General features: G+C 38.1%; 4 protein-coding genes and 2 long non-coding RNA genes across 12 annotated transcripts; 3 read left to right on the top strand and 3 right to left on the bottom strand.

Annotated features, from left to right (window-relative positions):
- Positions 1–121,402: 121,402 nt before the first annotated feature.
- On the top strand, positions 121,403–147,650 carry LOC309624437. The gene is made up of 3 exons (XR_014241921.1): positions 121,403–126,092; positions 142,085–143,533; positions 143,566–147,650. It is a non-coding gene; the product is annotated as an uncharacterized lncRNA (long non-coding RNA).
- An 8,239-nt stretch (positions 147,651–155,889) lies between these two features.
- MOCS2 (molybdenum cofactor synthesis 2) lies at positions 155,890–166,656 on the top strand. Its single transcript, XM_082382536.1, has 7 exons — positions 155,890–156,010; positions 157,010–157,131; positions 158,296–158,440; positions 161,362–161,489; positions 162,055–162,205; positions 163,086–163,209; positions 165,103–166,656. Exons 3-7 carry the CDS (start codon positions 158,343–158,345, stop codon positions 165,169–165,171), a joined length of 570 nt encoding a protein of 189 aa, XP_082238662.1. The 5' UTR covers positions 155,890–156,010; positions 157,010–157,131; positions 158,296–158,342; the 3' UTR covers positions 165,172–166,656.
- A 9,168-nt stretch (positions 166,657–175,824) lies between these two features.
- ITGA2 (integrin subunit alpha 2) lies at positions 175,825–281,115 on the bottom strand. The gene is made up of 30 exons (XM_082382195.1): positions 280,916–281,115; positions 254,870–254,990; positions 230,613–230,722; positions 228,912–229,003; positions 225,656–225,770; positions 225,367–225,494; positions 222,867–223,015; positions 218,163–218,313; positions 217,702–217,867; positions 215,732–215,808; positions 213,408–213,546; positions 212,367–212,512; positions 210,615–210,758; positions 208,088–208,291; positions 206,765–206,901; positions 205,227–205,366; positions 201,956–202,107; positions 199,594–199,704; positions 198,920–199,002; positions 196,527–196,668; positions 195,322–195,414; positions 194,260–194,336; positions 194,090–194,173; positions 190,638–190,740; positions 189,043–189,153; positions 187,988–188,092; positions 185,986–186,099; positions 182,757–182,846; positions 180,157–180,273; positions 175,825–179,695 (listed from the first exon to the last, which is right to left on the bottom strand). Exons 1-30 carry the CDS (start codon positions 280,971–280,973, stop codon positions 179,615–179,617), a joined length of 3,540 nt encoding a protein of 1,179 aa, XP_082238321.1. The 5' UTR covers positions 280,974–281,115; the 3' UTR covers positions 175,825–179,614.
- LOC309624418 lies at positions 186,106–202,008 on the top strand. 2 transcript variants are annotated; one of them, XR_014241896.1, is made up of 5 exons: positions 186,106–187,931; positions 191,084–193,290; positions 194,266–194,933; positions 200,399–200,552; positions 201,895–202,008. It is a non-coding gene; the product is annotated as an uncharacterized lncRNA (long non-coding RNA). The 2 variants fall into 2 exon arrangements; XR_014241897.1 differs by lacking the exon at positions 186,106–187,931 and having other exon boundaries at positions 190,748–193,290.
- Positions 281,116–281,566: 451 nt separating the features above from the next.
- Positions 281,567–512,717, bottom strand: ITGA1 (integrin subunit alpha 1). Of its 6 annotated transcripts, XM_082382197.1 has the most exons (32): positions 510,720–512,717; positions 489,175–492,784; positions 485,427–485,505; positions 463,290–464,186; positions 405,702–405,819; positions 393,629–393,741; positions 390,753–390,841; positions 390,525–390,636; positions 389,785–389,912; positions 375,044–375,192; positions 371,128–371,278; positions 363,168–363,333; positions 360,270–360,343; positions 359,424–359,568; positions 346,665–346,807; positions 342,195–342,338; positions 340,724–340,981; positions 338,136–338,266; positions 334,226–334,392; positions 332,679–332,815; positions 330,597–330,707; positions 328,554–328,763; positions 326,272–326,352; positions 320,962–321,038; positions 318,435–318,524; positions 316,985–317,087; positions 313,850–313,963; positions 311,936–312,040; positions 311,670–311,774; positions 310,557–310,649; positions 308,274–308,390; positions 298,937–303,594 (listed from the first exon to the last, which is right to left on the bottom strand). In XM_082382197.1, the coding sequence occupies exons 4-32, from the start codon at positions 463,348–463,350 to the stop codon at positions 303,550–303,552; spliced, it is 3,537 nt and encodes a 1,178-aa protein (XP_082238323.1). In that variant the 5' UTR covers positions 463,351–464,186; positions 485,427–485,505; positions 489,175–492,784; positions 510,720–512,717; the 3' UTR covers positions 298,937–303,549. The 6 variants fall into 6 exon arrangements, 5 of the variants coding, with proteins under 5 accessions (XP_082238325.1, XP_082238324.1, XP_082238323.1 ...); XR_014241839.1 differs by lacking the exons at positions 485,427–485,505; positions 489,175–492,784; positions 510,720–512,717 and adding exons at positions 281,567–285,693; positions 287,264–287,321 and having other exon boundaries at positions 303,504–303,594; positions 463,290–475,974; XM_082382196.1 differs by having other exon boundaries at positions 485,427–492,784.
- On the bottom strand, positions 451,904–453,733 carry PELO (pelota mRNA surveillance and ribosome rescue factor). Its single transcript, XM_082382441.1, has 2 exons — positions 452,826–453,733; positions 451,904–452,536 (listed from the first exon to the last, which is right to left on the bottom strand). The coding sequence occupies exons 1-2, from the start codon at positions 453,549–453,551 to the stop codon at positions 452,105–452,107; spliced, it is 1,158 nt and encodes a 385-aa protein (XP_082238567.1). The 5' UTR covers positions 453,552–453,733; the 3' UTR covers positions 451,904–452,104.
- Positions 512,718–561,978: the final 49,261 nt, after the last annotated feature.

Raw genomic sequence — 561,978 nt, 5'->3', positions numbered from 1 at the left:
CAGATTAATATGTGTCTTGGCTTGTTTCTCCTTGGGTTTATCCTGTATGGGAGTCTCTGCATTTCCTGGACTTACTGTGTATTTCCTTTCTCATGTTAGGGAAGTTTTCGACTATAATCTCTTCAAATATTTTCTCAGACACTTCTCTTCTTTTTCTTGGACCCCTATAATTTGAATGTTGGTGCGTTTAATGTTGTCCCAGAGGTCTTTGAGACTGTCCTCAATTCTTTTCATTCTTTTTTCTTTATTCTGCTCCGTGGCAGTTATTTCCACTATTCTATCTTCCAGCTCACTTATCCATTCTTCTGACTCAGTTATTCTGCTATTGATTCCTCCTACTGTATTTTTAATTTCAGTTATTGTGTTTTTCAGCACTGTTTGTTCTTTAGTTCTTCTAGGTCCTTGTTAAACCTTTTTATGTGTTTTCTCCATTCTATTTTTGAGATTTTGGATATCTTTACTATCATTACTCTGAATTCTTTTTCAGGTAGATTGCCTATTTTCTCTTCATTTGTTTGGTCCTGTGGGTTTTTACCTTGCTCCTTCGTCTTCAACGTATTTCTCTGTCTCCTCATTTTGTTTAACTTACTGTGTTTGAGGTCTCTTTTCTGCAGGCTGCAGGGTTGTAGTTCCTCTTGCTTCTGGTGTCTGATCCCAGTAGGTGAGGTTGGTCAAGTGGCTTGTGTAGGCTTCCTGGTGGGAAGGACTGGTGCCTGCGTTCTGGTGGGTGGAGCTGGATCTTTTCCCTTTGATGGGCAGTGCCGCATCAGGTGGTGTGTTTTGGGGTGTCTACGGGTTTAGTATGTCTTTAGGCAGCCTGTCTGCTGATGGGTGGGTTTGTGTTCCTGTCTTGCTTGTTGTTTGGTGTGGGACGTTCAGCACTGGAGCCTGCAGGCAGTTGGGTGGAGTTGAGATGGAGACCTCCAGGAGAGCTCTTGCCAATCAGTATTCCCTGGGGCTGGGAATTCTCTGACGTTCCAGCGTCCTGGGTCCTGGACTCAGCATTCCCACCCCAGAAGCTCAGGCCTGATCCCCAGCTTGGGAACCAAGACCCCACAAGCCACATGGCTCAGCAAAAAAGGGGGACAAAAAAAGAAAAGAAAAAAGAAAAATAATGGCTGGAAAGAAAACAAATGAAAACAAACGGACAAACAAAACCCAAGACAAATAGCAAAGACCAAAAAGACAGCAACAGCAACAATTAAAAGCAAACAAATGAACAGACAAACAAAACCCCAGACAAATGGTAAAAGCAAAACCAAACAAACAAAAAAAAAAAACAAAGAAACATACAAAATAAGAAACAAAACCAAAAAGAGGCGACACAGTGGTTAAGAATCCGCCTGCCAATGCAGGGGACATGGGTTCGAGCCCTGGTCCGGGAAGATCCCACATGCTGTGGAGCAACTAAGCTCGTGCACCACAACTACTGAGCCTGCGCTCTAGAGCCCGTGAGCCACAACTACTGAAGCCCACGTGCCTAGAGCCTGTGCTCTGCAACAAGAGAAGCCACCGCAATGAGAAGCCCGTGCACCACGATGAAGAGTAGTCCCCACTCTCAGCAACTAGAGAAAACCCGCGTGCAGCAGCGAAGACCCAATACAGCCAAAAATTAAATAAATGAATAAATAAATAAATTTATTTAAAAAAAAAAGAGGCGACAACAAAAAGCAAGAGAACCAGACAAACAAAAGAATCTCAAAACAAAATAAAAGAATTAAAAACAAAACTAACAAAAACAAAACAAAACAAAAGCAGAATGCAAACTGAAGGAAAAAGAAAGCAAACAAAACAAACACACAAAGTGATAAGAAAAGAAAAAAGATAAGAAGAAATAGAAGAAGGAAAAAAAGAAAAACAAAATAGAACAAAGGAAAGAAAAAAATCAAGGATAAAACACAGAACAACAAAAAAGTAACGTAGAAATAGAAATATTAAAAAAATAAAAATAATAAAAGAACAACTATAGAACAAAACAAAACATAAAGAAAGTAGTAATAATTATATTTTCCTGGGGTCTCAGCGGTCAGTGTTCTCGCCCCCACCATGAGTCACAGCCAACCTCTGCCTCCCCAGGAGGCTCTCCAAAACCTCTAGGTAGGTTTCTGGTCCCTCTGTGGGCACTGTGGGGGCAACTCAGACTCTGACCTGGCCCAACTCCTGTGTGCACTCATCCCCAAAGTCCACAGCTGCTAGAGCTAGACCAGTTTCTGTGGTGGGAACACTCCTTGTCCATTCAGATATTCCATAAATTCAGGGTTTACCAAGCTGATCACAGGGATTTAATCTGTGGTTTGTGCAGCTGCATAGAAAGATTTTTTTCCTCTTCCTTAGTCACCCTGCCCCTGGGGCTCAGCTGTGGTTTTAGCTGCACCTCTGCATGTGTGCCACCCGCAGAAGTCTGCTCCTGAGGTTGCCCTGGAGCACTCAGGTCTGCCCTGGTGAGGACAGGGCACAGAGGTGGCATGACTGCCTGGGTAATGGGGGCACCAGTGGTGACTGTTGCGTGGGAAAGCTGGTGGCCACGGGCGTGAGAGATCTGGCCCTAGTGGGAGCCTTTTCTAGCATCTGACATCCGGTGTGAGAAGGTCAGTCCTGGTGGGGGCTTTTCCTAGTGCCTGGAGGGGTGGGGGCCGGTGCTTGGGCGGGGGGGGGAGAGGCCGCAATGGCGATTCCACCCCCTGCATGTCACTCAAAAGTGGCGCCTTGCTTCTATGGCAGTCTGGGTTTCCTCCACAAGCCTTCCTGGTTGTGGATTTCCTCCCTCCAGTCCTCTCAGGCTGTCTCCTCACAGCCTACAGCACTCCTCCCCTCAGGTTTGCTCTCCAATCCCCACTTTCCAGCTTTCAGCCCCGTGTGCACCGGCAGACATATGTCCCAGTTTGGGGCGCACAGTGCTGTGGCATGGACTGTCCGTGTAGGTCTCACTTTATCCTGTCTGCCACAGACTGGCCGTTTCACCCTCTTCTGACAGCCTCAGATGCTCCCCTTCTTTCCCAACTGATTTCCCCATTGGTGAGGGGACTTCCCCAGATGCGAGAACCTCTCCTCTGCTCAACTCCCCACTAGGGGCGCAGATCCCATTTCGCTTCCTCTCCTCTTCTTTTTCCCTTCTTTCTTTCGTCCTACCCAGTTACATGGGGATCTTTCTTGTCCTTTCCAGTGTCCAAGGTCTTCTGCTAGTGTTCAGCCAGTGTTCTGTGAGAATTGTTCCATCTGTAGATGTATTCTTGATGCATTTGTGGAGAGAGATGAACTCCACGTCCTCCTACTTCTCCGCCATCTTGGTTTCTCCTAGCTGAATCACTTTGCTGTACACCTGAAACTAACACAACATTGTAAATCAACTATATTTCAATAATAGAAAAATAAAGACATCTTTTCTTTCTTTCAACAAATGTTTTATGAATGCCTACTAAATGTCAGTCATTTTCTGTGCACTTGAAATACACCAGTGAACAAAACAAAGGTCCTTACTCTTGTGGAACATACATTTTTATGAAAGGAATCCCCCAAATTCCAGCAATTATTTTTGAACTATTCTCAGTTTTTATCTCTAGGATGTGATATTACTTCAACAGAAAGGTGTCTGTAAATACCCAAAACCAAAGATGTTAATGTTGCTGATTCATGTAACTGTAAAAGAAATATGTAAAAAACTACCAGAAATATTTCAGGTATCTTGACTAAAATTCAGAGATGAAAATTTTATGTGATTTATTTCAGTTTCAGTGTATTTTATTTAATATAGTAGTTAACTTATACATCAAATCCTATCATAAAATATTTATTCCAATTAGCCAGTTGTCTTATTTCATCTTATGGAATGATAAGTATCATTTAATATCTTAACTGACATTCATTTAATATATTAAGTGATATTCAGTTTATATTTTCAATATATTAATATTTTTATGTTTTTAATCCCTTATTAAGGAAAAAATATGCTATGTACTGGTCTTAATAGTTTTTAACTGTATATACCTTTTTCTTTATCACCACATAGGTATGTTTTGATCAAGATGTATAATTAAATTACTAGAGTTATTTCTGATTTTTATAAACAATTCTTATTTATTCCTTAAAATGAAACACTGAAGCCTGTTGCATGTATTTATAATATTCTTCAAATAATGAATAACTTATGATTTAGTCATGTAAAACATTACCTTTATTATAAATTAATAAGAAAGTATTGATTAATATTTTTTATAACACATTACGAGTGGATACATTTGTTATATTAGGTGTATATCATAATAATCTTGACTTTATTGCTTTTAGGAATCTACCTTATAATATGTTCTCTGTAAATTTACTTCTCCATAGCTTCATAGTCTATAAAACTCATATTAACATGTTTTACTTAAAAATAAATTTAGTGTTTTTTTTTTTTTCCTGATAGAAAGTAAGTTTGACTTATCTGAATGCATTGAGAACCATTACTGGCTTTTCCAATTAAGTTATGTGACAGAGACTTTATATATAAGTGATATGATGAAAATGGTAAATCTGCAGCTTCAAACATATAACACAGTGTATTTAAAGCACATAAAACATTCTGATTTAGAAGTTATTTTGGAAAAAATGTAATAAAATGAACAATAATTCAATTTTTCAGTCTTTTCTGAGCATATGTTACAAGAGGCCTCTAACTGAAAGTGTAACAGATATAATTAATAATAATTTGATATATCTTGCTTATGAGAAACTGAATGACAAGTATATAGGTAATAGATTTTGCAATCCAGGTGTTTCTAATTCTTTGCTTTCAACAAAATTTTAAGATGTCTTAATCAAGTTGTCAGCTGATCAAAATAAATTTTGGTAGTGAGATATTTGGCATTGCTAATAATTTAATATTTTAGTTTTTCTTTACTTAGAAAGACATTAAGTAGCAAATAAAAACACCATGACAAGCTGAGAATGAGGTCTCAGGAGAAAGGAAAAGCGTTTGTATATTATTATCTTTGTCAGCACTTTTTCCCTGGTGTTGAACAAAGCGCCCTGCGTTTTCATTTTGTAGTGGGCCCTGCAAATTTTGTAGCTGATCTTGCTCCTCCCTTTATTTGGGAAAAGGGCTAACAAGTAAGCTTAACATAGCCCTTTTTGGGGAGTGGGTGGAGGTGAGGAGGTGGGCTAAACCAGCAGAGGGATCAGAGTTCCATGGCTGTTCGGCTGTTTTTCCAGTGACTGGGTGGTAAGTTCAGTACATGGTTGGGGTGTAAACTCTTGATTCCAGGCCACGTTCTCCAGTGCCTCTGTACCAATAACGTGGTAACAGTTTGATGACCATCTGACTCTGGTGTTGCCTTCTGAAATGGAAATAGAGTAAAATTGCAGCAGAGAACTTTGTCTTGTCTCTCAAATAGACCTCAAAGTCTGAGGATGTGTTTGCTGTAAAAAAAATTTATTACCAAACAATACAATAACAATTCTAATCTTTGAAAGAACTTTCACAGTTGCCATTACTAGACTCAGACGACAGATTTTAGTAGGAAGACAAGGGAACTTCCTTGATGGAATGGTTCAGGGACACTGGAGCCACACAGTATAGTGGTTGAAGTTGAATATGAGCTTATGGACTCAGCCAGAACTGAAGTGGATCTGCCCCTTCTCAAATTGTATAACTGAACACTGTTTCCCTTATGTATGTTGAGAGGATGAAAAGAAGTAATACCGGGGATATCCTTAGCACAGTGTATGTTACAGAATTCCTCAATAAATAAATGTTAACTTATTATCATTGCTAAGATTTGAAAGTAATTTCACATGGGAAAGGATGATTCCTGTGCTGTTTTCCACCCCTTTTTAATACTCCTCACTCCTCTTATTCCCTATGCTTTTGCTTTCCCCCTGCCCTGATGAGAACATAGAACATAGAATTCATTAAGAACATAGAATCATGGGCCATGATGGCTGATGGGAGAATGCAGAAAAGTGACACATTTACATTTAGGCAATGTCCTGCCTCAGGTAAGATGAGTGAAAGTAGTGACTCTTAGACATCCTTCCAATTTTGTTTGATGGTTATCAGTGCCCCTATATAGTATATACAAAGTGGTTAATTCCTCCTCCCATCAGTCTTTTCTTCCACAAATGTTTGTTGAGTGTCTACTTTGCTTACTCTCAAGGAAGTTACAGTCTAATGGGTGAGCAACCTTACAATTTTAACGATGTGTCACTATATAGAAGGGAATGGTGAATACAAGGGTACCATGTGGCATGTCATCTAACACAGTCAGAGTGATTTCTGGAATGCTTCTTGGAATTATAACAAGTTAGCTGAATTTTGAAGAAAGAAGTTAGCCAGGTGAGTAAAGATGTTGCTAGCTTCAAGGGCTCCTAGTGCAAAACATGGAATTCTGTGAGAACTTTGTGGGTTTAGAGAACTAGAAGACTGTTCTGGCCACTTATTTTCCCTTGTTTCAGTAAGTATGTTTTTCTATTTATTGGTTTATACATTGTGTGTCCAGAAAATAAGAATTGGAGACCATTTTGTGATCACATAGTGGTTAAAATAAACTTAGATGAGAAAAAAATCTCTTTGGCCTAAAATGATTTTTTTAGGCATTTCATATACTCAGAACTAGTGAAAAACTGTACCCTGACATTATTGCTTCATGCATTATTGCATCATGTCTCTTTATTAAATGATTTATTCTGTATTGATTCTGTTTTTATTAAGAACAACCTACTTTAGTCGCATATCATGCTTATGAAGCAATGGATTTATCAAATACTGCCATTACCTCATAGTAATGACTCACCATTCCAACCCCTGGACTTTACGCCCCCTTACATGACTTCTGTAATTTATTTGTGGTAATTCCAGTGGGATGGAATGCAATTTTTATTTTTACTTTCAATTTATTATTTTGTTATTTAGTCATACTTCCTCAACAGGTACATTCTGATCCCTTATTCTGTTCCAGGCACTGTGCCAGACACTGGGGATAAAACCATGAGCAAGAAGACTGTGCTCTGAAGCAACTGATAGTCTAATCTGTGTGTTTAGCAGTGGGAGTGGGTGGTGAGGCTGAAGCAGGAGTAGGATGGGTGGGCAGTGAAGATACAGAGAGGTTAAAAGGCAGTTACAGTGCCGCTATTATGTGGGTGATGAGGGACAATGCACAGGGTGCTTTGAGAGTACACAGGAGAGAAAAATAGCCCAGCTGAAGTAGTTCACCTAAATGAAAGCAGGGAAGAAGGACAAGAGGAAAGAAATGATTACAAGAAACTTTAATGGAGAGTCTGTGAAGATTCACTGATAAAAGAAGCCCCAGAGGCATGAGTGAGGTCTTGGATTTTCCTTCTCATTCAGTTTTCCAGCCAGTCACAGATGCTTGAGAGACCGAGACACTCTAGATAAACCCAACAAAAAGACCACTGCTGTTTGTGTTCAGCCCCAGTCTGCTGAATCATGAGTAGATAGATAGTTGTTGTTTTAAATCACTATGTTTTGGTGTGGTTTGTTACACAGTAATGGATAACACAAACATCTGGGTTAATTATCCATCCAAGCCCAAGTTCCTTCACAAAGCCAGTCCTCCATACTGTTCACCTGGAAAATCTATTTCACAGGGTGTGTCATTTTACTATCCCCCTGGGGGTTCATGGCTTGGGGACAAGAAGATTTTGTAGTTCTCTAGTGCCCCTTCTTGCTTCCTTACCTTTCCCAGTTTCAGCAAACACTCCTTGGCCAGAAATACTCTTGTGTAGGGGGAGATCTTCAGGGAGTATGAAAGAGCCCACACCAAGTTGTAATTTTCCTCTTGGTTTTATTTAAATGCAGTTGTTGTATTCCAACTAGAAAGGCCACAGACAGACAGGAATGTCCCTAAATGATTAGAAGAATTGTGTTTGTTGCCAACAAGGAGGCATGCTTTCTCAGTATGATAAAAGACAAGACTTATTTTTTTCCCCCTGTAGAGCAGTTAATTAGGAGTGTGAACAGCCCTTAGAAATATCTCTAGTTCCATCTGAGGTATAAGTGGTAAAAGATGTCAAAGGAAGACTAAGTGTAGTTGGGATGGAGCGGAGAGCAGCCCTTTCAAGGATCAGTTTTGTATTAGAGGAGGAACAACTTGGCTGTGTCTTATAATTTCCTACATATGAAAGTGATTTAACTTTCTTAAAGCAACTGAGGTGTAGGTAAGGGTGGATCATGGGTTTGTCATCTTAGGAAAATCATCTTAAAGAGTTTCCTTAATGTGTACCCCCAAATTATGAGTTGTCTTCAATCATGTTTTGCAATAAATAGCAAGTTTTGCTGCAAGAGGCAGTCTTAACTCTAACAAGGTAGTTCTTCAGAGTCTTACTACATGACAAGAGATTACAGAATCAGCACTTATTCTGGAAATTTGCAACAGTTTGTGCTGAAGTGACCCTCCCTAAGCCTTGAGTATTTGGCAAAGAGAATGGGATATAAAAGGGAAGAAAAGTTGAGCTATTTATTTCTTTATTAACTAAATATAACCTAAACAGAATCCAAATGATGACTCTATAGCAATGAACTAGTTTTGCTTTGCAAAGATTTGATGGAATATTTGATCATATGATAACACTTACCATTACATCACTGAAACTTGAGACAGGTATGAAAGAACAGTGTAGTCTTCTTATCACTTCTAAACACTAGTATAAGATGGCTTTGATATTGAGTTCTATTTATATGACTTATATAATTAAATTTCTCTGGGAAAAAAGTTTATTATGTACTGGACCTTATTCAGGGTGATTTCTGACTTAAAACTCTCCTGGCAGAATCCTCAATAACATTGCCCCCTTGCCCTTCTGACACCCATCTATTCATCACACATTTAATCAACTCAAATGTTTACCTGTGTGCCTCCTACAAATTGGCTGCCAGAAGAATACAGCCAGAATACAATTGCACAAAATGGTGCTACTGAAAATTTATAGATAGTTTTCAGGGTAGTGCAACACGTTTTTTCACATCCTTTGTTAGTTCTTGCACTAGCTCACCAAAGGAGCTATTCCAAATTGTTATCATTCTTCTCAAGCACAAGGCACACTGCTGTCTTCCTTTCTTTTGGGTGACTGTATCAGGCAGAGTCTGTCAAGAAGAGAGACCACAGTAGGTATTTTGACAGAGGAAGGTGAATATAGGAGATGGTTACAGAGAAATTAAAAAGCTGGAAAAGCAGAAAGGAAATGTGGAGATAATACTACAGAGAGAATAACTGTAAGAAACAGCTGCCATGTCTTGGGACTGGGGAAACAAAAGGAAAACTTGGGGTATTGAATCTAGAAGCTTATAGGAGGGGCTCTCAGAGTTCAGACCTCCGAGGAGGGAGTATGATCTAGATGCTGCCAGTACCCCTGAAGAGATGCAATGAGGCTAAGTACCAAAAGAAACTGACAAAGAAATTTGGGAAATGTATTTGCAGAGTCTCAATGCCAGCACCATAGAGCACAGGATAGAAGGTAGTACTTGAAGAGACAATAGCCAAATAACTAGTATAGTCCACCCTTTTCTCCATATCTTTGCCTGGGTTCTTAAAAAAAGCAGATCTTGAGACAAAAGACTTATATGCTACTATATAATTGAGTAGCAGAGAGGCAAGAATTAGGGAAAAGGGGAGCATTCTGTGATGCTCCATTCAGATCCCCTCTTCAAGGCCAAAACACCAGCTGCTCTGAATTTCATTTTGAAGGCTCACAGTTGCATTGTGCATGGGATTTACCCTTGAGCTAAGGAAACTCCCTCCTCAAGGTTACTATCTTTCCCGTGTCATGGCCCACGGTCAGTGTCTGGGCATTTAAGCCCAAAACTATTGTCTCAATTTGAGAAAACTCTGAAGAGCCATGCTGGCTTCAGAGATTCTCATAAGATTGTGTGAGGTCTTAATTAAAACTGCATTGCAGGTCAGCTCTTCCCTGTAGAGGCTTTCCTGCCACTCCTGCCTTCTTTACTTGCTTACAGGTGTATCTCACAAGAGCACTCCCCTACCATCCTGCATGCAACTTGCCATCTCTGTTTCCAGGAAATAAATGCAAATGATCCTGGAAGCAGTCTCTAAAATGGAATTGTAGAGATGGATTACTCAATGATAGGTTGGCACTGAGGACCCCATCACTGGTGATAAGTGGAATGTCAATAATCCCTGCCATGCAGATGATGTGTAGTTGTTAAAACTTTCACCAGAGATGAACATACAGGTGGAAAGGGACACTCTGAGTGATGCGATATTTTTGGCACCTGAGGGGTATGAGGGAAGTAGGTTACTCTAATAACCATGAAATTGGTTGGCTTTCCTGAACACCACTGAATCATGGGAGAAATGGTGACAGACATAAAGTGATTATTTACCAATCAAGGCAAAACGTGAAAGCCAGATTGTCTTCTTGTGAGCATTCAAGGAAACCTTTAATCCCCTGCAGCCAGGGGACAGAGTGGGGCACCAGACTCAGGCCTAATCATTAGAGTAGCAAGGCTTGAGAAAAGGTTGAATTCTTATCTCTAACAGATGTTCTACATCAAGGTCAGGGTGCAAATAGGGAAGGAGTGGGATGCTGAGGCTTGGGATGGGGACATCTGAGTAGATTTACTTCAGAACCTTGAGCTTCAGAAGTGGTTCATTCTCTCCATCAGAATATAGAGACTCCCTATTGCCTTAAGATAATGCAAAGGCCTCAAATGAGGTAGATGCTTAAAAGAGCTTGTCTTCCTCAGGATCTGGGTCAAATTCCCCTTCATGCAACCAGAGTCAAATCCCAGTCTGGCAACCAGAGTCAAATCCCAGCAGAGCCAGGCTGGAATCTGCTGGTCTGACAAAGGAGAAGAGGAATACTGTGCTGAAGAATATGTGCCAGCACGTTTGGAAAAGATTACATTGGAATGAAACTTGAAGATGCTGAATGAAGGAAGGTAGAACATGTGATTGGATAAAGGAGCATTCTCTGTTGATACAGCATTTAATGCCCTGGCAAGAATTCTGGTAGACAATGTTTTGTGTCCATGCCCACTTCATTCACTTAGTTTTTCACCAAACTATCTTGTCCCAAAACTTCCAATCTTGTTCCCTACAGATCTGTGAATTATAAAAATAGGCTAGAAATTATAAACAGGCAACACTCAAAAGAAGAAATACATTTGGCTAATAAACATAAAAAAAAAGCAGTCCATGCAGTAACTCAAAAGTATAACTTAATACAATAGATTTTTTTCACCTATCAAATTGGATAAGATTTAAAAGACTGAGCGCTTTCATTTATGGCTAATGATACTTTAAATCGGTACTATATTTTTTAAAGGATATATTAGTATAAATTATCACAATTTTAAATACATAGACTATTACTTCTCATCATGATGGAATAATAGTGACTGCATTTCTTTTTTTTTTCACTATTTGGATATTTTTATTTTCCTTTTGGACTTATAAGAGCCTTATATATGACAGATACCATTCTTTGGTTCATCATGTATGTTAAAAATATTTTCTGTAATTTATAATTTGTTTCTTAATTTTATCTATTAATACTGGAACTAGGGTAAAGCAAATGAGATGCCCAGGGTGAGAGGTTTAAGAAGGCTATCACTTTTGGGCTGTCATACCCTGCATTTTCATGACCGTGAAAGTGAATGCCTCCTTAAGAGTAAGATGCCAAAGGCTTCACCCTAGTCCTAACCCTGTTATTTATGACAGTTATTTTCTTCTGTAAATGATTAGAAAATTGAGAAAATATGTGAAGTATCTGTTTTCAGACAGTACAAAGCTTGATCTCTAAGATAGGGGAAACAAATGAAGTGAGCTCTGTGATATCTGTGGTTTCTGCCTGGTGGCACTTTCTGGATCATTGTGTAGGGAGGAGATCCCAAAAAAGTATGTCACTTTCACTGAGCTGAGGAAACAGAGATAAGAGTTCATGGTAGTTGAGGCAACAGGAAGTATGATGCCTCCTGCTTTGTTCTTCTTTCTCAAGATTGCTTTGGTTGTTCAGGGTCTTCTGTGGTTCCATATGAATTTTAGGTTTGTTTTTTCCATTTCTGTGCAAAATGCCCTTGGAATTTTGATAGGGATTGCATTAAATCTGTAGATCGATTTGTGTAATATGGACATTTTAACAATATTTATTCTTCCAGTCTATGAACATTTGATATCTTTCCATTTATTTGTGTCTTCTTCAGTTTCTTTCATCAGTGTCATATAGTTTTCAGTGTACAGATCTTTCATCTCCTTGATTAAATTTATTCCTAGGTATTTTATTCTCTTTGATGCTGTTGTAAATGGGATTGTTTTCTTAATTTATTTCTTGGATAGTTTATTGCAAGTGTATAGAAACACAACTGGTTTTTATGTTTATTTCTATATGAACCTTGCTGACTTTGTTTCATCATTCTAACAGTTTTTTGGTGGAGTCTTTAGGGTTTTCTATATGTAAGATCATGTCTTCTGCAAACAGAGACAATTTACTTCTTCCTTTCTAATTTGGATGACTTTTACTTCTTTTTCTTGCTTAATTGCTCTGGATGGGACTTCTAGTACTATGTTGAATAAAAGTGGTAAGAGTGAGCACCTTTCTCTTCTTACCGTTAAAACTGCTTTTTCTGCATTTCATAAATTTTGGTATGTTGTGTTTCCATTTTCATTTATTTCTGGATACTTTTTGATTTCCCTTTGATTTCTTCTTTGACCTATCTCTTGTCCAAGAGTGTGTTGTTTAATTATACATATCTGGAAACTTTCTAGTTTTCTTCCTGTCATTGACATCTAGTTTCACAGTCATCTAATAGACTTTTATAGAATACTATAATGTTATAGACCATTAGGAGATTACACACTATTTTTGAGTGTACATGGAACACTTCATAAGGTAGAACATGTGCTGGGACATAAAATGAGTCTCAGTAAATTTAAAATAATTGAAATCATAGAATATGTTCTCTGTCCACAACAAAATTAAACTAGAAGTCAATAATAAAATATTGCCTAGATAATTCTTAAATATTTGGAAATTAATAAACACTTTTTAAAAATATCAAATGAAAATGAAGAAGTCATTGGGGAAATTAAAAATATTTTAACTTAATGAAAATAAAAAACACAGTATATAAAGTTTTGTTGGATGCACCTAGAGCAATGCTAGGGGAAATTTATAGCTTAATAATGTTCACATTAAAATGAAGAAAGTTTTAAAATCAATGATCTAAACTTCCTCCTTATGAAGCTAGAAAAATAACAAATTAAAGGCAATGTAGAAGAAAAGAAATAATGAAGATAACATAGAAATCAATGAAATAGAATATGGACAACAAATAGAGAAAAATCAGTTAAACCAAGAGCTGGATGCTTGGAGCCATTAGCAAAATTGATAAACTTCTAGCTAGGTTGATCAGGAAAAAAGGAGAAAGGACACATATAACAAATATCAGGAATGAAAGAGAGGATAGTACTACGGATGCTATAGAAATTAAAACAACTTCATGCCGGTAATTCAACAACATAGTGAAATTGATAAACTTGAAAGAAACACATTATTAAAACAGCTTTAAAAAGAAGCTTTCAAATGTGAATAGTCCTATACCTAGTAAAAAAATTTGAATAATTAAATCCTTTCTGTAAAGAAAACTCCAGTCCCAGGTAGATTTACTGATGAACTCTACCAAATATTTGAGGGTGAGATAATACCAATCTTACCAACTGAAAATAGAGTAGAAGGGAATATCTCCAAATTCATCTTACGTGGCCAGCGTTACCTTGATATTAAAAAAAAGAAAACTATAGACAAGTATTCCTCATGAACATAGCTGTATCCTTTATAAAATATTAGAAAATTGAATCCAGTTATGTCTGAAAAGGACAATACACTATGGCCATATGGAGTTTGTTTCAGAAATAAAAGATTGGTTTAACGTTAAGAAATCAGTAAATGTAATTCACCATGTAAGCAGGATAAAATATAAGAACAATATGATTGCAATAGATGAAGACAAAATATCTGACAAAGTTTCACATTTATTCGTGGTAAAATTATCTGCAAGCTATGAATAGAAGATAATCCTTCAAAATGAAAAATTTATGAAACTTTATAATCATCATATTATAGACTGATTCCTAAGGTGGGCAACAAGGCAAGGTTATTCACTCTCACTACTCCTATTATCATTTTATTCAAGATCCTAACCAGTGCAAAAAGGCAAGAAAATGAAAGAAGAGACATACACAGTGGAAAAGAAGAAGTAAAACTTTTTATTTTCAGGTGACATGATGGTATCAGTAGAAAATACTAAGGAATCCACAGACACCAGAACCAGAAGGAAAGTTGGGAAGGTGTTTGGATACAAGGTTAATATACAAAAGTTAATTGCATTTGTATATACTATCAATAAAAATTTTGAAAATGAAATGTCAAAAATTTAATTTTTAATAGCCTCAAAGCGTGGAGTATTTAGGACTAATCATAACAAAATATGTGCTAAACCTGTATACTGTTCCAAACATGGGTAGGAAAACCCAAGAAGGACCTAAATAATTAGAGAAATATGCTGATTGATTGGAAGACTCAATATTGTTAAAATGTTAGGTCTTCCCAAGTTGATTTGTGTATTCAACCTAATCCCAATCAAAATCCCTGCTGGCTTTTGGAAGAAGTGCACAGATGGATTCATATATATATATATATATATATATATATATATATATATATATATATATATATATATATGTATGTATGTATTTGTGCAAAGAACCTACAATTGTTAACACAAACTTTAAAAAGAGAACAAACGTTTCAAACACAACACAACTTCATTTCAAGACTTGTTGTAAAGCAACATCAATTCAAGACAGTATATTACTAGCATAAGGATGCATATATAGGTCAGTGAAACAGAATGGAGAAGCCCATTGGTCAATTGATATTCAACAAAGGTGCCAAAGTAATTAAATAGGGAAAGGATAATCTTTTCAAAAAATAGTGCTGGAAAAACTGGATATCCATATGGGAAAAAAATGAATCTTAACCTTTATACCATGCACAAAATTTATACACCACACATAAAAATTAACTCAAAATGGATCATAGGCCTAAACATAGAAGCTAAAATTATACAACTGAAGGAAGAAAAGAAAAAACCTTCAGGACTTTGAGGTAGGCACAGATTTCTTTAAATGGCATACCAAATGCATGACCCATTAAAAAATTACAAATTGGTTATAATCAAGATAAAAATTTACTTTTTATGAGAGACTTAATTTAAAAAGTTAAAAGGCAAGTCACATGCTGAGAAACATTTTACAGTACAGATACTTTTCAAAAGATTTGTATCCAGAATATATAAAGAATACTTACAACTCAATAATAAGACAAACAACTCAGTTAAAAATGGGGAAAAATATATAGACACTTCAAGAAAGAAGCCATAAAAATGATGAATAAGCACATGAAAAAATGTTCAACAACATTGTTTATCAGGCAAATGCTAAATAAATAAAAGCACAATGAGATACCACTACACACCATGTCCTAGTTAGAGTGGTTAAAATTTAAAAGACTGACAATACTGAGGGTTGGTGAGGATACTGAGGAACTGAAACTCTCACATTGCTGGTAGGAATGAAAAACAATAAAACCACTTCGGAAAACAGTTTGACAGATTTTTATAAAATATGGATATATTTACAACAAAACCCAGTTATTACACTGCAAGAGATCTACAGGGAAAAATGAAACTATGTATCCACACAAAGACTTGTCTGTGAATAAAGACATCTTTGTTCATAATAGCTCAAACTGGAATTAACACAAATTTCCGTGACCAGGTAAACGGATAAATAAATTTTGTTTATATCCAGAATATGGAAAACTACTCAGAAAAAGAATGAACCATTGATACATGCAATGATGCATGAATCTCAAAATACGCTGAGTGGAAAAAGTCAGACACAAAAGAGTACATGCTGTATAATTTCACTCCTTTGAAATTCTGGAAAAAGGAAATCAGGTAAATACTGATAGAAAAAAAATTAGTGATTTTCTAGGGCAGATGGTGGGGTTAGGGTTGACTGTAAATGCTAATGAAGAAACTTTTTATACTGATATATTCTATATCTTGATTGTGGTTATAGTTACATGGGTATATTTGTCAAAATGCATTTGTTGAAACTCATTGAAGTGTACACTTAAAATTGGTGCATTTTATTGTTAGTACATCATATCTCAATAAATCTGATTGAGAATTAAATATGTATATCATTTGAAACAATAATCATTTCTCAGACTATATCATAAGAAATTGGAGGACTGTGGAAAGATATATGAACAATATTATTTATTGTCATTGTCTTTAAAATCCTTACAAATTGAATTCAAATCCATTTCTGTCAACAGGAGATGGCTGAGTAAGTCCGTAGAATAGGATATTCTGCAGACATTGGAAAGTATAAACTAAAGCTATGTGTATGGACAAAAGAAGTTGTCCATAATAAATAAAGAGGGAATAATGCAGAATACAGGATGGATTTGTACATAAATTATAAATTGTGTTTATCTCTGTCTATATACACATATATGCATGTGTATTAAAGTTCTCCAGAGAAACAGACAAATAGGATATGTGTTTATACACACACAGACACACACACACACACACACACACACACACACACACACACAAAATGAGATTTATTTTAAGGAATTGGCTCACACAATTGTGGCTGCCTGGTGACTCCACAATCTGATGGGGGAGGCTGGCAGGCTGGAAATTCATGAAGGAGTTGCAGTTTGAGTGTAAAGACAGTCTGCTGTAGAAACAAGAAGAGCCGATGTTACAGATGAAGCCCAAAGGCAGTCTGGTGGAGAAGTTTCTGTTGCTCCAGAGAGGTCAGCCTTTTGTTTTTTTCGGGCCTTCAACTGATTGTGTGAGGCCCACCCACACTGTGGAGGGCAAACTAATACTTGGAGTCCACTGATTTAAATGTAAATCTCATCCAAAAACACCCTTGCAGAACATCCAGAATAATATTTGACCAAATAACTGGGCACCCCATAGCCCAGCCAAGTTTACATATAAAATTAACCATCTCAGTACACATGTGCTTCTCCACAGAAATATCACTTCTTTGTCTTTTAATGCTAGTGTGGTGATTTTCTTAAAAATCAGGAGCATTTTTTACATTTGTAATCAGAAAAATCATTAAGATCTATTTTTTTAACTGTTTTCATTGCATTTATCTATTTTTATTGAGGTAAAGTTGATATATAACACTGCATAAGTTTAAGGTGTATGTGTTGATTTGATACATTTATATATTACATTTTTTATTACCATGCTGATTTATTTATTATAGCTTCACAATTTTTTTTAATATGTGATGGGACTACTATTGCTTCATGATGCTTTTTTTTAAATTTTTTATTTATTTATTTTTAAACATCTTTATTGCAGTATAATTGCTTTACAATGGTGTGTTAGTTTCTGCTTTATAACAAAGTGAATCAGTTATACATATACATATGTTCCCATATCTCTTCCCTCTTGCATCTCCCTGCCTCCCACCCTCCCTATCCCACCCCTCTAGGTGGTCACAAAGCACTGAGCTGATCTCCCTGTGCTATGCGGCTGCTTCCCACTAGCTATCTATTTTACGTTTGGTAGTGTATATATGTCCATGCCTCTCTCTCACTTTGTCCCAGCTTACCCTTCCCCCTCCCTGTATACTCAAGTCCATTCTCTAGTAGGTGTGTGTCTTTATTCCCATCTTGCCCCTAGGTTCTCCATGACCTTTTTTTTTTTTCTAGATTCCATATATATGTGTTAGCATACGATATTTGTTTTTCTCTTTCTGACTTACTTCACTCTGTATGACAGACTCTAGGTCCATCCACCTCACTACAAATAACTCAGTTTCATTTCTTTTTATGGCTGAGTAATATTCCATTGTATACATGTGCCACATCTTCTTTATCCATTCATCTGTTGATGGACATTTAGGTTGCTTCCATGTCCTGGCTATTGTAAATAGAGCTGCAATGAACATTTTGGTACATGACTCTTTTTGAATTACGGTTTTCTCAGGGTATATGCCCAGTAGTGGGACTGCTGGGTCATATGGTAGTTCTATTTTTAGTTTTTTAAGGAACCTCCATAGTGTTCGCCATAGTGGCTGTATCAATTTACATTCCCACCAACAGTGCAAGAGGGTTCCCTTTTCTCCACACCCTCTCCAGCATTTATTGTTTGTAGATTTTTTGATCATGGCCATTCTGACCGGTGTGAGATGATATCTCATTGTGGTTTTGATTTGCATTTCTCGAACGATTAATGATGTTGAGCATTCTTTCATGTGTTTGTTGGCAATCTGTGTATCTTCTTTGTAGAAATGCCTATTTAGGTCTTCTGCCCATTTTTGGATTGGGTTGTTTGTTTTTTTGATATTGAGCTGCATGAGCTGCTTGTAAATTTTGGAGATTAATCCTTTGTCAGTTGCTTCATTTGAAAATATTTTCTCCCATTCTGAGGGTTGTCTTCCAATCTTTTTTATGGTTTCCTTTACTGTGCAAAAGCTTAGAAGTTTCATTAGGCCCCATTTGTTTATTATTGTTTTTATTTCCATTTGCCTAGGAGTTGGGTCAAAAAGGATCTTGCTGTGATTTATGTCATAGAGTGTTCTGCCTATGTTTTCCTCTAAGAGTTTGATAGTATCTGGCCTTACATTTAGGTCTTCAATCCATTTTGAGCCTATTTTTGTGTATGGTGTTAGGGAGTGTTCTAATTTCATTCTTTTACATGTAGCTGTCCAGTTTTCCTAGCACCACTTATTGAAGAGGCTGTCTTTTCTGCATTGTATATTCTTGCCTCCTTGATCAAAGATAAGGTGACCATATGTGCGTGGGTTTATCTCTGGGCTTTCTATCTTGTTCCATTGATGTATATTTCTGTTTTTGTGCCAGTACCATACTGTCTTGATTACTGTAGCTTTGTAGTATAGTCTGAAGTCAGGGAGCCTGTTTTCTCCAGCTCCGTTTTTCTTTCTCAAGATTGCTTTGGCTATTCGGGGTCTTTTGTGTTTCCATACAAATTGTGAAATTTTTTGTTCTACTTCTGTGAAAAATGCCAATAGTAGTTTGATAGGGATTGCATTGAATCTGTAGATTGCTTTGGGTAGTAGTCATTTTCACAATGTTGATTCTTCCAATCCAAGAACATGGTATATCTCTCCATCTATTTGTATCATCTTTAATTTCTTTCATCAGTGTCTTAGAGTTTTCTGCATGCAGGTCTCTTGTCTCCTTAGGTAGGTTTATTCCTAGATATTTTATTCTTTTTGTTGCAATAGTAAATGGGAGTGTTTTCTTAATTTCACTTTTAGATTTTTCATCATTAGTGTATAGGAATGCAAGAGATTTCTGTGCATTATTTTTGTATCCTGCTACTTTACCAAATTCATTGGTTAGCTCTAGTAGTTTTCTGGTAGCATCTTTAGGATTCTCTATGTATAGTATCGTCATCTACAAACAGTGACAGCTTTACTTCTTCTTTTCTGACTTGGATTCCTTTTATTTCTTTTTCTTCTCCGATTGATGTGGCTAAAACTTCCAGAACTATGTTGAATAATAATAGTGGTGAGAGTGGGCAACCTTGTCTTGTTCCTGATCTTAGTGGAAATGGATTCAGTTTTTCACCATTGAGGATGATGTTGGCTGTGGGTTTGTCATATATGGCCTTTATTATGTTGAGGAAAGTTCCCTCTATGCCTACTTTCTGGAGAGTTTTTATCATAAATGGGTGTTGAATTTGTCGAAAGCTTTCTCTGCATCTATTGAGACGATCATATGGTGTTTATTCTTCAGTTTGTTAATATGGTGTATCACATTGATTGAAGAATCCTTGCATTCCTGGGATAAACCCCACTTGGTCATGCTGTATGATCCTTTTAATGTGCTGTTGGATTCTGTTTGCTAGTATTTTGTTGAGGATTTTTGCATATATGTTCATCAGTAATATTGGCCTGTACTTTTCTTTCTCTGTGACATCTTAGTCTGGTTTTGGTATCAGGGTGATGTGGCCTCGTAGAATGAGTTGGGGAGTGTTCCTCCCTCTGCTATTTTGGAAGAGTTTGAGAAGGAGAGGTGTTAGCTCTTCTCTAAATGTTTGATAGACTTCACCTGTGAAGCCATCTGGTCCTGGGCTTTTGTTTGTTGGAAGATTTTTAATCACAGTTTCAATTTCAGTGCTTGTGATTGGTCTGTTCATATTTTCTGTTTCTTCCTGGTTCAGTCTCGGAAGGTTGTGCATTTCTAAGAATTTGTCCATTTCTTCCAGGTTGTCCATTTTATTGGCATATAGTTGCTTGTAGTAATCTCTCATGATCCTTTGTATTTCTGTCATCTCAGTTGTTACTTCTCCTTTTTCATTTCTAATTCTATTGATTTGAGTCCTCTCCCTTTTTTTCTTGATGAGTCTGGCTAATGGTTTATCAATTTTGTTTATCTTCTCAAAGAACCAGCTTTTAGTTTTATTGATCTTCGCTATTGTCTCCTTCCTTTCTTTTTCATTTATTTCTGATCTGATCTTTATGATTTCTTTCCTTCTGCTAACTTTGGGGGGTTTTTGTTCTTCTTTCTCTAATTGCTTTTGGGGTTAGGTTAGGTTGTTTATTTGAGTTGTTTCCTGTTTCTTAAGGTAGGGTTGTATTGGTATAAACTTCCCTCTTAGAACTGATTTTGCTGCATCCCATAGGTGTTGGGTTATCGTGTTTTCATTGTCTTTTGTTTCTAGGTATTTTTTGATTTCCTCTTTGATTTCTTTAGAGATCTCTTGGTTATTAAATAGTGTATTGTTTAGCTTCCATGTGTTTGTATTTTTTACAGATTTTTTTCCTGTAATTGATATCTAGTCTCATAGCATTGTGGTCGGGAAAGGTACTTGATACGATTTCAATATTCTTAAATTTACCAAGGCTTGAATTGTGACCCAAGGTATGATCTATCCTGGAGAATGTTCCATGAGCACTTGAGAATAATGTGTATTCTGTTGTTTTTGGATGGAATGTCCTATAAATATCAATTAATTCCATCTTGTTTAATGTATCATTTAAAGCTTGTGTTTCCTTACTTATTTTTATTTTGGATGATCTGTCCATTGGTGAAAGTGGGGTGTTAAAGTCCCCTACTATGATTGTGTTACTGTCGATTTCCCCTTTTATGGCTGTTAGTATTTGCCTTATGTATTGAGGTGCTCCTGTGTTGGGTGCATAAATATTTACAATTGTTATATCTTCTTCTTGGATTGATCCCTTGATCATTATGTAGTGTCCTTGTCTCTTGTAGTAGTCTTTGTTTTAAAGTCTATTTTGTCTGATATGAGAATTGCTACTCTAGCTTTCTTTTGATTTCCATTTGCATGGAATATCTTTTTCCATCCTCTCACTTTCAGCCTGTATGTGTCCCTAGGTCTGAAGTGGGTCTCTTGTAGACAGCATATATATGGGTCTTGTTTTTGTATCCATTCAGCCAGTCTGTGTCTTTTGGTTGGAGCATTTAATCCATTTGCATTTAAGGTAATTATCCATATGTATGTTCCTATTACCATTTTCTTAATTGTTTTGGGTTTGTTATTGTAGGTCTTTTCCTTCTCTTGTGTTTCCTGCCTAGAGAAGTTCCTTTAGCATTTGTTGTAAAGCTGGTTTGGTGGTGCTGAATTCTCTTAGCTTTTGCTTGTCTGTAAAGGTTTTAATTTCTCTGTCAAATCTGAATGAGATCCTTGCTGGGTAGGGTAATCTTGGTTGTAGGTTTTTCTCCTTCATCACTTTCAATATGTCCTGCCACTCCCTTCTGGCTTGCAGAGTTTCTCCTGAAAGATCAGCTGTTCACCTTATGGGGGGATTCCCTTGTGTGTTATTTGTTGTTTTTCCCTTGCTGCTTTTAATATTTTTTCTTTGTATTTAATTTTTGATAGTTTGGTTAATATGTGTCTTGGCGTGTTTCTCCTTGGATTTATCCTGTATGGGGTTCTCTGTGCTTCCTGGACTTGATTAACTATTTCCTTTCCCATATTAGGGAAGTTTTCAAGTATAATCTCTTCAAATATCTTCTCAGTCCCTTTCTTTTTCTCTTCTTTTTCTGGGACCCCTGTAATTCGAATGTTGGTGCGTTTATTGTTGTCCCAGAGGTCTCTGAGACTGTCCTCAATTCTTGTCATTCTTTTTTCTTTATTCTGCTCTGCAGTAGTTATTTCCACTATTGTATCTTCCAGGTCACTTATCCTTTCTTCTGCCTTAGTTATTCTGCTATTGATCCCTTCTAGAGAATTTTAAATTTCATTTATTGTGTTGTTCATCACTGTTTGTTTGCTCTTTAGTTCTTCTAGGTCCTTGTTAAACGTTTCTTGTATTTTCTCCATTCTATTTTCAAGATTTTTGATCATCTTTACTATCATTATTCTGAATTCTTTTTCAGGTAGACTGCCTATTTCCTCTTCATTTGTTAGATCTGGTGGGTTTTTGCCCTGCTCCTTCATCTGCTGTGTGTTTCTCAGTCTTCTCATTTTGCTTAACTTACTGTGTTTGGGGTTTCCTTTTCACAGGCTGCAGGTTCATAGTTCCCCTTGTTTTTGGTGTCTGTCCCCAGTGGTCAAGGTTGGTTCAGTGTGTTGTGTAGGCTTTCTGGTGGAGGGGACTAGTGCCTGTGTTCTGGTGGATGAGGCTGGACCTTGTCTTTCTGGTGGTCAGGTCCATGTCTGGTGGTGTGTTTTGGAGTGTCTGTGGCCTTATTATGATTTTAGGCAACCTCTCTGCTAATGGATGGGGTTGTGTTCCTGTCTTGCTAGTTGTTTGGCATAGGGTTTTCAGCACTATAGCTTGCTGGTCATTGAATGGAGCTGGGTCTTGAAATTGAGATGGAGATCTCTGGGAGATTTTCACCATTTGATATTACGTGGAGCTGGGAGGTCTCTTGTGGACCAGTGTCCTGAACTTGGCTCTCCCACCTCAGAGGCACAGCCCTGACGCCTGGCTGGAGCACCAAGAGCCTTTTATCCACATGGCTCAGAATAAAAGGGAGAAAAAAAAGAAAGAAAGAAGAACATAAAATAAAATAAAATAAAGTAAAATAAAATAAAATAGTTATTAGAATAAAAAATAATTATTAAAAAAATTTTTTTAAGTAATAAAAAAAAAAGAAAGAAAGAAAGAAAGAAAGAAGAGAGCAACCAAACCAAAAAACAAATCAACCAATGATAACAAATGCTAAAAACTATACTTAAAAAAAAAAAAAACTAGGGACAAATGGTAAAAGAAAAGCTATATAGACAAAATCACACATAAAAGCATACACATACACACTCATCAGAAGAGAAAAAGGGGAAAAAAATATATTTCATTGCTCCCAAAGTCCACCTCCTCTATTTGGGATGATTCGTTGTCTATTGCGGTATTCCACAGATGCAGGGTACACCAAGTTGATTGTGGAGATTTAATCCGCTGCTCCTGAGGCTGCTGGGAGAGATTTCCCTTTCTCTCCTTTGTTCGTACAGCTCCCGGGGTTCAGCTTTGGATTTGGACCCACCTCTGCGTGTAGGTCGCCTGAGGGCGTCTGTTCTTCGCTCAGACAGGACGGGGTTAAAGGAGCAGCTGATTCGGGGGCTCTGACTCACTCAGGCCGGGGGAGGGAGGGGTACGGATGCGGTGCGAGCCTGTAGCGGCAGAGGCCGGTGTGACGTTGCACCAGCCTGAGGCGCACCATGCGTTCCCCCGGGGAAGTTGTCCCTGGATCACGGGAGCCTGGCAGTGGCGGGCTGCACAGGCTCCTGGGAGGGGAGGTGTGGATAGTGACCTGTGCTCGCACACAGGCTTCTTGGTGGCGGCAGCAGCAGCCTTAGCGTCTCATGCCCGCCTCTGGGGTCCGCGCTGATAACCGCGGCTCACGCCCATCTCTGGAGCTCGTTTAGGCGGCACTCTGAATCCCCTCTCCTCGCGCACCAGGAAACAAAGAGGCAAGAAAAAGCTCTTGCCTGTTCGGCAGGTCCAGACTTTTTCCCGGACTCCCTCCTGGCTAGCTGTGGTGCACTAACCCCTTCAGGCTCTGTTCACGCCGCCAACCCCAGTCCTCTCCCTGCAATCCCAAGCCTCAGCTCCCAGCCCCCGCCCGCCCCGGCAGGTGAGCAGACAAGCCTCTCGGGCTGGTGAGTGCTGGTCGGCGCCGATCCTCTGTGCAGGAATCTCTCCGCTTTGCCCTCTGCACCCCTGTTGCTGCGCTCTCCTCCGTGGCTCCGAAGCTTCCCCCCTCCGCCACCCCCATCTCCACCCGCGAAGGGGCTTCCTAGTGTATGGAAACCTTTCCTCCTTCACAGCTCCCTCCCACTGGTGCAGGTCCCGTCCCTACTCTTTTGTCTCTGTTATTTCTTTTTTCTTTTGCCCTACCCAGGTACGTGGTGATTTTCTTGCCTTTTGGGAGGTCTGAGGTCTTCTGCCAGCTTTTAGTAGGTGTTCTGTAGGAGTTGTTCCACACGTAGATGTATTTCTGATGTATTTGTGGGGAGGAAGGTGATTTCCACGTCTTACTCTTCCACCATCTTGAAGCCCCCTGTCTACATTAGTTTTTAAATTCCTTTTTATTGTGGTAAAATATACAATACATATTTGCCATTTTAACCATTTTTATGTGTACAGTTAAGTGGCAGTTAAGTGCCTTCACGTAATTGTTCAGCCATCACCACCGTCCATCTACAGAACTTTTTCATCTTCCTAAATTGAATCTATTTTTTTTTAATTTTATTTATTTATTTATTTATTTATTTATTTATTTATTTATTTATGCTGTGTTGCGTCTTCATTTCTGTGCAAGGGCTTTCTCTAGTTGTGGCAGGCGGGGGCCACTCTTCATCGCGGTGCGCGGGCCTCTCACTATCGCGGCCTCTCTTGTTGAGGAGCACAGGCTCCAGATGCGCAGGCTCAGTAGTTGTGGCTCACGGGCTTAGTTGCTCCGTAGCATGTGGGATCTTCCCAGACCAGGGCTCGAACCCGTGTCCCCTGCGTTGGCAGGCAGATTCTCAACCACTGCACCACCAGGGAAGCCTGAATCTATTTTTTTAAAAATCTATTTGTTTTTAAGTGTGGCATTAATCAGGTAAAAGATACCTCTGTATAATCCCAAGATCTGATTATTAAAGTGAAAATCGTATGTCAACAACTTAGATTAACTGGATTTCAGAAATCTTATTTGCTTACATTGTGCCTCACCTGCTTCCCAATCCCCCTTTTAAATTAGATAGTCCATTGATATATGCATAATTCTCCAGTAACAGAAATTGAGAGCCTGCATTAGGTTTTATTAGGGGTAAACATTTGTTTCTCGTTTCTGCTATTTCTTTTCATGTGAAAGAATCTCCTACGAAAATAATCTTGGCCTCTCTCTGCCCTTTTCTTCACTCTTCCCCAGGGAAGGAGAAGTTACTTTCTTATCTGATTGGTATATTTTGAGAGAAGGACCTCTCCCTTTCTTTCTTTGAGATCTGCCTGTCTGCAGAGAGCACATGTTCTCCTAACCTTTGCACATTTGATAACCTGTGCTTTTCCACTCTAATTATGGAGTTCAGAAACCAATTTTGTAGCACATCTAAGCCATGTTCTCCAACATCAGCTTTAATGGTAATAAAACTTACATTTTGCTTTACCTCTGTCTGATGTCTATCTCTCAGTTGGATTTGAACACCTTTGGGGAACTGAAGGGGTGTTTTGTATTTATTTATTTATTTACCTCCTTAAATTCTAACAGGGTACAATAGATTCATCTTCACTATGAGTAGATACCCTCTACCCCCTCCCCTCACCATAGATCTTCTTTGATGCATATTTGCCGATGGGTGGTAAGTTGCCACATAATTACATTGTTCATGGATGTATCACAAGAATGCTCTGAACCATGGCTCGCTTGGTTTTTAGGATACATGAAACCTAGTGAATGGCAATAATAACTCATCACCCTTTGTGTATGAGTTCCTATGTGAATATTTGTACCTGTAAAGGGCATGAATTGTGTTCTTGAATAAAATGGTTAGAATATGAATTCAGCAGTTTATATATAAGGATGTCACCTAATCAAAGCATTCAAAATTGAGGTCAGAATATGAAAGTCCTAAATTCATGTATAACCCATTCAACTACTCTGTTTTTCTCAAATGGATAAGTTAGAATATTTTAAATTTCCATCTGCATTATTTTATGCATTCAGGAAAACTTGCCAAATCTTATAAATAGACATCTAGTTTTATTAGCCCACTACATTTTTTCGAGCAACCTACATTCCAATAAAAATGTCCCTAGGGGGATTCCCTGGTGGTGCAGTGGTTGAGAATCTGCCTGCTAATGCAGGGGACACGGGTTCGAGCCCTGGTCTGGGAAGATCCCAAATGCTGCGGAGCAACTGGGCCCGTGAGCCACAACTACTGAGGCTGCGCGTCTGGAGCCTGTGCTCCGCACCAAGAGAGGCCACGATAGTGAGAGGCCCACGCACCGCAATGAAGAGTGGCCCCCACTTGCCGCAACTAGAGAAAGCCCTCGCACAGAAACGAAGACCCAACATACCCAAAAAATAAATAAATAAATAAATTTTTAAAAAACTGATAGCTGTTGCATGTTGGAAAGATCTTTATAAAAAAAAAAAAAAAAGTCCCTAGGTGCTAAAAATAAAAATTGATATTCATACCTAGTCATCCAACAGAAATCATTATTAACATTAGAAAATCAATGAGTGGCTATTGGTATGGCAGTACACAGATTTAAAATGGCGAAAACAATGAAACCAATTTTAGTATTGTTAGTAATTGAGATGGATGCTGGGAACTATGTTCATATTACATGTCAAATCCCATTATAAAATATGTCGTTAGGATGGAAAGGTACATAGCAAAAAGCATGTCCACACCCCTGGCCAATGGCCCATTTATTTCAAACAACATTCAGTGCAAAACAGAGACATTTCCATTGTCTTTGGAATTCACTAATAAAATTTGGCTTTTATTGCCATATACCTCCTGCCAAAGGATTCACGTCTCGTGCAAATTTTCCTGTGCATTGATCCTAGAACTGCATTCTTCATGAACCCTTTCCACACTCTTGAATTCCCTCTCCACATTCCTGCTAGACTCTTGAACTAGACCATGGATTTTAATTCTGTTGAACGTTTCAAAATGAGTGAAAAGTATTTAGGGCAAGCCAGGAATTCTCTAAGAACTTTGCTGAGATCTAATTATTCCAGATGATAAAGCATTGCCTTCCAGTACATGTCAGGATTGGGAAGCATAATCTGCTGATATCTAAAGAATGCAGCTCAGCAAAACACTTTGGTCTTAGGGCTTTCAGAGGATTGATTTAGATGGGTAATGGTTCTAATGCTGAATCAGAATCCAACTTTAAAGACAATTTCAGCATCTCTGGGAATATAATGGAGCAAAATATAATACAAATGTCCAGTTGTACAAATTCCCAATATAGGAAGTAGCATCTAATAGTTGCTGGGAACTAAAACTTCTTTCTTAATCTACTGATTTTACATTCGAAGGTTGTCACTTAATTTGTAAAGTGTCACAAGTGGTATATGAGGAACTAGATCTCAAAGAGAAAAGTATTCCTTGGTATTCAGATGGATACAAATAAGAAAACACTTGAATGATATCTGAGAGGCTGGATTTGTTTTTTTTTCACCTTTTAAAAATTTTTATTTTTTATTGAAGTATAGTTGATTTACAGTGTTTCAGGTGTACAGCAAGGTGATTCAGTTATATGTTTTGTAGAGGTCCTTATTGTTTATCCTTTTTATATATAGTAGTGTGTATTTGTTAACCCCAAGTTCCTAATTTATTCCTCCTCCCCTTTCCCTTTTGGTAACCATGAGCTTGTTTTCTATGTGAGTCTATTTCTGTTTTGTAAGTAAGTTCATTTGTATCATTTTTTATATTCCACATATAAGTGATATCATATGATATTTGTCTTTCTCTTACTTCTCTTAGTATGTATGATATCTCTAGGTCCATCCATGTTGCTGCAAATGGCATTATGTCATTCTTATTTATGGCTGAGTAATATTCCATTTTATATATATATATATATATATATATATATATATATATATAAATACCACATCTTCTTTATTCATTCATTGGTCAATGGACATTTAGGTTGCTTCCATGTCTTGGTTATTGTAAATAGTGCTGCTATGAACATTGGGGTGCATGTATCTTTTTGAATTAGAGCTTTTGTCTTTTCTGGATATATACCCAGGAGTGGGATTGCTGGATCATATGGGAACTCTATTTTTAGTTTTTTAAGAAACCTCCATACTGTTCTCCATAGTGGCTGTACCAATTTACATTCCCACCAACAGTGTAGGAGGGTTCCCTTTTGAGAGGCTTAATTTGAAAGAATAGCCAAAGCATGGCTGTAGCTGCTCAAGACAGGTGTTGCACTTGCCAATAATAACTACAGGATGCTTTCTTGAATGGAGATTATTTTTAAAAGTGGCAACATATTAGAAAAATAAAAAGTATTGACTAAATCCGAATTTAGATTTATCAATCCATTGTGCCATTCTCAGCAAAGCATTGAATATTTGCTTGTCAAGTGCATCTAAAGGCTCTCTTGGTAAAGGAATAGAAAATTTGAAGGTATCTGGTAGTTGTACGTGGTTCTTGTTGGAGGAAACAATAGAAAAAAAAAAAAAGAAGCCTTTTTTTTGATGTTGCTTTTGTGTATGAATCTTCTATTGTATCATGTTGAAGCTGTGTGAATAGATTTTCCTAGGTAGAATAGCTCTGTAGCTCAATTCAATAATGTTCCAGAAGAAAAATGTGTAGGAGAGTTAAGAAAAAAATATTTCCAGGCACCCATTGGCTCCAGTAGGATATTATGCCTTCCACTCTCTGTGGGGTTCCAAGGTTTTGCCCTTCAGTTGGTCATAACATGATTTAGCACTTTTGATGCCCCCCCCCAAAGTTTTGTCCTAGCTTTCTTGTTCAACAGATAACAATGGTTCATTGTGTCACTCCTGATATAAAAGGGACCTTGGGAAGTTGCAATCCTACTTATTTATCAAAGACCAGTTCAGATGCTTGCCATGAACCTGAAAGTCAAAGATGCAAATTCAACACCCAAAGTCCTTTATTTTAGTACCAGAGGCTTTTTAAACAGACCCTTGACAGCTCTCAAAAGACAGCAGGGGAATAGCAGCTTTTGTCCTAAGGGTTTGTCTATTTTTTGCCAATAAAAATCTTATCATGGAGATTCTGCTGGGCGCACATTGCTTCTTACCAACCTGTTCAGTTGAAATTAGAATTTTCTTCTTCCCATAGCACTTAGTATGACTCCTTTGGATAGTTACTCTGCTTTTATTTTTCTTATTTGTACTTTCAAACTTCCAATTTAATCACTAAATATTCAGGGCATTAGGCCATTCTCTATCTCTCTCTAAAAACCACCAGAGAACAACCTTCATACAATGTTTCACTTGCCAAAGGAGGTAAATCATGTCCTACATATCACAGTTTGGTTACTCATTAGTCTTAGAATTGTTTAGGGGTTGGCTATAGTCCATAAAACCTATTTATATATGGATCCAGATTAAAAACCACTTTCCTTATGTACATTTATATTAATCAAGTAGATCTTTGTGCAACTACTGCAGATTCCAAAATACAAATATCAGGCAGCGAAGGTTGGAGCCTACATCCATTGCCTTGCAGTGATGTACTGTCCAAAGCAGTAACCACTAGTTATCTGTGGCTTATTGAATATAACTTAATTAAAATTAAATACAATTAAAAATTTAGTTCATTGGTCACATTTACCACCCCGTATGTTTAGAGTCTACCATGTTGGGCAGTGCAGATATGGAACATTTTCAATCATAGATCAGTGCTATTCTAGAACACTACATATAATATAATCATAATTTTTACCTTTTAATAAAAAGAAACAAACCCACATTATAACGTGTTTTTATTATCTCAAAGGGCAAGTGATATATGTCCCATTGCAAAAATACTAGGCAATCATATAAGAAATCCTTACACAATTATGTGAGTTTTACTCTGCATTATTTATCTTATTACACTTCAGAAAACGCCAAGAGGTCACAGGACTTCTTCTGTCATCCTCACAAGGTTCGTGAGTGGCTCAGGTAGAATGAAATCTGACAGCCCAGACCACTTAATCTATGGAGAATCCAGGTGCCAGACACAATGGGGATAAGCGTCACAAATGAAGACAATCTCAAATGAGCCTCTGAAAACCCATCAATACACTGTGCAAGTGTTTGTTTTACAGACTGAAATGGAAGCGTGTTTATTGGTTTTCTTGTCAAATTGTCCTTGGAAATGAAGGCTTATTCACTTCATTTCCTCCGGTGAACTTGCAGTGACTATAGAGTTTATGAGCAAGTTATTTAATATGGAAATATGCAAATGTAGGAAATGGTTTTACATTTTTAAACTTGAAGGAGAACATTCAGACACTACGAAAAACTAATTAGCTCAGCCCTTGGTAATAAAATAACTGACATGATTTAAAACTGAGGCAGTGTATATATGTCCATGCCACTCTCTCACTTTGTCACATCTCACTTTGTTATAAAGCAGAAACTAACACACCATTGTAAAGCAATTATACTCCAATAAAGATGTTAAAAAAAAAAAAAAAAAAAAAACGGAGGCAGTGGCATACTGGAACTGGCTTGTATGGGCTCATAAGAGCCCAGTGTTAAACTTTCGTGAATTCTGCAAACTGGTTGTTAAATACAGCCATTATTAAAAATTAAATTATGTAAGCTTATTTATAATATAAATAAATTATATTAAAAACAAAGGTAAAAATACCCAAGAATAATCATTTCCTAATTATTTAACTACATTTTACCATGATCTGCACTCTTCAGGTTATTTATATTTAATATATCTGTACGGTGGAAATACTATATTATGGTGTGCTACTGCACATCTTTTCCCAACTACCTGTAACTGAAATGGTCTATCTACTTGCTGTTTCAACTCACACTACATCTGGTGCTCTTTTGTCAATGAGTCATGACATACAGAGATGAGGAAGAATTAGAAATGCTTTCTGGAGTCCTATATCTGCTGTTTCTTTCTGTAAATTCCTAGAGAGCAAAATGAACATTTGAATTGAGTCACCAAGCATATGGATGATTCTAGGAGTCAGAGAAGGGATTAAGGATGGTCTTCCAGATTGAAAAAAATAGTATGATCATAAAAGTGAAGGAAAAGAAACATAGAACTTGAGTAATATTCAAAAAGATCTCTGTAACCCAGAGGTCATCTAGATTTTCCCACCTTTTTGGACGTGCACACCTCTCTCTCTCTCTCTTTTGCTATATATACATATATATATATATTCTTGCTGCCACGTACCCTTCATGCTTCTCAAATTTTAATGTGCATATAAATCGAATTCTAATTCTGTAGGCTAGAGTTGGTGCCTGAGATTCTGCATTTTTAACAAACTCCCAGGCAAGGCTGATTTTATTCATCTGTGGCTCACACTTCACATAGCAAGGACCTAACACATACATGCATGCATATAAATATACATAGAGGTTTGATGTAAGTGTTTGTTGTTGTTTTTGGTAGAATTTATGGGAAGGGGCTAAATACCACTCTTGGATGATATCATGTGGACTGGGGAGTAACCTGCACAGGAAAGAAAAATCCCTAAACTCAGCTACTTTAAAAGAAATAGGAACTCAGACTCAGATCATCCATGATACTGTAACTATCTTGGAAATTCAAAGATTTATTGGAGTAGAGCATTGGACTTCTAGATGATGTGGACTCAGGTGTTGAATCTATCCAAAGCAGTAGAAAGAACTAGATGACATCTGGGTTACAGAAACTTTTTGACCATCGTACATGTTCTGTGTTTCTCCTTCTCCACTTTTATGATCATGTTATTTTCTCAGTCTGGAAGACCATCCTTAATCCTTTCTCTGACTCCTGGAATCATCAATATGCTTGAAGACTCAATTCAAATGTTCACTTTGTTCTCTAGGAAGTTACAGAAAGAAACAAATATAGGACTGCAGAAAGTATCTCTAATTCTTCCTCATCTCTGTATGGAATAGCTCCTTGACAAAAAAAGCACTGGATGTAGTGGAAGTTGAAATAGCAAGTAGACAGACAATTTCAGTTACAAGTAGTTGTATGGGTCCTATTTAAAAGTGTATTTGCTTAGTGGATTTAAATACATAAGCCTTGAGTATTGACAACCTTTGAGAAAAGTGAGATCAATGATTAATTGACATTTGTATCTCCTTAAATGAGGTGGTCAGACCATTAGCCTAAAACATCTTTATGTGGAGAGACAGCTTCTCTTTAGTCTCTTTCTCTGAAGTTGCTTTAGTAAATTATTCATAGACATAATGATAGGTAGTCAGGGAGAACATTTGGGAGAATGGCTTTGACTTTGTTTGTATTCCTAACGAGTTAACAAGTAGGACTAGGTTCCATGCAGAATCATTGTAACTGTGAAGAGAGGGCAGTTATATGTCAGGGAATGCGGGAATAGGGGAAGGGTGTGAGTAGAAACAGCGCTGGCCACACAGTAAGAAAGTTCAGAATCTGGTACTGGCTCCAGCACTGAGACTGTTTGGACACTCTGCTTATTTGCCTCTGCGTCATATCCCCTCTCAAAATCAATCACAGGACCACAGGATTTCCTAATTCACCAAGAGCCCTCAGGATTATTTACTTTGAGACCTGATGGGACCCTCAGAATGGCTACAGCTCCTCTGAGCTTACGCAGTATTGAATGCAACACATTTTTGTAACTTAGAGCCCAATGATTTTTTTCATCTGCCCATTTGAAAAAAAAAAAGAAAAACCTCTTTTCCCTGAGTACCTACAACACTTTACTGTTATCTGGGCTCAGTTTTATCAGCACTGCTATTTTGTTTCATTTTTTGGGATAGAGTGGATGCATTAGTTCCCTGGATTTGAAATAAAAGCTATATGAAGACATTTTTCATTTTTTTCTTGGTGGCACTGTAACCTGGAATAACCTGTTTTCTTTCCTGGTAACAATATTACAGGAAAACTAAGAATAATTATCAGAGATCGGGAATAATTCTTAACCTCCAGAGTGAACTGAGGTTCCTTCTGAGTCCAGCCTACCAAAGTAAAAAACAAGTGAATTATTGTTGAAAACCTGGTGAGGTTTACTTTTGACTCCCTTTTGCCTTCTCACAAGGATATATCAAATGATGAACCTTTTTCAAAGATGTGGTTTCCTCATATTACGTTTTGCTTTTCTAAGTCTTCCTCAAGGACCTGCCATCCTAAAGTTATTGTCTGTGTCTCAAATCTCCCTCCTTCCCCCTCATTTCTCCTTGCATATCTGTTCGAATACTGGTCCAGTTAGAAATACCTGATAACAGAATTCACAATAAAATGTTAATGACTTTGATCCTGTCTAGAAAGTTTACATTTTAGGGCCCTTTGATTTAGCCAAAACAAATGAATACTTATGTTAGAATAATCAAGAGACTAGTTAGCACTCCTAAAATCCAAACCAAACCTCCATTTCTCCTACATTTAAAGGTGATCCTTGTCCCAAATGGCGATTAAGGACAACCCAGTGTTTAATAGGACACAGGTTCTAAAAGGCATGAATCAGGGCCCCTAGGAGACTGCTGCTCAGTTTAACTAGCATTATTTCTCCAGCATATTCAGATATGTAGTAGACTCTTGGTACCCACCCAGATCCCATTTACCATGCTAGTGTATACCCATCCCATAGCTACTATGAGTGTTAGCCCGTAGCAACTCACAGCAGGCTTCTTCTCTAGAGAATTGCTCTCAACCTAATGGGAGCTGTTTCACCTTGGATGTTATACCCCTAGAGGGAGGGGGGGTGTTGAAGAAGGCAGCCCACAGACCCTTTGCCTGGAGGTAGGAAAAAAATCTGTGATATATTCATGCTCCAGAATTCCTTATAAATCAGGCGAAGTTGGTCTGCAACTGAGACTACATCTTTGTTTAGTTTTACCATGGCATTTCCTGCTTCCTTTACTCCTCTTCTCCTGAAAGTAATCCCTCAATAAATCATTCTTATAAGAATTTTCATCTCAGGCTCTGCATCTAGGTTATTTGGTACTAGGAATAGTTCTAAGAAGCAAATGCTACAGATGGGATTCTAAAATTGGATCTCTGGCCAGGTGGCAGTGAAAACCCCATCCTGGCTAGGTGAAGCCCCAATAGTTCCTGGAATGCTGTAGAAGTACACTTGATAAAACGTTTACCAATGGTAAACTGGCATGGGATACAGATGAAAGCAGGTGCACTAACTGATTCTGTGTCTGGCATTTGAAAGGTACAAGGAAAAGAGTAACTCTATGGACTGTAGAGTGGTTTGCTTTTGCTAAATGGCATTTATGTGTTGAGGAGAGTTCATGATAACCTTCAGTCTATTAATCAAGTTTAAAGGAAATTGGGACTTCCCTGGTGGTCCAGTGGGTAAGACGCCACACTCCCAGTGCAGGGGGCTCAGGTTCGACCCCTGGTCAGGGAACTAGATCCCGCATGCATGCTGCAACTAAGAAGTCCGCATGCCGCAACTATGAGCCCTCATGCTGCCAAGACCTGGTGCAGCCTAAATAAATAAATAAATAAATATTTTTAAAAAAGATCTTTAAAGGAAATTATGCGTCAGAGATCCTCCTTGGTAGCATTTATAGAAACGCTGATTTCTAATTTCCTCATTTCCATAGATGGAGGGCAGACAAAGCTGATGGCTTGGAATAGGACTTAATTGTAAGTGGCAGAAAACTTTAGAGAAAGTTGAATTCTCAGCCTAAGTAAGTCTCCTAAGCCAAAGTTAAAGCTCTGATAGGAAGGGAGTGGGAGACTAAGATGGGGATATCTGGGTAGATGCACTTGAGTACCTGAAACTCCAGATTTCCCTGAACCTTTTTGGTCTTCGGACTTGACTATTACCTTTTATTGGAAGATAAAATTTCCTCTTCCCTGTTAAAAAACCATGTAGAGGTCTCAAAGGAGACAAGCATCTTTAGGAAAATCTTCCTCATGAGCTGTTCTCCCTTTGCCTACCAGACCCATAACTTGGGTCAAATTTTGGGAAAATTAGATTGGAGAAGTGTCAGACTCCTCAGGGAGAAGAGGTGTTAAATACCAAAAGAGCTACTGGATCTAGTTAACATGTGCTGGCAAGATCAAAAAGATAGTGCCTGGGAGTAGATCCTGCAGCTAACAGGAAGTAATCACAGCTGGATGAGGGACAATGTATTGGTATGGAGACACTCTGGCAAGGGACGCAAGAAGCAGTTTTAATACTTTATGCGTATGGCTCGTAAAAGATTAGAAAAAGCAATGCCTTATGTCAAATGTCAGCAAACTTTTTCTGCAATGGGCCAGATGGTAAACACTTTACACTTTGAGAGTCATATGGCCAATATATAAACAAATAAGTGTGGCCAACAAATTGGGTGTTTCAATAAAACTTTATTTACAGAAAAAGGAAGGGCACTGGATCTGGCTCAAGGGCCATAGTTTGCCAACTGCTGCTCTACAGTTAATGAAATAGAGGTGCCAACACTTCTGTGGCAGACGATGAAGGAATATATTAAAAGGTTCAGGAAGTAGGCATGCTAGAATGGACCTATCACATAAGAATGGAAAAGCCCCCATCTGACTCTATTCCTTGGGAGGTCTTAAAGGAGACTTTATTTATTAAAACAATAGGGAAAAAAAAAATCCCACAAGGACTCAGAGGCAAAGAATATACAAATCAATTTTCACTGCAAAGTAAAGGAGCTGTTACAGTGGAGGATTACTGGACTGAATGTCAATATTATGACATAGTATGAGTGTGTTTCATGTTTGGTAATTGCAATCATTGTTGCTTTTGTTGTGGTCATCCATGTACAGTGCTTGGTGTCAGTCTATTTATCTCTTGTAAAAATAAAATACAGTGTGTGTGTGTGGAAAAAAAAAAAAAACAATAGGGAATGTGCTGGTGAGGGAGAACCAGTATCTTTAAGAAGCATTGAGATGGCTGTCCTCTGTGTGAGTGTGTGTATTATATATACATGTATGTGTGTGTATTATATATACATGTATATGTGTATATATATATATATATATATATATATATATATATATATATATATATAAAATATTCATATGTACTGATGGCTGTACGTACCATCACTTCCATTGACCCATTTGGGGAACTTGTGCTTCTTATTCCTGAAACTATAAGCTCTGTCGGTCTGGAGGTCCTGCTTCCCAGAGGAAGGACTCTTCCTCCAGAAGACACAATAAGAATCCCAATAATCATTTGTTATATGGTCATTTTGGGGCTTCTAATGCCAGTAGATCATCAGGCTAAGGAAATAGTTACATAATGGTAGGATAATTGACTATAGTCATGAGGAGGTAGGACTGCAGCTACATAATGGGAGCATGAAGATACTTTTGTCCTAAGTTAATCAATTTTGGCATGTTGGGTTTTCCCATGTCCAGTTCTAAGTGTAAATGCAACCACAGCATTCCTGGCCTGATAAGGACATGGTCACTAGGAACTTCTATTCTTAGGGATGAGGACCCACCAAGCAAACCACTTAGCCCTCCCCTCACCCCCTGAATTTTGCTATCAGAGCTATTACATTGATATAATAATTTGTGAAGAACTGAAATGAAAAGGAGAGGTAAGATCATCTGCCCTACAGTGCATGCCTTATTCTCTGTCTCCTGATATCACTTTCTCAATAAATTGTTGCATAAGAATCTGCATCACAGGCTCTCTTTCTAGGGAACCTGACCTAGGATTAGGTGTAAAGCAAACTTCCAAGAATCTTGCTGGTTACTAATTTCAAGCACAGTTATAACAGAAGGATTTCTCCGTAAAGGAAGGTTTGATCCAGCAGCTATCCCAGAGAGTTGTATACACACACACACATGCATAAATATGTGTGTATAAATCACAGATATTTTGTATGTTTCAGTGGGTGAATAAGCCAAACTCCTCCTCACCCAAATGGCTTGGGAACCTTTACCTTTTAGCATCCAGGAAAAGTAAAGGTTCAGATCTTGAGTGGTGGGCATCCTTGTTTTAGTGACTTGTGGGCACTTGTATCTTCTTCTTAGAAAGGAATGTAGGCTGTATGCCTGCATGGGAGTGCCTGGGATGAATGCATGACTCAATCGCATGTCTTGGAAAAGAACCAGTAAGCACATGGCCTGCTGAGTAGAGCACAGGTGAAGTAGTTTTGATTTATAAATGTACTTTGGGAAGATTTTATGTTAGGCAATAATCGTGACCATTAAACTAGGCCTGGATCTAATTCTTTGGACTTGGATATAAGTGAATGTTTGAAATTAGAGATATTACATTAATACAATACTTTTTAAAATAGCTGAAGTGAAAAGAATGATAAGATCATGTGCCCTGTCGACACAGATACATGTATACCTTAAAAGTTATGATAAGAGAAGATACTCAATGACTTGCAAAAGTCGACATCTCAGCAGGAATAAACAAGATAAATCAGAAGATCTGAATCTGAAAACTGTCCCAAATAAAAAACTGCTTTATTTGCATGCTAGAAGCTTTACTGAAGCCACATGTGTGGTTATTGAAATATTTGATAAATGTCAACATGAATCTGGCCCAACATTTTAGTACATTTAGTTTAGTTTCATTAACTATTTAATTTTGAAGTTGGCCTTGTCAGCAATCTCTCATATGCCAAGAATACCAAAAGAAAACTTAGACAATTGATTTTATCTAATAATAAATGAAAATTGCTCAGGTCCTTTTCTGTGAAGGCAGAGCTTCTTCAAATCCCTTGGGGGATTTACCAACCAAGTTACTTAGGATGAGAAGAACAGATGAAAAGAATGTCAAAGAATGGCTGGTGTAGAGCATGAATCAGAAGGCTCCATAGGTACGAGAAGGGAGCCGGGAGAACAATGTCTGAACATTTGCTCTAGAAGGGTGAAAATTTGCAGCACAAAAAAGGAGTTATGGGTTGCAGTCTTTATAGATTCTACTCACTAAGGTCCTGATGGAATTTCTTTCATATCTTTGAAATCCTGTTTCTTGATAGCATTTCCTCCAAGTTCAGCTGTATGTGGTTGCCCTGTTATTCCTTCCTGCTTGACTGTTTCTCACAAACTTGACCAAGAAAATATCACTCAGGAAGATCACTGTGGCAGGCTTTCCTTTTCTATTGCAGAACGACTCAGATAACACAAACCCTGTCCTGAGTCATCCAGCATGGGTTGGAGGTTTGGAATCTGGACAGGAAATGATCTAAGCAAGTGATAAGCTGACATCAAAAGACTTGGCGCTCAGGTCTATGGAAGCACCTAAGAGGATGGACAATTCTCTGAACCCAAAATGCTCTTGAGAGCCAGCAAATCTGGACTGGAAATCTTACAATAGGATGATTTCCCATGAAATTTCTGGTCCTTTGTTTCCTCTCAGGTCATAAATGTCATGAGAACAGCTTTTCTTGCTATATTTAAGTTTATCCAGTGCCAGCTTAGGTCTTGGCCGAGAGCCAAACACTCAGAAGGGAGAGACATTGGAAGAAAAGAAAGTAATTGACCATTTTGGAAGAGCCCAGAGAATTTTGTGCACGTTCTGATCTAGGAGATGCTGGGGGGCATTCTTAACTTTTGTAAGCTGGTTGCCTCATCCCTCTAGCAAAGGAAGGGATGTGTACAGGTGGTGGTTATGACAGGCATCTAGCTGAGGGCCTCTACCAGAGTCATCCCTCTGCTGAGGAGCGACTGTTTCAAGTGAGCCGTGTTGGAACTCTAATAGAAGAATCTCAACTGGCACATGTACTTAGACTTGAAAATCCTTAGTCATGAGTAAACAGCCAAGAAACACACTCCGGCTGAAGATTTAAGTTGTCTTCTGAAATGTGAAGAACAAGTGGGCGTGCAGTTTTGGAACATACAGGAATAAAAAGACAAGGCCAGATTGTGAAGGTGGAACATTGTACTGCGAAGGGCATAGATGGGACCCTTTGGGTACAGATGACTCCCCAAAGAGTGATGGGTATGGGAAAAGGGAGACTGTGGTGGCGAAGAGGGACCTGAGTGTGGAAAGAAGTATACCTTTGCTATAAGCCTCCTAATTCCCTAACAACATATCAGAATCCAGTCTCTTGGAGATTGACATCTATTGGGATCCTCTTTTACATATAAATTTTAACTTTTTAAAAGCCTCTGGAACAGGGCTTCCCTGGTGGTGCAGTGGTTAAGAATCTACCCGCCAATGCAGGGGACACGGGTTCGAGCCCTGGTCCGGGAAGATCCCACATGCCGCCGAGCAACTAAGCCCGTGCGTCACAACTACTGAGCCCGCGAGCTGCAACTACTGAAGCCCATGCGCCTAGAGCCTGTGCTCCGCAACAAGAGAAGCCACCGCAATGAGAAGCCTGTGCACCATAGCGAAGAGTAGCCCCCACTCGCTGCAACTAGAGAAAGCCCGCGCGCAGCAACGATGACCCAACGCAGCCAAAAATAAATAAATAAATTTATATAAAAAAAGAAAAGCCTCTGAACCAAATAGAAAAGAGGACTGTAGATGTGAAGGTAGCAAGCATCCTCTAATTGATTTAATTAACCCCTCATTTCATCTACTGGGAATTCCAAGTAAAATAACTATACAAAATGGCACATTCTTATTTTTCATTGCAAATGAATTCTACTTTTCTCTATAAGGTACTGGAAAATGGTAGAGTCTAATTGTTTATTGGTTCAGTCTTTCAGCATTCATTTCCTGAGTGTTTATTCTCAGACACTGCAATAAGCTTTGGGGCTACAAATGTGAATAAGACATAGATGCTTGCCCTCAGAGCAGGGCTGGCTGCCTGGGTATGCGTCCTTTGCAGTGACATAGGGCCCCACTCTTAGGGGGCCCAATGCTTGGCTTGATGCTCAGGTGTCACTGTCCTGACATTCTTAAAAAATTTTGAACAAGGGGCCCTGCGTTTTCATTTGAACTGGGCCTTGCAAATTATGTAGCTTGTCCTGCCTCTGAGGCTTGTTTGAGAAAAAAGCCTTATAAATAAATAACTACAATACAATAATATCTCATACAATGTGATCATGTTTAAAAAAAAAGAAAGCAATGAGCATATACTGAGTGCTACACTGTGAATCCCAGAAGACCATGTACATACACGTGTTTTGGGGAGGTTGTATGTTTTAATTTAGGATGTGTTATTGTAGTGAGAATTTAATACAAATTTACACCTTATAACTGTTTCCATTTTGCCAAGACACTGCAAAGTTGTATTAATTTGCACTGATTAGTTTAGTCTAGCAAAGTCCATAGCACAAAGAGCCACAGATTATGATTTGTTAAATAACTTTACATGTACATTGTCACAGACTATTTTTGCTTCTCATTGCCTGTAATATGGAGCAAGCCTTGAGGGGAGGGGGCAGAGAATATGATGCAAAGGAATGTGAATGTGTGTGTGTGTGTGTGTGTGTGTAAATGTGCACACAGCATTTCAGCTAGGGACAGATAGACATTTGGTTATTAATTGCTTTGCTTTGAGTTGGCAATAAGTATATTTTAGTAAACTCCAGTGACTGGATTATTGGAGGGAACTGGTAAGCGTAAGTGAAGGTAGGGATTTGGTGCTGATAAAGATCTGTATTTAGCGACAGAAATTTAGGATAGATAAGGATAAAGATAACAAGAAACTAAAAGTAATGAAATTACCATATGTACAGTAATATAGTAACTATGTTTTGTATTCTAATTAGTTTCTTCGGCAAGTTAACAACAACAGCCTTTTGTCCTTTCATCAAGGATTTTTTTTTTTTAGGAAGCAATTTAAATGTCAGAGTTGAGCACTGGAATACCAAAAATTTCCATTCTCTTCTAAGATGTTTTTTGAAGCTGTTGGCATATATCAATAGATTGTCTTTAAAGATGTTTTTACTACATTATGTGAGCAATTCTTTTTTTTTTATTATAGGAGTTTCCCCTTCATCCAATATCATCCCTCTTTAAAACTGAGCTCTCCTGCACTTCATCACCTAAAATAAAAATAAAAAAAATTTAAAAGAAGCAGTCAACCCAAATGCCGTACCATTCATAAAAGAAGAGTAACATTGCTTTTTCTTTTGTTTCTATTTATTTTAAGAGGATTGGTTCTTGCCTAAGCTGTCTAGAATTATGTTTGGTAAAAGGAGGAAGGAATAGATTTTGAAAGAGATGACAGAGGCCTTGATAACAATTTAATAAGATAAAAATGGAGAAGAGATTATAAACCTACAGGTTTAGGCAGGAGAAAAGAGGTAAAGTCAGATACATTGGGACTATTGTGTTTTGGTTACAAGCATTATGATAAAATGAGCATTGTCACCTTCAAAGCAACATTTGCAGATCCAAGTTATGAAGTGAGCTGTTTCACAGAGATAAAAAAATTCAACATAGATACATCCTACAGAATGTTGTTATGTCACACTGAAGTGTGTCTGTGCAGGTATCTTCTTGGAAAATAAAGCCCATGTATAATTTTTACAGTTTTGCATATCAGAAAGATGATTGATTAAAATGTGTGTTGATTTGAATAGGCCAGGAGTATCTGTCCCAGTTTCATATAGATAAGCATATATAGGTTTGTCATTTTAAAACCAAGGTGCCCACAGGGAAGAGCATACAGCTGGGTTGGTGGCTCTTCAGCCTTTCTCATTATCACCATCATCATCATTAGGCAATAAGGACACTGTACATTTTGGGATGTTGAGCCCCACAAGTGTGGTACAAATATCAGCTGCTTGGATGTTTCCAGTTCTCCCAGAATACTGAGGTCACCCTGTCCAGTCTTGATGTCAACCAGGAAACCAACATCCTCGACTACATTCCTTATCTCCAAAATCTGTAATGATTCTGGGAGATGCTATTTCTTCTCATTAGTACTACCTCTGCTCTGAATCTTGCCATATGTGACTGCTGCTCTCTCTCTTCTCCATACCACTTTGCCCCATTCTGGACATGGCCTTGATTATTTCAGTTCCCCAAAATGCCAATAACACAAAGCTGAGTGTGTGGCAGACTTTTGCTTTGTGGGTAATTGATATGGACTGATATTTGTGTCCCATGAAATTCATATTTTGAAATTTTAATTCCCAATGTGATGGTATTTGGGAGGTGGGGCCTTGAAGATGTAATTAGGTCATGAGGGTGGAGCCCTCATGATGGGATTAGTGCCCTTTTAAGAAGAGACCCAAGAGAGTTTGCTTCCTCTCTGTATGCGTGCACCAAAGAAAGGCCATGTGAGAACATAACCAGGAAGAGAGGGCCCTTACCAGGAACCCAACCATGTTGGCACCCTGATCTCCAGAAGAATGAGAAATAAATATTTGTTTAAGCCACCCACTCTATGATAATTTGTTATAGCAGCCCAAACTAAGACAGTAATGGATTAATGGAGTTGATTACACTGTATAATTGTGGAGACAAAACAAGAAATAGAATATTAATCATCACTGCTCTAACATTCATTAGCAATTTCCTACCCTTCCACATTTTTTTCCTATCCATATGCCCTCCTTAAGTTTTGACCGCCTTCATCTTTTTGTCTCTGGTCCCACTGTACCTGCTAGCCTCCAGCCCCCAAAATCCCATTAATTTTTTATGAAATATAATTTAGCTTTCTGCCCCTACTCTAAGCTAAGCATATGATTGAGCACATTTTAATATAAAAGACATTCTGTTGTGCATGACTACCATTTAACAGCACAAAGCTTTAAGGAGCTCTGCTAACCTAAAAGACTTTCTATTGTGGGTGTCTAAAATTTAACAGTGCAAACAAACAAACAGATAAACAAAAAACTAGCAGAATCTCTGAAATTTCACTTTTTTCTTTTAACATGATCAAAAGCTTAGACAAGATTCCATCTTCCTGGTTAGAGCACAGACATGGAATATTTTGTTCTCCTTCTTTCAGAAGCACAGATTAAATACAAGTGATGCTTGTAGTCTTAATGATTACAAACTGAGACAATTCAGTGTAAATTGAGTAAATAGAAAAGTCTATTCATACAAAAAACTTTAATTAACTATCAAACATTTAGAGAAGAGTGAACACCTATTCTTCTGAAACTATTCCAAAAAATTGCAGAGGAAGGAATACTCCCAAAATCATTCTGTGAGGCCACCATTACCCTGCTACCAAAACCAAAGATACCACAAAAAAAATTACAGGCCAATATCACTAATGAACATAGATGCAAAATTCCTCAACAAAATACTAGCAAACAGAATCCAACAATACATTAAAAAGATCATACACCATGATCAAGTGGGATTTATCCCAGGGATGCAAAGATTTTTCAATATCTGCAAATCAATCAGTGTGATACACCACATAACAGATTGAAGAATAAAAGCCATATGATCATCTCAATAGATGCAGAAAAAGCTTTTGACAAAATTCAACACCCATTTATGATAAAAACTCTCCAGAAAATGGGCATAGAGGGAACCTACCTCAACATAATAAAGGCCATATATGACAAACCTACAGCTAACATCATACTCCGTGGTGAAAGCTGAAAGCATTTCCTCTAAGATTAAGACAAGGTTGTCCACTCTGACCATCTTTATTCAATGTAGTTTTGGAAGTCCTAGACCTGGCAATCAGAGAAGAAAAAGAAACAGAAGAAATCCAAATTGGAAAAGAAGAAGTAAAACTGTCACTGTTTGCAGATGACATGATACTAATATATAGAAAATCCTAAAGATGCCACCAGAAAACTACCAGTGCTAATCAATGAATTTATATATAGAAAATCCTAAAGATGTCACCAGAAAACTACCAGTGCTAATCAATGAATTTAGTAAAGTCACAGGATACAACATTAATACACAGAACTCTCTTGCATTCCTATACACTAGCAACAAAAGATCAGAAACAGAAATTAAGGAAACAATCCCATTTACCATTGCAACAAAAAGAATAAAATACTTAAGAATAAACCTACCTAAGGAGGCAGAAGACCTGTATGCAGGAAACTATAAAATATTGATGAAAGAAATCAAATATGACACAAAAAGATGGAGAGATATACCATGTTCTTGGATTGGAAGAATCAGTACTGTGAAAATGATTATACTACCCAAGGCAATCTACAGATTCAATGCAATCCCTATCAAATTACCAATGGCATTTTTTCACAGAACTAGGTCAAAAAATCTTAAAATTTGTATGGAGACACAAAAGACCCTGAATAGCCAAAGCAATCTTGAGAAAGAAAAACAGAGCTGGAGGAATCAGGTACCCTAACTTCAGACTATACTACAAAGCTACAGTCATCAAAACAGTATGGTACTGGCACAAAAAACAGAGAAATATAGACCAATGGAACAGGATAGAAAGCCCAGAAATAAACCTACACACCTATGGTCAATTAATCTGCGACAAAGGAGGTAAGACTATACAGTGGAGAAAAGACAGTCTTTTCAGTAAATGGTGCTGGGAAAACTGAACAGCTACATGTAAAAAAAATGGTACTAGAACATTCTTTGACACCATACACAAAAATAAGCTCAAAATGGATTAAAGACCTAAATGTAAGACCAGATACTATAAAACTCTTAGAGGAAAACATAGGCAGAACACTCTTGGATGTAAATTGCAGCAATATCTTTTTTGATCTGTCTCCCAGAATAATGGAAATAAAAACAAAAATAAACAAATGGGACCTAATTAAACTCGAAAACTTTTGCACAGCAAAGGAAACCATAAACAAAATGAAAAGACAACCCTCAGAATGGGGGAAAATATTTGCAAACAAAGCAACTGACAAGGGATTAGTCTCAAAAATTTACAGACAGCTCATGCAGCTCAATATCCAAAAAGCAAGCAACCCAATCAAAGAATGGGCAGAAGACCTAAATAGACATTTCTCCAAAGAAGACATACAGATAGCCAAGAGGCACATGAAAAGATGCTCAACATAGCTAATTATTAGAGAAATGCAAGTCAAAACTACAGTGAGATATCACCTCACACCAGTCAGAATGGCCATCATCAAAAAATCTACAAACAATAAATGCTGGAGAGGGTGTGGAAAAAAGGGAACCCTCTTGCACTGTTGGTGGGAATGTAAATTGGTACAGCTACTATGGAGAACAGTATGGAGGTTTCCTTAAAAACTAAAAATAGAGCTACCATATGATCCAGCAATCCCACTCCTGGGCATATATCTGGAGAAAAACATGGTTTGAAAGGATACATGCACCCCAATGTGCATTACAGCACTGTTAACAATAGCTAAGACATGGAAGCAACCTAAATGTCTATCGACAGATGAATGGATAAAGAAGATGTGGTACATACATACAATGGAATATTACTCAACCATTCAAAAGAATAAAATAATGCCATTTACAGCAACATGGATGGACCTGGAGATTATCATACTAAGGGAAGTAAGTCAGACAGAGAAAGACAAATATCATATGATACCGCTAGTATGTGGAATCTAAAATAAAATGATACAAATGAACTTATTTACAAAACAGAAACAGACTCACAGACTTAGAGAATGAATTTATGGTTACCAGTGGGGGAAATGTGGGGGGAGGGATAGATAGGGAGTTTGGGGTTGACATACACACACTGCTATATTTAAAATATATAACCAACAAGGACCTACTGTAAAATAAACAAAACTTTAATTAAGAAACTATATAAGTCAGACCTTGTGCTCAAGACTTTCACGTGCGTTTACATTTGCATACATTTACATATACATACATTTCGCTTTAATTTTTATAACACCCTGGTAGATAGTTTTTAGTCGTCTAATTTCACATATTGCTAAGATATTGAGTGTCATGTAGTTGGAGGTGTTGAATAATGGGTCACTACATTTCAGGATGTGTACTCAGTTTAACAAATTAATAATCTATACAATTTCATATACTCTGAAATGATCAGGATTACACCACCTAAATCCACAAAAGGCTGATAAATAATCCAGAATGCCAAAATTTTAATTTATAAGAGGACACATCTATTCCCAATGACCATACCTTTGTGTATTTCATCCTTGGAAACTATTTTCTCCCTCCTGGAATAAATATATTTTGGGATCAAGCTATTAATCAGAAATATGTAATTGGAAAATAGAAAGAAAAGTTGTTTGGAGATAATTTACGTAAATTCAGAAAACCTTGATGAACTATTACTACCCCAATGTTTCTTCCAAGGATTTTCCAGTGCAGGCCACCCTCTTTTCCTTGATACATATTTTCTTAAGATCAATTATATTACTCGTTTATACATAATCAGGTCATTAATTCATGGGACTGAGAAAGAGTTCATTCCTCAGACTCTGGATTACCCCCAAATCATAGTTTATATACACTACAGAGGAAACAGACGGCTGAGATTAAATGACTCATCCAGTGTCCCACAGATAACAGGTGCCAGTGCTTTTAGCTTCTACACAACAGAGGGAGAACCACTGTTAGTTAACTAAGAGAGGCTGCAGCATCAAGAGCTATTCTGGGGGATAAATGAAATCAACACAAGTGAGTAGGCCTTGATTTATAAGAGGAATAAAATTCTTAATGTATAATTGGGACACAAAGCATTGTTTTTATAGTCTGTCCCTCCTCTCACTCTCATGAGAGGAAAAAATTCTTACCCTCTGCATCAGCTTCTGGGCTCCCCTTTGGGGTAGAGAACCTAGTAATGCGCAAAGCAGAGGAAAAAAGGAACAGAAATCCAAGAGGCTGAACTGATTTATGCAAGAGCTGGGGGAGAAGTAGGGGGAGCGAGGAAAAAGCTTTATGGGCTTGGTGTCAGGGAGAACATTTTTTTGTTGCAAAATGGCAAGTGAGAAACAAAGAATAAGACTACATCAGCTTCTATGAGAGAGGACTGGAGAACAGAAACCAGGAGCTTAAAAATTCTTGCTTTGAATTATGAATTAGATTCTCCTTATTAGTCTTTGCATAATGCAAGCAAAGAGTGGAATTATTCTTAATTACTCCTGGTTATTTTACTGGACTGTTTCTTTGAGCGAGACCCCTTGGCAAGAATGGATCACTTGGAGCCCTGGGGTTTTTTGGATCACAGTTGGAGGAGACACTTTGTTCCTGAAGACATTCATTTGAAGTAGGGTTAGGGCTGTCTTCATGGGCATGTGGTCAGTGCAGCGACATAGGTTCCTGTGCTCAGAGGACACCATGTTTGCCAACTGTAGTGTGAAATTCTTGATAAATTTATGATGTATGAATTTGTGTCTTGCGAGTGAAGTCTGATGGGACATTGGAGCATGGGTGTAGAGAAAAGAGGGCTGGTGGCAGTCAGGCAGCTTCTGGGAGCGGGGCATGGTGTCTTGGTCCCAGTGCCTGAGATCTAGAGCCACTAGGGGGCACAGCAGAGTTTAACCACTTGCCCACTGTGATCTAGAAACTGAGTGATTCCTGGTGCAGAAGTTTAAAGATCCTCGGGGTCTGCCCAGAGTTGGGCCGGTGGGAAGGGGAAATGCCTGACCTGACTTCCTCCAGGATAGCTGGTAGGAGGGAGAACCTGGCAGCGTGAGACCCAGGGGAGTGCATGCTGTGCTCCATGTCGCAGGGCCGGATCCCCAGGGCCTGGGGTTGGGGGTGGGACTAGGCTGGGGTCTGCTGTCTCCTGGCAGGTATCTTTGTGGCCTGGAGTACTCCCTTGACCAGCTCTGTGCTTTTGGGCATACTCTTCCTACTTCCAGCCTTCCTGAGTCTGACTTGTGTTTGTTTCTTCTGGTCAGCTCAGAGGGCCACTGGGGAGGCACCACTGAATACAAATTGGATAATTCTGGTGATTCCCCATACCAGTTAAATACTGTTAATATTTCCATGTAATACTGGCACTGCACAATATAAATGGATGGTAGTATTCATGCCAGTAATTAAAAAATTTTTTTTCTTTTACTTAGGATGACATTAAATAGCAAATAAAAAACAACATAGCAAGTTGAGAGAGATCATTTGGAAGAAAGGACAAAGCTTTATATTTTAGTACCTTCAATAGCATTTCCCCCCTGATTTTCCGCCCCCCCCCCCCTGATTTTTGAGCAAGGGGCCCTGGTTTTTCATTTTTCACTGGGACTCACAAATTACATAGCCAGCTTCCAGGAGGGAAGTTTGTAAGACGTCATTGCTAGAAGGAGGGAGAGCTAAAACTGATTCAGGCTTAAGCTATAAATAGACTCAACATGCTTTACCACTAGAAATGATGGAATTACTTTGGGTGGATAAAGTGCTGCAGAACTCAGAATCTCTCTAGGATTCTATAGTATGGCAGATTTTATCTCAAACTATGACTTCCTACAGCGTATTTAAAGAACTTTGTATTTTTTGGGAAATGAACCATTTCCTCAGTTGCAGCATGGGGCATTGCTTGAGTATAGGGGCCATTTGCTTATATTGATATTTACTGAATTTTCCCAAGATCTTTACTTCTTTACATAGAGCCACTGTCTCCTTTTAGGATGGTATCTGTTGGATTTTCTACCAAAACTTGTGTTCCCCCTTCCAGTGTCAGCCCAGCCAGGGACTACCTTTCCCAATCCCCTTGCATCTGAGTGGGATCATTCTGGCCAATGGAAGACAAACGAGTGAAAATACGTGTCATTTCTAGACAAATGTGTTTAAGAAGTGGGTGTCCTTTCCTTGATTCTTCTTTATGCTTTGTGGGTCAGTTGCAGAGGAATCCAAGGCTTAGAGAATGGTAAAGCCACAAGATGGAGGAAACTTCAGTTCCCCAATTGACACGTGGAAGAAAGCTACCTGGAACATGCCCATTGAACCTGGTCATGTAGTAAATACGAAATAAACTTCTCTGGCGTTAAGCCTCTGAATTTGGGAAATTTCCTTGTAACAACTAGCCTACTCTAGTAGCTCTCACCAAAATCCAAAACAGACTGACTTAAGTCTTTCAAGTAACTTTTAAAAAAATTGCATCTATGCTTCTAATTTTACAGGTGAGGAAATCAAGGTCTTGGAAGTTAACTTATTTTCTCACATAAGTGTAAATAGCTGGTAGCAGAACCAGAGAGCCTGTCCTTTAGTCCAGCTCACTTTCTACTTTGTTGGTGATAAATTCTAAAGGGCACACTTAGTAAATATCTATCTATGACATGCTTTTGGAAGCATTATTAGGTAGAGAACTGCAGTAGCATTTCTTACTTAAAAATCCCAATAGAAGCAAACTAGTCAATATATAATTTTTTCATGATGTGATATTGAGTATTTTTCAATTTTGTTAATTACAAAATCAATCTTTTTCTTTTTAATATAATTTTAAAGGTTTCACAAAATGCTAATCTCTTGCTATGCATGTTTAATTTTAAATGAAAATCAGGAGAGAGAGATCTTGTATCACTTACCAACAATTTTCTTTATAGCAAACTTTTGTTAGAACATATTCACTAAAATTTCCCAAATGAAAAATGAAATGCCAGTTATGAATGCTATAGTTTAAAACTGAATGGCACTTTTGGAGAATGTTAAGAGATTTCTATGAACTCCATCACCAAAGACTCTGTTCCATCAAACAAAGGAGTCAGATCAAGAAGGGACAAAAGGACAAGAGAAAGAATGTGGAAGTTCTCTCCCTGTTTGAAAATTGAATGGGGAAGGGTGAAAATAGTCTTGTGCTCTGGCTTTTTCATAAAAATTGTAGTCAAAGAATAATTTTGTAGAGACTATAATATATGTTAGTGTAACATATTTTGGGTGAGAAATAGTGATATGCAGTGAATGTTGAGAGTGGTTCTCTTTTGGGTGGAAGGATTAGGGGGTTTTCATCTTCTATGTTAAGTATTTCTGTAATAATAGTATTTTGAGAATTAAATAACTGCTTCTATGAACATCAGACTTCAATTTTGCACAGACCTGCATCAGACCATACACCATGTCAATTCTGCAAGATATTGATTGAAAGGTACTGAAAATCTGTTGTATCTCATAGTGAAGGAAACTGTCAAAGGCAAGATTTTAAGGCATAAAGTTGTCCATATGAGAGAATTTACGTAATGGTGACATATGGAGGCTTCTATGTAAATAAAGTTTGTTAGAATTGTGTTTGTGATATGGATGTGCCAACCTCCCCTTTACTCAGATCTCCTTTCCTGGTTATTCGAAACTTTCTCATAACTATTTTCATAGTTAACATTAGTTTCACTACATTTTGAGAATGGGGGTGGAGGTGGAGACAGGAAGGAGTGTATTATCCAGGGGAGAAAGCACTCTTCAAGGCAGGCCATGATCTGCGGAAATCTCTCAGAGGTATCTCTCTAAGGCACTCCTGTTCTTAATTTTTGTTGAAACCATGCACACCCCTTTGATGTACTGGGTCTAGTAATACACACCTTCTTCCTTTGCAGCCAGCCATATGAACTTATTTATATCACAAGTCTCTGCCAAAGGCCAGGAATGAGATCTGTACAGTAATTCCAAACATGGTCAAAAAAGGAAGTGGCTCAGTAGTTTTCATAAAATTCAATGACACCTATCAAATGGCATTAGAAATATTTAGGAAGGACTATTCACAGTTGCTTCAAACTGACACGATAGTACCTGTCTCAAATGAAATTGCACATTACTGGATAGTTTTTAAAACATTCATCTGAAGTCATGCAGTCAGCAAGACAGTTTCAACTGCCCAGAAAAACAGATGTTAAGTGGGGATTGTGCTTTGAAATAGAAATGAAGTCAAGGGTCTTCTATCGCTTTTGAGTAAGTCAAGCTGTCTAAAAGGGAAAACAACTTAAATGAAAAACATTCTTTTATATTGTGGTTTTTTACTCATAACTAACATTGTGTTGTCTTTGTGTGCAATCCTATCTATTTATATAATTAGGAGAAAATTCTAAAAGCAAAGACTCTACATAGTATTGCTAGTAGAATCAGCTGTATAACCTTAGGCATCCACTCGGTAGACTTGATTATAAAAACAACTGTATGGGGGGCAGGCAAGCATAAGATTATTAACTGTTCAATTTATAAATTAAACAACAATAAGTATGCCATAATATATCACACATTTGTGACTCAATTTTTAAAACCAAGTCTTTTTTATCTAAAAAAGGAGAAATTTTTGGATTCTCAAAATAATACTGCCCTTTTAAATTTTGTCACTAATCCTTATGTGCTGAATTCAGACATGTTCAATAGTACCAAGAAGCATCTTGCTGTGAAAGCATTTATTTTTGCTCAGTTGCATTCTTTTAACCAGTCTTAGGGTACAAGCCTCTGAAAGGCAGTTTGCTCTCATAATCGGTACCCCTGCAATATTTCAATCCTCAGCTGAATATTAGGTAGGACAGTGTAGGAGGTACTTGGGAGCAGATAGGATCCTTAGTTAGAACCTCTTTAATATGCTATGTAGATGGGTATTACTCTACTACCTCTGGTCAGTTTTGCTTTTAATCAAGTGATAACATGAGAAGTAGAAATAAATTTGGCCTAAATGTGGAGGAAAGTAACCCTGAAAAATTTGAGAATGGACTAATTCAACATTTTTAAGCCAAATAATTTTTGTCCTCTAAATATTTTTGAAAGTGACTTACAAAAATCCAGTAACATAATAACCTAAGAGAATTAGTGGAGATCCTGAATCTTCATATATAAAAACAGATCAAGCAATAGAACTGAAATTAGTGATTGAGAAATGGAAGTATAATAGTAATTATTAACAAATATTCTTTTATTTTTCTCTGGGACATGTAAATATGTATTTTTGTCAGTGGTTTCTGACCTGAGGGCCGAGGATGCCTGGTCTGAAGGTGTAGGGTTGCAGAGAGATTTAGAGAAAATGATCCTTAAGTTCATATATACACCAGACATTATCCATAGATGTGATAAATACATTAATTTGTATTAAAATAACTATAACTAATACTTATTAAATAGTTACATGGATTATATAATTTAATGCTCACAACAAACCTAGATATTATCCCCATGTTATGAATGAGATATCTGGGATTTAGAATGATTTAGTAACTTGTTCAGTATCAAACAGGTAGTAAGTGGTAGAACTGTCAGTATGACTCCCGAGGTCTTAACTACCATACTCCTTTACTTCCAGTATAAATATTATTAGGTTGAACCATAAGAAACTGCCGTTTGTTTACGCTGAGGTTGAGAACCTGCAAATATTAGCAATTTCAGGATTCAACCTTATTAATTTTTAACTATTAGCTTATATAAAGCACTAATTCACTTAAACACATAATTGAATCTAATATATATTTTAGCAATATGTGTTTTCTTATAATGCAGAAGTCGAAAATACTGTCATATGGAGGATATCTTAGCCTGGGTTTCCTAGAAAATAGAGCTGGAGACAGAGATTAAGTTCTTTGGCATTATTGAGAGGTGAAACCTCAGAACAACAAGAGGAAGGGAAAAAAAGAAGGGAAGCAGGGAAGAAAGAAAAGCGAATACTAGATTGTAAATTTTTGAGCTGCCCACAGCTTAAAACACACACACACACACACACACACACACACAGCTGGCTACTCAGGCATACAGGGCATCTTCTTCTGCACACTCTACCAGTACAGTCTTTCAGAAACATGAAGGCAAAGGAGTTCATCCACTGGTTCCTTCCTATTTTTTTACTCTCTCACTGGTCAAAGCTATTTCTTTCCAGGTTAATTTATCTGGTCTCTGTGGGCAGATCTCCCTCTTGTCATCCGAGTTTGGAACTTGTGGAAGCCAGAGCGCATCATGGGTTCGGTCTGCTGGACTATATCTGCTATGGGTTCTGACATAGCAGGTTGACTGAAGGTGGTGCTGACACCCAGTTCTCACCCCAGGGGATCCTGAGACATAGCATTGGTACATGAAACCAAGGCAGCAACAGCTGAGGTGCTTCATTGAGCAGGGAGTTGATGCCCAGAGGGCAGGGTGAACCAAGCAGATCTGGTCAAGGTCATAAACTAGATCTGGTATGGGAGAACCTCAATTTTATTGGAAGGTTTGAAGAATTCCTGGTACTCAAAAACTGAAAAATCACAGAAAAACAGCATTTTTCTTCTGTAAATATGATGATAATTATTTTCTACTTTTTTGGGGTTGTCTTATTATAAGTCATTCCTAATGAAACCACAAAGTTTTGGCATTATGCTTTTGGAAAGCGGACTCTGCCCACCCCCAGCCCTGCTCCCGCCGCAAGAACAATAGCAAACAAAAAAACCTAGTTTGCTGTTCAGGAAAGATTGATTAAGAATCTTATCTGGTACAAAAAGGGAAATTGTATCATTTCTAAATATCTAGGGCTTATCCCTATTTGAGAAAAAATGTTTGTAATTTTTAAAGCCCTCCAGTGACCATGACTTTGCTCTTTACTCCCATTGGAAAGACAGTACCTTCCATAATACAGTGCCCCCAGACACTGCAATATGGACTAGATCTCAAGAATACTCAATTCCCCAGGCCACATTTCTATTGTTGTTGGATGAGTCTCATTTCAATATTGGCCAGAACTGACCTTTCGTAGTTGATCCATTCTGAACAGCCCATGGCTTGGGGTATTAGGATGTCAGCCAAATTGAAGGAAATATAATCTTAGAACACAGTGTATTGCTAATTTTTTCCTCTCTTTTAGATAGATTTTCAAGAGGAGCCTAGCAATAGGGAAATTGAGCAGGGAAGAGGAGGCAAGGGGAAGAAGATTTTCCGTAATCCCATGTTCTGAGGTTGCCATTGTAGTGTGCAGCCGCATGGCAGCTGTCAATAGTATTGCCCCTACTGTCCAGCTCAGTGATAGTAGGACATTCCGTTCAGGTGGAGAACAAATGATAAGATGATGTGTCTTGTTTGCCTGAGTAAGGAGCCTATGTGCGAATACAACAGGGCTACTCACTTCATGAAAAATCTTGCTTGTTCTTTTTTTCATGAACAAAACCCCTTTTTCTACCTAAGACCTGCCACAGAACAAAGACATGATGGAAAATGTTTCTACACCAGGGAGTTTGGGGTCCCTGGAAACCTATTTACTTGGAATGTACCTCTCAAAACTACCAGGTTTTGTAGTTTTAAGACTCCTTGTTAACTTTAATTGTAATTCACTGTGGAGCTGGCTAAAATTCAATAGCTAAAAGGCCTAAAATTCAATACCTGAAAGGTCAAAATATAATTACATAAGGAATGGGCAAACTAGATCAGTTTGGAATTGGCTCAGATTTTTTTATCTTATTCTTTCATGGCCCCAGATTTGAGTATTTCTTAGAGAGGAATATTTAAAATATATATATAAGAGGAAAATGAAATTAATTCCTAACATTCTATGGTGATATGACAAGCTACAGCATGATTTTTTTTTTAAAAAGTTCATAGTAGAAACTTGGACAATATATTATTTCCCCTGTAATTTCCCATCCCTCTATCCCCAGAATTATACTGCTTAGTTCCTCTGTATTTCATTTTTGAAATCTTAGGAACACAGAAATGGTCAAATGCATATAGGTTAAAAAAAAGACTGAAATGTGAATATCTGGCTACAAGTTTATTGATTAGACTGTAACAAAAATTAAGTCTTAGAAATAGCTTAGGTCAAAGTCCTGGAGTTCTTATATAAAACGCCAAACCTTTAGAATCATTTAACTCAGTACAATGTTAATATTTTTTCTTCTTCTTCTTTTTTTCTTAATATTTATTTATTTATTTATTATTTTTTTGGCTGCGCTGGGTCTTAGTTGCGGCACGTGGGATCTTTGTTGCGGCACGCGGGATTTTTAGTTCCGGCATGTGAACTCCCAGCTGCAGCATGTGGGATCTAATTCCCCGACCAGGGATCAAACCCGGGCCTCCTGCATTGAGAGCACAAAGTCTTACCCACTGGACCACCAGGGAAGTCCCCAATTCAATGTTATTATTTTTTTTAACACTTGATGCCTGGCCAGCGATAGGCAATTTGGAAGAGAAGGTATCTGACTTTGTCGCTGCCCTTAAATGAAGCAATATGCAAAAACAGTTAGTGACCCTAGGGATGCTCTTCTACATTTCTAAAGCAGTTCACACTTTCCCAAGACTCTTTCATTTCACAGCAACCCTGTGACGTAGGTGGGTCAAATGTTGTTTTCCTCATTTACAGATAGGAAAACTGAAATTCCAAGGAAATACTTTACTTACCTAAGATTATACAAGAAGTAAGTGCTGTGTGGGACTTAGATATAGACAAGGTAACATCTTTTTCAGTGTGGAACTCCAGTGGTAATGGACACAGATGTTGTTATGAACCCCAGGGCAAGACACAAACATTTATACAAAGCTACATACATAAAGACAGTAAGTAGGTTAATGGCAGCTATTTATGAATAATTCTGAGTAAGTTGTTTCCTCTGCTGAAGCTAGAGCTGCTCAGCTGGTGCTCTAAAGTTCTGGCAGGTCCACTGCTAAAAAGAGTCACGAAAATAGACAATTCATGTACTCTGTGTATGTGTGTGTGGGGGGAGGTGTATGTAAACATGAGCATATATATACATGCATATATTCAATAAGTCCAAACATACATTTTTGTGCCTTATCAATAATCTACATTGTGTCAGACATTCTGAGTGCCAAGAGTACAGTGCTAAACAGTAATAAAAAATATATATTAAATTTACAATAAGATATATTTTTTTGGTCTCTGTCAAGAATTTTGAAATTATAACTTTAAAAAATCATAATGGACACTCAGATTACCAGTCTTGGAAACATCAAGAGGTACCAACTTTAGGGAAAGAATGTTGGTAATATGTATCTAAAGCATTAAAAATATGCTGTAAAGCCAGCAGTTCAACTCCTAGGAATCTATCCTAAGGACATAAGGATGCACTCAACTGTATTGTCCATTTAAAAGTTGCTAAGAGAGTAGATCTTAAAAGTTCTCATCACAGGGAAAAAAATTGTAACTATATGTGGTGATGGATGTTAACTAAACTTATTGTGGTGATCATTTTGTAACATATACATAGATCATTTAGGTGTTATACACGTAAAACTAGTACAATATGGCAATTATATCTCAATGAAATTTTAAAAAATGAGACTGTAGAACAGATCAGAAATTGCATATTGGTGGCCTGAGGAACACTTGAAGCCCACAGTCTGCATGTTTTGGTTTGGTTTGGTTTTTGGGGGTAGTGGGTTGTATTAAATTTCAATTCCTTTAAGATGGCCAGTTCAGACACTGGCCCCACAATTCCTTATTGTCTTAAGTCTGATTCAAACATTTATGTACTCGCCTGGTCCCTATAGGCTTTTGAAATTGCAAATTTTGGACTAAATTATCTTTGAACCAATGTCAATTATGTTTATTTCCCACTGGAACTCCCGTGTCCCCTCCCCCTAAAAATGATGTGCTCAAGATTTAACTTCTAGGAAGTTTATTTTAGTAATGTTTATAGGAGAGGAAAACTATAAATTTGAATGTAAAACAATAATAGTAATAACAAAGATAATGAGAGTTATATTTATTATGTGTCAGCAATATTCTAAATACTTTACATATATTAATGCATTTAATACATGCAGCAATCCTACAGTTCTAACAATAGTGGTAAGAACTATTATAACCCTATTTTGTGGATGAGGAAACTGCCACATAGATAAGTGAAGTATCTGGCCAAAGATTTAGGTAAAGGGTAGGATCAAGATTTGATTCCAGAGAGCCTGCCTCCCTTTTTAACCAATATGCTTAATTCTGGTATGTTCATAAAATAGAATTCTATCCAGCCATTAAATATGTTAGGAAAGTGTCCAGAAGAACATACTTTAAAGTGTTTAAAGTAGTTCTCTTGGCATGTGAAATTCTGAGTATTATTTCAATTTTTCTCTTTTACATTTTCTAATATTTGATATGTATATAGTATTTTTAAAATTAGAAATAAAAAGTTATTTAAAGAGGAAAAAGAGCCAAGAGAAGGTTTTTGTATTAAAACAACAATAACAACAGCTCAAACTGGGCTACCTTCTCTGGTCTCCACTGTGACACGCCACCTTTGAATGTGCAGAAGGCAAGTGCAAGAGAATCATCCCTTACAAAGGTTTAAGCCTAGTCTGAAACAGCCCAAATGCTCATATTCTTTTTTCTGTTGCAAACCATACATTTTGTTACACCATGAGCAATAGCATATGAATGTCCCAAGTAAAGTTTAGAGAACAAACTGAAACACTTAATACTCCCCTACAGAAGAAGGAGGTGGAATCAAAACTGTAGGATTCACCAGAAGTCCTCATTTTATTATGATAGACACTAAAGCAGTGACCCTGTAAGTCACTGTATCTGAGGTTCCAGCCACAGCACACTGAGGACACTACCTTGAAGCTTTGCTTATTTCTGGAATATTGCTGTATTCAACTTAGGATGTGGTAACCTATATTAATGTCCTTTGTGGCATCCATGGCATATGGGTATATGGGAATAATAGACAACCTCAAGGAGACGTGTTTGGGATGTCCAGTCTCATATATATGCTCAATCCCTTCAAGACTAGGACCCTCTGAGTATGGTTTATCGAGAACCACTGCTAAACAGTAACATCAGAAAGTAACACCATGGATCCCAGCAGGTAGTAGATTCCAAGTCTCCAGAGTTTGGAGGCATGTTTGCCTTCAAAAACAGAATATCCAGATTGAGCAGAGCACCAGTGAAATGGAAGACCTGGCTCCACTGCAAGAGAAATGTGCAAGTCTGAAAAAAGTTGTCTATGAATGGAGCGCAAATATAAACAACTGGGATTGTGTGAAGAGCCCACAGTGTTGGGACCGCTGCTGTACACTGAGTTATATTTCAAGGTCTGTGTTGTTATACAAAACTTAGGTGTGAAAAATACCATTCAGAGGAGCTGAGTGAGTTTACTTTTAAAACAGTGGGCATGTGCTAATTTGTGTCATATACCAGTGAGGTACCCAAAGGTAGGCAAAGGCTAATTCTTAATAACTATCCTCCCCCATTCAAAAACAGTAAAAAGGGGGAAATTTGGTGCATCCTGAAGGAATTAGAGCAGAACTGGTTCATGCTAATTGCTTAGTCCTATACCTAACCACCTGTGAGATCAGGCCCCATCACATGGAAATGTGCTAGACAGTCCAAAGCAGAGAGATTGTACTGTGTTACCTCCTACGTCACCAGTGAAGAGTGCTAGTCTTCTACTGATCTTGAAACCACAAACAGCCAAGCATGACCCTTTCTTGAACTTCTGTGTTTGTTATATGCCCAAACTACTGCTTGGAAAATCATAACAATGATCCCTGTTTAAACGCAGATTTTGATGATTCCCAAGGTAGTTGGTGCTCACTGGAGAACCACTCACCAGGTTTGACAGAGAGCTTTGGTTTTGCTTGCACTGGGGTCACCTCCATGAGCTGGATTCTTCTGTGCATAAGTAGAAATATCCTGAAATGTTTCACTAGGTTCACTGGAATACTAATATATGGGAATTTTGGTAAAGCTGTGAAACATCCTGATACACTGTCTATTATTGATATTTTTGGAAGGTTCAGAATGTTCAACCAAACCTTTAGAAAATCATTACTGTCCTGGAGTCTGTTAAATAAGTGGTGAGATCTCTGAGTTCACCAACTTGGAGGCTCATCACTTTCTTCCTGAAATCTTTGGGTGTTAGACATACTCAGGCTCATTTTCTGGGAACATGTGGCCTAGATTGTATCCATTGAACCTGTGAGTGTCAGCAGCAAATGGACGCCTAAAATCAATTTCAGCAAGGAAGGTGAATTTAAGGGGCTAACAGACAGCAATTAGTGCCCCACTTAGTCACTGAAAAAAAGGCAAATTAATGTGACCTTTGGATAAGTTCATCCCAAAGCTGTGGGCATATCTTAATACTTCAGGGGAGTTCTGCTCTCGCTAAGCACAAATCAGCCTTGTCAATCTAGCACTGGCAGTGTTTCATCTTGCTTTCTATTCCCTTTATCTATACACCTGAGATATTTACCAGTGAAGTGTGAAAGGCTATAGAGAATGTACAGCATTCTTAACAAAGAGGGACCATTGTAATCTATGTGTCATACTTGATAAAATTGTGATGATTGGTACTTTGGCTATGGTAGCACTTTTCCTGTAACAGATTATAACTAAAAGATAGAGGAGTATAATTAGCAGCGCCTCCTTTGCAGGATGTAGGACTCATGAATACCTTCCCTTGTTCACTTAAATGCTATTCTTAAATCAGAGGAAAACAGAATGGTTGACAGCAAATCTCATTAGTTAGGAAAATTGAATTATGCAAGGAGAATTAGGTAAAATGAATAGTCATGATCCCAAGATCAGGGAAATTGAGGTGTAAACATCAAATTCTTAAAAATTCTCTCTACCTTCAAAACCAGGTTTGGAGTCTCCACCCTAAAAGCCTCTGGACTCATTCTGGAAATGGATCTACCACATCCCCCATGACTAACTTCTCACACCAGCTCTCTCACGCAATGTACCAGGTTTGATGGAGTTCAAAAAGATTCTGTAATAGCTAATCATGGGGCAGTGGGCATCTTCTTGCTCTCAAGAGAAGTAACCAAGAGGGCCATCCACGCGTGTGACCCTTCACAGGTTAATAAAAGGTCAGTTTTTCTCATTTAAAACAATACATTACTCAACAATAAAAAGACAAATAACCCCATTAAAATATTGGCAAAGGGTTTGAATAAACATTTCTCCAAAGATGTACAAATAGCCATTAAGCACCAGAAAAGATGTTCAACATAATTAGTCATTAGAGAAATGCAAATCAAAACCACCGTGAGATACTACTCACTACCCATTAGCATGACTATAATAATAATAATTAAAGAAAACAATAACAAGTGTTGGTAAGGATGTGAATAAATTAGAACCCTCGTATACTGCTGGTGAGATTGTAAAATGGTGCAGTCAGTTTAGAAAATAGTTTGGCAGTTTCTCAAAAATTTAAATTTAGGGTTACCATATGACCTAAAAAAATCTACACCAAGAGATGAAAATTTAGGTACATAAAAAAACAGTTATACAAATGTCCATAGCAAGTTATTAATAATAGCCAAAATGTGGGAACAATCCAAATATCTGTCAGCTGATGAGTGGATAAATAAAATGTGGTATGTCCATAAAATGGAATATTATTCTGTCATAAATAAGAGTGAAGTATTGATTAATGCTACAACATGTATGAACCCTGAAAACATTGTGCTAAGTGAAAGAAGCCAGACACAGAAGGACAAATATTGTATGAATTCATTTACATGAAATGTCCAGAATAGGCAAATCTATAGAGACAGAAAGTAGATTGTTTACAGGGGCTGGGAGCAGAGGACATGGGGAGTGGCTGCTAATAAGCATGAATTTTGGGGGGAGTGATGAAATATTCCGGAATTGGATAGTGGTGATGGTTGCACGACTTTGTAAATACAAAAAACCACTGACTTCTATACTTTAAAAGGGTGAATTTTATGATATGTGAAATATATCTCAATTTAAGAAATATATTGTGCTGCTTCAAGTCATTAGATAATCTGGCTTTAGTTCAAGATTGGTGAGTTGTTGTTAGTGAATATTTGGAGATGATGTTAAACCTAGAATGAGAGAATGCGGGAAATGCTCTGCAGAAGGTAAACTTTGGTTTGTTAAATATTCCCTTACCCTGCCCCCACCCCCCCATACACATGCACACACACACACTGTGCAGATTTTATATTATACTTCCATCACATGTAATTTAATTTCTTCTTTTCAGATTAGTCTATCCAAGTAATCCCACTATAACATGACTTTTTCCTTTAAAAAAAATGCTTATAAAATAGGTAAATCTTTAAGATTAATTATTGTCATTCATTTTTCATAATGTTTCCAGTAAACAGTGAGATTATTGTGATTTAAAATATAATGATATTCACAAAAATTTATTTGGATGTACCTTAAGACATGTGACAAAAAGATCACCACTATGATCTTCTTTTTTTTCTTTTTTTTTTTTTGCCATGTCAGGTCTTAGTTGTGGCACGTAGGACCTTCACTGAGGCATGAGGGATCTTTCATTGCAGCGCGTGGGCTCTCTCACTGAGGCGTGCGAGCTCAGTAGTTGTGGGGCACGGGCTTAGTTGCCCTGCGGCATGTGGAATCTTAGTTCCCTGACCAGGGATCGAACCCACGTCCCCTGCATTGGAAGGCAGATTCTTTACCACTGGACCACCAGGGAAGTCCCTATAATTGGTCTTCTAAAAGGAGTTGCAAACTGGCAGCTTCTGAGCAATAATATCTGGCCTGCAAAGGTGTTTGGTTTGGATTTGCAGAACATTTTGTAAATGAAAAATCTTCATAAAAATTTTGAATTTCTAGTTTCTCAAAAAAAAGTTAGAAGGCTTGGCATTGCCGACTTCATTTTTCTCCAAGGAAACAGTAGACTGGAGCTAAGAGGTGGCTGCTTCCTTTGGATGGGGCCTTCAGTCGCTATTTTGTCACAGTCCCTGCCATTCCCTATTGCATCTCACATTCCCCTCCGTGTCATACATTTACAGCAATTCTCTGATTCTATATGCATTTGAATTTATGACTTTTTTGAAAATATGAGTTTATCAGAATTTTTAGTTCTTTTCTTTTTCTCCCTTCTATTTTTTTCTTTCTTCCCTCCTTCCTTCTTCTCCCTCTCTCCTCCCCTCCTCTCCCTCTCTCCTCCCTTCCCCTCCTCTCCTTCTCTCCTCCTCTCCCCTCTCCTCCCCTCCCTCCCTCCCTTCCTTTCTTCCTTCCCTCCTCTCTCCCTCTTTCTTGCGCATGCAGATTTGTGCTTGTCACCTAATTAGCTCAAATTCAGAGATTGGATTTAGGTTCATTAATTCCTTTATTTTTCAGTCAGCATAGCTCAACTTGAGTGAGGCCGTATATACAGAAACTCCCCAGTGTAGGTTTCCATATAGATCAGGGTGATTCATCCCTTTCTGTATTATATTAAATTACAACTTTTATTATAATGGTAGTGATAAAGGCATCGCCATTTTCTCTCCCACTTTAACTAAATCAGTCACAGTAATGACTTTCTCTGTTACATTATCCAAACAGAAACACAAAGCAGAGGCATTGGGAGCTTGGAGTGGCCAATGAGTTTAAGAATATTGGACAATTTTTATAGGGAAAGATGGAATGTGCTTTACTTACATTTTTCACATTATTTGGTTTAGTAACATACAGGACACTTAAATGTGAATCTAACATGGTCACATGTTTGGTCTTTCTGGAGGGAGACTCTGAGACAGAGTTTGGTGTGTGGTGTATTTACGGAGGAGTGCCTTGGGATCAACACTCATGGAAGGGAGAAGTCAAGCTGTGATGCAGCACAGGGACAGTCATGGTTGACCCTACTGGAGCTCTGGAGCTAGAATGGCCTTTCAGAGTTGTTCCCCATTAAGCCAGGATGGCCAATCCCTTATACTCCCACATCAATAAATTATTAGATGTCAGTTGTCCTGGGAAAAGGTGACCTTGGGTGGGGTCACTGCAGCTAAGACAGTCCCTGAAGAGACTGACGGCAATAAGCATCTGCTGACAGAATCCCCAGCAGCTGGGGCAATAGGTCCCTCACTGAAGGGGCATCTGGGTGATGCATTACGGTCACCACCACAATTCACACATAGAGTATCAGTTTCAAGCAATCAACGAATCAATTAATAGATGGTTTATGCACATGGTAGGTATTTAAGAGAATGGACTTTATTTTGCTTTCAATCACTTGGTGATTGAATTTTAAGTCTGTTTCTCTCTCTGTCTCTGTCTCTTTCTTTCTCTTTTTCATTTTTAAGCTGGGAGTGGAATGTGCAAACCAGTGTAGACAGAAATGCCAACAACCTACACGTCAACTCTTTTGAAATCATAATGAGCCAGTCCAGGAATCCTCTCACCTAAATACCAATACCTTTAATAGGACTGGAAAGAAAAGCAAAATGAAGCCAATAAAAGCTGCTCTGAGCACATCCCTGATCTCCGGAAGCATGAGCTCTTCAGGATGTGTCTCAGTCATGACACATCTGCTTTACGTCTTCAGTAACTGACTCCTTGCGAATTTGAGTGATACTGTGACAGGCAGCAGCACCTCCTCACTGATGCGCAAGAGGCTTGGTGAGCTGACTAAGTGAGGACCATTTACTTCTGTGCTCTTTTTATCCCTTCCTCCCTCTTCTCATTCATTCCAACAATATGTTTTTTTTTTTTAAACATCTTTATTGAAGTATAATTGCTTCACAATGGTGTGTTAGTTTCTGCTTTATAACAAAGTGAATCAGCTACACATATACACACGTTGCCATATCTCCTCCCTCCTGCATCTCAACAATATGTTTTGATGTTCTTGTTGCGTTTGGAAAACTCAAGCAATTACTCACAAATTATTATTTATAATTTTTTTTTCTGTGCTTCATTTGAAATGATTTACACAGAATCTTCTTCAATGGTAATCTTCATGTTTCAAAGAGTGAGATACTTGTTTTGGTTTCAAAATAGTCTCACAATCTTTTTCTTTATAACCATGCTTGGTGTCTTTGCAAATGTCAAGTCTTTTACATAGGCTTTTCCTTATTTTATTAAACACCAAATATGCATGCATAAATAAAATCTTCATATTACATTTTGAAGTATTATTAAGCTTTCTAAAACTTTATTTCAAACATACTCTGGACATTAGTAGGTTCAGTATGCACACAGTCATTTAAAATAGCCCCTAAAACAGATTTATTTTCAAATTCAAGACTGCCGAAATCACAGTATGGACTTACAGTATGGAGTATAAATTTAAGCCAGATAATAGGCTTTTTACACCTTCTTTGCAGCAGATTTTGCTCTGAATCATTTTTTTCACTTTATTTCTTTAGGTGTGGACTTCATGTGTCTTTGTTTTTAGCTCAAATGCCTCTGATATTTAACAAGAAATCATCTTCAACAGGAAAAACTCTTATATTTTCCCCCAATTTACATTTTGCACCAACTAGTTGCTTTGTATAGCCATTACTGTTGCATTCCTGACTACTTGTAAACTTTCATTAACCAGCAGTCTGTTCTCAGTTAAAATATTTCAAAATTTAAAAATAATAAATCAGTTTAGAGTGTACATTCCTCTTTGTGCTTGAAACTTTCCTAAATATTGACAAAATAGAACTTAAAGACAGTTTTGTCTACTATAAACTTATTCATCTAATTACAATACATGTAGTTGTGATAGTCATAAATGTATCAGGACAGAGAGAATAAAAAGGTAATATTGATAAAATACAGATCAAAAATGCCAATGAACACTTGCTTGCCATAGGACATTTGAAGATGATTTTTACTTAAGTATTTTACTTGGATTTGTTAGTGGGCTGAATTGTAATGGGAGCATGTACCTTAAAGGGCATGGAAAGATTGTTAGAGACTAGTTTGAGAATGGAAAATTGAATGACAAATAGAAATCACTCACCTATTAAGTTTTTTTCATGTGCAAAAGGCAACATTTAAAAATATATGACTTTTGGGACTTCCCGGGTGGTCCAGTGGGTAAGACTCTGCACTCCCCATGCAGGGGGCCTGGGTTCTATCCCTGGTCGGAAAACTAGATCCTGCATGCATGCTGCAACTAAGAGTCCGCGTGCTGAAACTAAGACCCGGTGCAGCCAAAATAAATTAAAAAAAAAAAAAAAAAATATATATATATATATATATATGACTTTTATTACATCTGCTAAGTTAGAATAACATTTCTCCACTCGATGTCATGGTACCATATCTCTGCCTATCCCTTTTTTGCATGCAGGGAAATTCCAGATAAGTTGAGGGAAATGAACCTCCTACTCTCCATAATCAGTGATCATGGAGGGAAGAGGAAAGAAAAGATTGACTTAATCAGTGAGAAAATATTTCATTTCCAAGAACACTGACATAAAAAGAGAGCAAGCTCATGTACTGCTGATGACTCAGTGTTGACAGGAAAGCCTACAAAGGCTTTTCTAACAGTGAATCATATGGTAATGTCATGTTAGGTAGCAAATCATTTAATTGCCCTTAATAATTGACAATTCCAGTGGTCAGCTTATATGTTGCAGATGTGAGGTGCATAAAAACACATTTCATATTATTGCACATTTTTAGTTTGCTTTTTTCATAAAAACCTGAATGCTTTTCTCTGTCTTCTGCGCATTAGAGTTGAGTACAAAAATCCACCGTTTTTGTAGTACTGTGTCTTCAGTCCCTGCCTTAGTCCATTCAGGCTGCTATAACAAAAATACCATAAACTGGGTGCCTTAAACAAGAAACATTTATTCTGTAGTCTGGGCAGCCCAAGATCAGGATGCCAGCATATTCCTTGTTTGGTGAGAGGCCCCTTTTTGGTTCACAGATGGCTGTCTTCTTGCCGTGTCCTCACAAGGGAGCTCTCTCTGGGGTCTCTTTTATAAGAGCACTAATCCTGTTCATGAGAACTTCAGCCTCATGACCTAATCACCTCCCATAGGCTCTACTTCCAAATACCACATTGGAGATTAGTTCTCAACATGTGAATTTGAGGGTGGAGGGGACACACAAGCATTTATTCTACAGTAGTCTCCTATACATCTACTTTTTTTTCCCTCTTCACCAGAAAATATTTCAAAAAATAAAGATTGTTGTTTTTGAGGTACTCTCTGTAGATCCACCCCTCTCCAGTTTGTTTGGAACTGTGTTAGATGCTGTGAAAAATGTAGTAGAATTAAAACATGTGTTTCCTATTGGGGCTGCCCACAGCCTATAAAAATTCTTTGTGTAAATTTGAAAAAGGTGCCCTTTCCCCTGGCAGCCACAGCCCCGCACCAGGGCCCAAGGCTGGAGGGCAGAGCACCAGCTAGATTTCAGCCTCCACTCAGCTCTCATCTGGGTGCCTGCATGGGACGACCTGACCAGGAACACACAGGGCCTTGTTCCTGTCTTCCCTTCAGGAGTCTTCACTGCAGTTGGGGAGAATGATAGATAGGCAACAGCTAGAATACCCTGTGGTGTGTAACTAAATGTGGGATAATGTGGTATGAACTTGGAGTGGATACCTGGAGAAAATAAAAATAGTGGAGAGGAAGAGTGGGTTTCTACTCTGAGTAAGAGCTTTTGATTTCATTTCAAAACATGGAAGTCCATTTGGGTCTTGCTAAGCATGGTTCAAGATTACCCTGGCTACCACTTGTTGAGAAGCAAAGGCCCCTTTCTAAAGCGTAGGAGCTCCTGAGGTTCATGTACTCTCCAAGGGAGAAGGAAGGGGCTTTCCAAATGACTGATACTGGATTTTCCACCACGTTTTGGCAGATGGAGGTTCAAGCTGGTTCTAATGAAATCTGAGAAAATCAAGAAATGTGCCAGGCATTATGCTAAGTATTGAACATACACGTGATCCTCAAAACACCCTTATGAGGAAACTGCTTTTCGTGTCATCTGCATTTTACAGATGAGAAAACTGAAGTTTAAAAGAGTTAAGTAACTTGTTGAGGGTCACCAGCTGGTAAATGGCAGATCCTGAATTCAAACTGGGACAGCACCCACAGGTATCACCACGTGGCCACACTGCCTGGGCTCACCAGGGCTAATTCCACAAGTCTTACACTTCACAGCAGGCCTACAGGCTCAGCAAGCAACTTTATGAACTAGTAGTTCTGGCACAAACTGAAGGACTTATGTTAAAATATTGGTATTGTGAGTAGAGGAAAAATAGCAATAACACATGACTGATATCCATATCGGTCATGTGCTTGTTATTCCTTGAGGTCAACAGAGACTAAACTGGGTGCAGTTATGACATATAATACAAGATAAGCCTGTGTACATATGACAGATGTGGAGCATGTCATCTACACATGCTAATGATGACATACATAAAAACAGCTCAAATGTTTTTCAAAGCCCTTAAAGGCTTCCTGGATCCTGTTTGTTAATTGGTGATCTTTTGAGTTAACATTTATTTTATATCTTTCCAACATATATTTTCTTTTCTTTTTCTAATTTTTAAAGTTAATTTTATTTATTTATTTTTTATACAGCAGGTTCTTATTAGTTATCCATTTTATACATATTAGTGTATATATGTCAATCCCAATCTCCCAGTTCATCCCACCACCACCACCTCCCACCACCGCCACTTTCCCCCCTTGGTATCCATATGTTTGTTCTCTACATCTGTGTCTCTATTTCTGCCCTGCCAACTGGTTCATCTGTACCACTTTTCTAAACACCACATATATGCGTTAATATACGATATTTGTTTTTCTCTTTCTGACTTACTTCACTCTGTATGACAGTCTTTATGTCCATCCACGTCTCTACAAATGACCCAATTTCATTCCTTTTTATGGCTGAGTAATATTCCATTGTATGTATGTACCACAACTTCTTTATCCATTCGTCTGTCGATGGGCATTTAGGTTGCTTCTATGACCTGGCTATAGTAAATAGTGCTGCAATGAACATTGGGGTGCATGTGTCTTTTTGAATGATGGTTTTCTCTGGGTATATGCCCAGTAGTGGGATTTCTGGGTCATATGGTAATTTTATTTTTAGTTTTTTAAGGAAACTCCATACTGTTCTCCATAGTGCTGTATCAATTTACATTCCCGCCAGCAGTGTAAGAGGGTTCCCTTTTCTCCACACCCTCTCCAGCATTTGTTGTTTGTAGATTTTCTAATGATGCCCATTCTAACTGGTGTGAGGTGATACCTCATTGTAGTTTTGATTTGCATTTCTCTAATAATTAGTGATGTTGAGCAGCTTTTCATGTGCTTCTTGGCCATCTGTATGTATTCTTTGGAGAGATGTCTATTTACATCTTCTGCCCATTTTTTGATTGGGTTGTTTGTTTTTTTAATATTGAGCTACATGGAGCTGTGTATATATTTTGGAGATTAATCCTTTGTCCGATAACTCGTTTGCAAATATTTTCTCCCATTCTGAGGGTTGTCTTTTCGTCTTGCTTGTAGTTTCCTTTGCTGTGCAAAAGCTTTCAAGTTTCATTAGGTCCCATTTGTTTATTTTTGTTTTTATTTCCATTACTCTAGGAGGTGGGTCAGAAAAGATATTGCTGCAATTTACATCCAAGAGTGTTCTGCCTATGTTTTCCTCTAAGAGTTTTATAGTATCTGGTCTTACATTTAGGTCTTTAATCCTTTTTGAGTTTATTTTTGTGTATGGTGTTAGGGAGTGTTCTAATTTCATTCTTTTACATGTAGCTGTCCAGTTTTCCCAGCACCACTTATTGAAGAGACTGTCTTTTCTCCATTGTATATTCTTGCCTCCTTTATCAAATATAAGGTGACCATATGTGTGTGGGTTTATCTCTGGGCTTTCTATCCTGTTCCATTGATCTATATTTCTGTTTTTGTGCCAGTACCATATTGTCTTGATTACCGTAGCGTTGTAGTATAGTCTGAAGTCAGGGAGTCTGATTCCTCCAGCTCTGTTTTTTTTTTTCCCTCAAGACTGCTTTGGCTATTTGGGGTCTTTTTGTGTCTCCATACAAATTTTAAGATTTTTTGTTCTAGCTCTGTAAAAAATGCCCCTGGTAATTTGATAGGGATTACATTGAATCTGTAGATTGCTTTGGGTAGTATAGTCATTTTCCAAGAACATGGTATATCTCTCCATCTGTTTGTGTCATCTTTGATTTCTTTCATCAGTGTCTATCTTTTTCTGAGTACAGGTCTTTTACCTCCTTAGGTAGTTTTTTTTTTTTTTTTGTAACATCTTTATTGGAGTATAATTGCATTACAATGGTGTGTTAGTTTCTGCTTTATAACAAAGTGAATCAGTTATACATATACATATGTTCCCATATCTCTTCCCTCTTGCATCTCCCTCCCTCCCACCCTCCCTATCCCACCCCTCTAGGTGGTCACAAAGCACTGAGCTGATCTCCCTGTGCTATGCGGCTGCTTCCCACTAGCTATCTATTTTACATTTGGTAGTGTATATATGTCCATGCCACTCTCTCACTCTGTCACATCTTACCCTTCCCCCTCCCCATATCCTCAAGTCCATTCTCTAGTAGGTCAGTGTCTTTATTCCCGTCTTGCCACTAGGTTCTTCATGACCTTTTTTTTTTTTTCCCTTAGATTCCATATACATGTGTTAGCATACGGTATTTGTTTTTCTCTTTCTGACTTACTTTACTCTGTATGACAGACTCTAACTCCATCCACCTCACTACACATACCTCCATTTCGTTTCTTTTTATGGCTGAGTAATATTCCATTGTATACATGTGCCACATCTTCTTTATCCATTCATCCAATGATGGACACTTAGGTTGCTTCCATGTCCTGGCTATTGTACATAGAGCTGCAATGAACATTTTGGTACATGACTCTTTTTGAATTATGGTTTTCTCAGGGTATATGCCCAGTAGTGGGATTGCTGGGTCGTATGGTAGTTCTATTTTTAGTTTTTTAAGGAACCTCCATACTGTTCTCCATAGTGGCTGTATCAATTTACATTCCCACCAACAGTGCAAGAGGGTTCCCTTTTCTCCACACCCTCTCCAGCATTTATTGTTTCTAGATTTTTTGATGATGGCCATTCTGACTGGTGTGAGATGATATCTCATTGTAGTTTTGATTTGCATTTCTCTAATGATTAATGATGTTGAGCATTCTTTCATGTGTCTGCTGGCAATCTGTATATCTTCTTTGGAGAAATGTCTATTTAGGTCTTCTGCCCATTTTTGGATTGGGTTGTTTGTTTTTTTGTTATTGAGCTGCATAAGCTGCTTGTAAATCTTGGAGATTAATCCTTTGTCAGTTGCTTCATTTGCAAATACTTTCTCCCATTCTGAGGGTTGTCTTTTCGTCTTGTTTATGGTTTCCTTTGCTGTGCAAAAGCTTTTAAGTTTCATTAGGTCCCATTTGTTTATTTGTGTTTTTATTTCCATTTCTCTAAGAGGTGGGTCAAAAAGGATCTTGCTGTGATTTATGTCATAGAGTGTTCTGCCTATGTTTTCCTCTAAGAGTTTGATAGTGTCTGGCCTTACATTTAGGTCTTTAATCCATTTTGAGTTTATTTTTATGTATGGTGTTAGGGAGTGTTCTAATTTCATACTTTTACATGTACCTGTCCAGTTTTCTCAGCACCACTTATTGAAGAGGCTGTCTTTTCTCCACTGTATATTCTTGCCTCCTTGATCAAAGATAAGGTGACCATATGTGCGTGGGTTTATCTCTGGGCTTTCTATCCTGTTCCATTGATCTATGTTTCTGTTTTTGTGCCAGTACCAAACTGTCCTGATTACTGTAGCTTTGTAATATAGTCTGAAGTCAGGGAGCCTGATTCCTCCAGCTCCATTTTTCATTCTCAAGATTGCTTTGGCTATTCGGGGCCTTTTGTTTTTCCATACAAATTGTGAAATTTTTTGTTCTAGTTCTGTGGAAAATGCCAGTGGTAGTTTGATAGGGATTGCGTTGAATCTGTAGATTGCTTTAGGTAGTAGAGTCATTTTCACAATGTTGATTCTTCCAATCCAAGAACATGGTATATCTCTCCATCTGTTTGTATCATCTTTAATTTCTTTCATCAGTGTCTTATAATTTTCTGCACACAGGTCTTTTGTCTCCTTAGGTAGGTTTATTCCTAGATATTTTATTCTTTTTGTTGCAATGGTAAACGGGAGTGTTTTCTTAATTTCACTTTCACATTTTTCATCATTAGTGTATAGGAATGCAAGAGATTTCTGTGCATTAATTTTGTATCCTGCTACTTTACCAAATTCATTGGTTAGCTCTAGTAGTTTTCTGGTAGCATCTTTAGGATTCTGTATGTATAGTATCATGTCATCTGCAAACAGTGACAGCTTTACTTCTTCTTTTCCGATTTGGATTTCTTTTATTTCTTTTTCTTCTCTGATTGCTGTGGCTAACACTTCCAAAACTATGTTGAATAATAGTGGTGAGAGTGGGCAACCTTGTCTTGTTCCTGATCTTAGTGGAAATGGATTCAGTTTTTCACCATTGAGGATGATGTTGGCTGTGGGTTTGTCATATATGGCCTTTATTATGTTGAGGAAAGTTCCCTCTATGCCTACTTTCTGCAGGGCTTTTATCATAAATGGGGGTTGAATTTTGTCAAAAGCTTTCTCTCCATCTATTGAGATGATCATATGGTTTTTCTCCTTCAATTTGTTAATATGGTTTATCACGTTGATTGATTTGCATATATTGAAGAATCCTTGCATTCCTGGAATAAACCCCACTTGATCATGGTGTATGATCCTTTTAATGTGCTGTTGGATTCTGTTTGCTAGTATTTTGTTGAGGATTTTTGCATCTAAGTTCATCAGTGATATTGGCCTGTAGTTTTCTTTCTTTGTGACATCTTTGTCTGGTTTTGGTATCAGGGTGATGATGGCCTGGTAGAATGAGTTGGAGAGTGTTCCTCCCTCTGCAATATTTTGGAAGAGTTTGAGAAGGATAGGTGTTAGCTCTTCTCTAAATGTTTGATAGAATTTGCCTGTAAAACCATCTGGTCCTGGGCTTTTGTTTGTTGGAAGATTTTTTTTTTTTTTAATTTATTTATTTATTTATTTTTGGCTGTGTTGGGTCTTCGTTTCTGTGCGAGGGCTTTCTCTAGTTGCGGCGAGCGGGGGCCACTCTTCATCGCGGTGTGCAGGCCTCTCACTATCGCGGCCTCTCTTGTTGCAGAGCACAGGCTCCAGACGCGCAGGCTCAGTAATTGTGGCTCACGGGCCCAGTTGCTCTGCGGCATGTGGGATCTTCCCAGACCAGGGCTCGTACCCGTCTCCCCTGCATTGGCAGGCGGATTCTCAACCACTGCACCACCAGGGAAGCCCCTTGTTGGAAGATTTTTAATCACAGTTTCAATTTCAGTGCTTGTGATTGGTATGTTCATATTTTCTATTTCTTCCTGGTTCAGTGTCAGCAGGTTGTGCATTTCTAAGAATTTGTCCATTTCTTCCAGGTTGTCCATTTTATTGGCATATAGTTGCTTGTAGTAATCTCTCATGATCGTTTGTATTTCTGCAGTGTCAGTTGTTACTTCTCCTTTTTCATTTCTAATTCTATTGATTTGAGTCTTCTCCCTTTTTCTCTTGATGAGTCTGGCTAATGGTTTATCAATTTTGTTTATCTTCTCAAAGAACCAGCTTTTAGTGTTATTGATCTTTGCTATTGTTTTCTTTGTTTCTCTTTCATTTATTTCTGCTCTGATCTTTATGATTTCTTTCCTTCTGCTAGCTTTGGGGTTTTTTTGTTCTTCTTTCTCTAATTGCTTTAGGTGCAAGGTTAGGTTGTTTATTCGAGATGTTTCCTGTTTCTTGATGTAGGCTTGTATTGCTATAAACTTCCCTCTTAGAACTGCTTTTGCTGCATCCCATAGGTTTTGGGTCGTCGTGTATCCATTGTCATTTGTTTCTAGGTATTTTTTGATTTCCCCTTTGATTTCTTCAGTGATCACTTCGTTATTAAGTAGTGTATTGTGTAGCCTCCATGTGTTTGTATTTTTTACAGACCTTTTCCTGTAATTGATATCTAGTCTCATAGCGTTGTGGTCAGAAAAGATGCTTGATACGATTTCAATATTCTTAAATTTACCAAGGCTTGAATTGTGACCCAAGGTATGATCTATCCTGGAGAATGTTCCATGAGCACTTGAGAAGAATGTGTATTCAGTTGTTTTTGGATGGAATGTCCTATAAATATCAATTAAGTCCATCTTGTTTAATGTATCATTTAAAGCTTGTGTTTCCTTACTTATTTTTATTTTGGATGATCTGTCCATTGGTGAAAGTGGGGTGTTAAAGTCCCCTACTATGATTGTGTTACTGTGGATTTCCCCTTTTATGGCTGTTAGTATTTGCCTTATGTATTGAGGTGCTCCTATGTTGGGTGCATAAATATTTACAATTGTTATACCTTCTTCTTGGATTGATCCCTTGATCATGATATAGTGTCCTTCTTTTCTCTTGTAATAGTCTTTACTTTAAAGTCTATTTTGTCTGATATGAGAATTGCTACTCCAGCTTTCTTTTGATTTCCATTTGCATGGAATATCTTTTTCCATCCCCTCACTTTCAGTCTGTATGTATCCCTAGGTCTGAAGTGGGTCTCTTGTAGACAGCATATATACGGGTCTTGTTTTTGTATCCATTCAGCCAGTCTGTGTCTTTTGGTGGGAGCATTTAATCCATTTGCATTTAAGGAAATTATCAATATGTATATTCCTATTCCCATTTTCTTAAATGTTTTGGGTTTGTTATTGTAGGTGTTTTCCTTCTCTTGTGTTTCTTGCCTAGAGAAGTTCCTTTAGCATTTGTTGTAAAGCTGGTTTGGTGGTGCTGAACTCTCTCAGCTTTTGCTTGTCTGTAAAGGTTTTAATTTCTCCGTCAAATCTGAATGAGATCCTTGCTGGTTAGAGTAATCTTGGTTGTAGGTTTTTCTCCTTCATCACTTTAAGTATATCCTGCCACTCCCTTCTGGCTTGCAGAGTTTCTGCTGAAAGATCAGCTGTTAACCTTATGGGGATTCCCTTGTGTGTTATTTGTTGTTTTTCCCTTGCTGCTTTTAATATGTTTTCTTTATATTTAATTTTTGATAGTTTGATTAATATGCGTCTTGGCGTGTTTCTCCTTGGATTTATCCTGTATGGGACTCTCTGTGCTTCCAGGACTTGATTAACTATTTCCTTTCCCATATTAGGGAAGTTTTCAAGTATAATCTCTTTGAATATTTTCTCAGTCCCTTTCTTTTTCTCTTCTTCTTCTGGGACCCCTATAATTCGAATGTTGGTGCATTTAATGTTGTCCCAGAGATTTCTGAGACTGTCCTCAGTTCTTTTCATTCTTGTTTCTTTATTCTGCTCTGCAGTAGTTATTTCCACTATTTTATCTTCCAGGTCACTTACCTGTTCTTCTGCCTCAGTTATTCTGCTATTGATCCCGTCTAGAGTATTTTTAATTTCATTTATTGTGTTTTTCATCGTTGCTTGGTTCCTCTTTAGTTCTTCTAGCTCCTTGTTAAACGTTTCTTGTATTTTTTCTATTCTATTTCCAAGATTTTGGATCATCCTTACTATCATTATTCTGAATTCTTTTTCAGGTAGACTGCCTATTTCCTCTTCATTTGTCAGGTCTGGTGTGTTTTGACCCTGCTCCTTCATCTGCTGTGTGTTTTTCTGTCGTCTCATTTTGCTTATCTTACTGTGTTTGGGGTCTCCTTTTCACAGGCTGCAGGTTCGTAGTTCCCGTTGTTTTTGGTATCTGTCCCCAGTGGCTAAGGTTGGTTCAGTGGGTTGTGGAGGCTTCCTGGTGGAGGGAACTAGTGCCTGTGTTCTGGTGGATGAGGCTGGATCTTGTCTTTCTGGTGGTCACCTCCACATCTGGTGGTGTGTTTTGGGGTGTCTGTGGCCTTATTATGATTTTAACAGCCTCTCTGCTAATGGATGGGGCTGTGTTCCTGTCTTGCTAGTTGTTTGGCATAGGGTGTCCAGCAGTGTAGCTTGCTGGTTGTTGAGTGAAGCTGGGTCTTGACGTTGAGATGGGGATCTCTGAGAGATTTTTGCCGTTTGTTATTACGTGGAGCTGGGAGGTCTCTTGTGGACCAGTGTCCTGCAGTTGGCTCTCCCACCTCAGAGGCACAGCCCTGATGCCTGGCTGGAGCACCAAGAGCCTTTCATCCACATGGCTCAGAATAAAAGGGAGAAAAAATAGAAAGAAAGAAAGAAAGAAAGAAAGAAAGAAAGAAAGAAAGAAAGAAAGAAAGAAAGAAAGAAGATAAAATAAAGTAAAATAAAATAAAATAAAGCTATTATAATAAAAAATAAGAAAAAAATTATTAAGGAAAAAAATTTTTAATTTTAGTATAAATTTATTAATTTTTTATAATAAAAATAAGAAAAAATTATTTTAAAAAATTCATTAAGAAAAAAAATTTTTAATTTTTTAAAATAAAAAATAAAAAAATTAAGAAAAAATTTATTAAAGTAAAAAAGTTTTTAAAAATTTTTTAAAATAAAAAATAAGAAAAAAGTATTAAGAAAAAATCTATTAAGAAAACATTTTTTTTAATTTTTTAAAATAAAAAATAAGGAAAAAATTATTAAGAAAAAATTTATTAAGAAAAAAAAATTTTTTAAGTAAAAAAAAAAAAAAACGGACAGACCGAACCCTAGGACAAATGGTGAAAGCAAAGCTATACAGACAAAGTCTCACCCAGAAGCATACACATATACACTCACAAAAAAAGGAAAAGGGGAAAAATTAATATATCCTGCTCCCAAAGTCCACCTCCTGAATTTGGGATGATTTGTTGTCTATTCAGGTATTCAGCAGATGGAGGTACATCAAGTTGTTTGTGGAGCTTTAATCCGCTGCTTCTGAGGCTGCTGGGAGAGATTTCCCTTTCTCTTCTTTGTTCGCACAGCTCCCGGGGTTCAGCTTTGGATTTGGACCCGCCTCTGCGTGTAGGTCGCCTGAGGGCGTCTGTTCTTCGCTCAGACAGGACGGGATTAAAGGAGCAGCTGCTTCGGGGGCTCTGGCTCACTCAGGCCGGGGGGAGGGAGGGGTACGGATGCGGGGCGAGCCTTTGGCGGCAGAGGCCGGCGTGACGTTGCAGCAGCCTGAGGCGCACCGTGTGTTCTCCCGGGGAAGTTGTCCCTGGCTCACGGGATGCTGGCAGTGGCGGGATGCGCCGGCTCCCGGGAGGGGAGGTGTGGATAGTGACCTGTGCTCACACACAGGCTTCTTGGTGGCGGCAGCAGCAGCCTTAGCGCCTCATGCCCATCTCTGGGGTCCGCGCTGATAACCGCGGCTCGCGCCCATCTCTGGAGCTCCTTTAAGCGGTGCTCTGAATCCCCTCTCCTCACGCACCAGGAAACAAAGTGGCAAGAAAAAGCTCTTGCCTCTTCGGCAGGTCCAGACTTTTTCCCGGACTCCCTCCCGGCTAGCTGTGGTGCACTAACTCCTTCAGGCTCTGTTCACGCCGCCAACCCCAGTCCTCTCCCTGCGACCGAAACCCGAGCCTCAGCTCCCAGCCCCCACCCACCCCGGCGGGTGAGCAGACAAGCCTCTCGGGCTGGTGAGTGCTGGTCGGCACCGATCCTCTGTGCGGGAATCTCTCCGCTTTGCCCTCCACACCCCTGTGGCTTCGCTCTCCTCCGTGGCTCCGAAGCTTCCCCCCTCTGCCACCCGCAGTCTCCGCCCACAAAGGGGCTTCCTAGTGTGTGGAAACCTTTCCTCCTTCACAGCTCCCTCCCACTGGTGCAGGTCCCGTCCCTACTCTTTTGTCTCTGTTATTTCTTTTTTCTTTTGCCCTACCCAAGTACGTGGGGAGTTTCTTGCCTTTTGGTAGGTCTGACGTCTTCTGCCAGCGTTCAGTGGGTGTTCTGTAGGAGCAGTTCCACGTTAGATGTATTTCTAATGTATCTGTGGGAAGGAAGGTGATCTGCGCATCTTACTCTTCCGCCATCTTGCCCAGACCCCCCTTAGGTAGTTTTATTCCTAGGTATTTTATTCTTTTTGTTGCAATGGTGAATGGGATTATTTCCTTAATTTCTCTTTCTGATCTTTCGTTGTTAGTGTATAAGAATGCAAGAGATTTCTGTGCATTAATTTTGTATCCTGCAACTTTACCAAATTCACTGATTAGCTCTAGTAGTTTCCTGGTGGCATCTATACTATACTATGTATAGTATCATGTCATCTGCAAACAGTGACAGTTTTACTTCTTCTTTTCCAATTTGTGTTCCTTTTATTTCTTTTTCTTCTCTGATTGCCATGGCTAGGACTTCCAGAAGTATGTTGAATAATAGTGGTGAGAGTGGACATCCTTGTCTTGTTCCTGATCTTAGAGGAAATGCTTTCAGTTTTTCACCATTGAGAATGATGTTTACTGTGGGTTTGTCATATATGGCCTTTATTATGTTGATGTAGGTTCCCTCTTTGCTCTTTTTCTGGAGAGTTTTTATCATAAATGGGTGTTGAATTTTGTCAAAAGCTTTTTCTGCAGGTATTGAGATGATCATATGGTTTTTATTCTTCAGTTTGTTAATATGGTGTATCACATTGATTGAGTTGCATATATTGAAGAATCCTTGCATCCCTGGGATATATCCCACTTGATCATGATGTATGACCTTTCAATGTGTTGTTGGATTCTGTTTGCTAGTATTTTGTTGAGGATTTTTGCATCTATATTCATCAGTGATATTGGTCTGTAATTTTCTTTTTTTGTAGTATATTTGTCGGGTTTTGGCATCAAGGTGATGGTGGCCTTGTACAATGAGTTTGGGAGTGTTCCTTCCTCCCCAGTTTTTGGAAAAGTTTGAGAAGGATGGGTGTTAGCTCTTCTCTAAATGTTTGATAGAATTCACCTGTGAAGCCATCTGTTCCTGGACTTTTGTTTGTTGGAAGATTTTTAATCAGAGTTTCAATTTCATTACTTGTGATTGGTCTGTTCATATTTTCTGTTTCTTCCTGGTTCAGTCTTGGAAGGTTATACCTTTCTAAGAATTTGTCCATTTCCTCCAGGTTGTCCATTTTTTTGGCATAGAGTTGCTTGTTGTAGTCTCTTAGGATGCTTTGTATTTCTGCGGTGTCTGTTGTAACTTCTCCTTTTTCATTTCTAATTTTCTTGATTTGAGTCCTCTCCCTCTTTTTCTTGATGAGTCTAGCTAAAGTTCTATCCATTTTGTTTATCTTCTCCAAGAACCAGCTTTTAGTTTTATTGATCTTTGCTATGGTTTTCTTTGTTTCTATTTCATTATTTCTTCTCTGATCTTTGATTTCTTTCCTTCTACTGTCTTTGGGTTTTGTTTGTTCTTCTTTCTCTAGTTCCTTAGGTGTAAGGTTAGATTGTTTATTTAAGATTTTTCTTGTTTCTTGAGGTAGGCTTGTATAGCTATAAACTTCCCTCTTAGAACTGCTTTTGCTGCATCCCATAGGTTTTGGATTGTCGTGTTTTCATTGTCATTTGTCTCTAGATATTTTCTGATTTCCTCTTTGATTTCTTCAGTGATCTCTTGGTTACTTGTAACGTATTGTTTTCCCACATATATTTTCCATTCATACCTCTATTACCGAGCGGGAATAAAGCATGGGTGTAGGGGTATGGGCAAGAATTATATATTAATTCTGAAGCCTGGGGAACCTGTACAAGAGCCAATGAGAGGTGATGCTCAGCCAGGCTGAAGGGTGTTGCTGGCCTGCATGGAGAGCTTGAGGGGGCTCTGACACATGAACCCATGAAGTTCTCATTCTGTCCAAGGTAAGAGGAGAAGGGCTCTCACATGACTGATCCTGGACTTCACATCAATTTTTTGTCAGAATCACATTCAAGTTGGTTTTAATTAAATCTGAGAGAAGAAGGAAAATGAAAGAAAGTGAAATTACCTCCATCGTGAATGTCATAGGAAGGGAGACCACAGAATTTATCATCCAAGCTGAGATCCTTTTGAGGGTAAAAGGGGATTCTATAGGCATGAACTATATTGGTCCCAGGCACACTGGGAAGTGCAGCTCACATCTGCCATATCTATAGTTGTTTTCCTTTGTACAATATTTTAGAGTTTGGCAAGGTATCTGTTTCCATATATGGAATGTAATAATCATCAACCACCATTGATGGCTGATGCTCAACTGTACAGCTATCATATTCTTCCTGGGATATTCTTTTTTTAAAAATATTTTTATTTGACGCTTATCAGGAATCCTCTATCTCACCCATATGTATATTTGTCTGTTTTAGGAATTGAGTTATCCAAGATTTGGGCTAGAAAGTCAAAGGTGAGAGGAAGAGCTAATCAGGGAAGTCAAGTGCACAGTTCCTTCAAGTGAACTCCTTAAATGGATACTCCCCAGGTGGGTCTTCAAAGCCCTCAGTAATGTATCCTGTCAGTCTTCCTTCTGCTTCTCTGCTCTCTCCACTGCTCTGCCCCCCAACCCCTACCACACTTACCTTAATCTGCCTACTAATCTCCAAAACGTCATACTCACTTCTACCTTTGATCTTTGCTCAGATTCAGAACTGGAATGCACTTCACCCCAAATCTCACCTGCCCCGCTATCTCCCTAGCAGAACACTATATTTTAAGTTCTAGTTCCAATGATCAAATCCTGTTAGTAGGATTATTTATATCTCCCCAATGCCATATGTGTCTCCTATACTATTTATCATACCTTCTCTCTGTAGAGTAACCGTGTAATTTATCATCCAAACCAATATACTTCTGAAAGTGAAAGGATGTGCTAAAAATAATTAACAGGTGTGAATGAATATATAACAAGTTTGAAAAAAGTGAGATGTGTCATCAACCAATTGCAATTTTTTAGATGTGTGACTATTTGCTCTCGCTATTATGTGAGCTCCAGAAATGCAAGTATGTTGGTCAAGATAGGTCAGGTTTATGCTTCAGTAACAAACTACTCCAAAAGTTCAGTGGCTTAATTGAAAAAAAAAAAAAGAAAGATTACTTATCACACTATATGTCCAGCATGTGGCAGTGGGAAGAGCCCATCTATCCAGTTACTCGAAATTCCAGCTGATAAAGGCTCTATTGTGGAACTGCACCATCTAGAACAGCCTTCTTGGTTGTCAAGGAAGGGGAAGAGAAACAGGGAAAGTAATGAGCCAGCTCTTCTATGCTTTGGCCTTCCTTCCACTCACAGATCTTTGGCAGAGCTGACCACATGGTCTTGCCTAACTCCAGGGTGGCTGATAAATGCAGCAGAGCAGATCAAATATAAGGTGCACACCATTTTCTCTGTTAAAGAAAAGATCCTTGAGGGCTCTATTATTGTATATTTATATCCCCACAGTGCCAAGCATAGTGCTGTATACATGGAAAACAGTCAATAATTATTTGTCACCTTAAATGTGTTTAGTTTGCCTTGCCTTGCTTTCCTTTGTATATTATTTGCCTACATTGAGAGGAAACCTGACATATTGAAAGTCAGGTTTATGTCTGGAAAACTTACTTCTGTATATCAGAAATGAATGCTTTAAAATAAAACTGAAAACAAAAATGAGGAAAGGGTGGGAATTGGTTCTTACCATGAGATACTGCCAGTAATAAACATATGGAGACTCCTCTCTTTGCCAAAACATCTGTTTGCTGTTGTGTAGACATGGCCTCTCCGATGTGATCTACATTTAAAAGTATGTTATTACATATTGATCTATGACTAAAGGTTACATGTGGAATCTTGTAAAATTTACTGATGGCTTTATGACTGGGAGGTAGAGAGTAAAATCCATTCAAGTAACCCTCAAGCTGAATCTTAGAGATAGCAGGCAAAGAGCTGGAGATAGAAACACGTACTTGTTCTTTACACATGGGCAGAGGTATTTCATGTCGGGGGCAGGACTTCTGGTGCATCTAACTGTGAGAGGACCACATCTATGCACACTCTGGATGGCACTGGCATGGGAAGTGGAAGGAATTGTGGAAGAAACAATTTTTGATACTGTTGACAGCCCCTTACCCCTTGATCTTCAAATTTTTTCCTCTTTTTTCTTCCTGACTCTCCTTCTTCCTGTTTCTCCTCTTATCTCTCTAGCCATTTTCCCTCTTTTTTCTTCCCTAGCTCCTCTTCCTCCAGCTGCACGGTTAATATAGTCCCCAGGGGAATTTTATCAGCTTGCATAGTTTTACGTGTCACCTTTGTGCAGTAGATCCAATCTATATATTTGCAAACAATAAATGAAAAATTCCAATTTCCCAGTGCTCAGTGTCTAGCAGATATCAGCATAATTCAGAAGGTGTAAGTCTATTTCTGGTCTTAGCATTATCTTCCAATGTGACCTTGGGGCAAATTAGTTAACATCTCTGAGTGTTGGTTTCTTTTCACGTAAAATGGAAATAAAATTTGTTCTGCTTACTCTTGTAGAACTGTAGCGTGGGTAAAATGTGAAAATGGTGAGGATGTACTTTGTTTGATGTACAGAACTATTAAAAACATCACTCTAAATATTACCAAGGAAAACAGATCTAAAGCTATAGTCCCAACTACTCCCCTCACCATCAATTCTGAATTTTTACCTACTTGCTGGACACTTATCTCCACACCATTGTATTCCAGGCAATTCAAATTCAACATTTTCAGAAGCAAATTCTATCTTCCCTTCCCATGGGGCTTCCCTTCACCTTGTCCTCTGCATCCTGCATTTCCTCTATTAGTTCTTGGCCATTTTTCTCAACTGGGAGCCTTGGGGTCATCTCTAACACATGTCTGTACTGAATCTTCATACTTGCTTCATCCAATCAGTTTACACATCTTGTTGATTCTTCCTCTAAAATGCCTCTTGAATCCACCCCACCATTCCATTTAGAATGCTGCTAGTCTTCTGCCCTGTTCAGATCCTGATCATTTTTTTTCTTCTTCCAATCTATCAACAGTATATTACCTCTATACCAGTTATGGCTCATTATGAGAGAGGATCCGTAGATGTTCCTGGGCCCTTCCCTTTGGCAGTGCTGTACACAACCTGGCACTGCCAAAGGGAAGGGCCAGGTATTTTGGTCCTTTCTGATGTGACCATCTGCCTCAGAGTCTGCAGTCGTGATATATTTCAGCCCACCAAAAAATATTCCCTTAAATAAAATACAGAGGCATCTTTGAGGCCCTGGTCCAGGGGATTTGGTGTTGTAGTGAACCTATTGAGGGAAGAAATGGGCTGGTACGTTTCCTGTAGTGCAACCAACATCTTACCTACAACCAAGGACAACAAATATGGGATAGCAGCAAAGCTACAAAACTACACTAGTATCACTTGTTTCCAAGTTCCTAATGTCCATGAGTTACAATGGGGGTTTTGGTTACTTAAGTTCAGGCAATGCTTTCTACATCTTCCGTTTTTTTTTTTGTTTTGTTTTGTTTTTAAAGATGGCAAATGCAGGTCTTTTTTTTTTTTTAATTTTTATTTATTTATTTATTTATTTATTATTTATGGCTGTGTTGGGTCTTCGTTTCTGTGCGAGGGCTTTCCCTAGTTGCGGCAAGTGGGGGCCACTCTTCATCGCCGTGCGCGGACCTCTCATTATCGCGGCCTCTCTTGTTGCGGAGCACAGGCTCCAGACGCGCATGCTCAGTAATTGTGGCTCATGGGCCTAGTTGCTCCGCGACATGTGGGATCTTCCCAGACCAGGGCTCGAACCTGTGTCCTCTGCATTAGCAGGCAGATTCTTAACCACTGCGCCACCAGGGAAGCCCACATCTTCCGTTTTAAGCCATGCATCTTTGTGCCCTGAAATAAGTGTTCGTTGTAAAAAAATCTTGTGTTTACTCTATGAGACGAGCAGCAAATGAAGATAAAACAAAATCAGCCTCAAAACTTTTTAGTGTGTTTATTCTTTCATCTGTATGTCTTCTGAAAGGCTTTGTTTTTCACTTATTATATAAAAACTTGTGAATCAATTAAAAACAACATCAGGTCTCACACATGTAAACAGAAGAATCGTTCTTTCTTCTCCACATGTTTCAAATTAGTCCAGTTTGTTCAATCGGTGAGAAATAAAGCAGTAGACTGAGTTCCTGGCAGAGGCTAATCTAGGAATATCAAAATACTGAAAGAATAATACAACATTAGGACTCAGAGTCAATAAGATTCCTTTCCTGGGAATTTCACTTGAGATTTTCCATAATGATGTATATTCGTATTTCTGAAATGCTATTTTTCCCACTTTAGGTTTAAGTGAGAGACTGTAAAGACACTGACCTTTCCAGTTTTATCTTACTGCTAACGTTGTGTTAAGTATTTATTTCAGAGTTAAATTTGTCATCTTGAGATTGGTTCTGTTTTCTAACAAATCACAAAATTATAAAAATTAATTGTAGCTTTAAAGCTTCTTAGATAATTTATTCATTTACTTTCCAAAAAAAGCCTTCTCTCTTTACTAACAAAAAGGAGTTGAGAAAAATTATAAATAGAGAATACATAGTTCTGATTCTGTATCAGTTCTAAGCCTTTTACATATATGAACTCATTTAATAGTCACACTAACCCTATAAAGTAGATACTGTTATTATACCCATTTACCTATGAGGAAACTGAAGCAGTATAAAGAAATGGAAAAGTGATGACTCCCCATCTTGCATCTCACCTTGCTTGAACATGGAACTCCAAAGACCCTCACTCTCACTAATGTAAGCTTATTTATTCTTGTGTTTATTTAGGAGTTAATGTGACATAATTCATTCATTCTACAAATATTTTTAAGCACAGACACTTACCAGACACTAGGTAGAGCTGGAGATCAAAGATAAAGGCACAGACCCTGCCATAGGAGAGCTTATAGGCTAGCGAGGAGAAAGACAAGCCAAAAGGCAAGTTCATGAGTGAGACCAGAGTAAAAGAGCATGTAAATGGGACCCTCAAACCAGGGGTGGGGGTCAGGAAAGAGGGTGAAGTGACATACGTCTTTAAGGTCACGTATGAGAGGGCATCTGGTGCAGGGAGCAAAACACGGACAGTGGGGAGATGGGAAAATGCATTTGAATAAGTCTGTGGGGCTGGCATATAGAGTGTGAGAAAAGAGCTTCAGCTTTGGAATTCAACTAAACTTGACTTTTCTACCACTTATGTGTCAGGTGACTTCAGATACTTATTCTGACCCTCAGTTTGCTCATCTATAAAATAGGGATAGTAGCTACCACAAAAGGTCATGAGGATAAGTGCAATAGCATATGTGTATTTGTGTCCTGTAGCTGTTATAAAAAGTTACCACAAATTTGGTGGCTTAGAACAACAGAAATTTATCCTCTTACAGTTCGGGAGGCCAGCAGTCTGACATCACTATCACTGGGCTGAAATCAAGGTGTCAGCAGAGCTGCACTCCCTCTAGATGTTCTGGAGGGAATCCATTCCTTTTTCTCTTCTGGCTCCTGGGGATGCCGGCATTCCTTGGCTTGTGGCTGCATCACTCCAATCTCTGCTTCCATGGCCACATTTTCTTCTCATCTTTGGTATGATCTCCCTCTGCCTCTCTCTTATGAGGACACTTATGACTGCATTTAGGGCCCACCTCGATAATCCAGGATAACCTTCCCATCTCAAGATCCTTAACTTAGTTCCATGGGCAAAGACCTCTTTCCATATAAGGTAACATTTACAGGTTCCAGGGATTAGGATCTGATTCTTTAGGGAGCCAATATTCAGCCTACTCCAATATGTAAAGGATATTGGCAAATCAGAGGTCCTCCATACATTCAAATTCCTACTGTCCCACTATTATGCGTCCACTAGGCCACTGATGGGCCTTAATCTCAATGGTCAGACTTTACATCTGCTGGCCTTTCTCTTTCTAAGCAAGGGATAGACAGCTTGGTCTTCTAGACAAGTCTGGTCACTATACAAATAAAAAGAACACAAAGATGAATAACTTAATGTTAATGCAAGAAAAAATTTTGTTTATTTTGCTAATGAAGTCTAAACTATTAAGATTATGGTGTTGAGGACCCAGTGATACATTTCAGAGAGGGCTTCTCTTCCAGGCTTCATTTTGCCGGGTATGGCAATGGGCTTTGTGTACAATTTAGAGTAGTTGTATATTGATCTTTTTTTCTCTAAGCATTACTCATTCTCCTTTGCCTATCAGTGTATGGGAAGAATAATCACTGCAGAGGTCAAGTAGCACTTAGGAGCAAGTTAAGAGTTATAGCCCTTGGCTATGAACTTTGGGATATTGCTCAACTTTATAGACTCATCAACTCTTACATTTATTTTGACAAAGAGACAAATATTTTCATAACTCACCAATCCTAAGTCAAGAGGGAAAATCTCAAGGATTTGAAATAAAATATTCATTGCCCTGAAAAAGTAAAAATTTGAATTCACTTACAAAATTACTGTTAATGGAATAAAAAACAGTTGGGTATCTGGAATGAATAATGACTAAAAGAATATATATGTCAAGGATGTGATCCATTCTAGGTTCCAATGGTTGGCTGACTTGAAATTCTTTTACTTTGGCCAGTGGGCCTAACTCACCACATTAGCGCTTTAATAGTCATCTGTTTACTCAGAACTGTACCATCTAACACATTTGTCTGCCCATATACTTGTCCCACTTTGGTAGTCATCTTTATTGGTCACTTTTTCCTTTCACTCAGATTATAACAATAGATGTATCTTGGGTACCCTCACGTACTAGAGATGTTGAGCCTGCCTCTGAAGAACAGTTAGTCTTAACCTGATTTTCCCCTGAAAATAGAAGCTGAGGCAAGGGCTTGAGGACAAGTGGTTTATTTGGGCAGCTGATCTCAAGGAGCAGGAATGAGGCATTGAGAAGTTAAAACAGGAACTGAGAGAAAGTCAGTCCAAGAGTTGTGATCAGCTGGTTACTACTGTGGGCAATTGGGGCTCAATCCTCTTTAGAACCAGCTGAGAATTCATGTAGAATGTGCACTGGAATTTTTGGCTCAGGAGACAGTAAAGGGGAATATTTATCTGTTGGCTGCTGTCCCCTGTTGGTCAAGGATCCCTTGCACTTTCCATGTTGACATCAGGATGGCTGAGTGGGTCCCTGCTGCAAGGATCCAGAGTGATCATGGCAAAGGGGCCGTGGGGCTGAAAGTCAGTTAGTCCATTTAGCTGAGATGGATGAGGTGCCGCCAGGTTATACTGGCCATAGCTGATGGCTGCACCAGTGCCTGGTCTGAAAAGGTAAGCCATGAGAACATGAAGCTGGGCACAATATCCAATATCCACATGTGAAGCTAAGAGTACAAAGTATGAACAGTAATTTATGACAGCTAGGGTATCAAAGGCTGTGCAGAAGTTATTGCCAAAGGAGTGATAGAGACAGTAAGTATATTTGGGGGTTCATTGTAGAATCCTTCAGGCCTGGATGTTCAGAAAAGCTTAACTGGAAAGGATGGGTTTCAATCTAGGACTTGAAAGAGGGGTAATATAGTGGACATCAATTGTGTCTGCCGCTCTGCGTCCATTTGCCCTTTTTCTGATAACCAAATCAAAATCCCTCTCAAGAATGACTTCTCTCCCCTCAGCCTTGGTGCTTCAGCTTCCTCCAGCTCAGGGGTGGAGCATGTGACTTGAGCCTATGAAAATCGGAGCATGGTGCTTCCTGGCCACTGGTATTGGCATGTGACCCGGTGAGAGCTGTTACAATGAAATGAGACTTTTGCTGAAATTACTGGGCTTGCTCTTATTTGAAAGCAAAAAGGATGCAAAGTGTAGACTTGTTAAAGTTATCCTGCTCCTTCAAGGTGTGAGGCTGCCTGAGGAGGTGGAGTTGAGAAATGGAGAGAGAGGAACTAAGACATAGAGACGATGTTTGAGCCCTGGCATCAAGCACTATTTGAAGCCAGAAGTTCCTCTGGACTTTTCAAGTCTATGAACAAATAATTTCCCTTTAATGTTTAAGCCAGGTTCAAAGGGGTTTTCAGTTGCCTCCAACAACAAAAGCAGCAACAGATCTTATAACTTAGGTAACTTTTAGGCAATTTTGTCTTCTCTATAATTTATTCAATTTTTCTTACTTTACTTATAATGATGCCAGTGTTTTCTTCCCTAACTTTTTCACTGGAGAATGAATAAAGAGAGGAGAATGTAAACACAAAGAATCAAAATAGGGTAAGGGTAGTAAAGTGTGACTTGAAAGTTTGATTGTATAAATACAGTAGGTAGGCCTGTGTGTGTGTGATATTAGTAAATTATCTTGTAGCTTTAGCATGTAGATGATAAATACAGTAAGACTATACTACCTTGCTCCATATGCACTGACCTTATAAATTTGTTGTTGGCTTTATTTGAAAACCGTGAAGGTTACAGTATTGACCAAAAGTCTAAACCAGACTGTCTCTGAAGGAGCTATGGTTCCAAGTAGGACACAAGAAACGTGAAGATGAATTTTCAGAAAAGAAAATTTAGCCTGCATGCCAGGCTAGACATTCTAGACAATGAGATGTTTATTACTTATTTATCATATTTATTGGATTTGCCATCACTTACTAGCTTGTAGGCACAGTTGTGTATCAAAAATCTAAAAGGTTGAACGCCCATGTCTGACATTATAACTCACAGTCTATAGTACACATAAAAAGTAAATTCAGGATGCAAACAACATTTCAAATAAAGCCAAGCAGAGCCAGAGGCTTCAGGAAGGAAACTTGCAATGACAATGCTGATTTGTTAACATTCCTTAGCTTAAGATGCTAATTGGAAGGCAGCCTGGTCAACCTCACCTTTGCTGTAATTTCAGATTCTTAACATGAACTGGAAATGCAGCTGCTTTTGTATTCAGACATTATTTTTTCATCAGAGTTATCTAAACACTTAATAAGCCATGACCAGTCTACATAATCCTGGCCTTCGGCCTCTATAACACACTTTGCTCTTAATATATTATAAACGAGTGAAATCACATGAGCAGCCATTTGTGCTGATCACATTTATAGCCTTTGTCTTATGGAAAACATATATGGTATGGTCATTATTTTTGCCCAAAGTCATATTCAAAGCAGGAATATTACATGTAAATATCTACAGAGTAAAAGTTAAATTAGAAGATTGGGGCTGTTATCTTGGATCTACAGTCTCTGGTTTAAAAGTTTAAACTGTCCAAATCAAGCTCTATCCATCTTTTCTTTACCCACCAGATCTTTGTACATACTTAGAGCTTAATATATATTTCTCAAGTAAACTAGTGATATAAAATGTGAACCTTCTTTCAGTAGTAGAAATTGATATTGTGTTCAAGCCTTGAATGACACGCAACATTGTTTTTTATTGAACTATAGTTGATGTACAATATTATATAAGTTATAGGTGTACAATATGGTGATTCACAGTTTTAAAGGTTATGCTCCATTTATAGTCATTATAAAATATTGGCTATATTCCCAGTGTTGTACAATATATCTTTGTAGCTTCTTTTATACCTAATAGTTTGTACCTCTGAATCCCCTACCCCTATTTGCCCCTCCCCCCTTCCCTCTCCCCACTGGTAACCACTAGTTTGTTCTCTGTATCTGTGAATCTGTGTCTCTTTTGTTATATTCACTAGTGTGTTGTATTTTTTAGATTCCATACATAAGTGATATAACACAGTATTTGTCTTCTCAAGTTATTTCACTTAGCATAATACTCTTTAAGTCCATCTATGTCATTTAAATGGCAAAATTTTATTCTTTCTTATGGCTGAGTAGTATTCCATTGTGTGTGTGTGTGTGTGTGTGTGTGTATATATATATATATATATATATACATACACTACATCGTCTTTATCCATTCATCTGTTGATGGACACTTAGGTTGCTTCCATATCTTGACAATTGTAAATAATGCTGCTTTGAACATTGGGGTACATGTATCTTTTCAAATTAATGTTTCTGTCTTGGGATTATTTTTGGTGTATATAACCAGGAGTGGAATTGCTGGGTCATATTGTAGTTTTATTTTTAGTTTTTTGGGGAACATCCATACTGTTTTCCACAGTGGCTGAACCAATTTACATTCCCACCAACAGTGTAGGAGGGTTCCCTTTTCTCCACATCCTTGCCAACATTTGTTATTTGTGATCTTTTTGATGATGGCCATTCTGACCAGTGTGAGGTGATATCTGATTGTGGTTTTAATTTGCATTTCCCTGATGATTAGCGACGTTGAGCATCTTTTCATGTGCCTGTTGGCCATCTGCATGTCCTTTTTGGAAAAAATGTCTATTCAGGTCTTCTGCCCATTTTTTAATCGGGTTGTTTGTTTTCTTGATGTTGAGTTGTATGAGCTGTTTATATATTTTGGATATTAACCCCTTATCGATCATATCATTAACATATCTTTTTTCCCATTCTGTAGGTTGTCTTTTTGTTTTGTATATGGTTTCCTTTGCTGTGCAAAAGCTTGTAAGTTTAATTAGGTCCCATTTGTTTATTTTTGCTTTTATTTCCTTTGCTTTAGTAGACAGATCCAAAAAAATATTGCTGTGATCTATGTCAAAGAATGTTCTGCCTATGTTTTCCTCTAGGAGTTTTATGGTTTCTGGTCTTACATGGTTTCTGGTCTTTAATCCGTTTTGAGTTTATTTTTGAATATGGTGTGAGAGAATGTTCTAATTTTATTCTTTTACATGTAGCTATCTAGTTTTCCCAGCACTGCTGATTGAAGAGACTTTTTTTTTTTTTTCTCCATTGTAGATTCTTGCCTCCTTTGTCATAGATTGATTGACCCTAACTGTGTGGGTTTATTTCTGGGCTCTCTATTCTGTTCCATTGATCTATGTGTCTGTTGTAACACACAACATTTTGTTTCTGTTTGATCTTAAAATCACATGGAAAAAAAAAAAGATATTTTAGAGACAATATTGTCAATCCTCAAACCTGACATAGTGTCATCTAATATGTTTCCAATTATTCCAATATGAAGCAAGAAAGTCCTAAAAATGATTTCTGAAACAGAGTAAAATTTCATTTTTAAAAAAGGAATGCCATACAATATTTGGGATTAAAAATAGAAGGTCACAAAATCAAATAGCATGCTTCCTTCTAAAAGAGCAAAGAATCATTGCCCTGAACCAATGAGGAGGTAGCTTGGTTAAACAAAAATATTTGGGATTATTTTGGCTTAATTTAGGATCTCAGAAATACCATGTTAACATGGGAATCATTTTGAAGATGATTTGGGTATTTAAAATTGCTCCCTGAATGACTTTAATCCCTTCTGATGGGAGATTTCACTACATCTGAGACAAGCTTGATTTTGTTAAACTTCTAAGTCCCACGTTTGGCCACATTAACCTGAGAACACGATTAGAGTTAGAAAAACGACTCTGTAGAAGATGTCACCTTCCTACTGAACCATATCTGCAGCTCCCCATGTGTCTCTGGATCACATCTGTTTACTGACAGTGGTCCAACCAATGTCCTCATTCACTCACACGCAACATCAATGAGGGTTGCGTGCATGTTCTGACAGTACATGTTGACCCCAAACACAAGTTGTTCTACTGTTAGCCTTGGAGTCCATACAAAAGTGACCTGGATTCTATCTGCTCACCTCTGTACATCATCAAAATAATGCCCATCCAAGTTCCTACCCCTGAAGCTTTACCTTCATGGTAGGAGGAAAAACAAATACTGCAGTAAGCTTTTATTTTCAGATTTCAAGGAGGGCTATTTTAAGCTGGCTGAAATAATAAAGTTTGTCTTTCTAGCAAATTAAGCTACTTTGGTACAGGAGTAAAATTTACTGGTTAAAATTAAAAGCATTTCTTTCTTCAAAATGTATAAAGGTACATTTCTCCATAGTTTTTTCCCCACCAACCCTTGACACCTGCAAATAGAGTTAAATTTTTTTTTAAAAAGAGGAGTTTTTGGAGTTTAAAAAAATGAGCCTGAGACATTGCCTCAGATAATCTCAGCATATTTTACAGAGAAAGGATATAGGAATGTTTGAATGATGATAGATATGGAATCCTACCCTTATCTTCAAATGAATGGTTTGTTTAATGTGTTTTTCTTTATGATAGCCAAAAGTAAGATTATGCCTTTTCCTTTCAAGACTGGCACAAATTTTCTCTTCTTTGGTAACTTTTTCTAGTTTTAAAAGTTAGCTTTTCAAAAATAATACCAAAGCATGACTATATAACTTTTACTTTTGTAACTTTACTTGCAGAGCAGCAGTGGATACACATGATTAACATTACAGTCGGTGACCCAGTTTGAGCCAAATTTGTTCTTTTTGCTTACAAGAAAGAAAGGTCTGCAAATCACCACAGACTCATGGGCAAATGTAAGTAGGAGTCAAATGAGAGCTGTGACTACAACCAGGGCACTGGTCACACACCAGTCTTTGCAAACACATCTATTTATGTGGGAAGTAGAGCAGACAAAAGCATCTTTTTTCAACATAATATTTCCAAGCTAGAAATAATATGCTATATAAGTAGTAAATATATGGAAGAGTAAATTTAGGAATTGAAATTTTTAGATGATTGACCAATTTTACTTTTTTGTTTATAGGTTTCTCAAAAATTTATGAATTTCTTAAGGCTAGGTACCACATTGACTCACCATTTAGTGTGCAGATTACTAGTTAAGGATTTACAACCCATTCATGTATTCAGTGTGTATTTAGTAAGCACCTATTATGTGCCAGGCACTATGTTAAGCAATGGGTATAGAGTATTGAATGAGGAGGATGAGGAAGAAGTGCCTACCCCAGGTGATGAGGTTGTAATCTGATTTATAAATTTGGAAGAAAAAGTCAGGCATATCTAATGCAATGTCTTCTTCCATTTGGGGTCAGCCTACTGGCAGAGACAATGTTTTATGGTCTACTCTTTCACCTCTAGGTGAAAGTCCCTATTAGGGACTTTCACCTAGAGGAGGAGGCCTGTAGTTGCTCACCCAGTAACTAGGTGAGATTCGTAATTCAGGAACAAAAGTATTAGCCTGCCCATTTGGTCTTATGCTTAAGATTTGTTTTCCCCAAACATTCTCATCATTAATAAAGTTAACATTTTATCTGCATAACTCCTAAGTCTATTTCTCACTTGGTTCTAAACTTAAGTGGATAAGAGAAGGGTAGTAATATTGACCCTTTAAAACACCAAGATAGGCTTACCTCTGCCATTAACTAGCAGGATGACCTATGGCAAATTACTTAACCTCTGAGTTTCTCTATCTGTAAAGTAAGACTAGGAAGTGATTTCTAAACTTCCTGGTTGTTCAAATATTCTGTGATTCTGTGATTGTTTTTAGCAGAAATTGTTTAGAAATTTGATAGATTGAAATTATTTTTTATTATTGAGAGTTTAGAAAATTTCTAGCTTCAAAGCTTATTGGTTATGCAGTGCAAGTGTTTAAGACCATGGTCAACTTTGGGAAAATACCTATCAAGTTTCTTTCACGTGTGAAGTGTTACAGATATACTTGATTTTTGTTGCATTGCTGCTGTTGCGCCCTGTAGACTCAGGAATTCTGATAAATGTTGTTTTGCATGATTTCCATCAGAAAACTTTCAAAAGTACGGTGCATTTGTCATTGTATTCACTGTATTATTTAATATATTCCTACAGGAAAGAACTTCCCTTTTGATGAAGCATCAAAGAGAACCATATCTTCTACTTCCAATTTACATGTATGATGATTAGACAAATTTTCCACAGGCTAGCTTCTGGGTTCTCTTGAATTGTCCATATACTTCCAACTGCTGTTGGAAGTATGTGAAATTGACCTTCCCGTGAATAGTACTCACGAAGTGACTATGAACTTCCTAAATATATATCACTAAACCCTAACTAAATATATCCCCAGATTGGGTTCACTTCACCTAGATCTCAGGTATGCCCAGGACTACCCCTGCTCCATGTAACACAAGGGTAAATGTGACAGAGGGTGTCATGGACTGAATTGTGTCTCCCCCAAATTCATATCTTGAAGCCCTAACATCCAACATGACTGTATTTGAAAATAAGGCCTGTAAAGAGGTAATTAAGCTTAAATGAGGTCCTAAGGGTTGTGCCCTAATTCGATAGAACTAATGTCCTTATAAGAAGAGGAAGAGACAGCAGGGATACTCGTGTGCATACTGAGGAAAGACTATGTGAAGACATGACGAGAAAGTGGCCATCTGCTCTGAAAGTCAGGAAGTAATGACTCAGGAGAAGCCAGGCTGCCGACACCTTGATCATGGATTACCAGATTCTAGACTGTGAGAGAATAAATTTGTGTTGTTTAAGCCACTCAGTCAGTGGTATTTTGTCATAGTAGCCCTAGCAAACTAAGTAAGACTGTGGGGAAAGTAAAGTGGCAAGAGTCAGTGATGTTAATTGATTTTGATTAAAATGTCTTAATTCTGCAACTTCTACAAAAATACGTGAGTGGAGGTTCTGCTTCCACTTAGGATGTAGGAAGATGCAGGAGAACATTGATCTCAACCTAACAACAGGTAAAATCTATACAGTCTACGTATTCACAACCTTTCTGGGGCCTATCAAGGAGTGAGATTGCAAGGCAACCAGGTGGACTGAATTCCAATGGGTGACAAGCTCCTCTTATAAAAGATGGACACAGGAACTATTTCACCTTTGACAGAGCATTGCAGGAAGAGTCAGGAACCATAAAAGAGAGTAAGAAGGAAACAGCTGAAAATTCAACAAATTCTCAATGGTAGAGTCCAGGCTAACATGACAGTATAGAGCAAGGGTTAGCAAACTTCAACCCATGAGCTAAATCCAGCTTTCTGCATTTTAAAATATTTTATATTATTGGGAAAAACTCAAAAAATAATATTTTGTGACACATGGAAATTATATGAAATTCAAATTGCAGTGTCTCTAAATAAAGTTTTTGGGAACATAGTCACACTTATTGTTTATGCTTTGTCTGTGTCTGCTTTTGCACAATGGCAGAGTTGAGTAGTTGCAATAGACCATATGGCCTGCAGAGCCTAAAATATTTACTGTGTGGCCCCTTACAAAAAATGTTTTTTGACCCCTAATTTAGAGCCCTGTAAACCCAAGACACAGGGAAGTTGCACTTACTTGCCAGCTTTTTTCCATGCCAGGTCTCTACCATGTTCTCATGAGAAAGGTTGGGGGCAGGACAGGAGAGCTGAGAGTTCCTTGGCAGTGCACAGACATAAAACCACTTCCTCGTCCCCAGAACTTTCTCTCATATGAAACAAAAGCTGCAAGCCACCATAGAAGTGCAAGGAAATCCTTCTACACACTAGGCCAGGAAAAGATCTAACACCTATGGGGGATGGATAGGAGTAAAACCCACAGGACAGTATGGAGAGGTAGGAAACTCTCCTGCTCCCCTAGTCTTCCCACTGATGAAGAGGTAGAAGTCTGTGTGCATTGAAAGGAACTAAATCAATAGCAAATCCAAACTCAGCTCAGGTATTGAGTAGATTGACTCAACTCCCTATACTAACAGCCTTTCAGAAGAAGAAATGTTTCCTTTTCCAGGTATAAATACTATTGACCTCAGTCTCTACTGCTTTTTTTTCCCCACAAAATAACCAACATATTGTACTGCAAAAAAATTGTCAGACATTTAAGAAGAAGCAAGGAAAAGAAAACCTGACCTACTGTCAAGAGAAAAAGTAGTCAATAGAACCAGATGAAGAGATGACTTACATGTTAGAATTATCTAATGAAGGCTTTAAAATAATTATAATTCACATGTTAAAGTCTTGGTGGAAAAGATAGACAAAACGCACAAACATATAAGATATTACAGTAGAGAGATGGAAACTATTTTAAAAAGTCAAATGGAAATCCTAGGAATAGTTGGATTATTAGAGTTGAATAATTCCTTTGACAGGTTAATTAGCAGAGCAGACATGGTTGAAGAAAAAGAAGACAGGGATAGTCAATAGAAATTATCCAAATTGAAATACAAAGGGGGGAAAAAAAACCAGGAGAAAAGGTAGAACAGTGCCCACCATTAAGTGGGCTGACATGAGTAACTGGCGTCTTAGAAGGAGAAAAGAGAGAGAATGGGTGGAAGAAATATTAAAAGAGTTAATGGCAAGAACTTACAAATTACAAATTATGAATCTCAAGAATGAAAGAGAATTCATTGGTATAGATCCTACAGACATTTAAAGGATGATAAGGGACTATTTTCTACCTTCTCCATTTCTACTACTTCATGTACATAAATCTGACACCTTAGAAGAAAAGTATAAATCCACTTAAAGGCACAAATTCTCAAAGCTCTTTCAAGAAAAAAATATACAGTCTGAATAGACCTGTACTTATTAAATAAATTCGATTCATATTTTTAAAAACTCTTTCATTGGTGAATTTTACTAAACATTTAACATTAAGGCTTCAACATATGAAATTGGGGAGGGGGGCACAATTCAGTCCATATCAAGGATTAGGAAGGGCACTTTGTAGAGGTGGCATCTAAGGATCTGAGGTTTGAGGTGGAGCCAACCATGAAGAATGAGGAAAAGAACATCGTGGGTGGGGGTAACTATGGACATAGGACACCTTCGAGTATTAGAGTTTGGGGTTATCAGGAGAAAAAAATAAATCCAGCTATTTCTAGCCTGTCAGAGGTGAGACTTTACAGTCAAACCTCTCGTCTTCAGATTTCTATTCAAAAGTCACTGCACCAGCATTTGAAACTGGCATTCAGACAAGGTCAGGAAGAATACAAAGAGACTAATTGTGGGCAGATGGGAATTGCAGCTTTATTTCCAATCCCAAACCAACATTACTACTCACTGAAACCGGTTCACTTAAAAGTCACCTCAGTGAAGGATGACTTCTTGGGATGTCTTAATAAGTCTTCAGTGGCTATATGCCTGCTCCATTGATGGTGATTTTAAAGCATTACCCAATTCCACTGTGAAGGAAGATGCCTCAGAAAGCTCTAAAGGTCTCATTGGCTAATGTTTACACAGATTTTTAATCTCAGTCTTTCTAAGTCAACTGAAAAATATTTGACATCACATGTCGGCAAAGACTTCTTATGGGCACCGGCTGAAGCTTTTAGCTGTAGTTTCCCACTATTTACCAAGCATCAGTGCCCAGCAGATTATGGTTGAGACGTGCTCCAGGCAGGAATGGGGAATGTGAAACACTGAAATCCTTCCACATCTATTCAACCACACCCCATTTTTATTATCTCCACACAGGGAGGTGAACAGAGAGAACTACTAAGTACAACAGTAGGCATGGTTTGTGCTTGATTCATTCTTTCCTCCCTCTGATGGCATAATTATCAACAGTAACATCAGGGCACTATAAATGAGCATCTTGCTGAGTTCAGGCCCGAGGAAGTGTTCCTTTGAAGACAGGCCTTTAAAGGCTTGAAGTCTTAGCTTAATTCACTCAGACTCTTCATGTAACCTTGCGGTATTACTTTTTAGCAATCCTCTAATCAAGAATTGTATCTTTAAAAAATTATCTTAAATATCTTTACAGTGCATGGCATTCTGTTGTTTATTAAAAAGAAATATACAGTATAGTACAGGGAACTATATTCAATATCTTGTAATAACCTATAATGGAAAATTATCTTAAAAAATACACATATATATATATATATATATATATATATATATATATATATATATATATATATATATATATATATATACAACTGAATCACTTTGCTATACACCTGAAACTACTTTGCTATACACCTGAAACTAACACAATATTTTAAATCAACATACTTCAATAGAAAAAAAAAGAAATATACAAATATAATGCACACTATATGTTCTGTTACCAATGGGTAAGTTGTATTCTTGTTTGATAGATTCTATAAGTCATACTCCTTTGATATCCAGGAAACGGGTTGGTTTCTTCAAGTAATGGCTGAGGAAAATTAAAATTTAAGTTTCTTTACATTGCATTTTGTACTTATACAAATGATAAATAGAATAATTGCTTATCTAGTTTTCTGTGGTTTAATTTGATCTTTACTGGCAAATTGGAAGAGACTTTTAAGAATACTTCTGAAAATCTGTTCAATCGTAAGTATTACAATCAAACAGAAGCTTACATTTTCCATCAAGAGATATATAAAAATATTTACTTACACATGAACATGAACCTTTAAAACTTGAGTATGTATGTTATATACATTTATTTAAATTCAGCTTCTTTTTAATGGACTATAATTTTTCTTTCTATTAAAATCATTAAGAATCATTTAAGCAATTATTTAGTGAGTTACATTACCCTAAAACTACTACTGTGGATTGATCAATTGTAAATGACAGTTATTTAGTTGAAAAATCCACTTGCTGTAAAGGTTGTCAACAAAACCTAAATATTCTTGCTTTTCTCGAAGGACCAATTTTGGGATCTTTTTCTGTTTTTGGTTTGTACTAATAATCTTTTCTTCTTACAAATAATTCCAAGTTTACTTTATTACAGATGGTATTTGTCTATAGCCAAAAACACTTTCCAAAATGCACCCTAGCTTAATAAACTAGTTTAAAAAGCATCTTTAATAAAATAAACAGATTAACAAGAATCAAAACCCCTAAGAGCATCATAAATGGCCTTGCCCACATCACTAGTACTAGTTTTTAAAAAAAAATCTAATGTAGAATACAAACATATAAAAAATAGAAAATTGATTGTGTGACTGTATACATGATTTAATGGGACATGGTCACTTGAACGGCTGCCACCTGTGCTGTTTTAAAAACAGGATCTTGCACATCTCTCTAAACAGTGTCAGATAAAAATGATCACTGAATTTACTACAGTTTAGATGGTTTAGGCTGAAACCCTGGACAGTTGGTTGAATAGACAGGAATAATAATTTTTCTGAACTCAGAATTTATCTTTAGATTTTTATATTGGCAGAAAGTTGTGTTTTTAAAAAACATTTTGAATGCCCACTACTTGCCAGGCACTGAACTAGATATCCATAAATAAAATATATATGGTCTCTGCAATCATTAATTAAATATATGAAAACATCTGAAAGATAGTTTCATTCCTGATCATCTTTTATCAGTTACATGACCAATGAATGGCCTTTATAAAGAGATTGTTATTAGAATTTAAGAAAATGAAATACAAATTCCATCTAAAAAATAATATGTTAAACTAGCAGTGTTAGGTTGTTCTGAACATGTACTGCCACCCAATGGAGATGTGCCCCAATGGCACCAGTTTGTAGGTTTGGAGACCATACATCCTTCTGGATACCATTGTGCAAATCATTCAGTGTGGTGGATGCTTTACCCAGAATGAACTGGATTGTCCTGGGAGAGAGGGGTCGGGTGTGGAACTTTAGCTAAAAATGTTTTCCTCTCTAAACCCAGCAAAAAAAAGCTTCATTCAAAATCTAATCTGAGGTGACTATAGTGAAATAGTGAAATTGCCTATGAATATCTTGAGTGATATCAAGTAACAGTAACCTTTCATAGAAACATTACTAACATGCTACAGATAACCTTTCCACATTATGTAAAAATTGTATCATGAATTGAGGCTGTAAATAAACAACAGAATAGACCACAGTTTTTATGGTCTGCAGGAGTCTAAGTTTTCAGCCTTATTCCTGTTTTGTTTTGTTTTATTTTTGTGGACTTACCCTGATTCTTATGTATCAAGGGCAGTTTGTTAGGAGTCCTGAGTGCTCAAGAGGAGGAATGGACTAGAATGTTCCTCAGTGTCCCTTCCGCCCTTGTGATTACATTATCAATGTCATTGTTCAAACCTCTGATAAAAAGTATTTAAAGGGAGGGAATTTGTAACTTACCTCAAAAGTTCTTAAAATCACTTGTATGTTAGGTGCTTTTAAAAAGATGTTGAATAGGCATTTTCATATTTTTATTGATCAAGAAATTGAGATAGACTATACTACCCCAAGCAATCTACAGATTCAGTGCAATTCCTATCAAATTACCAATGGCATTTTTCACAGAACTAGAACAAAAAATTTCACAATATGTATGGAAACACAAAAGACCCCGAATAGCCAAAGCAATCTTGAAAAAGAAAAACGGAGCTGGAGGAAACAGGCTCCCAGACTTCAGACTATACTACAAAGCTACAGTAATCAAGATAGTATGGTACTGGCACAAAAACAGAAATATAGATCAATGGACAGGATAGAAAGCCCAGAGATAAACCCACACACATATGGTCACCTTATTTTTGATAAAGGAGGCAAGAATATACAGTGGAGAAAAGACAGCCTCTTCAATAAGTGGTGCTGGGAAAACTGGACAGCTACATGTAAAAGAATGAAGTTAGAACACTCCCTAACACCGTACACAAGAATAAACCCAAAATGGATTAAAGACCTAAATGTAAGGCCAGACACTATAAAACTCTTAGAGGAAAACATAGGCAGAACACTCTATGACATAAATCACAGCAAGATCCTTTTTGACCCATCTCCCAGAGAAATGGAAATAAAAACAAAAATAAACAAGTGGGACCTAATGAAACTTCGAAGCTTTTGCACAGCAAAGGAAACCATAAACAAGACGAAAAGACAACCCTCAGAATGGTAGAAAATACTTGTAAACGAAGCAACTGACAAAGGATTAATCTCCAAAATTTACAAGCAACTCCTGCAGCTCAATATCAAAAAAACAAACAACCCAATCCAAAAATGGGCAGAAGACCTAAATAGACATTTCTCCAAAGAAGATATACAGATTGCCAACAAACACATGAAAGAATGGTCAACATCACTAATTATTAGAGGAATGCAAATCAAAACTACAATTAGGTATCACACCAGTCAGAATGGCCATCATGAAGAAATCTACAAATAATAAATGCTGGAGAGGGTGTGGAGAAAAGGGAACCCTCTTGCACTGTTGGTGGGAATATAAATTGATACAGCCACTATGGAGAACAGTATGAAGGTTCCTTAAGAAACTAAAAATAGAACTACCATATGACCCAGCAATCCCACTACTGGGCATATACCCTGAGAAAACCGTAATTCAAGAAGAGTCATGTACCACAATGTTCATTGCAGCACTATTTACAATAGTCAGGACATGGAAATAACCTAAGTGTCCATTGAAAGATGAATGGATAAAGAAGATGTGGCACATATATGCAATGGAATATTACTCAGCCATAAAAAGAAACGAAATTGAGTTATTTGTAGTGAGGTGGATGGACCTAGAGTCTGTCATACAGAGTGAAGTAAGTCAGAAAGAGAAAAAGAAATACCATATGCTAACACATATATATGGAATCTAAAAAAACAAACAAACAAAAAAATGGTTCTGAAGAACCTAGGGGCAGGTCAGGAATAAAGACGCAGACGTAGAGAATGGACTTGAGGACACGGGGAGGGGGAAGGGTAAGCTGGGACGAAGTGAGAGAGTGCGTGGACTTATATATACTACCAAATGTAAAATAGATAGCTATTGGGACGCAGCCACATAGCATAGGGAGATCAGCTCGGTGCTTTGTGACCAGCTAGAGGGGTGGGATAGGGAGGGTGGGAGAGAGATGCAAGAGGGAGGAGATATGGGGATATATGTATATGTATAGCTGATTCACTTTGTTATAAAGCAGAAACTACCACACCATTGTAAGGCAATTATACTCCAATAAAGATGTTTAAAAAAAAAAAAGGAAGAAATTGACATAACCAGTATATTGTCCCATGGCGAGTTTTTAAATAAGTTAGTTTGGTGTCAGAGGCTTGCTTTGTTAAGGGAATTCATCATTCAGGAAGAGTTAAAGTAATTTCCAGTTCAGTGAGAATGTTGCTATGAAGGCTCTTTATGTCCAAAACACCACTTCTGCTTTTCCCATAGGAAGTAACAGAGGAAATTGGATGGGACCCCAATGCATAGGAACCAGAGCTCCCTTTTTTTAAAAATAGATTTTATTTATTTATTTATTTTTGGCTGTGTTGGGTCTTAGTTGCTGCATGCGGGCTTTCTCTAGTTGCGACTAGCAGGGGCTACTCTTCGTTGTTGTGGGCGGGCTTCTCATTGAGGTGGTTTCTCTTGTTGCGGAGCACGGGCTCTTGGTGCACGGCCTTCAGTAGTTGTGGCTCGTGGGCTCTAGAGCACAGGCTCAGTAGTTGCGGCGCACAGGCTTAGTTGCTCCGCAGCATGTGGGATCTTCCTGGACCAGGGATTGAACCCGTGTCCCCTGCACTGGCAGGTGGATTCTTAACCACTGCGCCACCAGGGAAGCCCCCAGAGCTCCCTTTTTAACTTTAGGTGTTAAGAAGGTGTGAGCATAGTAATATCCTGATGGGCATGCTGAAAATTTTTCCAAGGTGGCAATTACCTTACTGAATTTTTCATTTGATTACCTTAACACCCCAGTCTCCAAAGGGAATAATTACCTAACAATGTAACATGTGACTATTCAATTTATATTATGAAATGTGACAAGAGAGATTAAGTTGGCTTAATGAGGAATGTTAGAATGTTATGGTAAATTTCTTGTATGGATTTCCTGAATAGGTGATTAAAGCTAGGCTTCGTGGGGGCTTTGCAGAGTTTTCCTGTTTATCGAGGTGTCAGAAGTGATAAACATCATTTAGTCATTCGACAAACATCAGTTGCACACTTACTATGTGCTCTATGTAGATATCTTGCTGTACCTGTAGATATAAAGATAAGTAACAAGACAGAATCTTTGCCCAGTCAGGGTGGAGCACTACCACGGCTTGGCCAGCATGCGCTGACTGATGGTCCAAGACAGAAGTTAGTTCAAAATATGAATCCCACCTACTGAATGGAAGAGTGATGGGACATTACATTAATTGATCATCATGCAAATTAGTACAGTATTGCTATAATTAGGAGCTACTCTGTTCCATTAAAAAATACCTATTAAATTTTTAACAAAAATTGTACCAAGGATAGCAGCTTGTAGCCAGCAGAAAGTTTCTGTGATCAAACCAGATTACTTTAATAATGATAAAGTACTCTACTAAAAAAGTTATAAATGTTGTATATATGTCAGGTACATAGTGATACTCTAATGACAAACTAAACACATGGGAGTACAATTGCTCTGCTGGGTCCTTATGAATAAATTTGTCTCAAAGGAAGTTGCTAGAGGGCTACAGGGGAATCTACAGGCCTAGTCAAGAGAAAGGCTCTTCTGTCTCACTTGTAATTCATTGGGATTGGGAATCACTAGAGAAGTGCATGTAAATCATGACCCTACTTTTGACTTGCATGAGTCACAGAAGGATCTGTCTTACCCCCTATTTGTCTTACTCTTGGCCAAATTCTCCAAGTACAGAAGTCACTTGCATCTTAATTCTTACAAGCTCCTCAGGGTACCAGTTAGCAAATTCACTCTTTCACTAATAGCTCTCAAATGACCTTGCAGTTGAAAACTTTCTAAAGTTGCCCAACTGACTCCCAGGGAATAACTTATGAACAGGAAGTTACTGGTTTTGATCTGTGTGTGGGCCCACTCTATAGATCAGAAGATGAATGGATGAATAAATATCTTCATAGACTGTTCATATTTTGCATCTTGATTTACAGTGTTAGAGTTACTTTAATTTGCCTAATTTTATTCCGTTATATCTAACTTTGTCATCCATCATTAATAAAATCAACTACACATCCACTGTTTGTAGAACCCTCTGTTATCCTTTTAGTTTTCTAACTCCTTTTAAGGGAGATATTTTGTTTTCTTTTGACAAAATTTATATCTGTTCTTCTCCCTTCAAGTGGACTGAGGAAACAAACTGTTCTGTGGGGGAGAAATATTTAATGTGAAAAGATTTCTATTCTATGACCTCATCTGGACTTTCTAATTTGGACAGTATACAATAAAACTTGATTACTTTGGAAAATAAAAAGAATGTCTTTGGATTGATTTCATTTATGGTAAATCAGTGCTTTATGAATGGGTAAACCCCTCAACTAGTTAATTAAGGAATAGCAGTGGTTCAAAAACCATGTCATACTTCATATATGCCCTTAGTGACAAAATGAAAACAACATTTTGAGTATTTGTGATTTCTCCAGAGCCACCCTCATCGTTTACTCTCCAGGGACCCACTCACAGAAATCACCTTGTCCTTTCTTTTGATTCTGAGGCTTTTTCTGTATCTTTAAGACCATGCAATGTTTCTTGTTTTTCTGTTCTTTCCTATGGTCATTGCCCAGTGACACCAGATCCAGCAAACTTCCATCCACAAGGATCTGAGTTTGCCCACAGCTATGTCTCTCAACTGTCCCTGATTTCTGTTCTCAGTTCTGTTCTCTGTCCTCAGCTGCAGCTTGTCCCTGGAACTAGTCCCAGTTTTAGGAACTAGTCAGAAGACGCTGACCAACAAAATGAGAGGAATAGAAGAGAGATTTCCTCAGCTCTCTCCAACTCTGTGGACCCGGGGCTTTGGTGGTAGGCAGTGGAGGGCATCAACTTCCAGCAATGCCCTTCCATTCTTATTATGGGCATTAGTCCCTTGAATCTTCACAACAACCCCATAAAGTAGATAATCCTTTTATAGATAAGGAAACAGATCTCAGGAGGTTAAATCACAGGCCCACACTGGCACAGCTAGTAAGAATCAGAGCCAGCATTTGAACCTGACACTGGGTATCATGCTCTTAATCACTACAGGCCAGATACCCTATCATGTAAACAGCACCTATGACATTTGGGTTTACCAGCTAAAACTAATGAAATTTAATACAAATGACCTAATCAATTATGTTTTATGTTTGGACTTTAGAGCCTCTTGCATTAATATATGAATTTATGGTAGCTAATATTTTTGAGTAGATATGCACTAGACACTAGAACTTTACATATATTTTCTCATTTGAATCTCACAAACATGATGTAGAAAGGCAGGTACTACTATTATTTTTTTAATAAATATTCTACTGAAATAACACATATGGAAAAATGTACAGAATCATAGATGTACAATTCAATAAATTTTTACAAATTGAAAGCACTATCCAAGTCAAAAAATGAACATGACCATCATCCAAGGAGACCCCTCTTTCTCTTTTCCAGTCACTATCCCCCCACCCAGGTTGCAGGTACTACTGCTTTTTTGCACTTAAAATAATTGAAAACAGAGGCACAGGATGCTTGCTCCAAATCAGAGATCTGGGAAGAACTGAGGGTTGAACTAGGTATTTCTTCTCTACTGTACTTTACCCCTTCTGATAGATTTTTATGGCTTCAATTGTAAGTGCTTCCTATGAGTAGGTATTAGGCAAAGACTTGTTTACTCATAATGCATTGAGTCCTCAAATCAATCCAAAGAGGTAATACTATAATTCACCTTTTACAGATGAAGAAATCAAGGATAAAAGACTTTCAGTGATGCCTTGATAGAAAGTAGTAGAACTAGGATTTGAACCTAAATCTGATTCATTCAGAGTTGATGCTTATGGGAAATAATCTGAAAAATAAATAATGCCCCCCAAATAACTTAAAATTTCTGAAGAGGAGATTTCAAAAGAACTCCTTCATTCTCCTGCAAGTCCTTTCATCTCAGGCTTCACACTTGAGACCTCCACAGCACTTTTTCCCATGAGCAGCACCATTTGTATCATAAAAAAAAATACTTATTCGACCGGATTCTGCCTATTGGTCATAGTTAAGCAGTTGTGGCATTAGCATGTTATTTTTACCTTCTATTTAAGGGATTGTATTATCCATTTTAATGCTCTGAGTCTTAATTGCACACAGGTTGATTGTCATAGGCAGACCATTAAAATGCCTGTCACTTGCCACGTATTCCATGTTCCCGGAGTCTGAAAACCTTTCTACTGTGTGTGGAAAGGCTGAGGCTATCGAATAGATTTGCTAATGCAATTTTCCTGGCTTTTCTGGAAGTACTACCAGCTCATTCTGTGTTGCTATTAGAGTGGCCGCACATGGTTCTTGACCTGATGTGCCCTTCTGTGGTCTTGCTACAACGCTCTCAGCTACACACTCTGGCTCATATAATATTTGCAAATATGTAAAGTGGCAGATCCTATTTGGGAATGCAAAGTACTGTGATTTTTGTTACGTGCTCTTTTTTTTCCCTTCAGGCCAGATTTTGGACAGCTTCCCTGTTTCATATTATAATTCCCAATTGTATGGGCATTCATATTTCCAAGTTGAATCTCATTTCATGACTTTCTGCCATATTTCTAACCTCTTTTTTCCATGGTGCATTATATCGTCTATTGTTACAAGTTCAAACAGCTGCCAACTTAACACATTTATCAAACTAGCAGGGGATACACTTTACCCCCACCCTCTACCAAAAACAAATAAAGATATTAAATTAACCTGGTTCTACTCCAGTACTATAAAGGCCTTACTGGACACCTTCCCCTGTCTGGGGATGGCCATTTATCACTGTTTTTGGATGCGATACTATGGCTTGTTTCCAGCCCATGAGACAGGGCTTCCATACGAATAAATCTACTTCAAGGGAGATTTTTGTGCTGCAGTATATTAGCTGTGATATTAAAGATCGGTTCTATTAGGTCTACTGAATTCTTTCCTTTACACTAATTTTGGTAATTCATTCAAAAGAGGGATTAAGTGTGCCTGGCATTATGCACACTGTATTTTGTTTAGAGTTCCATTGTTCCAGATGTTTAGAATAAGCAGATGTGGGCACTTCGGAAGAGAAAAGTAAAATATTTCCAGGCACCCCATTATGTGCATAAATGCTGGAAATGGTTGATGACATATATATGTGAATCTCTCTATATATATTCATAGGTATGCTTGTCTGAGAGAGCATATGGTGGTGTGTGAAGAGGAACCACAAAAGAGAGAAAGCACTGAACAGTTTGTCGCGAGATGTCTCTTCTACGCCAGGCTCTGACACTGTTTGACCCAATTTAAAATAACTGATCATATAAAGTCTCAGTTTCTTCATAAATGAAGTATCTAGGTGGGTCAAAATTATTCCTAATGTCCAATGTGGCATCTAAATGTGTGTTTTTTTTCTTTTAATCTTCAGTTTTTATATCAGAACAAACAACATTCCTTTGAGATAGCCTGAGCAAACTTGTATATTGTATGACTCTGTGTCTTTTTTCTGCAGCACTAGATTAGGGGATTCAGGCTTTCTTGGTACATAAGCAGAAAATATTTGATTCTGGAACCAAACTATAGGGAATAAGTGGAGGAATTGCCAATACTGTTATTTGCAGAACAGAGGAGTTACATCGCATACCCTGGGCTGGAAGATTCAACCTTAAGCTTGCTCCTAAAGGTTCCTGACAATAAAATGGAAACTTCCTTGCTTCTGCAGAGCTTCTGCCTTAGAGATGCACAGAATTTTAGACAGGGAGGATATTTGAAGGTCAACTATCCAGTCCCTCATTTTAGGACAGCTAACTGCCCTTAACTTTCCTCTGCATGCAAGAGAGGGAGAGGCAAAAGTTCATAGCAGAGAGGTGGTCCTGCCTTTAAATTCCACTTGGAGCAGGAGCCGGGGCCTGCCTCCCACAAATGGGTAAGCAAGAGGCACAAAGAAATGCGTCAGACACCCTCCACACTTCTGGGGAGTGGGTAGGGAAGACAAGGCCAACCAACCCACCTCCAAAGCCAGAGGAGAAGACTTTGTCCTTGGATTTTCATCAGGTTTTAATTCACAATTTGAAGGTAAGACAAGTGGCCGTGACCTCCCACCCTGGTTCATCTCTCAGAGCTTATAGTTCAGTGAAAATACAGATGAGGCAAACACTGAAGGGACATGTCCCCCCCAAAGCATAAGAGAGTTGCAGTGTTGTTTATTCACAAAAGCGCTAAAACCAAAGAAAAGTCCGTACTTTATTTAATCAAATGCATGTCATTTAAAGCCAAGTTTCCCAGAGTAAATTAGGTCAATTTCTATTACCAGTGAAATATCTCTATCCTTTAATTAAGTGATCCACAACACATGAAGTGATGAGATGCTGAATGTTTCAAAAATTATACAAATACTTCGCGATCACTGGATCCTGAAAACAGTTCCATAAACTGTCAAGTGTGCAAACTAGAAAAAGAGAAATAATCTCCTATTTTCGTAAAAATATATAATTTCATGGAAAGGTGACTAGGAGAATGCTCACCAAAAAATAAGGTGTTTACCTCAAGGTTGTAAGATTTTGGATGATTTTGTTCTTTCTCTTTAAACTTTTCATGTATGGCTTAAACAGTTTAAGTAAAAAATTCTTTTGTACTCTAAAAAGACAAACCTGTATTTTGAGAAATGTTAATGTAGAGCTAACTTTCGAGTATCTATAGAACACCTGAGCTTGCTGTTTGTGGCCTGTACTTCCATTTCTCATCAATTCAATCTCTTCTTTTCTTTACTTTATTTTTTTTAACACCTTTATTGGAGTATAATTGCTTTACGTTGTTGTGTTAGTTGCTGCTGTATAACAAAGTGAATCAGCTATACGTATACATATATCCCCATATCTCCTCCCTCTTGCGTCTCCCTCCCACCCTCCCTATCCCACCCCTCTAGGTGGTCACAAAGCACCAAGCTGATCTCCCTGTGCTATGTGGCTGCTTCCCACTAGCTATCTATTTTATATTTGGTAGTGTACATATGTCAGTGCCACTCTGTCACTTCGTCCCAGCTTACCCTTCCCCTTCCCCATGTCCTCAAGTCCCTTCTCTATGTCTGCATCTTTATTCCTGTCCTGCCCCTAGGTTCTTCAGAACCCTTTTTTTTTTTAGATTCCATATATATGTGTTAGCATACAGTATTTGTTTTTCTCTTTCTGACTTACTTCACTTTGTATGACAGACTCTAGGTCCGTCCACCTCACTACAAATAACTCAATTTTGTTTCTTTTTATGGCTGAGTAATATTCCATTGTATATATGTGCCACATCTTCTTTACCCGTTCATCTGTCAGTAGACATTTAGGTTGCTTCCATGTCCTGGCTATTGTAAATAGTGCTGCAATGAACATTGTGGTACATGACTCTTTTTGAATTATGGTTTTCTAAGGGTATATGCCCAGTAGTGGGATTGCTGGGTCATAAGGTAGTTCTATTTGTAGTTTTTTAAGGAACCTCCATATTGTTCTCCATAGTGGCTGTATCAATTTAGATTCCCACCAACGGTGCAAGAGGGTTCCCTTTTCTCCACACCCTCTCCAGCATTTATTGTTTGTAGATTTCTTGATGATGGCCATTCTGACTGGTGTGAGGTGATACCTCATTGTAGTTTTGATTTGCATTTCTCTAATGATTAGTGATGTTGAGCATCCTTTCATGCATTTGTTGGCAATCTGTATATCTTCTTTGTAGAAATGTCTATTTAGGTCTTCTGCCCATTTTTGGATTGGGTTGTTTGTTTTTTTGATATTGAGCTGCATGAGCTGCTTGTATATTTTGGAGATTGATCCTTTGTCAGTTGCTTCGTTTGCAAGTATTTTCTACCATTCTGAGGGTTGTCTTTTCGTCTTGTTTATGGTTTCCTTTGCTGTGCAAAAGCTTTGGAGTTTCATTAGGTCCCATTTGTTTATTTTTGTTTTTATTTCCATTTCTCTGGGAGATGGGTCAAAAAGGATCTTGCTGTGATTTATGTCATCAATCTCTTCTTTTTCTGTTCCTTTTCAACCCCACTCTGATGGAACTCTCTTTTGAATCTCACCAGTGATTTGTCCTTTTTAAAGACCTGATGTTCTTTTATCTTAATTCTCTCAGTTTTCTACATATAGCCAGAAACCAACTGGCTATATATTCCTTGAATATCTCTTCCCATAATTTTCAATGACACTGAAATTTTCTCTTTCTCCTTCATCCTATGTGATCATTCCTTCTCCATGCTACCACTGAAATGAGCTATTTTTTCCTCCTGCTCATCACTCACTTCTTTTGTAAATCCATCCACTTCCATGAGTCTAACTGCTCAAGATTCCACCACATGGAAAGTGAGAGCCACTGGGTGCCAGGCATTGTGCTTGGTGATGAAGATTCAATCCCCAAGAAGACACAGTATCTTCAAGGAACTCACAAAAAATGCAGCAGGATCTATCAGCAGCATGGTGTTGATGAGCCTGGAAGGCAGGGATGCCCACAGAGGGCAGACAGTGGAGGGCCTTATGTGATGTGCTAGTGCTATGGGCCGAATTGTGTCTCCTCCAAAATTCATATGTTGAAGCCCTTACCCACAATGTGACTGTACTTGGGGATAGGACCTTTATGGAAGTAATTAAGGTTAAATGAAATCATAAGCGTAGGGCCTTCATCCAATAGGATTAGTGACCTTATAAAAGAGACACTAGAGGGCTTGCCCTCTCTTTCTTTCCACCATCTGAGGGCTCAGTGAGAAGGCAACCTTTTGTAAGCCAGGAAGAATGTACTCATAGAACTGCTGACACCCTGATCTTAGACTTCTAGTCTCCAGGACTGTGAGAAAATAAATTTCTGTTGTTTAAGCCACCCAATCTCTGATATTTTGTTATGGCAGCCCAAGCTGACTAAAGCAGTAAGGGAGTCTGGACTTCATCCTGCAGACCCGGGATTCTTTGCAGGGAAGTACTGCTGCCAGGGGCATTTTGGAAATTTGAGATAGGGTTTTTTGTTTTTGTTGTTGTTGTTTTTTTTACTGTTACAGTGATTGCCAGGTGCTATTGACATTTACTGGGTAGGGGCCAATGGTGTTAGGTGTTTTCTGTTTCACGGGGCATTCCCATGCAGTGAAGAAATGTCCCACATCTACCAGACATTTATGTAGGTGAAAAACATGTTTATCCTTTCTGGGTCCAGAACCAATCTCCATTTTACCCAAAAATACCTAGTGTTTTTATATAATTTAATATACATTGAACTTTTCAGGAATGTCACTACCTGTAAATTGAAAAAATTTTTTAAATGTCTAAACATTATTCAGAATTTCAGAAAATCATGTTGCTACAATAAAACAGCTCTTGGTGTTCATGATTCCAATATGTATGCCTGTATCAGTCGGCATATATAATTGTCACATGTGATGGCTGAACACATAGATGTAAACATCTGTCTGCTTTATTATGTCTTTTAGTGTTTCGTGTCTGGGCATTGACTACTGAAATGTATATTATTTTGTTATAAGTACTTTATGTTTCTATTTCATAATACCGTTAGAAAAAATTCTAGGTTTTTGCATTGTTTTGTTTTAAATAGGTACAGGAAGGTTCTACTTGTCTATAAATTTTATTTCAGGGTAATGAAAAGGACATTGCAAAATATTTGTTATAAAAATGGGAGGATTAAGAACTACTGCTGAGGAAGATTGGGACCTTGTGAAGAATTTTAAGACAATGATGTAGCTTTTTTTTTTTTTTTTGGTGTATCTTAATCTATTCAGAGCCCTTAACTTTCTCCTCTCTCCCCAAGGGGTTCAGAGGTGGACAAGACATAAAAGTCCCTCTTCCTACCTCCCTCCCACCCCAGGGTACTGTTGCCATGGGAAATCTGTCCAAGCTCCCACTTTGGAAGTCACTGGATTAAGGCCTTGGGCTTGACTATAGTGCCATAGACCAAACCTAGGGAGAGAACACCACCCATTTCAGTACTAACCTAGGGAGAGGTCACCACCCATTTCAATACTGTGTCAGCCAGCCTCTTCAAAACACTGCTCCCCGCTACTGTCAACCTCAGAGGGATTGTGGTAACCTGAAGAACCTTCTGTCCCTTCTGAAGATGTACTTATTTCAGGATGAAGCAAGTTCTGGGCTCGTGGGAACCAGAAGGATATGTGGCCACGGTGGCTTTGTGCTTGGCAAGGGTAATAAGGATCAGGGTGTCTTTCAGCCACACTAAGTCACACAGCAACAGCTCTGTGAGTTGGATACCAATACTACCTGAGGGTCCTATTGAGGTCAGCTCCCAACCACATTGCATAATTCAGCTTCTTTGCCCAAATATAGCTCTGTGACTGCTGCTCTAGGAAAGACTTAGAACTGTCCATGCAGGGACATAATAAAGCTCTGAAAACCCCACTTCTACGGGCTGATGAACTTTGCCTTGATGTCAGATATGAGACTGGCAGAAGGATCCCATTTTGCTCACCACCTCTTCCATCCATACCAAGAGGAAGAAGATACTTTGATGCTGGGGATTCTGGCCCACCACCCCCTCCCCTCTCACCAGATTCTGCAGCTGGAGTCACTTGTGCTGCATGCTAGGCCTCAACTCCCTGAAGGGGGAGTTACAGTTCCAGTGGATTTCCAGGAGATGGGGGTTTGCTCCAGGTTATGACAATAGAAACATTGGCATGGGCTGAACTTTGATTGCTAGTCCAGGCTGACTGTCTACATCAAGGCTCTAGCATTTGGGATATACTTCACTAATGGTTGGGTTAGTGACCCAGGAGACCACATCCATTTAGAGAGGTGGGAGGAAAATCCTGAGATGCTAGGACCATTGATCACGTGCTCCCTACACTATACTTCAGTCTTCACCTGCTTGGCTAGAGGTCCGTGATTTGACCTTCTTGTAAATGAGCTACCCCTTCTGCTTCTTTTCAGACTTCTGCTAACATGGACTAGGTTCTCCCACAAAGCCCCATGCAACCCCTGTTCCATAGGTTGTGAACAAACATGCCACTTATGAGGAAGCATATTCCCCAATGCTGGTCTCCTTGCCCTTATTTTCATCATGAATGAAACTGTGTGATTGACTTAGAGTCCATCTTCAAGGCAAGAAGATATACAAACTCTTTTAGACTTCACAAGTGCATTGACACAAATTTAACAGAGTTTCATTGAGCTCCCAGCCACTTTTGGGAGAAACATAGTATTCTGTTTGAAGAAAAAGTTTGTTCAGCTCTGCTTCTGGAAATAGACCATGGCCTAAACATGGTCATACTCTTTTAACTGGTATCAATTTCCCTGATTCCTAAGCTCTTGGATCAGATCTTGGGATGCCCTCCAGAGATTTTTCAACCTCATCTAATTTTGGAACGGTGGTAAATGGAAGGTCTTGCAGACGTGCCTTGTCTAGTATGAGTACACTCTAACAGTATGTGTGGAGGCTGTGGTGCCCCACCCAGATTCCCCTTCAGGAATGAAGGATTTATTACCCTAGCTGCTGGGTGTGCTATCAAAAATACTCTTTGGCTGTTAGCCTCCTTCAAGTTTGCCTCAGCTGAAGAAAGCAGCCTCACTCAGTGCCATATGCCCTTCCTAGGGTGGTCAACATTCAATGTGGCGAAGAGATAAGGGCCTCGCCCTTTCTCCCCAACTTGGTATTGCTAAGGGAGGATCCCATCTTCAGAGTTACCTAGAGGATCAGCTGAGGCTTCTCTTGAGACTATATCCCAGTTCAGCTTCTCTGTCTGACCTATCTTGCTCCTTTCCACAGGTCTTGGTCCCAAGAGCACTACCTAATAATATCCTATTTGCCAATCTTAGTCTCAGGGTCTGCTTCCCAAAGAACACAAACTTCAGTAGTTTGTGCTAGGAGGGCTCTGAGAAAGCAGATGCTGAGATGTGATTTTTGGAGCTGGGTCACCCACCATGGTCCTGAGCCAGGAGCATATGCATTGGGCTGGATTCTGAGGCCATTGATCAAGGGAGGAGGAGCATAGGTTTAGAAAAGAGAGAGGTTATCAATTTGGGATCGTGTTCCTAAGATACAGCATTTAACATCCAGGAGATGGTGCACACTAGTGACTAGGACAATCCTTAAGAGTTTGGGGAAAATGATGGCCCACAGTAAGTGAGGCAGAAGTGTCAAAATGCCATGGCTTGTGGGGAGAGAAGAGATTGAAAGGCTCAGAGAAGTGGGCATGCTGGAGTGAATATACCATAAGGCAAAAAACCCACCAAGACTGTGTTGCACTGGAACATCCAGAGGATACACCATTTACTCAAGCAGTAAAGCATGACTGACTGGTGAAAGGAGCACCAGCATCACTCGAAAGCTCCATCAATAGCACCCCTTTGTAGCCTGGGGGGATGGTGGGTAATGCATTACAGAATTAGACCCAAAATAGTAATGTGGATGACAGGACTCTGAAACAATATAGGCCAGATAGATCACTTTACCAACAGAATCCTAGTAGTTGAAATGACTGTCATGAGGGGCACGGAGGGTGCTAACCCACAGAGAGTTATGGATATGGTTGAAGGAACATGGTATCCCTCATGACAGATGAAATCCAGGATGGGTAATCAAGAAACTGGGCAGTTTCCCAGTATTCACATCTGGGGCTGTTCTCAGAACTAGAATCCATTGACTGAAGAAGAGATCCGGTACCCAGGAGGAAGGCTTTGCAAACAAATATAAACAATAATAATTCCCTAGTCTTTCCCAAAGGAACCTACAGCCATTTACTGAGGTAAATATATTCTGGGGAAAGAGTAATACACATTTATTTTGAGGACTTTTGGATACAGGGTCTGAGCTGACATTGATATCTGAAGTGGCTTTATGGGCCCTGATTAAAGTCAGGGCATGTAAGGGGTGATAAATGGAGACCTGCTCCACATCTGGTTCCCAGTGGGTCTACTTAGGGTCCATGGACTATCCGTGGCCATTTACCTGGTCTCAAGTGCATAACTGAAATAAACAAATTGGTAGTTGACACAACCCATATTGGTTCCTGGGCCTCTGGGGTAAGAGCAGTCATAGTAGGAAAAGCCAAGTGGAGCGTCTGAAACTACCTTGGCTTAAGCCAAGAGAGTAAATCAAAAATAATACATCTGGGGGTTGTAACAGAAACCAATGCCACCCTTAAAAACATAAACGCTGCTATATTTAAAATAGATAACCAACAAGGACCCACTGTATAGCACAGGAAACTCTGCTCAATATTCTGTAATAACCAAAATGGGAAAACAATTTGAAAAAGAACAGACACATGTATATGTAATACTGAATCACTTTGCTGTACACCCAAAACTAACACAACATTGCTAATCAACTATATTCTAATATGAAATAACATTTTTTTAAAAAGTTGCAGGAGTAGTGGTCCCCATCATATTTCTTTAATTCAGGAGCCTGGTTCCTGCAGAAATCAGACAGATCCTAGAAGATAACAGTAGAGTACTATGGAATCTACCAAATAGTTGCCCCTATTGAAGCTGCTGTGCTGGATGTATTATTATCTTTGCTAGAGCAGATAAACAAATCCAGGAACATGATAATTTGCCATTGATTTTGTGAATGCATTATTTTTTCATCCCTATCAGAAAAGAAGTTCAGAATCATTTTGCATTTATTTGTAACAAACCACAATATACATCTTCAGTCTTGCTTCAGGGCTATTTCAGTTCTCCTGGCCTTTATCATAATATAATCTAAAGAGACCTGGGCTTACTAGACACTCTGCAGAACATCACATCAGGTCTGGAATGTATATGGTTGGATTGGCCTAAGAATTGATATAAAGGTAAAGGTTTTCACTGTGAGTGTAGTGGAAAAAATGGGGCCAAAAATGTTCAGGGTGCTGGCAAGTGAGATTATAGTGTGACTCACTGTGGTGGGAAGGACAGGAAATCACGAGGACGTGACAGTCTAGGAAGAAGAAGGAGGGCCCAGATGTCTAAGACCAAGAGCTCTGGAAGCTAGGGAGTGAAAGAGATGGAGAGATGAGAGGTTATGGGCAGATACTGATATACCAGAGTTCATGCTTTCATAGGTCATTCACTTCCAACTGATGGTAATGCCTACCTGAGGTACAAGTATCCTGTGAAGAAGAGCCTTTTATGGATCACCAGCCCTGGTAGTCAGTGACTGAAGTATAACAAATTCAAAAACTTTTAAAAGTGAGGAAGTCAATAGAGGTTGAATAAGTCTTCAATACAGATGCTGGTGACACCCAGTAATTGAGCTCTGAGCATCCCAGCACCTAAGGCACAGTGGAGAGTCCATCAGGTTATTTAGCTCTTATCTTATTTTAAAAAGTATCATATTGATCTGAAAAGATACTGAATTCTAGAAAAAATGCATTGGGTAGATAACTTTCAGCATGACTCAGATGAAGCTCATGAAATTGTTCCAGGAGCAGCTCCTGAGCTCTGTAACAGACCAGGACAATACCACTGCTACCCCTACCATGCCCAGCAACGAGGCTGATCTTTTTTTCCCTAAATATTCAAAGTGTAAAATTGTCATTTTTCTGTGAATTCTCCAAAGACAACAGTAGAGGTGTGCAGATGAGGTGTCAGTCATGTGACTCAGATGTCATCAAGAGCCTCCCTGCTGCTTGAACCTTCCAAATTCCATGATCTGTGGGAATTCAAAGCATTCCCAAGAGTGTCTGCTAATCCACAGGTGGTTTGTTTCCTAAACCTCCCTTAACTCTTAGATTTTTCATTCATCACCTTTATCCTACACCATAATGACCCCCAAATGAAATTCAGTCCTTTCTGCAGTTTTCACTATTAAGAGACCACAAAGAAATTATTCAAATTAATCACTCTTTCTTAGGAGTCAAAACTTATAACTTAAGTCAAATAATGGATAGAAAACCAAGAGATAGCACATAGAATGCCTTTCCAAGACAACCAAGCCATGGCCTAAACAAAACTTTATTTTGTCAACTCTAAAATATCATGTTTCTAAACTCTAAAACTTCATCATAGCTGTGATGATATCCAACTTTGTCAATAGTTTCTTTCTTTTTTTATTTTTTTAATCTTTTTTTATTGAAGTATAGTTGATGTACAATATTATATAAGTTACAAGTGTACAGTATCGTGATTCACAATTTTTAAAGGTTATACTTTATTTATAGTTACTATAAAATATTGGCTATATTCCCCGTGTTGTACAATATATCCTTGTAGCTTATTTTATACATAGTAGTTTGTACCTCTTAATCCCCTATCCCCATATTGCCCCTCCTCCTTCCCTCTCCCCACTGGTAACCACTAGTTCTCTATTCTTTTTTTGTTATATTCACTAGTTTGTTGTATTTTTTAGATTCTACATATAAGTGAGATCATACAGTATTTGTCTTACTCTGTTTGACTTATTTCACTTAACATAATACCCTCCAAGTCTGTCCATGTTGTTGCATGTGGCAAAATTTCAATCCTTATCATGGATGAGTAGTATTCCATTGTATATATATACCACATCATCTTTATCCATTCATCTGTTGATGGACACAGGTTGCTTTCATATCTTGGCAATTATAAATAATGCTGCCATGAACATTAGGGTGCATGTGTTTTTTCAAATTAGTGTTTGTTTGTTTGTTTGTTTTAAGATATAAACCCAGGAGTGGAATTGCTGGGTCATACAGTAGTTCTATTTTTAGTTTTCTGAGAAACCTCTATTCTGTTTTCCACAGTGACTCCACCAATTTACATTCCCACCAATAGTATAGGAGGGTTCCCTTTTCTCCACATCCTTGCTACATTGGTTTTTTGTGTTCTTTTTGATGATAACCATTCTGACTGGTGTGAGGTGATATCTGATTGTGGTTTTGATATGCATTTCCCTGATGATTAGCGACGTTGAGCATCTTTTCATGTGCTTCTTGGCCATCTGCATGTTCTCTTTGGAAAAATGTCTATTCAGGTCTTCTGCCCACTATTTTTTTTTTTTCTATTACCATGTGTTTTTTGTTTTTTGTTTTTCTTTTTGAATTTTTGAATTTTATTTATTTTTTTATACAGCAGGTTCTTATTAGTCATCAATTTTATACATATCAGTGTATACATGTAAATACCAATCGCCCAGTTCATCCCACCTACCCCCCCACCCCCCCCGGCACTTTCCCCCCTCGGTGTCCATATGCTTGTTCTCTACATCTGTGTCTCAATTTCTGCCCTGCAAACCTGTTCATCTGTACCATTTTTCTAGGTTCCACATATATGCGTTAATATACGATATTTGTTTTTCTCTTTCTGACTTACTTCACTCTGTATGACAGCCTCTAGATCCGTCCACATCTCAACAAATGACCCAATTTCGTTCCTTTTTATGGCTGAGTAATATTCCATTGTATATATGTGCCACATCTTCTTTATCCATTCATCTGTGGATGGACACTTAGGCTGCTTCCATGACCTGGCTATTGTAAATAGAGCTGCAATGAACATTGTGGTACATGACTCTTTTTGAATTATGGTTTTCTCAGGGTATATGCCAAGTAGTGGAATTGCTGGATCATATGGTAATTCTGTTTTTAGTTTTTTAAGGAACTTCCATACTGTTCTCCATAGTGGCTATATCAATTTACATTCCCACCAACAGTGCAAGAGGGTTCCCTTTTCTCCACACCCTCTCCAGCATATGTTGTTTGTAGATTTTCTGATGATGCCCGTTCTAACTGGTGTGAGGTGATACCTCATTGTACTTTTGATTTCTATTTCTCTAATAATTAGTGATGTTGAGCAGCTTTTCAAGTGTCTCTGGGCCATCTGTATGTCTTCTTTGGAGAAATGTCTATTTACGTCTTCTGCCCATTTTTTGATTGGGTGGTTTGTTTTTTTAATATTGAGCTGCATGAGCTGTTTATATATTTTGGAGATTAATCCTTTGTCCGTTGATTCGTTTGCAAATATTTTCTCCCATTCTGAGGGTTGTCTTTTCGTCTGGTTTGTAGTTTCTTTTGCTGTGCAAAAGCTTTTAAGTTTCATTAGGTCCCATTTGTTTATTTTTGTTTTTATTTTCATTACTCTAGGAGGTGGGTCAAAAAAGATCTTGCTGTGATTTATGTCGAAGAGTGTTCTGCCTATGTTTTCCTCTAAGACTTTTATAGTGTCCGGTCTTACATTTAGGTCTCTAATCCATTTTGAGTTTATTTTTGTGTGTGGTGTTAGGGAGTGTTCTAATTTCATTCTTTTACATGTAGCTGTCCAGTATTCCCAACACCACTTATTGAAGAGACTGTCTTTTCTCCATTGTATATCCTTGCCTCCTTTGTCATAGATTAGTTGACCATAGGTGTGTGGGTTTATCTCTGGGCTTTCTATCTTGTTCCATAGATCTATATTTCTGTTTTTATGCCAGTACCATATTGTCTTGATTACTGTAGCTCTGTAGTATAGTCTGAAGTCAGGGAGTCTGATTCCTCCAGCTCTGTTTTTTTCATTCAAGACTGCTTTGGCTATTCATGGTCTTTTGTGTCTCCATACAAATTTTAAGATTTTTTGTTCTAGTTCCGTAAAAAATGCCATTGGTAATTTGATAGGGATCGCATTGAATCTGTATATTGCTTTGGGTAGTATAGTCATTTTCACAATATTGATTCTTCCAATGCAGGAACATGGTATATCTCTCCATCTGTTGATATCATCTTTAATTTCTTTGATCAGTGTCTTATAGTTCTCTGCATACAGGTCTTTTGTCTCCCTAGGTAGGTTTATTCCTAGGTATTTTATTCTTTTAGTTGCAATGGTAAATGGGAATGTTTCCATAATTTCTCTTTCAGATTTTTTATCATTAGTGTATAGGAATGCAAGAGGTTTCTGTGCATTAATTTTGTATCCTGCAGCTTTACCAAATTCATTGATTAGCGCTAGTAGTTTTCTGGTGGCATCTTTAGGATTCTCTATGTATAGTATCATGTCATCTGCAAACAGTGACAGTTTTACTTCTTCTTTTCCAATTTGGATTCCTCTTATTTCTTTTTCTTCTCTGATTGCTGTTGAATAACTAGGACTTCCAAAACTCTGTTTAATAATAGTGACGAGAGTGGACATCCTTGTCTTGTTCCTGATCTTAGAGGAAATGCTTTCAGTTTTTCACCATTGAGAATGATGTTTGCTGTGGGTTTGTCGTATATGGCCTTTATTATGTTGAGATAGGTTCCCTCTATGCCCAGTTTCTGGAGAGTTTTTATCATAAATGGGTGTTGAATTATGTCAAAAGCTTTTTCTGCATGTATTGAGATGATCATATGGTTTTTATTCTTCAATTTGTTAATATGATGTATCGCATTGATTGATTTGCATATATTGACGAATCCTTTCATCCCTGGGATAAATCCCACTTGGTCATGGTGTATGATCCTTTTAATGTGTTGTTGGATTCTGTTTGCTAGTATTTTGTTGAGGACGTTTGCATCTATATTCATCAGTGATATTGGTCTGCAATTTTCTTTTTTTGTAGTATCTGTGTCTGGTTTTGGTATCAGGGTGATGGTGGCCTCATAGAATGAGTTTGGGAGTGTTCCTTCCTCTGCAATTTTTTGGAAGAGTTTATCAAAGATGGGTGTTAGCTCTTCTCTAAATGTTTGATAGAATTCACCTGTGAAGCCATCTGTTCCTGGACTTTTGTTTGTTGGAAGATTTTTAATGACAGTTTCAATTTCATTACTTGTGATTGGTCTGTTCATATTTTCTATTTCTTCCTGGTTCAGTACTTGGAAGGTTATACCTTTCTAAGAATTTGTCCATTTCTTCCAGATTGTCCATTTTATTGGCATAGAGTTGCTTGTAGTAGTCTCTTAGGATGCTTTGTTTTCTGCGGTGTCTGTTGTAACTTCTCCTTTCTCATTTCTGATTTTATTGATTTGAGTCCTCTCCCTCTTTTTCTTGATGAGTCTGGCTAATGGTTTATCAATTTTGTTTATCTTCTCAAAGAACCAGCTTTTAGTTTTATTGATCTTTGCAATTGTTTTCTTTGTTTCTATTTCATTTATTTCTGCTGTGATCTTTATGATTTCTTTCCTCTGCTAACTTTGGGTTTTGTTTCTTCTTCTTTCTCTAGTTCCTTTACATGTAAGGTTAGATTATTTATCTGAGATTTTTCTTGTTTCTTGAGGTAGGCTTGTATAGCTGTAAACTTCCCTCTTAGAACTGCTTTTGCTGCATCCATAGGTTTTGGATCATCGTGTTTTCATTGTCATTTGTCTCTAGGTATCTTTTTATTTCCTCTTTGATTTCTTCAGTGATCTCTTGGTTATTTAGTAACGTATTGTTTAGCCTCCATGTGTTTGTGTTTTTTTCAGTTTTTTCCCTGTAATTCATTTCTAATCTCATAGCGTTGTGGTCAGAATAGGTGCTTGATATAATTTCAGTTTTCTTAAATTTACTGAGGCTTGATTTGTGACCCAAGATGTGATCTATCCTGGAGAATGTTCTGTGCACACTTGAGAACGAAGTGTAATCTGCTGTTTTTGGATGGAATGTCCTATAAATATCAATTAAATCTATCTGGTCTATTGTGTCATTTAAAGCTTCTGTTTCCTTATTAATTTTCTGTTTGAATGATCTGTCCATTGGTGTAAGTGAGGTGTTAAAATTCTCCACTATTATTGTGTTACTGTTGATTTCCTCTTTTATGGCTGTTAACAGTTGCCTTATGTGTTGAGGTGCTCCTATGTTGGGTGCATATATATTTATAATTGTTATATCTTCTTCTTGGATTGATTCCTTGATCATTATGTAGTGTCCTTCCTTGTCTCTTCTAACATTCTTTATTTTAAAGCCTATTTTATCAGATATGAGTATTGCTACTCTAGCTTTCTTTTGATTTCCATTTGCGTGGAATATCTTTTTCCATCCCCTCACTTTCAGTCTGTATGTGTCCCTAGGTCTGAAGTGGGTCTCTTGTAGACAGCATATATATGGGTCTTGTTTTTGTATCCATTCAGCAAGCCTGTGTCTTTTGGTTGGAGCATTTAATCCATTCACGTTTAAGGTAATTATCGATATGTATGTTCCTATGACCATTTTCTTGATTGTTTTGGGCTTGTTTTTGTAGATTCTTTTCTTCTCTTGTGTTTCCCACTTAGAAAAGTTCCTTTCGCATTTGTTGTAGAGCTGGTTTGGTGGTGCTGAATTCTCTTAGCTTTTGCTTGTCTGTAAAGCTTTTGATTGCTCCATTGAATCTGAATGAGATCCTTGCGGGGTAGAGGAATATTGGTTGCAGTTTCTTCCCTTTCATCACTTTAAGTATATCATGCCACTCCCTTCTGGCTTGTTGAGTTTCTGCTGAGAAATCAGCTGTTAACCTTATGGGAGTTCCCTTGTATGGTATTTGTCGTTTTTCCCTTGCTGCTTTCAGTAATTTTTCTTTGTGTTTAATTTTTGCCCATTTGATTACTATGTGTCTTGGCGTGTTTCTCCTTAGGTTTATCCTTCCTGGGACTCTGTGTGCTTCCTGGACTTGGGTGGCTATTTCCTTTCCCATGTTAGGGAAGTTTTCGACTCTAATCTCTTCAAATATTTTCTCGGGTCCTTTCTCTCTCTCTTCTCCTTCTGGGACCCCTATAATGTGAATGTTGTTGCGTTTAATGTTGCCCCAGAGGTCTCTTAGGCTGTCTTCATTTCTTTTCATTCTTTTTTCTTTATTCTGTTCTGCAGCAGTGAATTCCACCATTCTGTCTTCCAGGTCACTTACCCGTTCTTCTGCCTCAGTTATTCTGCTATTGATTCCTTCTAGTGTAGTTTTCATTTCAGTTATTGTATTGTTGATCTCTGTTTGTTTGTTCTTTAATTCTTCTAGGTCTTTGTTAAACATTTCTTGCATCTTCTCGATCTTTGCCTCCATTCTTTTTCCGAGGTCCTGGATCATCTTCACTATCATTGTTCTGAATTCTTTTTCTGCAAGGTTGCCTATCTCCACTACATTTAGTTGTTTTTCTGGGGTTTTATTTTGTTCCTTCATCTGGTACATAGCCCTCTGCCTTTTCGTCTTGTCTGTCTGTCTTTCTGTGAATGTGGTTTTTGTTCCACAGGCTGCAGGATTGTAGTTCTTCTTGCTTCTGCTGTGTGCCCTCTGGTGGATGAGGCTATCTAAGAGGCTTGTGCAAGTTTCCTGATGGGTGGGACTGGTAGTAGGTAGAGATGGCTGTTACTCTGGTGGGCAGAGCTCAGTAAAACTTTAATCCGCTTGACTGCTGATGGGTGGGGCTGGGTTCCCTCCCTGTTGGTTGTTTGGCCTGAGGCAACCCAACACTGGAGCCTACCTGGGCTCTTTGGTGGGGCTAATGACAGACTCTGGGAGGACTCACGCCAAGGAGTACTTCCCAGAACCTCTGCTGCCAGTGTCCTTGTCCTCACGGTGAGCCACAGCCACCCCCTGCCTCTGCAGGAGACCCTCCAACACTAGCAGGTAGGTCTGGTTCAATCTCCCCTGGGGTCACTGCTCCTTCCCTTAGGTCCTGATGCGCACACTACTTTGTGTGTGCCCTCCAAGTGTGGAGTCTCTGTTTCCCCCAGTCCTGTCGAAGTCTTGCAGTCAAATCCCGCTAGCCTTCAAAGTTTGATTCTCTAGGAATTCTTCCTCCCGTTGCCGGAACCCCAGGTTCGGAAGCCTGACGTGGGTTTCAGAACCTTCACTCCAATGGGTGGACTTCTGTGGTATAAGTGTTCTCCAGTCTGTGAGTCACCCACCCAGCAGTTATGGGATTTGATTTTACTGTGATTGCACCCCTCCTACTGTCTCATTGTGGCTTCTCCTTTGTCTTTGCATGTGGGGTATCTTTTTTTGTGAGTTCCAGTGTCTTCCTGTCGATGATTGTCCAGCAGCTAGTTGTGATTCTGGTGTTCTTGCAAGAGGGAGTGAGAGGACGTTCTTCTACTCTGCCATCTTGGTTCAGGGCCCTGCCCACTTTTTAATCAGGTTGTTTGTTTGTTTGTTTGACGTTGAGTTGTATGAGCTGTTTATATATTTTGGATATTATCCCCTTATTGGTCATATCAGTTGCAAATATTTTCTCCCATCCAGTAGGTTGTCTTTTCATTTTATAAATGGTTTCTTTTGCTGCGCAAAAGCTTTTAAGTTTAATTAGGCCCCATTTGTTTAATTTTGCTTTATTTCCCTTGCTTTAGGAGACAGATCCAAAAAAAATTGCTATGATTTATGTCAAAAGTGTTCTGCCTGTGTTTTCCTCTAGGAGTTTTGTGGTTTCTGGTCTCACATTTAGGTGTCAACAGTTTCTTTATTCACTTGGTAATGCAAAGGAACTTCCTTCTTTGTGAGTAAGAATTTTGTTCTTATTGATTGAAAGCATACATGTATATCATTTTGTCAGTAAGAGGGCAATTTACAAACCTGTTACTTTGACTGTCCTCCTGTCTAGCCTAAGTAAATGGGAGAGGGGTGGACTGAGGGTGCTGTGTGTGGGCATAATAAAAAAATTCTATGGGGCAAGAAAACTTCACTGTATAAAGTAATTATAGCTATTATCGTTATAGGAATTGGCAAGGGGCAAATGAGTTGTCACAACTTTATTCTTTCAGTTCTATAACAGTAATGACCTTCTTGACACAATTTACAGGGCAGGAAACCGTACTCCAAAATTTTTTTTTTAATTTACTGATTAATGATTCCACACATTCCACACATAGAAAATGGTGGTGTCCCCTCCTATGTATCAGGATAGCTAACCATATAAAAGGTAGTGTGATGAAGAGAAAATCTCCTGTTACCAAGTGCATATTACTTTCAACCCTTTCCCTAATCATATTCCCCCAAACTAACCAGTGGTACTTCTATTAACTTACGTAGGTGGATATTATTTGGCAAATTATGAAACAGTTTGTTATACTTCTAAAAATGTCAATAACACAGCATCTGATTCTTTTTAACAAAAAGTTTGTTCCCTTGAATACTTTTATTACTTTTGTCTGTAGATTATAACCAGTTGTTATTTCCATTGAATAACCCAACTTTTCTAGTTTCTGGTTCCACATAACTGGAGCCCAGTAAACTTAATTATATTAAAAGATGACTTGAGTTAAGTAGCTGAACTCTGCTTTAGCTTGAAGATGTGAGTTTAACTGTGCCTTGATATGTATTAGCTGCCTAATCAGTCACTCAGGGGGCTACATATTGTACTGTAGAAGAGTTTGGCTACGTGTTCACGTGAAAATTAATGGAACTGAGTCCAAAAGAATACCCAATGGATTCTCAAATCATTAGTTTTTGGATTATGTCTTTACTTTGGCAACATGTTACAAATAAGCAAGCATGACTGAAATTAATTTATTGTATTCAAGAGACATCTGTAATTCTGCAGTTACTCGGCAAGAAAGAATTAAACAATTTCATCTTTGACCATTTACCTTCTTATTCCAGCTAAACAAACCTCTCCTTCCCAAATTACTCAGATCCTCTCTTCCAGCTAATAGGAAAACAAAGGGCCTCATAAATAAGCCTCTGTATTGGGCTGGCCAAAAAGTTCATCCGGGTTTTTCCGTAACATCTTACAGAAAATCCCGAAAGAACTTTTTGTCCAACCCAGTATTTATAAATATTAATACATATAAAAACACAAGGATGACATTAAAGTGTCATGAAAAGCCAGCTTAGAGACAAATTAAAGACAAATGCTTCTCGCTTCAAGTGAATCAGGGGCATGTGTGCCAAAGTGTTGTAGCACATGCTATGTGAGAGAACAGGAAATGAGCTCATCTCTTTCTAGTTCTGAAATACGAGCACTGGGGTACAAATCACTTTTGAATATCTTATGGATCCTGGGGAATTATATTCAACAGGACTTTATTTCAATTTTTTTTTTCCTATTTTATTTTCCTTTCCTTTAAAAAAAGAGAAAAACTATGACTAAAGGAAGCCAAAAAGTACAGTCTATGAAATTGTCATAATGCCTTCTGTCTCATTAGGAGTACTCTCAGCAAAGCTGCAGGGCTAGCTGAGGGATGGGTCGGCCTCTTCTGACCCAGGAACAGTAACCAAAGGCCAAAGGGGATCAGAAATAAATCCTAATAAATGATAATCCTGCTCCAATAACTGACGAACATAATGTTCAAGGGTATTTATTGTGGACTTAGAAAGAAAAGTCTTGAGATTTCACCAAGGTCAGAAAACTTTTTAATCCCAGCTGATTAACTGGGAAAATGTTCATGGAAATGTTCATGAGTATGTGTTATTGGAAGGTCCATAGGAAGAAGGGAAAAGGAAGAGAAGGAAGAAGATAAATCCAGGTGGTAGGATAAAAAAGAGGGGTGGGGAGCCATTTAATAATAATAATAATAATAATAACAATAATGGAAGGAAACCATCAACAAAATAAAAAGGCAACCTTTTTATTGGTAGAAAATATTTGCAAACCACATATCTGATAAGGGGTTAATATGCAACATGTATAAGTCACTCATACAACACAATAGCAAAAAAAACAAAAACCCAAACCCAAAAACCAAAACCAAAAATCGAAAACATCCACACAACCTTATTTAAAAATGGGCAAAATACCTGAATAAACTTTTCTCCAAAGAAGATATACAAACGGCAAACAGATATATGTAAAGATGCTCAACATCACTAATCATCAGGGAAATGAAAATCAAAACCACAATGAGATATCACCTCACACCTATTAGGATGGCTATTATCAAAAAATCAAAAGATAACAAGTGTTGGTGAGGATGTGGTGGAAAAGGAACTCTTACACACTGTTGGTGGGAACATAAATTGATACAGCCATTATGGTATATATGGTTTGCAGCCATTATGGAAAACAGTATGGAGGTTCCTAAAAAAGTTAAAAATAGAATTACCATACGATCTAGCAATCCTACTTCTGGGTATATATTTAAAGGAAATTGTCAGTATCTCCAAGAGATATGTGTACTTCCATGTTGATCGCCGCATTATTTATCATAGCCAAGACATGAAAACAAGCTAAGTGTCCATCTACAGATGAATGAATAAAGGAAATGTGATATATCACAGTATATATATGCATATATATGTATATATATATATATAAATACATATATATATATATATATATATATATATATATATATATATATGCAGTTTTTTCTTTCTACACAGGAACCTTTTTGCCACTTGGTATTGTTTTGAGAGTTTTTTAAAAAATATTTATTTGTTTATTTATTTGGTTGAGCCGGGTCTTAGTTGAGGCAGGCAGGCTCCTTAGTTGCGGCTCGTGGGCTCCTTAGTTTTGGCATGCGAACTCTTAGTTGGCTCCCTAGTTGTGGCATGCAAACTCTTAGTTGTGGCATGCATGTGGGATCTAGTTCCCTGACCAGGGGTGGAACCCATGCCCCCTGCATTGGGAGCGCAGAGTCTTAATCACTGTGCCACCAGGAAGTCCCCTGTTTTGAGAGTTTTATGGAAGTAAATTGAATGGAATAGGTTCCATTTATTGAATACCTAATATATACTTCCTTTTACAGCAACATCTGAAGGGGTCTTATCCGGATTTTATAGATAAGGAAACTAAACCTCTGGAAAGTTAATATATTAAGAGATTTGCTCAAATCACACATATAATAGGAAGAGAGTTGGGCTTGAACTTGGGTGTGGCTTCAAAGCCTGACTATCTTACATTACCCCCTCCAGAGATCCAACTCCACCAACCACAAATTGAAATCTCTGCATTGGTATTTAATTTTTCAAGATTATCTTTCTTTAAGTAAGATTTATTATATGAAAATGTCATCTTCTTAATGTGGTTCTTATTCCATAGAATGTTATTTTCTAGGTTCATTTAGGACTTGGGTGACAACACAATGATGTAGAAGACAGACATAGGGTCAGAAAACAAAGGCTGTGATGTCTGTTTAGCATTGTTTAGACAACCTCATGGTATGTTATTTATGCTTTTATTTTATTTTAAATTATATTTAACTTATAGAGTTAAAGATATGAAATTAAATTGACTTATGGAGTTAAAAATAATTTATAACTCATCTTGTTCTAGACAGTATTTCAGGTGCCATGAACCAGAGTTAGCTAAGTATTTATATACTTCTTCATCTCTCCAAACTACATTGTCCAATCCTTGGGGCCAGAGACTGTTTTAGCCATCTTTGTTTCTCCAGCAGTACCCAGCAGTTCTTGATGTGGTAAGTCACAAACATTTGTTGAATTCATTCCTGCTGAGATGGCCTGACATGTGGAGTGTACAATGAGGGACTTGTGTAGAAAAGAACTGTGCTGAGTGTCTCCCAAATGAAGTAGGATAGTTTAGAATCAAGGCCAGATGGAATGATTCAAGTTCAAAAATCAGTACTCTTTATGGATTAGTAGATGACACTTTTGAGTCTTTTAATATCAATAACATGTTGAATGAAAAACATTTCTACATTTAAAAATCTGTCACTTTGTAAATATTTTCCTGGGCCAGCAACTGTCATCACTGTACCCTTATACAGTAATAGATATTATTTCTTCTCTTTTATCAGGGGACAAAAGAGGCAGGTGCCCTGAAAGCACATGGGCTGTTTTTATCCATAGGTTGTGCTTTTATATATCTACAAGTTTGTGGGTGTTAGTGGTTGCCTTCTGCCTGTATTCCTTTTATTTTTTCATTTGTTGACAGATCTTATTTATATTTTGAGAAAATAAAAAAGGCACTTCAAAGACTTTGGTTTTACCTTATTCTTGTATTATTTTTTCACTTGCACAATTTGAATGCTCTAGTTAAAATGGAAATTAAAATACAATACTACATTATATATATTTAAAGCTCTATTATCTGTGACAGTGCAGGGTACATAGTAAATAATAAATAGTGATGGATTAAGAGATTGATCATCATAACTATCCTCTGAAGCCCTAGTTCTGCAACTCACTTGCTGTTGACTTTGGACAAGTTATATCACCCCTCCAGTTTCAGTTTTAAAACAATGAAAAATGAAGAGAATAAAGCAAACAATATATAAGGACCGTTGAAACTTTAGCATCCTCTGATCAACTGTGGAGCATAGTTAGTTCATTACCTCTGATTTTCCACTAGGAGAGTCAAATTATATGTATTTTTATGGGGTAGATGAGTTTAGAATCTAGCTTTATATATTTTCTGCTTTTCAGAGAAAAGGCCAAATTCAGGGCAAATTATATTAAGATGTTTTTGGTAGTATCATAAATGTTCTTTCTTCTTCAACCACTTAGTGTAGGCCTAGGGCAGGAAGCATGGATTCTTTCTGGAATATCATTTCACCAATGGCGTAAAGCCTGTCAGAAATATCACTACTCCCACTGATATTCAAGCTACCCTGACTATAAAAAAATTTTTTAGCCTGCTAAAACTGCCCAATAAGGAAAAGAAATACCCAGCATGAACCTGACTTTAGATGAAAACATAAACTAATCCAAACACAAGTTAACTTGGAAAGAAATTAAACCCTGTCACAGTGAACTCCTAAAGTCTGTGAAAGTGGTTGCTGTATTTCAGAAGGGTGTTGGGTGGGGAGGCGTCCGAGCTACAAATTACACTATAAGAGTTTGTGGGCCATAAATTATTTCTAAAGGATTGATGGTGATATTCTTCTGTTATACAAAACAAATTTCCAGCAAGAGAATTACCAGAGTTGATATCTGATATCAAGCAAGATGAAAAGAAAAAAACACAGAAAACTTATTATAAGTGCCAATAAAATACTCACCATTTCCCCCTTCTTTTTAAGATGGATAATTTAAATGTGATTTCTTTTACTTTTTTTGTCTCTGGGAATCATTTTTCTGACTCTGGTGATATGTGATCAACAATGTCATGTGCTCTAAAGACGGAGATGAATTGCAGAAGTCAGACAGGAATTTATTTTAAAAGCTTAGACTATCCAGAGGATCAGAAAATATATCTTGGGTTTCTAGGGTTTCTGGAATAAACTTGGATTATGCGCTGCTACCAGTAGGTAACTAACACTCTGCATACATTACTACTATATGCTGACATCTTTACTGAGTTATAGAAAAATCTCCAGATAGCCCCTTAGGTATCTGCTTGCTCTAGCACACTTATTGTTGCTCCCCACAATTAGCAATAAAATAGTTGCTAATCACTGGTAGATGATACTAATCAACTCTGTAAAATATGTTTTACATCCATTTGAGTATCATATAGAAATCAGTATGTCCTGAGTTGCTCCCTTCCATGCAAAGTGTAACTACCTAAGTTGGGAATTAATGTTTAAGTATATGCTTATAGGTTAATATTTAAATTTTTAAAGAAAAATCTATAAATAATTTAAATTAAAGCATCTCGTGAATGGATGAAAGAAAGGCTGAATGAATGGCTATCTATATCTTATTAAAAAAAAGATGTGTTGTAGTCTTATAATCTGCTCCAGTATTGTGTGCTACTATCGAAAGAAAACAACAAATATTCGGAGATGGCCACTGCCTTCCCTGGACAGCCTGACTTTTGGAGATTTTTATTCTCAAAGGTTATATACAATTCTGGAAGTTTATCCCATGAGAAGGTTAAGGCCTCTGCAGTCTCTCAAAAACAAACAAAATAAAGACCACTTTCTAAACTGTGGTCACAGAGAGATTTGCAACCACTCAAGTCTGAAGGGCAGTTTGAATTGATGTGCCATTGATTAGCAGGCTCTCTGTACTCTGATTCCAGCAGGCAGCCCATTCTGACCTTGACTCAAAGAGCAGAAGGGTGACTTGCATTTATATTAGAATTTGGATGCTCATGGATGGATTTAGTGTACAAACCATCGAACATGGTAGAGTTAATAGAGAAAGATGGGTGGATAGGTAGGTAGAGAGGGTCATAAATGGACAGAGATCACCAGAATTTATTTTTGTGATATCGATTAAATTCACCACAAGGAGAAAAAAATTATTTTTAAGAACACCTTCTCCAGCCAATCTGTAGTTGCTGGTATTTAGTAGAAATACTAGGTGCCTGGGACTTTCCCATGCCCTCACTGGTATCAGATGTTAGGAGACTTTTGCACCTGAGTGAATTTGGCAGCAGTTCTGCACCAGGAATTCTGTTAGTCTCTACAGAAAACTGCCCAGGTTTGGCTGGTACCTGTAATACTGTCATCAAATTGTACTTGACTTTTAAGTGCTGGTTTGACCTAAGGCATGCCTTCTCCTATTTGTAGTGATCTTAATGTGGCTACAGAAAAATCACGATCGAAGGTTATGTTGTGTGCATCTGCTTTGTATAAATGCTCTATTTCACTTGGAAAAAGTTCAAATGTTCGAGAGACCACAATTTTTGATTATTATAGACAGACAAATGATGCTCTGGAACTTCAAGAGATAATAAGTAAGTGTTTAGTTTTTCAGGGATAATTGAAAAACCTCCCTCTTCTTTACATAAGATGTGGTTATCTTAGAGGCACACTTTGTTTGCTTTCTTCCTACTTGGAGCCAGCATACACATCACTCTGATTTCCTGGAGTTTCTTCACTCCTCCTTCTGCCAAATTACATCCCAGTCTCCTTTCAAAACTATGCGTAAAACACACATCCTTTGGGGAGCTTTCTGGACTAACCCCACGAAGCTTCAGTGACTCTCACAATATTCCTGTTGGGCTTTACTTTTTAAGACTCAGACATTCATTCATTGAGTCATCTAACACGTGCACCAACTTTATGCTAGGCCTAGTTGTAGGCACTTGAGATATATTAGTGAACAAAATAAAGATTTCTTTCCTCAAGGAGGCTATATTTCAGTAAAAAGAGTGTGATGGTTAATTTTATGTTACTTTGGCTAGGTCATGGCATCCAGATATTTGGCCAAACACCAGTCCGGACATTGCTGTAAAGGTATTTTTAAGATGAGATTGACAAACTTTGAGTAAAGTAGATTACCCTCTGTAATTTGGGTGGCCCCATCCAATAAATGAAGGCCTTAAGAGGAAAAGACTGAGGAAGAAGGTATTTTTGTCTCCAGACTGCCTTTGGATTTGAGCCGCGACATCAAATTTTCCCTGGGTCTCCAACCTACCCTGCAGAATTCAAATTTGCTAGTCCCTACCTCACATGAACAAATTTCTTAAAATAAATCTTCCTCTCTATCTCACTCCTTATATATAGATAGATAGATAGATAGATAGATAGATAGATAGATAGATGTAAATTATATGCTATATTAGAAGATAGTAAGTGTGAAAGGAAAGGTGGGGAAAGTAGAGTAGGATAAGGGGGACTGGGAATGTTGGGAATGGGAAGAAGACTGTTTTATCAAATAGAGGAGGCCTCATTGAGAAGATGAGATTTGAGAGAATATTGGAAGATACTGGGAGGGTTAAGCAAGTGGCTCTCTGGAGAAAGAGCATTTCAGGCAGAGCAACCAACTGGAGTAAAGCTCCTAATGCAGGAGTGTGTATGGTGTGTTCAAGAAACAGCAAGGAAGCTGGTGTAGCTGGAATGGAGAGCACAAAGGGTTGAGTAGTAGGATGTGAGCAGCATGGTAACAGGAAGCCAGATGAAGTAGAGCCTTAGAGGCTCATTGTAGAGTGTTGAGCCAAAGCGAGATGTGATTCTGATTTTTTTTTCTTTCTTTTTTTTTTTTTTTGGCTATGTTGGGTCTTCGTTGCTGCGCGCAGGCTTTCTTTAGTTGCGGCGAGCGGGGGCTACTCTTCATTGCAGTGCACGGGCTTCTCATTGCGGTGGCTTCTCTTGTTGCAGAGCATGGGCTGTAGGCATGCGGGCTTCAGTAGTTGTGGAACACAGGCTCAGTAGTTGTGGCTCATGGGCTCTAGAGTGCAGGCTCAGTAGTTATGGCGCACAGGTTGCTCCGTGGCATGTGGGATCTTCCTAGACCAGGGATCGAACCTGTGTCCCCTGCATTGGCAGGCAGATTCTTAACCACTGCGCCACCAGGGAAACCCCGAGATTCTGATTTATGTTTTTAAAAAAGTTATTTCTGTCTGCTCTACTGAGAATAGACTTTAGAGCCCAAGGGTAGTAGCAGGGACATGTGTTAGGAAAGTGTATCCATCAGCTATTGCTGAGTAACAAACCATCCTATTTTTTAGTTGCTGAAAACAAGAATCATTATTTAGCTCACAATTCCTTGGATTGGCAAATTAGACAGGGCTCAAATGGGCAGTCTCCTAGTCTTGTCTGCAGTCAGCTACAGGTCAGCTAAGTGGCTGTGCTTCAGGGAGCTGCCTCACTATTGGCTTGGACAATGAGGGTGACTGGGCCATGTGCTTATTCACATGATGGCAGCAGGATTTCAAGAGAAGGAGCAGAAGTGTTCAAGGGCTTTTGGGGTCTAGGCTCAAAACTGACATACCATCACTTGGGATATATTATATTAGTTGAAGCAAGTCATGGGGTGTTCACAGATTGAAGGATTAGAAGGAGCAGATTACACATTTGATAGGAAAAGCTACAAAGACAGATTATGAAGGAGTATGATATAGTGAGGGAAATAATTGCTGCCTTTTGGCAAACAATCTGCCATAGGGGCTATTTTGGATGTCCAGGTGAGAGATGATTGTTGCTTGGACCAAGGTAGTAGCGTGGAGGTGGTGTGAATTGGTCAGAGCCCACATCTACTTTCAATGTTGGGGCAACAGGATTTCTTGATGAACAGGTATAGGGTGGAGAAGAGGAAAGGAGAAGAGTCAAGGATCAGCCTAAGGTTTTTGGCTTGAATGACTAGAATGATGGAGTTGCCATACACAGAAATAGGGAAGATTGTGTGTGGAGCAGATTTCTTGAGAGGAGATCAGGAATTTCATTTGAGTCATATTATTTCAAATGTCTGTTAGACATCAAAGTTGAAATGTGAAATAAGCAGTTTGAAATCAAGACTAATGTTTGATAGCTCACACAACTTAATAATAAAAAACCAAACAACCCAATCAAAAAATGGGCAGAAGACCTAAATAGACTTTTCTCCAAAGAAGACATACAGATGGCCAATAAGCACATGAAAAGATGCTCAACATCGCTAATTGTTAGAGAAATGCAAATGAAAACTACCATGAAGTACCACCTCACACCAGTCAGAATGGCCATCATCTAAAAGTCTACAAATAATAAATGCTGGAGAGAAAAGGGAACCCTCCTATACTGTTGGTAGGAATGTAAATTGGTGCAGCCACCATGGAGAACAGTATGGAAGTTCCTTAAAAAACTAAAAATAGAGTTGCCATTTGCTCCAGCAATCCCACTCCTGGGCATATATCTGGAGAAAACTCTTAATTTGAAAAGATACATGCACCCCAATGTTCATAGCAGCACTATTTACGATAGCCAAGACATGGAAGCGACCTAAATGTCCATTGACAGGTGAATAGATAAAGAAGATGTAGTATTTATATTTATATATATACGTGTATATATATATATATATATATATATATACACGTATATATATACCTATACACACACACACAATGGAATACTACTCAGCCATATAAAAGAATGAAATAATGCCATTTGCAGCAACATGGATGGACCTAGAGATATCATACATACTACGAGAAGTAAGACAGACAAAGACAAATATCATATGGTATCACTTATATGTGGAATCTAAAATATGATACAAATGAACTTATTTACAAAACAGAAACAGACACACAGACATAGAAAACAAACTTATGGTTACCAAAGGGGAAAGGGGGCGGGGAGGGATAAATTAGGAGTTTGGGGTTAGCAGATACAAACTACTATATATAAAATATATAAACATCAAGGTCCTACTGTATAGCATAGGGAACTATATTCAATATTTGTAATAAACTATAATGGAAAAGAATATGGAAAAGAATCTATATATGTATAACTGAATCACTTTGCTGTACATGGGAAACTAACACAACATTGTGAATTAACTATACTTCAATTAAAAAAAAATTTTTTTAAAGGGCTAACATATGAGAGAGAGGTTTGGGCCAGAGTCCTCAGCAAATAGCTGATACTTAAAACCATGGGACTGAACAATATATCTTCAGGAATGACTACAGATAAAAGGAAAGAACCAATTATTGAGCCCCAGAACTAATACAAATACTAATACTAATACTGTAGTGTATTAGGAGTTCAGGAAGAAGAAGAAGAACCAATAATGGAGGCTGAGAAGGAATAGCCAGTGATATGGGGGAAAAAACAGACCAAAGGAGTGCAGTGTCCTGGAAGCCAAGAGAAGACAGTGATTTGAGGAGTAGGAAAGGACTAGGCCGGATGCTGCTAACAGGTCACCTGAGGTCATTGCCAGCCAGATCATTTCAGGATTTTTTTAAAAAAAAGCTTCGGGATTCTCTTGGTATTTATTCTCTTGTTATTTTTTCTATCAAGAAATGTTTTCACCTCGGCTGTCACAGGAGTGGCAGTGGCAGTAGTAGTTGTAGTAGTGGTGGTGGTAGTAATATAACAGTGGTTGTAGTGGTGGTAGTAGTAGCAGCAGCAACAGGAGCAGCAGTAGTAGCAATAGTAGTAGTGGTGGTGGTGTAGTAATAGTAGCAGTAGTAATGCTGTAGCAGTAGTGGTGGTGTTAGTAATAGTAATGTAATAGCAGTAGCAGTGTAGTAACAGTAGTAGTAGCAGTGCTGGTGGTGGTGGTGGTTTTGGGGTAGTAGTGTGGTAGCAGCAGTAGTGGTCGTGGTAGTTGTGGTAGTCGTGTAGTAGTAGCAGCGCCATGTTAGTAGCAGTAGTATGTTAGTAGTAGTGGTAGCGGTAGTTGTGGTAGTCGTGTAGTAGCAGCAGCGCCATGTTAGTAGTAGAAGTATGTTAGTAGTAGTGGTAACGGTAGTTGTGGTAGTCGTGTAGTAGTAGCAGCGCCATGTTAGTAGCAGTAGTATGTTAGTAGTAGTGGTCGTGGTAGTTGTGGTAGTCGTGTAGTAGTAGCAGCGCCATGTTAGTAGCAGTAGTATGTTAGTAGTAGTAGTAGCGGTAGTTGTGGTAGTCGTGTAGTAGTAGCAGCGCCATGTTAGTAGCAGTAGTATGTTAGTAGTAGTGGTAGTGGTAGTTGTGGTAGTCGTGTAGTAGTAGCAGCAGCAGCGGCACCCTGCTCCAGGCACTGTTCCTCGGGCTCCATGTGGATAATCTCATTGCATCCTCACAGTAATCATTTTCTTTATGGATGAGGAAATTAAGTCACAGAAAAGTTAACTAACTTTTCCAGAGTCACACAGCCATAATGTAATGGGTCCAGAATTCAAACCCAGCCCTTCTGATTCCATAGCCTTTCTGCTCACCACTCTGCTATACTGACACGCAGGGAGCAGGACAAGTGCTGTCGTAGTGCTGAGGTTCAACAGATTACATTTTAGGCATCAGATTCCATCATCCTTTTTTATGAAAACCAGGCTTCTGATCCCGTAACCATTCTTCTAGCATATCTTGTTCTTATTTATTTACTTAACTATCTCCATTTCAATCTAAAACCAATTTGAAGCAGCTTATACAAATTATACAGCATAATCACATAAAGAATAAGTGATGTGATGGGGAAGACACCTTGCTTCCATCAGCCATTCTAATACCTGGCATAGTCGTGGTAAGGAAATTATAAATTTTATTGCCTCAAAATTTGCTTCCCAACCAGATTCAGAAGGTAATATGAAAATTTTGAGAGACTCTTCATAATTGTCTATTTTTTTAATACAATGAATGGTAAATTTCCTATGTCATTTAAGTATAAACAGCATGTTGAACTTTTTGCACTGTACATAATCGAAATGTTATCTTTGAATTATAAACACATTATAATTGTGGATAGCACAACGAATGAATACAGTTTATTCCAATTCAAATTTAGCCTTAGAGTCATTTGTGTCTATTTCATGTTTCTCTAAACTAATACAAACAGACCTTCTATTCTTTCTAATAATATAAAATGCTACAACACAATACAAAAATATGCCTTTGGCCGCGAATTATTTTAGTCATAGTGGCCATTTAAATTCATTGTTGGAAGTAATAAATTGGATATGGTTGGTGGGATATTCAAGTGGAGATGCCTGCAGACAGGCAGGTAAGCATCTGTAACTTTGGTCCAGTGATGCCCACCTACAGCACAGTGTGGTGGGCAAAGTGTGATTGCAAACCCAGTCAAAGGCAGGAGACACAAACTGACACAAATCCACTCCCATCATCAAACTGTTCCACTTGGGAATGGATATACATGTACATATGTGTGCCCGTATGTATGTGTGTACAAAAAGACCTCAAATTCAACATGTTTAAAATGGGGTGTGTTCTGAATTTTTCTTTTTGCCTCCAGTCTCTCAGCTTTCTATCCATTCTTCATACCACCACCAGAACCATCATATTAAAGCCTGTGTGTTGTTTTCTGAAATCTTTAATGACTGTCTATCGCCAGTAAGACCCACGGAATCCTTCCTTGCTTGGGCAGGTTGGCTTGCTAAGACAACAGCCATTCCCAACACTTTTCTTCTTTGCCACCCCACTACAAAAGCTGGAAAGCAGATACTTTTTTTACTCTGCCTCTGTTTCCCTTGCAAGTGGCCATTGACTCATTTTTAGACAATGAGATATGACTACCAGAGATTCTTGGAAAGACTTTGCTTTTCTGATAAAAAGAACATATGTGGTTGTTGCTGTTCTTTCTCCCTGCTTCCTGTATTGAATATAGTTATAATGCATATAGATTATGCATCCATTTTGTCACCATGAGGAGACAGATATAAGGATAAAAAGTCCCTGCAGATGGCAGAGTGGTAGAAAGACTGTGGTCTGTGAGAACTCTGTTGAACTGCTGACACAACCCTGAGGCTGCCTACTTCTGGATTTATTGTTAAGAAAACAATAAGTTGTCTTTATGTTTTAACCAGACTTTTTGTTTCTTGCAGATGACATTATTCCTAATTCAGCTTTGCATTCAAACACTTACACTATCTGATTTGAAGTTGTCTTTCCATACACATCTGTGTTTTCTTGGTTACTTGGTCACCATGTTTCAGAAAAATCTTCACTGTTCCCATTTCTAGAACACTCTCTGGCCTTTCCTGCTTCAGTGACTTAGCTCATGTTATTTCTTCCACGTGGAATTCATTTTTTTGTATTCTTCTACCAACACTGCCCTCCTTTCTTTGTCTCTAGTCTTGCTGTATAGTCTTGGATATCCAGCTTACATGTCACCTCCTCCATGAAAACTTTCCTACTCTTCCTGGAGGTGATAACTTCCTTCTTGAATTCCTCTGAAACTTGGCTCTGTATAACAAAGATCACACCAAGCCCCAGAATATAATTATTTATGTTCTAAATTGTAATCCTTGACTAAAATTTGACTTATATGTCATTATTTCTCCGTGGGAATGGGTTGAACTTAGGTGTTTATTTATTTATTTATTTTTCTAAATGAGTAGATCAGTGAATAAAGGAAATGGATTCTAGGTGTCTACAATGTAAAATAGGTTGGGAGCAACAGAAATTCAGAAGTGGTGAAATAGAGAGGACTCCATAGATAGAGTCAAAGAGTAGAATATTCGCTCACTGTGAAGAGGCCATGAAAAGTTCCATCAATTTCAGGACAACCTAATGAGGTTTTTGTCAATTGCAAGGAATGAAGCAACTCTTGTGTCTCAAGGCCCATTTTGACTGTTGAGTGGTTGTGCTTTCGTACATTGTTTTTGTTACATGTAATGAGAATTGGGCACATAATTCTATATATACTACAAGCAATACTGGGCCCACAAAATATTCTAATAAAAAATTATACTCTTTGAGGTTTTATTCACATGTTTTCTTCATGTTATAACCTAATATGCTTGCTTAGAAAAACACATTTTATTGTTTTTGAGTCATTTCCCCATCTTGAGTTTATTAAACTTGAATTAAAAGAAATTATTCTAAAAACAAAGCTGTTTACTACACTGCAGCTTGAAAAACTTTTGAAACTAAATAAAGTTAAAATTCAAAACATTAAGCAAATATAAATCTTAAAATTGATAAGGCCTTTCCCATATCAAATATAGACGTTTATTATAGTAACATGAGAGTCATTTTTGTCCCTTGGTCTTTTCTAGTTGAGGCCATTTGATTAATGTGATGTTAAATGCCTAATATTGGGTAATGAACTAAGTTACTCATCCTGTGCATAGCCCCTTCCCACCCACTTCTAGAAGCAAAGTGTGGATGAGGATAAACAATTCCATGAGGGGAAATAAATATACTTACACATATGTACAGACAGACATATCTATGGCCTTAAAGAGAGAGAGAGAGAGAAGACAAAAAAAGCTTTGGGAGAAAATATTTCAAATATTTGCCTCTCTCTCCCCATCATGTTTTATAAATATGTATTACAGAGGAGAGAATGCTTAGCAAATAAGGAAAGCCCACTAGCGCTCCCTAAAGACCGCTGTCACTACTAGGTCTTGATGACAGCCAGCATTCTGAAGAAATATATCTAAATCATGGACTTTTTTTTAAAAGTTAAGAAATCCAGAAAAGTCACAGGTCCTGATTACAGATTCTGGCGCAATCTCACTAACAGTTTTTAGACATAATGTCCTCTGAGTTGTAAACCCACATATGGGTCCTTTCAGAGCCAATTTCTTCATGCAAGCCTGGAACTCTATCTGCTCCTTTCAGATCTCTCAACAGTTTTCAAGGAGTCAGCCTTCCTTCTTTCCAGAAAGGAACCACCCATTCTTTCAACTTCGTGTCACTAACATTAGTCACCACAGTGGAGGAATAGACAAGGGTAATCATGTTTTTTAAAATTTTGGAAACAGCCCAAAGGTTCCAAATTTCTTTCAAAATTAAGTCATTTCCTCGTCTATGACTGTCAATCTTCTCAGATGTTATTGGAAGTTTCCCTGCTTTGTTCATTCACTCATTCACTTCTTCATGCAATGACTTCTTATCAAGCACCTACTATGTGCCAGGCAGTGTTCTGGACTCTGAGGTTACATCAGTGGACAAAATCCTAATGGAGTTTGCATTCTAGTGGGAAGAGATGATTATAAACAAATAAATGAAAGGCAATATACCAGGTAGTGATAAGTGATACAGGAAAAATAAGCAAATTTATGGGGAAAGAGAATGCTAGGTGGGAGGACTGCTGTTTTGCCTTGGGTGGTCAGTGAAGGCTGCTCTGAGAGTGTACGCTGAGCAGGAAGTGAGGGGGTGCACAGTTTAGATATCTGGGAGAAGAGCCCTTCGGGCAGAGGAAACAGGACGTGCAAAGGTCCTGAGTGTGTTGGTGTGTTCAGGGAATGACTGGGGGTCAGCGTGGCTGGAGCAGAACGGGCAATGTGTGTGGGACTGGAGGAAATGACATTAGATAAGAGAGAGCTGAGGCCAGATCAAGGCCTTGTTGTCCATTTTGAGTGTTCTGGCATTTATTCCAAGTGACTGGGAAGCAATGGAAGATTTTTTCGAAGAGTGATATCAGATTTAAGTCTTAAAAAATCAGTTTGGCTTGCTATGTTGAGAACAGACTGTAGAGGGCCAAGTTCATAAGTAGGGAGACCAGTTAGGAGGCTATTACAATAATTCAAATGCTAGATGAGCTTTTGTCTTAGAAATTTATGAATCCAGCCTTGCCTGGGTTAGATGTTTAACCAAGATGCTCACCTCACGACCAGCGTCTGGGCATAGCATTTTCTCAGAACAGTTCATAACCTGCTCTGATTTCACTGCTGTACATATCCCCTATCCACCTACACCACACTCAGCTTCTGTGACACTCTCCTGGGGGAGGAAGACATCTGGCCTTTGGGCTTTCAAAGATTCTTCCTCTGTGCTTCAGATGTTTTTGCAGGAACTTTGCATTTGTATATTTCTCCTCTTCCAAGGTGTCTCTCTCTCTCTCTCTCTCTCCCTCTTTTTCTGGGTAATGTGTTTTTTGGTTTTTTTAAAATTTTTATTGGAGTATAGTTGATTTACAATGTTGTGTTAGTTTCTGCTATACAGAAAAGTGAATCAGTTATACATATACATATATCCACTCTTTTTTTAGATTCTTTCCCCAAATAGGCCATTACAGAGTATTGAGTAGAGTTCCCTGTGCTATACAGTAGGTCCTTATTAGTTATCTATTTCATATATACTGGTGTGTGTATGTCAATCCCAGTCTCCCAATTTATCCCTCTCCCCTTTCCCCCCTGGTAACCATAAGTTTGTTTTCTACATCTGCGACTCTATTTCTGTTTTGTAAATAAGTTCATTTGTACCATCCAGGGTGTCTCTGATACCTCTATCTTTAAGAAATTCTCTTACATCCCTTGGTCCATGTAAAAAAAAATCTTCTTGGTCTTATCTGCAGCCCATTCAGTTATATGTTACCAAAGCAGGTTCTAGCTTTAGCTGGATCTCAGTCTCCTCACCTGTTCTGAGTGGTGCCTGAAATTAGTCAGTAGCTGATTTGCAGCAAGTGACATTGTCCTAGGGGCACTAGTGCCTCATTCTTAGCATTAGCAGAATTTGTCCTGCTTCCTGTACCCCTCAGACCTCCTACAAAATTCCTATTTCCAGTCTGAGAGATGCCTCTGGTCCAGAACTCATTTTAGGAGCAATAATGATTGATAGGCCCTGAGCCTTCGTTCCTTTTTCAGTTCCGACCACCTTCTCACGTAACCTATGGCCTAGGTTGCTAGCAGCCCACCAGCCATATCAGCTCATAGATATGTTTCGTTTGGCCCATACAGCTCTGTTTAAAATTTTTTGAATAATTGCCAATACTTAAAAATGATGAGATTTATATAATAACCTGAATTTTTCATTTCTCTCGAAAAATTGTTAGACTGGGCCAAGCTGGGTACGGCACACTCACATGGCAACACCACATTGCAGTTCAGCAGCAGCTGCGTCATAGGATGAGGCATGAGCACCGCGCCCCTCCCAGCCCCTTTCACTGCCACGTCCCCTGCTTGGTGGTTCCTCTAGATATCTGAGTGCAAAACCTTGGACAGTGCTCTCATTCTCCCATATCCCACTAACCTTTAAAATTATTCTAGAGGTTCCCATTGCCCACGCAGAATTTTTAAGGATGAGAGTAATCTTTTAAAATTATACAAAAGCAAGAACACCTCCCAACATATTGAAAATGAGACAACTTTCACGTAGGAAAGAGCAGCTGATTTCTTATGGCTTCTCAAAATGAGTCTAAATAGATTTTGGCTAGTTATCCAGTTTAATGCAACCTGGGTAGCCACTGGATATACACCTTAACCTTCCCCTTGGCCTAGCCTTCCCCACCCCAAATCTGTTTAGCAAAGTCTTCTGAAATAGGATTTGTAGGAAGGCCAACAGTGCAGTACAACAGTGGACAGAGATATCGGTGCCGCATTTGCCATGGCCACTTCTGACCTAGCGCCAAAGTTTCTGTCGCCTCTTGGTCCACTTTCAGATGTCTGTATGGTGAGGGAGGAATTCTCCAATATCCCATTAGAGTTTCTGAGCAGTCTCAACTCTGTGGAGTGGAAATTTATAAAGAGTTTATTTCTTCCAGTCACTGCCTTGAACTATGCCTCATTCATTCTCCATTTCTTGTCACTTAATACCATCTGGGATAGATCACATAAATTTCCAGTCACTTCGAGTCATTAAAACTCATTTATTTTAAAATATCAATCTCAAATTTGATTTAAATCCCATCCCTTCCTTGCAATCTTTCTTGTGTGGTCCATGGATGAGTCCTTCAGAGGGTCCTGTAGGACCTGTCCACTCCACAGTTCCCTGACCAGGAGATCCAGCTCTCACTCCACTTCTTCCACCTCCCATTTGCTGGTGCCAACACCCCACAGCTTCTCATTACTGGACTCCCCTTGCCAGGAGGCCACCACTGTGGGCAGAGCAAGATGCCTAAAACTTGGCTACTTTCTGTGGTACCCACCTGACCCACAGTCAACTCGCTCGTCTTTGCCACCAAACAGTGGAAGAGGAGACCGCCCCTTCTCTCCCTTCTGCTGTCTCTCTTTAGGTCCCCCACCCAGATAGGCACAGGGACAAATCAGCCAGTTCACTGCCTAGGCAGACATCTGACCAGGGCATCCATCCATTCTGCTGAGAGTGTGAGTCATGCAGGCCCCCGTCTGAGCTGTTCTCTTGCAGCTTCACTCTCACTTGTCTTGGTGACAGGAGTACCCTCCCCTTCTCCCTGGGGAAGGGGAAGAATCATCTTTCATTTAAACCCTACAGTTTCCCTGAGGACAAGGAATCCATTGACTCTCACCCTTTCCTCTGCCCAGTCCTCTGCCCTCCAGACTGGAGGACCGGGGACAGTCACGTGTGGGTGGGTCAGTTCTGCGGACTCTTTGTAAGCCCTGAGGGAACTGTCTGGTCCATTGTTGGCCACTGTCTTCAGAATGCAGGCACTTCATGATTTCACATGTGGTGTTTTCTGTTCTTGGTGCCAAGCTTGGGAAAGTCTGCTCAGTATCTGCTGCACTGTTGTATTTTAGCTGGTTGAATCAGCTCGAGCACATCTAGGTATGAGAGACAGAAAGCTCAACCCAAGACGGCTCTGCCAGTGAGGAAGTATATTGTGTCACTTAACTTCAGATCGTATTGATTCCTGGTTCACGTGGTGTCCTTAGGTTCCCCAGCTCCACTGTGTTTTCTCTGGGTGAGAAATGGTAGGTGGAGGAGTCTTGGGGTCTTTCTGGAGGCTCACTCAAGGCTCACCTCATCAGACGCCAGCAGAGGAGAATTCACTTTCCCAGGTGCTCAAACAAAAATCCTGGAATGTGACTTAGGTCACGTGCCCATTCCTGACCCAGTAACAGTGTTTGGAGGTGGCTGATGCCACTCTGAGATCCACCTGAAGTTTGGAAATGACTTTCCTCCATCTCTCCCACATCCTATGACATCCATCAAAGGAGGTCACAGATTTCCCAGATCTATCCTTGTTCAAACATTTCAGAGGGGTATGAAGAATAATGGTTTAAAGTTTAGGACCTTGGAATAGGATAGAACTGGATCCAAATCCTGGCTCTACCAGAGCAAGGGAACGTGACCAAGTACTTAAATTCTCTGAGACTCAGTTTCTCAGTTTTCCCAGCTGTAAAATGGGAGTGTTAATAATACCTAAGTCATTGGGTTGTTAAGAGGATAAAATAAATTGTGCCTGGTGTGATTATTATTCTGTAATGCCTGACACAGCTAGGTGCTCAATAAATACTATTTTTATTGCTAAGAACTTCCTCCTTTGTGGACAGAGACCAACACTATGGAAAACATACTAAATTATGAAGATTCTCCTTGCATTTCCTAGAAGGGACCAATTAGACACTGTTGTCCCAGGGGGTAAGCAGATTTTCCTGTCAATTTTCCTGTTATTCTTTGCATGCAGCATGTTGGTGACTCAATGTGAAAGATGGAGGGTGGGGGAAAACTAAGTATATGAAATGTCTTAAGCATCGGTGTGAGTGTGTGCGTGTGTGTGTGTGTGTGTGTCTGTGTGTGAGTGAACTAGGAAGCTTATGCTAGGAGTAACTACCAGAGATTCATTAATCATTTCCAAAGAGCAACATAGGGCGCTTTGGAGAATCTGCCAAATTTTGAGTCACCTATGAATTCAGCAACACCCCTAGACATTGCCCAGACCTTCTCTTAGATTTGTCCAATGGGGAAAATTGAGGCATTATTGTTTTGTCATTTAAAGCAAAGCAATCTTGCCCAAATTTCATATTTTAAGGAAATTGTAAAAATATTAATAACATGAATTCAATTGTAAAATGCATTTTGTATTTATCTTAAATAATTAAACAATACTGGAATTAAACGTGAGAGAACATTTTTTTAATATCAACTAGGAACTGCACCTTTCTGAAAAGTAAAATGTTATTTTTTTGAGAGACAGCAACAGTGGAGGTAATTTCCCAAGTAAAATATGCGAATTATGTTGAAATATATGGTGTGACTACGTAAATATAAAATGTGACAGCCCATTTTGTATTCCAAAACTGAGCTCCAGTTTGTTGAGATTAAGATAGCTATTGGCGCCCTCTTGTGGAAATGATTATTTTAGCTATTATTATTTTAGGTATTTAGTTAGAAAGGAAAATCGACACAGTTATTAAGGCATACCTGTCATAGATGTGTTTTTTCCAGGCACTTTTGATGACTTCAAATTAATCATATAGTTTTGTTTATACACGAAGTCCAGGAGGAGATTTTAATATGTAGCATAATGATGGTCTTTGCAGATTTACATTATGACTGTTTTTTTCTTAAGTAGATTTTGATCTGTCATCTGATTCAGCTGTTCTAAGAACCTTAATCAGACCTGGTTTATGTACATTTATATTTCACTTCAAAAAGTTGAACCAGATAGGTACATTAAAATAAAACTACTTTTCACAAGCTTTAAACTTCTCTCCAGCATCTGCCCTGCCAATACTTCTCTTGATGGCCCTCCTCCAGAGATAGGTTTTGACCCAGCACCTGAACCAGTTTCGATCAAGTGGGAAATCCTCTACCAGCTTTAGCCGCCATGGCCACCTCCATCTCCTTAGCAGCTGGCTATCCCTGCTATATGTCAGAATATAAAGAAGAACAGTCACGCTTGTCCAAGACTGAAAGTAATTCTTGGGCTACAGAATTCTCTGGTATTCAAGGAGCGGGTGGCCAAGTGCTTGGTAGGCGCACGGCAGAGTGCATTCAAGGTCAGTTATTTGGACGGCAGAGTGCATTCAAGGTCAGTTATTTGGACTCGGTGATCTTCGTCATCCCTTCCAACTCTGAGATTCTAAAGCTCCTCTGTGTCATGTGATGTCCAGCCCTGCTGAATGAACTAACCTGCAGATTTGAACCCACTCATTGCAGGTCTATATGTCCCTCTGGAATTACTCTATCAAGTAAACTCTCGGAACCTCCACAGGACCATTCAAAGTGCACATTAATCAGGGCACTGGAGCATAATAGACATATGATGCCCTTTCACCATTATTTTTAAACAGTCGTAAATAATTGTAGAATATATAAGTTATCTTTAGCAGAAAATTGTCAAGCATAATAACTGGTGGATGCCAGTTAAGACAGGGAAATGGTAGAAGGTGTAGGGTCACATATTCAAGGGAAACGTTAAGCATCCTGAGTGAAGGTAATGTGTGGGTTTGGGAGCACAAAGGAGCCGGATTCAACCCCTGGTTCTGTTATTTACTAGATGAATGACCCCAGATAAATGTCTGACCTTCCTTCATCTATTGATATAAGAATTATTATGCTTACCTCACAGGGTTGCAGTAAGAATTAAATGGCATAAGAAAATGTGAAGCACAGAGCATGGTATGTAGAAGGCTCTCAAAAAATGCTAGGTATTCTCATTAAGGGACAGAAACAATACAAAAGGTGGAGCCATAGCCAGAAAGGGTCCTTGATGTTTAAGGCCCCATAAGCATGGAGAAAGCACACTAAAGTGTTTCCTGTATATAATTAAATTGTGTTCATTGATTATCCCTGATAAGCTTACCTGATGAATCAGGGGACTATCTCCATCTTCCCTAATATTTTATCTTTGATTATTGATTGGGACACATTTTAATCTCTCAGCATTTGGATTCACACAGTAAGCACTCTTATCTGACTTAATTATATATCGATAAGAGCAGGGCACTGTAATCTGTATAACTCACTGGGCTTTTCATAAAGACATCTCTAAACTTGACAGCAAAGACTTTTAGGAAACAACAGCTTCATGTCCCCACAGTGAAGGATCTGTGGAGAACCTTGATAGATTAGCCCTGACTATTCCATAGTTCAAAGTCAAACTGTTGGATTGGTCAGGCCTACAAACTGGGCGATCACAGTTTATATATACAAAAGGATAATTTACGAAGATAGTAGCATTCAGAAGATGCATAATTTAAGACAAAATTCTTTTGGAGAATGAAATTTGTAATTATTAGCTGAAGTGATGCCATCATGTGGCAAAAGCAAAAATTGCACGCACTCAGAGCCAATTCTAAGAGTAGCAATCTTGGACTGATTTTAATTAATTCATTTTGATAATTGAATTAATTGATTTTCATTCATTTATTTTCATTTACATTATTGTTATTTCAAATATTTTACAGAGTGAAACTTTATTGCTGTCTTTTAGTTGGATGACTTCAAATGCATGTAATTCAAATGTGCATAAAATGGTGTATAAAAGTGCATAAGATATGTAAAATGATTAAATGGACTCCTGAAGCTAAGTGAAACGTGACGAAGTCTGGACTTGGATAATGTTAACGAAGCATTAGATTGCTTTGCTTTTTTTAGAACTCTGTTAAATAATTTGATTGATTCCCTGAGTAAAAATAAATAGAGTGCTAAAAGAATTGACCAGCATTAAAAATATAAAGGCAAGGTCTCGTCAATATGGCAGGCTGAGTGCATGCAAATGTAAAGAAAAATGAGAAAGATACAGCTGAGGAGGTTTAGATTAGGCGTCGGAAACCTGCAGCTGGAGAAAATGGTGTGTGGGAATGAGAACATAGAGAAAAACTAGAGTTTTAAATTAAAATATATACTTAGAAAGTTGACCCCTGAATTCCCAGCCACCACACCCTCTGTATGCACAGAACTGCAGGCAGCCAGACTCTCAGGCCCCAAGAAACAAACTGGAATGTACTGATACCTCTCTGGCTTTTATTCCAAAATGCTATGGAAAAACCCTCTTCTTCTGGTTAAGATAAACATGGGCAAGATTTATCCTTCCAATTGAAACAGCTAAAAAACAGGACAAAACATATGAAACAACAGTTCTCAGGACACTAAAGCAGAGAAAACTAAAAAGCAGACAGAGGCAAAAAAAAACACCCCAAAACATTAGGTAAAGAGGAAGAAAGGTAAAGTAACAAGCAAAAATAAAAACAAGACGCTGTAGAGAAATGTCTTTAAAGTACCTAAAGAAAAAAAACTATCAACCTAGAATTAGGTTGGATATAGTGTTCTATATGTTAATGAGATCAAGTTGATTAACTTGTATCCAAATCTTCTATATGCTTACTGATTTTTGTCTGTTTGTTTGTCTATCAGTTGATAGACACGTGTTCATAGACGTGGGTTAATATCCTCAACTATGACTGTGGATTTATCTACCTTTGCTTTAATTCTGTCAATATTTGTTTTATGTATTTTGAACTCATGTTATATGATATATACTAATTTAGGGCTGTTGTACCTTCTTCTTGAATTGACCTTTTTATTAGGATGTATTATCCTTCAGCTCTTACACTTCTTGCTTTATATTTTGTTCTATGTGAATATAGTCACACCAGTCTTCTAGTTAGTGTTTTATTTTTGATCTGCCTGCTGTCTTCTTGAGCTCTATTTCCTTGTGCCAGGGTTTGGAAAACACCCTCAAAGAGAAAGCTGGAATGAAAGTGAGGCTCACCACATGTGCTTTCCTTCCCTCAAGGACCTTAGCCCTTTCTATCCAGTGCCTGTAGAGAGCTGTCTGATGTGGCTGAATTCTCTTTCACTCCATTCTTTTTTCCTTACTTTATAAGTGACCCTGCAAGGATCAGCAGATATGGCCTGAGGGACAAAGTGGCCCATCTCCAGTTTTTACAAATCATTTTATTGAAACAAAGCCCTACTCATTCACTTACATATTATCACCGGCTGCTTTCATGGCACGACAGCAGAGTTGAGCAGCTGTGATGGAGATCATATGGTTGGGATGTCTAAATATTTACTATCTGGCTCTTTACAGAAAAAGTTTGTCAACCCCTGAGGTACAGAGAAGGAAAAATTATGTGTAGCCTGAGGGCATGGGGTGGGGTGTCAGTTAGGGTTGGAAGAGATTTTTCTCAGCTAGGCCTGCCTGCAGCCTTCATTGGCCAGAACAGGCTCTGTTCTCTCTTCTGGGGCTTTATTAAAGGTCTTCGGCCGGGTTTACTTCATAATGCCAGGGGTGTCCTCTTTACATCTAGGGGTAAACTTGGGCTTCAGATCATCCTCAACCTCTAGCTGGATTGGGGCCTCTGGAACTTTTGTTACTTTTAAGGAAACGCAGCCCCGCTTGTGCTCTTGCCCGGTATTCAGGTGTCAGTCATTTCTACTCTCATACTGCTGACAGGTGTGTGAAAAGTGAATTGGCTCCCTTCTTGAGCGCCTTTAGGACGAGGAGGACTTTTCCTGGCCTGTCCACCAAGGACTCTGGGCTCAGCCTCTCCCTGCACCTGCAACTGCCTCAGATCTCTTTTTTATTTCTGAGGGTGTGGGTCTTCCAATTCTATAGGTTTCTGCTTCACCAAATCCCCTTTGGTAATGTTTTTCAGGTTTTTGTTTCCCTCAGCCCCCTCTCTTAATGACTCCAGAAAGTGAGTTCTAGGAGCTTTCCTAGAGCCCATACCGCACTCCTTAAGAGAGCTTTGCTTTTCATTGGTTATCAACCTTTGTTGGGGGCATTTTTCTCTGTTTTTTAACCAATTTGTTGTGTATGTCTTAGATTTTACAGTAATGAAACTTTGAGATCTGGTTTTCCTCTACCATCTGAAACTGGGAGATTTCTATATTGGTTTTAGAATATGGTCGGTAAAGAACATATTTGCAAAAAGCTCTTTTGTATCTAAATTCTTTCCACTTGTAAGGTGAAGGATTTGAAATTGGAATAATTAACCACAAGGGGGAGTGTTTCTTTTGATTTTCATTTCCTTTAATAAAACTAACAAATACATATAGTTTAGGCTGGGTTTTATGTTTGTGACCAATGAATAAAATTACACGAGTAGAATGTGATATTTTGTAAATAATTCTATCCAATCACAAAGCCTAATCAACAATTTTTTTGTACACCTACAAGCTGCAGGGCTCTCTGCTAGGCTGTTAGTAGATGCTACAATCTGTCTTTACAAGCCAGATATATAGAAAGGAGCTTGAAATACTGGGTGATTTGTTAAAATGAGCAATTCCAGATGGGTTTATGTTGAACTAATAATTTACACAATAACTACTGCATCATCTATTTTTAATGAGAAATTCAAATACCACCAAAAATATCTTAAAGATATGAGTCAAATGTCTACAGATCTCCTACCACACAGTTCAAACTTCCTCATACAGAGATATTTTCACTTTCCATAAATTCTGCTACACTTAATAAAAAGGTAAATGTGGACTGAGATTTGAAAATCTATTTCCTCTATTTTTTAACATAGCATACAGGCTTCAACTTGCTCAAAGTCACTGAAGCTAAGTAGCATTTCATGGAGAGTTCCTGATAATGGGCCCAAACATATGACAAGGTACCTGGGACTAGATACCATTTAATAGCTGAAAATGATGACAGAAAATATTTGAGCAAAATAAGGAATTTATTATCTTGCATAAGTGAAGTGTCCAGGGATGAGGCCTTGTTGGCTTCCTTTTCAGAACTGTTTGAGCTCAGGCTCCTCAAAAATGGCTCCAAGCAGATGCAGTCATATCTGAAAAAGTGTGTGTGTGTGTGTGTGTGTGTGTGTGTATGTGTGTGTCTTGCTAATGAAAGTGGAATAAAATCCAAACTGGCTTTCAGGACCTCCCAGGATCTATATGTTCAGGTTCCCTTTAATCTCTTAAAACTCATCCCACCAGGCTCTCTCCCTTATATTTCAGACACACTAGCCTCTCTTCTATTCTTCAAATGTGCTGAGTCTTTTCCTACCCTGAAGCCAGGTTGCCTCTGTCCAGAATGCTCTTCCCCCAGCACCGCACAGGCTGTCTCCTCTGCTCCTTCAGGTCTCAGCTCAGCTCAGTGTTCATTCACTCCTGATCCTAACGGATGTGCACCCTGGTCCTCCCCTTCTAATTTCCTTCATATCACTCATCATAAACTACCCTTATTTGTTTTCTTACATATAGTCTGTCTTCCTAACTAGAAAGTAAGCTCCGTGATGCAAGGACCTTATTTTTATAGTTCACAGATGTATCCCCAGTGCTTAAATAACAATAAACACTCAATAAATATTTATAGAATAAATATATTACTTTTTTTTAAACATCTTTATTGGAGTATAATTGCTTTAAAATGTTGTGTTAGTTTCTGCTGTATAACAAAGTGAGTCAGCTATACGTATACATATATGCCCGTATCCCCACCCTCTTGTGTCTCCGTTCCACCCTCCCTATCCCACCCCTCTAGGTGGTCACAAAGCACTGAGCAGATCTCCCTCTGCTATCCGGATGCTTCCCACTAGCTATCTATTTTACGTTTGGTAGTGTATATATATGTCCATGCCACTCTCTCACTTCGTCCCAGCTTACCCTTCCCCCTCCCCGTGTCCTCAACTCCATTCTCCATGTCTGCATCTTTATTTCTGTCCTGCCCCTAGGTTCGTCAAAACCATTTTGTTTTTTCTGTTAGATTCCATATAATTTGTTAGCATACGGTATTTGGTTTTCTCTTTCTGACTTACTTCACTCTGTATGACAGACTCTAGGCCCATCCACCTCACTACAAATAACTCAATTTCGTTTCTTTTTATGGCTGAGTAATATTCTATTGCATATATGTGCCACATCTTCTTTATCCATTCATCTTTCGATGGACACTTAGGTTATTTCCATGTCCTGGCTATTGTAAATAGTGCTGCAATGAACATTGTGGTACATGACTCTTTGAATTATGGTTTTCTCAGGGTATATGCCCAGTAGTGGGATTGCTGGGTCGTGTAGTAGTTCTGTTTTTAGTTTTTTAAGGAACCTCCATAGTGTTCTCCATAGTGGCTGTATCAATTTACATTCCCACCAACAGTGCAAGAGGGTTCCCTTTTCTCTACACCCTCTCCAGCATTTATTGTTTGTAGATTTCTTGATGATGGCCATTCTGACTGGTGCGAGGTGATACCTCATTGTTGTTTTGATTTGCATTTCTCTAATGATCAGTGATGTTGAGCATCCTTTCATGTGTTTGTTGGCAATCTGTATATCTTCTTTGGAGAAATGTCTAGTTAGGTCTTCTGCCCATTTTTGGATTGGGTTGTTTGTTTTTTTGATATTGAGCTGCATGTATATTTTGGAGATTAATCCTTTGTCAGTTGCTTCATTTGCAAATATTTTCTCCCATTCTGAGGGTTGTCTTTTCATCTTGTTTATTGTTTCCTTTGCTGTGCAAAAGCTTTTAAGTTTCATTAGGTCCCATTTGTTTATTTATGTTTTTATTTCCATTTGTTTAGGAGGTAGGTCAAAAAGGATCTTGCTGTGATTTATGTCAGAGTGTTCTGCCTATGTTTTCCTCTAAGAGTTTTATAGTGTCTGGCCTTACACTTAGGTCTTTAATCCATTTTGAGTTTATTTTTGTGTATGGTGTTAGGGAGTGTTCTAATTTCATTCTTTTACATGTAGCTGTCCAGTTTTCCCAGCACCACTTATTGAAGAGGCTGTCTTTTCTCCACTGTATATTCTTGCCTCCTTTTCAAAGATAAGGTGACCATATGTGTGTGGGTTTATCTCTGGGCTTTCTATCCTGTTCCATTGATCTATATTTCTGTTTTTGTGCCAATACCGTACTGTCTTGATTACTGTAGCTTTGTAGTATAGTCTGAAGTCAGGGAGCCTGATTCCTCCAGCTCCATTTTTCGTTCTCAAGATTGCTTTGGCTATTCCGGGTCTTTTGTGTTTCCATACAAATTGTGAATCTTTTTGTTCTAGTTCTGTGAAAAATGCCATTGGTAGTTTGATAGGGATTGCATTGAATCTGTAGATTGCTTTAGGAAGTATAGTCATTTTCACAATGTTGATTCTTCCAATCCAAGAACATGGTACATCTCTCCATCTGTTTGTATCATCTTTAATTTCTTTCATCAGTGTTTTATAGTTTTCTGCATACAGGTCTTTTGTCTTCTTAGGTAGGTTTATTCCTAGGTATTTTATTCTTTTTGTTGCAATGGTAAATGGGAGTGTTTCCTTAATTTCTCTTTCAGATTTTTCATCATTAGTGTATAGGAATGCAAGAGATTTCTGTGCATTAATTTTGTATCCTGCTACTTTACCAAATTCATTGGTTAGCTCTAGTAGTGTTCTGGTAGCATCTTTAGGATTCTCTATGTATAGTATCATGTCATCTGCAAGGAGTGACAGTTTTACTTCTTCTTTTCCGATTTGGATTCCTTTTCTTTCTTTTTCTTCTCTGATTGCTGTGGCTAAAACTTCCAAAACTATGTTGAATAGTAGTGGTGAGAGTGGGCAACCTTGTCTTGTTCCTGATCTTAGTGGAAATGGTTTCAGTTTTTCACCATTGGGAACGATGTTGGCTTTGGGTTTGTCATATAATGGCGTATTTTATGTCGAGGTGGGTTCCCTCTATGCCTACTTTATGGAGAGTTTTTGTCATAAATCAGTGTTGAATTTTGTTGAAAGCTTTTTCTGCATCTATTGGGATTATAGTATATTTTTTATCCTTCAATTTGTTAATATGGTGTATCACATTGATTGATTTGCATATATTGAAGAATCCTTGCATTCCTGGGATAAACCCCACTTGATCATGGTATATGATCCTTTTAATGTGCTGTTGGATTCTGTTTGCTAGTATTTTGTTGAGGATTTTTGCATCTATGTTCATCAGTGATGTTGGCCTGTAGTTTTCTTTTTTTGTGACATCTTTGTCTGGTTTTGGTGTCAGGGTAATGGTGGCCTCAATATATTTTAAAAATCAAGCAACACAGAAATATACAAGAGGAAGCAAAATAATTTTTTATATTATCCACAATTCTACTACCCAGATACAGTAACTGTTGTTATTTGGTGAATGTTATTCCATCCCTTTTCTTTGGGCATTAAATTTATATATATATAATATATATGTAGTGCAATTATACTATATACTATTCTTTTTAAATTTTACTCTAATTTCACTTTTATTTTTACTTTTAGTTTATTTTATTTACAACAAAATAACTGAAGTGAAACTGAAAGAATTAATAATCATCAGATTATTTACTCACAAGACATAGTCACCCCTAAAATACCCTTCTAAACTTAACAAGACTGTAAGAACTATTAAGAGGATTGAACCAATGTTTTGTTAACTACATGTTCCAATTTGGGGCAGTTTCTATTATTTTTTTTTTAATATTGTGATGTCACTTACATTTTATTCCATAATCCCACAATTGTTTTTGTTTTATATTTAAAGGGATTAAAATCTCACCTCCAGTTTTTGTTTTTGTTTTGTTTTTTTACCATTAACTTCCTTATCACTGAGTTTTAAAGTTTGATTACCCTCTTGATAGACTGGATTTTTGCTGAAGTAGATTTTTTTAAAAGAGCTCTTGGTTATTGTATTTTTGAGTTTTTGTGGGTTTAGGAGTGTCAGTTTGCCCTTTGTCAACACCAGCTTGGCTGTATGTAATAATTTGGGTCATGCTTTTGCTCTCAGCCTTTTTAAGATATTGCACACCACCATCTTCTGGCATCACATGTTTCAGACAAGTCTACGTTCGTTGTCATCATTCCCCTGTTTTTCTATCTGGATGGGAATAAAATTCTTTATCCTTGATGTTTAGCAACTTTGCCAGAAGATACATTGGTGTTAGTCCTTGTCAATTTCTTCTGCCGTGGGCTACTACTTGATATCTCCAGCCTCATTTCCCACTACTTCCTTGCAGGGGGCATGCCCACCTTGCCAACTTTTTGCCCTTCTGTGACCTCATTATGCTGCTTTAATATCCTTCTGGCTTGGCACAGGCTAGTAAAATTCCCTCATCCCTACCCTCCACCCTGCTGTTTGCTGCCGCTCTTTCCAGCACATTTAGCTCAAGCATCTCTCTCCTCCGTGAGGACTTCCAGAGCACACTCCTCAGGTGACCGGCCACTCTCCCCTTCCACCCCTATGGAATGTAACATGTACCCCTAGTATTACATTTGGTGCACTGATCTACCATCACTGGTTTATGACTGTCTCACATCCAGGACTGTGAACTCCAAGGGGAGGGCCGCCTAGTTTATACCCACATAACTATGCAATTTAAAAGAGTTTATGTTGGTAAAATGTTGGAGATTTTAGATCGGGAGTCTCCAATCCCTGGCCCATGGACTGGTACTGGTCCGTGGCCTGTTAGGAACCGGGCCGCACAGCAGGAGGTGAGCAGCGGGCAAGCTGAGCGAGCAAAGCTTCATCTGTATTTACAGCTGCTCCCCATCACTCGCATTACTGCCTGAGCTCCGCCTCCTGTCAGATCAGTGGCGGCATTAGATTCTCATAGGAGTGTGAACCCTACTGTGAACTGCGCATGCGAGGGATCTAGGTTGCGAGCTCCTTATGAGAATCTAATGCTGGATGATCTGAGGTGGAGCTGAGGGGGTGATGCTAGCGCTGGGGAGTGGCTGCAAATACAGATTATCATTAGCAGAGAGGTTTGACTGCACAGAGACCATAAGAAATCAATTGCTTGCAGACTCATATCAAAACTCTATCAGAGAGTGGCAAGTGACGACAATTAACCTGCATCTGGTGGCAGGCTTTAAGTCAGAATCCGACACTTATTTTAGTCTGCGCTTGGCCCACCCATTATTTTATTTACCACTTCCATCTGCGCCTCTTTCCGGCACTGCACACTTGTCTCAGTCACAGTTTTGGTAAGCCCACAAGCTAACCCTAGCCAAAATGTGTAAAAAACATCAGTGGAGAGCTTCTTTGAAAAGGGGGAAAGACGCAGTGATGAGACAGCAGAAGACTCTAAGACTGACAACAAAAAGAAAGCTGCGTTTAAAAGAAACTACCAAGTCCTACTTAAATTACAGGTTCATTGCAACAGGTGATTCACATTCTGTAAGCCCACTTTGTATAATATGTGGCTATCCAACGAAGCCGTGAAACCTTCAAAACTGCTTCGCCGCATGGAGACCAAGCACCCTGCATTAAAAGACAAGCCTTTGGAGTTTTTCAAAAGAAAAAAAACGTCAACACGAAGAGCAGAAGCAATTATTGAAGGCCACCACTTCATCAAATGTGTCACATTGAGAGCATCATTCTTAGCAGCTAACCGCTTGCTAAAGCTAAGAAGCCCTCTACTGTTGGTGAAGTGTGGTTCCTTCCTGCTGCTAAAGACATTTGTCATGAACTTTTAGGAGAGGCTGCAGTTCAAAAGGTGGCAGGTGTTCCTCTTTCGGCTAGCACCATAACTAGACGAATTGATGAAATAGCAGGGGTTATTGAGGCACAATTGTTAGAGGATTAATGAGTCACCATGGTACACGATCCAGGTTGACAAGTCTACTGATGGTGACAACAAGGCAACAATGCTTGTTTTTGTGTGATATATTTTTCAGGAGGATGTGCGTGAGGATATGTTATGTGCACTTTTGTTGCCAACACCACAGCTGCAGAACTATTCAAGTCTTTGAATGATTACGTATCAGGAAAACTGAATTGGTCATTATGTGTCAATATATGCATGGATGGAGCTGCTGCCATGACTGGACGGCCTTCTGGTTTCACTACTCGGGTCAAAGAGGTCGCTTCTGAATGTGAGTCCACGCACTGTGTCATCCATAGAGAAATGCTGGCTAGCTGGGAAACGTCACCTGAACTTAACAACGTTTTGCAGGATGTGATTAAAATTATCAACCACATTAAAGTACATGCCCTTGACTCAGGTCTGTTCGTGCAGCTCTGTGAGGAGATGGACGCAGAGCACACGTCTTCTCTTATACACAGAAGTGAGATGGCTTTCTAAAGGTAGATCACTGGCCTGAGTTTTTGAGTTATGAGAGCTGCTCCAGAGATTTCTTTTAGAAAAACAGTCACCCCTGGCAGCACATTTCAGTGACACAGATGGGTCGCAAAACTTGCTTACTTGTGTGACACATTCAACCTGCTCAACAAACTCAACCTGTCACTTCAGGGGAGAACAACAGCTGTGTTCAAGTCGGCAGATAAAGTGGCTGCATTCAAAGCCAAACTGGAATTATGGGGGAGAAAGGTGAACATTGGGATTTTTGGCATGTTTCAAACATTAGCAGAGATTTTGAGAGACTGAACCAGGGCCTTCTTTCTTCTAGCTGGTGCATGATCACTTTTCTCAGCTTTCAAAAGAGTTTGAGCATTACTTCCCAACCACAAAAGACCCCTGAACTGGGAAGGAATGGATCTGAGACCCATTTGTGAATAAGCCAGGTGAATCAACTTTGTCCGTGCTAGAAGAGGATCAGCTGCTTGAGATCGCAAATGACGGTGCCCTTAAAATTATGTTTGAGACAACTTCAAATCTCCATACGTTCTGGATTAAAGTCAAGGCGGAATATCCTGAGATTGCCACAAAAGCACTGAAAAGCCTGCTTGCATTTCCAACATCCTGTCTTTGTGAAGCAGGGTTTTCTGCAGTGACAGCAACCAAAACGAGATCACGGAGGAGACTGGACATTAGCAACACACTTGGGGTGTCACTGTCTCCCATCGCCCCCAGATGGGACCATCTAGTCGCAGGAAAACAAGCTCAGGACTCCCAACTGATTCTGCATTATGGTGAGTTGTATAATTATTTCATTATATATTACAATGTAATAATAATAGAAATAAAGTGCACAATGAATGCAATGCACTTGAATCATCCTGAAACCACCGCCCCCCCTGCCCCACTCCGTGGAAAAATTGTCTTCTACAAAACTGGTCCCCAAAAGGTTGGGGACCGCTGTTTTAGATGGCGTGTGGACAAATTGCTAAGCCGGTAGCAAACAGGAAAAGTGTGAATGTGATACAGTTCGAGTGCTCAGATACGTTGAATGCTTTAAGTCTTTAGGGAACAGTAATCATAAAGCAGAAGGTTGGGTAAATAAAAAGTGTTAAAGAGAACCCTGCAGTTAAGCGGCGGAAACAGTCGAGCTTCTATAACGGAGGTGGCAGATGTCCAGGAGAGTCCGGGGTCAGCTCTCCCACACTTCAGCCTCTCAGCTGAGGCTAAAGACATGCGTGGCCAGCCCTTTTCCCATTTAGCTACACCTACAGCTCTCGCCCACCGCCGCGACCCATCCGCGAGTGAACACCAAGTTGCAGGCGCCTGCTGCGCAAACGAAGCGGGGAGAACAGCGGGGAGGAGCTAGCTCTGCGCATGCTCGATGTGGGCGGAGGGGGCCGGCAGGTTGCGCCTGCGCGTTGCGTCGACCAGACGCCTCGGCTTCCGCGCCAGGATACCCGGCTAGGGTTCCCTGGCGGGATGGTGCCGCGATGCCAGGTAAGAATGGGGAAACCCTCTGGGATGTGTCTGTTCTCCCTTTCCCTCCACAGACCCGGTCCTGCTCGGCCAGACCCCGGCGACCGCCACCGCCGCGGTGGGCCCTCCCGACTTCGGAGGCTTTGCTCCGGTCTCCCCAGCGAAAGTCAAGTCCATTCCGCGAACTCTTGTTCTGCAGGTGACGGCCTGGAAGACCAGCTGGTTTCTAAAGGCACCCGCGATATTTGCCCTTGCTTCTCAGATTGTTCGTTTCTAAGAAGACAAGTTTTCAATTTTAAAAGAAATGCCCTTAACTAAGAATTCTTTGATGAAATGTGCTCCATCTGTGCATTTGCGAACCCTTGATTATTTGCAGGCCTCTGATTATTTCGTAGAAAATGATTTGCTCTCAGTCACAGGTGGGTTATTTTACTTGGTCGGATCGCTTAGATACCAGGCTGTCTGCATAGGTTTGTCCTAGGAAATAGCAGTTTATCCTGTATTTCAGACCCATCTGCTTTTGTAAATATCAGGGTTTGTATGTTGCATAACTTAATCCTGGACAGCTGAGTTCAATGTAATGTAGACTGGAATCAAAGGTCATATGACAACCGTGAAAGATGTGTCTTTAACTTATTTGGTCATTTATTTGTGTAATTCATCTCTTGACTCAGACATTTGTTCACTGCTTAAGTATAAAAGGTGCTATAATTTTATGTCAGTTAAAGGCCAACCTCATAGTTTCTAAGAAGATATTGTTAGGATTTTAGTTGTGGCACACATAACATTTATAAAACTAAAAAGCATCTGGAAATTAGTCCGACTTGTACTTAAAACATAAAAATTTTTCAAAATTTGAACTTGTAGGTATGCTGAAATTTTTATGGGCACTTTTAATTTTTTCTAATTTATAAAAAGTGTCTTTGATTAAAGTAATACATTTGAACAACAAAACCCAGCATGGACAGTCAGAAAAGGACTATGGGTTGTTATCGTTAAAAACATTTTCTTTCTTTTCAGGTGGAAGTGTTGTATTTTGCAGAAAGTGCTGAAATAACAGGAATTCGCTCAGAGACCATTTCTGTGCCACAAGAAATAAAAGCATTGCAGCTGTGGAATGAGATAGAAACGCGCCATCCTGGGTAGTTAAAAATTTGCAGAATGTATATGATTAACATTTTAATATTTAAAAATGTGTGAGTAAATGATAAAAGTAAAAAGTTAATTTAGATTTCCATGTTTAATGTTAAAAGGATCATTAGTTGTATTTTTTCTGAAAACTTAAGTTCTAGTATTTAAAAATGCAAAATTCCTTAATAAAGGTTAAATATATTTTACTTAAAAAACACAGTGAGCTGTGACACTCCCAAAGGGACATGATTATATTTGCTTTTATAATCTACAAAATACTGAAAATGTAGATTCTGCATTTTTGTAACGTTAAATGAAATTGTTAAATATTCTGTTAAAAAATGTGTGCTTTAAACTTTTATGTCCTGCCCCTTCTTTAGAGAACTCAAAATAGAAATTTCTAAGATTGAAAGAAAAATGAAAGATAACAAACGGTAGCTGCTGCTGAATTTGAGTTTTTACAATATTTGATTTTTTTTCTGGTTCTTGAAAATATCATTTTACTGCTGTTGTTCGTAGCTCAATGAGTCTCTTTTGGAACAAAATATAAAAGTGGCCTATTTGAACGTGTTCCAGGTATATTAGTAGTGTCACTTAAATTGTGTGAATATTTAACTTGGAAGTCTTAGTGCTGTGTAAAAGACAGCCCACAATGTATGTTCAAAAAGAAAATTATTCCTTCTTGATTTCATATCTTTTTAAGTTCTTAAAATGCCCTGATAATCAATGAAATGTAGTGGGGCCTCTTCCTAATTTACCTTTCACGTTTTACCTGCTGAGAGGCACCTGGTGTTTTGGAACCTTTCAGGGTATACTTAGTATACTTGTATGCTTAGATGGAAAGCTCCTGGGGAGGGCATGTACTGATTAAGAAATTGTCCTTTTTTTTTTGACCTGGTCTGAATGTTGTCTCCAGTCTAGTGTTTTTTTGTTTGTTTCTTTAATTCCCCAAGACACCCAACATCCAGTAAAGAGTTGTTAGCAGTTTACTGCATTCTTTGTGGTGAATAAGTATGTTCTTCAGTGGATATATCCTTTCTCTGCAAAATATGAGTTTAATTAGCGATTTTGCAGATGATGCTTCATAAAGTAATATTTATGTAATTTTGATTGCAGTTGAGGAGATTTGGGGTCTAACAGCATTGATACATCTAATTATACTTTTTTCCCTTCAGATTGGCTGATGTCAGAAATCAGGTGATATTTGCTGTTCGTCAAGAATATGTCGAGCTTGGAGATCAGCTCCTCCTGCTTCAATCAGGAGACGAAATTGCCATTATCCCCCCAATTAGTGGAGGATAGTGCTTTTGAGCCACCTGGGTATGTGAGATAGGTTTTTCTTAGGCAATCTTGTGGAGAAGGATCATACAGATAATAACTTATATATGGTTTCCTTTAACTGTATACTTTTTGTAAGGCTGTCTGCACCAACTCTTGGTAAAGCAGCAACTCTTTATTGGTGCAGATGGACTTATAAATACCTATCATCTCTGCATCAGTTGTGTTGTAAGCAGTTTAATGTCATCTTGATTTGTTCATTCTATTGATTTAACATGGTTTATTGAGATTTTGTGTCAGGCACAGCGCTAGACACTGGAGTTTTAATACTCCTATTTTGCAGGAGGGAGAAGTTAAAAAACTTGTCTAAGATCACAGAGCTAATAAGTGGCAGAGCCAACATTTGAACTCAGATTATTATTGGACTCTCTGTGTACTTTTCCACCAATATGCTTATTAATACTGGATAATAGCTCTCCTGGGCACAGAGAAATGTAGAAAAATTGCATAGCTGGAAAGTAAAAAGATCACTCTTCCTGAAAAACGCTTACCATTTTCCAGGTATAAAAACAGCTTTATTGTTATAGTTATATTGCTAGTGGCTCTAGGACCCATGTCATCTTTCCATCTTTCCAAATAAAGTAAGCCATGTCTGAGTAGGATAATGTGTAAGAACATTTGGTTTTTTTAAAAATTTAACCCATTATTATTTTTATTATTTATTTTTTTAACATCTTTATTGGAGTATAATTGCTTTACAATGATGTGTTAGTTTCTGCTTTATAACAAAGTGAATCAGCTCTACGTATACATATATCCCCATATCTCCTCCCTCTTGCATCTCCCTCCCACCCTCCCTACCCCACCCCTCTAGGTGGTCACAAAGCACCGAGCTGATCTCCCTGTGCTATGTGGCTGCTTCCCACTAGCTATCTGTTTTACATTTGGTAGTGTATATATGTCCATGCCACTCTCTCACTTCGTCCCAGCTTACCCTTCCCCCTCCCCATGTCCTCAAGTCCATTCTCTATGTCTCCGTCTTTATTCCTGCCCTGCCCTTAGGTTCTTCAGAACCATTTTTTTTTTAGATTCCATATGTATGTGTTAGCATACGGTATTTGTTTTTCTCTTTCTGACTTACTTCACTCTGTATGACAGACAGACTCTAGGTCCATCCACCTCACTACAAATAACTCAATTTCATTATTTTTATGGCTGAGTAATATTCCATTGTGTATATGTGCCACATCTTCTTTATCCATTCATCTGTCAGTGGACACTTAGGTTGCTTCCATGTCCTGACTATTGTAAATAGAGCTGCAATGAACATTGTGGTACATGACTCTTTTTGAATTATGGTTTTCTAAGGGTATATGCCCAGCAGTGGGATTGCTGGGTTGTATGGTAGTTCTATTTTTAGTTTTTTAATGCTCCTCCATACTGAAGAATACTTCTTAGTATAGTCTGGAGAGGCAGACAGAATGAGGCTTAATTTGTCAACTGAGAAATAATGTAGAAATTAATAATCATCCCTAACTGAAAACTCTTATAAGTTAGGAATGAAAGAAAACTTTCTTAATTTGATAGTGTTTTTCTCCAAAATCAAGTAAATATCATATTGGATGACAAAACTTTGGTTTTATTAAAGAAAAGAACAAGCCAAGGATGCTTATTTATTTTTTCACCCATTTCTTCCCCACTTTTCTGTAGGATAGTGTCCCAAAAGTGAAGAATAAATATTGTAAAGCCAATTGCCTGGCATGTTGATAGAGATTGGATTTTCTTAGTCCTATTATTTGGAAATAATAGAATTCTCTGTTAGATATGTATCTCAGTTTTATTTGGAAACTGTGGTCACCATATCACCACCATGATATAGAAAAATGCTATTTTTTTTTGAGTTTGTAATTTATTCAGCAAACAGTGGGCTGCCATAGGTGTGTGTTTGTGTGTGATGGTTAGAGCTGTTCTTTGGGAAGACTAGGAAGATACTCAGCAGCATTGTGTATGATTTGAGTGTGTTTGACAGGATTTGTAACATGCAGTTTTAGAATCTATGTTATTATAGAATCAAGTTGTGGGAACTCAGTGTGGTCTGAAGTTCATAGACGATGTTTGGGTTACCTATATCGTATTGCAAGATGAAGTGGAAGAAGCTCAGGTGACATGTACAGGAGGTTGAAGCATCTTGGAATCCAGTAGCATCTGAATGGTTTTTTTTCAGTAGCATGGTCCTCTTATCTTAAACACACCTTCCCCAGCCCCCATGCTCTGTCTCAGAACGCTGTTTGTTTCCATTAGTTATCCCTATTTGTAATTCCTATTTATTGCTTTGTTCCTCCACTAGCATAAGTGCCCTGAGTGCTGGAGCCAGGTCTTTTGTTCCCTGGTCTGTATCCAGTGTGTGGGCTTATCTCTGACCCCTAGTGAGTACGAAATAAACGCTTGATGAATGAAATGAGAAATGCATGGTGAAGGACTTTTACAGCATCTGGTGAATAGGCGTGCAGTCAATTCCTTTATTTCCTCAGTTACTTAACTGAGGTTGTGCCTGATTATGAAATGAACCCAGTTCCTGTGGAGTCATCATTCCGCTTGCCCTCCTTTTTGGGTAAAGAAAAAGGCAGTTCTGGGTGTGGTGCTTGGTAATCCAGTGGTTAGAGGTGATGTGTGTGTGGATGCAGGAGAGAGTTTGGAATACGTTGGCAAATGAAATAGATTACATTTTAAGTGATCATGTTAATGGTAAGTTCCTTTTTATATCATGCTTGATTCGTTAGGGATATTTGTAAAATTACTGAGTTTTGCTAAAATTTTACACTTGCTTATTTTTATCATTCGGATCAAATCATGCCTCCTAACACATCTAATGTAGAAAAAATATATAAATTGAAACATAGCCTATAAGCTGGGTGTTTTTACTCTAGTACCAATGTTAAGGTTTGGTAATATTTTATTTCCAGGGAAGATATAAATGAAGTTGAAGAGAAATCGAAAGATATAATAAAATTCACATCTGAGCAACTTTCAGTAGATGAAGTCTCACAGCTGGTGATTTCTCCACTCTGTGGTGCAATATCCCTATTTGTAGGTGAGTTGTAATTTTCATAGCATCTATTGACTATACAAGACAGTAGAAATTAGCAAGTGTTTCTCATGTTCAGTGTTAATAGTAAGAGGATTTTAAGACACGGAGCAGTTAGCCAGGATTACCCACGGTGGTGAGTAGAAATTTTTTTAATTCTTGTTTTGTTTTAGTAATCTTCAAATTAACCTATGTTAAAGGCAAAAAAAAAAAAAAAAAAGAAAAGTAGACTAAAAGTCATTATTAGCAGAGAGAATTCTGATAATCCTGGGAACATAATTCCTTTTAAGTGTCAAATTCTAATTGTTACAAAGGGAATATATACTGGTTTGTCATTTGAATGTTTTCAGTAAACCTGGCTTATCAGTGTCATTTTATTTCCTCATCTTTGTGATGATTATCTTGATTTTCTAATCAAGTTTTTGTGTTTAGAAAATTTCAAAGTAATTTTTAGACAAATTGGTATGCTACTCGTCTATGCAAAAATAATCCTTTTTTATTCTATTAGTGTGCTATTTCTACTGTAGGGAGAAAGCTTATTTTGTATTGTTTTTATTTTTTTTTATTTTAGGAACTACAAGGAATAACTTCGAAGGGAAAAAAGTCACTAGCTTAGAGTATGAAGCATATCTACCAATGGCAGAAAATGAAGTCAGAAAAATTTGTAGTGACATTAGGCAGAAATGGCCAGTCAAACACATAGCAGTGTTCCATCGGCTTGGGTATGATTTCCTTTGTCAGTTTAAAAGTTTAAGTGTAGTCATTTTCCGCCTTTGTACTAATTCTGATTCTGGAATCTTTCATTGGCATCCTGTGTTACCCTGAAAGGGAGGTTTGTTTATCATTCTGGCAGACAGTGGCTTTAAGGCTGCTTGTTACATTGTAACGTTTGGAGAATGGCTGATGCTGTAACAAAGTCCAAATGTGCAAGATTCTTTGGCCCTGTGCCCAACAGTCTGTGCTGATATGTGCTAAAGGCCATGAGACCTTTTCAGAACTGTTTTGTAGTCTGTACCCTGTTTATATGACAGTCTGAGATTTTTTTGATGTAAAAGCCTTTTAAGGTCATTAGATTAGTTTGCTGTTTTGTATCACCAAGAAGAGTGGAGTTCCAGGCTTTGAAAAGAACCCAGCAATGGGACTAAATCTATCATCTATTAGTTATTACTTTGTTATTGGTAACTATAATTTTATTAATGTTATCAATTCTGTTATTTACTGTTCATTACTATTTAATACTTTAAATTCTACCTTATATTCATCATGAGATTAGTTTGTATTTCTAGGCATTACCTGACACTGTGCCTTGTTTGTTTGATCAGATATTTGTTGAATCAGTGAGGTACTTTTCATCTTGTTGCCCATTCAGTAAATTTAGTGGATACATGCTAACAGATTAGTCACAAGCTTGGCATCTCCTGCTAAATGCAACTGGGATGAATTACTGTTTTCTAACTAAATGGGATGTTTAGGTAAAACAGAACTGGATATTTAGTTCTAGGAATGCTTCACTGGAATTTTTTTTTTTTTCACACGTCTAGTAGATTTTTTAACATGTAGCTTCAGAGGAGATGATGAATTTTTTTCTTCATTTTGTTAAAGCTTAGTTCCAGTGTCAGAAGCAAGCATTATCATTGCTGTGTCCTCAGCCCATAGGACTGCATCCCTCGAAGCTGTGAGCTATGCCATTGATACTTTAAAAGCCAAGGTGCCCATATGGAAAAAGGTAAGTAAGGAAAATATCTAATTTTGTCTTTGGACATGATTTTTCTCAGGAATTTTTAAAGAACAAGGAAGAAGAGTACATACAGAGTATGTACTTCCCTGACTTTATAGAATCTTGTTTTCTTTTTCTAGGAAATGGGGTGTTTATGTAATAATCTCCTTTCCAAGGTTTATTAAGCATGAAAAATATGTGCCCCAAAGAATGCATGGCCTGGAGAAGACCTCAACAAGTGGTAACAGTTAGAATTCCTAGTCTAGAACGTTCCAGTGGCTCATATATGAAGTATTATCCCTTATATTAGAATTCCCTTGAGTTAGAGGGTCTTTCCTTTGGAGAACAGGAATAATGCATGGCTATTTAGTCAATGGCTAAAATGGAGACCTCTCAAGGCAAAAGAGCCTTCTCCTAGTACTCCTTCATTTTAGGAAAAGAAAAGTGGGATATTGCCTCCTTGGAGAAAATGCATAGTAAGTGGATTTAAAAACCTAACTAGGAAATTCTAGCTTGTTGTCTGTCCATACATCAAACCCATCAATAAAAGCAAACAAGTCCCTGCTTAAAGAGAGCATTCTGAAGATATGAAAAGGCCCAGCTCCCTGATTTCTCCCCTGGTGTAGTAATCTCAACAGTGGGATCACTCTGTATTCTCAGAAATGTGTAATTACACTTAAGAGCCTCAAATTGCCCACAGCATTGTGGCTGATAGCAAAGCTGAGGAACGGATCCACTGCCCAGTAGAGCTGAAGGCCAGGGTGAAGGACCAGGGGTGAGATGAGCAAATTGGACTCTGAACCAGCACCTGTGAAATTTAGTGACCATATTTTCTGGATAAAAACTGAAACCCATTGTTATAAGGGGATACTTAGGGATTAGAGGATAGGATATGTGAAAGGAATCTGTCTTAGTGAAGCTCAGATATCTGGTTGCTTTGCTGTGAACAAGGCTGCCACAATTTTGATAGACCATGAGACCCTGGAGAGAGCAAGGTAGGAAAAGTATTCCAGAATGAATTGTGAGCCTGGCTGGAAGAGATTCTTTGCCTTGGAGCAAAGAATGGACAGCCAGCTGACAAAGTAGATGAGACGGTAGGCCCCCCAAATAAGGGAGTGGGTAGGAGTTGGGGGTATACTCTCATTGTGATGCTTCGAGAACTGGCTGGGCTTTCTATTTACTTCTCTGTCTGTAGAGGGTGGGAGGGTGTACAGGTGTTCAGAGGATAATTGAATTTGGATTTCTACCCCTGCAGAAATAGAATCTGACTAGAGAGTGAGAAGAGAAAGTGATATATTCTTATTCCCCTTCTGTCCAAAAATTATCTGAATTCTAGTCTGGTTCTGGTTTCAGCCCGTGCTTTGAGATCATCTGTGATACAGGCAAGGAATGGGCAGGTGGGTTGGGCACGCACTTACAGAGTGGTTGCCACCACCACGCAGCTCAGACCTGTTTAGGAACCTTTGTGGTGGTCTCTTAATTTCAAAGCTAATGGAAATATCCCTTCGGCCTTTGGAAACACGTATTTAGAAATGTGGAAGTAGTAGGTGTGTCTGGAAAGAAAAAAATGTTTAAAGACCTTCCATCTTCCCTACATAACCTTGCCCAGGGTGTCTCCTGTCATGATCCCGAGCGGAATTAATTGTTTATTCCTTTCTGTGTTTGCCCCTTGTCTCGTTAAGGCTTCTTGTCTGTCGTTTCTCCTACTCGACTGAGTCCTTGAGTGTAGGGAGCATGTTTATTCGTTTGTTTGCTCTCATTGCCTTATGCAAATGGCCATTGGATTGTTAAAAGAGGAGCAGATATAAATAGTTGTGATATTCATTTGCCTGATTTATTCAGATATATTTGCATTTATTAAAATGCTCTCCTTTAAATTCTTATTATGGTTCTGCTTTTTAGGAAATGTATGAAGAATCATCATCATCTTGGAAAAGAAACAAAGAATGCTTTTGGGCAACCGATGATTAAACCACTTAGGTTTTTAGAGTCTTAAAATTTAAACTTGGTAAATTCTTATCTTTGATCATGTTTTGATTTTTCTTCTCCAGGAGATAGTTTACTGAACATAAACTCTTACATTACACCAGAGGAACAAGAGAGAAAAAAAAGCAAAATAAATGAGTGTTTAGGATGAGGGCTTATTCGGGAACTAGAGATAGAGGAAAGAAAGGCTTTAGGGAAAAAATGGAAGAATAATTTAAATGTAAGGAAAGATGCCTGTGGTAGACATATTATTCTATGACTAAGCTCTAACTGTAACTTGACTCACATTGAGGTGTGGCCCCTCCTCAGTGACTGTCTCAGAGGCTGCCCCCAACCCCCTACCTCTATGCCCAGTGATATCATTGGTGTCAGGGATGCGTTTTGGGAATGTGGGTGGAACTGGAAGGTGTAAAAAGTCCTTATCGGTTACTCTTGGTATGATATATTTTTAGAATTTATGTATTTTCAAAATAAGCTAAATAAACGTGATTTTAAAAGTTTAAAAGCAATATTTTCCTGTTTTTAAAAATTCAGTGATAATACCTAAGATATTTCATCATATGAAGCTTTCTAGTATTTCAGAATCAATAATCTTACCATAATACTTATTATATTTTATTAGTTATTAGTATTGTATCAATATATAAATTAGCATAAAATTGTTGTAAAACAAGGCAAACTAGCAACAAGGGTGCTTTGTGTTATAATGTTAGTTATAAAATTGTACCCACAACCAATTAAAAAGGAAAATTATATGATTATTTGGTAAAGTATTTTCAGATAGTGTTTTTTAGCTTAAGCAACATTATCATTAATAATGTTTTCTGCAAAATCTTTATACTAAATAATGGTCCAGTTTTTGCTTGGTCGACCTATATACCATCTTGGTAGATCTTAGTATATAAGTTCCATATAGTTCTTTTTTTTTTTAAATTGAAGTATTATTGACTTATAATATTTTGTTAGTTTTAGGTGTACAGCATAGTGATTTGGGGGTTTTTGCATATTATATTCCATTATAGGTTATTACAAGATGTTGGTATAATTCCCTATGCTGTACAGTAAATCCTTGTTGCTTATCTGTTTTATGTATAGTAGTTCGTATCTGTTAATCCCATACTCGTAATTTGTCCTTCCCCTTCGTCCTCTCCCCTTTGGTAAACATAAGTTTGTTCTCTATGTCTGTGAGTGTTTCTGTTTTGTATATAGATTCATTTGTGTTATTTCTTTAGATTCCACATATAAGTGATATCATATAGCATTTGTCTTTCTCTGTCTGACTTATTTCACTAAGCATAAGATTCCATAAATCCATCCATGTTGCTGCAAATGGTGATTTTGTTTTGTGTGTGTGGTGAGTAATATTCCATTGTATGTGTATGTGTGTATATGTCACATCTTCTTAAGCCAGTCATCTGTTGGGTTGCTTCCCTGTCTTGGCTATTATGTAATAAATAGTGCTGCTGTGAACATTGTGGTGCATGTATCTTTTCGAATTAGAGTTTTCATGTTTTCTGGATATATACCCAGGAGTGGAATTGCTCAGTCATGTGGCAGTTCTATTTTTAGTTTTTTAAGGAACCTCCATACTGTTTTCCATAGTGGCTGCACCAGTTTACATTACCACCAACAGTGTTCAAACGTTCCTTTTTCTCCACATCCTCTCCAGTATTTATTATTCGTAGGCTGTTCGATGATAGCCATTCTGACTGTGATAACTCAGTGAGGTGATACCTCATTGTGTTTTTGATTTGCATTTCTTTAATAATTAGTGGTGTTTCATGTGCTTGTTAGTCATCTGTATGTCTTCTTTGGAAAAATGTCTATTTGGGTCTTCTGCCCAATTTCTGATTGGGTCATTTGTTTTTTCGATATTATATGAGCTGTTTATAAATATATTTTTGATATTAACCCCTTGTCAGTTGCATCATTGCAAATATTTTCTCCCATTCCGTAGGTTTTCATTTTGTTGATGGTTTCCTTTGTTGTGCAAGAGCTTTTAACTTTCATTAGGTCCCATTTGTTTATTTTTATTTTTATTTCTTTTGCCTTGGGAGACTGACCTAAGAAAGTAATTGCTGAGATTTATGTCAAAAAATATTTTGCCTATGTTCTCTTTTAGGAGTTTTATGGTGTCATGTCGTATATTTAGGTCTTTAAACCATTTTGAGTTTATTTTTGTATATGGTGTGAGGGAATATTCTAATTTAATTGTTTTACATATAGCTGTCCAGCTTTTGCAACACCACTTGTTGAAGAGATTGTCTTTTCTCTATTGTACATTCTTGCCTCCTTTGTTGTGGATTAACTGACCATAGGTGTGTGGGTCTATTTCTGCACTCTCTGTTTTGTTCCATTGATCTATGTGTGTGTATTTGCGCCAATACCATGCTGCTTTGGTTATGGTAGCTTTGTAGTATAGTCTGAAGTCTGGTGGAAGGGTTATACCTCCAGCTTTGTTCTTTTTTCTCAGGATTGCTTTAGCAGTTCTGGGTCTTTTGTGGTTCCTTATAAATTTTAGGATTTTTTTGTTCTAATTCTGTGAAAAATGTTATGGGTATTTTGATAGGGATCGCACTAAATCTGTAGATTGCTTTGAATGATTTTTTTTTTTTTGTACTTCTGTGGTATCAGTTGTTAATTCTCCTCTCTCATTTCTTATTTTGTTTATTTGAGTCCTCTCTCATTTCTTCCTGGTGAGCCTGCCTAGAGGTTTGTCACTTTCGTTTATCTTTTAAAATAAACCAGCTCTTGGTTTTATTGATCTTTTCTATTGTTTTTTGATCTCTATTTTATTTATTCCCTCTCTGATCTTTATTATTTCCTTCCTTATGTTGACTTTGAGCTTTGTTTGTTTTTGTTTGTTTTTCTTTTAATTCTTTTAGGTGATAAGTTTTTATTTGAGATTTTCCTTGTTTCTTTTTTTTTTTTTTTTAATCTTATTTTAATGAATTTATTTTTTTATATTTTTTATTTTTGGCTGTGTTGGGTCTTCGTTTCTGTGTGAGGGCTTTCTCTAGTTGCGGCAAGTGGGGACCACTCTTCATTGCGGTGCACGGGCCTCTCACTATCGCAGCCTCTTTTGTCGCGGAGCACAGGCTCCAGACGTGCAGGCTCAGTAGTTGTGGCTCACGGGCCTAGTTGCTCCGTGGCATGTGGGATCTTCCCAGACCAGGGCTCGAACCCATGTCCTCTGCATTGGCAGGCAGATTCTCAACCACTGTGCCACCAGGGAAGCCCTCCTTGTTTCTTGAGGAAGGCTTGTATCACTATGAACTTCCCTCTTAGAACTGCTTTTACTGCATTCCATAAATCGTGTAAGGTTGTTTTCATTGTCTTTTGTCTACAAGTATTTTCTTATTTCTTCTTTGATTTTGTCATTGACTCATTGGTTTTTTTAAAAGCATGTTGTTTAGTCTCCATATCTTTGTGTTTTTCTCGTTTTCTTTCTGTAGCTGATTTCTAGTTTTATACCATTATGTTCATAAAACATGCTTGATGTAATTTCTACCGCCTTAAATTTTTCGAGGCTGTTTTGTGTCCTGGTATGTGGTCCAGCCTAGAGAACATTCCATGCATGCTTTAAAAGAATGTGCTTTCTGCTTTTCTTTGGTTGTAGTGTCCTATACATATCAGTTAAGTCCAGCAGGTCATTTGTGTCATTTAGAACCTCTGTTGCCTTATTTATTTTCTGTCTGGATGATCAGTCCTTTGATGTCAGCGGGGTGTTAAAGTCTCCTACTGTTACTGTGTTCCTGTCAGTTGCTCCCTTTATGTCTGTTAGTATTTGCTTTATATATTTAGGTGCTCCTGTATTGGGTGTGTATATGTTTACAAGTGTAATATCCTTTTCTTGTATTGATCCCTTTATTATTATATAACACCCTCCTTTGTCTTTCCTTATGGCCTTTGCTTGTTTGTTTTAATTTATTTATTTTATTTATTTTTGGCTGCGTTGGATCTTTGTTGCTGTGGGTGGGCTTTCTCTAGTTGCAGCGGGCAGGCTTCTCATTGCAGTGGCTTCTCTTGTTGCAGAGCATGGGCTCTAGGCACGCGGGCTTCAGTGGTTGTGGCTTGCAGGCTCTAGAGCGCAGGCTTAGTAGTTGTGGCACACGGGCTTAGTTGCTCTGCGGCATGTGGGATCTTCCCGGACCAGGGCTTGAACCCATGTCCCCTGCATTGGCAGGCATATTCCCAACCACTGCACCACCAGGGAAGCCCCTGGCCTTTGTTTTAAAGTCTATTTTGTCTGATATGAGTATTGCTACCCCCAGCTTCTTGTCATTTACTTTTGTATGAAATATCTCTTTCCATCCTTTCACTTTCAGTCTGGTAAGTCTTTTGCCCTGAAGTGAGTCTCTTGTAGGCAGCATATTGCAGGTTCTCGTTTTGTTATACAATAGCCACTCTGTGTCTTTTGATTAGAGCGTTTAGTCCATTGACATTTAAGATAATTATTGATAGGTATGTACTTATTGCCATTTTATTCCTTGTTTTCCAGTTCTACTTTGTTTATTCTTTTTCATTTTGTGGTTTGGTGAGTTTCTTTTGTAGTATGCTTGAATTCCTTTCTTTTTGTTTTTTTGTGAATCTGTTGTATGTTTTTGATTTGTGGTTACCATGGGGTTCATGTATGTTGATCCATAACTATATCTACTTGCTTTAAACTAAGTTATTCAAGTCCAAACACATTCTAAAAGATCTACATTTTTTACTCCCCTCCTCCACATTTTGTGATTTTGATGTACTATTTTACATCCTCATGCTTATTCTTTTACTGCTTATTGTAGTTATAATCACTTTTACATTTTCTGTTTGTTTTTCAATCTATGTACTGATTTATTTAAGTGATCTTCAATCCTTACTTTATATTTGCCTTTCCTATTGGGATTTTCCCTTTCCTATAGATTCTTTTTTTCCATTTAGAGAAGACCCTTCAGTATTTCTTATAGTGTAGGTTTAGTATTGCTGAATTTTTTTAGTTTTTGCTTGTCTGAGAAATTCTGTCTCTCTCTCTATCCTAAGTGATAGTCTTGCTGGGTAGAGTATCATAGGTTGCAGGTTTTACCCTTTCAGGAATTTGCATATATCATGCCACTCCCTTCTGGCCTGCAAAGTTTCTGCAGAGAAATCAGCTTATAACCTTAGGGGGGTTCCCTCGTAACTGACTCTGTTTTTCTCTCATTACCTTTAGAATCCTCTCTTTATCTTTAACCTTTGCCATTTTAACTATGACATGTCTTGGTGTGGGTCTCTTTGGGTTCATCTTGTTTGGGAGCCTCCGTGCTTCCTGTACCTGGATATCTGTTTCCTTCTTCAGGTTTGGGAAGTTTTCAGCCATAATTTCTTTAATTACATTTTCGATCCCCTTCTCTCTTTTTTCTCCTTCTGGAACCCCTGTTATGTGTAGGTTGGCCTGTTTTATATTATCCCATAGATCTCATGTTGCTTTCATGTTTTTAAATTTTTCATTCTGTCTACTGTTCTGATTGGGTGATTTCCATTATTCCATCTCTTCCACATCACTTATTCGTTCTCCTGTGCCATTTAGTTGGCTATTCATTGCTTCTGGATTGTTTATCTACGAAGTTGAATTATCTATTTTTGATTGGTTCATCTTTAGGGTTTCTAGTTCCTTCTTAATGTATCTGCATTTATAGCGATAATCTTTCTTAATTCAGTTAGTATTTTTATTACCAACTTTTTAGACTCAGGGTGTGGTAGACTGATGAACTCTGTTTCGTTATTCTTTCAGGGAATTCCTCTTACTCTTTTAATTGGTGCTAGTTCCTCTGCCTTTTCATTTTACTTAACTTTCTCTGTCTCTATGAACTTAGGAGAAAGTTATCTATTTTGGTCTTGAAGGGGTGTTTTTATGTGGGAGCATCCCTGTGTAGACTGTGTGTGTCCAAAGTCTTGGGTGCAGGGGCTGGTTTTCATATGGATGCCAGCCACGTCTTCCCTCAGAGTGTGCTGGCCACTATCACATTGATAGGGGGTGTGGTTGGTGTTGGAGGATCTAAAGCCTGTGCAGGGTGTGAGGCAGGACTTCCTTTCTGCCCTGTGGCTGTCACCACACTGATAAGGGTGGAGTCTGATCCCCAGTTGCTGGAATAGAAGCTCTGAGGGTCAGGCTCAATCAGGCTCCCTTCCCCTTGAGTGTGGGCTCTGCCCCAAAGGAGGGGAGTGCTGAAGCAAGTGAGGCCCGTGAGCTCACAGAGGACCGAGGTGGTGCCTGTGTAGGTGTCTATGGCTCTGCTCACACACAGCCCAAGGTCCTGTCTCTTCCCCTATTGTGTTTGTCCCAGATCTAGTGCAGGGCTGTGGCTTGGAGTGGCTGGGGCCGGAGCGTTTGCTAAGCTGGGGCTGGAGGTCGGGGCATGTGGCTGCAGGAATTGAGGTGGCTGTTCTGCCACCAGAGGTCTGGGCTGCCTCTGTGGCAGTCTTCCCAGGACCTGTCTGCCCCAGATCCAGTGCCAGGTTGTGGAGTGGGTGGGGCCAGGGTGCTTGCTCAGCCGGGAGACTGACCGCAGCCTGTTCCAGTGGCACTGCCTGTGCGTGTGCTTACAGTGGCCGTTGCTGCCCCACCTGGATCACCCCTGGCCCCCTGGACTGTCTCTGCGTAGCGAGAATGAGTCTTTTCCCAGGGTCCGGCTGGCTGAGCTCTTGTGCCAAGATGTGATGTGGAGCGAGCAGGGCCCAGGGTGTTCACCCTGCTTGGATTGGGGAGTGCAGCGAGGTGGCAGCCAGCAGTGCAAGGCCCTCTCCACCCTGATCGTTGGCAAGCCGGCACGCGTGCACTCCTCAAGAACAGAGTTTAGGCTTCTCCAACCCCTCTATCTGCCCCAGCAGTTTTCCCAGCAACCAACCAGGCTTGTCTGCTCTGCGTAGGACCCCGGGACTGGGATGCCCCGTCTGTGGCTCGGCCTGCTCACACCCCAGGAGGAGGGTTCACCTGTGCAGACCTTCTCTTCCTTTCAGATCCCTTCCAGGGGCGGAGGTCCCAACTTGATGCCTCTTTTCCATCCTACCCAGTTATGTGGAAATCTCTCTTGCCATTTCAGTTGTATAGGGGTTCTTTTGCCAAGTTTCCGGTTGGTTTTCTGTGTGAATTGTTCCACATGTAGATGTATTTTGATATGTTTGTCAGGGGAGGTGAGCTCCATGTCCTCCTACTTTGGCATCTTGATCTGACCTCCATATAGTTTTTAAAGTAATAATATATTGGCATAATTTTGGGCAGTTGACATCATAAAATTTTCATTATGCATTTTGGGAACAAAGACTTATCCTTTCATACCCAAAGATTTCTTTTCAGTAATATCACTAGTTACATCTAGCGAAGCATTTTTTACCTAAGGAATTCATTTATTCAACAAATACTGAATGCCTGTTCTGTGCCAGGCACCCACCAGTGGTCTTTGTCTGCCAATATTAGATACCATGGGGAATATCCTGTATCCTGTCTTTGGCTGGGACCTATGGAACAGCCATATGGACATTAGGAATCTCCTGCTTATTTGGTGTTTATTCCTTCACCTATTCAGAGATTGGACCAGAAGAATCCTGGGAAGGCTGACAAATCCTCCACCAACTGTTCCCTTACCGAGATGGGGTTGCCTGTCTGGTCTCAACCTTACCCTCTCTGAATTCATTGCCTGCCTCCCTCCCACCAGACTTTGTCCTGCTCCTATTTGAGAACAGGGGCTGGTGGTTGGACAAGAGTCAGTTACATTCTGTGTGAAAGCACAGTATCATGAGATTACTGGGCCACCAGATATTCCCAGGATTTTGCACCCATGTTGTTCATATGTTGTTTATTATGTCATATATGTCCGTATGAGGTATATGTGGATTTCAGGATTTTTCTACTCAAATATTTCTTTAGAGGATCTTTATTGATGGTAATTAAATATTTAAAGAACATAAAATATTCTCTAAGCATGTTTTATTAAAGAATCATGTCTTAATTTTGAGTAGGTTTTGTTCTAAGTCAGGAACACAGACTATTATGCTTTTAAGTCTCCAGTACAGAGGTTAAGGGGTTAATCTGGGGCACGCTAAAATTGGGATGGAACATCCCTGACAGTTTTTAGTGCATTGCACTGGATTTAAATAGGGTCTTTGATACCCAGTTTCTTAGGTGTGGCAGTGTTAATTGGTGGTGAGGTAATAAGGGGCTAGCATCACTTTGACACAGCCTTTCTATACCCGTAACTTAGTTGCTTAACTAATTAGAAGAGTAACCTAAAAAAATCAGCCTTTAAGTGGATTGTAATGTTTAAAGTCACTTTGGAACTGTGGCTTTGTATGACAGCCTATGTAAATTCACCCAAGAAGTAGGAAACTCAGATTACCCGTGTTTCAAGTTTTTTAACAGGTAGCAAAATTTAAAGAATTTTATCTTTGAACGAAAGTAATAGCGGATGGTCAACAAATTAAGTGTTTTGTGATTTTGTGGGTATTTTTGTCCTTTAGATATGCTGTTGAGCCACTGTATTTTCAGCATGTTTTGAGAAATAGTGATTAAGGAGCCAGAAGTTTGAATCTTAGAAAACAACTCCTGGATATCTTTTGAATCCACTCATTTCTTTTTTCCGCTGCTACATTTGTCATCCAAGCCACCACTCCATTTCTCCTGGACTGTTGCTGTGGCCTGGTGACAGTCCCCCTTCCTTCTCCCACTTAGGTCACTTGGTCATCCTACTTGAACCTTCTGATAGGTAATCACGTCCTGGAACTTCAGCGTTCTCACCGTGACCTACAGCCTACATGATTGGGCTCCTGCTTGCCCCTCTCACCTCCTCTCTTGCACCAGGCTCCCTGCTTTGCTATGGTGCTTTGTGGCAGGCTTATTCTCCCTAAGAGTCCTTGCCGGTCTCTTTGTCTAGAATGCCCTTCCTCCAGGAATTCTTATAGTCTGCTTCCTCACTTTATTTCCTCACTTCCTCCCTAATTAAATGTCACCTCCTCAGAGAGCCTTCTCTGATTACCCTATTTAAAACTGGATTCCTGTTCCCTTCCCTTGCTCTACTTAATATCTTGCAGTGGCACTTAACCACTACCTCATGTACTCCATCTGTTCGTTTATCTCCATCACTAGACTATCAGCTTCCTGAGGCCAGGAATTTTTTGTCTCTGTCACCACAGTGTCTAACCATGACATGCACTCAAGAGTGCTCAGAAGTTCTGTCGGTGTTAAGTATTGTGCCCCCAAATTAAACACACGTGACACAATGTGTAGTTGTAGTGCTTACAGATGCGTAAAAGTATCTGGCTAGATGAATGAGTGGATAGGTGCAGCTTTTCTTCTGCACTCTCTTCCTCACTCCCATCCTGCAATGTCTCTCCTACATAGTTCCTGAGCACCTAGTTGTAGTAAAGGCCTCTCTTAAGGCAGTAACGATTTGTGTGGTGTAGTTAGGTAGCTCACCCAGCAGAGGGCAGTAGAGCTAGGGCTATAGTAAGAACAACTTGAGTTAGCTTTTTACTTTTATTTTGCACAGAATCAAGAAGTTCAGTTTAGTTAGTAGCCTTTTTCTTTTAGTTAGGTTGGAGTGGTCCTAAGATGAAAATCAGTCCCTCTTTTTGAATAAGATTATTTCCAATCTTTAATTGGTATCTTAGTTTAAAATATTAAAGGGTTATGATAGGATGAGGAATTTTTTTTAAATGTTCTATGTAGTTTTTAAAAGGTGATATAGAATGAATAAAAGGAATTACTTTTTAAAAATACATAAATATAAAGCTTTTCCGATTTGGGACAGAATGGTAGATTTGATACAGGTCTTTAACCTACTCTGTGACAATCCAAAGAAAAATGAATGTTCTTTTTCTCCAAAGTTGTATTTTAATGTACGAAGCATACCAGATACGCTTACTGGTAGTGGTTCTGCAATCAGCTGCCCTTATGATGTGCTTCACCAGAATTGAGATGGGCCAAATTGAGGAAGGCACGTGGAGGTTCACCTGGTAGGAACTGGAGATGTTTGTGCATAGGTGTGAAAGGCAACACACACCCAGCAACCTTTGCATTGATGCGCCAGCTATAGAATGAGGGCCAGTCTATGAGCCTGATATGTATCTTGTTTTATAATTTCAGCACGTTCATTTCAGCATATTTAATCCTTACAATGTAAACCCTCTTGCTTACTATTAAAATTTTTAAAAACACTATGCAGATGACTACTCATATAGGCTGCAGCGGTTTGACCGATTTTATTTTTTCTATATCAAGCACATATTTATATCTAGAGGTAAGTTGTGCTTTAGAGTAGTGCTTCTCAAGCTTTAACATAATATGAATCATCTGGTGATCTTGTTAAACTTCCAGTTGGAATTCAGTTCTGTGTGGCACCTGAGATCTGCATTTTGTAACAGCCTCCAGGTGATTCAGCGCTGCCTACCCGTCGACCACATTGTGCAGAGCAAGGCTTTACACCTAGTCTCTAAGCTATGAAGGCAGTTTAAGGTTCCTGCAAAGGCATCCTTGTGGCCACTGCTACTAACGTAAGCGGTTAGGTACGTCCTCACTCTTCTTCTGCTGAGTCTTGAATGTGTTCTGAAGCACAGTGAGTGCATGAGATAAGTACAGTGAAATACGTTAAGTCGTAAAATTCAAATTCCAAAGTAAATAGCTTTATTTTTAAAATGATTTTAATTGTATTCAGTAATGTGGTATTTAAAGAGGGGTTTACAATTAAAAAATACTTTTCTGTTTGATTCTCATACTTTAATAGGAGAAAAGCTCTTAACTAGTTTATGTTGATTACTGCTCCAATTTGATCTTTTGCTTCTCAAAAATCAAACGAATTGTGAAACTTCATATACAAACATGCATATTCATTTTTATATTTTTGGTGGAGAGAAAAAAAGACAAAAACCAGTTTATCAAAAAAGCAAATATACTTAACAAAGATTTATACATTATGTGTGAAGGAAACTATCCTAGACAATTTGTCTTTAAAAAAATATACAATTTAACATAGTTGTGCAATATATACATTTACATTTTGACTTTATCTGCCAAACTAAATCAGGTACGAATGAAACCAGCTTTTTATATTTACATAATGGCTACATTTTCATTCTTTAATGTTCAAAGAAATAGTTAACATTTTTGTTTCAAACTTTACCCCCATGTATACCTTTTACCTCTAGAGGTCTAGTCTTTCCAATTGATTGAAATGAGTATGCGTTAATGAGGGCATAGTCCTAAGAGCTGTGTATATAATTATTTTCTGTTTGCAAATTGTATTAATGATGGACCAGGGAGCTCAGTTTGAGGAATCCTGTTTAATGCTTTCTGCTTAATGATGGCTTAATTTATGGGACTGTCATATTATGTTATAGCTGTATATCAGAATAGATACATTATAAAATTATACCTTCTATAACTTGTAGTATAATCACTTGTGTGATTATGATAAATTGGTTTTAGTTTTCTTTTCACAGTTAATAACTTTTACTATTTTATAAAAATAGCACAGCCAGCTAGGAATCTGTCCGGTTCTCATTTTGCTGCTAAAATGGACAATGCACAAATTCAAATCTCAATGCAATTTTTTCACAGACTGTTTTACTTTACTATTTTGTAAGGCTTGTGTGGCATGAAGCACACAAGGCATGAAGCAACTCAATTCTTATCACATTCTATACATATTGTCTATACACCATTTATGAAATGGAAACTTTGAAGATGACATCTTTTAAGCCCCATATTCTACTTACTTTTAAAATAAAAGTATGGCTGAATAGGAATACAGAGCTTTTTTTCTCAAATACTTTTTTAATTTCTTGGATGAATACTCAACCTTTGCTTAAAAGTGCTTGAGAAATACTCCTCACTAGAGCCTCTGCCTCAAATCTGTGATCTGGTAACAGAAGTTGTATATTTAGGCCACTTGCTTAGTGCAGTGGTTCTCAGTCGGGGTGATTTTTGCCTTCCAGGAGGCGTTAGCCAACGTCTGGAGACATTTTTTGATCACCACGATGAAGGGGGGAGAGGGAGCGTCTGGTATTCGTAGGTAGAGGCCATAGCCAGAGGCCAGGGCTGCTGCTCAACATCCCGCAATGCACAGGTCAGGCCCCCGCAAGAAAGAATTACCTGGCTCCAAATGTCAGCAGTGCCCAGGCTGAGAAACCCTGCCCCAGTGTGACAAATGGTGCAGAGACAAATGGCTACTTTTTTAGTTTATAGTAATCCAACTCCTTCATGGACACAGTGCTGTCAGGGCGGCACATCCAAGGCAAGGCTTGCCAGAGCTCGCAAGCTCACTGTGAGCGTGTGACCTCAGATTAGTGTTTTATCATCTAAGGAAGGGGCGGCAGAGTAAAATTAAAAGGATGACTTCCATTGTTCTCAGTATATTACATCAGAAAACTAGTAAATATATACAGCAGTTACCCAGTTTTTTAAATAGTCTTTATCAACGTAATGACCAGTTTCCCCTCCACTCTTTTTTTAAAACACTTTTTCTTGGAATGAAACGGTGTTTGAATCCAGCTGTTAAAAGAATTGGGCTCTAGCACATGTAACTAGAGAATACCATGCTGTTTTTGCTGTAAACCCCTGATGTTTTATTTCTAATTGTTTTTTTTTCCCCCTGTTTGTTTTGTCAGATGCAAAATAAATTCTGTAACTGTGCAGACAGCCCTGCACTGCCGTCACAGGCACACGTGGGCAAGTATCTGTTTTCCTCCGAATTCTTTTCAGTGTCAGATTCTTGGAGGATTGTCTGTCTATTTGTGTTGTAAGAAACCCAGATAGGTTTTTAAAGTTAAAAGCGTCGCTGCTGAACTCCGCCCCAGTCTCCCCATTTTATAACAAGGACACTGAAGTTTACAGAGGCTAAGTGACTTGTCTATCTGAAACTTTAGGTATGTACTTTCTGACATAAAATAGTCCCCACGGCCTTCAGCTCTGCCCCTTTTCTCCCGGTCCCTCCTAGAGGGTAGGTGGGCGCAGAAGTAGAGAAAAGAAGGTGCAGGAGGAGAAATGGGTGGTGGTCCTCACAGTGGCCCATTTACATCATAAGGACCGGGATGCTTGTAAAATACAGGTCACCAGGCTTCATCCCGATCTGACGACTAAATAAAAGACTCTCAGGAACTGGGGCATGAGACTCTACCTGGTGAGCAAACTCCCAGGTGAAAGTCCTTCTTCTGGAAGTGTAAGTAAGTCCTCCAGAAACAGACAAGCACAGCAGGTGCACATGCTGATTTGGTGGTTTCTAATGTCTCCTTGTAACTTCTTGAAAATTCCTGAGATGTTTATACTTTACCTTGTTTACCCTGCCTGAAATCTCAACAATTAGAAATCCACTTGGGCTTTTCTTGCATATTTAGCAATAAATGAAAATAGCTCCCTGAAGTTAAGGGGATTATACAGTAATTCACACAAGTGTGGAAGTGAAACAGATGACTTCCTTCTCACACCTGGAGAAGAGCAGCTGCCCTGGGAATGGGAGATTTGGACAAGGGGTTACAGGAGGGTGGAAAACTCTGGACTCCTGGAGAGGAAGGCGGGCAGCAGCAGGCATGGAGAATATGGGGGCACCAGGAGGTGGGAGAGGTTCATTTTGGAAGGAGGAAGGATTCCAAAGAAATTACTCATCTTTCAAAAATTCACAAGGTCCCCTACCAGCCAGCCAGTCAGGTCAGCCAGTTATGCCATCCTAAAGGAGAAAAATTTCCTCCTTCCAGGCGGGGCCTCCAGCAGACAAGATTTTACCATAAATGATGTTACGGATTTTAAACAAAAGTTTGTGCTTTGGCCACTAAATCATTTTGGCCCCTAACCCTCCCCCAGTGAAATGGAGATTTCCTCTGCAGGAGGCTCTACCAGTCAGGAAGCATGTTTTGATAAGTGCATCATCGCAAGAAAGGGACTCCTCTAAGGAAGCGGCTGTGGGCTGACAACAGCAAATTTTACCTAGTGTATAAACAAAATTATCACTGAAAATATCCTCTGTGGCAACTTTGGATGAGCAGCGTTAAGTTGAAGACCTGTGTTGTTTTTTCTGCCCATCAGCATCAATGTATCCAAGCTAATTATATACCTATACCGAGTACTTCCACTTTTGTTGTTTAAAAACAATCATATTTTAAATGATTGGGTTTTTCCCCCAAAAAATTTTGAGAAAGGTTATATTTTTCTTTAAGAGTTCTCCTGTTTGGAAGCATTTCCTGTAAACTGTGGACCAGCCAACGTAAAGATCACTTTCCCCCCAACATAAAATAGTCTTTTACCCTTTATACTCCTGCCCTCCCAAATCCCTCACAGTTTCTTTCCAAACTGACCTGCAGTTCTAGTTTAGCTATTACATTATTAAGTTGCACTGGGGTTTTTAAGAAATCCGTTCGTGCGAGTAGTAAACCCTGGCTGAGATGCTGCCCCTTCCCACTGCAGTGGGAACTGCTGGGTGATTCAGCTGTTGAGTTCTGTGGTCTCATCAATTTCATCTGGATTTTTGGCCATTTTTTCATATTTTCTTTTGAAGAATCCAAGCTGTAAGATGATGATGTAAAAACATTACCACTTCTGGCTTATTCTGTATGGGACCCAGACTCCCCTCTCCTTGCACCTCTGGGAATCGTGGGGCTCTGGACAGGTCACTGTGCAGAGTGATTGACCTGGCATCAGCCCTTCAGTGAGGAGATCAATACCCAGAGTTGAAATGAATTGCATAAAGTTAAATTTTTCAGGGTCTACTTACTTGCAGCTGAACAAAACATTCAGGTTCTGGATGAAAGGAGGGTTGGAGAAAAGGGACCAAGACCAAGGAGATAAAATCCTTACTGACTGTTTTCAAAAACATGAGTGAGAATTTGCAAATAAACTTGCATTTCCTTTTTTCTTATGATAGGCGAGGAGGTACCATATAAAACTTAGAGTTGCTCATGTGATAAGGAAATTCAAGACAGAGGTCTTCAGGACCCCTGTATTTTTAAATATGAAACATTTCTTACCTTCCATAAAATTGCAACCAGAGCTAATAACAAAAGGATTCCAGCGATTGCACTTCCTACTATAACTCCGGTTGGTACTTCACCTTTCTCGTGGGGTTTCATTATGGTAATGGGAATCTGTAAGTGTATATACAAAACCATTGCGTTAATTTTAGCACTGAAAAAAAGTGAGATGGTCGAGTCAAATCCTCTAATTTTATAAGTGACGGTCTGGAAAGGGGATGTGACTTCCTCACGATCACATTCCTCAGTTAAATATTGTACAGTACAATCTCGAGAGAAAATGCTCCTGCAGATACAGGCAAGGCATGCAAGTCTTCCCATTTCCTTCCTTTAACTGCATCAGTGTTTAGTGGATATGTCATCTCTGACAGTCTCAGATGCTTTAATCACTTACAAAATTTGGAACTTTAGTTTCTGGCATCCAGTCTCACCATCAAGTGAAAGCATTTGGAACCCAGTCTTGGGGAGGAGAGTCAAAAAATTAACAACCCAAATCCCTTGTGATCAAACAATAACAACAACAACAACTTTGAATTGGGCTCCTAAAATGTTGATTTATTTGATATGGATTGTTAACAAGTAGAAGTAATATCTCAGGGCTCAAGTTGACCTTTTCAGTGATAAATTGCCCTTGAGGTTACACATGATTCTTAACGTCTACTTCCTGGCAGTCTTTGTGGCTTTGTAATAGCATGGCTGCCGTAAGAGTTCTAACAGTAAAACTGTATATTCTTTTTTTTTAATTGGGGAAAGAATCACAACCATTTTCAAAGAGTTAATTTTGGAGCCAAATGAGGGGAGAAAACCTAATTTATTTACTTGACTTAACACTGAATTACAGTGGCAGATAAGCTCCTTTTCACCACAGAATTTATGAGTTGGGCTAAACTTGAGTCTGGCCTTTTGGTGACTATATTTCTTCCCATTTGGATTTTTACGAGCTAAACTAAGGCTTTAGAAATTTAGGAATAAAATAACTCGATTCATGTAGTTCACTGTTTAGTGGCAGTCATGTCCCTACTTCTCTCTCTTCTAGAACTTCCTAATCCAGGCTCCATGTATCTTTAGGGAACTATGAGTACATGATTTTTGTATCGGCTTTTTAAGTGGGCCTGGAATTCAAATAAATTTAAGAATCACTTGTCTACCTATAGGGATAGGTCAATTTATTATTTGGATTCCAAAATATAATTTTAAAATTTATTTAAAATAGTTATTTGGATTCAAAAAATATTTTTATAGACACAAGTAATAGTTGGCCTCTATTATTTATCAGTATTGCTCAGAGAAAACCATGAAAAGAAAAATCTCCCGAAAGGTTCATTGAAATTGTTAATTTGAATTTTTAATTAATGCATTTATTTAATACTGCTTTCTAAAAAAAACACCAGATTTCAGCAGAGGTCCAGGTATTGTCTGAATACTACATTTTTCTGAAATGAACTTTTAAAATATCTATAGTACTTCCCCCTTCCCGAGGCTTAGTTCATAGCACTTTGAATTTGAAGCCCACGTTTCCTTTGCCTCCGTTTCTGACTTTCCACACCCCAGCCTCTGAAGAGAGGGTGCGGGCCTTCACTGATAGTCCTAAACCAGAAGCAGAGCACCATCCTCTGTGTGGAATCATTTTTGCTGGGACAATAGTGGGACAGCAGGGCTGTGGGCTCCACTCTCAGGCATTGAGAGAGGTCCAGAGTTCACAAGGCCATTGACTTTTTGGCCCAGTCCATAGACTGCAGCAGTGGACTCTAGTGGACTGGGGCCAGCTGCCAAGCTGGCCTCGGGGCAGAGTCTTGAACTGGCTTCCAATTCCTAACAAAAGCGTTGGGAGGAAGATGACCAGGGCTCTGCCAGCAGATTAGCTGAGCATGGAAATCCTGCTATATCTAAATATGGCATATTCTAACCAGAGTTCCAGCGCGAAGGAAAGTTGTCCCGTGCCAGCGCTTGGAACAGTGAGCCTTTGTCTTCTGTGAACGTACATTTCTTTGCCAAACCCTTTTTTTTTTTTAAATCAAGAGAAGCATTTATAGTTTTCTAGACTGAAGATCTAATGAATGGATGTTTCACACAGTGTCAGTGTCTAGTTTTAAGGAGTACTGCTAAAAAAAAAAAAGAAAAAGCCCTCTAGTAAATGCCTTATTTATTAAGCATGCTTCAGCACTTCTCTTTCAAAAATACTCTAAAATACTATGTACGATTCAAAGGAGCATGACTTAGATTTCATGGCCTAGGATGTAAACTGCTTTGTGTAAGCGTGAGCAGAAAGGAGGAGCCATGGTGCTGGTTGAGGCCTGGCGCAGGGAGGAGGGAGCCACAGCACGATGGGGCCCCTTCCCTTGTGCCTCCTGTCAGATCATCACTTCTGATCCAGCTTTGCCAGCGTGGGGACGAGGGGGAGGGCAAGTACACCAAGGGGCTTTTTGGAGTAGCAAACACCCTTATCAAAAGCTCAGCATGATAAACATTAGACTTTCAGAGTTTCAGTAAGATACTTCTATATACATGTAGATGCGAAAGTGACTAATGTAAATGGTCAGAAATGGAATGCCTGTCAGAGATGCCAGCGCCCACAGGGAGGGATGCGAAGCGCTCACCGTGACGGTGTTTTCTTCGATCACATATATCTGAGGGTTATAGGTGTCGATTTCTGCCGCTGCTGTCAGCTGTACTGTCTGAAAAGTCGACTGGAACATAAGAAGAATAAAGAGTATATTTTATCCTAGCAGAAGTTAATGTATACAACTCGGCATGCTCCTTATTTATTTCCTTGTGGAAAGTGACAAGTGCAAATGCCAACTCTGAAGACAAGCATCTGTGTGTGCTTAAATCGCCGATATGCTGGGACCCCATGTGGGAACTTAAACCCTGCGGGTGACTGGACCCTGCCATAGCAAATTAAATGAAGTCTCTGGGGGGTGGGGTCTAGATACCAGCCGGTTAAAGCGTCTCTCCTGGTAACTCTAACTTGTGAACGGGTGAAAAACAAGGTTTTAGAAATGAAGTTTTTAATTGGGAAAGATCATAGTTTAGGTTTTTAAAAACAATGACGTTTGTGACATGAGAGAACATTGAAAACTTGGTATTTTTAAATGTTTACCTGAATAAATCACAAAACAATGTGAAATCAGATTCAAAAGGAAGAGAATTTCTCTTCTGGGTACACATGTGTAAAATAATACTGTTTAAAGACCATGCATGTCAGTGGCAGACATCCTAAACCTTGTGTCAGTGCTATATAACATGAGTAATAATTTCAGATTTCCTAATCTAAGCATTTTTATAAAAAATAACTGGATTTGGGGCAGGCATATAGGAAGGGCATACATTTTATGCTGATGTTATTAGTAACCTCCAAAAATGAAATAACTTTACATGCCTTCCTGAATCTAGTTACAGAAAAATAATCTATTTTTCAATGGATATATTACTGATGTGTATATTGTTTTCTCTATAATCAAGTATCGGGACTGACGCTTATTTCGAGATGGAATATAATGCCCAGATTTGAGAACTGCCTTCACATGATCTGGCTACTAGGATTTAGTTTTTGTGGTTACTAGGGCACATGATTCAATATACTCCATGAGGTAATTTGCTAAACTATATCTGGGAGCCAGAAAGAGAGAATGCATATCCAAAAAGTGAGCAATTTATTTCCTTTCCACTGGCTCAGTCTCTGATTAGCCTTAATTTTCTCAAGATGGAAGATTGCAGTAGAAGTTAACCCTGATCACTGGTCTCTCAAACATACATTATTTGGGGAACATTAGGAGTATTGATAATGGTTTAAATTTAAAAAGGAGTAACAGTTAAGTGAATGTTCTTATTTAATAGTCCCTGCAGACTAAATATGAAAGAATTTCCTTACAACACTGACATATCTGCCCTCCTACGTCTGTACCCTGGCACGGGTACACAGTATCCTGCAGGGTTAACAAGTAGTGGTAGGCGCACCGTGCACACCCAGGAGAGTGAAGTCACACACCTGCTAGCATTCAACAAGCCTTTTCCTCACAAACGGCAACCAACAATGCCACTGATTTGGAAACCTGAGCAATCAATTTGTGATGAAATTACTTGAAACGTTAAGTTGACTTGCACTGCCTCAGAAAAAGGGCAAAAGTTAGTATATTCATGGGCTCTAATACAGGAAGTAGGATTCATATTTCAGACTGGATCTCCTAGATGGTCTGAGAACATCCACTGTTGAAATGGTTCAAAACAAGGTGGGGATAAACATTTGACCTTTCATGAAGGAGGAAGATGTGTAGGACTTGATATGCAATAACTCTCAGGGGTGTTTTTCAGCTTAACTATCATAACCATGTTGAAAAAGCATAAATAATACACTTCTTCAGAATTTTGCTTCCAGAAATGAAACTGCTGCTTCTGAAAACCTTGGGGAAGGTACTATAAAAAGTCTTACAGTTAAAATGATGTAGCTTTAAACAAACTCAAGAAAAACCAAATGCTTTTTACAGAGCCGGGGTGATTGCCTTTTGATTTGCAACAGTCCGTTTTCCTTCCCAGCTGGCAAAGGTTACTATGAAAACATTTGTTCCTCAAATCCAAGGAGCCAAGATCCAACGGGTAAAACTGAGCACCAAACTGCAGCAGCTGGGATGATGGTATAACTGCCTGCTTTGCATCTTACAGGATTTAGAGGCATCCTGAAGGCTTGAAAGCAAATGCAACTAACAAGAAAACCAAATAAAGGCAAACAAGGAGACAACCCAACTCATCACTCCTCCACTTCTCTAGTTTTCCACCTGCCTTTCACAATTCCTCTTTCTATTATGTCTTTATCGAAGAATATTGCTTATATTTTGGTTCCGGGGCCAAGTTCGGAGGGAGCCAAGTTCTCTGATGTGACATAAAACTCCATAGCAGGGAGGGGTTTGTTGGAGAGATCATGAAGTGGTTAGAAAATAGGGAATAGGGTATGGTTGGTGAGCACCTTGAAGACTGATTTATTCGTTTAAAAAAAATTCACTGAGAGCCACAAGGCCCCCTGGAGGTTTCAAACTAATTTCTATTTTGCTGCCTCAATCAGAGCCAGTGTTAGTAAAATGAACAGCTCGCCGCTTATGTAGTCAGATGTAAGGAGCTCTGTCCATCCTTACACTTCGTGCCAGATTGAAATTCTGGCTACCGAAATCTCTGCTGAAAGCAGATATCACTACTGCCAAGTCACACCTGCCAATTGGAAAAACACTCTGACATCATTCTGGCACATTCCTCAAACTCGTTGTGAGATTGAAATGACTTAAAAAAACTGTAAGCACACCGGGGCTTCCACCAGAGAAGGGATTAAAAACAGGAGAGCAGAGTGGTTACACCTGGCTCTAATATAGGACGATGGATTCGTAGGTTAGATTCATCTACCAGGTAGTTTGAGATCAATCAACAGTCACCTGGGAGCACAAGGAATTGAGGCACTTTGATTTGGGTGTGGTGGAGGAGACCAGAAGTCAGAAAAGTCAAGAGGAGGAGGAGGAAGACAGAGCAGGTGGCCCACCGCACCCCAGGCAGCCGAGGGGATCCTGACACCATTTCCAGAGATTCTGCTGTAGTAGGTTGGCATGGAATCTATGAAGCAGATGCTTTACAAGCAGCCCAGGTGATTCTGAGGCCCAGCCAGGTTGAGCAAGCTTTGGAAAGGGATGGAAGCATACTGCCTTCCAAGGTAAGATTGCCCTGGGTCACTGGGCACGGCTGACATTAGTCAGAATGCTAATTTTGTCAGAGGGTGCGACCTTATTGACAGTGAAGGCTTATGTTTCATTGCTATCAATGAGCCAAATAAACAAAGCTGATACTTACTACTGCAAAAGTCCCGTTCCAAATTCTGGTAGACACATTAAGGAAGTATTCTCCTTTCACCTGAAGGTCTTTCAGCCAGCAGGTGACGTTACTACATGAAGCGGTTCTGCAGTTCTTTCAGGTTGGAGTCAAGGGTAAAAGAAGAGAGAGTTAGTACGGGCTTTAAAAAATAAACACCAAAATTTTACAAAGACAGGTAAAACCCAGTACTGGGAAGGATCTAAGGAAATCAGCAATCTCATGAACTATTACTAGTTACAACTCTTCTTCTGGAGATTTTTAGCACTTTGCTTCAAAATGTAAAAAGTGCATGTCCTTTGCCCCTGCCGCTTCCCATCTGTGTGGAAGGCCTCAGGAGATAATCATAAGTGTGTGCAGAAGAGTACAGCAGGCCTGTTTACTGAACTACTGTTTCTCAGAGTTAAAGAGAAACAACAACCCGCACAAGACTGTTAATCAACTATACTCCAGTGTAAAATAAAAATTTTAAAAAACCCAAAAGACTAAACAATCCGTGTTTATCAGCAGTGCACTAGTTAATTATTGAATATACATACACAAAATGTAGTACAATTTAGTCAGTAACCTCATGATACAGATGCACTCCTTGAATTTTAAAAAAGTTGTCAGTAAAAGAATCAGTGGTTGCCAAGGGTTAGGGGGGAAGGAGGGATGAACAGGTGGAGCACAGAGGAGTTTCTGGGCGGTGAACCATTCTGCACACCGTAACAGTGGATCCATGTCATTGTACGTTCGTCCAAACCGATAGAACGTACATCAAGGGTAACCTAATGTAAACCATGGACTTTGGGTAATTATGATGTGTCAGTGTAGGTTCATCAATTGAAACAAATGTACCACTCTGGGCAGGGGGGCGGGGGGGGCGGCGGGTTCATAGTGTAGGAGGCTGTGGGTAAGTGGGGCAAGAGGTATATGGGAAATTTCTGTAATTTAGACTCAATTTTGCTGTGAACCTAAAATTGCTCTAAAAATAAAGCCTATTAAAAGATCTGTGATATACCAGCCAATGAAAAAAGGTAGCTTGGTCCATTTATGTAGCAGTGTACATGTGCTTATATGTAGGTTAATGATTAGAGGTAAAGAAGAATGTTCATTAAATGTTAAGTGGTCAGCTGTTAGATTTCTGGAGAACTTTAGTTTCTTCTTTGTTTTTCGTGTTATGTCTCCTCTATATTGTTCACAGAAGTTGCCTTTTTTACAAAATCAAAACATTTTCACAAAAATAAGGAAAATGCTGAGAGGTATAACTCATCTCATACCCTGAGATGAGTTTCTCCTGAGCATTTTTACATACCTCTGTTCAGATTTAGACCACATTTACACTGTAATTACACTATAGTTACTTAAATAAGAAACTGTTCATTCTCCTATTTTCCCATCCTTCATGAAATAAAATAATTGCAATAAAAGAAAAACAGGAGAATTTCAAAGTTGTTCATAGGGGAGAACTGAGGTTGGTTTAGCTTTTACTGTTTACTAAATGTTTGCTTATTTGAATACTTCATATGTGCCAAGCACCATGCTAGATGCTACACAAGTGTCTTTCCCAAAAAAGTGGCATAACTCTCGAACAGGAGATGACAAAATATTGAAAACAGAGAAGGGTGGTCAGAGAGTCAAATTTAACAGCTCAATAGAAGACATCAGTGATTATGTGCAGGAGGTGAGGGGGCTTCACCTCCCAAACATGCCCAGCTCCCGCTCAGCTCTTTGCAACGTTTCCAACGTGCATGACACAGTTTGACATGGAGTCCTTTTAATATCATGAAATTTGGAACATGTATTTTATAATAATGGCATAAATAATAATTCCAATAACCTAGATTTCAGCGTGTATTTTCTTGATTCACACAGATCATCAAAGGCAAAATAGGAAAGTTCTACCACCTGAGGTGGCAGGAAAAAAGAAGTGCCTCAATTTCCAGGTAAAACAAACAATGAATCACTAAAGGAAGTTTTCACCCCATTAACCTGTCCTCACCAATTCTTTTACATGACGGAAATTTTCACCCTTGAAAGATACAGAAGATGATGTTTGTCCTATTTTCAGTGGATTTATTTCGGCTTTGCAACTGATGTCACCAGCCTACAAAGAAGAACATCAAATCAGTCTTAGGAAGCAAGATGGTTTATGATGTTATTTTCGACTTGTTAGGAAATCCTATTGTCACATGTTGGGGCAGGGGAGGGGCTCCCCGGATTCTCTTCACTGTGCTGACCTGGCCACACTTCTGTTCATCACTAATGTAAACCCTGAAGTATTCAAATCCTCCTGATGTGAGTCGATGGCATGGCGCTGGTTCTTGCAGCCCACATGTGATGACACAAATTTGTAATAACAATTGTCTGTGAGTGATTTATTTAATTCAGGGTTCTTTTCTGTGGAACAGTTTAGGATTTTGCTTTCCTGTAGTCACCTATAAACAGCACGGAAGTAACACTGCTGTAGCATTAGCTAAGTGCTAGACTATGGCTGAGCCACTGTCAGGGGTTTGGCTACAGCACCTCTGTAGCCGGGGGGCTTTTAGAGAAATACCCAGAGGGCTTTTAAAGAAAAACACTGGTGCTAGAGCCTTAGCCCTGGAGATTCTGATTTAATTGCCTGGGGTAGGTCTGGGCAGCACACATTTAAAAAGCGACCCAGGTGATTAAATGAGCAACCAAGGTTGACAACTACCAGTTGAAAATCCAGGCTGGCAGCTTGAAGACCAGCTACTCTCCCACTATGGGTTCAACCTCTCACTTCCCAGCCAACTAACTTCTCTATAAACAGGGCTCTGACACAGTCAGATCTTCAGCTGGTCAGAAGGAGGTTTTAATAATTTCTGCCATCTGTACATCCCTAGACTCAGACATTTCTTATAACGATATCCTGCTTCTAATATGAAATTAACTGCTAGTTACCTGGCACTCAGGGTGCATAGGGGTTATCTTTTTAATTTCTTGTCTATATGATGCAGACATGATCACCCCCACCTCATGGAACATTTCCGTATGGAAGGTACACGTTTTTATAGGCAATTTGGCTGCACTTACCTGGTCCGTGTGCACCCCAGTCAGGTACATCAGCGGGTTCTTGCCTTTGGTGTATTGAGGGATATGGATGATTACAGATGCCATGCTGACAGGAACACTTCCTGTTGTTACCTATGTAGTAAGAAAACGTTCTGATTGCCGCTACATCATACACATGTTGGAAGGAACGTGATCAATAACCTCAGTGTTGATGAGGGGCAACTATTAAGTGGTAAGAGTGAGTCCATATGAAAGTGAGTCATTACTTCATGGTCACTCTTTGGCTCGCTGTGTTTTACCTCTTGGAAGAATATCAACATCTACAATTTTAACTGGTAAATAATTTGTGACTTAGGAGGTGATTAAAAACACATACCATCTGTGGGTTTGGTCTGCTAGGGCATAGAGTCCCACTCTGCCCCTGACTAGCAGTGTGGCTTGGGCAAGGTACTTGACCTCTTTATGCTTCAGTTTTCTCATTTGTAAAATAAAGATAATGGGCAAATCAGTAGGTATGCACAGATACAGCCTCTGTTCTCGCTGGTGGAAAGTCTGTCCTAATTGTGCAGGGCTCATGCCCTACTGGTTGTTAAACATTTTAAAGAACACTCATAGGAATAATAATCCTATCAATCTCATAACTGATCTGGGAATTAAATGGGTTAACATACATAAAGCACTTCATACAAAGGCTGATACTTACTACAAGCTCTTTGAATATTATTTTATAATATTTACTACTAATTGACTAAATGTTTTATTAAAAAAGTAGTTGCCAAATACCATGTACATTTTATAAATTCCAGTATCTGGATCACAAATCAAGACTCCTTTAAGGACTTTTTAAATCACTGAATTATAGAGTTGCAACCATGTGAAAGACTTATAGGAAATGTACAAAAATAAAATGGTAATGATTAAGGGCGGTGGATGGATTCTTCCCTTTTTAATTTCCAAAGTTTATGCAATGTTATTATAAAATATCATTCTCTCATAAATTCATTTCTCTTTATATAACTGAAAACAAACTTTAATAATTACTAAGTAATAGCCAATAGAAACTGATTTTAAAATATTTTTATATACTACTTAGCATGACTGTACAAAATAAATATTTGTATACAAATGGTGAGCTTCTCAAATAGAAGTGGTTTCCAAGGATAAATTGGCATACTGATTATATTTCAGAGACTTTTGTCCATAGTAGTATCATTATATTACTGCTCTGTTGATTAATGTGCAACATTTGCTTTCAAAATACATCGATTATCCCTTACCCAGAACACATAGCTATGTACAAGGCCCACCTGTTTACTTATCAATGGTCTACCTTAGTAGTTCTCAAAGTATGGCACCCGGCCCAGAAGCATCAGCATCACCTGGGAACTTGTTAGAACTGCACATTGTTAGGTCCACCCCAGACCTTCTGAATCAGAAACACTGGAGATGGAGCCCAGTGACATGTGTTTTAACAAGACTCCAGGTGATTCTAATGCGTGCTCAAGTTTGAGAACCACTGGTGTATTTCAACTTCTTTTTACTCTCTTCTTCTCCTCCTGCCCTCATTTTTTTCCCCCTTTCTCTTGATTTTCCATTCTTATGTTAGGCTTACCAACCTTAATGGAGAAGATGAATTTTGGACCAATATCTTCAAAATTGTTCACAATAGAAGGAATATTCCCATCCGAGGCGACTTCATAAAAATTTATGTTGGTAGATCTGTTGGATGATGTTTGCAAAGCCGAATATTTTAGTTATGCTGTTGTGTTCTTGAAGTTTAATATTTCTTTTATCTAAATATCTTCTAGCTTATTTTACAAGTGAAAGAGTTTACATTTAGGTACAAAACATTAAATGAAAACAAATGCTTATTATGGACTTATGATCCAGTATACACTTCTAAGGCTAAAACAAGTTCCTTTCAAAACATATCCCTTAATGATCATTCTGCTGAGATTCTTTGTCTTATATGTGTGTCAGTTGTAAAGTTTCTAAAATAAATACAAATGTATTACTTAAGAATTTGTAGTGAAACTCTTCTCAAGATATTATATCTTGACAGGTGTGTCAAGATATATTGACAGGTGTGTTAATACAGTGGCCACTTGGTCCTTATTGATTGGGTGAATGGATTTATAAGGCAGAGGAGTCTCCACTTGGTATGATGGCTGAAATACCATGATAAGATATCGGGCATTAGCTCCTGCACTACTCATCACTGGATGCCTGTGAAACGGGGTATACATTTTACTTATTATTCCCTCTTGCTATTCTTCCCTAGTTCCAAACCAGCTCTGACGCTTTGGTCTGAATTGGGGTTGGTCAGTCTGTTTCCACCACTGACCATACAGACCATCTCTAAGGTGGCTGACCCAGGAGTTTTATTAGACTAGGCCTAGAGGCACTGGCCTAATTGGACTTCTTTGCTTGGGGCTGCTGAGCAGGGTTTGCAAGTGAAGTGATGACCAGGCCAGAGGGAACCCCACAGGACCACTCAGACTGGAAGGTAACTGAATACCATTCCCTCTCTTCACTCATTTCTGGGAATCTGAGGATGGATTTCAACTAGGGTAGCTTCATTGAGGGGTGGAGGGTAGATAGCAGGGATGGGAGTCTGAGAAGCAATATTTATTCCCAACAGACAATTTATCCTAACTACAGGATGTTGATTCTATTTCCAAAAAAAAAAAAAAAAAAAAAAAAATTGGATATTTTCTGAGATAGAGTTTTTTGGTTTCTTTACTGAAAATCTTGCCTTTTTCTTTTTTTATGCCTTAGAATTTTTTCCCAAATTCTCAAAAGGAAAATATGCCATAGGGACTTAAATAGATGTAGTATTTGTCAAGGTTATGTCTATGAGAGGAAACAATGATTTGTCAGCCTTACATGGAAAATGGGAAAACTGACTAGGATTTGAAACAGAAAGCCTGACCCCAATAAAAATTAATTACAATAAAAGAAAATAAAACAGAAAGTCTGGCTGTATGTCCATGAATTATTCCCTTTGCCTTCCAGAAGATCTTTGTGCGAGCCCCTAAGTATGGCCAGTTTTTAAATTGATTAATATGCTCTGTTTTTGCATTTTAAAGAGATCCAGTATTTTTCCATGTTACTTAAGTGTTCCTTCAGTTACTTAAGTATTGATCAATATATTTATATTAGCAGTTAGCTATACTCAGGCGGATCCTGTTTTAGAAGTAACTCTACTGTCATCTATTTCCATCCATCATATTTGCACAAAATAATTACACACTTATACAGTATCAAAGTGATTCCTAAGGGATATACTCAATAATTGGGTAGGACTTTTTTTCAAAAAAAGTAAACTCTGTGTGTGTGTGTGTGTGTGTGTGTGTGTGTGTGATGCATATATCCTGGTAGGTAAATAAACCCTGTATCTGGAAGGTATTCTGAAAACAGTCAAGTTAGTCATCTACAAAATGACCAGAGGAGATGCGGAGGGATGATTTCACTTTCTGTTGTGTATGTTTCTGTAATGTTTGGATTTTCTATCCATGTACATTTAATATCTTTTTTTAGAAAAGACATTAAGAGAAATTATCTGAGAGGTAGGATTAGGAGCCACTTTAGCTTTATTCTTTAAAATTCTCCATATTTTTTTTAACTGCATGATACACTTAAAAGAATAGGAGAATGTCTGAGAATCCAATTTACCATCACAAAAAATACATAGCTAAGATGTTAGTAAAAGTGAAGTCCCACTTCAGTATTGTATTTATTTCATCTTAAAATATCTGAAAAAATTGGCCATGGTGGAAGAATGGAATTAGAAAAAGGCTCTATTAACAAAAAGCATTCAGGATGAGAAAGAAGCATTAAAGGTAGGAAGGAAAAAAATCAGGTAATGTGGTGCTATCAATCTCTTTGGCTGCATCTGTTTTCAGTTACTTATTTTAGCAGCTGAGGGCCCTTTGAAATCTGCAGTTACTGAATAATTTTTCAGGGATGGATGACTTGGGCTATACTTTGTTTCTGCTTTTGCTGTTTGCAACTCACTCGATAAGGAAGCATTCTTTTCATCTTTGCTCATGTGTCTCTAGCTCTAGACATAATGACATATTTTCCTTTTTGTTTTTGCTCAGGGATCTGTTGGATGATCTACATATTCCATGCTTTAGGGGCTGGAGCGATGTTAGAGAAATCTGCAGTCACTGGACGCTTTGAAGCGTGGCTCCTTGGGGATACACCGCTGCGTGTTTTCCAGGGGTCACTGATCTGTGCTGCAAAGCTGCCTTAGTGTTTCAGCAGGTAGAGAACTCTGGTTCCCAGGCTTGGAAATGGGTGTCACCTGCAGCCTGTGTACCTGCATAGCTGTGCCCCAATGTGTCTGTGCCCATGAACCCACTTCCCTTCTTGAAGGTGATCCTATTAGCCCCTGTGGGGTCTACATGTTATTCACCTCTCAAGACACATGTCTCTCTGAACAATTCAAGATAACTGGTATCAACTAGTACCATTTTGCCTGGTGCTCTCAGGTTTACTTGCTTTGGGCGGGCAAGAAAATGGAATAACTCATGTCCTTCTGGATGACCTCTTTTGAAAAATGCCTCATTTTCTCCTGGTTGGAAGAAACCCCTAATCTGCTATGTCAGGAATTTTCCACCCAGAAACTAATTTTCTGTAACTAGATTCAGTATTTGTGTTTGGGGCTTCAGCGTCCAGGAGTGTGGACATTGCTTGAGATCTCATGTAGACAGTAGGACACAGGCGTGGAGAAGGAAGTGGCGGCAACTCCTCGGGGCCCTGCGAGTTCTGCTTTGACAGCCCGTCCGAGGGCCTGCGGGGGAGTTTCCCTTGGCGTGTGACAGAGGATTATTCCTTTGTCTTTCTGGTGTTTCTCTTAGTCAATAAACCTAAAGAGTCCCTCAAGATTCCCCTAGGGACCACTTTGTCCCTGGACTTCTGTTTTAGTTGACAAGGAGGAAATATTTTAATTCAAATTCCCCAGTTAAGAATGAGCATATAGAGGACTTGTTCAGTCATGAACCAAATATGTTATGAGCCAGAGTGATGTCCACGGTCACAGGCTGCCCACTGTTTCACCTACCTTGTTATGTGAATTTCGGCATCATACAGCAGAGAGAGTTTGAAGTTGACTGAATTATCTGCCTTGTTTTCCTCGTAGCTTTCACTATTGAAAGGAACATGAGGAAATTAATGAAAGAGAAATATTAGAAAAGCCACCCATCATTAACTCATGACTTCATCATGTTTTACCTTAAGGCTTGGAAACTGACAGAGGCCTGATTCTGAAGGTTTTGAAGATTGAAGTCGAAGTTAATAGTGAAAGTCACCTATACACAAAATGAAAATTCATCAATCTATGACGCTTTGTGCTCCGGGACCAACATGAAAAAAAAAAGTGTCCCATAAAAGTAAACTCACTCCCATTTGATTCTGAATTTTATAAACCTTAAGCTTTATAATTTGTAGAATATCTATGTATTTGTCCACCTTGCCTTACCTTCAGAATAGAACTGAATTCACCTGACATATACATACAGCACATCACAGGCACTTACACTTATCTGAATTTGAAGGCTTTGTGCTGATGTAAAATTTGCTTACCAGGGGTTAAAAATGATATCCATGACTCTGTAAAGCACTTTGACCAGTGTTGGTCAATGTGTTCAGAAATAAAGAACTTTCTATATTGTATGTGCCTTTGGGAATGAACTGCACAGGGGAAAATCCCACTTTTATTAATAACTTAAAGAAAACATGCAGATATTTAAAAACTTCCTCTAAATATGCAGGCAACATTGATAGTCAAATGGATAAAGAAGATGTGGTACATATATACAATGGAATATTACTCAGCCATAAAAAGGAACGAAATTGGGTCATTTGTAGAGATGTGGATGGACACAGAGACTGTCATACAGAGTGAAGTAAGTCAGAAAGAAAAACAAATATCGTATATTAACGCATATATGTGGAACCTAGAAAAATGGTACAGATGAACCGGTTTGCAGGGCAGAAATTGAGACACAGATGTAGAGAACAAACGTATGGACACCAAGGGGGGAAAGCGGCGGGGCGGTGGTGGTGGTGGTGGGATGAATTGGGAGATTGGGATTGACATATATATACTGATGTGTATAAAATAGGTAACTAATAAGAACCTGCTGTATAAAAAAAAAAAATTTTTAAAAACCCATGCAGGCAGTTATTTTGTGGTGCCTATCAAATGACGATACCTAATAAAGATGGTTCATTGGTTAACACCAATGGCAAGGAGGAGCCAGCATGGATTTAAGGATAAAATGCAAGGTGTACCTGTTGTTCCCTTTTTAAAGCAGGGTAGCCCACATTGCAGGTAACAGACTTCTGAGATGAAGCAATCTGGCATGTCACTTCTGTCCCATCAACCTGAATGAGACCAAGGAAACAATGATTAGTATGCAATGTGTGTATGTGTGCATGCACACGCACATACGTGCTGAAGGATGTATAAACCACCTGGAAATTCTAGCAGTAAAGTTGGTTCACACCATGACTTGAAAGTCTTGTATGAATTGTCCAAGTGGCTAACATACTCTTTTTTTATTGCTAAGCAGGACACCCAACAAGACAAAGGAGAGGTCAAATACTGGAATTTTACCCAGAAATAAATCATATTTCTTATATTTCAGAAGCACAAAATAACTTTAATCCACTATTTAGAAATGCTGTCTTTAATATATACTTTTCTCTCAGTATATTTCAAAGTTGTAGTTTCAAGAGAAAGACAAAATATAGTTTTTGTTTATACCTTAAATAATTTAAAGAATCATTTTAGTTTTCTTCAGGTTTTTTTCTCTTTAAAATAAGAAGTTGTCATTTGGCACAAGAAATTTAAACACTGAAGTCAGAATAGGTTTAGAACACTAAATCTATTAAGTTCACATTGACTTTAAACTGGATGAAACCATTTTTTAATCCTTTCATCAAATAGTGAATTTGGAAAATCTCAGCTTTTTCCTTCTCTCCTTTTCACTGCTTGGTGGCAGAGGAGGGACCAGGGGGACATTCATGGGCAAGTGTGTTCCTGGTATAGCGATCAAGTCAACATGATTAACTGACCTCATTGGAATGCAGCATCTTGGCAGCAGCAAGACCTGTGGTTACTAAGCTCGGGCTGAGCTGTGGGACTCTAATTTCTCAGAGCAAGTGCAGCTCCCAGCATCTGTGCGGCACCGAGGAAGCCTCATCACACAGATGGCTTGAGGAGAGTTTATTGTAGAGTCTGGCTACTACTGCCAAGTGTCAGGGCAAAGGAAAACTGACCCAAGCTGTGAAGCAGAATTGGTCTAGATACACAGCCAGGCTGTGTTCTCAAGTGGTTTAACTAGTTGGGAACCACAAGTCAGGACTGATCATGCTCAGGGTTAAGGTGTTTCTTCAGAAAACACAGAGGACATGGAGATTTGAGTATAAGGGAGACGGTAATTGACAACAAGTAGGAAACAGATCAGCAGTTAACACAGGGTGCCTTCACATACCGGCATGGACCAGGAAGCAAAAAACAGATTTTCTGAAAAATCAACAACAATCCCACTGTTGTATGCACTTTCCTTTTTGTTTTTCAGTGTTACTGAAAATGTTAACCTTTTGTTTTGGTTGCTGACAATGAAGGGCTGTTGTCTGTTAAAAGTAAAAAGGAGAAAAAGAAAAAAAGTCATTACAGTATTCAAACACTTTACTCATTAAAAAAAACCTCTAGATTTACTATTTAGAAGACAGAAAATTGCTTAATAATAAATTATCTTCATAGTAAAATAATATTGACAATGAATGACTAAATGCTACTGGATTTTCTTTTTTGTTGCTTTTAATTACATTGCAGAAAAAAGCACCATCCAAATACAAGTGGTTTTATATTTCTTAGTGTTTTACTTCTATATGGATGAGAGAAATTGAAATTTATGTTTTTTTTTTTATTGACATATAGTTGATTTACAAGATTAGTTTCAGGTGTACAACATAGTGATTCAATCTTTTCAGAGATTATACTCCATTTAAAGTTATTACAAAATAATGGCTATATTTTGCTGTGCTGTACAATATATGCTTATTACCTATCTATTTTATACATGGTAGTTTGTATCGCTTAATCCCCTACCTCTGTTTTTCCCCTTCCTCCTTCCTTCTGCCCACTGGTAACCACTAGTTTATTATTTTTAACTGTGAGTCTATTTCTGTCTTGCTATATATGTTTGTTTTATTTTTTAGATTCTCTATATAAGTGATAACAAAGTATTTGTCTTTCTCTGACTTATTTCATGAAGCATAATATGCTCTAGGTCCATCTATGTTTATTGCAAATGGCAGAATTTTATCCTTTTTATGGCTGAGTAATATTCCATTGTATATATAAATGTGTGTGTATGTACGTATATATATGTGTGTGTGTCACATCATCTTCTTTATCCATTCATCTGTTGATGGACGCTTAGGTTACTTCCGTATCTTGGCTATTGTAAATAATGCTGCTATGGACATTGGGGTGCATCTATCTTTTTGAATTAGTGTTTTTGTTTTCTTTGGATTCATATCCAGGAGTGGAATTGCTAGATCATATGGTAGTTCTATATTTAGTTTTTCGAGAAACCGCCATACTGCTTTCCATAGTGGCTGCACCAATTTACATTCCCACCAACAGTGTACAAGTGTTCCCTTTTCTCCACATCCTCACTAACATTCGTTGTGTTCTTTTTGATGATAGCCATCCTGCTAGGTATGAGGTGACATCTCATTGTGGTTTTGATTTGCATTTCTCTGATGATTAGCGATGTTGAGCATGTTTTTATATGCTTGTTGGCCATATGTATGTCTTCCTTGGGAAAATGTCTATTCAGGTCTTCTACCCATTTTTTAATCGGGTTGTTTGGTTTTTTGAGTTGTATGAGTTGTTTATATATTTTGGATATTAACCCCTTATTGGTCATATCATTTACAAATATTTTCTCCCATTCAGTGGGTTGTCTTTTTGTTTTGTCAATGGTTTCCTTTGCTGTGCATAAGCCCTTAAGTTTAATTAGATCCCATTTATTTATTTTTGCTTTTATTTCTTTTGTCTTAGGAGACAGAAACAGAAAAAATACTGCTACAATTTATGTCAAAGAGTGTTCTGCCTATGTACTCTTCTAGGAGTTTTATGGTTTCAGGTCCTTACTCCATTTTGTGTTTATTTTTGTATATGATGTGAGAAAATGTTCTAATTTTATTCTTTTACATGTAGCTGTCCAGCCTTCTCAGCACCACTTATTGAAGGGATTGTCTTTTCTCCATTGTATATTCTTGCCTGTGTCATAGACTAATTGATCATAAATACATGGGTTTATTTCAGGACTCTCTATTATGTTCCAATGATCTATATATCTGTTTTTGTGCCAGTACCATGCTCTTTTAATTACTGTAGCTTGGTAGCATAGTCTGAAGACACTTCTAACTTTGTTCTTTTTTCTCAAGATTGCTTTGACAATTTGGGGTCTTCTGTGGTTCCATATAAATTTTAGAATTATTTGTTCTAGTTCTGTGAAAAATGTCATGGACATTTTGATAGAGATTGCATTAAATCTGTAGTTTGCTCTGGGCAGTATGGACATTTTAACAAAATTAATTCTTCCAATCCAAGAGCACAGGATATCTTTCCATTTCTTTGGATCATTTTCAGATTCCTTCATCAATGTTTTATAGTTTTCAGAGTATAGGTCTTTCACCTCCTTGGTTAAGTTTATTCCTAGATACTTTGAAATTTAGATTTTAAAGGTTTTTAAGAGTTATAGATGTTTCTTTTATAGAAAAAAAATCTCCATAAACATTCACCCAAATGAAGTAATCTAATGTGTCTTTTATTTCTACAGTTTTCGCTGAACTTTAAAGCAAAACTTACTGAGCTGCTGGCAGCTGTTGAACATTTAGAACTAGATCAGAGATGCAGACTCCATCATCACCACAATCTTTATAGAAAGGGATCTACAAAAAAGGAAAAATAATCCCAGAAATTTGCTCTTGAGTTAAGAAAGCAAATTGTGGAAGAACACATATAGTATTACTCCATTTACATAAAGTTCAAAACCATGCAAAACTAAACAATGTTTTAGGAATATATACATGTTTAGCAACATCAGAAAGAAAAGCATTGATAAATGCAAAATTCAAGATGATGATTTGCTTTGGGGGAACAAGATAAAAGTGGGTATGATGGGGTGGGGAGTGATACAGAGAATTTCAGAGGTATTGGTACCATTTTATTTTTTTTAAGTGGGTGGTGAGCACAAGGTGTTCACTTTATTGTTATTTATTTCTTCAACAAACATTTATTGAGCACCTGCGGTGGGCCAAACACTGCTCAAGGTGCTGGGAATAGAGCAGGGAACAAGGAAAACAAAAATCCCTGCCTTCATGGAAATTACATGCTGGTAAACTTTACATATAAGTAACTGTATTTCAGTTAGAAAATTAACAACTTAAAGGCTATGTCCTAAGTAGCCTTCAAACACTAAGGCAGTGACTGTGAAACTTTGGCAGCTAGTCTGAATTCCAAGAAGGGCAAATCACACTTACACTGAAGACCTTGACTGTCTCAGAGTAGGCTTCTAGGGCAGGGTTAGTGCCAGGGTTTTCCAGACTGATGTTCACACACAGATCCAGAGAGCTGACAACATCAGAGGGCTCCTAAACACACACATGCACAGAGTCAGTTGATTAGGGCACGGCAGCTTCAAAACAAGAAAACAACCACAAATGTGTTCATGATTAAGGACACAGTCTACTCTCAATCATGCAGAATAGCTCTGTTTTGAATTTTCAAGGCTCTGGCTTCTTCACTTCTGTCCTAAGTCTGCTCTTAGCCTCTCTGCTTCTAAGAGACTTAAAAACCTGGGCTCAGTAAAAATTTGAAGCAGTAATTCTTAGTTAAGCTCATCAGTAATCTCATTATTTATACACAAGTAATTATCAATATTTAGATGAGATGTCCAGTTTTAAATGCTCAGAAGACCCCTCTGTCAGTACCAAGCTCTGGGGCTGTTGGCCATGTTCTTCCAATTCCTATTGCCAAGACTTATGGAGTCCTTAGGTGTCCTGACCAAATCTCTGGAAGAGAATATTAGGACCTACAAGGGAAAGTGCCCAGGGTTGGCTGTCAGGAATGGACAAGAGGACTCCCTTCCTTAGAATCTAACTTTAGTCTACAAAACCAGATAAAAGTGTTTCCCACACTTCAAACCAAGCTCCCCAACTTCTGGCCTAGCTGACTGTTAGTGGCTGAACTGCTTTTTGCACATAGAAGATGATGCACATGTCACTCTACAGACATTAAAACCAACACTGTCCAGCTACAAGTACGACATTTCCTCTTTGTCTTTAGTAAAAACAGTGGAGGATTTGCAGTGTTCCAGGAGGCCTGGGCCGCTTCCGGTTTTTGAGGTTTCCTGTCTATTGAAAAATGAAAATAATGCCAAAGCAGGGTTGCAAATGCCATCTAGCATTCTTCTTCAAGAAAGAACAATGTCTGTACAATGGTAAGCACTAAAAATGAAATCTGCATTTTCCTAGACGTGATAGCTTTATTATCTCTTAGTTCGTTCACAGGCAGGACTTACTCCTATCTTGAGCCCTTTTGGAGGGGCCTGACCACTACGATGTCTTCCTGACTACAAGGAAATGTGTCCTCGGCTGGCTGCAGGGTTGGCACATAGGATGGACTTTGGTATTGATAGCAAATGTGGTGTGTTACCTGGAACACCTGTGGTCTTAGCTGACCACAATAACACACACCTCGTAAAAACTTCACAAGTATACATGTCAGAGAACAGGAGATATATCTATATACACACATACATACATACACCACAGCCTGGCTGTCTTCATTCCCCCACAATGGATTACACATTTAATTTGATCCACCACTTAGCACAAGGGTAAGAGAGAATGGAATCTGGCTTTTATTCCTTTAAAGAAGCTGTATAATTGGCACATTAACAACAAAAAAGTCCAGGCCTTCACAAAGAAGAAACCTTCAACTTGAATATAAATAACTCAACTGATTTTAGTTCATCTGACCATTAACTTTGTTTTTCCAACTCTTATACTTAGCATTTCTTGAGATGTTATCTCTGTACCATCCATCTACATCAGAAGTATTTGGGGATGCCCCTTAGACCTGCGCATTCCTTGGACCTTCAAACCCAAATTTCTGGTGGCGGGGTTCCAGAATATCCATTTTATAAAAGTTTCCTTGGCAATTCTTATGCATCTTAAACTCTGAGAACCACATTCTAGGAAAGTTCTTAAACAACTCTTTTAAAAATAGTTTCCTGAGTAAATTACACTTTCAAATACCATTACATGGTTTCTAGGGGGAAATATTCATGTAATTTATAAAATAGATTTTCTTTTCGTTTTCTCCTGAGAAGCACTTTTCCTACTTGGGAGAGTTTCAAAATCCATGTGAACTGTAGTAATTATGGCATAAGATTATAGCCAATAATTTTTACCTGATAATCTACCATCCTTCACCTATATCAATTTAATCCAATAATGGAAAGGACAATTAGAATTGTCCTTTTCAGTCGTTTAAAAATAAATAAAATTTCTCATATGAAAATGTCAAAATAAAATTTATGGTCAACTAAAAGTTCTTCCTGTTAAACATTTAAGAAAGCACTGTCCTTGATTTCTTTAAGAATCTTATTTTCAGCCCTTTTACTTGCAATCCCAAATAAAATTTAATGCAACTAACTTACACAATAATAGAATGTGACCATATATACTAGTATAAAGGAAATACACTCCTGTTCATAGATAAGAAAAGCATTAACTAGAAGAACAAGCATTTATCTAACTCATAATCTTCCATTTTAGGCTTTCGCCATTCATTAGTCTTTAAGAAGAAATGAGATGAAAGGGATGACTGAGGCCTCACCTGTATGTGGATGATGTACTCAGAGCAACTCTGTGCTTGACTTACTATCGTGGTCTTCTGCAAGCACCTTTCATTATTTTCTTTAAATAATCCCCTGGAGGTTACTCTGGATGAATATTGGTCTGCATCAATTGTGATGTTATATACAATGGCTATAATAAAAGTCAAAAAGAAATGTTATTACAAATAAACTTTTAAGGAAAAAGCATCCCTGTTTTATCGTGTCTTATTGGGTAAAGTCTTTGACTTCAAGAGAACAAAAACCAGTCTTTCTATTGAGGGACTGTGAACCATGGATGGCCTATGATATTTGTAATTCTAGCTCTGGTATGATGTGTCAGTACGTGACTGTGGATGCAAAGAAATGTGATTCAAAGAAACATGGCTTGATGCAGTGGAAGGAAAAGTAGATACGCCACCAGGAAATCTACTGAATGAAGTTGGTCAAATTACTTCCTCAAATATCGGTTTCATTGTCCATAACGTGGTGACATGAAAAGGAAAGGAACTGTTGAGTGCCTACAATTGAACACATTCTTATATGTTATACAAGTTTTACAATAAACCTGGAATGTGGATATTATTATCCTATTTTTCAGATTATGAGCAGAATATTATCCTATTTTTCAAAATAATTCACCTCAGTTCATACAGCTAGGGCATGGTCAGAAATAAAGTGTGGGTAATTTTGAAATCAGATCCCATGTTCCTGCTGTTTCTGTGCAGTTTTGAGGATTCACTGTTATTTGGGGATTAAGTTAGATACTCTAAGGGGACATGTTTAGTGCCTGGCATATTCTAGATGCTTACTTGGGGAAAGGCATGTAACATTGCAGTAACAAGTTCTGAATCAGACAGATGCTTTGAATCCTAATCCCACCACTTACGAGCTTTAGGCAATTTGCTTAACCTCTTTGAACCTCCATTTCCTCATCTATAAAACAGAGATACTGTTTTATATACTAACCTAGGGAAGTATAATACTAACTAGTATTATATAATACTAACCTAGGGAAATGGAAATGAGAAACAAATGTGATAAAAATTGATGTCAGTAGCCAATGTCCAAACTATCAGAACCTTCAATAAAGTCTGCTGGCTACATGTCCAAAACTGAGAGAGAAGATCTGATACTATTAATAGCATCAACTGCCTTATTTGGGACTACTCTGTCTTATTACTTCCAATATTTTAAAGGTTGAATATACTTCCAAAAGCATTCTATGTGCTACCTTTCAAATATCTATTAGAAGTGATGTATAATTTTTCCTGCTCCGATGACTTAATGAGGTTAACAAAGATAAAATACAAAGGAATCAAGAACTAAAAATAAATGGTGAAAATAAAGCAAAGGAAAAGTTATGCTGGGGAAGTGATTGTAGCTAGGACAAAGTTAGTAGGTGTGGTAATTATACTGTTTTATTTTTTCCAACAGCTTGGTAAAAATGATACATAGTCACATAGGCAATATAATAATCCTTTTTATGTTATTAACTTTAAACTGGAGTGTGCACCTGATGCAATAAATAATAGAAGCCATATGCTTTATAAGTTCACTTTTCAAAGTCACGGAGATGGGATTCCTGTCTTACATACTATTATTGCCAGGTAATTAAGTGACAAATGATCATGACTGTGTAGACCTAAGGCATTAAGAAGGATTCAAAGGGAAAGATGCCCAGTAGCAGGAGACCCTAGACAATGAGTGGAAGGGAATGAAATTCTCAAAGCAGAACGCCCTTTTTGAGTGTGTGGCAACAGAAAAGGTGAAGTACAGTCAAAAATTGGAAGATACATGAGACAAATCCATGCTTCAGGGCCAGGAGAGGTGACCTACCAGTCATTTCTGCCAACTAACAGATTTTCCAAATTAATCTTTTATATTTAATGTTTTATTCCCCCAGATTCATTGAAATATCATTGACATAGAACATTGTGTAAGTTTAAGGTATACAACATAGCGATCTTATATATTGCAAAATAATTACCACAATAAAGTGAGTTAACATACGCATCACTTCACAAAGTTACAGTTTTTGTGTGTGTGGCGAGAACTTTTAAACTCAGCAACTTTCAAATATACAATACGGTATTGTTAATGAAAATCACCATGCTCTACGTTCCATCTAGCCACTTCATGTTTATACAGTCATGGTTTTTGACTCAACTATCGCGGCTACTGAGATGGACGAGCTACAAGGCAGGTCTGTGAGATGTGCTACTCAGAGTTGGGTCAGTGTTTGAACACCTGAAAGGAAAAATGCCAGATGAATATGAAAAGCAGGAAATATGGAAAGCGTGCCAAGATGTGAATCGAACTTTTTGTGTTCGTAAACTACTTATTTCTTGGTATGAATCGTGACAAATAACCTGCCTCTATGTTTTTACCCTTTAAGCTAGTTTATTTGTTCACCACCTAATGAAATAGCTGTAGGAACTACAGGTTTCTAAATTTTAGAGCCAAAATCTGATGAAGGGGGATTAGGACCCATGAAACAGCAGCAAATGAAAGAAGGTAGTGTTGGATCAAGTGCTAAATCAATGGCTACATATTGAGGGAACTGAGACAATTGGAGCAGGAGAGATGGAGGTGAGCCGCGTGGTTAGAAAGACTTCAGAGAGCTTGTGGGACCTCACCCAGGCCCTGGAAGATGACTGGACCCATCCAGGGAGAGACGACAACAGCTTCTGCTGACATCTGCTCACAGACTTCCCTACTCTCTCCTGCTGATAGGATATGCCTCAGACTTTCACTCACTTCTTTGGATTATTTAGAAAATGTGAAACACTGGGCACAAATTATATATTGTTTTATACTTTCTCATTATTTCATGCTTATTAAATTTTTAAGAATAGGAACATTTGATCCTTGTACTGAACACACTCTATCGAGATCATGGCAAAGCCAACCTACAGTGTACTCATTTAATACGGGCTTGAGTTCAGTGTAATCTGCGCGTGCCCATGGTTTTCAGTTAGGAAGGTGTGGGTAAGAGAGACTTAAAGGACAGATTGGGAGAGCCTATGATTATGTCATTGAAATTATGACCTTCAGCAGCAGAATGTTACGTTCTAGAGATGACGGATGAAGGTCTAAACAAACCTTCCACACCGAATTAACCATTCTCAGGCACCTCAAATATGTGGCAATTCAAATGTCTGCAAGACCCTTACTTCTTTTGGTTTCCAAATCCAAAGTATGGGTTACGTTCAGGACTAAAACTCTATATGCAAACCTATCTGTTGTATAGATTATTTCAGGTTTACTCACCCACTTGATTGTTTTGCTTAGCAGGTCTAAACTTGGCACTGAAACAGAGTTTAAGGTTTATCTCAGCATTCTTGTTGAGCAAAGTGATTTTTTCTGGTGTGAATGAAGCAACTACAGATACATCAGCAATACTCTGTGACCTGAAAGACATAAATGTTAAAAAAATTATTCTCAGGAAGTTACCCAGAAAAACCAGTCTTAGCACCCTATAGGAATGTGACCACAAAACGGCATTAACCTAGCTTAACTGATCCCCTCAATAAATTGATTTGACTCCATGTGTCTTGACTTTTTAGAAGAATCAAATTCACCTTCAAAGAAAAAAGTTTGGCTACCATGGACTATCTTAAAAGAGAATGTCATAATATAGTAAGTATATAGCCTACCAAGCATGAGGCCAACCAAGGTGGCTACAGGGTGATGTTCACTGAAAGGTATGATTTCTTACAAAACTGTTTACAAATCAGCCTTATAATTATGTGTAATCATACCTTGTATTATTTTAATGCTACTTTTAACTGATTTTAACTGATTTTATTCAGTAAATATATTTTCTTTTTTTCAAAGTCTTAAATATTATCCTTGAGTTTTATTTTTTCCACATGAAGGTTTCATTAAAATGATGCACTAAGGGACTTCCCTGGTGGTCCGGTGGTTAAGACTCCGCACCTTCACTGCAGGGGGCACGGGTTTGATCCCTGGTTGGGGAACTAAGATCCCACATGCCGCGCACAGCGCAGCCAAAAAAAAACCAATGCTGCACTAAAAACAATGCACTTCAGCCTTTAAAAGCACAAGTGAGATACTGTAAATAGCTTCACTGAACTCAATGTAATTTACTCAATAGGTAATTTTATTTTCTGTTCTTGATGTATTTGGACATTTAAAAAAGCACACTTTTCAGCAGACATGAATGGATAACTGAACTATATTTTCTTGGGGACTCTTGATCAAATTCTCTATTTCTTTTTGATTTCAGTCCTTCACCAGCCCAATATATTTATTTTTGTCCTTGACTCACGTGGCTCTTGAATACCTTATTGTTCCCCCCTGCTCTTCAACTCCTCCTGAGGTCAACGAGAGGTCAGCTAAACCTAAATAATGGCTTCTTGTTTATGACCAATAATTGTAAAAGATACCTTTTAACCACATGAGAAGTTGCACTTTACTTGTGTGGTCTCAGTGTTCAGTATTTTTAGAGCATTCTTATGAGAATTCTTTTCTGCAAGCTGAGGTAAGGCTATTTGGAAGATAATAATCAGAAATATCCTGAATACCATTTCAAGAGCTTTGTCTTTTCAATGTACTTTTTCTGCTCACTATATAGAGAAGAGAAACTTGATTCTAATGTTAAGCAAATATTTTTTTCCTCCCACCAGGAAAAACATATTCCTTCCTCTATGCAAACTATGACATACAAATGTCGTAGAGTCTTATATAACGCATGTGACATTTCAGTAATACTGGCACAGCAATCTGCTCTACTTAGCAGCCCATTTGTTCGTTAGCTAGTTTGTGTCTGGCTCTCACTGACTCACCAGAGCAGAATGACCTGGCCAAAGGCACCAACAGACACATCAGTGATGGAATCCCCATTTAAATCTCCATAGCCATCCAGGGATCTCCCAAAGTACTGGAGGTGGCTCCTGAAGGCTCCATCAGACCCCAAGATTTTCTAAAAGAGCAAGTTTGAGATGAAATTATACTGCATGACAACTGAAACAGAAAACAGGCAGCATCTACATTGCCCTGGTATGTTCTTTTTTTTAAAAAAATACTTTAGAATTATTTATTACAAGAATTAATAATCATACTTTTTAAATTTGTTTATTTACTTCTTTTTAACATCTTTATTGGAGTATAATTGCTTTACAATGGTGTGTTAGTTTGTGCTTTATAACAAAGTGAATCAGCTATACATATACATATATCCCCATATCTCCTCCCTCTCGCGTCTCCCTCCCACCCTCCCTACCCCACCCCTCAAGGTGATCACAAAGCACCGAGCTGATCTCCCTGTGCTATGTGGCTGCTTCCCACTAGCTAGCTATTTTACGTTTGGTAGTGTATATATGTCCATGCCACTCTCTCACTTCGTCCCAGCTTACCCTTCCCCCTCCCTGTGTCCTCAAGTCCATTCTCTACGTCTGTGTCTTTATTCCTGTCCTGCCCCTAGGTTCTTCAGAACCATTTTTTTTAGATTCCATATATATGTGTTAGCATATGGTATTTGGTATGTTCTTTATATGGCCGTTTCCCAGGTTGTTTTATTCTCCACAGAATTCCATTGATTTTTCAGTCACATCTTATCTCATCTGATTATCATTCTTGCAGCCACATTTTCATCAAAGAAACAGCATGAATCTCTCACATAAAATAACAAAGCAGTGAAAGATCAGTGGACTGGGAAGGAGTTGATGCAAGTTTGGGTCCTGATTCTTCTCCTAGCTCACTTCCTTCAGGTCTTTATTCAAAAGCTGCCTTCTCAGTGAGGCTTTCTTGGTCACCCACTCAAATACCTGATATCTCCCAGCCTGAAAATTTATTCCCTATTTTAGTTTTTTAAAATTCCTTATCATTTATTATTATCTGGATTATTTTATCTTATTTATCTCATTTTTCCCCTGTCTCCTCCACAAGAATGGAAGATCCACAAAGAGCACAGTTTTGTCTGTCTGGTACTTTACAGCATTCCCAGAGACTTATCAGCGCTTGACACACAGTAGAGGTTCACCAAGCATCTGATGAATGAGTGAATGAAGTTATAAAACAAGAGGGGTGGATTGGATGGTCCGCATGATACTCTCTAGCTCTAAAGGAATGATACTCACATGTAAATAATCACCATGAAACTGGATTACCTGGGAATACCTCAGGCGAATGGTGCCCTCATGACCATTGTAGATGTACACAGCTCCAGAGTTCTGATTTTCCAAAGGTGAACCAACGATCACATCATTAAAGCCATCCATATTGATGTCTGAAAGAGCTGCAATCGCTGAACCAAACCGAGCATTTTCAACACCCTCGGGGCCTTCCAGAAATTGGTGCCAATTCAAAACGCCCTTGCAAAGGGGAAAGGGGAAAATTAAAGCAAACCTTACATTAACATATACACACTACTATATATAAAATGGATAACCAACAAGGACCTACTGTATGGCACAGGGAATTATACTCAATATTTTGTAATAACCTAAAAGGGAAAAGCATCTGAAAAAGAATATATCTATATCTGTTTGTATATGTATAACTGAATCACTGTGCTGAACTGAAACTAACATGACATTGTAAATCAACTATACTTCAATTAAAAAAAGAGAAAAACTTACAATTTTTTATAATTAAAATTCACAGCAAATGATGCCCAAACCAATTTGCAAACTGTTAAAAATGGATAGGATTTTAAACCTAGAATTCAAAATTCTCTATTTATGATGAGACTTACAAAATTTTTTTTTAGCAAGTAAGGTCATAGGCAATCAATCTGCTCATAAACCAAGGTGAAAGGAAGCAATTCTCTTTACTGTGGCTGCACAACCTACATAAAAATGTCCATTTCTTTGTCTTTTTTCCCCCCCTTTCAGAATATTAGAATCCTCCCTCATCTGTTTCCAAATTTTTTGATTTAAAAATTTTATGGTAAAAATCTACTAATCTCTTCAATAAAATTAAGGTAGAGACAAAATAAAACACAATATCTTAATTTAGTCCTTTAGTTAAAAACTACTGAACAACAGTGGCATAATTGTAATGGCACAGAAAGTGACAAGTGAGATTGTTAATATCCCATTATAAGAAACACTGAATAATTCTGCCAAAGAAAAGACATTTTCTTGTGAAAGACACAGTCGTGTGTTTTTTTTTTTTCTTCAGATTTTGAAATCAAGAATGGAAATATTTCATGACTTCATAAGAAAGCAATGCTTCTCACCCATGAAACTGGGTCAGTGTTGGTTCCTTCTCCTCTATGATAACCTTATGGAAATCAGTTTGTTGCTGAGTCTGGTAAAATACTGGAAGATCTTCTCACCTTCAACAATTAATGATAATTCAGACTGACTAGCAAGAAACATTTAAGAAACTGGGGATCTGTTAAATTTCCAAACTAGTAGATATGCTCTTCCCTTATTAAATACTCAATTGCACGTTCTTTATATGCTTTAAAATTGTTTTAACTGCTTCTGATAAAGGGCTAACTCTTACATTAATTTAAATAAATAAGGTAGGACAAAATATCACAACAGAAAAATATAATATTTACTATATTAATATTAGCTTCTCTTTTTCCATCCTTTCTGTATCTGGTCATCTAATTTTCTATGTCAACCTGTGCCTTTAATGTTGGTTTTCTTTCAGGTTTCACTAAGTTCTCTATACTTATGTGCATGGATTGAGAGACTTCAGTCTGCAAGTTGGAAAAACTGGGCTTTTCCATGTTAGGGTATGCTTAATTTTATGTGCAAGAACTGGAATTTCCAAGACTTGGATATATACCTAAATGTTACACTAAGCAATGGAATTTCCTGACAAACTACTGTAGAAAGCATCCATGAATATATGGAGGTTTCTAAAGTGCCTGGTAAAATTTGTACTTACCACTGTAAAATATTAACAAGGTAGCTTTGCCCTGTTATTGTTATACCTTTATAGCAAAGAAGAATAATTGAATGAGATACTTGGGAAATACACAGATGTTTGTGCGTGTGTGTGTGTGTGTGTGTGTGTATTTCAAAAAGCAATGTGCATTTATAATGACTTTATTTGTAAAGAGAATATGTATTTAAAGACCTCGTGGAAAACGGCAGGGCACTATACGTTAAGCTCTAAGTTATGCCTGTCAATGTGATTTTTAAAACTATAACTTAATGGTGACATCCTCAAAAGGATGAAATATAAACCATACTCTAGGACTTCCCTGGTGGCTCAGCGATTAAGAATCCGCCTGCCAATGCAGGGGACACGGGTTCAAGCCCTCGTCCGGGAAGATCCCACATGCCTCGGAGCAACCAAGCCCGTGCACCAGAACTACTGAGCCTGTGCTCTAGAGCCCATGAGCCACAACTACTGAGCCCACATGCTGCAACTACTGAAGCCCACGCACCTAGAGCCCGTACTCCGCAACAAGAGAAGGCACCGCAATGAGAAGCCCGTGCACCGCAACGAAGAGTAGCCCCCGCTCGCCGCAACTAAAGAAAACCCGTAAGCAGCAACCAACACAGCCAAAAATAAATAAATAAATTTATAAATAAATAAACCATACTCTATATGAAAATTATCATTCAATAATAAATTTTCTTAATTCTGCAAAAATGCAGATTAACTTTTATTTACCAATACTAAAGCAAATCAAACGAAGTCAGTTTAATAATTTTTTTTTTTTTTTACCTTTGTGATAGTAAACAGGTAGACTCTTCCTTCCTCTTTCTTTAGGTCATTCATGTACATTGGCGCACCTACCAAGAGCACATCTGTAATGGTGTCTTTGTCCACATCGACTGCACACAGCACACTACCAAAATAGGAGCCAATCTGGAGTAATAAAGCATATCAACCTTAGGATTCCTATACTCCTAGTATTATGCTGAACTTCTGTTTACTCATTCAACAAGCAAAAATTGAGCATTCGTTGCCTGTAAGGTGCTAGGTACCTAAAGATGGATAACATAGCCCCTCCTCTCCGGTTGTATCACAATCTAACATTTGGTTCTTAGACCTTAGGGTGCACAAAAATCACCAAAAAAGTATCTGTAAAATACAGATTCCTGAGACCCATTTCCAGAGATTCTGATACCATGTCCATGGGGTGATCAAGAAAACAGTATTTTAAGTAAGCACTCCAGGTGCTTCTGATGCTGGTGGGTAAAAGACCACATTTAAGAAACACTTAGAAACTTTGTGAGATGTTGTACAGAAAGGCAGGAGGGGAAGAGGGAGGCGGAACAAATAATTGTGCTTCCGTGGTAAAATATATTATAATAGAGGCAAGTAACAAATGCTGTGTGATCAGAGTGCCCAGGAGTCAGAAAGGCTTAGAAAGATTAAGTATTATTTGAATTGCATCTTACAAGACGGCAAGGAATTTGCTAGGTGGAGTGGAGTGGGAAAGCACGAGTGATGTAAGTGTCCATGGCATGATCTGGGACAGTAGAGTAGTTCCCAGATAGATTGCGCTGGAGAACTAGTTGTTGATAAAAGGAAATGAGAGGCTGGGAATCTGAATGATCATCATTCCATTCAACCAAGGTTCAACGTATGCCTACGTGAATGCCTCTTGAGGATTCAGAAATGAATAAGAAATGACTCCTTCCATAACACTTGCATTACTTTTCTCAGAATAAAAGCACCCTTCTTTAAAATATTAAAGAGGAGGGAAAAGTATGTGACCATAGCTGGTTTGTGGTCCAGGAAGTCAAAGATTCAGATCTTCTTACTCCTGGAAAGTCCATAGAGACAGTGGATCAGATTTAATCCCAGAGAAGGGAAATCTGTGGATAGTCGGTTTCTCTGGTTTAAGGAAGAAAATTTTCTGTTGGCTGTTAGAGTTCAGTGATGCTCATTTCAAATATGTGCAAAGTCCATGAGTCAAAACTACTTCGCAAGGAAATAGGAATCTATCAGCTGGCCTTTGCTCTCGTGGGCCATGACTGGGGGGCGTCACAGGTTCTGACTACCAAACCGTCACGCATCAGAAGAAAGTGGCAGAGAAGGGAGTTGTTTTACTTTTAGAAATGTCAAAGCCACAGGACACCTTGACAAGCCCAGATGTAGTAGCTCAGTCTTTATAATGCTATCCTGCTCCCTTCTTCTCCTTATTTCTCCTCCAGATCCTTGGCTCCTCGTAGGGGCTTGCCTACAAAGCACTGGTTAGGTGCCTGGCATCATTGGGCTTTAATGACAGCTTCACCCCATGAAAGCTATGTGGCCTTAGAAAGGTAGTTAAACCCTCAGTAACCTGTCAAAAGGGGATGGTAGATCTCAGTCCTGTTGTGAAGATTTAAGGAATATTCAAGTAAACACAGATTACAGAGCCAGCTACAGGAGAGGCACTCAATAAATGTTAGTTTCCATTTCTACTAACTCCCCACCTGTCCTGTTGTCCCTGAAATTAATTTCATCTTCTTAAACAATGGAATTTACCTGGTCACCTCTGTGAGACTGAATAACTGTGATATTGCCGCTCTCATTAACACTGTACAGCACTATCTGGCCAGTATAATTTGCCCGAGGAGCTCCAGCAACAAAGTGGACACTTTTTCCAGTAGAAATTGAAGCCACAGAGTAACCTAGGAGAGAAGGGGTTACAGAGTAGGTACTACTGAATATCTTGGCCAGATGGGCTTGTGAATTTAGCGGAGGTGATCAGAGGTCCCCTTCGTTAGTGTGACGCACAGTCGCTAGAGCTCCTGAGTACACATCCTCCTTTTTCTAAGATAAACTGCTTCTGCCCCTTGGCCACCAGCACTGCCCAGTGGAGGTGGGGCATCTCCCTATGAAGCTGGCCCTAGATTCTGGGTTGTCCCCATCAGCCACTCATGAATCTGACACTCAACCAATATTTCTTGAATGAATAACTAAATGAATTTAAAAGGTGGAAATTTGCACAGTGGAAAGAACATAAGCTTTGGAGTCAGACAGTCCCAGGTTCAAATTTTGGACTTGCCACTTTTAGTAAGTTTTTTTATCTTTAGGCAAGTAATTAACCTCTTTGGCTCTCAAAGGTAAAATGAGGATAATGATATTTCCTTCAAAGGGTAGTTGGAGGGATTAAATGTTACGTAGATAGAAGAGCCAGCTCAGGAGCTGTCCCATAGTAGGTGCTCGAAATTGGTGGCTGCTTATTTCACGAACAAAAAGACTAGGAACTCCAAATTGATATAAGACCACCACTTACGGTATTGACTTTTAGGAACTATTTCTATTTTGGAGAAACACAATCACGTCCCAGGAATAACAACTGCTGGAACAGCCAGAAGAGATTAATGAGTCAAATATACAGCGTTTCATTAAGTAGTTACGGGCTAAGGCCTGACTGGCAAAGAGGCAACAGAAATATGTGCAACAAATATAACAATTAGAGGATAGCTCAAGCACTTTGCTGAACTGACCCTGAGATTCAACAAGATGCTAGTTTAAAGGATGGGATTTAAATTTGCTGAGCCAAATGCTGCTAGGCCTTACCTAAATATGAACTGTGATTTCTGTCTTGCAGAATTTGGTCAAAGGCTTGTTTAGGAAAGATCAAATGTCCATGAGGTGTCTGCTGGACAACAGTCCCACTCCAGTCATAAGCTCCTACTGCACCCAGCATCAGAATATCCTAAAATAATTGAAAAATGAAAAGCATTAACATCACCTGTAAAGCATAAGAGTGTAGTGTGTGCCAAACACTGAAACAAATGGTCTAAATTTAAAGAAAAAAAACTAAGCGTGATGAAGTAAAATGTATACGAATTGCTAAAAAGAAAAGAGACAACAGGCCAAAAATGGAAACACTTGTGCCAAGTCCACGTCACCAAACCCAGACTTAATACCGAACCTAACTGCAGTTTCAAACGCCCCCCTCCCAGGAATGTGATCTTAACTGGTCAGTTTGGAATTTCCTGGTCAGCACTGGTGAGGTAATCCACCTGATAGAGCCCTTCTGTCCCCTACAGGAAGGTGACCTTGCCTGACCCAATACAACTGTTTCCCCTTCTGCCTGTAAAAGCCTTCCATTTTCTACAGCTCCTTGGAGCTCCTTTCTGTTTGTTAGATGGGATGCTGCCTGATTCATGAATCATTAAATAAAGCTGCTTAGATCTTCAAATTCACTCAGCTGAATTTTGTTTTTTTTAACAGGCTGTGTGTTGATGTATCTCTGAATTTTTTTGAGATATATTTTGTGCCGGAAAAAGAGCCTTCCCACGGGCTATGTTACCTTGGGCTCTGTTTAGTACAACACATTTTAAAGATAAATCTGTACCACAGCACAGGAGGGGCACATAGCCATCTTCAAATTTCCATGCAAAGGCACATGTTTGCAAATGACAAACAGTTGTGAGCCTTTAGAAAGGAGTCAGAAGTGAGCCTCCAGCCTCACACATTCCTAAGAAGAGCTCAGGATATGACGCATGCTCCAGAAGCAGGAAGTGCTGCTGCCAGAGGAGGAGAGGTGGGCGCTGCTAGCCCGGACCTGTCGTGCCGGCCCTCTTCTGACCTGGTCTATCTTCAACTTCTTTCTCTTTCTTCTTTACTCCTTCTCAAATGTGCCTCTAATCCTCTCTATCCTATCCCATCTATTTGAATACGGCACAGCTACAAAAGGAAGCTGAAGCTGTGACACTCGATATAAGAAGAAAGACTGCCATTGGTCAGCACCAGTGGGGAAGGGCCAAAGAGGACAGGCCACTCGGGATTGACTCAAAACCCAATCTGAATATTCGAAGCTACAAGTCATCGCAGAAGGTAGGGTTGGTCAGGATGGGACTTCTTATTTTTAAGTTTTTGATCTTAGATCTTAGAAAACATCAAAGATACAATTTGGGGGGTTTTTTGTTAATTTTTTTAAAACTTATTTTATCGAAGTATTTACAATGTTGAATTAATTTCTACTGTACAGCAAAGTGATTTGGTTATACATACATTCTTTTTCATTTTCTTTTCCATTATGGTTTATCAAGATATGATTTTGGAATGAAAAATACAAAGCCATTAAAAAAAGAGCAAACAGGGAAATAATGTGTCCCATTTTGAGGATAAGAGACCATGAAATTATGTGAATGATTGTTAGAAATCCAGGACTCTGAATCTGGGTGCAGGAAGGGGCTTCAGGGAGTGTATAAAACCTCAGGAAATTGTGTGAAAAATTCTCTCTGTGTGGGTTCACTTAGATTTTTTCTGAGGGAAAGACCCATAACTTTAATCTCTAACAACTGTTGATCCAGAAAAGGTTAGCACCTTTTATTATAGAGAGAAATAAGGTGATCCTGGTCCTTTATTCTGCCAATCAAATCCCCTGAGTTCATACTGTTCCCTGAGCATTTCCCAGTGTCACCTGTCTCTTTGCCTCTTTTACTATTATTACTACTGCACTCATATCCTGAGTAGAATTAGAATCAGAGGCCTGCGAGATGGATGTTTCTAAGAAAGAATGGACTTCCCTGAGCTAAGAAGATGTCCCATCTCACTCTTTTCCTAACTCCTTACTTTTTCAACTATTTTTTCTGTCTCTGCTCTTAGAAAAAAAGATACGCAGGCAACTCATAGTTCAACGACAGTGATGACAAGAGTGTGTGTTTTTAACAAATGTTTCCGGTAGTTAATTGATATAAAGAAAATTCCTGCAGTGATAATACCTTGAATTAATATAGTGCCTGTTCCCTGGAGCACTCAAAAGCTTTCTTGTATATTATCATTTTTTTCCCGTAAAAAAACTGTTGATCACTAGATGGCTGTTTTTCCCACTTTAGTATGGGGTTACTGCACCCGGAAGTATTAAGGCAAATGTTATCTGATATACACACATTTTGAGGAGAGTAATCTGCGCTGAATCCCACTTGTGACATTTCCATTTGGAAGTTGTCTCCTCCTTGAACAGTACCTAGGAAACAGTTTCAAAAATCATATCACTGTTATCAGTCTTAAATAAAATTTTCAAACACATGTGCACGTGCACACACACACACACACACACACACACACACACAGTGTTCTGATGTCCACTCAAAAATATAGAGCTGTCAGAATCTGAGAGGGAGGAATCTCTAAGAAAGTGTTCTAACAGATGTAGAAATCCACAATGCTTCTGAGGTAGTGTTTGAAGTTGGCATTAATCTTAATCATACATTAATGTATTTATTGGCATACTTATGAAATTTCTGATATCAGAGAACACTCAGCATAGGGATGAGGTAAGATGAAAACTGACATGATTATCTTTTTAAAAAAATTATCATTACTTGCTAAGAACCTAACTGAATTTTTAGCTTTTAAATATTTGTAGTAATAAATGCACATATATCTCAGACGCAGTTGGAGGAGCCAGGCAATTGCTCTGTCGTGAAGACTGTGCTGAGAGATATTTGGATTAGGCTTCAGGAACTAGGATTCAAGACTGAGTAGGAATTTTACCAATTGGGAAGTTGGTCCAAGTTCTACATATGTGCTTGCCTCTGACACTAGCACCATAAGACTCAATTAGAACTCATTTTCCATACATGTGGCCAAAGCGGTTACATTTCACTAATCTTTGCAAAAAGGAAGCTAAATTTCTGGACTGCCACATTAATGTAGAGAAGAATAAAAGTTTTTAGATAGACCCTTCCAGTGGATAATCAGGAGATAAAGATCTGACTATGGGGATTAATACTTAATTTACACAATCCCCTTGGATCCAGCTTCTGAAGCAGTACTTGATCATAGTAGGTGCTCAATAAAATATGAGAGTTATTTGGGCTAACCATAAGGAACCAGGATTTGGGTCATGTGGGACTTTTTACCAACTGGGAATTGTGTTCTAGTCCTCCTTATAATGAGCTCTTGAACACATGATATTTCTATAGAGACTAGACCTTCCAAGGCCATAGAAGTAAATTATTGTAGATCTGGTAAGTAAAATGTTTCCTCAAAATCTGAACTATTAAAAATCTTCACTGTATTTTTCTAATTTTAAAAGTATACGTGTTTGTTGCAAACAAATTCAAGAATTTCAGAAATTATGTAACAGTGTAAAAAGGTAAAATTTTTTATGATTACAAAAACTGTTTACAGTATGGAAAGGTTAAACTATTTATGATTATAATAGATATTACTAAGTTGCCACCCCAAAAAGTTATACAGTTTATAATCTTATAGTGTATGAGCTTTTTTGCTTCCCCATAATCTCTCCAAGATTAAACATTACTAATCTTTGTTATCTTTTAGACACAAAGTAACATTGATTTCATTTATATTTTAAAATAATTATTAAAATTGGGAATATTTTCTTATGTTTATTGGCCATTTGTATTTTATCTTTTATAAACTACTTTTTCATCATTCTTTGTCCATTTTTCTTACTGATGCTATTTAGGAGTTCTCTTTACATAAGGTATATAAGTTAACATTAATAGAACAAGTATGTGGTAATAAAGAATTCTTTTTTTTTAAGGTTTTTGAAGAACATTTTATTTTATTTTTAATTTTTATTGGAGTATAGTTGATTTACAATGTTGTGTTAGTTTCAGGTATAAAGCAAAGTGAGTCAGTTATACAAATACATATATCCACTCTTTTTTAGATTCTTTTCCCATATAGGCCATTACAGAGTATTAAGTAGAGTTCCCTGTGCTATACGGTAAGTCCTTATTAGTTATCTATTTTATATACAGTAGTGTGTATATGTCAATCCCAATCTCCCAGTTTATCCCTCCCCCCCCTTACAACCTGTTAAACATAAGTTTGTTTTCTTGAAAAAAATTTGAAAGAAAATTCTGGAAAGAAGGAGTTCTTTTACCTTCAATGCTGAAAATTTGTTCTCCTAATGTCCCAGCCTTTTCTAGTAGAGCTGCTTCATCAGAAACATTGAAAAAGTATCTTTCTGTTGGAATACTGGCAATTGCTTTAATTTCTTTTATTAAATTTTTAGTATCAAGGGCATTTCTGTTTAAGTACCCAAGAACCTTGAAAATAGAGGAAGAGGGGAGAAGGCCATTAGTGTTGTACTTCAATTTTCCTATTAGTGTTTTCTAGGCTATTTCTGAACACAATAGGCCCTCTGGAGAAGTAAATCAAGTAACACTTCCATATCCTCTTCGTTGACAGGACTGCAAATCAGCAAGAAGCAGAGGTAGAGTAAAAATATACTTTTATATTAAGCTATGAATGGCCAATAAGAAAGTGCAGTCTTCAGAAGTGATGTTATAAAGGAATATTTACCCATCAACTGAAAGACAAGTAAAAAGAAAAGCCACTTACTGCTATGCCAAACCTCAGTATATTGTCATTGTTACATTGATCAATTACGGCTTTCAACATTGAACCATCATGGGATTCACCATCAGTTACAACCACCATGACTTTGGTAGCACCTGGTCGTCCACCAGCAGCTGCTGAATAAGCAGAATCTCTGTGGCAGATAAAATAAAAACTCACTATCAAAAAATAAACTAAACACGTGGACCTCTGGTTAGAAATACAAATATGAAACTGACTTCTTTGAGCATAACCTATTGTGATTTAGAATTTCTCTATCAGTGCTGGTGACTTCTGAACTACATTCTATTCGTAGCTTGTAGAGAAACATATAAAAATATAAATCTTGCTTGGCATTAAAAATAACTTCCATGGTTTCCATGGTGTGTGGGTGTGTGTGTATTTACATCAGGAATCCTTAGAATTACCTTCTGCTAATAAGATTAAACTCATTAAAACTAATCAACAGGGTAAAGATATTCATTCCTGTCATAAATATTACTCATTGTATCTGCATTTATTTTTTTCAACAGTAAATTGTTTTTTAAAAAGTAATAAATATACATGGTAAAAGAAATCCAAAGCATTTGGAAAGGTGTAAAACAAAAATTTCACACCAAGCCACTATTCCAAAGGTAATCACTATTATCAGTTTATGTTTCCTTCTAGAAAATGTTTCATCTAGAGAAATATATGCAAAAGTTACTCCTTAGACTTCTATAAAAATGGGAACATATTCTATGCGTTGTTTTTCATTTTGATAGAGACCTTTCCATATCAGCACATATAGAACTCTCCTTTTTGTGTTTGATTTTGATTTTCTGATTTTATTTCTATACAATTTTTAAAGGTTAATTTCCATTTACAGTTATTACAAAATATTGGCTCTATTCCCCACGTTGTGCATCCTTGAGCCCATCTTACACCCAGTAGTTTGTGCCTCCCAGTCCTCCACCCTTATGTTGCCCCTCCCCCACCACTTGTAACCATTAGTTTAGACTTCTCCTTTTTTAATGGCTACATAATATTTCATTATTTTGAGGAACCATAGTTTATTTAACCAATTCCCATTATTATGCACTTAGGCTGTTTTGAGTTTTACAAATAATGCTATAATCAATGTCCTTATGTATCTATCTTGGCATACTTTTTTGAATGTGTCAGTAGGTAAAATCTTAGCAGAGAAATTATTTAGACAAAGTATTTACACATTTCAAATTTTGATAAATAAAATACTAAATTGCTCTTCAAAAATTCCACCAATTTAGGGCTTCCCTGGCTGTGCGGTGGTTAAGAATCCGCCTGCCAATGCAGGGGACACGGGTTGGAGCCCTGGTCTGGGAAGATCCCACATGCCGCAGAGCAACTAAGCCCATGTGCCACAACTACTAAGCCTGCGCTCTAGAGCCTGTGAGCCACAACTACTGAGCCCATATGCCACAACTACTGAAGCCCATGTGCCTAGAGCCCATGCTCTGCAACAAGAGAAGCCACAACAATGAGAAGCCTGCGCACCGCAACAAAGGGTAGCCCCTGCTCTCTGCAACTTGAGAAAGCCCCCACACAGCAATGAAGACCCAACGCAGCCAAAAGTAAAAAACAAACAAATAAATAAATAAATTTATTTTTAAAAATTCCACCAATTTATACTGCCATCAGTGTACAAGAATGCAATTTTCTCCACCTCCTTTCCATAACAATGAGCATTATTAACTTTTTAATCTGGGATGCTCTTATAAGTGAGAAATAATATATAATTGTTATTTTAATATGTACTTTTTCACTATGAAGGATGATGAGTATTTTTAATACGTTTATTAGCCATTTATACTTCTTCCTTTGTGAACTCTTGATTTTTCTTTATCTTTGCCCATTTTTCTTTGTTTTTCATCACTTTCCTGACAAGTAAGACTTCTGTTAATAAAGAAAATTATCCTTTGTCATATATATTGTAAATAATTGTCAGTTCATTAATCACTTTTTGAATTTTAGTGATATTAATTCTGTACAGAAATTTTATATTTTGATATAATCAAATCCATTAACTTTTGCGTGTGTGTCTTTTATATTTGACATGGTATTTTAAAAGGTCTTATCTCTAAGACTTTTCTCTTTCATCACCCAAGTTTTCTCATAGTCTTTTAATGGTTTCATTTTCTTAGATTTAAATTGGTGGTCCAGCTGAAATTTATTTTGATTCAAGGAGTGAGGCAGGGATTCAGCTTTATTTTGTTTCTAGATGGTTAACAAGTTGTCCAACAACTTTTTTTTCTGTCTGTTGGATTCTCTTGTTGCACATGCTTTCTGGTGTCATCATATAGGTTCACCACCACCACCTACATGATGACAATTTAAAGTCTATATTTGCTTCCATTCATCTCTCCTGTCTTCAAGTTTGTGTATTCAATGCATTGAATATTTTCACCTGAAAGTGTAAGGAGCTCTTTAAATTCAACATATGTAAAACTGAGACTATCATTTTATTTCCTAAAGCTTTTTTTGTATTCTATATAGCAGAATATAGAAATGTGGAAAAATATTTCATATTTCTCAGCCAAAGTTGAATTCTCATACTCACATCAAATAATTTTTGAGTGAATTATACTCTTTATGACATACAGTAGAGCTCATGTAGGATTATAAGCTTGCTGTGGGTAGAAACCATGCCTCATTTAGTTTTGATTACCTGCAGGGCTTGGAACAGTAAATTGTAAGTGTAGGCACTCAGATAAGATCAATGGAAAATGGCAATATTTACTAAAAGAGTATCGGAATTCTATTTGGTGTTGTAAAGAAACTGATGAAGAAGGAGGAGGAGGAGGAGGAAGAGGAAGAAAAAGAGAAAGAAATAGAAGTAATTAAATTCCAGAAGGTGTGAGAAGTTAGGTGACTCTCCTAACAATGGAAAGAATCCTGTTAGCTTGGGAAACTGTGGTGAGACAGGGATGCTGGGGAGAAAAACAAAGTTTTGAAAAGATCACGAAAGCCATATGAGTCCCATTTTAACAGAAAGTGGCCATTCTCCTTGCGAAGGAAGCTTGCAAGGCCCCCTGGGCTCTTTCCAGGGAAAAATGCCACACCCACATTCCCTGGGAAAAATACAGGCCCTCTGCTGTTTCTAACTCCTACGAGGCCATTTTTCTATGTCATCTTAGTCTTCCCCTAAGTCTACTTTACTGGAACAGGAAGGGTACTTTGCATAATGGCAATTGGCCAGCAGCCTCTGAGATGGCTTGGCTCCAAAGGACATCTTAATAGGGACAAAAAAGATTAACCAAACCAATCATATCTTCTCTTGTAGGGCATCTACTTTCGAGATATATAGGGAGCGTGGGCAGTTGATAGAAGCAGCAACTAGAACACAGAATATACTGAAAAAAGAAGGGACAGATAAAATAGGAAATTCAGAAAAAGAAAGGACAGGATGTGGTGACTGACCAGATATGTGACCTAAAGAGGAGCAGGAAGAATCAAGTAAACCATCAAGTTTTTAGTCTGAATGACTAGGGGAAAAGGTGGACACATGAATCAAAATGGCAGAGTCATGAGGAGGGGTAGGGAAAAGAGTAAGGCCAGTTTAGAATGTACTGAATTTGGTTAGTGAGCCAACACTCCAAATAAGGATTTTCAGCATCAGCTGGATGCCTGTGTGAACTGTAGGAGAGAGGTCAGGGCTAATGACAAAGCAATGGAGTAACCCAGGCAGGGCTGATGGCTCATGTGTATACAATGGATACAATGCCTAAAAGAACGGGGGTATAAAAGAGTGGGCTCTGTTTGGTGAAGAAAAAATAGGGAAAGGAGCCAGTGAAGATGCAAACTTGTTGACAAAAAGTTGGCAGGTTTTCTAGAAGTGTGTGGTGTCATGGCAACTGGAGTAGAAATAGCAGTGCGTGCTCATTATTGTCAAATGTTCAGGGAAGCGAAAGAGGATGAGGCTTGAGGCAGGACCATGTTTACCTGATGGCAGAGCCATATGTTTCAAGGATATGGAGAAGGGAGTATAGACACTTCTTTCAAGGAGTTATGGCAGTGGAAGGAAGGAACTCACAACTCGATGAAAAAGGGCAGGAAGTAGGTTTAAGGGAAGGTGAACCTACAGTTCTCATTTCTTTTTTAACACTAGGAGAATATTTAGCATTTTTTGTAAAGGTATCTGATTAAAGCAGAGTGAAGATGAAGGTCAGCAGTGCTGAGAAAATAAGAGACACTGAGCAAAGAATTAGGAGAATGTTATATAGCTGTGAAATTCACACTGCCCCAGCCTGTTATAAGTAGAATGAGCCCTTCAATTCAGTTCAGACTTCTAGGTCATTAACACTTAGGATTCTATGGCCCTTCTAAATTTGCATGAAGTGCTCCACTAGCTCAAGTTGTCTGTGGCCTTGATAAATATTAACAAATAAATGCAGACTGCTCCATTGCCAACTTAAACTAAGGTCTTTTAATTTCACCGTACTTACTTCATGTAAAATCTTTAAAAATTATGTAATATCTTATAAAAGTTCTAGAAATCAGAGATTTAAAAATTTCATTCCCTACTGCCTTCTCAAAGTATTCAAGTAACAGAATGTTCAGACTTTTCTTCTCTACTAGTTCTGATTTAAGTGTAGTTACCACATATTTATTTTTCTTTGTCTTTCCTTTTTATTACTTATGAGCACTTCTATTTTATCAAAATATTGGCCTATTAGCATCATAACTTACCTTGCATATTGAATTGCTTTGAATGTATTTGTGAGGTCTCCACCATACTGGGATGTCTGGGATGTTGCTTTAATCATTTCATCTTTGGTTTTAAAAGTGTTCAGGTTAAACACAACTCTTGGATAATTGGCATATTGAATTAACCCCACCTTCAAGAGAAAAGAAGTTTATTACAGGTTTGTCATTAAGTTATAAATCATTCCTATTGAACCAATATAATAAAAATTGAAAGTACATTTAGACATGGGCTGATAGCTTAAGGGAATCATTTCCAACTTTTTTCTTAAGAATAGTTATTTTTCTTCCAGTGGAATAACTTCCTGGTCAGAGGCCATCAGTGCAGTGCAGCCGTACTTACTGACAAGCAAGATAATGTGCCATTTGTGGACCATTTGGTTCTCAAGAGTAATAGTTGTAGATTTTTAAGTACTGCCATATGGATGAATAGGAGAATTAAGTTCATAACAGGAAGATTCAAATGATATAAATAGATTTTCTAGTTACCAATGGATATAAACATGTAAACAATTATAAGCAGTCATGGATGGAACGGAACATCTCGTCAAGTGAGGATAATTATATAATAAACAAAGAACTATAGTTGAATACAAGGAAAAGTGATGTGCTAATCAATGCGGTCAACATGAATGTTTTTGTTGTGCTGGATTTCCTCTAATCACAGACGTTAGAAAGAAAGCTGCTATATGTGCATTTAGGGCAGGAAGTTTCTGGTCTTCAGGGAAAATGCCATTGGAGAGAGTCTTATTCGAGAGGGCCGAGAGGCAGAACAATTTCTGACCAAGATGTTTGGACACATACCCTAATCCTTCAGATCAAGGAGGTCAGACACTTCTGTTAATGTCTTTGTTCTCAGCACTGAGATCACCCTCTGTGCCTAGGATTTGGGGCTTCCAGAATAGGAATGGTGATGAGGGATCAGTGGTAAAAGGGTCTCTGAAATAGAGGTCAGTGTGTAAGGAAGGTGGGAAGGGCAAGGCCTGGATTTCTGAGTTCAATCAGCTACTTTCTCTAGGAAGGCAGTTAACTAGGCACTGGAAAAATGACAAAAAATATATTACTGAACCCTCCTCTTTAGGATAGGATGTAAGATTTGAGAGAGAGGAAAGGATCAAAAATAACTCTAAGGATTTCAAAATCTAAGGTGATAGGAAGAGAATTGTGACCCCCTGACACAGCCCCATAACTTCTATGTGCAAGAGATAAAGGTGGAAGAGAAGATTTAAAGAAATGTGGTATAGTAGGGCTTATAGAAAGGTCACATTTAGAACGGATGAGAAGATACTGAGTAAAACCACCTCTAGAGACGAAGAAGATGCATCGGGATTGGAAGATAGAAGAGGAAGGCCAGGAATTCCATACAAGAGACTATTAAATACAATAAGTCACATTATGGGGGAAACCCACTCAGAAACAGAGAAAATAAGCAGATACAGATGAAAACTTCTCTTATGAGGGGCCTTAACAGTGATGCTCTCCAGAAACCAGTACTATACCTAGTCTTATTTAACAGAAATTTTATTTTATTTTCTGGTGAAAGCCCTCAGTGAAACCTCCAAAGTTTTGACAGACACTAATGTCCTCTTGGCATTGAAAAGCAATGTCAATGGGGAAAATATATAACAATATTTTATAATACTGTATAGGGAAGCAGAAAAGCAAATTTCAATATAGATAACTGGAAAGCATTTTAGAAAAGTGGTCCAACATTTGTTGGGCCCTGGAGCATCAGATGCAACCCAGGAACTAGTAACTCTGTGAATTGATTTCTGTTGATATTGGATCAATGTGCTGCTACAACCAGGATGGCCCACGAAATAGCAGATCCAACAAGAAAGAAAGAAAAAAAAACCCCGAAACTTTAAAAATGCTATTCAGCGTTATAAAAGCATGACGTTTCTGCTCGTGAGTTTTGCTTGCCTACCTCAGGAAGACAGAAAACCAAATTAAAGACTCTTTAAAACATAAAAAGTTATACAAAAGTATTGAAAAGACTTGTCCTACGTGAAAAATGGAAGGCTAGACTAGAATATGACAAAAGACTATAAAATAATAAATGGTAGAATTATGCTATGAACTTACTTATAAAAATTCAAAGATAATTTTTTCACCAGTAAAGAGTAAGTGAAAGAAAGTCATCATTAGTCCAAGCGTGTGTAAAAAAATACATATTGGATTTCTAAATGTATTGATTAGTTCATGAGTTAGTGGAGGAAAAAATAAGCAACTAAAGAGGATTAAGATGCTATACACATATCTGATGCCTGAATCAGGAATAGAAACCCAAGCTTAAAGACTAGCATTAGGGGAAGTCAGAGATAGAATAACTCAGTGTAGCACAAATTTCAATTAACTTTCAAGATTACCATTAAATGCCTTTAATATGGGGATTTGACAAATGCAAAGATAAAGACCTCATCTCTAATAATATTTTCTCAGAACGAAAGCCGTGGGTTAATGTATATATAATGGATGTCCATACCTGTGTCTTTGTGGGGCCTATATCCAGGCCTTGCACAAATTTTTCCAAAAAGTTCTTTACTGCATCCCAGGGATAAATACTGTTTGATTCATCACATACAACCACAACATCTATGAGGGAAGGGCAGGCTACACAGGAAACGATGAAAGAAACATATATCCATAGGTAAGGCAAAATCACATCCATACACAAATGAGACAAAGTAAAAAAGGATGGCACTTGTTGATACAATTTTTCCCCTCCTTTAATGTAAGGCATTGCTCAGACCCTCTGCACAGTCATAACTTACTCTGAACTGCAGGTGAAAAGCTGGTCAGGAGCTGAAAATTGGGACTGACATCAGAGCATAACCCGGTTGTGTAAAACTGGCTTCCACACTGCTGTGCCCACAGGGGACCACAGGTCTTAAAAGAAATGAAAACAGTGACAAAACACATGGAAAATGTTAACCCTCCACCTCGCCATTTGTGAAACTCAGGACTATTTCTATTCTCTTATAAGACTCTAGGAATCGTCAACTGTTGGAACTAACGAGTCAACAGTGCCTTTGAGAGAAAGTGCACTGGAGCCCACAGAAGGGGGGGAGAGGGTGGCAGATGTGCTGTGCCCGGTGGCAGGCGTCTTGGGGACGGGGGCACTGGGACTTTCAGTGTAGGGAGGAGCCCATCAGGTCACCCACCAAGCTCGACAACAGGGGTGCTGTCCTTCCAGAGAACACCCAGGAGAAAAATGCGTGCAAAGTTCATTTTCTGTCTCTCAGATACCTGGGTCTCAGCTGCTTCATCTGTAAAATGAAGATGATCAGACCTCCTAACTTAAGGCTGCTGTGAAGATGGAATGAGTCTATAGCTATAAAACACTTAGAACAGTGCTGGGTAAATAGCAAGGGATATATAATTGTTAGCCAGCATCATTATCATTCTTATTCCTTGAACATAGGTCTCCTCCTGTCCCTTCCATTTATACTATTCAGTGGAAACCATAAGTCCTCATGTCCCCATGGGCCAGGCAGGCAGCCTGGAAGACAGCTCCAGCCAGGGGTAGACACCGTGGTGAATGAAGAGCCCACACTTTCTGTGCAGGGCAGACCACTGTGGCTCCTGCCCGCGGGCTGGTGTGAAACAGGCCCTGTGTGGCCAGACCTCCCAAATTCTCAAGGAGAGTCAAAGAGAGAATTTTGTGTGAAAATTTATAGTTAACAAAAACCTGAAACACTCTACATGCTACACAAACACACAGGAGGTTCATGAACTGCCAGTTTTTAACTTTGTAGTTATCAAAGTATTTCTTTGAGGACTTCAGAACCCCATACTTCTGGCCCCTAGAACCTTCAGTTATCAAAGCTGGCGTTTGTCTTCTTGAGCACATCATACTCCAACTATTAATATCTCCACTGACCTGACCCCAAAGCTCTCCCTTTCAGCAGCCCTTGAATGCCAAGAACTCCTGAATAAATCATGATTAAATCACGTGGGAAACATTAGATTCAATAATATTCAAATCGTTAGATGTGAAAGGAGAAAAAATGGGGAAGAGAAGTCTAGTGATGATCTTAAAAAAAATCTACATAGTTTAACCTTATGTAAAGCTGTGGACCAATTATTAAAACTTAACTGAAAAGTGTGGACTTGCAAAAAGTGATTGGAAGAATGAGAGGGAACTTATTTGACCCACTTTAATTGTTGGTAGCTCAAAGGAGAAGCAGCTGTGGTCATATTTCATGCTCAATGAACAAGGCATAGTTTTTCCCTTATAAAACTGGTTCATTTTGCCAATTAGTTAGGGGGACATCACTATTGATGCCTTGGGTTAGTATACCGAATAAGATACCAACTACTGATTCCTATATCCCCACCCCCAAGTTGGTTTACCTTAATCACCCTTGAAAATACTAACTCATGAAGTATTAAAAAAGATTTTTTTGTTTTAAAAGCAATGGAAAACAGCATTAAGGAGTTGAAATTAGAATATGCCAATTGTTAATGCCAGAACAACATTCCTGCTTTAAGCCCGGAACTTAAGAAGTTTCAAACAAAAAAAAATGTGATGATTGTCAGTCTTTTCCACAGAATTCTTAAGAGTATCTTAAGATTTTGACCTTTTAGGTATGGAAAGAAGACTTTGGCTTTTTTCTTTTTCCTTTTTTTTTTTTTTCCTCTTTCCCTCCCTCCCTCCTTCTTTCTACTCGCTACATTGACTGTTAATCTCTCAAATTCTCTTGCAATTTTATTTTATAAATAAGATTTACAAAATGTTTTATTTTTCATATAAAAATCTGTAAAGTTACAGATTAAAAATCTGAAGTTACAGATTAAAACCTTAAGTTACAGACTAAAAACTTTGAAACACATTCTGTAATCCCTGTATCTCAATATGTTTTTCTTTCTTAATTCAACTTGAAAAAAAAAAAACAAAGAAGACAAAAGCAACCTTATGATAAAGACTTCAGAAGATCATAAACCAGGAAGATTCACTGCAATATTCATTTATGCATTGATCTAACATATATTATAAGCAACACTTAATTCAGTTAGTGGTACCAAGGTCTCTCTAATATCTCTCAGTAAAAATAGAATGATATTGTTCCAAATTGATTACATTTTTAGAGTAATCTGGTTATACACCCAGGCTTTTAAGTTAGCATATCAATGTAGCATGTCATAACTAATGTAAAGTTAAAGTAAGCTTTCTATGACTATTTTAACAGGGCTATACAACTAGGTTACACCTACATGGAGTGGCAGAAGTGTCAAATGAGACTGGGGTTTTGTTTGCCTTTAAACTCTTTTTTTTTTTTTTTTTTTTTGGTGTGTGATGGTTTTCATTTTTTTACAGTCACATCTTTTCAACAATTTTCTATGTTATTTTTTTGTTAGTCCCAAGCCCAGAAATTATTCTCTCTTTCAGAAAACTTCCATTTTCTTCTGGTTTTTTATATTAACTTTTTAATTCACTCAGAAGTATATTTGGATATGCAAGTTATTCACCAATTAATTGTCCCCAGACCTCTTGTTAAATAAGGCATTCTGTTTTACTGATTTGTGGTGGTCTTTTCACAGCTTTCTAGAAACTAAATGAGAGTACACATTGACATGAAATAAGATGAGATCAAGCCATGCCTTAAATAATATCAGATTGGTCAATGATGATCAGAAATGATTAAAAACAAAAGTACTTTGTAGCTTTGAAACCTACTTTCTGAATTTGCAGTACCTATCCTGAATGTTCCTACAGGAAGGAGAAATGAGAGCTAGAATTCTGCTGTTATCAACAAATACAAAGCACATTTTCTAAGGGTAAAGAATCGGTGTTCCTTCTGATCCCTTTTTCCAGAACATTCTGCGGCAATGGTTTTACTAAATATCTTAAGACGTCTACATATCAACACATTGTCCTTTCATGTTGGCTCTCCATCTAGCATGTCTTATCCAAAATCAAGCTCAAACATTTAAACCTCAAGATTTGGTTTGCTAGGAGGGATGGTGAGAAGACACTGACTTCATACTTTCTTGAAAGGAATAAGGATTTGAAAAGTAAACACTCACAAGAAATCCTCCTGTTCCCACATTCCTTGTCAGTGTCAAGCCAAGGCTCATGTTGGTTTTCATCTCAGTAACATTGGAAATGCTCGTGGAAGCTTTCAAAGGGGAGAAGATTTTTAAGAGTGGTTAAATCATCATTTATTTAAAGCCATTTTTTTTTTCAATGTACGCTCAGGTTTACATGTAGCATTGAATTTAGTGCTCGTGTTATGAGGTGTATGCAAATGAGATGCCTTCAGTGATCTGGCAGCTCATTTAAATATGTGATCACATCTGCAGAATGTGATCCTAGGGGGTGGAGTCTGCAAAGGTCATGGTGGCTCCAGCTAAAGCTTTATTCTGGATCAGAAAAAAATATCCTTAAAGTGTTATCGAAGAATGCCGTATGGTAGAATCTGGCTCAAAGCAATAGTGAATGAACTTTAAAAGGAAATCATGACACTAGCATGTAGAATAATAGATAAATCTCTCCAACCTTCTCTCTCCCACTCAAATAGGGCATCATCTGCTGTATCCATTCTTGAGCTACTGAACATTGAAATTCTTCTCAATAATATCATTATTTTCTCATATCCTCTAATCTCTGCCAAGGTGTATACATATATATACACATACAGGTATACATATACACAAAATTATGCTGTTTATGTATATGTGTATACACATAAATTATGCTAAGTCATCTGCTCATATGTATATATACATATGCATAAAATTTCTAAAATAATAAAAAAATATATATTAGGGGTGAGTATTCAAAAGTTTTATTATATAGTTTATCCCCCATTTCCCAGGATACCTGTTTTAAAACTTTACCCTTCTTCTCAAGCCTCCAAACTCAACCCAGATCCCATCAATCTCTACTGCAAAGAAGATAATCACACTTGAAGGATAATCTCAACTTCTCTCATCTTTACCTAAAGGTCCTTCTAGAATTCTGACTTCTCTCTTTCCTTTGTGTTTCAGAGAAGAGAGCATTCTTCCTAAGACTCATTTTCCCAGGTACCAGAGGCATTAATTCCATCCAGTTAACTTTATTCTTGACCAGTAGTCACTCCCTTTTTATTGCCTCCTTCCACTCTCCCTACAAATAGGATCATCTCTTTTTTATTAGAAAAATTGTCTCTTAACCCTGCTACCTTATCAAACTATTTTCCCAATTCTCCTTCACTACTTAACTTCTGGAAACGGAGGTCTACTTTTGTGGATAATTAAAACAGCAATTCCAAACAATTACAAAGAATTCCAAATTGTGAATGTTTTTTTAGTAGAATGAAATCATTTAGACATGACCAGAAATACAGAGTGTTCCTCAGCACCCCCAAAATCAGCCCTAGTACTGATGTTTCTATACTTAATGGTTTGTTTTGAGGAGGGAGAGAAGTATGGATAGTCTCAGATTTCTATAAGTAACCAGCAAAATAATCCTACATGTCGGTGGAAACTGGTCCACAGTCTGGGGGTAGATGGCCCAGGAGGCAGCACGTTTCCCATGCATCCATCTTACTTAATCAGGTCATCAAACTGTGTTGGAAATTTGAATACAGTTGGGCCCCATATGACTACAGAGATAAAGGCAACAAAAGCTGTCTATATTCCTTAAAGACAAAACTATGATTGGTTTTGTTGTTATTTTTCAACTGGGTATATAACAAATGAGATTTTGTTACGTGTAAAAAAATCACATTGCTAATTATAACTTACTTTGCAAATTCAGTTTTTCACATGTAGTGGTGGATAGATCAACAGGACATTTATACACATCTCCCATTCGGTTCTCAGGAAAGCCACTCCATGGTGAACCAACCAGTAACCTAGAAATAGGGATTTTATTTCCCATTAGACATAAAATGTTAGCTATAGTTTCTTAAAGACAAAGCTGACCACAAAACAGTAAAAAAAAAACCAAATTTAATTTCAATTTTTAATAAGTGAACAGTTTCTATTTGCTCAGCTATAATTTGTTCTCCTTCTTTTCCTCTTAGCTGATCAAGATCCTTGATGAACATCTACAGTACAGCTGTCTTGCCACACACCTGGGAGGTCTCTCTAAAGCAGTTCTGTCCAACAGAAATATAATGCAAGCCACAAATGTGGGCACATATGTAATTTTAAGTTTTCTAGTGGCCACATTAATAAAACAAAAAAGCAACAGGTGAAATTAACTTAAATAATATATTTTATTTAACTCAATATATCCGCACTAGCATGCAATTAGTATTAAAATTATTAATGACTTATTTGACATCCTTTTTTCCATACTAAGTGTTTGGAATTCAGTGTGTATATTTTGAGCACATATCAATGTGGACAAGTAATATTTCAAGTGTTCAGTAGCCATGGGTGGCCAGTGGCTCTTTGGTCAGCATAGCTCTAAAGAATGAAATGATATTAAAAGCTAAAGTGAAAACTAACATTTGTCTAGTGCTTTCTATGCCCTAAGCACTTTTATATGTTATTTAGGGAGCAGATGAGCTATCTAAGTGGCTTTATGCTTATTGTCTATATAAGGGAATCCTCAGCAAAAATACAGAGCAAGTGTACCGTGGGGCTCTCCTTATGTGTATCATGTTTATAGCCGAAATACAGAACACTGAGGTCAGAGATGGGTGCTAACATCTTCCCTTTGGTTAGTTCACTTCCTACAGAGTTTTTCCAGTAAGAGACTATGCATTTCCCTGTAGAACCTCTCACTTGACATTTCTGGCCACAGAAGAATGGACAGAAAGAGTCCATGTAACACCCTGATCTTTAGAAAATCCTGTAGGTTAATTACTCAGCAGCATCCAGTGACTAAGGAAGCATGTTTGACTCAACATTTTTTCCTTGTCAAAGTTGGGAAGGATTAGATTATTGATCTATGAAACTTAAATTATTTCATGAGACGTCTGTCTAAATATTTTAACATTATTGATTAAAAAACATGTGGCCAATTAAGTGCTACAGTGGATAAAAAAGTCAAAGGTACATTTCTGTCTACTAACTTAGTAAAACTGTTTAAAATACATAACAAGTATAATAATAATCATACAAATGAGTGGAAAGATATGAATAAGTTCCCCTTCCTGAAAAAAAGTAAAATGGTCTAAGGAAGCAAAAATGGACATCAAAGGATGAGGCTGGTAGTCAGCATTCTTAACAGAGGGAGCATCACGAACAATCACAGAAAGAGGAAAATACTAATTATTTTGAAAGAGAGTTAATGATTCAGTAATAGTCTTCTCCCCTTATTCATCTTATACAATTATTTTCATACTAATATTTTGTAGAGCATTCTAGAACACTTTATTTTTTGAATATTCATTTTATTTATTTATTTTCTTTATTTTTTTGGCTGTGTCAGTTCTTAGTTCTGGCACACGAGATCTTTGCTGAGGGATGCAGGATCTTTCGTTACAGTGCATGGGCTCTTCATTGCAGTGCGCGGGCTTCTCTCTAGTTGTGTCGTGTGGGTTTTCTCTCTCTAGTTGTGGCGCACAGGCTCCAGAGTGCATGGGCTCTGTGGTTTGCGGCACGCAGGCTCTCTTGTTGAGGTACACAAGCTCAGTAGTTGTGGCGCAAGGGCTTAGTTGCCCGGCTGCATATGGGATCTTAGTTCCCCAACTAGGGACTGAACGTGCGTCCCCTGCATTGGAATGCAGATTCTTTACCACTGGACCACCAGGGAAGTTCCTAGAATACTTTAAAACAGCTAACTTTGATTAAGGTTAGAGTTGAAAGTTTTTGTCTTCTGAGTAGATACTTTACCTAATTTACCTGTTAAAATATTGCCTATAGAAATCATCGACAAAACAAAAAGACAACCTACTGAATGGGAGAAAATATTTGCAAATTGTAAGACTGATAAGGGGTTAATATACACAGTATATAAACAGCTCATACAACTCAACATCAAAGAAAAAAAACAATCAAAAAAAAAAGGGGGAGGGAGGAACTTCAAGATGGCGGAGGAGTAAGACGTGGAGATCACCTTCCTCCCCATAAATACAACAAAAATACACCTACATGTGGAACAACTTCTACAGAACACCTACTGAATGCTTGCAGAAGACCTCAGACTTCCCAAAAGGCAAGAAACTTCCCACGTACCTGAGTAGGGCAAAAGAAAAAAGAAAAAACAGAGACAAAAGAGTAGGGACAGACCTGCACCTCTGGGAGGGAGCTGTGAAGGAGGAAAGGTTTCCACACACTAGGGAGCCCCTTCACTAATGGGGATGGAGGGTGGGCAGGGGGGGAAGCTTCGGAGTCATGGAGGAGAGTGCAGCAACAGGGGTGCAGAGGGCAAAGCAGAGAGATTCCCACACAGAGGATCAGTGCTGACCAGCACTCACCAGCTTGAGAGGCTTGTCTGCTCACCCACCCAGGCAGGTGGGGGCTGGGAGCTGAGGCTCGGGCTTCAGAGGTCAGATCCCAGGGACAGGACTGGGGGTGGCTGCATGAACACAGCCTGAAGGGGGCTAGTGCACCACAGCTAGCCGGGAGGGAGTCTGGGAAAAAGTCTGGACTTGCCTAAGAGGCAAGAGACCACTGTTTCAGGGTGTGCAAGGAGAGGGGATTCAGAGCACTGCCTAAACGAGCTCCAGAGACAGGCATGAGCCGCGGCTATCAGCGTGGACACCAGAGACGGGCATGAAACACTAACACTGCTGCTGCAGCCACCAAGAAGCCTATGTGCAAGCACGGGTCACTATCCACACCTCCTGTCCTGGGAGCCTGTGCAGCCCTCGATTGCCAGGGTCCCATGGTCCATGGACAACTTCCCTGGGAGAACACACAGCATGCCTCAGGCTGTTGCAATGTCTCACCGGCCTCTGCCACTGCAGGCTCACCCCGCATTCCAGTATAACTACCGTACCCCTCCCTTCCCCCGGCCTGAGTGAGCCAGAGCCCTGGAATCATCGCTCCTTTAACACCCTCCTGTCTGGGTGAAGAACAGATGCCAAAGGGTGACCTACCTGCAGAGGCAGGGGCAAATCCAAAGCTGAACCCCAGGAGCTGTGCGAACAAAGAAGAGAAAGGGAGATCTCTCCATGCAGCCTCAGGAGCAGCAGATTAAATCTCCACAATCAACTTGATGTACCCTGCATCTGTGGAATACCTGAATAGACAACGAATCATCCCCAAACTGAGGCGGTGGACTTTGGGAGCAACTGTAGACTTGGGGTTTGCTTTCTGTGTCTAATTTGTTTCTACTTTTATGTTTATCTTAGTTTAGTATTTAGAGCGTATTATCATTGGTAGATTTGTTTATTGATTGGTTTGCTCTCTTCCTCTTTTTACATATATATGTATATATATTTTTCTTTTTCTCTTTTTGTGATTCTGTATGTGTATGCTTCCTTGTGTGATTTTGTCTGTATAGGTTTGCTTTTACCATCTGTCCTAGGGTTCTTTCTGGTTTTTTTTAGTATAGTTTTTAGTGCTTATTATCATTGGTGGATTTGTTTGTTAGTTTGGTTGCTCTCTTCTTTTTTTTTTTTTAACTTTTTATTTATTTATTTTAATAATTTTTTTATTTTTTATTTTAATAACTTTATTTTTATTTTTTCTTTCTTTCTTTTTAATTTCTTTTCTCCCTTTTCTTCTGAGCCATGTGGCTGACAGGGTCTTGGTGCTCCAGCCAGGTGTCAGGCCTGAGCCTCTGAGGTGGGAGAGCCAAGTTCAGGACATTGGTCCACCAGAGACCTCCTGGACCCTCATAACATCAATCGGTGAGAGCTCTCCCAGAGACCTCCATCTCAACGCTAAGACCCAGTTCCACTCAACAATCAGTAAGCTCCAGTGCTGGACACCCCATGCTAAACAACTAGCAAGACAGGAACACAACACCACCCATTAGCAGAGAGGTTGCCTAAAATCATAATAAGGTCACAGACATCCCAAAACACACCACTGGACATGGTCCTGCCCACCAGAAAGACAAGATCCAGACTCACCCATCAGAACAGAGGCACCAAGCCCCACCACACAGCCTACACAGCCCACTGAACCAAACTTACCCACTGGGGGCAGACACCAAAAACAATGGGAACTATGAACCTGTAGCCTGTTAAAAGGAGACCCCAAACACAGTAAGTTAAGCAAACTGAGAAGACAGAGAAATGCATAGCAGATGAAGGAGCAAGGTAAAAACCCACCAGACCAAACAAATGAAGAGGAAATATGCAGTCTACCTGAAAAAGAACTCAGAGTAATGATAGTAAAGATGATCCAAAATCTTGGAAATAGAATGGAGAAAATACAAGAAACGTTTTAACAGGGACCTAGAAGAACTAAAGAGCAAACAAAAAATGATGAACAACAAAATAAATGAAATTAAAAATTCTCTAGAAGGAATCAATAGCAGAGTAACTGAGGTAGAAGACTGGATAAGTGACCTGGATGCTAAAATAGTGGAAATAACTACTGCAGAACAGAATAAAGAAAAAGAATGAAAAGAATTTAGGACAGTCTCAGAGACAACTGGGACAACATTAAATGCACCAACATTCGAATTATAGGGGTCCCAGAAGATGAACTGAAAAAGAAAAGGACTGAGAAAATATTTGAAGAGCTTATAGTTGAAGAGTTCCCTAATATGGGAAAGGAAATAGTCACTCAAGTCCAGGAAGTGCAGAGTCCCATACAGGATAAATCCAAAGAGAAACATGCCAAGACACATATTAATCAAACTATCAAAAATTAAATACAAAGAAAAAATATTAAAAGCAGCAAGGGAAAAGCTACAATTAACATACAAGGGATTCCCCAAAAGGTTAACAGCTGATCTTTCAGCAGAAACTCTGCAAGCCAGAAGGGACTGGCAGGACATATTTAAAGTGATGAAAGGGAAAAACTTACAACCAAGATTACTCTACCTGGCAAGGATCTCATTCAGATTTGATGGAGAAATTAAAACTTTTACAGACAAGCAAAAGCTAAGAGAATTCAGCACCATCAAACCAGCTTTACAACAAATGCTAAAGGAACTTCTCTAGGCAGGAAACACAAGAGAAGGAAAAGACCTATAAAAACAAACCCAAAACAATTAAGAAAATGGTAATAGAAACATACATATCGATAATTACCTTAAATGTAAATGTTTTAAATGCTCCACCCAAAAGACACAGACTGGCTGAATGGACACAAAAACAAGACCCGTATATATGCTGTCTACAAGAGACCCACTTCAGACCTAGGGACACATACAGACTGAAAGTGAGGGGATGGAAAAAGATATTGCATGCAAATGGAAATCAAAAGAAAGCTGGAGTAGCAATTCTCATATCAGACAAAATAGACTTTAAAATAAAGACTATTATGAGAAACAAAGAAGGAAACTACATAATGATCAAGGGATCAATCCAGGAAGAAGATATAACAATTGTAAATATATATGCACCCAACATAGGAGCACCTCAATACATAAGGCAAATGCTAACAGCCATAAAAGGGGAAATCGACAGTAACACAATAATATTAGGGGACTTTAACACCCCACTTTCACCAATGGACAGATCATCCAAGATGAAATTAAATAAGGAAACACAAGCTTTAAATGACACATTAAACAAGATGGAATTAATTGATATTTATAGGACATTCCATCCAAAAACAACAGAATACACTTTCTTCTCAAATGCTCATGGAACATTCTCCAGGATAGACCATATCTTGGGTCACAAATCAAGCACTGGTAAATTTAAGAAAATTGAAAACATATTAAGTATCTTTTCTGACCACAACACCATAAGACTAGATATAATTTACAGGAAAAAAACTGTAAAAATACAAACACATTGTGGCTAAACCACACACTACTAAATAACCAAGAGGTCACTGAGGAAATCAAAAAATATCTAGAAACAAATGACAATGAAAACACGACGACCCAAAACCTATGGGATGCAGCAAAAGCAGTTCTAAGAGGGAAGTATATAGCAATACAATCCAACCTCAAGAAACAAAAAAATCTCAAATAAACAACCTAAACTTACACCTAAAACAATTAGAGAAAGAAGAACAAAAAACCCCCAAAGTTAGCACAAGGAAAGAAGTCATAAAGATCAGATCAGAAATAAATGAAAACGAAATGAAGGAAATGATAGCAAAGATCAATAAAACTAAAGGGTGGTTCTTTGAGAAGAAAAACAAAATTGATAAACCATTAGCCAGACTCATCAAGAAAAAAAGGGAAAAGACTCAAATCAACAGAATTAGAAATGAATAAGGAGAAGTAACAACTGAAACTGCAGAAATACAAAGGATCATGAGAGAGTACTACAAGCAACTATATGCCAATAAAATGGACAACCTGGAAGAAATGGACAAATTCTTAGAAAAGCACAACCTTCTGAGACTGAGCCAGGAAGAAAGAGAAAATATAAACAGACCAATCACAAGCACTGAAATTGAAACTATGATAAAATCTTCCAGCAAACAAAAGCCCAGGACCAGATGGCTTCACAGGCCAATTTTATCAAACATTTAGAGAAGAGCTAACACCTATCCTTCTCAAACTCTTCCAAAATAGAGCAGAGCGAGGAACACTCCCAAACTCATTCTACGAGGCCACCATCACCCCGATATGAAAACCAGACAAAGATGTCACAAAAAAGACAACTACAGGCCCATAGCACTGATGAACACAGATGCAAAAATCCTCCACAAAATACTAGCAAACAGAATCCAACAGCACATTAAAAGGATCATACACCATGATCAAGTGGGGTTTATCCCAGGAATGCAAGACTTCTTCAATATATGCAAATCAATCAATGTGATACACCATATTAACACATTGAAGAATAAACACCATATGATCATCTCAATAGATGCAGAAAAAGCTTTTGACAAAATTCAACACCCATTTATGATGAAAACCCACCAGAAAGTAGGCATAGAGGGAACTTAGCTCAACATAATAAAGGCCACATATGACAAACCCACAGCCAACATCGTTCTCAGTGGTGAAAAACTGAAACCATTTCCACTAAGACCAGGAACAAGACAAGGTTGCCCACTCTCATCACTACTATTCAACATAGTTTTGGAAGTCCTAGCAACGGTAATCAGGGAAGAAAAAGAAATTAAAGGAATCCAAATCAGAAAAGAAGAAGTAAACTGTCACTCTTTGCAGATGACATGATACTATACACAGAGAATCCTAAAGATGTTACCAGAAAACTACCAGACCTAATCAATGAATTTGGTAAAGTAGCAGGATACAAAATTAATGTACAGAAAACTCTTGCATTCCTACACACTAATGATGAAAAATCTGAAAGAGAAATTAAGGAAACACTCCCATTTACCACTGCAACAAAAAGAATAAAATACCTAGGAATAAACCTACCTAGGTAGACCTGTATGCAGAAGAGTATAAGACACTGATGAAAGAAACTAAAGACAATACAGATGGAGAGATATACCATATTCTTGGATTGGAAGAATCAATATTGTGAAAGTGACTATACTATAGGATTCAGTGCAATCCCTATCAAACTACCAATGGCATTTTTCACAGAACTAGAACAAAAAATTGCACAATTTGCATGGAAACACAAAAGATCCCGAATAGCCAAAGCAATCTTTTTTTTTTTTTTAAACATCTTTATTGAAGTATAATTGCCTTACAATGGTGTGTTAATTTCTGCTTAATAAAAAAGTGAATCAGTTATACATATACAATATGTTCCCATATCTCTTCCCTCTTGCATCTCCCTCCCTCCCACCCTCCCCATCCCACCCCTCTACGTGGTCACAAAGCACTGAGCTGATCTCCCTGTGCTATGCGGCTGCTTCCCACTAGCTATCTATTTTACATTTGGTAGTGTATATATGTCCATGACACTCTCTCACCCTGTCACATCTCACCCCACCCCCTCCCCATATCCTCAAGTCCATTCTCTAGTAGGTCTGTGTCTTTATTTCCGTCTTGCCACTAGGCTCTTCATGGCCTTTTTTTAAATTTTTTCCTTAGATTCCGTATATATGTGTTAGCATACTGTATTTGTTTTTCTCTTTCTGACTTACTTAACTCTGTATGACAGACTCTAACTCCATCCACCTCATTACAAATACCTCCATTTCATTTCTTTTTATGGCTGGGTAATATTCCATTGTATATATGTGCCACATCTTCTTTATCCATTCATCTGTCGATGGACATTAGGTTGCTTCCATGTCCTGGCTATTGTAAATAGAGCTGCAATGAACATTTTGGTACATGACTCTTTTTGAACTATGGTTTTCTCAGGGTATATGCCCAGTAGTGGGATTGCTGGGTCGTATGGTAGTTCTATTTGTAGTTTTTTAAGGAATCTCCATACTGTTCTCCATACTGGCTGTATCAATTTACATTTCCACCAACAGTGCAAGAAGCTTCCCTTTCCTCCACACCCTCTCCAGAATTTATTGTTTCTAGATTTTTTGATGATGGCCATTCTGACCAGTGTGAGATGATATCTCATTGTAGTTTTGATTTGCATTTCTCTAATGATTAATGATGTTGAGCATTCTTTCATGTGTCGGCAATCTGTATATCTTCTTTGGAGAAATGTCTATTTAGGTCTTCTGCCCATTTTTGGATTGGGTTGTTCGTTTTTTTGTTATTGAGCTGCATGAGCTGCTTGTAAATCTTGGAGATTAATCCTTTGTCAGTTGCTTCATTTGCAAATATTTTCTCCCATTCTGATGGTTGTCTTTTGGTCTTGTTTATGGTTTCCTTTGCTGTGCAAAAGCTTTTAAGTTTCATTAGGTCCCATTTGTTTATTTGTGTTCTTATTTCCATTTCTCTGGGAGCTGGGTCAAAAAGAATCTTGCTGTGATGTATGTCATAGAGTGTTCTGCCTATGTTTTCCTCTAAGAGTTTGATAGTGTCTGGCCTTACACTTAGGTCTTTAATCCATTTTGAGTTTATTTTTGTATATGGTGTCAGGGAGTGTTCTAATTTCATAATTTTACATGTATCTGTCCAATTTTCCCAGCACCACTTATTGAAGAGGCTGTCTTTTCTCCACTGTATATGCTTGCCTCCTTTATCAAAGATAAGGTGACCATATGTGCGTGGGTTTATCTCTGGGCTTTCTATCCTGTCCATTGATCTATATTTCTGTTTTTGTGCCAGTACCAAACTGTCTTGATTACTGAAGCTTTGTAATATAGTCTGAAGTCAGGGAGCCTGATTCCCCCAGCTCCATTTTTCGTTCTCAAGATTGCTTTGGCTATTCGGGGTCTTTTGTGTTTCCATACAAATTGTGAAATTTTTTGTTCTAGTTCTGTGAAAAATGCCAGTGGTAGTTTGATAGGGATTGCATTGAATCTGTAGATTGCATAGCAATCTTGAGAAAGAAAAATGGAGCTCGAGGAATCAGGCTCCCAGACTTCAGACTATACTACAAAGCTACAGTAATCAAGACAGTATGGTACTGGCACAAAAACAGACATATAGATCAATGGAACAGGATAGAAAGCCCAGAGGTAAACCCATGCACATATGGTCACCTTATCTTTGACAAAGGAGGCAAGGATATACAATGGAGAAAAGAAAGCCTCTTCAATGAGTGGTGCTGGGAAAACAGGACAGCTACATGTAAAAGAATGAAATTAGAATACTCCCTAACACCATACACAAAAATAAACTCAAAATGGATTAGAGACCTAAATGTAAGACACTATAAAACTCTTAGAGGAAAACGTAGGCAGAACACTGTATGACATAAATCACATCAATATCCTTTTTGACCCACCTCCTGGAGAAATGGAAATAAAAACACAAATAAACAAATGGGACCTAATGAAACTTAAAAGCTTTTGCACAGCAAAGGAAACCATAAACAAGACCAAAAGACAACCCTCAGAATGGGAGAAAATATTTGCAAACGAAGCAACTGACAAAGGATTAATCTCCAAAATATACAAGCAGCTCATGAAGTTCAACATTAAACAACAAACAACCCAGTCCAAAAATGGGCAGAAGAGCTAAATAGACATTTCTCCAAAGAAGATATACAGATTGCCAACAAATACATGAAATGATGCTCAACATCACTAATCATTAGAGAAATGTAAATCAAAACTACAATGAGGTATCACCTCACACCGGTCAGAATGGCCATCATCAAAAAAATCTACAAACAATAAATGCTGGAGAGAGTGTGGAGAAAAGGGAACCCTCTTGCACTGTTGGAGGAATGTAAATTGATACAGCCACTATGGAGAACCCTATGGAGGTTCCTTAAAAAACTAAAAATAGAATTACCATACGACCCAGCATATATCCGGAGAAAAGCATAATTCGAAAAGAGTCATGTACCACAATGTTCACTGCAGCACTATTTACAATAGCCAGGTCATGGAAACCACCTACGTTTCCACTGACAGATGAATGCATAAAGAAAGTGTGGCACATATATACAATGGAGTGTTAATCAGCTATAAAAAGAAACGAAATAATTGAGTTATTTGTAGTGAGGTGGTTGGACCTAGAGTCTGTCATACAGAGTGAAGTAAGTCAGAAAGAGAAAAACAAATACCATAAGTTAACACATATTTATGGGATCTAAAAAAAAAAAAAAAGGTTCTGAAGAACCTAGGGGCAGGACAGGAATAAAGACGCAGACATAGAGAATGGACTTGAGGACATGGGGAGGGGGAAAGGGAAGCTGGGATGAAATGAGAGAGTGGCATGGACATATATACACTACCAAATGTAAAATAGATAGCTAGTGGGAAGCATCTGCATAGCACAGGGAGATCAGCTCGGTGCTTTGTGACCACCTAGAGGGGTGGGATAGGGAGGGTGGTAGGGAGATGCAAGAGGGAGGGGATATGAGGATATATGTATATGTATAGCTGATTCACTTTGTTATACAGCAGCGCCTAACACACCACTGTAAAGCAATTATACTCCAATAAAGATGTTTTAAAAGAAAAAAAAGGGCAGAAGACCTGAAGAAACATTTTTCCAAAGAAGACATACAGATGGCCAATAGGCACATGGAAAGATCCTTAACATCGTCAATCATCAGAGAAATGCAAATTAAAACCACAGTGAAATAGCACTTCATACCTGTCAGAATCGCTATCATCAAAAAGACCACAAATAACAAATGTTGGTGAGGATGTGGAGAAAAGAGAACCCTCGTACACTCTTGGTGGGAATGTAAATTGGTGCAGCCATTATGGAAAACAGTATGGAGGTTTCTTAAAAAACTAAAAATAGAACTACCATATGACCCAGCAATTCTACTTCTGGTATTTATCTGGGGAAAAAAACAAAAACAAAAACAAAAAAACCCCCTAATTTGAAAAGATATGTGCACCCCAATGTTCAAAGCAGCATTTTTTACAATTTCCAAGATATGAAAGCAACCTAAGTGTCCATCAACAGATGAATGGATAAAGAAGATGTGGTATACACACACACACACACACACACACACACACACACACACACACACACAATGGAATACTATTTAGCCATAAAAAATGAATGAAATTTTGCCATTTGCAACAACATGAATGAACTTGGAGGGTATTATGCTTAGTGAAATAAGTGAGACAGAGAAAGACAAATACTGTATGATATCACTTCTATGTGGACTCTAAAAAATAAAACACACTTGTGAATAGAACAAAAAAGAAACAGACTCACAGATACAGAGAACAAACTAGTGGTTACCAGTGCAGAGAGGGAAGGGAGGAGGGGCAATATAGGGGTAGAGGATTAAGAGGCACAAATTACTATGTATAAATAAATAAGCTATAAGGATATATAGTACAACACAGGGAATATAGTCAATATTTTATAATAACTATAAATGGAACATAACCTTTAAAAATTGTGAACCACTATCTGTATAACTGAAATACAAATAGAAATAGGAATTGACATATTGGCTATTAGTAAGTCCCAATATTCACTTTAATGGAGGGAGAGAATCATAGAGCAGGATTTGAAGTGCATGCTTGAACATATCTGATGTTCTTCAAATTCATGACAACTCAGAGGAAGTTAGGAAACTTATGAAGACTCTGTATTGTAAAAACTATCTTCCAGCAGCTCGATTTTTCTCCATTTGTACAAATCTCTGGTCTTCATTCCATAGTGGAACTACACAGTATTACCTCTGATCTTTGTGTGTAGGATACATCTTAAAATTTAAGAAAGAAAGAAAGAGGCTGAAAAAGAATATACATATATATATATGTATACACACACACACACACACACACACACATATATATATATTTAATCACTTTGCTGTACACCTGAAACTAACATTATAAATTAACTACACGTCAATAAAAATTTCTTTAATAAAGAAAGAAAGAGATAATCTGGCCCTTGCTTACTTTTCCAGCCCTGTTTTCTCCTGGTACATTCCTGAAATTCTGTATTTTAGTCATTAGACTCTGATCTGGTGGAGGAGCTGAGTTCTTCTTGCTTCTAAACCTTCACACATGCTGTTCCCTGCCTGGGAAATTCTGCTCATTAGTTATGTCTCCCATTAGACAACCACTTCCTCCAGGAAGTCACCTGGTTCTTCCACATTTGAGCAAGGTGGATTTCCTGAAGACTTTCATAGCCTCTGAGCTTTCCCTGTCCCAGTTTTCATCACGTTACCCTGGAAGTGCTTGCCTCCTGACTAAATCCCCCCTAGAGAGGAAAAGTCCATGGGGACTAGGAATTGAGACTATAGCACTGAGTGACTAGGTGTTGAACAAATGAATGAAAACACAAGTGAACAAACAAACGAATGGGTGATTCTACATTATTTTTTTAAAATTTTTATTGGAGTATAGTTGATTTACAATGTTGTGTTGATTCTACATTATTACCTAAGAGAATTCTCTTCCTTGAGGAAAAGTTGAGTAGAAAATTTTTAGTTCTGTTTTTATTGAGGAGCATTTCTTTTTGTCCAAATTGAAGAAAAAACAGACAAACAAGAAGAGGTAAAAAAACTCCACCAAGTTGAGAGGAAAGCATTATACGGTTACTGTTCTGTCTGCTGTGCCTGATTCAGTCTCCACATATCCATGATGCGTCTAACTTGTGTCTTTATGTTTTTAAACAAAAGCTGACTGAGGAGTCTGTAGGGAACAACATAGCACCTGATAGCAAGAAACTATAATAGGAAGTGTGGCTTTGCCCCTTTACATGCTGGGAATTGATATTAATTACAGCAAATCTTACAAGAGCTGGTACCGAATGAGAGGCTTTCCGAACATTATTAAATTCCTGTGCAAAACGAGTCTGAGATTATGTTATCTCCATTTTCCATATGGAATCGCTGAGACACAGGGAGATGAGCAACTTACTCATATTCACCTAGGTCGTGAGAGCCAAGCATAACTGATTCTGACGCCCAAGCTCTTGACCCTTAGGCTATTTATTCTCTTTCCTATTAGTGGCAAGAAGGCCTGGCAAAGGGCCCAGCTTGGGAAAACTGTCTGAACAGATGGGTTGAGCTCCAGAATCATCAAGGAGTAGGAACTGGAACCTGAGGGTCAGGCCACACCTACTGAGATGGGGGTTGTACTGTTTACAGACAGGGAAGAACAGCGTATGTTCAGATGGTCCCAAATGTGCTCATTTGCGTGGCTTCTACCGTGCACCTTTCCCATCCACCCTCAGCATATTCCAGAGAAACACACTGAGAAACAAAAGTTTAGTGTTTCTCACCTAAAATTTAACTATTTTGTTCCTCAGAGCCTCCAGCAGTAAAGCTGCCATCACCAGCTACCTGTTTTCTCTGTCAGAAAGCTCAAAAGGCCACTTGCTGTTTCCTATCAACTAAGCATTCCCTGGGCACTCTCCTCCCACCTCCTCCTGTCTCCTCCCAGAATTCATGATTTGATAACCTCGAGGCTCAGGGAGATGATGACATCTCCACCACCACGGTGATAGTTACCCCCCCCCCACCCCATTCATCAGACAGGAAGAAGAGAAGGCAAGCATCTGTGCAGCTGTGTGCCCCTTAACAAGACATTTGTGAAAGGACCTGAGATTCTCGCACAGAACACACAAATCTCTGGCAGCATTATGCCATATTGAACTCTTAACACAAAACAATGGAAGACAGTGGCAAACCAGACCATTTTGGTGACTGCTGAAGAACAGCAAGGATGCCCTCATCGTGTGTGATTCATTCTTTAAATACTGTGAACCACATTAGTAAGTAGGAAGTCACAGGTCATACTAGTGACTACAGAGAATGTTTGTAAAACCATGGCTCACCTCCTTTATTGGCAGTGTTTCCAGTAGATTCTCCTCCTCCCTTGCACCTAGTGAAATCCTTGTTCCTGACAGCTCACCCTCACAAGGAAAGGCTATGACATCACCCATGGTTACTCCGAGGGAACTGTGACATTCTCAAATTAATCAGACAGAAAGATGAGGGAGGCAGATATATTTATCTATAAAATTTTATGTAATCAGCTGTAGCAGGAAGAAACATGCCAGGAGAGAATGTTATAAAGGTGGGGAATATGATACGTTGGTAGGTAAACCCTGCTGAAATGTGGCAAAGCCTCTTTGAAGTGACGGATTTAATTTAATCACAACCAGACAAAGAGCTGCGTGAACAGTCGTGTGTGCTGATTCTCAAAACAAAACAAAATCCCAAGATGTAAACTCCTCTTTTCCTACAGTGAAACTGGGAATTCTTCCAAGACTACTTAAAATAACACTTACTGTTCAATTATCTTGTGGGAAAATAGTGATTATATAGAGTTCCAAAACATAGCCAATCTGCCCACCTCCAGTGGAATTCAAAATACTTTGTTTAGTTAGTAAACAGTATTTATGGTGGTGTAGGTAGTTTTAAACTCACAATCCAGGGGCTGTTATAAATATCTTCCTTTGGTCTGTGATTTTCTAAACTCTCCAAGCGTCCCTTCGATACTAGAGACTTTTCCAGAGATTATGGACAGAGGTGCACTTAAAAATATTGACGCTAGGGCAAAGCATGTTTTATTTGATTCAATAAATGTTTCTTAAGATCTTAGGGGGCTGACATGTTGCACAGCTCTAGCGGGTACCATTCCCACATGCATGGTGTGCCCTGGCCTTGTGCAGTATACAACCTGTGACGCTGTACCTGGTGGCCAGGCCAACTGTGTGCCAGACTCAATTCTAGGCGCTGGGGAGATATTAGAGAGTAAGTCAAAAATTTATGGCCTCGCAGAGGCTACATTCTAGTGGGAAAAGACAGACAATAAGTGTAATAAGTAAGTAAAACATACAGCGATAGTGATCAGTGCTTTGTGGGAAAAGTGAGGAGGATAAAGTTAGGAGTGTGGGGTGGAGTGTGTTATAATCTTTATTAGCAGGGCCAGGGAAGGCCTCACGGAGGTGACATTTAAGTAAAGAGTAGATGGAGAGAAAGGAGTAAAACCGTAAGACTCTGGTGGAAGGGTAGTCCTGGCTATGGGAACAGCAAGTGCAAAAGCCCTGTGGCTGGACCAGAATGCACAAGGGGGAAACTGTAGGAGATGAGGTCATGTTGGTAATGGGCCCAGATCATGTAGAGCCTTGTATGAAATCGTAAGGACTCAGCTTTCCCTCTGGGTGAAATATGAGAAAGAAAGTCATTGGAGTGCTTTGAGCACAGCAGTGGTATGATCTGACATATTTTAGAAGGATTTTGAAGGCTTCTCTGTTGAGAATGATTGCATGGGGGTAAAGGCTGAACAGGTGAAGTGCTTAGAAGGCACCTGGGATAATACAGGCAAGAGGTGATGCCAGGCTCCTACGGGGCTGGCAGAAGGGAAGGTGGTGACAAGTATCCTTATTTCAGATATATTTTGAAGGCAGGGCCAGCAGGGTTTCTTGAGAGGTTAGTTTTTGAATAATAATTTAAAAAAAAACCAAAGGATGACCCCAAGGTTTTCAGCTAGAACTAAAAGCAACTGAGTGGCCATCATCAGATAAGGGGGATACGGTCAGTAGAGCAAGATTCTGAGGTAAGGGAATCTCAGGAGTTCAGCAGCAGGTGTTTTCAGTTGGAGATGGTCTATCAGCCATCCATGGTGGTATTTTGTTTGGCATTAGAAGCTTACTATATATAAAATACCCACATTAAGATGACAAATTTCAAAGCCTACAGCTTATAAGTATAAATACTGTTCCTTATATTGTTTAGTTCCAGGCCATTGACAACACAAGGAGTCCGGTGAGTTCCATATGGCTACCTGCTTGGAACATAAAAGGAGCTGGTGATGGGAAGAATTCACCTGTAAGACTCCACATCTCTAGGAAGGGAGAAGACGGGTAAGAGAGTTCATTTTTAGCTCTTGGCTGGGAAACACTGCGATTACAAATTTAATAGCTAAACTCTTTGGAATATGTTGAAAGGCAATTTTAGTCTCCTGGCCTCATTATGCTGCCTCAGACTTCTGTGGCTGCCAGATCACTTCCTCGAATAGTGGGATGGCTACACGCTCAAGGTCTTTCAGTTCCCCAATGCAAAGTCCACCGACTTCATTATTGCTAGAACATCTTAAGCCTACTGTTCTGTCTCACAAAAATCCTGGAAATTAGCTTTTGCACTGGAAGCAATTGAATCAATAAAAACTGATCCTGTTACGCTGACTCATCCAACATGCAGTTTTCCTGAAGTTAAACTCAAAAGCCAAAATAGTCAATTTAAAGCCTTGTGATGGTATAAATTCCACATTCTTGTGCCCCGGCGGGGAGGAAAGGAATGCTTTTAAGGTCACACATTTTTATAAATCAAAGCCCATGAGATAGTACCTTTTAAATAGGTGCTTTGGCAGATGGCTATCAATGCTAAGAACTGGAAAAGCAACCATATTTGTAAACTACTTTACATTTTATAAAGCACATTTTATCCTTTATTTTATTATAAGGATCTTCTTTGATCCTTATAAATACTCTGTGAGATCAAATATTATAACTACTCCTGTTTTCATATAAAGAAACTGACTGTCTCTGATTGGCAGCAAAGTCTAGATCTGCACCTATGCCCTTTCACACCAAACCTCCAATTCTTTCTGTCGTATTAAGCTGACTTAGAACTCTTCCAGGAGAGCTACTCACTGTTGTCCTGTCACCTGGGCCCTAAGCAAATTAACAAATAGGTTCCACCTGTGCCACTTAGCATTTACCAGTTCCTTCTTCAGACAGAGTTGATGGATGGAAAAGTTTCAGACAAGTAGCCACCGGGAAGGTGTGTGTGTGTGTGTGTGTGTGAGTCCCAGCACCATCGTGAATGAACTCATTCTAAAAACAGACATTCAGGCATTAACACAGAGGAAAGCTTAAAATGATAAGACTAGCTGGTGAGGCACAGAGGATTCTCACAGATCACTGAAGGTCTCCAGATACTCCGGAGCAGCAGATCTATTCCACATGCAAGTCACAAAAGATGGGCATGTATGTGTGTCCCTATGTTTGTGGGCACACATACAAATCTGTGTCCAGAGCAGGGAACATTTCAAGTGCCCTTTCTACTATAATGCAAACCATTTAAAAAATTTAGCCATAAAGATAACTTTAACTTAGTGGAAAAAAATTAACGACTATGGTGTGACAAAGGTAGGTGAATCAACACTAGAGTGGTCCATGGGGGTCTAAAAGGTACTTGGTTCCCTACTTACCCTGCCCCTACTGCCAGCCAAGCGAAAGTCATTGTTGATAGGAACCACGCCACTTTGTATACCTATATTAATAGTGTTGGTTTAAGTACATGACAATAGCAAGCATAATAATTAGTTATAAAAATGTTAACAGTAAGTTTTTTAAACTTAAAAGTGCAAGAATATATTACTGTCAGACTTCTAATGCCTTCGCAGAATCAAAAATATGACTAAGTTAGAAGTTGGTGAAAATAACTAAAATGTAATGGAAGAACAAAAAGGAATACATATGTCATGGATTTAAAATAAAAGCAAACCTTGTGAATAAGCAAAGTAAGCATGTTAAATGGCACTACCAGGAAAACCTTAATGTCAAGAGAATTTTACCTTTGGAAAGAGACATAAAGGAGGATATTGGCTAATATTTAAAGGTTATATAATGAAAGATGAAGACATGATTATTTTGGAAAAGGGATCAGAATAGCATCCTTGGCCAAGAAAAAGAAGAAATGGACCAAAGCTAATCCGTGACAGATGAGAAATGGCTGAGGATGAGGCAGTGGAGGGAGCTGGGGAGGAACTCGTTATTTAAAATCCTGATTTTCCTCCTGTATATTTTTACAAGGAGCTAATGAGAGTACCTCATATGTGCACAGCAGTTTAGTTTTTGAAGTGTTTTACTCTTATTCTCTCACAAGGTGCTAAAAACTTCTGGTTTGGTCAGGACGGCATTTTCTTTGTGCTCTAGAGAGGTTGTGTGACTTTCCCAAAGTCACCAGCTAGTGGTGGGGAAGCTGAGGGTAAAACCCTTCTGTTCTGGCTCTTGACTTATATGACAAATCCCTGTCTATGAGAGAATGAAAAGACAAATGGGAACTGTCATCCCAGGCAACCCTTTTCTGTAACAATTTTTAATTCAAAATGCTAAATGAAGTTTATCTTACTTTATAAAGTTTATATGAAAATTATATTTAAATATTATTTATAAATGCCAATTACATTCTGCCACTTTCTTCCTTGGTTACTTATAAAAATATGTCCACTTGGAACACCTTACCTCTGTTTGCATTAACCTACCCTATGCTTATTACTTCTTAGCTCTGTAAACTTAGGCAAACTAATAAAGCTTTCTAAGTCTCGCTCCTCTCCTCTCATTTGTAAAATAGGTAATTATTTGACAAAGCTCTTAAAGAGTCATCATGAGTATTATGTGTTTGGCAAAGAATTTACCAGTATTGGTATTACCAATGTACTATATGACATAATCTTTGATGTCTGTTGCAGAATTGAATATTACTTCTTCATTATTTATCTAAAATTCTCTACAGGAGATATTTTGTACAATCTGTTATATGTGTAACACACATAATGCTTTACTACAATTTTTCCTAATTAAAAAGTAAAAAGGGGGACTTCCCTGGTGGCTCAGTGGTTAAGAATCCACCTGCCAATGCAGGGGACATGGGTTCGAGCCCTGGTCCAGGAAGATCCCACATGTCACGGAGCAACTAAGCCCGTGAGCCGCAACTACTGAGCCTGCGCTCTAGAGCCCAGGAGCCACAACTACTGAGCCCACGAGCCACAACCACTGAGCCCGTGCGCCTAGAGCTGGTGCTCCGCAACAAGAGAAGCCACCACAATGAGAAGCCCACGCACCTCAACAAAGAGTAGCCCCCGCTCGATGCATCTAGAGGAAGCCCACATGCAGCAATGAAGACCCAATGCAGCCAAAATAAAATAAATAAATAAATAAACAAACAAACAAATAAATAAATAAATAAATTTATAAAAAGTAAAAGCTATACTATATAAAGATGGAAGGTTTTTTTTTTTTTGGCTATGGCACTTGTTCATTATATTTCTCCTCTTAAAGAACAAGCATGCACTGGTCCTCACTAGAACAAGAAAATACATTTCTACAACTGGAAATACCCTCAATTCCCAGACAGTCCTTGTCACACAAGTGATTGCAGTGTCCTAAGGTTTTTGAGTCATATAATGAGCTCAGACGGTTCTTGGGACAGGCCCTCAGATGAGACAAACAGAAAGAGTGCATATCACCACAAGCTTCCAGGAAGTGAGTTTAAACATATCACAATCCTTTGTGTAATTGTTTGTGATAAGGATTGCATCATCTACATTCGAACATCCTGTGTATAAAGTGAGGACTCCAAAGTGGGATGACCCTTTGTGGGTCTCACTCAGGGGAGAAGAGACCACAGATTTCCGTGCAGGTGGAATGCTCTGGTACTCTGTTTGTGAGGTAACCTTGCTTTCAAAGTCATCCAGCTCATGTGAGACCATGAGAAAGTTTCAAGAATTTGCAAAGCTGTATTACTACTGTTTTTAGAATAAAAGTCCACAGTGTAATAAAAGTATAATAAATAAAACTAGCAAAGGAGTCAAGATTATTTTGTTAAAATCTTGTAGATCCCAGTGCAAAATATGCCTATAAATTCTTAGAAAAATGGGACATATGGAACAGCTAAAGTTGTACTTTAAAAACAGTGGAGTGTGATTTAAGAAAACTCAGACTAGAGCTCTAAGTGAGTAGTCAGAAGGCAGGAAAGGGCTGAAAGATAGAGTCAGGGCTCCACAAGACAGATTGTAAAGAAAGTCCAAGTGAGCAGAGGAAAACACTGCCAAGACAGCAGCTTCACAACAGGCAGTAGGGAGTAAAAAAAAATAAAGGGATGTGTGTGTGAGTGTGTATTACATATATAAAGTCTAAGGGAAAAAAATTCACAGTTTATTAAAGAAATTCACAGTAATATCACTTTCTGTGCCCGAAGTTAACTTGATGAGTATCAGAAGAAAAGTTAATGCTTAAACAGTCTTTCCCACATCTGCTACTCCCATAATGTCTGTGCAATTGTCATAAATTAGGAGTGGGGAAGGGCACAGTGCCAATTGTCAAAGCAAACAGGCAATTTTGGATTCCAAGTTTCGTATTATGTTCCTTGAGCCGGAGGGCTGTGAACGCTGCTGGTCCTACCCACGGCCACCCCAGCACTGGGGCGGGAAAGCCCACTCACCTGGATCTTGCTCATCCGTGCCCTCTGAGCAAGGCACCTTGGCAGGGCCAGCTAGTGAGAGAGGTCAGGATGGAACCCTGTCCCTTTAGTGCCCCAGGCCTTGGTTTCTGTCTACTGGCTTCATTCTAAGTCAGCGTTCCCTACTCCAGGTGACAAAGGGTCCTCGCAAGCATTCATGTTCCCTTTTGCAGTAGAAGGCTCCAGACATCTAGAGCTCTTTCCAATGAATAAATGGGCTGTTGTTGGCTTATCCAATAAGGGCTATAATTTATACCTGTCAACTAAAAAAATTATTCACAACCTAAAAGTTGAGAGTTATGTTTTATCCGGTGGGAAATTTTAGGACTTCAAGCCCTGGAGGCCGCGCATCTCAAGTAACCCTGAGAGAACTGCTCCCAGGAGGCGAGGGGGGAGCCAGGATGTATAAGAGTTTTGCAACAAAGGGCAGGTAGTTTGAATGTCAAAAGATTACTGTTAATTAAAGAAAACCAGATATGCCAAGTTAAAGAATTTAGCTTCTTTAGAAAGCTAAATTTTCAGAAAATTTAGCTTCATTTTCAGAAAATGAGCTTTTAATAGTAAGTTAATATAGCAAGTGACACTAAAGGAACACAAATGCTGTTAACTATGGGGTTGGCACTTACGCCTCTGGCACTATTCACGACTGTCTGCTCTGCACGTCCATCTTCCTCACTGACTCGACTCCACGCGCCTTGAAGTCAAGGTCTGTATTTTGTACTTCCTGCACCTCACATAGCATCCAGCCTGTGGTGCATTAGAAAATCATGTCCATGACTTGGATGTTACAAGGCCAGATCAGTGAGGGACCCAGGCTGGCATGCCGGGCCAACTTCTCTTCTCTTTCCTTCCTGCTTCACACCTTCACAGGCTGTAGCCCTCAGGTAAGACGCTCCCTTCTCTTCTTCCTGGGGGTGGGGCATGCACATACCCGCTGGTGGTTATACATAGGCTTGAGGGAAGGAAGGCCTCAATAAGCCTCATACTACATCTAACCAGAAAGCTCTATACTGGAGCTAAAAGCACCAGCCCAGCCAATAGTAGAGGGCTACCTTGTTGGCCACTAACCATTGTCTTGTGTTTATGTATCTTTCCAGGATGTCATGAGAAGGTCAAGGCAGGATTTAGAAATGCCTGGTGTCCCCCGGTCTTGACATAACCCTATCAGCACCAGAATCTCACCATAAACTGTTAACATATTTGTCTTTTAGCAATGCTTTGTATGCTTAGAGGGAGTCCTGGAAAGAGAAAGGAGATATGGCTCACTTTGCCAGGACTCTGCCTGCTAGGTTCCTGTCAACTTGGTCCCTTTCGGTCTTGACTTCCAACCTGCAGTGCGGCCAGTGCTTGAGTTGCCTACAGTCCTCGACAGGCTTATCATCCCTAACAGCATCTATTGCTAATGGCGCCTCTTTCTCTGTCCCAGGAAAGCTGTTACTTAAAAAGAATAACCTCAAGTTTAATGCCAGGTTGTCCTCAGCAAGGCCACACTTATGAAGTGGACCATCAGAGTGCGTCTGAAGGTCTTGTTCAGCGCCTACGTAAGTCTGTCTGCTAGAGATCACTTGGTAGACTACCTCGTGTGAATCAGTGGGGACTAGGACTTTCATTCAGTAATTCAACAAGTAATTAGTGACCCCTCTACTCGACGCCAGCTGCCACTCTGGGTTCTGAGCACGTACCAGCGCACAAAGCAATGTCCCTATCCTTGGAGACAGGGCAGAAGATGCATAATGAGCATAGAAACATATAGTTTCAGATAGTAATAACTGCTATTTAGAAAATAAACCAACATAAAAGGCTAGAGAGGGACTGGGAGGTGTTGTGAGGTGCTAATTCAGACAGGCTGGCTCTGAAAGGTCTCTCTGAGCAGGAGGTATTTGAGCAAAACTGAGAAATCAGAGCCAAAATCTTGGCAAGACTGTCCCTTCCAGGAGAAAAGCGTGTGCACCGAAGCTCTGAAGCAGGAATGAGTTAACAATCTTCTCCCACCTGTTCATCTCCAGTCTTAAGACCCACCTCATGATTCACCTCCTCCAGGATGCCTTCTGTGACACGCTACCCATATGAGTGATAATTTCATTTTGTTTCCCCATCATACAGACAGGCACACTTCAAAATGTGGATAATTTGGATTCTGAGTGTTTCTTTGAATTCCATTTTTTAGAGTACCAGACATAAGTTCACACAGGAAAAAGGGTATGACAGATGGAATACTGCCCGCTATATGAGTAAACAAAGGATGCCACAGTCATCAGCACTGCAGACACTGCCCATGGTGAGCTGGTGAGCCCTGAGGGCACAGGAAGGAAAGAATACCTGCCGTCTAGCAGCCAACAGACTGCAGCCACTCCCTTCGGTGAGCCCTGAGGAAACTCACGGTATGAAAACACAGGATACTGACCCCAGATAGCTGAGGTGCACATCAAAGGAATGATTTCAGTGAGTTCAGATTCTTGCATCTTCCCATATATAGAAAAGCGCTAAATTCTTTAACTTGACATATCTGGTTTTCTTTAATTAACAGTAATCTTTTGACGTTCAGACTACCTGCCCTTTGTTGCAAAACTCTTATATATCCTGGCTCCCCCCTCGCCTCCTGGGAGCAGTTCTCTCAGGGTTACTTGAGATGTGCGGCCTCCGGGGCTTGAAGTCCTAAAATTTCCCACCGGATAAAACATAACTCTCAACTTTTAGGTGGTGAATAATTTTTTTAGTTGACAGGTATAAATTATAGCCCTTATTGGATAAGCCAACAACAGCCCATTTATTCATTGGAAAGAGCTCTAGATGAGCTGGGATCTGTCTGGACCCTTCTGCTGCAAAAGGGAGCATGAATGCTTGCGAGGACCCTTTGTCACCTGGAGTAGGGAACGCTGACTTAGAATGAAGCCAGTAGACAAAGCTTTGCTGAAGGAGAAAATTTAGGGAACAATTCTACCACCTAGAAATGGTCCAGGGGCAGCACTAGCCAGCTGAGCACTTACAAAGCCTAATGGATACCAGTTTACAGAGTAAGAAAGGAAGACAAATCTATTTCTCTATCTATCTAAACATCAAATGGTCAAAATCTGGTATTATGAATTTACTATGGAATGTTTATAGAAAATTTTCTATCTAGGTTTTAAAAAAGTACCTTTATGCCATCCCATTAATTATCAATCGGAGAGTTACCGACTCCCAAAGAAAAATCCTTCATTTAAGGATATTGGAGGACTACCCATTAATAACATATACATGCACCAATTTGAACAAGCAATTGTAGTCAAATAGTAAATTTATTTAGTGTTTTTACTGGAGTCATAAAGAAGAGACTATTCTTACCAGTTGCCTTCTGGATTTATGAACTGCTGTACTGCATAGCCAAACTGTTCACTTGAAGGACCGGAAAATATCTTTGCTTCCGGGAGACCAACATTGTACGCCACACAGCAGTTTAAAATGCCTACGAAGGAACAATAAAAATGTAGTCCATACTTACAATTTGTGAATATAAGTTTGTAATATAATTATCAAAGGCCACTTAAAAAAAAAAAGTGTTCGAAGTAATAATTATTCTCTTTATCAATGTTTACCAAGAAATAGTGGCTACTGATTTTTAAGTACTAATTTGGGGCCCTGACACCATGCTAAGTACTTTACTTTCATGATTCATTATTTCATTCATCTTCATAGCAATCCTAAAATATGATTGTTTTTTTTTTTTTTTTTTGGCCACACAGCACGGCTTGCAGGATCTCAGTTCCCCAACCTGGGATCAAACCTGTGTCTGCTACAACGGAAGCGTGGAGTCCTAAGCACTGGACAGCCAGGGAATTCCCTGATTGCTAATATTATATTTGTTTTGCAGAAATTTCTGAGGTTCCTGGAGATAAGTGTGTCTCACAGGTAGAAAGTGATACGGGAAGGGCAGGATTTGAACATGGGGCTGTCTGACTGAAGAGCTTGAACTCTTAAACAACATATTACCTCTAGGGATTAAGTAACTTCAGTTCTATTTGTCCTTCCTAATGCAAGACTCTAAACCACCCAAGGGCAGGGTTGGAAGGTTATCTTCTATTTCTTCTGAATCTCCCTGAAGATCTTGACATGAACTCTATATGAAATGTCTGTTGAAAAAGCATTGCTGACTACATCAAAGGAGGTAAAAAAAAAAAATTACAGCTGCTTGAAAATTGTATCATTTTTTTCAGAAAGGATCATTTCTGAGAATGAAAATGTAAGGGAAAGGGGTCATATCTTTTATTCCAGCAGGAACTGCAAAAGTGGTTTTGTTTTTTGATGCTTCTTTCTGAGTGTTCGAGAAATGATATTCATTTTCAAAAACAACAAAGGCCTTGATAGGATAAAGCCTTGATAGGATAAAGCCTGGATAGACCTTTTTAAAAAAACCTTGTTTGTGATGGAAAGGGAAAGAGGGGAAAGAGTAAGGTTGATGAAGTCTCCCCCTCTGACACTGATAGCGTTAATGCTGGTCATCCTACATTCTAGAGAAAGAGAAAGGTTGTGTGGATATTAATGTTCTCTATGGAGAAGGGAACAGGCTTCAAGCTGTTTGAGATCAGTAGTTACCTTAGCAGACACTGAAGGCAGAGTGGACTTTTCAAAACTGACATCAAAGTTCCATTAATATGTGTTTTCACAAAGGAATAACCCACTTTCTGGGCCACATTGAAAGTGCACAGGATTTCATAAATCTATTGTTTCAGGCATTGAAAGGATGGAGGAAAAGGGCTGGCTCTTCCATTATGCCTGTGTACTTCTGGGGACAGATTCTGAAATGTGCTCCAAAGGAATAATGAGGTCAGTGATGAAGCTTTGGGGACTTAAAGTAGTTGACGTGCCTCTTTACCTGCCAAAATCATTCTACCGCGGATTTGTTCACTCAAGAGTGCTCAGCTCACTATTATTTTTTAGAAATAAATGTGCTGCCAGGAAGAGAAGGACAAATCATAATTTTCAAATACTCTGTAGCAAAATCTACACAGCTTCACATTTGCAAATTTTCTCCTTAATATCTATTTTTGATATGCACCGCTGCTTCTTTATACTTTTCAGGAAATAAAATGCAAACGAAAATAATGTAGCAAAGTAAGCAGAGAACCAGAACTGACATTCAGAGTGTTGGTGTTTCCAATCAACAGTTTAACTTTACCCCATAGTGCAGAACTCAATAAATCCTATTTAAATACGTTACCAATTATCTAACAAACTAGTAAAAGCTTGGGGAGGTGATATCAAACTGTCTCCTCTTTTAAAATATCTTTTGCTAGAAAGACCACATATGGTCATATATATAATGACCTCATTTTTTCCCCTATTAATTAGACCTTGGCAGATCATGGCATGACATGAAATCACGATGGAGTCCATTTTATCACATAGCAGTTAAATTTTATTATATATATGCACAAATATGTGTATATATACTTATATGTATATACTATGTATATACACACATATATGCATGTGTATATACATACATATATAAACTATTAGTTAAAAATGTAAATCATATCATTTCATCTCTCTGCTTAAAATACCCCAATGTCTGAGAATAAAATCTAATTTCCTTACCACAGTTTCAAAAGCCCTTCATGATCTGGCCCTTGTGTATCTGGTGACTTTCACTTTCCACCACTGTCCTTGCTCACTGTGTTCCAGCCACACTGGCTCTCCTTCTGTCCCTTGAACACATCCAGTTCATTCTGCTTATGGCCTTTGCAGCAGCTTGACCCACTGCCTACAGCCCTCTTCCCCACTCGGTATTTGTGTCCTGCCACCTATTCACCATTTAAGTCTTTGTTCAAGTCTCTGCTGTTCTCGTAGAGACCTCCCCTCACTCCTCTACCAGCAACATCCTTCTCCATCATTACCCCAGTATCGCAGCGCTTGACATCTGAAGTGATCTTATGTATCTGCATTGTTTTGTGTCTCTCTGCCTACTAAAATCTAAGCGACTTGAGAGCTCAGATCTTATTTCTTTTATTCACTCCTATTTTCCCAGCACCTAGGGTAATATTTGTTGAATGAAATGAATTTTTAATGAATATGTGTTCTTTGATGATGATTTGGAGTATAGACAAAATTAGGGGGAGAAAGATCACTCATAATCATATCATTCTCATGCAAGTGCAGTTAATTTCCTTCCAGTATTTTTTCCCTCTAATATTTAAACCATAATGTATATTCCAATTTGTAGCCTATTTCTTAATGCTTATGTTTGTCCGTCTATGTCAGAATCATCTTGATTCATTTGATCCCCACCAACCCTGTGAAACAGCAAAACCTAGCTATTATTACCAATGTATAAATATGGAAACTGCAACTCATGGAGATTAGATGTCTTTCTTGCTCAGTGTCACACAATTGGTAGTTGATATCTGAGTCTTGGTCTGGCTCATCTTCTCAAACTTATTGTCCAGAATTTCCATTCATAAATGGTCTGCTCATTTTTCTCACAAAACATGTCCTTCTCCATCACCATTCCTTCATTCCATTGATACTAAATCTCTTCTTTCCTGTACTTCAATCCTTCCCTCAAGAGCCTGCCACTTTTGATAAATCTGGACAATCTCAGTTCACTATACTTATTTTTCTCAAATATATATTTAAAACTCACTATGTCACCATTTCACACTTTGCCTATGATAGCTAATTAGCTTCTATAAATTTAATGTAAGTATTCTGTCTAATTCAATGTCTATTTCCTTTTTACAATCCCACTGGTCATAGTAATGTGTTCCTATGTCTGTTCTCATAAATTAACTGAATCATATGGAAAATAACAACCCTATTTGATTCACTGTGTTTCCTTACCCCCCAAACATGCCCACACACTAAGAAATGAATCATTCAAAAATATTTATCCAACTCCTTTGTGCGAGGCATTTTCCTAGGTCCTAGAGATACAGCAATGAACAAAACAGACAAGATCTCTGCTGTCTTTGAGTTTCCTTTCTTGTAATTGGAATAAAATAACGAACAATTATATCATCATGGGATAAGTATTAAATTTCAGAAAGCTAAAAGAACCCTGATCCAAAAGTTGAGAAGAGGGTACATCTGAGTTTGAAGCCTTCATAGAAGAGGTGGCAATCCATGGACCTTGGAGGATGAGCTGGAATTCACTGCATAAAGAGGAAGGCCAAGGTCATTCCGGGCCCAAGGAACATCCTGCTCAGCATTATGGAGAAGTGAAAGAGCAGACTATGGGGACGGTGAGAAACTGGCCCAGCAAGTCATAGATTACTAATTTATACATTCCAGGTCTATATTAGCTGCAGTGAGTTTCACGGTGACTTCAGCCTTGCCCTTTCAGGGTCATGTCAGAGTGTAACTCTTCCCTCCTGTCCTCATGCGGATGCCTGTGAATGCAGTAATAGTGCAGCAAAGTACTTATCCAAGGTGACCTTGCTGTATATTTGTTGATAGTAACCGAGCCCAAGTATTCAGTGAATCTCACAAAACCTTACTGCAAAAATAAGCAATGTATGTCCTGGAGGGTTAACTAATTTCCTCTCTGTCTGCAATTAAAAGGGTGTCGTGTTTCTTCCTTGATTATAACCTGGCTTGTTGTCATTTTTATATCCACAGGCAAACCAGATAGTTAAGCACACATTGATTAAGGCAAACTTCTTTTTTCTTCCACTCATTTAAAAAGTTTATAGCACCTCCTGCCCTGAGAGTTCCTGCTCATCTCTGAAACAGATTTCTGGGAAACTGTAATAATTAAGAATTAGTTTAAGCAAATATGGAGTTCATTCTCCCACTTTATTCTGGAACCTGATTTTAAGTTATAAGATAATTCAAAAGAGAAATAAATATATGTTTGGTAATGAGATATAGTTAACCCAGTTTTGTTCTCAAAATGTAGTGAAGCTCAGAAAGGAACAAAATCTTCGGAAAACAAGGGCAGAAATAAATGTATTAAACAAAATATATCATTCTATATTCAACACAAAATTTTGTCAGGAAGTATCTTGATTTCTATGATATCATTGTCAGAGCTCAATGACACATATTTGTAGTAGAAGATGGTAGGAAAGTCTAATCTGTGTGGCTAATGCAAAACTTAAGCATATCTACATACATTGAAGGGCAGGTGGGGCTGGCTTTTCATGGAAGGGGTTCATTTGCAAAAAAATCCAGAGAGTTAAAGGGGAAAAAAATTCATGTTAAGAGAAGAGAATTAAGGCCAAAAGCAAGAGGTAGAATTGGGAAAAGAGGAGTATTTTTAACTAGGACTCTCTTATTGCATTCTGGCCCATTCCTGCAGATGTATGCTGGCATTTTCGGGAGGAAATGTCTCTGTTAAGGAGTAAACAAAAATATAAGAACTCTTTTAGTTATAAAATAAGTCAGGGGGATGTAAGGTACAGCGTGGTGACTATAGTTAATAATACTGTATTGTATGTTTGAATGTTGCTAAGGGAATAGATCTTAAAAGCTCTCATCACAAGAAAAAAATTTGTAATTATGTGTGGTAATAGATGTTAACTAGACTTATTGTGGTGATCATTTTGCAATATATACATGTATCAAATCATTGTGTTGAAAATAAACAACCCAATCAAAAATGGGCAGAAGATCTAAATAGACATTTCTCCAAAGAAGACATACAGATGGCCAAGAAGCACAGGAAAAGCTGCTCAACATCACTAATTATTAGAGAAATGCAAATCAAAACTACAATGAGGTATCACCTCACACAAATCAGAATGGCCATCATCAAAAAAATCTACAAACAATAAATGCTGGAGAGGGTGTGAAGAAAAGGGAACCCTCCTACACTGTTGCTGGGAATGTAAATTGATACAACCACTATGGAGAACAGTATGGAGGTTCCTTAGAAAACCAAATATAGGGCTTCCCTGGTGGCGCAGTGGTTAAGAATCCGCCTGCCAATGCAGGGCACATGGGTTCGAGCCCTGGTCCGGGAAGATCCCACATGCCATGGAGCAGCTAAGCCCGTGTGCTACAACTACTGAGCCTGTGCTCTAGAGCCCGCAAGCCACAACTACTGAGCCTGTGTGCCACAACTACTGAAGCCCGTGTGCCTAGAGCTCGTGCTCCACAATGAGAGAAGCCACCACAATGAGTAGCCCGTGCACCGCAACGAAGAGTAGCCCCCCCTTGCTGCAACTAGAGAAAGCCCGCACATAGCAACAAAGAACCAACACAGGCATAAAAAAACAAAAATAAAAACCAAACTAAATATAAAATTACCATATGATCCAGCAATCCCACAACTGGGCATATATCCAGAGAAAATCATAATTTGAAAAGATACATGCACCCTGATGTTCACTGCAGCACTATTTACAATAGGAAAGACATGTAAACAATCTAAATGTCCATCAACAGAGGAATGGATAAAAAAGATGTGGTACATATATAGAATGGAATATTACTCAGCCATAAAAAAGAACAAAATAATGCCATTTGCAGCAACATGGATGAACCCAGAGATTATCATACTAAATAATGTCAGACAGAAAGACAGATATCATATCACTTACATGTGGAATCTAATAAAAAATGATACAAATAAACTTATTTATGAAACAGAAACTGACTCACAGATCTCAAAATCAAACATATGGTTACCAAAGGGGAAATGTGGGGGAAGTGATAAATTAGAAGATTGGGATTGACATATACACATTACTATATGTAAAATAGATAACTAATAGGGACCCACTGATTAGCACAGGGAACTCTACTCAGTATTCTGTAATAACCTACATGGGAAAAGAATCTGAAAAAGGATGGCAATACATATATATACATAACTGATTCACTTTGCTGTACACCAGAAACTAATATAACATTAAGTCAAATATACTCCAATAAAAATTTTATAAGTTAATTGTGCTGTACACTTGAAGCTAATATAATATTATATGTCAATTATATCTCAATAAAAAATAAAATAAAATCCAAATTACTCATATACACGAACTCTAAGGTCTGAATCTCTATGGAAGTGCAAGCACAGGGTGCCACTGCTTTAAGGATGTGGAGCAAATCTCTATCCCATGGCTGGTGGGGACAGGTCCTCAGAAGCTGCAGAGGTATCGGCAGAGGCAGGGGCAGCAGGAAGGTCCAGTTATCACCAAGACGCGGGGGAGCTCTCTTAGGGGCAGCAAAGGTTCCCAGAAGAACTGTGCTTAAGAGTCCAGGAGAAACACTCTCACCTAAATCAGGGATGGGTGAAGCTCCAGGTATGATCTGTCTTGGGGCAAATTTCTCCCCATCTGGGGGTCTGTGAACCTAGAAAATAATTTCTCTGATTCTAAAAAAGGATGGTGTGACAGGCATGTGAGAGACATTTCCATTTAAAAGGGAGAGATTAGAAGGAATAAAGGAGTCACTGGTACCAAGAAAGTTTAACATAGCAGGTCAAATTCCGTTAGGTTTTCAGGCCTGAAAATAATCCTCTGTTGCTCAAGGCTCTGTCCTCTGGGCCTGCAACAGCTCTATTGGCCTCTGCTTCTTTGTCCCCTTCAGTCCAAGAGCAGCATTTCTGCTGAGACAACATTCCTAAAAACCTTGTAGGTCTCCTGTGTATGTCATGGGGATCTGTGCCATTTGACAAGAGAGCTCTCCACAGATCTTTCCTGGATAACTCTCTCTCTCTTCCTGGCCTCTGCTGAGATGGTTGAGAGGATCCAGGAAGCACACGCCTAATCCATTCAGCAAAACGTTTTCCAGACACACCCTTGGCCTTCTCTTCAGAGCACACTTTCCTAACAATGAGTCTCCTAATATTTGCTCTTTTTTTTTTTTTTTTGAATCTGGATAGACTAAGAAATTCTCAAATCATTAAGTACTGTTCTTTTTTTGTTTAATGCTTCCTTCCTCAATTTACCTCTTTCCTCTTGCACTTTACTACATTCAGCAAGGAAAAAAGCAGCCTGCACCTTCAACATTTTGCTTGGAAACCTCCTCAGCTCAATATCTAAGTTAATTGCTTGAAAGCTTCCCACACAACAGTAGGACACAGTTAGGCCAAACTTTCTGCCACTATATAACAGGGATCACCATTCCTTCAGTTTCCAACAACGTGTTCCTCATTTCCTTCTGAGCCCTCACTGAAAGTGGCTTCAACGTTCATGTTTCTCCCAACAGTTTCCACAAGGCGATCTTCAAAGCCCCTCTATCTAAATAAGGTAATATTCACAGATTTTGAGGACTGAGATATAGAAATATCTTTTGGGGACCACCATACAATTCAATATGATGGGTATGCCAGTAGAGTTAGATCCTGCCCGATGTTTACCTGGGCCATTTTTTCAGGGCTGTGTTTGCAGCAAGAAACCTTGAGGGTAAGGTAATCTCACTCTCCAGGACAAAGAATGGGTTTGCTGAATTCTTGCTGTAAAACATCAGGTCACCAAACTCAGTTTTCCTCTCTCATAATGCAACCTACTCAATGTGTGCAGGCTTCCATTTGGAGCCCTTGCCGTTGCCCTCATGATACTTTGGGGGAAGCACAGGGAAACTGATATAAACATGCTCGTGCTACCTGTCATGCTATGAGTAATAAAGTCCTTGGTCTCTGACTCAGGAACCTCATGTCATCTGTCAGCATCCATGAAACTGTAAAGAGCTAATGTATTAGCTTTTACATAGCGTAAAATCAAATATCAGACTTGTCAGAGTGAAGAACAAAAACTCCCCAGTCTGGATATTGAGGGCTGAATGACAATGAAAATGGATAACTCCTGGGGGTTCAGAGAAATCTTGGGAGAGCACTATATTTTCCTGTAAGGGTGGAATAGGGATTCAAAAGAATTATATTTCAATTTTAAGAAGCAAAGAGATTACAGCTAATATCTGGGTAATAATGTCATAATTTGTTCTGCTTCGTAATTTATGGCCACTTTTTTTTTTAATGATGTGTGCATGTATCATTTATTTGACATTTACTCTGCATTCATATTAAAGAAATATGTGCATCACTTTCATGCAGAAATAAATGCATTACTATGTAGTTAAACCTAAAGGGGTGTTATGGATTAATTACATCTTCCCCAAATTCCCATGTTGAAACACTAATTCCTAATGTGACTGTATATGAAGATAGGACCTTTAAGGAGGTAATTAGGCTAAAAGAGGTCATAAAGGTGGGAACCTAATCTGATAGGACTGGTGTTCATATAAGAAGAGGAAGAACACCAGATCTCTCTCTCTGCATGTACATACAGAGGAAAGGGCACATGAAGACACAGCCAGAAGGCAGCAGTCTACAGGCCAGGAAGAGAGGCATCACCAGAAACCAACCTTAATGGCCTCTTGATCTTGGACTACTATCTCCAGAACCGTGAGAAAATAAATTTCTGTTGTTAAAGCCACCCATTCAGCAGTGTCTTATTACGGCAGCTCCAGCAGACTAAGATGGGGGAAATTGGATTATATCAGAAATTTTCAATTTACTATGCTGCGTTTCAAAGATAAGCCTGTCAATATACAGATGTGCATATATAAATGCAGGAGAGATATATATTAATTCAAGTTATATCATTTAAGGTTCACATTTTGTATGAAAAAAATACAAGTCGTTATTTTGTGACAATAACTACATCAAGTATTAGAGTATTGCGCACACTGTTGGGTGATTTTGATGCCCTTTCACAATTTTTGATCTTGCAGGCAATGAACATCTTCAAAAGTCTATAGCAATTGCTTCTGAAGTCCATTTATTATGACAGTGCTTCCTAACAACTCAATATATTCTCTTTTTTTCATGTGGATGTTGGAGGATGAGTTGCCATCTGGCAGACTCACTGGCTCCCAATGGCCGAGAGGATGGGGTAAAGTACTGGAATACCAGCTCATCAATTCGCTTTCTATTTGAACAGTATCTCCCTAAATTCCTTTTATGTGAAAGGAGAAACTCCTCTCTCTTCCTCTCCCTCTCTCTCTCTCAGAATAGCATTTTTGTGCATTTAGCAAGTCAGCACCTGTTGAATAGCTTGCTCATTAACAAGATATGCCTGACACATCTCGAGGCCATGTATGGAAACAATAGATGTAACTGAGGGAGTATTTCTTCTGTTATATCTCTGTTCACAGGCCACTTCTCTTTTATAAACTTTTGGTTTGGGTCTTCCCCCATCATTTTAGCCTGTACACACCCATCTTATAATTCACCATCTGCATCTCTTATTGTGATGTACTACCTCGAAATGTTACTTACTGTTCTCTTGTGTACGTTTTGTCTCTTGATAGTTGCATACTCATTGCCTCCCCACCCTGTCTGACCTCACCTCCTATCCTAACTTTTTAGCTCACTCACTTGGCTCTTCCTTAAACTCACTCTGACCTTAGGCCTTTTGCATTTGTTTCTTCTGCATGGAACACTCTTCCCAGAGTGTTCTGTTTCTACATTAAACATCAACCCATCAGAGCTGCCAATCCTCACTACCTGTGGTGGTCAGGGGGCTCCCAGTGATCCCCCTCTCCTGCTATTCATGCCTTTGTGTGATCCTCTCCCCTTGAGGGCAGGATCTGTGACTTCAAACCAATAGAAATGAAGATTCAAAACGCAGAATCAAATATCACAGAGTATCACTTCTGTAATTATATTACATAAGATTGTAACTTCCATCTTGCTAGTAGATGCCTTCTCTTGTTGGCTTTGATGAAGCAAAGAGGCCCACAGGGCAAGGAACTGAAGGCAGCCTTCCACTGAGAACCAGTGGGGAACTGAGGCCCTCAGTCTAATAGCCCTGGAGAAAATTAATTCTGCCAACAATTAAAATGAGCAGAAGTGGATCCTTCCTCAGTTAAGAATTCAGATGAGACCCCTGCCCTGGCCAACACCTTGTTGCAGCCTTATGAGAGATCCTGAAGCAGAGGACCTCAGTGAAGCCATGCCCAAATTCCTGACCCACAGAAACTGTAAGATAATAAATGTATATTATTTCAAGTTACCCCATGTGTGGTAATTTGTTATATAGCAATAGATATAATATAACACCAAGCAAAAAAATATCTTCCTGCTTCCCACTCCCTGCCCAGCATTCTCTGTCCCCCTTACTGTGCATTGCTACCTCTTATGTTATGTATTTATCTTTTTAATTTGTCTGCCACCCTCATTAGAAACTGTATTAGAAGAGTTAAGTTTTGTAGGGATTGACATGTCTACAATTTGGGACAGAATGTCTCTTTAAGGAAAAAATTATAAAATTGTGAAACAAATTCAGGTATAAAATTAACTTTTTGTTTAGAATGAGAAAAGTAATCCTAGCAAATAAATAGTTTTAAAAGCTGAAAAATATATTTTTTAAAAAACATACCTTTTACTGATTGCCTGACATACTTCTGTAATAGATTTTGCCTTGGCTCTACATCTTTTGATCACCTCTTTACTTGATAACTTTATAAAATCATACTCTCTAAAAAGTAATTTTTTTGACATGGTAAATTGAATGTTTAAAATTATTATTATTTACAGTTAAGGAAAGTTTCTTTCATTTTCATAACACCTTATTTGTAATGTCATGTAAATGTTTAGGACTGTTTTCCAGTATCATACAGGAGCTATAATATTTCAAGGTACCTCAAATTTTCTTTTAAAGGGATTAATCCAGAAACTTTTTGAACTGATGACATTTATCAACCAGTTTGTTGTTGATGTCTTTGTTGAAATATGTTACGTTAGGGTATACAAGAGACAATGATCTGAACTTTTGCATATTTAATAAAAATATCAGGCATGTGAATACATGGGAAGAGGCCTGCAGAGTGAGGGTGCCTGAAGCTTAAGCTTCCCTTGTTTTATGGTAAATCTGCCTTTGTCCCGAAAAGTAGGGACTTTGTCTGTTTTGTTTACTGCTATATTCCCCCGTACTCAGAGTATCTACATGGTTGTAGATCAATAATCAATTGAATTAACAGATGGACTGCTGATTGTTTCACCTTTCCACATAATAATAAGTTATACATATAATGGGAGATCAGTAAAGACCAGGTTTATCAATAAATATAAGTTCTGGACTGATTCAAGGGAAGATGCTTGAATGCAGGTTACTGAGAAGATACATATAGAGGTAGATTAAAAGATTAATAAATATGTACATACATATGTATATACAAATATACACACATTTTATTTTCTATTTAGAATTTTAGAGAACATTTAACTTTGCTTTTTATCTAGCTTTAGGAGAACCTTATATTTTGGGGTGATGTAGTGGCAGAAGTATGCCAGTGCTGGAAGTATAAGGCTTTTATTTTTTAACTGAAAAATCCACATACTGGGCAAGACCTACAGTACCTCACAGAGCCTAAAAGCTTGGCCTCTGAGGTTGGAATAGCTCTGTGACCTTGGACAAGCTCCTCATCCTATATAAGCCACCGCTTTTTCACCCGTGAAATAGACCTAATCTATGAGCCTACCTTATTGTGATCAGACAGTATATATAAAACTCTAACCCAGTGTCCAGCAAATGATGAGCACTCAGTAAAGACAGCTTGTTTTTGTCTTTTTTTTTTTTACTACTAATATCATTATATATTACTGATAATAGCATACTTTTTGAGAAATTGTAAAAGGCATGTTAATTTGTGATCCTACTTTCACCTCTCACATAAAAAAACATATCCTGAATAAGTTTCCATTTAAGTTTCTGAGAACTGCTGTGCAATGGATAGGAGGACAGCGTGTCTACATTTTGCTGAGACACACTCACCATGAGAGCCAAGAAAACATTATCAGCCCACGGACCCTCCAGGAAACCACAAACACAGGAAACGGGGTTACTCAGACCCTGACTTTGAAACTAAGAAAACAGACTTCATGGGACTTCCCTGGTGGCACAGTGGTTGAGGATCTGCCTGCCAATGCAGGGGACGCGGGTTCGGGCCCTGGTCTGGGAAGATCCCACATGCCGCGGAGCAACTAGGCCCGTGAGCCACAAGTACTGAGCCTGTGCTCTAGAGCCCACATGCCACAACTACTGAAGCCCGTGCACCTGGAGCCCGTGCTCCGCAACAGGAGAAGTCACTGCAATGAGAAGCCCCCGCGCACAGCAACAAAGACCCAACACAGCCAAAAATAAATAAATAAATAAATAACAGTATATTAGGAAAAAAAAAAAGAAAACAGACTTCAAACTCTCAAGTGTAGCTAATCATTACCTAGAATATGTACAACAGAAAATGGTCATAGGTCACATTAGATCCTTTGAACATGTACAAAATTACAGGAAATCATTCTCAATAGCATTGTCTTCATGCTGAAAGGACAATACTGCAGAAATAATTTAGAAAGCCTGTCCCCCCTCCTCTCAAAAAAAAATAAAGCAACTAAACTTAGAAATTGTAGGCCCTTTGAAAAGAACCATACATTCACTGTATATACAGATTTAAGCTCTAGAGTGTCTGGCTTATAGCTATAGTGCTTAAAAGAAAAAATAAAAGTAGTGCAAAAGCCAAAAGCATAAAACTGCGTTTGGAATGTAGCAGCGTAACATTCTCCTGCTTTCATTAAGAAAGAAAAATGCAACTTTTCCTTAAAAGTCTTTGTTTTGAGTGTTAAATTTTACATTCAGTAAGGATCTAGATTCTCCTCCACAGGTAACATTAGACATGGAAAGCAGAGCTCCTGGAGGGACTGCCTTGAATCCTCCAATTCCTCCCGTGTCTGACACTCTACTACCCTATGATAGACACTCCACTGAGGTCCCTTAAAATAATGATTGATGGGGGCTTCCCTGGTGGCGCAGTGGTTGAGAATCTGCCTGCCAATGCAGGGGACACGGGTTCGAGCCCTGGTCTGGGAAGATCCCACATGCCGCGGAGCAGCTGGGCCCGTGAGCCACAACTACTGAGCCTGCGCGTCTGGAGCCTGTGCTCCGCAACAAGAGAGGCCGCAATAGTGAGAGGCCCGCGCACTGCGATGAAGAGTGGCCCCCGCTTGCCGCAACTGGAGAAAGCCCTCGCACAGAAACGAAGACCCAACACAGCCATAAATAAAAAAAAAAAAATGAATGATGATAAAAATGGATGAATACCAAGGATATGAATTTTGAAAAGTAACATTATATATGCTTTTACAGTGCACAAAATACTTTTCCATTCATAATTCCATTTGATCCTCCCAATGACTCAGCAAGGTGGGGAAGAGTTTGCCTGTGACTTACCCAAAGTCAGCCAGAAAAATGGCATTAAAATTAAAATTTACTCTTCAGAGCTAGAGTTCCTTTCATGATGCCATGAACATTAATACATGTTTGTTTAATGTAGTGCTTCTCAACTGGGAGCAATTTTGTCCCTCAGGAGGCTTTTGGTAATGTCTGGACAAATTTTTCATTGTCACACTGTTGCGGGAAAGGGGAGTGGCTACTGGCATTTAGTGGGTGGAGGCCAGTGAAGTCGCTCATCATCCTAAAGTGCAAAGAACAGCCCCTCGTGCCACTGCCGCTGCTCCATCCCCCAAAAGAATTATCTAGTCCCCAAATGACAATAATGTCGAAGTTGAACAACTATGATATAAACAAGCAACAGTCTTGTAAACACCATTAAGTTGACTAAGTCACTGTGGTGGTTTTAAAACATGTCTGGGACTTACTTGACATTCTTCCCATCAAGACGCTGAGTAAATCTCCTCCCCTAGAATCTAGGTATGGCTTGGTAATTTCTTTGATGAATAGATGTAGTTGTATGATTTCTGAGTCTAGGTTAGAAAAGACCATGCAGTTTCTGCCAGTTTTGAGGGGGACACTTGTCTTTAAATCCCTGAGTCGCCTTGCAAGAAATCAGGCCACCCAGAGCGTGCCATGCTGAAGAAACCCCTTGATGGGACCACGTGAAGAGAGAGAGCTGCCTACCCTCTGAAGGTAACTACATGAGAGATCTCAAGCCAGAACTGCCCAGCCAAGCTCTTGTCAAAGTCCTATGCAAGAAACCATGAGAGATAACAAATGATGGTCGTCATTTTAAGCCACTAAGTTTTAGGGTGATTGGTTACATTGCAATAGTTAACCAGAACAATCTCCAGATTTGGAGACTCAAAGTCAAGTGCTCTGGCAAACAGAATGTCTTCTCTTTCCCCCTAAAAGGTTCTGACCCACGGAAGTATGGAAATCTTAACCAGAGAACTGCCACTCCTCAAATGAAAATGGATTGTAATCAATCTGTGGGAAATAGCTGACAAGGAGAAGTCTGTCAAAGAGATTTTCAGAGGAAATTCTGAAGGCTATCTTGAAATGATGGACCTGGGCTTTAGTCATTTCAAAAGCTGGTTACTGTAAAAATGAGGCATTTACTAGATGGTCTCTTGAGGTTTCTTCTGGGCCTAAATTCTAGAATATCCTACTCTACATATATTTTCCAAAAGATAGGCATTTTAAAATTGTAACTTAGAAATGAACTCTGATGAATATAAAGCATGAGAATTAAAATAAATATGAAGCACCAGGTTACACTCATCAACCTATAAGAAGTTAAAAAAAAAAAACCTACATGGGCTTCCCTGGTGGCGCAGTGGTTGAGAATCTGCCTGCCAATGCAGGGGACACGGGTTCGAGCCCTGGTCTGGGAAGATCCCACATGCCGGGGAGCAACTGGGCCCGTGAGCCACAACTACTGAGCCTGCGCGTCTGGAGCCTGTGCTCCGCAACAGGAGAGGCCGCGATAGTGAGAGGCCCGCGCACCGTGATGAAGAGTGGCCCCCGCTTGCCACAACTGGAGAGAGCCCTCGCACAGAAACGAAGACCCAACACAGCTAAAATAAATAAATAAATAAATTTATAAAAAAAAAAAAAAAAACCTACAAAAAGTAAATTAAAATCTAATGTTGGTAAAATTGGTAAAAATCACACATTACTGATGACCACAGTGTTCAGTATGCGACAGGAGCTAAAAAATACAGATAATCTTTGATCCAGTAACGTTGCTTTTGGAAATTGTCCAAAAGGAAAAAAGAAAGAAAAAGCTCCTTGCACAATGATATTTATAGCCACATTACTTGCAGTAGGGGGAAAAAAAACCCACAGGAAACAACCTAAATATACAACAATGGGACAATAGTTAACCATGACATGGCAGGATGTATTAATGTAAAGTTATAAATATGAGGGCCACAGGGAAAAGTATATACAAAAGATACCAAGCGAAAAAAGTAAATGAGTCATTTTCATATAAATGGCAAGTATATCTATGAAAATTTACATCCACACTTACGAACATCAAAAGGAAGAAATATAAATATTTTTTCTGTTAACGAGAATATGTTAGTATATGTCATTTTCTATAAGGATACTGAAATATTCTGCTTTATAAAGAAAAGCTATAAACTGAAAGTATTAATCAAGTTTAGTACTTTGATGGACATATTTACCTCATATTATCAAAATTCTATTTTCATTTAAAAATTTTTTTACCAACCATTTTCTGGGTGCTTACTATATGCTGGGTCCTGAGAATACAATGATAAATAGGATGAAAGGTGATCTTAAAAATGTATTCAGTGGGAGAGAGAGTCAAGCTGAAGATAAATTATGGTACTGCTTTATGAGGACAGAAGAGGGGAACAAGAAAGGGTTTTTTAGGGAAAAAAAGATGTCTGCACTGTCCTAATACTTTTATTCATCTTGTTACTTGTCAATAGCGCTATCCTAGTTAGACATTTCAAGACAAAGGAGAAATATTCCAAAAGCAAACAAACTCTCTCAAGGAAGTAAAAAAACAAACAAACAATTGATCAACTAAAGGAATATTTTAGCAAATTTGGATAAACCTGCAAATAGAAGCGTTTGGCATATACGAGTTGGAAAGAACTAGGAGGTTTTGGGCTTGGCATTCATTTGGAAAGTGTGCCTTTAACCCGTGTTACGATAGCTGTCATACATATTTCATTCATTCAACAAAACTCAACTTGGCACAAGTGAAGAAGACATGGCCCCCGTCTTCTCAGAGTTTGCGATCTATAGGATTTAGAGCCAAGTAAACATATCATTGAGGTAGAATGTGACAACTGTTATGAAAGGGTCCACGTGAGGAGGACAACTAAATTGGATTAGGGGTTGGGAAGGCTTCCTGGGGTGCATGAGCCTCAGTGAAATTGAGACTTACTTAAAGGATGTATAGAATACGGGTTGGGGGCTAAATTGTATTTTAAAAAGAGAACACAGATTAAGGTAAGAGACTAAGGGACTATACTGTTATAAAGGGCTAAGGTCATATTTCACTGGAACCGTAGCCAAAAAAACAAAAATGATACTAATATGTTAAAGTCTGATTCCTTGGGGGCAAAAATTAAATACTGTAATAATAAAAGGGACTTCTTAATTACTACATACTATGGTCTGAATGTTTGTGTTCCGTCAAACTTCATATGTTGAAATTCTAACCCCCAAAGATGATGGTATTAGGAGGTGGGAGCCTTTGGGAGGTGCTTAGGCTTTGCCATCATGAACTGGATTAGTGCCTCATAAAACAGGCTCCAGAGAGACCCCTAGCCCCTTCCACCATATGAGGACATAGCAAAAAGGCACCAGCTATGAACCAGGAAGAGGGCTCTCACCACAATGCGACCACGCTGGCACCTTGATCTTAGACTCCCCAGCCTCCAGAACTGCGGGAAATAAACTTCTGTTGTTTACAAGCCATCCAGTCTGTGGTATTTTGTTACAGCAGCCTGAAAGAACTAAGACACTATGACATTCACATAAATTATTTAACCATCTTCCCATTTTGCATTAAGATTTTTTTATCTGGGCTATTACATTTTTATACTGAAAGGAAAATAAAGATCACATAAAATGATTCCAATTACCAAGGCTATGTCCTCCCTCCCCACCCCCCCAAACAATAAGTACACAGAAAACTAAGTCAATTTCTCTGAAATATCTATTTTATGCACTAGTATTCAGAATATGGTTACAAAAAGGTTATACAATTCAGAAGGTTCATTGCCCATATTCTAACAAGCGTCCAAGAAGCTATTTGGTTAAAGGACCTGAAGGAAACTGGTAAACAATTTGGAATAGAGTTATCTTACTGAACTGGCCAGGAACCAGCTTGCATTCAGTCTGCATTTCTGCATGGTATCCATGGAAATGAGATCAGGCCTACACAAAGACAAACAAAGGCCACCTTCGAATGAATCAGGAGAATGACAGCTGCCAATGTTCAAGGCATGCAGCGGCACAATAGCTTTGTACACGCTCTTCAGAACACAATGAAATAATCTCTTACACTGACAATACAGTGTCCATCACTCTTTTTTTTCCCCTTTGCTCATTTAAACATTAACCTCATTTTTATACAGAAAGCCTTTCAATGATCAGGAGTTATGTACGGTTTCTGCAGTAAAAACTTGCTCTAGTCCCTTTAAACCAATAAAAGGAAGAATTGCAGTTACCCTTTCAGAACATGGAATAATAATGCAGGAATCTTCATTGACAAAGTTGCCCAGTTTCTATGAACTGTTTGGTCAACAGAACACACAATTCTCTCCAAGGAGGAAAAATGTATTTGAAAATTATGAACAGTCCCCATATTCAATGGACCTGAAAACATTACGAAAATATGCAGTTCGAGTTTATACTGGTTAGTAAATGTAGTTTACGTGTACAAGAGTCAGCAGGCATAGACTGGATAAAACACTTGAATAGTACCTTGAACTAATTTTAACTTTAACAAAATTAAGAGTAGACATTCATTTCTTTTCTAATTTATATTAAATAGAAATGTTCAAAACGCCTTGAACAAAAACCCACTGTTATGCAGAATAAAAGGCTTTAATATTTTATGACCAGAACCTTTCAAAGACAACACTAGTTCTCTGTGCTATATGGGACTATGGTTTCTGAAAAGATTGTTTTGAGTTTTCTCTCTGTGTGCCTTGGTCGGCTTCACCTTTCTCTCATCAATTAATATCCTCTCCATTTCATAGCCCAGAACCTGCTCCGACTTCCTTCACGTGATCACCTGTGGTTTCTAATCTGTCCGGAGCTGCTGCCCTTGCGGGTCATCCAGTTTCCCCCCTCCCTCTTCTTTCTCCCTGACAGCAGCCTTTCCACGGACATGCGTGCCCCTTTTCTCCTCTTCGCTTCTCTCGTGTCACGGACTCCTGCCACCTACGGATGCCTCAATGTAAATTTCAAAACTTACAAGTGTACCGTGCAGTACTGTGACAGAAGTAAACACAATGATAATGTTTAGGCAAGTTTCTCCAATGTTTGCTTGTCTGTTTTTAAGCAGCCCCTCCCACCTCGTCCCTCTAGCTCCTCGCTCCTCTCTTCCTGCCAAAGTTCCTGACACTGTCCCCATCCCTCACCTTCCATTGACTCCTCAGCTGACCCCACTCCGGTTCTGTTTTTTCCCCTCGGCAGAGACTGCCCTCACCCAGGGGGTCAGACCTGCCTGACTTCTGTGAAGACGTTGATCCTGTGGACCAACTCTTCCTTCTCGAAACACTTCTGCGGTGCCCCAGTCTGCACAGTCCTCTCTCTCCTCCTCCAGCTGCACCTTCTCTCTCCCTTGGCAGCTCCGCTTCCTCACCTGACCTTCTAAGGTAGCTCCTCAGGTTGTCGCCAAAGTCATCTTCTAGTCTCTCTTCGTCTGACTCATCAACATCATGTCTTCAATCCCTCTCCAGATGCCCACGACTCCTAAATCTCTATCCCCACGTTGCTCTCGCTCCTGTTCCTAACACCGCTACACATAACCATCTAGTAGCTACACGTACTCACGTGGATGTCTCAAACTCAACCTGTCAAGCTGAACTGCTCTCTTTTTCCTCTAACCTTGCTGTCCTTCAGCGCTCCTGTCTTGGTGAATGGCACCCCCCGAGTTGTTTACATCAGAAACCCAGGTCTCAGTCTTAACCTTCTCCCTCTCTCCCTGCCACCCTCGTAAATCAATCACCAAATCCTGTCCATTCTTCCTTAATACCTTTCACATCTGTCCCCAGCTATCTTTCCCTACTGCCACTATCTGGGTTTTTACCACTGCCATTTCTTTTTTTTTTTTTTTTTTAATTTTATCTTATATTGGAGTATAGTTGAACCACCGCCATCTCTAACACCGAACCTAGACCCAGTTCTTTCCTAAGTGGTCTTGGTGCCTTCAGTCCAGCTTCCATTCACTCCACCATCCCCCCTGCTGCCAGAGTGATCTGTCAAGGGGCCAACCTGAGCGTGTCACTGTCCCTTAACAACCTTCAGAGCCTTCCCACTGTCTTCCAGATAAACTCCATGCTCCTTTCCAGGGTTTACAAGGCCTTTCATGGTTGGGCACCCACTCGCCTCCCAGCTCTCACTTTCTGTGAATACCTTGAGTAATGTGTTCCGGGCATAATGGCCTTCTCCTTTCCTATTTAAGTATCTAAAACATCTGGCCCCAGGAACTAGGAGACTTGGGGCCTATTAGTGATTACATTACCGTATTACCACTTACAGTCATTTACAAAGAACTGAACTTTGATCTCTAAGGCCCTTCACAGTAGATCTGAATGGTAACAATTATTTCCTGCCCCCAGGATGGCCTCTCTAGAGGCTTGATACTTAAACGTGTCACCGTGATATTTCTCCATCCTCTGAACTCAACATCTAGTTCTGTATCATTCATTCAGCAATTAACTGCATGAGACCATATGACACCTATTATGTTATAGAAACTTACATTACATCTTTATGTTATAGGCATAGACAACACAACAACATAACAAGAACAACATAGCAAGTTTTAAATTACACAGAAATTTTTTAAGACACCAGGAGGTATGACGGCTCGAAATCTCAGTAACTATCAATAAAAGACAATATCAAGGACCCTCTTCTTTCTCTCTTTCCACAAGGCCAGTGTACTGGCTTTATCTCCAAGCTAGTCCTGACATCATGGTTGCAAGATGGCTACAGCTGTTCCCAGATTTACATCTAGACCTGACAGTATGTTTATTAACTAGCATCTCCCTTAGGAATGAAAAATTCTTTCCCCAAAGTCCCTGAGTGGATCTCACTCCATATCTCATTGGTCAAAATTCCATTATATGTCCATGTCTAAATCGTACACTGGCGAGAGATCTGGGACCACCAGTACTGGCTCAGTCCAATTACCCTTCAACTTTCCCTGGATCTCCTAGCTGTGCAGAGGAGCAGAGGAGGGGTTAACCCAGTACTTGGGCTTCTGTCAGAAAGGTGGATGGCAGGGTATGAAATTGGTTAGGCACCCCCCAGGGTCTGAGACACTGTCTTTTCCCCATGCGTGGACTTGTTTCCAAATAGACTGCAACCTCTCTGGACCACATTTCAAGTTTCCAGTGGTTCCACACTGGATCCAGCGCGTTGCCTTACATAAAGCAAGCGTTGCATAAAGATATGATCAAAAACTAGTTTTATGGAATTCACTGCATCCAGAGCAACAAAGCACCTATGTATCATCAGAAGGGAGAATCATAGGGGTCACTTTCACACAGAGGACCTATTGTTGTCTCGGGATTTGTGGTATCAAGGTTCTTCTCTTTAAGAGTCATTATTCTGTAAGTCAGAGAGAGAAAAACAAATACAGTATGCTAACACATATATATGGAATCTAAGGGGAAAAAAAAAAAGGTCATGAAGAACCTAGTGGCAAGACGGGAATAAAGACACAGACCTACTAGAGAATGGACTTGAGGATATGGGGAGGGGGAAGGGTAAGATGTGACAAAGTGAGAGAGTGGCATGGACAGATATACACTACCAAACGTAAAATAGATAGCTAGTGGGAAGCAGCCGCATAGCACAGGGAGATCAGCTCTGTGCTTTGTGACCACCTAGAGGGGTGGGATAGGGAGGGTGGGAGGGAGGGAGATGCAAGAGGGAAGAGATATGGGAACATATGTATATGTATAACTGATTCACTTTGTTATAAAGCAGAAACTAACACATCATTGTAAAGCAATTATACTCCAATAAAGATGTTAAAAAAAAGAGTCATTATTCTGTGTGTTCCTCCAGGTAAATCATTAGTTACCATAAGATACAAAAGCACACACGCATACACACACCCTCCACATCTTTGACTTGTTGATTGGAGTAACAGCTTTCCATAGTTCTTTCTCTTATGCTGTGCCGGATCTTTCTGTAATGTCCCAAGTTAAGCAGGGCTGATAGTGACTTTAGTGGTAACATTTACATGATGTCAAGATGACACTTTCGGTCCCAAATATCTTTCCTATTCTTCCTGAAATTCTTTTATTTTCAACACACAGACTGAATGGCCTTTATTTTGCTGAATGTCTAAAATTCCACCATTAGAAGCTCATCTCTCTGCATTAACAGGCTTTTCCCTTTTTATACACCCAAGGCTTTCAGCACACTAAGACAGGAGCAGTCATCACATACTTTAGAGGGAATTCACTTGAACTGACGCATTCTCTGACTCTTGGTGGTGAAATACACCTGACTTGGTGGTCATCACAAAACAAGGTGGTACAGGCAATTCTGGAATTTTAATTTGTTAGGAAAGAGAAAGTGCAGTGCTAATATTTAAGCAATTACTTCCAAACCTGGCTGAACATCAGAAACGTATGAGTAATTGTTTTTAAATACTGAATCCAGAGCCCCAATCCATGAATGTGAATCAAAACAGTGGCTTGTGAACCAGTATTTAGGAAAGCAAAGCTTAGTCGAGGTTGGGCCGGTGTAGCTGGAGAGCCATGGGGGAGGGGAGTTACCATATCAGCTGGTGGTCTAAGGTGGTTGAGGGGCTGGGGCTGAGATGAGAGAGGTCGTTGAGGGTGGGTCCCAGAAATGAGAGATTACTTCAAACTTCCCTTTTTGTTATAAAAACTTCCCTACTTTATAATTTTACTTGGGGTTGTCTCTTTCAACATAGGACAACGGTGAGTTGCAAAGGGATGAGAAAAAAAAAGGGAAAAAGCATCAAGGCAGTGAAGGCCAAGAAAATAGTCTGGAAAATATTCTAACACCAAATATGGTATGATCAGGTGCAGTCAGAACACAGAAGGGTGTGTATAGGTGCGTATACATGGCTCTGGGGTGTGTGTACTGTGAGTGTGCATATGTGCAGTGTGTGTGCTTGTGTGTAGGTGTGCACAGGGGGAGTGTCGTAGAGAAGAAGCTGAACAGGCAGGCTGCGGCCAGATGGCGAAGGACTTTTTCTGACGTGCCACAGAATTTGGACTGCGTGCGCACTGCGTGAGATGGGAAGTCACCAAACATTTGACGCAAAGGGGTGATTGGACACAGATAAGTGTTTAGAAAGATAACATTGGTGACAAAGCAGAGAATGGACCGGAGGGATAAGAGACAAACACAGGAGAACCAGCTTAAAGACAGTGGGAGTCCAGACACAAAAAAGTGAGGGCCTGAACTGGGCAGTAGAAGAAGGCACATGAGTTGGGGAGAGCAGACAGAACTTAGAGACAGTTTGTGAGGTTGCAGACCAGGCAAGAGATCCCTGGTTTCCACGTTTGCAGGATAATGCTGCCATTAAACAATAATAGACAATGCAGGAAAAAATTTCAGAGGACAGATATCTACTTCAGTTGGGGACACGTGGAGTTGGACGTGCATATAGGGCATCTAGGTGGAGATATCTGCTAACAGATGGAAACACTGATCTGGAACTCAGGAGGGAAGTCTGGCTGGAGATGCTGACTTGAGCGGGGAGCAGGCCCAGAGAGAACTGGTAAAATGAAGAGGAGGATCCAGCACGGAACTCTGCAAACACCAGCAAGGACTGGGCCAAACAGCCGAGCCTGGGAAGGAGACTAAGAAAGAACAGCCAGGAAAATAGGAGACAAACAGGGAGAACAGAAGCCAGGGGTGGAGGGTGCTTCAGGAGGAAAGAGCTGCCAAATTACATACTAAAGGAGGACTTGCTTACTAAGAGGGAAATTAGAATATTTACAGCCTGAGGGGAAATTAGGGATCTGAAAATAGGGGGTGATTCGGGCAGGGTACCAGAGAGGGCAAGAGATGAGGCTAGGGAAGGATTATCCTTAGCCAAGCAACACACTAGACAGTGTAAGTGACGTCGCGCATTTTAAAATCACATTTCCCTTTTCCCTATGGACCTATTACTTAGTTTATGGATTATCCAGGCCTCTTATGGTCTTTCTCTTCCATCCTCAACCTGCCGGCTACCATTTCAATGATTGCAAGCACTTAAACCAAGGAATGATCAATGAAAAGTGATAAATATGAAACCAAACTATGAGCACTGCTTTTTCTTAAATACCTGTGAGAATGTTTATAGAAAGCGAATTTGAATCTACGTGTTAAAGTGAGATTTGATGGTTTTAAGTTTCTACAGTGGTTGGTGTGTGGTAGATGTATAAACGCATACACATATGCGCCTTTTACATTTTAATTTTTGGTATTTATATTACACAAATATACATGGATATAACTTATAAGCAACTACATGTGTGTCTGTACAGTAATGATGAGTACTCAAAATTTTATACAGATAGGGTCATGCCATAAAACACTGCAGCTGTCACAAACCGAGAGCTTTCAATTATTCATTTTAATCTTGGATATTCATGGTATCAAAAACTGATGCTGTTTCCCTGGGAACTTGGGTTCAGATAACAGATGACAAAGTTTTATTATGATTACCCTGAATTAAGAGAAAACCTGTTCCATGAGTATGTAAACACCTGGAGCAGGAGGAAGGAGGAAATATACAAACTATTTGGACAGATGTCATTTTAAATCACCTCTGCTGGCTTGCGGCGAGTTGCGCTTGTTAACCAACTCCAGGTGAAGTCTCTGTACCTGACTTCATGCCTTGCGGCACTACATTCCTCTGAAGTATTTCTCACTGCTTTTTAAAGAACAAGCCTCAACACTTCAAAGATAAGAAAACGATGTTATAGTTCCATAGCTTCTGTTAATAATGGGTAATTAAAGAGAGATGAAAGGCTTGCACTGAAATGTCCATTAGCTCTTGGGAAGGTGGTGGTGTCCAGGAGCTGATTCTCAAGGTGCATCCAACTTTCTCTGAAACCCCTAAGTTAGGGTTGATGGCCCCTCAAAACACTCTTGGGGTCCCAGGAGAGAATATCTGTGAAGCACCAGACCCAGGGTTAGACAGGAAAACTAACGATGCCTATTCTCCGCTGGGGTCGTGTTATTTCTCTTTCTCTAACCTGGAGAAAATGCTACAGGGTCTTCTGCATTAGAATTCTTTCATGATAACAACTGGTTAAATGCCTCAAAAGAGGGCAGTTTAAGAAAGATTTACCCTCTTTGTAAAAACACCTGAAAATCAGAGACCACTTTTTTGTCTGTTTTGCTTTGATAGCTATTCAAACTATGATATACAAATGCGACTCCCCCCACCCCAACCCACCCCAAAAGTAAACTAAAGTTCTTGAAGTAAGCACACGTGAGGCTCTGGATAATGGTCTGGAGAAAGTAGCCTTTTTTTTTTTTTTGCCACACCTGGTGGCACGCGGGATCTTAACTCCTCAACTAGGGATCGAACCCGCGCTCCCTCCACTGGAAGCGCGGATTCTTACCCCTGGCCCGCCAGGGAAGTCCCCTGGAGAAAGTACTCTTGAGGGACTGTGGTTGCGCCGCAGCTGGGTACCCCCAGCCTCACCTCCCCACTTAGTGCAAAAGGAGTCAGGCGACGGGTGGGCCCGGCTCTCAACGCCCTGCCGTTGGAGCTGCAGCTGCGGGTAAATCTCTCGTTGCGGCGGCGCCTAAGATCCAGAAAGCGGAAAAGAACTCTTCCTGACCTAAGTTTACATCCGTCGAACAGACGACGTTACAACAGTAAGAAGCAGGCAGAAGGGCGTGAAGAATTCCCCTCTGCCAAGTGTTGAAGAGGCGCTTGGTTTTCCTACGTCCCCTAAGGGAAGAAACATCAGTGCTGCGTCCTGAAGAAACAGGGACATTATTCACACCCTGGGGTTGAAAAATAAGCATATTGGGCTCCCAGGCTCCTGCAAAGCCACCAGGCATCGCCCTAGGGGCAGGCTATCTCCCAGGACCGGATTCCCGGGACGCACAGAACCTCCGGGTCCGGCTCTGGCGGGGCACCTGTCCGAGCCCGGCAGCAGGATTCTGGCTCTCCAGGCGCTCCACTAATCTTTACTCCCCCATGCATGTGTGCGCGTGCGTGTGTGCCTAAGAGCGAAGCGCGCATCGAGTTGACTTTGAAGGGTGCTTCACAGACAGGGTGAGCCGTGCCTTATGGGGACACCAGGCGAGGGAGAGCGGGAATGGGGAGTCCCTCTCCATCCTGCTGGGATGGCTAGGCGCCTGGGTCCACGTGGAATCAGAGCAGAGACGCGCGCCACCTGCGCCTCGCTGGCGCAGAACTCCTCGCTTTTGCCCCCGGGACCCACGCAAGTTCCTCCTGCAACCCACGCGGAGCGAACCCGTGGCTTACCTTGATTGAGCACTAACACCAGCCGCAGCAGTGTGCCGCCTGTCCGTCCTGGCCGCATCCTGAGCCCGCCGCCCCGGGCACTGGAGCTGCTCTGGGTTTGCACGGGGACCCAAGGACCCGGAGACTCCCCAGGAGCCGTCCCGAGGTCTTCTCTCCCGCTCCCGGGTGTGAGCCGGGAAAAGTTGCCGGGCAGCTCCCGGGGCGCCAAGGCCCGCCCCTTCGCCTCAGCAAACACCCGACCTGCCCCGGCCCCGCCCCAGCCCCGCCCCGCCGCCCGGCGAGCTGCACCTGGGCCCCTCCACACCCCCGCAGGCCTCACCTCCACCCCCGCACGCCCTCCCAGCCCGGGGATCCAGGAAGTGGCGGGGGGTGGGAACCTCGCCCCTGGGGGCTTTTCCTGCCGGGCGCATCAGACGGGCGAAAGCTAGCCGGTCCCTACCCCACCGCTGACAGCCTGACGCCGGCCCGCGGGAGACCCGTGGTCCCCGAGCGGCCCCGGCCGTCGTGCAGGCCTTCCGGCTCCCGGCTCCCGGCAGGGGTGGGAGGGCTGGGGGGAGCCGTGAGCCTCAGCCACAGTTCTCAGGGGCTGCGCGGTGCATGCCTTCTCTGTCTTTCCCAAGTGGGTGGAAAAACGGACAAAAATAAGCGCAGAAGGACCAGGTTAGAAACTAACTCGACAGGAAAGAAGATCTGCCCACAAGTTACGATTATCCCGAAGTGATATTTAAGCAAGAGCTGCTGCAAGAGCGCCGTGTGTGTGTGTGTGTGTGTGTGTGTGTGTGTGTGTGTGTGTGTTATAAATCCTCATACCTTCCTCTCCAAATAAGGAGCTGATTTGATTGCCAACTTTAAGCGATTTACTTCAAGACACAGAAAAGAGTGAGAACCCCCGTATGAACTCGTGATTCTTTGTTTGTCTACATTACATCGTGAGCATTTTCTTCCATTATTTCAGGCTCAGATCTGGAAAGAGAACATTCCATAACCACTTCTGAGATTTTTACTTCCCAACCTAAGAAACAGAATATTCACTTTTCTCTAAATCTGATTTTTCCTCCGAAAGTTCACCCACAAATTCCCAGCACATTGTTGAAACCAGAATCCTTCCGGTGACTTTAATGAAGTAATCAAAAGTTTTAATAAACTAAACTTAAGGATTTGCTGGTCTAATCATTGTTATTATCACAATTCCAAATCTTTATGGAGCAGGTACTATGAGGAGAATGGGATACTGGCATAATGGCATACTGCCACTAGGAAGCAAAGTGGTTCAAGATGGGAAGGACTTAACTGGTAAAAATCAAATGCTCCCCTTTACCATAGCTAGGGCTGGAGTTTCGAATTGTTAAAGTATTAAATTGGTATTCATCAGATGCTACTGCTTATAAATCATGACTATAAACTCAATACATTTGAAACCAAAATCTATGGCCCCTGGTTGTTTCCTGTTTTCTTATCTGTCACTTACTACTTACTAATCCTGATAAACACTTGAAGGCATTTTTTTTTTCTGCGCTGTCGATGGTACTCACCTGCTTACTAAGACTCCGCATAGCACCTGAGAATTTGTAGGTGGCCGCTCGCTAACCCTGACACCCAATCGTGGCTCTCCTCACAGACTTCTTGCAGGAAGTCAGCCAGGTTTCAGGGAGATGAATATCTGTCTGTTTCCTTCTGACTCACTGAAATGTGAGTAAGTGTTTGGAACAGACCCTTGTTTGGGAGGCAGGAGAGTTCCCTTCGTGTGAGACAGGAATCTGTGCTTTGTCTCAGAGCGCTGGAGAGGAAAATGCACCCTTCTTTGCTTTTGTGCTCAGAACCAGACAAATTAACATCCTGGCATGAGGTACAGGATAAATCAGGAGCTATATTTTTCCAGAGCAGGCAACAATTTCAAATTTCAAGAGACAAAGAGCCAACTCCTGCCCCGCATTAACTTTTTAAGAGTGTAAAGTGTTCCTGACACAGAACTGTTTGAGAACTTCTGCCTTAAACTTCCTAGGAAATATCCTGCCTAGGTGTAATTTTTCTGGACACCACATTCTGAGCTGGAAATAAGATTAAGGGAGGGCTTCTCAAACCCTTTGGTCTCAGGATCCCTCGGATGAATGAATATAAAAAATGTGATTATATATATGATGGAATATTATTCAGCCATAAAAAAGAAGGAAATTCTGCCCTTTGCAGTGACATAGATGAATCTAAAAGACATTATGCTAAGTGAAATGAGCCAGATAAAGACAAATACTGTATGATCTCACATGTGAAATCTAAAAAAGTCAACTTATTGTACAGAGAGCAGAATGGTGGTTACCAGGAGCTAGGGTGTGGGGAATTTGGGGTGATGTTGGTCAAATGGTACAAACTTTCAGTTAGAACATGACCAAGTTCTGGAGATCTAACGTACCTCATGGTGCCTATAGTTAATAATACTGTCTCATATGCTTGAAATTTGCTAAGAGAATACATCTTAAGTGTTCTTACCACACACACAGGAAAAGTAAATATTATGAGGTGATGAATATGTTAATGAGCTTGGTTGCGGTTATCATTTCACAATGTATATGTGTATCAAAACTTAATTTGTCCATTTTAAATATGTACATATTTTAACTGTCAATTAGCCCTCAATAGAGCTGGAAAAAAATATTGAGGATCCCAAAGAACTTTTGTATATGTGAATTGTTTCTATCAATGTTTACCATGGAAGAAATTGAAATGGATAAATTTTTCAATATTTATGTGTTAATTCATCTTAAAATAACAATAAAACTATTGCATGTGAACATAAATAATACATTTTATGAAAAATAACTCTATTTCCCAAAATAAAAGAATTCACGAGAAAATGACATTGTTTTACATTTTTGCCAAACTTTTTAATATCTGGCTTAAAAAACACTTGGATTCTCTTAACTGCTTCTGCAGTCAATCCATTGTAGATACGTAGTTTTGGTGAAATTATATGAATTAATCTGTCATCGCACAGATTTATAGCTGGAAAAATAGAACACACTTGTGCCTAGTCCTCTGATACTGCACCATAATTCAACAGGTGGTGTTTTTAAAAGACTAGTTGTGAAACTGTGGGTTAAATCCATTTCACCTGCCTTCACGCATCAAAGTCTTTTTAAGACTTGCATGCCCTCCAAGCTGCACGTAGCCTAAACCATAAGATGTTTGCCCCAGTGAGTTGTTTTCTAGAAACTTAGCGTCTGCTGTGTCCAGTCTGAGCTGAGCTGGTTGAGACTGGATAGGACCACTGATCCTTCAACTGGGCAAGTGTCCTGGGTGACCTTTGGAAGGTGCAGAGGCCTGTAGCTTCTTTATGTTTGTGCAGAACAACGATTACCGCACCTTTTTCCAATCACATTTCCCCATGCTCCCCAACTCCCCATGCTTCAGACCACCCTGCTTCTTTATTCATTATCCCATAAATAGCCCCAGCCCCTTGCCTTCAGGGATGTGGACTTGAGATTTGTTCTCCCATCTCCTCACTTGGCTGCCTTGCAAATAAACCCTCACTGTGCTGCAAACCTCTGTGCCTCAGCCTTTTGGCTTGCCACGGGTCGGACAAGATGCACCTGGTTTGGTAACAGTTGCAGTGTGAAACCGGAAGCCATATCAATGAACTTTTCCTACCCTAGTGCTGGTTTGACAACCTGGGAAGTACCCTGGGTGAAATTCGAAATTGGTCCTTCACAGGGTATAATCTAGTGGGGGAGATGGGGGAATAAACCACCAGCCGCAGGATAACTTCCAATAGATACAGGCAGAGAGTAGCTTAGGGTCACAAAGGGGGCCATCTGACTCAGACCTGGAGGATCTTGGAAGACTTTCTTGTATAAGGAACACATGCTAAATTTAGAAGGACTCCGCGTGGAGTCAGCTGCATCTAGTTCAAGCTGAGCTGGTTAAGACTGGATAGGACCATTGATCCTTCAGCTGGGCATGCGCGTACAGTCAGCACACGGAGGGCAAGGTGAGACCCCAGAAAGAGGCAGGCCACTACAGATTGGTAGGTGGCAGTTTTAATAAGCAAGGGAACTTGCATAATAGGCTTGACTTGGGTAAGATGAGTGGATCTCTGTGCCCTCCTGCAAGATGATGAGTTTACATAGAGGCCTTAATAGCATTCAGTCACATGTACAGTTCAGATGGTCTCAGTAACATTAATCTCTCAAGGCTTGGAGTGACTCCTGCTGTGGGAACAGTGGGTAGAATGTACTGGGGGCGGGGAAAGCCTGTGAAATTGCCGTGGTCCAGCTCACCGTTATCCTCTCGGTGACCTCCTCCAGCACCTGGTGCATTAAACTTCATTGGTCTGTTGAGTATTTTGACTAGATCTCATGCAAGATTTTGTCCCATTGTGCTTGCATTGTTCATTCGGAAAACACTAGTTCATGGAGTGATGCAGCTCTTTGTTGATACATTTCATTATACGATATCAAAAAAATCATATCGCCACCTATCTCATCAGAAAAGTCTTTCCATATCGGAAAGCTGTCAAGCTCATGCTGGCAGATACACATTTTCCAAACCTCTAATTTTCATTTGAAAGCTTGAATTTTATCATTGGCAAAATAGACTATCGGTTGATTCACTTGAAATGAAAGGCCCACTTTGTTCATTTTTGAGAAATGTCTGTGAAATACCCAAGTCTGGATAATCATAGTTTGTCTATCAGTTGTTCTTTCAGGTGAAACTGGTGTTCCATGTTCATTCCTGAGACAATCGTTCAACTTCAGTGTGCAGCAGAGGTGCTTTGTATGTACTACCTGGATTTCCTCATGCAAAATATAAGACATGTACTCAAGAGTCAAGATTTAATAAAAGTAATAATTTTTATGGGTTTGTCAAGGACATTCTCAAGTAAAACTAGCCTGCCTTCCTTCCCTCCCTCCCTCCCTCCGTTCCTTCCTTCCTTTCTTCTCCTTCCATTCTTCCTTCCTTCCCTCCTTCCTTCCTTCTTCTCTCCTCCCTCCTCCCCTTCCCTTCTCTGTCTTCCTCTTCCTCCCTCCTCCCTCTTCCTTCCCCACTCTCTCTTTTCCCTCTCGCCCTCTTTCTCTCTCTCTGCTGGTGTTCAGTGTTGAAGAATGCAATGATTACTCTTACTAATCATTGTTCTTGCAATGCAAGATCAGGGCACCATCACATTGCACCATCAGGGCAAACATGAAAACATTGAAAAATGCAACTAATGTCTCAGTATTATTATAAAAGTAGTTTTGACCTACTGATCACTTTAAAGGGTCTTTAGACACCCAGGGACCACATTCTGAGAACGGCTAAGAACTCTATTCCTTCCTTCAGCTCTAGGCAGGAGTTTTGGGGGAGGAGGTTCAGATGAGTTTTTCCCGGTATTCCCTTCTGATCTCTTTTTATCTTCATATCAGGCTCTTCTCTGCTTATCTCATTTCCATGTATACATTCACTTAAACCAGAAACCTCTGCTTTTTGTCCTCAGAGCTACCACCAGGCCTCCCGGCCACCGCACTTTATCAGTTCTCTCTTTACCCTCTACCCTGGTTATCGATGTCATCTCCTACCTTCTGTTCCACTGCTACTCTCTTTAAAGCCCTTTTGATCTTGTACCACGAGACAGTCTCTTAAATCATCTCTCTGTGCTTTCTCCATCCCTGTTTCCAAACCACTTTTTATACCATCATCACAGTTTTCTTTTTAAATGCAGGATTGGTCTGCTGAAAATCTTTGGACGTCTACCAGAAAAAGTTCAAGTACCTTAGCGTTTAAGCTCCCACTTGAACCCCAACCTGCCTCTGCCATATCTCATGGTTCCTCCCTACACTTAGGGCAGATTCACCCATTCACTGGCTGACCTCTCCCTTCTTTGCTAATTCCTTAGCGATTTTTTCTGCCTGGAATAGTTTTCTCCCTTTTCTGCATTTCTTAAAATTCTACTTCAAGGCTCCAATAGAATTGTGTATTAGCTGCCCAGCCTTTCCATCCCCTTTATTCATAATGAATTATTCTTTCTTGGCTCCCATCTCCCACAGTTAAAAAAAAAAAATCTTTCTTTTGTATGTATTATGGTGTGACTTGAATTTAGTTACATGTGTATACTCCTTCTTACTTAAATGCTAGATCTCTTAAATATATGTTTATATCACAAGAGATCTAGCAAATAAGTTCCTAAAAATAGTTACTAAATTGAAATGAATTCCCTAACAGTTTGATATTCCTCTCCCTAGACCTGAAAAAGGTAATGAATGTGAAATTCTAAGTCCTGAAAGTTTTGAAATGAAGTAACCAGTGACTCCTCAAATGTCACCCAGTAAATCCATGACAAGTCTGAGTGACATTCAGGATCCACTGAGTTTGACTCACCATGGGTGTCCAGGTGCTGGTTGAGTTGCATAATGTCCAAAAGTAAGAGACATTTCAACTAAAAAACAAACAAAACAAATAAGCAAAAGTAAAATACTTCTATGTTTCTCAGTTCTCTGCACTTATCAATATACCTACACATTTTAGATTGTCCGTATTTGTCTTTCGCTCTTGTGATATCTTCAGACTTCATGCTGCCACATTGGCTTATGAATCTGCCTAAAAATGAGGAGGCTGCAACCTCCTCTCAATTTGACATTTTCTTAGAGGGATTCCCCAAAAGGCTTTCTTTTGCTCCAGTGTGATACCCAGAGCCAGTGAGATTTACCTGTGACCATACTTCCTTCCCCCTCCCCCAGGGTGCATATCTGCATACTGGGAGGCTGAGTGTCAAAGCATTCAGACAAATTACCACATTATATCCAGAGACACTATTTCCTCCTGACCCTTGGCTTTGTTTCTGAGTCTGGCTCAGCATTTTTTCCATCATACTTCCTTGAATCTTGGCTTCTGTTCTTTTCCATTCTCCGCCTTCTCCTTCCCCAGCTACCTAATTCCACATGACACATATGACTAAATCTCAGCTCCAACCCGAGCACAAACCCCTGCCATATACTTATATATATGTATATATTTTTTTTTAAGCAGAAAATTATAATAGTGATTATATTTGTTTTTTCTTTAATAATTGCATTGAGGTAGAATTGACATATGAACTGTACATACTTAAGTTATATGATTTGATAAGTCTTGGCATTACATATTTATATTTTGAATAAACTTTTAAATAATATTAAAAAAAATTTTAAAGTACCAACACTCTTGTGTAGGAGTATGTGTGTATGCGTGTGTGTGCTCCCACATGTGTGCATGTTTGTGTGTGGGGTTGGAGGGCAAGGAGGATGTACTCACAGGAGGCAAGCTAACTTGAGGATCCAAAGTCTGGAGGGCTAATCTTACAGACCCGCACATCCAGGGGAGGAACTATCCCCAGTACATAAATCAGGTGTGAAATATTAATCCAAGAAACACGGGGTTTTTCAGGGGCAGATATTAATTTGAGTAAAGCAAGGTGTCAGCTCTAAATCCCAGAGCAGGGGGTGGGGGGGGACATATTAAAAGGATTACAGAGAGGATGGTAAACGGTAGTATCATACTAGGAATAGAGTAAAAGATAGTGCTGTATTTTGGCTAAGTTATACCACAAGTGGTGTGGTAGATAGCTTCCTCATTTCAGCAAACACAGCCTGGATTATGAACCAAGAGGAGGGACTGACTACAAATTAGAAGCCACAGAAGTGGTTCAGAGTGTGCCACCACAGAGCATGCCACTTTGACATAAAGATTATTTTGAGCCCAAAGCAATTGAGAATAAACAGACTCAAGAAAGACTCTGCTTTCTCCTCTATACCAGGAAGTGCAGGACAATTCTTAATCACCAGAGACAGCTCTAGACTTTCCAACCAAAAGAGGGCACCAGAGAAACCTATATGACAAGGCTTATTAACTAGCCCTTTTCTTTCATTTCCCTGTATATTTACCTTTCCACGGTTTGCAACCCATAAAAGCCTAAACTACTTTTCCTTTGTCTTGTCATTTCTCTACAAAATTATTGTGCTTTGTTAAGATGCTATATAAACCCCAAGTTCTAACCACCCCTCCTGTTGGAGAAGGTCATCTAGCAGATGTGACCAGTGGTTGATCCTCAAGCTGGACAGGCAACTGGAGGCTCCCCACCTCATCCCCTGTCCTTGGAATGTGTGTTCCACCCACTTATCCCACACTAGGAGCCCCTTCAGGGATGCAGCCTTGAGAGACTAATGTGCTGTTGAGACCAACTGGACTGTGTATGTGACTGAACCTCTTTAAGGCCTCTATATAAACTTTTATGATTCTGGCAGGTGAGTGTGGATTTCTACTCATCTTGCAGGGGCCCCAAGGCAAGCCTTGAATGGAAGTTCCCTTGCTTTTTAAATCTGCCACCTACCAACCTGAAGTGGCCTGCCTCTTTCTTTGGTCTCTCCTTGCCTTCCTAAATGGCAAGGGACCAGTTTGCAAACCAACACCTTTGAATTACTCATCACTGAGTTTCCCATATATATGCTCCATGCACATGTTAATAAACTTCGGCTTTTTTTTTCCTTGTTATTCTATCTTTTGACAGTCAAATTCACAGGGGTCCAGGCTGTGAACCCTAAGAGGGTAGAGGGGAAAAGCACCCTCCTCCCCCCTAACACCACCAAGCATATCCAAATGATCAATATCAAAAGCAGAAGAAGCCAACTATGACCTGGGCACCATACGATGCAGTCTGGACCATCTTGGTAGTAAGAGGAGCAAAGGAAAATGAGGACAGTCTTGCTGCTGATTGATATCTGTGAGATCTACATTCTAGTGACCCACAGAAGATCAGAGGAAAGATTTAGGTCTGGGGGTCCTACACATCTCTAAACAGGACTTGATTCAGAGAAATCTTATTGTAAAACTCCAATCCATTTACTCTATGCCTCTATAACTGCTCTCATGCCTGAGAACCCATGGGTTACACACAAATGCTTGGTATATTACAGGCAGATCTCATTTCATCACGTTTCTCTTTACTGCACTTCACAGGTTTGCGTTTTTTACAAATTGAAGGTTGTGGCAACCCTGTGCCGAGTGAGTCTATCGACGCTATTTTTCCAACAGCGTTTGCTCACTTCATGCCTCTGTGTCACATCTTGGTAATTCCCACAATATTTCAAACTTTTCATTATTATTATGTTTGTTGTGATCTGTGATCAGTGATCTTTGATGTTACTACTGTGACTTGCTGAAGGCTCAGATGATGGGTAGCATTATTTAGCAATGAAGTATTTTTTAATTAAGGTATGTACATGAGGGGTTTTGAGACATAATTGCATTACACACTTAATAAACTACAGTAGAGTGTAAACATGCCTTGTATATGTACTGGGAAACCAAAAAATTTGTGTGACTTGCTTTCTTGCATTATTGCTTTATTGTGGTGGTCTGGAACTGAGCCCGCCGTATCTCTGATGTACGCCTGTATGCACTGTTGCATGTAAGTTGCCTTTTGTTTTTGTTTATAGTCTATTTCCACCCCTAGCCCCCAAAGTAGGGTTTCCTTATATGCTCCTCTTACTGGCTCTCGGTAATTGCAGCAAAGCAACAGAACTTCCTGCGTTTCTCTTTGAGTTGTAGGCTGCGGAGATGAACATGTGGATGGAGGGGAAGGTCGGGGACAAGCATCAGTGCTGATTAGAAAAGATTAGATCAACCGGTTGCTGAATCACTTTCTATCCATTGACACACAGTTTAATTTGAACCAAAACCAAAACTAACCGTTGCCATTTCTATATGCTTAAAACTATAGACGTATGTCCTATAAACTGTGGCAAAAAGAAAATGTGTCTATTTTTGACTAAAAAAATATTTGTTAATGTCAACTACAGTGGGAATTACATTTGAAATAGTTTAAATAAGTTACTTGGAATCTAAAGGAAAAACAATTTTCTTGTTGTCCTAAGTTATTACAGAAATTTAAAATCTATATATCTCACTAAGAAGAGGGCAGTGAGATAATTATTTGACTGTCTACCATGTGCTGAGAATGTATGACATGCCACATGTATTATTATTTTAAGTTTATTTTCTTTTGTCTTCTCATAACAACTTTATGAGCTATTGTTATGATGTCCATTGTGTGAGTGAAGAAGCTTATTCTTAGAGGGCCAAGGTCAGGAAACAGGGCCCAAGAATGCACAGCTAGTAAACAGCAGAACGGAGATGTGGACCCAAGTCCCCCAGGCTCCAAAATCCATTCTCTTTCCAGTATATTGCAGGACCAAATTACACTCTGAGATACAAAATCCCAGCTTACACTCTTCAAAACTGCACAATAGGGAAAAGAATCACATACATGTATTAGGTCGTTTTTGCAGCATTTAGGATCTGAGCATTTCAGCCTGGTCAGTACAAGTAAATATATAAGAGAAATATCCGTTCTGTTTCATCAGTTTCTAGTCAAGGAAGCCATATGGGCCTAGATTGAAAATACCTTTTAAAGATGCGATTAAATATGAATAATTAGTCTCTCTTCTTTCCTTTCCTAGACATTGTGGCATTAATATTGGCATTTAGTTTCCTTAAATTGCATCCTAAAGTCCACGTCCACCACAGCTCCTTCCCCAGATGTCATTTCTGGAACCTAGAATTTAACCCCCACACACCCCTGCAATCTCCTTTTCTATAGACTTATATTTTCTTTTCTTTTTTTTATGTGTTTTTAAAAAAATATCTTTATTGGAGTATAACTGCTTTACAATGTTGTGTTAATTTCTGCTGTACAACAAAGTGAATCAGCTATACGTATACATATATCCCCATATCTCCTCCCTCTTGAGCCTCCCTCCCACCCTTCATCCTCATTTCAGAAGTAAAGACAACACAGCATCTTTGTACTGAGGATGCCAGCGGCAGGACATGCCATGAGCAAGAGCTAGAGGAAGAAAATGGCAGATGCCCCTTGATAACAAAGAAGCTGTATTCTTGAGCATGAGATAGCCTTTTGGGGAATTCCAGAAAGAGTTGGAGATGGGTTATTTGTACCTAATGTCTTCATCTCCTGAGAACCTTATAAGAGTTTCTCTTCAGATCATATTTAAGGTTGTGCCTTTTTAAAACAATCTTGACTGGAACTTGGTGAGCCTCTTTCATCTGAAAATTCTAAATTTTTTTCAGTTCAGGGAAATTTCCTTCTGTTATTTCCTTGATTATTGCTTCTACTTTCATCTCTACCTTTCCATCTCTCTAAATATTATATGCATAGTGGGTCTTTTCCTTTTCAGTATTTTTGTTGTTGTTGTTCCCAAGAACGCTCTCTGCTTCTGTCACCCAGCTTCATCATTTGAGTTGCTGATTTTCCATCAGTCTAGATATTTATAATTTCCCTTTAAAAATCTTATCTTCTTATTTTTCTTACCTTTGTTGTGATATAATGTCTTTACAATAAAATGTACTAATTTTAAGTGTGCAATTTGAAGAGTTAGGACAAATTTATACAGTCATGTAACTATCACCACAAACACAATGGGGAACTCTTCCTTCGCGCTAAAGAATTTCTCTCATGGCCCTTTGCTGTCAATCTCCACTTAGTATTATTGATAGAATTAAAAAGCATAATGTTGACAAATTCCTTAGCCCAATGTCTGGCATGTGAGATATAGGCAATAAATGTTAGTGTCCTCCCTTTTTCCCCTTTTCTCTTAGTAAAATGGGAAACTTCACCAAGCCTCATCAGCTTCATGCAAAACTACCTGCTTCACATCCTGCAATTCCACTCGTGGGTATACATCTGGGCAAAATGAAAACACTAATTTGAAAAGATATATGGACGTCAATGTTCATAGCAGCACTATTTACAGTAGCCAACCCAAATGCCCATCAACAGAAGAATGGATAAGGAAGATGTGATATATATCACATCAAAAAAAAAAAAAAAAGAAGAAGAAGAAGAAGAAATTCTGCCATTTGCAGCAAAGTGGATAGACGTCAAGAATATTATGCTTAGTGTAATAAGTCAGACAGAGAAAGACAAATACTGTATAATTTATATGTGAAATCTAAAAGATAATACAAATGAATGTATATGTAAAACAGAAACAGACTCACAAATATAGATAACAAACTACTGGTTACCAATAGGGAGAGGGAAGAGAGGAGGGGCAAATTAAGGGTATGGGATTTAGAGATACAAACTACTATGTATAAAATAGATAAGCAACAAGGGTATATTGTATATCACAGGGAATTATAGCCATTACCTTGTAATAACCTATAATGAAGTATAATCTGTAAAAATACTGAATCACTATGCTCTAATAAGTATAATCTATAAAAATACTGAATCACTATGCTCTTGAAACTAATATAATATTGTAAATCAACAATACTTCAATAAAAAAATTATTAGGAAACAAAACAAAATAAAACTACCTGATTGCAAGTCCCAACTGTAAACCTCTTGCAGAATACAAATGACTCTATTTAAATATACAGTCTTCATTCATGAGGATGTGGTCCATCTTAGATGGTAGAAAACTGAGGTGCTGTCAAACAATACACTAATTGGAATCTTTGCACAATTACCCACCTTCTAATGGTGAGGTATGCAGAATGGGCAGGAGTGAAAGAAAGGTTTGAGAAGTGTGTGAAAAGGAATAACAGATGGTACTTGGGTGCAAATAGAATAGAAAAGTCTGAGAGTAAAGGAAGAAAATAGAAAATGAGAGACTCATCATGTAAAACTAAAAAGCCCTGGGCCTTTCATCAAGGACGGTTAGAGTCTTTGGCATGGCTAATTTCCAGCTCCACTAATTACCATCTAATGGTCAATTCTGGATGCTATTCTTTATTTTCCAGGTTGGGGCTTTTCCACTCTTGCCTTTGGAATGCCATTTGAGATTCTGATATCTAAATGAATTCATGCCACACATACTCAGTTGAAAGATACTACAAAAACAACAACAACAACAAAAATATCTGGGTGAAATGGCAGCTAAAGACCAAACCTGCAGATGTTTCAATGCTGCTTTTATTAATTCAAGCCAGTACTTGCCAGTCAAGTACTAACTAGAACTCTGGCACATGACCAAACAGCATTCATCTGTGAAGTGGCTGGCAGCCTGGGTGCTTGCCCTATTATTTCTGAAATCAGGAAGGAATTGGATCATTGTAACTAGACTCTGTGCAGGTCAGGGATGCTACACACTTTTAAGACTCAAGTCTCAGAGTGAGATGAATCCATGATTCGGCTCTAATCCACACAGAGGTTTAATTTCAGGCACCAATGAGTCCTTGAAAACCTGCAAGACAACAAAGTCAACTCAAGTATAAATCTAGGATTTCTATATACTTAGAGGAATTCCAGGGGTCTCCTTCTCCCTCATAAGGATAGAATCTTCCCAAGTCTGGAATTGCACTCATCTTAAAGTTCATTTTATTTGATATTAAGATAGCCACCCCCAGCTTTTTTATGGTTACTGTTTGCATGGTATATCTTTTCCCTATAATTTTCCTTTCAATTTATTTGTGCCTTTGAATCTGTCTCTTTTAGAGGACATGCAGATGGACCTTCTTCTTTTATCAGTCTGACAATCTCTGACTTTTGATTTGAGTGTTCAGACCATTTACCTTTAATGTAATTATTGATATGTTCAGTTACATTTGCCATATTACTATTTGTTTTCTATCTGTCTCCTAGCTCATTTGTTCCTCTGTTCCCCCTTCACTGACTTCTTTTTGTTAAGCTTGTAAGATACTGATGCCAGGCCTTGTTTTTGGAAAAAATTCTTTCTTTTTCTAGGATTGTTTAAAAAATAACCCAGTTGGTTTTGCATGATAAATGGGGCCACATTTGCTATTATTCTTAGTGAGATTACCTTTCCCATCTTTCCCTATCTACTCCTTGCTCTCTACCCTGCCCCACTGCTGCTTGAAGAAGTAGTTAAAGAAGTAATTATTTGACACTTGGACTATGGAGAATTCTAGTATGGCATGTGTATATGTGTATAATGGTTATTAACTTGAGAGAATGTGGGAGTAATTTTCCTCCCTGTTGTCAACTCCAGAATGAAGGAAAGAATTTGATGGCTATCACCCTTTTAATGTGAAAAAAAATTAAGAAATGTAATGTGAAAATTTTTTAAAGTACAGGGAACCATATTCTCTGTGATTTCAAGTATGTCAAAATAGAAATATGGAAAAAATAAACATGTTTGCTCAGAAACAAGACAACTTAATGTTAGTAATTTCTGGTGCTGGTGTAATGACTGTTTTACAATCATTTTTCTGAATTCCAAACTTTTTACAATGTGAATATATTCCCTTTAACCCTAAATGATTTTTTTCTGACCTAAAAATTTATATTTATTTAAAAATAATTCAAATAATATAGCTATTCTAAAGAAGAACACAGAAATCACCTCCATCCCTTTTAATGTTCACTTGTATTTGGTGAACATTGTTTCTGAAATCTGCTTATGATTATCACATTAATTTTATAATCAGACATCACAAAGGGAAAGAAAAGCAAATGTTGTGTCTATGCTCCAGACTTATAAGTAATAAATTTCTATATATGTCATTTATTTTACAGAGAATATATCCAGATTCTTTCTAGTACCTGCACTGCATTTTCCTCCTGGGCAAATGGTGAAGTGGGAGAAGAACTACTAACCTCACAGTAAGAGAGAAAAGACAGCACACTGGGGCCATGTACTGACACAAATTTGGTACAGGACCTTACAAATAACCTCTTCAAAACTCAGTCTTTGTCTTCCATAAAAATACCTCCCTCACTCACCATACTGCATAGTTTGAGGATAAAACCTTTTACAAGATGAACATGTCGGGACTTCCCTGGTGGTCCAGCGGTTAAGAATCCGCCTTCCAATGCAGGAGATGCGGGTTCGATACCTGGTCGGGAAACTAAGATCCCACATGCTGCGGGGCAACTAAGCCCGCGTGCTGCGACTACTGAGCCCACATGCCACAACTAGAGAATCTGTGTGCCACAGCTACAGAGCCCACACACTCTGGAGCCCACGCCACAACTAGAGTGAAGCCCACACGCCTCAACTAAGACCTGACGTAGCCAAAAATAATTAATTAATTAAATAAATAAATATTAAAAAACCAAGATGAACGTGTTATTACTACTCAAACTTCTTCCTGCATTTTCTTCTAGCCCTTATATATGAAATAATTTTATTTCTTTAAACTATAAGCTGAATAGAGAAAATAACTTTTTTTTTTACTTCTTAGTATTTTTTTGTCTTATACTATGTGGTCCAATCTATTATTGTATAGCAGACAATTTATTAATAAAACATCTCATTAGAAGAAGATATGTAGTAATAATGGATTCTGTGGTTTTTGTCTCAAGTTTGCAAAAGACTAATCACATTGCTATATTGTATACAGGAAACACCACAGACAGACTTAATTTGCTTTCTGTTTTTTCCCTTTAGAGCATCAAAGTGAAAACCTACCAAGGAGCTAAAAATAAAAAAAGTTGGTGCATTGGAAGAAATATTAATCTTGGATAAAATTTGTGTATTTAAAATCACAGCAGTCACATTCTTCTTTGAAAGAGTCATCTTTTTAAATTTAACATATAAGACAGGATGCTCATTTACCTTGACGTAAAATACACAGCTGATGCACAAGATAAGACAGAATTATACAAAAATACCAAACCTCTGACCTCAAATCAGTATACAGGATGCACCATACATGGGACATTCAAAACACTCTTTTACTCTCTCAGCTATTTCTAATTATATCAACTTAAATCACTGTAATCTGATAATCAATTTATTTTTTAAAATGGGTTGAAATTAGGCACTTAATAGATTACTAGAATCAACAAAGTTCGTGCTTCTTTGTTCTTGAATGCAATCAAAATATTTTCTTCTAACGAGTTGGTCCAATAAAAGTCTTGTAGAAATGCACACACCCTTAAACTATTCATTTTAATGAGTTTATTCTGAGGTAAATAAAAAAAAAAAAGCAATGAATATACTTTATGTTAGACCATGCAGAAAAGTTTATTGGAGTGAGTATGATACATGCTTCAGGGCAGTAGTTATTATATGCTGTGTTTTACTTTTTAATAAAATGCACACAATTTTTTACACTGTCTGTTAACAATTTTACAACCTAATAGTAGTAACACACAGTACACCAATCTCCTTTCAGGCTGGTGCTCCTGATAAGGAACGCACAGGGGGGCTCTTGTAACCTGAATAAAGGCGGTGGTGTCTCTCAATTAAACACTAAGTATCGGGATGTACTGTGTGAAATGCTTCTGAAACGAAGAAGATCTGAGCTGTTGTTACTTCAAATGATTGCTTTTACTTGAGCCAAAGCACGTTAAACTTCAGGAAATTAGCCCTAGTTAATAGACAGGTTAAGAATATACTTTTACTCTTATTTAATCAACAATTTACTTGTGTGAAGTACATGTGTTAGTATTGTAGCCAGGTATGATGTGGGCTAAGGAAGCTTACAGTATTTTTGAGGAGTAATGGTGTGTACATAAAAGACGAATAGCTTCATCCCCTCCCTCTCCCTCTCCCCACATTTTTTTTTCTGTCTCTCAAAATGCAAGACACCTCGGGGGCATGGCAGGAAGACTGTCACCTGTCATTGGACCTATGATGCTAAGATCTCTCAGAAAGCCACAATTAGTGTGCCGTGTGGTGACTTCCTTCTGCTTGGCTACTCTGTAGCAGAAAGAAACAATTATGATACTCACTTTTCCCCATCCAATCCTCTTTCTGCTTCTTTTTTTTTTTTAATTTGTTTATTATTTATTTATTATTTTTTTATTTTTGGCTGTGTTGGGTCCCAGTTTCTGCGCGAGGGCTTTCTCCAGTTGCGGCAAGCGGGGGCCACTCTTCACCGCGATGCGCGGGCCTCTCACCATCGCGGCCTCTCCCGTTGCGGAGCACAGGCTCCAGACGCGCAGGCTCAGTAGTTGTGGCTCACGGGTCCAGTCGCTCCGCGGCATGTGGGATCCTCCCAGACCAGGGCTCGAACCCGTGTCCCCTGCATTGGCAGGCAGATTCTCAACCACTGCGCCACCAGGGAAGCCCTCTTTCCGCTTCTTGAAAAACAGGACTGGAGACAGGGACTGTCTGTAGGAGATTGTTGAATCCTGCCTTTCATTCTGTCATTTGGAAGATTTCTTTTGAAAGTTTTGTCCCCAATCTCTATGCATAGATCAAACTGAAATAAAAGGTTAAACACTGAGTCTCAGTCTCTTGCAGGAAAGCTCCTGAAATTCCAGACTTAGTCTTTTTTCATCAAGATGTGACTTCAAATATGGTAAGATCAAACATAATCATAGTTATGAGTGTCACTCGTATCTGCCTAGTATATTGCCGTGATTTCCATGGTGTGTCAGATAATCAAAGGATTTCCAAGCCTCAACTCACCAGTAAAGAACATCTAGATCTCAAGGCCCTGCAAGGAGTACCAGGCTTAGAATGGCCTTGCCAAGAAGACCCAAATTAAAACCAAACATCCCCACTGTACAGTTGAGAAGAGAAGCAGCCAGCTGGGAGGCAGAAAGCAGAGATATCCTGCAAATGGGCCCTGGGTCCTACTGCCCAGTCTTCATGGTATTGAAATTCTCTAGCCTGTGATGGGAGGAAAATGCAAGGAAGTCTTGCGTAAAGTTCTGAACTCATTAGCTATGGCAGAAAGCCTTTAATATATTTTAAAAGGAAAAAAAAAAAAGCTGATCTCAAAGCAAGGAGTCCAACATTAGAAATGAGAACTTATCCTTGTATATTTTTCACTATGGGAAAATTCCAGCACGTGCTTACGTGTGTGTCTGATGTGGGAGGGCTGATCCTGGGATGTAGTGGATTTGGGAGCTCAGGCCATTTATAGCGGCAGAGGATCCATTCTCATCAGTTAAGAACTGGACCTCCTGGGCACCACATGTTGTAAGGGACAATGCACCTGGGGCTGAAGAGCTGGCACATGCTTCTTTACTTTTCCTCAAGGTTGATGGTTAAAGGCTGTTACTTGGAATTGCTAAATTCAAGGTTAAATTTTAATATGAGGATCAAAAATACTAGTTCACCAGATTACAATGTCAGATTTTAACTCTCTTTTTATTGTTCTACTTAAGATGTTGACAACAGTGCTTCCATTGAAACGGCAGCCTTTAGCCTTTAGTAACGCACTGCAAAGTTCACTTCCAGTGGCGGTTTCAGAACTTCTGGGTAGGAGGTATTTAGAGACAGCAGTCTGATTGGAAGGGCTGTCTAGTGGATTCACCTGGAAGTTGTGTTTGCATTAAAATTCCTGCTGTTTACAGTTAAATTGGAAATTTTAGTTAGAAAGTAGCATCATTTCCAGGATTTTAAAGCTCTTCTTTTCATTTTTTAGATTATAATTTCCATGGGTGAGGATGGGGATTAGGGGAGTGCTGATGGAGACCCACCAAAGGGATAAATCCTGCCAGCTCCCCACTGGCGTAGCTGCTGATACCGTCCCAATAACACTTTGTAAATTTCTTCAAGCTGTTTCACCTCTTCAAGCCTTTCATTTTTGTCCCTATTACATTTACCATACCAACCCTTTAGATTGCCACGGAACGGAGGACTGACATCCTGTGTAAATGATCAAATCACAGAAGCTGGTATTCATAGCAAACAGAGCACACGTTTTAAACAGATTTTTCTCTAGTAGTCTTCTTGAAAATCTCCCTTGGGTGAGAAGACTAATCTAATGGAGGGAGACTTGAGAAGTGTTGAAAATCAATGAAGGATACATAGGATACTATTATTTTTAAAAGGCTGATTTGCCAGAAGCCTCTTTATTTGAACAATACTGTGACTGTACTGGGCACACGGACCATGCTCTGAGCCTGGGTCTTTCTTAGTTTTCTCACTGTTGTGCAGAGCAAGACAGTTAATTCACACTGAGCAGATTACAACATGTTTGACAGAGAGGATATCCTGTAGGAAAGCGCAGTGCGTAGACACGGTGGGCAGCCCTCACACAGTGCAAGCCGTGGTGGCCCTTCGGGGGGCCGCCTGGAGAGAACATGCCAGCCCTTCTCTCAGCTTCTCCTTCCACCCAGGTTTACTCAAGCACTATGCAACCACCTTTTGCTTTGGTGCAAATATTTGTTTTCTAATTGAGCCTAGATATTGGTTTTATAAGAGGTAAAATTATAAATTATTGTGGTTGAGTAAACATCAAATTTTGTAAAATATGTCCTCCCACAAGCCTCATTTCAAGCACAGTTATGACATAAAAAATATTCAGAGATTAAATTGCCCATGAATCTAGTGCTCGGAGAAAATAATTGAACAAATTGGATCACTGAAATTCAAACTGGGTCATAGAAATTACAAATATTTACAAAGGATGACCTTTCACAGTATGGCTGCAGGGCTCTGGATTCCGAGAGAAAGTGAAACAGCTTCTTTGTGGTTGTGTAGTTCTGATTTTCACTGCGTTACCCTTTATATATACATATATATTGCTTTCAACTCCTTTTCCTGCAAGTTCATATCATTTTATTAACATTAAAGGAAGACTATAATTTTAGAAATTGAAATTGAAGAATGGGAAACTATGTAGCACTTTGCTGGGTTTGAGATCAACGTTTTAAGAATAATTTGAAATATGATTGTATTGTGCATGTTTGTGTGTGTATATATATATATATATACATGTTACATTTCTATTTATCTATCATCTATATCTGTCTATCTATCATCTATATCTATCCATCTATCATCTATACCTATCTATCTATCATCTGTCATCTATCTATCTTCTATCTATCATTGTCATCTAATCTATCTCAATGGTGCACTGAAGCTAGCTCATACTGGTTCATGAGAACTGACAAATACATTTTCAGGAATTCTGCAAGCTGGTTAGGGCTATGTTGGTAGCTTGAAAATGGCCGTGACAAAACTAGTTAGACCATGAAAACTGGTAAATGACACGAATCAGGGATTTTTTTCCTCCGGGAGTGCCAGTTGTTCAATAATTTACCAATATACCATTGTAGGCTTGGTATGGAAAGGGACTTCATACATAGTTCAGTCCACAGTGGAAGAAATAATTAATTTAAAAAAATACCAAAGTTAAAAAAAGAAACTATTTTGCAATTTAATTTAATGAATAAGCTCATAAATTGTCTTAAATATCACTTTTCTTATTAAATGTTTTAAAATAAAATAATAAGAGTTTAGTATATTTCTTAATCATTGCCTCTGTTTTAGGACATCTGTACAAAGCTAACTTAGGACATCTCTTGACTTATTAATTTAGTCAAAATAATAATTCTACATTTATGATTTTTAGATAGTTGCATAAATGTATGCTAAAGTTAAATATTAATGAAAGTGAAAACTATATGCAAAGTGCATGAATCAAACTTTTCTTGTGGTGTAGCTTTTGTGTGTTTATTTCTTGTAAACTCTGTTATTTGGTGTTGAGGTATTTTTTCCCCAATTTGTGTCCATGCATGCATGCGTGTGTGTGTGCATGTGTGTTTATACACACACACGCACAGATGCACAGACACATACATACATAAACCTCAACAGATCACAATGTTAAGGAAATAGGGTATCTGGCTCATTTAATATTCTACTTAGAAAAAAGGAATGAATTATGTTAAAAACTGTGCTGAGCTTATAAGTAGCTCTTTGATTTGGCCAAACAGCTCTTCCTCTCTTTTCTAAAATGTTAAAAACGCCATCTTTTCTATTTTTCCCCTTTAGGTTAACAACATGTTTAGTTGAAATGTGCATACTCCTGGTTCAGTAAATACTTTGCCTAGGAGTCAGAAGACAAGTGTGAATTTTTAAAAATTTTATCTATTAGATTTATTTCTAAGAATGTGCTGAGCTTGGATCAGAGCAGGTTGTGCACTGGAGTTGTGTACCGTGGTGACTGAATATGAGAGACCTCAGTTTTGTTGGGCAAAGAAAGGACAGGTGGAAAGAATGATTTCGGAACCTGGAGATAGTAGCAGGAATGAAGAAAATTCTAAAACTGGACACTTCTGAGCAATTACAGGCCAGGAAGAGGATACCAAATCTCTGGAAAAACTTAGCCTTTCTTCTAGCTACTGAGGGCCTCAGCACTCCCCAGGTGCATGTCTTTGACCATCAGGATCTCAGATGTAGATGTAGAGAGCCACGAGGTAGGCTGCCTCTGAGTCCACAGATAATTCCCTGGAAATTAGTTTTTAAAAATTAAATGTATGGCATTTAATTTCTCCATTGATTTGCTGCTTTTTGAGAAAAGTAGAGCCCAGGACTTTCCAGATAAGTACAGGTTCTGATCTTGTGATGGTCAATCGGGTAGAGAGATGGAGTTGTTGCAGAAGTATCAGAAAATTTTACAGCAGTAGTTCACATGTACATTCATTCATTGTTTTTTCCCCTAAGAAATGGAGCAACCTAGGAGCTTATGCTACAGTAGAGTCCGATGCACCACGGTGATTACTTCAAGAACAAAGAAGCTCATACGAAGGTGTGATGTCTTTCTGTTGGTGCGAGGTTTCAAACTTGAAATTCTTTAAAATACGTTTCCGGAGATCTATTTAAACATTGATATGCCACACTCAAAAAGCAGTGGCTTGTTGGTAAAATGCAATACTGAAATGGAATATTGCTTTTTCATAAAAAGAAGAACTGCATTTGGAAAATTAAATATCTTTAAAAATATTAAAAATAAACATACTCTCACAGCTTGAGGGTTTGAATGAACCATGTACCAAGGAGTTGAGACAATTCCTACTTTGGGTTACATCCTGGGACCCCCTCACGTTCAAAAGATGACCAGCATTTCTGCGGCATCCATCTACATTGTCAGTTCCATTCAGAAACCATTTTAGCATATCCCACACACAACGTGACTTGTCATGACAAATCACTGTTATGCCACATAAAACTGCTGTGCTTTTTCAGTATAAAAGAGTTTTGAGTTTTAGAGTTCAATACCAAAATTAGGCGTGTTCTGTAAAAGCTTAAATTAATCCATTCAGTGCACTTGCTTTTAAACAAGTCTATCTTGATTTTCTATCCTAGATAGAATTTCAGCTCAATTGCACTATTTTCCAAACACTTTGGAAAGAAATCTTTCCAAGTATAGAACCCAACACAAAGATGCTGAATATATTCTCTGTGATTTAATTCTATTTTCAGTCCATATTGTATATAGACTCCACCTGGGAAATTTTTCTCATTTAAATGTGGGGAAGAGATCTTTTTCAGGTAAAATTCCTTTCTTGGCATTTACAAATATTGACCATCATGCTAAATGTGGATATCCATCAGGAATCAATGGAAAAAGTTTAATTTATATTATTTCGAAAGTAAATGATCATAAAAATCTTTTTATGTGTTCCTTAAATACTTTGAATGGTGATTTAATATATAAACATATTTGTACAGGTTATTTTTCATCTTCAAAACACTTTGTAATTTTGCTTAAATACTCAACAAAAATGAGTAATTATTTTAAAATATTTTTCAGCATTTTATAAAATAAATCTTTAATGTATTGGTTTTGGATCTTGCTTGATCTGTCATTTTCTAAGTGATTAATCCCTGATGGATTACACAGAGTTATGTGACTATGTCTTTAATTGTATTTGTAAATTTCTTGTCACATATTTGAGGCAAACCTGAGGATAGATCATTGAATAATTATTTCTTCTCTTCTAAAATATTTCATTTCTCCATTTTCTTCTTTAGTGGTCTTTTGAAGAATCCAATCTGTTGAGAAAATACCAAACATAATACAATTAGTTATTTGAATTTAGGTAATAAATACTAATCTCAGATAAAATTTAGTTTAGTAAAATGTTAGCAATTGTGGGCATACAAATAATATAATCAAGAGGTATTTTTTTCATTGATCTATTAAGTAATACTGAATGTCAAGAAATGACATTTATCAAATTGTTATTTCATTTTTAACTTTTTTGTAAATTAAATATATCATGTCTCCTAGTAAAAACTAGTATATGTAGCAAAATAACTTAAAGGGTTTTGGAAAAATATTTTGGGAGACATACAAACTGCAGTTAGCTGGCACTGTCTCTACTTTGCCATCACCTTTCTTTTTCAGGGATGTGGCAGAGAAATTTCCATCAAGTAACTGATGGTCATAAATTGAGGTAATTATTGCTGATGGTGAATCTCGTAGGTACGCTATGGCTAAGGGGTTGGGGAGGATTTCTGAGTTGTCTGGATTAACTTTAAATGTGTTAGCACATCTGTCTATATAGGCTTGACATAAAGAGTCTCTTGAAAACACCCTGTATCATTTGGATATGAAAATGAAGTCATTGAACATATGAAAAATTTCACGTAGTGGTGAATGTGGGTCCCTTTTCATTATGCTTTGTGATATGGGGCATCATAAAAATTACAAGTGCTTTATTATTTCCAATTAAAGAGTTTAATAAAAATAAGGATAGGAGCTAGAAGGTACCTTTCCAATATTCTAATCTAAAATGGATATTTAAAAAAAAGAAATTTAAAAAAGGGTCCTAGAGAAGTGTTCTTTTTTTAAATTTGTGGTTTTTTTTTTTTTAAATTTGAGAGTGGGTTATAATAGTTCAAGCAAAGACAGTGAGTTAACTCTTTGAAAGTGTGGTACTTTCATGTCATTTTAATCATGAAGTTATGGTAAATTATGCAAGGGAATTATATATTTAAAAAATAATTATTGAACAATTGAGAGCTTCGAGGGCATAAATGGTCAAACATACGCAGTTTTAAATTAGAGGAATTTTACTCAGGGGTTTATGTCTTTCTCCATGCCAGAATCTAGTTGGTGGTAGACGTCACAGAAAAGGTGACAACAGAACAAATGAACATGAAGAAACAATAAATGTGTCTCCCTTAGAATGCCAGTTCTCCTGCATGTATCAGGCCTTTTCCTTTGAGCCAACTATAAAAGTTCTGGATTCACAAACCATTAAGCCCTTTAACTTGTACCTGCATGTTCTGAAAATAAATCAGACAAGGCTTTTACAAAAGCAAGTGGTGAATCATGACTTTTCTCTTTCCTGCCTCGCCCAGTTCCTGATCTTTTCTTCTTCTTTCTCAAGTCTTTTTGCTTCTTTTCAACCTTCCTTTGCTTTCACATGTCAAATGCTTTATTTTAAAGCTTAATTTCTGTTATCTAAACTTTTCCACCCAACTGATTCTATTAACATTGGGTTTTCAGTGGAAGTTGGGTGATTAGAGTGGAGATTAGGAAAATACAGTTTATAGCTTCAAACTGAACAGGGCCAATACTAGTCAACATTTGCAACAAGTTAAGTTTGTTTTGAGCACCCAGACTTTCTTGGTAGCTTTCGCTTTCCTTCTTTTTCTTTTTGTATTTACTTAGTGATCTTATTTGTGTCCCCCTAGTTCAAAACCCTGTGGCAAAGGTCTGATTAAACAGTCCTTGGCAGAAATACACACTCAATGACTTTAATATAGAATAAATGTTGAATGAAACATTTATATTAACATATAAAAGACTAGATGGCAGTGCTATTCCCCATCCACATTCCCTAAGGATATGCATGTTGGATGAGGAACAAAGCTTTGGGATTAGTAAGTAAATCATCAAGGGTGGATCAGACATCAGTATGAGATCAAGTTAAGAGTAATGATCTGATTTCTCGGGGATCCTCTGTGGACCGAGTCTCATTCTACCCTGTTGGTTATATTGACTTGACTGGGCATCTCCCTTAGTGTGTGGTACCATATTTCAGGACATGTTTCCCAACCTATTTAAACCTGTGTCCTCTACAAGCCTTCTCCCTTCAACATCAAGTATATTAAGCACCTACTAAGATTTTGTCAAGTTTCAATCTCTGCTATGCATGCTACAAAGGTAAAGCTATAAAGACTGTGCCTTTTGAAATGGAATTCCACCTCTAGGAGGAACCTTTGGCCTGTTCCCTGCACAAAGTCTCAGACTGAGAATTTTGATGAACTTCCAGACTGGTGGGATTTGGAAGAAGAAGGAAGACAGGATAGTCCTGAGGTTTCTGCTGCATATCTAGTTAGTCTAAAAAGATGCCTGGGGATGAGAGTAGCTCTTCTGAGCCTACCGCAGACCAAATTCTTCAGGGAGGTTCGAGTAGGAGGAGGGCCAGTTAATCTTTTCAGTATAACGGAGCTGCTGAAAGTGTGAATCCAACCGGGGGTTCTCACTCCAGTACCAAATATTTTTATACATTTCAGAGAGTTTATGACCCTCTTAAACAAAACCCAATTCCTGGAGCTCCAGAGTGAAGAGCCTTGCCTCATAGCCTGCAGCGGTGGGACATATTGGATAAGGGGTGGGCTTTGCAGATAGAACATTGCTTGAACCCAGTCCCTTACTAGCTGGTAACTCTTGGGAGAGTTACTCTCTGTTTGCTTCAGTGTCCCCAAGGGTAAAATGTAGTTAAAATACTCAGTTGAAAAGGTTGTAAGGAAAACAGAGTGAATAGAAGCAAGAGAGAACATAGAGCGAGGGGGCTCATAGTGTTGACACAAAAGTGAAATGCCCAGATTCAGATCTTTACTTTGAAACTGACAAACCATGTGGCCTTGGGAAACATATTTAACGTTTCTATGCCTCAGCTTCCTCGTTTACAAAATGAGGTCCATAAGAGTGTCTTCCTCATAGGGCTGATGTTAGTATCTAAGTGGAAAAGCTTAAAACAGTTCCTGGTATATAGTAAACACTCAGTAAGTGTTAGTTCCCTTCCCTTCTACTGTGGAATCACTGTTCTCATTGCTGGAGCTCCCACTGATGTGTCTGCTGACTAACTATACCTACAGGTCAGGACAGGCCAAGGCTGTTAAATGATCTTTCTTTGGGCTTAAAAAGAAGATCTAAGAAGCAATCAGAATGTGTCATCGAAACATCTCCTGGATGGAAGAATGTGTTTGTTTTTATACTTATGCTTTTTCAGACTGATGACCAAAAAACAGGTGGCTGAAACTTATTTGTTAGTTTTAAAAAGAGGTATACAACTAGAGATTCTATCCAAATAGTCAGCTCTAGCTTTCCTCTTCTCTTGGCAGTGGTGTCCTAAAACTACAGGAGCAAGTGCTGTGCTTAGAAGACCGTACTGAAAGAAATCAACAGTAAAATCTCCTATTACAGGTGCATATGAACAAAGAAACCAAATTCTACATTTCAAGCACAACCTTGACACCACTAAGCCGGGCCTTGGGTACCACAGTGTGGCAAAGCCAGGTATTACAGACAGAGCACGGACACCCTGTAAAGTAGGAGGAAGAGCTGGAGGTTTGAGGTGGTGGAGAATTCTGTCCTGGAGACTTTGCTGGAGAAAAACAATGGATTCTACTTACTGAAATAAATGCTCCTGATATACATGGCTTTGTTCATCTTCTCTGAGAGTAACCCCCCCAAAGAGGAAGTTAAGTCATTATAACTAACGTTAGTCAGAAAGGATAGGAACAGTTGGTAATTTGGTGGGAGAAAAATTTGCTATTTAAACTATTTGATTAAAAGATAATTCTGTTGCTCAGGCATCAGAAAAATGAATATGTAACCACAATCTGTAGTTTTAACACAGTTTAGCTTTTAAACAAAACAATAAGTAAAATATAGGGTGATATATGGTAGAATAAATGCCAACTTGATATTTAACTAGAAAAATATTAAAATCAACTTTTTATGAGATTTTATGCTCTATTAAATTTATCCTAAAAGCTATCATTTCTGTTCTGCTTAATTTGAAAAAAGATACAGCTAAGTGTTTGAAAAATTTTGCATATCTCAGTTTAAGCAAAACATCTATGTAAATATAGAGATTGACCCGACAGAAAATAGATGGTTACTCAGTTTTACAGGAGGATTTGAAACAGGAGTCTATGCAACTATAAGATTTCCGTTTCATCGACTAATTGAATAAATCTCTCATTTCTCACTCAGGCATGCAACTATTGCATAAAATGTGGTATTTTTATATAGTAAAGAAGCATTTACTTTTTAAGATACATAGAGATACGTGATTAGGATAGGGCTTATCTTAACCATAATTTTGTTGCTATATATTCTTAAATTGACATAGGAATTCATTCTTTTTTTTTCTATAAAAGAGAGTTTTCATTCTTCTCTTTTTATAAAAGTAATGCATACTTAATTTAAAATGTCCAGTGTTATAGACAAATGAAGATCCCCTATAATCCTAACCTCTAGAGAGATCTTCCATAATTTTTGGATATGTCTGTTATTTTTCTTGTACAAAAATGGGATCAATTGTTGTGCACAATGTATGAGATATACATTTTTCTTTTTAATTTTGTCTTGGTTATCATTTCAATTGCTGTGTGATACTATATTTCACAGCATGGATAAATCACAGTTTGTTTCACCAATATGCTGTTGACAATTGAAGTAGAAAAGTCAAAGGAACTTTGGTTCTTACCTTCCACAGTGCTAATATGAGCAGCATTAATAGCAATAATCCAGCAAAAGCACTCAACAGGATAACCCATAATGGCACTCTGCCTGGTAGCCCATCTTTGGATATTTGAATAGCAAGCTGAAAATTATTAAACAAGATTGTTAACGTTGCTAAACACCTATTAGAACTCCCAGTACACTGAGTTCTTTCAGGCTATAATTTTCTACCAAACAGTGTACTTAATCTCATTACTACATACAGAGAAAACAATGAGTTCATATTTTAAAATGCCCTCCACCTGTTCTAAATCTCTAACCATGTCATATTCATTATTACCAAAACAATTTTATAATTTTATCCTTCAGAAATTTATACATGAAGAGTAAACTATCTATGAATCAGAGTTCTCAATGGTAGAGGTGAATTTAACCCAGGGAGAACTAACAGTATTATATGCTTTAAAGATTTATTAGTAGTCTTCACTGCATCATCACAATAGCATAAGTTTGGGCTGGAACGTCGTCACAGGTTATTGACATATAAACCTGAGTACGTCTTCTAATTCTAACTGTAACTTTAATTCTAATTCTAATGTGCTTTATTTTTTGTTTACAAATTGAGGTATAATTTTCATATAGTGAGATGCACAAATCTCAAATGTGCAGATAAATGGATTCGTGCATACATCGCCCCAGTGTGTTTTTTAATTACACCACACTGTCTATTCCAGTTGACATACTCTTAGCATCTTTAAATTAGGTCTTAACTGAAGTCAATCTTGAAGGAGACAGCTTTTAGAGTTCCAGCTGCTCAAGCTCTCTCAGTGTGGCACCCAAACCTCAGTGAAACTTGCCTGTCCTGCATCCCATCCCTTAGGTTTCTGAGAAAAAAAACTAATTCAGGGTGGCTATCAATGACCAATAATAGCTCAGGGTTCTGCATCTCCGTTTAATGGGGAACATCTCAATTCCTTAACCTAGAGGGGAAGAGTAGGGGTTAAAAAAAAAAGAAACTAACAGGGGAGATATTTGCATACAGTGGATATTGATCCAAACCCCTCAAATGGCTCCGGGTAGGTCACTGCCCATGCATCCGGAAGACAGAGCTGGCAGGAGTACAGATGTACAGAGAATCAAACCTTTGAAGATAGACTTTAAACACATCTAAAACATTTCCTTGAACTTAGAGGTGCAGAAAGGGAAGTCTGGATGGGATCAGTGACTTCCCCAAGATCACGGAACTACAAAATGATCATTTTTAGTGATTTTAACAATTTAAGTATAATTTTTCTTTAGGATAAAATGTAAAATAAAGAGCTCCATGCGGAATTTTAAACTAACATTCAGGGGAAATAAAGCTAACTGTAATATTTTAACAATACATATTTAGGAATCAAATATACTCTTTTCCAATATAATATATACTCATATTTTTTGATGCTTACTGGCAAAATTTTAGCTTCTCTACATGTGGAACAACTTTTCATTTATTGGACTAAGTGCTCTTTATAAAGTAAGTAAACATTATATCCAGATATTCTATGTATCTATTCTTTAAAGGTAAATATTTATCAGAGGTCACTGGAATTATTTAAAATAGGTACTAATTTGAAATAAAAAAATTAAAACATCAGTGTTAGGCAGCTTCCAAATAGAATTTTATGACTCATGATATCCACATGAAATATTTAAACTCTCATGATAAAAGGGGGAATTATGCTGAAGTGCTCACACCTATAACAGGTATTCTGGCCTTACTTTATAACAGGATGAGAAAAAAATGCACATCATTTTATTTTTACCCAGGACTCCAGCGTGAATTGGTATTGGGGAATAGTACTTCATTTTTGTTTCAAATTTCCCAATGACTAAATGAAGAAAACTTTTAAAATTTTACATGTATTCCTATACAGTATAAAGACACTTTCTGTAAATGTTTTTTTCTAGTCTGTTCTTCAGATGTCAACTACATTTTATAATATTGGTTTTTAAGGAGGAAAATTACTAATGCATCATTTGTTATCAAGGTGAGAGTAAAAACATCAATTTACTGTGATAATTATAAGTAATCAAGTTAAACACGGCATGATAATTGTAAATATCATGGTTTTTCCCAGTTTCTTACAAAGAAAAATGAGACTGAAATCACACTTGAAGCTAATCAAGTGTAATTTGAAGCAGAAAGTGTCTGTCACTTATTGAGATCAGTGCTAGTCACTGCTTTAGGGACTATAAGTAAATATAAAACACATGTTACAAACAGAGTGAAATGTATAATGTTTTCAAAACTTGGAGTCGCACTTACCTCTCTTTTTTGATTGCCAGCACTTAAAACTAGTGATGTATTTTCACTCTGAAGTTCTGCCCTTACAGTAAGATTTAAGCTGGAAAAATGTGCCTGAAAAGCAAACAGGATTTACTACTTTCAATATATTGAGCTAATCACATTGAGAGCTAGTCATGTTTTCGTGCAATTTTTCAAACTAAAATTTTTCTGAGAGATTGAAACACTGGTTTAACATCCAGATGGAACTGATGGCATGAAATGATGACTGTGTATCCACCATTCCTCTCTGCACTCAAATTCTCACTTAGATCCTTGTTATAGAATGGGGAATTTTTCTGAATAACACAGTTTCTATTCAGATTTATCCTTCGCAAAACAAACTCCAAACCCTGCCCTCCTTTCATGTAGCTGGATATGGAATAGCTACTCTCTGGTAATGAGGTTTACATAGGAGCTTCTTTAGGATTAAGCATGAAATTACCAATATTCAACAGTTTGTGACTTACGAAAATAGCAACTTAATATGATTAAATCTAAAAATGGAAATTTCATATAATTAACAAAATACTTCTAATAGAGAAACAAATAATATAAAATACAATGGATTAAGTTTTAAAGAGCTAGTTGTCAGATGGATTTGACTTTATTAGGGGTTAAAAATGTCCTCCAAAATAGATAGATAGATATATAGATAGATAGACAGATAGCTAGATAGATAGTCTGATCTAATACAATGAGTCTATAATATATGTTAGCTCTACTCTTTGTTAATGCTGTCAAGGATTGTCTCTCTATAATTCTTTGTCTCTTAACTGAGTTCTAAGGTATTAAGATAAGTGCAAACTTTGCTATTGTATAGGTGTTTATCTCTTGAAGTGTAAAGGAAAGAACAAGAGAGACTAAAAAGAAGCATATACATGAAAGGGGACCTTGGAGATAACTTAGTTACTAACAGACAAGGAAAATGACACCCAAATAGCTGGTTTAGTAGAGTTGGGCTTGGACCACATTTTTCCAGACTTCCAGTCTTGTGTTCTTTCTAGAGAAGCACTATGCTTTGCTGTTATTAAGTGTTGAACAAATATTTGTTTATATTATTCAATTATTGCAGAGAACTATATAATCACTTACTTTTATAAAAGTTGGTTTCCATAAGATAAGTGAAACATTCACTTGGCTCATGTCAGAAGGAATCAGATTACACGTGATGGTGGCAAATTTACATGCACTGCAGTCCTGTTTAAATGCCCAGAGGTATAAATTAGTATTCTTGCCTTTTGATAAAAGATAGTATATTAAAATATTCTACAACATAGTTATTTTTAGGTTGATATTGAATTTATTCACTTGGAAAGCATGAGGTAAAATTAGTACTTGTCTTGGTAATTTGAATTTACCAGAATGGTGCCTCGTTTGATATCTTCAGATTTGGATATTATCTTTTTCTTCCCAGAGTTGATACCAAAAGGATCCTGGAGGCTACTGGGTCTGCAGTTGACATTCTAAGAAATAAAAATATGTCTTTTATCAGACAATGTCTGATGTCAGAGCGAAAAATGACTTGGTGCAATAATGTGAAGAATCTGTGAATGATAGCCATTGCCATACCTGAAAGATCCACCTTCGTAAGTGTGCAATATGGAAGAAGCTATTCTGCACCAGCCATATACATACACCCCCCCCCCCCCGGATAATAATTATTGTTACCATGCCATTTTCAATTGTAATAGATAGTAGTGAGGTTGTTATGGAAAAGGAAGGATGCTAGTAGAACTTACTATTACATAAGTAATACATTCATTAATTTGTTTTCATCAAACATTAGTTTGTAGAGTCCCATAAAATAGAGAGAGAAAAAAATTTAACTCTACTGAGGAAAAAAAAAGGTTAGCATCTGTTAGTCAATATGTTGGCTCATATAATGGTTTATAAAATAAACAAACCAAAAAATCCAGAGAGGGACTTTTGTCTGTATTTATGTATTCATCCAATAATATTTTTGGAGTCCCTATACACCAGGGTAAGACACAGTGTGTGTGGCAGGGAGATGTAAGAAAGCGGCCCTATAGATGTTAAAATGCCATGTTTATAAGTTAGCTGATATTTGGATGGTTTTTCTAGACAATCTAATAAACCTTCTGCTTCCCTAGGACTCTCTACATCCTTGATAAAAGGTAATAAGGATGAAGGTTCATAAGTAGTAGGACAAGTCTAATTTTATTCTTTCTAGGTTCCCACAAACCTGCTTTTTTGGATTAGAGGTAAATGCTAGAGGTTTATGTTTTCCTTGCCTTTAGGAAAACATTTAAATATTACAAGTCAACCACTTCTGTTGCTATTTCTTGATTTCTGAGAATACCTTAACTTAAAATCTCTGCAAAGAAGAGACTGTCAAATGCTGAAATAATGCACGCATTAATTCAATACTTATTGTGATTTTCTATGTTTTAGATACCTAAACCATAAAAATAAACTGCTGTATCGACTCATTCAATGCTATAGGTACAAAGGGGGCATGATATTGCTAATTCTTGGGATGAGTAAGTAGTATTGTACTGTTTTGGGTGCAGCTGTGTGTGCTTAGGAGCAGTGAAGAAGTCTTTTTATAGGGTGGTTTGATCACTTCAAGCAAATTAAAGGTGCAACAAACTCTTCAGGCATAAGTCAACAATTAGTTATCTAAAATCTGCTCTAGTGGATTGAATAGTGAGCCCCAAAAGATATGCCCAAGTCCTAATACCTGAAACCCGTGAATATTACCTTATTGGAAAATAGGGCCCTTTGCAGATGTAACTAAATTAAGAATTTCCAGATGAGATCATTCTAAAGTTAGGGCAGGCTCTATATCCACTGAAGAGTGTGCTTTAAGAGACAGAAAAGGAGAAGACACTGAAACACAGGGAAGATGGCCCTGTGAAGACAGAGATTGGAGTTATGCTGCCACAAGCCACCAGACATTAGGAGACAGGCATGGAACGAAGGGTCCCTCAGAGCCTCCAGAGGGAACCAACATTGTTGACACCTTAATTTTAGACTCTGGCCTTCAGAACTGTGAGAGAATAAATTTCTGTTGTTTTCAGCCACGCTGTTTTGGGTAATTTGTTACCACAGCAGCGGTAAGGAACTAATGCCTCTACTAAATAACTAGTGGAAGTCATTATTATTATTACTAGTAGTAGTAGTAGTGTAATTTTCTAAATGCCTCTCCATGTTACTTTGATAAAATCTATTTATCACAGAGAATAAAAGGCTTTAGATACAAATTGAAGAAGATAACATAATGACATAACTCCGAGGCACACATGACTTACCTCAGAAGATGACCACCCATTTGAGTACAGTACAGGAAAACCATCTGATGTCATGTTGGGGAATGAAATTGACAGCTTGAGTTCTGGCATTGGAAAATGCCCACTTTTTCTAATCTACAGGGGAAAAAAAGAAATGTAATCCTTTCTTCCTCTTTCAACAGCAGTTTTTCTGTCTTACATAGGATTTTGGTTCTTAATTGATGAATTAAGGTATGAAATATTTTGAATGCCAAAATGAATGCAGAGGGTTTATGGCACTGTACAGAGAATTGGCATAATTAAACAAGCAAAAAATAAAGATGTTTCATGGTCAGTGGTCATATGCATCGGCTAAAATCATATATTGGTCCTTCATCTTCCCAAAATGAGTTAATTTTTTTTGTGTCAATTTACCATGCTCATTGTACTTTTCAACACACCCGTCTTTTTGGAGGTGGAAAGGAGGGAGAACACTTACCTGATTCACTCAGAACAGGTGAGCATATTTTTGTTTGCCTCAAGCCAGCTTGCTATAATTCTCTGAGCCCACAAAGTCATTTCTCATCCCCAGCTAGACGGTATCTGCCACTACGGTACAGGCAAACCAGACAGCCATCTGCTTCCCTTCACAATCCTGTCCCCAGCTAGGGTTGTTGTGTCTCTGGCTGTTGGTAATCCAGTCCGATGAGAGTCAGACTGACTCTCATTTCAATCCCCATCTCTTTTATCCACTAACCTAAAATTATCACTTCACATCACATCCTGCCACCAATGGCGATGAAGTGCATAGCGGGGGAAGTCTGGGCGGGATGAAGTTCAGCAGGAAGCTGGACTCACTGTCCAGAAGTCCTCCCCTGCTTAGGAGAGGTGCATTGAACTGGGCCAACCAGGTGCAATCCCCACCCCCTCTTCTCCAGGCCCTCAGCCGTCTCCTTGGCCTTTCTGCGCTGAATTCTTAGGCCAGCAGGGTGCACCTTAATCTACAGAGACAAATGCCAGGAAGTCCAACTGACCTCCCTACCTGAGCCTTCTAGACTGAGAGCTATTCAGATCTGGAGCTGTTTTCTGTGGTTGCTGAAGATTAAATGCATCCCTTAATCCTGGAATTCTGGAGATTGCTGACCACCTGTGCCTGGTCTCTTAACCATGCTCCCTGACTCTTATCTTATTGTAATATGCCCTGGGCTTGCCTGGCATGGCCTCCCAGTCTAATTCCAATTGTTTTTCGATATTTAGTCAGAAATTGGGTATTCTGTAACGCACACTTATTCTTTCTGATTAAAAACAATGTTCATTATAGATACACTGGAAAATATTGAAAACAGTAAGTTTCCTACAATTCTATATTGGTAACAGTGCACAAATTACCTTTTATATTTGCCTATTATGTATCTTATAAAATTTGTATCATATAAAATACGAAATTTGGTGTCCCATTTGTAAAATTTGTTATGTCATGGCATCTTCCCATAAATTTAGAGATTCTTTGAGAATATGATGTTTATTAGCTGCTTAATGACAACCACAACATCAATATTTATTGTTGACTGTTCCAGACACTGTGCTAATTTTCTCACTTGCATTATTCCCTTTAATCCTGTTAACAGCCCTATGAGGTAGATTCTCTTATTATCCCTGTTTTATCTAGGAGGAAATAAGGTTAGAATGAGAATAAAGACTTCCAAGGTCACTGAACTGGTAAAGAGCAGAGTTAGGTTTTTCTTTTTCAACTCCAAAATGTGCCCCCTCAACCATTATAATAGCTGTCTCCCCATGCCCAGGTTTTAATTTTTAAACTAATATAAATAACATTGTTAAGAGTATCTCCAGGTATAAATCTGTTTGTACCACCAATAATTTCCTATGGGAAATTTCTAGCAGTAGAGTTAGTTACTGGGTCTCACCTAAAAAATGTTCTTTTTTTTTTTTTAATTACATTACTCCAATTTTAGATTTTACCCTGGCAAAATAATCAAAGATACAAAAGATTTATGCTCAGGGATATTCTTAACAATATTTTTTATATCAATATTATTTATAATAGTTTGAGAGTACCTGTTTCAAGCCTGGACCCTAAAAAGTGACAATTCGTGAAGATCTACAACATTCAAAGTCTTTCCCTCCCTTCCTCCCTTTCTTCTTTCCATCCTTTTTTTCTTTCCTTCCTTTCTTCCTTGTTGTTTGCTGAATTCTCTAATCCAGGAAAAGCAAATGGGACTTGAAAAACTGGGTAGCTTACATTTCAAAAATTTACCCCAGTAGTAGAGTGATTGGCATTCATACTAACTTCCTGGGTATAAGTTGTCATAGGCATTTCAGCAAAGGGCACAAATAAAAACAATGAAATGTTCTTGAGAGTATTCATTTATTTCCACTTTGTAAGAGAATTCCCTTTTTTCATCGTTGCCAATTCCCAAAGAGATTGAGACCATCTTCACCTCTAATAATGCTGCATTATTTCATACTTTTGAATACAGCTTTAAATCCATCATTTGAATTGGATGCTCTTTTACTTGCGTAATATTAACTTGAGTCTGTGTCTGTAAGTAGGCAGTACCTAAAATGACAGCCTGGCTCAGCTCCATAATTACTTATTATAATGGTTAGGAAAAGTTTGTTATGAAGAGTTCAAAAATAAAAATAGAGGTTGTAATAGAAAATATCATTTAAGGAGGCGATAGTAGGAACACCACTAAGTTATGGTATAATACATATGAAAGGTAGCAAGGAGCAGAATAAGATACAAATTTATTTGTTGAGTAGGGAAATTATTACCAAGACAATTTGAAATAATCAATTTCTGAAATAGTCATGTTATTTTTTAAAAAGTGCTTTTTCTCAGTTATACTAAAAAATGCAAATAAAGTCTACATGTTTATAGGTAGTGTCTACTTGGTTCCCTATTTTTTCTAGGAATTTATTATAATTAATTGTGTAATAAGGAAATTAGGGACTTGAGTCTTTAGCTTAAAAGTATAATTATCATCAATTTAAATAAAATTATTTTAAATTAGTGAAATTATAAAGAAAAATATGCTGGAACATAGAGATTAACTGTTGAACAAACATGTCTGTATGTGTCTGTTAATACTTTTATTTAACTTATAAACTTACAAATAACTCTTTTACAACACTAATTTAGAGGTAATTTCTTACCAAGTAGAAGATATTAATTTCATTTCCAATGTCCTCAGTAGAACTAATAACTTCAGGGACTGTCTCGTTGGCCGCAATTGAAATATGGTATTCACTTGCAGAGCTTAAAAGAATTAATTGGAAAAAGAAAAGTAAAACACAACAAAGTTTAACTTTTACTTGACCTCACTCTTTTTCTTTCTTTATACCAGGTAATCCCACAAAAAGTACTTATAGAGATTTCAAATCAAAGGCAAATTCTTTTACCCTGAAATCTAAAGTTAAATCTTTGAGGAGGGTGAGAAAGATTATAATTTAATTCCATAGTTACTGATGCTAAAATATGTACAGTTTTGAAAGTAAAAGTTTCGTTGTTACCAAGTGAAAAGTTTTCAGTAATTCGCTAATATCATATACATTTAGTGAATAATCAGGCTAAAACTTGGTATTTTTAATAGTGCTGAATTTAAATAGATTTTAAAAAAGTGTTACCTTTTCACAATTTAAAGTTCTATATTTACTGCTAAATGTAAAAGTTCAGTCTTTTTCATACAACTTCTCCATGTTCTTTGGATGAACTTGGTAGAATGAAATGTAATATAAACATATTTAAAAGCAGTACTTCAGTTTAGAGAAGACAAATAAGAAATATTTATTAGTTTAAATAAATGAAAAATTCTTGGGAAAAGTCAGTGTACCAAGAGAAATGGAAGCAGAAAAATAGAAAACAGCCAATAGAATTAAAGGCTAAGAAATAGAAGCAAAATCTACATGTATATCATACAATCCTTTCATTTTCGTTGTCTGTTATCAGTAAAAGGAAAGTGCCATAGAAAATAACTTAATAATATGACAAGACTCTTAGACTAAACTTGCCACAGATTCTTGTGCTTTTTGTACATTGTGCACATTTATGCAGCAAAAGCCTAGAGTCCTGCTTATACAAATTTGCCAACATGAGTGGTGTTTGGATAGATCAGAAGTTCTTAGGAAAAAGGATGGTTTATGAATAATGGGAGAAATAAATAGCTCTTGTCAATGAGCAATAGTTTAATCTTGAATGTCCAGAATGGGCAGGCTAATCAGATCCCATACAATGAGAACAAGAGCCAAGAAATATGTTGGTGACCTCTAAGAACATTGCCTTTTGTGAAGGATTTCTGAGTCTTCACCTTGCGTTTAGGAGTTAAGACGGGACTGCTAACGCAATCCGGTATCATTAGCCCCTCACACTTTAGATTATTTGGGATGCTGAGTCTCAATTTTTAGAGTGCACCAGAATCACCTGGAGTGTTTAACACAGATTTCTGGGCCCCCCTCCCCCAGAATTTCTGATTCAGTAGGTCTGGGGTGGGGCAGAGAATCTGCCTAACAAGCTCCCAGGTGATTCTGATGCCCTTGGCCAGGGACCACAAGCTGAGATCCACCGGGCTATAGGAAGCATCAACATGAAAGTGCGGTGTTCTCCTACCTGTAAAACTGTAGTCCAACTTCATATTTTACAGGGATAGAAACGTTTACTTCATTATCAAAAAGGGCTTCAGGTGGCTCTTCACTGTCGCTAGAAAACATACAGCACAGTTGGACAAATCATTAAACCATTGACTATTTATAGACCTTTCTAAGCATTTGAATGAGAAGCTTATTTTGGCAACTAAATAAAGCACACACACAACATGTGTGGGATCCTTGATTTTTAAAAAATATTCAGTGTGGAGAGGGAGATCAGAGATGGGTATTGTTAAAAGTTGTCGAGGTGATTCTGAAGTGCAGTGAGGGTTGAAAACCATACTGATTTAGTATGAGGTTTCTCAAACTTCTCTGAGAATAATGATAAGTATCCTTGGGTCAATGGTTAAATACACAGATTTTGGGGCTTCTCTCCTAGAAAAATACGGATTTAGTAGGTCTGAGTTAGGACTCATGAATTTGTGTTTTTTAATACAAATCACACAGGTGATTCTTATTTATCATAGATGAGGCCCTTGTGAAGAGACATGCCTAGGATCACACCTGAGAGTAAATCTGAAAATTTTTGTCATTTAATAGTCTTTCTATGCCTTGTACTTGATGATGGTATTATTTGTTGAGCACTTACTTATTCCCCTGATTTTAGTTATCATTTCAATTATATATTATGTAAATGCATGCATATATTTTATACGTACATATACACACACGTATCTCATACTCTTCTGTCTTAAAAAAGAGTACGTCCAAATAATATAATAGTAACCAACACTGGCTCTGGGGCCAGAGTGCATGAAATTGCTCTTGGACTTAGACCCACTTTGGGAAAGTTATTTAATCTCTCTGTGTCTTGGTTTCTTCATCTATAAAATGGGGGTTTTACCATTAAATTCTTAATAAATGGTGAGTACCAAGTGTAAAATACTTAACATTGTGCCTAGGACATAGGAAATACTCAATAAATATTAGATTTCATTATTATTATCACACACACCTCTCTACCAAGTGACTAAGCACCTAGCATTTTGTCTCACAGAACGGGCAAAGAGTACCCATTAATGGCTCTGCTTATTCCCAAGTGTATTAGCGGCTTGGTATGCGTGATGGGGCAGTGAAGGCAGCTCCCTGCCCTGGGTTATAGATGTATGTGTGATTGGGCTTTTGCTGTGAACGGTCCTGTTCCACACTGCAGCTAAGTTAATATTCCAAAGAAACAGCTCTGTATTTATGACTTCACCCCTCAAAAACTTCTCTGGATCCTTATGGCCTGTTCAACTAAGAAAAGATGCCTCATTTTGAAATTCAATACTTACTGTAACATGGTAAGATGTACACTTTCTGTAACATGGTAAGATGTACACTCCGTGTTTATCTTCCATTACTCTTTTATGTATTCTCTATATTTGCACTAAAACGGATCAGCCAATATTCCCCCAAATAGATCTAGTGGTCTACCTTTGAGTTTTTGCTCAAGCTGTAAATTTTGCCTGGAATGTTCCATCTAACTACCGACCAACCTCTCTGAATTGCCACCCACCCTTTAAGGTCCTTCTCAATTATAACTTCCTTGATAAAGCTTTCTTGGATTCTCATTGCCAAGCAGATGTAATTTCACCCTCCATTAAGTCTCTGACACATGGCTTATATTTCTCTAATGAATTGGCCTTGTTCTATCCTGTATTATAATAATTTAAATACTAGTCTCAGTCCCCTACTGTAATATTCACCCCATGAAGAGGTTCATGCCCTTATTTAATTTTATATTCCCTAAGTGACCAATTCAATATTTTGTCCATAATAGATCTCAAATAAATATTTGTTGAATTGAACTGAATTGAGCATACAGAATTAACTCATCTATTAATTCATTTTCTCACTTATTCATTACTCACTAATTCATTCTTTCTCACTCTACATTTATTTAGTGATTATTAGATTTTTTTTTTACTGGGGAATAAAATAACAAATGATAAAAGTTTACCTCAAGTTGCTTATGGTCCAGTGGATAGTTATACTCAGAAGAAAGGTAAGCACTATTTCAATTTCCTTATTAGACTTTTGTTATTTTTAGTTTGTGTATTCTACGCCATTTCAGAAGCTTTGACTGATTTGAATAAAATTTATTAAACTACAAAAGGATATCATGAAACTTTAAGTCCCTCTAATGATTCAGTTGACCTTGATGGGCAGTCAGTAAAAGTTTTTAAATCAGAAAAGCCTGTAAAATTTTAAACGGATTGAAATGCAATTTGGCAGATATAAGTGACGTGTGATTACAACATGTTTTATAGCTCATAGAACCAATGATTTAATCCAGTTAGGTGTATTATGTCTATTAAATGAAAATTTCTTTATTTTGCTGATTATTCATAAGGATGTTTTTGTGAAGCAAAGGGGTTCACTGCCTTCTACTGATCCCATAAAAGCTGTAAGAAGTTCTAGTCAGTCTATAAAACAAAATATTTTAAATACATGAAAGAAATTATATGCATGCATACACATACACTCATGCACACATAGGAACCAACCTTGTTGTACTTAAATGAATGATCACATTTTCCATGAGATAAGATGAGTTAAACTGAAATAATATTTTGAATGTTACCTATAAAATAAAAATATCTTTAGTAACAGATAAAGAAGTAGAATGTTTGCTTTGATTAAAACATTAAATTATATAAATGATATCTTATCATATTACCATTGTCTACCAGATCACAATCATAAACAATGTTATTATGAAATGGTCATAATTAAAGCCTCTTTAAAATGGAAACTTCAAGTACCAGCAACCATCTATATCTATCCATTATAAAATAGGGGAACACATACTGAATTCCATTGATTTGACAGTATAAAAATGTTGTGGACCTTTAAGGAATAACAAAAACAATATAAAACAAAATAAAAGGCTTGGCTATTTAAAGTAAACTATAAGAATCATAACTTAAAAAAGCAGTGAGTTTTGTTTATAAATTGCAGAATTAAAACAATATCCAAGAAAACCGGAAAATGTTTTTGTTTTACTGACACTCAAATACAGGAAGTAACTTACTTTTGAGAAACTATGCCTGAGCACATGAATTATGTAATTTATGGCTCTTTATAAACACCAACAGGCAGAACAAAAACTAGATTACTCGTTGAAGAAATATGTCATCAGCAGAATTCTAGTCCAAGAGGCCTCATAATAATGTTTATAAACCCAATAATATGCTAACTGAGGTATTTTGGAATTTGGGCCAGCAAAATTGATGGTTCAAAATGCACAATTAATAAACGCTACCTAAAATTTTATCTTTGTGACTAGACAAGATTTAATACTTAAAGCTCTTTTATTCAATTTAGGCACCATTTATAGAAGGGGTGACTAGAGTTCAGGGATCTTGAGATTTGCATGGTCGTACACTCTAATGTGTGGAATTTTCTTCTCCCACATATTTTTTTGGGTTAGTTTTTAAAAAAAACAGTTCTTCTAAGAATCTGAAGCTCTATAGTTTTCTTCTTGCTTTGAAATAGTAATCACAATTCCAGTAGAAGCTTTATTGGGCAGGTCAAATTGCCAGAGTCTCTCAGTGAGCTCCTTTTTCCCTGACTGTCCTTAGCCCTCTGACTGGCCTGGACATTTGTCTTGGCATTCCCAATGAGTCTTCAGATGGAGGGAAGAGACTAGCAGAGAAGCAGGGCTGAAGAAGCTGCCTATGCATATTGACCTGATTCTGAAATGCTTACACTGCAAATCTAAAAATATATTCTAAGTGTAAAGCCCATGTAAAAATTACTTGCACGTTATCTTTCCATCTCTCTACTGATGACAATGAAACACTTTGAGTAAAGCTTTTGCCCTAAGCACCAAAGAATTGCTAAAGAAAGGAAGAGATGGTTAAGAAATTATTAAGGGGCTTCCTTGGTGGCGCGGTGGTTGAGAATCTGCCTGCCAATGCAGGGGACACGGGTTCGAGCCCTGGTCTGGGAAGATCCCACATGCCGCGGAGCAACTAGGCCCGTGAGCCACAATTACTGAGCCTGCGCGTCTGGAGCCTGTGCTCCGCAACAAGAGAGGCCGCAATAGTGAAAGGCCCGCGCACTGCAATGAAGAGTGGCCCCCGCTTGCCACAACTAGAGAAAGCCCTCGCACAGAAACGAAGACCCAACACAGCCATAAATAAAATAAATTAATTAATTGAAAAAAAAAGAAATTATTAAGATTTCAATTAATGTCTCCAATGATTGGGATATAACAGAGGGTATATCATTATTCTTTAGGAAATAGAGATAATTCCAAGGTTAATTGAAGTGGTCAAAGGAAGGAGTAGACATGAGTTGACATTCCTTATTTCCATGTCAAATTAGAGGAATTAGGAGTGGTTTTTTTTTTTCAGAAGTGATGTGTATTTTATAGATTTATACGGAAGGAATGCAAATTCACAGTATATTTCATTTGAGATAGTCAAGAAACAGACTTTATGATGGGGTTCCAAAAGTAAATTGGTACATCTAGTTAGTTCTATAAGCTAAAATGGACATAGAAAATATTTATTGAATTTAATGATAATTATTATGATTTGTGGTTGGTATCCTAAATCACTAGTAACCATGCCACATGTGTTAAGGGGAAAGGCCGTTTTGAATTCTCATTTGCAAAAAGAAGAGCTAAAAGATTTCATTATAGATAATTTGTCATTAAGGATTTCACTATACATAGACACCTGCCATTTCCAGATGTCCAAACCAATGTTTGTCAACTTTTTAGGATGTGTGTTAAAGATGTCAGGGATCTATTTTGAAGTCTTATAAAAATATTATAATCTAAGAAAGTTGAAATAAATATTGGGATAGTATTTCTCTTTTTTTGTTTAAGTCTATGTCAAGTAAATAAAATACCTTTTATTTTAATCATTTTGATTAATTAAAGATTTCCCTCCTTAACTCAATAGTGAATAAGGAGCAAATATTCATATAGAAAAGCAACCTTCACTGAAAATACATGCAAATACCATGTTTATCATTAAATGAGATAATTATTCTCTGCTGTTCATGGAAACAAATATTTCTTTATTTTTTATTTTATTTTATTTTTAAATTTATTTATTTAATTAATTTATTTTTGGATGTGTTGGGTCTTCGTTGCTGTGCATGGGCTTTCTCTAGTTGCAGCGAGCAGGGGCTACTCTTCATTGCAGTGCGTGGGCTTCTCATTGTGGTAGCTTCTCGTTGCGGAGCACGGGCTCTAGGTGCGCGGGCTTCAGTAGTTGCGGCATGCGGGTTCAGTAGCTGTGGCTCACAGGCTCTAGAGTATAGGCTCAGTAGTTGTGGCGCACAGGCTTATTTGCTCCTCGGCATGTGGGATCTTCCCAGACCAAGGATGGAACCCGTGTCCCCTGCACTAGCACGTGGATTCTCAACCACTGTGCCACCAGGGAAGCCCATAAATATTTCTTTAAAAAGAGATGAAAGAACTCTTCTCTCTTCTATTCAATTAGTATGGTTCTAGGGAGGGCAATTAGGTAAGAAAAAGGAATAGAAGGCATTGGATTGGAAAGGATGCCTCTATTTGCAGATGACATGATCTTATATATAGAATATCCTAACGAATCCTCTAAAAAAACTATTAGAACTAATAAATAATTCCAGCAAGATTGCAGGGTAAAAGATCAGTATAAAAAAAAATTGTATCTCTATGCATTAGCAATAAACAATCTGAAAATGAATTAAAAGAAGATTTCCATTAAAACAGCATCAAAAGGAATAAAATATTTAGAAATATATTTAACAAAGGAGATGCAAACTTGTATTCTGAAAACTACAAAACAGTTTTGAAGGTAATTAAAGGAGATCTAAATAAATGGAAAGACATCCCATGCTTATGGGTCAGAAGACTTAATAGTTTTAAGATGGTAACACTCCCCAAATAGATCTACAGATTCAATGTAATACCCATCAAACTCCCAGCTGGCTTTTTATTTTTTTTGCAGAAACTGACAAGCTGATTCTAAAATACAAATGGAAATGCAAGGGATGTGGAATAGCCAAACAATTTTGAAAAAGAAATCATAGTTAGAAGACTTACAATTCCTGATTTCAAAACTTACAACAAATCTACGGTAATCAAAACAACGTCGTACTGTCATGAAGATAGACATATAGATCAATGAAATACAACAAAGATACAAGAAATAAACCCATGCGTTTATGGTCCACTGATTTTCAACAAGAGTGCCAAGACAATTCAATGGGGGAATGAATAGTCTTTTCAATAAATGGTGTGGGAATATCCACAAAGAATGAAGTTGGACTCTTTAATTACACCATACACAAAAGTCCATCAAAATGGATCATAGATCTAAATATAAGGGCTAAAACTGTAAAGCTCTTGGAAAAAACAGGAGTAACTGTGACTTTGGGTTAGGCAAAGTCTTCCTATATATGATACCAAAAGTATGAATGACAAAAGAATAAATAAATAAATTCAACTTCATCAAAGTAAACACTTTTGTGCTCCAAAGAACACCATCAAGAAAATGAAAAGACAACTTACAGAATGGAAGAAAATATTTGCAAATCATTTCTGATAAGAGACTTGCATGTAGAATATACAAAGATCTCTTACAACCGAATAATCAAAAAGACATCCCAATTAAAAAATAGGTAAAGGATCTGAATAGACATTACTCAAAAAAAAAAAAAAAAATACACATGGCCAATAAGCACATGAAAAGATGTAACTTCATTAGCCATTAGGGAAATGCAAATCAAAACATCAGTGGGATACTACTTCACACCCACCAGGCTGGCTATAATAAAAAGACAGGTAGCAACAGTGTGGAAAAATTGGAATCCTCATACATTGTCGGCAGGAATGTAAAATTGTACAGCCACTTTGGAAAACAGTTTTGCAGTTCCCCAAAATGTTACATTTGTTACCATATAACTCAGCAATTCCACCCCTAGGTTTATATCCAAGAGAACTGAAAACATGTGCCCATACCAAACCTATACACAAATATCCATAGAAATATTATTTATAGCAGCAAAAAAGTGGAAACAACCCAAATGCCCATCAATTGATAAATGAATAAATAAAATTTGATATAATCATACAATGGAATATTGTTTGGAAATTAAAAAAAAAGAATTACTGATAAATAGATGAACCCTGAAAACATTATGCTAAGTGAAAGAAGCCAGTCAGCCTGTCACAAAAGACCACATATCGTATAATTCCATTTATATGAAATGTCAGAATAGGCAAATCCATAGAGAAAGAAAGTAGATTAGTGGTTGCCTGGGATTGATGGAGGGGTTATCGAGGAAAAAAACAGCAGTAACTAGTGATGCATACAGGGTATCTTTACAGAGTGTGAAAATGTTCTAGGATCCATTGTGGTGATGGTACACAATTCACAATTTGGTGAATATACTAAAACCCACTGAACTTTAAATGAGTGAATTTTGTGGTATGTGAATTATCTCTCAGTGAGGTTATTATTTTTAAAAAAGAGAAATGGAAGTAGAGTTTCTATACAAAGTTCTAAACCAACTGGTTTGAAAGATTTTTTCCTACAGTAGAAAAGCCTACTACATAGGTGACACTAATACCAGAATTTCCCAGCTCCATTTATCATATAAGCTGTAGAGTAAAAATTCTTAATTTTGTCCTGGTGTTTGAGTTTGACCCATGCCACAATTGCCTTTTGATTTCAAGATCTCACAATTTTGAATTCAATCTTGTTCATCTATGTCATCCTAAACTACCACTAGAAGGATTTATATATTTGGCTTTGAGTAGATTATTTTTCATATCCAATTGCCACATGTATTTTCTATAATCTGCTTACCATTTCTCCTCTTCTTAGGAAAGGATATCCAACTTTACATGTGATATTACGATTGGATTCACAACTGTCTTTTTGGATAGCCTAGGAAGAGAAAGTAAACAGAATTAGAGCAGACATGCAGGTGAAATACTTGAGCTTGATAGTCTAGAATTTTCCCAGCTGAGCCTTAGACTGCTTTGCTAGGATTTGTTTCTCAGTGTAGTTGTGAGAGTCACAGCATTCTGGGATCACTTGTCCCACAGCCCATGGAAATGTGAAAACATCACTTCGGTTAAGGATGGCTGTAGGATGAAGAGCATCACACCAGCCTGTCTAGATCTTCCACTGAAAAATGGGAGTACTAACAGCATCTACCTCACAGGGTGAATAGGTGGCTGCACAAAATAACCCACACATACTGGACTGACACATGGAAGCCCACAGTGAATGGTCGTCACTGGAGGAGTGGGTAAGAGCTTGAGTTCTGACCTGGAAACACCAGGATTTAAACTCTGACTCTACTACTGTTAGCTTTATCCTTGTCGGGACTCCTCACTTCTCTGGGCCTGATTTTCTGTCAAGTGGGGTTGGTCGAACTCTATCTCATCAAATTGAAAATGACCTTGAATATGAGACTCACCAGTATTTTACATACCAATAAGAAGGAAACAATAACGCTGCCTGTTAAATTAACATAGCAATTGTAAGATGCAATTACAGAAATGTTAAATTGTGAAAAAAGGGGTTTATCTTAGAATCTCTGTAGTATAATAATACCTACGTACAAAGGAATTAATGAGAGTTAAATAACTATGAATAAGTAGAACTTGTAGAACAGTTTCTGACACATAATATGACTCAAGAAAAGACTGCCATTATTATTATTACTATTGTTGTTATTAATAGAAGGAGAAGAGGGGCCTTGTTGATTTCATAGCTCTGCCTCTCTGCCAAGGCCATGAAGTCATTTGAAGAAGATACAATGATATTTAATATAGTCCTCTTTTCTGAGAAGAATTCAGTGGTAATATTTTCCCAGCATCAATTTGCACATTTGGATTTTTAATTAACATTCTTTCCTGAATCTAAAATAGGTGGTACTATAGGATGGATAAACAAGGTCCGACTGTATAGCACAGGATATTCAATATCCTGTGAGAAACGATAATGGAAAAGAATATGAAAAAGAATATGTATATATATGTATATAACTGAGTCACTTTGCTGTACAGAAGAAATTAACACAATATTGTAAATCAACAATACTTCAATAAAATAAAAAAACTAAAAAGAACTTAGAATAGTACATATCAGTATTAAATGTTTATTATTATAAAATAAAATAGGTGGTAATAATATAGGACATTTTTAAAGCCTATCTTAGTATCATGTCCCTAAGTGATATCCTAATAAATGGAGAGAAATGTCAGTGAAAATCTGAATTTATACAAACTAGACAATTAAAGTGTTTAATATTGTTTATAATAAGTGTATTTGCTTTTAATATGAATTATATATATTACTAACTCATATATACTGAATTTTAATTCAGGGGAATTCATTCAGAGATCAGAATTAAAAGCAAAGTTCAAATTTGGAAGTATTAATTAATCCTGATAGAGCATCTTATGCAGCTGTATGTTATTGCCAAAATAATAAAAAAACTTCTGGGGAATTCCCTGGTGGTCCAGTGGTTAGGACCCGGCACTTTCACTGCCAGGGTCCTGGGTTCGATCACTGGTCAGGGAAGTAAGATCCTGCAAGCTGTGTGGCATGGCCCCAAAAAACAAAACAAAACAAAAACCAAAACAAACTTCTGTCATGACAATGAGACATAATCATTTAATACAGCTCTCTTGCCAGTGTAAGGATTGTGCATAGAAAAAGTAGGGAATGATATCGATTTTTTTTGCATGTAAATTTTTTGTTATTGTTCAGCATGTGTATTACTCCTTCTCTGCCTTTCTGTTAAACTGTTTTGACTTTGAGTGTTATGTTTATTTTTTTTTCTTGACTCAGTCTCAATTTCAGTGGTGTAAGGCTTCTGTGAAGCATAAAGTTTTGGTATATCAGAGATCCTTTCCTCATACTGAATCCAAGAAGAGTCGTAGAGCTCTAAAGAAATATATCCAAAAAAAGCTTTTAAAAAAATCTTGGTCCTTTCACCGTCAGTGAGTACTAATTTTGTACAAAATGCTTTCTATTCTAAAATCAATGTAATAAAAATTTACCTCAGTAATATGAAAAGTAGGTTCAACGTGTGAGTATTATAAGAATAAATAAATGTAAAACTAAAAGTTTACCTCAATTCCTGAAAAAATTAGATTTGGAGAATAATTCACTATGGTTCTGGTGTTATAGGCACTGTCCTCTTTATTCTTGACTGTGAGGCTAACATTGAACTTATCATTGTGGGACCTGACAATAAGCAGGCCCTTTTCTGTGGTGGAGACATCCAGGACGAGGTCCGAGATACATTTTTCCTTGTTTCCACAATCTTTGGCAAAGGGAATCTGAAATATTCACAGAAAAACATTTTTCAAACTTTAGCTAGGCATTATTGAAAATTACCTATGAACTTGCATAAAAGAAATGACATACTGCCAAAAGAAGAAAATCATACAGAGAATAGATTTCACTGCAGAAATCATAAGGAATTTTTACAGTTGTTCCTGTAATTGATAGGGGAAAATCATAACCTTTACTTTTGGTTATAAATTCTTCCATTCCTTTAAGGAATGCACAGTTTTCACAGATGTTTTTCAGTGGCTTTCGTCTGCCAGAGTAGAACAGTTTCAAAGAAATAAGTCAAGTACTCTACGATCCAAAGTTATGAGAGAACACTGTAACACTCACCTCTGATTATGAGACTTTCTATTTAAAAGAATCAAATACTTAAGATCATAATAGCCTCAGTCGAGAGGGTAGAAAATGAGCAAGCCACATAACTGGGAGCTTGCCTTGACTCCTCTTCTTCATTAAGCCCTTCCCCTTATCCAATCCATCACCAAGAACAGTCCATTCTACGGCTGTTCTAAATATTTCCCACAGCTCTCCTTGCCTCTCCATTTCCACCACCACCCCTAGTCCAACCCATCTTATTTCCTCCCTAGACTAAAGTAACAGCTTCCTGACTGGTCTCCCACACCCACTCTTGATTCCCTCCAATCATTCTCCACTGCGCAGCTGAAGTAATCCTTAAAAAAAAAAAAAAATCCAGTGCTATCAGTGAAACAAGTAAAACCATCAATGGCATTCCATGGCTCCTCAAAAACATTTAAAATCTGTGCAGTGGCACAAAGTCCTGGTGACCTGGTTCCTGCCCGTGCCTCCTGCCTCATCCCACATGACCTTCCGCCCTTGCTCTTCAGCCTCAGCCGTGCTAGTGATTTTAGTTTAGTTCCTTTTATGCCTCAGAACCTTTGTACATATCCCTGTGCTTAGACCACTGCTCTTCTACTTCCTAGGCTTCAGGTCTCAAATGCAATGTCATAAGTTCCAGGGAGCGCCCCTTAACACTTCAGTCTAGCAGAAGTTCCCGTTGAGCTCTGGAAGTTCTCCAGAGCATGTGCTTTAATTACTACCTAATACCTATTTCCTAGGTTAGACTGTAAGCTCTGATGTCTGGTACATATAAGACACTCAATAAATATATTTGGAAGGGAGAAGGGAAAGCAGAAGATAGGTGCAGGGGAAAGCTAATTCTCCACCACTAGTGATCCCTCCATTGGTGCCACACCTGTGATCCCATCCTTTTACCCACTCACTCACTCTTTCTCAGGGGTGGGACAGTAGACTCTGTGAATTTGGAAGCAAAAACTAGGTGAACACAGCTCAGTCCCTTCCTGTCTCTTCTGCTCTTGGGCCGGTGGTGAGCCCATGGGAAGCATATATCTACATTTCCATTCTGCAAGTTTTACAAGGTGGGCCCCCGGGAAGGCCCGAGATTGCTGGTCTGAGATTGTTGAACACTGCTGATGACCTATTTGGTTACCTGTGGTCTACGCCTGGCTCCGTAGGAGGACACCCATTATACCCAAACCATGCCCTGCAACCCAGTGTTCATTAGTAATAAAGGGGAGTTCCAATTGGCCAACCCATGTCTTTCTTTCGATTGGTCCTAAATTTAGGAGCGATAAAAATAGGTGTCATTTATAAGTTCCCTTAAACTCCAACAGTAGGAAGTTAGAAGAATTGGGAAAAGTCTAGAAGAGTCTAATTCTTTTTTTTTTTTATATAATATAATTGATTTAGGCTTCTGTGTGTACATCTGTTTATGTGTTTCAGTTTTTTCCCCCCAATATATCCACAAATAGGTATTCTGAATTTAAAAAAATCTGACTTACATATTCATGTACTGAATTTGGTAGAGAATCATCAAGAACGGGCCCATTTTCTGGATCGGTAAGATTAAAATCCAAAGTTATTCTCACAGAGTCCCGAAAGTCATGCTTGTCCTAGAGGTAAAAATATAAAATATGTTATCGGCATCATATTTATTGGATGTTCTGACTTTGTCATGGCTTCCTTCTTCTGCCCTGTGGGCCAGGCTCACTGGACATTCTTGTGTACCTGATCTGACATATGACCTGATCAGGCTTTTGCTTCACTGGAGAGAGACCGCCCTTCTGCCTTAACAAGGGACGCTGCTAGAACGAACGCAGAGGCTTCCTATTGTGACCAGTTGACTCACGTCCACCTTCTCAGATAGGCCTGCTAGAATGATGGATAGGTCGTACTTGGCCATGTCAGGATGTACCCCTCAAAGCTACTTACATAATAATATCATTTCTCTTGAGACCTCGAGCTAAAAATCACTGTGTAATACTTATAGGAAAGGCTTTCAACTTCAAGAGAGCAACCCTTCTTTAAATTGAGTTGCATTTCATTAATATAATATATACCTTGAGTTGTAAGAATTTTATATGTGAAATGATATGAAAATAATATGGATGTGATCAACATTGTTTATACTATCATCAGTGACAGCCATCATTCATGACATGTCCAGAATTATGAGCTTTATACACATTATTGAGAATTATTTCAACAATCCTCCAAGATGCATACTAATTACAGTCTTTATTTTACAGATAGAAAACTGAGCCTCTTAGAGACTAAACCACTTTGTCAAAATTACTCAGAAAGTGAGGAAGCTGGGATACAAATTCCATCCTGGCTGACTCCAGAGCAAATGTTAAAATATCCATTAAAATCCAGAAGAATTTTGGAAATTTTGAAACTAGTTCATTCCTTTTAATCCCAGTGCCTAGATATAGCTAGATACTAAATTTTTGGAGAAACATATACTACAGCGATTTTTTAGCAGGTTGGAGGCACTGCCAAATCTGGTTTCATGACTTTTCAAATCTTTCCAAGTTCTAACTCCTAAATGTTCAATTCTGATGAAACAAATAAAAAAAACCCTCCATTTTTATTTTTCTAATCATAAATTGACTTCAATGTTGACCAAATAAGCTTATTTTGACATATGTCATGGGGAATATCGACTTGAAAATCACTGAGGAAGAGTAAACATGGCACACCAGCACACATGTCTTCTGTCACTTTCCTGCCCCTGACTACAATATTTTCAAAATATAGAAGATGAATACATCAAGAATATAGAAATAAGTCAGAGGTGGGGCAAATAGGCCTATTTCATTTAAAATTCCAAGATCATGTTCAAGTCTCTAAGTCTCAATCTCCGTTAACAAAATCAGTGTTTTCTCGGTACATCCATTCTGTTTTTCTTCTTCTTTAGTTTCATGTATATTTTAAGAAAATGTTTAAGAAACTCCTGTCCCACATATACAGTGACCCAATAAAATACATTTAAAATGGTTCAAACTGGCTTATCAGCCATCTCTAGAGGTTAATCATTTGCTTTCCAAGGCTCCCTCATCCACCAAAACAGGAACAGGTAGCACAAAGTCTACAGATGATAGAAAATACCAGATCTTTTTCCTTTAATCTAAAGTCAAAGAGTGAAACACATAGTTCAGGGGATAAGAACAGACCCCGGAATGCATATGGCCCAACAGTTTCCCCTCAGGGCATTTAAGCACTTCTGATGCACAAGGCCCACAAAAGTTCAACGATGCTTTCAAGTTGAAAGAATGAGTGAATGAATTAATGAATGAAATGAATGAATGAAATACAAGGTCTCTATCAACTGGTGTCCTGTGCCTTTTACTGTTCCATAATATATGGATATTTGATAGCATACACAGGGAAGATGAAAGATAGTCTTATGAAATGTATTTGGAAATTAGAAAATCAGACCTGTGATTTTCTGACAAAAGTGAACAAAGTTTAATTCATGATTTGCACTTTGAACTAAAAGTAAGATTGACTGACTTGAAATAAGACATCTATATTTTATTTTTGATTTGGAACAAGGCAGCTATTATATATGATTTACTTGCCAACATGTAGAAGGAATGCTTAGTGCATTCTGATTCTCGAACTGTGATGTTTCTTTGAATCTTCCTCTCTTGAGTTCCAGAGAAAAAACTCCGTGATATCTGTCTTAGAGAATCTAGTGTGATACGGTACTGCATATCTATAAAAATGAAAAAAGAATAATTGACAGACATGTTCATTTCAGGTGATTTTCATATGATCCAGTTCATTAAATTAACATTACAGAAAAATCTCTTGGGCAATCAGTCGACAAAAGTTCTCTGTTATTCAGCACATCCATACTACTGTAATACAATGTATTTGCAGTCATGAAGATAACCTTGAGGAACTCTATAGAACTGCTTTCTGAGTTCACAAGGCTTTTAATGTTTAATTAGACTTATTTTAAAATGTATATGTATGTATACACACACACACACACACACACACGCACACACACCCCTACATACCACCTAATTTCTTGTCCATGCCTATGTTTACTGGGTTTTCACTTAATTTTTTTTTTTTTTAGTGTAGAAATGTTGGAGCCCTGGTTAGAATATTCGTTATGTTGTATTTCAATAGAGAAAAAAATACATTAGTGACATTTTAACCTATTTTATAAAAAATGTCATTTTAGACTATGTTCAAAGGATATAATAATATAAGCTTAATAAATAAGTTTAACAAAATAAGCATACCACAATGAGCAAAACAAGTTAAACCTTTTACTTTCTATGAAGGCAACCATCTTTCTTACTTGATTGCTTAATTACTATATAAAAATAAGACAAATAATGTTGCATATGAAAATGTTAATCGTTATTTTACATTCCTATACCTCATTTATCTTCCAGTCAGAGGTCCACTGCAGATCATAAATATGCACATGTAGAACAAATTTAGAAAAATAGATTTTAAGGATTAGGGGGTTTTCTCATTCTACTTGTATTTGGTTTGCAGAGTAAATTACTCTTCGGCAGCCAATGGCCTTCACAGTTTTGACTCCAACATGTTTCAATATCATTAAAAACCGCTTTAGAAATTGTAGAGTGCAGGAAAAAGGGGGATACCCAGGCTGACGTGATGTGCCTGAGAACACATACAGAATCTGTCTGACACTCAAAAACCAGGATCACCTCCTGACTGGAGCAAAGGAATCTCAGGAAGGTAGGGTGGTTGGGTAGTCAGGTCCTCTGCAGTACCAGTCTTACTGGAGAGAGCCCAGTTTCCAACTCTGCCTCTCAACTGGTGTCTCTGTCTTTCTCTCTCTCTTTAGCACTTGACTGTTCAGAGTCAATAGGAGAGCCAGAGGGGAAATATGGAATCCAGCTGTGGAAGGCCACCAAATATAAGCATGTAGTTTCTGCTCCAGAATTTACTGGGTTCCATAACCTATTCCTTCTGCGATAGAATTGTTTTCAAGGTTCAATATGTTTGCAGGGGCAAATGTGATGTGCAGATTCCTATCATCGAGGGAAATAAAAAAAATATCTGACTGGATTTCATCATGCGGGAGCAAATACATTGTCCTCCTGCCCCAAAGTGCTTCTGTATATATGACACTTACCAGCTTCGTAAACCCTGTCTTCTTTGGACTTCAATTTCACATTAAAACACACTGTGGCATTTATGCATACTGTTTCCTTTCCCTCCATGCGGCAGTTTTTCTTTTGAATATTCACTTTATTGGGTTCAAAATTCATGGTCACTTTAACTACAGCCACATCTCGGGACCTGCAAACACATAAGCCATGGTGATGACTCACACATTTTTACATTTAATGCATGCCATCATTTTGGGAGTGCAAAGTGAGTGCATCCAAGAGGATTCTTCTTTGTATACAGTATGGGCTCTCAGGACTCCTTTCTCTCTTGAATCTTTGATATAGAAGAAATTGTAATTGATGTTCTGAAGGCACCCAGGTTATTCTGGAACCATGTTAGGCTTTGGTTTCTGAAGGGTAGCAGAATATGCGACCATAAAATATGGCTATAGGAGTTTAGGACAGGCCACCCCCAAACATGCCGCTTTGGTATATTGATTTTGAGCTGCAGGCACTTAAAACACAAAAAATGCAGGGAGAGGCTTTCTCTGAACTCTACTTACCTGCTTAAAGACAGACCCTCCAAAAGAAACTCAGTTGTCATAAATCTCTACCCAGGAGTTTCATCAACCAGGGAAAATTGACTCATTACAAGACAGGAGGTTGCAGTGGACACCACATCCAGACAAACTTTGTTGCAAACCGTCTTACCTCCCATCTATTCTCCTAAGGGCCTATTCATCTTTCCTAAAAAAATCATTTACTCTCCCCTGAGGCCTACAGCCCCCTCCCCTTTCCCTATTAAGATGATTTTTAAGTGTGAATGCTAAGCTACCCGGGGAAGCTATTCATTTATCCCTGGGATCTCCCATGTATACATGAGGTATATGTGTTAATAAACTTCTGGGTTTTTTTTTTTTTCTTATTTGTCTTCTTTTACTACAGTCGTCTCAGCCAAGAACTCAGAAGGGTAAAGGCAAAATTATTTTTCATCCCCTACAATTTATAGGCCAAAGACCCATATTGCCCATGATAGAAAAGAGATAAAACCAAGCAACCAGGTGCAACCTCAGAACCAAAACCATATTTTTGGCACTTTTGAGTTTGTTCCCAATCTGGAAAGAGTCTAGAGGCCCCTGGACATCGCTTCTGCACTATAATACTTGTCTGTTCTTCTTGTAGGTTCAGCCTTGTCCCTGTTTCTGAGAAGGAGAAGCAGAATAGCATTTGAAGCGCTGTGCTAGGCACACATGCTATTTATTATTCATTTAAATTTTAAATTAACTTTCATAACAAGACGTTATTATCTCTCTTTTATATGTGAGATAACTGAGGCTCTGAGAGATCAAGTATATTTTATCCAAGGTCAAAAGCTGTTCAGAGGGCAAAACTGGGATTTTAAACCCAGTCTTTTTAATTCCAAAGCCCAGTGATTTCCAGTAATCTGAAGTGAGAGCAGAGTAATACAAAATTAGGCAGAGTATATGGAGCTTGACGCTAATGCTTTAGAATAAAGCCAGCATAATTGTTGAACACCGTTATCTGGTTTCTGCCTTGTAACCAGACTGGCTCTTTAGAGCTAGGTATCTTGTGAACACATAGGTCCCTGCTTATGCTTCTGTGTTTTAAAAGAAAAATTATAGTTATTTTTCTTTTAAAACAATTTACGCATAGAAAATATGAAAATATAGTAAAGGAAACAAAGAAAATACAAATCAGTTGTAATTCTATCATTCAACAGCAATCACCATTCATATACATATATATGTATGTCTGTATAGAGAGAGACGCATACACACACATACATGCATAAGTATACACACACACACACACACACACACACACACACACACACACACACACACTGGCCCATATACCTATACAAGCATAAGTACTTTAAAAACATAATATAATAAAAAGCCTTCCAATATCTCTATTTTTCTGAGAACATTATTGTTAATGGCAGTATATGATTCCAACATATGCATGAACCATAATCTAGTTACTCAAACCTCTGTTACTGGATATTTATCTTACCTTCTTTAAAAAAATATCTATAACCTACAGCACTGTGATTACTCTAAAGACCATACATCTTTAACCATAGATTATATCTTTAAAAAATTATCAGGAGGTAAAATTAAAAAGTATGAACATTTTAAGGCTTTTTAACCCTTCAGTGACAAATGCCTGCTAATGGGTTTTAATCAGTTTACTGTTTCACCAGCAACGAATGAATGAATAAGTGTGTCTAGTTTCCCGCTTGGAAGTTTGGATCCTCTGGGCATGAGGCTGCCTTGACCACTCCCCAACCCACATCTCCTCTCTGCCCCACGCAGATCTTTACAGCATCTGTGGCTCAGTCTACCCACAGGATGGGGTTCTCTCATCTGCTCCTGGATGTCCCTGACTGCTGGGTGGGCCTATGTTTATCACCTGCCATCCATATCCACTCTCAATCCCTCCTTCGGAATTGAAAATCTTGATCTTCACGTTGCAGTATACTGGTTTAGTCCATTTTGCTGGGCGACGACAGGGACCCAAGTCTGTCATTCTGGCCCCTCGATGATAAAGCCTTGACTGGGGGCAGGAGAGGCCAGAAACAAGTTTTCAGGGCTTTGTAAGAAGCCCTTGAGACAAAACTGGAGAATAAAAATCGTCCTTAAAATGTATGTATATTTTTTAATGTACAAGGGTGAATACAATAAATATTTCTGGGTAAAGATTATCCTAATGAATTAATCCAGGATGAACAGTTCGAACAAAAACTAAATGTTGTCTTCGTTCCCGGAACTGGTGACTTCTGGTCTGGAGCCTTGGTTTTGGGTGGGCTCACCCGAAAGTCACAGCCATTGCTGCCCAACATTCTCCCCTCCTAGACATCACCTTGCAGTTTTCCTTTCCCTCTACTGTACAGTTAAAAATTTTTTTAAAAAAATATAATGGTTACTCTGTATAGTTTAGTGTACAACTTTTATTTGACCATTAGTTCTTAAGGATTATCTTAAATTATGACAAAGTCATATTTTCCAGTCTCTATCTTCACCTCTTTCACAATTTTCTTTACTATCCTTCTATATAAAGTTTGGCAAAAGACTATCTGAATTGCACTAAACTAATGATTAATTTGAAAGAATCAACATGTGGACTTTCCATCGAGGCACATGGCATAAATATTTTTTTTATTTATTAAATCCTTCCTTTCTATGTCTTAACAAAGTTTGCAACATTTTTCAAAATTATCACACAAATTTCTCGTTAAGGTTATTGACATTTTTTAGTCACATTTTTTTCAAATAGAACCCTTTTGAAATCGTGTCTTATTAACTAGTTAAAGCTAGTTATTAATGCTATTAATTAATAAATTATTTTATTAATAAGTTAATTAATAAAATGGTATTAATGAATATATCTGACGATTGATGAGGATTTTACAGTTAACTGAAATTAATTTGGGGATGCAGGCATTTTAAAGGCTGAGAAAAGATATTACTGTAGATGCTTCTATGCTTGACCAACAATGTAAACATAATCAGACAATGGTGCACAAATGTCTAGTTCTATGTGTTAGGTAAATGAATGAAGAGCTAAAAGCTTGTAAGTAACTTAAATTTAGGGAAAGTTTCTTGTTTATATACATCCTGTATGAGGCTCACTTTTCCCCTATGCTTCCCTCCAAGCAGAATACTTATCTTAGTGACAATTACATAATAGATACCAGAATTAAGAGTTGATTCTATTTGTTCCTTTAATATGGTTTCTCTATTTTTAAGATTTATCAACTTCTCAGATTCCCAAACTGCATAATTTTTATCTGAACAATGGAGCACAAAAAGAAACAGACATTTGATATATAAATTCTAATCATACTCTGAGCTCTGGAACTATTTGGAAAATATTATCATTTTAATTGGATGTTATTCAAATACATACCAGAAGAGGGCAGCACCACCAAGGCCCCCAATAGTGACATCAGTCAGACCGTCACCATTTAAATCCATTTCTCCGTGGATAGACTGGCCAAAAAATTTCAGTGTCTCGCCATCTCCCCCTGATGGAATACGCTGTGAAAATCCCAGCAGAGAGTTTTTAATGTCAGAAGAGTCTCTTCAAAAACAGTTTCAAATAAATCTGAGAACTTGGATTGGTTAACAAAAAATTAAAATTAGAGATCTTTTGGAAACCTGCCCAAGAGGCCCCTCATGTGGAGATAAGAGGAATTACTCAGATATTCCCAAAGGATATTCTTTTTATAGTGCAGACAAAATCATTTCAGGGTTACTGACACCAGAGAGAGGGGAAAATATTATATAACGTCATCTTGTCCAATCCTCAAGGAAAACATTATGAGTAACTGGCTCTACTTTCTAGCTCCTGTTCAATTCCATTACACAGAGATATTTAAAAGTGCTGTAAACACATCATACAAGCAAGAGGGGGAGTACAAAATTATCCTAGGGTCAGTTTGGGGTTCACTGAACTTTGAGGCTGGGTCTAAATAATACATGCTATCAAATACATTTTTCAATATGCAGCCTTTGCTGTCTGTCAAAAGTGGTTCTGAAAGTCAAAAGCATAATAGACTCAATTTCGTTCATATGTATCCACAATGTTGGGAAGGCACAATGAATATGGAGTTCTCGAAGACTGATCTGTGCACATTACCACACATAATATGTTTGACATCTGTACTTCCTGACTTAGATTGGGTTCAAGCTGATAAAATTTTAATAGAACCTGATGGCAGGGAGACCCTACTGACAGACACTCCCTGAACTCGGGATCTCCTTATCCTCCTGTTTTTCCACTTAAATATCATAAAATAAGAAGCAAAATAAGGCCAACCAGATGGAAACATTTTTCATGCTTAAATGTTTGTGGCTCAGTGGAAATTATTTCCTTATTTTTTCAGCAAAAAAATCAGGAGTTATCGGCCCCACTGTTTCTGGAGGACTTGATTCAGTCTGATTCTGGATCATTCCATACACAAGCAGCACCTCTAGTTACCATAGAAATGAATGAGCACATCCTCACCTATCCTTGGGAAAGCATTTTGCCAATAATTAAACAAACTCAACTCTAATATTCTTTATTGTTTCTGTTGCTTAAAGCTGCACCTTGATTTACCACCATTTTACAAAATTAATTGCTTATGGCAATCTAGTCTACTTACTAATGACTTAAAAATCTTTCTTTTTCTACTGCAAATGCCACTCCATTAAATGTGAGGGATTGAAACTGAATGAATAAAGGGGTAGAACACAAGAAAGAAACTCCTTCCTTCAGTTCCTGGTTCCTTCATGCCCCAATAGTTAATACAGCCTATTTCCAGTTACAAAATACCATGAAGATTTTTAACAGAAGCAAATCACTTATTAAATGGATAGGAGTGTCATTACAGAAATATGCCCTTTATTTTGTTGTTTCACTATTAAGGTCATTATGACTTTATGAAAAATTAAGCACAACTTCGCAAGACATGAATATATTTTGAGAATTCTGTTGACTACAGAACCGAAGAACAGTCAACTGTAAAGAGAAATAATTGATGTTCTGATTTTCTTTTCATGTTATATAAGCTAGAAAAGTAGTGAATTCTATTTTATTTACAAGTAGTTGTTCAATGCCTAATTAACTATGGTTACTTAAAAACAGACAACTACATTAGAAGAATTCCTTTAAACTCTTTTACTTTTATAATGCATGAAACACTTCTGTAAATGGACATCTTTCTCATGTAGGAAAAAGTTACATTTATGTATTAGAGCCATTAACTGACAATAAATTTAAAACAAGAACAAAAGAAATCCCCTGCAGGTTAAGTTTAATTATTCAGATTTTTTTTTTCCAAGAGGGATTACTTGGGAGAAAATTATAAACCTTCAGAAGCCCAAATATATTTGATGAGAATATACCAATTTAATTCATAAATATAAACTTAATGTGATTTTATTATAAAAACATGGGTATTGAATATAAAAACAATTTCATCTCCTTTATTGGCTAAATCATGTAATTATTGTTCTCTTACTCAGAAAGTGGTACCCTCTGTTTAGGATCAGGCACACTGTAGATGTTACATAGCATTGTTAAAAAGTGTTCTTTTGTTTTGCTTTTTTTACCATTTCAAAAGATCAGGTCATGGAGACAAGGCAAATAACAACAGAAAAAAAAAAAACTAGGTAAAAGAATAAAATTACAAGTAATTCTTCTATAAAGAAAACTTAGAATTAGAAATCTAGTTTCCCAAGAGACAGAAGAAAAAAATTAAATAACTCATGAAGCAAGACAGATGACACCTGGTATTGAACCCACTTATCACTTAAGGGCAAGAATCACAGAATCAGAAATATATGTGTAATATAATAAACCAATGTTATCTCAATGAATAATAAAGCTAAAAAAACCCATATACTTCTACTGATTGTATGACAACACACCACTGTTGTATTGCAGTAACATCCACTCCTGCTACACTAAATTATCATTAAATAAAAGAATCTGTAGGTTTAACGTCTTACTTGTGCATACTCTTCCCTTATAGTCTTGCCACTTCCATGATAAATGTACACGGCTCCCCCATGATCATCTTCCAGGGGTGCTCCTATCACGATGTCATTAAATCCATCAAGATTGAGGTCTTTCACAGCAGAAATAGCTGTTCCAAAACGAGCCCCACATGGTTCATTTTTGTTTTCCTTTGTGCATGAATTGTGCTTCAGAGATGAACAGCAAGTCTGCTTCATGGGTTCCAGGCTCATTTGATATTCAAACCTTGTCTGGAAGAAGGATAAACAGGATAATTATGGATTTCTGTCATTACTACAGCAGAGCGAAGTTTCTAAGCGCGTACTAAATCAGTGCCACTAAAAACCATTTGTACCTCAATGGTAAAGTTTGTAAAATTTCTTAAAAAGTGTGTCTATCTGAGAGCAAAGTTAGAGATTTCAAAGAACAGATTGTAGAAGTGTGGGAAAGATGATGTATTGAGGATTTTAATGGATTCTCCTTTTAATGTAATCAAGTGAGTACATAACTCACAGCAGCTTTTTAAAGCTGAAGAGCTGAATTTTAAAATCCTCAATTCGTGTCACTATCCTTTCTTCACCCATTATTGTGCTTTTTGGAAAAGTCTCTCTCTGTTCTCCCCTATAAAGGACGGAAAGTGTTACCAATGATGAACAGGAACACATTTTCTTGGGAAAAAAGGGAAAAACAGCACAGGACCAAAAAATGTTGACAGGAGGAATCAAAAAGATGATAGGAAGAAAGAGATGTAATTTATGATTTCAAATAATTAATATGGGAAAGACTCTAATAATTTAACAAGCTAAATAGATACATCCCAACTTTGCTGTAAACAGCAAAAAATGCTTCTAATGAAGAAATCAAGAATTATTTCACTTAGCAAATGATGTCTAAAGTTAGGATCAGAAAAACAAAATCTCACTGTAGCAGAGTGAAGTATTCCAAAGACCATAGCAGTTTGCTCAAAGTCTCTGGTGCCACTGCCTTAAAATTCACCGCTTCTCCACAGTCTCTCTCCCTTCCCCCGTTTACACACACAAACACACACACACACACACGCACACATATGCGTGCACACACACGCGTGCATGCACACACTCACACGCACACACACACACACATAGAGCTTGAACTGTTAATGTGACCCACCTCTAGACCAGAGCTCATGAATGGTTGCCCTGTGAACTTAGCAATTTAGTGAGATTTATTTATCTTTATTCTATATACTCTTTAAAAAGTTCACATTTACAAGCAGAAAATATCTAATGGTTTGAACTACTTTATCAGAATTCTAAATGTTCGTTTAGAGACTGAGGATTTAGTGAGTTAGAATGGCCCTGAAAGCTTCTTTGCTCCTTTTGCTGAAGCGAGTGAAAGATTAGACCAACACTATTAATTGAAATTTTAAGAAAGAAAGATTCTCCCAGATTTCTACCAAAGTTATCAGGTTACAGTTACCATTACCTGATTCAGAGCATAGATGTACACTTTTCCTTGTTCCTCTTTCTCTGTTCCCATGAACATGGGAGCCCCGACTAGAAGAATGTCAGTATTAGAATCTTTATCGATGTCAATTGTCGTTAAAACACTTCCAAAGTAGGAACCGATCTAGGACACAAAACAAAACAGAACAAAACAGTCTGATGAACATCAGAAATTTTCAAGGAAACTAAAAACTTGCATTTCTCTTACTTATACCAACTGAGAAGAGTATTTGGGAGTCAGGTGACAAAGGAAATGAAATATAGAAACCGATGCTACCTGAGACCTCTTTATTGGCTCTTGCATGAAGCTAATGAATATTAGGTCCCTCCTGGGGGATGAGCAGCTGTCATAGATTCTGTAGCTTGAGAATAAGAGAAAGGATTTCCTTTGTCTTTCACCCTAACCTCTCTTCTCCACAAATCAGAAAAGATCAGTAATAATACAACAATTTTTTAAGGAAATAAATGAAATAAACAATAGAAGGCATTCCTGAATGGCTTCAGTATATGTTTAAATACACCATGAGGAGCTGAATTATCTTGGAACACTGGGGCAACGTATTTCACCTTAGAGTCTTAGAAGACTGTCTACTCAACAAAATCGCTAAGTCTTGTCCCAGCAGCTATGAGAGATAGAGAAATATAAAAGGATTGCTGGGGGACCATCCTCTAGCAGGACTGTATTTTCTCTTTAATGATAGGGATGAATTTTAGGGAAATCCAGGGTACTTGTGCTTCATTATCCAAGTGCAATAACTTTCCAAATGTTGACCTGTGTTTGATATTTGGTGTGCTGTATAATTTTCTCCTTGAAATTTCCTGTCGTCTTCCATGACTTTACTTTTGCTCTTCTGATTCTGCCACTGTATCACAGACCATTCTTTCTTCCCATTTTGCTGGCTCCTTTCTCCCCTTCCATTCCCTAGATTTTGGCCTCCCCTGAGTTCAGACCTGTAACTATTCCCTACCCTTAGATGACCAATCCTTCCCTACCAATTCCCACTATCTCAAATGGCAAATTTCACTCCATCCTCCTTCTCAAGACTCCCAGTTCTACATTTCTACACATTGCTAGACAGCTGCTAGACATTGATTTTTTGAATGTCCTTTTCTCACAGGCTTATGAAAGGTTTAAAAGGTCTTTGCTTTTAGGTTGAATTAATTACAAATATTTAATAAAATTCTGTAAGATCTGGCAATATTGGGTCTTCATTCCCACATGGCAATAGCCGTCTGAAGCTGAGCAGGGGCTAAGCCCGTAGATGGCTCACAAGCTGCCCAGCCCATGGCTCCCACTTCCTATTGTCTTCTGTCCAGTAGCTTTTTTATTTGCTTACCTCCCTGCCATCTGCAACCATTTAGATTTGTGCTCACTGTTACAGAAAACATGTCTAAAACCAAATACCATTTAAAAAATATCTAAACTGCTTGAGTTGCTGACATTCCTTTTTTTTTTTGAATTTTTGAATTTTATTTCATTTATTTTTTATACAGCAGGTTCTTATTAGTTATCTATTTTATACATATTAGTGTATACATGTCAATCCCAATCTCCCAATTCATCCTCCCCGCCCCCCCCCCCCCCCCCCTGCCGCTTTCCCACCTTAGTGTCCATACTTTTGTTCTCTACATCTGTGTCTCTATTTCTGCCTGGCAAACCAGTTCATCTGTACCATTTTTCTAGGTTCCATGTATATGCGTTAATATACAATATTTGTTTTTCTCTTTCTGACTTACTTCACTCTGTATGACAGTCTCTATATCCATCCATGTCTCTACAAATGACCCAATTTTGTTCCTTTTTATGGCTGAGTAATATTCCACTGTATATATATACCACATCTTCTTTATCCATTCGTCTGTCGATGGGCATTTAGGTTGCTTCCATGACCTGGCTATTATAAATAGTGCTGCAATGAACATTGGGGTGCATGTGTCTTTTTGAATTATGATTTTCTCTGCGTACAGGTCCAGTAGTGGGATTGCTGGGTCATATGGTAATTCTATTTTTAGTTTTTTAAGGAACCTCCATACTGTTCTCCATAGTGGCTGTATCAATTTACATTCCCACCAACAGTGCAAGAGGGTTCCCTTTGTTCCACACTCTCTCCAGCATTTGTTGTTTGTAGATTTTCTGATGATGCCCATTCTAACTGGTATGAGGTGATACCTCATTGTAGTTTTGATTTGCATTTCTCTAATAATTAGTGATGTTGAGCAGCTTTTCATGTACTTCTTGGCCATTTGTATGTCTTCTTTGGAGAAATGTTTATTTAGGTCTTCTGCCCATTTTTGGATTGTGTTGTTTGTTTTTTTAATATTGAGCTGCATGAGCTGTTTATATATTTTGGAGATTAATCCTTTGTCCGTTGATTCGTTTGCACATATTTTCTCCCATTCTGAGGGTTGTCTTTTCATCTTGATTGTAGTTTCCTTTGCTTTGCAAAAGCTTTTAAGTTTCATTAGGTCCCATTTGTTTATTTTTGTTTTTATGAGTTGCTGACATTCTAATCATGGTGTCATCTTTCTCCCAGACTCCCAGGCTTGAAACTCAAATCACTCATGATTTACATTATTCGTGATACTCTCCTCAAGCATTCATAAGCAATTTTTTTCACAAAATTTTACACTTCCTGTCTTAGAGACAATCAATAGGGTGATAATGGGCCTAAGATGTCATCCAAATGGTTTCTTTTACAATCTTGTCAATTCTTCCTTATTTATGTCTGCCACATCCCTTCCTTTTCTATTTTTATTGTTGATCTATCATTTCAGGTTCTTCTTGCCTCATTCTTCAGCTCCAACAAAAGTCTTGTTTTTTATTGTTTATGCATTTTCTGATTATAAATGTTGTCAAAGGGCTAATAACACCCTCTCAGCTGGTGAAAGAGAATCTGACCTTTGGTTTATTCTAACTCTGTCCCCCTGGAAATAAGATCATCATATTCAGCTATAACACTTAGCAACATTGAGTGTGGTGAAAAAACCCTCTGATTGGAACATTGCATTTAGGCTGGGTGGAACTATAAACACCCGATGAAGATAACATATTTTGGGCTTCCTAGATTGCAGTGACTCTTCTAACTGCATGCCTTTAGCAGGACCCGGGGAAGCTATGTCTATGGTGCTGTTATAAAAGATGTTGGCTCCTGTAGGGCTTTCAAGCCAGGGCAGCTCCTGCACCTGCTTTAAGTGTCTGTCTCTTGGCACCTCAGCTGTGCTGTTGAGCGGGGCTGCTTCCAGAGCTCCTACAGGGGAGGGAGGCTGGTGCTGCCCTGCCCTTCTGAGTAGTTTGTGTGAGTGTGTGTGTGGGGTGGGTAGTCTAGTGAGTTGGAATATTTAGTGAAGCCCAAGAATGCCCCCATCCTATGAGGAATGTAGAATAAAATCTCATTCTAGAATACCTGGAAAATGTAGAAAACTATGAAGAAAGGAATAAAAATTACCCAAATTATCACCATTTAACAATAACCGACAATAGCATAGATGTTTCTTTCAGTTTAAAAAAGATTTATATATACTTATGTTTGTATATTGCATATATAATTTCTTAAACTACTTTTAATATTCAATATTATCTAATGAGAATTCTCTGACTTTACACATTACAAATTATTTCCCATCACCTCCAGGGGAAAATCCAAATTTCTTAATCTACCATTCAAGACCTCACACAGTTGGGCCCCACTGGCTCTTTCACTGCGCCTTCTACCTATCTACATTCTGTCTTTCTTCTAGACTAGCCCACATTTTATCTCTTATTAAGACTTTCTGGGGCTTCCCTGGTGGCGCAGTGGTTGAGAGTCTGCCTGCCAATGCAGGGAACACGGGTTCGAGCCCTGGTCTGGGAAGATCCCACATGCCACGGAGCAACTCGGCCTGTGAGCCGCAATTGCTGAGCCTGTGCGTCTGGAGCCTGTGCTCCGCAACAGGAGAGGCCGCGATGGTGAGAGGCCCGCGCACCGCGATGAGGAGTGGCCCCCGCTCGCCGCAGCTGGAGAGAGCCCTCGCACAGAGACGGGGACCCAACACAGCCATAAATGAATGAATAAATAAATAAATAAATATTAAAAAAAAAAAAAAAAAAAAAAGACTTTCTGTACCATCCTAGCTTAAAAGAATCTTTCTATGTTCTGAATTTACTGTCTGTGGCCCTGGCACTTTCATGCTTATTAATGTTTTAGATTTCTTTGCTTGTGTATATGTTTGTACATCTGTATCTACATCATTATCTACACATCCTACACCTACCTCCATCCAGCTGAAATATTACTGATGCTAAAGACACAGACACTTTACATTCCTCTGAGGAACTTAACATGGGGCCTTGTTCACAGTGCATGTTGAATATGGGGGTACTGTTTTTTAAAAAGTTTAGGACAACAGACAGTTCAATCTACATAGATAGAGTGTGAATGGATTAATTTAAAACAACGATTTTGAAGTTTACCTGTTCTCCATGGAGTGTCTGGAGAATCCTGATGTCTCCATCCTCCATCCTGTAGATGACCACCTGGCCTGTATGATTGTACCGTGGCTGTCCGGCAATGTAGAGCACATCTCCAGAAACAGTGGCAGAGTTTACTGTGTAACCTGACGAAAGAGAGATGCTGGATATACTCACTGGCCCCTTGGAGTTTGCATGGAATAAATTAAGATCCATTTTAAATGGTTGGGAGAATCATTGTTATATGTTTATATGGACTTCTCTTTTTTTGAAAATAAATATATATACTTTAATGCAGGTAAGTTTGTTTAGGTAGAAGCTTTTAGTGTGCTCCCTAATTATCTACCACAACTGCTTCATTCTGAAAAGGTATTTTTCCCCAAACCTCAGCTTTTCATTGTTTAAAAGCACAAATGATATAACGTTGACAGAAAAAGAAAACATACACACACACACACACAAAACTCTTGCAATCTCAATTTACCCCTTTGAAGTAAATCAATTGTATTTCATTTGGATGCATGTGTCTGTGCTATAGAAATCGATAATTTTATACAGTTGTAATCACAGTAAATGTAAACCTTTTCTGTATTGCTGCCTAGGTTTTTAATTGTAATTTTAAATGGTTGAAGCTTCTTTCTCAGTTAAGGTATAAATGCCTTGTGTTTATACTATAGGACCATTCCCTGTTGGAATGGTGGAATTTAGGTGGTTTTTAATTTTTTGGCATTACACTTCAGCCTGCAAAGACATCTTTGAGTATTTAACTTTTTTCTTTCTTTTGGATTTTGGATTTTGATGACAAATTTCAAGGAATAGATTACTGGAGCAAATTTTTAATGGTTCTTATAATGTCTGATGAATTGTTTCCAGAATATTTGTGCTAATTCATTCCATGAACAGCCACTGGAGAGAGTAGTTTAACCAAATTCTTACAAACATTAGGTACATTACTATTATTTAAAATTGTGGATGTTCTAATAAATGTTAAACGATATCACCTTGCTGTGATTTAAATTTTCATTTGTTTGACTAAAAGTGAGCTTGAACAGTTTTTCACAATTATTCCTCTTTTTAATTGGGCCTTCATGACCTCTAAAATTTTAAACTGTGTCTTTAAAGCAGATTATTATTAATTTTTGAGTGAGAATTAGATTTATTCTTTGTATCTCTAGAGAACAGAGCTAAATCAATAGATAAAAATTACCACGTGGAGATGTCAACTCTACAGAAGGAAGAAATGTTCTAATAACCAGAACTGTCCATCATTGGAGTAGAAGGCAGATTATTTTTCCAAATGCCACAGAATAGTATTTTTTACTGAGAAAAAGATTATATTGATAACTTACTACCAAGTATTTTACCATAAGATAATAGTTCCGCTTTCTTCCAAAACTTTAAAAGAGGAACAGAAGTTTTATACTGAAATATGTTTATTCTTACAAGTCCTAAAGGAACACAATTCCTCATCCATATTCCCCTTCATGAATATTTTTCTCACATTCTCATTTCTTCACCTTAGAGCTTTTAAAAAAATTTACTATACATAATAGACTGTAAAATATTCTTTTTCTAATGTGTAATGTGTTATAGTTTTAGGTTACTAACCACAATATTGCTTAAAAAATAAAAACTTCAGAGTCATGTTTATACATAAATAAAATGGAAAAGAAGAATGTGCAAAAAAAGGTTGTGTTATTTCATGCAGCTCTACTAGAAATATTAAGAAGACAGTGGGGTGAGAGTGCTGGGACACAGTGATTTTTTTGTTGTTGTTGCAATTTTCAGAGCTATGAATGCAAACTGATCAAAGAAGCTTTAAAAAACAAGTTGAAAATTATGTTTGAGGCTTGGAGTTGTGCGATTATCTAGCTGACTTTGATGACGCGCAATTGATTACTAAGCCTTTAGCTGAAATCTTCACGGGGACAGTAACAACCAGCCAGGCAGCCCTGGTTGAAGCTCAGGCATCTAAAGACAATAAAGAGAAAGTGAGAACAAGGGCCCAGTAAAGTCTAGTCACAATAGAAGGATAATCATTAGAAAGATTTAAAAGCTTAATATCACTTTCTGAAAAGGAAAGGCACACGATTGAAGAGAAAGGAAAATTGATGGTATAGTTCTGTGTGTAGATTTATAAAGAGTAAATCCTGCCAGCTCTCACGATTCACTTCTCCGGAAAAGTGCTAGGATCTGGTGAGGTAATGGGAAACAGGTAGGATCTGACTTGATGTCACGCGTTTGCCTCACATCTTTACTTTTCCTCGTGAATCAGTCTAGCGTGATTAGAAATCAGCAAACTGTGGGTGGGGGAGGTAGGGAACAGGATCTCGACTGTATTCTCACCAGCAAACCCACTTGCTGAGTGCATGTCGGCAAAAGGCAGTTACTGGGCTACAGAAAGACAGGTGGATGATTCCATCCTGAGGGAGGTTGCACTGCTTCAGTTCCTGCTTCTTTCTGATTATTATTGGCTACTATGAGATTTTTTAATAAATTGTCTACCTCTCACTTTTCTTCTTCAGTAAGAATTTCCATAGTCTAACAACTTTCAATCCACATGGATTGGGAGAACACATTCAAACTCTTCTTAATGTGTAACCCATACAAGGAAACATTTTGAAAGCTTAATTTTAGATTTAGAATAATATTTGGGGGAAAAAAAGCTATTTTTCTCCCCTGACCTCTTTCTGAGTGCTTTTCTATTTTGAAAGAAATCTTACATATAATAGACTTTATGTTGGCAAAATATCTAAAGCACCAACCTGTGCCTAAGATAATGAAAGGATTTCTGAAACAAACCAAAAAAACACATCATCTGAGCAGACTGTAGACAACATACCCCCAAATTTCCTTTCCTGGGCAGACAGTAGTCATGTATTATAAATACTGTGGTCAGAAATGAAGGTTCTCAATTTTTTTTGCTTACAGCAGTATCTTTCAGTCTTGAATTCTCTAAGTCTGCTCTAAGCAAATCATTAACCCAAGGTTTTTGAGAATAATAGACTTAGGGTTCTTTAGGGTTACTTGTTTTTAAGGAATTCAATGACAATCACTCAGAATACCAAAATTACTGTAGTGTTATTTATAAAATAACATTATTATTTAATATATTATTAAATATCGTGTTAAAGTGTGTGAACTTCCTTAGAGAAGTGACAATGTAACTCACATCTTTGTGGACTTCAATGTCTTTGTGGACAATGTCTTTAATGTTGTAACTATTCAATACTAATTAGTAGTAGTATTAATGTCAGCTACTCTTAGTAGGTATATAATACACCTGTATTAGTTTTCTATTGCTGTTGTAACAAATTACCATAAACTTGATGGTAACACATCACAAATATATTATCTTTTAAAGTTAGAATTCAGACCTAGGTCTCCCTGGGCTAAAATCACGGTGTTGGCAGGGCTGGGTTCCTTCTGGATGCTGTAGAGGAGAATCCATTTCCTTGCCCACTGTGGCTTCTAGAGAGCACCCACATTCCTTAGCGCTGGCCCCCCTTCTCCATCTTAAAAGCCAATATTGCATATCTCTGACCATTTTTCTATAGTTCTATCATCCCCTGTCCACATCCAGGAAAGCTTCTCTGATTTAAAAAACCCATGTGATGAGATTGGGCCCAGCCAGGTATCTCAGGATAATCTCTTCATGTCAAGATCTTTAACTTAATCACATCTGCAATGTCCCTTTTGCCATACAAGACCTGGATCTGGGGGTTAGGACATGGACATCTTTAGGGCATTGTTCTGCCTAGCATAATACTAATAATAAGAGGAATGTTTTCTATATAATATTACATAATATACAACAATAGACAATACCTATTGAGGGTCGGCTGTCTGTCAAGCACAACACTAAGCACCTTACAGGTATTATTTAATCTCATTTTCATAACAACCCAAATTTTATATATATTTTTTAATAAATAAGCAAATTGAGGCTTTGAGGAATAAGGCAATTTGTCTAAAGTCATAACCAGGGGCAGAGTCAGAAAACAAACTCAAGATTCTACGACCCAAGAGTATCTCTGTACTGTCTGACTGTATACCCAGTGCCATAACCACTTCAAGTCACTTCAAGTATGATGGGAGCAGCAGCTTTATAATTTTTATTTTTATTTTTTCTTTTTTTATTTTTTTTCTTTTTTTTTTTTTTATAATTTTTATTTTTATGGGTGCATGATGTTGCATTAAGTGGATTTACTATTTACCATTTACTTAACTATTCCCATATTTCTGAACATTAAGGATATGCCATTTACCTCAATAAAATACTATGAAAACAACTGTTCCCTTGGCATTCTTAAATAATTGGATTTTTTCTTTAGGTTAGATCCTCAGAAATGAAATTTCAAGGTCAAGGTGGTGTAAACATTTTTATGGCTCTGGATACACATCGTCAAATGACTTTTCTAAAAAGTTATATTACTTTATATGCCACTGTTACATATGAGGACAAATGTTCTCAGATTCTTCTATCTAGGATGGAAAGAAACCTCAGGTTAAACTGGTTCTTGATTTCTAGGTGTTTCACATAGAACAGTCTCATAGAATCTTAGAACATGAAGAACCTTTAGAAATTATCTAACCTGAGATTGGTTCAAGATGGCAGAGTAGAAGGACGTGCTCTAACTCCCTCTTACAAGAGCACCAGAATCACATCTAACTGCTGAACAATCATCGACAGGAAGATACTGGAACTCACCAAAAACGATACCCCACATCCAAAGACAAAGGAGAAGCCACAGTGAGATGGTGGGAGGGGTGCAATCACAATAAAATCAAATCCCATAACTGCTGGGTGGGTGATTCACAAACTGGAGAACACTTATACCACAGAAGTCCACCTACTGGAGTGAAGGCTCTGAGCTCCATGTCAGGTTTCCCAACCTGGAGGTCCGGCAATGGGAGGAGGAATTCCTAGAGAATCAGACTTTGAAGGCTAGTGGGATTTGACTGCAGGACTTAGACAGGACTGGGGAAAACAGAGACTCCACACTTGGAGGGCACACACAAAGAAATGTGCACATTGGGACCCAGGGGAAAGAGCAGTAACCCCATAGGAGACTGAACCAGACATACCTACTAGTGTTGGAGGGTCTCCTGCAGAGGCGGGGGGTGGCTGTGTCTCATCATAAGCACAAGGACAGTGGCAGCAGAAGTTCTGGGAAGTACTCTTTGGTGTGAGCCCTCCCAGAGTCCACCATTAGCCCCACCAAAGAGCCCAGGTAGGCTCCAGTGTTGGATAACTTCAGGCCAAACAACCAACAGGGAGGGAACCCAGCCTCATGCATCAGCAGTCAAGCGGATTAAAGTTTTACTGAGCTCTGCCCACGAGTGCAACAGCCAGCTCTACCCATCACCAGTCCCTCCCATCAGAAAACTTTCACAAGCCTCTTAGATAGCCTCATCCACCAGAGGGCACACAGCAGAAGCAAGAAGAACTACAATCCTGCAGCCTGTGGAACAAAAACCACATTCACAGAAAGAAAGACAAGATGAAAAGGCAGAGGGCTATGTACCAAATGAAGGAACAAGGTAAAACCCCAGAAAAACAACTAAATGTAGTGGAGATAGGCAACCTTCCAGAAAAGGAATTCAGATTAACGATAGTGAAGATGATCCAGGACCTCGGAAAAACAATGGAGGCAAAGATCGAGAAGATGCAAGAAATGTTTAACAAAGACCTAGAAGAATTAAAGAACAAAAAAAAACAGAGATGAACAATACAAAAACTGAAATGAAAACTACACTAGAAGGAATCAATAGCAGAATAACTGAGGCAGAAGAATGGATAAGTGACCTGGAAAACAGAATGGTGGAATTCACTGCTGCAGAACAGAATAAAGAAAAAAGAATGAAAAGAAATGAAGACAGCCTAAGAGACTTCTGGGACAACATTAGATGCAACAACATTCGCATCATAGGGGTCTCAGAAGGAGAAGAGAGAGAGAAAGGACCCGAGAAAATACTTCAAGAGAATATAGTTGAAAACTTCCCTAACATGGGAAAGGAAATAGCCACCCAAGTCCAGGAAGCGCAGAGTCCCAGGAAGGATAAACCCAAGGAGAAACACGCTGAGACACACAGTAATCAAACTGGCAAAAATTAAAGACAAAGAAAAATTATTGAAAGCTGCAAGGGAAAAATGACAATTAACACACAAGGGAACTCCCATAAGGTTAACAGCTGATTTCTCAGCAGAAACTCTACAAGCCAGAAGGGAGTGGCATGATATACTTAAAGTGATGAAAGGGAAGAAGCTACAACCAAGATTACTCTACCCGGCAAGGATCTCATTCAGATTCGATGGAGCAATCAAAAGCATTGCAGACAAGCAAAAGCTAAGAGAATTCAGCACCACCAAACCAGCTCTACAACAAATGCTAAAGGAACTTCTCTAAGTGGGAAACACAAGAGAAGAAAAGGACCTACAAAAACAAACCCAAGACAATTAAGAAAATGGTCATAGGAACATACATATCGATAATTACCTTCAATGTGAATGGATTAAATGCTCCAACCAAAAGACACAGGCTCACTGAATGGATACAAAAACAAGACCCATATATATGCTGTCTACAAGAGACCTACATCAGACCTAGGGACACATACAGATTGAAAGTGAGGAGATGGAAAAAGATATTCCATACAAATGGAAATCAAAAGAAAGCTGGAGTAGCAATACTCATATCAGATAAAATAGACTTTAAAATAAAGAATATTACAAGAGACAAGGAAGGACACTACATAATGATCAAGGGATCAATCCAAGAAGAAGATATAACAATTATAAATATATATGCAGCCAACATAGGAGCACCTCAATACATAAGGCAACTGCTAAAAGCTATAAAAGAGGAAATCGACAGTAACACAATAATAGTGGGGGATTTTAACACCTCACTTACACCAATGGACAGATCATCCAAGCAGAAAATTAATAAGGAAACACAAGCTTTAAATGACACAACAGACCAGATAGATTTAATTGATACTTATAGGACATTCCATCCAAAAACAGCAGATCACACTTCCTTCTCAAGTGCACACAGAACATTCTCCAGGGTAGATCATATCTTGGGTCACATATTAAGCCTCAGTAAATTTAAGAAAATTGAAATCATATCAAGCATCTTTTCTGACCACAACGCTATGAGATTAGAAATCAATTACAGGGAAAAATACGTAAAAAACACAAACACATGGAGGCTAAACAATACGTTACTAAATAACCAAGAGATCACTGAAGAAATCAAAGAGGAAATCAGAAAATACCTACAGACAAATGCCAATGAAAACACGACGATCAAAAACCTATGAGATGCAGCAAAAGCAGTTCTAAGAGGGAAGTTTATAGCAATACAAGCCTACCTCAAGAAACAAGAAAAATCTCAAATAAACAATCTAACCTTACATCTGAAGGAACTAGAGAAAGAAGTACAAACAAAACCCAAAGTTAGTAGAAGGAAAGAAATCATAAAGGTCAGAGCAGAAATAAATGAAATAGAAACAGAGAAAACAATAGCAAAGATCAATAAAACTAAAAGCTGGTTCTTTGAGAAGATAAACAAAATTGATAAACCATTAGCCAGACTCATCAAGAAAAAGAGGGAGAGGACTCAAATCAGTGAAATTAGAAATGAAAAAGAAGAAGTTACAACAGACACCACAGAAATAAAGCATCCTAAGAGGCTACTACAAGCAACTCTATGCCAATAAAATGGACAATCTGGAAGAAATGGACAAATTCTTAGAAAGGTATAACCCTCCAAGACTGAACCAGGAAGAAATAGAAAATATGAACAGACCAATCACAAGTAATGAAATTGAAACTGTGATTAAAAATCTTCCAACAAACAAAAGTCCAGGAACAGATGGCTTCACAGGTGAATTCTATCAAATATTTAGAGAAGAGCTAACACCTATCCTTCTCAAACTCTTCCAAAAATTTGCAGAGGAAGGAACACTCCCAAACTCATTCTATGAGGCCACCATCACCCTGATACCAAAACCAGACAAAGATACTACAAAAAAATAAAATTACAGGCCAATATCACTGATGAATATAGATGCAAAAATCCTCAACAAGATACTAGCAAACAGAATCCAACAACACATTAAAAGGATCATACACCATGATCAACTCAGATTTATCCCAGTGATGCGAGGATTCTTCAATATACACAAATCAATCCATGTGACACACCATATTAACAAATTGAAGAAGAAAAACCATATGATCATCCCAATAGATACAGAAAAAGCTTTTGACAAAATTCAACACCCATTTATAATAAAAACTCTCCAGAAAGTAGGCATAGAGGGAACCTACCTCAACATAATAAAGGCCATATATGACAAACCTACAGCAAACATCATTCTCAATGGTGAAAAACTGAAAGCATTTCCTCTAAGATCAGGAACAAGACAAGGATGTCCACTCTCGCCACTATTATTCAACATAGTTTGGGAAGTCCTAGCCACAGCAATCAGAGAAGAAAAAGAAATAAAAGGAATACAAACTGGAAAAGAAGTAAAACTGTCACTATTTGCAGATGACATGATACTATACATAGAGAATCCTAAAGATGCCACCAGAAAACTAGTAGAGCTAATCAATGAATTTGGTACAGTTGCAGGATACAAAATTAATGCACAGAAATCTCTTGCATTCCTATACACTAATGATGAAAAATCTGGAAGAGAAATTAAGGAAACACTCCCATTTACCACTGCAACAAAAAGAATAAAATACCTAGGAATAAACCTACCTAGGGAGACAAAAGACTTGTATGCAGAAAACTATAAGACACTGATGAAAGAAATAAAAGATGATACAAACAGATGGAGAGATATACCATGTTCTTGGATTGGAAGAATCAATATTGTGAAAATGACTATACTTCCCAAAGCAATCTACAGATTCAATGCAATCCCTATCAAATTACCAATGGCATTTTTTACAGAACTAGAACAAAAAACCTTAAAATTTGTATGGAGTTACTATAGACCCCGAATAGCCAAAGCAGTCTTGAGGGAAAAAAACGGAGCTGGAGGAATCAGACTCCCTGACTTCAGACTATACTACAAAGCTACAGTAATCAAGACAATATGGTACTGGCACAAAAACAGAAATATAGATCAATGGAACAGGATAGAAAGCCCAGAGATAAACCCACGCACCTATGGTCAACTAAGCTATGACAAAGGAGGCAAGGATATACAATGGAGAAAAGACAGTGTCTTCAATAAGTGGTGCTGGGAAAACTGGACAGCTACATGTAAAAGAATGAAATTAGAACACTCCCTAACACCATACACAAAAATAAACTTAAAATGGATTAGAGGCCTAAATGTAAGACTGGACACTATAAAACTCTTAGAGGAAAACATAGGAAGAACACTCTTTGACATAAATCACAGCAATATTTGTTTTGATCCACCTCTTAGAGTAATGGAAATAAAAACAAAAATAAACAAATGGGACCTAATTAAACTTAAAAGCTTTTGCACAGCAAAGGAAACTACAATCAAGATGCAAAGACAACCCTCAGAATGGGAGAAAATATGTGCAAATGAATCAACAGACAAAGGATTAATCTCTAAAATATATAAACAGCTCATGAAGCTCAATATTAAAGAAACAAACAACACAATCCAAAAATGGGCAGAAGACCTAAATAGACATTTCTCCAAAGAAGACATACAGATGGCCAAGAAGCACATGAAAAGATGCTCAACATCACTAATTATTAGAGAAATGCAAATCAAAACTACAATGAGGTATCACCTCACACAAGTTAGAATGGGCATCATCAGAAAATCTACAAACAACAAATGCTGGAGAGGGTGTGGAACAAAGGGAACCCTCTTGCACTGTTGGTGGGAATGTAAATTGATACAGCCACTATGGAGAACAGTATGGAGGTTCCTTAAAAAACTAAAAATAGAATTACCATATGACCCAGCAATCCCACTACTGGGCATATACCCAGAGAAAACCATAATTCAAAAAGACACATGCACCCCAATGTTCATTGCAGCACTAGTTACAATAGCCAGGTCATGGAAACAACCTAAATTCCCATTGATAGACAAATGGATAAAGAAGATGTGGTACATATATACAATGGAATATTACTGAGCTATAAAAAGGAATCAAATTGGGTCATTTATAGAGATATGGATGGATCTAGAGACAGTCATATAGAGTGAAGTAAGTCAGAAAGAGAAAAACAAATATCGTATATTAACGCATATATGTGGAACCTAGAAAAATGGTACAGATAAACCGGTTTGCCGGGCAGAAATGGAGACACAGATGTAGAGAACAAATGTATGTACACCAAGGGGGGAAAGTGGCTGGCAGGGGGAGGGGGGTGGTGTGATGAATTGGGATATTGGGACTGACATATATACACTAATATGTATAAAATGGATAATGAATAAGAACCTGCTGTATAAAAAAATAAAATTAAATTAAAAAAAAGAAATTATCTAACCTAACCTCCTGTCCTCTTTTTTAGGTATCCTATGTCACAGCTCATATCATACTGACAGGATTTGGTTGGTTCTGTTATTGTCTCTTATCCACAAAGGTAAGTTTCATCAATGCAGGGATAAATATCCCTTATTTATCTTGTTATCCTCAATTTATAACTGAATGTTTGGCACACTGCAGGTACTCATTATTTATAAGTGCTTTCTTGATCAGCCCAGAATCAGGCATTTTAGTATGGCGAAACAAACACTGGAATAAGAATCAAAAAACCTAGATTTTACTTTCAGATTTGCCATAGTTAGCTGCGACATAATATTTCTACTCCTCAATTTCTTAATTTGGCAAATTAGATGTGTACCATTCGCTTTCTAAGATCTCTTTTAGTGCTAAAACTCCATATGAATTTTAATGCCAACCCCTTTATTTTATATCACAATCCTCCAAATATTTAAAAGACATGCAGTGTATACTTTGTTTTCTAACCACCAATTTTTTCAGGTTTGGTGGGGAGAGGGATGGGTAGATGGGGATTGTTTTTAGATCTGTATCCTTCAGATAGTTTTTTACTGGCAATTCTAGTTTGACATTTTCTTTTGTAACGTGTGATGCTTAGGACAATGTTTAGAATACTTTAGCTGCTCTCCGACTAGGGCAGAATGAAATAGGACTTTTATGAGAAATAGACTAGACTTCCATTAGTGCAGTTTAACATGTCTTATGGGGGTTTAGCACTCCCATTATACCTACTGCTTACCACTATATATTTTTTTTTTTTAATTTTATTTATTTATTTATTTATTTATTTTTGGCTGTCTTGGGTCTTTGTTGCTGCGCGTGGGCTTTCTCTAGTTGCGGCGCGCGGGCTTTCTCTAGTTGGGGGGAGCGGGGGCTACTCTTCGTTGCGGTGCACGGGCTTCTCATTGCAGTGGCTTCTCTCATTGTGGAGCATGGGCTCTAGGCGCATGGCCTTCAGTAGTTGTGGCACGCGGGCTCAGTAGCTGTGGCTCACGGGCTCTAGAGCACAGGCTCAGCAGTTGTGGCACACGAGCTTAGTTGCTCCGCGGCATGTGGGATCTTCCCGGACCAGGGATCGAACCCGTGTCCCCTGCATTGGCAGGCGGATTCTCAACCACTGCGCCACCCGGGAAGCCCACCACTATATTTTTAATTATCGAAACTGCTTAGACTCTTTATTCTTCTTAAATCCTTTTGCCTCTACAGCTTTAATACGTGTCCTTGAATAAGATGTATGGCTGTGCCAGTAAAGACCTGCCACCTTCCTATAAAATAGAAAGAAACTGGGATAGAGAGAGAAAAAGACTTCCAGGACATAAAGATCCCAGACAGGACTGCTAACATGCTAAAATATGAACACAGCACGTATTTGTTTTCTTTACCACTGTATCCCCAGCACCAAGAACAATGCCTGGGGCAAGAGAGATGCTCCCAAAATATTTGTAGAGTGAAGAGAGAGAGCTGAAAAACCATACCCTGAGGGTCCTTTCCATCCTAGTCCCTCCCAACTGTTTACTGAGCCTGACCAGTGACAGAAGAGTCCCCAGGCATCCCCCAGGCAGCTCCCAGCCTGACACAGATTCAGAATAAAGTGACACCAGGCACACACCTCCTCGTTCTAGGCAAGTCTTTGGAAAATCGTTACATTACTGGGTTTCACTTCAATATGTATCTGATTGTGAACAGAGGTATTAAAGAAGTCATATGACAAAACAAGTTAAAAGTTTACTTTCCAAAATTAGGACCCATAGAGAGAAACTAATGATAGAGGATATTTAAGAGAATATGGGAGTCTGATCTTCAGGATAGGCCGAGTCAAGTTCTCTTTTTCTACCTTTGTTTCCTGTCCACTGGGTCTGAAGCACTTCTTGACATTAACACGAATACCAGACACAGAGAGACCTCAAAAAATGTGCGTTTCAGCCCAAATCACTTCCCGTGTAGGCAGCCCTTCTGAGAAAGGCTCCTCCACGTTCTGTTATTTTTGCTAAGGCTACTCAGAGGCCATCATGGGTCTCTAACATCTAAAATATCTAACTCTTAGACGTGATCTCTCTTACAAAATACGCTTATATATTTAAGCGTATATATTTATGCTTATATATGCACGCTTATATATTTAAATTTTATATATAAAATTTGCTTATATAAATATAAGCAAATAATACTGACAATAAAAAAACACAAAAACTAAAAAAAAAAAAAACAACTTTCTCTCAATTACATACAAACTTTACCTAAATAAGAAGCAAGAGGTTCATTCTTTTTGGTAGACTCAACATTAAAGGTCGTGTTTTGGGGAATTATGATTTGATTAGCCTTCTGCATGACGACTGTTCCATTCCAATCATAGGCTCCGACTGCTCCAAGCATGACCCAGTCCTTATATCCAAATAGAGAAAACAATGATATTTAACAAAAATAGTAAGAGCAAATAGCAAGAGCATTAACAATATGTTAAGTACTGTTCAAAGTGCTTTACATATATTAAATCATAAAATTGGCACAATAATCCATTGGGCTAGATGCCATTATTACCACTTCTTTTACAGAAGAAACTGAGGCAGAATAAGTAAATTTCCCTAGGTCATACAGTACAATTACACACTGAAATGTCAATATTCTTGTGCAGGGACCACAGTACCACTTCTTCCATCAACTAGAAAGGATATATTTTCTAACCTTGCCTTTCTGCTTTATGGCTGCTAAGAAACCTGGGTCTTGAGCATGGAATTCTAGCAAGACCCTTGAATACCTTGACACCAAGAAAAAGATACATTCCATACCTTTAGCAAATATGTTAAATATTTTATTTAGCTACATGTATAATTATAGAAGGCAGACCTCAAACTGTCTGATTCACAATTATTAGTACAATGTAGTGAGCGGTGTATGATAACATGCTTTCCTAATAAGAAGTCTGTGAAATGCTGTTTCCTATTTGGATTAGAAACAACATGGTCTGAATAACTGCTCATGCCATGAGCTGCAAGTTGCACCTGTAATGCTGATGTCTGGGTGTTGGCTTTGGGAAAGGAAACCTCAGAAAAAAAAAATTTTTTTCTACCAAGTGGTCAATGTACCTTTGAGTAATGAGCACTGAAGCCGGTCTGAGACATTTCCATCTCAAAAGAAGCTGCTGACTGGTCAGCTGTAGCTGTAACAGAGGAGAAGAATTGCCTTTAGCACACTGCTATTTGCAGAAGAGAGAGACCTAGTAGAGTCTGGGGTTTGACCAACCAGAACTTCTAGCATCTTTAGGGCATTTTCAGGCACACATTTCTCAACTCAAAATTCCTAGGTAGGGCTGGGTGGAGGACAGAGAGGGTTAGCAGAAGGGCTGTGTCTCACATTCCTGACTGTTAGTTTCCCCACCCTGGCTGGTGGAGTTGAATTCATCCTTCTGTTCTTATACTCAAGCACTCTTACAGATCCTATGGAGCTTTGGATCAACGTGGCTGAAAGCTCTGTGTCTCACCCTCACGCCCTGGGAATCCTCCTGAGATTAGGCTAAATTTACCTGATATGTCACAGGGATAATAACATTTGATTCACATATTTAAAGAGGTTTCTTGATTCTACCAGCCTCACCTGCATTTCCTGCCCTATATCATCTCAGAATTCCATTGTGTGATAAAGGGTTTAGGGATTCTGGGTTGGTTTTTGCTCTAATTTCTGGCTGTGGGTGTCACTCACAGATCAGGAGGGGACTTTCTTGACAGGGCTCCAGGCCACATGCCGTTCAATCACACTTTTTTTTTTAAAGATCCTGTGCCCATTTTGAAGCTCTTTACTGAAACACAGAAATAATCCAGAGCATTCTATGGGAGTGTGCTGCTCTCAGAATATTCACCAAGCCAAAGCCACAGCCTCCTAAGGGGATTAAGGGAATGTTGATTAATTTGTTTTCAGGAGGGAGTTACTGATTTATTTGGCCTTGCTGATAAGTTAAAAATAGAACAAAATTTTTTAAAAGTCAAACTACTCTTTCACTGAGGCATGAGAACAATCAAATTTGTGAAACCAAACTTATTTACTAGTTATTTACCTGCATAAATTTGTTAACAAATACATCAGTGATTGCCTTTTTATAGGACTAGATTAAATGGGGAAGTCAATCAAGAGTTCAACTATATTATTTTAATCTCAATACAAATTGCCCTCTAATTTAAATGACTGAGATGCACTTTAACTTTAATTTGAAGCTTTATTTTAGGTCCACAATGGTGTAATTTATCTCATTTATCTCTGCAAGATCAGTTATAAGAATGCAGTAGTGGAGACCTACATAGTTCCAGCACCTTCCCCTGCCGCTGTTCGGAGAACAGAGAGAACAGCTGAGAACAGAGAGAAGGAAGCTCTGTGAAACTCTGCCTGCTGAATTGGCATCCTGGCAAAGCACACTGTACATGCCGGAACTACTTAATGTCGGCTCCTCCCTGCACTTGTTCATGGGTGTTGCGATAACTACTCTGACCACTGTGCAGCTTCTGGTTAGGAAGTTCAGCATTTTTCCCAGTGCTGGATGGAAAGGGAGACATTAGTTTCCTGATTTTATGGGCAAATAGCTGGTACGCTCACCTCACTAGGGGGCACTGTCCTTCGGCAAGCATGGTTTTCACAATTGCTGCTAGTTGTCGTCTAAAGATAAATGTTGATAGGAAATGGATATTTCCAAAGTAACAAGGAAATGAAGCCCTTTTGGATCTCATTGTGAAAACAGTCAGAAATAGGCTAGTAAAAACACTGCTTTTGGTTAGCCCTGAAAGTGCAGCAATGACGATATGGGAGACATTTTTAATCTGTGGAGTTCCTCATAAAATGATTCTGTTTTTAAATATGGAGACACTTCTTGGGTATGCAGGCGCTTCAATGTATAACCTTTAACTCATGGTGTAGTTAGGTTAGAAAGAATCTGAAAATGTCATTTAAGGCAAATTGATCCCTCCTCCACCTGATAGCTGTTACAGGATTCATTTCTACAAGTCTTAGGTTATATTTACTTGCTTACTTAAGATGAGATTTAGAAATGAAATAGAGACACAGATGTAAGCAACAAATGTATGGACGCCAAGGGGAGACTGAGAAGGTGCTTATAAATTTCTATGTTTAAGATGAAAAACAACAGTCCTCAGTGTGTCCTGTCCTCACAAGGACAGAGTCAACAGGATTCAGACAGAGCAGAAGAGCAGAACTGTCTCGTGGTTTCTCATCCTAGGTTGAGAAAAAAAGGTATGTTCTCTGAGTCTCCAGATTATCAGAGAAGGTGAAGGAAGAGGCTTTTTCCGTTTGCCTGGCATAACAATTCTGAAGACTTCTTTTTTCATCAGGGAAGATCTAGTTCCAAAGTGCATTGTTCCTTGACATTGTCTACCTAAGGCAGAGGAGGGAACGCCATGACTCATTATACCCAATGGCCAGCTGCCGTTGAAAAATCAAAGAAAAAGTTTACAAAGAAGTAACATGACTCAGACAAATATAGTGAACCAATGTTTCACTGCCATGGGTCTTGAGGCAGAGTTCCATGAAGACCTTTAAAATGGACAAGGAGCAAACTAGGAGAAAATGAATGAACAAAGAAGTTATTATACAAGAACTGCCCCACAGAAGCCCAAAATGAAAAACAAAGACAAAAACAAACACAAAACTTGAGTTAGTGTCTCCATTTTCTAAATCTGTGTCACAGAAAAGGAATAAAACACATGGGCACGTTTTTGTTCTTGCGTGTCTACATTGACCATTGTCTTCATCTGGCCCTCACATCAGTACTGCCGGGTCCTTACAAAGAGAGCTGCCAGCAGACACAGTGCTATATGAAATAGCCATCTCAATGACAGATTTATATAAAAGGACATTGTTCCATGGTGGCTATTGTACACAGTAAAAACGCATTAGCCACATGGTAGAAATAAATACCAAAACCAATTACATTGAGTTTGAATTGTAGAGAGAATATTCAGGCTTAGGAGAACTAGTCATACCTTCCAGGGCAAAGATTCTTTCTCCCAGAGCTTCAACAATAGTGACTAGTGCCAATTCATCAGAGACATTGAAGAAATGCTTTTCAGTGGGTTCACTTGCAATTGATTTTATTTCCTCCACAAATTTTTCAGTGCTTAAATTTCCTCGATTATAGCTGCCAAGAATCTGAGACGACAAAAACAGCAAGAATATCTTTTAAATTCTATATGTTAAACAAGAATCTCAAGCATTTTGTCAATAAGCAAGAGAGTGTATAGTACTGTGGCATAATGAAATTTTTATGTACTTCCACATTCTTAGAAGGGTAATTTTCAGAATCTGTAGATTCTCTACTATTAACTGTTATATTCTATAATTGCTGTAGGAAAATATAAAGGGCATCTTGTATGTTTGCAAAAGTTTCTTCTCTGGCATTCCTGTGTCCCTGTTTTTCAACAGCTGTATCTTTAAAGTCTGATAGTTCAAAAGTAACGTTACAGTTTCTGAGTGTTTCTGATATTATTCCAGTCAGTGACATCACCATTTGCTGGCAAAAGCAATTAGCCAGTGAATTGCTTGATCTCAAATAGGCAGTACTTCCTGAAACTCTTACCAAGGGGAAGTCAGACACGTATATTTTTTAAACAGATGTTGGACTAAGTAGTAATCTAACTTGGTAATTTAGAAAATAAACAATTGGGACATTCCTGTCTGAAACAAAATGCTCAAGACAGGGGCATTCTTTTAAATAGAGAAGAGAGAAAGGCAGGAATTATCTACTATAGTTAACCAGAATTATTTAGATTTTCTAGTGGGTTTTCTCAAACATTTAGTTTTAAATTTTTTAAAGTAAGGTTTATTGAGATATAATTTATATACAATAAAATTCACCCTCTTTAGATGTACAATTCTATGAATTTTGACACACCTACACAGTTGTGTTACTAACACATCGAGATTAGACTATTTCCATGACCCCAAAGAGTTCCCTCTTGCCCCTTTGTAGTCAGTCTCCTCTTCCCTCTAACTCCTTGCAAACACTGATCTACTTTCTGTCCTTATAGCTTTGCTTTTTCTAGAACGTTAAATTTAAGGAATCAAATAGCATGTCGTCTTTTGTGTCTGGCTTCTTTCACTTTGCATAATGCTTTCAAGAGTCATTCGTGCTGTCACATGTATCGGTAATTCAGTCTTTTTTACTGTTGTGTAGGACTCTACTATATAGAAGCACAATTCATTTGTTGAGGACATTTGGGTTGTTTTCAGTTTCAAGTGATTATGAATAAAGCTGCTGTAAGTTTTTGCACTTAGGTTTATGTTTTATTTTTTCTTGAGTAAAGACCTCGGAATGAAAGTGCTGGGTTCTATAGTAAGTGTATGTTTAACTTAATAAGAAACTGCCAAAATGTTTATCAGAATAACTGTTCCATTTTGCCATTTTACCTTTCCGACCAGCGATGTGTGAGAGACCCAGTTGCTTTGCATCCTTGACAGCACTTGGTATTATCAGTTTTTTTTCTTTCTTTCAGTTTTAGCAATTCTATTGGTGTGTAGTGGTATCTCATTTAATTTACATTTCCCTAATGACGAATGGTATTGAGACCTGCTTATTTGCCATAGTATTTCCTTTTTTGGTGTGGTGTCTGTTCAGATCTTTTGCCAATTTTTAAGAAAATGGATTGTTTGTTTTCCTGTTATTTAGTTGTGAGATTTTGTATATATTGGGTTGCCCATAAAGTTTGTTCAGTTTTAAGTAAAAATAAAAGACAAATTTTTCATTTTCACCAAAAATTTTATTGAACGATGTATTCACTAACTGAACGAACTTTTTGGCCAGCCCAATATTCTGGATACAATCCTTTATGTGTTTTGTAAATATTTTCTCCCAGTCTATATATTGGCTTTTCCTTTTGTTACAGGATCATTTGAAGAGTAGAAGTTTTTAATTTTGATGAAGTCCAACTAATTTTTTTTTATGTTGCATTTTTTCTTCTGAAAAATTTAGTTGTTAATGTAAATATTTCTTAATATTTAGAAATGTATATAACTATGAAAATGTTCAAGTTAAAGTAAATGAAAAAATCTTTTAAAAATAATATGTAGGGCTTCCCTGGTGGCACAGTCGTTAAGAATCCACCTGTCAATTCAGGGGACACGGGTTCGAGCCCTGGTCTGGGAAGATCTCACATGCCGCAGAGAAACTAAGCTTGAGTGCCACAACTACTGAGCCTGCGCTCTAGAGCCCGCGAGCCACAACTACTGAAGCCTGCGTGCCTAGAGCCCATGCTCTGCAACAAGAGAAACCAGTGCAATGAGAAGCCCGCGCACTGCAATGAAGAGTAGCCCCCGCTCACCGCAACTAAAGAAAGCCCGCGTGCAGCAATGAAGACACAACGCAGCCAAAAAGAAGTTAAATAAATAAATAAATAATAAAAATAATATATAAATTAAAAATGCAAAAAATTAAAAAAACCCAACCCAATGTGTAGATAGGACATTTCTATTGTTTTAATTGTATACAAATGGTATTAAGAAAATGGCATTATGGACATTAAGAAAAAATGGGAAGAATTTTTAAGAAAAAATTTGGAAGAATTTGTACCATAATTTACTATTTTTCATCTCTATTATATTGTGTTTCCTTCTTATTTTTGCTTTAATGTATTTTATAAGTTTTTTTTTACAATGAAAACATTACTTTTGTAATAAGATAGAAAAATTTAGCCTCTACCTCATTGCAAGTGTTACCTGAAGATTATTACCTGGGTTTTTACATTTTTTTTAATCGGCACTTATAGTGCCATTATTTATAACAACACAAACTGGAAACAACCCAAATGTCCATAATCAGTATAGAACAAATTGTGGTATATTCATACAATACATAATAATGATAATAAGAGAATGAATCACCAATACAGAAAATATCATGTATAATCATTATGTTGAGTGACAAGCTAAACACAAAAGAGTACATACTGGATGATTTCATTTATATACAATAGAATAGGCAACTTAAGCTATGATGGTATAAGTTACATCAGTGGTTGCTATGGAAGGTGAATATTAAAAGTGAAAGAAAGTACAAGGGAAATTTCTGTGTTTTATGGAAATGTTCTATACCTTAATTACGGTGTCAGTTATGTGGATGTATACAAGTGTCAAAACTCATCAGATTGTTCACTTTGTGCACAGTGTTCACACCGAAATTTTGCACTGTTTGTGTTTCATCAATTTTGAAAAATTGAATAAACTATAATGCTATGCAACAATATGGATGAATCTTTACAATATAATATTAAGTTTTAAAAGTTTTGAAATATTGTATACAGCATGAAACCCTTTTTATAAAGTTAAAAACAAGTAAACCTTTTAAAATTAATTTTTTCAGATATGTACAGCTACCAAAGGACTATTTAGAAAAAGAGAGCAAGACATGATGAATATAGGATTTGGGCTGATGGTTACCAGGTGGAGGAAGGCAGGTGGTGAATGTGGTCAGATGTAAGTTGTCAGAGGACCAAACTAGCTCTCATTCTGGGTAGTACATCCATGGATGCTTATAATGCTATTACGATAAGTATGCAGGTACAATTATAAACACAGAAACAAACCAAGTGGGCCATGCTTCAACAATGATGAGAAACTCTCCTGAACCAAGGATCATGATTAATTCAATTCTGTGCTCCTGGAATCCAAAAAGCAAAGGTAAGACCGTGAACTCTGTGCTATTGCTTGATTTTTTAGAATATCTGACTTCTTGGGGAGAAGAATCATGACCTCCAATGACCACAAAGATACTAGACTTTTCTAGCTCTACTTTCCATTTTTAAATAATAGTCATAGATTTGTCTGGCATCATTAACAACAGAAACCTCTATGGTGCTTTCAAAGTCCTGTTGGCAAAGAAGAACTGAAAGAGTCCCCAAACACAGTTCTGCATGGAGGGCTGGCTGGATCTTGGACACGTGGGCAGGTGGGCGCAGGCAGAGGCGTCAGTGCTGGTCCTCTGGGTCCTCTGGCCGCCCAGCCCTGTCCCCCCTCCTCTGAGCACATGGGTTCCCCCACCTCCCTTCGGCCGCCTGCTCTCAGCTTCTACACGTATTTTTTAATGTTAAATTTAGAATGGTAGATTTAAAAACTGACATTTTTATTAAGATGGGTACAGATTTTCACTTGCAGAAAGACAATAACTAAAATTATTGTTTTCAGTGTTGTTGTTTATGACCTACAACATACTTGTTTATTTGTATCATAAAACGCATAATGGTTTAAGATCAACAACTGAATCGCTGTAATGTACGCTAAATGTTAATGTGACAAAAGGAGCTGGCGCCAAGTAGTCAAGCAGCAAGTGCATTGGTTCTCAAATTTTCCTTCCTAGTGAGAAGGGGGTGGGGGATTTATTCCTGGCTCCTTCCCCTTGTTGGAGGAGTTCAGAGGAAGTACTGCAGCATCTGAACCCCCTCCTAAGCTCCAGGACCACAGCGGAGTCACTCCAGTGCCCTTGTCAGTTTCGTAGCTCCTACATCTGTAAAACGTTCTTAGAGGCAAAATGCCTCACTGTATGTGACTAACTTTGAGCTGCTTTGAAGAAAGTGCACGATTTAGGAAAACTAGAGGTGGCTCTAAGACAATTGGCACATTGTTTGGGGAGCTTTTTTGATTTTTGAAATTACTCTCAACTACTACGTCCAGATTTATGTAGGAAGATCTATACCAGCAGCTTACAAATCAAATCAGAACACAAAAACTTAGCTCTTGTTTATCTGGCTGAAAAGCAAATGCCGAACATCAGAAGTGGTTTATATTTGAACAGAGGCCACTAGTGCTTTTCCCACTTTAGCTGCTTGAGGGGTAAGAGAATTAATGGAATGGTAGTAGAGAATTGTCCAAATAGAGAGGGAAAACCCAAGGGCCACTTGCTCTTATTACATTGAACAAATCCTCTCTCTTATTTAAAAACAATTAAGATGCTCTTCATATAGTTGGGTATCTCACCATAGCTGGATGTACATGCTCTAGACTAAGGATGGAAAAGGCAGTCTCTGAGCTCTGGAGTCTCCATTCCATCCACGGTGTGGGTTTCAGGATCACTGGGGCCTTGCTCAACACCTCACTCTCTGCTTGGTCTTCTCCTCTGCACACACTGGCAGATGCCTCTTTTGCCAGCAGTTTTGCTATGCATGGATTTCTTTTAGATTTATACAAATTCTGTATGGTGTGAAGCCTTCTGAGTCCCCATTGATTTACCTAATTTATTTTGTAAGTTATATATATGACATCCTGGGCTGAAAAGTCACTATTTTTCCTCCTTGGTTCCTATTTACCATATTCTAGCTTCACTATTGAATTGACATGTTAACTTCCATTTCACTTACAAGTTGATGTAGTTGAAAATACGCAAAAATTGTAAAGACTCTTGGACTACGCATAATTTAGGTTCTTAACTGTGATGTAAACGTTGTCAGATATTTAGTGCTCTAGGTCACAGGACAGAGACAAATGGGTACTGTTCAATGGGGGAGATGTCCAAGTGACACACTTAATAAAAGTAAAATGTATAAATGTAATATGGGAGCATATATTTAGAAGAAACTATAAGAGAAAAGAATTCCCTGGAATTACTATGACTTGCATCCAGTTTGAACTATTTTGCATCACAGAATAAAAATGAAAACAGGGAGAAATGTATTTTGATCCTTCACCCAAGGGTCTGGTAGCTGGTAAAAACATTATTTTCCATGAATCAAAAGAGATACAAAATAATACTTTAAAATTATTTCTGTTTCACTTAATACAAATACGTCAAGCCCAGGCATTTGGTGTTCTGCTAATATTTACCTGGAATAGACATTCAGAATTGAAACTCCCTTGAGGCAAATATGTCAAATGTAAAGTGTAAGGCTCATTTACATGTAGCACAGTGTCTTTTGTGTCCAAATGAATGAAATTCTAAGATACTTTCTAAGTTGCTTATTTTCATTTGAATGCTGTAGGTGATACACTTTCACAGCCATTATAATCCCCCGCCATTATCATCTAAGATTAGAATCTGAATATAAAACGGTCTCCTGCTAGCAATGTCTAATATCCTCAAGTGACAGAATAGAGACCATGTCATAGGGTCCTCAAACCAGCTCAGCCCTCACCAAATCTGAATGTTTCACAGGAAATGTGTGCAGTTTTATCACAGAGTGCTTATACTTTCAGTAATCAATCTTTTTTGAGTGTTGTCTCCCCCCAAAACATATCTCTCTGGTGTTCAGGATCAAATGGTGGGGGAAAAAAAAGATGGAGTAGGCGGAACAATCCAGGAAATAACAGGGCCAGACCCCCATGAACATTTGATCTCATGCATCATGAATAGACGTGGAGAAATGTCTGAAACCTTTCTGTGTGAATAAACAAAGAGAGAAAGTAAAATAAATGTCTTATTTCCTAGTTTGGCACAAACTAAAAAAAATATAAGGTTCACTGAGGAAAAAATATGAATTAGGAAAATAAATAATTATTGCTAAAGTGAAAGTTTCCTACACTTTTTTTATACCATTTCAAAGATCAATTTGATGCTAATTCACTGATTAAAATGGGAAAGGAACTCATGACTTTATGGTTCTCCAGGAAGATTAATGCAATCATGAGACCTCTTTTTGACCAGATAAGAGGCAAAGTATGAATTATCAACCAGGGATACAACAAAGGGAAACAGAGATTTAAGGGCAAGAAATACTGATTATGTAGCCAGATACAATGCAAAAGTGATATAAGATTCACTTAAAATTAAGAAGCAATCCATTGATAGATACTTTCTTTCCACTGAAGTTTCCCGAACGTTGTTAATGCTGCTGATGGTTAATTCAGCTCATGGCCTGCATCTATGGTACCTGGAATGCTAGACTATATCCTCTGGGAAGAAGGTGAACAAATGATGGCACCTCTGGTACCTGGTTGTGTGGGACAAACTGGGCATGCGCTGGCTTTGCATACTAAAGAGACCGAGCATAGACTCTAATTGTGGACAGTATCTCTGAGTGAAGGCTGAGCCATATGGAATTATTCTCAACCACCGAAAAGATCAAAATAGCTATAGTAACAGGAGAGGTAATAATCGATTGAATAACAGTTGGCAAAAGATAACTTACCGAAGTAACAACAAAGGGAAAGAGAAATAATGAGATGTTTTAATTTTTTTTTTTTTTTACATCTTGTACCCCAAATGAGAAAGAAAATGTTGCAAATGTTTACAACCTAGTTATCTTGGTTATAAAATAAGAAGTACAGTCACCTTGCCCCAGGGAAGAAGTGAATCAATTGTGTGTTCTGGGACTTCATCAGGGATGAATCTCTTTTTCTTCCCTACCTACTATTGGGTGGAGTGTCTTTCACTGATCGCACTTTTGAAAGGGAAAAAGGAAATATCACTGATTAAATGCTGAAAAACAATTGTGGGTACTATCTGTTGTTACTATAAATGAAAGGGATTTTGTTGAAAAACAATTTTGGTTGAACTTTTAGAGTTCTGAAGTCTTTTGTTCTCTGACTTATTTAAAAAAATCACTTTAAGAAACTCCCCTCCCCCTAGGCTGAAGGCATATAGCTTTCCTCCCTCCATCCTTCCATCTTTTCCCCCTTCCCCTTCCTCTTTTCCCCTCCCTATTTCTGTCCCTTTCTTTCTCTCACCCTTCCTTCCTTCTTCTTATGTATTTTCTCCCTTCTTCCTCCTTTTATCTTTCCTTATTTTTTTCCTTCCTTTCTTGTAGTGATTGTTTGCTGAGTCTCCATTTGCCTGGCACTGTGTCGGGTGCTGAAGACACAAAAGGGGCAAGACCCAATCCTGCCCCCAGAGAGTTTACTTCCAAATGGAGAAGTTTCTGTGTTTCGACCTTGTTTGTGTAACTCTCATAACATAACCATGATATGCACACAGCTTTTGTCTTCACGCCGCAGCCTGAAAGCCATCTCTAGCCCTGTACTTACAGCTATGGAAAACCGCTGAATGCTTTCCTCCTCACAGTCCTGGATGACCTTATTCAGTTGGTGGTTGTCATGGGACTCTCCATCAGTCACAATTACCATGACTTTTTTAACCCCTCTTCGGGCACCCCGGGCTTCAGTGAAAGCCTCTTTCCTGAAATAATCACAGACAAAAGAGCAGCAAATAAAACACCAGCCCAAGGTTAGGCAAAGTGATAAACAAAATGAAAACACTGCCAACTCCAGGTAGCCCTGTGCTTTCCCTCCAAGATCAACATTGTTGCCCATTGTTCAAGCTGGGAGGAATGATGCTCATTGTTTGTAATAGTTTAAGACTTATTCCAGATGATGGAGATGTTACCATTTTGCCAATCACCATAGACCCCATTAACAAAAGGCAGCAGTCTTTCATTCTTTGGAAACTTCAAAGGGAGAGTGTGACAAGCATACAGCAGATTTAGAGAAGGTCAGATTTTAAATACTTTCCCAGTCACTCCTTTTTCTGTAAACACTCTTTCTCTTGCTTGACAGGCCTCTTTCCTTCTGCTTTTGGCAGAGCTTTTGCTTTAGTCCTCACTTCCCCCACCTACTCTGACATTCACAGAACAGCTTGGACATCCTGTAAGCTATGGAGGGGGCATGGGAGAAAACAGAGTATTTGTATGGCTGTGAGTGCTTGAGAGTGCGCTTGGATGTGGGGTAAAAATTCAGACATAGGAATTAAAGACTGCAGATGGCAGTGGTCTGAGTCAGTGACAGAGTAGGGTTCTGGGGGGCAAGGAGGGTTTGGCACAACTATGAAATTCTGAACTAGGTTTTAGGACACAAGCTGCTGGGGGTGAGGTGGGAGGAGGTGGCATGGAGAGAAAGGAAAAATGCTATAACCTAACTTCAAAGAAAGGAATTTTGATTTAATTCAACAAGCATTTATGGAAAGAGATGGAAGATATGGGAAACTGACAATTTTTTTTTGTTTTGTACCTTCTACATACACACACACACACACACACACACACACTCAGGCACACTTTCCCTCCATTACTTTCTTTTACTCAACTACTTTCCCCTCTGGAGCCTTGGAAAAGAAGAGTACATTTTACTTAGGACTGAAACAATGAATGGATTTCATATAATATTTTTTAGATTTTGGTGTAAAATGCAGCAATCATTGTGCTGAATAGTCATTTTAAATATTTTACTTTGGTCATAAGGACAAACAGCTGCCATTGAGATATACCAAAGAAACACCTGTCCTTCACCTTCCAACAGTTTGCCACGGTACACATTAGCTCTACTGTAGATATATAGTAAATGCACAGTAGTGGGTATTTTGTGAGCAGGGAGAGAGGATCCTTGTGATGTGAGCAAAGAGATTTTATCTGTGTTTATTTTTCCTTTAAAAGGACTAACAGCAAATATGACAAGATGTTAACAACTGTTGATTCTGTTTGATGTGTACATAGGATTTTGTTGTACTGTTTTTTACATTTTTAACTTTTCCTAAAATTTTCAAAAGAGAAAAAGAAGCTATTTAAAAAAATATATTGATCACTGGCAAAATGTGTGTCTCTGCCCTCTACACTACACAAACAGGTTCTCTGAGTTCTTTCTATGTACAGACAAAGGTGAAAAATAGATGTTAAAGGCTAGTCTTTAAATGAAGTTTAGACATGGATATGATAAGATTTAATCCTTTTTACAGTTCTAATTCCTTAGAGGATCACCAAAACTTCCTAATTCTCTTGAAGATCAAGGTCATAACTAAATGAACATCAGCTGAAGGAGACAATTAAACGACCTTCCTTAAAGAAAATCTGGTAGCTCTGAAACCAGGGCTGCCTTTCTATGGCAGAGCTCTTGAGTATACCCTTTCTGTTTCAAATATCTTCAGCAAATTGCCCTTGACCCCCAATTACCACCATCCAGTATTCTTTCTTTAAAATAAGCATTGACTTCCCTGCATGTTTTTAAACATTAACATATCCCAGGAGAATCCCTTTCTTTGGGACAGGAGAATCCAGGCCTTATGATTAAACATGTGAAGCAATGAAAAGAAAGAAAATTTGGGATAGGGATAAGGGGACACAAAAATATTTTGAACTGGGAGACACTGAAAATGGAGGTAAAGGATTCTAAAAATTTAGAAATATTATTTGCAACTGGTCCTGCCTGAAAGGAATCAAGAGCAATTAAAAATAAACTTAAACATGAAAAACTGATATAAGAAGAGTACTTAGTAATATCATTATGGAGTCTTATTTATATACAAAACTCAATAAACTCTGTGTCCTACAGCTAGACCCTCTGTGAAACACATAGGCAAAAACCATATAGGGACATGGTATTTAGAGTGGTATTTATGCAGGAGCAAAAGCAGCCAGAATATTTCTTCAGTTAGTTTTCAATGATGAATATTCATCTTAAGCGGTTGCCTTTGGAAAACAAAGTTCCCTACAGGCTCAGAGCTTTCAAAGAACACTTTGATTTACTTTGAATGTGTGGTCACATTTAGTCAATTATTTAAGAGTGCACACTCAGCACACCTAAATGTGTGCACTTTTGTGCATGCAAATTGGTGATCTACAGGCAGGTAAATGTAAAATTACCCCATCTGTTTGCGGTTATTTTTCTCATGGGCCCCATATAACTAGAACCACATGCTTTTCTAACATTTATGAGTCTAAAGCTGCACATGAAATTTTAAATTTTTGAAAATCCAACCCATTCTTTGGAGTATCCATATTAACTGTTTCAGTCCCCTTAAAACACTGATCTTAGCAGGCAGGTGAAGTGAGGGCATGGGTAATCAACTCCGCAGAATCAGCTGAGTGTCCAGAAGTTGAAGGCACTTAAGAGAAGGATCCTTAACATTAGTCAAACTGACCATTAGATTTCCCGTGATTTTGGTGCTTAGTTTTTGTTCAGAAGCTTTCATGATGATTAAGGGGAGAAACAGCAAAAGATAAGAGCTGAGTGAGATCAGAAAAAATACAGAGAAGAGGAGCTGAACATTGTAAGAAAAGAACAGTTCTATAGGTTCTTATAGAATGAAATTCAACCACAGGGTGGGTTATGTGTGCTCCCTGAAGGAAACTGCAGAAGGGAGGAAGGGAGGGATGTGAATTAGAGGGAATTTGGAGAAAGTAAAGAAGAAAGAGAGAGAGCACAAATCATGAAATCCTTTCCCCTTCTTTTCTTTTTTTTTTTTAAAGATTTTTTTTTGATGTGGACCATTTATAAAGTCTTCATTGAACCTGCTACAATACTGCTTCTGTTTTATGCTTTGGTTCTTTTTTGGCCGTGAGGCATGTGGGAACCCGCACCCCCTGCATTGGAAGACAAAGTCCCAACCGTTGGACCACCAGGGAAGTCCCTCCACTTCTTTTCAATCTTTTCACTGAAAATGATTTCAAATAAGACAACATTTAATTTGCCCTCTTAAAAACTCTTATTTGAGAGCTTCAATAACCCTAAATCCATAAAATTTAAATCTGTAAAATGCTGTAAAATTATAGACATATTAGGGTATAGATATATATTGAGTAGAAGCGGACTGATATTAATCCATTTTTTTAGATTGAGATTCCTAGAAGCTGAAAACAAAGAATAAAAGGAAAAGATATTATCTAATATTATGTCTTAGTACCCAAGAATGTGATGCCGTAGACTACAGCGATTTTTTGGACTGATTCTCCATCAATCAAAGCCTTGGAATAAGAGGAAAGATAAGAAGAGTGATGAGATTGTAATACAGAAAAATTTGATCCTATAACTATTAGTTAATCAGTTGAATCTCTTTTCAACAAGATGGCTTTAAATATTGTTAAGGCAACTGTTCAATTAATACTCCAAAGGGCTAGATCGTAAGCAGTTATTTTTGCACAGTCTTTTACTTTGGCTTATTTTTTTATCCATATACCTTGCTGTGTCTATTCCAAGGGCTGTCATCGTCTGGCGGCCACCTCTCTGGACTATTTTATGTGCTGCAACAAGCACCTCTTCCGTCGATGAGTACTTATTGAGGTTGAACTCATGGGTTACATTTTCTCCATACTGTACAATTCCAACCTGAAATACCAAGCCACTGTGAGTTATCCATCTAGCAGACTTCCCTGTTTCAATTTTTTTGCGTTTAAACATATGCATCAGATGTAATAATACATTTTAGTCTTTCAGATGAGTTTAAAACTCTATCAGTACACAAATCTTTCTACTTTGACAGAAATGATCATTGCCATTGTGGATGCCAAAGAACACAAATGAAAGTGTTGTTATTAAACCTCTCAAAGGGCTGGCTTATCTCTTCAACAGTGTTTACTGAATGACTCTGGTAAGCTTGGGGAGGGGGTAGAACATGAAACTGACATGGCCTCTGCCTTCATGGAGCTTCTAAACTAGAGGGAGAGAGAGATTAAACACAAGAATCATTTAAATACAGGTTCAATCGTAAACTGTGAAAAGGGCTGTAACAGAAAAGCTATTATTGGCAAGTATAACCTAGGAGCCTAATTTAAAGTGAAGGCTCACGGAAGGCCTTTCAGAAGTGATATTTGAGACTTAAAAGACATGTGCTAGAAGGGTGGAGACCTGTTCAGATGGTGGCTGAGAGGGAGGATGGGGTCCACACAAAGGGAACTGTGCAAGTGGAGAAGCTGAGATGGGAAAGAGGTAGGGGCTCTAAGAACAGAAAGAAAGTCAGTGAGTCTGGACCAAGCTAGGAGGGGCGAGTGGGGCAAGATGAAGTTGGAAGAATAAGCAGGGGATGTATCTGGCAAAGACACACATGTGCTTCCTGCTTTATGTAGCTCAGCTGTAGCACCACATCTCCTAAATCAGCCCTTCCCTCTCTTTTCTTGTTCTCTGTCTTCCCTCTCTTAACTTCCATTCTCCTTTCATTCTTTCTTTCCTACAGGTTGGATAATGCAGGCAGCTAACAGCAGAGCCATCATGAAGTAAAATGACTTAGAAGGTTAAGTGCCACTGCTTCGATTTCCCTTGCTCCATACCCTCCCCCACCCCTTGCCCATTTTCCTTATCCTTTTTCTACACCCTCCTTTGAAGGTTTATGTGAACAATAAGCTAATCTATATCAAGAATTGTGCCTGAAGTTACTTTTTGTTTAACCTTCCTACCCCAAAATTAGGGACTCAGAGAATTCTTTACCCAAAGGAATGTCTTTTTAATGTAGGAGTTCTGGGCACTTCATTTCTTAGGTAGGGGAAGTAACTTGAGAAAGGGCTGCTTTCTTTCCAGGCAGTTGTCTAGTTAGCCCATTGTTCAGCCAGTTTTATTTCCAAGTCTGATCCTATTTCCAAACGGCATAAATGATCAGCATCTACCTTGTACTTCCCTTGATGTCACTGTTGTCAGAAATCTTTAGGCTTAATTATTTGTCTGATTTATAGATACATTTCTACAGCTTGGTTCTTTTGGAAACCAAAAGCATACCCTGGCACTTGCAGAAACAAATAAGAGAACTCCCAATTAAACATAATCTTTATCGTCTCTGCGCTACCTTCTGGAGTATACTAGACAACCTGGAGCAATTATGCCACCATGCCTTAATACTATCCTATATTTTTTACTGCTTTTTTTAGCTTTCTTTCCTAACTTATTCAAATTATAGTAACATAAATTAGTATCACATTTTATAAATGAAGAAGCTGAGTTAAAAAAAAACTCACTTTCCATAATGAAGGGGCAGAAGGAGGCCTAGTCTAGGATGTGTATCCTTCATCTCTCTATTTTGTCTCAGTAAAAACTTACCTCGCCCAAATCCCCTCATTTTCTTTTTTTTTTTTTCTAGTCATATTTTGTTTTTTAGGTGCTTGTGTTAAATCTTTCTAGGTGTAAACTCACTTGTTACAGCACATAGAATTATGTTCCCACTTAAGTCTCCTCTTTTATTTTTAAATTAAAAATTTTTTCTTTTTTTAAAAATTGGCATATAGCTGACTTCCCCCCATTTTCTAATCACCTCAGCTTTTGCTAAATGCTGCTGCCACTTCATGGCTACTCAATGAGTTCAGGTAGCTAGCTAGCCAACTGAGATACATTAGAAAATACGATAAAACAGACAAACAAGTAAATAGATCATATTTTTTAAAAAGAAATGGAATATACAAATCCTTCCTTAGAATTGCTGAGTCAGGTATAAGATAAATAAGAAATAATTAGAGAACATATGCAAGTATAAGAGAAAGTACACCATAAGCTGAATAAACACAAAATCTGCTCAATCCACGTCCAGGTTAGGTTTGCTCTTTGACTGTATATTTCACCTAATATCTGTCACCATCTGTTCCAAGACTATGTGCTACTATAATTGGAAAAAGACAATTATTAGTCTCCCATGACTCCAATTCAGGTTATTTGCTTGACAATTAAATGTTATGTACAGTTATCTATTACTTTCTGAATAGATTTAAAATTCTTTTCCCAATGACCCTAACAGCTTTTAATTAGTAATCCAGGGAGACACTGAAAAATTATCAAGGGAAACCATGTAGGTTTGACATTGTCTTTGTGTATATAAATGCTCAGGGTAAATAAAAGTAAAATGATTTTGTTACTTAGATAATCATTATACCTAATTTATGGTACCAAGGTGAATAAATGCTGCTGTGGAAGTTAATTGCTCATCCATTCAGGGTGTCTTACAGAGTTGGTTTTGTTTTTATTTCTCTTTGTTTAGATTTGATTAAGCAGGAGACTAAAGAACTTTGAAAACTCCTGTCATTATTCTTGGACATTTTACTACCTGGATGAATCTACTGAACACGCTAGTCTCTCATTTCTTTGACTTCCTTGGCTTTAGTAATATTTTCCTCTAGTTTGCCTATGTCATCCACTTCCAAGGTCTTAGCCTTCACCTTGTCATCTGGAAAAATTGTAGCACCTCAATCTCAATGTCAAGTGTTCTTCTCTCTGATCATTAACTTCAGCTCATTTACCTAGTATATCCAATTCATCAATTCCTTGACCACATTAAGACATCTAATTAATTCACAGATCTTATCTTTTTTTTTTTTTGTACCCAGCCTAGATTCCATGATCCATCACCATAATCATTTACTTGCAAACATTTAACTACTTTAAACTTTTTTTCCCTCCATTAACTAACTTGGCTAACTTCCAACTCCGGTTAAGTCCAAATATCTCCTTCTCTGTATGTGATCCTATGACACTGAATTTTGTTAGACAAAAATCACATACCTTGTAGACTGGTCTCACTTTGAAGTTTTGCTCATGAATCCCAAATGCGGTTGCACATAGCACTGCCCAACAATCCTACTACTTTTTACTAATGAGTGTACTGTTCCCTTCGATCAAATTCTAGTGATAAGATATTAACTACTCAGGAAAAAGATAGCATCTCATTTATACATGGGGAGGAGTTCACATGAGAAGAGATGGAAGTCATGCCAACTAAATAAGGCTGCTTTGTGATGTAACATTTTACATTTACAACGCACTTTCCATATCTTATAGAACATACTATGAACTGATTACTATGAATTGGATTATCTGGAAAAATTATCTTCACACCAGGAATAGCAGAAGATGTAACACCTTGCTATGTCAGAGATCAGTGCTTTATATCTTCTATCTATCTATCATCTATCTCTCTTACTACTTAACATATATCTCACTTTTATAAGCTTATTTTTTGTAAACGTTAGGATATAAGAGAACTTATAACTGCCTGTTCCCTTACCCTTTCTGTACACTTTGCTTCTAACAGCTCCACCTGAGACTTGCCTCAGATGATTGTCCTTGGACTGCTAGAGCTGCTTTGCCCCAAAGGTTCAAAGAGTCAGAAGTGCCTGGGAGTTTTCTCCCTCTTCACCCTTTGCCCTGATCCATAGGTAATGCCTGAGTGCAGGAAAATGCAAGACCAGCCCCTCGACTTAACTTGGAGCCCCTTCCAGATCAGGCTGAGGCCTTGACTTCACCCGAACTCACGTGCTTGCTTGTCCTCTGTGGCTGCTCTGTTTTGTTCCCCCAAATCCCTTCCTATTTTCTTTTGGAAGCACTCCCTTCATGAATTGCTATCACTGGATTCCTCCTCTCAGAGTTTGCTTCTGGGGAACTGGATCTAAGGCAGCTATTATCTATGTTTCTGCATTCCTTCTTCAGCCCAGGCCAGACATCATTGCCTTGAACCTGGACCACGGCAGTCACGGGTCTTTCCACTGCTGATCTCCCTCCCTCCATTTCCACTTCCTCAAATCCTTCTACATATTAATAGTAGATTTACTGTCTTTAAATTCTGCTTTTATCATGTGTCTTCCTTGTTCAAAAGCTCCAATAACTCTTCATTGCTTACATCAAGGATTTTGAAATATACTTTAAAAGAGAATTGTACTTGTAATTAAAATAGAAAATAGATAAAGCTTCAAGCTGCTTCTTGAAATACTAGGCCTATAGGTTAAAATTCAGTTTTTTCCTCCTGATTTTCAGCCACTCAACAGTCTGGCCCTACATTCTTTATTCATCCTCATCTTTAGGACTCCTCAGGTTGAACTCTACCCAGACCAAATGCCCTTCCTTTTCCCTCCAACTAAGCTAAGTCTACCCATTCGGTAAGATTCAATTCAAGTTTCACTTTCTCTGCAGCTTTGTCCACCTCGTTGCCAAGAGTCCATACTGATCTTCCCTTTCTTCAAACTGTGAAGCAAACTTGTCTGTGCTGCTCCTGTGAGCCCTGCATTCTTCTCAACTTTTGTACGCCTGCTTTATCTCCCAACTCCATTATAAATTCGGAAGGGGCAAGCAGGGGTAAAGAGCATGGACTGCATCATAGCTTTTGGTATTCTCTTATCCTGTACCACTGTTTTGCTTTGCTCACAGTTGACCCTCATACATTCTTACTAGATGACTATAACATTTCACATAGGCAAGTAGAAAACTGAGATAGTAGGGAAATAATGATAAACAGAAAAAGAGAGATATAAAGAAGTGTGGGAAATTAGAAGAGTGGGCAGTGGGAACTCACATCTCAGGAAAATGACATTCAGTGTAGGTCTCCGGCTGACACAGGGGTTCTTATTTCCTTAGGAACCAGATAGAATAAGGTCAGCTGTGTCTTCCCCAGAAAAGGGTGCCATTTACTAATTTTCATCACAGGAGAATGCTCAAATCACAAAACATATGTAATGCTTTGCTGAGTACTGGTGAGACCCACTTTAGTAGAAATAGTTTCAGTCCCAGCTTAGTTTATAATTTAAGGCAGGTGAAACAGATTTGTACTAGCATAATGGGTATACATGCATCTACAACCGAGTCAAATAAGTATGAGAATTAAATAATGAGATAAAAAGTGATGAACATACCTGGTGAGGAAACAGGAGGAGAGAGAATCGCAAGCACATTTATTGTCTCACTTGTAAGGCCCTCATGGAGGAAGGAGGATCCAGCTTTCTGAATGAGCTACCCAGGTAAAGAACAGACAGCAGAGTATGATAGTAGAATGGGAGAAAGCAAAGCAGGCTTGAGCCTGGAAAATCTGTCAAGGATGATCAGTAAAGACATTTAAATCATTCCAGAATTTGCGGAAAGATAAACAATCAATAATCATCATATTTGACTTGAAGGGGCCAATTGCATTGGAATGGTACAAGACCCAGAAGGTGGAGTTAAGTAGAGAGCTGGTGAGGAATAGTAAAGATGGAAAGATTCTAGTCATTTTTGCTAAATGCAAGAAAGTAGGCAGAGATGGCAGCTAAAAGGAGAAACTGGGTTAAATGTGGGCTTTCTTTAAGGGAGAATGGGTAGAGCAGCTTATGGCATCAGTAAAAGAGTAGATGAAGATAGTAACAGTAGATTCTTATAAAGGGGGGACAGACCACAGTAGAAAGAAAAGTTACTTTTCAGAGACAACTGTAAGGGACACATTTAGCTCCTGGGGAGATGCAGTTTGAACTTCCTGATTAAGCAGTTGTAATTACAATCTAAGTCCAAAGAGAAGTAAGAGGTGATTCACATTATAGCATAAACCAGGCACACAACTGGCTGAGGATTCTGTTACATGAACAAGAGGTTTGTAACACTTAGAACTTTCCACTTAAACATAAAATTTGCAATCATGTTTCAGATAAGCCCCAAACTAATATTCCCTTACCCCTTTTCCAGGGAATACTAACTCTCTCAGTTGCTAGGTATGATTTTTTAAAAAGAGTCCATGATCAAATAATCTTGGAAAGCAATTGTTAATACAAAGTATAACAGTTTCTCTGTCTCTGTCTGTCTGCCTCCCTCTGCTATTTATGTTAAGTAAAAAAATGCCACACATTTCAAATGGAGCAAAAGAGCAAGGCTTTCTCTCACTCCTGAATTGCTCTACTCTGACTCATAAGTGGATTCTTTTGAAAGTGCTCCCGGAATCTTTAATATGAAAACATGCATTGTGAATCACGAATTGGAAGACCTGATGTATTTTATTTTTATTTAAGAGAATATTTTTTTGTAAGGAACATATTCAACACCTCAAACAACATAGCTTGCAAAACATTGCTTTATTCTAATATTGAGTTATCTACTCGTAAAGATCAATGAATTGTTCTGCTTTATTCACCCTTGTTATATTTATGTCACACTGTCATGCATTGCAATTATCCAAATACAAGACTTTACTTCATTTCTAAGTTGGAAGGTTTTTCAGGATTAGGGACAAAGTATTAGAGTTTGTTATTTATATTGCTATCACATCTAGCATAATACTTGACCAATAAAATACTTCATAAATATCTGCTAAATTAAAATGAATTAATTATCCAAACGGCTTTTTCTCTTTTGGGGGTAGAAAAGAACAAGGAGGAAAGTGAGTGTGAGGAATATGGAAGGAATGATGCTGTTAGAAATCACAAAAATCACTAATTTTTTCTCATAAAACTTAAAGTCACAACAGAATGACAAGGGAGTTTTAAGAAAAGACAAGTGTTTAAAATAGCTATTAAGTATACTGAGTCAAAGAATCATGAAGGAATGGAATTATTTCCTCATTTAGAATTATACGATTACCTTGTATTCTTTTTTTTTTTTTTTTTTTACCTTGTATTCTTAAGTTAGAGTTATAACACCAGCGCCTAAATTTTAATGCCCAAAATGAGCTAAGTTTCTGGGTTATCATTCAACAATTAACATTATCCAATCAATAGCTTCTTTAGGGGTGTAATGACAGGGAAGCACAGTAAAGTTTTCTGTGTTTCTGTAGGATGCACAATTGCTTAATCTGATAAGAGCTCAGACTTTGCGTCTGGTCATTTTATGTTTCCTTTTACCAAAGTAAGGTGCAAAAGCCCTGCCCTACAACGTGCTTCTACTGCAATTAAGTGAGAGTATGAATGCGGTGGTAATACAGGCTTCAATCCAAATTAACTGTCAATACAAACCATTCAAGGCTGTGTTAGCTGAAACCTGGCTTAACCTTTGTCACTATGGAGAGGGAAGAACAGGACTGGTTCACAGTAGATGAAATGATTCCTCAGAAACACAAATAAATTCGGTAAATTAAAGATGTAGGTCCTGGGTTTCCCTGGTGGCGCAGTGGTTAAGAATCCACCTGCCAATGCAGGGGACATGGGTTTGAGCCCTGGTCCGGGAAGATCCCACATGCCGCGGAGCAACTAAGCCCGTGCGCCACAACTACTGAAGCCCATGTGCCTAGAGCCCGTGCTCTGCAACAAGAGAAGCCACCTCAATGAGAAGCCCGCGCACCGCAATGAAAAGTAGCCCCCGCTCACCACAACTAGAGAAAGCCCCTGTGCAGCAACGGAGACCCAATGCAGCCAAAAATAAATAAATAAAATAAATAAATTTATTAAAAAAAAAAACCATGTAGGTCCTAAGAAAAGGATGTCTTTAGCTGGTCTCTTGCTTGATGGAAGATGCTGCAATGAAATTGACCCATGCTAAAAAATGTAAGGCTAGAAGATGTTAAAATGGGGAAGACTATGGGAGAAATCAGGACCAGAGGTGAATGGGGCTTGATGTGTTGAACATCTCCAAAGAAAAGCCTGAAACACAATGTAAAGGGGAGTCTGGGGTGTCCCCCACAAACAAGTCCCTTCTAGCTCAATGACTTCATGAAGCAGAGTGAGAGATGGTGGTCAGTACAATAATGATTTTTAACACAAGGAGAAATTAAAAATTCCAGAAATTACATTTTTCCAACATAAATGACTTGCCTCCTACGTGCTAGGCAATGCAGGAAACTCTGAACTGTATTCCATAAGTAAAAGGATTAAGGCACAATGCTGTTATTGTGGAATTCACATTCCACCAGGAGAGACGCACTCACGAAACAAAAAGCCATGCCACTGAGTGAGAGAGCAGTGGATGAAGGGTGTGTAAATGCTGTGGGAATATGGAGGGGAAGGGATTTTTCTTGGGAAGGGTGGGGGGAATAACCACAGAAAAGGACAGAGAAAGTGACATTTCAACAGAGTCTCAGAAGTTTACCTCGCACATGGGGCCTGGGGTGGAGAAGGGCTTTCCGGGCAGAGAGAATCACGTGAGCATAGAGCAACATGTTCAGGGAAGGCCAGGGTAGGAGTGGCTACAGGGCAAGAAGGGAAGGAGGCAGGAGACAGTGGAATGACAAGCCACTAGGTGACGAACGTCTTATAAATCACTGGAGAGCTTGGGTATTATTCCACAGGCAAGGACAGGAGATTTTTATTCAGGGAAATTCCATGATCCAGACTTTACATGGGAAAAATAACTCAGATGAGTGATGAATGGAGGTAGAGGACAATGGAGACCAGGACGCTAGTGAGCAGGGAGGTTCACCTCCTTCCCAGCACCACTTTCGGAAACAACAGCCTGACTGACAAGGACATAGCTGCACGGCTCAGACAGGTTTCTTCGCAGACCTCACAACAGTGAATCAGCCCTCATAGTTTAGGCTCCTCGGGAAATGGCCATAAAATGTGTAGTAAAAAGAAAGATAAATAATATTCCTAAAATTTAATTAATTTCCCTCTTTCATTTTGCCTGGTTTAATATTATGCTATACTCTTGATAGGAACAGTCTAGACATTGTTCCATTAGTATATTTCACTTTTTATATCAAGCCTCACAATTTACTGCTTTTATTTAGGGTAATGTACTTGTATATGGCATATTTATATCATTCTCATTTATTATTAAAAGCAATGTTATGTTTAGGTATTGAGGATCAATAAGACCTCCATAATGTTTATACCATCATATCTTTTATGGCAAGCTCAGAGTGTTTCAGGTTTGTTTTTATAGGTGGTTTTTTACAAAACAATTTTACAGCCTTTACTCTGTCTTGGGTAAAAAACTGGTTTGCAAAAGTTCCTTGACTATGTTTGCAAAAAGTGTTAATGGGACCACACAGAAACATGGGAGAAACTCTGAGTAACTATTTAGGGTGAATGTTTTTGTCACTTGCATTGCATTTTTCTAATGTATACTAATTGTCATATGGAAACTTTAATGAAAGTTTTAAAATTTATTTTCCTTCCTTCCTTCCTTTTTTTTTTCCGTGGAGGTGAAAATTACTTCCGAAACATTCCATATCTTTGAGACTCCTTTCCAATAATTGCAATTACTAAATGAAAAATCTATGACTGCAGAGAGTAGGCCATAATATTTGATCTTCACCTTTTGTATCAAGTGAATAATTGTAATTAATATCGATATAACAAACAAGAACTCATGAGGTATAATTAGAATGTAAAATTTTTTTTTGGCCCATGATCCCTTTAAAACTTATTTAGGGTGAAATTCTTCTACTCTCACTGGATGGAAAGATAAATGTCTTATGACTTTTATTATTTTTAGTTTTAAAATGTCTGTTTAAAAAAAGCTCTATATTTTAATTTAGGTTGTACCACATGAAAGTGCTGTATTTGTAGGTCAAAAAAGGATCAAATAGCAACAATTTCATATGGTTCAACCTAAACTAAAACAAAATCAATAAAACAAAATATCAAAGTTGACTTATAGTTAAATCTTCTCTCCTCCCCCTACTAAGGCTTATGGGAGGTGAGAAGCCTGTAGCTGAGAAAGGGGCATGACTGGCTCTTTCTTTGTTTCTCTGCTCCTCTTCTCTCAGATTGCTAACTCTAATATCTGACATCTCCACCGATGGAGGGAGGGAAGATAAATACAGGGTACAGAAATTCTTACTTGACTGGTGCTGTCCTAAGATGGAGTAGGTGCTAACAGGTGTTATCTTTCTGGTGGGCTCTTTGGAGATCTCCCTTCACCTGCATCCTTGCCTGAGTGAATGCATCTCACTACTGTGGCCCCTAGGAATCAGGGAAGGCTTCGGCTGTTCTGTGCAGAGGCCTCCACTCGCTTCCAGGAGATTCTGTGGACAGGAGCTAACATGATTCCATAATGATCCATGGGAAACACATTCTTTGTACCGACAACTCTGGGTGTGAGGCCAATCCCACTGCCTTAACTCGCCTGTCAGCAGCCAGACAGCTATCTTGCCCTTTAGATATTTCAGGCAGGAGTCAGACACTCATCAATTGCATGTCCCAACTTTCATAGACACACACCAAGCTCACTGTATGATCTCACTGAAGCCTTTCTCACTAGGCTCTTTCTACAGAGAAATGCACTTCACAAATCTGTCAACTTCATTCTTAATGCCTTTATATCCTTGATATGGGTGAGGAGTTTAAAGAGTCCTGTATCTAGCTCATAACTTTCCATCTTTGGAACTTTCCATCTTTGGAAAGATCTTTGCATCTTCTTCTGGGCAGTATCTCTTGAAATTCATTTTTATATTTAAGTAGGGGAAGGAAAAATTCCAGAAGTTAATTCTGCCAATCTAAGGGCAGGATTGGGTGCTTCAATTGAAAACAAACAAAAACAAAAGACAAAAAAAACCTTGTTTAAACTATGTTATCAATAAATCAGGAAAAAAAATGATTGTTAAAACAAACTGTCTATGTTTTTCGAGAGAATTACTATAAGACCACATGAAAGAAAAGCATACATTTTAGTACACATTTCTTTGAAGTGAAAGTATCTTTCCGAATTTCTGTGAATGAGTTTCTTGTCTGACTCCACTGAAGGAAGGTCAAATTTAAAGGGTATTTAAATGTGTTGTACTTAAAACACAATTAAATACAGTTTGGCAAAAGTGATGGCTTAGTAAATGTCCTTCTCAATCCCTTTTGTTTAGAGAGTTACTTATGAAACTAGTCATTAATACAACTTAAACCAACATAGAAAAAGATTTGAAATTACTAAAGTATAAACACTAAAGCCTAACATATAAATAATATACTTAAAGAATACTAAAATGCCAGTTATAGAAAAAGTCTCATTAAATGTTCACCTATCAGAGAAAAATACAAAAATACATTCATTACGATACACACATTTATTCAACAGGTGCTCATTAAAGGGCCACTATGTCACAGCAAAGCACTGGGCTGGCCACTGACAATGATAAAAAGAGATATAAAGGCTTCAGTCTTGAGGTCCCTGTAATCTGGAGGGTGCAGCAAGCACAGACACACACACACACCACACACATCAATTTAATAATGCATTTAATCCACTGTTTCTCAAATTTAACCTATTTAAAAATCATGTGGGTTGCTTACTTAAAATACAGGCTCTGTAGCCCCATCCTCAGAGATTCTGATTCTTAAAGTCTGGGGTACAGTCCAAGTACCTCTGGGATTCAGAAGCAGGAATTCCACGAGCCATATCTGGAGAAACACTGCTTTTTACAGAGGCTCCATGAAAGCAGTGGCCGCATCTGTCTTACTCTCCACAATTATCCAAGCCCTCACACAGAGCCTGGTACATAGTAAATCCTCAGGAAAAACAAGTGAATAAATGAATGAATGAGTCTGGCTAAGCTCCATAATGAATGACACAAGCAAAATGTGACATAAAAACTCAGCAATTTAAGCAGCTCCTCTGCAGATGCACCAAATGGCTCGGTGCACAGGGTTGCATTCTGAAATCTTCCTCTTTGAGGAATGGGGTCATGGAACCAAGGAAATGTGACCTGACTCTTCTCAGAGTAAGTTTGTGTCCCTCCCATTCACTGGCAGCATCTAGACCCCAGGGATCGTCCCCATTCCTCTGAATAGAGCCACTGTTTCCTCCCAGAAAGACATAAAACTCCACGAAGCCCACTCTGGAAGGCTGGAATTCCACTGGTGCTGGACAGAATAGCTCCTCTATTGGGACTCTCACTATTGAAATGTAAAATTAATTCTAGTTCTCATAGATGGAAACAACAAAACTGCAGAGAATGGGTTGAGTATATAAGCAATTGATTGTTAGCTATTTCTTTACAAAACTGAGCCACGGGCATAGATCTCCACTGAAGCAGTGATTATTCCTCTAAAACAGCCTTGTAGGTTTGCTTCCTGAAGCTGTGGAGAAACTTCAAACATGTCACAGCTGCACTAATTTCCACAAATAGCTACAAACACATTAATTTTTATAGTGTAATAGATAAATTTAAAAGTAAAATCAAATATTCAGATGACTAAAAAAAGAATACAAATTTTAAAATTTTCCAAGACTGTCATTAGCTTTGGAAAGAAAGGATTGGATAAGAAGGTAAAATGGGGTGGATAAAACAGGTGGAAGGGAGGAAAACTCATTGTGGGGAACGTGTTGAGAGAGGGGAGACCTGTGATCAGGAGTTTGAATCTAGGTATGTCAGTGCAGGCAACGGAGCACCAAGAGTCCTGGCCTGCTTCCAACCAGGGGGCTGGCCAAGGAGGCACGGGGACAAAGGACTAGAGACCACTGTCTAGGGACATCAGAGGGCACCTGCTCTGAAACTTCTCTCGAAGTAGAGGTCTCAGAAAGGAAAGACGGCTGCACTGCAGTTGGAGAGCTGCGTGTTCAAATCTGCCATCAACAAGCAAGAGACCCTGCACAAGTCACTTAGCTTCTCAGGTCCCCTCCATCAATTGAGATTTGGGGCTAAATGACCTCTAAGACCCCTTCCAGCTATAACTTTATGGCTCTATGAAATCTTATTGACCAAGGAGAGAAAAGATAAGGGAAGAGAGGAAAGGAAGAAGGGAGAGAAGTTCTCAGAAGGGAAAAAAAGGGGTCCATGTGGAACATGTATTGTACGAAAAGGAGAAGCAGGTCACCATTCTGAGTGGTCTTCTAAAGGATGCAGGCCACCTGATGCCCTGTAGCAAGAAGAAAGAGAATATCTTCTCCAAACTTCCAGCAATCCACTTGGGAAGATAACTGCAGATAAGAAGCTTGCATTGAGGGAAACTTACATTTTGTGATATGATTATAAGAAAAGTACATCTTCCTATAATAATTTTACTCTGATTTCAAGAAGTTCCCTATTGTCCACTGGGATATACACATTACCCCTCACCTGGCTCTCTAAAGAGATCCATTCAACCTTGGAATACAGCCATATGACATTTCACTTTGAAGTTTGAGTTCTAATTTGCAATTTTCAACTACCATCCTTTTGGGAAAATGTATGATATGTATATATCATAAAATATATAATATATGTTTTAAATATGCATTATATAAATATATATTCTAAAATAAAATTATGTTATATATTTAAAATAAATATAAAAGGATAAAAATATGTATACACACAGATACAAAAATATAAAATATATATACACAGATACATGTATGTATATATACATATGCATGAATGTACATATATGTATGTGTGTGTATACATAGGTATACACACACATACATATATGTGTATATAGATGTGTGTGTCTATTTATATCCCAATTTTAATGCAGGTGTGACAAATATTAATGCGGTCATACAACTTTTTCAGTGCCCCAGAAATCTTTCCAAGAGTAGAGCTCTCAGAGAAAAAGTTAAGAACACTGGACTGCGTGTGCAGCCCAGCTGTCTCCTGTGCTCTCCTGAGGTCCCCACACTTTGCAACAGCCATTTTTGACTCTGATTCTAGTGTTAATTCCTACCCTCAAGGCACTGTCCTCACTTTGACATTTAATTTTCCTATTATCCGTTGCGTCTTATCCATATTTTAAGCCATGTGACCATATAACATTAATGAACATTAGACTGATTAAACCCAAACTCACTGTCTAAAGTGGAAGAGCCATGTGAGAAGTTCCACTTTATTTAGTGGCAATAAAGGGGGATGTGTTTAGAAACAGAGACTCACGGGGAGAAAAACACCCAATTATTCAACTTACTGCAGCTAAAGCCTGGAGCATTTGCTTTTTACTTAAGAAAAGAAATTATTAAATATAGGGGAAAATAGACTTACAGCAGTATCCTGTGGCCAATCCCTAATTTATCTGTACAACAGGAGAAAAGACACTATGATGGCATATCAGAATAGTTTCTACAAACTCTGAAACCCTGCTCTGATATTACCAAAGGTGGCTATGCTTATTTTATAATTAAGAATTAAATTATGATTTTATAGATATCTATAGGGGATATTTTCTCAGAGCATTGAAAATGCAGCTTTCATAATACTTTCTGCTTAGAAAATAAACAGCCTGCCAGTAATGTGCAGGAATAAGAACAGGGGTATGGAATACAAAGCTCATCCTAAATTTTAGCTTTATTGATTAATTTATTTTCAGAATAATTCGTCATTAAAACTCCATGCATTTGTATCTTTAGGACAACAGAAATCAAAACATGAAGTCATACCTGTGTCTGTTTAGGACCAATATCCATTCTTTCAAGAAGGTCATTTAAAAAAGCTGTAACACTTTCCCAGGGGTAAATACTGTTGGAACCATCCAGCACTATGACTATGTCCAGCTGAGTGCTGCATTCTGCAAGAAAAAGATTCAATCGTGCAAATTTGGTGTCTATCTTCAGGGGTATATGAAATGTTTTCACAGCTAAGAGGAACTCATTTTAAAAGATGAACTGATATCCTACAAAGTGGACACATTACTTTTAAAATCAGAAAAAAAGAGTTTTTTAAATCAGAAGAAGAGTGATAAGAAATACTCATTGCATTCAGTAACAATTGGTTTGGGATTCACATCAAGTAAAACCCATACCTACTTAATTTTAGTTAACACTGTATGAGTTATCTTTGGAAATGTTCTCAATATGAATTCTCTATACAGTTCTCATTCTGTGTATATTTCAAATGAGGTTACTTTTCTCAAAGAAACTCACCCTTTAAATAAAAACAATGTGACAGCTTTAGCTCTGATGTTTAGACATGACTCTGTAAAGGTTATTTACACTAATATCAATTCCAAAATAGCAGTGAGGTTTGGTTATATATTGGCAAAGCAAACATTTACCTAAATTGGTAATGCTGGTAGCCGAGAAAATACTTCAAGCTTTTTGGTATGCTCCTGTGTATACATATGTCTCATTCATTGCTTACTCTTTTCAAACACTGCACAAACATTGCATAAAATCTGTACCTTGTACAGGGGCAATGGAGTTCACGACTTGAAATGTGGGGCTGACATCAGAACAGATTCCCGTTGTGTAATGCAAATGTCCACATCTATAGGCATATAAGGGCCCGCATGCCTTTTAAAAAATTTAAAAAATTAAAGTCATAAGATTAAAAATTATATAACAGATTTTATAAAGATTTATAATATAATTCTTGGTTCATTAACTATCTTTACTCTTCCTTTTCTTACCAGAAACCCTCCATTTGGGTTGGTGACTAAAGTTGATCCGAATGTCATATTCTCCTTTACTTCTGTGACATTGGGAATTGATGTATTAACTAAAAATAGAAGAAACTTTTATGATGGTGGAAAACAAAGTAAAATTAAGTGTCTTCTCATTAAAACATTCTGGCTTTTGTCTCAGAAACTTTGTCTGGATCACTGTCTCACATACTTTTGCTGAACTGTAAAAGAATGCACAACTATTAGGGCAATGAGAACATGGGATAGCTTTTCACATATTTTTGCTAATTAAAATAAATAAAATATTTAGTCTCATAATATTGTAGATGCAAAGTAAACTTATACAGTCATCCAACATGTTACATCTACATGTTATATATGACCAATGATGAAACATGATTTCTGGCAAGAAGAAGGAAAATGGGTAGAAGGCCAGAAAAGAAAACTCAGACACAAGATTTTGACCATTAGTTTCACCATCACAGGGACATCAGGAGGGTTACAAAGAAAACTGGGGCAAGATTAGAGCAGTGGTCAGGAAGTTTGGGTAAAGACACAATGAAGGGACTACATTTGACAGAACAAATAAGAATGTTGAGCCCTAAAGCATGCCAACCTGGCAAAAAGAAGTTCCACTCACTCACAATAAAAAAGAAGAAGAAGAAAAAAAAGATTGGACAGGAAACGCAAAAGCTTCTAAACCCTGCTTAGCAGAGCGCTAAAATAATTGAAAGTGGCAAAACTCAAGTTCAAGAAAGATTTGTCGGGCTTCCCGGGTGGCGCAGTGGTTGAGAATCTGCCTGCCAATGCAGGGGACACGGGTTCGAGCCCTGGTCTGGGAAGATCCCACATGCCGCGGAGCAACCAGGCCCGTGAGCCACAATTACTGAGCCTGCGCGTCTGGAGCCTGTGCTCTGCAACGGGAGAGGCCGCGATGGTGAGAGGCCCGCGCGCCGCAATGAAGAGTGGCCCCCGCTTGCCACAACTAGTGAAAGCCCTCACATAGAAACGAAGACCCAACACAGCCATAAATAAATAAATTAATTAATTAAAAAAAAATCAATCTGGAATATGAAGATGTCTTTCTTAAAAAAATCTGGCAGCTTGTTAAAATTACAAAATAAATTAAAAAAAAAAACAATTCCTGTAATATATATAAAAAAAGAAAAGAAAAGAAAGGTTTGTCTCACTGTTCATGCCTAGAATTTTTTCTTACTTTAAGATTACATGTAGATTTAATGGAATGGAAGCAGAGATTCCTGAAAGGTCACAATGACCTCCTAATCTGAGCATTGGTCTTTGTCCCAGAATCCAGTCTGGTTTGCTTTGAAAGCATCTGGAACTGGTCTTGAATAATCTAGATTAGAATTTTTTATACTACCGTTGACCCAGGATGAGCATTCCTCGGACATTAGGGACTACAGCAGAAACTTCCGTACTGTTCTTGGTGTAGCCAACATCCTCACACTAATGTTAAAACTCTATTCCAGTTTCCAGTAATGGAGGAGTTGCTCTTATCAGAACAACTCTTCTGCAAATAACAACTATAAACTCTAGGAAAAGGAAAAAAAAATGTATGAAACAGCCATCTGAAGGCACTGGAAAGCAACCAAGGGCAGGCAGAAACTGGAAGGGAGTCTATACTTGTAAGAAGAGATTAGCACTGGATGAGTTTCCTGTTTTTGTGTTTGTTTGTTTTCCCCTAAGGGAAGGCCTCAGTCAGTGGCTAAACCTCAGATAGACCTCACAGTCTTCCTGTCTAGAAGAAACAGAGGACAGAGAATGGGGCAATGACAGCAGTGTCAAGTGAAGAGGGGGTATCTTGGAAAGTAGAGCCACAAAAAGAGAGTTTGAATATATACAGATATTCTTTCCAAACATCTGAATGACCTGAACTGTACATGTGCAGGGTAAACTTCACACAGCCCAGCTAAAAAATTAGAAGAATTGAATAGAGATTTTAACTGCTTCCCACTGTTGTTTGGAAACTGAGTTCAGCCAAGTAAATTGCCTGCTAAAACTAAAAGTAAAGACTTTTCAAAGGCACATAACAGATCTAGAATCTCCACACTTAAAACTCAAAAGTTTAATCCAGGATACAATAAAAAATTACTAAACATAAGAAGAAACAGGAAAATGTGACCTAACCTCAAGAGAAAGGTAATAAATGGAAAGCGATGTTGAGATATTCCAGATGTTGGAATTATCAGGCAAGACATATTAAAGTAGCTATGCTCTTGAATGTAAAGGAAAAAATGCTCATAATAAACAAGTAGGAAATTGAAAAAAAGGAGAACTGAAAAATACAATATCTTAAATAAACCTGAAGAGGATGAGTAATTTCCATGGTACTTAATATTGCACAGAACACTGACAGGTTTCCAATTCCTGGATAGTTCTTGTAGGAATTTTCTAGTCATGTTCTAACTATGCTGATACTTCTATCAAATACATACATTTCAATATAAATTTACCTTTTGCAATTCTCTTTTTAAAAATTAAATTTCTATTTCTCGTGTTATTTTCTTTAAAAAAACAAACACTAAGTTAAATTTTGTGGAGGAAATGTGATGGATAGGTTTATTTAGAAGAGTTCTTTTTATGTTACCACTGGTTTTACAAAGGATTCTGAACAATGGAGGTGGTTACAAGTTACAAAACTAGTAAGACCTTCTATATCTGTGATGATATTCTATGATGAATTTCTAGAGCAAATGAAGGGCAGAAGGCATCAGAATGCCATTTTATGTAATCTGAATAATAAAAATGGAAGAATGTTTATAGATTCCTTCTAATCTTTTCCTGAGTTGGTTGAAATTCACTTTCAGTGAGAATGCTGGGCATAATTTAGGATCAGGCTTTAACATTTTGACTTTACCTACCTGGAAGATCCAACTTTATGCAAGGTAATGATTCACCTCTCCCAACTGGACACTTATAGACATCTCCAGTTCTGTTCTTGGGTTGTCCAACTAAAGGAGAACCAATAAGCACCCTGGAAATTAAATAACTCAATTAACATTTTTGAATAATGAGAAACATTTTATTTTTTTTACTGTATGACTAGTTCTAAGACGACTGACAGTAGTTCCCGTAGACATAATTAGATAGCCATCCTCAGTTAGTAACTTAATGTTATCTAAAATAAGCAGAGTGTCTTCTTCAAATTGCAGATTGATTTAAATTAAAAAACAGTAAAATATATAGGAGAGAGACTTGAGAATATTTTATTTTCTTGTATTATATGTTACTTTAACATATTTTTTTTTAAATTTGGGGGCTGAAATCATAATTATTGGTTAAGCCTGCTGCTGTGTTAATTTACAAAACACACATGGAAGTATAAATGACTTTTTCCCACGAGGAATTGATAGTGTTATAGAGAGGTCAGGAAATATAAACATTATATCATAAGATTTAATATTAGTATATGCTAGTTTGTAAGCACTTAAAATAAGGATAGTTATGAGACTCAGGTTCAAAATCACTTATTGTTTTTTTAGACAGAAGTATGAAATCACTCTAATAATAATTAATGGAAAAAATATAATCATGATTTATTTTAGTCCTAGCAAGCCATTTAACAAGGTTTCCTATGATATCTTCAGGAATAGGAATGGGTGAATGTGGTTGAATGTTAAGGTACTTGTTGGGATCCACAGCTGCTGATTCATTGCTGGCTAAACAGCTATATCCAAAGACACTGGTTACTAATATGTATAAAATGGATAAATAATAGGCACCTGCTGTATAAAAAAATAAATTAAATTAAATTAAAAAAAAAAAACAAAGAAAAAAAACAAAGACACTGATTACTAGCAACCAAAGGACTCTAATTATGTACCATAAGACTGCACTTGGGATTGACTTAGCCTATATCTTTGTTAATGACTTAAGTGAAGACACAGAAAGCATAAAGGTACACATCAAGTAAATCAAAATACTTATTTGGGCGTTCAGAAGTGTCAACATTCTGGAACGAGAAACTTGAACTAGTAAAGTTTAATAAGAACCTATGTAAATAACTTCACTTAACTGTGTACTATTATCTACATCAGTACAGAATGTGGGAAACCTGACTTAATAGAAGTTCGTGTGAAAAAGTCATGGAGGATTTAGTCGACAGCAAGAAAACATGAGCCAACAGTGTATTTTAGTGCCAAAAATGGTAATGTGACCTTAGGCATCATTGCTAGAAATAGATGCCCTGGTCAAGGAAAGTGATAGCCCCTCTGTGCTCTGCACTGTCGGGCCATGTCTGGAATCTCCAAATTAAGAGGGACATAGGCACAATGGAATGTATTTAGGAGACTATGACTCAGAGAGTTAAGATTCTGGTAATTTTGTCAGACCAGAGATGCTTGAGGGAAAGTTGAGGACGTTTAGCATGGAGAAAAAAATGTCTGAAGGAGAGTTGAAAGGTTGTGAAGGAGTGCAGGTGGATTGGGCATGCCTTCTTAAAATTTTCAAAATTTGAAAGTTTGTCATATTGAAAAGGGATGGGATTTATTTTGTGTAAGTCCTTTGGACAAAGCTAGTATTATGGAAATAAGTTTTACAACAATTGCAAATACTGAGCTGTTGAACAGACTCCCTAAAACATAGTTGTGATATAATGCCTTTGCAAAGCCATTTCTGATATACATAAATAACCATAAAAATGTTCAAACCCCTTAACACATAATTCTTACTTCTGGGAATCTACCCTAAAAAAATGACCTAAATTAAAGGAAACAAGCTTAATGCCTAAAGATATAATGCTTATAGTGGTATATATAATCATGAAAGTTTAAAAGAAGTGTGATCAACAGCCAGACTAATTAATTATTGTAGGTTCATTCCATAGAATATTGTGCAGTCATAAAAAAGCAATCGTTAATAAGACTGCATGGTAGGATAAAAAATTATTTATGACCTAATTTAAAGTAAAAACCTACCTAATTTATTGAAAACCTATGACAATTTGAAGTGAAAGATACCAAATTATATTCAATGTACTTATTATAATAGCAATGATAAAAACAGCCAGCATTTATTGAATTTATACCATGCGCAGAACACTGTTCTAAGTGTTTTCCATGTCCTAAGTAATTTAATCCTCTCCATAAAATATAGCATGAACTTTGGTGCCAGACTTCATGAGTTCAAATCATGGTTTTACCCTTTACTTAGCTGTATGGTTTAGGACAAGCCAGTAATCCTCTGTGCTTTAGTTCCTTCATCTGTAAAATGGAAATAATAAGAGTAGCTACCTGACACGATCACCATGAACATTAAATGAGCTAATGTATATAGAATGCTTAGTACAGTATTTGGCTTATAACATGTGCTATCTAAGTGTTGGTTCTTTTTATTATTATATACATATTTTCGGATGATGGACAACTCTATCTATGTAAAACATAGATTAAAAGGGAGTACACCAGAAAACAAATTCTATTAAGGAAATTATGGTTAGGCTTTAAGTTCTTTTTCCCAATTTTTCAAAACCTTTTGTAATGTGATTGATTAAACTAGGTTTATAGTTAAAACAGTTTGGAGAAAAGTAGTGGATATGTTATGAAAGTATTTAAGTTGAGACTAGACAGATTGATTAATGTTTATTAAGAAAATCCTGCATGCTCAGCATTAATGCCAGACCCTGGGAATATAAAATGGATAAAACACAATTTTTTAAGGTTGCTTAAAACTTAGGGGAGAAGCAAAAATATAAATGTACTATTACCATATTGAATAGGTCTGAACTTGGTGCAGTTTCAGCAAAGTCTTAGAAGCAAGAAGGGATGCACACGGCTCTTTCGATAAGTTCAAGTAACTCAGTGTAGCTGGAGTGGAACTTGAGTCTGGCAAGGTAAATAGGGCCCAGATCACATATGTTCTTACAGTGCGCTTTAAGAACTTTGGATTTATTGTATGCAGGGGAGAGTTGGGAACTACTGAAGCCTTTAAAGAGGGATGTGGGACTTCCTGGTGGTCCAGTGGTAAAGAATCCACCTTCCAATGCAGGGGACACAGGTTCGATCCCTGGTTGGGGAACTAAGATCCTACATGCCGCGGGGCAGCTAAGCCCACGCACTGCAACTACTGAGCTTGTGCACCTAACTGGAGCCCACATGCCGCAAACTACAGAGCCCACGCGCCCTGGAGCCTGCGTGCCACAACTAGAGAAGAGGAAACCCACACACCACAACTAGAGAGAAGCCCACGCACCACAACGGAGAGCCCGTGGGCCGCAATGAAAAATCCCGCATGCCTCAAAGAAGATGCCGCGTGCCACAACAAAGAGCCGACGCAGCCAAAAATAAAATAAATAAATAATAAATAAATCTTAAAAAAAAATAAAGAGGGATATGACATGATCAGCCCTGATTTATAAAGATTTTTTACTTGTAGTGTCATGAATAAATTGCAAAACGGGGCAAATTAGACTCAGAGAGTGAGGGCAAGAGTTCCTAAAGTAATCCAGATAAGAAAGGAGGATCTGAATTACAGAAGTAGAGAGGAAGGGGATAACCAATTCTAGAAATATTTATAATGTAAGCTGTATTAGTTTGGGTTCCCCCAAAAGCAGACTGCTATATATAGATTTTGAGGAGGCAATTCCAAGTAGGCACAAATGTGGAGGTGGGGGAAATGATAGAGGGAAGGAAGAAGGGCCAATAAAGAGTGCACTGATAAGTGTTACTTCTGTAGGCATCTAGGCTCAGTCTTGCTGGGGAACATCTCAGAAACCACATGGAACATATATGAGCATGCCATGTGCATGGTTGAGGCCCTAAGAGTAAATGCTACCAACTCAAGAGTAGACAGAGCAAGAAGACATCTGAAGGCTGACATCTAGGGGAAAATAACACAAGATTTTAATGAGTGGAGGAAGAAAATTGGTAGGAGTGATCAGAAAGGGAAAGAGAGAATCAGAAAACAGTGATGTCACAGAAGCCAAAGAAGGAAAGAATATCAAGAATGGGAGCCGTGAGTGTCGAGCAGACTTCATTTTAAGTAACCTGGCTAAAAATGAGGAAGATGGGCCATATTAATAAACTTGGGCTTCTTTGTTTTTTTTTCAAGCAAACCATTCAGGGTTTGAGGCAAGTTTAAATTTATTATGGAGGAAACCTGGATATGGTAAAATAATGGTATCTAGAGGTTTGTAAGTGTGGTGTATGGTTTGGAGGTTTATGCACCTTTGTGATGTGACATTGTCCCTCTTTCTCCTTCATTGAGGCAGAATCTATTTTTCCTCCTGTTGAAACTGAGATTTGCTTGATAAATAGAATGCAGCAGATATGACACTGTGACTTCGGATGCTAGGCCTTAAAAAGCATTGCAGGTTACATTTGACCTGTTTTTGGAAATCTGAGACCACCATGCTGTGAAGAGGCACAGTCTCACCTAATGGAGGATGAGAGGTCACACGGAAGAGAAGCAATGTTTGAGGAGGTAGCACGAACTTCAGACACGGGAGTTAAACCATCATGGACCCTCCAGCCCTAACTGAGGTACCTGATGACTGTACCTGCACAAATGAGCATTCATGGGTTCCCCAGGCAGCAGCGGAACACCTATTCAATCCTTAAAATCCTGAGAAATAATCAATTATTGTTGTTCTAATCCGATAAGTTTTGGGGTGATTTGCTACAAAGCAACAGATAGCTCAAACAGGAAGCGAGGGTAAAGTTTTGATCTAGTAGCCCCTTCCTTCCTTCCTCCCTCCCTCCCTCCCTCCCTCCCTCCCTCCCTTCCTTCCTTCTTTGGAAAATAGTAGCTATAGTCATCTAGTGAGATTTGGGGGTAGAGGTAGTAGTGTGGTGGGCTTATGGAGAGTAATAAAAATTTAAACGGACAAGGCATACATAGGCCAGTCATGCAACCCATCAGGTTAAGATGAAGTAGGTAACAGTTCATCAGGGATGTTTTGGAAGGCGTTTCTTCTATAGATATAAGACAGGCCTCCAAAGACCCTTCCAATTCTAAGATTCCATCATCTGAATAGAACAAATTATAAGTGTATGGAGGAGTACTAATTAGCTGGAAAACATGAACCATTAACTGGGGAAAATCTAGAACAATCTATAAAAAAGTGAGTTCTGAACAGCATGTTAATAATAAAGTTATTAGGTTATAAGGCAGGAGAGAAGAGAGATCACAGATAGCCCAGGCAAAAATGTGGAAACAGGAGCACGAGGCCTGAAAATGGAAGGTAATGAGGAAGTATGGGTGACTGGAGCACAGCATAAAGCTTCTGTATAACCTGGAGCAGGAAGGTTGAGACTGGCAAGCAGTAGGCTTTGAAGGAAAGGTTCTGGAATTTATATTTGAACTCTAGGGCAGTAGAAACCTCTAGACTATGATGATAATTGGAAATAACCTGATATAGCAACTGGAGCCATGGCCTATCGTATATTCTGGATAAGTAAAGCCTGGGGTGTGAGAACTCAGAAAACGGTAGAGTGTAGTAGGCTAGGACTGAGACAGAGAGTTTGAGAGTTGGGATCAGTGATAAAGAATGGGTAAGCAGGACACAGGACATAGGATATAAAACAAATTTGTGTATTTCTGACACCAAACATGCAACTCTGGAATATATCCCACCCCTTAATCCTAAGAAAGCCTCACTTTTCCCAAGCTGCATAAAAATGACAAGATCCTAGAAAAATATCAGCACAGAGTTTATGGAATTTTAGGAATCTTCAGTATTCTCAAGCCCCACTATCTTGCTCTATTTTTTCTCACAGCACGTATTACATTCTGACATATAACCTACCTGTTTATTAAGTTTATTATTTGTTTTTTGTTTGTCCATCCCCAATAGAATACAAGCTCCACAATAGCAGGAATTTTCACCTATTCATTCACTCATATATCCTGAGTGACTATAACAGAGCCAGATATAAAAATCAGCATTCGATAAATATTTATTGAATGAATAAATTATGACTGCATCAAATGCTCTAAGAATCTGAATAAGGAATACCTGGTCATTCATGTGACCAGCTAAGAGGTCCTAATTGTGAAGTCTTTTTTTTTTTTTTTCACTTTAGAGGCTGGATATTTTGCTTAAGCAGAATGCCATATATGCCTTTGGGTGACACAGCAGGCATTTCCACAGGTCAAGCTTGCAGAGAATCCTTGCTGTTATAGGAGCAAACTGGCTGAAGGCGTTAAGGCTGGGGTTCCACATCCTGGCCCTGTCACACTCGCTGTGTTAAACCTTTGGCAATTCATTCTCTGAGTCCCAGTTTCCTGTCTAGAAAACGAGGACGATAACAGTCATATTCACTCAAACACACAGGGTCAAGGTGAAGACCCAAAGCACACTGTTTCATGAACGATGGATATTGTTACTTTAAACTTTAATGCAAGTTTGCTTTAACTCGTTAAATTTTATTTATATTAAATATCTGCTTTTTATATGATATTGCAATGATTTATATGCAGATTGAGGATTAAAGAATGTTCTGGGTCTCATTACTGATCACTAGAGAAACACCTGATGAACTCAAAGACCATCAAAGTGAGAGAAACACTTCTTCTCCATGAAAAAGCTCCAAATATAATAAAATTTAATAAACTGAGAAATGCTTCCTATTCATAACAGTTATTTTTGTCAATATGACTGCTATTATATTTATTTGAAGGGTAGCTGGCCTCTGACTGCTCTGTTTCATATTTATATTTTTTTCTTCTGTAAAAGATAGTTTCTTGGAGATTGTTGTCTCATATTTACATTATTTCTTTTCACCTAACTCTTTCCTGATCTCCAAGCCAAAGTCTGTATCAGAGTGCCAAGTACCTCCTGCCAGGCATTAAAAAACAAAAAACAAAAACCAACAGAGTTAAGTGTTTGGTCGTCTTAGAGAATGAAGTTATACAGTGGCCCCATGAGCTGCTGTGCTTTTCAGTCATGAAAGGTAGAGGGCTAGAAATAAGATGAACCAAAGAACTGACGTTTGGCAAAGAGGAAATTTCAACTTCAAAAGATACTGTAAGCAATTTAAAATAAACTTCATATTAAAATCTGTGAGAGAAAATTTGATAAAACTTTTAAAAAGTCCTTTCACCCCAAGCTTGAATAGGCTTTATTTAAAACACACATACGTTGGAAACAGGGCATCAGTCACTTGAGCCCACTAGTAAACCTCACCTGGCACAAAGCAGGGTCCTCTAGGGTAAAGGCATGAAGCCAGTACATTTTGATATATATTGGGTTGAGGATTGGCTAGGGAAGTATTTGCATCATGAGAATCTATTTTGAAAAGACAGGCCCACTGAAGTCACCGAAGCCCCTAAGAATGGATGCTTAGATAGCACTCAGAGGGGTGGGTGCACATGCTGGAAGGAAGGAAGCAAAGAACAACAAAGAGTGGAAAGTCCCACACCAGCATCTCATTTTTTTCCCATCTGGCAGAGCCCTGCTATACTGGTGATTACCACTAACTCTGGAAGGCTGCGCAATGCTGAGCACATTTGAGTTTCTTCTCTTCAAAGCAAAATTATTAAACCAATTGTATTCGTTGTGATTCTTCTGAACCACATTGCAGTGACTTGGACGCTCCAGCTCATGCTAATCATAATGAACAACAGCTGAATTTAATCAGAGGTATAATGGTTCTGCTACTGAAAAAACATGTGGCTTCTGAGCCAAAGATATAAAGTAGGTTATACTCCACAGGAAACTTCTGAAACATAAACGGGGCATAGGCCGCCTTTTCTGTTAACTGTTTATTCTTTCCAAAGATTTAAACTAATGCTTTTCAAATACACAGACTGCACTTGTTATGGGTCAACAAGTACTCCTTTACGCATACTTCAGCAAGATGTAAGACGGGTCAGGATGATTTTTTTTAAAATGTGAGGTTGCTGAGCTTCCAAACATGACCTGTAAATATGATTTACGCAGATGCCCACCTCTGGAGAAAATTAAATAACAAAATTCATGCTCTCCCAAATATGTCAATTATTTCATAGTCCATTTCTTAAAGTAAGTCTGCATCCTGATTTTATAAACACTTACAGAATATCCAAACATATTACTAAAATCTATTTTGCATGACCAGTGCCTGGATCTCTTTAGAATGGTACGTTGCTGCCATGCCATCGTTAAAGATTTGGACATTTAGATTTTTGTATTTACTTACTTTTAAATTCAATTGGCCACACTGTTTTTGTTTCCCTGATTTTTCACACCTTTTCCATAAAATCATTGTAACTATGGAATGTCAGAATGGAATCAAAGTATCTGATATCCATATATACATTCAAATGCTCACAAACTCTCACACACATATTAAAATGTAAAGTATTATACGCCAGATACAGTTATTATCAACATTTACTTTTTAATATAGTTCTAATAGGGACAACAGTCCTAGACTGGGAGTGGAGAGACTTGAGTCCTATTTTCTGCTCTGGTCCCAAGTAGTTATATTTCCCTAGGGGAGTCACTTTAAAAAAAAAACAACAAACACTTTATTGAAGCATGAAAGACATACACAAAGCTGTACCGATTTAATGTATACAACTTGATGAGTTTGGAAAGAAGTATACATCCTTAAAACCATCATCACAATCTATGCCATAAACATATCCATCACCTCCAAAAGTTTCCTCCTGCTTTCTTTAGTAGTGGTTGTTATTTATTATTATTATTATTATTTTGTGATAAGAACACAACTTAAGATCTACCTTCTTAACAAATTTTAAGTGTACAACACAGTATTGCTAACTATAGGCACTGTACTGTATAGTAAATCTCTAGGATTTATTCATCTTGTTTAACTGAAACTTTGTACCCTTTGACTAATGTTTCCTTTTTTTCCCCTCCTCTGAACCCCTGGTAACCACCATTCTATGCTCTGCTTTTACGAGTCTGACTATTTGAGGTTCCTCATATAACTGGAGTCATGTGGTATTTGTCCTGCACCAGGCTTATCTCACTTAGCAAGACGTCCCCCAGGTTCATCCATGTTGTCTCAAATGGAAAATTTTTCCTCTTTTTTTAAGGCAGAATAATATTCTACTGTATGTATATAACATATTTTTAAAATCTATTCATCTGACAATGGACATTTAGATTGCTTTCAAGTCTTGGTTATTGTGAATAATGCTGCAATGAACATGTGAATAATGCAGATATCTCTTTGAGATCTTGATTTCAATTCCTTTGGATATTTACCCAGAACTGGGTAGCTCTATTTTCAATTTTTTTGAGGAACCTCTATATTGTTCTCCATAGTGGCTGCACCAATTTACTGTCCCACTAACGTGTACAAATGTTCCCTTTTCTCCACATACTTGCCACCACTTTGTTTGTTTTGATAATAGTCATGAGAGAGTCACTTTTAACCTTACTTTTTTATGTGTTTTGTTTTTTCATCAACGAGGACAGGAAGTTAAACTAGATTCAGTTGTTCAGCCAACTGAGTTGAGTGCATTATTGAGTGCATATTATGCTTAAGGTCCTGTGCCAGATGCTGGGCAATGCACAGGGTTGCAAGCGGGAACCAAAACCAGTTCTTGCTTTCTAAACATTTCCCCTAATACATGAACTTCTCCCTCTTTCTGTTTTCCATTTTGAAGTTTCCAAGTACCTAGACATTACCTTGAACTCAAGCTGTTTAAAACCATACTCATCAACTTCCTGATAAAACTGATTTCCCTTTCCTGTACATTTGTCTCTGAATGACTACCCACTTCCCGGTAATCCAGTGTAGACATTTTGGAATATGTTTGACACCTCCTACACCTTCATTTGCCATTCCCAGACTTCCACTAAGACTTAATTATTCACCAACATTTATCTTGGGTACACTATTCTTTCATTGCAGTTCACCCTCCTTGTCCAGGCCTCATTGTTTAAGCAGATTGCTGTTCTTGCTTGCCTATGGATTTCCCCGATTTCAGGCACTCCTTTCTCCAATCCGATCTATACATAATTTCCTAAACTAAGTTTCATAAAACAACCTATAATGGCGTCTCAGTACCCTCTACTTAGGTACAAGCTCCTTTGTCTGGCTTTTAAGGTCTTTCCCCTCTATCATCCCAACGTCAGACCTGTTTGCTTACCAACACTCTCACTTATTCTCAGGTCTATGCCCTTGTTTATGTAGCTTCCCAGCTTGGAGTGACATCTCTTCTGTTACTGAAAGGTAAGTCATCTTTCAAGATTCAGCTTAAGAATCAAGCATCACTTCCTCCTTCTTGAACTGAAGAGATCATATGGGTGCACTAAAGTTCCAAGAGGAAACATGAATGCCTTCTTACTCTATTAAGATTATTAAGATTCTTACTCTATTAAGATTCAGATAACTCAGGGCTTCTGATAGCAGACTGCCCTAAAATCAGAGAGACAGGACTGGATGAGGGAGGAAACTTACAGGCTTTCCTCATTATCAGAGGATGAAAACCAGACTTTCATAAAATCTGCTAACAATACAGTCATCCCTAGGCATCCGTGGGGGATTGGTTCCAGGACCCCAGTGGCTACAAAACTTCGCATGTGCTCAAGTCCCTTATATAAAACGGCCTGGTACAGTCCGCCCACCGCAACTCTGGTACCATAGTTGGTTTAATTAGCGAATGCGAAACCCGTGAATAGGAAGGGCTGACTGTTATTTGACTATTCTTTAAAAAGACAGTTCATTTTAAGTAGGTGGTTTAAGACTTTAAGGTTTGCTATTCCTCTTTAAAATTTATGTAACTATTAGTAATAAGTGAAAAATTCAGTGTAATATGTGTTTTACGTAAAAGTTAAGCTTTTTAAGAAAAACATGCACTGAGTTTCAGTTTATTCTAGCTTATGCACAAAGAGAAGCTTGACCAGTTGGCCCACTCACATTATTCTCCCAGAGGTAGAACTCCCTGAATTGCAGACATAATGCCTAAAAGAATAAAATTGGTGTCTAGAGGGATGACTTTATCTGTTTAACCTTAAAAAAGGAGGTGGGTGGTAAAGTGAGAGCATAGGATTGAAGGACAGAGGATATAAAAACTCATACTCTATTATTAGATGTCTTATCTGAGATATTTATCGGGAGAGAAGAAGAGTGAAGCACCTCCACAAATTTTAGTTTATACCAGGATACAATATCTGTACTTGAAAACTGTGAGAGCTCAAATTCTTACTTTGATACTATTTAGAGGATTATTGTCAAATTAAGCAAGTCTAGAAGATAAAGTGAAATATCGAAAAGTCACATCTTTTCATCTGTGAAATATAGTAGAGAGATAGCTCACTGTTTTCCAAACAGATATAGATCCATTTTTGTTTGTATTACTGTAGTTACTAATAAAATGGGCTTGTTTAGTTTGTTACTAAACTGAAGCAAAGTTTAACTCCTGTTCTCTTTTTCTACAAGGTCCAATTAAAAAAAAAAGACTCACTAAAAATTATGTTAAATATAAAGCAAAAGAACTCTAATAATTTTGTATAATTTTCAAAAGTTAAATATGATTTTAAAAAAACATACTAAATTGAACTTAACCAATATTAAAGGGTTTTAAAGTGTATAAAAGAAATTCAGTAAGGTTCATTATAAGTAATAGACCAAACTCAGTAGGTCAGTAAAGCACCAAAAATATAAGCTCAATATTATATTATGGAAGTGATCTCATCTGCCTACCAATAGCTCCTGCTGAATTTCAGCCATGCTAAAATGAGAACAATTAAAGAACTCTTGCCAGAATAACATAATTACAAAACAATGACTATTTTGGATAAGGAGCTTCCTTGAGGTCAACCCAGGTTTCAACAGAATCACTAACCATGTCTTTTAATATTGCCAAGGAATTTTTCCTTTTTCACTTTGTCAGTTTCCATTACCAAATGATCAGACTGCATTTCCTACCATAAACGATTCATTCTAAGTCTCATTCATAAAACGAACTGTAACCAAATAATATTTTCCATTACCTTGTAAGAAAACTAAACAACAACAACAAAACCCATTAACTTACCATTTTCCTTCTTCATTTTCATATTGTTGAACAGTATATCCAAACATGTCTTCCACTGGGCCGCTGAAAGTCAATGAGTTTTTCACATCAACATTGAATGATATGCAGAAGCCTAGAACTTTAAGAGGGAAAACAAAGTCCAGTTACATAGAGTTAACTAAGATTCCACTATGTTTTGAATTATGAAGGCATTCTTGAGGTTACCATTCAAAGCTGAGCGCTTATTAAAAAGAGCAATGACGCTCAAAGAATGGGAACGACAATAAAGGTCTGCAATGTTAACTGTATTACTGACTGGAAATCAACATAATGACTTTAAAGAACATAAGTATTAACATTCAAACAAAATCCCATAGTAATTCAGTATCTGTACCCTTCCCAGAACTAAAGATTTCAGAATGTGTGGGAAGGAGCTGGCAGAAACTCATGCTCACACATGACTAATGCAGTCACAGATAATTTTCCAGTAGTGATCCCTACAGCAAACCATGGCCACTATGAAATGTAAACAGCTTCATTTTCCTGTTTTAACTACAGAGGATACAAGCATCACCATTTAAGCCTCGAGAGAGGTAGCTTTCTCCTTGCTGCTACGAAAGGGAAGGCAAGCTGACTGTTTCCACCCAGAGCTGGATTATGCAAGCTCGAGATTTGCTCTGCTTCCCTCTCTGAATCAAGCAGTGGGTGGAAGCTTATACTTAACACTGACGTCTCCTTCTACTGTTGGTGGTGATGGCCTCACAGGTTGAGAGGCTAATATGTTGAGATTAAATTAGATGATATATCTAAAGAGTTTACTCAATGTCTGGCACACACTACATATTCAATGAGGGTTAAATCTCTTCAATTTCTTTGTAGTTCAGGTAATGGAAATCTTTTATAGGTGAGACTCTCTCCTGAAAGGGTTCTGGATGGTGCCAAATTCCATCTCTGGTACTGGTTTTTAAAGCATACTTGTGAAGTTCCAAAGTATTCCCCTCCTAGATGTAACTAAAAATTCTTCCCAAAGAGTACGCCCTTATAAAATCACACAGCATCATAAGGTATATTCAGAGGTGATTAAATTCACTCTCCTCTGTTAAAACCATGATATACAGCTACATGTAAACAGAAAAAATTTCTTTCCTTATTCACTGTAAACTCTGCCATAAGTACAGTCTAAATTCAGACTTCAATTCATTCCATGCTCTAATTAATAACCTTCAAATTTTGGTAACAATATTAAATGCTTATTTGATGCACAAAATTGTACATAACTTAGAGAAAATTATTTTTCATAAGAAGATACTTCTGTATACCTACTTATAAAGTCTTCCTTTGATCTCCCCACCTGGAAATAATCTTTTAACTACTAAGCCCTCTTCTTTTATTTTTTAAAAAAATCCCTCAGAGAAATAATTATTAAATACTATCTATGTTGTAGTTACCTGTGTGAGATTTTTTTTCCCCTAGATCGGAAAATTCTTAAAGGCAGGGACTCTCTTACTCATCTTGCTTATCCTTTCTCAAAATCTAGCACAGCTCCTTGTACATAGATGGGTAATAACATATTCATAGAATGAAAGATAATACATTGAAGGAGAAAGTGGGCCAGTGGTAGAAGCGAACTGGAAACTATTTCATCTTAGTTAAAGAAGACTTTATGGAGATGGAAATTTTAAGTTAGATTTTTAAGGAGAGGGAGAGATACAACTTGGCAGTGAGAGGAAAATATGTCCCAAGGATTTGGGAGGGTCTCTGCAAGTAATAAGATACAGAACGGTACAAATATGGTTGCAAGATCATAGAGAGATTTGCCTGGCTGGCGTGGAAGATGCAGAAAAAGAATGGATGGGTAGCACAAGTCCATTTATGTACATTTCCTGTTCATTCTTCAAGGATCATGGAGAACAGCTGGTTACCATCTTCTGCATAATGGCCTTTCATATATTTGAAGACAGTTTTAAACACTGTTCACTCTCTACTCCAAACTAAATAGTACATGTTCCTACTCTTTCCTCACAGTTTTTTTTGAACACTTTCAACAGATTATTTTTGATATGAGAGGTACACAAAACAGTACTTCTACAGCAGGATTTCTCAACTTTGGCACTACTGACATTTTGGGTCAGGAAATTCTTTGTTACGAGGGGCTACCCTATGCATTGTAGGGTGTTTGACAACATCTGTGGCCCTAGCCATGTGATGCTAGCAGCCCCCCTGAGTTGTGAAGATCAAAAATGTCTCCAGACACTGCCAATTTACCCTAGGGCTAAAATCACCCAGAATTGAAAACCACTGTATTATAGATAAAGAGCAGGAAACCACCACCAATGATTTTGTTGAAGAAGGTGCCTGAAAACCAACTGTGGCCTGCAGACCAGCAGCAACTGCATCACCTGGGAGCTTGTGAGGGATCCAGAATCTCAGGCCTCCCCCAGATTTCCTGAATCAGTATCTACATTGCAACAAGTTCCCCAGAAAACCAGACTCCTGTTAAGGTCTGAGAAGTACAGGTCTGTAATATGGTACTCCTCTCTCATAATGTTGATGCAGGTAACAGAATTTACCTAAATTAAAACTACTCACCATACTTTAGACATAAGGGGAAAAGGATTTTCTTTAATCAGGGTCAACTTCACCCCTCCTGAAGGGTTTTCCCAGAACTTCATCATCTTTAATATATGCTTTCCCAAAGGGCATTCATGGTGCTCCTCAACATAAGACCAAGAGCTTTTGGTTTCCTTTTTGGGGCCTGTTTGTTTATTCTACATGTTGTGTGGAATGTCCGGGGGTGTGTGCTGCACTTTTTTTCATTTCCTGTCCTCAGAATTCCACAGGCAATTTGCCCAAAGTGATTGTAAATCAGCCTCTTTCATGTTTTCTAAGACACCAAGGAGCCTGAAGCACAGGAGATGACATTAAAAAAAAATGGTTTACATCTTGTTCTTTTGATTTAAAGGAGTACATAAACAGTAAAAGCAGCTTCTCATAACTTTTAGTTCAATGTTCATGTTGCTATATTAAGTTGTCTTGGAACTTTATGTACCGGAAGTAAAGCAAAATCATACTTATTCTTTTTTTTGTCATACTTATTCTTAATCAAAAAAAAAAAAAAAAAAGTTAAAAAAAAGAGCAAACAGACCGAGGTGGCTTTAGGGGGCAACATAGGGTGAAAATGATGGGAAACATAGACAATAATCAGATGTCAAAAGTAAATCCTGATTTCACATGTACCAGCAAAAGAGAGAGTTTTTCCTTTAATAATATTAACAGCTATATAGTATACTTACTATGTGTTACACCTCACATGCTCCATCTCATTTAATTTGCTAACAAGCCTACAATCAAATACCATTATTATTACCATTGGACAGAATAGGAGAAGGAGGCTTAAGATGATAGAGAAATTTGCCTACATTTCTTCATGACTCCCAAATCATTTACATTAATCCAATTTGTATACCTTAGCACTAAAACTGGGAAGAGTTAGTAGAAGGTGACATGGGGATGAGTTTAGAAGAGAGGCTACTATGAGTCCATGTAATTCCATCTTCTGAGAAGTAATTTGGGGAGGAGGCTCTTCCACAGTGGCCATGGCTCGGAGGATGCTGGGAGTGAGGGGAAGGTTGTCATAAGGAGATAAGTCATGGCTACCCAGCTAGATAAAGCTGTACTGGGACTTCAGCTAAAACACATATGTTTAGGTAGAAAAGAAGTGGAAAGCCTTGCTCCCCTTCAAATATGGTTATATGAGTTATATATCTAAGGGCTAAAAGCTGAAGAGGATGATGAGGTCGTTGGTATTGAAGGATAGCTCTTGTGAAAGAGATCATTTTGTGCAATTTCTTTACTCTAGGATGGAATATGATGTGTAAGACAACTAAATGAGAGAAAGAGAGAGGGAGGCGGAGAAGTAACCTACTGTTGTGCAATGTTTCCTGCTTACAAATATTTTCATATAAACAAAGGTATTGAGCTAGTCAGTAAACTGCAGAGGCTAGGAGGATAGCAGTCCTCACTCTCTTTTTGTGTGCTGGAAACTGGAGCTCAGAGGGGTTAAGTGATTTGTCCAAGGTCAGGCTGTGCTAGTGGCAGAGATAAGACATCAACATTGGTCTTCTGAGGTCAAATCATAGACTCGCTATGACCAGAGTGCTATTAAGTTAGTAAGATTAATAAAAATAAAAAAATAACAACCCAGCTCAACAAAACCCTCAAATGGCCCATGAGAGCTCTGAATCATCTTGTAGCTTTGAAGCATTTGAGTGTAAGATTGGCAGGAAAAGCTGAATGAAGAGGGAAAAGTCTGGGCATCTCTAGTGGGTATTGACTTTCATGTGGAAGGAAGGTCCCCCTCCTTCACACATCCTCTGAGTTCCAAAAAAAGTCATTGAAGCCTGTTTGATTGTTTGCTTCTTAATGAAAAAAGTCTGTCTTTCATAGGGTAGTCCAGAAATTTTGACCTGGTAATATCCAGACTGGAGTATTTAATAGCCAATGGAATTCTGAATATTTTAAACTCCAAGCCCAAGGCAAGAGGGTATCAAATAATTGGTGACTAGGAATGTATGTTAAAATGCTATTGCTTTCTTTCAACAACTTCCTACACATGTTTATCCAATCTAGAAATAATAGAAATCATGCAATTAACATTATTTTATTATTTTTAATATAAAGAGTGAAACGATGATACACTAATGAGATCGGAAATCATAGTAATTGTGTTATTATAGTTAATTAATGGTTTTTAGAACAAATTCCTTGACAGTATAGAAAGATGGTGATCTTTAGAGATATATGAGCCTGGGCTTAAACCTAACACTTTCACTTATATTATTTATTCAATTATTCATATTTATTAAACTACTCCACAAATTTTAATCAAGTCTTTATTTTGGGTTGGATACATGTTAGGCCCTGGAGATACAGACATAAAAAGATGGTGCTCCTGTTTTCACAGATCTTATAGCCTAGCTGAGAAAAAAAATGGCAAGTGAACCCCAGTTTATCATATTTAAAAGAAGCTTATAAATATCTTCCAGGTATTGGCTGCTGTGAGATATACAAATTATTCATGTAGCAATAAAGAATGCTCAATAAGTGAGTTAACTGCTTTCATAGGTAGACTCCAAAGAGTCAGTTTACCATCTGGCATTTGAGTTTTCTTTTAGAAGTGGATTTCCCTCCATTCTGATGACCAGATTGTATATTGAAAAGTGATACAGATGTGTTCTATTATTGGGGGCAGGACAGTGGGTTCATTGACTCATTTCAGTAGCAAATTTCCTGTTTCTAAACCTAGCTGCAATGACATTTGTAAAGAAAATCTAAGATGAGGGTGTCAGGCCTTCCAAGTGGAAGGGCTAGCTGAGGAGGAGGGCAGGTGATCCTGTCCTCTCAGTTAGATCCCTTGGATTCTCATCTCAGTCCCCCAAGTGGTGATGCATATTGCTGATGTCACCCAGGCTCTGAGCCAACAGCAAGTTGAGGCTTCTCTCACTCCAATGACAACCTACTCCCCTCCAACTGACTTCAAACATTTTAAGTCTATTCTAAGAACAGGATGAGCCTGCAGTGACTCTTCTCATACATTTAGGCCACACTGAGGCACCGTCTTCAGCCACCTGAGAATAAGGGAGCACATCTAGGAATGCAAGCTTTGTGTTGCAGGGCGCAAGACTCCTCTGTACTCCCCAAACCTGAGCACTGGTACATCCTTATCTCTTGTTGTACCAAAGCCTTCAGATGAAGAGAGTTCATCCACCCCTGCTCGAATGGATATAAACTCCCCAAATCATATACACTCACTATAACTAATTCTGTGATACATTAGGTATTTTACATTACTCCAAATTTAATTTTTTTCCTCCTTAAATTCAAATAAAATATATTCAACTTTGAGGCACTCCAGGAGTTGGAAGAAAAACATTTTAATGATAAAAGTTGGTGAAAGATGGAAGGCCCTTCCTCACCTTGAAATATATAACAAAACATCTTTAAAGTATTCGTGCTGTGGATCTGAAATCTTAATTAGTTTAAGTGAGTTGGAACTCAATTTTGTGTACATGTTGCCTTAAAAGATAAAATTTGATCAAGAGTATAAGTGAATCTGTCCACAAAAGTGATAGCACTATATAATTCTAGTTGAAATCTGAGATGATTACTTTTATAGCATTGCAATCTTGAGAAGGAGGAGCCAAAGAACTCCAGTGGTGAAGACACAGGAAGTAAAAATAGAATGAAAATAAGACAATATTAAAGCCTTGAGCACAGAGTATAGAATCAACACAAATGTTTGGAAATGACGTCATAATCTCAAATACAGAAAACCTATATTTTCTGGAAAAAACACCATAGCTAACTCACTGTCTCCTTCAAACAAGCGGAGCTTCCCTATACAGTTATGTAAGAAGAAAATCTGGCTCAATCAATCTCACCATTCAAAGTCCTTTCAACAGAAATGATGTAATATGTCAGCAAGATATCAACCTCCATCAGCAAGCCCAGAAAAGCCAATCCAAATAAATACCTCGATGATCAAGCATTTTCCAAGTTTCATCCTGGGAAGCTGCTTTTTAACTTCGGCTTGCTGTAGTGAGGGAATTGTTTTGACTTTCAGTACTAATGTCCTGTGGGCCTCCAGTTACTACAAATGGTATTTGAACTTCAAAGTGAGTGTGTGTATATGTGCATATCTGTATATGACTGGTAGGAAGGAGGCAAGGAGGTCTAATTCTTGGCACACAGTAGGTGTGTAATACAAGTTTGTTAAATGGAACAGGATGGAATAAACAGAGAAATGAAGTTTTTAGTATAAAGGTCATTCTGGCTGTAAGAACTTGTCTCCTTCCATAAGTGCTGCCCAGAATATTAAACTCCAATGGAGTGTTTCCCAAACACCCTTTGTTAAAAATCCTTATCAATTTTTGTAGTATCTACAGACATCTGTTTTTTTCCCATATCTTCCCACCACAAATAATTGCCTGCTTTGCCAGCTCCTCTCAGACTGTGCCTTCTCCTGAAATTCTTAAACAGAACCCAGTCTCAGAACCCAGTGCCTCCACCCTATAACCATCATCTTCTGGCTCTGTGTTTTACAGGATAAAAAAGATGCAGAACCTTAGGGGTCCCTGGATCCCACTGTGGGAAACACAGCTTGTATGTTTGTGCAAGCAACATGAGCACAGAACTCTGTTCTCCAGCTGCCCTGGTGTCCTGAGAGCTGAACTCATTACTTTCTGTGACTTACACAGCATGGAGAGCTGCACACGGAAAGGCGTATTGCAATTCAAAACAGAGTAGGGTTGCACCCTATTTAAGTGTTTACCCAGATATATGACATATGAAGTCTTTAGATGTGTAAGAATCTGAGGGAATGTTGTGTTTTTGTTAATGAAAACTTTTCAATGAACTTTATTAATTAATAAATAATTTCTTCTCAGTGAGACCGTAAGACATTGCCAGTTTTAAGGTTATTTTTGTTAGTAGGCACAACAAGTACTTTTCAGGGCCAGAAGTGCAAAGAGGTAGTATATAATATAAAATAAATTATTTTCAATTTACCTAGTAGCTTTAACTGTCAATATCCAATTCCAGGCACTAAGAGATTCCATATTGATTCTCCTATATCATTTAATGGGACAATTTTTCTGGATGGCTTCAGTGTTGGCTATTGAAGGCCATATACACGTCCAAGTCTGTGAAGCATGGTTACTATCAGATACTTCCATTGCTTCTCTGGGGACAATGAGTTTATGCCACTTCTTTTTTTTACTTATTTGATTGTTTATATGTTTAATAGCTCCAATGAAAATTAGGTAATTGAAAATCATTCATATAACTGCATATACTACTTCTTTGATTTCCTGACCCATGAAACTATCTGTTGTACATACTAGCAAAAAAAACCTTAAGACTAGCAACGTGTTACTGGCTCATAAATTTCACTGAGAAGAAATTATATGTGAGTTAATAAAATTCACTGAAAAGAATCTGTTAATAAAAGTACAACTTTTTATTCAGGTTCCTTCTTCTAAGGCATCGATGGACAGAATGCATATGGTAGCTGGCTAAGACTGGACTCTGAGATTGAGCCAATGGCATGTCAAAAATGTGAAAAAAGGATTGTCCAGTTATTTAATGTACAAGTAATACAAAAAGAGTGAAAAACCATTCCCTTTTTCTTAATTGTACAATTGGAGTTTGGAACTAAAATTTTTAAATTGAAAACACACTTGTGTGTAACAAAAAATAAATTAGAAATAAGTGTAAAAGAATAATCATAAAATCTTCAAATATATGTCTTACTTGAAACATTTATTTAGACTGTTGAAATTTAAAGAGTGAAAGTTTAGTGCTTTTTAAAAAATATGATTGTTTATACCGCACTATGGTATCACCTATAAAATCTAACAGACATTCTTTGCTTAGTGAAATTCCAACATGTGAAAAAAATCAGTTAAATTAGGTTGTGATTATTTAGATTGGAAAGTAATTATTGGCATGGTGAGTCAGCTAGAATGTTCTTTCAAAGAGGGAGCATGCCTAGACTTTTAAAAATGTGATTTTTATGCAAGGCTTAAGAACACAACACATAAAATGAAGTCTACCTATATTTTATTTTGCTGTGTGTCACAAAGGGTTACTAGACTTAGCTTGCCTTAATGTCTCATTTTTTAAAAACTTTGTTATATTCCTCAGAAGCAGGAGGCAAAGTATATATATATGTGTGTGTATATATATATATATATATATATATATATATATATATATATATATATATATACACACACATATATATATATAAGAATATTTGCAATGTTCTTTTTTTGGAATACAATTATCTAAATACTTTCTGGTTTGACACACAAGTGGTCAATTATTAATATTAATAAATTAAGGGCTTCATGAAGGTAACCAACAAAATGAAATACTGTGCAAACTCCAACAGTATACTGCAACTAAACCCAAAATCTGTAAGAAAATAATTGCTCATCCTAGAGTTACCTAGTAGCTTTAACTGGCAATTTCAAATTCCAGATACTAAGAGATGCCATTATTGATTCTCCTATTCCATTTAATAGGCTAATTTTTCCGGACAGCTCAGCTCTGCCCCTAGTAATATACCACCACTTAAACTAAAATTATTCTGTATAATTTTTTCCCTTCTTAGCTACTTATTATAGCAATTTTCCATTATATCATTCACTACCAAACATCCTTTTCATTCAGAAGCTTTTTGGTACCTCTGTTCAATTTAAAAGTTGTCTAGTTTATCAAGAGGAAATAATGTAAGCTAAACAAATATAACTTGTTATTCACCCAGAAAAATTTGGAAAATAAATCCGAAAATATTTTAAAGGACACTGGGGCTTGTTTATAAGAGATGAAGAAAAATCTCAGTAGCCTGGAATGTTGAAGTATTGTAGAAGGTAAGGGTCAGCAGAATGCTTGTTTTCTTTTCAGGGGAAAGAGATAACTTTTTGATGCTTTCTTTTCTCTTTTGGGATAGCTCTAAACTTTGTTTTCTTAGCTATATTGCTGCTAAGACCACGATGATCTTTCAGCACTTAGAACATTAGTTGAGCAGTAACATCCTTGGATCCAAACTCTATTCCTATCTAGTAGCATCATCTTTTACATTCTTTCCATGAGACTACTAGGGTATCTTGAAATGGAAGTAAATACAGATGTTATAGTCAATATTCCTAAGAACTGGCAGCCAATATTTTCCTTAAATGGAAGCAGACCAAAATTCTTGTGACTAAGTACTTGTTATACATAAGAATCTTAAAATTCACGTAGAGGTTACTTCTGGACTGAAGGAAAGGTAAGGAAGAGAATAGGATCCAAAAGGAGATTAAAATGTGGCTTTAACTTTATGTTTTAGAGGAAAATGCTTACTTCCCGTTCCTGATGTTTCCTTCTACGTGGAGGAAGCGTCACAAGCTGTAACATTTTTTGTCTATTTCTGTACCTGCCCCACATTTCACACGTAACTGATTGGTGAGTTTGGAAGGAGAAACTGTCTGGGTTCCTCTTAGAAGTGAGCCTGCCTACAGAAGAACAAAAAACAAAACAAAACATAACAAAAAACCAAAAAGTACTCTGTTCTACTCCTCCAGGGTCAGGCTCTGAGCTGGTGCTGATAAGTCAGCTTCATCTAGGGGTCAATAGAGGGGATTTCATTTATCAGCTGTGTTCCATTCTGATTCTTTCTCATTTCCCAATTGGTTCCGACCTCAAGTGATAGAGATTTGCTCATTATTGAGCTTTCTCAAAAAACCCAATGGTGTTTTATTTCTTATGAAAAATAAACAATACTGGGAAAAATGTTCAGATTTCACAATGCTGGGTATTGGGTACATTTGTATTTGTTATGTTATTCCTTTAATTTTCTTGTTTGCTTGCACTATTTCATAATTTAAAAAAGCTTATGAATTTCCTCTGTATAATTATCATTGTATGTTTGACGATGTTTTGACAGATACAACTGCTCTAATTCTTTTAAATTTCATTAACTTTTTTCTATTTTCAAAATTTTAAACAAAGATATTAGAACAAACACAAAGCCATTTTTGTTTCTTGGAGCTGCAAGGAGGCACAAAACAAAAGAACTTGAATGGATGGGTTTAATTATCTTTACTCATTTCCTGCTTTCTACATTCTCATGACTTACATTCAGAGTAGGGATGAGGGTCAGCAGAAGAAGATATAGGAGTCATGCTTAGGATAAGGGGGAATAAGATAACTTCAGAGGCAGGCAAGGTGAACAACAGTGTGGTGGAGATATGGCCAAAGGTTTGCTAAGGGAGCTGCCATCTCATACTTGCACTCTGGTGAACATCACTGAGGGTCAACTTGCAAGGGCAAAAAAGCCAAAGATCTGGGAAATGGAATTAACACTATGATTAACCAACATTCACTGCTTAAACAAATATATTAGCCTGAAAAGGTATTGACTACTAGAATTTTCACTAGTTTCTTTCCATAGTTTTCTCAGTAGTTGTTCACAGTCTAGTTTCTTATTTCCTATCCTAGGGCTGTGCTATGTATATGGATGGATTATTGCCTCTTCAGAGAACTGCAGATAATTCTCACCACGGAACTGAGAGTTACATTAAGAAAGAGAGACATCTACTGCTCCAGAACTCATAATTCCTTACTCTCTCTGGGAGAAGGTTAACTAAGAAATATGGAAGTAAGTCAAATAACACTTACTGACTTTCCACTGGCCATCTATATTTCACAAACACTAGGCAATCAGGGAAGATGTAAAAGAAACAGGTTATCACTCAATTTAGAACTGTCTGGCATGCTAGAGGCGGATTGAATATCTACTTATGAAAATGTAAACATATAAAGATGGAAGGGAAAAGTGCCAAGGAGTTTTCCAATTATCAGCAAATTTAAACAGGATATAACAAGATTAATGGCAGATGAATGTGAATGCGTATTTGATAGTTTTCCTCAAGTACTGCAACGTTAAAAAGCTTGCTGACCTCATCATTTCTCACCACTCCATGTATTCTTGCCACTTTCTGATCTTAAGTTATTACTTGTATCTTTAAAGAGGCAGAAGTTCAACTGAATCAATAATGACAACAAAGACTGTGTCCTGTGACATCAATGGACTCTAATACCACATTTCCTTGGAAGGGTTTCTTGTAACACATGTACACATGCCTGTCTAAAAATTCATCAACTTATCTCCCTTTCTGTTGCCAGAAGTGTATTGTTAAAAACACATATCTGGTTATAATACTGTCTAATTCTTGGTTGGCTCTCCAGAGCCCGATAAATGCTGTCCCACTTCCTACATAGCATTTTAGACCCATTAAAATGAGGCTTCATTCCACCTTTCCAATCTCATTACCACGTCTATCTAAGAACTTCAAGTTATGGCTACCCTTTAATATTTGCAGTTCCCTGAAACGTCTTGTATTCTCGTCTGAATCACTTCTTAGCCTGATGAACTTCCATCCATCTTTCAAAGTCTACCTCAAGGTCACCGCCCCCGCCGATACTCATTCTTTCTCTATGTTCCCATAGAACATTTACACATTTATCCCAAAGGACATATTACTTTATATTTCAGGTAACTAGTTTACATGCTCTATTTCCCTGTTGAACCATAAACTACTTGAAGTTAGGAACTCATATTCTCATCCTCAATGCCTAGCACGATTTCTAGACATGACAAAGATGGCTTGTTGAATCCTAATAGCCATTTCTTCCTTTTTCTTAGTAATAAAATCTTTACTTTACTCAGGGTAGCAGTCCACATGGCTAAAAGACAACTTGTAGCTGTGTGTAGTTCTGTGACTAAATACTGACCAATGAACAGTGAGTGAAAGTGTTGCAGGAGACATCCAGGGGGCTCCTTAAGTAGAACTGACTCATCTACAAGATTTGCCCTTTTTTACCCTTCCGCTTCCTCCTTCTTTTGTCCTTCTCCTATCTCCTTTCCTCAATTATAAATTCCTACATAACAGGTAGAGCTCTGTTATGGACTGAATTGTGCACCTCACAATTCATCTGTTGAAGCCCTAACCCCAGTGTGACTCTATTTGGAGATAGGGACTTTAAGGAGGTGATTAAGGTTAAATGAGGTCATAAGGGTGAGGCCCTGATCCAATAGGACTGATGTCCTGATAAGAAGAGGAAGAGACACCAGACGTTCTCTCTCCACACACGCACTGAGGAAAGGCCATGTGAGGACACAGTGAGAAGGCAGCTATCTACAAGCCAGGAAGAGAGGTGTCACCAGAAACCAACCCTGAGGGCACCCTGATCTTGGAATTCTAGTCTCCAGAGCTATGAGAAAATAAATTTCTGTTGTTTAAGCCACCCAATCTGTGGTATTCTGTCATGGCAACCTGAGCAGACTAATACAAGCTCCAAGTGTCATGTGAGACTATGATGTGAACTTGAATGGAAATGATGTGATAGAAGAACTAGCTTATGTGATAGAAGAACTAGATTATAATGATAGTAGAGCCACCCACACTAGCACTGAACTACCCTCAAATGGACATTTTTATGTTATATGTTATTCTGCATTGTTCTGTGTTACTTAAATTACTTAAAGTCACAGTTCTGCTAGTTACAGGGAAACCTAATAACGAATTCATTGGTACCTAATAACTGTTCCATAAAACTTGTTGGCTGAATGAATATATAATATAAATAATATCCTTTACAAAATGTTTCTTGTTGAGTCTAATTATCATCTCATGTAAATGTGCAATTTTATGCTACCTTGCCTAGCCATTGTTGTTTTTTCCTTTTTTTCTTTTTTTGGTCTTCATTGGTACAATTCAGCTAAACCAAGTCAATGGCCAAATAACAGATTAAAGTTATATTTTAATTTATATATACATTTATCATAACAACTTCAACTTACTTTAAAAATATTACTCTTAAAATAAATTTTTGCAACAGAATAACCTTATTCTAAACCATAACTTCACGATCACATAAAAAAGAAACTTCAATACCTACAACAATAGCCCAGAAAAAGAAGTATTAGTGTGTATTGAGTAAGCTTTCAGAAAACTCTTAACTCTGGCCAAGATCAGAGTAGTAAAGTCAGATGAAATAATTTAAGAGAAAGGTAAAATGTCTGGGATATGCACATTTACTAGGAAACATTTTTCCAGAAAATATATTGCCATATTATGGAGCCCATAATTATTCTATAATGTTATAAAGAGTTTTTTTAAAAGACTTATAGATTTATAGAAAGAGTGCATCTTATAAAAATGTATGGATAATCAAGTGGTATTAGACTGGATGCACCCTTTTATGAGGTAGCAGTCAGGTTCCTGAGGGTGCTATGTAGTAGTTTATCCTAGTGAAAGGTCATTTGACTGTCTTTTCAAAGTCTTCCTTTTCTGTCTAGTGATACTACACAAACACTCTAATTTTAAAACTTTTGACAACTTACCAAAACTAAATAAAAATTTTTAAGAAAAAACAACCAAACAAAACTAAACTCTTTTAAGCAATGGCACCAGAAAAAAAAATGTGTGTGTATATATTTATATATATATATATACACACACACACACACACACACACAGATATTTCTGTTAGAATAAAAAGAGTTTTCTCAATACCTAAAATATTTATCAGGATTTAATCTGCTTCCAGATTTCTAGTGATAATTTTTATTCTCTATTTTAACATAGTGTAGGTAATATGTGGTTATATATTGTAATTCCTGCAAAAGAAATCCATTTGACTGATCCTAGGTCAAAGTATTGAATTTAGGAGAACCTGCAGGGAATTAATTATACCTTCTTAATATTTGACTGCTATAGTGATAAACCATAGAACTTTGTAATTGGAAGGTATGAGATGCTTAGTTATTGTCTAATTTGGTCTTTCCATTTCATCAGAGGCCAGCAACAACCTACTTTTGGCATCTATCTTACTCCAACCAGGGGTTCCAGAAGGTGCTGCCATGTTTACAAGTGATCCCACCTCCCAGGCCACAACTGACTGGTTCAAGAATGAGCATCAGATCTAAAAAGAGCCATCTAGTGTCCCACCCTCCTGGCCACTGTTGATCAATTCCAAGGGGGCCAATCACAGTACTCAGCTCTCTGATCTCAGGTTGGCACCCTATGTGGGCTCCAGTTCTGTTGGAGAAGATCATGGGACAGGGGGCTCAGGAACAGCCATGATCTTGATTTCTGCCAGGAAGCAGGTTCATAGTGTGAGGGAGTGAAGTCGAGATGAGGGAGGGAGAGAGTTCTAAAATATGGAAGGGAGCTGAGAGATCGTCTAGTTCAATAAGTGGTTCCCCTGTCAGCTTTATTGTTGCTCTGTGACTTGGGGAGGGATGGGGAAGAAGAAGGAGGCTGGGTAGCTAAGAAAGGCTATAATGACTTGATTCAATCAATATTTCCTTTACTTCCCTAGACCCCTCCTAAAGCTATTAAAAATTTTAAAAAAGACTAAGAGTAAGAGAGAAAAGTTATTGAGCCTGCTCTATATGTAGATCACAAGTATGTAAATAAATCTATATATGTGACTACATTATGAATATGTGATATTCATTCAGCAAACATTAATAAAGGTCCACCATGTTCAAGGTAATGGGGAAGAGCTATGAGTGATTAAAGGGAAAATAAACATTAACCCTGCCTCCAAAGACCTTTAGTCACCTGTGAGACATAAGGCATAATCAAATAACTCATCTATGAAGTTAAAAAAAAGAAGAGAAAAACTCAAGGGCCATAAGTGATTACTGTAATTGTGACTATTGTAATTTTAATGCCAATTTTATAAATCCTAACAATCTTAGTTATTTTTCTTTCGTAACTAATCATTAAAAAGGTCTGTGCTATCTAAAAGAGAGTTGGTAATAGATATATACTGGGATTTAATTGGGGTGATCGTCTACATATTATGAAAAAGTATAACACCTCTTTTAGACAGGTGATTAAATATAAAAATTTACTAAGAGGACTCTACATTTCAAGTTGGAAATTGCTTTCAGGATGTTATGTCTGTGTTAGAAGCATTGCCAGAAGGTGAAAATAAAGCAGGATGAAAACATGACATAGAGCTCACGCTGACTTTCATTGCTAGGTCAGATTTAAAGTTGAAATATTCCACTATGCAACATAAGAACAATTTATTTAAATACAAGCGAAAGGGCAGGATGGTGGTGATGTCACCACCGAATAATTGCAGCTTTGTGTCAGGCTGGTCTTATTAGGATGGCAGAGATGAATGATCCACAAACTGACACCCCTGCCTGGCATCTAGAGTGAAAAACTACAGGGGTGAGTGATTCTGTTGTATGTCGGTTATTTCACAGCCAAACCCTGAAGCATATTTTTCCTTCATCTCTTGAGTGCAACTACTGTTCCATATTATGATGAAAGATCAGTAATTTGTGTTGACACTTTCTATAAAATACTTGCCTTTTAATACTCTAAAAGTATAAGAAGAGCTTTGTGAAAAAGAAATCCAATTTTTAATATTTAAGTTTTAACCTTTTACCAGCAAGTAGTGATTTTCTGGATGAACTCCAATCAACTTAAAAATGACTGTTAGGTTAGTTAAAAAAATACCAGTCAAATAAAGTAAAGACAAGTTTTGTTTTTGTTTTTGTTTTGTTTTATGACATATTCTTTGGTGAAATAAATAGGACTTATTCAAAATCTTCAGGCAATTCTACATATGAAAGTTTCCAAAATTTCTCTTTGAAGACATATTTTATAGACAATTGTCTATTGTTTATAGACAATTTGCAAATGTGGTGAATCAAAGCCTTGTCATTTATTTCTTAACAGATAACACTACCCAAGAAAAAAAAAAGACTGCAAATATGCACTGGGGTCCAGAAAATGGCCTTCTAAGCTTTCAGTCTTCTGAATAAGGCCATTGTCTGAATTCTTAAATTTGTATGTATGTTCTCATACTAAAACAGCCTTTCACAGAACTACTATACTCTATCAGCTTTTTATATTTAGGAACTCAAATAACTTTTAATATATTGGATCAAATTTCATTCTTGAGAAGAAAGGATTACTTCATTTACGTATTTATTTAACTGGGCATGAAATGAGACCCTGACAAAGCTGGTCATGTCCACCTACATGTCATACTAAAACACAATGGTGCTGGGGTTAAGTGGCAGGTATAATATTCCTTTTATAACCTGAATCTTATCCAATTGTAAACCAGACCAAAGTTGAGGATCACAATGGTCAAAAGGCCCAAATCTCAACATTATTGTCCATTATAAAGGACAAAAGAAAAAAAAAGAGTTCATTATGGGTAACAGGGTGAACACAAAAATATTCTTTCTGGACATTTTAATAGAGTACTGCATTTGACAATATAAAAACCCCCCAAATCTTTAGTATCTTAAAAGATATTCTCTCTATATGTGCATATGTTACTGTCCTCATGAGCTTCTCTTAAAAAAGAGGAAAAAAAAAACCCATCAATGTCCTTTGAAAACTTTATTTGAAAACGTTATTTTTGGCATCATATTTAGTAAAAACATTTTTAAAAACTGATTAAGAAGTTTTCCTTCATAAGGTGGTAAGTTTCTACAAATTTCCCTGTTTCACTAAACCTACAGATCTGTTGATTCACAAACTCAGATTACCACATTTTTCTAAAATTGTTTACCATATTTTTTCTTAAAATCCTGTTTTTAAAAAGTTGAAGCATGACATATATTCAGTGTAGTGGGTTGAATTGTGCCTCCCCCCAAATGTGTCCAAGTCCCAACTCTTGGTATCTGTGAATGTGACTTTATTTGGAAATGGGACCTCTGCAGATGTAATTCAGGATCTTCAGATGAGATCATCCCATATTTAGAGTGGGTCCAAAATTTAATGACTGTTATCCTTATAAGAGAAAGGAGAGGGAGATGTGAGACACTTAGAACCAGAAACAAAGAGAAGACCATGTGAAGACAGAGGTAAAGACTGGAGAGGTGTGCCTAAAAGCCATGGAATGCCAAGGAATTCCAGGAGCCACCAGAAACTAGAAAACGCAAGGAAGAATTCTCCCCTAGAGTCTTCAGAGGGAGAATTGCTCTGCCACCATCTTAATTTTGGATTTTGAGCCTCCAGAACTATGAGACAATACATTCTGTTGTTTAGGGAATTTGTTACAGCAGCCCTAGGAAGCTAATACATTCAGAAAATGGAACATATCCTCATTTTTGACAAATGTACACAAGGGCTTAAATGATCACAAAGTGAATTCATCCATGTAACTACCACCCAAGTCTAGTAAAAGAACATTTCCACCACAACTGAAGTCTCCAGTTCCTTTTAAAATAAGAAGCAGCTCAATAACAAAGAGGCAAACAACCCAATTAGAAAATCGGCAAAGGACTTTAAAAGACATTTGTCCAAATAAGCTACACAAATTGCCAATATGCACATGAAAAAATGCTCAACGTCATTAATTAGTAGGGAAAAGTAAATCAAAACCACAATGAGACACCACTTCTCACCCAATAGGATGATCATTAAAACAAACCAGAAAATAAGTTTTGGCAAGCATTTGGAGTAATTGGAACCCTCATACATTGCTGAAGGGAATGTAAAATGGTATAACTGATAAGGAAAACAATTTGGTGGTTCTAAAAGGTTAAACGTAGAGCTACCATATGACCTAATAATTCCAACCCCAGGTTTAATACCCAAAGAATTGAAAACATATGTTCACACAAAGCTTGTACACAACTGTTCAGAGCAACACTATTCATGACAGCCAAAAGGTGGAAACAACCCAAATACTACATCAACTGATGAGCTGCTAAACAAAAAATAATATATCCATACAATGGAATATTATTCAGCTGTAAAAAGGAAAACATGATACACGCTACATCATGAATAAACCTTGGAAACATGCAAAACGAAAGAAGTCTGATACAAAAGGCCACATACTGTATGATTCCATGTATACGAAATATAAAGAATTGGCATAGTCATAGAAACAGCAGATTTGCGGTTTTCAGGGCCTGAGGGGAGGGAGGTATGGGAGTGATTGCATCATGAATATGGAGTTTCTCTCTGGGGTGGTGGGAAAGTTCTGGGACTAGATAGTGGTTATGGTTGCACAACATTGTAAATGTACTTAATGCCATTGGATTGTAACTTTAAAATGGTTAAACGGTAAATTTTATTTTATGTAGTTTACCACAAATAAAAAAAATCAAAGCAGCTCAATTAGCCACTGTCGACTGAAACAAAATACACGACCTAAAGGTTGAGAATTATATTTTATTTGGCAGACTTCCTGAGGACTTCAGCCCGGGACACAGCCTCTCGGATAGCTCTGAGTGAGGGACTCCTCTGAAGAGGTGAGGGAGGATATACAGGAGTTTTCGCAGCGAAAACCAGGTAGTCTGAACATCAAAAGATTACTGTTCATTAAAGAAAACCAGACCTCTCAAGTTAATGAATTTAGTGCTTTTCTTTATATGGGAAGATGCAAGAGTCTGGGCTCACTGAAACCTTTCCTTTGATACGCACTTTAACTATCTAGGGCCAGCATCCTGTTTTGTTTCCGTCCTGGATCCCCTCAGGGTGCACAGTCGGGGGCAGCTACAGTGGCTGATGGCCTGATGGCCGCAACATCCTTTGTTTACAGATATGGCAGGCAATATTTTTTGTCCACACCAATATAATCATACAACAATATGTCTTTTTAATTTTTTTGGCTGCACCTTGCGGCTTGCGGGATCTTAGTTCCCTGGTCAGGGATCAAACCTGTGCCCCCTTGCAGTGGAAGTGCGGAGTCCTAACCACTGGACCACCGGGGCATTCCCAAGGATATGTCTTTTTTAAATTAAATTTTATATTTTGAGGTAACTGTAGATTCACATGCATTTGTGCCAAATAATACATAGAGTTCCCATGTACCCTTTACGCAGTTTGCTTTTTAAAGAATCGTAGGTCCTTGTTTTTCCTATTTAAAAAATAAAATAAAAATTAAAAAAAAAAACCTTCTCTTTGGTGGCTATATAGGATTGTGTAATTGGGAATTCTGCAAATTGGGCTTCCTGCCAGGAGCACTGGGTAAAAGTACAATATGTTTTACTTGGTTACTTATCAGCCCATTAAGAGAAAACAACCTTCCAAGCTATTTTATCTTTAATGGGAGACAAAAGGAAACACAAATAAGGATAGATATTAAAATATGGATGATCCATGTACATATTCAAATGTATTTCCATATGTAATTCCTTTGATAAGTGGTCTATAATTGTGCATATATATTTTTCTTTTTTCTTAAAAAACCCATAGAACAAAGCATGGTCAGGGCTGAAAGAAATTAGGTCACAGATCATTAAGTATGAGAATATAAAACAAATATAGCACTCTTAAGGTAGGGTACATTTACTTCAAGCTATAACTTTTCAAACATCTGACATACCATCTTTCTGGGGAGTGTAGAACATGTTAACCAGATTTTGTATACTTGTGAAATAAATTGGCAAGTGCCGATGATATGCTTAATTTATTTGTAAGACTACCACAAGCATACAAAAACCTATTCTATTTTTGAAGCACGTGGGAAAAATTTAAAAGATATGGTAAAAGCACCATTCAATTCTTTCTCCTTGTTTTCTTTTGGTTTCCAATTATTTCTCTTCCTTTGCCTGTATTTCACCATTCTCTGCTCTGCTTTCTCAGTCTCCATTGGGATATTTAAATGCCCAACCACAGGCTAAGCATTGACAAAGTAAATAAACATTTAACACGTTGTGGGTTCTGCCTGAGTAGGATCATGGAATCAAAACTACAATTAGAAGAGAGCTCAGGAATTAGGTGACCTCCATTTTCCTAAAGCAGAAAAAGATTGGGGTGTCAGAGAGAATAAGACAGCCTTAAATGTCACTCACTCTAAGTACATACATTTAAATGCTCATTTAGGATTTAAATATCTGTAATCAAGTAATGAACTTGATAGTAATATGAATATTGTAGCATCTTTCTCATTAATTTTGAAAATGATTTTCTCCAATATTTTATTCATTAAAAAGAATTTGAATTGCCCTCAAACGTATTTATCTTCTTTATTAATGTCTCTGTATCTTAAACAGTTCTGTACTTTCTATAATGGGTTTTTTAAATGTTTTTAAAAAATACGTGATCATTTAAAATGCTTAAATACTCCATACACATAAGGTGCTGCCATTGTGATTGTTCAGTTTGTAACTAGCTCTGAGGCTTCTCTAAGATACAGAACGATCTCAGGAAAGTCAGGGCACCATCAAGACCTCACTCTCCATAAAGCTCTGTGGACCTGGCTCCTTGGAGCCCTCCTCTGAGCACACACTGAGTAAACCCGAGTGTGCCCTTGAGGAATCTCAGAAGGCAACATCTGGGAAAAGCCTTATTTAGACTATCTAAATAGAGAGTGTCCTTAAATGATGAGGACACTGAGGCCCAAGCAGTTGAAATACCTTGCTTAAGGTACCACGGCTAGTTTACTGATGCGACTGGGAGGAGAAAACAATTTCCTTGCTCTTATTTGAGTTCCCTGTCTACTGTCCCAGACGAGGAAGCACATGAAGCAATGATGAGCCATCTTCACTATGCATCCATGGATGAAATTACAGCTCATACAAAGCAGAAAGATTAGAGGCAATAGGACTTCTGCAGTCTTGCAGCTGTGTTTCCACTGGGTAAATCAAAGTCACAGGTAGAGGCTAGAATAGGGACTGGTGAGGAAGCAGAGTCACGTGACAGACTTCCAGTTGGCAACAGGCTGAGGCCCCTTGGCCAGGAGACACCCAAGTGTCCCACAGCCTTGCACAAAGCAGCCAGGGTACTCAGTTGCCAGCTCTTCTAAGAAACTAATAATGCTGTTGCCTCTCTGGGATTGAGTCAATTCTCTGGGGCCCACCCAGCCCAAGATGAAGAGTCCCCACATCAGTGGAAGAAGTGGGCTGGAGGAGAGCTGGGTTTCATCTTATTTATCTCTGTATCTCCAGTGCCTTGCATAAAATAGATGCTCAAAATATGGTTATTTGAAAAAATTAATGCACAGAAATCTCTTGCATTCCTATACACTAACAACAAAAGGCAGAAAGAGAACTTATGGAAACAATCCCATTCACCATTGCAACAAAAAGAATAAAATACCTAGGAATAAACCTACCTAAGGAGGTAAAAGACCTGTACTCAAAAAACTATAAGACACTGATGAAAGAAATCAAAGATGACACAAACGGACAGATATACCATGTTCTTGGATTGGAAGAATCAATATTGTGAAAATGACTATTCTACCCAAAGCAATCTATAGATTCAATGCAATCCCTATCCAATTACCAATGGCAATTTTTACAGAACTAGAACAAAAAAATATTAAAATTTGTATGGAGATACAAAAGACCCCGAATAGCTAAAGCAATCTTGAGGGAAAAAAAGGAAGCTGGAGGAATCAGACTCCCTGACTTCAGACTATACTACAAAGCTACAGTAATCAAGACAATATGGTACTGGCACAAAAACAGAAATATAGATCAATGGAATAGGCTAGAAAGCCCAGAGATAAACCCACACACTTAAGGTCAACTAATCTATGACAAAGGAGGCAAGGATATACAATGGAGAAAAGACAGTTTCTTCAATAAGTGGTGCTTGGAAAACTGGACAGCTACATGTAAAAGAATGAAATTAGAACACTCCCTAACAGCATACACAAAAATAAACTCAAAATGGATTAAAGACCTAAATGTAAGGCCAGACGCTATAAAAGTCTTAGAGGAAAACATAGGCAGAACACTCTTTGACATTAATCCCAGCAAGGCCTTTTTTGATCCACCTCCTAGAGTAATGGAAATAAAAACAAAAATAAACAAATGGGACCTAATGAAACTGAAAAGCTTTTGCACAGAAAAGGAAACTATAAGCAAGATGAAAAGACAACCCTCCAAATGGGAAAAAATATTTGCAAACTAATCAATGGACAAAGGATTAATCTCCAAAATATATAAACAGCTCATGCAGCTCAATATTAAAAAAACAAACAACCCAATCAAAAATGGGCAGAAGACCTAAACAGACATTTCTCCAAAGAAGACATACAGATGGCCAAGAGGCACATGAAAAGCGGCTCAACATCACTAATTATTAGAGAAATGCAAATCAAAACTACAATGAGGTATCACCTCATACCAGTTAGAATAGGCATCATCAGAAAATCTACAAACAACAAATGCTGGAGAGGGTGTGGAGAAAAGGGAACCCTCTTGCACTGTTGGTGGGAATGTAAATTGATACAGCCACTATGGAGAACAGTATGGAGGTTCCTTAAAAAACTAAAAATAGAATTACCATATGACCCAGCAATCCCGCTACTGGGCATATACCTAGAGAGAACCATAATTCAAAAAGACACACGCACCCCAATGTTCACTGCAGCACTATTTACAATAGTCAGGTCATGGAAGCAACCTAAATGCCCATCAACAGACGAATGGATAAAGAAGAAGTGGTACATATATACAGTGGAATATTACTCAGCCATAAAAAGGAACGAAACTGGGTCATTTGCAGAGACGTGGATGGACGTAGAGACTGTCATACAGAGTGAAGTAAGTCAGAAAGAGAAAAACAAATATCGTATATTAACGCATATATGTGGAACCTAGAAAAATAGTACAGATGAACCTGTTTGCAGGGCAGAAATAGAGACAAGCGGGGAAAGCGGTGGGGGGTGGGGGTGGTGGGATGAACTGGGAGGTTGGGATTCACATGTATACACTAATATGCATTAAATAGGTAACTAATTAGAACCTGCTGTACAAAAAATAAATAGAATAAAATTTTTAAAAATATAGTTATTTGAGTAGAATATCTAATTATAACCAGAACTTTATCACCAATCTACCTTAGGCAGACTATTTCTCTCCTCTGAGCCACAATTTCCAAGACTTCAAGTATTAATGTTCATAATGATTCTGTGGTATTGTTCTGAGACTGAAGTAAGATTCTGCACGTGAACACCATTTGGGAATTCTAAAGCACTATACCACATAAAGGATAAAAGATCAGAAACTTGTCTCCACATGGCGATGTCTCAAATGGGCGCAGTGCCAATTTTGTTACTGACATTCTTTATTCCATAAAATATATGCAGTTGAAGTTGTAAGAATATAGGCCTGTTCACTATAATGTAATACAGTTATTCCTACAAGCGACCTCATGTCTTCTACAAAGTCAAATGTGAAAATAATAGAGCTTACAGTAAAAATAGGTTTGCGGCAGCCTACTCAAAACCTACACAATTTTTTTGGCCAAAGCACAAACAACACCAATAACAACACACAAAAAAATACTAAAAATACTAAAGGCATGTTAAATTCCTAACAAATAAATGCTACACAAAATATGGGTCTTTCATGGAGGGGAGCAAGAAAATGTTGAGGCTGCAAAGTTATGGCAACAAGGGGAAAATGAACTGAGTTGGGGCCAACCAGGTAATAAATTCTTCCAAGAAATCATGTACATGGAAATACTAAGCCAAGAGGACGAATGCAAGGAGAATGGGCACTGTGTACATACTGTGTTAGTCCATGTGTGCTGTGTCCAGCTCTTAATGTAATTGGCATTCAGGTGCTGGTACTCGGTGGCATAAACATTAAGGTGTTGGGGAAAACTGCACTAGAGGGTTAGAGTGACATCATTGCCCCATTTACCAATTATGTATGAGGTAATGTGTTTACAGCAACATGCACCCGAATAGAATACTCTAGTCTTTTCTATGGATTTCAAAAGGACCACTTTCACTCAGACTAGGGGAAAAAGCAGCCTAAAAACATATTTATTTTTACTAGTGTAGGTTCCTGGACTCCACAACAGACTTCCCAGTGTAGTTCACTGGACATACTTTGAGAAACTAAAATCCCTAAGCAGTCTAGAAATGCAAACTAAAGGCAGTCACCCTTAATCTTCATGCTGTCGGTGGTACCAAAGTTTACCGAATATAAGTTTCCATATTCCCTGGTGTATATAAAATTGTCTTTATCTATTAATCAACCAACATTTATTGAGTACACATTGATAGTCTTCCTGTAGTGATTACAACTGGAGAAATAAGATACATACACACACACACACACACACACACACACACACACACTTAGAAAGTAGGCTATCACTACAAAGAAATATATGACAAGTATCAATTTAATGACACAGATATTAAGGATTACATAATTAGACAAGAGCTTTATCTGTCCACTAAGTTAAGGGGTAGAGAACTGTAAACACAGCAGACTATTTTAAAATAGGAAAATAATCAGAGAATGCAGCAAACATCCTATCAGCTTGTATCTTTGTCAAAACCAACTAAATAAAAACTGAGATGATAAGTTTCTTATTAGTCCTTATCTAATTGCTTTTTCGACTCAGCACAAGAACCAAGTGCTTTGAATGTTGTTCTGTGGCAGGCCTCACCAATTATGACCAAACATCCATGTGCTTCTCCATATTTCCCAGTGCTCCTTGCAGTGAGGTGGGAGCCATATGGGCTGGTTCCGGTCAATGAATGATAAGCAGAAGTGATAATGTGTCACCTCCAGCCAAGGCAGTTAAGAGCAGGTATGCCATTTCCTACCAACACCTTTCTCTTTCCTTCTGCTGTCATCTTAGAGGGATGTGTTCCCAACGGCACAGTACAAGATGGAGCGGGGTCACCCCACCCACACTGGACTGAGAAATGTGAAAGAAATAAAGTCAGTGTTAAGACACCGATATCTTGGGGTCTTCTGACAGCTAACCATATTTACCTTGTTATTATTCTCGCATAAAACTTCTGATTCATAGATACTCTCAAAATACAATAGAATTATAATTTATAAAATTAGAATTAGACTCTAAATGGTGAGAGACTGGCTGCCTTTCTGATGTGCATGTTAATGTTGGAGGATTTATTAAGGCACTGAGGATTGAGTTGGCTTCTCATTATTATGGCCAAAAGGGGCATATGCTCTAGCCTTCTCTAATTCTCAAAGTTCTCTGATGGTCTAGGTATTTCATTACTTTCAATCTCTTCCTGGAGAAAGGAATCATAGAAAAACATTCTTAAAAGGCACTGTTAAAGATGAATGAGGGAAATAGTTATAAAAAACTGAGGTCTAAGCTAACCAGTTTAATCCCTGCAGGAAATTCCTTACAAAACAATGGCTCAGTTACTCTCAGGTAGGCTATCCTTGAATGTACTTCCCAGGAAATTCACAAAATATTCTTGTGCAGCAGAAGGAAATCCTGTACTGGACATTTGTGTAATGTGTTTGAGTCCAATTTTGAAATTTGTCTACCACAGGGAAACAGTAAAGCCTATTGTGCAAGTAGGCATGGCTCCAGGTCAGTACTTCAAAAAGTACTGGTGAAACAGCACATTAAAAGGATCATACACCATGATCAAGTGGGGTTTATCCCAGGAATGCAAGGATTCTTCAATATATGCAAATCAAACAATGTGATACACCATATTAACAAATTGAAGAAGAAAAACCATATGATCATCTCAATAGATGCAGAAAAAGCTTTCGACAAAATTCAACACCCATTTATGATAAAAACCCTCCAGAAAGTAGGCATAGAGGGAACTTTCCTCAACATAATAAAGGCCATATATGACAAACCCACAGCCAACATTGTCCTCAATGGTGAAAAACTGAAACCATTTCCACTAAGATCAGGAACAAGACAAGGTTGCCCACTCTCACCACTATTATTCAACACAGTACTGGAAGTTTTAGCTACAGCAATCAGAGAAGAAAAAGAAAGAAAAGGAATCCAAATGAGAAAAGAAGAAGTAAAACTGTCACTGTTTGCAGATGACATGATACTATACATAGAGAATCCTAAAGATGCTACCAGAAAACTACTAGAGCTAATCAATGAATTTGGTAAAGTAGCAGGATACAAAATTAATGCACAGAAATCTCTTGCATTCCTATACACTAATGATGAAAAATCTGTAAGAGAAATTAAGGAAACACTCCCATTTACCACTGTAACAAAAAGAATCAAATACGTAGGAATAAACCTATCTAAGGAGACAAAAGACCTGTATGTAGAAAACTATAAGACACTGACTGATGAAAGAAAGTAAAGATGACACAAACAGATGGAGAGATATACCATGTTCTTGGATTGGAAGAATCAACATTGTGAAAATGACTATACTACCCAAAGCAATCTACAGATTCAGTGTAATCCCATTCAAACTACCAAGGGCATTTTTCACAGAACTAGAACAAAAAAATTTCACAATTTGTATGGAAACACAAAAGATCCTTAATAGCCAAAGTAATCTTGAGAAAGAAAAACGGAGCTGGAGGAATCAGGCTCCCTGACTTCAGACTATGCTACAGAGCTACAGTAATAAAGACAGTATGGTACTGGCACAAAAACAGAAATATAGATCAATGGAATAGGATAGAAAGCCCAGAGATAAACCCATGCACATATGGTCACCTTATCTTTGAGAAAGGAGGCAAGAATATACAATGGAGAAAAGACAGCCTCTTCAATAAGTGGTGCTGGGAAAACTGGACAGCTACATGTAAAAGAATGAAGTTAGAACACTCTCTAACAGCATACACAAAAATAAACTCAAAATGGATTAAAGACCTAAATGTAAGGCCAGACACTATAAAACTCTAGACGAAAACATAGGCACAACACTCTATGACATAAATCACAGCAAGATCCTTTTTGAACACCTCCTAGAGAAATGGAAATAAAAACAAAAATAAACAAATGGGACCTAATGAAACAAAAGCTTTTGCACAGCAAAGGAAACCATAAACAAGATGAAAAGACAACCCTCAGAATGGGAAAAAACATTTGCAAATGAAGCAACTGACAAAGGATTAATCTCCAAAATATACAAGCAGCTCATGCAGCTCAATATCAAAAAAACAAACAACCCAATCCAAAAATGGGCAGAAGACCTAAATAGACATTTCTCCAAAGAAGATATACAGATTGCCAACAAACACATGAAAGGATGCTCAACATCACTAATCATTAGAGAAATGCAAATCAAAACTACAATGAAGTATCACCTCACACCAGTCAGAATGACCTTTATCAAAAAATCTACAAACAATAAATGCTGGAGAGGGTGTGGAGAAAAGGGAACCCTCTTGCACTGTTGGTGGGAATGTAAATTGATACAGCCACTATGGAGAACAGTATGGAGGTTCCTTAAAAAAACTGAAAATAGAACTACCATACGACCCAGCAATCCCACTACCGGGCATATACCCTGAGAAAACCGTAATTCAAAAAGAGTCATGTAGCACAATGTTCATTGCAGCACTATTCACAATAGTCAGGTCATGGGAGCAACCTAAGTGTCCATCGACAGATGAATAAAGAAGATGTGGCACATATATACAATGGAATATTACTCAGCCATAAAAAGAAATGAAATTGAGTTATTTGTAGTGAGGTAGATGGACCTAGAGTCTGTCACAGAGAGTGAAGTAAGTCAGAAAGAGAAAAACAAATACCGTATGCTAACACATATATATGGAATCTAAAAAAAAAAAAAAAAGGTTCTGAAGAACCTAGGGGCAGGATAGGAATAAAGACGCAGACGTAGAGAATGGACTTGAGGAAACGGGGAGGGGGAAGGGTAAGCTGGTATGAAGTGAGAGAGTGGCATGGACATATACACACTACTAAATGTAAAATAAACAGCTAATGGGAAGCAGCCACATAGCACAGGAAGATCAGCTCGGTGCTTTGTGACCACCTAGAGGGGTGGGAGGGAGACACAAGAGGGAGGGGATATGGGGATATATGTGTATGTATAGCTGATTCACTTTGTTATACAGCAGAAACTAACACAACATTGTAAAGCAATTATACTCCAATAAATATGTTAAAAAAAAATGTACTGGTGAAATGCAAGCTGATTCCAACGTGATTTACATACCAGCATCTCAAATGAATATATTAGATAACCACACTATCTTTTTAAACTCAGCAAGCCATGATGCTAAAGAAATAAATGTATATAATAAGGTTAATTTTTATATAACTGCTGAATTAATAACTTATGAATATATAGTCATACACATTTTCTCCTTGGATAAATTATCTTACTTATGCCTAATTTGTAAGTAGACTCTATATCATGCTCTAGGCCAAAGGTCAGCAAACTGTCCTATGGGCCAAATGTCACCCAACACCAGTTTTTGTAAATAAAGTTTTATTGTAACACAGCCATGTCCTTTAATTTACTATTGTCTATGGCCGCTTTTGCACTACAGTGGCAGAGTTAAGTAATCACTAAGGAGACTGTGGGAGTTAAGTAATCACTAAGGAGTCTTTGAGGCCTGCAAAGACTAAAAAATATACATCATCTCACAGAAAAAAGTTTGCTGATCTCTGCTACAAATAAAGTTGGAACAACCTTTTAAAATATGTATATTATAATTTGCATATGCAAAGATACATATTTACAAATAGTTTAGATCTTCAAAAGTCTGTACCATCCTAATCTCCTATACTTAAACAAATCGAAGGTAAGAAATAGGGTAAGATTCTGGCAGACGAAACAAATGTTATTCTGACTTTGCATTGTTTTTAATCTTTGATGCATTAAAGCACAATTGTCCATTTCTGCATTTCTATTATTACCCTAGAATGATGTCTGTCTTCTCAAACTATTTTAGTTTCTTCGAGAAGAAGATCATAATCTCTATTTGATCAGGACATAAAAGCTTTAAAATTACATTCATTTCACACTTAATTAAAGAAGAAGCTCTAACGATGCTTGTGATAAGATCCTCCTATGGCCACAGATTTAAATTTACTGAGCGCCTACTATGTGAGCTGAGTGCTTACATAAAAGTTCCATAATTTAGTGTTCCCCACATTTCCAGGTGGCATTATCCCCACTTTATAGATGAGGCTCACAATGGCTTAGTGATGCCCAAGGTCATAAAATCACTTAGTTATGGAATCCAGGTTTGGACCTAGTTCTCCTGAAACCAAGCCCAGGGTACTTTCTACTCCACCCCTTGTATTCAGCACTTCTAGTACATTAAACTCTTACTTTTTAGAAAAAGTAAGAAAGCCAAATAAGGGAAAACAAGTTTTGAAAAGATTAGTATCTTATTATGTCTGAACCAGACTAAATGTTTAACGGAAAAAATTCCTCAGATATGATTTCTTAGTGGATAGCATTTAAAGCTTTAGAATGCGTTGGATTTGAGAGGTTTTAAACTGTTCTAGACTGATTCCAAACTGACACAATTTTATCACCCCAAGTGCTTCCATCTCTTTTTGCTTTTAGGGAGCCAATTCTATCCAGGCAAAGGAACCCAGCTGCTAGGTGACACTCCTTGAAAACTTCGAAGAAAATCCCCATCTGCTGTAACCAGTCATAATACGGACAGATTTTACTATTATGATTTTTCCTGTGATTCAGAATAAAAATGAAAAGGCCTGGGAGGGAATAAACATACCACTTTCCAAAAATGCAGAGTATTGGAAAAAAGAGCTTTGCCATCTCTCTGGGAGGGTTCAGCCTCCAAGACACTAGCAGGAGATATGCAAGACGAGGCTCTGAGGACTGCTCCTCTTGGACGTGGCCTCAGGGTCCTTCCTCTGTAACCAGGACTCTGGTCTCTGAGAGCTGGCCTGGGCAGCTGATGGTAGGCCTCCTCAACTCTCTTTCAGTCTGTGAGCGAGCCCTTTCTTAATTGACTATCTAATTCACAAAACAGTCCCTTCAATACCCCCCAGCTTCCCTAACCCTGCCTAAGAATGATAGTTTCCAGTGTGTTTATGGTGGCGGGGGGTGGGAAACATGAAAAGTTTATGCCATGACTCAGGAAAAATTATTTTAGGTTAATAGAAATAAACACTAACTTGATGGTTTAAGCTTCTGACTATGAGTAGCTATGTTCAACTGTCCGTAAGGCATCATTAATGTTCATCTTTCCCATAAAGAAATTGTCTTTATTTGAAAACAAGGATATCTGTTTCTGTTTCTGCTGGCACATTGGTTTCCTTTCAGAACTGAAAATGTGCTCAGTGTTCATGGATATTTTTTGAGTCCCAAGGAGAAAATTTTTCAATATACCATCTAAAGCAGGTAAAATGTGTTGAACATTTACTCTGGACCAATCATTATAAAAGACGTCAAAAACCTCACTTAATGTTCAAAAAAACCCTATTAGGTTGGCACTTAGTTTACCAGTGAGGACACCGAAGTCAGTCACTGAAATAGTCCTTACTAGAGATACTGAATTCAGGAGGTCTAACTCCAGAGCTTTTCTGTTAAGTACCACCTAATAGTGTCTCCCTGTTGTATGTTGTTGCTACCTTTATGGAGTTTTTGTGACTTAATTTATGTTTGGCGATACATTTAAAATTAATCTTCCTTAATTTATCAAGAGTATAAGCCTACTTGTAATTACCAATTTAATTTTGCAAGATAACCTCACACTATCAAATTGCATCATAAACGTTAACTACTACTACTGTAAAGACATCTTGCAATTAGGCAGCTCTCTGGAGTAACAGTCTCAGATGACTGGATTGAGAAAGGTAGTAACTTTTTTATTTTAGGATATTAGAATCATCTGGAAAAGGTGACTGCTAAGTAGACATTTATTTACATCCAATGCTATTGTTGAAAGGCTTAGGTCAGTGTTTTTCAAACACAGAAGAGATCAGCCCTTCTCCATTCTTCCAACAAAGGCTCTAAAACTAGAGCCAAGACCAATCTTGGGCAGGAATACACTCATTAGTCCTCCTCCCAACTTCCATCCAAGCAAAGATCTCTCCAACCAAAGCCAATCATGGCCAGTGGTGCCAAAGACATGAACATGGGGGTGTAGGACTGCTAGATAGCCAGTTAAATTTGAATTTCAGGTAAGCAATGAATAATCATTTAGAATAGGTCTCTCGTGTTCACTATTCCCCCCAGCCCCTAAATCTGACAACCTTAGGAAGATGGAAGAGAAGCACTTGCTATATGTTTTATATTTTTAACTTTGGCTCACCTCTAAATTGAGGCTTAACTGTAGGAGAGTAAAAATGCTGGTGGGTTTTGTTCTTTAAAATTTTTGTGGCCTACCCTGCTTAGCATTTGGTGCCCAAGAGGAAATCTGGATATGTTTGCTAGTTCCTCCTCTTCCATGCGTGAAGTCTGACAGCTGGATTGGAAAACAATGCTGAGGCTAAGGACAAGTGTGTGTTGGGAGTGGGGAGGTACAATATCATCTTCCTCTTTCCTGGCTTCCATTGCCTTCCAGAGCCAAACGTCAGCTGGGGAAAAGCAGTGATAAGAAATGTAAGTGGCCTGAGGTGACCTCAAGACTTGTGACTGTGGAAGCCAGGGGCTACCTGAGTCTCCTGAACTTCCACTGTGCTTCGGGACTAATACTGAATCTCCTACTGAGAATTGCCCAGTCTAAAAATTTAGTGATCTGCTGACTGACTTTGCCTATTTAAATAAGCCACCATTTTAAATCTATCAGTAGGACGGGTTCTTAAGTTCTTGCTGGTGAATCAGACATCCATCGGAATATCAGGAGCCCAAGAGCAAGACTGAAGTCAAGATTTAAGGGAAGTAGTCACATAAAAGAAAAAAAATGTGCCAATTATTCAACTATTTTATATGGTTAGGTAATTTTTTTTTTTTCCCAAGCAGATATGAAGCCTGAAAGGGATTCAGGGTAAGGTTTTCCTAGCTAATTAGCATCTCTGCTCGGATGAAGAATGTAAGAGTTAAAACCTACCGGACTGGATGAACTAGTGATGGGACACCAGGCCCTAGAGTCGGGCGGACATGGGTTCCAGGCTCAGCATCACCCTTGCTTCTTCCAGCAGATGGCTGAGCTGGGGTCTGAACAACGCCAATCTGGCTGCAGGCCTGTGCCTCTAACACGGTATAGAGTCTGCCTTGTGTGGGATTGGGTAAATGTTAGTTCTCATACTCCTACTGTTCTAAAATCGTGGGTATTTTCTTTTATTTTAGCTCTCCAGCATCCACACTCTTCCTAGCTGGGGAAAGGGGTGGAATTTCAGGATACAGAGGAGTAAAGGAGTACAGAACAGTCCTTCATCCTGCCTCCTGGTCCAGGGAAGGTGAACATGTGACCTCTGGATGGCCAACCTGATGTTCCTGCACATTAAATATTACTCTCAGAATCTCTGGTTGAGTTTTAAGTCCAGTGGATTGGTGGTGGTTGTCTGGGGGTGGTGATTCCATCGGCTGCATTGTCCTACACAGATATTTCTGCAGCAGAGATTTGACTATGCCTTCCTCTTTCTCTTCCTATATGAGGCCTCCTCAACTTCTCCTAAAATATTTTTTTGTTGCTTCCATTACCAGAGTTGCTTTCTGTTGTTTGCAACTGACTCAGAAGTAGTAAGAGAATTGTGATTTTTTTATGACTTACATATGGCTGAAACACCCAGACAAGGAAAGTTGAGCAGTGGAAGAATGATATTCAAATAATCATTAACAGGTACCACAGGAATTAAGGTGACTAAATGGAAGAAAAGACAGTACCTATTGTTCAACCTAAGAATTAATATTAATTTTGTTTGATTGGAAGTGTAATGGTGGGTTATGGCTGATAAATCCAACCTCAGCACCATGGGGCCACATGAGCTTCTGTGGTTCAGTACACAGAGCCAGGACCTCCTAGGTGGGTAGTTATGGTTCTCTGTGTGCACACAGTGGTGTCCTTGAAGGGGTTACTGTTCCTGGCATGAAGTGAAATGTGCTTTTCTTTTTTAATTAATTAATTTCTAAATAAAGATGCAGAGGTAGAGAATGAAATATGCTTTTCTATGTTCCTCTTCCTTACTGGCTTGTTATCACTTACAAAAGTACAGTTTTCACCTCCATCCTCTGTGCAATGAGGTGAGACATGCATTATGTATCCTAATATAAGGAAATAAAAATATGATAAAGACTGAGAACGATCGGCTAGCCCGTCTCTTGCTGAGGGTAACTGGACGGAGTGGGTCTACTTTTTCTGGTTATAACACCATCCTTGGCAGATGGTAGGGATTTATGATAGGAGGAAACTTCAGGCATTTCTTTTGCCTCACACCTCCATGGCTGATCTGGTGCCCAAGTGGTATGTATGGCAAACAGATGCAACAGGAAGGAGGAATAAAACTCAGTTAAATAGAGCTCTTATTAATTCCCAGGTATTTTGCTTAAATCATATTATTTATTCTTTGCAACTCTATGAGGAAAGTTTTATCATTTTTTTTTCCATTTTACAGATTAAAGCTCATAAATCTAAATTTCAGGATCATAAAGGTAACATGACTTGCCCAAGGTCACAGAGCCCATCTGTAGTAGAGCTGAGATTTTCCAGCTAAGAGCCAATGTTCTTACCACTGCTGCCTGCTGATTGAGTGAAAGAAGACATTCAGGTGCCCCAGACTCAAATACCACCTTCTTAGGTGATTCCACTCAACTGTGTTATCTTCCGGTTGCCAACAATTTTAGCTTTCACTCTCTGTAAAATATACGATTTTGCCGTCTTGTTCCATCTTACATAATTCTTGCATCCCAAGATTTATAAGCTCCATCCTTCAAGGAGCTACTTTTTTGTAACCCCCTTCACTATGTTGAGCAATATATGTACATCAATAAATATTCACTATCAGTCCTAATTGTGAATTTATTATAGTCACTATGCATCCTAATTGTGAATTTATTATAGCAAGGCAAAATACATAAGGTATAGTCAAATCTTGCGATGAGGCATTAAAGCTAAAGAAATACACTCCCCTCATTAACTTTTTAAAGTTGCCTTTTCAGTAGTGGGGATAATTAATCTACAATTTCACAATTTTTTCTATGCTCCATCTCTTTTTCTTAGCCAGACCCTGACTGGTTTTGTGGCCACAGAACACTTTAGGGCCAACTGGCCTAGTAGGTGATGAAGGGCCAAGGTTTAACCTGGTGGCAGATAAGAAACACCTGGGGAGTGTTAACAAAAACAAACAAGTGAGACCTAATGAAACTTAAAAGCTTTTGCACAGCAAAGGAAAACATAAACAAGACGAAAAGACAACCCTCAGAATGGGAGAAAATATTTGCAAATGAAGCAACTGACAAAGGATTAATCTCCAAAATTTACAAGCAGCTCATGCAGCTCAATAACAAAAAAACAAACAACCCAATCCAAAAATGGGCAGAAGACCTAAATAGACATTTCTCCAAAGAAGACATACAGATTGCCAACAAACACATGAAAGGATGCTCAACATCACTAATCATTAGAGAAATGCAAATCAAACCTGCAATGTGGTATCACCTCACACCAGTCAGAATGGCCATCATCAAAAAATCTACAAACAATAAATGCTGGAGAGGGAGTGCAGAAAAGGGAAGCCTCTTGCACTGCTGGTGGGAATGTAAATTGATACAGACACTATAGAGAACAGTATGGAGGTTCCTTAAAAAACTAAAAATAGAACTACCATATGACCCAGCAATCCCACTACTGGGCATATACCCTGAGAAAACCATAATTCAAAAAGAGTCATGTACCACAATGTTTCACTGCAGCTCTATTTACAATAGCCAGGATATGGAAGCAACCCAAGTGTCCATCGACAGACGAATGGATAAAGAAGATGTGGCACATATATACAATGGAATATTACTCAGCCATAAAAAGAAATGAAATTGAGTTATTTGTAGTGAGGTGGATGGACCTAGAGTCTGTCATAGAGAGTGAAGTAAGTCAGAAAGAGAAAAACAAATACTGTATGCTAACACATATATATGGAATCTAAAAAAAAGAGGTTCTGAAGAGCCTAGGAGCAGGATAGGAATAAAGACGCAGACGTAGAGAATGGACTTGAGGACATGAGGAGGGGGAAGGGTAAGCTGGGATGAAGTGAGAGAGTGGCACTGACATATATGCACTACCAAATGTAAAACAGATAGCTAGTAGGAAGCAGCTACATAGCACAGGGAGATCAGCTCGGTGTTCTGCGACCACCTAGAGGGATGGGAGAGGGAGGGTGGGAGGGAGACACAAGAGGGAGGAGATATGGGGATATATGTATATGTAGAGCTGATTCACTTTGTTATAAAGCAGAAACTAACACACCATTGTAAAGCAATTATACTCCAATAAAGATGTTAAAAAAAATAGAAAATAAAAAGTTAAAAAAAAAAAGAAAGAAAAACCTGGGGAGCTTTTTTTAAATGTACAGATGCTTGGATTCCTTTCCCCAAATATTGACTTAATTGCCTGGGGTGGGCCCAGTCATCATGCGATTTTAAAACCCCCTAGCTGCCTGGTTTGAGAACCACTGGCTAAACTGAGAGAACATTCCGGTAAAAATAAAGACCTGTGTTTTCTCATTACCTAGTTCTTTGGGACAGCAAGCAAAGTTGATAGGGGAGGAAAAATAACAAGGAGGAAAGTGGCAGGACTGTGCAACTTAGCATGTCATTGGAATGTGGCAAACTATTCAAAAATATTTGTACAGTTGAAAATTTTTGTGTACCTATTGACAAAGTGTTTTAAACAACTGTTTCTCTCCTGATGCTCAAGTTTAAAGGCCCCCAACAACTTTGAAAATATGGGAGTATTGGCAAAGCATTGTAAAAAAATGACCCTCAGCTCTGGAATTTGCTCCTTCTAGCAGGCTGCTCTCTTTAGCAGTCAGCCAAACCCCAAATTTGGCAGCTTTTGGAATATGGTGCAAAATAGATTCTTTTTAAACCTGAGAGTCACTGAAGATTTATTTTGCTGGAGAGATACCACTTTTAAAGATAACAAACAATTATTGCTACTGCACCAAGTAGAATCAGGGATCTGCAAGGGTGCCTAGGAAATCAAGTGCCACCCATCTTTCCTCAATCTACTGATGAAGAAATGGAGGTTCAAAAGGATGAAATGATTTCAAGTCACACAACCAACTGGTAGGGCGTGGGCACATCCTGATCTGATTCACAGGCCAGTTCTCATGTCTGCCCTACCACAGCCAGAGTCCTCTGAGAATGGCATAGATGACTTCTTCTGTGATTCATAGTTATTCAGAAAGGCGATGCTTTTGCAAATGCTTATATACAGTCTTTTTTGTAACTGTAGCAAACAGCATGTAAATTACACTGTAATTTTTGGTGTGCAACATCCTTTTTATAGTCTCAAGTATAAAATCTGGCTGTATTACTTTCTTGACTCTGACAATTAAAGTTTCTAATTCATTTAGAAGGACATATGGGAACCCATGCATCAAACGCAAATCTAAGAGCTTTAAAATCTACAGCAAACCATTATTAAAAAGGCCGGGTCTTTCTCCACATGTCCTGTCTACTCACACCATTTCCCACTATATTTTACTGTGACCCAGAGAGAGTAGAAGAGCTAGAGATAAGGGTGAAAATGATTCCCAGAAAGGCAGGAAAAATTCTAACACTTATTAAGCTCTGTTAAGTTCTAGGCAAGGAGTTAGGCCCAAATTTACTATAGTGATAACAGACCCATTTTCTTAAAAATATATTCCTACATTTAATGAGGAAGAGAACTAATTGTGTCTCGGCTCTTCCCACTTCCCCACATTCCACACATTCTTCCACTTCCTTTCACCCAGGCTGAGAATACCATTGAGACACACAGGGTCAGAGCACTATTCCCAGAGTTCATTCCTCCTCATAAAATAGACTGTGTTCTTTTCTCCCTTCTGCAGAAAATTTCCTTTCCTTCCACCACACCCAATCCATGTTGGCCATTTAGTAAAATGTACTACTTAGGAGAGAAGTTGTTTATGAAGGTTATTTTCCTGAATTTTATACCAAGGATAAAATGGTGAATAAAGAGACAGGAAAGACCCCAGGTCTTCCTGCTGGTCAGCCTCTGGGCTTTCCCCAGGCCCAAGTCAGCTCTCTGGCACTTCCGCTTGACAGCAGGCCCAGAAGCCTGCTTCCTTTTCCCCGAGGAGGCCACCGCCACCCGCCCTACCCTGGACATCCTCTTTTCCAAGAATGGCTGTGGAGAGGACATGATGTCCTGCTCCCCCACTTACTGAGCAACAAGCTCTCTTTTCTGGTTTAATTGGTTTGCTGTTAAGTCATCAGAGAGAAACAGGAGATAACAAAAATATGGAAAATACAATGGTTCTGGCATCTTTCTCTTCTTTTCAGTCACGGTCTCCTGTTTGTATTTCTGATTCCACTGATGCCTTTTTCACTTCTTTCTGAGAGTAGGAAGCAACATAACCTCCTTTCTCCATGATGTCTCTTCTCAGGTTTGTTGCCTCTTCACTGCAGAGCTTAGAGAGAGCTTAGGGATTACAGGGACCAATATTTAGAAGAAAACAATTTTACCAAGTAAATTTGAGAGGAATGCTTTCAGTCTCCTTTGCCTCATTTCTCTAGAAACTAATGCAAGATCAGTGTGAGCTTCTGGAATTTACCAATTTAAGCTCTGATGGCACCTCCTCAGTGAAGCCAGGCTGAGCTTAGAGCACCCTTTGAGCTCTCAGATTCCCACATTGTTCTTATTCCTGTACCGATCGCAGTGCTATGGTTGCTTGTTTTCTTTCTGTCTTTCCCCATCCTAGACTGGGTTTCCCTTGAAGGAAGGGACTGGGACCTTCTCTATTCACCTCATATCTCTGGGGGCTGGCAGAGTGCCTGGCACATAGTATTTAGTAAGTGGTTGTCAGAAGAACGAAATGATTCTCAGAAGAAGAAAGGCAGGAGGCAGAGTCTTTCTCTAGCAGAAGACAAATAGTTGCTCGAAGAATGGACAAATGGACTTCAAAGCTGGGTTTGAGTCTCAGTGATGCTTCTGAGAGAGAAACTGTCTTGCCCCAAGATGAAGAATTATTTGATAAAGGAGGGTTTAGGGCATTTTTAGAATCCCATATTGGTCTTTGTTCACTTACCCCAACTGCCTCCCAATGTGCACTGGTGACAAGAAAATGCGTAAGAAATTGGAATAGGATGGATCAAACAGGAATGTGGACTCTATGAAAAACTCTTGTTTGAGCGACTTTGAGCAAGTTACCAACACTCTCTGGGCCTCAGTTGACACCTGTATCATGAAGTGAGTAGGTCAGATGACATAACAGTTTCCATACAGCATTAACCTTTTATGATTCTAAATGATTCAGAGCCGTGTACTACAATGCATTTTCTATCTTCCTCTCCTCCACCTCAACAACAACAACAACAAAAAAGTGACTTCTACCATTGTCAACAATATACTTGGAGAGGAAGACAAAACTCTAAATTATGGTCACAGGATCAATGAGCTGAAACACAAGATTAAAATGTTTTATATCCACAGAGCAATTTTTCACATTGGTGTCAAACAAAAATTTCTAGTTGATGTTTACACTAGGACTTGACGAAAAATTCCAGACATAAAACTTCTGGAACTTAGACTTGAACTCAGAGGACCTCCTACCTCTGAATAAATTTTACAGCTAAAATCTATTGGGATGTTTTTCTTTAACAAGTATTCATTTTTCAACAATTATTTAAGTTTTTTTATTAAGACTATTAAGGTATGGTAAAACTCTGGCTATCTGGAACTGTCATTCTAGGTATGGCAGATAGCTAAAGATTTCTTTAAGTTTGACTATCTTTTAATGATTTTTGGAGAAAAGTAATTTTGAAAGACAATACATTTCCTTGACTTCTGAATGTAATGCACTGAATGTAATTCAATCCTTTCCTCAATATGAGCACCGGCTATTATAACACAGTAATGTCCTCAGGCCCCAGTGAAAGCCTCTAAGCCTTAGACTTTTTTCTTCCGATGGTGATTCAGGATCCACCTGAGCTGTCATTTCTCACTGCAGTCACCTCCCTGTCAGCTTGGCCATTTGTGGTCATCTCTCCTCGATATCTAATTTGCTGATTAAAACCACGGACACATATCTTAATTCATCTTTGCATACCGAAGTAGCATAGTTTCTGCCACTTAAGGTGCTACTATGTTAGAATAATGCATGAATTAAGACAGTAGGCTTAAAACTTTTTTTAAAAACAAGCTTGCTAAAACTAAGTGTGAAATAGTAACATGCTGAGTAAAGGCTTGAGGGGCTTGGTTTAATATATAGACTTACAACAGTCTCTGTACACTTTCTAATCCTCAACTATATTTCAGACTAGAATGCCATATGATTGAGTTCCTGATTTTTCATGAGAGATGAAAAATAACAGTGGTAGGTAAATAAAAAAACATACAAAATGACTGCCACAAACTTTGGCCGATTACATAAAATTTAATGTTACCAAACAATTTTTCTATTTCTAGGTGCATTTGACCTACTCCAAACAGAAAATTGAGGAATGGACTGGCATTCTTATATTTTTAGAGAGTTGCGTGATTGGGTACCTTATCACAGACACCAGCTATGTGACTTTGGACAAATTATTTAACCTCTTTTGTTTTCTTACCTGAAAATAGTACTGACGAAACCTTTCTCATAGGACTCTTCAAAGAATTAAATATTTCCTTTTAAAGCACTTCCCACAGGTCTGGTCTTTAATAAGCACGTGGTTCCTTTTATTTTAACAGGCTGTCCATTCCTGGAGTTGGGACAGTGGTGCCAACTCTGTGCATGGCCAGGCAGTGTGGCTGCAAAGACACTGTTCTTTGGTATTTGCTGTCTGACAGATACTGCCCTGCCTCAGTATTGGGTGTTTTGGAACCAAATGTGGCAGCCTAAGTTGAAATAAGCTCTAAGTCCTCTAGGTCTCCTACGTTATAGAAAAACAGGCATTCTAAAGAATGTGGGCAATGTTAAGGGATGAAGGAAAGGGAACTTAAAAGAAGACCGGTAATCCAAATCCCTACAATTTGTCATAAATGTCACAATCTTTAGCAACTGGCATCTAGAAATATAAGACCTTCCCATATTGATGTCAAATGTTATAGAATTAAAATATTCACTGTCAAAAGCAAAAATGATAGTGTCAGCAGACTTGCATACAACTAAAGTGCTGCACGCAAAAGTGGATTTTCCTTGAGAAAACACATTAGCTTCTCCTAAATTTAAATGAATAAATTCACAATATCCCAGTTTCCTTCCCGGTGTTCTTTACCACAACAGAATACACTAACATGTTTCTTAAGATAGAGAAGTTAAATACTGAAAAATAAATGGGCTATCTTTCAATTACTATACTTGGAAATCTACAAAGAACACTCTAAAATATGGATGAGAATAGAGATGGTGATGCTGTATCAAACACTTCCCAAAAAGGAAGAATTCTTGCCATGTAAAGAAACATGATGAATGGGATTTTATCATTTCCACTTCAGCTTAACAAATATCTTTTGCCAATGCTTTTTCATAGTCTTTCTAATTTAACTATCTCCTTCCTGAACTTAGCCAATTTCTTTTTTATTTCTAGTGAAGTTTACCTGCTACTTGATGATGTTAAGTAACTCCTCAAGTTGTTCTAGGCCATTACTAGAGGTTTTATTCTCCAACATCTTAATTAGCTGCATTGCTGACTTTGAATCTTTTCTAAGTAAGGCATCCTTGATACACAGAAGTATTATACTTGCATCTCAACTCCGTTAGAAACCATTTTGGCTTTTCTGTAACACTTTTGCACTGAACTTCTAAATTGAGAATTCATCAGCAATACACACAATGCATTATGAAAATCTTGAATAGCACTTTTCTAAACTACTAAATCTTTTAAAATACGTAAACTGAATCACAGCACAAAGTTTAAATACGCTAACATCAATATGAAGAAAACTTTTATTTAGGGCTTTAAAAACTTTATCTGAAATTGTTTATTCTTTTTATAATTGCTTTTACATCCCCATTTTAGTTGTTCTTCACTAACTGGGAACTCATTTGCTGAAAAATGTGTATCAACAAAATTATGGGCTGGTCAAAATCAATTTTTAGAACAGGTATAACTTTGCAAAGTTTATGTCACAACTCTGACACTTCTGGTCCCACAGGGAGTAAAAGAGGAAGTGGTGAGGGAATCAAAGATGCACATTAGGGTAGGAGACATGAGGGCTAAGGGTCATATAGCAGTAACCCTTCGACCTGAATGAAACAGAGCTTGCTAATAATCCGTGTACTATGGGGATCCTGAAAAAAATCTTTTAATAAATTAAATCATCACCCCTAATATATTTTTTAAAACTAACTTTTCATACACTAAATTAGTAAATGTACATGTATGTTAAGATCCACTTAAAAAACATAAACAAAAGTAATTTGGTTTTTGCCCCCCGACTTAGACATTTTTATCTTAAGAACTTTTAAAAATTCAGCTTTTTATGAAATCAATACTTTAGCTATTCTACAGGTATATCTCTAGTACACTATAGAGATATGTAGGGGAAAAATAATTATCTGACTATATTAAGTGTTGAAATCTATAAACACCTGTGCTTTGTGATAATACAGAGAATGAAGTAGCATTTAAAGAGATTAAATATTGCTGTTTCCCTATGCTTTGATGCCTGGCCCTCTTTTATTTCTAGTTTTACTAATACTTCCTAGGTCATTTTTTTTTTCTCCATGATTTCAGGTCTGCTTATATGCTGAACATTTCTTGTATTATTATCCCTGGCCAAATGCTTTTTCCTGAACTTCAGAACTGTATGCACAATTGCCTAAGGGACCTTCTTCCGGAGATTGATTCATTCGGTCATTCATTTAGTCTTTTTTTTTTTTTTTTTTTGGCGCCTCTACTCTGTGCCAGGGTTTGTTCTTAGCATTGGGGATATAGCAATGACCTAATAGACAATAATCTCTGCCTTCCTGGAGCTTACATTCTAGATAGATGATAAGCAAAACAACTAAGTGAAATTAAGCGTTACAGAGAAAAATAAGACAAGGAAGGATAAGGGAATCTTGGAGAAGGTACATTTTTTAAAAAGGCTGGTTTAGGAAGACTTCATGGAGAAGGTGATATTTTGAGCGAAAACCTGAAGGGAGTAAGTAAGCATATAACAGTCTGGTGGAAAAGCATTACAGATGTCCCACAGGCACTTCAAACCAAAGATTCCAAACTGAACTTATTGTTCTTCCTTGCAAGTCAGCTTCTCTTCCTGTTTTTCCTGTGTCTGAATTATGCCCTCATGTCTCCCACCAGTCAAGAAAAAAAATCTGAGATTTACCCCTAGACTCTACTCCTTCCATAGCTCTGAACAAACCTCACGTCCCTCTGAGCCTATCTCCTAATACCTCCTCTTGACTTTTCATTCTTACTGCCTTTGTTTAGACCGTCATCATTTTCCTCTTAAATTTTTCTAATAAGTGTTCTCTTAATCTGTCTCCTTGCCTCCAACCTTGCCTCCTCCAATGCATCCTTGATGCTGCCAAACAGTGATATTTGCGAAATGCAAAGTTTATCATGCCATTCTCCTGTTTAAACTTTTCAGTGGTTTCTCGTAATGGTCGAACCTACTCTTTATTGTGGCATGGAGGGTCTAATGTGATTAGCACACTTGCCCTGCCCTCCTCTTCTTCCTGATAACCTCTCCAGGTTTATCATTTTAAGTACATCTACTGGCTCTTGCTCTATAAAGTTCCTTCTAAAAGCGACCCCTTGCAACATTGTGCCCTCATACTTTCTACAAGTTACTTTTATCCAGTGATTTGTTTACATGTTTCTTTCCTAAACCCAGCTCAGTACTTGGTTCAAACAGGTACTAAAAAAATGAACAGATAAAATTAAATGTACTGCCCTTGATGACTGGTGTAATATAAATATGGATGCCCCATATCTAAGCTCTGGCCACAGGTGAAAGAATTTCTCTCTCCTCAAACTCTAAGAAACACCTTAGAAACCCCTTTTCAACATGTAATTCAACATATCCCGATACTGAATACAAACTGCCAGTTTTATTTACTTGGAAAACCATCTGATTTAAAAGCAAAATAGTACCTTCCCAACAAACAGCTTCTACTTTGGGGAATTCACATATACACCATTTCATCCGTGTACTTTTTTTTAGCAACACAGAGAATTTCAGTTCCAGAATATATGAACTGCAGAAGTTATGAGTCACTTCTGTTAAAGATACTGTGAGTTTGAGATCCGGTTACAGGGATTAAAGAAGGAAACTAAAGTTAATGATTGAAAGTAACTAGAGATAAAAGAAAATTAGCTTTACAAAGCTATTCTAGTGGCACCTGGGGGTGGGGGGAATCCAACTTGTATATAAGGGACTAATGAAAGTGAAATCCAGCATCAACAGTCCAGATGTAAAATTAGCAAAATATTTAACATATAATAGACCAGGAATAGCAAAACGTAATTTTATATGTATTCATATCTGGAACAAAATGAAACAAATTGCAAACTTCTCGTTTATTGAGCCTAGTGAGGGTAGCAATCTTTGTTTACAACAAGCACCTTATGGTAAATGGAAACTTACAGTACAACACTGCGTTAGAGAGGTATGTTACTGACAGTGTTTCCATTTGTTACCATAGTCATTCCTTATTAATGAATAGCAATTGGAATTAAACTACTGCATGATTTCCAGAGACCTATGGTTCATTTTGTTTTCTACAGAATAGTAAAAAAATAATTATTTGAATTAATTTTGTATTTTACATGCTCCTATCACTATTTTGATATTTACACCTATGCATCTAGGAAGATTTATACTCTTGATAATGGTATTGGTATAATATGTAACTTTTTAAACATACAAATTCTTAAAGATATTTTAAATATGTTATAGACATATAAACAGGCTTTCATTTAGAGTTTTATAGATAATTTAATTGAATATTGACAGTTTATATAATGTAATTGAATATTGGCAGTTTAGCTCTCTTAAAAGATCTTAAAACTCCAATCTTTTTCTCTATGGCTGGCAACCCTAGGCAGAGATTAACTAGCACAGGGAGAATAAGCTATTGCTTATGTTTATCAGCTTTGATTATACACAGCAATCAGCTGGAGATGTTAAGATACAGATTGCAATTCAATAGGTTTAGTGTAGAGCCCTGGACTCCAGTTTCTAACAAGCTCTCAGGGGATGCTGCTGGTCCATGGACCACACTTTTGAAGAGCAAGGCCTGAATCAAGGGTCTCAGCCTTGATGCCTATTGGAATCACCTGGGAGCTTTAATAATAATTTTTAAAAAACACCCCAGCATTTCTAGGGGTGCAAGGTTATTTAGTCTGGGGTCCAGTCTGGGTATAGAGTTTTTAAAGCTCCCAAGGTGAAGCTAAGAGGCAGCTAAATTTGAGAACTTATGTCCTAAAATGTATTGGTTAGACTTACCATAAGCTTTTATTTCCCCTGGTTTTTATTACCAAGGATAACAGCTAGGAATAACCAGTTCTGCATAGATTATGAGCACGAGGCCCTAAATCTCCAAATTCTTCCTGAGAATATGATGCATTATCAATCAGGCTCTAACATTAAGAATCTTAGTGACTTCATATCTACACTCCTATCAAATTATTAATAACATACTTTTAATGATATCTTAAACATTCATGAATTATAATGAAATGACAATCTGAATTATTTTGATTAGGAAGTACAGCAGGCATATAAAAATGTGGTTTTAAAGTATATGGATGTGTCTACCCCTAACTACAGATAAAAAGGTTCAGATTAGTTAGGAAGTTTATAAAAAATAATCCCCAAACCTGGCACTTACACCAAGAGAAAGGCCCAGACACAGACAGGACAAGCAAAAGTTTACTTAGTGTCCTTATTTGAAGCAGGCACCACTGATCCTGGAGTTACAGACTGAATTATCACTCTTCCTTCATAAGGCCTTTCCTAATTACTTTGCTAAGTTGAGATGCGTAAAAGGTCAAGATGCAATTACATTTCAAGGCCCCCTCCCTAACTCTTGGAAAAAATAATGAAAATATTTTAAACTCTCAGCTATTTGCCGAAATTCCCTAAGTATGGTAAAGAGCTGGAGTACAAATCAACTGCCACATACTAACGATGTGACTTAAACTTCCTGAACAGGCTTTCTCACCCCTAAAACAGGACATAGAGACAGTCCATTAAGAATGTAAAAGCAAACACAAATTCAAGGTAGCATTAAGTATTTAACTATGATAAGCCAAAAAATAAATACATAAATAGTGTAGCAGTGCAAAGAACTCAAGTCCAGACTGGGGACTACTTCTAGGTTTGCCACTAATAGCCCATAAGCAAATCACATACCTCAGCCTCATTTTAAAAATAAAGGCACCTTAAATAGATTATCCTGAGAATTCTTAGCAGACCAAAGCTCTATGACCTAAAGATAACTAATTAAGTGCTCCTCTGAAGCAATTATGATTAGTTCTAAAGCAAAAAAACCCCCACCTTATTACTTTTAACATGATTAGTTTAACAAGTCTCTTAAGAAAAACACATTTTAAAGTTGTCCTCAAGAAAAGTCTTCTAATTATTTAGCTATCATTTAAAATAGCAAATAAATTTAAAAATTAAAAAAAAATGGAATGTGGGGGAAATGGGGAGAAAAGGATCATTAAGAAAACCAGTGTAAGAACACCATGCCGAATTAAAATAAACAATGTAAACTGAAGATGAGATATTAAAAAGCTTTTCCTAAGGAAAACTACCTCAAAGCATGCAGTATGGGATTTTACAGTCTATTCCAAAGAATATACAGGCATTCGTTTTTAATACACAAAATGTTTCTAAGGACTGCAAATAACTCATAATTATGAAATAAAATGATCCCAATTAATAAAGATGGTAATACATGGAGATTATTTCCTTTTATTGTTCAATTTGAATACATATCCTGCCAACCACAAATCACCTTGTGTGACCAAATACATGAGAAACCCCTGTAAGAATCACAAAGTGCCACTTTTGCAGCTTTCTGTCACAAGGATGCTGAGAAAATGTAACAGTGAAGGAGTGAGACACAGGTTGTCTCGATTATTAGTTCCAATCATTAATCTTCTTCAGAACTGGACTCATCCTCTTGGTCAGAGAGTTCAGGGACAGGGAAGCGGAGAATGGCAGCTATCCCAGTCAACTGGCTGAGCTGCTCCCCAGACACATGAAGACTGGAGAAGATCCTAACAGAGCCTGCGTTCTCCTTCACACTGTCCACCAGCCGCACGTACCGGCTACGTGTGGCTACATCCTGGTGCCTGAAGAGCTCATCGCTGATGAGCAACGTGTCAACTGCCATGGCCTCATTGGCCTTCTCCACCTGCTTGAGTCCATAAAAAGCTCGGTCAGGTTCATGTTGTAACATTTTATAGAAGTCATCCAAGGCTTTTACTTCCCCAGCGGCTTTAGTGTCTGAAAGGCGGCTAGCTACTGTAGGGTCACAAAGGGCCTCTTTCAGAGAGTACTTGTGTCCAGAGGAGGCATGTACCTAGAATCACAATTATAAAAGTCAGACAAAAGAATCTCATAGAGTACCCATTAAACAGCCCACAATGACCTCAAGCCAAAAGCACTGGTAAGGCTTTATATGTTTAAGAATTTAAGCCAAGTTTACTATATCAATTTGCTAGTCTCTTTTCATTTCATGATCTCACTTAACAATCCCAGTCAAGTTAAACCTTCCTCCTCTTGTACTTTTCCTAGTTCTAAAACTTCAGGAGTCGTTTACACAAACCCCTCTGCCCATTCTTAATTATCCCTGGGTAAGACTGTTTTACCTGAAGGAATTTGGACCGGTTTTCCAGGAGCAGTTTGTTGTCCGTCTTCACTGCTTGTTGAAACATGTAGTCGCAGAACTGCTCCCTCACAAATCCTGGGCTGGCCACCAGGACGCACTTTACAACATCAAAGTGTATGTGGCGCTGGATGGCCTGGACCACCTGTTCATAGAACCGCTCCAAGGCCCGGTCGTGCTGGGAGCAGTTGCCTTTCCGTTTCCTAGGGATGTTCACTTCCACCTTGGCCCGAGTGAGAGTCATGCTGGGAGTGACTAAGCAGATATGGGCGAGGCCTTCCTGCATCACCACAGCCGCTACATCGGCGCTCCAGGCTGGGTCACAGGCTTGCTCGATGCGCTCCAGAACCACACTGTCCCACTGCTTCTTGGCCAGGGTGAACTGGCGATTGGGCTCCAGCTCGATGGTGTGGTAAGCCCCCATCTTGACATACTCATTCTCCTGGATGTTAGTCCCCTTGACCCGCAGCTGGCAGGCTTGAGAGTCGAAGTCGATGGCCTCCACGCAGAGAGTGAGGGTAGTGCGGACCCGGTTGCTCCCTACGCTGCCCGTGGAGGACTCCGTCTGTACCTTGCGGATGGTGGAGGCGCGCAAGCTGTCGCCCACCTGCACTAGATTGTAGGTGTGCCACATGTCCTCAGGTTCCTCGGGAAGCAGGGTCACCTGGCCCGCATTGTCTTTCTCAATGTCCTTCCTCAGGAGCTTCATGATCTTGGCAGGGGCTCACTGCCAGAACAACAGGAACCGAGGGGGATCCCCACAAGGAAAGGGGTAAGGAGAGGAAAGTTTAGGCCGGGAAGGGGGCGGGGTCCGGTTCCTACAGGCACTTGCCTGGCGGGAAGGAAACACTTTCTATATGACTCTAGCGGCCGGGGGGAACACTTACTCTAGCCCTTCCTTTCCGTGGTCTCGGGGCGCGCCGTATCGAACCGGCGCAAGAGACACCGGCGAACACCTCCTCCGCGGTTCCTGCGGCCGTACAGACCGAGGCCGATGCAGTGAGGGCGCATGCGCAACCCACGTCCTGCCTCCCGGCGCACGTTTTACGTCCCCAAAGGGGAGGCGGGGCCGCAGCTTGCGCGTGCGCAGGCGCACTAAGCCGGGAGGTGTTTCTCGGAGAATAAACCACCCAAGGAAAGTGTACGGAATGTTTGGTGGCGACTCCTTCGTATTAATGCTGAACTTGGACGTCCTAAGTTTTCTCTTCCACCCCTGTTTGTGAAGAATCTGGGGAGTTTGTGAGTGCAAATATATATATTTTTTTCAGCTGTGTGCGGTTGCCACGCTACACCTTCTCCCTCCGGGTAAATGCAATTTCAAAACTTACGGAAAAGTAAAAGGAACTCTGAAAAGTGCAGACTTGGCCCCAAGGTCCAAACTACGGCCCGCTTTGCTCCTGCCTTATCCGCACTCAGACGCCACACGCTTTTTGGAGCTGGTCTGTCCAGAAGCTGTTTCTTAAGAACGACTGGTCATGGTGCGTCTGGGCCTTGAGTAACGTGCCCAGCTGTTTTCCGCGCTTAATTAACCAAGTCTGCATGATCTGATTAACCCAGATGTTAGAACATTGATCCCAGAGAAAGAAGCAACCATCTGTGGAATTTACTCCTGGATGGACCTCTCAGTTGCTTGATCTGATGTCCTGAGAATCCCAGAATCCAAGGTTGGCAGACTCAGCTTTCCGCAGCTCAGTAGCCTGTGAAATGTTTATGGAGGGGAATTGGGTCTCAGTAGTTTAGGACGGGATCTTCACTGTCAAAGCTGAGCTGAGAGCTGAGGATTGGGGAAGTGGGGAAGGACTGTTTACTATGACCGACCTTGATTGAATAGCTACAGAATTCATTGGTAAGAAAAACCTTACGTCACTTAACATTTTGGGTGGGGAAGGAGAGGCGGGGGAGTTTGGGAAGTGGGGATTGCCTCTTAAAAGGACCAGTGAATAGAAAAAGCCTACCAAAGTTTTCTTGAGAGTTAAGATGGGTTGGAGAGAAGAGGGCACAAATCTTCCCCATTCGCCTTCCTATCTTATTGCGTATGGCATTTAAAGGGAAGCTTACCATCCTGAACTGGTGAGACAGGGATGAAAGGGAGCAATCTGATGTTGGCACAAGTCTTGATACTCAGATCTCAATTAACTTCCTCAGAGATTGTCAGGGGATACATAGGTCCCCTCCAAAGCTCTAGTGCAAATTAGAACCAATATTTTGTGGCCTCTCTTCTCCCTCCTTCTCTTTCTGTACCTCCTTCCTTCCCCACCTTCCTATCATACTGAGTGCCCTCCCAAAGTTCCTAACTCAGACTGCCTTCTTCTACTTCCAGGAGAACCCAGCAGCTTTTCACTGAGCAAGGAACTGATCACACTGAAGTGTGAGTATGGCTTGTGTCTCCAAAGGACATGTATCTTTTTAAAAGGTGCTTGTTAAGCTAGAAGAATTCTTAACTGGTAGAGTGAATGTGTGTGTGTGTGTGTGTGTGTGTGTGTGTGACAGAGAGAGAGAGGGAGAGAGAGGGAGAGAGGGAAAGGAGGAGATGCTTTGAGATACTCCTTGATCACCTAAGTATAATCATCCCCCTCTTGAAAAATCTGCCAAGGATCGAAAACCACAGAATCACAGTGATAGGCACACAGGGACCTTGATAAATGTTAGGTTTTTACGGAAGAGCTATCACTTACTGAATATTCACCAGGTACTTTCCTATGCTTTTTCTAGGCCTTGCCTGTAAGGTAAATATTTGTTATTCTCATACATAGGTGAAGAAAATGAATTACAGAGAGGTTAAGAAATGTATTGAAGATCACATAACCAGCATTCAAATCCAGGCCTGCTTAATTCCACACTCTCTCTTTCCACTGACACAATTCTACATTTATGGATGCTTGAAATCATCTCTGCAACCCCAAAGATTATGTGCTATTACCCACTGGCATTTCCCCTTAACTCTCACCTTTGCCAGTTAAAGACTCACAGCTTAGGAACCAACCTAGGGCATTTGAAAGGAAGGTCCCTTCCTTGCTCTTTTAGTACTTTAAAACAGTCCTTATATTCTTTTCAACGTAATATTCCTTTTGCTCAGCCTAGGTCACCGTTGTAATTCTTGAGAAAGATCTAATATTCTACTTTAGAAAAATACACACATATTTCTACATTGAAAATCTATGGGAGACCCCCATAGACTGATGATTCTGTGGTTCTTTTGTTTGTTTGTTTGTTTTAATTATGAGGCACACTGCTTTGGGCTGTCTTTTTAAATATAAATGTGCTTCAGTGATTGAACATACTACAAAACTTTTCACAGAATTATTATTTAATCTGAAACGTCTGTAACAGAATTTTCTTTTTAGTAACTTGAGCTTGTTGTTGAATGATCAGGTGTTTTTCTCCTAGACTTTGTGTTATAACTTAGTCTTTCTAGATCAGTCGTTACACTTTTGAGTTATTTGGGGTTCTCATTCCCTATTAATTAAAATCCAAATTCCCTGGCATTCAAGGCTTCCAAGACATGGCTTTACAAGCTTTATTTCTCCTTTAATTCAGAGTTTTTGATTTGTCTATCACTGATATCTTAAAATTAAGAAGTCACATTCTGTTTTATAATGTTACTAACAATTTAAAAAGAAGATTACTCTTAAAGTAAGTTTCTGTAAACCTATTTCAGTTTTTTGAGATAATCCATGCATAGATAAGAAAATGATTAATTTTTAAACACATCTTAACGAGGAAAAGGTCTTAAAATGTTCAAAATAATGTATGATGACAATTAGTTTTATTATACTTGGTTTGGAAAATTATACTTGGTTTGGAAATGACAGTTAGTTTTATTATACTTGGTTTAGTCAGCACTCTGATTATAAATATCTAGTGATAATAGCAATAGTTTATTTAGAGAGAATGTGCTAACCTTAGATTGTACAAAGATGCCTATGTGACCTCCACAGGCAAAGTTAGTGGTCAACAGGGAGGATTATTCAGCTAATTCAGGCAAAATGGTGAAAGGGAAAAGGGAAAGGTTTTTTTTTTTTTTTTATAAGGAACTTGCTGTACTCACTTACTATCTAAGTTCCTGTGATTAAAAATACTTACTTGCAATCGTCACAGAACAATACAAAGCTCCTACCAAATAAATAATTTTATCAACAAAAGTGTGTGTGTGTGGGTGTTCCTGTTTGTATGAATCTCTATACAGTACAGGATCATTTTATTAAAAATATTGCAATAAAATATGTAATTTTAGGAACTGGTCAATACCCATGCATTTTCAAACTGTAGTACTTGGCAAACTAAAAGTATATAGTTAATAAGAAAATTTTGAAAGTACATTGTAATTTGTATTAATAGTATAGGATTTATAATAAAATATGCAGACCATTCATCTTAATCATCTGAGGTTCTAATATGATTGATTTGAGTGTCCTATTTAAATTTAAGAATTTACATTTATTTCAGCAGATCTCAGATAGTTCATAGAAAACAGCATATGTCTTCACTCCTTTTAATATTTGAATTATAATGATTTTTCAAATCAGATTTCTCATTTAATTTGTTTATAGAGCTCTACATTTGGATAAAACAATATTAATGCTTTTGCACATAAAATGAATTCTTAATACTAACCAGTACTTATACTGTAATCTCCTTTTAAGATTTAGTTGACTTTTTCATCTTCCTTTTAAGTTATAGAAGACGTTAGATCAAAATTAGGTCCCTTCAAATATACATGGCCCTAGCTCTAACCACCAATATGATAGAATATTAGAGATGTTAGAGCTTGCCAAAACTAGCATTATTGATCCTATGACCTGAAACATTTTTTTATTACTTTATTGTCACCTTTCTCCTCCTGAAGCTTCCTTTTTAAAGGGAGAGTATTCAGAGGAAGCTCTGCTCTTGGAATCTGGTGAGGTTGCTGGTGCCAGAGGAGCAATTATCCCCTGAATTAGATACAGATTTGGCTCTGGAAGAGAACTGAGAAGGGGGACAATGTTCACATCTTTGTACCTAGAAGGAGTGTGTCTGAAATCTTATGATGCATGTTTTAAAAGTACAAAGAAATGTGATAGAAAATTGCATGTAGGTATACTGCATGTTATTTATTATAATTTTCAGATGTATATTTTCCCACATTTCAACATCTCTTGAAACTTGGAGGCATCTAACCATTTAGCAATTATAATTGGATTGGCAGTACTTTTCTTTCTTAATAGTGCATAAAATAACGGTGTATCATTCAATTGATGGTGTCTTCCATTCAGTTAGATATAAATATGGGTAGATGGAAATAGGTAGGTGGGGATATAATTAAAAGAGACAACCTGACCCCTTAAGTATTATTATGAGTTTGTCTGTAGTCTAGTCTTTTGTGACTTGTTCAATAACAAATTTTCAAGTGACTATTTTTCTAAGATGGTAGAGATAATAAACAAAGACCCTGTCCTCACAGAGCATACAGCGAGCTGGGAAAACAGACAATTAGATGTTTAATTTTAATATGTGGTGTATTATAGAAGCAAAAGTGCTAAGGGCATACAAGTCTCTGGGGGAGGGGGTCCAGTCTACTCCAGTGGGTTCTTGGAAATCACATTCATATGGGGACTTGAGGATCAGTAGCAGTGTAACTGCTTATGCAAAAGCCTGGAGACTTCAGAGGAGCTGGCACAACAGAGGAGCTGAAAGAAGCTCAATAATCATGAGGATGAGAATATATTCAGCTCATTTACATCTGTTGATACTCTACTGTACTTGCTTCGAGAGCGAATACAATTCTCCAGTCACAGACCACTCTGAATAGGCAGCGTATTCTGACTTTAGCATTGTGACAACAGTTCCAAATATCTTTCATCTCAATTTCCTAACATGAATTCAGATACACTATTTTGTATTTCATACCACAGAAGAGCAGTGTAGGTAAAGAATAGCATTTTGATGCCTAGTTTTCTGAATATATTTAAAACATGAGCTCCTTTATTTTATAAAATACTTAAGGGGCATATTAAAATTCAGCAAGTTCTACATCTAGTGGGAAGTTTGTTGGGTTGAGGTGCTGGAACACAGGTAGAGGAACATCCATCTAAGGAAGTAAGATCCACAGTTATAAGTTGTGGTCCAAGAGCTCATGCATCAAAATAGCATCATGACAGCAGAGAAGAAAAATAGGCAAACTAGTTTGGCATATATATTTTATTGCTACTGTCACTGCCTATTTATTAAACAAACAAACAAAAGTCCTATGAATTTATTGCTGCCTTTACAGACATTGTAATGACTTAAATATTTTCACTGTCTTCCATTGTGTGTCATTGGAGGTCATTTCTTTGTTATGGGTAAGTGGCTGACTTCCTTCCATATCCAGCCATTAGCTCACTTCTTTTAGAATAGGAAATCTTGCCTGTGAAAAATGTCACAAAAGAAGACTCCTGCTTTCAGGCTAACTAAAATGTTTCTAGGGAGGAAAGATATATAACTCAATTAGGGATAATTCTATATTTGTATTCTTAATAACCAGAGATAGTAGTCTTATTTGAGTTACAATTAATGTAGGGAAAGACATCATCTAATTTCACTATATACCTAAAAGTCATGGAAATAACAGACTCACTTCACCATTAATTAGATCCTTATCAAAGTCTTTTAGACAATTATGCTTGGATTTAACATTTAGAGGGCTGAGCAAGAGAGAAATGGACTTACATTTAGACAGCCTTGTATATTATTTCAGAGCATGAGAGATCTGAATTGAGTACAGGCTTTGCGGTTTATTAATTGGGAGACTTTGGTCAAATTAGGCTCTTAGTATTTTGGTTTGTTCATCTCTAAAATATGGATAATAGTTCCAGACTTTTCCCTTTTTTGAGATTAAAATGTAATATGTGCAAAGTTCTTGGCACAGGGCCTCTTATCTAATACATTCTCAGAAAATATGTGCCTTTCAGCAATAAGTTGTGCTAGTTTTTCTCTGTTATTGTTTGTCTTGACCCTTGTTCCCTGGGAGTTTGAATTCTGCCATTTGGACATGGCCAATGGGATGGCCAGGCAAGGCATTAGGGGGTAGAAGGAAAAGCAGGGGTATTCCTTTCCCTTGCTTTCTCCCTGCTGTGCTTCAACTTTGGCACTAGCTGTATTCTTCTTATGGCCACAGCTCCTGTCCAGTGGTCCCCCTCCCATAGCCACAGTTCACAGTCAAGCTGACACTGCTGCCTTCTCAGGCCTAAGAACGGCAATGGCTTTTCTTCTGATGTTGCTTCAGGTACTTTCTTTCTACTATTGCTCATTCTACGTGCTCCAGCCATCTTTTGTCAGTTCCTTTATATGCTTCTGCCAGCAGTCCCTTGATTTAATTTTTTTTAGTTAAATCCTTTATATATGCCACTAGTTTTTTTGCTGGGACTTTGACATATATAAAATAACAATAAAGGGCTTCCCTGGTGGCGCAGTGGTTAATAATCCACCTGCCAATGCAGGGGACACAGGTTCGAGCCCTGGTCCGGGAAGATCCCACATGCTGTAGAGCAACTAAGCCCGTGCACCACAACAACTGAGCCTGCGCTCTAGAGCCTGTGAGCCACAACTACTGAGCCCGCGAGCCACAACTACTGAAGCCCACACACCTAAAGCCCGTGCTCCGTGACAAGAGAAGCCACCGCAATGAGAAGCCTGTGCACCGCAGCGAAGAGTAGCCCCCGCTCACCGCAACTAGAGAAAGCCCGTACACAGCAACAAAGACCCAACACAACCAAAAATAAATAAAATAAAATTAATTTAAAAAAAAAGCTTAAAAAAAATAACAATAAAGACTTTGTTTGGACTTAGAGAAGGGCATCTTTCTTGATGAATCATCTTTAAATGTTGGAAAAAGCTAATACAAGGGGGTTCTAAATATAATGGGAAGTTTACTGGGATGGTTTATTGGGTAGGTGGTTGTTGGGATGTAAACCCAGCTTTGAAGACTGGGGAGAGTTTGCTTAGATGGCAGGGGGTGGTAAGAAAGAAGGGTGGAGTGCTCTTCTAGATGCAGAAAACAAGATTCCGTGCGCAGTAGTAAGATGAGCATGAGGATTAGGGGGAAATAAGGAAATGGGACTGGCTATCATGGGCAGTTTATGTTCAGAGGCTTTGGTAGGCAGAACAGTGGTCTCTCAAATATCTTCATTTCCTAATCCCTGGACCTGCAAATATATTACCTTATATGGCAAAAGGGATTTGGCAGATATGATTATATTAAGAATCTTGATATGGGGAGATTATCCTGGATTATTCAGGTGAGCCCAAAGTAATCAGGATTTTAATAGGAGGAAGGAAATAAGGTCAGAGTCAGAGAAGGCGATGTGATGTTGAAGCAGAGTCACAGGAAAAGATTTGAAGATGCTACTTTGCTGGCTTTGAAGATGAAACGTGGAGCTGCATGCCAAGGAATGCAGGTTGCCTCTAGAATCTGGAAAAGGCATGGAAATGGATTCTCCCCTAGAGCCTCCAGAAGAAATGCAGTCCTGCTTGCATCTTGATTTTAGCCTAGTGAGGCTTCTGACCCACATAACTGTAAGATAGTAAATTTGTCTTGTTTTAAGCCCGTAAATCTGTGGCAATTTGTTACAACAGCAATAGGAAACTGATAGAGGCATAGTAGGAGACAGGGATTAGGGCAGACCCTGAAAGGTCAGTTGAGAATTTTGGATTTTATCTGAAAGACAACAAAGAACCACCAAAGGTTTTTGACTAAAGACTAAGGTATGATGAAAATTATGTATTAGGAAGATGAATTAGAGGTTAAGTTCAGAATGAAGACAAGATGATGAGTTCTGCAGTACTGTGCAAGGGTGGGTATGGTGATAAGACCCCAGATTAGCTGTGGACTCCATGAATTGATGAGAAGTTTGTTAGGAAGCTGACAACATGATGACTGACAGGGTAACCAACAAAGGAAAGGAAGAAGTCAAATTTCAGATCCTTATTGTGTTGTGAAATGGGCATAAATATAGCACATATAAGGAACCTGTTGATTCTGAGATAATAACTTTAAACTCTAAATTTCAATATGATTGAATAAATATGTGTATAGATATAGATATAATACATATATACACACACAAAAGAGAATTAAATGTAATTTAGAAACGTGTATGCATTATTTTCCTTTAAGTTCCTTCTTGGATTTAGCAAGGTTTATTACCCCCAACAATTGCAGAAAACCCACAGTATACAACTTGTGGCTGTTTTAGGCATGGGGAAATAAAGTAGTTGAATTTAAAATATATATATATATATGTATAAGAAATTATAATTTGTTTCTGTTTTTTCAAGTTTCATTCTTGTCTTTTTAGAGGATATGCAGACCTCGTTTGATCATTTCTGCATTAGTGACTGCTTATTTAGTAAAATGAAAAAAGTACAACTTGAGTAGTTAGTAAACCATTCATATTTTGCACAACAACAAGAAAAAAATGCAAACAACCTCCAAAAAATTTGAGCTGGAGAGGAGTCATAGGTCAAACACATGTAAAGGGTAGTGACAGTGGCTGATAAGGTCAACCATTCACTGTAAAGTGGTTCAGAAGTTGCCACTGTTTGGATTATTGGCCCTTTTCACACAAAGCTTCACCCTATCTGCCTTCTCTTTCTTTCACCCTTGCAACTTTTCCCTCTCAGTCAGTAACTGGTAAAAAAGATCTGACCACGGGTTAATCATTTGGAAAATCTTAGAAAATGCTACGATTCAACCTGTTTTCTAAATTGAACGTAACTTTGCATCTCCACTGTGTTTAAGTCTCTCCTGAAAGATAACTATTTATGCACAAGTAACAATACTATATTTTGCATTTAAAAATTTAGTCGGCTGTGTGATATTTACAAAGTAAATTCACTATTCCTTCCTCAATTTCAATAGGTTCCTTCTCCTGGGTGTTAACACAGAAACATCATTTCGAGACAAGAGGCAACTTTACCTTGCATTCTTCCCTTTCCTCGTTTTGTAGCAGAAAATATCTTGAGTACTTGACAGCAAGAAAATGAATAATACCCACTCTTGAGCAACCTGAGGGTAGGAACTTTGCATATAAATCAGGTGCCCGATAGTTACCGCCCTCAAAAAAAAAAAAAAAAAGAAAAGAAAAGGAAGGTAGAAGCTATCAGCAAAGTCCTAAAATACCACGTATATTGTCAAAACAACTTTAATTTGAAAAGTCAGTTCCACCTTGTAAAGTTTTCAGCTCCGCTCCCGCCTAACATTGGGGTGGAAGGTTTTGAAACGACATCAAAAGTAATTCATAACAAAACCCAAACGCAGAAACTGCTTTCTGTACTCCAACCTGCCCAGACTACCTGGAGCGCCGGAAAGTGGATCCGCGCTCCATTCTCCCCTCCGGGCCGAAGCTCTGCATGCCTCCCTCCCCACTTTAAGCCCATAGTCTCGAGTCTCGAGCGCAGGAGATGCTCAGAGATAAGCAGGGTCACTCACCGGTGAGGAGCCAGCAGCAGGCGACAGCGACCCCTGGGCTGGCGCGGCGCCGGGGGGCCATAGTTGGAGCGGCCGCAGCGCCCTGGGACGCGCTGGATCGGAGGGAAGGACTCGACGAAACCACGCGCTGGAGCCGCGTTGCTCTGGGCCACTCCGCCCGCCGCCGTGGGTCTCAGTCGCTAGCCCCGTTGGCCCCGGCGCCTGGGAGCAGCACAGCGATTTCCTGTGTTTTCGACCAGCCCCTCTAAGTTCGCTTCACGCTTCTCGCATCCCAGAGGGATTGCCACATCTCCCCGCCGTTCGCACTCTCGGGCTCTGAAATCCCACTGGCAGCCTCCCAGGCTCTGTCCGAGACATGGACAAATAAAGCCAGCTTCGCGGGTCCTTGTTTAGGCTAAAGTCCACGAGCTGCGAAGCAAACCTTAAAGGGACATCTGCCTTTCATTGAGAGGGTGATTCCGCTCCCCGCGCCAACTCCCTAAGGTAGTAGGGACGCGGCCGAGGGCCGGACCTTCGGGAGGGTGGCTCCAGCCCAGTGGCTCCGCCTTCGCACCCCTCACTTCTCCCCGGGTCTGGGCACGGAGGGCACTTTCACAGTGCCGGGCTCCTAGGCCCTTAAGGGGAGGCTGCTTTCCTGGGGTCCGATTGCGCAGAAGGGATCGGTCCGTCTATGCAGGAGAGCAGATCTGGTAACCCCCGTGCCTCTCCTGTAGACACTTGAACTTCGCTGTCCAGCCGTCTCACACTAAAAGTGGGTGGGGGCATCCACCCCGACACGCCCCGCTGAGGGCTTGGCTTTCACTTATGGAGGGTTTCCTTCCTTTATGGCGATTCGTGGTCACAGGGAGGCTTTTCTTTGGGAAGACTGTGATAAGCTGGGGGAAAGGAGAACCAAGACTGGGGGAAAACACGAAAGAAAGAAATGCAAGAGGGAAGCGGGAGGGGAAGGAAGGGAGGAAAACAGTCTCGTTAGAAATGGAATGTGTGTGGGCAATTTTGTTTAATCTGAATTAGGATGTTTGTACACTGGAAGTTGAATCTAATAAAGAATTTAGGGCACTGTTTTATTTCTTGTTGCTACAGACTTTTATAAGTAAGAGTGCGTTAAGTCGGTTGCATGTTATTCCCTCCTTCCTCGCTCCCACTACTCTAGGGAACTGAGAATTGGGAAGGTAAGTTGGCCCGTCAGAACGCTGGGGCTTGGACCCCCCTCCCTGGGAGACCCAGGCCACTTAGGAGTTTGCAATGCTTCCCTTGTCTGGTGAGTTGTACATCCTTTGAGTCAAGAGCCACATCTACATGTTAGCTTCACCGAATACTTGCTATTTTTAAATCAGCTGTGTTTTAGTGGTTTTGAGAATTTCAAAGAAGGGGAAGGAGTGGATGAGTGGATTTGTGTTTACAGGTGGTGGAGGGACTCAATTCTATGCAACTCCATTCGATTCAATTCAGTTCAATTCAACTAATTACTAACTGAAAGTTTCTGTCTAGCAGGTCTAGGGCTAGGCAGGACAAGAGTGCCACCCAAAGGAGGACTCATTGCCTGGAACACAGTACAGGTGACACAGTACAGAGAATCCAAGGGAAGGGCAGAGAGAAAAACCACAAGGATGATTGAATAGATTGCCAAGTAGAAGATTGCAGGGACTAAAAGTTGGAGAAGACAAAATTTTAAAAGTTTAATGAAGATCAGAAGTAGGGTGGGCAGAGGTGAAAGGTTGAAGGCCATCAAATCTCAGGAAAGGACCTATCTGCCAAAGAATTGTTGTTCTAATTTATGAATTTGAAGTGATTCACTACTTAGTAAGTATATTAAAAACCCTGTTTCCCCCTGTTTCCAGCTCTCATATTTTCATTTCTTAGTCCTATCTTCAAAATTGCAGAAATAAGTCTCTAGAAAAATTGCCTTGTGTTGGGCCACTGTTCCGTCCCACTTGGCTTTACTTGGGCTCCTTTGCCTGCATTCAGTGCTCTCACTACCCCAGTTTGGCTTTCCAGTCTCTCCCATCTTCATTAACTTGATATCATCAACCTGCTTCCTGCTGCTCCCCTTTCTGGGAAAGCTCTGCCACAGAATGCCTTTCCGGTGTATATCTCACCTCTCTGTCTGTAGTTTCACTTATGTCTTATGCTTCTCAGTATGACCCAAAGGGCTTTGCACAATAATCAGTAAATTCTGATTAATTGACTTATGCTCAGACATTAAAAAATCATAATATTTTCCTAAAAATATATCTCCAAATTGCTCAGAGTTTTCAAAAACAGATAATAGTATATATATATGTGTGTATGTGTGTGTGTCTATGTGTGCATATACATATATGTACACATATATACACATGTATGCATGTATATGGAATTATAGAAAATTGCAATATATTGAATTATAAAAAATGAAAAGAGAAATTGTAAAATTATATCTTATTGAAATAAAGTAGGATTAAAACATACTTATAATCAAGGCTGTAGTTACTGGGAACTTTACCTTTCTTTGGGAGGGTTAATAAATACTTTGAATGTAAATATTTTTAAAATCTCCTCTAAGATTTACAAACTAATGGTGATAACCAGTGCTATGGTTGAAGTTAATTTTCATATGTGTTATGAATCTTATGGCTATATTTATTGATCTTCTTCATGTCAAATCAATGCAGATGTAGGAAAGTATTGCTGGAGAAGTAAATTTAGAATAAGTGTTCATTTTCTGAATTTCAATAAATCTAAACACAAATCAGTGTCAGGAAACCTATTTTCTTAACCAGTTTTATCCTGACTAACAGAAAGACATGCCATTGAGTGAACTGAGACTTAGAGAAGATAAAAGCTGTGGTCACAAACTAGTAATTAAATGAGGTCACTTGATGGCCAATGCTAAGCTCTAGACTTTATACTGTATACTTTTCTATTTTAAGTGAGACCTAATCTGATCAGATCTCTTTTAGAGTTTGGAAATATGGGTGAAAAAAGTACAGAGAGGTTAGAGGCTGAACTGATTAAGAATTTGGAAAGTAGAGTCTATGAAATGAGGCAAAAGTAATTGGGGTTACTGACCAATAATCTCAAAAAGAGAAACAGATACTTCATTCCAAAGTATTCTCCTTGGAGCTAATCTAATATAATGAGAAAGATTATGGTAGGTTCTGGAGTTAGACTGCATGGATTCAAGTCCTGGAACCACCATGTGGTAGCTGTGTGATTCGGGAAGAATTATCTAGTGTCTCTAAGCCTCAGTTTTCTCAGAAGGAAAATGAGGATGAAAATATTGCCTTTCTCTGAAGATTGTTGTGAAGATTAAATGAGAGAAGCCTACAAAGCATTTAGCACAGTGCCTAGATTAAAGTACAGTAAATGCTTAGTAGAAATGAATCATTCTTCCCAGTAGTAGGAGAATTAGTATTAGATTGACAGTGGAAACATAGGGTGGGGCCTCTGTGTGGTGGGCTCTATAGGAAGTGATGTAACTGGATGGGCATCAGAAAGGGAACTTTAGTGGTTGGCTATAAACATTTCCATCAATTCCTATTATTGTTTCTAGACTCCTCACCTTTAGAATATTTACTTTGGATTAGGAAATTATCTTGAAGATACCCCTATAAAATGGGTATACGTTAAGACATCAGAACCTCTTATGACATTAGCAAGGATTTGCTTTTCAAATTAGCTCGCTGTCAAAAGATTATTCTTATTATTTTTTTAACAAGAGAAGAAAAATTTCATTAAGGGGTTGGGAATAAAAGAGAGTCTAGAGTTCTGCTTCTGGTGTAAGCCAGGGTTCTTTGGTAGTACAATCATGGATTCTCAAGGCCACAGCATAAATAAGATATCCCCATCTGGGTAGGAGGGTGGTGTCACTTTTACTCAATAATAAATAATTTTTAAACTATTGTATGTTAAAATAACATTTTTATAAGAAAAATACAAAATGATGTGTTTTGAAAAGTTAAATGTGAGGTCTCAAATACATTTTAAGGTATCCTCAAAGTGTGCTTTCATTCTGACTCTGAGGATTCTGGGGTAGGTGGTATTGTCTAGAGCTGCTTCTGTTTTTACAAAGATTTCATGATGATTCAGATTTTAAAATTTACTATGTATGTATTCAGGGTAATGCACTCCAAGACAGTGATACTAACTCACGGTGCTAACCCATGTGGGCAGCTCAATCTAGTTCAATAATTTTTGAGTTCCTGCTATGTATCGGACTCCAGGGCTATGTTCTGCAGAGGCAAAAATGGGTAGAACAGTTGTTTTTCTACTGAAAATCTGCTGTCCATTAATTTCTTTCACTTGTAGGTAGGAACAGAAAATAAGCAGTTTTGTTCTCAATTCTAACATTGATGTGTTTCATTTTAAGCCTGTTAAATTAAGCAGTCTTGTGAAATTACCACATTAGTTGTTGCTACTTCAACTTAAGAACCCATGATTGCTTCTTCTCTGGCCAAAATAAAGTCGTATGTATGACGACAATGATGTGGGGCTTGAACTTCATCACCAACCAATCTTTTTTGTTGTTATTGTGTAATGTTCTTGTGTGAATGTTTTTTCACTTAAAATATAAAATAGGTCTTCCTCCCGCTCTATTTCCTGGACAAGTCTGTGCCAGAAACCTGGTCCAAAGACGTTTGGGCAATGGGTACTTATGAAAAAAGTCTGACTTCAGAATCCTGGTGAGGGACAGATCTTAACACTGTAGTAAACTTCTCTAAAACTTCTTGGCAGACTTCAACATGAGTGAGACAGTAGGACTACAGTGCGGGAGGGAGCGCCAGGGTGGTGCCCTGACAAGAATATTCACTTTGTGGCACTCTCTGACTCAGAATAACCAGTACTCAGGAGCAGTAACATTTTAGCTGTGTTGCTGGATCCCTTAATTTGAAATATGAGTTAATTATATTTTAAGATATTAGGCAATTCTAGAATTATTTGAGCAACTTGATTTAAATATTTTCCTTTAGCCAATTTCTAAAAAGTTAAATCATAGATGGACTCTAATATCCCAGGATTATAGCAAGTAAATGATTAGTTAGTAATCAAACCGGGAAGATAGGTATTTCTTATAGTAGGACTGGGTCACTAGATATGTATGTATAAAAATAAATACATCAAGAGAAAGAACGTCTATTATTTGGCTCTGAAAAAATAAATAAATTATTTTACAAATTATGTGGCTATTTTTCATCTGCTTTACTAGACTATAATCTATATCAAGACAGTCAGTTAGTCATTTTTATTGCCTGCAAACATCTGCCCTCATGTAATTCATTCATTCCAACATTTATGGAACTATTTCTGTGCAGCAGGAAGTCTTCTGGGTCCTGCAGATTCAGAGATGTTGAATTGTGTGGCCCTACCCTCAAGAAAATTCACAAGCTACCTAAATATATGCATAGAAAGATATTTCTAATTGCATCTGATGAACCCTAGAATAGAGGGTAAAGTCAACAGGAAGAAAAAGACAATTTCAAAGAGATGGTGGCACTGGAATTTAGCCTTGCAGGAAGTGGGCAAAGGTTTCATAGATGGAAGAAGGGTAACGGGCGTTCTAGACACAGGCAGCATGAAATGGATGAATAGAATGGAATAGAAGTTAGGAAAGGCAAGTGAAGTTGTGACCAAATGTGCAAGAATCTTGGAAGGATGCCAAGGAATTTGGAATTCTTATAAGCATAGAATATTTTCATAGTTCTGAGTGACATATTCAAACATGTTTTTTACTCTATTTTTATTTTCTTCTCTTATTTGTTTCCTGAAGTGGCTTCATTTGATCTAATTTTGAAATATATTAGAGGAGATGAAATATATTAAAGCCATGAAGCACACTGTGAAACTTTTATCCCCTAAATTTTTATGCAGTGCCTTCCTTAAGGAAATTTATTATTATTTATTATCAATAAATACAATTACGTGCACTACTAGGATAAAGGTGGAAGACTGGACATTTGTCTGACAAAACAACATGGATAGCCTAGAAGAATAATATTCGGTGGTTCTTTTAAAGTTTGAAGAAGATGAAAATGAAGCCACTTATCATGATGCCTAAAAGAAATTTTAAATACTCCAGTCGGACACCATATAATAGGTATTTAAATATTAGTAAAGATATACTACCAATATTGGCCATTTTAATCTTTTTGGTCCCAAAGTAGATCAATGGAATGAAGGCAGCCATGAACTCCTAATCATCCAAGTCTTTGTTCTGTGGGGTGAGGACTGCTTTTAAAGGCCCTGCCCTGAAAGAGGAGGTGTGGGGCTTTTCATGAAAGATAGCCATGACTAGTTGATCCCCCTCCAGGAAAGGAAACTGTGGGCAGCCAAGAGGATGGAGCCAGAGATTTTGAGTTAAAAGCCACTAAAGTTGCCAGGGTAAAGCAAGAAGGAACAGCCAAGTGTGAGTAGGCAATGAAGACAGAAGCATTGTGGAGCAAGGTTGGAACCAGAAGGCTTAGAAAATTCAAAACTAAGGCCATAAATACCAGGATCTGCCCTGATTTTTCTTTCATTTTGGTCCAAGTGTGCTACAAATGCACAAGAGAAGAGTTTAAAATACCTACTATGGACTTATGGCTAAATGTGTCTGAGCCATAAAAAGTAATAGGACAAGTAATTGTAATATTAAGTGTATTAGTAAGGCTAGAAAAGAAATGATAAGGTTAATTAAACAATTATATGTGTATATTGCAGGGAAGAATTCCATAGTCACTGAAATGAGGAAACTATTTTTATGAGACTAAATTTCTCTCTCAAACCCCTAATATACAGAGAAGTAATTCAGTGTTTTCTTCTCTTTTATTTTTTCCTGGGAATGACTTTTTAAATTTTTTTAAATTTAATGCTTGCTGAGAAAAAAAAAAAAGGAAGAATATATGACGAAAAGAATGAGTTTTCCTTTCATAAGATCTACAGAAAGTTGTTGAACTCCTTGGATGAAAAAAGAGTTGTAAAGGATATAAGAATGCAGAGAAATTGGTGGATCCTGAGGTGGCGGACAGGGCCTAGAACGACTACAAAGAATGTTAATCTCTTACGATCTTATAACTCATTTTTACAATAACCACCCTGCCAAAAACATACAAATACAAATAGAATAAGATCTTTTGATATAAATTCAATCTACCTAGAGTAACAATATTTAGATTTTCCTTATCATCTCCATAATACTTAGTTTTGAGATTGTTGTATTTTATAACACTAGAAGTTACGGAAAGTGAATCAGAATTTTCTACTTTGTGGTGACCAAAGTTAACTCTTCTGAGTAAAAATGGTATTTTTATTCCATGAAAATGTCTTAATGAAAAACTCATTTTGTGTGAACTATAGTAATAGGCATGCTTGTGCAATATTAAAACAAACAAGAAGGGAGAAGTATTTCTGGAATTATAGAGTAAGTATCTCAAAAATTCTGCTCCTCCATAAAGACCATGAGAACTTGGGCAAAAATTGTCAAAATCAACTTGTTCCGCACTCTGGAATTAAACAAAGAGTTTCAATTTTTTTTTTTTAATTAGGAAAAACAACCTTAAAAAACTGGCAAACTCTGTGGCATGTTAATTTTCCCTATTTCCATCCCCTTCCTCCCAGCTCTGTGGTATCCTGAAAGCAAATGGCCTCACAACTAGAGTAACTGAAAATTGGCAGTCTAGCAGCCACTGTATGTGGCAGAACAGGTTTGGACCTCCCCCAAATCCCTAACCCAAGAGAATCATTACTATTTGACCTGAATGGCAATTTCCTGAAAAGTTCCATTCTCAAGATTTGTCTTTATTTGCCTTGATTCAGAGCTAGCTCTGTGAAAGTAAACCTATTCCAAACGCATTTGTTAAAAAAAAAATCATTAGCCATTGTTTCACACAACGGTGGCTTAAAGCAGCAATACCAGTCAGGGCTAACAAGAGGCTGATGAAAATGCAAAAGAAAAAACTAGAGAATAAGATGTTCATAGAGAACTTTGAAAAAGTTCTACGTATTTCTGAGAATATAGGACATGTGCTTGTGCAGGTCTACTTGTATGCTCCAGAAACACCTGAGAAGACTCTAATCTCTCACCTCGGGCTGACCTTGAATCTCTGCAGTCAGGAAGTAAAGGCTAAGGCAGAATTGTAAACTGCCCAGTGGAGCATTGAAGATGCACCCTAACATGCAGAGAGAGCCCTTCAGCAAAGGCTGGGAGACTTGATGTTTCAAGGTATTAAACAGAAATCTGTATTTAATCATTAAGTGACTATTAAGCTAACCAACCAGAGACTTCAGTAGCCATAAAAAACAAAGACTTTACAGAATTAGTCTAGGAAAATCACTCAGCAAATACACACAGCAGCAGTAGCAGCAACAGCAGCAGTAGCAACAATAACAACAGACCCTAGAAAGTGAGGTAGTTTGCAGAACCGCCATATTATAATATTTTAAATATCCAGTTTCAACCAAAAATGACACATAAACACAGGAAAAAAGCAACGATAGAAACCATCCCTTAGGAATCCTAAATGTTGGACTTACTAGAAAAAAACCTTTAAATCAGCTATAAAATGTATTCAAAGAATCAAAGAAACCGTGTCTAAAGAATTAAATGAAAGTATGAGAATGATGTCTCATTAAATATAGAGGATCAATAAAGGATAGGTATTATTAAACATTAGGAATTATGAAATTGAAAAATACAATAGCTGAAATAAAACATTCAGTAAAAGGGCTCAATAGCAGATTTGAACTGGTGGAAGAAAGAATCAGTGAACTTAAAGAGATTATCCAGTCTGAGGAACAGAACAATAACAACAAATATAAAATAAAGAAAAATAAATAGAGCCTCAGAGACCTGTGGGACACCATCAAGTGTGCCAACATACTCATGATGGAAGTCCCAGAAGGAGGAGAGCAAGAAGAAAGGCCAGAGAGCATATTTGAAGAAATAATGCCTGAAAACTTTCAACATTTGGTGAAAAATATTAATATTTATATTCAAAAAGCTTGATGAGTCAAACTAGGAAAAAATCCAAAGAGGTCTACACCTTGATTCATCATAGTCAAACTGTTCAATGCCAAAGAAAAAGAATAAAGAAAGCAGTAAGATAAAAGTACAGTAAGTCCCCTACATACGAACGAGTTCCATTCTGAGAGTGTGTTCGTAAGTCTAACAAAGTTAGCCAAGGTACCCAACTAACACAATTGGCTACATAGTACTGTACTGTAATAGGTTTATAATACTTTTCAAACATAATATATAATAAACACAAAAGATAAAGAAAACACTTTTAATCTTACAGTACCGTACCTTGAAAAGTACAGTAGTACGGTACAACAGCTGACATACAGGGGTTGGCATCAACTGAACAGACAAGAAGAGTTACTGACTGGAGGAGGGAGAGGAGGTGGGAGATGGCAGAGCTGAAGGATCATCAGCAATAGGAGATGGAGAGCAAGCTGCAATTTCACTCACACCTGACATTAATGGCCCAGATTCTGATTTCTTGCTGGATTCAATTCTATCTGCCCTCTTGAAAAAACAATCCAGTGATATCTGGGTAGTAGCTCTTTTTTTCTTGTCATAGATGACACGGTAGCATTGGATTGCATTCTGAATGACTGCTGTAACCTTCGTGTACTGTTCTACGTTCAGGTCCTGTGCCTCAAAAACTAGCAGTGCCTCCTCAAATTAAGAAAATCCCCTTGCCATTTCCTGTGTTGTGAATCTCTTTGGTTCTTCAGTTACTTCTTCTTCCTCTTGTCTCTCTTTGTCCTTTCTCTGGGCTTCCAATTCCATCAGGTCTTCATTAATAAGCTCCTTGTGTTGTGCAGCAAGGAGTTCAATGATGTCATCCTTTTGCAGATCTAGCTCCAGCTTCTCACTGAGGGTCACTAAGTTGCTGAAGACCTCTTTGGACTCCTCATCCACCTTCTCAAATCCACAAAAATCATGAACAAACTGCAGGCAAATGTTCTTCCAAACCCATTAATGGTGACGGCCGTAACCTCACGCCAAGCAAAGTCAATGTTTTTTATGTCCTTGTAGGTGTAATAGTCCTTTCAAAATTGTCACAAGGTTCCTGATTCATCACTCGCCTTTACTGCCTGACGAAAAGTGTGACATAAGTAACATTTCTTGAAAGTCCCTATAACTCCCTGGTATATAGGTTGGATGAGCGACACAGTATTCAGTGGCAGATGCACTGCTTTGACGTTGGGATGAAAGTCGTCCATGAATGGGGGGTGGCCCAGAGCATTGTCGAGCAGCAGAAGAATGTTGAATGGGACGTCCTTTTCCAAGCAATATTTCTCTATCTCCTGGATAAAGTGGTGGAAAAACCAGTCCTGGAAAATGGCCCATGTAACCCAGGCTTTGGGGTTAATCTTCCACACAACAGGAAGAGAGCCCTTGGCTGTGTTTTTAAGGGCTCTTGGGTTCTCTGAATGATAAACTAAGAGAGGCTTCAGCTTCATATCGCTGGAAGCATTGCCACCAAACAACAGAGTTAGCCTATCCTTTGCTGCTTTATAGCCTGACATCAACTCTTCCTCCTTACTGATGTAACTTCAGTCTGGCATCCTCTTCTAGTACAGTCCTGTCTCATCCACATTAAAAACTGCTTGGGTAAATACACGCCTTCATCAATAATTTCTCAAAGTGTTTCAGGAAATTCCCAGGCTGATAGTGTATCTGCACTCGCTGCCTCACCACTAACTTTTTCATTGTGAAGGTTCAGGGTTCTGGCCTTGAACCGGTGAAACCAGCCATGGCTGGCATTAAAAGATGAGTCCTCTGATTCTTTGCTGTGCTTCTTCTTCACATCTTCATAAAGGCTTTTAGCTTTCTCTTGAATCAGCGTTAAGCTGAGCGGGACTCAACGCTGATGCTGATCCTGCATCCACACACTGAGAAGTTCCTCCATCTCCTCCATCACTTTTCCACGCTTCTTTGATGTTATTGTCAACGGCATCCGCATAGCAGGCTTCACATGTTCCATGATCTTGTCCTTGTTCTTTAGAGTCGTGCCAATGGTTGCACGATTCCTGTTATAAGGAAGAGCGATGTCTACCATCTTTTTGCCTCGCTCCACTCTCTCAATTATTTTCACTTTTGTTTCCATCATTATTGCCTGGTGCTTCTTAAGTAGTACCAACTACATCACCACAGCTTTTATGCTTGCTTCTGGACATCCTGGGCTTGAAATAAAGATACTGTATTACTGTACTCTATACAGTACTGTACAGTAAAGTACACAACCACTTGTAGAGGATGCACTCACGTGACAATGTACGCCAGACACCTGAACTAACTTACGTGATTGGACATGCAAATGCACGTTTACATCTTTGAAAGTTCACAACTTGAAGGTTCATATGTAGGGGACTTACTGTATTCATCATATACAAGGGATTCTTAATAAGATTACTTACTTCTTTTCAGAAATCATGAAGGCCAGAATAGAGTAGGATGACATTTTCAAATTTCTGCAAGAAAAAGGCTATTAACCATGTCCAGCAAAACTATCCTTCAAAAAAGATAGAGAAATTTAGATATTCCCTAATACAGAAATATTGAGATGAGTTATTGCTAGCAGACCTGCCCTACAAGAAACACTAAAGGAGTCCTTCATTTTACATGAAGACACTAGACAGTAACTCAAATTCACCTGAAGAAATAAAGAACACCAGTAAAGGTAATTACATTTGTAACTGTGAAAGAGAATACAAATGCATTTTGTTTCGTTTCTTTTATCATATTTAAAAGTAGAACAATAATTATAAAAACTGTGTTGATGAGCTTACAATTAATAAGATGTAATTTGTATAACAATTGTAGTACAAAAGAAGAGAGGGAATGGAGCTATATTGGAGCAAAGTTTTTGTATACTATTGAAATTAATCCCAACTAGATTGTTTTAAGTTAAGATGTTGATTGTAATCCCCGTATAACATGAAGAAAATAACTAAAAAATATGTAAGAGAAATAACAAGGGAATTACCATGGTATATTATAAAAATATCTATTTAACGAAACAGGAGACAGTCATGGGGGAATGAAGGAAGTTTCCTTACACCATACACAAAAATTAACTCAAAATGTGTCAGAAACCTAAATGTAAGAGCTAAAACTATAAAACACTTCTTAGAAATATAGTAGCAAATCTTCATGACCTTGAATTAGGCAAAGGTTTCTTAGATACAACACCAATAGCATAAGTAATAAAAGAAAAAATAGATAAGTTGGACTTTATTAAAACATAAAACTTTAGTGCTTCAAATGACACCATCAAGAATGTAAAAAGACAACCTACATGATGGGAGAAAATATTTGAAAATCATAAATCTGATAAGAGTCTAGTACCCAGAATACATAAAGAATTCTTACAACTCAACAATTAAAAAAAACCACAAATAACCCAATTTAAAAATGGACAAAGGCTATAAATACACATTGGTATAAAGAAGAGATAAACATAACCAATAAGCACATGAAAAGATGCTAAGCATCATTAGTTATTGGGAAATTCAAATCAAAACCACAGTGAGATAGTACTTCACACCCACTAAGATGGCTATGACAATAAGAAGTGTTGGCAAGAATGTGGAAAAATTGGGCTTCCCTGGTGGCACAGTGGTTGAGAGTCTGCCTGCCAATGCAGGGGACACGGGTTCGAGCCCTGGTCTGGGAAGATCCCACATGCCGCGGAGCAACTGGGCCCGTGAGCCACAACTACTGAGCCTGCGCGTCGGGAGCCTGTGCTCCCAATAAGAGAGGCTGCGATAGTGAGAGGCCGGCGCACCGCGATGAAGAGTGGCCCCTGCTCGCCGCAACTAGAGAAAGCCCTCTCACAGAAACGAAGACCCAAAACCGCCAAAAATAAATAACTAAATAAATAAATTAAAAAAAAAAAAAAGAATGTGGAAAAATTAACTCTCTCAATAGATTGCAAAGTGGTGCAGCCAGTTTAAGAATACCCAAGAGAATTGAAAAGATATATCCACACAAAAACTTATACACAAATGTTCATAGTAACATTATTCAGAATAACCAAACAGTGGTAACAACCCAAATGTCCATGCGTTGATTAATGGATAAATAAAATGTGGATAAATATTATGATATTGCTCAGCCATAAAAAGGAATAAAGTACTAATAAATGCTTCAGCATGGGTGAACCTTGAAAACATGCTAAGTGAAAGAAGCCAGACACAAAACGCCACATATTGTGTGATTCCATTTATATGAAATGTCCAGAATAGACAAATCCGTAAAGAAAGAAAGTGGTTTCCAGGGGCTGGAGGGAGAAAAGAATCAGGAATGACTGCTAATAAGTAAGGGAATTCTTTTTTTAGGCTGACAAAAATGTTCTAAAATTAGATAGTGAGGATGGTTGCACAACTCTGTGAATATACTAGAAACCACTGGAATTGTATGCTTTAAAAGGGTTAATTCTATGTTATCTCAATAAAGCTATTAAAAAATAATACCCTGCTAATAAACCACAGTGAGTGAGGAGATACCCAGAGGCCTAGTCTACGTGCACAGTAGGAGGATTAATGAAAAATGGATTCTTTTTACTTTTTGATAAAATTGATTAGGCCAGGTATCTACACTGGCATATCAGGAATAATTAGTGATTCACAGTTGCTGTCTATTATGCTTTTTGGTAATGTGTAGAGATTTTATAGGAGAAAAGCTTGATTATAAATTGTAGTCCAAAATATTCTGTAGCAATTTGGCTGCTATACATATAGATGCAAGAACAAGTGAAAAATATTATGTTCTTTTTCAGTACTCAACTTGATGCATGTAAGAGTTCTAGAGAACAACGTGAAGTACTATACTGGCAATGATTACAAAACAGAAAAACCACAAGACTTCTTCAAAATAAATACTGTTTGTTCGTTTAAATGATAATTATTGGTTTCCTATTTGGTTGAGGCACTGATTCAACAGTGTCTACTCATTGGAACAAAGTGGTAGGCAATATAAAATTCACCCAGAATATTTCTGTTGATCACAAAATTTTAAGGCACTTGCATGAAGTAGAAAACAAAAGGTATAGAGCATATTCAGTGAGAAAATGCTCTAGATATCAACATGAAACCATAGGCAAAGCAGGCATTAAAGGGAAATGCTCTCCATTTGCTCTCAGCCTTGTCATTGAATCTGTGCTTATAACTATCTTAATGAAGTCAGATGTCCTAAAATTGAAAACAGGAAGAAATACTGGAAATAAAATTCCGACAAATAAGCAACTGTAGTCTGTAATTAACTCCAGTTGCTTATTTTAATAATTTTTTCAACCCTTATTTATAAAGCAATTAAATGGTATTCAAAGTTGACAAAATAAAAGAGAGACACTCGAAATGACTATATCTAGGGGAATCTCAAGATTTTCTTACAGTTTAAAAAAAAAAAGGAAGACGACTGTTCTCCAGTCAAAAACTAATAATGAGTAAATTAAGTGAGAATGATTGTGTCCTAACATATAAAACACATGTATAACCATAAGCATGTGTGCAATCACACATGCACGCACATGCAAACCCACACATCCTAGCACATCATCCAAATATGACACTGGTCTCTGCAGAAACACACGCTGAGGTTAAGAATGCTTACCTACTTATTTATATATGTGGCTCTTTGCAGTATTTTATACTTTTGCTCCTTTATTGCCTTTACATTTCAGCTTCACAGACTTCTAAGTGGTAACTGTCTTTCATCATTGTTTGCAAAGATTTAGTTTCTTTTGAAATTTAAGAGGAGTTATGACACTTCATAAACATTCACAGAAGGAAATCTTAATAATTATTACTTGTATGGTTTTATAATTATTGAGAATTGTCCATTTATTATTACATTTTTTCCCATTTAGTCTTCTACTTGAATTTCACAATTTTCCCATTAGGAAGGCTGACTAGATAAGTCTAATTTACTTTAGTTTTCAGAAATTTGGAGCCACACAATAAATGGACGTGCCAAAACTGAAAACTAACTCTGTTTTGTTTTGTTTTTTTTTTAATTCTGTGTACTCACAATCTGGGAACATTTTAAAGAGAATTTTTAAAGAAAATATACTTTAAGTTGGTATTTTAATTTTTGTCTGTTTGTAGTAAATACACACAAAATTTAGAGTAAATCTCTAGGACACATCTGTTTCCTGTTCATTGTGCACATCAATAAGCTTTTGGAATGAAAAGTGGCATTTGAAAACCTCAAGAAATGACAATAGCAGCAGTGATGATATTTTTCACTTCTCACTGGTAATGTGGGAACTGATTATTTTTCTTGAAAGCTTTTATAAAATAAAGCAAGCCTTAGAATATATTCAGATAGGAAATAAACCTTGACATTATATGGTTTCCAATAGCAATAAATAAGAGTTTCAACAAAGAACTCAGTGATTTTTTTAAAATATTAACATTTCTTAAATACTTGCCCAGGTTGTTTTTTTAATTTTATGATGCTGTCAAAAATTGATGCCTGTATGTGTGCAATACATATTATTCTACCTTTTGGGTAACACAGGTGGTTGAAGCACCAGAACACATGTTCTACCTAAATAGATGCACAGCTTTTAAATAATCTTATATTTGGGGCAGGTTACAAACTTTTGACTTGGAAGAAAATTTATTGAGGTTTGCCCTTTGATATTAATTTGCTGCATTAAGAAATTTAGTTTAGATCTTAATCTAAATGAAGGATTTGAGAATTAGAATTCCTTTGATGAGAAAACGTCTACCTTATTTGAAGGGGAATCTGTTTATTATTTAAACACACATCAAACATCAAGAACTAAAAAAAAAGTGTACTAAGACAAAGAAGAAATTGCCTCTATCTCCTTTTCTATCCCTTCCTTCCCTGTCTCACCTCCTTCAAGGGAATTTTTCTGAAATTTTTGGTTCTTTCTGTAGAAATCAAAGATCCCTCACTCACGAGGAATGAGGTCTTTCTGGTCACACACATAAACGTACGTGTGTGTGTGTGTATGTATGTATGTTTGTATGTACATATGAATGTATTTATCTCTGTCAGCCATCACCCAGCAGATAATAGAAGCTACAACTAGCTAGGAGCTCAAATAGAAATCAATAAAGGGGCAGTTTGCAGAGATGTGTGGTTAGGGCCGAGGAAACCAGCAAGGCATGTCTGATCACAAATTATTCCCACCCCTAGGCCTCCAGGTACAAATGAAGGAGATGGCATTACCAGTGAGAGCTGGAGTCTTGGAAAGGGGTGGTGTCCAATAGAAGGAGGCAGCCAGTGGGGTGGGGTGAAGATGGAGATAGAGCCTAGGGTGAGAAGGAACCAGGGAGGGCACCAGGAAACATCTGCCTTCTCCCTTCTTCTGCTCTCCAGTATCCTGCCAAAGGCTCCTGTTGGCCTAACCCTCAGAGGGCAAGGGGACCTGGGTGATGCCATCTATAGGGGTTAGTCTCCCTGGAACACAGAGCAGAGTGGAAAAGGGCAGAAAATGTATCTGGGGAACAGGGGGAGCAAATGGAAAATAACCAGCCTCCATCTCCAATGCTTCATTTTCTTAGTCTGGCTTACTAACTTGCCAGGTGAATTGACCTCTCACTGCTTTGACTGTATACTTACATAAGTGAGCATTCCTTCCCAAAAGGTGAGGATGCTGCATTACCAGTGGGACCACCTGACTTAAGCAGACAAGACCTCTCTCTGTCCCTGCTCTCAACCCCTAGACTCCACATTATTGGTGATGGTGATTGAGGGTTGTGAGTGTTTTCTAACAAGTCCGTCTGATTTTAGGCTTTCCATGTCCTGAATTAATTATGAGGATGAATCAAAGTTGGGCAATAATCTTGGAGGAGAATCCTGGGGGTTCTTGTACAGAGCTTGGTATTGATGTGCTCTGGGAGTCTACAGCCCTCTCAGCTGACTTCAGTTAAATCAGGACTTTGATTATCATATTGGTCCAAACCTTGAGGCTGATAGTAGCTTCTCAGAGGTGCCCGGGGACTCTGGTTGTGCTCAAAGGGCTGGCAGGCATATTCCAGTCAGACAAATAATTTACCAGCCTAGAAGGGCCCTTGTCCAAAATTCTGAAACTTTATGTTTCTATAAGTAAAAATCTTTTTTTTAAATTAATTAATTAATTAATTAATTAATTAATTAATTTATGACTGTTGGGTCTTCGTTTCCGTGCGAGGGCTTTCTCTAGCTGCGGCAAGCGGGGGCTGCTCTTCATCGCGGTGCGCGGGCCTCTTCACTATCGCGGCCTCTTGCTGTGGAGCACAGGCTCCAGACGCGCAGGCTCAGTAGTTATGGCTCACGGGCCCAGTTGCTCCGCGGCATGTGGGATCCTCCCAGACCAGGGCTCGAACCCGTGTCCCCTGCATTGGCAGGCAGATTCTCAACCACTGCGCCACCAGGGAAGCCCCTAGTGAAGATCTTTTGAACCCAAATTTAATATTCAACCTTAATTAACACTGGAGGTTCAGACCATATACACTCCTCAGTATGGTGAAAAAATATCTTTGAATTAAGTGTCCTGTGTTACATTTGCATGCAGCTCTGGTTCTTATTTTAGGAAAGAAAACCTGCCAAAAGGCACTGAAATTGCCCTTAAAATGCATCTGTTTGGTATCATATAAACATGGACTAATATGAAGATAATTAAATATTATTGAACATTATTAATGAATCTTATTTTCTCATGTTTTGAAGATTGCTTAAATTCACCTCTCTAGGATGTCAGGGAGAAAACTGTAGCCAATGCATGGGAATCAACTGCTACATTCTACTGAATGACACCATTAATTCAATGAGATCCAGTTCGTCTAGGAATTAAATACTTTCAAAATATGGAGAAAATTATGACCAGCACTGTGACTGCTATTACTGCAGAATGTCCTTCCACAGTTTTCCTCTTATGTCAAAAAATAGTGTTAAAGTTGAAGAAAATACAATAAGAGAATGTTTAAAAAGAAAATTTGAAACTTACAAATAGAGGATATAAGGATATTAGATTGTTCTGCTGTTTAATGAGCTGCCCTTGAGATTTTGGTGTACTTGATGGCTCAGTGTACCCAAAATTATCTTGTCTGTCAAGATTTATATAGGGGAGGATCACAAAATATCTGAAACCCTCTTGTCTTTAAATTCAAATTGTTTTGGTTCATTTATCAACAGATGCTATGAGGCCCTCTTTTAAGTTCTGGAGTAGGAATAGGGACAGGGACATATAGAGTAAGGGGAGGGGCATGTTAAGGGGAGGTCTGGTTGTTTAGCAGACAAATCAAGGAAGTAGATGGAGATCAGTGCTGCCTAAACGTCCCACAACCTGCTGTGAGAACACAAGTAAGGAACAATGAGTATGTTTTCTAAGTATCTGAACAAGAGGGGTTATGAAATGTTCACATTCAGGAGTAGGAATCTGGAGCTTTTATTGCAATTGTGAAAAATCTAGAGGGCAAGGAGAAGACAAATTAGTGCTTTCATTTCATTTGGATGAAGTTGATAAAGAGCTGAACTACCAGGGGAGTAACACAGAACAGGTCAGAGGGTCACAGAGCAGCTGAGCACAGAAGGACTTCTTTGTTTAAATATATATATATATATATATATATATATATATATATATATATATATATATATCCTTTAACTATGGTTATCAGTAGGATCTGCCACTTCTGTTAAAAAGATATTTGTTATTCAAGAACCTACAAGAAGTCTTCAGAACTTAAACAGCAGAGTATATGGGAAGCTTGTGCTTTACTTTCTGATTCAGTGGTTTCATAAACACCCAACGGAATGCCTACTCTATGGCAAGTATTATAAGCTGCTATAAAAATATTTATCATTTAGTATCAATTTTTTCTCTAGTTCAGAACCTTTAATTGAATAAGAGTCTTTCATGCTGGGGTATGTGTGTGTGTGTGTGTGTGTGTGTGTGTGTTTAGGTATTTTGTTATATACAAAAGGAAAGAATTATCAATGTGTTTTATAAAGATAACTTCCCTAGAGAAAAGCCATGACCTGCTGAAAAAGTTTCGGACAGCCAACACAAAAAATCAGCCTTGTAAACAAGGACTTCTGGAAGTTTGATATACAAGGTTCTCCACCCATTTTCCTGTCACACAGGATGTAATGGTTTTTGTTGAAATGCAGTGTGACACTACATAACTGGCAGTCACTGAATGCATTGCTTATTATTTGGATTGCTCTATAGAGCTGCATTTACAGGAAATCAAATGACCTTAACTAGATAGAATGTATTGATGTCAAATAAAAAACAATTTAAGGTTTTGTTATGAAACTATTCAAACATAGAGATTAATATTTCATACATGCCAAGGATAGTTTTATGCTTAGAAATCTGCATTCATAATTTAGGTGCATATTTAATCACTTTCTGTGATTTGGAATTAAGACCATGATCCTGTCTCACTTAATCATTGCCTCCTAACATAATTTTTGGTAGAATGAGCTGCCATTTAACAGAGGAACTTCTTTAGGATGTTGATGACAGTGGGAGTGCAATAATAGATTTTAACCTAATAGCTTCCTCAAGTCACATTGTATTGTTATTTTATTGAATTTTATTTTCAGAACCAAGATTTTATATGCTGTTCATGATTTTATCTACTGTATTCTATGTTGCAATGGAGTTTTGCTGTTTGGATCATAAGTTAATATGAGTGATTAATCTTACCTATTTTCTTGTTGTCCTTGACTGAGTCTATAATTGTGGGGCAAGATTGGGTACAGATTTAAGATTATTTATCTTTATGTGCTATATTCATTGAGGACTATTCTGCTAGTTAAGTCACTGCTGCTCTCAGGTAGGAGGGTTTGTACACGTATTAATTAATTAATTAATTCATTCATTCATTCATTTAATCTTCAGAACTCACTGAGCACCTACTAGATCCCAAGCCATTCTCAAGTAGAAGATAGGGTAGACATGGTCCCTGCCCTCATGAAGCATATCATTTGTTGGGCGGAGATAAACAATAAACAGTAAATGAATAAATGAGCAAATATGTCACATAGGAATAAATATTACACAGATAGTTATAATAGAGTGGCTGGTGACTACTTTCATTTGGGTAGTCAGAAAAAACCTGTCTGAGGAAATGAAATTTGATGTGTCTTTTGAAGGACAAGAAGCCAACCTTGTGAAGTTCGCATAGTGTAAACCTAAGTTTATATGAAAAGACAAAAATAAACTTTAACTTAAATGTGTACATCTTTGGCCAAGAAGACTGATGACTGTGTGTAGATATGTAACAAAAGTGACATTGGAAAAATAAATCCAGGAGTTAAGTTGCATTGCAGGTGAGTTATTGCAGAGGTGAATGTAAAGTAAGAGTGAACCATGGCATGAATACATTGAAGTTGTAGGAAGAAGAACATGAGACAAACAAGAAAATTAAACAGCAATTCCCTTTTATTTCTCATCTCTCTACTCACTGGGTGCGTGGATGCAAAGGATTAACAAGAGGATAGTTTGGCCAAGTAGCAAGGGCTATTTGTAGGCATAGGAGGGAACTGCTAAAAAATTCAAGTCACTTTCATCCACAGTTAGTAGCATCATTTTTTTCAGAATTTGGCACTATATTCTACATTATAGAAAGTAACTTTAAAAGATCATAATAGGTATATGTATCTAAGAGTTAAATATTCTTTAAACCACAAGAATGGGTAACAATCTAGTTGTATACATCCTGAGTCTTTTCCTTTACAACTGATTTTTTTGGGAGAATGTTAGTGTACTGGTATGAAAATACCAGTTTCTCTTCCAAATTGTGGCTTCTTTATCCTTTGGATAAATCTCAGTGTGGATCCCCAAGGCTTGTCAGGATACACTTTCCATCTCAGAGTTGTGTCTAAGTGGCTCTTTAAAATTGGAGAAAATGAAATCGCATAAACAAATTTGGTCATTAAACGGAATGCCTAAGACTCAAGTAAGAAAATCTATGAGCCAACTGGTTTCTAATTTCTTGTTTGTGGTACATAAACTGAAGTTACAGAAAAATCAGTCAAGTGAAGTTGAGTTTAACACCTCCAGACAGAATCCAGAACACTAATGTGAAGTGTCCAGAAAAAAAATATCTGGCCTTCAGAAATGGAGTGCAGAGTTCATTAATAATTTGAGAACTTGTGGGTTCAATTTAAAATGTCTGTTTATGAGGATTACCTTTAATCTAGCCTACTCCAGAAGAAAGGGGGAAGGGAAAGACATTTCATTATCTTAGGCATAAAAAAATAAATCTTGTAATAATCCATTTTAGAACTCTGTGCTACAGCTAGAGTGATGGATAGTAAAGCATCTTTGTGTGCTTTTGTTGAATAAATCATGTTTTGTTTTTTAAATCACCAATTATTTGCTCAGGAAATGTTTACTTTAATAATCCTTATTGTTCCCCTCATGAAAAAGAAATCTATACAAATACAAATTAGACAATAAATAAAAATAAAATAATACATAGTCTTGCTATCAAGTGACAACTTGTTACTAACATTTAGAGGCTTTAAAACTTTTTTGATACATATATGAATACATGGATATTTATTAAAATGTCATCATACTATGCATACTATATTCTTGTAATCTATCTTTCCATTATCTAATTTCACCATGTAATCTGTTTTTTATTATGAACATATTTTTATGCCATTGATTATACACTGACATCATCATTTTTTTTTTTTTTTTTTTTTTTTAAAATGAGGCCAACAACTTTTTTTTTTTTTTTTTTTAATTTATTTTTTTAATTTATTTATTTATGGCTGTGTTGGGTCTTCATTTCTGTGAGAGGGCTTTCTCTAGTTGCGGCAAGCGGGGGCCACTCTTCATCGCGGTGCGCGGGCCTATCACTATCGCGGCCTCTCTTGTTGCGGAGCACAGGCTCCAGACGCGCAGGCTCAGTAGTTGTGGCTCACGGGCCCAGTTGCTCCGCGGCATGTGGGATCTTCCCAGACCAGGGCTCGAACCCGTGTCCCCTGCATTAGCAGGCAGATTCTCAACCACTGCGCCACCAGGGAAGCCCATCATTTTTAATTATTACATTTTATTACATAGATTTACCATGTCCTCTTCTGTTGGTCACTTAAGTAACTTCCAATTTTTGTTATTAGAAACAATATTTTAATGGACCTAATCAGGGGTAAACAGTGCAATAAAAGCACATGTGATGGACACTTACCCAGTCCAGGTCAGTGAAAGTTTCTCAGAAGCTTAAACCTCTAAGCTGACACATAAAAGCTGAGACCTGAGAAGCCCATCTGTAAATAATGAAGAAAGATACGACCTAAGTCTAACATCCTTTTTCTTTATTCTTAATCTTTAATCATTAATTTAGTAGAACATTCTTTAAATGCTTTCTTGTTCTCACTGACCCTCAGAATTCAGAAATAAACCCTCTTACTCTTTTCTTTCTTTTGCTCCCTCTTTTTTTGCCATATTAATAACAATGTAGTTATTTGTATAGGTATAATAATTGTCCTCCTTTTTTCATGATATAATTGAACAAATATTATACAACCAAATTGCTTGTATTTTCTGGAGTGCATAGTCTCATTTAATCACATACAATAAGTCCATCATTAATGAATAAGGATTGTACTTCATATGTAGAACCAATGCCTACAAAGCCCTACCAGGAAACTGGTCAGATATCTGTTCTATGGTTTACAAGGTAAACCTTATAGGTGATAAATAAGGTCATTTCCTGGCAGCCCAGGAGCCCTGCAGATTTGGGGGATCTTGAAAACAGAAAAGTCAACCTCCATTCACTCCATCTTTGCTCATTAGAATCTTAACCATCCTTAAGGTCCATTTCCAATGTCATCTTCTCCATAGAGTCTCTAGAAGTGACCATGGATTATAGGAATTAAAAACTATGCCCCTTGAGTTGAGCCCAGTGGTTAGGAGAACCCAAGAATAGTAAAGACCAGAAGATAAAGTAAAGAAACTCACGAAATGAGAATTAAACATTATTATTTAAGCTAGAGACAGGAAAAAAAAGTAGAGATTAAGTAAGGATCCAACATAGGAGATAAATTTCCACATCATAATACAGTGTGGATAGGACCCATGTCCTATCCATGACCCAGAGAAAATACAAAGAAAGAGCTTAGAACTCCTAGATCACACAGAGCAACATACCAGCTGAGCTGATTTTAAAATAGTGTTTCTGCCAACTGTCACTTCAGTCATGAGTCAAATAGAGATGGTGGGCAAAGTTGTATTAATGTTTGTTTATGTTGCCCAGAATTCTAGGAACTGGTTTGTGTAGGTTATAGGAAATTATTTGCATATGAGGTATCACTTTTGTCTGTTGCTTCTATTTTGGGTGAGGTAGGTGGGTGACATTATATTGTGGCACATAAGAATGGCAGCCTGCAAGAAACTGTTCCACAAAAGCTTGGGAGAAATAAATAATAGGTTGGAAAGAAATATTCTCAGGCAGATCAACTGTGGCCATCTGACTCCCAGTGCAGACTGTCTTGAAATTTTTAGCAGTATTTTAAGAATAGGGTAATGAAATAAATATTTGCCAGAAAAAAGCTGAGAGGTTTGATCAAACTTTGGAAAATTGTTTTTACTTCCTTTGGATGGAGCACTATGATGAAAAGGACCAGGAAAGCTTTCAACAGTTTATTCATGTTCCAAAAGAATGTTAGTGTAACTAGTGTCCAAATTCATCAGGCAAGTATTGCTGTGAGCTTACCAAGTTGGGTTCATTTCATGACATGACAAAGAAAATTATCAACATTATAAATTGTTTATATACTCATGACCATACCTTACCAGTGTATGCAGAAATTACAAGCAAAATATGGACAATTTGCTTATTTTTGTGCTGCCAGCTGGATAGGAGGTGAAAGGATGTTGGAGAGAATTTGAACTACAAGTTGCTATCAAGGAATGTTTGGAGTTAAGGAGATCTGTAAGAACCAACTTTTCAGACCCCTCAGGGATCATGGTATGGTGTTTCCTTACAGATATTAGGAGATAGCACCACAGATTGAACTTAATCATAAGGAAAAGTCAAACTAGATAAGGATAGCTCTTCTTTCTTTAAAGAAGTGAAATATTCAGATTCAAACCAGACTTGTGAGTTGAGTAATTGGAGATTCATTTCCTTTTTCTGATCTGCCCTGAGCCTGGAAAGAGTCATAGATTGCCCATATTTACTAATATTTTGGTGTAAATGAAGGTCCAATTTCAGAGGAAATTCTCAAGTTACAAGAAATATGAAACACACTTTAAGTTTTGGCAGAAATCCTTGGAAGATAAACTTCAAGATTTTTCTAGATAATCACAAATCTGGTATACCTGCGTGCCTCAATATCCAAAGAAACTAATGAAGCTGTAAGTAAACTTTTCTCAACAAGTTAACATATGAACCCTAGTATTCTGGAGATGTGTATATAAATCTTAAAACTAATGAAATATTCAGCTCTGTAACCAAACTGGGCAAACACCTAGCAGAACCTACCAACATATATCTGAAAGTCACTATTGATGTTGTTAACCTAGATTAAAAATTAGGATGAGCCCTGAAAAAAAGTTCTTTAGGCTTTCTTTATATGCTGACACTGCATTCTCTTTACTTGATCAAAATTGATCAGTTAGTAGCAGTTGGTCAATTAAATATATATATATATTTAATAAATTGGTGAAACTATGTTTGGATTACTTTGGCATGTTTGCCCATTTATTGGGTTATATTTTACCAAGGTTATCAATAAAAGAGTCATGCAGCCCACTCTTGGGGATTTCTGGTCACATGACTTGCAATAGAAAAACATATGGACTAAGGGGCCACCGATCCAGGTAGGAGCCGTTCAGCACAAGACAGTTACTGAGATGTCCCTAAGATGTAAAAAAAGTAAATAAGACTCTTTTGATTATAACCACATAGTCTAATATATTCTGAAAGGGAACAATCACTTGGCCACAGAGGCAGCTTTAAGGATCACTAATCCCTTTTCTTATGGCCCACGTGGTCTCATCTTACTTCTCTGCTTCTCTCTAGGCTGTCTCTTCTGTTCTCATTATTATCTGGCCAATCTCATAAAATTAAAAATTAAAATTTTACAAATATAAAAATGAAAATCTTATAAAACCAAAAATTCAAAAGGGAGCAAGTCTGGTTGCCTTAGTGAAAACACAGGCCACTTTATGGCTCACAGGCTAATCTAAGTTGCATTGACGTTCAGTTAAGTGCCCAGGAATGTCACAAAGAATGACTACTCTTCTGCAATGGACAGCTTAGAGCTATTTCACTGAGCATGTAGTTTATGGGTGTTTGTGCGTGTTTGTGTGTTTGTGAGGTGGTGAACAAGGAAGTTTCCGAGACAGGCATGACACACATGTCTACTATGGGGTAGCAGTCTCAGTAATAAATATTCTTCAGAAGAAAAAGCAAACAGGAAGCTAGAAGCTTTTAATTACTATCTATGAAGTGAGTTAGTAATCATGACTGTAAGAAATCACAAACTCAAATAAGGCCATGCCATGGAGTATGAAAAAATCCATCTTCAGTTGTTTTCATAGAGATGCACATCATATGCATATTAAAATAGATAGGAGTGTTCTTCATTTCCACAAAATAAATGTGATTCTTACTGTTTTCTTAGATTCATTACCATCGCAGTTTTTTTCCCCCAAGTTTGATGGTGACATGGGGACAGAGAAATATTTTACTATAATAAAATAAAAATGCAGGTCAAATTAGATAATAAATGGAACTGACACTTGTTGGTTAAAAAGATGGAGAGAATTGGGGTGAACAGGAAGCTCTAGGCCTTATATAAAGTGATTAGCAGCTACATAGATCCTGATAATTGTTACCACTCAAGAATATGGGCTTCATGTAGTGATATCTTCCAGTGCTTTAAAAGAAGTCAGAAATTTAGAAAGTTTAAAAATTAGAAGTCATCTACCTTTTATATGTTGACTTTTTCCTCTTCTCTTCCAATTCTTCAAAGGAACTTCTTCCAGGAATACCTATTTGGGGGCTGCAAACAGTCCAAAGGTCTCTAGTTTGTGACTATGTCTGGCAGAAGATAAGTTAAAAATTTCCCTTTCTTTTTATATTTTTGAGTAGTTTTGTAACTTTCTATCTTTTAAAAAAATTTTATTGCTTATGTAATGATTAAAAAATGGTATTGTTTGGAGGATGGAAAGGGAGTTAGATGCAAGGAAACCTCCACCCTACTCAATAGACAGATTTTTGAGTAAATATTTCCCACATAATAAAGTAAATGTTGAGAACTTTTTTTTTCTCGGCTGCGTTGGGTCTTCTTTGCTGCGCTCGGGCTTTCTCTATCTGGGGCAAGCGGGGACTACTCTTCGTTGCGGTGCGTGGGGCTTCTCATTGCGGTGGCTTCTCCTGTTGCGGAGCATGGGCTCTAGGCACGCGGGCTTCAGTAGTTGCAACACACAGGCTCAGCAGTTGCAGCCCGCGGGCGCTAGAATGCGTGGGCTTCAGTAGTTGTGGTGCGTGGGCTCTAGGGCGTGTAGGCTTCAGCAGTTGCAGCATGCGGGCTCAGTAGTTGCGGACCGTGGGCCCTAGAGCACAGGCTCAGTAGTTGTGGTGCATGGGCTTAGTTGCTCCGCAGCGTGTGGGATCTTCCCAGACCACGGACTGAAACTGTGTCCCCTGTATTGGCGGGCGGATTCTTAACCACTGCACCACCAGGGAAGTCCAAGAACTTTTAAAGAGTGGATTGAAATCTTGAGAATTGAAATAAGGGAAAAAGAGGTAAACAGAAAGTATTTGTCAAGTATATATTTTTTTCACTAACTATGTGACTTTGGACAAGTCATTTCTCTTGGGTGTAAGTTGCTGAATCTGTGGAAATAAGGGGCAGAGTAAGGTCAGAAATTCTGAAACTTGTTTGACATTAGAACCTGCAATTGGAATTCTGTTTCCAGATATACATTTTTAGTTGAGTACCATGTATATGTGATCTTTAATTTTCAGATGAACTAGGAGAAATTGTACTAGTAGAAAATATGGTTAAATAGAGGCAAAATATAATCAACCACTTCCGTGCATACATGATAAATCAAGTTGTTGCAATAAATATTTCTGGGTTTTTCTATTTTCATCTGTTTGCTTCTAGCTTATTGATTTTTGATGTCTGTTTGTACTTGTTAGTTGTTAAGTGATTGCAGTGCCAACATCTTAAGAGAAATTTATGAAAGAAAAAATTTAACTGAGAAAAATTTTTCTATTAACTTTCTGTTTCTGCAAATTAGAAAAAATACTGCATTATTCAATTTTATAGTGGGAAATCTTGGCTTAGCCATTGTGGGAACATAGTTTAGGACCACTGGAGTAGGTTCCCTAAGGCCCCTTCCAGCTGTAACATTCCATGCATCTCTCTTTTTCAAGTGTGGTCAAGCAAGATCCATGAACTTGTAGTTGCAGAGAAATTCTCTTAAAAAAGAAATATAGCTGTGGGTCACTTTCTGTTAATTGAAATGGAAAAAAACAGACATTTGAGGACAAGTAAAACAGTTTAAATGAATGAACATTTTTTTCCCCAGCAATAAACTTTAAGCATTTATCAAACTTCTGTTTAATCACATCTCCATCCAGAAAGCTTCATTAATTCATTATATTCATTTATTTCAGTGGCTACTCTTGGTTAGGAAATCTCTATGTGCTGGGGATACAGCAATGAACAAAACAGAAGAAAATTCCCATCATGATGAAGCTATATTAATGGAGAGAAATATAAAATAAATAAAACACAAAAAATAGTATGTTAGATTGTGATAAGTTTTATGGAGAAAAATAAAGCAGGAATAGAGGGGGAAGTGTGTGATAGGGGTTGTGGGAGGTGAATTTAAGATAGGGTAATCAGACAAGGCTTCACTGCGAAGATGCCTTTTGAGCAAAGATGGGAAGAAGGTCTATGTTGTAATCCAAGGTAAGAGAATTATAGTAGAAGGGCCCTGAGGAAGGAGCATCCCTAGGATGTTCAGGAAACCAGTCTGTTTGGAGTAGATTGACCGAGGCTGAGATTGGTAGAAGATGGGATCAAGTCATGTAGGGACTTGCAGGTTATTTAGAGGATTTGGCTTTTATACAGAGATGGAAGCCAATGGAGGATTTTGGGTAGAGGGTGGCATTATCTGACTTATTTTAAAGAATCACTCTGTATGCTTTTCTGAGATAAGACTGTAATGGAGTGTGGAAGCAAAATGAGTAGTGAGAAGGCAATTGCAATAATCCTTTATTGTGAGATGATAGTGGCTCAGACAAACATGAAGGTGATGGGAGGTGGTTAGAGTCTGGATGTATTTTAAAGATGAGCCAGTGGCATTTGCCGAAGAGATCAGATGTGTGGTGTGAGAGAAAGAGAGGAGTCAGATAGGACTCCAAAGTCACCGCATCACCAAAGGCAAGCACTTCCTCACTTGCAAATATTCCTATACCAATCCCAACAGCTTGCTGAACCTGTGATTATAATTTACTCCTTGGAGTTCATTGTCAATTGCTCATTTTCTTCCTTCCCTTTTAGAGGACACAAAGATCATTAGAGCAAGGACTGAGAGCCACATCCAGATGACCTACAGCCTGTTATCTCATAAGGAGTCTACTGACTAGAATGAGCCCACCATCCCCATTTGGTCCATAAAATTATCTCTGCTTTGTACTCTCCTTGAATGGGATTCCCCATCTGGTCTACTGAGCTCATTCACTAGTATTTCTACCAGCTGGTGTGCTCTATACTCCTGAGTCAAATGCTTAGTATAGTTATCACCTGAGTCATTGCTTCTAGCTATTAAGATAGGATCTTATCAAGAGTAAGTCTACAAACACCCAGGGCATGGATGATGGTGGGAAACTGGCTCTGTGAGGAAGAGACAGGTAAAACTCTAGGTGTTTCACAAATGTTAGGTATTTATTGTTTTTATTACTAATTACTATTATTATTATAGAGATTTATTCAAAGAGTAGTATATTCCTGTTCTGTAGAGATGCACTGTTCATTATAATAGCCACTAGTGACATGAAGTTATGTAAATTTAAAGTTAATTAAAATTAAATAAAATAAAAATTCAGTTCCTCAGACTCAGCTATGTTTTAATTACTCAATAGCCACGTGTGGCTAGTGGCTACTGTATTGAACACCACAGAATGGGGAATATGTACATTATTGCAGACAGTTCTATTGGAGAGTACAGCTCTAGAGAATGTCTCCTATCTTATTACTAATTCCAGAGGAGAGGAAGTGAGAAGTTGGAGGTCATTATACCATTCAGATGACCTAGGTTTCACCCTAGGTGAATTGTCCTTCTTAACTGACTTGGAAATATATGGGGATTTCTTGTACTAATGACCATACCCTAGGTCTCTAAGGGCTTTCTGATTACCTTAATTCCTTAATGCATCTTTTAAAGACAATGAGTACGATTACAATATTGTGTACTTACGTGCACACTAGAAATCAAGACCCTCTCACCACGGTCCCATGAGGTTCACATGTCTTTGGCTTGGTACAACTCTTAGAATTTTTCAAATGGTCTTTGCCTGAACTTAAAAAAAAAAAAAATGTACATTTTAAAGGAAACAAATCCCACATGTTTTGGTTTATTTATGCTTGTTCATCCAGCTTTTGATTTGAAGAAGTCTTGCGGTATCTGAAAATTCTTTGGGGATTTTCAAATGAGGGTTTATATTAATTATCCCCTCCAAAATAGGAAGTTAGTTTTGGTCATGGGTAAATGATAACAAAACCCCGCATGTTTTAGTTAGCCTTCAAACCTCAGATTTTTCGGTTTGGAGAGGATATCAAACTTGGCAAGGGGTATTCTTTCATTCATGGAACTTAGTCCATTAATTAATTCTTTTCAAAAGAGAAAGGACAGTGTTGAAAGATTTACAGTAAAACATTTAATTGTGAATTTTATGCTAACTAGGGACCACATATACTGTTGAGACTCTTTACAAAGGAATAACTGTAGCTGGCCAAGCCTGCCACCAGTTGTCCTTTTGGAGATGCTGCAGTGAACTGGCAAAACTACAAGCTCGTGCCAACTCACTTTAGGATAACATCTGAAGCCTTCCAGAACTTTGTGGAGGAGTGCAGCTAGATAGTCATTGCTAGCGTAGTGTATCCCAGGACTCTACTATTCTGGTCACCATTGATAGGCCTACACTGGCCCAAAAGTTGGCCAATAATCCAGGCATATACATTCACCCCTTGTATTAGATGTTATTTGGCCAAGAATACCAGATCCAAAAAATAATAATAAAAATAAGTGATACCATGCATTGTGATCTTGCCTTATACCAAGTACTGTGCAAAAATTTAACAAAGTTTTGCCTAATGTGTATAACAACTCTTCATGGTAGATAGTAATATACTCATTTTTTAGTTGCATAAACTGAAGCTCGGTTTATGAGAAATAATACATAGAAGCAGGATCACATGGAATTTTCTGATTTTGATGCCACATCTCTTTTTTAATAGATTATAATGTTCCCCAATTTTTCCTTGATTTTGAATTTAAAACCCATACAAAATGTTATTTGGATTATAGTAAAGGAGACTTAGAAACGGGCAAGGTGTATCTGAGTCATCATAATGGAAGAGCAAATAGAACCTGCTGCAAAAGTGGACAAGCTGACAGGGTATCTGGAAGAGTTATAGTAATCCCTGAGGCCTGATTATAAATAAGTAGCTGTGTCCTTGATACATCTTCCAATGTCTGGCCATAGGCTGTTGCAAGTACTTGCTGTTATTTATCCCCATATCCCCTTTTAATAAATCCATTCACTGGCAAACAGTGCTGCTGTGCCTTTAATACTGAAATCTCCTACCTGTTTAATGAACATTCTTCATTATGCCATTGGGAGTGCTAACTTAAATGCTGAAAGTATAATTGTCTAATATACTATCTGATCTATAATAAGCTCTCAACAGACTTTAGGATAATGTTGGTTCTCTTCTATTCCCTTCTTTGTGTTTATTTATACTTAAAAATAAGTTGGAATTTCCAGACTTGCATTCTAGTCCAGTACACCGTGTTAGTTTCTTCCTTTAATTATAAATTCCATTTTATAACAATTGCAAATTCCAAAGAGTGCATTTCAGGGAAGTTATTACAGTTCATTTGAGGATAAAACCATTGGCATTTTCCCTCATGTCACCATTTGTAGCATGCTACAGCTTCTCAAAATACATTGCCTTGTCAAGCCTTCTTACTTAATTAAATCTTCCAGTAAATTTCTTGAAACCAAATAGCAGCTATTGAGGTGGTAATAATTATTTTATATTCAGTAGAGTCTTGGACATGAATACTGAAATAATCAACATCCATTGATAATGCAAAATAAGGACAATGAGTTTGATGGAGAAGTGTCCTCTTTCTTTTTTCATAACGAACCCTCAGCTTTGTTTATCATCTCCTATCTTCTGGGGCTCAAGGAGGAACAGATCTACTACTGTCCTGTCCAACCTGAGGCCTGAGCCTTAGAGGCATTTAGCCCAACCAGAATCCAGAACTTGGACCAAATTCATTCCTAAATATTATTCTTGTAGCAGGGTCCTCATTGCATACCTTAGACCTGGGAAAGCAGGGGCCCTGTGCCTTAGGGAGCCCATGCATTTGTCAAAATGTTCTAAGTCTCCTGGCAGTGCCTGGGACCAGCTGGATCCAGCAGTGCCATCAGGGAGGGGTTCCCTGAGCCTGGCTAGGGACCTGCTGTGCTCTTCTCTCCTCTGTAGAACTCTGTATGACCCTCTACCACAGCATGGGCAGGGACAGAATGTCACTCTGGAATCACGGGGTAGACTCCAGTAAGGGAAATAAAGGGACAGGAGATGTGAGGGTCTGGGGATAGGAAAGCTGTAGAAAGACCCATTTTGGCCTGACTCCACTGAGAAAATGGGCTTTCAGGTGAATGGTAGGGAACAATTTTTCTTAGTGCAGTGGCAGATGTTGGTCCTGTCCTGACCTAGTGTTCCGAGGCTGTCAGGGGCACTGACAGACGGCTTTAAAAAAAAGCCAAGAGCTCATCCCAAGGAGCTGTGAACTTTGGGCCTGGAGGGGAATTCCTATCTCCTGAAAAACCTCTATAAAATATTCCACTCTAGCACTTATAGTAACAGTCTTTGCAAAGAATCCAGTATCAATCACAGCACTCCAGGGCCAAGTTCCAGGGATATATTCACCCGGTGAAGACAGAAATTCACTCCCTTGAAGGTTGTTATCTTCTGACAAAAACATTTACTCATCACCCTGCAGGTAACCCAGTGTTTTGTTGAGGACAATCCAACCACCCCTGTGCCCTTAGGAAACCTCACACCCACCTTGAGAAATCTTGCTGATGGGTGATAACGGTCCATCTCAGCTAAATCTCTTCTGGGTCATGATTGAATTTCTATTTTTTTCTTTTAGTAATTATACTTACAATTTAAGGATGCTTATTTAAATGTAAAACTATCTAAAAACTTTATTTATTTATTTATTTATTTTAAACATCTTTATTGAAGTATAATTGCCTTACAATGGTGTGTTAGCTTCTGCTTTATAACAAAGTTAATCAGTGATACATATACAATATGTTCCCATATCTCTTCCCTCTTGCATCTCCCTCCCTCCCACCCTCCCCATCCCACCCCTCTAGGTGGTCACAAAGCACCGAGCTGATCTCCCTGTGCTATGTGGTTGCTTCCCACTAGCTATCTGTTTTACATTTGGTAGTGTATATATGTCCATGACACTCTCTTACCCTGTCACATCTCACCCCACCCCCTCCCCATATTCTCAAGTCCATTCTCTAGTAGGTCTGTGTCTTTATTCCCGTCTTGCCACTAGGCTCTTCATGGCCTTTTTTTTTTTTTTTTTTCCTTAGATTCCGTATATATGTGTTAGTATACTGTATTTGTTTTTCTCTTTCTGACTTACTTCACTCTGTATGACAGACTCTAACTCCATCCACCTCATTACAAATACCTCCATTTCATTTCTTTTTATGGCTGAGTAATATTCCATTGTATATATGTGCCACATCTTCTTTATCCATTCATCTGTCGATGGACATTTAGGTTGCTTCCATGTCCTGGCTATTGTAAATAGAGCTGCAATGAACATTTTGGTACATGACTCTTTTTGAACTATGGTTTTCTCAGGGTATATGCCCAGTAGTGGGATTGCTGGATCGTATGGTAGTTCTATTTGTAGTTTTTTAAGGAACCTCCATACTGTTCTCCATAGTGGCTGTATCAATTTACATTCCCACCAACAGTGCAAGAGAGTTCCCTTTCCTCCACACCCTCTCCAGCATTTATTGTTTCTAGATTTTTTGATGATGGCCATTCTGACTGGTGTGAGGTGATATCTCATTGTCGTTTTGATTTGCATTTCTCTAATGATTAGTGATGTTGAGCATCCTTTCATGTGTTTGTTGGCAATCTGTATATCTTCTTTGGAGAAATGTCTATTTAGGTCTTCTGCCCATTTTTGGATTGGGTTGTTTGTTTTTTTGATATTGAGCTGCATGAGCTGCTTGTAAATTTTGGAGATTAATCCTTTGTCAATTGCTTCGTTTGCAAATATTTTCTCCCAGTCTGAGGGTTGTCTTTTCATCTTGTTTATGGTTTCCTTTGCTGTCCAAAAGCTTTTAAGTTTCATTAGGTCCCATTTGTTTATTTTTGTTTTTATTTCCATTTCTCTAGGAGGTGGGTCAAAAATGATCTTGCTGTGATATGTGTCAAAGAGTATTCTGCTTATGTTTTCCTCTAAGAGTTTTATAGTGTCTGGCCTTACATTTAGGTCTTTAATCCATTTTGAGTTTATTTTTGTATATGGTGTTAGGGAGTGTTCTAATTTCATTCTTTTACATGTAGCTGTTCAGTTTTCCCAGCACCACTTATTGAAGAGGCTGTCTTTTCTCCATTGTATATTCTTGCCTCGAAAGGACTACTTTTAATGAGCTCTGGCCCAGCACTGCTATATTATTTGTCACAACTGCAAAACTCAGAAAATTGTGACTTCAGCCTCTACTCACCACTCTTTGTTTCTGTTCTATTTCTCATCCACATAGATATTTATCTTATATCTGAGTCCAGTTGTGGTGTTTGTGTGTGTGTGTGTGTGTGTGTTTAACATTTTACCCATCATTGCTATGTGTTGGAAAGATTTTGAAGCATAATTTCTCAGCATCATGTTAGCCTGAAAGCCTCCTTCTTTTTTCAAGCTTCTTGAAAAAGCAGTCCATTTTCAGCATCTCTATTCCTTCCTCACCAATTAAGTCCTTCACTTGTAATCAGGTATCTGCTCCCACAACATCAATGAAATTGCTCTTGCCAAAGCCACAGAAGACACCCAGTATTTCTCCATATTATCTGTTTAATTGTTGTCAGAAATTTCCCTTGCTTTCCTGCTTATTCTTATAATAAACTCTCCTATATAACCCAAGGGAACTTCTGTTCTTTGCAACCTAAATATCCTAATGAACATAGAACTGTAAAAATTGGTCTTCCTAAGATTTAAAAGAAAGTCCAGTCATGTTTCTCACTTGCCTAAAATGCTTCAGTGACCCCTGTCTCCGAGATAAAGCTAAAATTGCTCAGCACGACGTCTCATGTTCTGCACACTCCATCTTCTTTTGCCCTCTATCACATGTTCCTCTAAATCCCATCTCCGATTTTATACCCCAGCATCAAGCACACGTGCCTTCAGCTCTTTGCACACAGTGCTGTACCCCTTGCCTGCAATGTCCTTCTCTTTTTGCCTAGTTCTCCTGGCAAACTCCTAATCTAATTCCAACAGCCAGGTAAAGAATCCTAATGTATTCCTTTATGAATACTTTCCCTACATATATTCAACAATATTTAAGAGATACTAATTTATAGTATCAACACATTATCTATGTGTTGAGAATTTAAAGTGGGCAGGAACAGACATGCCCCATGCCCAAATATTTAAAAGTTAACATATTAATGGAGGAGAGAGGGATTAATCAAATGCTCACTGGATAAATGGAAAATTGCATTCATGATAGAACTTCTATCAAAGGTAAAGTTGTGGTACTATCTGAGCCTGTAATTAGGAAATTTGACGTTGAGGAGGAGATTTCCTTGACATTTCTACAGAATTAAACACTCCTTTCTCTGATATTGTGTTCATGATTCTGTTGTTAAAATTATCAAAATGATTTTAACTTTATTTGTTTATATGTCTCTCTTCACCCCTAAACTGTGAGGTGCTTACTCATTTCTGTTTCTCTGTCTTAATCAGATTATCTGGCAGATAGTAGGAATATATTAAATATGAAAAATGAGGAACTATTTTCTGATTGAGTTAAAGTGTAACTTTAGTCATGGATTATAGGGAAATTTATAGAGAAATCACTTTTTATTCCTATTATTTACTTTCTCAAGAACAAGACATTCAGTGTTTAGTTGCTTTGCAGAAAACAGTACCATTCTCTAATAATTATAAGCTTTTTAGCATTCTTTCTTATAGGTCACAGACTATTCTAGCAGTTACTTGCTAGCTTTGAGGTTGGAAAATGAGGGAAAAGCATTCACTAGTCTAATTATGAATTATTTCAAAGGTCAGAGCATAAGAGCACAAACTACACTAGTGCCTTTCAGAGAATGGAAAGGAATGAACATCTATTTGATGAAATAAATATTATAATGAGGAGAGCAAAAATAGCCGAACAACTATATCAAACATTTCTGGAACAAACAAGAATGATGAGGAAGTGTTAAATAAGTCTTCTATGATTTTCTGATCCTGTATATTTTAAAATATTGTAACACATAAAACTGATCAGAGAATGGATTCTCCATTGATATTAATTCACTTCTTCACACTGAAATTAAGTACACTGAGCAGAGTCCATACAGAGCCAAGACTGTTCCCATACGGTCTAACTCCCCCACCGCCACTTTTCGAAAACTAGGTTAAAGATAGAAGTTGTACTCTGGGTTTTGACTCATGCTCCCTTCCTAGCGATCTTCTATTGAATGCTTCTTTAGGCAGCTGCTTCACTGGCTGTAAAATCCAGTGCTGGGACCTGTGGCAACCACAGACAGGTTAACAGTTTGCATGGCCTACATTTACATGTCTGGGTATGTCTGGCCTCAAGATGTCCCAAGAGTTTTCTCTGACGCTTTATTATTCTCTGACTTTGTTTTTACCTGGACACCTTAAGATCTTGATAATCTCCCAAAGAGGTTAATTATTGTTATTTTCTGTTTTGGTTATAGCCATCCTAGTGGGTGTAAAGTAGTATCTCATTGCAGTTTTTTTTTTTTTTTAAGTATTTGTTTATTTTTTTATTCATGGCTGTGTTGGGTCTTCGTTTCCGTGCGAGGGCTTTCTCTAGTTGTGGCAAGCAGGGGCCACTCTTCATCGCGGTGTGCGGGCCTCTCACTATCGCAGCCTCTCTTGCTGCGGAGCACATGCTCCAGACGCGCAGGCTCAGTAGTTGTGGCTCACGGGCCCAGCTGCTCTGCGGCACGTGGGATCTTCCCAGACCAGGGCTCGAACCCGTGTCCCCTGCATTGGCAGGCAGATTCTCAACCACTGCGCCACCAGGGAAGCCCTCATTGCAGTTTTGATTTGCAAGTTCCTAATGACTAATGATGGTAACATATTGTGCTTATTGGTCACTTGTATATCTTCTTTGGAGAAATGTCTATTTAAATCTTTTGCCCATTTTTATATTGGGTTATTTGTCATTTTACTGTTGAGTTGTGAGAATTCTTTATATATTCTGGATATTAGACCCTTATCATATATATTACTTTCAATTATTTTCTCCCATTCTGTGAGTTGTCTTTTCACTTTCTTTTTTTTTTTTTTTTTTTATTTTAAAACAAAAATATGGAACGCTTCACGAATTTGCGTGTCATCCTTGCGCAGGGGCCATGCTAATCTTCTCTGTATCGTTCCAATTTTTTAGTATATGTGCTGCCGAAGCGAGCACTCTTTTCACTTTCTTGATAGTGTCTTTTGAGGCACAAAAATTTGTAATTTTGATGAAGACTGATTTATCCATTTTCATTTGGTTGTTGGGTTTTTGGTGTCATGTCTAAGAAACTGCTAATCCAAGGTCACATATTGGACCTTGCCTTTCCACATTAATTTTAGGATCAGCTTGCTCGTTTCTGCAAGAAAAGCAGTTGGAATTTTGATATAGATTTATTGAATTTATAGATCAATTTGGGAAGTACTGCCATCTTAGAAACATAAAGTCTTCAACACGGGCTGTCTTTCCATTTTTTAGATCTTCTTCCATTACTTTCAACAATGTTTTATAGTTTCTATTTCTATAATTCCTCTTTACCTTTGTCCATATGGCCAACTTTGGAACCTGCTGCTGCTTGTTTTGGGAATGTAATAATTATTCATTCATTGGAGTAATCAGTCTTCGGGTCTAGAAGTAGTGTTGGAAGAAGTGCAGGCATTGAGGGGCTGAGCAGAGAAATGGTGAAAGGAAAAGGAAATTTCAGATAAAAACCAACAGATAGGAAAAGGAATTCTACTTATGATTGAAATGACTGAAGTAGTTAATGAATAAATAATTCATGACAACATCAACTCCTTGAAATTAACTTTTTCTTGAACCAACAACTATGTCTTTTACAAAATCACTCTTGAGAATTAAATTCAATGATAATACTGCTATTGCTCAGATAATTTATTGAACCTCTTGTTTCAGAATTGCATTCAAGGAATGCTCTCATGGTGGTGGTATTTTCTGAAGATCATTACTACTTTATTAAAAGAAGTGAATGTAATTATAATATAATAATGTTACTTTCTTAATGGAAGTTGAAAATTACAGTGATAGTATATTGAGATATTAACTTGTGCTTAATTCTAAGGATATTTTTTCCTCCCCAATTCCCAGGGAGTAGATAGGCTTTTTTGCTCTTTCATCTTAGGGGAGCTTTCATCAAGAAGAGACATTTGGTCTATTAGTTTTGGTTCTCAAGTATGCATACCATCTTCTGGGCTGGCTCCGGCCTAACAGTCACAATCAGATACATCTGTTTAACCAGCCATCCACCCTTCTGTGTAGTCTGCCTCTTTGCAAGGTAGATTTGGGGAGGTATAATGAAATGTACAAAGGCTATACTTAGAATCAAAGTAGTAGGGAGAAAAAAAGATTATTATTCTAGAGAACCTAGACTAGAAAAAACTATAGATTGAATTGTGTCCCCCAAAATTCATATGTTGGAGTCCTAACCCCAGTACCTCAGAATGTGACCTTATTTGGAAATAGGGCTGTTGCAGATATAATTAATATCAGGTCATACTGGAGTATAGTGGGCCCCTAATTTAATATGACTGGTATCCTTATAAAAAGGGTAAATTTGGACACAGACACTCACATAGTGAGTATAGAAAGAATGCCATGTGAATATGAAGGCAGAGATTAGGGTGATGCATCTACAAACCAAGGAACCACCAGAAGCCAGGGGAGAGGCCTAGAAGAGTCTTTCTCACTGTCCTCAGAAAGAACCAGCCCTGCCAAGACCTTGATCTCAGACTTCAAGCCTCCAAAACTGGGACAATAAATTTCTGTTGTTTAAGCCACCAATTTGTGACAGTTTGTTATGGCAACCCTAGCAAACTAATACATGATCTTAAACATAAAATTTGTTTTTCTACTTAGACGACCTCTCTTCTTTTTCAAAATTATATTTTGAACTTGATTGGAACTTGATTGGAATTATATTTTGAACTTGTCGTGTATGACATAGCCTTTTACACATTTTCTTAACCATCCAAGTTGAATGATGAATACTATTTTTCCATATTTTAAAATACCAACCTGGATGGCATATATGGGATATGGAATTGCCCTCTCAGTTCATAAGCTCCACCCCCTTCATACACAAAGTGCTTACCAAGCAAATGAAATTCACAAATATACCACCTTGAACTTATTTTACTCATCTCCCTTTATTAGTGGTTTGACCTTGACTTCACCCTGGTTTTGATTCCTTAGAAATGGGAGAAAATTTGGCGTGGCTCCCAATTATATTTGGCCTTTTGCAAGTTGTCTTCCTTAGAACTTCCTTCCTCTCTTCCCTCCCACCCACTCCAGTTAATTCAACAGTGGTTTATTAACTACCATTGCTGCAATCTCTGTACATTTTTTTCAACAACTACTTCTAAGGGATCCATGTTAAGCAGGCACTGTGCTAGGCACTGGAAATATAGCAGTTCACAAGACACAAAATGGTCCTTGGAAAGAACCCTCGGGCACTGTGTTGAGGTTTACAAAAGAATCACAGTATAACATTTTGTGGCCTAAATTTTTGTGCTATCTTCTTTTTACTGTAAATAATTATAGTGGCTTTAATGATGCACCAATTCAGACATGATTATGTATCTCCTATATACATACCAAGGAGATCACAACATCCTGGGTATGTAAAATTATGGAATCAAGGTTTCTTCCAGGCTAATAATCATAATATCCCAGCAACCCAAAGGACCTTCTCTTATTAAAAAAAATTTTTATCCAAGTAATACATGCAGAGAATATAAGAAATCATAGAAAACTAAGTTTTCTTGTTGAAAACTGTCCCTTTTCCTACCCTACTCTAGCCCATGCTCCAGAGGCAACAACTTTCAACTCTTAGAACTTTTTTCCCCCTGCTGCTTCTTCCATATTTATAAATAATATTCCTGATATTTCTTGATATATCCACTTTAGATATAATTTATTGAGTTCCTGTTGTCATAGTTAAAAATTTCATCCTTCCCAGCACCCCCTTGTCATCACCACATTCCAACATCCCTTCTCATCAGCCTGCCCTTAGAGTTCTGCAGCACATTTTGGTTAAACAGGCATGCCAACATTGTTATGGTTATGTAAATAATAACCATGGCTATTCTAAGTTTCTTTCTCAGACAACTTTTGGCTTCTCCTATGATTAATAATTGCCTGTTTGAAAGATACCTCTGTTTAGTGTGTAGACTTTGAATAATCCCCCTGTTTTCAACCTGGTGTCTCCCCCAAAGCCTTGCCTGCCCTGATGCTTGGTGGCCCTACCTCAGAGCCCCTCAAGGTTTCTGCTGAGTGAAATGACTCACTTTGGGGGGGCTTCTCCCATGCAGATACTTAAGTTGTCACTTCCTCTGCTTTACTCAGTCAGTAACCAGACTTATATCTATTTAATAGCATCCATACTTTTTTCTTACATTGGAATTTTAAAAAGATTTGGGAAAGAAAATACATTTAATATGCATATTCAGAAGTCCAAAATTCCTCTCTTAATAAATCATTCATTTCTCTCTAGTGGACTCAAGACCAAGAGGCATCTCTGTCCAAGCCACCCCCAGTGTAGGCTCATTCATTCTCATCTCAAGCATGTGATATAATAATTTACAATTTTCTTTCTTCAGCTTCTATCTCTCCCTCTCTTCCAACCTTTTCCATTTTACAAGTGGTTCTTAGATTGAGGGAAAAATGTAAAATGGTATAATCTTCTCAGTGGGTGAAGATTCTTACATATATGAATTGCACTTACTGTAATAGAAAATTAAAGAGTCAATAATCTAAATTCTAATAACTTCCCTCATCTCAGTACATCTATGATAAATGAAATAGTTTCTGAATTGCTAAAGCAGCACAAATTATACTAGGGAGAGAAAGAGCTTTCAAAGTCCAGAATGCTGAGGGATTAACTTATTATCTGAATTCATTCTCACTGATGGCCTGAATTTACATATCAATATATTTGAGTAATTAAATGAGATGCCTACTTTAGTCTGGGTGCTAAAAGACCAGAGAGATGGAGTCTAAATTGGGAATCTTCAGCAAAATTTAATCTTTCTGGGTGGAAGTGGCAGCCTTCTATAGTTGATATTCCCAGACTGCTTTATTTGTAATTTTATTGATTGCTTGGCATGTCACATACCAGGAGTTCTGTAAATAAATTAGCTCTCATACAGCAAAGTAACTTTGTGATGGGTTAGTGCTAGCTCATAATTTCATTATTAATCAAGATGACCAGGATTCTTGCTCAGAGTATTTTGAGACATGTTGGCTTTAGGAGGACAAAGACAGCATCTTTCTTGTTTCTAGAATAGGGCTTGCCACACAGTGTTCCAAAGATCCTCCAAAGTATTCCACCATTGGCACTTCCTGATTTAGCCCAGGCAGGAGACAGTCTCTAATGGCTACCCTCTGGGTCACTCTGATTCCATTTTCTAGGAGAGCAAGATTCCATCATCTAGAAGTTGTCCTGCCTCATATATATGCAGGGAATAAAAAGATCCATGATATTCCTACAGGCAACGTATATCATAAATACATCTTACCTGAGAGGAAGAGGATCTGCTTCATGTTAGGTTGTAACACTGGGTGAGGCAGACATAGGATCTTATACATCTAGTGGACCACACTATCTCCAATGTCTAGCAGAGAGTGGACACTCAACAAATATTTGCTAGTTGGCAACATGTCTTTTCCATCATAGAATTTACAGTCCAGCTGGCAAAGAAACCATGTAATAAGAAATTATAATGAACTACGATAAGTACAGAGGAAAGTGGGGAGTCAGTGAAGAGCTCCCGGAGAAAGTGATGTTGGAGTGAAGGATGAGTGGGGCTCAGCCAACCAGCAGTGGCTGGGTGGGTAATAGAGAGACTGTGGGAGGAGGGGACCATTGCAGCAGGGAATGTTCCAGCAAGAGGGAGTAGCATGAGCCAAGGCTTGGAGAAGGGACAGAATTTAGAAAGAAATTGACTATAACTGGACAATAGAATGAGTGGATGTCTAAAAATAAAGAGGAGGCAATAGGGGAGAGTCATAAAATCTGCATTTAAGAGTTTGGGTTTTATTCTAAATGCCATGGGTAACTATTGAAGGGTTTTAAGCCAGGGAGTGACAGAACCTTGCATGACAGCTGGCATGCTGTTCTCACAGGGATTTGGATTCTTGAACTTCAGTGGAAAGGCTGAAGGGCAAACCTCCACTCTTTCCTTGGCCATATTCCAGGGTATATTTTTGAATATTGGCAAACTAAAATTCATAACTCCTACTGAAACTAAAATAACTCCTTGGATCTGATCCTGCCTAGTCTTAATTACTTTCCAGAGTCCGTGTAAAATTGACACCTGGTATTTATTAAGGTGGAATCTATTTCTCATGGCTCCTGGAAGTCAGGCCATATCAAAGAACTTGCTCAAGCCCCAAATATTTCTCTCCAGCTGTCCCTAACGCCTTACAGAATACATTTCCTAATCTTGTGGGGTTTGAGAATTTGTTACAGAAACCCAAGCTGGACTAGATTTAATACTCAAATCAGGATATATCATTTCACTAAGGCAATATCCCAAGTTGATGTTTATTCTTTTCCAAGATCACCAGAACTTTGTGGCAGGCTATTTTGTTCCACCCATCAGGTTGATGGAGGAGGCCTCTGAAGTCTACTCTGGTAAAATTGAACCTGGTGATTATCGTGACAGTCTTTGTTGCAGTGTCTCCCCACTCTTTCCCATCAAGCGCATATTTATTAGTGCTGGAACAGCATTGCCTGTTGTTCTCCTGACAGTGAAAACCAGCTGTGCATCAGTGCCAGACTGGCTCCTACAGTGTTTCCTCCTAGAGTAGTGCTTGTGACTACTCTGACTCTCTTTGGCTCTCTGTCTCCCCTCTATTTCCCCTGGGCCCTGGTAATAGAGTTCCAGTGATGGAAGAAGCACAGAAAATGCTTGGTAATCAGATGGACCTGGGTTTCAATCTTGATTTTATTATGTACTCAGTAAAATATCTAGGGCATAATATTTATTTTCTCAGCTTCATTGTCCTCACTTGTAAAACAGGGTAACACTATCCAATATACAAGACTGTTTGTAAGGATGAAATGAGGGGATATGAATGAAATGCCTAGCACAATGCCCGGCACATTTAATGCTCAATAAATGGCAGATGCTGCTACATTCGTGAGAAAAATGTCAACCTTTGGCATCTTATCATTAGAAAACCAAGTCTGAACTTTAAAATTAGCCAGCACTCCAGGCTAGAGGAGCGTATGCAAATCACATGCAGATGTGACCTTCACCCTGGGGAAAATCCCAAAAGACAGCTACTTCCTGTCATGAAGAAGAAAATGTCACAGAGATTGAGGAAGCAATTGTCTGAGAGATCTGAGATATTGTGTGTTTTTCTTTAATTGAGGTATAGTTGATGTGATATTTTTTTCCTCTTACTGATTCTTAGTTTCCTCATCTGTAAAATTAATATTTTAGATTAAGTGACTTCCAAATAGTTTTAGTTCCATGTTTCTAAAGTACCAGGGATGTATTTTAACCACATTACAATTTTACTAAGGGCTAAGGCCTAGTGGGGTGGGATAGGGAGGGTAGGAGGGAGACGCAAGAGGGAGGGGATATGGGGATATATGGATACCTATAGCTGATTCACTTTGTTATACAGCAGCAACTAACACAACAACGTAAAGCAATTATACTCCAATAAAGATGTTTAAAAAAAAGCTATGTACAGCTAAGAACACAGTTGTATAGTCTTGTGTGTGTATATGTGGTACCAACAGAGCACATAAAAAGATCCATAAAATTCGAGAATATTTATTTTTGGTTTTTATGTTGTTCAAAAATTTTAGTCATGATCACCACGGGGATTTTAAGAAGAGCTTACTCCTAACTCCACCCATATTTATGATGGCTTGACTTTGCCTCTTTCCTCAACGGTCTCGCAGTCTTGAGGAAACCTGCCATACTTTTTTAATGTGAATAAGTAATTCAAGTGGTTGGTGTAATTGGTGTGTGTGTGTGCACTAGAGACAGACCCTTTGACTTCAAAGGTTGGCCCAGATTTTATGAAGAATATTAAAGGCCCTGCCTGTTCCAAATGTATGTCCTACTAATCCAACATGGATTCTTCTTTTAATGCCCCATATTGTGTGTCTCTTTAAATATTACCAAACCCCATGACTTCAACTACCACCTTAATATTGTAACTGCCCCCCACCAAATAGTTCTAGCTCTTCAGAGAAAGCTGAGTCCAAAAGCATGTATTTCAAATGAAACCAGTGTATTCAGCAGACTGCTAATTAGGCAAGGTGATTGATTCCTTTTCATCTGTTCTGAGTGCAATTTGCTTCCTCATTGTTATGAGTGGTTTATCTCATTGGTAATGCGTCTTACTTCAATAGTCACTTTTTGTTTTGGCAGACGGCTTGTAGAAAACTATGGTGGTATGTGAAGTAATGGGGGTTGGCATTAGTATTTTTAGCATGAATTGCAGGTAAGGCTAGATATTGTTAGGGAATGAAACAGTAGTAAAATAAGCAGGATATGCACGTAGGAATGCATTTATAATTAGAAAAGTTGGAAAGTACCTGTATTATTATTGCTGGCTGATAATTTTGCCTAACATTTGCTAGTTTAAAAAAGACCCTTGGACTTCCCTGGTGGCGCAGTGGTTGAGAATCTGCCTGCCAATGCAGGGAATACGGGTTCGAGCCCTGGTCCGGGAAGATCCCCCATGCTGCGGAGCAACTAAGCCCGTGCGCCACAACTACTGAGCCTGCGCTCTAGAGCCCACGAGCCACAACTACTGAGCCCGCATGCCACAACTACTGGAGCCCGCAAGCCTAGAGCCCGTGCTCTGTAACAAGAGAAGCCACCGCAATTAGAAGCCCATGCACCACAACGAAGAGTAGCCCCCGCTCACCGCAGCTAGAGAAAGCCCGCACGCCGCACCAAAGACCCAATGCAGTCAAAAATAAATAAATAAAGGTATATTAAAAAAATAGAGAAACAATTATTTAAAAAAAACAAAACGCCCTTATATTAGACTCTTGGTTATTCTATCTATGTATTTTTGAGACTGGGCTATATGTACAAACAAGTTTGCCTGTTCTGATCGAATTGCCTGTAAAACATTGGTTTAAAAACCCCTCAAAAAAAAAAAAAAAAAAAAACCCTCAAGTCAGTGAATAATTAATTTTACTGTTTTCTTTTTTTTACTAACTTGATATTTCTTTTTACTAAAGAATAAATCAAAATAATTAAACTGGTTTGTGTATGAAAAAACTCTATGTGTGTAGCCTTCATTTTTTTGGAAGTTGAACTCTAACTTCTCTCAAAGTTCAATGTCAGTATTCCTCCCAGGTTTACATGTATTCCTCCTGGGACCCTTGTTCCTTACCGGACCTCTGCTTCTGTTACTAGTAGCTTCAATGGTCAGAAATTTATCTGGGAAATACTGGGAAAGTGGCAGGGAAGAGGAGACTAAAGTTTAGAACAGGAGCTATGAGGAAGGGAATAGATATTGTCGAGCTGGAAAGAGAGGGCATGAGAAGGCCTGGGAGGAGAATTTGAAAGCAGATGGTAGAGTTAGGCAGAGTCACAGATAAGGATGCTATAGTTGGTATTTAAGACTAAAAGCTTGGACCAGAAGAGCCAGAGTACTGGGGATAGATGAAACCGCTGATCAAAAACAGGAGATTGTCACTGAGTAAGAAGGATAAGCGAATAAGTGAAAACTAGAGGTCAAGATGAGGTCGCAGTTAGAAAAATTACCAGGAGAGCAGCAGCAGACACAGGTCCAAGAAATAAGAGAGCTTTAAAACTAAATTCAGTCAACCCCACAAGTCTATCTCCTGCTGAAGCAGGACCAAAAGCATCCAAAGGCCTTGAGGGTTAAGATCAATGCCATCCTCAACAAGTCACCATCCTAACAGATATCAAGAGTAGGAGAGGGGGTAAGTGGTGCAGAGGGTCCTTCTGAGATGCTCAAGTTAAGTCAGTCATTTTAAAGGCGTGTGTTGAATTTGTAATGATATTTTCCAAAGAAAAATTTGTCATGGGTGGCTTGATATTATGATATAGAGTCTGACAATAGGAGAAAAATATTTAATATTAGGACTCTCTCAGAATATCCAGGCCAAACAGTTGCTGCGGTTACTCTGGAGTGGAAAAAAAGACAAGAAGAGTGATTTTGTGTAGCATTAAGAATTAACTTACAAATAGAAGCCTCAGTCCCCCACAAGAGGGACTAACGTGATTCATGGCTCCAACGACCACATAAAAAAAAAGTAACACATCTTCTGTTAGACTAAAACTGAAATGCTTGGATAGGCCACTGTGGTCATAAAAGACAAAGACTTTAATCTGCTAATGCTTTATATTTTATTTTATAGAAAATATCTATCATTGAGTTCTCAAAGGATCATAGAGTACTGAAGAATGATGTATTGATAAAATACAGCATAAGGAATATGGTCAATAATACTGTAATATCAATAAATTTGTATGAAGACAGATAGTTATTTGAATTACTGGGGTGATCATTTCCTAATGTATTTAAATGTTGAATCACTATGTTGTACACCTGAAACTAACATAATATTGTTCATCAACTATACTTCAACAAAAACAAAAAAACCCTGTAAGATTCCACAATTGAAAAAACATAGAAGAGTGATAATAAAGTCATTTTTGATCCTTAAAAAGGTAGATTAGTATGAGGCAAAATAAAACAACGTAACTCTGCTGGAGGAGCAAAGTAACTCCTGAGGCCCCTTTTGAAAAGGAACATTCTATTCGAAGCTCCTTTGAAGTCAGTAAAGCAAGATGACTTTCTGGGGGGTTTGATTTGCAGTCAATAATGTACTGAGAGTCTCTCAAATATAAATACTTGTAGGCAACCCACTGTGATGCAGGGGTGTTTTACTAGCCAAGTCTGGTGTCATTGAACAGTAAGAAACTTTAGAAAAGTGAGCATTATAAGAAATGAAATACAGGACTGTCCATTTTTTTTTCTTTGTGATCTTAATTATCTGGAGATAACTTCTAAAATCCTATTTGTAAAAATTTCCATTCAAATTAAGTCAGTAATTGTACTTGAAACCCCATCTAGTGACCTGGGCGAGTAGCATATATTTCCCCTCTAAAATGTACTTTAATATATACTTAGGTTGTTTTTATAGAATCTTAAGAAATAATCTGAAAATGGCTTACAAACACAGCCTGCCTTTGTATCTATGAAGACAGTAGTCTGATAAATTTAGCAAAATTTCTGGGTTTAATAGAAGGCCTGCTTGTAATTTTACAGGTTGCTGGAAAATATCTTGAATTTCATCTCATACCCAAATATGAGAGCAACTAGACTTGTGCTAGTCCCTTTTTATGAGGGAGCCTACAAGATGTCTTATGTTTCACCAACACAACCTACATAGACAGCATATGGGCAGAGGGATTCCTATAGCAATGTCTAATGCAGTGCTTCTCAAGGTGAGATACAAGGGCCATGTGTTTTGGAATCACCGTAGATGCTAGTTAGAAGTGTGGATCCCTGGGTCTCATTCTCAGATAACGATCCCTGGTGAGAAATTATGGGAATCAGAATTCCTAACCAGCTCCCTAAGTGATTCTAATGCACTGTAAATCAGAGAGCTCCTGTTAGTGGCTCTTATGCTCATTCTTTGGACGAATACAAAGGTGTGTTATTGCTTACCTTGATTATCAGGATCTGGGGGCAAGGAGCAACCTTTTCCTGCGAATCCTTCTGGCAATCTGAGCCTGGAACAATTGCAGGCAACCAGCGAAGGCCTCCTTCTAGTGTAACCCGAGATGCTCTCTCTCATGGAGTTTTGCAATTTCAAGTGGAAGATTGTTTTGTTGTTTTAAGACTTTACAGTTTTCCACTTTATAGCTTTTCCCATCCGACTGTGAGGAAAAGACTTAATGTGCTTTTTGTTTTTATTTTTTTTATTTCTGTGTTTTCTTTCCCCTTTTATTCAGGACCTCTTTGTAATTTCACTATACATTTGTTCAACTGAGAAATAAGCATACTTAATTTTTACTTTTTTGCTTATGATGATTACTTTTTATGTTTTAGTACCCTCTTTTCTCTCCCTTGTTTTCTTTGATACTTTTGAGACTTTTTTTTTTTTTTTTTTAATGTTAAGTAACCTTTCTCTCAGTGCAATATCTTTTAAAAAATCTTCCTTCAGGGTAATTGTGTCTTTTCTCCTTTACATCTGGTTTTCTGGGTACTGATTAGGGAGGGACCCTGGCCTTGTTTCTGCTTCCTTTCAGACTGAAAGATAAGATAACGAGGAGGGACATCACTGTCCCAGATGGGCTCTGGCTCTGGCTTCCGATTTTGTAAATGCTGGATTTTCTCACCCTTTCTTTTCTCACACAAGACCTCACAAAAGCAGAACTTTCATGGTTCTTGTGGCCCTTTCCAGGAAGGAAAAAAAAAATCTTTTCTTTCCTAGTTTTCTCTTTCTCCTCTTACTTCTTCTTCTTTTTATTTTTAAACTTATTTTAATGTTGATATGCTCAAAAAGAAAATAATAAATTTTATTGTATTTTTCCAGAATTTTTGATGACTTAAGGAGTTCAGAGAAAAGTAGGAATAGAGGTTAGAAAGGAGTTCTGGGCCACTGGTTTTCAAAACACTTGGTAACACATACCCATAAAAGTAGTTAATAATTTTACAATCTGAACTCTACTCACTACTATGAAAGGCATTTCCTTAGTTTTACACTCTGAACATAATGCTTACATTTACCCTTACTGGGTTTGACAGCTACCTTATCAGGGATAAAAGGGGGTAAATATAGATTTAATAAATTAAAATGAACAAAGAATTCTCAAACTTCATTGTATCCAATAGTTTCAAGTTTCTCTCTACTGTTTTTTTGTTTGTTTGTTTGTTTGTTTTACAAGTATAGTTTATAAGTAGATCTGATTTCCCCCCTCGATAATTTAATTCCCTCTAAAAGTTCTGGAACATGAGTGCTTAAGTCTATAGGGCGATAATATTGTTTTTAGAAAGAGATAGCCATGAAGAGTTACGTGGTGTGCCAATAAGATCCGTTTTCTAGAAAATAGATTCAGGTTTGCTTCCCTATGACTGAATGATAAGGGAGGATACAATTTTTGGTAATTCTGGGTTAGGTGATCCAATCTCGTTGTTTTTCTGTTGCCTTTTTATTTAGTACCTTTTCATAATAGTGATAAATTTGCTACTTACTAGTTTGATTGAAGAATCAATATATTTAATTTTTAAATTTTTTGCCTACAATGTTTGTTGCTTTTAGTTTAGTACCCCCTCCGATACACACACACACACACACACACACACACACACCCCATTCTGGAATTTGGATTACATTAAGGTTCAGATATTCATTTCTTTCATCCAATTCTATCATTTTTTTGGACACCTCCAACTAGCAATGGGCAAGTCAAATATTTAAAAAATGCAGCCATTAACGTAAGACAAAAAAACCTTTTACTTGTTTTTTCCCGACTTTGGATTTCCTAATGAATATAACAGACAGTAGGAATGCTTTAGGGGAATACATGCTAAACGTTATAATATCCCTATCACATTATTTCTGTTCCCTTGGTATTTGGCAGGCATTACCATGCCCTCGACTCCTCTTAGCTTTTGCCCTTTTGGCAGGAAATTTCTTTGGTTTATTCTTTTTATATATATATAAATTTATTTATTTATTTGTGTGTTTTATTTTTGGCTGTGTTGGGTCTTCGTTGCTGTGTGTGGGCTTCCTCTAGTTGCAGCGAGCAGGGGCTACTCTTTGTTGTGGTGTGCGGGCTTCTCATTGTCGTGGCTTCTCTTGTTGCAGAGCATGGGCTCTAGGTGCGCAGGCTTCAGTAGTTGTGGCACCCGGGCTCTAGAGTGCAAGCTCAGTAATTGTGGTGCACGGGCTTAGTTGCTCCTTGGCATGTGGGATCTTCCCGGGCCAGGGATCGAACCTGTGTCCCTTGCATTGGCAGGAGGATTCAAAACCACTGCGCCACCAGGGAAGCCCCTGGTTTATTCTTTTAATCTTAATTCTACCTGACTGGACCTCAACCCATCTTAATGGAAACATTCTTTAGAGAAGAAAAAAGGCAGCTTAGCTAGAGGCTGGTTGAGGTTTCATTGAAACACCGCTTGTTAAATCTTTATGGTTAAGAAGAGGCCGGAGTGGTCTTAGTACACACAGAACTACCATATATTGTCATTTTGTTTTTCTCACAAATCCAAATAAATTGCCATTGCCATTAGTAGATAGTTGGCAAGACTAAATTAGGCAACATATTCCGTAGCGTATTTCAGAAACATTGTCACAGTAGTTAAACTGCATCAAGTTAACTCATAAAAGTGTATTCTATAATATTTGTTTCAGCAATCTTTTTAAAATGTTTCATGTCAAAAGCCTTCTACAAGTAAGTATCTACAGACTTAAAAATTCACAGTGCACAATGCTTGAATAGTGGATACTGGATGTTATAGGTTACCTGGAATGCTGAATAAATGCTAAACACAATGTTTTATGATCAAATACGGAAGTCACAGAATGGAATAGCTATACTACATTTTAACCAACCTGAAGTTTATACTTGGCACACATTTTAAAAAGCTTAGTTTCTGATTGAACAGTTTTCTTGTTTGAACAATTATTCCAGAAGTCTGCCTTATTTATATTAAATCCAGTCTTAACTTATTTAGTAGCTACCTCATTAAGGAAGCATTTGGAATTATATAAGTGCTGATAAATTTCAAATTATGTAATTTAAGGAGAAACTACAACTGAATTGTACTTTAAACAGAAATGGGCTCTTCTTGCATTCATGGGCAATTTACAAGAAGCAGGAAATACTACACAATTATCTGCTTGCCTGGGTTTCATCATGTGGTAAATGCAAGGTGAGTAACAGCTGTCACAGATAAACACAATTAGTACTAAAAGATTAGCGCCAGGTATCAAAGGGCACATGCACAGAGTCACTACCAGGTGAGTCAGGGAAATTGTAAATTAACGTATTAGCTTGATGCACATGAAATTGCCATTTTTGGGTCAGAAGCAGTGGAGTATTGGCTATTTCATGTGATCAACCTTAGATCTTTCAGAACGAAAAAGGACCTTGGATATACTTTAATCCAAGTTTTCTTAACCTGGGGTTAATGTGGGCTGACCTCAAGGAGACCAGTAGCCCTAATCCATTTATTAATTCAACTGATAGCGTGGGGAAGCTTATGATGTGCCAGGTACTATCATGGTAACTGGGGATATGCATGTGAGAAAGACTAAGTCCCTTGCCCTCATGGATATTACATTTCAGTGGGAAAGCCTAGCAACTAATACATAATACATGATGTCACTGCTGAATTGAATGCAGACATGTATGTCCTATGTTCATGTATGCATTTTTCTGGAGGGAGAGTTCATTGAATTCATGAGAGTGGTTTATAATCACCAAGGGATTGAGAATCAGAAACCTATTACACCCTGCTCATTTGATAGATGGAAAACCCAGAGCACAGGCTCGGAGTGATTTGCTTATTGCCATGTGGTTCATTAATGGCTGACTTGGAATCAGCACCCAGGTGTCCTGTTTCACTATCAGTCACTATTGCACACTGTAGGGGAGGTGATCTATGATTTTTCATCCCTTTTCTGTATTTATTTTCATTTTCACAGTACCTGCATACCATTTTGACTCAACAAATTCATGCCAAGAGTTGAGAATCTGGTCACAGAGACCTCGACCCTGACTTGAGCATTGTAATGTTTTAGCTTTGTGACTTCAGGAAATTGCAGAAACCCTCATAGCCCCAGTTGCCACATTTGTAGAGTGATGTAAGTCATAACTGACAAATTATTGTGAGGATTAAATGAGATCATTTACATACACACACACACACACACACACACACACACACACACACACAGGTGTGCCCCCCACATTACTTGGTATAATGCCTTTCACCTGATAAGCACATCAGTTATTATTACTCTGTTTAAAATTTTATTAAGCCTGTTCTTTGGTGCCATGTCCCCAGGCTCTAAAAATTCACTCCTCCTGTCTTCACCAGACTCTGATTCGAATGGCATGATTGGACTTTTACTAAATTCAGTAAAATGCAGAGGCAGTAGTGACCAACTACTGCTACAGACTACAGAGTATGTACTCTGGGGCTTGGCTGCCTGAGTTCAAATCCTGGCTCCACCACTTACTATGTATGTAGCCTTGGGCCAGTTACACAGATTTTTCTGGGCCTTTGTTTCCTCATACCTAGAATGGTGATGATAAACTAGCTACCTCACAGAGTTGTTATGAGGATTAAATGAGCCAATACATGTTACAACAGTCCTGTGAGGTGGACATTATTAGGTTTGTTTTAAATAATCAGACACTTTTAACAGATTTGTCTAAAGTCACACTGCTATGTGTGGCAGGGTCATTATCTGAACTCAGAGTCAGTACTTCAGTGTTTCTCAATGTCATTAGAATAAAATAGGTAGATGGGGGAGGGCCTGGTGTGCCCTGTCTCCGCAACATGGTCTTTACAAGTCTTTGTCCTCCTTCAGAGGAGAAAGAGGAGCTGCCCAGAGTGCCCTCTCTTCATTGGCGTTTGGCCAACTCTCTGTGACAGGACAAACACCCTGAGGGCTTAAATATGGAAATCTCGTGGTCTCTTTTGTCATCCTGTTTGAGACTGCTTCAAATACCAGGGTTCCACCAGATTATAAACTGCTCGAGAGCATTTTATGTGTCTTCATTACTCCTAGCAGTACTATACACAATACTGGGCACATAGTAGATTCTCAGGAAATTTTATGTCTGTTTCAGATGAGTTTTCTCATTCCTTCTTCCTTGTGCTTTTATGTGTTGTCTGAGTTTTATATGATAAATGTGGTATTTTTTTAGTAAAAAAATTAAGCTATTTTCCCTGTAAAAAAGCAACATGTGGATTGATTGGTTGATGACTTGCCATATCTACCCCTTTGAAATCTATCCTTTCTCTTTAGTAGGCCAGGGGATGTGGCTGTCCCTGCCCAAAGGGATCCTGATTGATCTTCTCTGGTGGCAACAGGGCTCTGCCCCCTCCTTCCTGCGGGATAAAGGAGAGGCTTGGAAGAGTGGTTGGATGGGAAGGCCCTGGGGGCCAGCTCTTTTTCCCACAGTCCTTTCCTCAGTCTCTGACTCAGAGTGAAGCTGGCTCTGTTTTCTGGTCTCCTCTTTCCTCTCCATACCTCGTGTGCTAGAGTTGTTTTCCAAACAAAGAACAGGCCATGTAAAGTCTGTGACCCAAGCTTTATTGATATGGAAGACAGATGAGTGAAAAGGAAACCAGACCTCTTCCAGCATTCTGTGAACAAAACATATTTTAGAGGAAGCTAGTTCTTTTATGATGAAAGGTAGACAGTGAGGGAGGGGCTAAATTCCTAGTGTGATGTCTGTCTTCTTACTCCCGTCCGTTGAATTATTTTGTGTGTGGAAGTGTGTATGTGTGTTTGTGTGAGCAAGAGATATATCATTTTCTTTTTTATTGTTACAACTAGAGAAAGGTTTGAAATTTTTGCCTATTTCATTTTCACAAAATTAAACCTGAAGTAAAACATACATTTTATAAATAGTGTTAATTGATGTTGCTGATAGTGCCGGGCAAAACTTGGGTAGCATTTTCCATAAAACAAGGATGATTGATTTGGCAAAGATGGAAAATATCGGATGAGAAACATTTAGCCTCTTTCCAGGATCAGGGTGCCCTGTAAGGCTCTGAGGTGGTGCATTGGGGAAGGTATCAAAGGGTGAGAAACAGCACAAGTGAGTAGGCAGCAAAAAGGTTGATGGCAAAGAAATCTCCAAGGACTGCAAAATATACACTCAAACATAAACTTGAATGTAATTTATCTATATAGTTGAAGAAAATGGATAGGTATATTTTCTATTACATAGGTCTTTTTGTATTTCAAAGAAGAGACACTTTCAAATCTTCTTAGGACTATTCACCTGAAGTGTCCATTGAAGTATCCCTAAGTGGCAGAGGAGTAAGATGGATATCTTCAATCTGTAGGGAATTTGGGTTTGGGAGCATATTCTCAAGCAGTGTATAGGAAATTTAAAAATTATTTTGTGTCTCCTGTTTTATTTTTTAAAATCATATAAACTTAAAAAAATCTTAAAATAGATGTTCTAGGAGATGTATCAGACTTACTATTTGGCTTGAACCACCTTTGTCAATGTGTACCTATATGCATTTCTGTTTAAGAAACATGGCCTTAGATGAGGGAGAGCTTTTTTTTTTTTTTTAAGGGTAAACAGGGGCAAAAGAGTAACAAGAAATTATTTGTGGTTTCTAGATTCACCCCAGGTGTCTAGGTTTGTAGGCCCAAGTCATTTGACGTGGAAATCTTTTGAAGAACAAATATGTTTTAGTCACTCTGTTCAGGAGGAGCCATGTGCATTATACATATTTTATGGAGATTTTATGTACTGAATATCTAAGTACAAGTATTTAACAAATAATATTTGCATAATTTTGTACAATATCAGACAAATAATTAGAACTTACAAAAATACTAAACATGCTTGAATTATCCTCTGAGTTAATCTGAATTATCATAAGCTGAACTGCTATGTCAAAGAACGAAATAAGAGTGGTAGGTTTTGTCATTTGAAGGGACCAGTATTGCCATAAGAGCAGACTCTAAGACCAAGGAAAGAGAAACCAGAAAGTATCTCGTCACATTAGGATCTTTATCACATTAAGGAGGCATGAAGAAGGCCTGGAAAGAAGTAAAAGGCACATCCTGGAGAAAACCCACACCAATTTAAGAGGCCAAGTTTTATGTGCCCATGTTTGACTTAAAGACATATATTAAAAATACAATCCATACCAGGAAAGCCATGGAATTATCCATTTGAGAGCTAGAATGGACTTCAAGCAACCATGATGTTCCATCAACATTCACATCATCTCCATATTACAGTTGGACAACTGAGGTGAAGACAGTTGCCCAAGTTCATGTGGTTCACAGTGGTAAAACAGAGATCATCACCCAGGTTTCCTGCGGCTAGTGCAGAGTTCTTTCAGCTTACACTCTTTTGCTTTCCCGTGAGTCAAACAGTTTGGTTGGTGTCTTCTGGGTGGTGATTTAAGCAGTTTGTTTTTTAAAAATATACAACTTTAAAAGTAAGTGATGTAAGCGCTTTAGGTGATGGAGATAGCATGATTACAACCAGCATGCTTAGGAACGCTTTCTTAAGCATCTCAGGCTTCAATATGGAGAGGCCAGTGTCTTCAGTGAATGAATCATTCAAGTCCTGATTTAGTGAAAACACTACAGTCCTAGGGAATATTTTTATATGGAATTCCCTTTAGCAGTCTAATTTTAAACAGCTGGGACTCATTTGTTAAGCTGTAGTCTATTCTACTTTTTGAAAAGACTGATATGTTTTTTTTCCCGTACACGACTGGAACTTTCCAGAAAGTCTGAACACATTGCCCTACTTGAACTGATACGATAACAGCTGCCTGGGGACCCTGCTGGGCAGCTTGGGCCTTTTGTCCTCCACCTGTGTCCAGCTCTTAGAGTTATGCTGTGATAAGTACTGATTCAAGGCTGAGGGACTGGCTGCCTTCCAGGGTCCCATTGTTTATGCCCTTTCTTGTATTGAATGTTCTGTTTCTGTAATTACTGATGTTGCTGAATCTGATCAAGAACCCAGGTGTGCCACCTCTTGCAGATCCATGGCATCTTGAAGGTTCAGGAATCCATAGTCTACCGGGAAAAGAGGAGTAAAGGAAGAAGGAAGGAAATATTAATTGCCTTGACTCAAAAATATGGTGAGAGAACTTTGCAACATACAGAAGGTTAAAAGATTGCAGCAGCTTCTTGACAGTTTGATTGTGGTTTGTTCTACATAATGCTGTTTGCTGTATGAAGACAGATCCTTATCTAGCAGAGATGATAAGCAGAACAAGGCCCACCCTGACTTCCCACCTTGCTCTTATCAAGCTGCATCTGACAAATGAATCAACAGGAAATTTTGCTGGAAGAAGCTGATGGTTGGGGGTTACACAGCAAGCAGCGAGTGGTTTATAAATATCATGAGACCAAGCACTGACCTTGCCCCCACTGCAATGTGTTGAGGTACAGGTTAAAAATAAGACGAGTATATGTCAAAAGCAAACCACTGGCTTTGGAGAAGTGTTTTGTTCTCTGGGAAGCATCCCTTGTCTGATATGGTACACGATGTTCCAGCTCATACTGTCCAGATGTATAGCTAAACCTTTCTACAGAGAGAGGGAATGATGGAGTACAATGTAGCTACAGTGTAGTTTAATACAAGCAAGTTATCACTAATAAATTTCTAGGCTCAGTTAAAGTACAACTGAATCCTTGTCAGGTGCTCTCTGCTGTTCTAGTTTACTTTAGAACCCTGACTTTCAGGGCTTAGATTTATCTGGATAGATCCACCAGTACTGAATCATTCATTCCTCAGTTCAACAAATCTTCACTGAATGCTGTGCACTGTGCTGGGCACTCAGGACCCTGAGAATCTGATAGTTGTAACTCCTGATGACATGGATCTTGTAGAGAATCTATTGCTTTTAACCTTCATCTACTATCTAAAGCGGCCTTTCTCAAGCAGTTCCATAAGAGAATTAAGCTGTACAGAAAATGATTTGAGTGACTCTTTTCTCAACTCTTCTAAGGACGGAAGTAGTTGGTACCATTCCAGATGCATTGGAGATAAATTAATTCATCATCTACAATGCATGCCTTAAGCCATTATGGCTAAATGGACCTGGTTGATGAGTGTTTCTCAAAAGGAATAGGTCCTAGCTTCCTAAAGCCCCCGCTCCAACCTTGGTCAAAACTAGTATGAGGAGACATTAATAGAGATTAGGAGATTCGTAACACCCTCCCTCCCCCATACACAACTGGCCTGGAGGAGAGAAAGGACAAATAAAACTCAGTAGATTCTCTTAAGAAAAATAACCCCTCGCGTTGAACAAGTTGGCTGAATATTTTATGGGTGAAGATGCAGTTCAGAGATGATTGTAAGATACGTTGACTTTGTCTGGGAAGGATGTGAAGCAGCTGAGAGTCTCTGGGGGCTAAAGAAACGTGAGGACCAGACATTTAACAGAAACTGCTGTGAATGTACAGTGCACTAGCATCTCTTTAAATGTTTTTGAGAGATAAAAATAAAGATTGGAATTCCCATTTTCCCCATGCATTTTAAAGAAAACACCTCTCTCGGCCTGGACCACGTGGATTTGGGTTTGAATAGGGTTACACTCCTGTGAGCTTAGGTGCACCAGCTGATCCGTTTGCTGGGGAGCCTGTGGTCTGATTCTTGTGTACTAGCTTTTATTCTAACAGGTTCCCTATCTCTTGTATTTCAGACCCTCTATCCCGGATCACCTGTTTATCTCTCCTTCTTGTCCCCTCATGTATGTCAGGATTCTCCAGAAAAACAGAACCAATAGGAGTTCTATTTGTATATATGGATATATGGATACAGATGCAGATGTACAGATTTATTGTAAGGAATTGGTGGTTCACACCATGAGGGAGGTGTGACCCAGGAGAGCCAATGGTATTGTTCCAGTCCCAGTACAAAGGCCTGAGAGGCAGGAGAGCTGATGGTGTAATTTCCAGTCCAAGTCTGAGTCCGAGGGCAGGAGAAGACTGATGTCTCAGCTGAAAGACAGTGAGGTAGAGAGAGAGCGAATTCTTCCTTACTCCTTTTTTGTTGTATTTAGGTCCAAAAAGGATAAGATGGGGCCCACCCACCTCGGGGAGGACAACCTCTTTACTCAGTCTACCAGTTCAGATGCTAACCTCACCCAGAAACACCTTCACCTAGAATAATGTTTAACCAAATATTTGGGCACAGTGTGGACAGATGGACAAATAAAATTAACCGTCACACTCAGCCAGTTCTTTAAATGGCTGTTGCCTACGCTTGTACTCTTTTCTTTAGCCTTTGCATTCCATTTCCTTCTGATAAGCCACCGCTCTGCCCCAAACATATGTGTACATAACACAGACACTTTGCTTACACTTCTACCCTGAATAAGCACTAACTTTAAAGCTTTCTACTTATCCTTTTGCAGTATTTGAGTACTCATATTATGCAGGTTGATGATAAGCTCCACTGACTTACATTAAAGTTTAAAAGTGTTCCAGGCTGTATATTTATATTGTCACACAGACTCCACCTTTATTCTATTCCTTTTCTTCTCATGCCTACAGATTATATTACCAGCCTCTTTCCTCCTAGTTTAATGCTTCGATTGACAGTGATTTTACTTAGGGACAAGAGACTTCCCCACACAGAAGAAACATTTGTCTGTAAGGACTGATATTGAATAGGATTGAAATGCTTGGCGTTTTCAGTCAGCTACATCTTGTCTCCATCAGTGTACTGTTGTGTCTGGGACCCTCAGAATCCTGACTCATTCCATGAATGAAAGAGAAAATATTTCAATTCTGTGTTTTACTTTTCTATCTTAAGTGAAAAAGGAGTAATAGTTTAATGTTCTTTACATTTATCTCTGGATTTCAACCAGTTCATCTCCCAAAACTTAATGGATCTGTTTGCAAGAGAAGATGTTGGAAAAGAAGAAACATTGATCATTTCTAAATATGTTCTCAAATACTAATTAATTGTCCAGTGGGTCCAGGGCCTTGTCATTGAGAGCAAAAAATGTTAGTTGGAGGACTGGAGAGTTGCTATTGAGTATCCAGAAGGGTTAAGGTTACTACTCTTTATGAAAAAACATCTCACTTTGTTCTTATATCTCATGAAGAGAAATAAAACAAGGTCAACAATTTATTGGAAGTAGTCACCATATTATTATCAAAAGAGCCCTGTTCAACTAAGCATCAAATGTAACATGCTTCCACATATTAGCTACAGGACTTTTATCAGAGAAAATGCTTTAAAAAGATGACTCTCTAACATCTCAGATACTTTGATTCCTGTGTTAGATTAAGACACATTTTTGTCCAGAATAAGTGAAAGTAATACTACCAATGTATGCTCAAGACATTTTGGTGTGTGTGTATTTTAATTGAACGTCAGAATAAACATATTCATTAGGAAATTAAGCACTTTACCTGAAGATTATTAGATCGACTTATTTGTGAGTAGATCCTTTAACTTTGCCAATTTCAATCAAATTTCCATCATTTAAAAGGGGATGATTTAGGGTTATTTGCTGCATGCAGATGTCCTCATCTGCTTGCTGCTTCTCTCCCGGTAATACCTCATCACCGATACATAGGCTCCTCCACTGCACTTTTTCTCAACTAGGAGTGATCAGCAGTATGTTGAACATACATCTGTCTGACCACTGATAAAATTGTACTATGAGGAGCCTCCTGTTGTATGCACGATCACAAAATTCCAGATTTCAGATTCAATTTAGAGAAATCATAAAATGAAGAGGGCTTTGTATTGACTTGCCTGGGTATCAGAAAAACTGCATTTAGTACTTTTCTTATGCTAACCAGGATGACTGTTGAAAGGCAGTTTCCTCTGAACAGAAGTGTAGTGGGGAGTGGAGTCAGAATCAGTAGTGCGGAATAGAAACATGAGGTTTTCAAAGGAACTTAATATATTACTTAAAAACTCAAACCAGCATGAGAATAAAATCAGGACACACAAAATTTACCCTCTCAGAGAGCAACAGTTGTTAAAGTAATAAATTGCAAATACTACTCGATTGTGATGCACTCCTCCCTAGTAGAAAAGGCACCCACCCTTGACTTAAAACAATGTGACATCTATTCTCATAGTTTTCAACACTGTGTACCATGTACACAGTGAAACAAAGCTGATTATTTTTAAATACTCTTTTGGTATGAATTCCTTTGATTTTTTGAAGTACAGATTTTACTTTGAAGTTGACAGTGTTCAAAGCATGAGTTACAAAGCACAGAGAAGGCTATTGCATAGCATCCATGAGAAGACATTATTTCCTAACTGTATCAGTTGCCACGTTTTTAGCTTTATCTGCGGTCAATTTAGCAATGCCTGAGAGCCTTCTCAATAAGAGATGTGAATATACTAATATAAAATAGAGCAATATATGTTTTCAGATGTAAGACAAGTATGTATTGAATATACATATTCATTTACATATATATGAATATACATACACATATTTTTTTCCTTTATTTAGTAACACTTTCTTGCAATTACATGTGGCAATGGAGGGAGCTTGGGCTGGGATTTGAAGGATCTTGGTTATAGTTCAGACTCTATTACCTATTAGCTATGTGACCTTGGGTAATTTTCATAACACCTCCAGGGCTCAAATGCACCCTTTCTAAAATAAGGGGGTTGACAGAGGTTCTTAATCTCTCTTTTGGTTATGAGCTCCTATATAAGACTGATAAAATCTATAGATACTCTCCTTAGAAAAATTCATGAATGCATATTGGCACTAAATTTTGTACGCCTTTGAAGAAGGTCATTGACTTCCTGAAGTACCTAGATGGATTTAAGCATAAGAATAGCTAGACAGAACAAGTTTTGAACTTTATATTTCTGTACGATAGGATTCCTCAAATCACCTTTTGATCATGAGTGCTTATTAATAATTAGAACATATTAATGAGTTCTTTGTCTGTTCCTGACACCAAACCTGTGGCTTGGGCTTCTTAAGAAGGATGTTGCAGCTGGAGCTTAGTGCACAGCCTGCTAAGAGAAAATCACGTGTGAGTCCACACATCTCTGGAGCATCTGAAGAAAACAGAGCACTGACCCAAGTTTACAAAGAAGCCAGAAAATCTGACCTGATAGCAACTCACACAGAACAGACTTGGGGATTTTACTTGACCACAACCTCACTTTGAGTCAACAGTGTGACATAGTTTCCAAAATTGTCTGTACCAGCCCCTGTAGCCTTTAGAGAACTTGAATTTTCAAATCCTGGATGGTCAAATTCCAGGGCCCAGGACATGATATATTTACAATTTAGAGGCATGTCATAATTCAATGGGTCATTGTTGGAGTGAAAAAAAATTTAAAGGAGGGGGGCAGGATGAAGAAGGATCTGGAAACTTTGCCATATGAGGAATGGTCACAAAGACAAGGAGTATTTCATCACTGTGTCATCAGGGAAGAGAAACCTAGGTTTCTGGACATGGAAAGTGGAGCCATCTTACTCTGGGTAACTCTGGAGGTTGGAACTAAGCCACTGGCTAGATTTAATTCAGCATGAGGAAGGGCTTTCTAACAACAGTGTGCAAATATGAGATGCACTTTTTTGTAAAGCAGTAGAAGGCAAGAGATGAAGAAGAGGCTGCATGACCACCTTGCCAGGGAGATTTTGGAAGGGATCCAGTTTGGGGGTGGGAGTGAGAACAGTGGTTGGTGAGAGAGAGGACTTGATGAAATCTAAAGGAAGTTTCTTTTGTCCCTGAGACTCTATAACTCTAGATTTTTGGGGTGGGAGAGGTGACTTAGGAGAAATGGTTACTAGAAAGAGAGTATAGTATTTTCTGAAGTTATAAAGACAACATGAAAGAGGCCTCCTGCTTGGTCACTAATCCCAGAATGTAAGTGTCAGTCTGGCAGTTGTCACTCACTGTGAAAACTGACAGATTCCCTAGTAAAATATTTGCCCTACAGAATGAAAGGAGCTATCGTAAATATAGCCTGACCAGACACAGACTGCGTTAAGTGGAAATAAGCAGAAATAAGTAGCAATATTGTCATACACACAATGCATATTTCATTTAATCTTCACTACAACCCTACAGCGGAGGCACTGATGACATCGTCATCCTCATTTCACAGAAGGAAAATACAGGTATGGATAAGGTAATATGGCAAGTAGTAGTAGAGCTGGAACTTGAACTCAATAGTCTGAGTCTATAGGCCATGCAGTTAATTACACTAGGCCACTACCTCCAGCAAATTTGTTCTTGAAAGAGGTCCACAGTGTTATTTAGTCTTTTCCAGGTTCATGGGCCATATGTTATATGTCCACAATGATGTTCAGTAAAGATTACTTATAAGTCATTGAGCAATACTGATAGAACACTCTTAATAGGCCAGGCATTAGTCTAGGGTTGGGGATATAGCAATGAGCAAAATAGACACAGAAATGCCACTTACATGCCAGTGGAGAGAAACAGTTAATATACAAGAAGGACATTTTATAGTCAGTTAGAAAGCAGTAAATACTATAAACATAGTAGGAAAGGGGGTAGGAAATGCTGGGGAAGCAGCTTGAAATTGAGAGGTAGGAGAAGTCCCATTGAAAGGCAATATTTGAGAGGTGGGGAGGGGGTTCCTCCTTTGATCCAGGTGAAGTTGAATTTTCCATCAGCTCTGCATGGAGATTCCTGGGAATCTTGGAGAAACACCAAAGAGCAGTACAAGTTGCTACTTTAACCCCATAGCCCCCATAGCTTAAATGGGCATGGAAGTAACGGGTTAAGTAGAATGTGAAAATAAAAATAAGTGCAGCGTGCAGTCCTGGAATTGTTCATCTGTCCTAAAGGCCAAAGCCCTTGGCTGCTGCGTGCTTCCAGCTGGACTAAGTGTGGGAAGAATAGGCCACCTGCTTCTGGCCAGTGTGGCAGGAGGAAGTGGACATTTCAGGCCAGTCAGTGGCTCCTGAGGAAACGCCAGGCATCTCTCCAACAAATAGCATATGCATTCTTGTGAGGTGTGTCGTGAACCTTGCCAGCAAGGAAGATCTGACAGGATATCTGGTGTTTTGCTAACTACCTCCATCAGTTATCTTCTCCTGAGAGGTTTCACCCACAAAACTCTAAAGCTTTGAAGAGTCCAGTGCTTTTTTCTTCCCTTTCTTTACATATATGTGACTTTAGGCCAGAAAATTTCCCACCCTTAGCTTTACTCTCCCTCCTTGCTGCTGAAGAAAAGGCATAGGAACCATGGGACAGTAAGATCTATTGCCTAGATTGACGAACTCTGAGCAATGTGAGGGCAAAAATTATGGCTTATTCATATTTTTATCCAACCCAGAAGCTATCCCCATAACCATGTCTTGAATCTTGTAGGTGGGCAATAAATATCTGTTACAAGTTGAGTACATGTGATTCTTCCACATGGCTATTTTAGGAATAATGGACACACAAAGATATCAAGCCTCTTAGCCCAAACAAACATAAAGTTCAACAACTACAACTTTTATTTTAAAATAAACAAGCAAATCTAAATGCTAGATTATCTTTCATGTAATTCGAGAGTAGAATAAAAATAACCAAATAGCAAGAATTAAAGTTCACTTCTTGGTGTCTTTGATTCTTAGTATTCGTTTTCTCTTCTGAACAAAAATTTTCTTTACAGAATGTGCAAGAAGAGTAGTAGAAAATGATGGTTAGGGAGGAAATTAACAGAGTTAACCAGAACCACATACTATCGGCTTTTTTAATAAGTGATTTTGCTCAGCTGTCTTAGTAAGCCATTTGCCTTCATATTTTGCAGTTTTTCTTTTCTTAATGTGCAAAAGCAGATAAATGTTGGGAAGAAAAAGTCTCCCTTAGGTTTTGCTTTTTAAAATGGGAATATGAGAATGGAAAGTAAAGTTAAAGAGCAGAGAATCGTCATTTTGTCTGCCCTGTTTCCTCTGAAACTTCCCGTTTTTGTTTTTCCATGCACTGAATGAAGACGTTAAGTCTGACACTCCAGAGAAGAATGTTACTTTCATTAGCGTGACACGGAAATGTCCAGTTAACAATTCTCTGGGCGAATTTGGCATTTTAAGAAGAGACTGGCAGTAGTTCATCTATGTCTGTGTCAAAAATGTCCATGTTTTGAGAAAAAGTGACTTTTCTTAAATGTCATGTTTCCTTTTGCCTTTGAAAGACTAAATATCTTCACCATTACTGCTAATAAAATTAGTTTGTGACATTTCCCCCCTTTCTTATATAAATAGCTATTCTCATTCACTCTTGACCAGTCCTGAGTGCCTTTTCCATGTCTGATATATTTCCAGCTTTAGGCTTAATGTAGGAATATAGTAGATAAAGATAGCTTTACTTGATTCACTGCAAAATAAGTTTCTGATGGAAAAAGCTAAAAGAAAGAAGCCCACACTGTTAGTTACCATTCAGTACTGCCTCTTCCATTGTTTTCCATGGGAAATTTATCAGTCAGGAAAACAGAAGCCACTCTATGTTTTTCAGACATTAAAGAACCCGAGACAGAAGTTAGGTGCTTATAAGACTTTTGGAAAGGCAGGAGGAAAGCTTACCACTAGATCTCAGGTTTGCTGCTTTGGGGAAGTCAGGAAATTGAATGGCTGACAAATGATCACAGCTGCTTCCAGCACTAAGAAAGGTGCTTTTCAGGTAAATATGCAGAGGCTGCTATAACTTCATGTCTACTGAAGTCTGGGAGTCTTCTACCTTAGCCTTCAGAGGACCAAAAATAAGGCTTTTGCCTCTTTTTTTTTCCCCTTCTAAATTTCACCTGAGTGACTCATGTCTAGAGTGGAAACTGCTGGCAGGGATTCTGGGAAATAGTTCCCAGGTTTTCCAGCCTTCTGATTCAGTTGAGGGCACCCGGGAGGAGAAAATGATGCTGAGTTACTAGCAGATAATCTGCCAGTGGGAAAAACAGAGGTTGCTGGAAGTTAGGGAATAACTAGATAGTTCAAGACAAAATTCTAGACAGGACCAATAAACCAATGGTCTGCACACACTCTAAAAACAAAATGTTAATTATCATAAGCTCCATAGTTTCAGAAACAACCAAGTCATGCTAAATAAATGTCACTTCCTTTATTTGATAGGGCACTAGGACAGGTAAAGATGAGGAAGGCATTGCCACTGTATCTCTTGATTTGGAGGAAGGATTTTAAAAATACATCATGCTATCCTTGTGCACAAGTGTGAACTGCTTGGTATTATTGTTAGGGAATTCATAACTGGTTAAACAACCCCCCTTATAAAAAAGTCATTTGTGGGTTAATGTCAACCCGTCCAGAGAAAGTTCTCTAGTAATGAGCCACAAGTCTCAGAATTTAACTTTTTCTTGGGGGGACTGTCCAGAAACATAATTCTCAGAACTTTCTAAAATTATATGGGCTGAAATGGCACTCCTTAACCAGTCACTGGAATGCTGTATAATATGCTGCCTACAATTAAATATCACGTTCACATATAAATAATAAAAACATTTCTTTGCATAAATTTTCCCCCTGCTTAACAAAAGGGCTCCCGTTAGAACAGATGCTTTTCTTGAGCCAGTGCATAACTCCCTCTTCTCCTGGTTCTGTGTAGCTAAACCCTCCTCCTGGATGAGGCATGAAAGGTGGTGAGAGAAAAACTGAATATGATGCATTGTAGTTATGTACGTTAGCTCATTCTCTTTTTCCACTTCTTATTTATTCCAAATAGTTAGAGTCAAATGTTAATGGAGAGGAATCAGTCTGGCTGATTCAGTCTTAGGCTGAGGGCAGAGAGGAGCAGGGGGAAACCCATATTTAACCTCCTATCAAAGGAGACTGTCTCACGGTGACTTCAAAATGTGTCCAAAATTATACTCATTATCTGTGCCTCCTTCTACTCACTTGCCTAAGCCACAAAATGACATCATCCTTGAATTCTGGCCCCACTCACTATATCAAAGTCAATGATCAATTCACGTCCGTTTAACCTCCAAAGTATCTCCCAAATATCCTATTTATCTCCATCCCCCTCTTTTACCACCTTACTCTAAGTCACACTCTTTGTTCAGTAGCTTTCATGCAACTGCCTCCTATTTGGGTATACAAAGTTTCTCTTCATCTGCCAGCGTCCATGTTAATTTTTTTTCCTATCTTTTAAAGAATAATCTTGCCAAAGTCTTGCACACCAGATCATGTCTCTCTCTTTAATACCTGTCAGTTGTTCCAACTGTCCTTAGGATAATGTCCAAACATCAAATATGTGATATCAACCTCATTATGATCTGGCTGTGCTTATCTGTCAGCTTCATCTCTTTATACTTCAGCCACATTGAAATGCTTACAATTTCCTGAAACCCTCCCACCATGCCTCATTCTCCCCTCTTCTTGTCTGGCCAATGTGCATGCCTTCTTCAGATCTTCCTTAGATGTCACACCCTCTGGGCAACCTCCCCCAATTCCACAAGACTGGGATTCATTTCTTGTGCCACTAAAGCATCCTGTAACACATATCACATCATATCAAAGTTACTAATAAACTCTACAGAGAATGAATGTTCTTCTACATTTTACCTAGCAGCATTAACTCTAGTACCTAGGATATGGTAAGGCCAAAACAAAGACACATTGAGTAAAGAATGGAACTAGAAGTGTAAACATAGCTCTGTTCATTGAGTTTATAAATTAGGTGCTCTTGAAACCAAGTGAACCTTGTAGCCTGAATGTGTTAGGCAGTGCTTCCCCTCTGAACATGAATGGCAGTGGTCCACCCCATGGGCAAACTAAGAATATCATATGAGAGGAGTTGCCTTAAATCTTTTAAATTTGCATTCTGGTCACAAAATAATGTATTCTCCAACGTAGTACACCATGTCATCTGTCAACCTGTTTTGGAGAGGTTTGACATGATTGTTTACTTGTCTTTCAACATTCAATAGTTGTCTAACTATCTACCAATCAACCACCTGAATTAGAACAGAGAACAGAACAAACATTCTGATAACTCCGGCGGGGCTACAACGATGTGAAATTCTTACATAATTCAGTGTGATTCTGTCATCGATAATGTATGTGACAAAAATATTTCTGTCTCCTTTTTTTTGACAAAGGCCTTTTTGTCAAGAGAGATTTTTGTGTTGAACATTTGTCAGCCTTGTAAATCGTTTATGAAATTCAACATGCCTGAAAAAGTGGCGTTTGCTCCACAAAATTCACGTAGTCTCAACTAATGCTATACAAACAAGTGCTATTCTGTTCCTTTACTCTCTTCTTTCTATTGCTTCCTACCTCAGAAGAATGAGAATACAGATCCTACCAGTAGGAAATACCTTTAGAGTTCCTGATCTCCCAATGAACTTAAAATGGAAGACTTAAATGAGAGCAATATTTAAATCCAGCACCTGCTGATTGTTCTAGGCTTTGCGCCTTGTAAACTATGACAGTAGTCAGGGCTGTGTATTCAAAGCAGAGCATGCTTTATGGTTGTGCATTTGGGTACAAAGGCTGTATGGGGGGTGGAGGTGGGGGCAATTCTTCAGCCTGTGTTCCACCCCCCATGTCATGTGCCCTGGGATGCAAATGCCTTTTCCGGTAGGAAAGGAATCCTCTTTCCAATGTGTCTTTTCTGGTGGAGGTGCCTTTTCAGTTACATCTCTACAGAGGGGGAGATAGATGCTAGCAGTGGTCTTGGTTAGAATTACTGCACCTTATTATCCATTTGCTGAGTTGCTGTTGTGCCTTTCTGATTTCTGGTGGTGAAACCTGGTTCCACTCTCCCATAGGCTCCTTTCACTGGAAACTTTATGACTTGGTGTTTTTAATGGAATCTAAGAAACTTGCTATTAGTCAAATAGCAATAGGGGTAAGTATATTGTATGCTCTGTATCCAACTGGGTTCTTGGGCTTATTTGTAGATATGGGATATACATATATATATAAACCTCTTGCTTTTTATGGAATCTAGTTTACAGGTCAGGAAATAGCTGTCTGGGAAACATTTCTCCTAGCTCTTACAAAAATTCGAGAATACAACTATGAGGATGTTTTGGACTTGCTTTGGAAAAAGTTTCAGGTTCATTTGCTTTTGAGAAGGCCCTCTGAACTATGCAGACCTTTAAAAACATGAAACATGATGCTGAAAATAACGCAAGGGAGGGAATCCTCATGAGGTTTGTGATACTTCCTGCCCTGGTCAGGCCATAAATAACCTTAAAGAGTAATGCCTTTGGTATTTGAACGCTTCCATGTTCAGTCTTAAAGACAAATAGAAGTACAGAGGTGTGAGAAAAATGTAGAATTTCCGTAATGAGCATTAACTGAAGGTATGATTTGAGATTTGTGTAAACTTTGGGCTTTGCCATTAATACTCAAATTTTCATGTAGATCCACTGAGAGCTTCTCCTCTAGACTTTAGTGTTAATTTATTGGAAACTAGTAAGTTCATGTACACAGAGACTTAAAGTTTCTCTAGGGCTTGTCTATCTCAAAATATATGGCAGTACTGATGAGTTTTATAAGAATATTGAACAAGTCGTGTTATGGCAAAAGGATGCTATTGGTAGTTTCCTCAAGAAATATTTAGCTAGCTGCACATACACATACCTAAGGAAGCAAAACCAAATCTCATTGCTGTGGCAGGTCTAAGAAAATTACAAGGAAAGAATTGTTCAAATGTATTGGTTGGTTTGTTTAATGCATGAGTTGAAAGTTGACTGATTTTTGTCTGTGATAAAATTTTAACATTAGTCCCAGTTCCTGAGACTGGAAAAGATGAATAGTTCTTTGTGCCTTAATATTGATAATATTGTGCCTAGAGCTGAATTCTGATGAGCGTCTATAATTAGATGTTGAAGTGAATGGTCTTAGTGATGAGGAACTATCTGTTGAATTAATGTCAAAAATATTTGTGTATGTGTGTGTGTGTGTGTAGTTTTATTTCTGAAGTTATACAAAAGATATTGATACTTTTGCGAAGTAAATGATACAGTAAATCTCTTTCACCCCTAGGCCCCCAATCCTTTTCCTTACAAGGGACTCTTCCCTTCCTCCTGAACGTCTATTGTAAGTTGAAAGTCCTACTCAAGGGTACATATTATAATTCTTCCCAAAGCATCTGCAGATGAAGCTTTATATCACTAATAGTAGGGACACTTGACGCTAGAAAGCCTTTTCCTGGAAAGCTAAGTGGTGAGCTTACTGTTTTGAACCAAACAATGAAGAGTTCAGAGGACTGCCTTGTCGCCTGTTTATCAGATTATGCAGGACATCTCGAGTTGGGCCCTATCCCTGAGAACTCTTTTTAAGTCAGAGTTAAATATTTGCATGCCTTCCAGAATTGCTTCTGTGGATTTTAAGATACATTCCTTAATATTTTACAAAAGAAAATCAGCCAAAATATTCTTAAAAATAGCTGGACTCTTTGCCTATGTAAGTTATAATTGGTGATGCATATGTGGGGAAGAGAGACTCTTTATCCCTAATCCACAGCTATAAAGACAGACAGGAACTAATTTACAGTCTCTGGATGAAAGCAAACACCCATTCAGGAGAGACAATCAGAAAGAAGTCATATCTGATGGCATGTATTTCCCTCAGTTCTGATATGCCTTTTCATTTTTAAAAATTTATTTATTTTTTATTTTCAAGTGAAGGAAATGATTAATTTAATGATAGCTTACTGTAGAATAGGTCCTGGAAGGTTTTTGTTTATTTGTTTGTTTTTTCCTCAACTCATTTAATTTCACTCAGCACCTTATTATCACTCAAACCATATTCCGGTCCACCATCTATCATCATTAGCCCTGCTTTTCCAGGACTACACGGTCTGTGCTGCATGATGAATCATGTACATCTCTGAATGCCTCGAATGGTAGTTGTCGAGGCCTTTTGAAATAGAGCATTAACCTATAATTACATAAGATCAAATGGTTTAGATGGGAACAGGCCTCCTAAGATGTTCGGAGCATTGATGCAGTCTTTTGATGATCAGTAGTTTAAAAAAATAGCTCAAACCCCCAGCCCATTCCAAATGTCAAGTAATAAGTACGGGAGAATACAAGCACCTGGATTCCAGGTGCAAAGGGAGAAACAGTGTTGCTGATAGAGTTAGAAAGGGCCATTCAGTGTTTCGGCTGTCGACCCTGGAGTATGTAATCACAGTGTATGCTCAAGTTCTGAAGCAATTGCAGCTTCCCTGACATCCATCCAGATGAAGAAATAACAAGTAAAAATGAAAATGAGAATATAAATTACATTCATTTCTAAGGGTACATTTTTGTATGTGACTAAATTCACAGAGAGTTGTTTTGTTTTTTTTTTAAACTCCCTTCCCCAGTATGTTTGCCTAAACTTACCTGGAAAATGGAAACTAAGTAATAATTTTAGAAGTTTGGCCACTTTAAACCCTTACTTCACAGTGTCTCAGGCAGGTTGTGGACCTAATCCTGGACACACCCTTTCTTCACACATTCATCCTCACTTTCTCGTTGAGGGACTTTGTAATAGTTGGGCAGAGGCCATATAGGAGGTTCCTCCTACCTTTAATCGTTTGACCCATTGATCAGCTTTGGCGCCATAAATCCCTGTCATCATGTAATCAGGGACATAATAGAATGATAATTTTAGACTAAAGTAAATGACTTCCATTTGATTTACTTCTTTAGGTTAAGGCTATAAGAAGTCATTGTTAAAATACACACATCTTACCCAGGATAGATAAGCCATTGACAGATTTTTAACCCATTATGGAGATGCTTTAGTTGGTTTGTTGATTATTATCATGAAAAGCAGAAAGGAGAAACTAGAGAATCTTGAAAACAATTCAGTCTATTTTGACAAAAGATGGGAAGGAGGGAGAAGGGCAAAACCACATCATGGAGTGAGGTTCTTTGTGGTTTGTCTCAGAGCAGTCTGGGGGCCCTGGACATCCAGTGGATAACACTGAGGAGTGGGGAGAGGAGTGAAATGCTGAAGTCAGCTAACTATGGGGATTTTTGCAGAGCTATCAGAGCCTAGAAGACACGAAATTGTCTCTGTGCAGTTAGTTAACTCTAGCAGGAAAGCAAGGGAAATTTCTGACAACAATTAAACAGATAATATGGAGAGATACTGGGTGTCTTCTGTGACTTTGGCAAGAGCAATTTCACTGATGTTGTGGGAGCAGATACCTGATTACAAGTGAAGGACTTAATTGGTGAGGAAGGAATAGAGATGCTGAAAATGGACTGCTTTTTCAAGAAGCTTGAAAAAAGAAGGAGGCTTTCAGGCTAACATGATGCTGAGAATTTATGCTTCAAAAAATCTTTCCAACACATAGCAATGATGGGTAAAATGTTAAACACACACACACACACACACACACACACACACACACAAACACCACAACTGGACTCAGATATAAGATAGATATCTATGTGGATGAGAAATAGAACAGACACAAAGAGTGGCGAGTAGAGGCTGAAGTCACAATTTTCTGAGCTTTGTAGCTGTGACAAATAATATAGCAGTGCTGGGCCAGAGCTCATTAAAAGTAGTCCTTTCGAGGCAAGAATATACAATGGAGAAAAGACAGCCTCTTCAATAAGTGGTGCTGGGAAAACTGAACAGCTACATGTAAAAGAATGAAATTAGAACACTCCCTAACACCATATACAAAAATAAACTCAAAATGGATTAAAGACCTAAATGTAAGGCCAGACACTATAAAACTCTTAGAGGAAAACATAAGCAGAATACTCTTTGACACATATCACAGCAAGATCATTTTTGACCCACCTCCTAGAGAAATGGAAATAAAAACAAAAATAAACAAATGGGGCCTAATGAAACTTAAAAGCTTTTGGACAGCAAAGGAAACCATAAACAAGATGAAAAGACAACCCTCAGACTGGGAGAAAATATTTGCAAACGAAGCAATTGACAAAGGATTAATCTCCAAAATTTACAAGCAGCTCATGCAGCTCAATATCAAAAAAACAAACAACCCAATCCAAAAATGGGCAGAAGACCTAAATAGACATTTCTCCAAAGAAGATATACAGATTGCCAACAAACACATGAAAGGATGCTCAATATCACTAATCATTAGAGAAATGCAAATCAAAACTACAATGAGGTATCACCTCACACTAGTCAGAATGGCCATCATCAAAAAATCTACAGGGCTTCCCTGGTGGCACAGTGGTTGAGAATCTGCCTGCCAATGCAGGGTACATGGGTTCGAGCCCTGGTCTGGGAAGATCCCACATGCCACAGAGCAACTAGGCCCGTGAGCCACAATTACTGAGCTTGCGCGTCTGGAGCCTGTGCTCCGCAACAAGAGAGGCCGCGATAATGAGAGGCCCTCGCACCGCGATGAAGAGTGGCCCCCACTTGCTGCAACTAGAGAAAGCCCTCGCAGAGAAATGAAGACCCAACTCAGCCATAAATAAATAAATTAAATTAAATAAATAAAAAAAATTTAAAAAAACAAAAAAAAGAAATAGCTAACCATTATTAAAAAAAAATCTACAAACAATAAATGCTGGAGAGGGTGTGGAGAAAAGGGAACCCTCTTGCACTGTTGGTTGGAATGTAAATTGATACAGCCACTATGGAGAACACTATGGAGGTTCCTTAGCAAACTAAAAATAGAACTACCATACGACCCAGCAATCCCACTACTGGGCATATTCCCTGAGAAGACCATAATTCAAAAAGAGTCACGTACAACAATGTTCATTGCAGCACTATTTATAATAGCCAGGACATGGAAGCAACCTAAGTGTCCATCGACAGATGAATGGATAAAGAAGAAGTGGCACATATATACAATGGAATATTACTCAGCCATAAAAAGAAATGAAATTGAGTTATTTGTAGTGAGGTGGATGGACCTAGAGACTGTCATACAGAGTGCAGTAAGTCAGAAAGAGAAAAACAAATACTGTATGCTAACACGTATATATGGAATCTAAAAAAAAAAAAAAAAAAGGGTTCTGAAGAACCTAGGGGCAGGACAGGAATAAAGACGCAGACGTGGAGAATGGACTTGAGGACATGGGGAGGGGGAAGGGTAAGCTGGGATGAAGTGAAAGAGTGGCATGGACTAATATACACTACCAAATGTAAAATAGATAGCTAGTGGGAAGCAGCTGCATAGCACGGGGAGAGCAGATCTGTGCTTTGTGACCACCTAGAGGGGTGGGAGGGAGACGCAGGAGGGAGGAGATATGGGGATATATGTATATGTATAGCTGATTCACTTTGTTTTAAAGCAGAAACTAGCACATCATTGTAAAGCAATTATACTCCAATAAAGATGTTTAAAAATAAATAAATAAATAATCGGTCCCTAAGAGAAAAATACTAAGTCAAAGGATATGAATACTTTAGTTTCTTGATACATGTTCCCAAATTCCTTTGCAACAAAACATCTCAGTCTAAGTTTAAATTTTCTACTGTACCACATTGTTTTTGCCAGTGATTGTGACAATGAAGGACTTTTAAAAGAACTACTTTATTATTTAAATCACTGTCCATGAAGTTTATGTAACAGCTTACTTTGTGATTTTCTTGGAATGCTTAGGTTGGCAGAGAAAAAACCAAGTCCAAATTCTATTCAACAAGAGTAACATTTAATGAAGCACTAGTGTAATCTTAAGAAAAAAATAAATCAGAAGTTTTAGTCAAATCTCTACATAGAGTATTTGCAAAACCTCTCTTTAAAAAAAAGAATTCTTATCTAGAACTGATCTCTTCATTAATATTAATAACCAGTAGCTTTTATTTCTCCCTGGAATTGTACATATTGAATTTTGAAAGAGAACAAATATGTTTTAAAACACCAAAATGTGCAGGGACATGCTATATGTTTAATATATACTTGAATGTTACTTAAAGAAATGAAATTGTATATACAAAATAAAATTTAGGGCTTAGTTTCACTAATAGTAATAAAAATCTATCAAAATAACTATAAAAATTGTTAGCAAAATTATGATTCAGCTCAGTAGAATTGAAATAAAGATTGAAAGTATATAAAATGGTATTATTGTAATGAGAAAGCTGAGTTTAATTCTTGTGACTGTACAAAAACATTTGTTTTTATTTAGTTTAAATTATTTAAATATGGAGAGTCTATGAGAAAAGGAAGTATATACATTAAAAATAGTACTTAGGCTACTCCCAATGGAGCTGAGAAGTATTTACATGATTATATTTCAGTAACAGTCATCATGCCAGTATAATATTTCCCATTCATTTCTTTAATGCTAAGTTAATTCAAATTTATACTTCTAAATACATTTAGTGAAAAGCCTGAATTATAGGATATTTAAATTAAATGCAACTTGATTTCTTTCAAATAATGAGTCTTTACATATCACTGGATTTTTAATAACTTTGATTCTTAAGATAAACTAAAACACACACACACACACAAATAAATAAGGAACATGTAGCAACAAACGTAAAATTTACAGAGTTCATATTCTTTTCCTAGGGATGAAATTTCAGGCCCTTAGGCTACCTCCTATTAATTCAGAATTAAATGTAAAAGGAAGATTTGCAATTAAATATACCAGTTTATCCAATAAATAGCAGTGTAGAACAGCCTAATAGAAGGTCTTTATCTGAGATATTTGGGATTGTGATTTTTCTGGCTTTGTTTTTTTTTGAGTATGGAGATGTTAAATCTGGGGTCTCTTATAGTAGAAGGAAACATTTTTGCACATCTTGTATTGTTCACTGTTAGAGTGTAAAGCTTGATCTTCTAAATGATGACCTTGCATTGTCAAGAAAATATTTTTGAATTGTCTTTAAAATATGCTGTCTATAAGAGGGAGACTTGTGAACATGCTGCAGATGATTCCATGAAATTGTTATAATATTAAGGATTCATTGCTTATAATGGTAATTTTTACCTTTTTTTTTTTCTCTTGACAATGGTACTTAATGATTTTGCTAAAGGTGGTGTAATGGTAATTTTTACTTATCTGGAAAATTCATATGTACTAAATATTCATATGTACTAAATATTTTATTCCCACATGATGTTTGAAAAATAGTTTTCCCTCTACACTAATAGATACATTATGGATTTCAATATAATTATGTAATACAGAAAATATTTTATAATATATGCTATAAATATCAAAGGCCCATGTTATGGTATGTATTCCAAGTTTTATATTAAATGAGAATTATGCATACTATAAGCTGAATTTTGTCTCCCCCAAATTTATATGTTGAGGCCGTAACAATGTGATTGTATTTGGAGATAGGACCTTTATGGAAGGAATTAAGGTTAAATGAGGTCATAAGGATGGGGCCTTTATGTGATAGGATTAGCATCCTTTTAAGGAGAGACACCAGAGAGTTGTTTTCTCCCTCTCTGTCTCTCCCTCTCTCTGCCACGTAAGGACACAGTGAAAAGGCAGTGTCTACAGAGTCAGGAAGAAACCTTTCACCTGAACCCAACCATGCTGGCATACTGATGTTGGATTTCCAGCCTCCAGAACTGTGAGAAAACACATTTCTGTTGTTTAAACCACCTAGTCTATGGTATTTTATTATGGCTCAAGTTGACTGAGAAAATGCATATTGATTATAAATATCATAGGTTCTGAATTCAGTGGGCCTCATTAATTAGATTATTTTTAATCATTATGAATAAAGAATATACAAAAGTTTTCATAGTCTTTTATAAGCATGATTTGTCCCATTAATGTTTCCCTGAGGCTTTGTGATAACATCTCACTCCTAAGATAAATCCAGTTTGTAGAAATTTGTTTGTTCATTAGCTGATTTATGTCACTGGCTGAGTCATAACAATAGGGCAGTGATCAGTATAGAAGATATCTGAAAATATTTCTTACTCAAACTCATTAAAACTTGCCTAAATTTAAACGCAGCTGAATGGTACCATAACAAATATTTATATAATTCTATCTTCGTTGTCATAGCTGTAGTCACAGGTTCCCATATACCATGTGAAACCTCAGAATTCTCAGTTATAAGCTGCTGTACAACCCATTTGTTAATGATAAGTTCAAAAACATAAATGGAAGAGTACAGAAAGCACAGGACATATGTAGACACAGTGATGGGCCTTGTGTGCTTGTTTTCTTCAAATGTGCACGTCACAATTTTGAGCAGAATCTCAAGATGTTCCACCATTACAACTTTTTTGGTCATAGTATGATTTTCAAAATGGACTTCTTTGAGGAGGAGACATCATGACGTACCACAGAGCCCTCTAGGCCAGAAATTGGGAGACTTCAGTTCTGTTTATGCTGTATTGCTAATGAGGTCTATGTCCTTGGATGAGATATTTAGCCTGTCTAGGCCTTAGTGTCCTCACTTATAGATAAACATATTGAACTAGATCAGATATTTTCATACAAGTCTTCATGGGATGGGGAGGATGAGATGAGCCTAGACAGTGGGACTCCACACATTTTTCAAGCCAGAAACTGTTTTTATCTCCTAAGATTTTTTTAGGAGAAAGGGCTCTCTTGTTTTGTTTACTTAAGTTTTTCAATGACTGAGCTTGATGACTTCAAATGTCATTTTTTAAAAAAGTATTATTTGTAAGTAATCCTATGAGTCTATATTTATATTAATATCACAACTTAACTGATTAGATGATAAATATTCATTTAGGCTAAAATATTATTGTCTAAATTTGACAAGTTACTACATATTTTTGCAGATTCTATTGTGTATCTAGCTCTGTGCTTGATAACATAGTATTTAGGATAAATTAAGAAGGTGGCATTTTTTTTTTCTACATTCAACTATTTGATGCTATGATTTCCCAACTGGAATTTTTTTCCTTGAATACATTGGGATTTCTTGTTCGGAGACCTTTTATTGTTCCTCTCTGTAGCCCATAATTTTGGTGTCACATAGATATGGAGAATATATTTAGTTTTAGGTATATAAGGAACAGTGCAATTTATAAAATTTTTGGAGAGAACAAGTAACCTTGGGTAAATTAATCTCTGGATTTTAGAGATTGTATTTTGTCAATATTATTGCAACTGTTTTAAAAATAATTCAAATTTTGTACTAGGAAGATTTACAGTCTTTAAAAGCTTAAAGAACATTGACAGACTGGTACCTATTTGAAAGATCCACAGTTATCAATGAGCAATAGGCATTACCTTGAAGAAAGTCTGTTTTTAGGTCATATTTATACATATTTCAGTCTCCAAAAAAAGAGAAAAAGGCCAAAAAGCATACAGCAAAATTCAGAAGATATGGAATTATTAAGTGATAGTATGGATAAGACAGAAAGATTCTTTAAAAATAATCATCTACAAAAGAAAGCCCTTCTAATCTTTATTTATGACAAATGGAATTGAAGATGTTACCTCACAGCCTTGATGAAAAGCTAATTTAGCAGAACAACAGTGGATAAAAGGCACAGATATAAGTGGTCAGAGGAAGGTGACAAACTACATTTAGAGGTTCAGAAGGTAGGAAAAAATTGTTAAATTAGAAATGAGAAGATTGATAAAACAACTAGCATTAGGCAGGCTGATGATGTACCTTTCTTTAAAGTAGTGAATATGAGCTCATTGCTGCCTGTCACTCATGGCACCTCACAAATCCATGTTTGTCATCTTTAGTCAATGGGTGGGTTGATGGAAAGAGGAAGGCACCAGGATTAAGTCAATCTTCCACAGAAGACTCTGCTCTATGTATTGAAAGGAGGCATTGAACAGAGCCATCTATCATTAGGCTAGACTTGCGGGAAAGATGAGAAATGAGAAGAAAGCAGATCTGGAGCATAAAATGGGGCCAGTGTTGTGATATTCAGGGATGTCTAAGAGGGACATAGTGGATCATTGCTTTCAGTCTGTTTCACAATTGGTAAAAGTGAAAGCAAAGTACTTAGAATAGGGAATAAAAAGTGCTCATGGATTTAAAAAGGAAGCTGGTAGGGGTTAATTGCAAAGGATGATGCTAAACAGAGAAAACTGAGAAAAGAGATTAAAGAAGGTGAGACAAAAAGGGAACTTGGAAATTTTCTTTTAGAACATTCAACTCATCAAACGGTCATAAATTTGGGTCTCTTAATATGTTCTGTCTGGTGACCTTTATTGAGTTTATTTTATTACAGCTTTTTTGCTGGTTATTACATCTACCTCAGCAAATGAAGGCTGAGAAGTGTTCCACATGAAATATTCATTGGGTTTTATAGCCTTAATCTTAAAAGTAAAAGCTGAAGTAAAAAGCTGGAATAAAAAGAGTTTTAGTGTCTATTTTATATATCTAAAAGCATGGGGAGGGGATAAAATGGGATTCATCACAGGGAGGAGAAAGCTAACAGGGAGGAACTATACAGAAAGATCTTGAGAGCAAAGACCACTTTTAAAGCGGAAGTCTGAGGATATGGGAAAAAAATGAAAGAGACAAAAGAATCTGAAGAATCAAAAACTGTTAAGGCAAAGCCAAGATGTGACTTTAGCAGTCCAGCGTGGGAAACTGCTGCTAAAGGAAATGGACAGTTTCAAAGACATTTGTCTGAATGGGGGAGAGTAGCCCCTTGGCTTCATCTCACAGCATGGAAGTTATAAAAGAATCTAGCAAAGAAGCCATCTAAAAGGGACAGAGTTCATTTTAATTAGCAAGATAATTATAGCAGAGAAGATGCTGTTCATTGAGCACATAGTCTGTACCGGTCACTTTACATTAGTTATTTGGTTTAGTTCTCACAAACAGACATTATTATCACTATTTTACAAAAAGGGAAACCAAGACTTAAGAGTTAAGCAACTCACCCAAGGTCATAACACAGAAAAACTGAGATGTGAGCCAAGATCTTTAGAGCTCAGACCTTTTCACAACATTATATTGCTTCCCATCTAACTGCCCATAGAATCTTCCATAGTCCAAAATGGAAAGCAAATAGCAGTGGCTACCCCTACCCTACACCACACCTCCTGATGCCACTGTTGAATTAGAAGCAAATGAATGCTCCAGATAAAGGCACTCTAAATGGGTTAAATAAAATGCAATAAGGAAACTACAGCCTATTACCTATCTGTTCAAGAAGAAAAAAAAAAAAGAAAATGCAAGGACAAGAGAGATCCTTTTTCTATTTTTAGTTTTATAAGGAACCTCCATACTGTTTTCCATAGTGGTTGCTAAGGACAAGTAGGCTCTGACACAAAGGATACCCTAAAGCGGTGGTTCTTAATATTGTCAACCTTGGCTTCATAATGGAATAACTGAGGAGCTTTAAAAAGATCTTCATGTCTTTGTCCCACCCTAGAGATTCTGAATTTATTGGTCTGGGGTCTTTGGAATTTTTCTCATGAGATTTTTAATTGGAACTCCCCAGGTGGTTTTAATATGTGGCAAAGTTCAAGAACATTTGCTCTACAAGTTGAGTTTAATAACAAGGATCATTCTTTCCAGACTCCAAACAAACAGAATTCATCTTTGCATTGCCCTGTTAGTCTACGGTCTTATGAATAATAGATGCTTAATAAATGTTTGGAGAATTAACCTGATGAGCAGCAAAAAAATGAAATATGTACATCTCTGGTCCTCTATACTCTCGGTACCCTGTAATGCCTCTAAATCTATATTTTTCCCAGAAGTGTTTTATGTTTCTTTCAAACAAGCCTCAGAAGAATTGCATCAGGAAATTTCTGAGTCAAGGCATATTTGTTATCTCTCATCTGTTGCCAGCGTTCTTTTGTGTAGAAACCCCATGCTATAAACACGATGGGAATCCCCAGACTCTTCTATGCTTCTCTTGGCAAAGCATCGCACCTCAGTCAATCTTGATTCCTTCAGGGAAGCTGACCTCTGGCGGCCAGAGAGGCAGCATACCATCATAGTTAAGAGCATGGAATCAAGACTTCCTGAGTTCAAACCTATGGCCTGCTTGCTCTTTACTGCCTCTGAAACCTCAGGAAAGTTACTTAGCCTGTGTGTCTCTCAGTTTCCCCATCTATACTGTAATATGAGGATGTAATCATACCTACCACACAGGGATCTGGTGAGGCTTAGATGACTCTGTGTATGTGAGATATTAGAACAGTGCCATGTTACATGGAAAGTGCCATGTAATTGTGTACTATTTTTATGGAGAGAATATTTTATTAAAATGAGTTTATAATGTTGTCTATAAGCTTTCATCAGTACTTTAGAAGAGGAAGAGTTTTAACAAATGTTAATCTAACAGAATTTACAGGAATATGCTAAAGAGGATTTTCAGGTGTTGCTGAGAAAAGGTGTGAGATGGGCAATGGACATGATTTGGTTTTACCATTTGGTCTTTACCTTATCTATTTTACACTGAGGCCAACCTCACTGGACACAGTATATGGCCAAGATCCATGTGGATTAAATGCACAATCAGTTACTCTGAAGCCAGTAGTAATACAAAAGGCTGGACATATCCATCCTTTGGTCCCTCATTTTTGTTTTGTTTTGTTTTGCTGTCCTTTTGCTTCCAAATAGAAATAAGGCAGCAAGGGCAGTAGATGCAGCTCGTGGAGAGAAGTTGGTTGATTGTGCAATGATTTTGAAGAATCCTACATCCCATCCCCACTTCATCAGGCAAGAGGATGAGAGTTGGGATGGAACCTTTCAAAGTAGGAAGGATGGGGACTGACATGTATGTAAAGGCGTGTAAGGGAGTGAAATCTGTGATTCAGGAAAGCATCCAGGTTAGACTTCATAAAGGCTTATCTGACTTGGTGAAGAAGATGATAAAAGTCAGGTTGCCGAAAGAGAGTGTAAAAGGATAGGAATCATTTATATTAAATAGTTGTAAGTGGTATTAAACATTAAAGGTGTACATAAACCTTAATCCGAGTAGCAAGTTACCTCTAATTGGGATCCCCTAATAGAAATCAGGATGAAACTCCTTGTAAAGTTAATTTCCCTACTTTGGCTGGACTCCCAAAGAGGTAACAGATCAAATGTCAGAATCTGAGAGTTGAAGATGGTTTATTTTGGGTTTCCAGCTGTGATTTTTCTGGATTTCAAAATGACTGCCTTGATATTTATTTTTTCTCTTGGGAAAGAAGGGAAAAAATCCTTTACTGCATTCCCACTGTCTAGGATATTAGCTGTTACAATTCCTATTGGCTGACCTCATGAAAGAGGACATTGCATTTGACCAGCTCAGCTTTTCTTCCCCCTTTCTCTCACTGTAGATGTTACTGTACAACACACACTGCATATTGGCTTAGTCTTTGAGAAGCATTGTAACATGACCTGCAGAAAGAGACAAGTAACTGTATACTATTTCCTTCCAAGTTCCAATTGGCACAGATAAAATTCCCATGAGTTACAAAATTACAATTATAGTCTGTGACTTTCTGGAAAATTCCTCATTGGGGTTTGGCTTAAAAAATTAATCTGATCTTTTACCAAAAAAAGTAGAAATAGCTTAACATTCTACTTTTCATGCAGTTAATCTATCGATTAGTTTATAAAACCCCCCAAAAATCTAAGAAAATTAGCCATTGTAGTTTGTATTCATCAGTGATAAATTCATGCTTGGAATTGCTTAGAACATGATTAAGCATTTACGAAAGGAAACCAAAGGTTTTTCTTTGATAAAAGGAAAAAAGAAACTTCTCTCCACTTCTAACTAATTTAAAATCAGGAATAGTTTTCCTATGTTTGTTTTTGTAGACCACATGTGTGATTCAGCTGAATTCTTCTGGATGTAAAAAAAGCTCTGACAAAAACGGACAACATGTTAATACTTTGGGTTGTTTCTGTGTGTCTCAATTTCCTAAATCAGGAATACAGAGGGACTACATAGGTTTGAGATGGTTTGAAATAAATTAACCAGGGCACTAATGTGAAATTAGTACGTTTTAAAAAAAAGGAGAAATAGATCTACAAAATAGCATAGAATCCTTGACTGATAAGCAACTTAGAAAATTTATTTAGTGCTTACTATTCGCAAGCATCATCTATATGTAACTGGAGTGGAAATTGCAAGGTCGACAGCATTTAACTTCATGACCCGAGCCCCTGTAGATGACCTTGGTGTTTATTCATGGTTCACTGAAAATAGCAGAGTAAAGAAATTCTAAGCAGTAGGAGAGGTGCAAACCCCAAGCTGAAAGAAATTATTCACTTACACAAAGGCAAGAGGCTTCGAAAATCCTTCCAGCCCATTGCTAGGGAAGGAAGGGTTTAGTCACAGGTGATTTATAAATGCTATTGCATTGGGGAGAGCCCTCAGTTCTGAAGATTCTGGCTTTACACAAATGTCTGTCGTCACGCTTTGTAGTTTAGAAAGTCTGTGTTTTAGCAGAAGTTTTGAAAGACTGCACAGAAGAATACCACAGAGTCCTTCCTCTGAAGAGTTTTTGCACCCATAGGTTATAGATGGCCTCTTCAGTCCTGGGCCATGGCATTAGCTGTGGCTTCGCAGAAGTTTAGGCCCTCAGCACCTTTTTGTCTGAATTCTGAGCCTTTTAATTATTTTCTTCTGTCCTAACACTGTCCAGGCAGCTCCAGCTGAGCAGAGTGATAAAGACTTAAGCATAGTCTGTATAAGGAAGTTTGTAGTAGCAGACCAGGCCAGTAAGAGCCCAGAGAATCTCGTTCCTACCTCTTCCAGAAGAAATCTAAAAAGATTTCTAAGTCTAGACTCTCCACTTATAAATAGGAAACTCACACTGGGAATTCCCTGGAGACAAACCAGGGATGCATTTGTTGGCCAAAATAGAGGCACATGGTGATTGCCTTGCAACACCTCGAAAACAGTCAAAGTTAATCCCAAGGAAAAGAGCACTTGCTAGTCTTGTAAAGTCCTTTCTGGCCCACATAGGTGTCCCCAGTGTGATCAAGAAACTCTGTGGATGTGATCACTTCCCCAGAGAAAACAGCTTCTTCACTGAAACTGAACATTACAACTCAGGTTCTTGGGAATAGCAGTTCTCCTAAAGTCAAGTTGAAAAATTCAAGTCTTCTCAACAGAAATTTCACAGAGTGTGCTCCTCTTCCCTGGGAAGAATTTTTGAAAAAGGAAAGGACATTTTTGGTTGTTATAGTGATAGGAGGTGTGGTACATTAAAGATAGACACAGATTCTTTGCTACTCTGTCCATTGAAAGGTGAGGTCTGTTTCCTCCCCCTGGAATCTGGGTGGGCTTTGTTTTTTTCTGTTGTTTTTTAAAAATTTTTGGCTGCAGTCCACAGTATGTGGGATCTTAATTCCCCAACCAGGGATCGAACCCACATCCCCCCGCATTGGAAGGCGGAGTCTTAACCACTGGACCACCAGGGACGTCCCTGGGTGGGCTTTGTAAGTGTTTGCCAGAAGAGCAGGTGTGCCTGTCTCTGGGGCCTGGACTTAGGAGACTAGTGGCTTTGCCTTTTTCTCTCTCAAGAGTATTTACTTGTGGAGCCCTCCTCCAGCAAACAAGAAGTCTGCCTAAACTTCATGAGAGACCAGGTGAGAAGACTCAGAATGTATGGAGAAGAGGTGCCCACATAAGCTCAGCATCCTAGCCGTCCTGGCTAAGGCTATATGCAAGATTTGCGGGTAGTGACTGTCTCAATCACATGCCTCTAGGGTGAGGCAGTGAGTAGAAGCTGTACGGGCCTCAAGGAGGCTGTTAGTTAAAGTTGGAAGGGCCTTTAGGAGACTGTTGATGAGGCTTAAAGGAAATGAAAAAACCGTTACCAGAGGCTAGAGAAACAGTCTGTTGTTATGTAGTGGCAGGAAGTTTAGTGAAGCTGTTGCCTGCATTCATGTGGAAAATAGAAAACGTATCAAATAAACTGGTGTATCAGATAAAGTTTTTAAGTGGAATCTCAAAAACATCAACTTGTGTATTTTAGCTGCATATGATAAAATAGGAAAAAGAGAAAGCTAAGCTAAGCTAAATAGAACTGGTCACATTTTGAGCAAAATTTAGAGAAAATATAAAGAATTAAGGATTTGCTGAGTTAAAACAAGCATGTTTTAATGGTTTTTTTTTTTGTTTTTTTAATTTTTGGCTGTGTTGGGTCTTCGTTTCTGTGCGAGGGCTTTCTCTAGTTGCGGCAAGCGGGGGCCACTCTTCATCGCGGTGTGCGGGCCTCTCACTATCGTGGCCTCTCTTGTTGTGGAGCACAGGCTCCAGACGCGCAGGCTCAGTAGTTGTGGCTCACGGGCCCAGTAGCTCCGCGGCATGTGGGATCTTCCCAGACCAGGGTTCGAACCCGTGTCCCCTGCGTTGGCAGGCAGATTCTCAACCACTGCGCCACCAGGGAAGCCCCTAATGGGATGTTTTTAATCCAAGTTTCTCTAAGCAAAATCAAATAAATTCCTTTAAGGCAAGAATCAAATTAAGATGTAAGTGGCTATAAGACCATTTGTTAAGGCCTCAGAAAGGTTTAAGGCAGGACCTCATACACCTTCTACTTATTTTAAAGGCATACATTTTAGACCTTCTCAACTATACGATAGTATGTTTGAGAATATTAAGTGCATTATCCCACAGTGATTTCTTAGGAATAGGTATAAAAAGACTTGTCTTGGAAAGAAATGTGGGTGTGACTTTTGTTGAATGGAGTTGATTATAAACTGATATATAAAAAACCCACAATGTTTTAAAAGAAATAGCATCAGCTTGGACTGAAGGAACAGAACAATGCAAAATAGAAAGAGGTCTTTAGACCTCAAGCCTAGCTGGAAACATGGGTTACCTGGCTGCAGACATAAGTTAATTTTTTTATGGAAAAGGAAGGATGACTGAAATAAAGAACTCAAAAAACTGGAGCAAGAGCTGCAGACCGTCTTTATCTGCAGGCAGGGCTGGGCACTAATCATGGAACAGTGTCTTACTTTCCTTGGGCTACCGTAACAGAATATCATAAACTGGGTGGCTTAAACAACAAAGATTTCTCACAGTTCTAGAGCCTGGCAAGTCGAAGATTAAGGTACAGGCAGATTGAGTTCCTGGTGAGAGGCCTCTTCCTGGCTGGCAGATGGCTGTCTTCTTGCTGTAACTTCACATGACACAGAGAGAGAGAGAGAAAATTCTATCACATCTAATCCCATGATGAGGGCTCCTGCCTCATGGCCTAATTATTTCCCAAGGGCCCCATCTCCAAATTTCATTGCTTTGGCGGTTAGGGCTTCAACATATGAATTTGGGGGCGGGGGACACAATTCAATCTTTAGTAAACTGGCAGCATATGACCAATTGATTTCAGAATTTCTGTGGACCAAAATCTGCTGTGTGCCTCCCATTATCTTCTGTTTGAATGGTAGTATCTGCTGAAGTTATCTTATCTCTGTCCCAACATTGTATGGTGGATGTGTGAGGGGCAGATAGAGAAGAATGGCACTTGAGGAGCTGTACCTGGGATACTCTATCTGAGGAAACTTTTCTGCACCTGGAACTGGTGGAGGTGACAAGATCTTAGGCCTTGAGCAATGTCTTTGACTCCATGAATAATAGAATACAATGGAAGTGCCAGTTTCTGGCTCAGGATGTAAAAGATTGATAGCTTCCATATTCCTACTCTTAGAATGCTTGTGCTTGGAACTCTGAACTACCATGCAAGAAGGTGAACTACCTTGGCATTTAGTGCGTGGGTACCAGGAATGCTATACCTCCTGCAACAATGGGACAGTCACGCCTAACTAAAAATGGTTACACATGTCTTTCAAATGTTCTGTAAGGCATTCATATATGTAAAAAGACCATTTAAAATTTCTTAAATTGTGGTTTTTAAACGTTCAGCCTCCAGACCAACAGCACCATCATCATCTGAGAAATTGTTTTAAATGCAGATTTTGGGGCTCCTCTCCAGACCTACTGAATCAAAAACTCATGGGTGAGACCAAGAAATCCGTGATTTATTGAGCCTTCTGTTGCACATTAATGCTGAGAACCACTGATGTAAGCTTAGAGCTGAAAGTTTATAGTATACACCTAATTTCCTGAGGATGCCAATGCTGTATAAGTTGAGGGAAGATTGTCCAGTACCTTGCTGAGGTCTTTATCAAGAGATGTTAATCATTTTAGAAAATCACAGTGTTTATGGTGTTAGGCTGTATTATGTAACACACGTATATTGGTCTCCTTTTGTATCCACCTATTTGATAGCTTGATAGGCTTAAGTAACTGAATATTTTATTATAATTTCAAATATAATAGTGCCTGAACATTTACATATTTAAATATATATTGTTTTATTTTAAATTACTTTTATTTCTTCTTCAGTTTATAGTTAGGTATACATTGATTTTTTCTCTTATAAATTTATTTATTTTATTTTATTTATTTTTGGGTGCATTGGGTCTTAGTTGCTGCAAGCGGGCTTTCTCTAGTTGTGGCGAGCAGGGGCTACTCTTCGTTGCGGTGAGCGAGCTTCTCACTGCGGTGACTTCTCTTATTGTGGAGCACGGGCTGTAGCTGCGCAGGCTTCAGTAGTTGTGGCGCATGAGCTTAGTTGCTCCGTGGCTTGTGGGATCTTCCCAGACCAGGGCTCGAACCCATGTCCCCTGCATCGGCAGACGGGTTCTTAACCACTGTGCCACCAGGGAAGCCCTGCATTGATTTTTAAAAACTGCATGAAGTCGTGCTGTGTTATTTAATGATTTTATTTTAGGATAGTATATTATACAGTTGTTTGTTTAGAAGATGGTAGAGTATTAAGTATAGTGAGATTGAGAATTGCTGTTGTAGGAGATTCATGACAACCCATAAAGTTAGTGTAGGGAATATTGGAGATACCCTAGATCACCACATTGACCTCAGAATATATCTGGGTCCCAGATTTCTGATGATATCCCTTGTACCAGAAGAGCTGATAGAGAAGCATTTGAATCTAGAAAAGGACATTAATACCTTACAAACTGAGCCACCACCCGTAACTTAAAAGGAAAAAAAAAAAAGGATTGTCATATTCATTCAGATTTTTAAAACAAAAGAAACAGAACCTACAAATTAGTGGAAGCTCCCTTTTTTTCTTTGAAATCCTCTTTTCCTCTTTCTTGCTTTCTTTCTCCAGAGGAAAGTATTATCATAAATTAGGTGTGTAGTCAACCCAAGTGGTTATACTTTATTATATATATATATATATATATATATCATTCATAAACAATAGTTTCATGTGATTTTCATATTTACTTAAATAATACCATGCTCTAGATAACATTCTCCAATTTGCTCTTTCCATTCTATTATGTTATGAAGATTTACTCATGATATTTACAGATTTACTCCATTTATTCAAACATCTGTGCATTATTTCATTCTACCAATCTACCACAGTTTTTCAAATCTTCACCTTTTAAAGGATAAATATCCTTAATACACATATACACAGACACAAACACAGACACACACACACACACACACACACCTTAGTAAATATGTAAAAGATGCATTTGTGTGTATATATGTGGGTGTGTCTGTGTGTTCCATTTCAGGAGTAGTCTTCTACATATTTTTGTACTTTATTAGTCTTTTCAAAGACCAGCTATTGTTTCATAATCATTATTTTTCTTTTTGTTTGGCTGCTTTTTTATATTATTAATTTCTACTCTCATCTTTATTATTATCTTTCTCCTCATTTTATTTATTCTGTTTTCTTTTTCTATCTTTTTTATTTATTTAAAGTTTTACTTTTTCAAAAAGGCATTCAAGGAAATAACATTCTAGTTACCACATTAGTTCCATCACACAAGTTTCAAAATGTTATTTCTATTGTCATTCAGTTTAAATGTTTCATAATTTTTATTGTGGTTTTTCTCTCCAATCCATTTTTTAGGAGTATGGATTGCATATTGGGCAGAGAACATTAATATAATACTGATTCTTCAGGACTTGTTGAATAGAGCGTCAACCATGAATAGATTATGGGTATGTCAATGAGTTGATTTCTTCAGCTCTTGGCACAGACAGGTGGGGCTTGGAATGGACAGAGCTAGTTAGTGCAACCAAAAGCAGTCTCAAGGTAGCCCCAGAATTGAGGAGCACAGATTTTATGGTCTAGTACATGGGTAATTTCTATAACTGTTTCATAGTCACTTGATAACAACGTGTATTTTCTGTAGAAACTAAGATTAAGTTTGTTGTACAAATTCTTTCCATATTTACTATTTTTTCTAATTTATCAATTAGTTTCTCAGAGAACTGTATTAAAAGATCCCACCATTATTATGAGCCTCTCCATCTTGCTTGTACTTATGTCATTTTTTGCTTTACATATTTTAGGATGATGTAGAAGGCTTACAAGTTAATGATTGTTTAATCTCCTTGGTGGATTGTTCCTTTTAGTTTTATGAGATGCCCCTCTGTCATTATTTAATGACTTTTATCTTAAATTCCTTTTTATTTGTTATTGATATTTCTATACCAACATTCTTTTGGTAAATATTTGTTCAGTCTATACTTTCACCCATTTGTTTTCAATTTACTTGTATATTGTTGCTTTTAATGTGTCATTTATTATCCAAGCCAGAACTTTAGAGAGTAAAAGGGATGCTATTAATAATTAAGCTAGGACAATAGGTGAATCCAGCATGGTCCTGAGCAAACTGGGACATGTGAACTTACATATAAACAGAATATAACTGGATTTTATTTATAGTCAAATCTGATATTCTATCTTTGAGGGTAGATTTAATTCATTCACATTCTTTGTAATTACTGCCATATTTGAATAGTTATTACAATTTAATTTGTATTTTCAATATAATTTATTTAACTGTATAATTATTTTCCTCTCTTCCATTTTTTTTTCTGATTTTACTCCTTTCTTGCTTTTTTATTTTGACAGAATTTCTCTCTTTTGTCTTGTTTTCTGGTTCAGAAGGTATACATTTCACCTGACTTTTAAAATAATGATTTATCTTAAATTTTAACTTGTATATTAACAGAAAGATGTTTAGTGTTGTTCGACATCTTTATGCCCCCTTCCTACAGAATACCTATATAATGCAAGGATCTTAGAAAAATTAACTCTGATTTACCCCATGTTACTGTTGTCTGGCATTTTAATTCCAACTTATTTTTAACATTGCCCCTCAATTTCATCGTTAACATATTTTATAGCCAATACTTATTTTTATACTTACCAACAAGCTTAAGAATGTCTTTATTTCCTGTGTTCTTTTTTTGTGGTTTCAATTTCTTTCTTGTTGAATCACCTCTTTTAGTATATCTTTTAACAAAGGCTTACCAAATCATAAACTCCTTATCTATGTATATTTGAAAATGTCTGGACTTTATTTTATAAAGTAAACACTATAATTTTTAATCTTCATTTCATAAATGAACTGAGTCACTGATTGGATAAATACATTTCTCAGACTGGAAAATTCTTAAGAGCTACCAACAGTGAATACCAGAGGTAATGGAACAATATACATTGAGGGGAAAATAACTGCTTCTCTAAAATTCTACCCTTAGCTGACATCCAGTGACACAAAATATATTGTCTAATTATCTTGTTTTCTTTGATAATGTATCTCTTCTTTTCGGTAAGTTTAAAGATTTTTATTTGATATTCTGCAGATACATTTTGGTGGGTCTGTATTTGTTTTTCTTATCCTGCTGGTAACTTGGTGGGCTCCTTTAAATTGAGATCACATTCTTCTACATGTCTGTGAACAATGAGAGCCCTTCTCTAATTCTATTTTCTCCTTCAGTAACTCCTCCTACTGGGCCACTATACTCCTCCTACTGGGCCACTGGACCTTCCCATTCCATCCTGTGTGTCTCTATATTTATCTTTGTCAATTTGTATTGAATTCCAAGAGATGTCCTTGGATCAGTCTTTCAACTTATTCATTTATGTTTTCCTTGTGTCTGTTATTGTGTACTACTCACTCACTGATTGTTTTCCTTTTAATTTTATAAATATGTACAGGCAAGGGTTAACTCTTCTGGTGTGAGTTGCTCAAACCTTCCACATTCCCAAGAAAGGCCTGTTTTCAGAACTAGCTCTTGGACAGCTCCTGGAAGTTGAGCTCTTTGAGTCCTTGGAATATTCTTTTTTTTTTCTTTTAGGTAAGAAGTGGATTTATTTAGAGAGGCACACAATCCACAGACAGAGTGGACCGCCTCAGAAGGTGAGAAAGGCCAGAATATTCTTTCTGATAAGAGCCTTTTTGTGTGCCTGAGGCCAACACAGTACCAATTTAATCAGATAGTTTATGCTAATGAATGTGATTTATGGTAAACCTGTTTTTGCTCTGTGGGGCTAGAGTCTGAGAAGCTAAGTCCTGTAGCATGCTTACTGTAGTGCTGCATGCCTATGTGACTGACTGCCAATAAAAACCCTGAACACAAGGCTCAGGTGAGCTTCCCTGGGTGACAACAGTTCACGTGTGTCATCACACATCATTGTTGGTATAATTAAGTGCATCTGTGTGACTCTGCTGGGAGAGGACACATGGAGGCTTGAGTCTAGTTTCTCCTGGACTTCACCCCCAGTGCCTTTTCCTTTAATTTGCATCCTTTTGCTGTAACAAACTGTAACTATGAATATAAAAGCTTTCTGAGTCCTGTGAATCCTCCAAGTGAAACATGGAGCCTGAGAGTGGTCTTGGGAATCCTGACACACAAAATATACAGTTGACACTTGAACAACATGGGACTGGGGGGGATGACCCTCTGAGCAGTTGAAAATCCACATATAACTTATAATCAACCCTCTCTATCCCTAGTTCTGTATCCAGGGTTCTGCATATGTGGTACACTCACATAACTGCAGATACCATTGAAAAAAATCCTCATCTAAGCAGATTGCCCAGTTCAAATCCATCTTGTTCAAGAGTCAACTGTATTTCTCTTTCCAAATATTCCATTTTAGTAATTTTCAAATAGTCTCTTTTTTCACATTCTTCTATTAGTATGGAGGAACCTTATTGTTTTTATTCCTTTATTTTCCAGAATATTTTAAACTTACTTATTTGAAGCTTCTTTCTGATTTTTAAAAGTACTTTTTGTCTTTTGGGGGCAAAATTTCCCTCTTGTTCAGGTGCTTTGTGTCCACCTAGAGGGATGGGATAAGGAGGGTGGGAGGGAGATGCAAGAGGGAGGAGATATGGAGATATATGTATATGTATAGCTGATTCACTTTGTTATACAGCAGAAACTAACACACCATTGTGAAACAATTATACTCCAATAAAGATGTTAAAAAATAAATAAATAAAGATAAATAAATCCTTAAAAAAAAATTTCCTTCTTCTTGAGCCTACTGATGCTCCCCCATGTTTGCCTAGAATGCAGGCATTTAACAGTTAGCTACATCTTCAGCTCCAGTTGATTCCATGGGTACTGGTACCCAGGTCTGTAGAAATATTTCTAAGGGGTAGATTTAAACTTATCTACATTATATCCCCATGAGTTTCTCTGATTGTGGGCCAGTTTTTATAATAAATTTTCTGCTTGGTGTGAATTAGATTTTAAACTCACATAGAGAATAAGACTGGGGTTCTGATAGCTTTTTGTTAAAATCTTTCCCCCTCTTTACTGCTCTGGGTTTCAGCAGGCATTCTCACTGCTTTTCCAGGCTAGTGTATAATATTTAAAGTTTAACTAATCTTTGTTTCATGGGTTTAATGAAAGTTGGGAAAGGGTGTATAAAATTTTGTCACTTCCTTCTATGTTTAATCATACTGTTTTAGTGTTTAATGTACTGAAGTAACTCTGCTGTAAGCCACTTTATCCTATGTTCAGCTGTCTTGAATCATAAGGACATTTACTTGTCTGATATATTTTTTGAAACGAATGTTTATGATTCATTTCAAATTTTCCTATATTAATTGAATGGCATCTTGTTTTAGTGCCAACTTTCCTCCCTTTTTCTTTTGTGTTGAAAGCTGTTATACATACATAAGTTTCATATATATATGTGTGTGTGTATTGTTATGCATACATAGGCGCTATCTGTTGGTGTATAGAGTCAGGAGAGCCAAAGTTATCAAGAGGACACAAATATACTATTTTTTGTTGGGACCACTCCTGGAATGTCATTTTGTCTATCTTAGTTTCTTCTGAATCCAGTCCCAAATCTTATTTTCATAAGAATTCTTTATTCATAACTCAGAAATATAAAGAGAACACTGTTTACTAGCTTCCAAAGAATCTGTATGCCTAATCCCTCAAGAATGTGAATAGTTAATTATAAATATGGTTGGAGATCAGAAGTATGTATGTGATAGAGCTATTTAAAAAGGGAAAGAATATTAGTTAAAGAAAAGAATGAAGAAATTGATGAAATGTTAATAAATTCTTTACATCAGTTACCATGGAGGATGGTGGGTCGGCAGAAATCCAGTAGATTTCCTGGGAAAGGATATCAGAAGTTCTTACACAGCAAGTGAGCAAGATTAAAAAGGAAGTCATGTCTGAACATTGCAAAAACTGTAAGGAATGGCATGGTTTCAGAGCTTTAATTGAAGTGATTAACTATATAGGCAAATGTTTAGAGATAAATCTGTAATTTCATGAAAAAGAAAAATATAGCTCAAAAGGATAAATGTTTATTTTTGCTTAGATTTCAAGAGGCATCACTACTATTTAGTTTCAAATTTAGTATGGGGAACAGGTATGTTTTAGAGTGTTTTTCTATAAACACACCACTCTTCCAGTTCTTGTAGCCTTTTTATGGGTGATAGCAGTTGTCTTAAGCATGTAAAAATAAAGGAAAGAGATGTTAATAAGACTTGTCAACTTTAGGACATTCACCTGATGTGTTTATTTTCTACCTGAAAGAGTAGATGTAATTCCAAGTTTGTAGATGTGTGTATGTGAAAGAAAACTTAAAAAAACCCATAACTCATATCTCACATAGTTTATAAAATGCTATTCTTAACATTTAAATATGCCCAGTGGTTTTCCTAACCAGGTAATGAATGTGGTGTGAAATTAGTAAGGACTATTAGAGACAAGGAAGATGATAACCTTGAAAAACAGAAATAAAAATTTACACATGTATATTACAGAAAAAAAATGCATAGCCTTCTTTCACTGGATATTTTCCCATGTTGACCAACATCTGGATTTTGTTCCTATCTGTCCTACCTTTTTCATGTAAGCAGATTTCCAGTGCTTACCCTCTCGTACTCTGCCATTTACCTGATTCCTTCAAGTGTCCCTTACTAATTTATTAGGTAACTCCAGGAAGATCTCATCTTCTTCTTGTTTGTATCTTTCTCAATTTACACTTTGTGTCTTATGTTTACTCACATACCCAGATTCTGTAGTAGCCTCCCTGATTTCAGTCATTTCCCTTCTTCTTAAGCCCACTTCATCTACTCTCTGGCAGAAATTCCTTGAAATAAAATTGAATTAGAAAACCATAATTCGTAAGGCCAGACACTATAAAACTCTTAGAAGAAAACATAGGCAGAACACTCTATGACATAAATTACAGCAAGATCCTTTTTGACCCACCTCCTAGAGAAATGGAAATAAAAACAAAAATAAACAAATGGGACCTAATGCAACTTAAAAGCTTTTGCACAGCAAAGGAAACCATAAACAAGATGAAAAGACTACCCTCAGAATGTGAGAAAATATTTACAAATGAAGCAACTGATAAAGGATTAATCTCCAAAATATACAAGCAGCTCATGCAGTTCAATATCAAAAAAACAAACAACCCAATCCAAAAATGGGAAGAAGACCTAAATAGACATTTCTCCAAAGAAGATATACAGATTGCCAACAAACACTTGAAAGGATGCTCAACATCACTAATCATTAGAGAAATGCAAATCAAAACTACCATGAGGTATCACCTCACACTAGTCAGAATGGCCATCATCAAAATATCTACAAACAATAAATGCTGGAGAGGGTGTGGAGAAAAGGGAACCCTCCTGCACTGTTGGTGGGAATGTAAATTGATACAACCACGATGGAGAACAGTATGGAGGTTCGTTAAAAAACTAAAAATAGAACCACCATATGACTCAGCAATCCCACTACTGGGTATATACCCTGAGAAAACCATAATTCTAAAAGAGTCATGTACCACAATGTTCACTGGAGCTCTATTTACAATAGCCAGGACATGGAAGCAACCTAAGTGTCCATCAACAGATGAATGGATAAAGAAGATGTGGCACATATATACAATGGAATATTACTCAGCCATAGAAAGAAACGAAATTGAGTTATTTGTAGTGAGGTTGATGGACCTAGAGTCTGTCATACAGAGTGCAGTAAGTCAGAAAGAGAAAAACAAATACCGTATGCTAACACATATATATGGAATCTTAAAAAAAAAATAGTTCTGAAGAACCTAGGGTAGGACAGGAATAAAGCCGCGGGTGTAGAGAATGGACTTGAGGACATGGGGTGGGGGGAAGGGTAAGCTGAGATGAAGTGAGAGAGTGGCATTGACATATATACACTACCAAATGTAAAATAGATAGCTAGTGGGAAGCAGCCGCATAGCACAGGGAGATCAGCTCAGTGCTTTGTGACCACCTAGAGGGGTGGGATAGGGAGCGTGGGAGGGAGACGCAAGAGGGAGGGGATATGGGGATATGTGTATATGTATAGCTGATGCACTTTGTTATACAGCAGCAACTAACACAACAATGTAAAGCAATTATACTTCAATAAAGATGTTGAAAAACAAAAAAAGAAAGAAAACAATAATTCAAAAAGACGCATGTACCCCAATGTTCATTGCAGCACTGTTTACAATAGCCAGGACATGGAAGCAACCTAAATGTCCATCGACAGATGAATGGATAAAGAAGATGTGGTACATATATACAATGGAATATTACTCAGCCATAAAAAAAATTAGGTCATTTGTAGAGATGTGGATGGACCTAGAGTCTATCATACAGAGTGAAGTAAGTCAGAAAAAAAAACCCAAATATCATATATTCGTGCATATATGTGGAATCTAGAAAAATGGTACAGATGAACCTATTTGCAGGGCAGGAATAGAAAGGCAGATGTAGAGAATGGACATGGACATGGGGGGGAAGGGTAGGGTGGGATGAATTGGGAGATTAGGTTTGACATAAATACACCCATGTGTAAAATAGATAGCTAGTGGGCACCTGCTGTAAAGGAGCTCAGCTCGGTGCTCTGTGATGGCCTAGTTGGGTGGGACGGGGGGAAACGGAGGTCCAAGAGGGAGGGGATGTGTGTATGCATATGGCTGATTCACTTTGCTGTGAGGCAGAAACTAGCACAACATTGTAAAGCAATTATACTCCAATAAATTAAAAAAAAAAATAATAAGAGACATCCAAGTGGGTCACATGAATTACATATGTGATCAAATTGCATAGAACTAAATACACATATATGTGCAAATCAGTCAATATTTTATAAGTGCACATTATATAAGTGCCTATATTTATACGGTTGATGGACTGTATCATTGTAACTTTCCTGGTTGTGTTATTGTGCTACAATTATACAAGATGTTACCATTGGAGGATACTAGGTAAATGTCCACAGAATCTCTCTGTATTTTTTCTCACAACTGCATGTGAGTCTACAATTATTTAAAATGAAAAGTTTTTTTAAAAAAGACATTTAAGTAGAAACATCATTGAGTATTTTGAGTTTCACTTTGTATCTTCTACTAAGTTAGTAATCTTGGGCAAAACCACAAATAATCATCAGCACCTGCATAGTCACCCAGTTTTTGAGTACAGCACATTAAATGTTATATTCATTAGGATCCTTCAACTAAATCCATTTATAAATCCTAAATTATTTTTCACTCATTCATTCATTCACTTTGCCAGTCAATAAATCTTTATCAAACACCTATTATGAATTAGGCACCCTTGTAGGCACTGTAGTTACAAGCAATGAAATTTTTCCCGGCTTTATTGAAGTTTATTTTCCTGAGTGAAAAGTATTTGTGGTTTACTAAGAGCTGCTGAGTTTACAGTTTCTGTTGGCTCATATCTGTAGGCTGCTTCATTGGTATCTTCTTATTTTTTGCCATGATGCATCTAAGTGGACTCCAATTCTTTCAAAAAAGTCATTGTTTTCAGGTAAAGAAATCTCAAGGTTAAAAATAAATATCAAAGGGAATTCCCTGGCAGTCCAGTGGTTAGGACTCAGCGTTTCCCCTGCAGGGGGCTCAGGTTCAATCCCTGGTTGGGGAATTAAGATCCCGCAAGCGATGCAGAGCAGCCCCCCCCCAAAATATATGTGTATATATATATACACATATATATACGTATCAAAACCCACAAAGATTTCAGAAGGTGAAGGAACATGGTGAGCTATCTTGTGATAGAACCAGAGTATTGACGAACCAGGAAACATGTTCCATTTAAAAAGGGCTGTGATAAACCAAGTGACTCATCTCATCAAATGGACCGGAGATCTTCAAGCAAAACTGCTTGGCTAAACCACAACTGATAAGAGATGGGATTTCACTAAATTCTTAAGAGATCGCTGACTCTATCTCTAGCCTTAAATACTCTCACTATTTCATCCCTGGATATATCCAACTATATGTTAAACTTAAACTGGATCATGGAAGATAGGTTTAATTCTATTTTTATTTCAGTAGTGTGCTTGGGGGAATAAAAAGGAAGGAAAATGTCAAAATAGCTTTTCTCTAACTGAACATATTTACTTGTATTTCCATGTTTGTGGGCATGTATCACTGAACAAGAAACTAAAACTTCAAAAGTTATAGTATAGTTCCAGTTGTGACAATGACTCTTTGCTCTTTGATATTCAGATTTTCTCAGTTTAACATAGGAAAAGAGCTGGGATTTGTTTTGCAGTTTTTTCAGCCTCTGTTCTGTAGAGCATTTTTCCTGTGATAAGGAAAACCGACCTGTAGAAATAGAATGATTACTAACTTTGCAAACATGGGTCCATTGAAAATGTGGGATTTTGCATGTGCTAGAAAAGGCAAGAAATGACATTTGATGGAACCTCTATGAGCCTCATTCATTAGAAGTTTCTTCCTTAATTACTATTAAGGACTGTTAAGTATGAGATTTGAGATGTCTTCTCAGCTCTCATATTCTCCATCTCTCCCTTTCTGCCACAGAAACTGTAGACTAGTTCATGCTGAATGTGTCTCATGGCAAGAGACTCTGAATTGACCTGCTCTAACTTGCACAGCCATGACTTTGACCTTGAGACTCTTATCCCTCCATTCTGTCATTTTATTCCAATTTACAAACCTCCTAATGGGCCTGCTTCCTTTTTTCTATACTGGATTGCATGTTCAGTTTGAATTTTTTTTTAACCAATTTCATCAAAATCCTTTTCCCTTTGTCTTTCAAGGAAACTCTCCCTATAGATCCAAAATACTGCATAATTATTTAATCCGGTGGAGAAAAAAATGTAAACAATTGGATCAATGGCACTAGGAATTCACAGTTTTTGGTTTCAGTGGTTTCCTCAACACCAAACTCTTTCATTTCACTTGTCTACTATTCGCAAATTTGGAATTCTCTTCCAATCTTCCTAATGTGATTCGACCAGTATTACAGCTCTCAGGACTATGTTTATTTGATGAACAGATATGGCATATCCCCACATTTTGTGAAAATGTATCTTGGAAGCTGCTTTGGAAAGCAAATATGGTAAGAAATAGTTTTGTTTTGTTTTCAAAAAAGCCAGTCTGTAACCTGTGGTTCTCCTCTTTGATCCCCAAACTCTTGACTGCATTTTCAACTGAGCTTTGAAGAACCAGCTGCTGAAAGTGATAAATCAGCAGCTGAAAATGATGAATGAGAGACTCATTGTAGCTCAAAGTGAAATATAGGTGCTTTTCAACATTAGATTGGTTACTGGACATGGCAAAGAGTGGTGGCTGCTGGTCCAATGTATGAATGTATATATTATAGTAGCAATTATACTTACTTATTTGAATTCTATTTGAAGTCCTCTTCTTACTATAACATTCAGGTATTTTATTTTGAGGAGCACTGCTAACAATAAATCAGAACCAATATTTATGGAGTGTCAATTAAGTGCCAAGCCCGGTGCTAGGCTGGGGAGCATTAGCTATGAAATGCTTAGTTGTGATCTCCAAGCACCACTTACGGCAAATTATGATCTGCTTTCTAAATTATTGCACTATCTTTAGATATAACAGTCATTCTGTATTTTAAAACCCATTTGTACTGTCTCTAGTGAGGTTTATGCTTACTCAAATGGAATATTTTTCAGCTTGCTCCTTTCCAAGTGCTACTTACACACCTGTCACTCATGGCTCTTTCCACTCTGATTTTGATTTATTCAATTTGCCAGTGTCCCCTGGTTACTAGTCCGTGTAATGGTCTGTTCATTTGTACATAAACATTTATACAAGATGGAAAAGTTGAAGTAATTTAAATTTAGTCCATTATTTTTTTTTCCAGTGTGAATTGTGTGTCACTACCCTATTTCAATGAAAGGTTATTCATTGGTTCACATTCTGCTTTTTTTATAGCTTCCAGGCATGTTGAATATCTGTGATTAACTGGATTTTTCAGGTTAACATCTGCATTTAATCACAAGTTATGACCCATTTCCTAGACTGGTCAGCGTAACATTTCAATCACTCCTTCCTTCTTTCTCCACCCGTGTAGTAAAAGATTCAGTCATTTATACTTTCTCTCTTTCACAGCCATAGAGCTGCACTTAAATAATATTTAAGAAAGTTATATTTCTTTTGAAGTGGTCACAGGAAGCATATGCTTAGTGTATATAAACAGAGAGAGAGTTGAGACACTGATTTGGAGGGCTTGGTTGATTTACAGAGCTCTTGTATCTACATAGAAATGTTTTGCCTCAGAGAGAAATGAAAGGCTCTTTGGGGCTCCAATAGCCACAGAGCTCCTGTATGATGGCACTGAGACTCGAAGAGCAAGCCCTCTTTCAGTTTCACGTTGCCCTATATTTTTGGTATGGCTCCACACACTTCTGAGGGGTCTCTGTTTAGCTTAAACACTCCTTGTCTCACTTCCCCAATTCTTTAATTTTTCAAAGTCATTTTGATCATGGAGAATAAAACCTTAAGGATTAGCCATACTTCAGGTAAAGGGGAAAAAGGCTTTATTACAGTTGTTCCTCACCCCGCCACACTGAACATGATCATTCAAAGTGATGCTTCCATTTTTCTCTGATTTCTCCGTAAACCTGTCATAAATGATTCAATTTAACGAAGAAAAATATATTAAAGCAAAACAAGTAACATGTGGTAATGTCTGGCTACTATATTTCTGGCAAAACTTGACCTAATCCAGGAATTTGCCTCTCTCCCCAAATTAGGTTTTTTTTGTTGGGGGAGGGTGAGAAGGGGTAGGATATAAGCAGCCTTGCTGGGATTTTAATTGATTGAAAACTAGGATGTGAGCAATATTCTCC

Source organism: Balaenoptera borealis (assembly GCF_965194805.1).
Source record: "Balaenoptera borealis genome assembly, chromosome: 2".
Lineage (NCBI taxonomy): Eukaryota > Metazoa > Chordata > Mammalia > Artiodactyla > Balaenopteridae > Balaenoptera > Balaenoptera borealis.
Note: the sequence above shows the minus strand (reverse complement) of the source record. Positions and strands in the feature narration are given on the sequence as shown.

Excerpts from the sequence above, each read along its gene's own strand:
- ITGA1 (XM_082382196.1), bottom strand. The coding sequence starts at position 463,350 with ATGGCCCCCCGGCGCCGCGCCAGCCCAGGGGTCGCTGTCGCCTGCTGC. Across the intron at positions 405,820-463,289 it reads CTGCTGCTGGCTCCTCACCG|TTCTAGGCTTCTGCATATCA; the intron begins GTGAGTGACCCT and ends TCCCTCTTAAAG. Across the intron at positions 359,569-360,269 it reads TCAGTGCTCATTACTCAAAG|GACTGGGTCATGCTTGGAGC; the intron begins GTACATTGACCA and ends TTTGGATATAAG.
- PELO (XM_082382441.1), bottom strand. The coding sequence starts at position 453,551 with ATGAAGCTCCTGAGGAAGGACATTGAGAAAGACAATGCGGGCCAGGTG. Across the intron at positions 452,537-452,825 it reads ACCGGTCCAAATTCCTTCAG|GTACATGCCTCCTCTGGACA; the intron begins GTAAAACAGTCT and ends TTGTGATTCTAG.
- MOCS2 (XM_082382536.1), top strand. The coding sequence starts at position 158,343 with ATGTCGAGCTTGGAGATCAGCTCCTCCTGCTTCAATCAGGAGACGAAA. Across the intron at positions 162,206-163,085 it reads GCAGTGTTCCATCGGCTTGG|CTTAGTTCCAGTGTCAGAAG; the intron begins GTATGATTTCCT and ends ATTTTGTTAAAG. Across the intron at positions 163,210-165,102 it reads AGGTGCCCATATGGAAAAAG|GAAATGTATGAAGAATCATC; the intron begins GTAAGTAAGGAA and ends TCTGCTTTTTAG.
- ITGA2 (XM_082382195.1), bottom strand. The coding sequence starts at position 280,973 with ATGCGGCCAGGACGGACAGGCGGCACACTGCTGCGGCTGGTGTTAGTG. Across the intron at positions 223,016-225,366 it reads TAGGCCCCACAAAGACACAG|GTGGGGTTAATTCAATATGC; the intron begins GTATGGACATCC and ends TTTCTCTTGAAG. Across the intron at positions 205,367-206,764 it reads GGCCAGGTCATTCTGCTCTG|GTCACAGAGTATTGCTGATG; the intron begins GTGAGTCAGTGA and ends TATGTCTTTCAG.